Source organism: Ranitomeya variabilis, chromosome 1 (genome assembly GCF_051348905.1).
Source record: "Ranitomeya variabilis isolate aRanVar5 chromosome 1, aRanVar5.hap1, whole genome shotgun sequence".
NCBI lineage: Eukaryota > Metazoa > Chordata > Amphibia > Anura > Dendrobatidae > Ranitomeya > Ranitomeya variabilis.
In genome coordinates, this window is record NC_135232.1 from 163,121,028 (window position 1) to 163,697,743 (window position 576,716).

Below are 576,716 nucleotides of genomic sequence, written 5' to 3' on the forward strand. Positions count from 1 at the left end.
ATTGGATTAATAATGGATAGGTGACATAATTGACGCCTCTCCATTATTAATCTGGCTTAATGTCACCTTACAATAGCAAGGTGGCATTAACCCTTCATTACCCCATATCCCACCGCTACAGGGAGTGGGAAGAGAGTGGTCAAGTGCCAGAATAGGCGCATCTTCCAGATGTGCCTTTTCTGGGGTGGCTGGGGGCAGATGTTTTTAGCCACGGGGGGGGCCAATAACCATGGACCCTCTCCTGGCTATTAATATCTGCCCTCAGTCACTGGCTTTACCATTCTGGCGGAGAAAATTGCGCGGGAGCCCACGCCAATTTTTTCCGCCATTTAACCCTTTATTTTAGCAGCTACAGCGCTGAAATTTTGCACATATACACTACTAACATTAGTAGTGTGGAATATGCAAAAAAAATGGAGATATGAGATGGTTTACTATATGTAAACCATGTCTCATATCCTGTCGGGTTTGTGCAGGAGAAATGAAAAGCCGGCAATTGAATTACCGGCTGTTCACAGATATCGCGCTGAATGAAATCTAAATACAGAATATATATATATACACTCACCGGCCACTTTATTAGGTACACCATGCTAGTAACGGGTTGGACCCCCTTTTGCCTTCAGAACTGCCTCAATTCTTCGTGGCATAGATTCAACAAGGTGCTGGAAGCATTCCTCAGAGATTTTGGTCCATATTGACATGATGGCATCACACAGTTGCCGCAGATTTGTCGGCTGCACATCCCAAAGATGCTCCATACAAGGCAGGATGGATCCATGCTTTCATGTTGTTTACGCCAAATTCTGACCCTACCATCCGAATGTCGCAGCAGAACTCGAGACTCATCAGACCAAGCAACGTTTTTCCAATCTTCTACTGTCCAATTTCGATGAGCTTGTACAAATTGTAGCCTCAGTTTCCTGTTCTTAGCTGAAAGGAGTGGTACCCGGTGTGGTCTTCTGCTGCTGTAGCCCATCTGCCTCAAAGTTCGACGCACTGTGCGTTCAGAGATGCTCTTAGGCCTACCTTGGTTGTAACGGGTGGCGATTTGAGTCACTGTTGCCTTTCTATCAGCTCGAACCAGTCTGCCCATTCTCCCCTGACCTCTGGCATCAACAAGGCATTTCTGCCCACAGAACTGCCGCTCACTGGATTTTTTTTCTTTTTCGGACCATTCTCTGTAAACCCTAGAGATGGTTGTGCGTGAAAATCCCAGTAGATCAGCAGTTTCTGAAATACTCAGACCAGCCCTTCTGGCACCAACAACCATGCCACGTTCAAAGGCACTCAAATCACCTTTCTTCCCCATACTGATGCTCGGTTTGAACTGCAGGAGATTGTCTTGACCATGTCTACATGCCTAAATGCACTGAGTTGCCGCCATGTGATTGGCTGATTAGAAATTAAGTGTTAACAAGAAGTTGGACAGGTGTACCTAATAAAGTGGCCGGTGAGTGTATGTGTCTCAATGACATATATATATTTATATACTGTATATATGTTTTCCCGAACATTTGAGCACATAAATCCATTAGATGTCGGTTTTGCAAGCCTGCGCGAAAATCTCGCAGTATGGATGCCATACGGATTACATACGGAGGATGCCATGCGCAAAATACGCTGACACACCCTGACTACGGATCAATATTTTGGGAACATTTCTCCGTATTACGGCCGTAGTACGGACGTATAATACGTGGCGTATTGTCTTACGCCAAGTGTGACGCCGGCCTTAAGTGGGAGAACTTGCACAATTGATGGCTGACTAAATACTTTCTCCTTCGCCTCATTGGGGGACACAGACCATGGGTGTATGCTGCTTGCCACTAGGAGGCTGACACTAAGTTAACACAAAGTTAGCTTCTCCTCTGCAGTATATACCCTCTTGCTGGCTCCTTGAGAACCAGTTCTTGCTTAGTGTCCATAGTAGGCACATGGGTCTGGTCTGCAGACCAAAAGCTCTTTATTATTTTTATCAATTGTTCCAAGTGGAATGAAGGGGCGATGGATCCTTTCAAGATTCCGATCTCCCCAAACCATCAACAGGCGAGCACAGAGAGTGTCGCCTTTCCGTATCCTCTCCTGCGATGTGGGATGCCAAGCCTGGGCTGAATTTTTTGGGGTCGACGGGTCTCTTCTAGGGCACCAATCTCCCCACACCCCTAATGGACGAGCACATGGAATGTCACCTCCACGTATCCTCTTCAGCATGCCAGGCCTAATGCAGGACAGTTAGACCTGTTCCATCCTAGGTGATTTAACCCCTTGGATGTACAGTGGCCCCTCATTTGGCACTGGCATCCGAGCAGCCCCCACTGCACCACCACTGTTAAAGCGTATGGTACAAGAAGGCGGACGGTCCCTCTCCATCTCCCTTCTAAAGGGATGGTGGATTGAGGTTTTTTCCCCCTCATCCCTGCACCGTCCACACCAGCAGCACAGGAGGACCTGCAGGAAGCCTTACCTGCCATCCTGCAGCCTCTTTGGTTAAGTGCCGGGGCTGGAGGGCTCCTTTCTGGCGGTTGGGGGCAGCGCTGGTTAAGGGGGACCCATTTTTACTGCGATGACTCGCATTCGGTCCCTTCCTGCATCGGCGCTGCACATTTAGTCCCTGGCTTTGGCCCTGTGCTTGGCCTCAACCCATGCGATGGTGTGAAGGCTCTGCCCACTGGTCCTGGCTCATCTTGCACAGCATGAGAAGGGCCTCTTGAGGTCTCGGGGGGGCCATCTTTCTCCCCCCCCCAGACCGCCTCAGGACACTCTAACTGCCATCAGGAAGGAAAGGTCCCGGCAGCAAGTGTTCTCAACACAGGGGCCATGCAGTTGGAGAAACGCAGGAGGAGCGGGGACACGGACCTGGGTAAGGGAGCGCTGAATTATACATCCTCCTCCCTGCTGTAACCCCTTTTCTCAGCAGTATCCCTTCTCAGCAGCCCCTATTATTATAGGGCCACATTCAAGGGTACATCATGTCTCAGCCTAAGGCATCTAAAAAGTCTAACAAGACTATGGCTATATTTTTTACTTCATGCTCCTCCTGCCAGTCTGCGTTTCCTAAGGCTCAGAGTTCACCGCTATGCAATGGCTGTGACCCTAACTGCGCTCAGGAGCCCTCTGCCGCCACTGAGCCCAGTGTACCTAGTCCCCCTGAGTGGGCTTCGTCACTGGCCAAAGGGATTGAATTCCTCTGTGATCCTTCGGGGGGCCGGAGCGCTTGCAGGACTGATGTAGACAGATCCTCCCCAAGCCGGCAGCAGTTGGTTAGCAGGGGCCAAAAGCACTCCTTGTCACCTCAGAGCTCTGTTTCTCGCTCTCCCTCTCCAGAGGTCAGTAGCGAAGTAAATCTGAGTGTGAATCTGATGGTTCCTTAGATCCGGATTCACCAGATTTTCAGAAAACAGTAAATTCGCTGATTGAGGCTGGCAACCAGGCTTTAAAGGTTGAGGAAGATTCCGGCTCCCCTCTGGATCAAACCATGTCTTTTAAGAGGACTAAACTCTCTCATAAGTCATTTGCTATTCATCCTGAATTTAGAGCCATAGTTAATAGGCACAGAGAACACCCGGATAAACGCTTCACAGGATCCGTGTGGGGTACGTGTCACACGGACTCATTGACTTGAATGGGTCCGTGTGATCCGTGCTATCGTCCACGACACACGGTCCGTGGAAACAGTGACATGAGCACAGACTCATTCATTTCAATGGGTCTATGTGTCTATAGTACGTGTGGAAACTCACTACATGTACCGGACGTACTGACGTGTGAAAGAGGCCTAATAAAGAAGTGTGATTTTTATATTTATATGTATATGTTATAGACCAAAAGTTTAGACACACCTCATTTGAAGATCTTTCTGTATTTTCATGACTATGAAAATTGTACATTCACACTGAACTGAAGGTATCAAAACTATGAATTAACACATGTGGAATTATATACTTAACAAAAAAGTGTGAAACAACTGAAAATATGTCCTATATTCTAGGTTCTTCAAAGTAGCCACCTTTTGCTTTGATGACTGCTTTGCACACTCTTGGCATTCTCTTGATGAGCTTCAAGAGGTAGTCACGGGGAATGGTTTTCACTTCTCAGGTGTGCCCTGTCAGGTTTAATAAGTGGGATTTCTTAGACTGTTAGCTGCTTTTTTCTCGCCATAATACAAATTCTAAGTAAAGAAAAATGAGTGGCCATCATTACTTTAAGAAATGAAGGTCAGTCAGTCCGAAAAATTGGGAAAACTTTGAAAGTGTCCCCAAGTGCAAATGTTTTATCTCTGCCAAAATGGCCACCAGAAGTTGGGTTGTCGTGACAGGCCTTCAGGATATTTGGCAGTCGGCTTTTAGTGAGAACCTCCTTTTTTCCATTGTAAATTATCCCTTTCTCTGCTCGATATGGCTTAGATGTTTGTCTAAACTGGGACTTGGCATTTGAATGTTTCTCTGGAGGTAGATCGTAGATCCACTGGGGGTACCTTTGTGCTGTTGCAGTTTAGAATCTCAAAAGCTGATCATATAGTTGGTCTTCCATTGTTGTCAAAATTGGAAAACTTTTTTGTTGGAGGTGTTCCAAGTTCACTTTATATACCTTATCAGGATAGAATAGGAACTCACACTGGAGAACTTAAGGTGCATATCATAGAGAGCAGGGAGAAACATACATAACAAGTTACAACACATAACATTAACTATGCACTGATGGAACTGCACCATCTACTGTCAGTTCAATGTAATGCCTCCAACACATGCTATAAGTCTAGTCCACCCGTTCCCTTGCACTAGACTTGCTGCTGATTTTCAACAGGGAAAAAATCAGCTGTTAGACAATGGCAGTTGGACAGGGCAGGAGACATGTAAGGTGCATAAGTTTATCAAACAATCATGCTTCTTGGTCAGTCATACTACATTATGCATTGATCATATCAATCTGCTTCTTATTTGTTTTTACTTCTGCTTTCTCACAACTCGCCCGCCCTTTAACACATTCTGGCCACTCTCTATATCCACCCCTCCCTTCTCCCCTCACCCATGTATAACTCTGAGGCTCTACTGACATTTCTTACCCACTCCAAACCAGCCACTACCGCCATGCTGCACTCAAAACGTTCATACAAATCATCCCACCACCTGCTCTTTCTGTTTTTTCTCCTTCTACTAGTTGCAGGTGACATCTCCCCGAACCCTGGCCCCCCCTCCACCAGCATACATTACTCTCCTCCAGCTGCATATAGAAACCCTGCTAATCTTATTAACATTCAGTGCATGCCTTCTCCTATCGCTTTCCACTGTGCTCTCTGGAATGCACGGTCTGTGTGTAACAAACTAACTTACATTCACGATCTTTTCCTCTCTAATTCCCTTAACCTTCTGGCTATTACAGAAACCTGGATCCAGCATTCAGACACCACCGCTGCTGCCGCTCTCTCGTTTGGTGGGCTGAAATTTTCACATACCACCAGACCTGAAAACAGACAGGGTGGGGGGGTTTGTTTGCTCCTTTCATCACAATGTGCTTTCCAGGTCATCCCCCCGGTTCCCTCACTTAACATTTCCTTCCTTTGAAGTCCACACCATCAGACTCTTTAAGCCCTTCTCCTTGCGGGTGGCGGTTGTTTACCGCCCTCCAGGCTCCTCCCGCCTGTTTCTAGACCACTTTGCCACCTGGCTTACTCACTTTCTATCCGGTGACATCCCCACCCTCATCATGGGAGACTTTAACATCCCCATCAATGATCCCCTCTCCCAATCTGCCTCTCATCTTCTTTCTCTAACTTCTTCTTTCGGCCTCTCACAGTTTACTAATTCTCCTATGCATGAGGACGGGAATACTCTGGACCTGGTTTTCTCCCGTCCCGGATCGCTGCACGACTTTACTAACTCCCCTCTCCCGCTTTCGGACCACAACCTTCTTTCCTTTTCTGTCAAGAATTGTCTCCTCACTCGGGACACCCCCACTTACCACACTTATCGGAATACACGTTCCATTAATACCCAGCAGCTTATGGACAATCTCCACACATCTTTAGCCCCCATCTCCTCCCTCTCCTGTCCAGACTTAGCATTGTCACACTTCAATAATACACTGAAGAATGCCCTAGATGAAGCAGCACCTTCTACACGCAGAAAGACTCGACACAGACAACGGCAGCCCTGGCACACTATGCAAACACGCTTTCTTCAGCGTTGTTCAAGGTGTGCAGAGCGGCAGTGGAGAAAGTCTCTCTTAGCAGAAGACTTCATCCACTATAAGTTCATGCTCAAAACCTATAACTCTGCCCTTTATCTGGCCAAACAATCCCACTTCACTATCCAACAACCCAAAACGACTTTTTGAAACCTTAAACTCCCTCCTGAAACCTAAAGTATAGGCCCCCATCACCAACCTCAGCGGTGAGGATCTGGCCACTTACTTCCTAGAAAAAATCAACCACATCCATCAGGATATCTCAGCCCAATCTCCTGAGTGCCTGGATCCCCTTCCCTGCCGCACCTCAAGCTCACTAGACATCTTTGAGCCTGTCTCAGAAGAAGTTTCTAAGCTCCTCTCTTCTGCTCGGCCTACAACCTGCAACAGTGACCCCATTCCTTCACCTCTCCTGCAGTCTCTCTCACCAGTGGTCACCACTCACCTGACTAAAATATTTAACCTCTCGCTTTCTTCAGGTATCTTTCCCTCCTCATTTAAACATGCCATCATAACCCCTTTACTTAAAAAGCCATCCCTGGACCAGAACTGCACTGCTAACTACAGACCTGTCTCTAACCTTTCCTTCATCTCTAAACTCCTGGAACGCTTGGTCCACTCCCGTCTAATTCGCTATCTCTCGGATAACTCTCTTCTCGAACCCTTACAATCTGGTTTCCGCTCTTTACACTCCACTGAAACTGCCCTCACTAAAGTCTCTAATGACCTACTAACAGCTAAATCCAAAGGTCATTGCTCTCTGCTGATTCTCCTGGATCTCTCTGCCGCATTTGACACTGTGGATCACCAGCTCCTTCTCACTATGCTCCGCTCCATAGGCCTCAAGGACACAGCCCTCTCCTGGTTCTCCTCCTACCTCTTTGACTGCTCCTTCACTGTATCTTTTGCAGGCTCCTCTTCCTTCCCTCGTCCCCTTACTATCGGGGTTCCGCAGGGCTCAGTCCTAGGTCCCCTCCTCTTCTCTCTATACACAGCCCCTATTGGACAAACAATCAGCAAATTTGGGTTCCAGTATCATCTCTATGCTGATGACACCCAATTATACACTTCTTCCCCCGACATCACCCCTACCCTAATTCAAAATACCAAGGATTGTCTGTCTGCTGTCTCTAACATCATGTCCTCCCTCTATCTGAAACTAAATCTCTCCAAAACGGAACTTCTTGTGTTTCTCCCTTCTACTAACCTCACTCTACCCAACATCGAAATTACCCTGGAGGGTTCAACCATAACTCCCAAGCAGCATGCCCGCTATCTTGGGGTCACGTTCGACACCGATCTTTCCTTTACTCCCTATATCCGATCACTCACTCGCTCTTGTCACCTGCATCTTAAAAACATCTCCAGAATCCGACCTTTTCTCACCTTTGAAACTGCTAAGACTCTTACTGTCGCTCTTATTCACTCTCGTCTGGACTACTGCAACTCTCTTCTGATCGGTCTCCCTCTTAACAAACTTTCTCCTCTCCAATCCATCTTGAATGCGGCAGCCAGGGTCATATTTCTGTCCAACCGCTTCACCGATGCCTCCATCTTGTGCCAGTCATTACACTGGCTACCCATTTGCTACAGGGTCCAGTATAAACTCATCTCTCTCACCCACAAAGCCCTCCACAGTTCTGCATCGCCTAATATCTCAAATGACCTAAGACTAACATCCCCTGTAATCCGAACCTCGCATCTCCGTCTCCAAGACTTCTCTCGTGCTGCACCAGCTCTGGAATGCACTTCCCCAGACGATCACACTGATACCTAGCCCCGACCTATTCAAGCGCGCTCTAAAAACCCATCTCTTCAAACAAGCCTACCACATCAATTACTCAGTAAACTAACTTTGTCCTGTTCCCTCCTTCCAAATATTATTCTAAATCTGCACCCTACTATTCATCTGTCTCCACACCCTCCATGCACATGATAACTGCACTGGATACTTGACTATTGCACTTAAACACACGGGCTGATGACCGGATCATGCAGCTTTATATGAAAATCCCTATTTATTATAATTGCCAGACCTGAAATAACAAGCACTTTTCACCTATTGTGTCCCCCCCATTTCCTTGTAGATTGTAAGCTTGCGAGCAGGGACCTCACTCCTAATGTCACTGTTTAAATTGTCTTAACTTGTATTGAATTTGTCTGTATATGTCCCCGCTTAATTGTAAAGTGCTGCGGAATATGTTGGCGCTATATAAATAAAGATTATTATTATTATTATTAGCTGTCAATCTGCATCAAAATCCGCATCCCAACGATGTGGATTTTTTTGTGCAGAAGCACAGCAGATTTCTCCGTGTCACGTGGAAGAGGGAAATCTGCTGCAGACTGCAAGAAAATCTGACAAAAGCCGCCTGAAATGGTATATGGTTTGTGTATGTGCATCTATATATACTGTAGCACTACAACAGCAAAAACACGCTAATATTCTGCCCTAGAGGAGTATAGACAATGGGTATATTATACCTAGGCCAGATTATACTCCTCCGGGCCAGAATATACCCCTGCTGCTGTAGATCAGATTTTTCACACTTATGAGAAACATTGAGGGATGTACTCAAGAACGGGGCCCCAGACATCGCACAGGGGCCCTAGACATCTTAGGCTAGTTTTACATTTGCGCACGGCTGTGTACGCTCTTAGTGAAGCCCCGCCCACTGCAGTGCCCACCAGTTAAGCTCCGCCCAGGTACGCATGCGGCTGCATGCGGCCTGCGTACCCTATCTTTATCATTGGGTATGCAGGCCCTGCGGATGTTTGCGTCCGCATGCGTTGTTTTGGCGATTCGGTGAACGCAAGAAAATCCAACTTGTTGCCTTCGCCGTGGGTTGCAGCACCGTCAAAAGAACATGGGTGGAGCTTAACCGGCGGGGCGCAGCAGTGGTCAAGGCTTCACTGAGAGTGTACGCATGCGCACGGCTGTACGCAAATGTGAAACTAGCCTTACAGGATTGAGTGATATGCTCAAGAGGGGGTCCCAGACAGCGTACAGTGGGTCCCAGATAGCACACAGGGGGTCCCAGACAGCGCACAGGGGACATGCGCTCTATTTCCCCCTTGCGTGCTATCAATTACCCCCTTGCTCACTGTCTCTGCCCCCTGTACACTATCTGGGACCCCCTGTGGGCTGCCAGGGGCCCTGTGTTCTGCCAGGGGCCCCGTGTGCTGCCTGGGGCCCCTGTGGGCTGCCTGGGGTCCTGTCTGCTGCCTGGGGCCCCGTGCACTTCCTGTGGCTCCTGTGCTCTTGCTGGGGCCCCTCTGTGCTGCCTGTTGCCCTGTGCGCTGCCTGGGGTCCCTGTGCTCTTCCTGGGGCCCCTCTGTGCTGCCTGGGGCCCCTCTGTGCTGCCTGGGGCCCTGTGTGCTGCCTTGGGCCCCTGTGCGCTGTCTGGGGCCCTGTGCGCTGTCTGGGGCCCCGTGCGCTGTTTGGGGCTCTGTGCGCTGCCTGGGGTCCTGTGTTCTGCCAGGGGCCCCGTGTGCTGCCAGGGGCCCCGTGTGCTGCCTGGGGCCCCTGTGCGCTGCCTGGGGCCCCGTGTGCTGCCTGAGGCCCCTGTGCGCTGCCTGGAGCCCTGTGGGCTGCTTGGGGCCCTGTGGGCTGCCTGGGGTCCTATGCGCTCTCTGGGCCCCCGTTGTGCTGCCTGGGGCCATGTACTCTGCCTGGGGCCCTGTGCGCTGCCTGGGGCGCCTGTGTGTTGCCTGGGGCCTTGTGCGCTGCCTTGGGCCCTGTGCGCTGTCTGGGGCCCCGTTTGCTGCCTGGGGCTCCGTTATTGATTATATCACTCAATGGTTCTCAAAAGGCTGAAAAATCTGATCTACAGCAGATGGGGTATAATCTGGCCCAGAGGGGTATAAACTGGACTAGTCTAATTTATACCCCGGGGTATAGTTCGGGCTAGACCAGAATATACCCGGGTCATAATCTGGCCTGGGCCACTTTAACCCCGGGTATATTCTTGGCGGGAGGGGGTTAATCTGGCCTGTTACACCGGTACTGAAAGTGGTGCGATGATAAGCTCTCTCCGGTAGCCAGGAATCTGAAATTAAGAAAAAATTAAAATTTATGTTTATGGTGGTGTTTAGCTAAAGGCAAAAAGGAAAATACAAATAATACATGGCAGACCAATAATAATTATGCCAACCATTTGTTGAGAATTGTTACATACCTTAACCCCTTCCTGACATCTGACGTACTATCCCGTCGAGGTGGGGTGGGCCCGTATGACCACCGACGGGATAGTACGTCATACGCGATCGGCCGCGCTCACGGGGGGAGCGCGGCCGATCGCGGCCGGGTGTCAGCTGCATATCGCAGCTGACATCCGGCACTATGTGCCAGGAGCGGTCACGGACCGCCCCCGGCACATTAACCCCCGGCACACCGCGATCAAACATGATCGCGATGTGCCGGCGGTGCAGGGAAGCATCGCGCAGGGAGGGGGCTCCCTGCGGGCTTCCCTGAGCCCCCCGCAGCAACGCGATGTGATCGCGTTGCTGCGAGGGTCTTACCTCCCTCCCTGCCTGCTCCAGACCCGGATCCAAGATGGCCGCAGATCCGGGTCCTGCAGGGAGGGAGGTGGCTTCACAGAAGCCTGCTCAGAGCAGGCACTGTGAAGCAGCGTGCACTTCTCTCAGATCGGTGATCTGTCAGAGTGCTATGCAAACTGGCAGATCACCGATCTGTATTGTCCCCCCCTGGGGCAAAGTAAAAAAGTAAAAAAAAAAATTTCCAAATGTGTAAAAAAAAAAAAAAATATTCCAAAATAATGAAAAAAAATATATATATTATTCCCATAAATACATTTCTTTATCTAAATAATAATAAAAAAAACAATAAAAGTACACATATTTAGTATCGCCGCGTCCGTAACGACCCGACCTATAAAACTGGCCCACTAGTTAACCCCTTCAGTAAACACCGTAAGAAAAAAAAAAAAAAACGAGGCAAAAAACAACGCTTTATTATCATACTGCCGAACAAAAAGTGGAATAACACGCAATCAAAAAGACTAATATAAATAACCATGGTACCGCTGAAAACGTCATCTTGTCCCGCAAAAAACGAGCCGCCATAAAGCATCATCAGCAAAAAAATAAAAAAGTTATAGTCCTGAGAATAAAGCGATACCAAAATAATAATTTTTTCTATAAAATAGTTTTTATCGTATAAAAGCGCCAAAACATAAAAAAAATGATATAAATGAGATATCGCTGTAATCGTACTGACCCGACGAATAAAACTGCTTTATCAATTTTACCAAACGCGGAACGGTATAAACGCCTCCCCAAAAAGAAATTCATGAATAGCTGGTTTTTGATCACTCTGCCTCACAAAAATCGGAATAAAAAGCGATCAAAAAATGTCACGTGTCCGAAAATGTTACCAATAAAAACGTCAACGCGTCCCGCAAAAAACAAGATCTCACATGACTCTGTGGACTCAAATATGGAAAAATTACAGCTCTCAAAATGTGGTAACGCAAAAAATATTTTTTGCAATGAAAAGCGTCTTTCAGTGTGTGACGGCTGCCAATCATAAAAATCCGCTAAAAAACCCGCTATAAAAGTAAATCAAACCCCCCTTCATCACCCCCTTAGTTAGGGAAAAATAAAAAAATTAAAAAATGTATTTATTTCCATTTTCCCATTAGGGTTAGGGTTAGGACTAGAGTTAGGGCTAGGGTTAGGGTTAGGGCTAGGGTTGGGGCTAGGGTTGGGGCTAGGGTTGGGGCTAGGGTTAGGACTAGAGTTAGGGCTAGGGTTAGGGCTAGGGCTAGGGTTGGGGCAAGGGTTGGGGCTAGGGTTAGGGCTAGGGTTGGGGTTAGGGTTAGGGTTGGGGTTAGGGTTAGGGCTAGGGTTAGGGCTAGGGTTGGGGCTAGGGTTGGGGCTAGGGCTAGGGTCAGGGCTAGTGTTACGGCTAGTGTTACGGCTAGTGTTACGGCTAGTGTTAGGGCTAGTGATAGGGCTAGGGTTATTGCTAGGGTTAGGGCTAGGGTTGGGGCTACAGTTAGGGTTGGGGCTAAAGATAGGGTTAGGGTTTGGATTACATTTACGGTTGGGAATAGGGTTGGGTGTGTCTGGGTTAGAGGAGTGGTTAGGGTTACTGTTGGGATTAGGGTAAGGGGTGTGTTTGGATTAGGGTTTCAGTTATAATTGGGGGGTTTCCACTGTTCAGGCACATCAGGGGCTTTCCAAACGGGATATGGCATCCGATCTGAATTCCAGCCAATTCTGCGTTGAAAAAGGAAAACAGTGCTCCTTCCCTTCCGAGCTCTCCCGTGTGCCCAAACAGGGGTTTACCCCAACATATGGGGTATCAGCGTACTCAGGACAAATTGGACATCATCTTTTGGGGTCCAATTTCTCCTGCTAACCTTGGGAAAATACAAAACTGGGGGCCAAAAAATAAGTTTTGTGGGAAAAAAAAAGATTTTTTATTTTCACGGCTCTGCGTTGTAAACTGTAGTGAAACACTTGGGGGTTCAAAGTTCTCACAACACATCTAGATAAGTTCCTTGGGGGGTCTAGTTTCCGATATGGAGTCACTTGTGGGGGGTTTGTACTGTTTGGGTACATCAGGGGCTCTGCAAATGCAACGTGACGCCTGCAGACCAATCCATTTAAGTCTGCATTCCAAATGGCGCTCCTTCCCTTCCGAGCTCTGTCATGCGCCCAAACAGTGGTTCCCCCCACATATGGGGTATCAGCATACTCAGGACAAATTGGACAACAACTTTTGGGGTCCAATTTATCCTGATACCCTTGTGAAAATACAAAACTGGGGGCTAAAAAATCATTTTTGTGAAAAAAAAAAAGAATTTTTATTTTCACGGCTCTGCGTTATAAACTGTAGTGAAACACTTGGGGGTTCAAATTTCTCACAACACATCTAGATAAGTTCCTTGGGGGGTCTAGTTTCCAATATGGGGTCACTTGTGGGGGGTTTGTACTGTTTGGGTACATCAGGGTCTCTGCAAATGCAACGTGGCATCCCATCTTAATTCCAGTCAATTTTGCATTGAAAAGTAAAATAGCGCTCCTTCCCTTCCGAGCTCTGCTATGCGCCCAAACAGTGGTTTACCCCCACATATGGGGTATCGTCGTACTCAGGACAAATTGCACAATAACTTTTGTGGTCTAATTTCTTCTCTTACCCTTGGGGAAATAAAAAAATGGGGGCGAAAAGATCATTTTTGTGAAAAAATATGATTTTTTATTTTTACGGCTCTGCATTATAAACTTCTGTGAAGCACTTGTTGGGTCAAAGTGCTCACCACACATCTAGATAAGTTCCTTAGGGGGTCTACTTTCCAAAATGGTGTCACTTGTGGGGGGTTTCAATGTTTAGGCACATCAGGGGCTCTCCAAATGCAACATGGCGTCCCATCTCAATTCCAGTCAATTTTGCATTGAAAAGTCAAATGGCGCTCCTTTCCTTCCGAGCTCTGCCCTGCGCCCAAACAATGGTTTACACCCACATATGGGGTATCAGCGTACTCAGGACAAATTGCACAACAATTTTTGGGGTCCAATTTCTTCTCTTACCCTTGGGAAAATAAAAAATTGGGAGCGAAAAGATCATTTTTGTGAAAAAATATGATTTTTTATTTTTACCCCTCTGCATTATAAACTTCTGTGAAGCACTTGTTGGGTCAAAGTGCTCACCACACATCTAGATAAGTTCCTTAGGGGGTCTACTTTCCAAAATGGTGTCACTTGTGGGGGGTTTCAATGTTTAGGCACATCAGGGGCTCTCCAAATGCAACATGGCGTCCCATCTCAATTCCAGTCAATTTTGCATTGAAAAGTCAAATGGCGCTCCTTTCCTTCCGAGCTCTGCCATGCGCCCAAACAGTGGATTACCCCCACTTATGGGGTATCAGCGTACTCAGGACAAATTGTACAACAAATTTTGGGGTCTATTTTCTCCTGTTACCCTTGGTAAAATAAAACAAATTGGATCTGAAATAAATTTTGTGTGAAAAAAAGTTAAATGTTCATTTTTATTTAAACATTCCAAAAATTCCTGTGAAACACCTGAAGGGTTAATAAACTTCTTGAAAGTGGTTTTGAGTACCTTGAGGGGTGCAGTTTTAGAATGGTGTCACACTTGGGTATTTTCTATCATATAGACCCCTCAAAATGACTTCAAATGAGATGTGGTCCTAAAAAAAAATGGTGTTGTAAAAATGAGAAATTGCTGGTCAACTTTTAACCCTTATAACTCCCTAACAAAAAAAAATGTTGGTTCCAAAATTGTGCTGATGTAAAGTAGACATGTGGGAAATGTTACTTATTAAGTATTTTGCGTGACATATGTCTGTGATTTAAGGGCATAAAAATTAAAAGTTGGAAAATTGCGAAATTTTCAAAATTTTCGCCAAATATTTGTTTTTTTCACAAATAAACGCAAGTTATATCGAAGAAATTTTACCATTATCATGAAGTACAATATGTCACGAGAAAACAATGTCAGAATCGCCAAGATCCGTTGAAGCGTTCCAGAGTTATAACCTCATAAAGGGACAGTGGTCAGAATTGTAAAAATTGGCCCGGTCATTAACGTGCAAACCACCCTTGGGGGTGAAGGGGTTAATGTAACCAGGAGACATTCCTCTGCAGAAATCGCTCTACGGAGCTGTGTCCTGTCTCCGGATGGCTCCTTGGACACGTCCAAGCAAATCCTGAAAAGAGTCTTGAGACATCCTGGTATATTCCAGGAATTTGTCCGGGTTGGCATTAAGCTCGCCATACAGTGTGTGATATGCTCCACGGCTCTCCCGGAGTTCAATAATGGGGTGTCTCCAAAAACACCTATGCGGTGTCCTTCTCTGTCGTTCCCTATTTCTTTGTTGCTCCCAAGCAAATGCACAGGCAAGAAACAGCTTGATACTTAAATCCAGGTTGAAATAAAAGCTCTCCATGAGAAGATCCATCATGACACAGGATACAGTAGCAAACTGTTAAGATTTCAGTAGTACAAGGGTCTATATAAAGATATCCCATAATACACGCCCTCTGTAGTCTCATTGGCGGGGTCTGTTTATCTAGATTTTTCTCCTGTTAAATTTTCCACCCTGTCCACAGAAAACGCAAATGCATGCAAACCGCATAAAAAAGCATGCAAACGCAGCGGGTTTTTTTACCGCATGCGTTACCTTATGCGTCTAAAACCTGCTGCGTTGGCACGCGGTTTATTGTGCGTTTTAGGTTGCGGATTAAACGCAGCGGATTCTACCGCAAACGTGAAACTAGCCTAACACGTTGATTCAGAGGAAAGCAAAAAACCCCTGAGGCAGATGTTAATTGTCCCATATTAGGGGAAACAATAATATGGCTATCAGACTTTTTTCCTGGATCAACGTCCCCCTCTAAAATGGAATACTCAAAACCTGTAATACTGTATATATTTCAAAAAAGGGATCCAGGCCATGTTTAAACCTTAGTTTTTTTACTATATGGACCTCAGTGCTGAGTGACCCGAGCACAGATGTATGGAAGCTAATTTTTAGTCACAGAAATGTCTACAACAGATTTTCCCTAGTAGTAACCGCATTTCATGTGTGATCCCCCTCAGTATCATGAGGCGGCGTCTGATCTATTGGACACACACCAGTCTTTTTGCACATAGAGAATCCCCTTGGAAACGGGGGCAAGGCATCCCCCCAATTGGCTGAGGACCCCTCTAGCCAGCCTCGTAGGGTGCTGAGGAAGAATATTGGAGCTGGTACTGTAGGAGGTGCCCTGCTCATCAATACTAGTCCGCATCTGTGCAGGTGCATTTGGCTACACATCACGTCCATACGCTGCTGTGCGGAGTACATGGCTGGGTATCACACCGATTGGTCACGTAATTTATGATTTTCTGAGTACAGACAGATCCGAGATTACATTAGAAACCAGGGGCACGGCGGCTGAGGCACTACTAGCTGTCTGTGATTTCCAGAGGGCTAGTAATGATAGGGAGCGTAGTCCTGGAAGCAGAGATTCCCTGCCTTCCCTCCCTGCCTATCAATTATTCATGTTAACTCCTTGAAGGGCAGCTTGATGGAAGGATAGTCAGTGTCCTGCTCTCCTGTCTCTGAGCCTTCTCCCTGGTGAATGGTTATTTCTTACCTACATCCTTCTCATCATACATTTTAATACATAGATTTATTTTCATATTTCGTTGATAATTATAAAGAGAAGGACATTGTCATAGATTTACACAGTGGTAGTGATGGCAGCAAATCCTCTAAACAGACTCCAAGTGCCTATAAATACCTCCCCAGCGTGTTATCTGCAGGGCTGGCAGTCAGTGGGTGCTGAAAGGAGCAAGGCCAGCCAGCCACATCCATGTGCACAGTGCCCAAGGCTGCCCTCTCCAGCCACACTGAGGCCAGGGTCCTGGGCACACACACAGCCTGCTGCTGCCTCCTCCTTCTGCTGCTGCCCCATTGGCTGGGAGCTGTGCTCTAGTGATTGAGGAGCAGAGCCGAGTGCCTGTGTCTCATTCCCCCTCCTGGCAGCCCTGTCCTCCTCTACCTCCCCGAGATGCTGAAAGTCACTCTCCCCTCCTCGTCCTCGTCGTCTTCCTCAGCATCCTCCTCTACCTCCTCCTCTTCCTCCAGGTCTGGCAGCTCTGCACCGGATTACTGGATCGATGGCTCCAACAAGGACACCTTGGCCCATTACTATGAGCTGGAGTCCGAGCTGGGACGGTAAGTGGAGCCTATGATGTCTAGGAGTGGTCCTCTGCCCTGGCATCTCCCCCTGCACACAGCAGCCCACAGTCACTGTCATGATCTGGGAGACGTGTGGATGCCAGGGGCTGGTACAGTGCTGATCATCACCAGCATGGATGATAACAATGCCATCCCATTCTTACAGAAGTCTTTGGGGACACCATGCCTTCTCATTCTCAGCACAGCAGCCAAGGATCTGCCCAGGAGCTGCAGCCTACCTGCTAGTAAGCCATTACACCTGTGTGATCTGCCACTAGGGCTGCCTGGGCAGGCATGGAGCTGAGGGCTGTGCTGCCTCCATCAGATCACACATATTAGCCATTATGCTGCTGTGATTGTATCTTGTTGCACAGCAGGTGGATGCATAGGATTAATCTTGTTGCCCCCTGTTGGAGATCAGATGTTGTCTCCACCTTCTTGAGGTCACTTGGAACAGGGAAGACATAGCTGGACATGTTCTGTGCATTGGCTTGTGAAAAGGTTTTAATAATAATAATAATAATAATAATAATATTGTAATAATTAGTGATGAGCGAATATACTCGTTACTCGAGATTTTTCGAGCATGCTCGGGTGTCCTCCTAGTATTTTTTAGTGCTCGGAGATTTAGTTTTTCTTGCCGCAGCTGAATGATTTACATCTGTTAGCCAGCATCATTACATGTGGGGATTCCCTAGCAACCAGGCAACCCCCACATGTACTTATGCTGGCTAAAAGATGTAAATCATTCAGCTGCGGCAAGAAAAACTAAATCTCCGAGCACTAAAAAATACTCGGAGGACCCCCGAGCGTGCTCGAGAAATCACAAGTAACGAGTATATTCGCTCGTCATCACTAATAATAATAATAATAATTTTTATTTTTATATAGCGCTAACATATTCCGCAGCGCTTTACAGGTTGCACACATGATAATATGTTCATACTGGTACTAGGAAGGAATATTGCACTGGAGAGATTGTGTCGTGCTTTGGCTTGGATGCAAATAGCAAATGTTAATGGCAAATTAGCATTTTTTCATAAGGATGATTTTACGTCTTTTCATGTAATTATTGACAGCTACATAGAATCAGTATGTAATAACACAATAAACAAACTTGTCACCTGCAGGGAAATTGGTCTTTGTAAGCAAATATCTTTTTTTTAATAATTGCTATAGCGAATACTAAATTAGAATATGGTTTTTGATCCTGTTAGTAATTCTATGGGATTTGATGCCATTTATACTGCATGCCACTGATAATGACGGTAACTGAGACAAATGTTTAAAAAGTCACACTAAGGGCTCGTGCTCATGGCCGTATTTTCTGTACGAGTGTGCTCCATTGGATCCCACTTTGATCAGTGTTATTCTATGGGGCCATGCACATGTCCAATCATTTCCTTGGCCCGAGACGATCCAAGGAAAAAATCGCTCAATGCTCAAGTTGGATCCGATTATTGTATCGCACTCAGCCATGCAAGTCATTGAGTCCTTGGAAAACATCTGAGTGCACACGGATGACATCGGAGTGCAGTCCAATTTCCGTGGATTCACAGAATAGAGAAGATGGAGCAATTCCTCCATCTTCTTCTCATCCAAGAGAATCAGATCACACTCTGATCAGAGTATGGGATTAGAATAATTGGCCCATTTATCTCGGATGAGCGAATATATGCCGGTGTGACCCTAGCCTTAGACTTAAACTGGAGGGCTAGTCTGTGCACTATGTACACATATATTAAATGGGGCTTAGGGGTGCAAAATTGCAATTAATTCCTAGCTACAAACTCTTTTTAAAGTAGGTTGTCATAAAAAATCGTATACTATGCTCTGATATGGCATACGTCCCTTATTGTCTGATGTCCAGTGACTGAGACGTTAGATCCTTGTACCATGCTATTCTCTCTTCTCTGATGAAATAATAGTACAATTAGGTTTGTGGTATCCGTATGTAAAGGGGAATCATGGAGTAATTACAAGTATTGATTAAATGTTCAGCTACAATATATGAAAACATTACTAAATCTATAATATGACACAATAAAAATTGTTTATTGATTCAAACCACGAAAAAGACTTTTCAGAATTAAGGTAGTTTGTCAGAAGGAACAGGAAAAGACTATGAGAGTAATTGAAAGAAAGCAGGCACTTTCTCCCAACTCTACTCTTTGTCTTATTAGAGGCCGCAGATGCTTTGTGTAATAGTGTGACAACAAACAGTGATAGAAAATCATATCAGCAAATGTAAAAAAAACATGCCAATTACCGGAACAATCTACAACGCTCAACCAGGGTGGCTTGAGGCTGCCTCTGGGCTGACGTTAGTCAGTGTGAGACACTCAACCATTTAGCACAAAATGTATTATTCGCTCTGCTGGTAGCTTTAGGTGAGCAGCCATTGCTGGGCCCTGTTACTTCTATAAAGTGCTAGTGGAACTGCGCGGGTCACATTAATTATTGGCCCTATAAGCTTTTTCCACTTTGACCAGCTGCTATGAGGAACAGTGTGAACCCTGTGGGTACAATTATTTACTTTCATACAAAAAACACTGTTTAACATAAAACTCCCACTATGGTGACCATGGAAGATTTAGCCAAGGTTAGACTTGTACCCTTTGAGTTTTGCATTCAAGCATAAATTAAAACTGAAAAACATGACCTCCCAATCCTAGGCTTTCTATGACAATTTCTCAGGGGACACTGACTTCCAAGAAACACCTCAGGGGTATGGAAATGTGAATTATAAGCCACCTTGTCCATGCCACCAAATATCAACCTTCTGATTATTGCTCTCCATTCCACGCTGCCTCTCTCCGGAAGTTGCTTGGGTTATGTAGTTACTTGAAGGTATGCTTCATAATTTTATGGCTACAAGTCAGGCTTCCCAGGTTATCTTCACACCGAACCAACCTCTTCCACTATGGGACATCAGGGCAGACATCATCTCTTCCATTGTTCTGGCCAAACACAATTTCTTTGTGGTGGGTTTTGCAGCAAAAATATAATCTCTGACTTTGTTCCACTACCTTTCCCATGGCAACTTCGCCTATTTTAATTAGCAGGAGGAAATACTCTTCTTCCTTTCCCAACCTTGCATGCAATCTTCAAGTCCTGCACCCTCTTTGTGACCATTTATGCCTTTTTCACATGTTATTTGTTGGGGTTTTATTTTAAGTCTTTCCTTTTAAAATTTGGTTGCAGTTTCTGTTGTATTTTGCTGTAGGCACCATGTGTATCTTGTCCTTTTTTAAGCAATCAGAAAATCCTTTCCCCCTCCAAAGTTGCAGCAGCATTAATTTTCATTTACACTCTTAAAGAAAATCTGTCAGTAAGATCAACCCTCCTAAGCCATAAAGGTCATAGGAAGCTGAATAAAATGATACCTTGATATCTGTGTTCTAATTTGTTATTCCAGAGAAAGCTACACTTTTCTTAATATGTATATGTGTTAAGATCTATGGGCTGGACACAGATCTCCAAAGAAATCCGCCTTCAAGAACTTATTTTAAATGAAAGGAGGGGTATTACCAGCGTGAGACATGTAATGACTGACAGTCTGCTCTCCTGATCAACAGACTCACACTGGCAACGTCTCCTTTTATTTAAAATAAGCTCTGGAGACAGATTCTCAGGGAGATCTATGTCCGGCCTATAGCCTGGAACAGCTCATTTACATATTAACAAAAATGTGGATTTCTCTGGAACAAGATATCAGATCTCAGAGATCAAGGCATCATTTTATTCAGCTTCCTGTGACCTGCATGCCCATATAGGTGGCTTTACAGGGTAGATCCTACTGACAGATTGCCTGTAATGATCTTTTTCCACTGTAGACTATCAAAATTAACTGTTTAGGTTTTGTACTCAGTCTGTTTATACTGTTCCTGAGCCAACAGAGAGAGGTACGTGTTTAGGGGATTTAACATGTATTTCTTGGTCAGAAGACTGATATTTGCCACTTTAAATGGAAAGCCGTTTCAGCCCATCAGTTGAAATACATTCTTCTTTTCTTAGTGTAATTTTAAAAACATGGTATAATGGTCCTTATTATCTGAATTCCAAATGATAACACTTCACTGAGCCAGTACTCTATTTGGAGTCAGAAACAAAAATAATAGATCCACCCCATGTGTGGGAGACTAGAAGCCAGGTTACACGCACCTGCGATCTCACACGTCACATATCACCTGTGCCATTAACTCTTCACAATTGTAACATCTTGTAACATTCTACTGTAATATATTCAGCAAACATCTATTTCTCTAAGTTGACATTTTTTGTATGCATATTGCTACTTCTATATGTTCAATACTGTAAAAAAACAGAAACAATCTAGATTTCTACTATGCATATGAATATCTAGGTTATATATATTTTTTTTTTTATTTAAAGAATGCCTCCCACAAAGATTCTTTTTTTTATTTTTTTTTCAAATCTGTATAGATGTGTATATAGTGTAGCATATGTGTTAATATTCTCGTCTTCTCAGGTATCCAGCGCTGTTCTGCTCCTCTTCTCAGTGACATCCCCGTTCTTCAGACTATCCACTCTACGCTCTATAAATGCATCGGAAGTTTCTTTTACAATGTAAGCAGATGGTGCCTCGTTCTGACACTCCTTAAGCTTATAGTGTAAAAGCCACAGAGCGCAACGTGACCCCAAGAGTCTGAAGAGCGGTGACGTCACTCAGATGAGGAGCAGAATGGCCCTGGATCCTGGAGGAGACGGCGATAGGTGAGTAAATTAATGCACCCACAGTACACTACATGCACATTCACACAGCTTTGGAAAATAAATCATGGGGGTGCTATTTAAGATATCATATAAGCCTTCTGCAATGCTATTAGATTAGTTTACTCTTCATGCATCTGACATATTTCGATTACAAAGAGATCACTCTATAACACACAACATTTATGGGATTTTCAATTCATAAAAGAAATTATCTCATATTCATTTTCCCTAAGGTCTTTAATGCAACATTATTTTTTTGTATATGTACACACATTACAGCGGTTCCCTCCTCATATTTTTGGACGTTATTTTTTTTTTGTACATTGGGTGATAGAATACTGCCAATTGTTTTGCCCCTTTTAGCTTCAGAACGCATGCCATTTTTTAAGTTGTCTTCCAATAGTGTATTCAGATTTAAAACTGGTAAATATCTGTTGTCTGTGTTAGGGATTTGTTTGTAACTAAAGCTGAACTCTGTAGTAAATGTTATATTGTTCAGGTTAATATTTCACTGACTTATATTTTGGCGTTAATAAGTCAGGACTCCAGTGTCTTCTCATTCGTATGAAGTTGTACTCTTTGGAGAATCCAATCCTTATAACCTCATTTCCACAGTCTGTTGTCATTTTCCTGGCACTGGCACAGAGTCTCTACAAGTTCTTCTAATGCGAGTATACTCATCTATTGGTATTGATAACTTTATAATATGTTTTGGGTGGGAAATATTCACTCTCAAGATACTGCTTCCTGCCTAGGGCATGCGATAAATGGCTGTTTTAAGCACACCTGCTTGTTCTATTGTATATTTATTTAAAGGGGTTTTCTTATCGCCAAGATCCTATCCCAATATGTAGTAGGTGTAATAATAATAATAATAGCAAATACCTCCAATTAGAAATGTAGCATAGTTTTTCTGATTCGCGATGTCTCATTCCTCATGTTAAGTGCTTTGCAGGACCTTAGGTCTCCATGGTTATATCCACTAACAACTAGCTGTCATTATCTCACTGGTCACAACCATGGTCCTACAATGCCTGCACATGAGGAAAGAGACATAGTGAATCAGGAAAACTATGCTACATTTCTAATTGGAGGTATTTGCTAATATTATTATTACACCTACGACATATTGGGAAAGGATCTTGGAGATGGGAATGCTCCCTTTAACTGTATATCAAAAATTTGGCTGTATCTTCGTGGACTGCTTCAGGAAATTTCAGATTCATCTTGTTGATACTGAGATATTCTAACAAGGCTGGAAAAATTGTTTGGTTATCTCCCCAAACTATCAACATGGTGTCTATTAAATGACCATACCATGTAATAGAGGGCATGTATGGGTTATACCAGCGTAGATGAAGTTCATAACATAAAGTTTGACCTTTTCAGGGGTCCTTCAGTTTGTAGAAAAAAATCCTGTTAATCAAAAATAATTATGTTGCAATAAATATTCTATAACCATATTTATAAAATGTTTGACATCATCTCAATATTCCCTATATTTATTAAGCTGGTATTCTATATCTACTATAGCTAAATCATGTGGATTGTGTGAATGCCATGCCTCTATGATGCACAAAACCTACAGGGAATAACCTGAAGAAAAGCCCAGTTACACTACAAGCAGCGATTACACATCTTGATCTCTAAAAGCAATAAATGTGAATATCACCACAATGGTGTGATGCAACACAAATTGACAAAAAACAGTGGCAGAATCAGGTGACCTCTGGTATTTTTCCAAGGTATTTCAGTAAAGTTTTTTGAGCGAGTGTTAGGTTCGCTGTCTATAAATGAGCTGGCTATTATCAGAAGATGTTATAACCCCAGCCCCCGCATAAGCATTTTATTATGAGTATGTATCATACAGTATGATACATTATATACAGGTCACTTTCTAAGGACTCATTCAGACATTTATGTTTCATGTCTGTGTTTTATGCATGGTTTACATGAATAGAACATGCACCCACTATAGTTGATGGGTGTCACGTTGAGGCTGAGAGGACGCCCAGCATGTGGCACAACACCTGGGAAGATGTACAAGGAATCCCTGGCGACAGGAAGAAGGGAGAGGGGTCACCTCCTAACATAAATCTGAGTCTGATCCCTGCACTCCCTATCATCCCTAGACGGGTCCTTCCCCCCGTGTGCAATCGTGCTTAAGGCCTCGATGACCCTGAACTTACCCTGTCTAGTGCGTAGGCTAGCAAGATACTACTGCAATAAGACAACACGATGAAGGTACGACAGCCAATGGGAAAAGACACAACAAATGACACTCCTCAGCTTCCCCAACAGGAAACTTTACTGCTGCAACAGACTCCTTCAAAGAGGTCAGTATAGATGAACTATAACCGGCAAGGAATTAAGCAAGCAGTGGTATTTTATAGTGGATGGGAATGGTCACAAGGTGCTGTATGTAGCTGGGTACTCAAGCTCCAAATTCCCTTCCAGAAGAATGGCACAGAATGAAAGTAAATCCACTCCAAGGCAAACGACAGCCATATCCTAAAGAGGACCTGCGATCTAATAAACTTTATACCCTTCTGATCCCAGATCCTCCAGGACTCACATCAGGAGGAGACACACCTGTGACATTGGGACTGTTAACATTTCCATGTTTTTTGTGGACTGTGTGTCCATAAAAAATCATGGAGACATGTCTGTTTTTTTTATCAACATTACAGATGAAAAGTGGCGATACAAATCTATGGGTCTGTGAAAATCATGGACAGCACATGGATGGCATCTGTTTGCTGTCCATGATTAAGATTATTTTATTTATTTTTCCATATTTGAAAAACACTGATAAAACATTGACGCTAAAACCTGACATTGAGCAAACAAATACTCAAATTCAAAACACTGATGATACTTTTCCGCCTAAGTGAAAATCACAGACATCTGAATGAAGCCTCGGGTTCTCTTTCCAGTTCTTCTAGGCACACAAATTACATTTGAAATTTACTGGGAAGTTTCTATTGGTGTTTTTAGAAGCAAGGCCGATAGTAATTGGTGTTTTCCTTCTGTCCAAGTGTCTTGGTCCAATAAATTACATTACTGTACTACTTTAGCAGCTCTCTGTATTTATCGGATTAATTACTGTCTTATTTCTTTTTAATCAAATTTCTTTTTCTGCTTTGAAGTTATGCAAATGAAAGCGTTTAGGGAATAAATTACATAAATTAACATGCAGTGGAAAATAAAAGCAGAATATTTGCAAAATAATTAACTTTGCTGTTCCTTTTATTTATCATACTTCCTTGGGGTGTAATTACATGAAATATGAAGCAGGGCCAGGAACCCAACTGTGTTTTTGGTCAGTTCATATCCTTGTCAAGAAAAAAAAAAAAAGAATGTTGTACGATGTAACTTTTGTGTCGATGAAGTTGTGCATTTTTCTTTTTCTCCAATCTGTTAATTGGGCCTCATGTTTAAAACTGTCTAAAAGAATAGCTATTGTTGCCCAGAGCAACCAGAGCTTCAACTTTCAACTTTCACTTCTTAGACTGCTGTGGTAAAATGAAAGTTGTGCTGTGATTGGTTGCTGTGGGCAGCACGGAAAGCTATTCTTTTAGACCGATTTTATAAGTCTGCCCCTGTAATATTTGTGGATGCGGTTGTGTGACGCTTTCCATTATTTTTATGGGGTTTGAATGATGCATGACAATGTCTGATTCTGCTCAGGTTGCAGACAAATAATACCTTGAGTAAAGCTCTGTTCACATGAGATATCCGTACGGTCTGTGCCTAAAGACTATCTGCGACATACATTATAGGGACAAAAGTATTTTTACATCTCCATTTTACACCTACAGGAGCTTTCTGACCTCCCACTCTAAATCTGTAGACAGTAATATGGAGTTGGTCCCTCCTTTGCAGCTGTAACAGATTCTGGGAAGACTGTCTTCAAGATTTTGGAGTTTGTGTGTAAAAATTGCCCCAAATTCATGTAGAAGAGCATTTGTGAGGTCCGACACTGATGTGGGACTGACTCACAATTCATTCTAGTACATCACAAAATTGTTCAATGGGGTTAGGTTCCCCATCATGTTCTGTCACAACACAATCACCGAACTATGCCTTTAGGGACCTTGTTTTATGCACCCGGGGCATAGTTATGGTGGAGCAGAAAATGACTTTCCCCGAACTGTTCTCACAAAGTTAGAAATACAATTTTCCAAAATGTCTTAGTATACTAAAGCATTGAGAGTTCCCTTCACTGGAATTAAGGAACATAGGCCAATACCATCAATATAACATCCCTCTCTTCACAAAACTTTACAGTTGGCACATTACAGTCAGGCAGGTATCGTTCTCAGTGTCGCAGTGCTTTACACCACTCCATCTGAGACTTGACATTGTGCTTGGTTATGTAAGGCTTGCATGGAGCTGCCGAGTAAAGAAACCCCATGTCATGAAGCTTCTGGTGCACGGATTTCGTGGGGATGTCAAAGCCAGTGGAGGCTTGGCGTTCTGCACTTATTCAGTCAGCAGAGTGATGGTGACTTTATGAACTATGTGACTCAGCACTCAGGCCCCTATTTGTAATTTCCTCTGTTCTGCCACTTTATGGCTTTTTTGCTGTTGTTCTTAAACACCTCCACTTTTTAATAATATCACACAGTTCAGATTTAGGAGGGAAGAAATTTTACAAACTTGACTTGCCATAATGGCACCTATCCTATTACAGGACCACGCTTGAAATTCAGTGAGTATTTTAGAAAGAGCCATTCCTTTACAAATATTTGTAAAGACAGACTGCATGGCGAGGAGCTGGATTGTATACACCTCAATTCAGTGATTAAGGCCTCTTTCACACTTCTGTTTTTTACAGTCAGTCACAATCCGTCAAAATGTTGAAAAGACAGATCCTGTGCAGATTGTAAAAAATGGATGCACTGGGTCCCTTTTTTGTGACGGATCCGTCGAGGCTATGTGCACATGTTTTGTATGCGTCTTCGCCGCATTTTTCTGCTGCGAAATGACCCGATGATGTAGCGGTCTCGCGAGACCGTTACATCATCACAGGTCATTGTCTCGCAATGCATTACTGGGAACGGGAACTGCCGGCAGCATTGTGAGAAGGTCACGGGGGACGCCGGAAGGTAAGAATATCACGATTTTTTATTTTTTTTATTATTTTTAACATTATATCTTTTTACTATTGATGCTGCATAGGCAGCATCAATAGTAAAAAGAGAGAGCGAGAGAGAATTTCCCTGACGGGAAATTCTTCCGCGCATGCTCAATTTCAAAAGACGGCATCCGTCGCTGGATTCCTGCTTTTGACAGTCAGCAACGGATCCTGCATCCATAGGCTTCCATTATAGCCAACGACGGACAGCGCAGGATCAGTCGCTGAGCGATTTTCCAACATACAGAAAAAACGTTCCGCTGTGCGTTGTCTCCGCCCGACAGACAGCAATTTGACAACGGATCCATTGCACGACGGATGAAATGGAAGGCCATCCGTCACAATCTGTTGCTAATACAAGTCTATGAGAAAAAAATGGATCCAGCAGAAACATTTGCTGGATCCTTTTTTTCACAAAATGACGCATTGTGATGGAAAAAGAAAGACGGAAGTGTGAAAGAGGCCTAAGAGGTATATATATTGGACCCTTAAAAAAAAGGATATGTTAAGTTATGTGTTCTCACAATGAAAGTCATTGGCAAGCTTATTCAACTTGGTTTCATGAAGTTGCAGGCGTTTTTCCTAATCTCAACTGTATGCCCAATGTCGGTCTCAACTGTATGCCCAATGTTTGTCTCAACTATATGCCCAATGTTTGGTGTGAATAGACAGTTACAAAAATGTTAGTTACATGACAACTTCTAGACCAAAGCAACCACATGAAAATACACAAGAAAGTGATGTCGCGCTTTAGATGAATAAAATTAAGAATATCACTAAATTGCTCAGATTTTTTACATAGTTTGTTGCTATAATCAACAATAAGTAAAACATATATTGTACTAAATAAACGCTTTCCAGTGCCCTGTCATTTGTACAATGCTTGAATATATAACATGAAGACATAATATACTTCTAAAATTGTTTCTATTGATCTGACGATGACTGAAGTGAGTATAACCAGTTGTAGAGGAATGCGGTAGAGGTCACTTTAGATGGATGACAGTTCAGTAAACAGTGAAAGAGTGTGTAAATACTTTGGACTAATAGTAACCACACACAGATTATATCTGCATTCATCATAAGTGTAGTAACATAAATTTCTATTATTGCTTATTGTCTGAGCAGGCGACATGACTCGGTCATTACAATGTTGTGGATACGCTATTTGAGCATGTTGTGTAATCTTGTGTATTTTGGAGGATTACTTGGGTAGGACTTGGGTGGATGCACAGGGCCGTTTGCTACTTGGGTGAAAAGACTAAGGATTGCACAGTATGTATAGCATTGTGTACGGTGTACGGTATATACACTCAGGTTTCTGTTTGATTCCAGTTATCGATAAATGAAGCCCGTGTTACGTAAGAACATCTGAAGACCATATTTACCAATTACTACAAGTGTCATCAGATTTCCATGCAATGATTTAGACAAGATCTGCTTACAATCTTAAGTCTATGAGGGTTGCCAGAAAATCTCCTTGGGTTTGATGTTGGGAATAAAAATTGCAGGACAGATTAATTTTTGCCTGCCTGATCTTTTTACTTTCTCGAGAATTAAATCATGTTCAAATGTGCTCAGAAACAAAAAAAGGCACTCATGTTAAAGTGATTGTGCACTGAAATGATATGTGACCTATCCTAACAGTAGGTTGCCAATATCAGATCAGTGGGGTCCGACACCCGAAATCAATACTATGTATGGAGCAAACACCACCAATTCGGACACTGTTGAGTGGCCACTCCTGAGTACTTCAGATCAGCTCTAGGCACTTGGCTTCCCCTTTCATTAGAATGAGGTCTAGTTCCTGGGACCTCAACATACATTTATCAAGAGGTAAGAAAGCCCACCTCTATCTCCAAAGCAGGTGGAATTGGTCATTATGATTGGCTGTTGGACTGCAATGGGCCCATGTATTATTGAACAGAGGCCTTCTGCTGTCTGTACCCTCCCAGTAAGTATTGCCAGTGCCAAATTTTCTATTAATCCTGGGCGATTGCATGATCGCATTGTGCCTGCCTGGAAAAGAAGAAATGCTCAGTCTTAGCAGACCCAGATCACGTCTGTCAGTAAAATGTGTTATGGCAGAGGCCTGATTTACCTATGGATGCCCCAGCTACAGTGAAAATCTACATAATTGCATAAAATTAAAGCTACATAATTAAAGAAAAAAAAAATCTCATAGATATATTTTTGATCTCTTGGGGACATATGTAAACAATCTAAATTATTCTAAAATATCAGGCAAAAATGGATAAAAAAAAAAAAATTAAAAAAAGGAAAGTAAAAATGTTCCCCTAAAAACTCCAGGATATTTAGTGCATACATTTAGTATAAAAATGTATTTTATAACACATTCATTGCATAAAACAAAATAATGTTATGACAAAATATGTCATGACAGTAACACTCTGTAGAATTAGTTAAATAGGTTATTTAGTGTGAAAACTGAACAACATAAAAAAAAAAAAAAAGGCTAAGGCTACGTTCACATGATCCTTTTTTCACTGCGGATTTTTCAGGTCCTTTTTCGGGAAAATCCGCAGTGAAAAACGGCGGTGCTTCTCTCTGCGGTTTTGTGTCCTTTTTCTACTGCGGATTCCACTGCGGGTTTCCAACTGCAGTTTCCTATTGGTGCTGTTGGAAACCCGCAGCGGAATCCGCAGAAAGAATTGACATGGTACTTCTTTTTTCTGCAGGCAAATCCGCGCGGATTTGCCTGTGAAAAAAAGGATCATCGGCACAGCGGTTTTTGTTTTCCATAGGGTAACATTGTACTGTACCCTGCATGGAAAACTGCTGCGGATCTGCAGCTGCAATTCCGCTGCGGATCCGCAGCAAAAACCGCATCGTGTGAACATAGCCAAAATGTTTTTTTCCCAAATTTACTTTGAAAAAAAAGTTTGAATACATAGTAATTTTAATGCACACCCAAACAGCTCTAAAAATTATAGAAATTCCCTCATGAAAAAACAGGCCTCATCTAGCCACATTAGTAAAAAAAAATAAAACATTATGGTTGCTGAAATGTGGGGAGGCAATTTAAAAAATATTGACTGTTAGGTTTACACGTTGTATATTTGGTGAGTATTTTCAGGCATATGTATCGATCGACCTGTTGTATTGTAGAGAAATCATTAGGGCTCATACCCATATGTGAGAAAAAAAACGGTCCAATTTCTGGACCGAAAAAACAGAGGTAAAACATGCGATTGTCATGCGAGTGTCATGCGATGTCAATGCGATTTTTTTTATTTTATCGCAACATTCGTATGACATCCGTATTACATCCGTATGCAATCCGTGTGCAATTCGATTTTAACATGAGCTTTTACATACAGCAGTTCTCTGACATTTACCCATCGTTTTACAACGAAATATTGTTCAAAACACACATAAATATACACATATATATATATATATATATATATATATATATGTGACAGATAGATAGATAGATAGATAGATAGATAGATAGATAGAAAAGCCGGCAATTCCTGTGCGCTTACAGTAAAATCACACTGACAGGTTGCAATAAAATAGCATCGTAGACTTGCGGTGCTGCGCCCCCTGCTGGCATAACCTCATATGAACTCGAGCGTGAGAAAATATTCTCAAAAATTCCCACGCTTGAGTTCATATGAGGTTATGCCAGCAGGGAGCGCAGCACCGCAAGTCTAGGTAAATGCGTTCCCCTGCATTCCATTCATCCCCAGTTTTTACAGCCAGGAGCACAGCTGCATTAGCAGGCTCCTGGTTGTAAAATTATATAACCCCTTCAGATGGATTTGCAGTGTGGGACATGAGAGGTATGGGATATTGTTGTTTGTTTTTTTAACTTTCTTACAGAAGATATGGGTCATCATTTGGATTGAGCGTATAATAAACATATTACAACACCCTGTGTCTTTATTTCATTAAAATATTTTTTTCCTAATGTGTGCGTGTATGTTTTTTTAACCCTTTATTAATATTGGATTAATAATGGATAGGTGTCTTATTGACACCTCTCCATTATTAACCAGGCTTAATGTCAACTTACATTAGCAAGGTGACATTAACCCTTTATTACCCCATATCCCTCCGCTACTCGGGAGTGGGAAGAGAGAGGCTAATTCCAGAATAGGCGCATCTTACAGATGTGCCTTTCCTGGAGTGGCTGGGGGCAGATGTTTTTAGCCGGGGGGGGGGCCAATAACCATGGACCCTCTCTAGGCTATTAATATCTGCCCTCAGTCACTGGCTTTCCCACTCTGGCGGAGAAAATTTCGCGGGAGCCCACGCCAGTTTTTTCCGTGAATTAACCCATTATTTTAACAGCTACAGCTCCCAAATTTTACACTCAGACACTTGTAACATTATTAGTGAAGAATATGTAAAAAAATAAGGGATATGAAATGGTTTACTGTATGTAATCCATGTCTCATATCCTGTCAAGTTTGATAAGGAGATAGCAAAAGCCGGCAATTGAATTACCGGCTTTTCTGCTATCTTTCTCTGTATTAAATATAAATATGTATATATATGTGTCTCACTGACATATTTATATATACCTATTCTATGTATATATATCTATTCTATTCTAACCTGTCAGTGTAATTTTACTGTACACTGCACTGAATTTTCAAAGAACAGCAATGCGTAAAAATCGGACAGCACTCGCATGGTGCGAGTGCTGTGCGATTTTTTTTCGCTCACCCATTGACTTACATTGGCGACTCTCATCCGAGAATCGCAGCAAATCGCAGCATGCTGCGATTTTTTTCTCAGTTCGATTTCGGCTGAGAAAAAAAACGCAAATGAATGTCACCTATTGACTAACATTGGTCCGAGTGCAATCCGATTATTTTATTGGATTGCACTCGTCCGTTTTGCTCGCAAGTATGAGCCCTAACGCTGTAAGTGTCCAAGTATCCCAACATTATTTACACTTTGCCGGTTCTCAGTCTGTCCTGGATCAGTTGGTTCCAGAACCAAGACAGTGGATCTGGCCAAAGACATCCAGATATGATACAGCTGATATTGATTTTTTGTGAAGACAGAGATTGTACAAGCTACCTCGGTACCAAAGCAACCAAATTCCAAAATGCCGTTCTCAACCCTCAGTCCCTGCAATACGAATTATAAAATCAATTCTTTGTGTTCATCCAGCACATAATTCACCCCTTGCAAGAAAATCCAGGGGAAAATCTGCATGTAACTGTCACATCCACCAGGTCCTGCTCCTGCGGCATCTGCTTCTGTCGCCAGGTGCCACCGTGGTCAGTAATGTTTTCAGGTGATAGAAGAGACATTGGAAACAGAAGATCTGGATTTTGCTTGCTCTGTCTAGCCACTGAGATTAGGGTGGCTGTGGACCTGCAGTGCCCTCCTGTCTGAAAATATGGATGTGTGTACTGTTCAGCTGGAGTTATCAGCTCCCTGCTCCAGCCAATTGGTGAGCACCACACCCTACTTAAGCTTCCAGCTTACTGCCTGAGGGCTGACCCACACGTCCAGATAATTCCGGTACCGGAATAAATCGGTACCGGAGTTATCCGTGTCCGTGTGCCTGGGAACTCACGGAGGCCATACCTGCGGCACACGTGTGCCGCCCGTATGGCGAGTGGGTACCACACGGAGCGTGTGGTACCCACTCTGCATGGTGCTGAAGCTGCGATTCATATCATCCCTGCAGCAACGTTTGCTGCAGGGAAAATATGAAGAATAGTGTTTAAAATAAAGATCCATGTGTCCGCCGCCCCCCCACCCCCTGTGCGCCCCCCCCGCTGGTCAGAAAATACTCACCCGGATCCCCCGTCGGCAGTCGCTCCTTCCTGGTCTGGCCGCGGCTTACTGTATGCGGTCACGTGGGGCCGCTCATTTACACTCATGAATAGGCGGCTCCGCCCCTATTGGAGGTGGAGCCACATATTCATGAGTGTAATCGGCCGCATACAGTAGAGAAGCCGCAGCCAGACCAGGAAGGAGCGACAGCCGACGGGGGATCCGGGTGAGTATTTGCTGACCAGCGGGGGGGGCGCACAGGGGGTGGGAGGGCGGCGGACACATGGATCTTTATTTTAAACACTATCATTCATATTTTCTCTGTAGCAAACGGTGCTACAGGGAAGATATGAATGGCGGCTTCAGCACCATGTGGGGGGGACAGCGCTTACTGTAGCGCTGTCTCCGGCACGCCACACGGACCCCAGACGGAGAATGTCCGTGTGAGGTCCGTGTTTTACACGGACCCATTGACTCTATTGGGTCCGTGTAATCCGTGCGCTCCCACGAACACTGACATGTCTCCGTGTTTGGCACACGGAGACACGGTCCGCACACGGTCTGCACAAAATCAATGACATCTGAACAGATGCATTGATTTTTATGGGTCTACGTGTGTCAGTGTCTCCGGTACGGGAGGAAACTGTCACCTCACGTACCGGAGCCACTGACGTGTGAAACCGGCCTAAGGGCTGTCCCACACGTCCAGATAATTCCGGTACCGGAATAAATCGGTACCGGAGTTATCCGTGTCCGTGTGCCTGGGAACTCACGGAGGCCATACCTGCGGCACACGTGTGCCGCCCGTATGGCGAGTGGGTACCACACGGAGCGTGTGGTACCCACTCTGCATGGTGCTGAAGCTGCGATTCATATGTTCCCTGTAGCAACGTTTGCTGCAGGGAAAATATGAAGAATAGTGTTTAAAATAAAGATCCATGTGTCCGCCGCCCCCCCACCCCCTGTGCGCCCCCCCGCTGGTCAGAAAATACTCACCCGGATCCCCCGTCGGCAGTCGCTCCTTCCTGGTCTGGCCGCGGCTTACTGTATGCGGTCACGTGGGGCCGCTCATTTACACTCATGAATAGGCGGCTCCGCCCCTATTGGAGGTGGAGCCACATATTCATGAGTGTAATCGGCCGCATACAGTAGAGAAGCCGCGGCCAGACCAGGAAGGAGCGACTGCCGACGGGGGATCCGGGTGAGTATTTTCCGACCAGCGGGGGGGCGCACAGGGGGTGGGGGGGCGGCGGACACATGGATCTTTATTTTAAACACTATCATTCATATTTTCTCTGTAGCAAACGCTGCTACAGGGAACATATGAATGGCGGCTTCAGCACCATGTGGGGGGGACAGCGCTTACTGTAGCGCTGTCTCCGGCACGCCACACGGACCCCAGACGGAGAATGTCCGTGTGAGGTCCGTGTTTTACACGGACCCATTGACTCTATTGGGTCCGTGTAATCCGTGCGCTCCCACGAACACTGACATGTCTCCGTGTTTGGCACACGGAGACACGGTCCGCACACGGTCCGCACAAAATCAATGACATCTGAACAGATGCATTGATTTTTATGGGTCTACGTGTGTCAGTGTCTCCGGTACGGGAGGAAACTGTCACCTCACGTACCGGAGCCACTGACGTGTGAAACCGGCCTAAAGTTGCCAGATATAGCCTTGTGCTCCTTTGGTTTAGTCCTGTCTGTCCTGCTCCTGTATATTATCATTGTTTCCTGTTTTAACCTCATCTTGTTATACTGAATATTCTTGCGTACTCTGATTTTGTACTTTTCCTGAAGATGAGACTTCATGTCTCTCTGTGGGTGTTTCACTTTAAGTGGAACTGGCATTCTGCTTTGTATTCTACTAGTATTCTACTATGTCTTGAAGAAAAATGAGTTCTCATGGCATGGAATATAATATGTAACACAGAATTGTGCTTCAGAGTAATACAATAAAATGTTTTTCTATAATAGTATTGAGAGTTATGTATTCCACAACCATAAAGAGGTGGTTCAAAACTAATATTGATTTGAATCCTAAATATCTATCTATTGTAATAATTTAATTGTTTTTCTAGTTTACTTTAATTAAAGATTCCTTACCATTCCTTCTCTATTTTTTCTAAGGCCGGGATCACACATGCGAGAAATACGTCTGAGTCTCGCATGGTAATACCCGGCATTGCCGCTGTCACTCAGGAACGGAGCGTGCGGCCACATGTATTGCTATGCGGCCGCACTCTCCGCTCCTGAGTGATGGCGGCAGTGCCGGGTATTACCATGCGAGACTCGGACGTATTTCTCGCATGTGTGATCCCGGCCTAACTATTCATTCTTTTTTTACCCACTTCCGTTTTGATGACGCTTTGTTTGAGAATCCCTACTGCACTGCCGATGCTTCTGTTAGACTGAACGGTCACTTGACAGCCGGGTATCTACCTGACATAGCAGAACTGATAAGTGTTAGTTCACCCAGATCAGCCCTGCCAATGGCTTCTTACTGGCTGTATTCTCAGTATCTGGGACTTTAGGCTGCCCCAGGTACAGTGGAAAAGATGTACAAAAAATGTGTCACCTAAAGATTTTTTGTGATCAATTGCAATGTATGTAAATAAATAATAAAAAAGTCAGGTTGTTGTGAGGTTGTTACGTCACCATCAGCACCAGCTTCATTATCCCCTTTTTTGGATGAATCGAACATCAACAGGAAGTCAGGGGTTGATAAAGTGGTGCATCTGTTTCTAATATACTTTTCCTCTAATTGTTCCACTCCTGGTTTTGGCTTACAAATACTGATGTAAAATACTGACCAAATACTGCTAGTGTGGACGTGGCCTTACACCGATGACGTCATTGCTTCCAGAGAGTGACATGATGTTGTGTCACGTGTAAGCTGCAGCCATTTAATGTCCCACTCATCAGCTGCAGCCTTAAGGCTGTGTGCACACGTTCAGGATTTTTCGCGTTTTTTCGCTATAAAAACGCATACATATGCATCCCATCAATTATAATGCATTCTGTAATTTTTGTGCACATGATGCGTTTGTTTTCCGCAAAAAAAACGCATCGCGGTAAAAAACGCATCATGTTCATTAATTTTGCCGATTTTTCGTGTTTTTCCCGCTATTTAATGCATTGGGAAGCTCCGGAAAAAAAACGTGAAAAAACGCACAAAAACGCGTAAAAGACGCATGTGGATTTCTTGCAGAAAATGTCCGGTTTTGTTCAGGAAATTTCTGCAAGAAATCCTGACGTGTGCACATAGCCTTACAATTTCGTCAGGCCCGATGCCCACCCTGAATGAATATTGATTAGCTGCAGTCAAAGAGGGGCCAATCATTGGCTGCCGCTGGCTCATGACGCAACGTCATGTCACTCTCTAGGAACAAGGATGCCAACATTTGATAACACCAATATCTAAAAACCTGCAGTATATATACAGAACAGGTTATTTAGTTTGTGACACATAAAAATGACTACAGCATCTAGATGGTTTACAGAGTGTGGGGGTTTCTTTATACCCATTGGCACCCTGGGATCTTGATAGTGGGGTCCTGACAGAGGTGTATCTGGGGGGGCAGCCGGTAGGGGGGAGCAGTCGGGCTGCCTAATCCTCAGTGTCTCCCCTGGCGGCAGCATTCTGCCGCCCCGGACTGGGAGTCAGCTGTTCTCTGTGCCGACTGTCAAGCTGACAGCCGGCACAGAGAAGCTGCAGTGCGCCGGCTCCCAGGGATCAATTGTATCAAAGAAAGGATTTAATGTGAGTGGGGATGGGGGGATTTATTGTGGGGGGGAGATTTAATGTGACTGGGGATGGGGGGATTTATTATGGAGGGGAGATTTAATGTGAGTGGGGATGGTGGGATTTATTGTGGGAAGGAGATTTAATGTCAGTGGGGATGGGGTGATTTCTTGTGGGGGGTGGTAGATTTAATGTGAGTGGTGATGGGGGATTTATTATGGAGGGGATATAATGTGAGTGGGGATGGGGGATTTATTGTGGGGGGTGGGAGATTTAATGTGAGTTGGGATGGGGGATTTATTGTGGGGGAGATTTAATGTGAGTGGGAGGAGATTTAATGTGAGTGGGGATGGGGATTTATTGTGGTGGGAGATTTAATGTGATTGGGGATGGGGGGATTTATTGTGGGTGGGAGATTTAAGGTGAATGGGGATGGGGGGATTTATTGTGGGTGGGAGATTTAATGTGAGTGGGGATGGAGGGATTTATTGTGGCGGGAGATTTAATGTGACTGGGGATGGGGGGATTTATTGTGGGGGTTTTAATATGATTGGGTATAGGGGGATTTATTGTGGGGGGGATTTAATGTGAGTGGGGAAGTGGGAATTTATTATGGGGGAGATTTAATGTGAGTGTCGATGGGGGGATTTATTGTGGGGGGATTTAATGTGAGTGGGGATGTGGGGATTTATTGTGGGTGGGAGATTTAATGTGAGTGGGGATGGGGGGATTTATTTTGGCAGGAGATTAAATGTGTCTGGGATGGGGGAATTTATTGTGTGGGGTAGAATTGGAGTGGGGATGGGGGAATTTACTATGGTGGGATAGGAGTGGGGATGGGGGAATTTATTGTGTGGGGGAGAATTGGAGTGGGGATGGGGGAATTTATTGTGTGTGGGGAGAATTTGAGTGGGAATGGGGGATTTATTGTGTGCGGGGAAAATTTAAGTGGGGATGGTGTGTTTAATGTGTGTGGAGAGAATTTGAGTGGGGGGATTTAATGTGTGGGGGAGATTTGAGGACACAAAATGAAGAGCAAAGGGGGAGATGGGGAGCATGTATGAGGAAACAGTACAGGGGAATGGAGGGCATGTACAGTACAGAGCAAAAGTTTGGACACACCTTCTCATTTAAAGATTTTTCTGTATTTTCATGACTATGAAAATTGTACATTCACACTGAAGGCATCAAAACTATGAATTAACACGTGGAATTATATACTTAACAAAAAAGTATGAAAAAACTGAAATTATGTCTTATATTCTAGGTTCTTCAAAGTAGCCACCTTTTGGTTTGATGACTGCTTTGCACACTCTTGGCAATCTTTTGATGAGCTTCAAATGGTAGCTTCAAAATCACCTGAAGAGTTAATAAACTATCTGAAAGCAATTTTGAACACATTGAGGGGTGCTGTTTTTAAAATGGTGTCACTTTTGTGGTTTTCCAATATATAGGTCCCCCAAAGTCACTTCAAAACTTACCGTATATACTCGAGTATAAGCCGATCCGAGTATAAGATGAGACCCCTAATTTTGCCACAAAAAACTGGGAAAACTTATTGACTCAAGTATAAGCCTAGGGTGGGAAATGCAGCAGCTACTGGTAAATTTCAAAAATAAAAATATATACCAATAAGTTATATTAATTGAGACATCAGTAGGTTAAGTGTTCCATAAAGAGCTCCATAAAGTTCATGATGGGCCTCATAAGATGCTCCATATTAAAATATGCCTCAAATAATGCTGCATAAAAGGTTAATGATGGCCGCATAAGATGCTCAATAGAATAATATGCCCCCATATAGTGCTCCATAAAGGTTGATGGCCCCATAAGATGCTCCATAGAATATTATGCTCCATAAAATGCTGCACAGAGGTTGATGGACCATAAGATGCTCCATAGAATATTATGCCCCATATAATGCCATATAATAATAATTTCCTTGAAAAGATGAAAAATTACTGCTACAGTTTTAAACCTTCTAAAATTCTAACAAAATAAAACAACATTTTACAAATGTTGCTGATGTAAAGCAGACATTAGGAAAATGTTATTTATTAATGTTTTTGTTTGATATGACTATGTGGATTAAAAGGATAATCATTCAAAGTTCAAAAATTGTAATTTTTTTGTAAAATTTCTGATATTTTTATAAATAAATGCAGAGAATTTCTACATAAATTTACCATTATCATAAAGTACAATATGTCATGAAAAACAGTATCAAAATCAATGGGATATGTTGAAGCATTCCAGAGTTATTACCACATAAAATGACACTGGTCAGATTTAAAAAAATTTGGCTCAGTCACTAAGGGGTTAATAATTGTTAAACCAGTTATACTCACCCTCCGCCGGCTTCAGCGCTCCCTCTCTGCTGGTGCTTGTTTGGAGGCTGCAGCAGTGACATCACGACTACAACACACAGAACTGTTGCAGCCAATCACTGGGCTAAAATAAAAAATAAATTAAAAAAATAAGATCAAAAATATAGGTTGGAAGTATGATGGACACCTGAACAGAAAGCTCATTATACTCAGTGGGGAAAGTCGTGCTCGGCTGGTGTGTGTCTAATGATGAATTCATTCCTACCTGCTTTCAGTTCTTCTGCTCCTATGGAACAGGACAGCAGAAGGGTTTAGCAGTATTGTGAACACAGCCTTTAAGGGGCTGTCCATCACTTTATAACATTTTATTTATTTGGCCAGGGATGAATAAAATGGTATGGCTTAGGGGAGTCGTCAAGATGTGTGTCCCAAAATGCAGCATACAAAGCGCTCCACACAATATGTCCTTCATCTTTTCTTCAGAAGTTGGGAGGTGCCTGTGGTACAGAATTTAACTATTTTGTTTTATGTACAAACAGTTTTATTACATATAAGTGAGGGGTCTTTGGGGCACCTTTGATGTATCACCTCCTCATTTACCTCTCTCCAACTCTTCCCTTTTGATAATTGTCAGAGCTCCAAGGAGCAATGCCAGTATTTAATCCTCAGCCTTAAAGGGAATCTGTCAGCAGGACTGTGCACAGTAACCTACAGATAGTGTCAGGTTGGTGCCATTATACTGATTAAAATGATACCTGGGTTGATGAAATCCGTCTTGTGGTTGTTTTTTAATCTTTATTTTAATTTTTGAGTTAATGATATGCCTGTGCCCTAAGGCGGGCCTGGAGGGGGGTCTGCATGTGTTGCTCTGATTCGGTATTCATAATGCAGACTGCTGATAAGTCACTGATTCTCAGTGACCATCCCCTAGTTTGCATAATGAATATCTGTACATACTTAAAAAAAATTTGCGGCGCCATCTTTGAGGAGGAGTTAGATGGCGCCACTGGCGCATGCACACTAGCAGCTATCGAATCACAGCTATATAGATAGCTGTTACTGCACAGGTGCTGCAGGTGCCATTTTCAAATTGATTTTTTTTCTAGCTAAATAACATGAAGAACAGATATTATTGGTGCAAAAAACATGCGATTATGCTGCAGAGGATTTTTTTTAGTATGTACAGATATTCATTATGCAAACTAAGGGGCAGGTCACTAAGAGGTCAGTGACCTGTCAGCAGTCTGCTTTATGAATACCTAATCAGAGCACCACATGAAGACCCCCACAGGCCGCCCCAGAGCACGGGGATATCATTACCTCAAAACTGAAAATAAAGATTAAACAACAGCCACAAGACGGATTTCATCTGCAAAGGTATCATTTTAATCAGTATAACGGCCCCAACCTGACACTGTAGGTTACTGTGCATAATCCTGCTGACAGGTTCCCTTTAAATAGTCCTTTATCTAGTATATTAGAAAAAGTTGATCTCTTGTCAAAGGACATATTCTCTTTCCCTATTTATTGTCTCAAGATAAGGCTACATTCATACACTACATACACTGGTACATTCTGCATTTGCAGACAGATAATCTCCTGTATATCACAGTTGTAGCAAAATGGTTGAGATTTTATTAAATCTCATCCAGACACTGCAAGAAAATATTCCCGAGTAATTTGACATGTGGATTTCAAACTCACATCAAGTAATTTCATACTGCAGATTTTTCCTATGAAATTTAGTCATTGCAAGACACATGGTAAAATCAGTGTCTAATTCATAGCAAAATCTGTAAGTATAACACATGGCTCTTGCTGTAAAATCCACAAATGAATTTTTTTTCCCACTTAAATGTCCACTTTTAAAGTGGTTGTTCAGGACATGTATAAAATTTGCAACTTACTGAATCCTCAAATTGTGCAATGTACAAACTATTAGCATTCTGTTCTGCTTAAGATGCCCGGAGCTTGTAAGATGACTGCTCATGTGCGATTTTTATGATCATTTACTGACCGGTTCACATATGAATGTGAAACCTGAACAATAAAGAAACAAGACAGAAGAAGAATCTACTACTCTGAAATGTGGTGCTGGAGAAAAATGTTATCAATACCATGGATGACAAGGAGAACACATAAATTAATTCTGGAACAAATCAAGTCAGACATGTAACTCGAAGCAAGGATCACCAAGCTATGACTTGCCTACTTTGGACACATTATACAAAGAGAGCAATCACTGGAAAAGGACATGATGGTCAGAATAATAGAAGGAACAAGGCAAAGAGGAAGACCAGCAACCCCATGGCTTGAAACTATCAACATAATGGCGGAGAAGAACCTGGTGAGCCTATGTAGGCTTGAACAAGATCTATCTTCCTACAGATCGTTCATCCATCAAGTTGACCATGGCTCAAGATCAAGCAGAAGGCCGTTAAAAAACAAAGAAAATGGAACAATCAATTTATCAATTTATCTTCCAATTCTCTTAATGGATTAAAATATGAGTGCCGGCAGTGGTCATCCTGACCATGAGTAGTATGCAATACATACATTTTAAATGTCCTGGGCATCCCCCTTTCAATTGAACCTGTCATGTCCACCAAGCTTCCCAAGCCACCAACATGAGGATAAGCTGGCCTGTTATTATATAGCATTGATTACCTACACAAACGTTTCCTTATTATTAGAAAATAACTTTAAAAGTGCAGAATGTCTTATCCTAATTAGCCAGGACTAAACTGCCATGACTTCACCTAGCCATCCTTAAGGCCCCGTCTCACTAAGCGATTTACCAACGATCACGACCAGCGATATGACCTGGCCGTGATCGTTGGTAAGTCGCTGTGTGGTCGCTGGGGAGCTGTCACACAGACCGCTCTCTCCAGCGACCAACGATCAGGGGAACGACTTCGGCATCGTTGAAACTGTCTTCAACGATGCCGAAGTCCCCCTGCAGCACCCGGGTAACCAGGGTAAACATCGGGTTACTAAGTGCAGGGCCGCGCTTAGAAACCCGATGTTTACCCTGGTTACCCAAAAAAACAAACAGTACATACTCGCCTTTCGGTGTCCAGGTCCCTTGCCGTCTGCTTCCTGCTCTGACTGAGATCCGGCCGTACAGTGAGAGCAGAGCGCAGCGGTGACGTCACTGCTGTGCTCTCACTTCTCACTGTACGGCCGGCAGTCAGTGAGAGCAGGAAGCAGACGGCAAGGGACCTGACGGACATCAGATGGTGAGTATGTACTGTTTTTTTTTTTTTACATTTACGCTGGTAACCAGGGTAAACATCGGGTTACTAAAAGCGCGGCCCTGCGCTTAGTAACCCGATGTTTACCCTGGTTACCAGTGAAGACATCGCTGGATCGGTGTCACACACACCGATTCAGCGATGTCAGCGGGGCCTCAACGACCAAAAAAAGGTCCAGGCCATTCCGACACGACCAGCGATCTCACAGCAGGGGCCTGATCGCTGGTACGTGTCACACATAGCGAGATCGCTACTGAGGTCGCTGTTGCGTCACAAAACTTGTGACTCAGCAGCGATATCGCTAGCGATCTCGCTATGTGAGACGGGGCCTTTAGGCTTCTTTCACACTTCCGTGTCTCCAGTACATGTGACAGTTTTCACACATACAGGAAACCTGACCTAAATGGGTCTGTGCATATGTCAGTGTGTTTCCAAGGACCGTGTGTCTGTGTGCCCCACACGTAGACATGTTAGTTTTTTACAAAAAATTTTTCTAGCATTTTTCCACAGTCCTGCAGTCACCGCAGTTCAGCCCGGCTGGGAACGCAGCCCCACTGACCGGCGGTAATCTCGATGATGTCACCGCTGGTCAATAATGCTCGCAGCAGCTCATTCACCAGTGGCTCTCAGCCTGGATGGTCGCACTTAATCATTAATATCGTAATTTAATTGTCTCATTATTGTGAGCATTAAAATAGACATTATTGATTAATATTCTGTCTCTGTAGCAGATAAATGAACTGAAGATACTTGACACTTAATAACCTATGAAAGGACTAAAGGAGGTCACATTTCGGTACTGTGATGATATTGATGCTATTCATAGCTCTCGGTACATCAGTCATTTTCCTTCTTGATGTCTTAAATTCATTTCTAGGGACCTTTAAAAATGATTTATCACAAAGGGAATATGGATGAGTATGTTTCATTAAAAAGAGAACTCATTATATTAAAAGAATATACAGCTGCCAAACTGGAACTCATAATGTGCATATCAAATCCCAGGAGATACAGAATGTTCACAGCAAAGAAATACAAGGGACAGCTAGGGAATAGATAAACTATGTGCAGTGTATCTTCCCTGTTCAGATGTTTAATTGGTAAAATATGAAGAAATCCTAACTTTGTAAGGATCCAAATATCCCAACCTTACTTGGACTTTGACTGTTTTCAGTCTTTCCTGGATCGGTTGGCATCAAAATCAGGTCAGCGAATCATATGTGCCTAAGGAAAGGGGTTGCAGAATGCACCACTCTACCCTTAACCCTGAAGATCAGCATGAAAGCTACCAAATGGAAAAGTGTTTAATTTCCACACCAATTCTTGATTATAGTATATTTGCTCCATTTTCCGCCTCATCAGATACTCCACATATGTGTAGTTCACAAAAAACTGTCAGCCAGCTGCAGCAGCTCCTCTACTGCTTCACTTTGATATCATATATTCTATGGAGAAATGCTGATTGATGACACATGCCATTTCCTCACCACTGGAGTATATGTGCATCATACCACCTTAACCACCAGCTTAGAAACAGCGATCAATTAATTATAAAAAGAAATTTTAATACAGGGTAGTGTCCGCGAATGTCACCCTAGGCAGCTGCCGCCACCATTATTATTTTGAGCATTGGCCCTACATATACTGCCATTTAATATTTTATCTACTACATTCCTTTCCATTTAGAAAAAGTGTGACTCATAATTATTTTTTAATCGTTCTAAAACTATTTTCTGGGCTAATACTTTTTTCACACGAAGAAAGTAATTGGAGGACACGTAATGCTTTCATGTGCATTTACTATAAATTGCCCTTTGAATTAAAACCTTTGAAGCAGCCAATGCTTTTATATGGATCGATTTTGCCATGCTGCGTTTTTAACTCAGTAGTGATATTTTAATGTGAATGTCAGTGGATGCGGAGAGCAGGATCAGAAGGGTTAACACAAGAGGAATGTTCCATTACATAGCGCAGAACGTCTGCACTGCAATGATTAAATAATGGATATCTCAATTTATCTAACCTTCATGATCATACAGCTACTGTAATGATTTAGCTATTCATAGTACATCTAGAATGTGAAATGTTAAAAACTGGCTGTGAAGCTGCATTTCAGAAAAAGATCATCAATAATTGATTAAATTATTCAGTGCCAGATCTTCCAGTGCAAACCCTTACTATGAAGGAGAACGCCAACTGTGGTTAGAATAAAAACTGGAGTGCACATCCATAGATGGATTAAACCATCATAATGCAGCATGGAATACACTAAAAAGAAAGATGAGTAAATAGGCAATGTGTATCCAGGGACCAGGAACCTATGCCAATTAATAATATTCATGGATAATCACCATTCATTAGTGTCCAAAAGCGAAAAATATACTGTACTTCTCAAAACTAATTTAATTTTTACAGAAAAAAGTAACATTTAGTGGATTTCTGGAGAGCCCATGAATACAATAATGTATAAAGTTTGCAGAAAGAGTTGACGCTGAGAATCACAGCATCAATCATGACTCCCATCAAGCAGTTGTCATGAATGTGCCACACTCTCCTGGGACCTGTGGTACATCTGAGATTAGACGATCGCAGAGATTAGCTGAGCACAGGTCCTCTTTCAAATCTACACTGCCATTCATGAGTTAACAGGTTTCTTGGGGCATGAACAGGGTTTAGAGTTCCTCGTTGTCTATTGGCTGTGCTGCTTATTGGAACAACACACTTCTATTATAGAAAGCTGTGCCTGGCTTCCCTCCTTGCCAGCAATAGAATCTTCATTCTGTTCCTGGCTTCATTGGAGAAAATGGTATGGAGAGTCGCTCTTAGTCGTTTTGAGATTGTTGCTTGCAGTTTGTTGTGAATACCTCTATGCTCCCCTTTTGGCATTTGCTCATGTTGCTTTTTCTGCATCTTTATTGTGCACCCATTTCTTCTTCGTATTTTATCCTGTATGTCTGCCTTTTTATTGTGCATTAGTTTTCTCCTGTCTGTCCAGCCTGTGTTTACCCTTTCACTCCTGCCTCTTTCCTCCCTGGTGGGAGGGTGGGAGCACCTTAGGATTTTGTAGGAGCACAGAGAGGTATGAGACCCAGGCATCTCCACCTTCAGGGGTAACTCTGGGGTTAGGGATAGACTAGAACTCCCCTATATTAAGGAACAGTACAGTGTCCCTCTGCTTTGGCTTTTCTGCAGTCACAGTGTGAGATTCACACAAAGTGAGCAAACTCAGCTTTAGGCCCCATTCACACATCTGTGTTTCATGTACGCGTTCTCTCTATGTTGTTAAGACACATACCCATTACACTGGTCTGCAAAAAAAAATTTTTTGCAGGTGCCAAGGTTTTTTTAATGGATTTAAGGTATCTTGACGGTGCTGAATTAAAAAATCTGATTACTTTTGCCGAATTGGTTGTAGTTTTTTAGATATATCATCCATGAAAACAATGCATTCCCCCAATGTGACTTGTGTGCGATGGCAAATGCATTAGCTTTTTTGGTCTTTTGCTCTGTCTTTTGACTCTTAAACAATGTTATTAGGTAATGAAATATCCCATATAATTATTTTGTATTTCAAATTGTAAGCTTACAATGTTATAAAAGCAATTTAATAAACATTTCAGAGTCTCTATTTAAAATTCTCCTAGTCAGTTGGTCCACTAAAGACCACTAAAGAGATAGCTACATCCCCTATAACCTACATGAAGTCCAGTGGGTCCCAACCTTTCTTACCAAGAGAGCCACATTCAACTCTTAAAGAAGGTCACAAGCCACATCCAATCCTCTCCCTCTTCCCGCCCATCAGAGTAGGGATATCCTGCTCCTACCGCCTCAATGTGATAAGACCCAAAGCCAAAAGTATAATAACAGCCAAAGCTTTCCCACAGAAAACACACTGAGCAGTATACTTCCATACAGGGGTTTCCTCCTTGCCCGATTCAGTATTCGCGCACCACACACTCACACAACACTATCACATCCATCTTCAGGCACCTCCTCCAACTTGCAGCATCATCCTGTTTCCAGGTTACTATAATTGATTTATCTCTCCACCCAATGGGCAGTGTATGAGCATCCAGATCTTCTATTCTGTGCATGTCAACTCACAATAGTCACCATCTGGAGATCTGCTCATCTTAGCTGTTTGCTAGACCTTATACTAATGCACCAAGCTGCAGACAGCCGCGAGCAACACATCATAGGCCCGCGAGCCACAGTTTGGGGATATCTGATATAGACCAAGGGCAAAAACAGCTGCTAGAAGTAGATTTGTGCCTCAGCATACTTGTCACTATTCTAGTCATTAACAAAGGGCATAAAAATTCCTATATAGTTACATTTTTGGATAAAGTGTTTCCCCTTTTTATTAGTAATTCCCAAGTTTTTCCTATTGCATGCCGTAAAATTAAGCTTATTATCTAGTTTGTGCTCAGTTTACCTTAATAAATTCACAATTAGTGATAGAAATATAAAAAATGGAAAGAACAGAATTCCGTGGCTTGATTTCCCTAGTATTATACAAAACTATATACATTTTGAAAGACAAATTGTTCGAAGCGTTTTTACAAAACTTCAGCTGTGACCTGAATACAGATATGAAAAGTTAAAGGTGTGCATACTAATAACGAATGCTGTTATTTTGTGCCATTATTTCCTCAGTATGTAATGGAGTCCACAAGAAATTTAAATTTCTACGCCTCCGCCATCACACCTTTTAGCTCTCTGCAAGCAGATATTAAATAACCAAAACCTGTAAATTGTGCTATTATGTTAATTCCACTGCAAGAATAACTTGCATATTTATAATGAGCTAGAGAGAAGTTTTCAGCCTAGTTCTAAACTGCATGACCTATTCATGAAGATAGGAAAGGAGAAACTATTGAATATTGTAATAGAATTGTAATATACAGCATGACTTCATTTTTTTTATACAAAGACAGTTTTGGGGTTTTCTTTCTTTTTTTTTCTCCTTCAGAAAATACTTTAACTGAATACAAGAAATTATATATTTTTGTACCATGTTAGCCAGTAGATAGAAAAATATTAAAATTTGAGAGTCCTCAGTGGTTGATACTTTCTAATTATTATTATTATTTATGTATATAGCACCATTAATTCCATGGTGTTGTACATGAGAAAAGGGGTTACATACAGGGTTATACATATCGTTAACAGTAAACAAATTTACAATGACAGACTGGTATGGAGCGTAGAGGACCCTGTCCTTGCGGACTTACATTCTTCGGGATAATGGGGAAGAGACAGGAGGCCGGGTTGCTGCAGCACTGGTGGTGGTGAGGCGGCAGCTCTGGTGGTGGTGAGGTGGCAGCTCGGGTGGTTGGTGAGGGGGCAGCTCTGGCGGTGGCGATGCGGCAACTCGGGTGGTTGGTGATGTGGCAGCAGCTTGGGTGGTTGGTGAGGCGGCAGCTCAGGTGGTTGGTGAGGCGGCAGAATGGTTATTGCAGGCTGTAGGCTTTCCTGAAGAGATGGGTTTTCAGGTTCAGTCTGAAGGATCCAAGGGTGGTGGATAATCGGAGGTGTTGAGGCATGGAATTCCAGAGGATGGGGATATTCGGTAGAAATCTTGGAGGTGGTTGTGTGAGGAACAAAAAAGTGTGGAGGAGAGTAGGAAGTCTTGGGAGGATCGAAGATTATGTGAGGGAAGATAGTTGGAGACTAGTTCAGAGATATAGGAAGGGGGCAGGTTGTGGATGGCTTTGTAGATCAGTGTTAGTAGTTTGAACTGGATTCGTTGGGGAATTGGGAGCCAGTGGAGGGATTTGCAGAGGGGAGAAGCAGGGGAGTAGCGAGGAGAGAGGTGGATTAGCCGAGCAGCAGAGTTGTGGACAGACTGGAGTGGTGCAAGGGAGTTAGCGGGGAGGCCACAGAGGAGGGTGTTGCAGTAATCTTGGCGGGAGATGATGAGGGCATGCACAAGAGTTTTAGTAGATTGTGGCCAGAGGAAGTGACGGATTCTGGCAATATTTTTGAGTTGGAGGCCACAGGAGGTGGCAAGGAGTTTGGACATGCGGTTTGAAGGTCAGGGCAGAGTTGAGAGTTACCCCGAGGCAGCGAATTTCAGGTGCGGGAGAGAGTGTGATGCCGTTTACCATAATAGATAGATCAGGTAGGGGGGATACGCTACATAGGGGAAAGATGATTAGTTCGGTTTTGCATACATTGAGTTTTAGGAAGCGAGCGTTGAACAAGGAGGATATGGCTGACAGATACTTCGGGATTCTGGACAGCAGAGAGGTGACATCTGAGCCAGAGAGGAAGACCTGAGTGTCGTCCGCATATAGGTGGTACTGGAAGCCATGGGACTTTATGAGTTGTCCTAGGCCAAGGGTATAGATGGAAAAAAGTAGGGGCCCTAGGACAGAGCCTTGAGGGACTCCAACAGAGAGAGGGCGAGATGAAGGGGTAGTGTGGGAGTGGGAAAGGCTAAATGTGCGGTTGGAAAGGTATGCGGCAATCCAGGACTGGGCAAGGCCTTTGCTGCCGAGAGAAGAAAGAATCTGTAGAAGTAGGCATTGGTCGACTGTGTCGAAAGCAGAGGACAGGTCGAGAAGGAGGAGGATGGAGAACTGTCTGTTAGTGTCATGTCAGACGCTGTTCAGACCAGGTCGTTCGACAGACAGCGGTAATTCCGCTTTTGACCACTATTTGCTCATTGGCGTCGGCTAGGTTTTGTCCAGCTGTTCCAGGGTTAATTTACCTGATCCTCGGATTGGAAGCTGGGCCATGCCCATGGCCTTTAAATAGTTCTCCGGATCATTGGGCGTCGCCGATTATAGCTTCTGTCTTGCGGTGTTATCTCGGTCTGGAGTGGAGAGCTGGTTGTTGGAGAATCGTTGCTGGTAGTGTATTTTCCTTTGTCTTATTTACTCCTTCCTATATTTGTGTTTATTTTGCCCTGCACATTTATAGTGAATTCCTGAGTGACTGCGGCGTGGTGTATATTTTCCTTTATCCTTGTCTGTGCTAACTGTGGGTATTGGTGTATTACATTCACTGGGTGGAGGGTGGAGATTTTCAGCTTAGGGTTGTAACAGGAGGCAGGGTGAGGTTCGAGGCCTGGACATGCACACCATCAGTGTAAACTTCAGGTAGAGGGTCAGTCAGCATTTCCCTAGTCTGAGGGAAATTGCAGGGGCCCGGGTTATTAGCTCTCATCCACCTAGTCTCCCCGTGACTTTATAATCGGCCCAACAAAAAAAAAAAAAAGGGTTTTTTGTTTTTTTTTGTGTTTTGTCATGGATCCCATGACTTCCATAACCCGCCAGTTGGAGGCGCTGTCCCTACAGGTCACGGAGTTGAGGGGGGCAGTACAGCAACAGGGACTAGCAGTATCTAATGTGCAAGCTAGAGCGACAGAAAGAGTTGCTGAGCCTAAATTTCCTTTGCCTGAAAAATTTGCTGGGGAACGCAGTAAATTTGTTTCTTTTCGTGAAGCTTGCAAACTATATTTCCGTATGCGCCCGATCTCCTCGGGTAATGAGGCTCAGCGAGTGGGCCTGGTGTTGTCATTGTTAAGCGGGGATCCCCAAGCACAGGCGTTTTCTTTGCCATCTGATTCTGCTGCATTTGACTCTGTGGAGAGTTTTTTTCTTCTTTTGGGAAAATCTATGATGAACCTGAAAGAATGGCTCTGGCTGAATCTAAGATACGCTCCATTCGCCAGGGGGAGCGAGTAGCAGAGGATTACTGTTCTGAATTCCGCCGCTGGGCGATCGATACCCAATGGAATGATCCAGCATTGCGGAGTCAGTTTATTCATGGGGTTTCTGGAAGGGTTAAAAAAGCCCTTCTGATGTACGAGACTCCTGCTTCTCTAGATTCCGCTATGAGTCTGGTTGTCCGGATTGATCGCCGTCTGCGTCAGGGGGAGCATGAGACACCGCCTGTGAGTGAAGGTTTAGGTTCACGTGAGGTTGCTGCAGGTGAGCCCACGGAGCCTATGCAAATCACAGGGGTGTCACATGTAAAGCGTCAAGCCCCAGAGATCAGGAAGCAGGGAGCCTGTTTTTACTGTGGTAAAATTGGTCATTTTATTAACATCTGTCCTCTGCTAAGAAAAACGCAACGGCGGAAAACTTCTAAGCTCAGAGGGTGTGGAGGAGACCAATCTGAGCTTATGTATATTCTCCATGGTGGTTTCTCAATGCATACTCCCTGCTAAGGTTTTTATCGCTGGCAGTGAGCTGCCAATTACTGTTTTTGTGGATAGTGGTTCAGCCACAAATCTCATTGATGAGGAGTTTGCGCGCACAGCAGGTTTTAGGATTGAAAAACTGTCTCATCCTATCTGTGTGGTCACCATCAATGCTGCTCCTCTCTCTCTCAGGGGGAGATTACTGAATTTGTGGCTGAGGTGAAACTCCACATTGGGGTTCTACATTCCGAGCGGGTTACATGTAAGGTGCTCAGGAATCTTCCTGCTCAGGTGGTTTTGGGTTTTCCTTGGTTGTCCATGCACAACCCGGTAATTGACTGGAAAACTCAGGACATAATTCAGTGGAGCGAGTTCTGCCAGGAGAATTGGCTGCGGTGACTTCAAGCGTTCCGGAGTCACTTCTGGATTTTGTGGATGTGTTCTCTGAAAAGGGTTGCTCAGAGTTGCCGCCACATCGTCCCTATGACTGTTCTATCAGGTTTAAACCAGGGGCCAAGTTGCCTAAAGCAAGGATGTTTAACATCTCCGGTCCGGAGAGACAAGCATTAAAAGATTATATTGCTGAAAGCTTGAGCAAAGGGCACATCAGGCCGTCATCCTCGCCGGTGGCAGCAGGGTTCTTCTTCGTAAAGAAGAAAGATGGCGGATTACGCCCGTGTTTGGATTTCAGGGAGTTGAACCAGATTACGGTTCGTGATCCATACCCGATGCCACTGATACCAGATTTGTTCAACCAGGTGTCGGGTGCTAAGTGGTTTACCAAGCTTGACCTCAGGGGGGCATACAATCTCATAAGAGTCCGTCAAGGTGATGAGTGGAAGACGGCTTTTAATACCCCTGAGGGTCATTTTGAAAATTTGGTGATGCCTTTTGGGTTGACTAACGCACCTACAGTGTTCCAACATTTCATCAATGATGCGTTCTCGCATGTTTTGGGGAAATTCGTTATCGTGTACCTAGATGACATCCTCATATATTCTTGTGACCGTGATGCTCATTTAGATCATGTCAGGCAGGTGTTACAGCTTCTCAGAGAGAATAAGCTGTATGCTAAACTTGAGAAATGTGTATTTTCTGTTCAAGAGTTGCCTTTCTTGGGTTATATTGTGTCTGCTTCTGGTTTTAAAATGGACGCCGCTAAGGTGCAAGCGGTGCTGCATTTGGAACGTCCTGATAACCTGAAAGCACTTCAGCGGTTCCTTGGGTTTTCTAACTACTATAGGAAATTTATCAAAGATTTTTCCATCATTGCTAAACCGCTAACTGACATGACTAAAAAGGGTACCAATTTCTCCGTTTGGCCTGAGGCTGCTGTGCGCGCATTTGGATTTCTTAAGAACAGTTTTGTTTCAGCCCCCATTCTTGTGCAGCCAGACGTATCAAAACCCTTTGTTGTGGAAGTCGATGCGTCTGAGGTTGGTGTGGGGGCGGTACTATCTCAAGGCTCATCTTTGAGTGGTTTGCGTCCGTGCGCCTATTTCTCCAAGAAACTGTCATCCGCCGAATGTAACTACGATATCGGCAACAGGGAGTTGTTGGCAATCAAGTTGGCTTTTGAGGAATGGCGAAAATTCTTGGAGGGGTCGGTACATCAGGTTACTGTCATTACCGATCATAAGAATCTGCTGTATTTGGAGTCAGCCAAGCGTCTGTCCCCCAGGCAGGCTCGCTGGGCATTGTTTTTCACGCGGTTCAATTTTGTTGTCACTTACAGACCGTGGTCTAAAAACACTAAGGCGGATGCTCTGTCCAGGTGTTTTCCGGGGGGTGAACCTCGGGAGGGTGTTGTGGTTTCGGCTCTCACTACCGAGGTTGAGGCTGAGATTGCCGAGGCTCAGGAGGAGGTACCATCTGAGCTTCCCATCAACAAATCTTTTGTACCGCTTCATCTCCGCCTAAAGGTTTTGGCGGAGCATCATGATGCTGTCCTGGCTGGCCACCCAGGGGTTAGAGGTACCTTGGAGTTGGTGTCACGTCGGTTTTGGTGGCCCAAGATCCGACAGGATGTGGTCTCATACGTGTCAGCTTGTACCACGTGCGCTAGGGCTAAGACGCCCCGCTCCCGTCCTGTTGGCACACAACTTCCTCTTGAAGTACCTAGTAAGCCATGGACGGAAATCTCCATGGATTTCATCACTGATTTGCCCTCATCAGCTGGGAACACGGTCATCTTGGTGATTGTTGATCGGTTTTCAAAAATGTCGCACTTTGTGCCTTTGCCTTCGTTGCCTAACGCTAAGACTCTGGCTCAGGTATTTGTGCAGGAGGTGGTCAGACTTCATGGGGTTCCGTCTGACATTCTGTCTGATAGGGGGTCTCAGTTTGTGGCAAAATTTTGGAGAGCATTTTGCTCACGGCTGGGGATCAAGTTGTCTCATTCTTCGGCGTTCCATCCTCAGTCAAATGGTCAGACTGAGCGTATGAACCAAAATTTGGAACAGTACTTATGCTGCTTTGTCTCTGATAACCAGGAGGAGTGGTCTACCTTTCTTCCTTTGGCTGAGTTTGCCATCAATAATCACCGCCAGGAGTCGTTTGGGGAGTCTCCGTTTTTTTGTGTTTATGGGCTACATCCTCAATTTTGTACCTTGAGTCAGAGGGGCTCTTCCGGCGTTCCGGAGGAGGATCAGTTAGGAGCACAATTATCATCAGTCTGGAGGAGAGTTAAACAGCGCCTGTTGAGTGTGGGTGCTAGGTACAAACGTGTGGCTGACAGTAGGCGTGTGCCAGGTCCGGACCTGAGTGTGGATGACTGGGTGTGGTTATCCACAAAAAACATAAGACTCAAAATACCATCCCTTAAATTGGGTCCACGGTTTATTGGTCCATTTAGGGTCACCGCCGTCATTAACCCAGTAGCTTACCGATTGGGCTCCCTACAGTGTATAAGATACACAACGTGTTCCACACGTCTCTTCTAAAGAAGGTGGTGGGTTCTGTGGACGTGGCGCCTATGCCTCCTCCAGTCTTGGTGGATGGTAATTTGGAGTTTGAAGTCTCCAAGGTGGTTGACTCTCGTGTAGTGCGTCTTACTTTACAGTACTTGGTACACTGGCGTGGTTATGGGCCTGAGGAGAGGTCCTGGGTACCAGCCTCGGATATTCATGCGGATCGGCTGGTCAGGTTTTTTCATCTTCGCCATCCAGACAAGCCGGGTCCTATAAGCCGTGAGGACCCTGGGGTCCCTCGTAGAAGGCGGGGTACTTTCATGTCGGACGCTGTTCAGACCAGGTCGTTCGACAGACAGCGGTAATTCCGCTTTTGACCACTATTTGCTCATTGGTGTCGGCTAGGTTTTGTCCAGCTGTTCCAGGGTTAATTTACCTGATCCTCGGATTGGAATCTGGGCCATGCCCATGGCCTTTAAATAGTTCTCCGGATCATTGGGCGTCGCCGATTATAGCTTCTGTCTTGCGTTGTTATCTCGGTCTGGAGTGGAGAGCTGGTTGTTGGAGAATCGTTGCTGGTGGTGTATTTTCCTTTGTCTTATTTACTCCTTCCTATATTTGTGCTTATTTTGCCCTGCACATTTATAGTGTATTCCTGAGTGACTGCGGCGTGGTGTATATTTTCCTTTATCCTTGTCTGTGCTAACTGTGGGTATTGGTGTATTACATTCACTGGGTGGAGGGTGGAGGTTTTCAGCTTAGGGTTGTAACAGGAGGCAGGGTGAGGTTCGAGGCCTGGACATGCACACCATCAGTGTAAACTTCAGGTAGAGGGTCAGTCAGCATTTCCCTAGTCTGAGGGAAATTGCAGGGGCCCGGGTTATTAGCTCTCACCCACCTAGTCTCCCCGTGACAGTTAGCTTTGGCTGTAAGTCGTTAGTAATTTTGGTCAGAGCAGTTTCGGTGGAGTGGTGGGGGCGGAAGCCAGATTGGAAGTTGTCAAGGAGAGAGTTAAATGAGAGGTGGGAGGAAAGTTGACCATGGACATGCTGCTCAAGGAGTTTGGAAGCAAACGGGAGCAGTGATATGGGGCAATAGCTGGGCATAGCAGTTGGGTCAAGGTTAGCTTTTTTGAGGATGGGTTTGATGGTGGCATGTTTGAAGGCAGAGGGGAAGGTACCAGAAGATAGCAATAGGTTGAAGAGATGGGTTAGGGCTGGAATGAGCATGTTAGTGAGGTTGAGGAGCAGGTGCGAAGGGATGGGGTCAAATGCACAAGTGGTGAGGTGTGATTTGGAAAGGAGGCGAGTAAGTTCTACTTCAGTGATGTTGGAGAGGGAGGTTATTAGGGAAGGGCAGAGGTCTGGTATATGGAGGTGAAACAGTAAAGGTTTGCCTTGCTTGGTCGATCTTGTTTTTGAAGTAGGTGGCAAAGTCCTCAGAAGAGATGAGGGGAGTTGGAGGTGGCAGTGGCAGGCGGAGGAGAGAGTTAAATGTGCTGAACAGTTGTTTTAGGTTGTAGGATAGTGAAGATGCAAGGTTAGTGAAATATAGTTACATAGTTACATAGTTACATAGTTATTAAGGTTGAAGGAAGACTAAGTCCATCTAGTTCAACCCATAGCCTAACCTAACATGCCCTAACATGTTGATCCAGAGGAAGGCAAAAAAAACCCATGTGGCAAGAGTAACTCCACCATGGAAAAAAAAATTCCTTCCCGACTCCACATACGGCAATCAGACTAGTTCCCTGGATCAACGCCTTATCAAGGAATCTAGTGTATATACCCTGTAACATTATACTTTTACAGAAAGGTATCCAGTCCCCTCTTAAATTTAATTAATGAATCACTCATTACAACATCATACGGCAGAGAGTTCCATAGTCTCACTGCTCTTACAGTAAAGAATCCGCGTCTGTTATTATGCTTAAACCTTCTTTCCTCCAGACGTAGAGGATGCCCCCTTGTCCCTGTCTCAGGTCTATGATTAAAAAGATCATCAGAAAGGTCTTTGTACTGTCCCCTCATATATTTATACATTAAAATAAGATCACCCCTTAGTCTTCGTTTTTCCAAACTAAATAGCCCCAAGTGTAATAACCTATCTTGGTATGGCAGACCCCCCAGTCCTCTAATGACCTTGGTCGCTCTTCTCTGCACCCGCTCCAGTTCAGCTATGTCTTTCTTATACACCGGAGACCAGAACTGTGCACAGTATTCTAAGTGTGGTCGAACTAGTGACTTGTATAGAGGTAAAATTATGTTCTCCTCATGAGCATCTATGCCTCTTTTAATACATCCCATTATTTTATTTGCCTTTGTAGCAGCTGCCTGACACTGGCCACTGAATATGAGTTTGTCATCCACCCATATACCCAGGTCTTTTTCATTGACGGTTTTGCCCAGAGTTTTAGAATTAAGCACATAGTTATACATCTTATTACTTCTACCCAAGTGCATGACCTTACATTTATCCCCATTAAAGCTCATTTGCCATTTATCAGCCCAAGCTTCTAGTTTACATAAATCATCCTGTAATATAAAATTGTCCTCCCCTGTATTGATTACCCTGCAGAGTTTAGTGTCATCTGCAAATATTGAAATTCTACTCTGAATGCCCCCTACAAGGTCATTAATAAATATGTTAAAAAGAAGAGGGCCCAATACTGACCCCTGTGGTACCCCACTGCTAACCGCAACCCAGTCCGAGTGTGCTCCATTAATAACCACCCTTTGTTTCCTATCCCTGAGCCAGCTCTCAACCCACTTACACATATTTTCCCCTATCCCCATTACTCTCATTTTATGTAACAACCTTTTGTGTGGCACCGTATCAAAAGCTTTAGAAAAGTCCATATACACTACGTCCACTGGGTTCCCTTGGTCCAGTCCGGAACTTACCTCTTCATAGAAGCTGATCAAATTAGTCTGACATGAACGGTCCCTAGTAAACCCGTGCTGATACTGGGTCATAAGGTTATTCCTCTTCAGATACTCCAGTATAGTATCCCTTAGAATGCCCTCCAGGATTTTACCCACAGTAGAGGTTAAGCTTACTGGCCTATAATTACCGAGTTCAGTTTTTGCCCCTTTTTTGAATATTGGCACCACATTTGCTATACGCCAGTCCTGTGGTACAGACCCTGTTATTATGGAGTCTTTAAAGATTAAAAATAATGGTCTATCAATGACTGTACTTAGTTCCTGCAGTACTCGGGGGTCTATCCCATCCGGGCCCGGAGATTTGTCAATTTTAGTTATTTTTAGACGCCGCTGTACTTCCTGCTGGGTTAAGCAGGTGACATTTAATGGGGAATTTTTATCACTAGTCATTTTGTCTGCCATGGGATTTTCTTTTGTAAATACTGATGAAAAAAAGTCATTTAGCATATTGGCTTTTTCCTCATCCTCATCCACCATTTCCCCCAGATTATTTTGAAGGGGGCCAACACTGTCATTTTTTAGTTTCTTACTATTTATATAGTTAAAGAATATTTTGGGATTATTTTTACTCTCTCTGGCAATGAGTCTCTCTGTCTCAATCTTTGCTGCCTTGATTTGCTTTTTACAGAATTTATTTAATTTTCTGTATTTATTTAATGCCTCCTCACTACCTACTTCCTTTAATTCTCTAAATGCTTTCTTTTTGTCCCTTATTGCGCCCCTTACAGCTCTATTTAGCCATATTGGTTTCCTCCTATTTCTAGTATGTTTATTCCCATACGGTATATACTGTGCACAGGTCCTATCCAGGATGCTAATAAACGTCTCCCATTTTCTTTGTGTATTTTTGTGTCTCAGGATATCGTCCCAGTTAATTGCACCAAGATCCTCTCTCATCCGTTGGAAATTTGCCCTCCTGAAGTTTAGTGTCCTTGTCACCCCCCTACTACCCATCTTATTAAAGGTTACATGAAAACTTATTATTAAATAGGTCTGTTTAGCAGAGGTGAGGGCTAGTTTGAAGGCAAGTGTAGCTTGTTTAAAAGCAGTGAAGTTGTCTGGCAGGTGTGTTTTTTTCCAACGTCGCTCCGCGACCCTGGATGCTTGTCAGAGTTTTTTGGTGAGGTTGTTATGCCAGGGTTGCCTTTTGATTTGTCGCACTTTGCCATGCATGAGAGGGGCAACTAAGACTATGGCTGATGTGAGGGTGGAGTTATAGAAAGTGGTGGCGCTGTCCGTGTCGTGGAGTGAAGATACGGAGGACAGGGGTAGGAGAGACATTAAATTTAATGTCTAACTGAAAAGAAGTTACAATCTTTTCAGTTAGCCATTAAATGGTATCAAGTTCAACCACTGAGGATGCTCAAATTTTAATATTTTCCAACTACATAGACAGTTTCCTCTTTTATACCTATCTTTCCATGTTTGCCATTGGCTAAACTTTACTCTCAGCAAAGTGCCTGCAGATCATTCCAGACTTGTAGAAAATGTTTTCCTAATGAAGAAAACACAGGACGTAAGTAACAATTGCTGAGCAGTCATAGTGTAAAGTAGCTGTGGGCAATAAAGTGGTCTCAAATGTATGCGAAGCTTACTCTGTATCACTGCTCCGCACAGTGTGATTGATTCCCCAAACATCTCTCCTAATTAAAGCTCCCAGCTAATCATCAAAAGTGACAGCTATGGGAATGAGAGTCCGATTCCATAATCCAGGGCACACAAGAGGCAATTACCAGCAAATTATATTTTGCAGACATTTTCATAACTATATACAACTTATTTAGCAACTAAGGAGGACGAAAAATCCACACTGGGTCTGTATCTGATATCTTTATTATTAATAACAAAATTAATCTATTAGTTTTATGACTTCTCACATGTCAGGATTGTATAGAAAGTTATGAAAAATATAAAAAAAGTCTCTATAAGTAGTGTAATATGTATCTTCATCTCTCAAATATATTCTTGGTAGTTACTGCTGTGTGAGGTTTTCAACAATATATCCACCTGCCCACACTGCATTACTATTTAGAATGATTGTCTATGGGCAAGTGCCTGAAGTATTAAGGTAGCTTAGCTGCCTCTGATTTATAGTCAGTTCAGGACTTGCACCAAACAAATAGTTAATAGCAGAGTTGTATGCTATTGGCAGATACATGTTCATTGGCAAGAGACGTAGTCTGTCAGTAAACAAATTGTTTTCCACAGGCAGAAGTGATAAGCAGGCAAACTAGATACTTGCTTGCAGAAAACATCACTACGGTTGCAGCGGCATTGCTGTGTGAACAGTACCAATATTAGCAGAGAAGAGATTTTTATACTTACCTCTGGCAACTGGCTAAATGCAGGTCAGGAGTGATGAACAGGTAACTGAATACTTGCTTGCAGAGATGATTATACACTGTTGGTGTAGCATTTTAGTGTGAACAGCACCAGTATTGCAGAGAAGAGTTTGTTATGCTTACAGAAGACAAATGGTTAACTGCTGGTTTATGCCAGGAAGTAAAGGCAGACAAATGATAAGCAAGTAGGAGTTTGCTGTAGAAATGATTAATCAGCTGAGAGAAATTAATGGTGAGAGAAATTCCAGACCTACATGAGGAAATAATTGCAAAACTTACTGAATACTCAGACAGCACAATGCTGTTAGAGTTGGCTTTAAACAGCCTTGCGTAATGATGACAAAGGTAGTTGCAGTCCTTGCAATAATCTAGCACAAACTTGCACAAAGGGAACTGGTCTTTGAGCCAGCACCTCAGCCAGAACAAGGGAGAAACAGTAAATCTCTTAGTTTGTTGTCATTCCCTGCCCCTCCTTTCTCATCTCTTTTGAACATTGTTGAAAGTAGGGTAAAATAGCTCTAGTAAATAAGTTATAACACTTCCAGCATATATTGATTTGTAGCATTATAACTAGTGATGAGCGAATATACTCGTTACTCGAGATTTCCCGAGCACGCTCGAGTGTCCTCCGAGTATTTTTTGGTGCTCGGAAATTTAGTTTTTCTTGCCGCAGCTGAATGATTTACATCTGTTAGCAAGCATAAGTACATGTGGGGATTCCCTAGCAACCAGGCAACCCCCACATATACTTATGCTGGCTAACAGATGTAAATCATTCAGCTGCGGCAATAAAAACTAAATTTCCGAGCACTAAAAAATACTCGGAGGACACCCGACCTTGCTCAGGAAATCTCGAGTATATGCGCTCATCACTAATTCTAACCAATTTCATCACCATAGTGAATTTTGAAGGTTGTGGTGCTTCAGGCTGACCAGTATCCACTCCACTTTCTTCCCAATTGATTACTGTTGAGTAGATGTTCATGTATTGAAATTGTCAAAGAAAGTTGTATCGTTGCCAACAGTGGTCTCCCACAAGTGGTTTTCTATATTTTCAAAACTACAATTCTCACCATGCCTTGATAGCTACGGACTGTATATTATAGAATTGCAACAGAAGAAGGCCTGTAAGTTTGGTGACACTGTACGATACAGCACACTCCAACTGTAATATAAAATAGTGTACAGTGCTATGGTGATACATTATGTTACAAGCAGATAAAACCTTTAACTACATTTGAATGTTCATTTAATCCTGTTAAGGAAAGTTTTCCATGAGCAATCCGCAGAAAATCCGCTGTGGGACAATATTAAAAATATATATCTGTGTTGTAGTACGTTTCCTTAGTGATCAATAATACTAGCTTAAGGGATTTTCTTAAAGTGATTGCTATCAAACTTCTGCTCTGTGGAAACACGGTAGTTTTGTCTTGGTTGATTTTTCTATTTTTCATTTAGGATGTCATAAATCAGACTTAAAATGGGTTGTCCACTATTCAGACAACCCCTTCTAAATCATTATATTACCCCAAATACCATAATAACAGCTATACTCACCTCTTGTGCAGGCGTCATTCCAGCAGAGTCGGTACTGGCTCTCCCAGGGTTTGGGTGACATTGTCATGTCATGCGAGCCTTGCAGCCATTCAGCAGCCATATCACTCTAGCCTCCTTTGGATAGATCTGATATCCAGAGGAATTGAGATTTGCGGCTGCTCTCTTAACTCAGATCAGATCAACTCAAGTTGGGAGATCAAGCAGTCTGACGTGGTCATGTTTTATGAATATAATGAAACGGTCTATCATTTGTCCGACAACCATCTCAGCTGATTGTCCCACACAGAAGAGCAATGATTCCAACGAGTGCTTCTGTTTCTCTACGAAGAAGCTACTGGCTGATATGTCAGCCAGCAATTTATCTCTGAGAGAACAATGAGACAATGAAATCAGACATGCCCGATTGACATTTTCCGAAGATCAGTCATCTGGTGCCCCAATGCACGATAGACCGTAGGCCGAATTCACCATATTTGGTACACATCAGTCTAATATTTGTGGCACTATGTCAAACTGCCTATACTGACACATACAAAGGCCAATCAGGCAAAGTGATCACTTGAAATGTAAGCAAAAATATTTTATTGAAAAACATAACAAAGATAACACTTCAATGTTAATAAAGGGATATCTCATGAGGCAGGAGACACACAGAAAAATCAACCTGCTAGTCTAAGCTTGCATCACTGCAGTATGTGGCTCAGTGGCATAACAAATAAACATATAGTACAATGAAAAAGTAAGGTCAGAATCTTGTGTTTAAAGTGCTAGTGCAGTGAAGGGATGCAGAGCATGTCCAGGTGTCCCACTGCCCCGGCGCAAGTTTCATCCCGCTTCCTTTATACCCCATGAGGAAACGAGTCAAAATGCGTGTCTGTTTTGAAACTGATTGAGTCCAATTAAATACAGCTGTCAATCGTGACAGTGGTATTTAAGTGGCTAAAAGGAGGTTAAAAGACCCTTATGGCAGGATCGACCCCTGCGATATTAATCGTGGGTGCTGATCGTTGCCATGGTACCCTGAAGTCATGTTATGACCCCAGGATATGGTGGCTTGTGAGATCCAGCTATAAACCAGGTCTCACAAGTACAGTCAGTGAGTCACTGACACGTCTCAGGCACTGCAGTATATGAGTACTGCAATGCATGAGACCAGTGAGCAAAGTGAAAATTATGCATATCCCATAGTGGAACTAAGTTGAAAAGTTGAAAAAGTCACATAATACAGTTGTGCTTAAAAATGTACATACCACAGCAGAATTTTTGCTTTCTTGGCCTTTTTTCAGAGAGTATGAATAATAGCACCAAAACTTTTTCTCCACTCATGGTTAGTGGTTGGGTGGGGTGAAGCCATTTATTGTCAAACTGCTGTGTTTTCTCTTTTTAAATCATAATGACAACCCAAAACATTCAAATGCCCTGATCAAAAGTTCACATACCCCATTTCTTAATACCGTATATTGCCTCCTCTAACATCAATGACAGCTTAAAGTCTTTTGTGGTAGTTGTGGATGAGGTTCTTTATTTTCTCAGATAGTAAAGCTGCCTACTCTTCTTGGCAAAAATCCTCCAGTTGCTGTAAATTCCTGGGCTGTCTAGCATGAATTGCATGCTTGAGATCTCCCCAGAGTGGCTCAATGATATTGAGGTCAGGAGACTGAGATGGCCACTCCAGAACCTTCAACTTGTACTTCTGTAGCCAATGACAGGTCGACTTGGCCTTGTGTTTTGGATCATTGTCATGTTGGAACGTCCAAGTACGTCACATGAGCAGCTTCCAGGCTGATGATTTCGAATTTGCCTCCAGTATTTGCTGATAACGTGCTGCATTCATCTTTCATTCAACTTTGACCAAGTTTCCTGTGTCTTTGTAGCTCCCACATCCCCAAAACATCAACGATTCACCTCCGTGCTTTACAGTAGGAATGGTGTTCTTTTCATCAATGGCCTTGTTGACCTCTCTTCAAATGTAATGTTTATGGTTGTGGCCAAAGAGTCCAATTTTGGTCTCATCACTCCAAATTTCTTTGTTCCAGATGTTTTGAGGCTTGTCTCTGTGCTTTGCGTATTGTAGGCGAGATACTTTGTGGCATTTGCGCAGTTATGGCTTTCTTCTGGCGACTGACCATGTGACCCATTTTTCTTCAAGTGCCTCTTTATTGTGCATCTTGAAACAGCCACACCGCTAGTTTTCAGAGAGTCCTGTATTTCAGCTGATGTTATGTGTGGGTTTTTCTTTGCATCCCGAACAATTTTCCTGGCAGTTGTGGACGACATTTTTGTTGGTCTACCTGACCGTGGATTTGTTTATACAGAGCCCCTGATTTTCCATTTGTTAATCACAGTTTGAATGCTGCTGACTGGCATTATCAATTCCTTGGATATCTTTTTGTATCCCTTTCCTGTTTTATACAGTTCAGCTACACACGTGGTCAAAATTGTTGGTACCCCTCATTTAATGACAGAAAAACCCACAATGGTCCCAGAAATAACGTGAATCTGACAAAAGTAATAATAAATAAAAGATCTATGAAAATGAACAAATGAAAGTCAGACATTGCTTTTCAAACATGTTTCCACAGAATTTAAAAAAAATAAAACTCATGAAATAAGCCTGGATAGAAATGATGGTACCCCTAAAAAATAATGTGACAAAAGGGACATGTTAAATTAACCCCTTCACCCCGAAGCCTGTTTTCACCTAACTGACACGGCCAATTTTTACAATTCTGACCACTGTCACTTTATGAGGTCATAACTCTGAAACGCTTCAACGGATCCTGGTGATTCTGAGATTGTTTTCTCATGACATATTGTACGTTATGATAGTGGTAAAACTTCTTCGATATGACTTGCATTTATTTGTGAAAAAAACAAAAATTTGTCAAAAATTATGAAAATTTCACAATTTTCAAATTTTTCATTTTTATGCCCTTAAATTAGAGAGTTATATCACATAATATAGTTAATAAACAACATTTCCCACATGTCTGCTTCACATCAGCACAATTTTGGAAACATAATTTTTTTTTGTTAGGGAGTTATAAGGGTTAAAAGTTGACCAGCGATTTCTCATTTTTGCAACAAAATTTGCAAAACCATTTTTTTTACGGACCACCTCACACTTGAAGTGACTTTGAGGGGTCTATATGACAGAAAATGCCCAAAAGTGACACCATTCTAAAAACTGCACCCCTCAAGGTACTCAAAACCACATTCAAAAAGTTTATTAACCCTTCAGGTGTTTCACAGGAATTTTTGGAATGTTTAAAAAAAATTGAACATTTAACTTTTTTTTCACAAAATTTTTACTTCAGATCCAATTTGTTTTATTTTACCAAGGGTAACAGGAGAAATTGGACCAAAAAAGTCGTTGTACAATTTGTCCTGAGTACGCCGATACCCCACATGTTGGGGTAAACCATTGATTGGGCACATGGCAGAGCTCGGAAGGGAAGGAGCGCCATTTGACTTTTCAATGCAAAATTGGCTGGAATTGAGATCGGAACCCATGTCGTGTTTGGAGAGCCCCTGACGTGCCTAAACAGTGGAAACCCCCACAAGTGACACCATTTTGGAAAGTAGACCCTCTAAGGAACTAATCTAGATGTGTGGTGAGCACTTTGAACCTCCAAGTGCTTCACAGAAGTTTATAATGTAGAGCCGTAAAAAAATAATAATATTAATTTTCACAAAAAATGATCTTTTTGCCCCAAATTTTTTATTTTCCCAAGGGTAGCAGGATAAATTGGACCCCAAAAGTTGTTGTGCAATTTGTCTTGAGTACGCTGATACTTCATATATGGGGATAAACCACTGTTTGGGCGCATGGCAGAGCTCGGAAGGGAAGGAGCGCCATTTGACTTTTCAATGCAAAATTGGCTGGAATTGAGATCGGAACCCATGTCATGTTTGGAGAGCCCCTGACGTGCCTAAACAGTGGAAACCCCGACAAGTGACACCATTTTGGAAAGTAGACCCTCTAAGGAACTAATCTAGATGTGTGGTGAGCACTTTGAACCTCCAAGTGCTTCACAGAAGTTTATAATGTAGAGCCGTAAAAAAAAAAGAATATTAATTTTCACAAAAAATGATCTTTTTGCCCCAAATTTTTTATTTTCCCAAGGGTAGCAGGATAAATTGGACCCCAAAAGTTGTTGTGCAATTTGTCCTGAGTACGCTGATACTTCATATATGGGGATAAACCACTGTTTGGGCGCATGGCAGAGCTCGGAAGGGAAGGAGCGCCATTTGACTTTTCAATGCAAAATTGGCTGGAATTGAGATCGGAACCCATGTCATGTTTGGAGAGCCCCTGATGTGCCTAAACAGTGGAAACCCCCACAAGTGACACCATTTTGGAAAGTAGACCCTCTAAGGAACTAATCTAGATGTGTGGTGAGCACTTTGAACCTCCAAGTGCTTCACAGAAGTTTATAATGTAGAGCCGTAAAAAAAAAAGAATATTAATTTTCACAAAAAATGATCTTTTTGCCCCAAATTTTTTATTTTCCCAAGGATAGCAGGATAAATTGGACCCCAAAAGTTGTTGTGCAATTTGTCCTGAGTACGCTGATACTTCATATATGGGGATAAACCACTGTTTGGGCGCATGGCAGAGCTCGGAAGGGAAGGAGCGCCATTTGACTTTTCAATGCAAAATTGGCTGGAATTGAGATCAGAACCCATGTCATGTTTGGAGAGCCCCTGACGTGCCTAAACAGTGGAAACCCCCACAAGTGACACCATTTTGGAAAGTAGACCCTCTAAGGAACTAATCTAGATGTGTGGTGAGCACTTTGAACCTCCAAGTGCTTCACAGAAGTTTATAATGTAGAGCCGTAAAAAAAAAAGAATATTAATTTTCACAAAAAATGATCTTTTTGCCCCAAATTTTTTATTTTCCCAAGGGTAGCAGGATAAATTGGACCCCAAAAGTTGTTGTGCAATTTGTCCTGAGTACGCTGATACTTCATATATGGGGATAAACCACTGTTTGGGCGCATGGCAGAGCTCGGAAGGGAAGGAGCGCCATTTGACTTTTCAATGCAAAATTGGCTGGAATTGAGATCAGAACCCATGTCATGTTTGGAGAGCCCCTGACGTGCCTAAACAGTGGAAACCCCCACAAGTGACACCATTTTGGAAAGTAGACCCTCTAAGGAACTAATCTAGATGTGTGGTGAGCACTTTGAACCTCCAAGTGCTTCACAGAAGTTTATAATGTAGAGCCGTAAAAAAAAATTTATATTAATTTTCACAAAAAATGATCTTTTTGCCCCAAATTTTTTATTTTCCCAAGGGTAGCAGGATAAATTGGACCCCAAAAGTTGTGTAATTTGTCCTGAGTACGCTGATACTTCATATATGGGGATAAACCACTGTTTGGGCGCATGGCAGAGCTCGGAAGGGAAGGAGCGCCATTTGACTTTTCAATGCAAAATTGGCTGGAATTGAGATGGGAACCCATGTCGTGTTTGGAGAGCCCCTGACGTGCCTAAACAGTGGAAACCCCCACAAGTGACACCATTTTGGAAAGAAGACCCCCTAAGGAACTTATCTAGATGTGTGGTGAGCACTTTTAACCCCCAATTGTTTCACTAAAGTTTAGAATGTAGCGCTATGAAAATTAAAAAATCATTTTTTCTTTCCACTAAATGATGTTTTAGCCCGCAATTTTTTTCCCCAAGGGTAAAAGGAGAAATTGGACCACAAAAGTTATTGTCCAATTTGTCCTGAGTACGCTGATACCCCATACATTGGGGGGAACCACTGTTTGGGCGCACGGCAGAGCTCGGAAGGGAAGGAGCGCCGTTTGAAATGCAGACTTAGATGGATTGGTCTGCAGGTGTCATGTTGCATTTGCAGAGCCCCTGATGTACCTAAACAGTAGAAACCCCCACAAGTGACCCCATATTGGAAACTAGACCCCCCACGGAACTTATCTAGATGTGTTGTGAGAACTTTGAACGAACAAGTGTTTCACTACAGTTTATCACGCAGAGCCGTGAAAATAAAAAATATTTTTTTTTCCACGAAAATTATATTTTAGCCCCCACGTTTTTATTTTCCCAAGGGTAACAGGAGAAATTGGACAACAAAAGTTGTTGTCCAATTTGTCCTGAGTATACTGATACCCCATATATGGGGGGGAACCACTGTTTGTGCGCACGGCAGAGCTCGGAAGGGAAGGAGCGCCGTTTGAAATGCAGACTTAGATGGATTGGTCTGCAGGTGTCATGTTGCATTTGCAGAGCCCCTGATGTACCTAAACAGTAGAAACCCCCCACAAGTGACCCCATATTGGAATCTAGACCCCCCACTGAACTTATCTAGATGTGTTGTGAGAACTTTGAACCCCCAAGTGTTTCACTACAGTTTATAACGCAGAGCCGCGAAAATAAAAAATATATTTTTTTCCACGAAAATTATATTTTAGCCCCCACGTTTTTATTTTCCCAAGGGTAAGGCTGGTTTCACACTTGCGTTTTTATCTGCATGCGTTTTTTAAAAAAACGCTTGTGTGAAAAAATGCATGTAAACACGGTAAAACGCATGCGTTTTTTAGACGCATGCGTTTTTATAGAAAAACACAAGAAAACGAGAAAAAAACAAAAAACCCTAACCCTACCCCTAACCCTAACCTGAAATACGTGGCACTGAAATACGTGGCACTGAAATACGTTTATATACGTATATACGTATATAAGTGCCACGATATTTCAGTGGCCACGTATATAAGTGCCACGTATATAAGTGCCACGTATATAAGTGCCACGTATATAAGTGCCACGTATATAAGTGCCACATATTTCACGTAAATGCCACAATATTTCAGTGCCACGTATTTCACTGAAATATCGTGGCACTTAAATACGTGGCACTGAAAGACGTGGCACTGAAAGACGTGGCACTGAAATACGTGGCACTGAAATACGTGGCACTGAAATATCGTGGCACTGAAATACGTGGCACTGAAATATCGTGGCACTGAAAAATCGTGGCACTGAAAAATCATGGCACTGAAATACGTGGCACTGAAATACGTGGCACTGAAATATCGTGGCACTGAAAGACGTGGCACTGAAATATCGTGGCACTGAAATACGTGGCACTATGACTGTCAGAAAATGTTCATTAAACGGTTAGGGGTGAGTTTAGGGGTAGGGTTAGGGTTAGGGTTTGGATCCCTTTATCACCTTGATGGTGGTGGGTGACTTTCAGTGTGTGTTCTGTTTTTTTTCTATAAAAACGCATGCGTTTTTAACGCAAACAAACGCGTTGAGATCGGACGCCATGTCGCGTTTGGAGAGCCCCTGATGTGCCTAAACAGTGAAAACTCCCCAATTCTAACTGAAACCCTAACCCCAACCCTAACCCCAGCCCTAACCCTAGCCCTAACCCCAACCCTAACCCTAGTCCTAACCCTAGCGCTACTTTCACACTAGCGTTTTTTTGCATACGTCGCAATGCGTCGTTTTGGCGAAAAAACGCATCCTGCAAAGTCATCTGCAGGATGCGTTTTTTCCCTATAGACTAACATTAGCGACATATTGACACACGTCGCAAGCGTCGTGCGACGGTTGCGTCGTGTTGTGGCGGACCGCCGGCAGCAAAAAACGTTACATGTAACTTTTTTTGTGCCGGCGGTCCACCATTTCCGACCGCGCATGCGCGGCTGGAACTCCGCCCCCACCTCCCCACACCTCACAATGGGGCAGCGGATGCGTGGCAAAACAGCATCCGCTGCCCCCGTTGTGCGGCGCTTGCACAGTATGCGTCGGTATGTCGGGCCGACGCAGCGCGACGGCCCCGTACCGACGCTAGTGTGAAAGTAGCCTAACGGGAAAATGGAAATAAATATATTTTTTTAAATTGTATTATTTTTCCCTAACTAAGGGGGTGATGAAGGGGGGTTTGATTTACTTTTATAGCGTTTTTTGGGCGGATTTTTATGGTTGGCAGCCATCACACACTAAAAGACGCTTTTTATTGCAAAAAATAGTTTTTGCATCACCACATTTTGAGAGCTATAATTTTTCCATATTTTGGTCCACAAAGTCACGTGAGATCTTGTTTTTTGTGGCACGAGTTGACATTTTTATTGGTACCATTTTCGGGTACATGCCATTTTTTGATCGCTTTTTATTCCGATTTTTGGGAGGCGGAATGAACAAAAATCAGCAATTCCTGAAATTCTTTTAGGGGGGGCGTTTATACCGTTCCGCGTTTGGTAAAAAGGATAAAGCAGTTTTATTCTTCAGGTCAATACGATTACAGCGATACCTCATTTATGTAATTTTTTTATGTTTTGGCGCTTTTACACAATAAAAACTATTTTATATAAAAAAATAATTGTTTTTGCATTGCTTTATTCTGAGAGCTATAACTTTTTTATTTTTCTGCTGATGATGCTGTATGGTGGCTTTTTTTTTGCGAGACAAGATGACGTTTTCAGCGGTACCATGCTTATTTATATCCGTCTTTTTGATCGCGTGTTATTCCACTTTTTGTTTGGCGGTATGAGAATAAAGCGTTGTTTTTTGCCTCGGTTTTTTTTTTTTTTTTTTACGGTGTTCACTGAAGGGGTTAACTAGTGATATAGTTTTATAGGTGGAGTCATTACGGACGTGGCGATACTAAATATGTGTACTTTTATTGTGTGATTTTTTCTTTTTATTTAGATAAAGAAATGTATTTATGGGAATTTTTTTTTTTTCTTCCTTTATGTAGGATTTTTTTTTTATTTTTTTTTACACATGTGGAAATTTTTTTTTTTTACTGTTTTACTTTGCCCCAGGAGGGGACATCACAGATCGGTGATCTGACAGTGTGCACAGCACTCTGTCAGATCATCGATCTGACAGGCACATTGCAGAGGCTTGCCGGCGCCTGCTATGAGGAATTCTCAGCAGACGCCGGCAAGCAGGGTCATCTCATGACCCGGAAGGAGTCCCGCGGCCATCTTGGATCCGGGGACTCCTTCCAGGTCACCGGAGCAGCGCGATCTCATCGTGTTGCTCCGGTGGGAGAGCGCAGGGAGCCCTCGTCCCTGCGCGATCCCCCTCTATGCCGCTGTCACTATTGACAGCGGCATCAGAGGGGTTAAATGCCCGCGGTCGGCGATAGCGCCGATCGTGGGCATTGCTGCGGGGTGTCAGCTGTCATATACAGCTGACACCCGCACCCGATCACCGCGGCGCTCAGCGCGAGACCGCGGTGATCGGGGCGCCGTACTAGTACTGCGGCTGTCAGTAATGCAGTGCCGGCAGCGCAGTACTAGTACGGCGCATGTCGGGAAGGGGTTAAGGTGTGTCCACTAACTAGCATCACAGGTGTCTCCAATATTGGAATCAGTGAGTGGGCTTGTATATAGAGCTACAGATACTCACTGTGCTGTTTGGTGACATTTTGTGTATAACAACATGTCTACTCAACATGGACCAGAGGAAGCGAAGGAAAGAGTTGTCTCAGGAGATTAGAAAGAAAATTATAGACAAACATGTTAAAGGTAAAATTTATAAGACAATCTCCCAGCAGCTTGATGTTCCGGTGACTACAGTTGCACATATTATTCAGAAATTTAAGATCCATTGGTCTGTAGCCAACCTCCCTGGACGTGGCCGCAGGAGGAAAATTATTGACAAATCAAAGAGACGGATAATACGAATGGTAACAAAAGAGCCCAGAAAAACTTCTAAACAGATTAAAGGTGAACTTCAAGCTCAAGGAACATCAGTGTCAGATCGAACCATCCGTTCGACCAAGGAGGACACCATTGTTGAAAAAAGTCATAAAAAAGCCAGACTGGAATTTGCCAAACTACATGTTGACAAGCCACAAAGCTTCTGGGAAAATTTCCTATGGACAGATGAGACGAAATGGAACATTTTGGCAAGACACATCAGCTCTATGTTCACAGATGGAAAAGTGAAGCATATCAAGAAAATAACAATGTCCGGACTGACCCGTTCTATAAAACTGTCACATTATTTATTCCGTACAGCAAACACCATAAAAAAATTAAAAACACACCAAAAAGATCGGTTTTTCATCATACTGACAAAAAAAAAAATAAATTATGCTGACCAGGCGAACAAATCGGTCTTATCACTTTTAGTACACGATGAACTGCATAAAAAAAGTAAATACAATAACAGAATTGCTAGTTTTTGCTCATTCTGCGTCTGAAAAATCTGATTAAAAAGCGATCAAAAAACATGATGTACCCAAAAATGGTTCTTTTCTATTCTTGTACTGCTATCTATTTGTTCATTCTACCTCCCAAAAATTGGAATAAGACTCTGGTGTCACGAGGGTACTGCAACAGAGAGTGGTTCCCTCTATTTCAGGGGTCAGAAGATTGCAATATTTGCATACTGTGTATGGCTGCACTGGTTGAATCTGTATTGCCTTCCAGGTAGCTATGCAGATTTCCTTGTTCATTGGTTGCAAGGGTTAAAAATCTGCTTGTGTCCTAAAGCTTTCAGTCCTGAGTTATCTCAGCTGTCCTGATTTTCTCCACTTCCCTCTGTTATAAGTATTAACCTCTTAGCTTGGGTATTTGCCAGTGATAGCTTGATATATCTTTGAAGTTTGTTTGGAGCTGTGAACCATGGAAAGAGAAACTGTTTAGTAGTTGCCTCTGGAGATTACTGTTTCGAAGTTTGTCTGGTGTTTTCCTTCTCCTTATCTCCCTTTTTGGCTTACCTTATCCTTCCTCTCCCTTTACATACCATTCTTCAGTCTGGGTGCGAGTGAGAGTGTTTGTTTTTGTTTTTTTAACCCTAGTCTGTTTTGCTTTGTGTTTGTATTATAGAGCAGGACTAGCATTACTACCCAGGGCTGTGCTTAGGGCATTACATATATTAGGAACATGATTGCCACATGGGGAGCGCACTTCAAAATTTACAGGGTGTATGTCACCAGAAGCACAATCTGGGCACAATGTATTGGGGGCTACAATATATGGGGGCTCTACATTGTATGGGAACAAAACTGGCAGATTTGCAATTCTCGAGAATAAAGACTGGCGTCGATGTTACAAAATAGTCACTGCAGCTGTAGATGAATTCATTGAGAGGTGCAATTTCAACAATGGGGTCACTTTTATTTTTTTTTCTGCTGTTCTGGCACCTTAGAGGCTCCTAAAATGTCACCCGCAAATTACTCGAAAAAAATCTGTGCTGAAAAAGCCATGTAGCGCTCTTTTCTTCTCAGCCCTGACGTGTGGCCTCACAGTAGTTTCCGATGACATGTAGGGCATCACCACGTTTGGTAAAAAATTACCCAATAAATTGTGCCATCCAGTTTCACCTATTAATGCTTGTGTAACTGAAAAGTTTGCAGCAAATAAAAAAATTACATTTTTTCCACTAAAATATTTCCACATCCCAATTCTGTGAGGCAACTGAGAGTTCAAAATTTCACAGGGAGTCCCTTTGAAAAAGATGTTGCGAAACGCTCATCGGGACTGTGCCACATCTTGTGGGACACCTACCACAAAATGGGAAAGCACCACTTGTTTTGAGGTACAACTCCATCAACTGAATTTGCATATGAAAGATAGGTCACAACAGGCATTGCCTCCTCACCTTCTTACCTGGTATTCACCAGGGTGTATAGAGTTTGTTTATTACAACTAATTTTATCTATCTTCTAATATGTGAATCACTTACCACTTACCTGGTATTCACCAGGGTGTTTAGAGTTTGTTTATTACAACTAATTTTATCGCTTACCACTATTCACTGTGATTATACACTGGTTGTCTGTCCATCCCAGTTTTTTGGCTCTTTTCTAGGATCTCTGTCCTTGTTGAACTTTTCATTATGTCAAATATTAAATATATCTTTTAAATCATGTTAATAATAAAAACGTTTTGAAATGTTTTAATCATGTTGTATAGCACTCCAATGTTTTGGTTCATAGGCCTAATGTTCTTTGTAGTACCTGTGGTTTCAATATGCTTGCTATACCCCTGAATAAAATTAATGTAGGGTTTAGTTTCCAAAATGGGGTCACTTGCGGGGGGTTCTGCTGTTTAGGCACATCAGGGGTAATGCAAATGCAAATTGGTGCCCCAATCTATTTCAGCCAAATTTGTGTAACATTTTAGCAACATTTTAGAGGTCAAATTTATTTTTATTTTTAATTCAATTTTGCATTAACTCCTGGGTACCACCTGAAGGGCTAAAACATTTCCTGACAGCAGTTTTGAAGTATTTGAGGGGTGCAGTTTTTAAAATGGTATTACTTTTAGGACATTTCCAATATATAGGCCCCTTGTAGTTCATTTAAATCTGAAAAGGTCCTGAAAGAATCAGGTTTTGTAAATTTCTTAAAAAATGAGATATTGCTGCTAAATTTTTAACAACAAACAAATGCGCTATTAGGATGCAGTGGACCCATGTAGTTTTAAGATGATCCACTGCATCCTGATAGTGCATTTGGTTGGAGGCCTCGGCAGGTAAACATCGCTTCCTTTTTTCTGCTGGTTTTGAATTTTTGGAGTATTTTTAAGTCCTCTTTTTGTGGTTTAGTGATAAACTTTTAACCCCTCTAAAATCCTAACAAAATAAAGTGACGTTTGAAAAATGATTTAAAGTACACATATGGGAAATGTTATTCATTAATTATTTTGCACAGCACGACTAACTGTTTTAAGAATATCAAAATTGAAAGTTTGAAAATTGCAGACTTTTCAAAATTTTCGCCAAAATTCAAATTTTTTCACAAATAAAAGCAAAACATTTTTACCTAAATTTTATCACTAACCTAAACTATAATGTGTCTCAAAAAATAATCTCAAAATCACTGGATATGTTGAAGCGTTCCAGAGTCATTACCACTAGTGATGAGCGGATATGCTCGTTACTCAAGTTTCTCCGAGCACGCTTGGGTTGTCTCCGAGTACTTCAGCGTGCTCGAAGATTAAGTTTATGTCGACGCAGCTGCATGATTTGCAGCTGCTAGACAGCTTGAATACATGTGGGAATTCCCTAACAAACAGGCAACCCCCACATGTATTCAGGCTGTCTAGCAGCCACAAATCATAAGCACAAAGAGGAGGATATAGAGCAATGATTTAATCAAAAAAACCTTTAATTTATTAAATAGTACATAGGTAAATACTTTACAAGTAACAGTAATGAATGGCTAAAACACAGGATGAATGCCCAACAACGCTGATATAAGCCCCCATCTCCCACACTCCCCCAGATGTAAAACCGGTGTAAAGGCAGGTCAGTGAATCATGATGCTGCCCCCCAAAACTAGGGATGTAATAGAGCAAAAGGAAACACACAATAGGTGCATGGTAGCACCCCTAGAACCGGGCTGCACCGCCCAAGTGGGGACCCAGTAGTAAGATCCTATAATGCACCAGTGAAAAGAGTACTAACACTCACCTATACAAAACCGGGTGGGGAGACTGGCGTGGAGGACACCCCAACGCGCGTTTCGTGGCCGCACGGGACCACTTCCTCAAGGGGATAACTCTTTACTGCAAGGAGGACCTTAAAATAACCCCTGGCCCCAGTCACATGATGACCGGTGGCCAATGAAAGTAGCGCTAATGGCGCATGCGCACTGCGCCCGGCAGGTCCCGGCAGTGGATCACGGCGTCAAGCCAAGTGCGCACGCGCAGGGCACAAAGGCACCCGGAGCGTGCACAAGAGGCCAGGAGACGCCGATCCACACCAGGACAAGGCGGGCCGCAGCGCGACGCGCACGGCCACCACCGCAGGCAACACAGAGGTACAAAAGATAAAAACACCAGTATAATGCACTAACAGCATCCATCACATGAATGGATAAGGGAGTCCACTAGGTACATACTGCACACCTCACGGGCCCGCGCACAGGATAAATAAATAACTCAAACTATAACAAAATCCATTTTCTGTGCGTTGGATCCCCGAAATCAATCTCAATCAATCAGACCCATGTCCATAATAGTGATGGTCTCCCGTCTCGTCTTGTGCAGATATTATGTTGATTCCACTTAACCCCAGCTGGGGTAATGTCCATAAAGATTAAATTACTGAGGCCAGAGGTGCATTTACAAGGTACACCATGCAGCGTCGGGTCAATAAGTGTCACTATAATATAAACAAAACAACAGTTAAAAATCACAAAAAAACATATAAAAATATTAAAACCAAAATCCCGCCAGATAGCGGGGGTGGGGGCCACCAAGGCGAGAGGGACCATATTATTAAATTACCAATCACAGGACGGCTGCAGGGTGAAGGACCATACCAGACAAATACCAGGAAAAAGTGGAGCACGGAGGATATAATAAACTCATAAATAAGGGGCAAAACTTAGCGTCTCATTAAGGCCCACCGGTGCCATAGTGCCTAATCGCACTATCCACAAATCATGCAGCTGCTTCGACATAAACTAAATCTCCGAACAGTTAAAATACTCAGAGACCACCTGAGCATGTTCGGAGAAACCCGAGTAACGAGCATACTGTCTCTTCACTAATTACCACATGAAGTGACACTGGTCAGATTTCTACATTTGTCCTGGTCATAGAGGTCAAATTTGACTCACTCACTAGAACTTAAAACTGTAATTTTCGAATAAGTGATTAACTGTTTACTATCAAAGAAAATAAGAATTGTTTGTTATGTAATTGAAAGTGAGTTTTATGGAGATAAATAACTGGACAAACTGAGTGTTGTATTGTGGTGATCTGTGTACTTCATACATTTAATGACAGTTTGCAAATGTGGGACTCTTGAAAATCCTCTTATGCATTAATTCTCCAGGAGATAAATTAACCCAATTTTCTATTAGTCTAAAGGCCCCGTCTCACATAGCGATTTACCAACGATCACGACCAGCGATACGACCTGGCCGTGATCGTTGGTAAGTCATTGTGTGGTCGCTGGGGAGCTGTCACACAGACAGCTCTCTCCAGCGACCAACGATCAGGGGAACGACTTCGGCATCGTTGAAACTGTCTTCAACGATGCCGAGGTCCCCCTGCAGCACCCGGGTAACCAGGGTAAACATCGGGTTACTAAGCGCAGGGCCGCACTTAGTAACCCGATGTTTACCCTGGTTACCAGCGTAAATGTAAAAAATAACAAACAGTACATACGCACCATCTGATGTCCGTCAGGTCCCTTGCCGTCTGCTTCCTGCTCTGAGTGCCGTACAGTGAGAGCAGAGCGCAGCGGTGACGTCACTGCTGTGCTCTCACTTTACGGTGGCAGTCAGAGCAGGAAGCAGACGGCAAGGGACCTGACGGACATCAGATGGTGCGTATGTACTGTTTGTTATTTTTTACATTTACGCTGGTAACCAGGGTAAACATCGGGTTACTAAGCGCGGCCCTGCGCTTAGTAACCCGATGTTTACCCTGGTTACCAGTGAAGACATCGCTGGATCGGTGTCACACACACCGATTCAGCGATGTCAGCGGGGCCTCAACGACCAAAAAAAGGTCCAGGCCATTCCGACACGACCAGCGATCTCACAGCAGGGGCCGGATCGCTGGTACGTGTCACACATAGTGAGATCGCTACTGAAGTCGCTGTTGCGTCACAAAACTTGTGACTCAGCAGCGATCTCGCTAGCGATCTCGCTATGTGAGACGGGGGCTTAAATCCTTTTGAGTCAATATCCCCATTTTACTGAGATTAACAGCATTTAAATGTTATTTTATATTGTTATTGTAAACCAATCCGATCCATTGCTTACCCCAAAATAGTCAGCTGTTTGTGCTGCAATCGAGGCATCTGTCTGGCATGCATTTCGGCACCATTTCTGCATCTCTTGGCAGGAAAAACGTAGCTGCAAAAACATGCGTTTTTGATGTGTTTTTGCCAGCGTTTTTTGACTGATTTGAGTGAGGTGGTAAAAAAATGCTTTTGCTGTCGTCAGGATTACTTCAGGTTTTGCTAGCAAATATGCATGGCAAAACGCACCACAAACGCACCAAATCTGCAATGTATGCACAAGCCCTAACAGTTTGTTTTTCTGCTCTTGTTATTGCAGACTTCTACTAGCCACAAAATAGCTGCTGCTGGCATAGGACCGAGTGACCAGACCTGTACATCATCCTCCAACTGAAAAAATAGCTTTATTATGTACAGTATTTTTCATTTAGAGGAGGATGATGAACCAGTCTGGACACATACTGCTATGTCAGTATCAGCTATCTGTGGGGAAGGGGCAGGAGAAGAATCTTTAACCCCTTCACTACATCCGCTATACATGTACGGCCCTTGTCGGAAGTGGGTGTGTAGAGCGAGCTCACACAGCAAGCCTGCCCCATGCATGTTTTTAGTTAGTTTATGTCACAGATATTAGACAGTATGTCATGTCATCACTTATCATGATGGGTTTTATAACAGCTTCATTTTAAAACGTAGTGTACAGTGATCAAACCACATTTAAACTATTTTAAACAATTATACTCAAGATTTTCCACCAATGTAATTTTATAATCCCATCTAACCCTTTGTCTCCTTACATAATGTAATAGTCCATTATTAGACCTGTACATGCCATTCCACTTCAATGTTGGTTTCAACTGGTTACCATCTGTTTTTCCTTTGCTAGATAAGTTGTGGTAACTTGGACCTTTGGACATTAATGAGGCTTTTTTTGCCTTAAAGAGCTCAAAAGGGGTTTAGTACACATCTAAGAGACCTCCCAGTGTTATACACCTATTTTTCAGGCATTTAGAAGCTTGTCATGAATCAATTTTTGGGTAGAAATAAGCTAACTTTACATTTAAATTTCAAAGCATCCACTTACCTCTAATATAATGCTTTTTTAAATTCTGTCGTAGGATGCATCCCCCCATACTGATCTGTTTTTACTGATCGCCGACAACCCCTTTAGTTATTATCTATGAATACCAATGGGGATCAGCACCCGAAGACATTTTGCTGTGTAGCCTAGCATTTCTCCCTACGGTAGCTAACACAAATGAATATAAAACAGCAGAACCAGTTATTAGTTCTTCTCATCTCATTTTAACCTTTTATTCCGTCCTTCAAAGCTCCCCCCATCTCCCCAAACCTCTAAAATTACAATACTAGGAGTTTGCATTGGCATGATGTCTTGTTAGAAACGCTATGCGCTGCCTGGGAAGCGGGCCAAAGTGCTCGTCTTAACATGCCCTAAGGCATTCTCCAACAGAAATGAAATGCATTATATTAACAAGGATGTTCTATGTAATGCCAGAATAGAGTAATTTAACAGCTAGTATCTTCATTTTGTTGTCTTTCTTGCTTATTTTTGATATTTTAGCAGAGAGCAGTAATACATGTAGAAAGAGCTTGTGGGCACACCATTTTTGGTGCCTTTGGTCTCCTCCATTAATAAAGGCACAAAAAAAACAGTGAATATCAGAATTACCTTAAAGGGAACCTGTCACCTGAATTTGGCGGGACCAGTTTTGGGTCATATGGGCGGGGTTTTCGGGTGTTTGATTCACCCTTTCCTTACCCGCTGGCTGCATGCTGGCCGCAATATTGGATTGAAGTTCATTCTCTGTCCTCCGGAGTACACGACAATATTGCCTTGCGCAATTCATAGTTTTGATGCCTTCAGTGTGAATGTACAATTTTCATAGTCATGAAAATTCAGAAAAATCTTTAAATGAGAAGGTGTGCCCAAACTTTTGGTCTGTACTGTACATCATCTAAACTTGCTGAACTATCCTTAGCATAGGTTATCAATATCAGAACCAAGTGGGTCCGACTCCAGGCATCCTTAACAATCAGCCATTATTAGATCCAGACAGAAGAAAACATTGAACGTTGGTGAACAGCACAACTCTGTTCATCATATAGAAGCTGCTGCCAAGAACTACACATCAGCTCTTTTTCACTTGATAGGTCTTGAGTATAAGATAGCCAGGCAACCTCTTTTAACCCTTTCATCGCCGTAGGTATTTTAGTTTTTGCGTTTTCGTTTTTTGCGCCCCTTCTTCCCAGAGCCATAAGTTTTTAATTTTTTAGTCAATATGCCCATGTGATGGCTTTTTTTTGCGGGATGAGTTGTACTTTTGAAAGACACCATTGGTTTTAACATATCGTGTACTGGAAAATGGGAAAAAAATTCCAAGTGCGACGAAATTGCAAAAAAAGTGCAATCCCACATTTGTTTTTTGTTTTGCTGTTGTACTATGTTCACTAAATGCTAAAACTGACCTACAAATATGATTCTCCAGGTCATTACAAGTTCATAGACATCAAACAAAAAAAAAAAAATTGTGCCATTTTCTGATACCCTTAGCGTCTCCATTTTTTGTGATCTCAGGTTGGGTGAGGGCTTAGTTTTTGCGCACCAAACTAACGTTTTTAATGACACCATTTTGGTGCAGATACGTGCTTTTCATCACCCACTATTGCATTTTAATGCTTTGTCACGGCGACCAAAAAAAACGTAATTCTGGCGTTTTTACTTTTTTTCTCACTATGCTGTTTAGCAATCAGGTTAATCCTTTTTTTTTTAATGATAGATCGGGCGATTCTGAACTCGGCGATACCAAATATGTGTATGTTTGATTTTTTTTATTGTTTTATTTTGAATGGGGCAAAAGGGGGATGATTTGATCTTTTATATTTTTTAGTATTTTTAAAAACATTTTTTGTTACTTTTGGCATGCTTCAATAGTCTCCATGGGAGACTAGAAGCTGCCATAACCTGATCGGCTCTGCCTCATACAGGTGATGATATGATCACCTGTATGTAGCAGAATTGCTGACTTGCTATGAGCGCCGACCACTGGGGGGCACTCATAGCAATCCGGCAGTGACAACCATAGAGGTCTGCAGGAGACCTGGTTGTCATGTCAACTTATCAACGACCCGCGATCACGTGATGGGGTCAACGATGGGCGGATTTCTGGCGCGCTTGTTGGAAGTGCGTATTAAATGCAGCTGTCAGAGTTTGACGGTGGCATTTAATGAGTTAACAGCCGTGGGAGGATCGCTATTCCACTTGCGGCAGTTAGCGGCACATGTCAGCTGTTCAAAACAGCATGCTTGAGTGCTCGGTACTCGAGTAGGTCAGACGCTCGGACGAGTACCGAGTATAATGGAAGTCAATGGGAAGCTCAAGCATTTTTCTGGAAGACCCTAACAGGAGGGCTGGGGGGAAGGCAGGGAAATCGCTGAAATGGATGGAAACAGTGTTCAAATGGAATGAGAACCGCATGGGTAAGATGCCTGGATGCATCTCTGATTCTCAGGTCGCTGCTGGGAACAATCTTTTATAGACTGACAATAAAACATACAAAACGAAGATAAAATAGATTTTACAGGAAAAAAATGTTAGGAAACATTCTTTCCTGTATAATAACTTACATATAAAATTCAAATTAAAAAGAAAAAAAAAAACCAAAACTCCTCCTCCACCCCTTAGGCTCTGTGCCCACGATCATTATTACTAGCATCTTGGTGTAACATATATTAGCTGTCTCCAAAATGTTGAATTGTACAGTAGAAGCACAGTGGATGAGATTATAAATTTCATGCCCATCGTGCTTCTTTTTTATGCTGCATAAATTGACCTGCGGTGCAGGTTTCTGAGTCGTGGCATGTCATTAGATACAGTAAATCTGCAGTTTAAAAAAATAGCAGATGCATTGTAAGAGTATTTATGCAGGTGTTTTTAATAAATAAATCAGTTAAAAAATGATGTGGGATTCTCCCTATTTTTGATAACCAGCCAAGGTAAAGCAGACAACTGTGGGCTTATATTATCAGATTGGGAAGGTCCATGGTTATTGTGTTATTTATAAAACAAATCCCATGCAGGTTCGAAGTAATCCACTGAATGCAATGTAGTCCAGAAAAGGATACCTGAAAGGCATAAAAAGGCAGAAATAAAGACCATAGACAGTCCATTGTTCACAATTTATTACTCAAAATGCTGCCATGCAGGTCTGATGTATTCTACGCTCCCTGAAGTGACTGCTATTCATAGCTGCCTGGTACTGACATCAACGGTCATCATCGTCGCTGGGTCTCGCTGAGCGCTGATTAATAATTAGTGTTGTATGTGTAGTGTAGTGTACATGGATTAATCTAATGAATGAATGAATGAAAAAAATGACATGATGTCCCCCTATTTTTGAGAACCAGCCAAGGTAAAACATACAGCTGCTTCCTTATATTATGAGGCTGGGAAGGTTTATGGTTATTGGGTCCTTCCCAGCCTAAAAATACAAGCCTGCAGCCTTTCAAGAATTGACACATCACATGAGATGTGCCACTTCTGGTGCTTTGCCCGGCTCTTCACGATCACACTAGTGCGGTGACAATAGAGGAAATAGTAGTTATCAAAAATCACAGCTTCTATCACCCCTTGGGGATAGCAATGGAGAGGTGTTGATCAGACACCCCATTTCTAAACCGGTAATAAAAAAATAAAAACACATACAGAAGAAAAAAACACTTTATTTGACTAAAGACTTCAAAAAACTATCACTCGTTCACCAATTTATTGGAAAAAAAAGAAAAAATCCCATGAAGGTCTGAAGGAACCAGCGGATTATACGTAGTCCAGAAAAGGATACCTGAAAGACATAAAAAGACAGAAATAAAGACAATTGACACAACCTCATTCACCAATTTATTACTCAAAGTGTTGCCACGTAGGTCTGATGTAGTCCATGTTCCCCGATGTCTCTGGCATCTGTGAATAGCACTAAAGTGACCGCTATTCAGAGGCGCCGGGTAGTGACTACGACGCTCATCAGAGAAGCTGCACCACCACCGATCAAACATTGATGACCTATCATAAGGATAGGCCATCAATGTAAAAGTAGTGGGCAACTTTTTAATGGAGAGTACTACACCATTAGTGGTGATCGAATAGCTTCGGATAAGAGCTTATCCGAATAACTAAAGCGCTTAACGAATAGCTGGATACCTGGAACGCTCTCGATAATCAGCTGTTTGGCTCCGCAGCTGCATGTGTCACAGCTATATGACAGTCACAACACATGCATGGGAGCCTGTTTGATGGGCTCTCCATATATGTGTTGTGACTGTCACACAGCACCGACACATGCAGCTGCGGCACCGGGTATCAAGCTATTCGGTAAGCGCTATAGCTATTCGGATAATCTCTTATCCGAAGCTATTCGCACATCACTATACATCATCTGTTATTGCATCATTTATTATATTACTAGATTCCTTGTTAGGGCGTTGATCCAGGGAACTAGTCTGATTGCCGTATGTGGAATCGGGAAGGCATTTTTTTCCCCATGTGTCTTTGCCACATGGGTTTTTTTTTGCCTTCCTCTGGATCAACATGTTAGGGCATGTTAGGTTAGGCTATGGGTTGACCTAGATGGACTTAAAGTCTTCCTTCAACCTTAATAGCTATGTTACTATGTTACAATCTCGGAGCAAGCTGCCATTTGTCCTTTTCCACTCCTATGATTGAATCTCTCGTGGGTAATGAGAAATCCATGTGTCCAATTGGCTATATTTTGGTGAAATCTCAAAAGTACTCTAGCTTAAGGTACCTTCACACGAAACGACATCGCTAGCGATCCGTGACGTTGCAGCGTCCTGGCTAGCGATATCGTTTCGTTTGACACGCAGCAGCGATCAGGATCCTGCTGTGATGTCGCTGGTCGCTGAATAAAGTCCAGAACTTTATTTGGTCGTCCGATCGCCGTGTATCGTTGTGTTTGAAAGCAAAAGCAACGATACCAGCGATGTTTTACACTGGTAACCAGGGTAAACATCGGGTTACCAAGCGCAGGGCCGCGCTTAGTAACCCGATGTTTACCCTGGTTACCAGCGTAAAAGTAAAAAAAACAAACAGTACATACTCACCTGCGCGTCCCCCAGCGTCTGCTTCCTGACACTTACTGAGCGCCGGCCCTAAAGTGAAAGTGAAAGCACAGCGGTGACGTCACCGCTGTGCTGTTAGGGCTGGAGCTCAGTCAGTGTCAGGAAGCAGACGCTGGAGGACGAGCAGGTGAGCATGTACTGTTTGTTTTTTTTACTTTTACGCTGGTAACCAGGGTAAACAAAGGGTTACTAAGCGCGGCCCTGCGCTTAGCAACCCGATGTTTACCCTGGTTACCCGGGGGCCTCGGCATCGTTGGTCGCTGGAGAGCGGTCTGTGTGACAGCTCTCCAGCGATCAAACAGCGACGCTGCAGCGATCGGCATCGTTGTCGCTATCGCTGCAGCGTCGCTTCGTGTGAAGGTACCTTTAGAGGAACTGTAGAACCATATGACCCACACTGCCTTGATAACACATTGCATAACTTTGTTGTATCTCTGTCATTGATACACTATTTTCTCAGTGACCATGCAAACCTTTAATGAAGCTAGATTGTGACTATAGCTCAGACAACAATACAGAAATTTAAATTAAAAATTCTTCAATATAAAAACTAACTTCATATTGTAATGAACTTAATAGTACATGCACTTATGTTTTACACATAAGTGATTGCTTTGATAATAATATAAATGCAGGTAGACTACATTTTGTCTAAATGGCCCAAAATAGGTGTTGTCTGGAGAGGGGCTACAGCAGATGATGAGTTGCCCATACGACAAGTTAGATATTATAGGATCTGTTGACACTAATGCAAAGGTGATGGATTCTTTTGAAACAATCGGCTAGCATTGGGGATTTGTCAAGGTTCACATTGTTTTGATAGTAATAGTGCTGCATGTTGTGCTATTCCCATAATTTGTGACCAAAATGCAATACGACCCTTGTTGAAGGCTCACAGAGCAGTGGGGAAAGAGAATATCAGTTTTCCAGCTTAACATGCATTCATATGTTAGTCAATGTCAAAAAGTAACAAAGCAATTTGCCTAGAGCTGGGGACTTAAAATCCTGGAGGTACAGAGTAGCATAATGGTTGCGATGAAATTCGTTTTGCTGTTCTTCATGCTATTTGATTCAACCTTGATTCTGTTGGTATAATTTACCACTTAGATGTAGCATCTTTGTTCCCGTTCAAATGCACAGATTTAACCACTTGTGGCTTAAAATGGAGCTCAAGTGATATTTTACCAGTAATCTGTGCTTCATATGGGTTTATGTAAAAATGATTGAGGAAATATACCATAACTCCTCTGTAGGTGAACTTGACACTTAGGCTACTTTCACACTAGCGTCGGGAACAACCCGTCGCTGTGCGTCGGGTCGACGTTCCCGACGCTAGCGTGGTCTCCGCCGCACAACGGGGGCAGCGGATGCATTTTTCCCACGCATCCGCTGCCCCATTGGGAGGTGCGGGGAAGTGCGGGGAGGTGGGGGTGGAGTTCCAGCCGCGCATGCGCGGTCGGAAAAAGCGGACCGTCGGGAGCAAAAAACGTTACATGTAACGTTTTTTTCTCCCGACGGTCCGCTACCACACGCCCAAGCGTCGCAAAACGGACGCGACGTTTGGCAATGCGTCGCAAATGCGTCGCTAATGTTAGTCTATGACGAAAAAACGTATCCAGCAAGAACTTTTGCTGGATGCGTATTTTCGGCAAAACGACGCATTTGCGACGTATTGCAGTTAACGCTAGTGTGAAAGTAGCCTTAAGTGACTATATAAGCAGATGCCTTATTATATCCTTAATTTGACAAGATTTACTATCTGCAAGAACTAGTAGATCTGTGAATGTATAATATATACATACAGGCTTGGACTAGCCCACAGGGTGACAGGTAAATTCCCTGGTGGACCCTTGTGCATGAGTGAGCCCTCCGTTATCCTATGCAAGCAGTAGTTAGCACAATACACTTGATTCACTATGTAAAGAGAAGCAGCATCTCATCATTTATTTAACAAACTACCCAGTTTATTATTATAGAGAAACATAGGTACATTTATGAATGAGGGTAATGTAACATTTGCATGTAGCTGAGTATTTGAACCCCCCCCAGCGTCCATGTTTTTGTTGGGTCTTGCTACTCCAATTCGAAACTGGTAATATCTGTCCATTTATTTGGATTTATCTGCATGTAACTTGTGTATTTATAGTATACTAGCTGAAGAGCCCGGCGTTGCCTGGGCATAGTAAATATCTGTGGTTATAGCACCTCACTTCTCTTATTTTCCCATCACGCCTCTCATTTTCCCCCTCACATCTTTCATTTTCCCCCTCACATCTCTCATTTTCTTCCTCACACCTCTCATTTTCCCCTTCACTCTTATTTACACCCTCACTCCTCTCATTCCCCCCCTCACTCCTCTCATTCCCCCCTAACACTTGTCATTTCAACCTCTCATCTGTCATTTTCTGATCACTCCACTATTTTCCCTCACTCCTCTCATTTTGCACTCACACCTTTTCATTTTCACCTCACACCTCTCATTTTCACCTCACACCTCTCATTTTCCCCTCAGTATATACATGTTTGTCATCTCCCTTATATATAGTATACGCCTGTATGTCATCTCCTGTATAGAGTATATACCTGTATGTCATCTCCCCTGTATATAGTATATACCTGTATGTCATCTTCCCTGTAAATAGTATATACCTGCTGTATGTCATCTCCGCCTGTACATTGTATATACCTGTATGTCATCTCCTCCTATATAGTATATACCTGTATGTCATCTCCTGTATATAGTATATACCTGTATGTCATCTCCCCTGTATATAGTATATACCTGCTGTATGTCATCTCCTCCTCTATATACGTATGTGTCATCTCCTCTTTTATATAGTATATACCTGTATGTCATCTCCTCATGTATATAGTATATACGTGTGTCATCTCCTCCTGTATATAGTATATACCTGTATGTCATCTCCTATATATAGTATATACCTGTATGTTATCTCCTCCTGTATATAGTATATACCTCTAAGTCATCTCCTCCTGTATATAGTATATACCTGTGTGTCATCTGCTCCTGTATATAGTATATACCTGTGTGTCATCTCCCCTGTATATAGTATGTACCAGTATGTCATCTCCTGTATTAGACCTCGTTCACATGTTATTTGGTCAGTATTTTTACCTCAGTATTTGTAAGCTAAATTGGCAGCCTGATAAATCCCCAGCCAACAGGAAGCCCTCCCCCCTGGCAGTAGATATTAGCTCACACATACACATAATAGACAGGTCATGTGACTGACAGCTGCCGTATTTCCTATATGGTACATGTGTTGCTCGCTTATTAATCAGATTTTTATTTTTGAAGGATAATACCAGACTTGTGGGTGTTTTAGGGTGAGTTTCATGTGTCAAGTTGTGTGTGTTGAGTTGCGTGTGGCGACATGCATGTAGCGACTTTTGTGAGATGAGTTTTGTGTGGTGACATGCGTGTAGCAACTTTTTGTGTGTCGAGTTGCATGTGACAGGTTAGTGTAGCAAGTTGTGTGCAGCACTTTTGCACATGGCGAGTTTTGCGCATGGCGAGTTTTATGTGTGGCGCGTTTTGAGCATTTGCAAGTTTTGTATGAGGTAACTTTTGCATGTGTTGCAACTTTTTTACATGTGGCAATTTTTCCGCTTGTGCAAGTTTTGCGTGTGGCGAGTTTTCCATGAGGTGAGTTTTGCACGTGTGGCGGGTTTTGTGTGAGCCTAGTTTTGCATGTGGCGAGTTTTGCATGTGGCAAATTTTGCGCGTGGCGACTTTTGAGCGGTGATTTTGTGTTTCGACTTTTATGTGGTGAGGTTGGTGTATGTGTGGTGAAATGTGTGCTGAGGGTGGTATATGTGTTCAAGCACATGGTAGTGTGTGGCGCATTTTGTGTGTGTGTTCATATCCCCAAGTGTGGTGAGTATCCCATGTCGGGGCCCCACCTTAGCAACCGTACAGTATATACTCTTTGGAGCCATCGCTCTCATTCTTTAAGTCCCCCTTGTTCACATCTGGCAGCTGTCAATTTGCCTCTAACACTTTTCCTTTCACTTTTTCCCCATTATGTAGATAGGGGCAAAATTGTTTGGTGAATTGGAAAGCGCGGGGTTAAAACTTCACCTCACAACATAGCCTATGACGCTCTCGGGGTCCAGACGTGTGACTGTGCAAAATTTTGTGGCTGTAGCTGCGACGGTGCAGATGCCAATCCCGGACATACACATATACATACATACATACACACATTCAGCTTTATATATTAGATTTGGGTTATGCATGGTTATTTGAAGGTGTGCCCTGCTGCAGAACTTATTTAATTGATCAGCACTTCATTTTGATTAGTTGACTCGCCATGGTATATAAGAAACTCTAAGCATGAACAGATTGAAATGATCGTCTGCTGAGAAACATCTGCTGGAGATTATTTTGTCCTATCAGACTGTGTTTAGTGTGTATGTTCAGCGTATGTGCAGGAAACGCTCACAGAAATACGCCAAGCTGGACAACAGACTGCCATTGAGTATGACGAATCACAGACGAGTATATGTATGTCACAATAGTTAATATTTTACTGCATAGGCAAGCTTAGTCTAATGGGCTTTCCTTATCGTTGTAAACTAGTAAAAATGCATACATACTGTACGTTGTTTATAAAGATGGCATTTGGACAATGTGTGCAACTCTATGTGCATGTGACAGTATATCATGGCTTTACATTATGTACTGGGAAATTTTACATGCACCAAAGGTAAATCTAAACTGATGTGAACAAACCCTTACCTTTACGCTATACCTGCGAACCTGTCATCAGACTCTTGCTGTCAAGTTCATTTGGGGACTGTCTCTCAGTTGACTGGTCTAAAGCAGTCTGTTCCTGGCTTCTCCCCGCACTACTCCAGATGACTGACAGGTGTGAACATAGTGAGAGACCTGTCAATGAAAGGGATCAGAGTGGGGAGGAGACATCAAAGGGCCACATCGGACTGTTTAGCTTAGATACATAGTCCCCAGCCGGCTCATCAAAGTATGGTTACTGAAAAAAGAGAATACAGGGATCTGGCACTGTTCCTATACATACTCTGCAATTTCCAGTGGTGATCTGTAAACAAATGGCTTGCAGCCAAAAAACGATCTGATTATGCTGATGGTGCTCAGCACGATCAAGAAGAGAAATAGGGCACTCACCACTTCATGTGAAATTGTCACTTTATTGTGGTTCCATAATAGAGGAAGCTCAGAGGAAGAGTGGCTCATGCGCAAAACGGCTGTCAGCCAATTTTAGTCTCCATATGCATATTGGTATTATTGCAAACATAAAAGCCTGAACTATGAAAATATAATGTACAGTACAGACCAAAAGTTTGGACACACCTTCTCATTTAAAGATTTTTCTGTATTTTCATGACTATAAAAATTGTACATTCACACTGAAGGCATCAAAACTATGAATTAACACATGTGGAATTATATACTTAACAAAAAAGTGTGAAACAACTGAAATTATGTCTTATATTCTAGGTTCTTCAAAGTAGCCACCTTTTGCTTTGATGACTGCTTTGCACACTCTTGGCATTCTCTTGATGAGCTTCAAGAGGCAGTCACCGGGAATGGTTTTCACTTCACAGGTGTGCCCTGTCAGGTTTAATAAGTGGGATTTCTTGCCTTATAAATGGGGTTGGGACCATCAGTTGTGTTGGGCAGAAGTCTGGTGGATACCCAGCTGATAGTCCTACTGAATACACTGTTAGAATTTGTATTATGGCAAGAAAAAAGCAGCTAAGTAAAGAAAAACGAGTGGCCATCATTACTTTAAGAAATGAAGGTCAGTCAGTCTGAAAAATTGTGAAAACTTTGAAAGTGTCCCTAAGTGCAGTGGCAAAAACCATCAAGCACCACAAAGAAACTGGCTCACATGAGGACCGCCCCAGGAAAGACCAAGAGTCACCTCTGCTTCTGAGGATAAGTTTATCCGAGTCACCAGCCTCAGAAATTGCAGGTTAACAGCAGCTCAGATTAGAGACCAGGTCAATACCACACAGAGTTCTAGCAGCAGACACATCTCTACATCAACTGTTTAGAGGAGTTTGTGCAGCAGGCCTTCATGGTAAAATAGCTGCTAGGAAACCACTGCAGGCAACAGGACAGGCAACAAGCAGAAGAGACTTGTTTGGGCTAAAGAACACAAGGAATGGACAATAGACCAGTGGAGATTTGTGCTTTGGTCTGATGAGTCCAGATTTGAGATCTTTGGTTCCAACCACCGTGTCTTCGTGCGACGCAGAAAAAGTGAACGGATGGACTCTACATGCCTGGTTCCCACCGTGAAGCATGGAGGAGGAGGTGTGATGGTGTGGGGGTGCTTTGCTGGTGACACTGTTGGGGATTTATTCAAAATTGAAGGCATACTGAACCAGCATGGCTACCACAGCATCTTGCAGCGGCATGCTATTCCATCCGGTTTGCGTTTAGTTGGACCATCATTTATTTTTCAACAGGACAATGACCCCAAACACACCTCCAGGCTGTGTAAGGGCTATTTGAACAAGAAGGAGAGTGATGGGGTGCTATGTCAGATGACCTGGCCTCCACAGTCACCCGACCTGAACCCAATCGAGATGGTTTGCGGTGAGCTGGACCGCAGAGTGAAGGCAAAAGGGCCAACAAGTGCTGAGCATCTCTGGGGACTCCTTCAAGATTGTTGGAAGACCATTCCCGGTGACTACCTCTTGAAGCTCATCAAGAGAATGCCAAGAGTGTGCAAAGCAGTCATCAAAGCAAAAGGTGGCTACTGTGAAGAACCTAGAATATAAGACATAATTTCAGTTGTTTCACACTTTTTTGTTAAGTATATAATTCCACATGTATATTCATAGTTTTAATGCCTTCAGTGTGAATGTACAATTTTCATAGTCATGAAAATACAGAAAAATCTTTAAATGTCCAAACTTTTGGTCTGTACTGTATATGCTATAAAAAGAAAAAATCAAACAGTGGCGTATCCGGGGGGGGGGGGGGGGGGCAGCCGGGGCATGTGCCCCGGGCGCAGCCGACAGGGGGGCACCAGCGGGTCGCCTGATGATGCGGCGGTCCAAGGAGGCTCCTCGTCGAGTCATACCCAGGGGTCGGCAGGGGAGGGGGAGCGGAGGCTGTCTAATTATACTCACTCCTGGCACAGTCCCTGCAGGTCCCTGGCTTCCCGGCGCTGCTGCTTCCTGTACTGAGCGGTCACATGATACCGCTCATTACAGTAATGAATATGCGGCTCCACCTCCCATAAGGGTGGAGCCGCATATTCATTACTGTAATGAGCGGTAACGGTGACCACTCAGTACAGGAAGAAGCAGCAGCAGCGCCGGGGAAGCAGGGACTGCACCGCACCAGGAGCAGGTGAGTATACGGGGAGGGGAGCGCTGCGCGATATTTACCTCCTCCTTGTTCCAGCCGCCGCTCCGTCTTCAGCGTCTTCTGCAGTGACGCTGAGGTCAGAGGGCGCGGTGACGTGGTTAGTGCGCGCCCTCTGCCTGAACGTCAGTGCAGAAGACGCTGAAGATGGAGCGGAGGCTGGAGCGACGGAGAGGTGAGTATGTGATTTTTTTTTTTATCGCAGCAACAGCAAATGGGGCAAGTGTCTGTATGGAGCATCTTATGGGGCAATAACGTTTGTGCAGCACTATATGGGGCAAGTGTCTGTATGGAGCATCTTATGGGGCATAATTAACATTTGTGCAGCACTATATGGTGCAAGGGTCTGTATGGAGCATCTTATGGGGCCATAATTAACGTTTGTGCAGCATTATATGGGGCAAGTGTCTGTATGGGGCATCTTATTGGGCGTAATTAACATTTGTTTGGTAAATCATATAATACCCCATAAAAATATTTTTATTAGAAAATAATTAAAATACCACCAGCCTGTGGTAATCCCAAATACACAAAACACACCGTGAGCAAACTGGTATGGAGTACTAGTATTACTACACTGATACCTGGACTGGTACCTGCCTGTCTGCGGGGGTTGGCGCCCTAGGGGGAACGTTGTGGCACCCCCACTCCACGACAGCTGGCCCTAAGGTCCCTAATGAACCCTAAAAACAAACCAGGGTCCCTCTACCCGATAGTGTAACTGAAAGAACCCCTATCCACTAAACATAGATCAATCCTATATCTAAGGAATACTAATCCCCACACCGTGCCATAAAAACAATAGAGAACATGTAGAAGAATTCAGGGACGGTCGTAAGATAGATGCAGCATTAAGACCTCAATGTGTACTCCATTATGTAGTTAATGCTACCATAGAAAATGCTGCACACGTGCTATCATAGGTATGAAAGGATAAACTGGTGAGTATACATCCAGATATTATATGACCATATAGTACTCATCAAGCCCCAGCATGCCGTCCACCTCTCCAAAGTACCGCCTCAACGCGTTTCACCTCTCCGGCTCATCAGGAGACCCGATCAAAGAACATGTGTCCCGATGGTGTTAGATAGGTATAAGCTACTGATCAAGTTACCTCTGATTTAAAAGGTCCGCCCGGGCTCCATATCCGCCCCATTTCTGGTGCAGCCATGAGTCCGCCTCCGCGACCTCACATAGAGAAGAAAGTACTGCGCAGAATCACCGTGGGACGCACACAGGATCTCGCGTTACTATCATCCTATATCGCGCATGCTCACTACAGCAAATAACCTCCCTCCTAGTTCACGTATGTGAGTACGTCCCTAGGCTTATTGCGCTTGCGTACAGATGGAACGCAAACATTACGCTCCACGTCCTGGATATCGACTGGATGCTTCTGCGCAAGATCGTGGCCACACAGTGCCTGTGTTCACCTCTACGTGTCTGCCGGCAGCATAGTGAACATAATATATAATGACTCTGATGTAAAATAATAATAATAAGGAAGTAAGTATTCATCTTTTAAGATAAACAATTCAGAATACCACCCCATATCCACAGGAAGATGATTCTATAGATAGCCAAATAATGATACCAGCAGATATGGAAGCAAGATTAGCCCCTATCCTTTGCGTAGGTGAACCATATCTCAGAGGATTTCTATTCGACATTATCTTTCACATACTGATCTATGTAACACCCTAACTGAGGGTGACTCTTAGAGTGTAAACATCGCCCGAATTCAATTCATGGAGATGTATATCCCGTCCCTCACAATCAAAAACAAAAAAAGGGAATAAAATGGCTAGAGAAAACTCATTATGTATAAGCGATGCCCCAAAATTATAGGAAACAAGCAAAGGACAGCTGTTCATTCAGCCCCTTAGGCGTCATTGCATCCATACGAAAAGTCCACTCACACTCTCTCTGTAGGATTTTTCTGTCAAAATTGCCCCCTCTCGGATTGATTTAACCACCTCAATGGCCATAAATCTAATATTCATCATGTCTTCAGGATGTTGATATCTCATATGTCTCGCTAGGGTGGTGTCCCTGTTGTTTCTCACATCCCCCATGTGTTCACCCACCCTTCTACGCAGCTCCCTCTTTGTTTTACCAATGTAGTCCTTTGGACAAGGGCAGGTGGCCATATATACCACCCCTGCAGATCTGCAATTAGAGAAGTCCCTCTGGTAGAAAACCTTCCCTGTAGAGGAGCTCACAAAGGCCTTACATTGCTTCATCCACTTACACATTTCCCCACAACGAAAAAAGCCACATGGTCTTCTATCAAGCCACGTCCCTCCAACTCTTGGTCTAATGTAGTAGCTATGGACAAATACATCTTTAAGTGACTTCTCCTAAAAGTGATATCTGGGTGTGGGCCTAACAGATCCCTGAGGTCTTGATCCATTCTGAGGATGTCCCAATGTCTATTGATAGTTTCCCTCACTTTGTGATGTTGGTGATCATAGGTCCCTATGATTCTAATCACATATTTTGTTGTTTCCCTTGATGTATCATGCTTGTGTAGTAGCTGTTGTCTACTCATATTGGTTGCCACCCGATATGCCGTTTCCAAGACATGTCTCGGGTAACCTTTTTCTTTAAATCTATTCAACATATCACCAGCTTGACTATGGAACATCCTCTCATCTGAGCAGTTTCTCCTCAACCTCATAAACTGCCCTTTAGGGATCCCCCTTTTTAAAGGTACTGGGTGGTGGCTATTCCAATTCAAAAAACTATTTGTGCTCGTTGGTTTGCGGTAAATACTTGTTGTTATATCCCCATTTTGTTCCCTTCTGATTTTTACATCAAGGAACGCCAGTTCTTCCTTGTGAATTTCTGATGTAAATCTCAAACCAATCTCGTTGATGTTCAATTCTTTAATGAATGTTTCAAACTGATGTTCAGTACCCGTCCACACCACAAAAACATCATCTATGAACCTGAGCCACATGGCTACAAATTCATGCCACCATTTGATCGTGTCACCAAACACTAGAGTCTCCTCCCACCAGCCCAGGAACAGGTTCGAATACGATGGGGCACAGGGACACCCCATCGCAGTGCCCCTGAGCTGGTGGTAGTGTTTTCCATCAAATTTGAAGGTATTGTGGGTAAGTATGAACCTCAAGAGGGACTCTATGAACTTGTTATGTTCTCTACAGACTACTGACCTTTGTTGCAGAAAATTATGTGTACCCTCAATCCCAACATCGTGTGGGATGCCGCTATAAAGGGCTTCCACATCAACTGATGCTAGCCAGGAGTTATCATCAAGGTACAGCCCTTCCAGTTTTTTCAGCAGATCTATTGTGTCTCTCAGATAAGAGGGAATTGATACAACAAATGGTAGGAGGATTTCGTCTATATAGAGACCACAATTTTGTGTTAAGGACTCCACCCCAGACACAATGGGCCGTACTTTTAAGGGGCTCAGCCCCTTGTGTACTTTCGGCAGAGTGTAGAAAGTTGCCTATTGGGGAAAATTGGGTAGCAGGAATTCAAATTAGCTTTTAGAGATGAGTCCATTTTTAAGGGCTCCCCCCAGAAGATCTCCCAACCGTTCTCTAAAAATGTCTGTTGGATCATATTTTAGCACTTCATGGTGGGAAATTAGGACTCTGGAAAACTATATCAAAAACAGGATAATTCCTAGAGGCTTAAGAATCAATATTAGCCCCTCCCCCAGAACATCTTCCCCTGAACTTTTAAATGCATGGTTGATGGAATCTGTTGATTCATCAATACGCTTTATGCAATTGTTGTTAATTGAAGAAAATAAATTGTTGGAAAAATCTACGAGTGATCAGAATAATCTGATTGAACGTATTTTGAAATTTAAATCAAACCCGGATTTTAATAGGAGGGAGGGCCTTCTGCAGACGTCTGTAGAAAAATATCAGGCCCTACTAAAGGAAAGGAAACAGATACAGTTTCAGAAGGATTTTAAAAACTTTTCGGACAATCAGGCGTATAATTTCCAAAGAGCTAAACCAGGGGAGGTCTCTTCATCAGATATTGAAACTTCAGATACGGAGAGATCTGAGACTTCCCTGAGGGGGGCACAATCAAGTGAGAGACCTGCCTTTAAACATAAATGGCAACATCCAAGAGAGAAATATGGAAGGAGGGGAAGGGGCTATTACAGGAATGGGGAGGGGACATCAAGAACATCTGCCCCACCCCCAAGGAAACACCACTTTCAGCCTCTTTGTTGCCTCCATCGTCTTCCTCTTCCTCATCCTCTTTTTTTTTAGAACAAGGGGTGAGGTCGGGATATTACCTCAGAACAAAACCCATCTAGATAGAGGTCATTTGTCCACACATTCTCTCTCGAGGGATGAATATAGCATCCTTCAGAAGAGTCTAAATTTTGTACCGACGAATCACTATAATTGCTTTGGATGGTTCAAGGATTTGAACCTTTTCTGTAGAAAATTGAAGTGGAAAAAATTCTTTATGCACCATAATAGGGAGGAATGTGTACAACAGGGCCTCCATGAGGAAGATTGGGATAGCTATCAGGACTTAATTGGCCTTCTTTTTGAAAATGAACGAGGGGTAGCCACAGGTAATGGCCCTTTCACAACTTTAAAGAATAGAAGTTTGAGGATGCCACCACAGACTGATACAAATAATATTGATATTTTTCTGCAAATGGTCGAGAGAGATTTCAGAAAAATTGGGAGCTATGGTCAGGATATTGACTACAACCTTACTGAAGGAGAAAAGCAAGCTTTAGAGGTATTAAGAGGTAATGACCAGTTAGTAATCAAGTCGTCTGACAAAGGTGGAAACCTGGTCATAATGGAACGTCAAATGTATCGTGATATGTGCTATATGATCCTTCAGGATAAAAACATGTATGAAGTGCTAAAATATGATCCAACAGACATTTTTAGAGAACGGTTGGGAGATCTTCTGGGGGGAATAGAAATCCTCTGAGATATGGTTCACCTACGCAAAGGATAGGGGCTAATCTTGCTTCCATATCTGCCGGTATCATTATTTGGCTATCTATAGAACCTTCTTCCTGTGGATATGGGGTGGTATTCTGAATTGTTTATCTTAAAAGATGAATACTTTCTTATTATTATTATTTTACATCAGAGTCATTATATATTATGTTCACTATGCTGCCGGCAGACACGTAGAGGTGAACACAGGCACTGTGTGGACACGATCTTGCGCAGAAGCATCCAGTCAATATCCAGGACATGGAGCGCAATGTTTGCGTTCCATCTGTACGCAAGCGCAATAAGCCTAGGGACGTACTCACATACGTGAACTAGGAGGGAGGTTATTTGCTGTAGTGAGCATGCGCGATATAGGATGATGGTAACGCGAGATCCTGTGTGCGTCCCACGGTGATTCTGCGTAGTACTTCTCTATGTGAGGTCGCGGAGGCGGACTCATGGCTGCACCGGAAATGGGGCGGATATGGAGCCCGGGCGGACCTTTTATATCAGAGGTAACTTGATCAGTAGCTTACACCTATCTAACACCATCGGGACACATGTTCTTTGATCGGGCCTCCTGATGAGCCGGAGAGGCGAAACGCGTTGAGGCGGTACTTTGGAGAGGTGGACGGCATGCTGGGGCTTGATGAGTACTATATGGTCATATAATATCTGGATGTATACTCACCAGTTTATCCTTTCATACCTATGATAGCACGTGTGCAGCATTTTCTATGGTAGCATTAACTACATAATGGAGTACACATTGAGGTCTTAATGCTGCATCTATCTTACTACCATCCCTGAATTCTTCTACATGTTCTCTATTGTTTTTATGGCACGGTGTGGGGATTAGTATTCCTTAGATATAAGATTGATCTATGTTTAATAGATAGGGGTTCCTTCAGTTACACTATCGGGTAGAGGGACCCTGGTTTGTTTTTAGGGTTCATTAGGGATCTTAGGGCCAGCCGTCATGGAGTGGGGGCGCCACAACGTTCCCCCTAGGATGCCAACCCCCGCAGACAGGCAGGTACCAGTCCAGGTATAAGTGTAGTAATACTAGTACTCCATACCAGTTTGCTCACGGTGTGTTTTGTGTATTTGGGATTACCACAGGCTGGTGGTATTTTAATTATTTTCTAATAAAAACATTTTTATGGGGTATTATATGATTTACTAATTGAATGGTTACCCTTGTTTATTATTGTTTTGTTAATTAATAATTAACATTTGTGCAGCACTATATGGGGCAAGTGTCTGTATGGAGCATCTTATGGGGCATAATTAACATTTGTGCAGCATTATATGGGGCAAGTGTCTGTATGGGGCATCTTATGGGGCCATAACGTTTGTGCAGCACTATATGGGGCAAGTGGCTATATGGAGCATCTTATGGGGCCATAATTAACGTTTCTGCAGCACTATATTGGGCAAATGTGTCTATGGAGCATCTTATGGGGCCATTATTAACCTTTATGCAGGATTATATGGGGCTCCTGATTCAATATGGATATTCAAAAACACTTAACCTACTGATATCTCAATTAATTTTACTTTTATTGGTGTCTATTTTAACATTATGGGGATTCAGGAATGTACCTTGGCTTGGTCATACAGTTTCAATAGAGTTAAGGTTCAAATGGCCAAACTGATCCTTTGCCCCGGGTGCAGGAAAGGCTAGATACACCTCTGAAATCAAAACACTTTCAAAAATACAATAAACAGAGATCAAAATGTTATATGTACCCTCAAAGGCATCAGTGAAGACATGCAGTTCTCCATGTCAAAAACGACTCCATCAGCAGAAAAATAAAAACTTACAGATGTCATAAAATGTGGACAACATTTTTTAATTTTTTTTTATTTTACTAAGTAATTAATCATTTTTAGAAGATGTCAGTTCGTTTTACCACACAGTCAGTGCTGTAAAAATGAAAAAAAATATATATATTTTCTGCCTTTTTTTTGTATTTTATAAATGAATGGTGTTATTCAAAACTACAACTAATTTCCTCAAAAACAAGCCTTCAAATGGTTCGGTTGATGGAAATTGAAGCAAAAGCAGAAAAATGAATAATCTCCCAGTCCGATAACAAATATACGGTAGTTGAACTTTTCATTTATCATACACTTGTCTCTAATATACCATATACTTATGGTGAATATTCAGACTTTTCTGTGCCTAATTTTCTACCTTTCCCGTATGGTTTCCTACTCTATCTTAATGAAGATTTCCACCCAAAATATAAGTCAGTTATATTAGGAAATCAAAATTTACAACAGCAGCCAAAGTTTGGTTTTATGTTTTCTTTTCAGATTTTGATCGTTTTCTGTGCCAAAGAGAGAGAGACATTTTCCACAAATGAACAGGAACCGCAAGTGCATATTACCGTCACCTTTGAAACAATTTTTTAGATGATAAAAATGTAAGTTGGTGATAGAAGAAGGTGACAAAGTGACTTGTCGTTTATGAGAAATGCATTTAAAAACGTTACATGCAATATAGCTGGACCTCCTATTGACACTTTTGTAAAATTGCCACCACAACCAAATATAAAAATTATATATCTGTAATTTAGTAAAAACTCTAACCTATCACTTGCAAGTCTATGACAGTATGGATAATTTTTGGCACAAATTCCATAGACCAGGAGATAAAATAGATGTTTGTTAACTATAAGGGACTGTCAGCACAGGATGACTGTTCAGACCAAGTACAGGAGCTCGTGGCCGAACATTTAAGTACACCGTTCCAACTGCTTATTTTACTTTTATCAATCAATTCAAAGAAGAAGAGGGTGGAGGTAGAGGGAAAACAAGTAGGCGGGAAGCTGCACTGAGATGTTTGGAAACGCCAAGCATCCACCGAGCATGTGTACTGACGGTCTCCCTTTAAGTTGCATAAGTTGTCCTACACTAAGCATTAATGAGAATGACATTATAGTCTTCTTCATCTGTTCTATCAGTAAATAAGTCTATTATTGTACTATAGACTTAGTTATTGTACCCAGACATCAGTTATTCATGTACGAATAGCACTCATACCTCTGATAGTCTAGGGGGCTGTTCACATGTCAGCGATCTTTTGAGGACCGAGTGGTAAAATCGCGAAGACATGTTCGATGTTGATCTGAGTGTCAGATTTTAATCAACAATGCAAGTCTATCCTAGTCCATGAAAAAAAATCTGATCTGATCTCATCTGACTAATGAGAGAAGCTGGAGAAACTTTATTTTCCCCTCAGAGAAAACCTGATGAAACTTTGATGATCCTTTTAAGAATAACTGATCAAACATTGATCAAAACCACTTATGAAGCTCGGACCGTTTTTCTTTTACATGAAAATGACTGATTAAATCAATAAAATATATCCCCTTATGCTGTCCTCACTTGTAGCATACAAGATAACACTTAAATAAAGCCCACATCCCAGTGCCTTGGTGAATACATAAATATATATGCCCAAGACAAATGATGTGAACTAAAATCCTCAAAATTTTAGCCATATAAATTACATACAAAATATAAAACACAGGTGCCTCACAAATGAGGGACACAAAAATAAACCCAACCAAAGGCAGTATATGGAATGTAAGACAAAGTACAGTAATCCTAGCAAGTAAACTAATTGGGCACATTGGGCTGCCATATAGTATATTACATATACTGTATTTCACACCCATGGGTAAGGTATAGCAGAAAATATATTGTGAAGTAAGACAACAGTGATAGGAAGTAATATTTTGCATCCTGGTTCTTCGCGACAGCCCCTGAGGAAGCAGTTAGAAAAGTGTGTTGGGGTGGAGAGACCTGACCCATAGTTTGTGACCTAGGCAATTTGTTTTCAGCAATATATTTTCACTGTTGTCTTACTTAGCAATATTTTTTGTGTTAAATTTTACCCACGGGTGTGTAATATATGTAATATACCATATGATAGCCTAATGTGCTCATTAGTTCAAATGCTAGGATTACTGTACTCTGTACTATATGTCATAAACTACCTTTGGTCCATTTGTGAGGGAAATTTTGAGGATTTTAATTCACTTCATTTGTCTTGTTCATATATATTTATGTATTCACAAAGCCACTAAGATGTAGTGAAAATAACTGATGTCTGAATGAAGCCTTAGCAGAGTTAGATGCTTGCTAGAGTTAGTCTGCTTTTACAGTTAAAAAGATCCTTTAAAAAAATAATGATCTTTTATTAATACATGAGATACATTTTACTGTTACACTTGCAACACATTTTCATGGAGCAGAAACTAAACTGTTCCTGTACTATTTCTTTTATGGTATTAAGAAGTAGTGAGGTGTTAGCAAAGCCTAAAGCTAGGGATAAGCACAAAGACTTAACCCATCTTTAGCAATAATATAATATACAATATGCACAGTATAATTCTTGACCATTAGATGAAAGGATAACTGCAATTATATGTTTCCATGAAATATTGTCCTGAATTTGAAACTCGCATTCATGGCATAGGAAACTGTGACTAAGGCCAGTCTCACATGTCAGTTTTTTTTCTTATGCATGAAAAATGGTCTGTGGTCTTTCAGTGTGCTAGACCCATTTTTGGTCAGTGTATCAGTTTTTGCAATCTGTTATTCTCATATGACAAAAAAAAAGTAGATTTTTCTACACATTAAACAGTAAAATGCGGAAAGAACAAGAATATCTATGCTGTTTTTATTGTGTTACAGATGATTTTATGCACTGACCAAAATTTTCTTGTGATTAGCTGTCTGTTTATCACCGCTGTTCCTGGATTGAGCAACCCCATTGAGAGCAGAGCTGCTGTTTTTAGGCCTAGCACTGATTGTTTGGCCTAACTAGCTCTTGTCATTGGTAAAGCCCAATCCAACGTGCACTGTCAGTAAAGGTACCTTCACACTAAGCGACGCTGCAGCGATATCGACAACGATGCCGATCGCTGCAGCGTCGCTGTGTGGTCGCTGGAGAGCTGTCACACAGACAGCTCTCCAGCGACCAACTATGCCAAAGTCCCCGGGTAACCAGGGTAAACATCGGGTTACTAAGCGCAGGGCCGCGCTTAGTAACCCAATGTTTACCCTGGTTACCAGTGTAAAAGTAAAAAAAACAAACACTACATACTCACCTTCTGCTGTCTGTCACACGTCCCTCGCCGTCTGCTTCCTGCACTTACTGTGATTGCCGGCCGTAAGGCACAGCACAGCGGTGACGTCACCGCTGTGCTCTGCTTTCACTTTACGGCCGGTGCTCACAGTCAGTGCGGGAAGCCGCCGGCGAGGGACGTGTGACAGACAGCAGAAGGTGAGTATGTACTGTTTGGTTTTTTTACTTTTACACTGGTAACCAGGGTAAACATCGGGTTACTAAGCGCGACCCTGCACTTAGTAACCCGATGTTTACCCTTGTTACCTTTGTAAAACATTGCTGGCATCATTGCTTTTGGTGTCAAACACGACGATACACGTCGATCTGATGACCAAATAAAGTTCTGAACTTTCAGCAACGACCAGCTATATCACAGCAGGATCCAGATCGCTGCTGTGTGTCAAACACAACGATATCGCTATCCAGGACGCTGCAACGTCATGGATCGCTATCGTTATCGCTGCAAAGTCGTTTAGTGTGAAGGTACCTTAACACTATGAGGAGCAGAAGGAGATAGGCGTCTCCTTGCTGCATCGATGGACCATTATCACATATAACTACCCAACCCCTGAACAGTCAGTAAATATGAGGTGGGACATGGCCCTCAATCACTTAGGGGTGATAAAGTGGTAGGGGGTCCTCAGTCAATTAGTTGTAATAGCATAAGTGGGGGATGGGTAACTCAGCCAGTTAGGGATATATGTCTGCTCCTTCTCCCACCACCCTTTCTCCTTACGGGGCCCTCAGTCAATTAGTTGTAATAGCATAAGTGGGGGATGGGTAACTCAGCCAGTTAGGGATATATGTTTGCTCCTTCTCCCACCACCCTTTCTCCTTATGGGGCCCTCAGTCAGTTAGATGTAACAGCATAATTGGGGGATGGGTAACTCAGTTAGGAATATTTGTCTGCCCCTTCTCCCACCACCCTTTCTCCTTACCGGGCCCTCTCTCAGTTATTTCTAATAGCATAAGTGGGGGGATGGGTAACTCAGACAGTTAGGGATATATGTCTGCCCCTTCTCCCTCCACCCTTTCTCCTTACGGGGTCCTCAGTCTGTTAGTTGTAATAGCATAAGTGGGGGGATGGGTAACTCAGCCTGTTAGGGATATATGAGGGCCCCTTCTCCCATCACCATTTCTCTTAACTTCCAAGAGAATGAGACACCTCATAAAAAGTTACAGCCTTATGGGTGATATAAAAAATGAGATTCCACTAAAACGTGTATAGAGGTGAAAAGTGAGGTAAGGAAAAGAATCTCTCCCATAAGGCCATAAATGATTTATGGCCCTCTCTCCACCCTCACCACTATTTGTCTCTGTTCACATGTCCATTTGGCAGTTTCATTTGTCTGTCCTGTTTTAGGAACAGACAAACAGTATTCATGTAAACTGACCCAATGCAAATGGAAGCAGAGGTCCCCCAAGGTTTATTATAGGGTCCATCTGGTTTTTACGTTGCGTCACTTCCTTAGAAGGGAAAGAAAAAGTTCTGCGTGCTGCAATTTGCCTTTTGTTCTAAAAAAAATCTATCAAACAGAACCCAGATGGACCCTGTAATTATTAATTGGGCTCCACTTCTGTTGCATCAGGTAGAAAACAAGTTTGTTTGGGGCATGAATTCCATCTATCTCCTAAATTGGAACAGACAAATAGAACTACCAAACTGACGTTTGAACAGAGCCTTAGTCAGTATGTTCACATGTAATGTGCTTGGTGCAGAATTTGTGGAAATCCCAGATCAAATCACAGATATTGTGCACAGGGCCTCCATCAGGGCATTACTGCCCTGACTGGCATATGGGGACCGGTGGGCAGAGGGGGCCCGCATCAGGCCCCATCTTATCTGCCCATCGAGCCCGGCCCCGGGCCCCAGTGGCAGGCTTCTGACGGAAGCCTGGGCGAAGTCTCAATGCGGCCCCCAAAATTTTGCTAGTATGGGGCCCCGAAATTCCTAGTGGCAGCCCTGATTGTGCATACATTATTGTGTATAATACTGTGCAATTGATGCGCATTTACCAACAACTTCATCTTTTGCCCTGCAAAGGGTGACATCTGTGGTGGATATCAACAGCATAAATTGATATACTGCAGATGTCAAATCCACAGTACTGATCAATTTACTATTCAGGTCCTCTCAGCAGCATGCTGATAAGATTTCAGAAAATCTCATCCACTATTCTGGTCCTGTAAAATGCAATGGATCGGCCATCCAAACATTGATTTATTGGTCAATAAGCATGTGTAAAATTACATTACAATATTAGCTTGTTTCACTCCACAATACGTAGGTGGTCTGTTATTTCTATCTAGCTGCATTGTGGGCCCCAAGCATGATTCTCTTTTGTGGGTTGAAGGTACCCTAGTCTGAAGCTGCACTTGGCTAATTAGTGGTGGCAGAAGAGATTGGTCGAGCAGATATTTACACCAATTTCTGTGCGTTGAGGACAAACTAGTAACCATAGACCAGCAGTGGCCAAGAAAGCATCGGAATAGTATATGCATGGAAATTGAGCAGACTTTTTTTTATTCATTTTAATCACTCGGAGCCCCTTCAAGTACAAATTTGTTTAGATTGAAACATAAGTCTTTTAGATAGAGATGAACAGATATTCCGCTGAGGATTGAGTTTGAGTCGAAATTCCTGAAATTTGCGATTTTACACAAATTTGAACACTTTGAGATTCGATTTTCGGAAAAAAAAACTTGTCCTGCACCATTTCCCACACTGCTGAAGCATCAGAGAGTGAGCTAATGTCATTTTGTGTTGTAGGACTCCCCTTAATGCCCTGCAGCTATGATATCTAGCAGATTATTATACCTTGCACAATGGTGATCAGCACCTGGGTCATCACAGATCATCAGTTCCCAGCAGAGCGGAGCTTGTTCAGCAGAGTCATTTTCCATCTCCAGAGTCATTGGATAAATATCTCTCTTCTGTATAGTATAAGCTCTTATGACCAGCAGGGTCCCCTCTCTGTTTCTCCTGAAGAGTAAAAGCTTTTATGGTTAGAGGGGTGCTCTTTCTCCTCTCTCCATATGTATTTTCTGAGTAATTACAAGCTTTTGAATATTGCGATTTGCGTAAATTTATTCCCAGAAATTCAAATTTTTGGCAAAAAATCTGCCAAAATTTTTAAGGGAGGATGGTAAAAATCTACTTTTTATTATTTTTTGGCTTGACAGATTGAATACCAAAGATCAATATTTAACAAATTACAAAATGTATTTCAGATTTCTTTTTTAGTGCATGTGTCACATCTGTCTTTGTCATGGTTGGAATGTATACACCTCTCATCAAGTACATTCAACCTTTGATTTTACTGAATGCACAAGTATTATCCTTCTCTTTATATAAGAGATATAATGATCTTTGACCTGAAACTGTTTGTAGATTATTAGAGATTTTCTTTTCTTTATTGCAAAAAAGCACAGACTGGCTGTTAGTTATGTGTTTTTTTTAATCTGGGTTATCTTGGAAGTTAATCCACTTTATTTACCCGAGCACAAGCCACGCTAATGGATAAAGAGGAAGTACCTAGTTTGGACTCCAGTCTACGGATCAATGTTCTAATATTTCCTTCAATAATAACTATATTACCAATTTACCTTAAAACACCTTTAAATCCTAAAATGTCAAATTAAAGGATTATTTATATCAAAAGTACTGCTTCTTCATTTTCACAATATGTAGAGATCAGAAAGTTCCCATGAATCAGAACGTAACACGTTGTTTGAATCCTGTGACTCCTATGTCCCTCCTCATAAGTTTTGGAAGGATTTTAGTGTCCAATTCATCGGGCAGTTTTCCACAAAATTCTGCAGTAAAACTGTTCACAACCTTGCATAAATTTTGGCAACTCAAAATTGTGCAAAAATTTGCTGACTTTTTTTGTTTTTCATCAGTTCCCTTCCAGGTCTGGCAAACTTTTAAAAAGTGAGTGGATCTTGGATGGGGTGTGGCTAAGTGTAACTAATAAATTCATCATAATGTGTGCCACAAAAGTGTCATAAATTATGACAATGTACTCCAGTTCCTGACTAGATAACATTTCTGGCAGTGGTGCATGGCTGTTAAAAGATGCATTAAGCTCACTATGATGCACATACCTCTTTTTGAGTTTAGCACATCTTACTCTTATGAAAATTGCCAGTTTTGATGAATTGGAGCTATATACTCTCTATTAGTGTTGAGCATTCCGATGCTGCAAGTATCGGGTATCGGCCGATACTTGCTGTATCGGAATTCCGATACCGGGATTCCGATACTCTTGTGGTATCGGGTATCGCAACAACATTAATGTTAAAATGTGTAAAAGAGAGAATTAAAATAAAAAATATCACTATACTCACCTCTCCGACGCAGCCGGGACTTCAGCGAGGGAACCGGCAGCGTTGTTTGTTTAAAATTCGCGCTATTACTTGGTTACGTGAATTCCCGGCTTGTGATTGGTCAGGTCGGCCACGTTGCCGGGACGCGGACCAATCACAGCAAGCCGTGACGAAATTACGTCACGGCTTGCTGTGATTGGTCCGCGTCCCGGCAATATGGCCGCCCTGACCAATCACAAGCCGTGACGTCACGGGAGGCTGGACACGCGCCCATTTTAAAATGAGCGCGTCCAGCCTCCCGGCTTGTGATTGGTTGACCGCGGCGCAACCAATCACAAGCCGTGACGTCACGGGAGGCTGGACACGCGCCCATTTTAAAATGAGCGCGTGTCCAGCCTCCCGTGACGTCACGGCTTGTGATTGGTCAGGGCGGCCATATTGCCGGGACGCGGACCAATCACAGCAAGCCGTGACGTAATTTCGTCACGGCTTGCTGTGATTGGTCCGCGTCCCGGCAACATGGCCGACCTGACCAATCACAAGCCGGGAATTCACGTAACCAAGTAATAGCGCGGATTTTAAACAAACAACGCTGCCGGTTCCCTCGCTGAAGTCCCGGCTGCGTCGGACAGGTGAGTATAGCGATATTTTTTATTTTAATTCTTTCTTTTACACATTTATATGGTTCCCAGGGCCTGAAGGAGAGTTTCCTCTCCTTCAGACCCTGGGAACCATCAGGGATACCGTCCGATACATGAGTCCCATTGACTTGTATTGGTATCGGGTATCGGTATCGGATTGGATCCGATATTTTGCCGGTATCGGCCGATACTTTCCGATACCGATACTTTCAAGTATCGGACGGTATCGCTCAACACTACTCTCTATATTTTGACAAACAGAATGTATGAAATAGATTTATAGAAGCTCTAGAAAAGGAAAGTGAGTTTCTATTTTTGAATAAATAGCTGATTGCTCACATTTAACTTTTGAGTAGTATTTCAGTAATTGGCTCAATGAGCGTTATGTGCTTGGCACAGTCAGCGAGCTCTAGGGATGAGTTGAAGATATAACAAATTGTCTTGTAAGGTCCCCTGATCTCTGCTTACATTTCTGCTTTTAGTGCCTTGTTTCAAAAACAGTGGTAAACTCCTTCTTGTTATGCTTTGCTGTGATATCAGTGTTTTAGTGTTGCATACTTTCCCTAGAAGTGTATTAGTAAATCTTATTTTCGTGAAGTAGTAGATGTTTGGGAAGAGGATGGATGTAAATATCCATTTTGAGCTGCAACACTTTTGCATGTTAGAAATTACCATACTATAATATAATTCAGAATATGTGTAGTGTTTAAAAGGGCCGCAAAGGAATTGCCCAATATACAGTGGGTACTGAAAGTATTCAGACCCCTTTAAATTTTTTACTCTTTGTTTCATTGCAGCCATTTGGTAAATTCAAAAAAGTTCATTTTTTCTCATTAATGTACACTCTGCACCCCATCTTGACTAAAAAACTGAAATGTAGAAATTTTTGCAAATTTATAAAAAAAAAAAACTGAAATATCACATGGTCATAAGTATTCAGACCCTTTGCTCAGACACTCATATTTACGTCACATGCTGTCCATTTCCTTGTCCAGCTGTGTTTAATTAAACTGATAGGACTTGATTTGGAAAGGCACACACCTGTCTATATAAGACCTCACAGCTCACAGTGCATGTCAGACCAAATGAGAATCAGGAGGTCAAAGGAACTGGCCAAGGAGACATAATTGTGGCAAGGCACAGATCTGGCCAAGGTTACAAAAGAATTTTTGCAGTTCTCAAGGTTCCTAAGAGCACAGTAGCCTCTATAATCCTTAAATGAAAGACGTTTGGGACCACCAGAAGTCTTCCTAGACCTGGCCGTCCAGCCAAACTGAGCAATTGTGGGAGAAGTTCCAGAAAGTCAACTATCACTGCATCCCTCCACCAGTCGGGCCTTTATGGCAGAGTGGCCAGACGGAAGCCTCTCCTCAGTGCAAGACATATATGAAAGCCCGCATAGAGTTTGCTAAAAAACACATGAAGGAAACCCAGACTATGAGAAATAAGATTCTCTGGTCTGATGAGAAGATAGCCCTTTTTGGTGATAATTCTAAGCGGTATATGTGGAAAAAACCAAGCACTGCTCATCACCTGCCCAATACAATCCCAACACTGAAATGTGGTGGCAGCATCATGCTATGGGGGTGTTTTACAGCTGCAGGGACAGGACGACTGGTTACCATTGAAGGAAACATGAATGCGGCCAAGTACAGAGATAACCTGGATGAAAACCTCTTACAGAGTGCTCTGGACTTCAGACTTGGCCAAAGGTTCACCTTCCAACAAGACAATGACCCTAAGCTCACAGCTAAAATAACAAAGGAGTGGCTTCAGAACAACTCTGTGTCCATTCTTGACTGGCCTTGCCAGAGCCCTGACCTAAACCCAATTGAGCATCTCTGGAGAGACCTGAAAATGGCTGTCCACCAACGTTCACCATCCAACCTGACGGAACTGAAGAGGATCCCCAATCCAGGTGTGAAAAACTTGTTGCATCATTCCCAAAAAGACTCATGGCTGTACTAGCTCAAAAGGGTGCTTCTACTCAATACTGAGAAAAGGGTCTGGAAAAAAAAAATGTCTACATTTCTACATTTCTGTACAAAACAGCTGACATGTCCCGGCTTTGATGCGGGCTCCCCACCGGAGCCCACATCAAAGCAGGGGATCTGATCTCGGACGTACTATTCCATCCGAGATCAGAAAGGGGTTAAAACAAGGTACTTTGGGATCCCCATCCTTGTTATTAGTATGGGTCTCAACGGTAAGGCTCCCAGCAATCATACCTGAGTGAGTAGGTAATAAATGCTGTTTGTGGGATAACCCCTTTAAGGCATCCCTGTAGCTTTGTATTATGAAGCCATTAACTTTCAGTTTGGCACTGTATCACAGAGCATTGCACTTTTTTTTCTGTCTGACAATGTAATGAATAGCAAGTAACTCCATATGAAATCGAAGTATATGAATAAAAAGAATGGTTATACAGAACACTAGATGTAATGTGTTATGGCTCTGTACAACTCGGGAAGTGAATACATGAGTCCATCAGAGAGTGTGAAAATGAAAGGAAATGCATACTTGCAAAATGTTGTATGGAATGATATATTTGACAAAATTTTAGGTGAATTATATCATTCCCTAAAGTCAGACTAAATGTCAAGTATAGCTTGAAAAAAATCATTGTAGATGTTTCTACCTACTAATCTTCTTATCTTCTGTCATTAGCATTTTGACTGTAGAAAAGACGAGTGTAGAGATTATTGTACAACTGACTAATAACTGTATGCAAATGTGTTTTCATTAAATATAAGTAACCTTCATTCTTCTTATTATAATATGGAACTGACTTTAGCTGACTTCTTGGCAAATGCAGTTTCCTAAATAAGTGACAGTAATTCTGTGTTAGTACAATTGTGGCCAAAAGTTTTCAGACTTGGTGTTCACAAAGTTTGCTGCTTCAGTTTTTATAGTGGCAATTTGCCTTAACGCTAGATAGTTATGAAGAGTTTATTGAATTGCAAAAAATGCAGTTATTCCTTGGAATTAAATTACCTTAATCACCAAAAAGAAAGTTTCCACTGATTTTCAACCATGTCATAAAGTGACCCACTCTCATAATTTCAGTGATCTTCTCATTAGCTCAAGAGAAACATAAAGAGAACAAGTCAGCTTATAGCACTCTGTCTTGCTTTTTAAATTATAAGACAGGTTTCTTTAAGAGGGGGTTGGTGCTTGAAATCAGGGTCTTCTGTAAACCATAGATACCCTGAGTTACATTCAATCAACATTTCTTTGCATCCAAAGGACTTTACAGGCAAGGACATTGCTGCTTGTAAGATTGCCCCTAAATCAACCATTTATAAGATGATCAAGAGCTGCAAAGTGAGAGGTTCAATTGCTGTGAATAAGACTTCACGATATCCATGAAAGTCCAGCAATTGCCAATACATCTCTTAAAAGGATTCAGATACGGGATTGGTTCAATACCAATGAAGAGCTCGCTCAGGCATGGCAGCAGGCAGGTGTCAGTTCATCTGCATGGACAGTGAGTCGAAGGCTTTTGGAGGCTGCTCTAGTGTCAAGAAAGGCGGCAAATAACTTCTCTTTAAGAAAAAACAGAAGGACAGACTGACATTCTGCAGAAAATACAGGTATTGAGCTGCTGACGACCATGTGTCCTGTGTCTTGCCAACACTAAAGCATCCTGAGACCATTTGTGTGTGGGGCCTTTTCATCTAACGGGCTGGACTCACTCACAATATTGCCTAAGAACACTGCCATAAAGTATGGTATCTGATCATCCTCCAAGAGCAACCTCTGCCAATGATCTAAGAGCAATTTGGTGATGATCAATGCTTTTTCCAGTATGATGGAGGCTATGTCACAAGGCAAGATTGTTAGCTAAATGCCTCAATTAGCAAGACATTGAAATTTTGAGTCCACGGCCAGGAAACTCCCCGAATTGCAATCCCATTTAAAACCTCTTGATCAATCTTCAAAGCAGATGGACAAACAAAATCACAGAAATTGTGATAAACTCCAAGCACTAATTAGCAAGATTTGGTTGCAATCAGTCAGTATTTGGCCCAGAATTGAATATCCAACATTAGAGGCAAAATTTCAGAATTATGGTCAACATTGTAAATGTTGAGCATTTACATAAACTTGATGTATTTGTCAATAAATGTTGAAAAACTTATGAAAAACGAATGAAATGCTTATAATAGTAATTTAGTAACCTGGAGATTTAAAAACAATGAAGCAGTAAACTTTGTGAAAACCAAAATTTGAATCGGTATCAAAACATTTGGCTTTGACTAACAAGCTTACTCCAATGTAATGTTACATTACTTAAGAGAAATATGCAACAAATTTCTTCACACTATTTTGTTGAGACGTTTAGCTCAAGTCTAGAGACATGGCGGTCAGACCAGGTCTTCAAGAAATCAGCCGTGCAACATAAACTCGTTGACCTGATTCCACTGGTATGAATGCAATTGTACTGCTTGAATTGCTACTTACTTGAACATTCTTATCCAGGCCACATAATAACAATGTAATTTCTAAAATAACTCTGCTAACATCAAAAAATACGGAGTTTAGAAATTGCTAGATAAAAAATCCGTATTGGCATCTTATTTTTGGTCTTTTTTCGTAGACAGTCATTGTCATATCTGCTGAAAGATATTTCTGTGCAAATTCGCAGCGTACAAGAACACATTTATGTTGTTACGAATTGCACAGGATATGTGAATTTTCTTTGTCCAGTCATATTGGGTACAATTTTAGTAGTTTGGCTTTTACTTCATCTACACCAAGCATGCACGTTTTGAAAGCCTTCACTTGATGGAACTGGCATCAGTTTCCAACCTTATTAACTATGATATAAAATAAACCCTTATTTTTTGCTGCCGTTTCTCATTCCCGATCTGTCTGGTATACAACAGAAAATAGAGCTTATCAGAAAATTTTACTGTAATGTAAAGGCTGACAGTTCAATTCCCCACCAGTGTAATGATGGCTTAATAGCATATTGATCTTATGAGTGATTATTTATTTGAAAGTTGAAGTCTTGAGCAGTTCAGTAATTGATTTAACCCCATTTTAACTTCTCTGTTTCTTCTCAGAAAGGCATTACAAGAAAAAACGTTTTATGCGCCATCTTGTACCAAAGTATGTTGTAGTAAAATGTAATAAATTTGGTTCATCATAGGATGTTTGTGCTCCAGAAATTAAAATAAACTATAGTAATAATAAGTTTTGATTTGCTGCACAAGTTATGCCTATTTCTAGGATAAATTATAGTAAATCTTTGAGACCTAAGGTGGTATTTCCCTTCCCACATAACCATGTCCACATTTCTGACCATTTTCACAACTTTAAATTAAGTTTTAATTAAAAAGTTGCAAATTTTATAGAAAATATGGCTGTTCCCGAGACATGGGACTTTTGTGCACCATAAATTAGAAAAAGTCATATAATGCTTTTTTCCCACATTTTTAAGACAGTTACACAAATGACAGTACAAAGTGGTCATCTCCACTAAGGCCAGCTTCAGACATCTGATATTTACAGTAAGAGTATGGACCATGATGTCCATACCGGCCAGTGGTCTCCTGGTTAGAAATCAGCAGTTTCATTTATGTCCATGATGCTGTTGACTTCGTGTCTGGAGACCTGTATTTGGTGTGGATATTGCAGGCCGTGCTCAAACCATGATTGTTTGATGTGTGAAACCAGTCTAAAAAGTGCAAGCAGATTGGTGGATGATGGATTTAAACCTAAGTGTTTGATGCTCTGACATCACTTTAGCCTATGCAAAATAATAGGAATATTAAAGGCTTTCCATCTACACTGGCAGATCCGCTAAGATCACTGAGTGGCTGTTGTGCTGTTGATGCAGTCAATACGAGCTATCAAGAGCATCAGCAGAAAATCACCAGTGGACCTGAGTATTGTGAATACAGCCTTTTTTTAACTAAATTGCGCCTGTGGACCAATATCTCCGGAAACGGGGCAAACTCTTAAGGTTGTAATATAGGGAAAATGTAGATCAGATAGTGTGGCTTTGTATTTTAGACAGCATTTGTGTAGAGAAGGTCTCAAAGCTAACTTCCATGTTAGGAACTTCTGTGAAAACCAAGGGCATATCATTCCAAAAACTAGAGGTGTTTCTAGGGTTTCTGGCACCCGGGGCAAGAATTCAGTTTGGCGCCCCACTCCCTGAACATATGCGATTTGCACACTTAGTCATGTACCGACGAGCTCCTCTCTCTAATGCTCTCAATGTTCAGTGAAAAACTGAGAAAAGCAGTAGAGAAGCTCATTGTCACAGGACCATACGTATGAAAATCGCATATGAGTGAAGTGTCCATGTGACGACTACTGGAGCTGAATCCTGACATCGCAGGCTACTGAATTCTCTCAACGAATGCACTGCACACTGTTAGGATTCTCCCTTGCCGGTGGACAGTCATGTCAGTACAAGCATGTGATTTGTATACCTCTGGCCACATTCCGACTAGACGTGCTCAGCCTCACTCAGTTCGTTTTCATTGAGTGAGTCCACACATGTCTAGTCAGCGCATGACTGCATGTATGTAAATCGCCAGCACCAGAGAATCCTGACAGTGTGCAGTGCGCACTGTGAGAACTCAGAAGTCTGCAGTCACAAAGAATGACTGCAGACACATTACAAACCTGGACATCCCCTTTAATGCTCCTAACAAATAAAATCATGAGAATTAGTCAGTAGCACAAATAACATTTACATCCAGGTACCTTATAGATGACATTGTCTCTGGAGCCGTTCTTCTTTTCTTCATCTTGTCCAGACCCCATGATGAGTTTTCTCATCCACAGCCGTCTCTGCAGACTTCCATCTTCTCCGCTCTTTTGCAGAAAATCTCCACACTGACCTCTCCTTCCCATATCGGCCCCCATTTTCACACTGTCCTCTCATACTTCGTCCCCCCTATAGGGCCCAGTATTTATACTGTACTCTCTCATCACACTCCCCCTCCTTGGTATACTGTCCCCTCCTGGATGTGCTACGCATGCACACATCCCAACACCCTCACTCCCTGTACTCTGTCCACATACGTTTTTCACATCGCTACTCATACTGTGTCTGCATACATTCCCCCGTTTGCTCCCCATACTGTCTGCACCCATCCCCTTATACTGTTTCCTCATATATGCCCCCATTCCCTGGTACTGTTTCCTCATACATGCCCCCATTCCCCTGTACTGTTTCCTCATACATGCCCCCCATCTCCCCCTTTGCTCTTCATTTTGTGTCCTCAAATCTCCCCCACACATTAAATCCCCCCATCCCCACTACAAATCTCTCCACACACAATAAATAACCCCATCTCTACTCCAAATATCACCCCACACATTAAATTCCCCGTCCCCACTCCAAATCTCCCCCACACATTAAACACCCCCATCCCCATGACAAATCTCCCCCCACACAGATTCAATCCCCCCACACATTCAATCCCCCACCTCCACTCCTATTCTCCCCACACACAATAAATCCCCCCATCTCCACTCACATTAAATGCCTTCCCCACAATAAACCCCCCCATGTCCACTCATATTAAATCTTCCCCATCCAATAATAAATCCCCCCATTCCCACTCACATTAAATCTCCACCCCACAATAAATCCCACCATCCCCACTCACATTAAATCTCCCCCCTCACATTAAATCTCCCCCCACAATAAATCCCCCCATCCCCACTCACATTAAATCTCCCCCCCACTCACATTAAATCTTGCACAATAAATCCCCCATCCCCACTCACATTAAATCCCCCTCACATTAAATCCCCCCACAATATATCCCCCCATCCCACTCACATTAAATCCCCCCTACCCCTGCACCTTTGGTGTCATCAGCTCCTCTGGAGCACTTACCACCGATCTGCGTCCCTGACTCTTCTCTGCAGTGCGGGCGAGTGACGTCAGCAGCGTGATCACATGACCTGATCACTCTGCTGGCGTCGCTCTGACCTGGCAGTCAGAGCTTCAATTGTACTCGCATCTCAGATGCAGTACAATTGAACAATGGGAGCCGGCGTGCTGCAGCTTCTCTGTGCCGGCTGTCAGCTTGACAGTCGGCACAGAGAACAGCTGACTCCCAGTCCGGGGGGCAGCAGAAAGCAGCCGCCGGGGGAGACATTGCGGACCACCGCTTTAGGCGGCCCGACTGCGCCCCCTGCCGGCTGCACCCGGGGCACATGCCCTGGCTGCCCCCCCTAGATACGCCACTGCCAAAACCATAAACCCACATTTTTTCTCATTATCCCAAACAATTCAATTTCCTATTTATGGAAGATTCTACTTTATTGTAGAAAATTCACTTTGCTAAGAAAGTAGTAATGAATCATAGACAAGGTGATATAGGAAGAGTAGGTTGTGCTCTTCATTCTCATATAGTCTATTCCAGAAGGTAGATAGCACTCCACATTACAGGGATGCAGTACATAAATTAACCCAATCTGAAGTGATGACCATTTATCGCATATCTCCTACAACAATATTTAAAGTTGGGCATTATGCAGTATGTATAGTCAGACTGAGTACTTCCTCAGAATCCACTGAAGGTCGTTACCCCATATAACGTGGCATATTGTGTCCTAATATTTAATTAAATAGTAATCTTTAGGCATTTTACAAATCCTGGATTACATCTCTGATTGTTTTTCAACATAATCTTCTTAAAACTAAAAAAAAGATATCTTAACCTCAATTTAAATGTTTATATAATACTAGATGGTGGCCCGATTCTAACGCATCGGGTATTCTAGAATATGTATGCGTAGTATATAGCACAGCCCACGTAGTATATTGTGCAGCCCACGCAGTACATTGCACAGCCCACGCAGTACATTGCGCAGCCCACGCAATACATTGCACAGCCCACGCAGTTTGCGCAGCCCACGTTGTATATTGCGCAGCCCACGTTGTATATTGCGCAGCCCACGTTGTATATTGCCCAGCCCATGTAGTATATTGCGCAGTCTACGTAATATATTGCACAGCCCACGCAGTATATTGCCCAGCCTATGTTGTATATTGCACAGCCCACGTTGTACATTGCGCAACCCATATAGTATATTGCGCGGCCCACGTATTATACTGCGCAGCCCACGTAGTATATTGCCCAGCCCATGTAGTATATTGTGCAGTCCACGTAGTATATTGCACAGCCCACGCAGTATATTGCCCAGACTACGTTGTATATTGCGCAACACACGTTGTATATTGCGCAACCCATATAGTATATTGCGCGGCCCACGTATTATACTGCGCAGCCCACGTAGTATATTGCCCAGCCCATGTAGTATATTGTGCAGTCCACGTAGTATATTGCACAGCCCACGCAGTATATTGCCCAGACTACGTTGTATATTGCGCAGCGCACGTTGTATATTGCGCAGCCCATATAGTATATTGCGCAGCCCACGTATTATACTGTGCAGCCCACGTAGTATATTGCCCAGCCCATGTAGTATATTGTGCAGTCCACGTAGTATATTGCACAGCCCACGCAGTATATTGCCCAGCCTACGTTGTATATTGCGCAGCCCACGTTGTATATTGCGCAGCCCATATAGTATATTGCGCAGCCCACGTATTATACTGCGCAGCCCACGTAGTATATTGCCCAGCCCATGTAGTATATTGCGCAGTCCACGTTGTATATTGCGCAGCGCACGTTGCATATTGCGCAGCCCATATAGTATATTGCACAGCCCACGTATTATACTGTGCAGCCCACGTAGTATATTGCCCAGCCCATGTAGTATATTGCGCAGGCCACGTTGTATATTGCGCAGCCAACGTATATAGCAATGTGGGCATGATATCCTTGTTAAAAAAAAAGAATTAAATAAAAAATAGTTATATACTCACCTTCCGTTGGCGCCAGGATCCAGGAAGCGGTTACCGACGCTTGGGATCCACCGAAGCTCCGCCGAGCCGCTGGCGCCGGCCGCCATCTTCCTTTCCCAGGACGCATTGTGAAATTACCCAGAAGACTTAGCGGTCTCGCGAGACCGCTAAGTCTTCTGGGTAATTTCGAAATACATCGCCGGGAACGGAAGATGGCGGCCGGTGCCAGCGTCTCGGCGAACTACGAAGAGTGAGTATAGCAGGTTTGGGTTTTTTTAATTATTTTTAACATTACATTTTTTTACTATTGATGTCGCATAGGCAGCATCAATAGTAAAAAATTGAGGACACACAGGGTTAATAGCAGCATAACGCGGTCTGTTACCGCCGGCATTAACCCTGTGTGAGCGGTGACCGGACAGCGTATGCGGGAGCCGGGCAGTGAGTGCGGGGAGTAAGGAGCGGCCATTTTCTTCTGGACTGTGCGCGTCGCTGATTGGTTGTGGCAATGGTCGTGGGCGTTTTGCCACGACCAGTCAACGACTTCGATTCCATGGCAGAGGCCGCGACCAATGAATATCCGTGACAGACAGACAGAAGGACAGATGGAAGTACCCCTTAGACAATTATATAGTAGATGTATGTTTATATAAAAATTGACTATATCGCCAATATTTTAATTGAACCTAGTGATATGTGCATCATTTTGGTTACATTTTTTTAAGATATATGTGAGCCTATGTAAATGTTTAAGGAGTAAAAGACAAAGCAATGTCCCTCCATAGTACACTATTGAAAATCACCTGTGCTTTCTGTGGTAAGTTACAAAGACCGTAACTGTTGATGCCTTCCCTAGAGATGTACTGTGATAACCTGCAGCTCGTGCAATAAGTGAGAACATGAATTGTCTCCACGTCTCTTCTTCATCTCCTATGTGATCTAGTGATCTGCTTCCTACAAGTAACACACTTGTATAATGATCCACACCTCTTGTGCTAAGTGTCACCATCATCGATTTACTCCACTGGCTTATTCCATGGTGGCTTGTTTTCTAGGTCAGAATGACAATGTGCCACAGAAATATACCTAATAAAGCTGCTGTGCTTTATGTAGGACTATTATGTACTTTATGTAGGACTATTATACATATATAGAGAGAGAGCGAGAGATTGAAAGAGAGACACAGTTGGGCGGACTGTTTGAAATTCAAAGTCTCCCATTTCTACCAAATTTCCAAATAATTTTGAATTGTAATGCTGAAAAGCATATAATTGCTGATAAAATATACACTCTGAGGTCTCCTAGGTCTGTATTGAACCTCTTTTGAGCTCTTGAGCAAACATAGCCTTATTAGAATCCATGTGACCTCAATATATGTGGCAAAAGGAAACCAATGGTAACTGGTGGTAACCAACACAGGTATTTGGGTGGCGTGTACCACTTTACTATTTCCCTATGATTAGCAACAAAATGTGCAAAAAATATATATAGTAGATATTTGCCAATATTTCTAGATGATGGAGATTTTCTTTTGTCTTAAAAATTGATGACTTGATTCACAAGCCAGGAAGTACACTTTTGATGACACACAAACGCTCATTCGTCACCTCATCAGTTCTTTTACTTGGGGTTAAAAATCATTGCTGCTGGCAGCACATCTCATGGTGTAAACAGGCACGTGCTGCCGCCGGCATGAATACTGTATTGGAACCATATGAATTCGTATAGTTTTAGTTTTAATCGACCCATATAAAAGGCGCCTTTAAAAGGAATATGTCACCAGAAAATGTCCTATTGTTTAAACCAGATTTTTATGTGAAATGTGGTCTACAAAATTTTTGGTAATGTCACGATCCTTAAAAATTCAATTTTCACACTGGCCACTGGAGCGTCTGTAGATTCATACATCCTGAAGTTCAGGAGATCCATTTATTCATTAGCAGCAATTGACTAGCCCAAATCTTATCTTTTGTATTGAGGCTTCTAATGAGCATGCGAGAAAGTTAGGCTAGAGTCACATTGCGTTAAGGCAGTCCGTTTAACGCATAGCGCTACGGACTGCGCTAACGCAATGTCCCAAAAGGGATCGCGTTAGCCGATCCCGCTAGTGCATATCCCCGTCACTCAAATGATGGCACATCGCTAGCGCACGCCCAATGTGGGCGGGCGCTAGCGACGCATTCACCATTACAGGCTATGGCGGCGTTAACAGACTACGTTAACACCGCGTTATGCCGCGGTGTAACGTAGTCCGTTAAACGCGGTCACATAACGCAATGTGACCCTAGCCTTACTGTGAAGGGAGGGTGAGCAGGCTCAGCACTTATTGGGAATGGTGGTTCCTGTGTTATCAGCTTTGCATAGAAGTGATGCCTGTCATTGTAATCATGTGCATGATTATAAGGAGACCTCTGAAAAGTTATCTGTTCTGAGCAGGAACTTTAAATCTAGAATAACCCTAGAGGTCTGTGTAGGGGATTGCAGCTGGTTCTTTGTTTCTGGTAAAATATTGCTTAAAAATAGGCAGTAAAACGTTTTGCTTCATAAAAGAAACAAGATCCAGAGCTGTGATGTCTGTATGCTCGTTTGTTTCCTCCCCTGCCCAGGAGATGTGGTATGATCAGACCATGTCCCTGCACTGTCAGACACAGCCATTACACAGTACACAGCAGGGGCACATTTATAAGATTATTGCAGCACAGGAACATTGTTTTAAACACATCTAATTGTGGAACAATTTTTATTCCAAGATCTAGTCATTAAAATGTACTTTCTGGGGAAATCCCTTTACTTAAAAAAAAAATGCATAACATTCATATTAAAATACTGTCAAGCTATGTAAAGACATTAATATAATTTGAATGCTTGTTTGTAAAATGTATTTGATTTGTTGGAAATTTTTCTCTACATGCATTTGCTTGGTAATGCTGCCAAATGAAATAATGGTTTATAGAAAAAAATCTTTCATTTAGAAATGAATGTTCTAAAATAATAATTCTAATAAAAATACAGTGTTAGGCCGGCCTCACACTAGCGAGTTTTACGGACGTATGAGCGCATAAACTACGTCCGTAAAATACGCATTAAACATGGCCCAATGATTCCCTATGTCCCAGCTCCTATCTGCCGTATTTTACGGATCCGTAATATACGGTCTTGTACGGCCGTAGAAAATCGCAGCATGCTGCGTTTGTCACCGTGTTGCGCAAAAAAATCGCCAATGAAAGTCTATGGGTGCGTGAAAAATACGGATTACACACGGACCAGCAGTGTGACTTGCGAGAAATACGCCAGCCAACGCCAGGTGCAAGGAATTGAGCCAAGCCCTCAATCATGAATCCCAGACATGCTAATTAGCTGAAAACGCCACACAGACATCCCGGAAGTCTGGGGCTCGCCTCCACAGAGTTGCATGCATCATGGCCAGTCTAATTAATGTGGACATGCTCCTCATCCTGGTCCAAGAAAGGCCAGAAATATGGGACCAGCGGGATCCAAACTACTCCAACCGGGCCAGGAAAGAGGCAGCTTGGAGGGCCATCTGTGGCCTCCTATTCCCTGATTATGCCCAACGGCCACGTGCGGAGCAGACAAGACTAAGTAAGTACACTCATGTATTCCCCAGATTTGACTTTACAAGATGCTTTCCCTACATGATGACTTGAAGAATCATTTTTAGATATCTGTGTCATTTATGTCCATTTTGTCAAATCCCAAAGCTGATTAACAAGGCCAAGTGTTTATGTACATAGGTAATCTTGATGTTGCGCGGATAAATATTTCTTGGTACTCATACCTCGCCCAGAGGGGTGTTGCCCCTTGTCTTTATTTGTCCTAAATTGTCACATTAGGCTAATTCTTGCAGAAGGCATTTTTATTTCACATTCACAATCCGACCTAATGTATGTTTGCAAGAACAGGGTTCTCTCCCCTCCCAGTCTGTGACTGTAAAGTTTCCAACTGTGACCGATATATAGACCACTGCATGTAACCCCTTTCACATCTGCTGCACCATGTAAATAATGGTGCAAGAAACCCCCCTCCCAAAAAAACAAAAAAAAAAAAAAATCACTGACAACTGTAAGAAGCTATGTTCCTACTGATCTTGCTCAATATTTTTGAACATGTAATTGCAGTGGATGATGTAATGACACGATGGCGCAGCATCCGGGACCAATACCGGCGTGAAAGACAGCAGCGGGCAAGAAGTGGGTCATCAGCCCCACTCAAGAAGCGGAAATATATCTACTATGACCGTCTTTCATTTTTGGATGTCAGTATGAATCTGAGGCAGTAAGTAATAACCTCTCCACACATTTTGATTGATAATCAATCTTATCTTGTTATTTTTACGGTTCTTACATTGCCAATTACATGTAAGGATGTGTAAATATAGTGCAAAATATAATGTAAACAAGGCTAAATTCAAAAAGGATCCTGGATGAGAGAGGACCCTGCCCGCCAAACATCACTACCTACTACAAGGGATGGATGAGAAGGTAGTAGGCGAGATTAGAAATGTTCATGCAGTGGTTTGTTAGTTGGTTTGTTACTGGATGTTCTGTGATTGTTTGAAGATGTGGGTCTTCCTGTTTTTGTTTGAGCTTGAAATGTTAGGCCACATTATGATGTGTTGTGATAGTGTTGTTAACCTTTGGTGTGATCCCACAGAAAAATCTGGTATATTCATGTGTGAATTTGAGATAAGAGTGGAGTAGATGTTGGTCTGATATGAGGTTGTGTGTATGTTTTTTGACACAATATAGCTCACAGATGTGTAAATAAACAATGGGCAAAAACTAATCCCTTTTTTTTTGCATTTTATTAACAGAACACAGTCTAACCTCACAGAGAGGGAGACCGGGTCGGAATCGGAGGCTCTGATCGATCCTGTAAGTGTTGATGAAGAGGTGGCAGGCCCATCTTTCCAAGCTTCAGCATCCATCCTTGAGGACCCATCAGCATCATCATCACAGCAGGCAGCAGCAAGTGAGGAAGGTGCAGCAGCACCACCACCCTCAGCACCACATGATGCTGAAAGGCCTGAGGAACATGCCCAGAGCAGCAGCCCTCCACACCCACTGGTGTCATCCCCACAGGCAGCTGGGCCTTTACGGAGAGCCCGCCGAAGGAGAGAGCTGCAAGCAACAAGAAATGATGTTGACGCTGGGGTCCTCAATTATTTGGCCAGGGCAGCAACGGATGATGGAGAGGAGGCCTTTGCCCGCAGCCTTGCCCGTTACCTTAGACCCCTTCCCCGTGAGGTGAGGCTACGTGTGAGAGGGTGTATGCAAATCCTGATTGATTTAAGCACAGCTCCAAATAACCCCTATGAGGTGTTTGAATATCTTGAGCGAAGGCAGCTTTCCCAAACCAACCTCTTGCGCCTTCAATTCCCTCAACAGGAGCAAGATCAATCAGGATTTGCAGCACCTCCTCCACGTATGCCTCCACCTCAACCCCTCCCACCACCAAATATACAAAGGCCATCAGTCTACCAAATGGCAGCCTACAACCCCCAATCCCAATATGGCAACTTTTCCAGACCCAGTGATGTAGGCTGGTCCCAACCTGGGTTTGGACAACATGGCCATTTTGGGCTTGGGTATGATGCAAGCCAATATGTCCGTCAGCATGAGGCACAGAGACAATTGGCTTATGGACACCACCCAACTGGCCAATATGGACAAGGCCAGTATTCTGTGCCACAAGCCAGTGCATCCTCACAGGATGAAGTCACATTGGCCCAACAAAGGCCCCCTGACCAGGACCCAGAGCAGGCACCATCTCCCCCGCCAACTTACAGGGATTTGTAATGTATTGTTGTTTTGTGGCCTAATCTTTATATTTGTGAGCTGCCTACCATGGTTTTGTGTTATTTTTGGCACCATTTAACCTTTTCTGTTTTTTCTGGTTTTAAACTTCACCCTAAAAAAGGAAAACTAACATATGAAAAAAATATGTTAACAGGGAAACCAAAAAAGGCTGGTTTTTTAAGTAAAATGTTTTTGAAAAAGCTAAATGATGTTTTGGTCAAAATCATTATTGCATCACACACATATTCTAGAAACATAAACATAGGGTCAATAAGGAAACACAACACACACAGTACTTTTTCTGGGGCATAAAAAATTATATTTCACAAAGACATCAAGAAAATAAGAAAATTACAACTGAGAAACAGCATAATCTTGCCAGGGAGTAGAACCCTGAGGAGATACAAAATAATTTGTCAAAACATCCCTAACTTTGACTCCAGAAAGGGGACGGCGCGGAGGAGGGCCATGTGGTGTTGGCCTAATTACACTACGCAACATGTGTTCATCATTACCATCTGCAAAGCAATCATGTATGCGGGTAAAGTTGTGCAAAATGACTGATGCTTTGATAACTTCAGTGACGGTAGCCTCACTGAGCTGTATGGCAGTCTGGAGGACACGCCATTTTGCCACCAGAATACCAAATGCACACTCAACCAGTCTCCGCGCCCTAGAAAGGCGCAAATTAAATATCCTCCGACGGTGGTCCAGGTTGCGCCGGGGATAAGGCCTCATGAGGTGTCTGGTCAGTTGGAACGCCTCATCACCAACCAAAAAAAAAGGCATTGGTTCTGCAGTGGAGCCTGGGAGTGGTTGTGGTGGTGGGAGATGTAACTGGTTGTCACGTAGCCGCCGACCCATTATAGACGAATTGAATACCCTAGAGTCTCCAGTTCGGCCATAGGCCCCAATGTCTACAATTATAAACCTGTAGTTACTGTCAACTACAGCTAACAGTACTACAGAGAAAAACTGCTTATAGTTGTAGAATTGGGAGCCCGAGTTCGGCGGCTTACGTACCCGGATATGTTTCCCATCCACCGCTCCAATGCAGTTTGGGAAGTCACAATTCACCTGGAACCCATGGGCTATTTTGAGCCAATCAGCCTGTTTTGGCTCAGGCATCACAAGGTCCTTGAGTCTATCCCATATTTGCCGACATGTTAAACGCACAATGCCAGAAATGGTTGATTGGCCAATCAAAAACTCCAGGTGGAGTCCCGCAAATGACAATCCAGTGGCCAGGAATCTGAAAGAGAAACACATACCAAAAAATTACATATGGGTCAAGAGTGCACACAAAACATTTCTCATAAAAAAATCCCAAACAATGCTGGGACAAACCAAAATTACAAAGGGAGCTTAACTAAAATATTTTATGATCTTTGTCACATCTGCTTGTGACCTAATGTACACATATTCTGGGTCAAAAATAAAGGAAACAAACCCATAAATACAACAAAAGGTATGTGAGGATGCAGAATACATACCGTAATGTAAGGAGAAGACGTTCCTCGGCGGAGATGGCTTTGCGCATCATTGTGTCCTGAAATGTTATTCCTGGGCGTAATATCTCCAACAATCTGTCAAATGTTTGGATTGTCATGCGGCAGTAGAGATAGAACTTTTCTGGATGTGCCCGCAGAGCTGTATATAGCCGATGAAAATGGCCTTTAGTGAGGCGTTGGGTCAACAGAGGATGCACCCACATTCTTCTGCTCCTCCTTCGCGGATCCACAATCACAGGGTATGGCTGGCCAAACCGACGCGACAAGACCCAGTTAAACAAAACCCGCTGTGTTGGGGTGAACTGCAGGTGGTCAGACATGGTCCAAATGTTAACCCAACACTCCAACAGATGGCAAACCACAAAATGACCATATGGGAGGGAGACACCTGTTGTAGGGGCCTTAAATAGGGTTGATGATGGTAATTTAAATCAAGTTCAGCCTCAAAAACCGTTAATTGTCCATTTTGTCAAGTTGCGTGAAAAAAACGCAATACGGTGGACATACGGATTACATACGCAACATTACCTGCGCAAAATACGCCACCACACCTTGCCTACGGAGTTCGTACGGATCACCGTATTTCGAAGCTTGAGGCGTATTACGGCCGTAAAAAACGGACCGTAATTTTATACGCTGAGTGTGAGGCCGGCCTAATTCAGATTCAGATGATTTTTATAGCAAATAAGGTAGATTGTATACTAAAGAAAACCTAAAGAATACATGACACCAGAAAAAGTAGAATGGCTACAAGGGCAATGGTGCATCTGGACTTACTTTAAGGCCATGTTCACACAGTGCGTTTTTTACTGCAGAACCGCAGCGGTTTTGCCGCTGCGGTTCCGCAGCTTTTTTCCATGCAGGGTACAGTACATTGTACCCTATGGAAAGCAGGAACCGCTGTGCACACGATCCTGAATTTAAAAAAAAAAGCCGCGCTGAATAGCTGCGGGAAAAAAGAAGGAGCATGTCACTTCTTTGCCCGAAACAGCAGCGGTTCTGCACTCATAGACCTCCATTGTGAGGTCAAACCCGCAGTAAAACCCGCAGATCAAAAATATATCTGCGGGTTTTATTGCGGTTTGTGGTGCAGAACCGCTGCAGCCGGAAGTGCGGGGAAGCGGCCGGAAGTGCGTGGGCGGAAGTGCTTGGGAGGAGAGACATGGAGGCGTACCGTCGCATGGGGATCGTGATTGATTTGGTATGTGTGTGTGTGTGTGTGTGTATGTGTGTGTGTGTGTGTGTGTGTGTGTGTGTGTGTGCGTGTGTGTGTGCGTGTCCCCATGCGACGCTAGTGCCACCATTGTGCTAAGTCGCCGTATGGGACTACTACTCCCATCCGGTATTAGGATGGGAGAGTTGTCCCTGTGTCCGGCGACTTAGCACAATTGTAAAGTTACACAAAACACCTACACACAATACACATACATGACACACAGTACAGTACATACAACACATAACACAGAGTATATACTCACCAACAGCACACTTGTAGGCGAAGCCCTCGATCCTCCAGGAAAAAATCACAAAATAAAAAATCAAATTCATACTCCCTGTCCGCAGAATCCATAAAACGAGTGTCCCACGCCGATCGGCTGCTCTCCGGCGATACACTGCCAGGAGCGAAGCTCCTAGCAGTGTATCGCGTACTGTCCCGGAGTTCAATGACTCCGGCGTCTCGGTTAACAGCAGTACAGCTGCGTTGAACTTTCCCACGCAGCACTGCCGTTAAGCGAGAGTGCCGGGGTCAATGACCGCCAGTAAACTCGCTCGCGCATGCGCAGTGACACACCGACAGGAACTATGGCTCCTGTCAGTGTGTTGCTGCAGCCGTGGAGAGCAGACATATCTGGATGTGTCTGTTCTCCATGGAAAATCTTCGTGGGATACGTGGCACTTAAATACGTGGCAATTAAATACGTGACACTTGGCACTTATACGTGATACGTGTCACTTAAATACGTGGCACTGAAATACGTGATACGTGGCACTTTGATACGTGGCACGTGGCACTTAAATACGTGGCACGTGTCACTTAAATACGTGGCACGTGGCACTGAAATACGTGGCACTGAAATACGTGGCACTGAAATACGTGGCACTGAAATACGTGGCACTGAAATACGTGATACGTGGCACTTTGATACGTGGCACTTTGATACGTGGCACTTAAATACGTGGCACTTAAATACGTGGCACGTGGCACTGAAATACGTGACACGTGGCACTGAAATACGTGGCACTGAAATACGTGATACGTGGCACTTTGATACGTGGCACGTGGCACTGAAATACGTGGCACTGAAATACGTGGCACTGAAATATGTGGCACTGAAATACGTGATACGTGGCAAAGAAATACGTGGCACTTAAATACGTGGCACTTAAATGCGTGGCACTTAAATATGTGGCACTGAAATACGTGGCACTTAAATACGTGATACGTGGCACTTAAATACGTGGCACTGAAATACGTGGCACTGAAATATGTGGCACTGAAATACGTGGCACTGAAATATGTGGCACTGAAATACGTGGCACTGAAATACGTGGCACTGAAATACGTGGCACTGAAATACGTGATACGTGGCAAAGAAATACGTGGCACTTAAATACGTGGCACTTAAATATGTGGCACTGAAATACGTGGCACTTAAATACGTGATACGTGGCACTTAAATACGTGGCACTTAGGCTATGTTCACATTTGCGTTGTGTGCCACATGCGTCCTTTTTTTGATTGATTTTGGACGCAGCAAAAATGCAACTTGCTGCGTCCTCTGCGCCCGGATGCGTGCGCTGCAGTGACGCAAAACGCAAGTGCGACGCATGTCCATGCGCCCCCATGTTAAATATAGGGGCGCATGACGCATGCGGCGCCCGACGCTGCGGCGCAGACCGCAAATGTGAACGTAGACTTAAATAGCTGTATAGAGCTGGATCCGCGGGCTGTGATCTGGCCTACGCTCAGCACTCTGCGGAGCACTGTCATTCAAAACATTTCCACTCATTTTGGTGTTTAGTCCCAAAATGGAGGATGGAAGAAGAAAAGGGTTGGACAAGGAAATGACATCATTTCTTTTTTTTTTCCCCCACTGCAGTTAAAGCTTTATTTGTGTCAAACACAGACAATCTGCAGAGAAAACTGCATAAAAAACCGCACTAAAAACCGCATCAAAAACCGCACCAAAACCGCACCAAAAACGCACAAAAAACGCACCTGCGTTTTCTGCCAAGAGCTGCGGTTTTTGTCCTGAAAAAAAAGGATTGAAATCAGGATCGTGTGAACATACCCTTATACACAAGATTTAACAAGATCCGATGCTTTCTCACTTTTGATTCTTAAGCTGCCATCAGATGGGGGATTATAAGTCTGTAAACTCATCCTAAAGCCGCTCAACAGAAATTCAGCTTTGTACTCCACAATGTTTAACCAGCATATCTTGAATGACCTATTTTTTCAGATAAATTGTGGTAAGTAAATTGATAAGAAGTTTTCTCTCTCTATGTGTGTATGCACTTGAGCAGATCCGCTGAGTACAAATCTATATACAACACACAAAAAAAAAAAGAATTAAGGGCAAATTGGACATAATTTCACACAAAACTCCAAACAAGGGCCACAATTGTTGGCACCATTCCAAAAATGTGGGTAAACAACTTTATTTCAAGCATGTGATGCTCGTTCAAACTCACCTATGGAAAGTAACAGGTGTGGGCAATATGAACATCACACCTAAAACCAGATAAAAAGGGGAGAAGTTGACTTAATCTTTGCATTGTCTGTTTATGTGTGCCGCCCTAAGCATGGAAAACAGAAAGAGAAGAGAACTGTCTGAGGATTTGAGAAACAAAAACTGTTGAAAAATATCAACAATCTCAAGGTTACCAGTCCATCTCCAGAGAACTTGATGTTCCTTTGTTCAAGGTACATAACATAATTGAGAAGTTTGCAACCCATTGCACTGTAGCTAACCTCCCTGGACGTGGACAGCAGAGAAAAGTTGATGAAAAGGTGCAACACAGGATAGTTCGGATGGTAGATAAGCATCCCCAATTAAGATCCAAAGACATTCAAGCTTAGGGTGCATCAGTGTCAGCATGAACTATGCATCGACATTTGAATGTAAAGAAACACTGTGGAATGTGATCCAGGAGGACCCCACTGTTGACACAGAGACTTAAAAAAGCTAGACTGCAGTTTGCCAAGCATGTGAGTAAGGGTACCGTCACACATTGAAATTTTCATCGCTGCGACGGCACGATTCGTGACGTCGCAGCGTCGTATAATCATCGCTCCAGCGTCGTAGACTGCGGTCACACGTTGCAATCACGGCGCTGGAGCGATGCCGAAGTCCCCGGGTAACCAGGGTAAACATCGGGTAACTAAGCGCAGGGCCGCGCTTAGTAACCCGATGTTTACCCTGGTTACCAGCGTAAACGTAAAAAAACAAACAGTACATACTCACCCGTCGGTGTCCTTCAGGTCCCTTGCCGTCTGCACCGCTGTGATCTGCTCTCACTTTCCGGCCGGCACTCAGAGCAGGAAGCAGACGGCAAGGGACCTGAAGGACACCGACGGGTGAGTATGTACGGTTTGTTTTTTTACGTTTACGCTTGTAACCAGGGTAAACATCGGGTTACTAAGCGCGGCCCTGCGCTTAGTTACCCCATGTTTACCCTGGTTACAAGCGAAGACATCGCTGGATCGCTGTCACACACAACGATCCAGCGATGTCAGCGGGTGATCAAGCGACGAAAGAAAGTTCCAAATGATCTGCTACGACGTACGATTCTCAGCAGGGTCCCTGATCGCAGTAGCGTGTCAGACACAGCGATATCGTAACGATATCGCTAGAACGTCACGAATCGTAACGTCGTAGCGATGGAAATTTCAATGTGTGACGGTACCCTAAGCCAAAATCCTTAAGCATCTTGTGGATAAATGAGACCAAGATAGAGATTTTTGGTAAAGCACATCATTCTACTGTTTACCGAAAATGTAACGAGACCTATAAACAAAACAACACAATGCCTGCAGTCAAATATGGTGGAGGTTCAAAGATGTTTTGGAGTTGCGTTACTGCCTCTGTCACTGGGTGCCTTTGTTCATGGCATCATAAAATCTGAAGATTACCAAAAGATTTTGGGTCGCAATGTAATACCTAGTGTCAGAAAGCTGAGTTTGCGTCCTAGGTCATGGGTCTTCCATCAGGACAATAAACCCAAACATACTTTAAGAAGCACCTAGAAATGGATGGAAACAAAGTGCTGGAGAGTTCTGAAGTGGCCAGTTTGAGTCTGGATCTAAATCAAATTGAATACCTGTGGAGAGATCATAAAATTGCTGTTGGGAGAAGAAGACACCTTTCAAATGTGAGAGACCTGGAGCAGTTTGCAAAAGAAAAGTGGTCCAAAATTCTAGTTGAGAGGTGTAAGAAGCTTGTTGATGATTATAGGAAGCAATTGATTGCAGTTATTTATTCCGAAGAGTGTGCAACAAAATGTTAAATTGAGGGTGCCAACAATTTTGTTCGGCTCTTTTTGGGGGTTTTGTGTGAAATTTAAAATGTGCTTTTTCTTAGTTTTTTTTATGTTGTTCCAATACACAGAAAGGAAATATACATGTGGCAAAGAATAAATAGGCAGCACTCACCGATCCTCCGAGTCAGGTAACTTTATTAGCTTACAGTGAAATCTTCACGGTTACCTGACTCGGAGGATCGGTGAGTGCTGCCTATTTATTCTTCGCCACTGGAATGTTCAGCATGTGTCTTCGGCTACAGCACCCGTGATCCGGCGGCTAGCTTCCAATGCAGGTGAGCAGGCTCGGCTATTTCAAGAAGCGGTGGTGCGGTTAGCTGTGTCTCTATTAGATGGAAATATACATGTGTATAACAAAACATGTGTAATAGCAATAATTTTCTGGGAGAAATATTTCTTTTTCTGGAACAATGTCAAGGGTGCCAACACTTTTGGCTGTGACTGTATATGTAGATTTGTATCTGTAAGGGCACAGAGAGGGGAGCATATAGGAGATTACACAGCATTCTTTGTAAATTTGAAGATGTGTCCTGAAACACCATCAGAATAATGCATTATAAATGCCACATCTAATACTGTGTTCTATCTGTATCATAAAATCCCGAGCAGAGGCAGCAGAAAGTATTGTTTTCTTGTTTTCTGCTCAATATTACTCTGTGTTATGTGGAATCAGACATTATGGAATCCGTCAACTAAAGTTGCCTGTGGAATGAAGTGTATGTGACCTAAATACAAAAGAAGGCTACTGAGCCAGTGAGCAAATGAAATGCAATGAAAAGCTGCTTGTAGTCACTTTCAATGGAAGTATAAAGATCAGCAAACAGTTTTAAAATATATTTTTTACTTATTAGTACTGTAGAAATATCTTTGAAGAGACACTAAAACTACAAAGTTTGCAAATGTGCAGCTTATAAAAAAGCTTTAAAGAGGTTGTCTCAAGGTTGAAAATGGGTAAAATTGCAAAGTGGTTGTAAAAGCATGCAACTTTGCAATTTACCCCTTATTAAAAATTCTCTCTGTTCTCAAGAACAGATGAATTTTTTATTTCATAGTGTACAGCTTATTGTCTAGGCTATCGACTACCCTGCAGTCCCAGACTGGCCAGTTACCGGGGCAATGAGTGCACGTCACGTTTAGACCACGTTTTATAAGCTGGAGCTGAGTGGATCACTGGATCTGACCAGCTTCAATCCCGCTGCACTCCTTCCATGCCTCAGAAGAGGCAGAGCTCACAGGTTGGACCCGCGGTACAATGATGCCGTTGGTCTGAATTATCAGTTTTCTGGAGCAAACTGCCATCAAAGCAGGAAACCGAGGACCAGGAGTGATGAACTCCTGAAGCTGCATCTTGAGACAACAAGGTTCCCTGTAGTGGAGATCAAGTATGACATTTTTCACTTGCCAGAGATACTGTTGATCTTTACAATCAATTTCTTTCCAATCTGAAAAGACTTCTTACTGAGAATCATAGATTAAATTCAGTTACATGGTAAATCGAGATAAAGAGGCTATGCATTATATACTGTAAATTGATGACCTGTCCATTGAGTAATGCACCCATTAAGGTTTCTCCAATGTTGCTCAAATTTGCATTGGCTGTGGAGCAGTACTGATGATTTCTTGTAGATACCTGCTAGCCATGCACACATCGTGGTAGGTACCGCTTGACCCTGAAGCAGAAGTGAGCGGCACTAAAGAAATCCATATGTACCACTGTGAGTGTGACTTGTACTGCAGCCCCTACAGCCTCCCCAATCCTGCAGTATGATGCCTCACAAAATTGACCCTCCACACTCTGATGCTCCTTAGTATTGATGCCTCAGTGTCCCTCAATACAGTATGATGGCCTAAGTTACCTTCACCCACAGTATAGTGCCCTCACAGTCCACCCCCACACAGTATGATGGTACCACAGCCACCTTCCCCCACACAGTATGATAACTCCCACGTGCACACGTTGCAGAAAGTGGTGGGGATGTTTCCTGACTGATTTTGGTAAATCCGCAGGTAATACGCGCTGCGGATTTCCTGCAGAATTACAGCAGATTTACTGCTATTTTTTTGTGGATTTTGTGCGGATTCCACCTGCGGTTTTACACCTGCGGATTCCTATTATGGAGCAGGTGTAAACCGCTGCGAGATCCGCACAAAGAATTGACATGCTGCAGAATAAACAACGCTACTTTTCCGCGTGTTTTTTTTTTTATTTTTTCCGCAGCATGTGCACTGCGGATTTTGTTTTCCATAGGTTTACATGGTACTGTAAACTCATGGAAAACTGCTGCGAATCCGCAGGGGCCAGTCTGCTGCGGATCCGCAGCAAAATCCGCAGCGTGTGCACATACCCAGAGTGTGCGCAAGAAAGAGTGGAGAAGAAGACTTATTGTGACTAAAATGGAGGATGGCACTTCAGTATCAATGTCAGCTCTTGCTGGTTTGGCAATCACGCCTCTGCCGGCATGATTCCAGTGAACTGCGGGATGCACAACGGCATTTCCGGATTAGTTTTGGTACAACTGTGCCAGAGTGAAACACTTTATACACAGGCAATTAAGTGTAACAAGGGGATTATTAAAAATGTTATTTGGAGACTGATGAAGTTCCTCTAATACATTATATAGGTAACAGGTTTCCATTAATATGCCAATAAGCCTCCATATCTTACGCACTCTCCAGCCTTACAGTTTGCCTTGAAGCAGTGCTGGTTATACCATAATAATTCAGGCTGTGCTGCTGTTTTCAATAAGACATTTCCCTTCTGTTTTCCATTGATAGTGAAAATGTAATAAATAAGCTCCTTACATGATGTTAACATCATTTCCATATCTTCACCGTGAACGCTGAAACAAATGCTGTGTACCAGAAATATTACAAACAGGCACATTAATAGCTTAGATGAGCTTGCCTGCGGTTTCCTTCCTACTCTGTATGCATGGCATATAGCTGTTTGTTTGTTCTATTTTTACAGTGTACATATGTGGGCTTGTTGATAGAGAATCCATCCTACACAATGTCACTTCTCCTAGTTTGCAGTCTTCTCAACGGTGCTTTTCCTGTGAAAGTTCAGACAATCAGAAACTTGTTTAAACAAAAAGTTTTAACAAACTAATTAAAAGTATTGTCTACTTCTTTGATATTAATGACTTAACCTTAGGATAGGTGCTCAATATTACTGTCTTTAAAGAGGAACCGTTGTTTTCATTTTTATTTCATAAATCAATAGTACACATGAAAATAAGAAACTTGATGATATACCTTATCAGAGAAATCTACTTCTTTCTCCTCCTGGACTGATCATTAATTTTCAAAATTGTCAATGCCCGGGTATAATTTCTTATTGCTACATTACTGAGATAGGAGATGACAGATGGAATGAGGGATAAGGAGGGAGGAGCTCTTCCTGTAGCTCCTCCGCCTCCCACTCCCTTCTGGGTTTATCTCCAATATGGCAAATGTTCATCAATACAGATAAAATGTAATCATTAATGCGTTTTGAAGATTATTCAATGTTGGTTGACTTTTACCATCCTTAGGCACCTGTAAAGACCGATATACAATAAAGTTATGCTTAGCTACTTGCATTCCCTAGAAAAATTAGAGAACATCTTCAGGTTACTGATTTCACAACCCCTCCTTATGTCTGGCCCAATGGCCCAACCTCTCCACATATGACTGCTTCTTTGTGGAATAGACCACCGCACACAGATACCGGAGGCATTCTTACTACACCAAGGAATAGTTAGTAACTTGGAGCAGGAGAGCAGTAGGCCACTTTCAGATAGCTGTTATGTAGGCAAATGTTAGGCCCTGTTCACATCATATTATAATTAGGGATGAGGGAATAGCTTTGGATAACTTCTTATCCAAATAGCTGTACACTAAGAACAAGAGGAATGCAGTCATAGAATCCAATAAAAACACTTTTCATTAGTAAACAGTAGGGTTGAGCGACTTTCATTTTTTTAAGATCGAGTCGGGTTTTGTGAAACCCGACTTTGTCCAGAGTGGAGTCGAGTGCAGTCGGCCGATTATCGCTAAAAGTCGGGGATCGACCGAAACACGAAACCCAATTCAAGTCAATGGGGAAGCATAGTCGGCAGTGAGGCCAGGAAAACACCTACAGTGCCCATTTTAATGCCAAAAACATCCATTCTTGTTTCTGAAGCTTGTCAATCTTAATTAACTTTATAATAATAGTTGTTCAATGGAACTTGGGGGTCATTTGGCAAATTTGTGGGGGGTAGGGCTGGTTCAAGGTTTTAGTGGGCCCAGGAATCGTGGACTACGTCACGGCGGTGGAGCAGGGAGAGGAAAGTATTTCAACGTTGCAAGTGCTGTGATCCTGAGCAAGCAGGGGGGCACACTTGTTCGCATTGGCACTGGCACAGGGCCCCACAAAGTACAGCGGTGTGTTTGCACGGCAGGGGCGCCTCCCACCAGCAGTGACACTTTTGCGTACTCTGAGGGGCCCTGTGCCAGTGACGTCGCCAACGAGTATGCCCCCCCCACCTGATGAAGGAACCTGCACTTTCATCTGCACTTTCCTCTTTGTCCCTGTGTAAGGTGGTATAACATGCGGGAAGGGGAACCTTACTTTCAGCAGGGTCAGATTCTGGCTGTGTAGAGTGCAAGGAGAATGTAGTGGTCTAGGTCAATGTACCAGCAGACTCATCTAGCAGTGGCTGGGCAATGGGCAGGATGAGGAGGAAACAGATATAGGGCCAAAGAATAAAGTAGGCTAAATGCAGTTCAAAATTGGTAACAGGACAGGACTAAACAGGCGGCATTGCTTTGTTCAGTGGAGTAGCAAACCCAGGAGCAGCAGACACTGTTTTAAGGGCCCAACCACACTAGTAGGCCAAATGCAGTTTAATATCTGATACTATAGGCCCAAAGCCAGAAGGTTGAAGCTCAGCTTTATTCAGTTGAGGGCAAACACCAGGGAGGGGCAGACACTGTTAGTAGGCCCTAACCACCAATTTTTAAAATAACAGCACTTAATGAGAGCCAGAAGGATGAAGCTCAGCTTTATTCAGTTGAGGACAAACACCAGGGAGGGGCAGACACCGTTAGTAGGCCCTAACCACCAATTTTTGAAAACACAGCACTTAATGAGAGCCAGAAGGTTGAAGCTCAGCTTTATTCAGTTGAGGAAAAACACCAGGGAGGGGCAGACACCGTTAGTAGGCCCTAACCACCAATTTTTGAAAACACAGCACTTAATGAGAGCCAGAAGGTTGAAGCTCAGCTTTATTCAGTTGAGGAAAAACACCAGGCAGGGGCAGACACCGTTAGTAGGCCGTAACCAAAGTTGAAGGCCAAATGCAGTTTAATTTCTGATACTATAGGCCGAAAGCCAGAAGGTGGAAGCTCCGATTTAGACAGTGGAGGACAATTTGAATTAGGGACTGCAGACAGACTTAGTAGGCTATCCCCTGTGGACCATGCATCCAACACATTAACCCATTGCGCCGTGATGGACACGTAATCTTCCGTGGCCATGCCTACAGGTCCATGTGTCTGTTGTCAGGTGCACCTTTGTACTCACAGATTGCCAGAGTGCATGGACAATGCGGTCTTCTACATGCTGGTGGAGGGTTGGGATGGCTTTTCTCGCAAAAGAAGTGTCGACTGGTTAGCTTGTAGCGTGGTACAGCGTAGTCCATCATGGCCTTATTAATAGTAAAAAAATATATAACTAGGCTCTATGAACTTTTAAATAGGTTCCAGGGGTACACGGGCAGCATTGGTGTGGTCAGTGGAGGAGTATTGCAAGTAGGGGCCGCAGACAGGCTCACAAAGGCCTAAAATAACAAACAGTAGGCAGTCATGGCAGTTTGAAATTGGTTACATGGATACACAGGCAGGAAGCATTGTGGTCAGTGGAGGAGTATTGCAAGTAGGGGCCGCAGACAGGCTCACAAAGGCCTAAAATAACAAACAGTAGGCAGTCATGGCAGTTTTACATCGGTTACATGGATACACAGGCAGGCAGCATTGTGGTCAGTGGAGGAGTAATGCAAGTAGGGACGGCAGACAGGCTATCAAAGGCCTAAAATAACAAACAATAGGCTCATGGCAGTTTTATATCGGTTACATGGATACACGGGCAGGCAGCATTGTGGTCAGTGGAGGAGTATTGCAAGTAGGGGCCGCAGACAGGCTCACAAAGGCCTAAAATAACAAACAGTAGGCAGTCATGGCAGTTTTACATCGGTTACATGGATACACAGGCAGGCACTCCAGGCAGCATTGTGGTCAGTGGAGGAGTATTGCAAGTAGGGGCCACAGACAGGCTATCAAAGGCCTAAAATAACAAACAATAGGCTCATGGCAGTTTTATATCGGTTACATGGATACACGGGCAGGCAGCATTGTGGTCAGTGGAGGAGTATTGCAAGTAGGGGCCGCAGACAGGCTCACAAAGGCCTAACATAACAAACAGTAGGCAGTCATGGCAGTTTTATATCGGTTACATGGATACACAGGCAGGCAGCATTGTGGTCAGTGGAGGAGTAATGCAAGTAGGGACTGCAGACAGGCTATCAAAGGCCTAAAATAACAAACAATAGGCTCATGGCAGTTTTATATCGGTTACATGGATACACGGGCAGGCAGCATTGTGGTCAGTGGAGGAGTATTGCAAGGAGTGTCTGACACAGTTAGTACTCCAAAAAAATTAATAGATGTTAATGTCTCGCAAAACAACTATAAGTAAAAAAAGGGTGGCATGCTTAGGTACAGGGGTGGGCTCATCTGCAGAGTTTATGACAAAGTAATTTGGCAGTAAATTAGTATTTACTGGTGTCAATATAGGACACTGACCCAGACTACTTTAACTAGCATCATAGATGCAAACAAATTGGTATTGTCAGTGCCAGGCATTGAATGATGTCAGTGCATAGACTAAACATTGGTGGAGCTGTGCGAGATAATTTTGCACGTGGTACAGCACAGTTTGAGCTGGGGGGGGGGAACTCTCTTGTGGCCGGCGGTACCGCCCCAGGGCCCCTCATGTTACAACGGCGTGTCTGACGTTGGGTGCGCACCACCACCGCCAGAGACACTACATTGTACTATGAGGGACCCAGTGGCAATGCCGTCGACCAAAAGCGGGCACACCCGCCTCTTCAGACAATCAGCACTGTAACGGGTGCTTGCGCCAAGTGGCGAGACAACGGCCCCGTGGGGGGATTTTTCCCATTGGGGGAGGTGTAAACATGTCGTATGCTGGACAAACAGCTGCTGCAAATTAACAGATTGGAACACTCAGTAAGACCAGTCCACAAGCAAGACCTTTTTATAGGAAAGCTAGGTGTCAGCCGGGAAAGGTGGGGCAAAATAATTTGAAATCCAGGAGTGGTTCATTTTAATGAAGGTGAGATCATCCACATTTTGGGTAGCCAGACGAGTCCTTTTTTCGGTTAATATTGAACCAGCAGCATTGAATACTCTTTCTGATAGCACACTAGCTGCTGGGCAAGCAAGCTCCTGCAACGCATATTCTGCCAATTCAGGCCAGGTGTCTAATTTTGATGCCCAGTAATCAAATGGGAATGACGGTTGAGGGAGAACATCGATAAGGGAAGAAAAATAGTAACCATACTGGACAAATGTTGTCTCCTGTCACTTTGAATAGATGCTGCAGTACCTGTCCTGTCTGCGGTCATTGCGAAATCACTCCACAACCTGGTCAGAAAACCCCTCTGTCCAACGCCACTTCTGATCTGTGCACCCCTAACACCTCTGCCATGTAGCCCCCTGCAGCTTGTGTGAGAACCATCACCGGCGCTGTGTGCTGGGAATGCCTGAATCAAACGGTCTACAAGAGTAGCTTGTTTGGTTGCTAAGATTTGTTCGAGGTTCTCATGTGGCATAATATTTTGCAATTTGCCTTTATAGCGAGGGTCAAGGATGCAGGCCAACCAGTAATCGTCATCGCTCATCATTTTAGTAATGCGTGGGTCCTTTTTGAGGATACGTAAGGCATAATCCGCCATGTGGGCCAAAGTTCCTGTTGGCAAATCTGCGGTTGTGCTGGTTTGAGGGGCAGTTACAGGCAAATCTACGTCACTTGTCTCCCTTAAAAAAACAGAACCCAGCCTTGCAACGCCACTAATTTCTGTTGGCCCAGGAGAAGCTTCCTCATTAAAAAAGTACTCATCCCCATCATCCTCCTCGTCCTCCTCCTCCTCTTCGCCCGCTACCGCGTCCTCTACACGGCCCTGACCAGACAATGGCTGACTGTCATCAAGGCTTTCCTCTTCCTCGGCTGCAGACGCCTGCTCCTTTATGTGCGTCAAACTTTGCATCAGCAGACGCATTAGGGGGATGCTCATGCTTATTATGGCGTTGTCTGCACTAACCAGCCGTGTGCATTCCTCAAAACACTGAAGGACTTGACACAGGTCTTGTAGCTTCGACCACTGCACACCTGACAACTCCATGTCTGCCATCCAACTGCCTGCCCGTGTATGTGTATCCTCCCACAAAAACATAACAGCACGCCTCTGTTCGCACAGTCTCTGAAGCATGTGCAGTGCGGAGTTCCACCTTGTTGAAATGTCGATGATTAGGCGATGCTGGGGAAGGTTCAAAGACCGCTGATAGTTCTGCATACGGCTGGAGTGTACGGGCGAACGGCGGATATGCGAGCAAAGTCTGCGCACTTTGAGGAGCAGGTCGGGTAACCCCGGATAACTTTTCAGGAAGCACTGCACCACCAGGTTTAAGGTGTGAGCCAGGCAAGGAATGTGTTTCAGTTGGGAAAGGGCTATGGCAGCCATGAAATTCCTTCCGTTATCACTCACAACCTTGCCTGCCTCAAGATGTACAGTGCCCAGCCATGACTGAGTTTCATTCTGCAAGAACTCGGACAGAACTTCTGCGGTGTGTCTGTTGTCGCCCAAACACTTCATTGCCAATACAGCCTGCTGACGCTTGCCACTAGCTGTCCCATAATGGCACACCTGGTGTGCAACAGTGGCAGCTGCGGATGGAGTGGATGTGCGACTGGGGTGTGTGGACGAGCTCTCGCTTCTGCATGAGGAGGAGGAAGAGGAGGAGGGGGGCGAACGCCTACAGCCAACTCTTTCCTTGACCGTGGACTAGGCAAAACTGTCCCAATATTGCTGTCCCCTGTGGACCCTGCATCCACCACATTCACCCAGTGTGCCGTGATGGACACGTAACGTCCCTGGCCATGCCTACTGGTCCATGCATCTGTTGTCAGGTGCACCTTTGTAGTCACAGACTGCCTGAGTGCATGGACGATGCGGTCTTTAACATGCTGTTGGAGGGCTGGGATGGCTTTTCTAGAAAAGAAGTGCCGACTGGGTAGCTCGTAGCGTGGTACAGCGTAGTCCATCAGCGCTTTGAAAGCTTCGCTTTCAACTAACCGGTAGGGCATCATCTCTAATGAGATTAGTCTAGCAATGTGGGTGTTCAAACCCTGTGTACGCGGATGCGAGGATGAGTACTTCCTTTTCCTAACAAGAGTCTCATGTAGGGTGAGCTGGACTGGAGAGCTGGAGATCGTGGAACTAGCGGTGGTGCCGGTGGACATGGGTGAGTGAGAGAGAGTTGGAGATGGTATTCTTGCCGGTGCCCTACATGCAGTGTTTCCTACTACTAACCTGGTGATTCCCTGACTGCTTTGGCCTGGCGACGAAAGCTGCACAGATACTGCAGGTGGTGTGGGAAATGGTCGGCTTACAGGGAGGGAAGGGATGTAGCGTTGCTGACTAGCTTCATTGGCCGAGGGTGCTGCAACCTTTAGGGACGTTTGGTAGTTAGTCCAGGCTTGCAAATGCATGGTGGATAAATGTCTATGCATGCAACTTGTATTTAGACTTTTAAGATTCTGACCTCTGCTTAAGGTTGTTGAACATTTTTGACAGATGACTTTGCGCTGATCATTTGGATGTTGTTTAAAAAAATGCCAGACTGTACTCTTTCTACTATCGGATACCTTTTCAGGCATTGCAGACTGAGCTTCTTTAACCGGATAGCCACGCTGTCCTCCAACTGGTTTTGGTTTTGCCATGCGTTTTTGGCCAGATACGGGCCCAGTAGATGGAACCTGTTGTGATGTTGATGCCTGCTGCGGCTCCTCCTCCTCCGCTTCAGAACTACTGCCGCCTGCACCCTGTTCCCCCAATGGCTGCCAATCGGGGTCCACAACTGGGTCATCTATGACCACCTCTTCTATGTCGTGTGCGATTTCGTCTGTGTCACCGTGTAAGCCGGTGGTATAGCGTCCATGACGGGGCACCATAGTCTCCGCTGGGTTTGATTCTGCCTCAGTACACTGCGAGGGCAATGTTCTGGTCTGAGTCAAAGGAACAGCATAGTAATCTGGCTGTGGCTGTGCATCTGTGCACTCCATGTCCGATTCAACTTCTAATGGACATGGCCTGTTAACTGTTTCACTGTCTAACCCAGGAACGGTATGTGTAAAGAGCTCCATGGAGTAACCCGTTGTGTCTCCTGACGCATCCTTCTCTCTTGTTCTGGGTGAAGAAGACAAGGAAGCGACTTGTCCCTGACTGGGAGCATCCACTGACGATGCACTGCTCTGACATTTGGCACTTTCCGAGGAGGAGGCGAAAGAGCTAGAGGCAGAGTCAGCAATGAAAGCCAATACTTGTTCCTGCTGCTCCGGCTTCAAAAGTGGTTTTCCTACTCCCAGAAAAGAGAGCGTTCGAGGCCTTGTGTAGCCAGACAAGGAACCTGGCTCAACAACTCGAGACTTAGGTGCTGTACTGCTTTTACCACGACCACCTGATGCTCCACCACCACTACCATCATTACCAGCTGACAATGACCGCCCACGGCCACGACCTCTTCCACTAGACTTCCTCATTGCTTGCAAAACGTAACCAAAGTAACACTATTTGTTACTGTAAAACAACTTATAAGGTGAACTCAAACTTCTGTAGGATTTATATATACCTTTATAGGTGCCTGACACTGAAAGGAAAATCAGGCCCAATGTTACACACTAGGTTTTCTGTGGCCCAATAATTTGAGACAGATGGCACACACAGGCCTAGCACTCAAGCAGAAATGCCAATCTTAATCTCCCACTATTTTTTTTTTTTCTGGGAGAATTTACCCCCCCCCAAAAAAAGGCCAAGTATTACACAGTGTTTTCGGTGCCACACAATGAGAGAGAGATGCCACACACAGCAATGGCACGGAGTCAGACTTGACAATATTTATCTCCCACTAATTTTTTTTTTGGAAAAGGGAGAATTTAGAAAAAAAAAAAAAAAAAGGCCAAGTATTACACAGTGTTTTCAGTGCCACACAATGAGAGAGAGATGCCACACACAGCAATGGCACGGAGTCAGACTTGACAATATTTATCTCCCACTAATTTTTTTTTTGGAAAAGGGAGAATTTAGAAAAAAAAAAAAAAAAAGGCCCAGTATTACACAGTGCTTTCAGTGGCACACAATGAGAGAGAGATGCCACACACAGCAATGGCACGGAGGCAGACTTGACAATATTTATCTCCCACTAATTTTTTTTTTTGAAAAGGGAGAATGTACCCCCCCCAAAAAAAATGGCCAAGTATTACACAGTGTTTTCAGTGGCACACAATGAGAGAGATGCCACACACAGCAATGGCACGGAGTCAGACTTGACAATATTTATCTCCCACTAATTTTTTTTTGGGAAAAGGGAGAATTTAGAAAAAAAAAAAAAAAAGGACAAGTATTACACAGTGTTTTCGATGCCACACAGTGAGAGAGAGATGCCACACACAGCAATGGCACGGAGTCAGACTTGACAATATTTATCTCCCACTAATTTTTTTTGGGGAAAAGGGAGAATTTAGAAAAAAAAAAAAAAAGGACAAGTATTACACAGTGTTTTCAGTGGCACACAATGAGAGAGAGATGCCACACACAGCAATGGCACGGAGGCAGACTTGACAATATTTATCTCCCAATATTTTTTTTTTTTTGAAAAGGGAGAATGTACCCCCCCAAAAAAAAATGGCCAACTATTACACAGTGTTTTCAGTGGCACACAATGAGAGAGAAATGCCACACACAGCAATGGCACGGAGGCAGACTTGACAATATTTATCTCCCACTAATTTTTTTTTTGGAAAAGGGAGAATTTAGAAAAAAAAAAAAAGGACAAGTATTACACAGTGTTTTCGGTGCCACACAATGAGAGAGAGATGCCACACACAGCAATGGCACGGAGTCAGACTTGACAATATTTATCTCCCACTAATTTTTTTTTTGGAAAAAGGAGAATTTAGGAAAAAAAAAAAAAAAGGACAAGTATTACACAGTGTTTTCAGTGGCACACAATGAGAGAGATGCCACACACAGCAATGGCACGGAGGCAGACTTGACAATATTTATCTCCCAATATTTTTTTTTTTTTTTGAAAAGGGAGAATGTACCCCCCCCCAAAAAAAATGGCCAACTATTACACAGTGTTTTCAGTGGCACACAATGAGAGAGAGATGCCACACACAGCAATGCCACGGAGTCAGACTTGACAATATTTATCTCCCACTATTTTTTTTTTTGGAAAAGGGAGAATTTAGAAAAAAAAAAAGGACAAGTATTACACAGTGTTTTCAGTGGCACACAATGAGAGAGAGATGCCACACACAGCAATGGCACGGAGGCAGACTTGCCAATATTTATCTCCCTGCAGTTATCTCAGAAAAGTATGGCAGGCAGCTGTAAAAGGACTGCTGCACACAAAAGTGTGGACAAACACACAAGATAGCTGTGCAGAAAGGAAGGAAAAACAGGATTTGTGCTTTGAAAAAAGCAGTTGGTTTACACAGCGGCGTACACACAAAGCAACACAGCTATCAGGGAGCCTTCTAGGGCAGCCCAATGAGCTACAGCGCTGAGGAAAAAAAAATGTAGCTTCCACTGTCCTGCAAACAAAAGGTGGTATTGGACAGTGGAAATCGCTACAGCACAAGCGGTTTGTGGCTTTATGTACCCTGCCTATCACTATCCCTGCTTCCGAAGAAGCTGCAGCAACCTCTCCCTACACTCAGAGCAGCAGCAGTAAGATGGCGGTCGGCAGGAACGCCCCTTTATAGCCCCTGTGACGCCGCAGAAAGCAAGCTAATCACTGCAATGCCCTTCTCTAAGATGGTGGGGACTGAGATCTATGTCATCACGCTGCCCACACTCTGCGTCCACCTTCATTGGCTGAGAAATGGCGCTTTTAGCGTCATTGAAACGCGACTTTGGCGCGAAAGTCGCGTACCGCATGGCAGACCCCACACAGGGATCGGCTCGGTTTCATGAGACGCCGACTTTGCCAAAAGTCGGCGACTTATGAAAATGAACGATCCGTTTCGCTCAACCCTAGTAAACAGTAAAAATATACATACAAAAGACCAGACAGTATACAGCGAGACTAGTAGATGACAAAAAATGCCAAAGGCAACATGAAACAACTAGTCACCTAAGGTCTGATGTCCCCAACGGTAGTCCAGAAACAGCCCATAGGAGTAAAAGGGCATGTAACATGTCAAAAAATCAGTGCCAAAAAGGTATCAAGCAGCCACAGTGTCTATGTCCCAATAAGACCCATAGCAGTAAGCAGTAGTATGGCTACAGACATGAAAAAACACTATAGTATACATATCACCTGACGTAGAGAATCCGGACCAGCGCAGGGGACACTGCGTTGGCAGTTATCCTCATTGTCCATACATGGGTGGTGTATTGACCCGTTTATATATCATTAATGTTTTGGTGATTTATATGCACCACCAACGATGTTTATTGGAATTTTCTTAAATAGCTGTACAGTCGTGCTCAAAAATTTACATACCCCAGCAGAATTTTTGCTTTCTTGGTCTTTTTTCAGAGAATATGAATGATAACACCAAAACTTTTTCATCACTCATGGTTAGTGGTTGGGTGAAGCCATTCTTTTGTAAAATTACTGTGTTTTCTCTTTTTAAATCATAATGACAACCCAAAACATCCAAATGACCCTTCTGGTCTGAGGCCCAACCACTAGTCATGAGTGGAGAAAAAGCTTTGGTGTTATCATTCATATTCTCTGCAAAAAGGACAAGAAAGCAAAACTTCTGCTGGGGTATGTAAACTTTTGAGCACAACTGTAGCGCTTACCGAATAGCTGCATCGGGAAGACGGATACCTGTAGCGCTCCCGATAATCAGCTGTTTGCAGCCGCAGCTTATTGTGTCGCGGCTGTGTGACAGTTATAACACATGCATGGAAAGCCCAATAAACCAAACAGGCTTTCCATGTATGTGTTGTGACTGTAACACAGCCGTGACACAATCAGCTGCGGCGCCAAACAGCTGATTATCGGGAGCGCTCCAGGTATCCGGGTTCCCGATGCAGCTATTCGGTAAGCTACATAGCTATTCGGATAAGGAGTTATCCAAAGCTATTCGCTCATGACTAGTTTTAATCATTTTGGTCTGAGGTACACGTCACGTAGACTCCCTATGTGTTCCTCGACAGAAGCCTTCAAGGTGTCCTGGCACACAGTGAGATACATAGTCAAACAGGCTTCTGAAACTCTCAGGCTAGGTCTCCATTTCCTGGGCAGGTTCTTATAACTAGAATCACCCCCATGGTAATGTATGTCACTAACTAGCAGAGCCTCGTCTTGTTTTTCATGGCACTGTAAGCAGCTTCTCTCTTTAACAGTGTCCCTAAAGATTCCTCCATGTGAGTGAAAGATATTGTTGCCCTACCCAACAATACATTAGGTAAAGCTGTTAATACCCTCATCTTCATGGCAGAACAAAAACTCAAACTTCTGGTGCAAGAAACAAACCATTATATTGAGTACAGTAGTGTTGCTTGAGCCAAGAAGCCAGAAGAACATGAAGCTACTTGTAACTGAGGCCACACAGTGGGAGCTATCTCCCACACGCTCTTATGGCTTCTGTTTAATATATCCATTTTCTATATGATACTATTGTATGGAATAGTGCAGAATGCTGTCATTTTTATACTCTTTTGAGCAGTATAATGACATATGGCCGATATATCAGTATAATGATGCCTACCAGCATGGCCGGTAAAAGAAGCCTATGTAGTTCTACTAAACCATCCACTTATTGAGCTTTATGATAATATAAGCTTGGTTGCTACGGCCATAATAAGAAAACATATTGTGCCTACATTAGGAGCAATGTATATAGAAAGAGAGATAGATAAATACAGGGGTGTAGGATCGTGGTCGCAGATGGTGCTACTGGGCCTGTATGGGAGGAGATCCTGCCGACGCCAGTGACTATTTCAGCTGGATGTGTGTCCGAATACACACATTCAGCTGAACTGTATTGCAGCACAGAAATCTGCACTGCAATACATGACACCGGCCAATCAGAGGTCTGCAGCTCACGTCGGCATGCCAGTCACAGGCGGCACATAGCAATGACATCATGCATTGCCCATAGCAGACACTTCAAAATCAGCTGCCGGCCTCTGCACTGATCGTAGAAGAGGGCACTGAGCATCATGGAACAAGGGAAGATGCAAAGAACCTTTTTACTTCTAAATGTGTTAGGGAACAGCGGCAGAACAGGATGCATTATTACAGAATGAGCCCAAGAGCTGGGATGTTGTAGCAGGAAGGAACCTGTTGTAGCAGGAAGGAACCCAGGATGAGGGACATATATTACTGGAAAGGGCCATGATGGGGACATTATGCAAGGATGGAGACATTATTATTATTATTCATTTTTATAGCGCCATTTATTCCATGGCGCTTTACATGTGAATTATTACTGAAAGGAGCCCAGGATAGGGTCATGTAGCGCCCCCACTGCCGCAGGGCCGAGGGGTACCCGGTACCGGGCCTCTGAGTCTCTGCTCTGGGGTTGTCACGGTGGCTAGACCCGGTCCGTGACCCTGCTGAGGGGCGTACAATAATAGATGTGGATGGTGATGGAGGTGCGGTGCAGTAAATAACGAAGACACCAGGATGCAGTCTTTTTACCTCTTTACTGAAGGCTTCTGAGTCCTCAATCCGGAATACGGTTAACAGGGCTGCGCAAGTCCGGCCGGTCCGATGGCACCTCCAGAGTTCCCTTTGCAGGTGGAAATCTGTGCCTACCTTCCTGCGCTTGTGTTGTGGTCCTCCCCTGCTGTGCTTACGGGATAGTACCCCATAACTGTTGTGTCTGTTTCTCGTGTTCCCTCACAACTCGATTCTGATGTTCTCCCTCTACATCCCCCTGATCTTACGGTTAGGACGCACCCGTATGACGGGAGGCTCGGAGCTCTTCCGGGACTCTTGCGTCGCCCCACTCCTGTTGTTACCCCCCTGTGTCTTCCTGGGTCTGGGTGAGACAGCCCGCCTGTAACTAACTGTCCTGCCGTAGGTTTGAAGTTTGGCTTGGAGCACTATACTTCCTCGGCGCTCCGGCCACCGGTTATGCGCCTCAATAGGATGTTGCCTCGTCTTACAGCACGACTCCAACTGGTCTTCTCCTTGTTGCGTTGATCTCGTTTCTCACTCAGCACAATAAATCTCGCTTCTTATCCTTTCTTGGGGTACCGCCGCTATATCGTGCAGGCGCGGTCCCGTAACATTCTCTCTGTTCGCTAGGCCTCTGTCAGGATCCCACCCCTGACAGGGACCCCTCTGAATCTTCCCCTACAACACCCTCTGCCACAAGGTGTTGCCTGGTTCCAACCCAGTCAGCTTTCTCTCTAACTTCCTGCCTAACCCCCAGTTTTACCAGACTGTGAGGAGTGGCCTAATAAATAGAACCCTTAGCTCCCCCTGGAGGCCAGACTGTGAAATGTATTGGTGTCTGTGATACCTGGTCAGATGAACTCCTTCAGTGCCATCAGACATACCATAGCCCCCCTTAGCGGCGGAGCCACAGTACTGCAATGACCAGGACTCTGGGGCGCTGCACTCCCCCCGGTTAAATCCAGTACTCCTGGACTGGGAAGAAAACAACAATACATGTCAGCAAAAGGACATACAATTTTGAAAATGCAAGTACAAGTAAACTTTTAACAGAGCTTCCCTTTATGGGAGGTGAGGACACTTGAACGTTACAAACATAGTTAAATACTTTAAATAACTTTTCTTACCCAACCGGGTATTCTACTAAGTGCAAAATCTTTGAACAATAATTTAACATTGCCTTTAAGGACGTACTCGCTAAATCCACTAAAGACCTTCTTATATCACATATAAGGCTAATTAACTTTTATGCATTCTCCTCTTTACTTCTGCAGGACCGCCTGTCCTAACTGCTCCACACCTACTGCCTCTCCTTTCTATACAGGACCGCCCCTTTCCGCCCAGGCCTACTGTCCTTCCACTACTATACACAGTATAGAACATATCATTTTTCTTTCAGTTTAAGATCACTGAGCCATCTCTATATGGCTCCTAAGAGGACTCACCACTAACCCCTACGGATTCACTTCCTGTCCTCATTCTTCTATTAACATTATTAAACATTTCTTACAATCAACCAGTTAGCTACATATAACTTTTACATATCAGCATTATCAGTACTTTCTTTCAAAACATCATCATTCTTTAAGTGCTTTTGATGAACATCCCCTTTAAGAGGGGACCAAGTCTCTATGAGGTAGTGCAACTCCTCAAGCTGCAAGTCTGTTTGCAGTAAGGACTGCGATGCTGGTTCTGCGACCAGTGTCTTCGCAAAGAGTCCTTTCGCTTATAAAACCAGTAGAGAGCACCTATAAGAAGGTGCAAACTATTTACAAGATCAGTTTTTGAATCATTCACCGTCCATGATTCGGCAGTCCTTTGATAACTGTGCAAAAGTAGAAAACAAACAAAAAGCAATAGGGATCCCGGGTCAACAAAGGGATCCCTTTAAGAGTTAACCCTGGACGGGTTTTAGCAGCAAAACAGTGAAAACAATTAACTATGTACAATCAATAAAGCATTCTGTAGTGTATGAGTATAGTTACTTGAACCACTCAGGAGGTAGCACCGGCGGAGGCAACCCCCTAGGGTATTGCGCACCGCCTGGTACTGCATAAGGGGACGTGTTGTCCCATCTGGGGGTCTGCGTACCCACTGTCTTCAGTTCTGGAGCAGCACGGGCACCACCCACCTGAAGAGGTGCCTCCTGGGCCACGAGGGTGGTGGAGGTGACAATGCTGCATGTCGTGGTCTTGACCATAGTGCACGTGGGGGTGTCCTCGGTGGTCCTGGTAATGACCATGGGCTGACCACAAGGGGGCACCTTTGCTACAGGGGTCGGCTTCACTGGCACCTTAATCGGGGGTATCACAGGGTTCTGCCTCTTGCGGACATTCAGGGCAAACCACCCCTTTTCCCCAAAGTGCCTAGTGTACGAGACTTCATCCCCCGGGCAGAGATCCCGGTCTGGGTGGCCCTCTCTGAGATGCGTGTTATGATCCCTAGTGGCTGAGGATCACAAATAGATCAGCAAGTGATTAAACTAAGGACGAGCTCTAGGGAGATGGTAACTGGACTGATCGCAAATCTGAACCTATCCAAAACAACTAGAGGTAGCCGGTGAACGTGCCTAAAAAATTCCTAGACGTCTCGAGCCAGCCTGAGGAACTAGCTACCCCTAAAGAGAAAGAAAGACCTCGCTTGCCTCCAGGGAAATAATCCCCAAAGATATAGAAGCCCCCAACAAATATTAACGGTGAAGTAAGAAGAAGGCACATACACAGGGATGAAATTAGATTCAGGAAAAGAGGCCCACTAGTACTAGAAAGCAGAAAATAGAGCAGGGGTCTATGCGATCAATAAAAAACCCTTACAAAATATCCATCCTGAGATTTCAAGAACCCACACACCAACTAACGGTGTGTGGGGAGAAACTCAGCCCACTAGAGCAACCAGCAAGCGAGGGAATTACATTTTAGCAAGCTGGAACAGAAAACATGATAAACACTGCTGATCAAAAAATGAGCAAACAAAACTTAGCTTATCCTGGATGGACTGGGAGCAAGGTAGTCAGAAGGAATCTGAGTAGCACTGATTACATCGACAGCCGGCAACAAGTGGAAGTAAAACAGAGCTATATAGGAACCTCCCAGAGAATAACGAACCAGCTGATAGCCAGAGACCAGCAGGATAACAGGCAAAGCCACCAGGGGGAGCCCAAAGCAAAAGTCACACCATACCACCAGTGACCACAAGAGGGAGCCTGAACACAGAGTTCACAACAGTACCCCCCCCTTGAGGAGGGGTCACCGAACCCTCATGAAAACCACCAGGGCGATCAGGATGAGCCACATGGAAGGCACGAACCAAATCGGCTGCATGAACATCAGAGGCGACAACCCAAGAATTATCCTCCTGACCATAGCCCTTCCATTTAACCAAATACTGGAGCCTCCGTCTAGAAATACGAGAATCCAAGATCTTCTCCACCACGTATTCCAATTCTCCCTCAACCAGCACCGGGGCAGGAGGCTCAACCGGAGGAACCACAGGCACCACATACCTCCGCAACAACGAGCGATGGAACACATTATGAATAGCAAATGATGCTGGGAGGTCCAGACGAAATGACACAGGGCCAAGGACTTCCAGAATCTTATAAGGACCGATAAACCGAGGCTTGAACTTAAAAGAGGAGACCTTCATAGGAACGAAGCGAGAAGACAACCACACCAAGTCCCCAACGCAAAGTCGGGGACCCACACAGCGACGGCGGTTGGCAAAGAGCTGAGCCTTCTCTTGAGACAGCTTCAAATTGTCCACCACATGATTCCAAATCTGATACAACCTATCAACCACAACATCCACTCCAGGACAGTCAGAAGGCTCCACCTGACCCGAGGAAAAACGAGGATGAAACCCCGAATTACAAAAGAAAGGAGAAACCAAAGTAGCAGAACTAGCCCGATTATTAAGGGCAAACTCGGCCAACAGCAAAAAAGTAACCCAGTCGTCCTGATCAGCAGAAACAAAACATCTTAAATAAGTCTCCAAGGTCTGATTAGTTCGCTCGGTTTGGCCATTCGTCTGAGGATGGAAGGCCGACGAAAAAGACAAATCAATGCCCAATTTAGCACAAAAGGTCCGCCAAAATCTAGACACAAACTGGGATCCTCTGTCAGAAACAATGTTCTCAGGAATCCCGTGCAAACGAACCACATTTTGAAAAAAAAGTGGAACCAACTCGGAGGAGGAAGGCAACTTAGGCAAGGGCACCAAATGGACCATCTTAGAAAAACGATCACACACCACCCAGATGACAGACATTCTCTGAGAGACAGGGAGATCTGAAATAAAATCCATGGAAATGTGCGTCCAAGGCCTCTTCGGGACAGACAAAGGTAACAGCAAACCACTGGCTCGAGAACAGTAAGGCTTAGCCCGAGCACAAATTCCACAAGACTGCACAAAGGAACGCACATCCCGCGACAAGGAAGGCCACCAAAATGACCTGGCCACCAAGTCTCTGGTACCAAATATTCCAGGATGTCCCGCCAACACCGAAGAATGAACCTCGGAGATGACTCTGTTGGTCCATCTATCCGGGACAAACAGTCTCTCCGGTGGACAGCGATCAGGTCTATCCGCCTGAAACTCTTGTAGCACACGTCGCAAATCTGGGGAGATGGCAGACAAAATCACCCCTTCTCTAAGAATACCAGCCGGCTCTGAATCTCCAGGAGAGTCAGGCACAAAACTCCTAGAAAGAGCATCAGCCTTCACATTCTTCGAACCAGGCAGGTACGAAACCACGAAATCAAAACGAGAGAAAAACAATGACCAACAAGCCTGTCTGGGATTCAGCCGCTTGGCCGACTCGAGATAAATCAAATTCTTGTGATCAGTCAAGACCACCACACGATGCTTAGCTCCCTCGAGCCAATGTCGCCACTCCTCAAATGCCCACTTCATAGCCAACAGCTCCCGATTACCGACATCATAATTCCGCTCGGCAGGCAAAAACTTTCTTGAAAAGAAAGCACATGGCTTCATCACAGAGTCATCGGAGCTTCTCTGCGACAAAACAGCCCCCGCTCCAATCTCGGAAGCATCAACCTCCACCTGGAAGGGAAGTGAGACATCTGGCTGACATAAGACCGGAGCCGAAGAAAACCGGCGCTTCAGATCCCGAAAGGCCTCCACAGCCGCAGAGGACCAATTAGTCACATCAGAACCTTTCTTGGTCAAATTTGTCAAAGGCTTAACAACACCAGAAAAATTAGCTATGAAGCGACGGTAAAAATTAGCAAAACCCAAGAACTTCTGAAGACTCTTAACCGATGTAGGCTGCGTCCAGTCATGAATAGCCTGAACCTTGACTGGGTCCATCTCAATAGTAGAAGGAGAAAAAATGAAACCCAAAAAAGAAATCTTCTGGACTCCAAAAAGACATTTTGAGCCCTTCACAAATAAAGCATTGTCACGCAGGACCTGAAAGACCATCCTGACCTGCTTAACATGAGACTCCCAATCATCCGAAAAAAACAGAATATCATCCAGATACACAATCATAAACTTATCCAGATATTCACGGAAGATGTCGTGCATAAAGGACTGAAAGACTGAAGGAGCATTAGAAAGTCCAAAAGGCATCACCAGGTACTCAAAATGGCCTTCAAGCGTATTAAATGCAGTTTTCCATTCATCACCCTGTTTTATACGCACAAGGTTATACGCACCACGAAGATCTATCTTGGTGAACCAACTAGACCCCCTAATGCGAGCAAACAAATCAGTTAACAATGGCAAAGGATACTGAAATTTGACCGTGATTTTATTCAAAAGGCGATAATCAATACAAGGTCTCAGGGAACCATCCTTCTTAGCCACAAAAAAGAATCCCGCACCAAGAGGGGAAGAGGACGGGCGAATATGTCCCTTCTCCAAAGACTCCTTTATATAACTCCGCATGGCAGCATGCTCCGGCACAGATAAATTGAAAAGTCGTCCCTTAGGAAACTTACTACCAGGAATCAAATTTATAGCACAATCACAGTCCCTATGAGGAGGTAGAGAATTGAGTTTGGGCTCCTCAAATACATCCTGGTAGTCTGACAAAAACGTAGGGACTTCAGAAGGAGTGGACGAAGCAATTGACACCACAGGAGCGTCACCATGAATTCCCTGACAACCCCAACTTGACACAGACATAGCTTTCCAATCCAGGACTGGATTATGAGTCTGCAACCATGGTAGACCCAACACGACAACATCATGCAAATTATGCAATACAAGAAAGCGAATCACCTCCTGATGAACAGGAGTCATGCACATGGTCACTTGTGTCCAGTACTGAGGTCTATTCGTAGCCAATGGCGTAGAGTCAATTCCCCTTAGTGGAATAGGGAATTTTAAAGGCTCCAAATCAAAACCACAGCGCCTGGCAAATGACCAATCCATCTGACTCAGGGCAGCACCTGAATCTACAAAGGCATTAACCGGGTAAGATGACAGGGAAAATCAGGGTAACAGACAAAATGAACTTAGGCTGTAAAGTACCAATGGTGACAGATTTATCAACCTTTTTTTTGCGCTTAGAGCATGCTGAGATAACATGAGCTGAGTCACCACAGTAAAAGCACAACCCATTTTGCCGTCTATAATTTTGCCGTTCACTTCTGGTCAGAATTCTGTCACATTGCATAGATTCAGGTGTCTGTTCAGAAGACACCGCCAAATGGTGCACAGGTTTGCGCTCCCGCAACCGCCGATCAATCTGAATGGCCAGAGTCATTGACTCAATCAGACCTGCAGGCGTAGGGAACCCCACCATGACATTCTTAATGGCTTCAGAAAGACCTTCTCTGAAATTTGCAGCCAGGGCACACTCATTCCACTGAGTAAGCACCGACCATTTCCGAAATTTCTGGCAGTACACCTCTGCTTCATCTTGCCCCTGCGAGAGGGCCAATAACGCTTTTTCAGCCTGGTTCTCAAGATTAGGTTCCTCATAGAGCAATCCAAGGGCCAGAAAAAACGCATCCACACTGAGCAATGCAGGATCCCCTGGCGCCAATGCGAAGGCCCAATCTTGAGGGTCACCACGCAAAAAGGAAATAATAATCCTAACTTGCTGAACGGCATCAACAGAGGAACGAGGTTTCAAAGAAAGAAACAACTTACAATTGTTCTTAAAATTTAGGAACCTAGATCTATCTCCAGAAAACAACTCCGGAATAGGTATCCTAGGCTCAGACATAGGACTGTGAACAACAAAATCCTGAATACTCTGAACTCTAGCAGCAAGATGATCCAGACTGGAAGCCAAGCTCTGGACATCCATGTCAGCAGCTGAACTCAGAGCCACACCAAGATTAAGAGGAGGAGAGAAGCTAGCACAGCAGCTAGACACACGGCAACAACAAGAAAAAAATTTTTTTTTCTCAAGGCTTCTTTTCTCCTGCTCCTGCCATGCAATTAACACCTTGTTGGCCGGCTGTACTGTTATGATCCCTAGTGGCTGAGGATCACAAATAGATCAGCAAGTGATTAAACTAAGGATGAGCTCTAGGGAGATGGTAACTGGACTGATCGCAAATCTGAACCTATCCAAAACAACTAGAGGTAGCCGGTGAACGTGCCTAAAAAATTCCTAGATGTCTCGAGCCAGCCTGAGGAACCAGCTACCCCTAAAGAGAAAGAAAGACCTCGCTTGCCTCCAGAGAAATAATCCCCAAATATATAGAAGCCCCCAACAAATATTAACGGTGAAGTAAGAAGAAGGCACATACACAGGGATGAAATCAGATTCAGCAAAAGAGGCCCACTAGTACTAGAAAGCAGAAAATAGAGCAGGGGTCTATGCGATCAATAAAAAACCCTTACAAAATATCCATCCTGAGATTTCAAGAACCCACACACCAACTAACGGTGTGTGGGGAGAAACTCAGCCCACTAGAGCAACCAGCAAGCGAGGGAATTACATTTTAGCAAGCTGGAACAGAAAACATGATAAACACTGCTGATCAAAAAATGAGCAAACAAAACTTAGCTTATCCTGGATGGACTGGGAGCAAGGTAGTCAGAAGGAATCTGAGTAGCACTGATTACATCGACAGCCGGCAACAAGTGGAAGTAAAACAGAGCTATATAGGAACCTCCCAGAGGATAACGAACCAGCTGATAGCCAGAGACCAGCAGGATAACAGGCAAAGCCACCAGGGGGAGCCCAAAGCAAAAGTCACACCATACCACCAGTGACCACAAGAGGGAGCCTGAACACAGAGTTCACAACAGATGCGACTCCACGTCCCTTCGGTTGACAAACACCTCCGCATACAGGCCCGGCTCTTTAATGAAGCCCCAGCCTCCACGGAGCTTGAAGGTGGTGATGGTGCCCTGCCTGCACGGGGCCTGGTGAGCGGCGGGGTCCTTGCGGGCCCGGTCCTTGACCGCCAGGTCTTTTTGATGGTGGGCCTCCAGCCCGGCCTGTTACGCCTCTTCCTTCTCCTCCCACTGCTGTTCCAGCTGGGCCTGGTATTCCTCCCAGCTCAGGGCCTGCACCATCTCCCCTTCCTGTGTCTTCACCCCGGGGAACCCCATAAGGTTGGATCCTGGGTTCACCCAACGGCATACTGTGCGCTCTGCATGGGCTTCACACAGCAGGGTGGTTGGCAGAATCGGGGCCTTCAGGAGGTGCTCCATTCCCGTTGTCTCCTCCCATGGTAACAGGCGCTGGCGTCTATGGGTCCCAGGGAGAGGGGGTGCTGCAACGGGGCCCACTAACAAGCCCTCTGCCAGCGGGACGGGGTCGGCGGACTTACCAGCCGATGCAGGCCCCTCCTCTGCGGCGGGTTCCGCTGGCTGTGTCGGCGAGGGTCTCAGCAGCGACTCCGGTAGCGGTACAGGATCCGATGCCAGAGAGCTTTCTTCCGGCGCTACCCGGTGCGGAGCCTGGGCCTTCACATTCAGCTGAAGGAGCTGGTGGATCAAGTCTCCCATCTCAGCCTGCAAGAAATCAGCGCTGTCCGTGGAGAATTGGCTGCGGTGCTCGTCCGGGTAGTTGGGGGAGTCTTCTGCTTCCACCCCGCGTTTGGGTTCCGAGCTGCTGGCTATGGCATCCTCCACGTGGGTCACTTCCTGATCCTTTTCCCGCTCTCTCCTTCGTGGGCGGTTTCGTTTTCGTTGTCTCCGCCCTCCATTGAGGATTAGGAGGCGGATCTCGGCTGCTGACGGACACGTCCTCACAGTGCAGAAATATTTAGACTGGGCGGCCATTGTCTTTCGCGCTCTCCAGCTTGTTTACGCCCACTCCACGCCTCTCTTCTTCTCCTGCGCTCTCCTCAGCGCTGTAATGGCGGATTTTGGCGGCAAGAGGCGCGGCACAGTCTTTGCAATAAATCACAGTCCAAGTATAATAAGTCACAGTTCCAAGGCACACATGACCTGATTCTTCAGGCTTAAGTAGATCCTGTTCGTGACGCCAAGTTGTAGCGCCCCCACTGCCGCAGGGCCGAGGGGTACCCGGTACCGGGCCTCTGAGTCTCTGCTCTGGGGTTGTCACGGTGGCTAGACCCGGTCCGTGACCCTCCTGAGGGGCGTACAATAATAGATGTGGATGGTGATGGAGGTGCGATGCAGTAATTAACGAAGACACCAGGTTGCAGTCTCTTTACCTCTTTACTGAAGGCTTCTGAGTCCTCAATCCGGAATATGGTTAACAGGGCTGCGCAAGTCCGGCCGGTCCGATGGCACCTCCAGAGTTCCCTTTGCAGGTGGAAATCTGTGCCTACCTTCCTGCGCTTGTGTTGTGGTCCTCCCCTGCTGTGCTTACGGGATAGTACCCCACAACTGTTGTGTCTGTTTCTCCTGTTCCCTCACAACTCGATTCTGATGTTCTCCCTCTACGTCCCCCTGATCTTACGGTTAGGACGCACCCGTATGACGGGAGGCTCGGAGCTCTTCCGGGACTCTTGCGTCGCCCCACTCCTGTTGTTACCCCCCTGTGTCTTCCTGGGTCTGGGTGAGACAGCCCGCCTGTAACTGACTGTCCTGCCGTAGGTTTGAAGTTTGGCTTGGAGCACTATACTTCCTCGGCGTTCCGACCACCGGTTATGCGCCTCAATAGGATGTTGCCTCGTCTTACAGCACGACTCCAACTGGTCTTCTCCTTGTTGCGTTGATCTCGTTTCTCACTCAGCACAATAAATCTCGCTTCTTGTCCTTTCTTGGGGTACCGCCGCTATATCGTGCAGGCGCAGTCCCGTAACATTCTCTCTGTTCGCTAGTCCTCTGTCAGGATCCCACCCCTGACAAGGACCCCTCTGAATCTTCCCCTACAACACCCTCTGCCACAAGGTGTTGCCTGGTTCCAACCCAGTCAGCTTTCTCTCTAACTTCCTGCCTAGCCCCCAGTTTTACCAGACTGTGAGGAGTGGCCTAATAAATAGAACCCTAAGCTCCCCCTGGAGGCCAGACTGTGAAATGTATTGGTGTCTGTGATACCTGGTCAGATGAACTCCTTCAGTGCCATCAGACGTACCATAGCCCCCCTTAGCGGCGGAGCCACAGTACTGCAACGACCAGGACTCTGGGGCGCTGCAGTCATATATTACTTGAAGGGGCCAGGATGAGAACCTAACACCATCCCATTATTACTAAAAGGGGCATGGGATGGGGGACATTATATCAGGAAGGTGCCAAGGATGGAGGACATTATTCCAGTAACGATCTCATAATGGGGGATATTGTAGCAGGAAGGTGGCCAGGATAGGGGACATATTACCAGGAAGGGGCCCAATATGTTGTACATTATTACTGTAAGGGGCCCAAAATGGTGAACATTCTTACTGGAAGGGCAGAGGATGTTGAACATTATTACTGCAAGTGGGCCCAGGATGGAGAACAATATTACTAGAAGGGGCCCAGGATGGAGGACATTATGCCACATTGAGTGACAATAACCTCTTCTTCAAGCACACAGCACTTGGCCAGTAATATGGAGAGAGAAGAAGCTTTGGCAGTGCTGATGCTTCCATTAGACCAAGCAATTACATGCTGTCATACCTGGCAGAGCAGAGTTGCTGGGTCCTAGGTGCACACCTCGTTCAGTTCTGCTAGTGTTTTCTCCCTGTAACTGCAGCTCCTAGTGAGACTCAGGTACAGGGCGCAGTGGAAAATATGCAAAACAACCAAAGATTTTTTTATGAGCCTTCTGGTGACAAGTCCTGTAAAAGATGTATGTGTGTAAATATATCTTATTTTTTTTCCATAATATTCAGTTTAATAAATGGAATTGTCCAAGCTTGAGGTAATCTATGTGACCACAGACTTTTAAATTCTCATACTGAAGGCACCACAAGCTGCGAGGATTCTCCAATGCCTGAAATGATATGCATACTTCCAGCCATATTACAGATAGGTGTTTCCAGCCTTTCTAAATAAACTTTGTAAGGTGGCTGCCGGACACATAGTTGACGTATGTATCATGGTGGTGGCTATCCTCTCCGATGTAAACATGCAGTAATGCTCTACTGCACATAGCACTAAGAGGCTTGTTTTGCGCATCTGGGGCAGATTTATGGCTAGCCTAAGAAATTGACAGCCCACATACCCCACCTTTATGTGTGGTTCACATGATAAAATGGAGTCTGTTTGTTTGCCATATGGCCTCAGTGGGGAGGTAAAAAGTCAACCTGTGTGATATCTCCAAACTGAGCCGGTATACTGGATGCTATCCAGCCTACATGTCCTGGAGTGTCTCTAAAGTGCCTTTGTTGGAACTGCTTAATTTGTTTTGCCTGCACTGAAATTTTCCTTGGCTTGTGGCATGGTTTATGAAGCACCAATAAACCAGCCTGGACATTTAAATGGAAATAATAGAAAAGAGAAAAAGGAGGCAGCACTCACCCTTCTTTCTTCCTTAGTAAAAAGTCCTTTTAATTCATAACGTTAAAACTTGACATACAGGTACGGTATCGGCTAGGGCATATGTGCGGAGAGGGAGCGGTGAAGACGAGACGACGGCCGTTTCGCACTTGCGTGCTTCTACGGGTCCAAGATGGACCCGTAGAAGCACGCAAGTGCGAAACGGCCGTCGTCTCGTCTTCACCGCTCCCTCTCCGCACATATGCCCTAGCCGATACCGTACCTGTATGTCAAGTTTTAACGTTATGAATTAAAAGGACTTTTTACTAAGGAAGAAAGAAGGGTGAGTGCTGCCTCCTTTTTCTCTTTTCTATTATTGCATTTGGATGTGTTACCATTCAAGGTTCAGCACCGCCCGATCCTTCCAAAACGAATAAGCATTAACCCCCGGATATCCATACTCCACAATTGCAGCAGTGGTCCACACGTATGGAAGTTCGTTCTGTGCCAACCAACCTCTTTTTTTTCTTTATACATTTAGTCTAATGATTTAAATGGAAATGGTTTCTGTGTTACCGCACTACGCACGCACCCAAGTGAGTAACATTCCCACAATTTGTATTCAACGAGGCCAGACATATCAAGTCAGCACATGACCGCATGTACGATAATTGCATACTTGCAGTCACATGACCACCAGGCATCGGATAATCCTCGCAGCGTGTGATGCATGTGTAGCGCCCCCACTGCCGCAGGGCCGAGGGGTACCCGGTACCGGGCCTCTGAGTTTCTGTTCTGGGATTGTCACGGTGGCTAGACCCGATCCGTGACCCTGCTGAGGGGCGTACAATGATAGGTGTGCGTGATGGTGATGATGTTTTAGTGGTGCGGTGCAGGTTGCAGTAAATAACGAGGACACCAGGTTGCAGTCTCTTTACCTCTTTACTGAAGGCTTCAGGATCCTCAATCCGGAATACGGTTAACCGGGCTGCGCAAGCCTTGCCGGTCCGATGGCACATCCAGAACTCCCTTTGCAGGTGGAAATCTGTGCCTACCTTCTAGCGCTTGTGTGTTGTAGTCCTTCCCTGCTAAGCACCATGGGATAGTCCTCACAACTGTTGTGTCTGTTTCTCGTGTTCCCTCACAACTCGATTCTGATGTTCTTCCACGTCCCCCAGATCTTATGGTTAGGACGCACCCATATGACGGGGAGGCTCGGAGCTCTTCCGGGACTCTAGCGTCGCCCCACTCCTGTTGTTACTCCCCCTGTGTCTTCCTAGGTCAATTGGGTGAGACAGCCCGCCTATAACTGACTGTCCTGCCGTAGGTTTGAAGTTTGGCTTGGAGCTCTATACTTCCTCGGCGTTCCGGCCACCGGTTATGCGCCTCAATAGGATGTTGCCTCGTCTTACAGCACGACTCCTACTGGTATTCTCCTTGTTGCGTTGATCTCGTTTCTCACTCAGCACAATATACCTCGCTTCTTGTCCTTTCTTGGGGTACCGCCGCTATATCGTGCAGGCGCGGTCCCGTAACGTTCTCTCTGGTTGCTAGGCCTCTGTCAGGATCCCACCCCTGACAGGGACCCCTCTGAATCTTCCCCTACAACACCCTCTGCCACAAGGTGTTGCCTGGTTCCAACCCAGTCAGCTTTCTCAACTAACTTCCTGCCTAACCCCCAGTTTTACCAGATTGTGAGGAGTCGCCTAATACATAGAACCCTTAGCTCCCCCTGGAGGCCAGACTGTGAAGTGTATTGGTGTCTGTGATACCTGGTCAGAAGAAATCCTTCAGTGCCATCAGACGTACCATAGCCCCCCTTAGCGGCGGAGCATCAGTACTGCAACGACCAGGACTCTGGGGCGCTGCACTCCCCCCCGGTTAAATCCAGTACTCCTGGACTGGGAAGAAAACAACAATACATGTCAGCAAAAAGACATACAATTTTGAAAATGCAAGTACAAGTAAACTTTTAACAGAGCTTCCCTTTATGGGAGGTGAGGACACTTGAACGTTACAAACATAGTTAAATACTTTAAATAACTTTTCTTACCCAACCGGGTATTCTACTAAGTGCAAAATCTTTGAACAATAATTTAACATTGCCTTTAAGGACGTACTCGCTAAATCCACTAAAGACCTTCTTATATCACATATAAGGCTAATTAACTTTTATGCATTCTCCTTCTTTACTTCTGCAGGACCGCCTGTCCTAACTGCTCCAGACCTACTGCCTCTCCTTTCTGTTACAGGACCGCCCCTTTCCGCCCGGGCCTACTGTCCTTCCACTACTATACACAGTATAGAACATATCATTTTTCTTTCAGTTTAAGATCACTGAGCCATCTCTATATGGCTCCTAAGAGGACTCACCACTAACCCCTACGGGTTCACTTCCTGTCCTCATTCTTCTATTAACATTATTAAACATTTCTTACAATCAACCAGTTAGCTACATATAACTTTTACATATCAGCATTATCAGTACTTTCTTTCAAAACATCATCATTCTTTAAGTGCTTTTGATGAACATCCCCTTTAAGAGGGGACCAAGTCTCTATGAGGTAGTGCAACTCCTCAAGCTGCAAGTCTGTTTGCAGTAAGGACTCCGATGCTGGTTCTGCGACCAGTGTCTTCGCAAAGAGTCCTTTCGCTTATAAAACCAGTAGAGAGCACCTTTAAGAAGGTGCAAACTATTTACAAGATCAGTTTTTGAATCATTCACCGTCCATGATTCGGAAGTCCTTTGATAGCTGTGCAAAAGTAGAAAACAAACAAAAAGCAATAGGGATCCCAGGTCAACAAAGGGATCCCTTTAAGAGTTAACCCTGGATGGGTTTTAGAAGGAAAACAGTGAAAACAATTAACTATGTACAATCAATAAAGCATTCTGTAGTGTATGAGTATAGTTACTTGAACCACTCAGGAGGTAGCACCAGCGGAGGCAACCCCCTAGGGTATTGCGCACTGCCTGGTACTGCATAAGGAGACGTGTTGTCCCATCTGGGGGTCTGCGTACCCACTGTCTTCAGTTCTGGAGCAGCACGGGCACCACCCACCTGAAGAGGTGCCTCCTGGGCCACGAGGGTGGTGGAGGTGACAATGCTGCATGTCGTGGTCTTGACCATAGTGCACGTGAGGGTGACCTCGGTGGTCCTGGTAATGACCATGGGCTGACCACAAGGGGGCACCTTTGCTACAGGGGTCGGCTTCACTGGCACCTTAATCGGGGGTATCACAGGGTTCTGCCTCTTGCGGACATTCAGGGCAAACCACCCCTTTTCCCCAAAGTGCCTAGCGTACGAGACTTCATCCCCCGGGTAGAGATCCCGGTCTGGGTGGCCCTCTCTGAGATGCGACTCCACGTCCCTTCGGTTGACAAACACCTCCGCATACAGGCCCGGCTCTTTAATGAAGCCCCAGCCTCCACGGAGCTTGAAGGTGGTGATGGTGCCCTGCCTGCGCGGGGCCTGGTGAGCGGCGGGGTCCTTGCGGGCCCGGTCCTTGAGCGCCAGGTCTTTTTGATGGTGGGTCTCCAGCCCGGCCTGGTACGCCTCTGCCTTCTCCTCCCACTGCTGTTCCAGCTGGGCCTGGTATTCCTCCCAGCTCAGGGCCTGCACCATCTCCCCTTCCTGTGTCTTCACCCCGGGGAACCCCATAAGGTTGGATCCTGGGTTCACCCAACGGCATACTGTGCGCTCTGCATGGGCTTCACACAGCAGAGTGGTTGGCAGAATCGGGGCCTTCAGGAGGTGCTCCATTCCCGTTGTCTCCTCCCATGGTAACAGGCGCTGGCGTCTATGGGTCCCAGGGAGAGGGGGTGCTGCAACGGGGCCCACTAACAAGCCCTCTGCCAGCGGGACGGGGTCGGCGGACTTATCAGCCGATGCAGGCCCCTCCTCTGCGGCGGGTTCCGCTGGCTGTGTCGGCGAGGGTCTCAGCAGCGACTCCGGTAGCGGTACAGGATCCGATGCCAGAGAGCTTTCTTCCGGCGCTACCCGGTGCGGAGCCTGGGCCTTCACATTCAGCTGAAGGAGCTGGTGGATCAAGTCTCCCATCTCAGCCTGCAAGAAATCAGCGCTGTCCGTGGAGAATTGGCTGCGGTGCTCGTCCGGGTAGTTGGGGGAGTCTTCTGCTTCCACCCCGCGTTCGGGTTCTGAGCTGCTGGCCATGGCGTCCTCCACGTGGGTCACGTCCTGATCCTTTTCCCGCTCTCTCCTTCGTGGGCGGTTTCGTTTTCGTTGTCTCCGCCCTCCATTGAGGATTAGGAGGCGGATCTCGGCTGCTGACGGACACGTCCTCACAGTGCAGAAATATTTAGACTGGGCGGCCATTGTCTTTCGCGCTCTCCAGCTTGTTTACGCCCACTCCACGCCTCTCTTCTTCTCCTGCGCTCTCCTCAGCGCTGTAATGGCGGATTTTGGCGGCAAGTGGCACGGCACAGTCTTTGCAATAAATCACAGTCCAAGTATAATAAGTCACAGTTCCAAGGCACACATGACCTGATTCTTCAGGCTTAAGTAGATCCTGTTCGTGACGCCAAGTTGTTTTATGAGCCTTCTGGTGACAAGCCCTGTGAAAGATGTATATGTGTAAATATATATTATTTTTTTTCCATAATATTCAGTTTAATAAATGGAATTGTCCAAGCTTGAGGTAATCTATGTGACCACAGACTTTTAAATTCTCATACTGAAGGCACCACAAGCTGCGAGGATTCTCCAATGCCTGAAATGATATGCATACTTCCAGCCATATTACAGCTAGGTGTTTCCAGCCTTTCTAAATAAACTTTGTAAGGTGGCTGCCGGACACATAGTTGACGTATGTATCATGGTGGTGGCTATCCTCTCTGATGTAAACATGCAGTAATGCTCTACTGCACATAGCACTAAGAGGCTTGTTTTGCGCATCTGGGGCAGATTTATGGCTAGCCTAAGAAATTGACAGCCCACATACCCCACCTTTATGTGTGGTTCACATGATAAAATGGAGTCTGTTTGTTTGCCATATGGCCTCAGTGGGGAGGTAAAAAGTCAACCTGTGTGATATCTCCAAACTGAGCCGGTATACTGGATGCTATCCAGCCTACGTGTCCTGGAGTGTCTCTAAAGTGCCTTTGTTGGAACTGTTTAATTTGTTTTGCCTGCACTGAAATTTTCCTTGGCTTGCGTCATGGTTTATGAAGCACCAATAAACCAGCCTGGACATTTAAATGAAAATGGTTTCTGTGTTACCGCACTACGCACGCACCCAAGTGAGTAACATTCCCACAATTTGTATTCAACGAGGCCGGACATATCAAGTCAGCACATGACCGCATGTACGATAATTGCATACTTGCAGTCACATGACCACCAGGCATCGTATAATCCTTGCAGCGTGTGATGCATGTGTAGCGCCCCCACTGCCACAGGGCCGAGGGGTACCCGGTACCGGGCCTCTGAGTTTCTGTTCTGGGGTTGTCACGGTGGCTAGACCCGGTCCGTGACCCTGCTGAGGGGCGTACAATGATAGGTGTGCGTGATGGTGATGATGTTGTAGTGGTGCGGTGCAGATTGCAGTAAATAACGAGGACACCAGGTTGCAGTCTCTTTACCTCTTTACTGAAGGCTTCAGGATCCTCAATCCGGAATACGGTTAACCGGGCTGCGCAAGCCTGGCCGTCCGATGGCACATCCAGAGCTCCCTTTGCAGGTGGAAATCTGTGCCTACCTTCTAGCGCTTGTGTGTTGTAGTCCTTCCCTGCTAAGCACCATGGGATAGTCCTCACAACTGTTGTGTCTGTTTCTCGTGTTCCCTCACAACTCGATTCTGATGTTCTTCCACGACCCCCAGATCTTATGGTTAGGACGCACCCGTATGACGGGGAGGCTCGGAGCTCTTCCGGGACTCTAGCGTCACCCCACTCCTGTTGTTACCCCCCCTGTGTCTTCCTAGGTCAATTGGGTGAGATAGCCCGCCTATAACTGACTGTCCTGCCATAGGTTTGAAGTTTGGCTTGGAGCTCTATACTTCCTCGGCGTTCCGGCCACCGGTTATGCGCCTCAATAGGATGTTGCCTCGTCTTACAGCACGACTCCTACTGGTATTCTCCTTGTTGCGTTGATCTCGTTTCTCACTCAGCACAATATACCTCGCTTCTTGTCCTTTCTTGGGGTACCGCCGCTATATCGTGCAGGCGCGGTCCCGTAACGTTCTCTCTGGTTGCTAGGCCTCTGTCAGGATCCCACCCCTGACAGGGACCCCTCTGAATCTTCCCCTACAACACCCTCTGCCACAAGGTGTTGCCTGGTTCCAACCCAGTCAGCTTTCTCAACTAACTTCCTGCCTAACCCCCAGTTTTACCAGATTGTGAGGAGTCGCCTAATACATAGAACCCTTAGCTCCCCCTGGAGGCCAGACTGTGAAGTGTATTGGTGTCTGTGATACCTGGTCAGAAGAACTCCTTCAGTGCCATCAGACGTACCATAGCCCCCCTTAGCGGCGGAGCATCAGTACTGCAACGTCCAGGACTCTGGGGCGCTGCACTCCCCCCCGGTTAAATCCAGTACTCCTGGACTGGGAAGAAAACAACAATACATGTCAGCAAAAAGACATACAATTTTGAAAATGCAAGTACAAGTAAACTTTTTCAACAGAGCTTCCCTTTATGGGAGGTGAGGACACTTGAACGTTACAAACATGGTTAAATACTTTAAATAACATACTATAAATAACTTTTCTTACCCAACCGGGTATTCTACTAAGTGCAAAATTTTGAACAATAATTTAACATTGCCTTTAAGGACGTACTCGCTAAATCCACTAAAGACCCTCTTATAAAACATTATAAGGCTAATCAACTTTTCTGCATTCTCCTTCTTTACATCTGCAGGACCGCCTGTCCTATCTGCTCCAGGCCTACTGCCTCTCCTTTCTGTTACAGGACCGTCCCTTTCTGCCCGGGTCCTACTGCCTTTCCACTACTATGCACGGTATAGAACTTATCATCCATCTTTCAGTTCAGGATTACTGAGCCATCTCTGTATGGCTCCTAGGAGGACTCACTAACTAACCCCGTACGGGTTCACTTTCTGTCCTCATTCTTTTATCAACATCATTAAACATTTCTCTCAATCAACTAGTTAGCTACATATAACTTTTATATATCAGCATTATTAGTACTTTCTTTCAAAACATCATCATTCTTTAAGTGCTTTTGATGAACATCCCCTTTAAGAAGGGACTAAGTCTCTAAGAGGTAGTGCAACTTCTCAAGCTGCAAGTCTGTTCGCAGCAAGGACTCCGGTGCTGGTTCCAAGACCAGTGTCTTCGCAAAGAGTCCTTTCTTTGTGTAAAACCAGTAGAGAGCACCTTTAAGAAGGTGCAAACTATGTACAAAAAGTTTGTAATCATGCATTGTTCATGATTCAGCAGTTTTTGATAACTTGTGCAAACAGGTAGAAAACAAAAAGTAAAAAGCAATAGGGATCCCGGGTAAACAAAGGGATCCCTTTAAGAGTTAACCCTAGTTGGGTTTAAAGCAGCAAAAAAAAGCAGGGAAACAAACAGTTAACTATTTACATGTTCAGGTTTCTGAGGTTTAGTTGGACGGCTTCCAGGGCTGCACCTGGCACTTAACCCTTCCTGGCCTGGGAAAAGTGAGGTCCAGGGTTACACCCAGTGCTGGACAAACGCCGTTAATCCGTCTTTCATGTACGGTTAAATCATGCGCAGCGATGGAGGTCTGTGCAGCTTGAGTATGGGCATTTACCGCAGCAGGGGTAGCGGCCGCTGCAAGATCAGTCACTGGAATGGAGTCAGCAGTTGTGGCACTAGCAGTCACTGGAGTGGTGTCGGTCGTCAGGGCAGGGTCGTCCTTCATACCTGCTTCAGATGCGGTCCCTCCGGTGCCGATCTGCTCCATCCCCGCTGGGATCTGGAACGCTGGTTGCAGGGCCTTGTGCTGCAGCGTTGTCATCTCCGTTTGCGGCATCTCGCTTTCCGGCAGGGCCTTGCTTTCTGGCTTCGGAGCGCTGGAACTTCTTTCCTGCTCCGGACCAGACGAGGCTGCCAACAGACGTCTGATGAGGCTCCCGATGATGGTCTTCTTCCACCCGGCCTCAGTGCTCAGCTGCATCCGCCGGAGTTGGTCGCCGAGCTCATCTACTCCGGCCTGCAGGAAATCAATATCAGCGGTGGGAGCCTCGTTGCGGTGCCCCTCCGGGTAGCTGGGGGAGTCCTCTGCTCCTACCCCACGCAACGGCTCCGGGTGGCTCGCCATGGCGTCCTCCATGTCGCTCACTTCTTCTTCCTGGTCCTTTTCCCGCTCTCTCCTTCGTGGGCGGTTTCATTTCCTCTGCCTCCGCCCACCATTGAGAATCAGGAGGCGGATCTCGGCTGCTGAAGGACACGTCCTCAAGGGGCAGAAATACTTAGACTGGGCGGCCATTGTCTTTCGCGCTCTTCAGCTTGTTTACGCCCACTTCCACGCCCTTCTTCTTCTCCTGCGCTCCTCTTAGCGCTGTAATGGCGGCGGTTTTGGCGGGAACTTCTGGCGGCAAGTGGCAATCCACAGTCTTTGCAGTAAGTCACAGTCCAAGCACAGTAAATCACAGTTCCAAGGCACACATGACCTGATTCTTCAGGCTTAAGTAGATCCTGTTCGTGACGCCAAGTTGTAGCGTCCCCACTGCCGCAGGGCCGAGGGGTACCCGGTACCGGGCCTCTGAGTTTCTGTTCTGGGGTTGTCATGGTGGCTAGACCCGGTCCGTGACCCTGCTGAGGGGCGTACAATGATAGGTGTGCGTGATGGTGATGATGTTGTAGTGGTGCGGTGCAGGTTGCAGTAAATAACGAGGACACCAGGTTGCAGTCTCTTTACCTCTTTACTGAAGGCTTCAGGATCCTCAATCCGGAATACGGTTAACCGGGCTGCGCAAGCCTGGCCGGTCCGATGGCACATCCAGAGCTCCCTTTGCAGGTGGAAATCTGTGCCTACCTTCTAGCGCTTGTGTGTTGTAGTCCTTCCCTGCTAAGCACCACGGGATAGTCCTCACAACTGTTGTGTCTGTTTCTCGTGTTCCCTCACAACTCGATTCTGATGTTCTTCCACGTCCCCCAGATCTTATGGTTAGGACGCACCCGTATGACGGGGAGGCTCGGAGCTCTTCCGGGACTCTAGCGTCGCCCCACTCCTGTTGTTACCCCCCCTGTGTCTTCCTAGGTCAATTGGGTGAGACAGCCCGCCTATAACTGACTGTCCTGCCGTAGGTTTGAAGAACCCCTTCATGACCTTGTGATTTTCCATTTTTTTGTTTTTTTATTTTTTTATTTTTTGCCATCCTTCTTCCTAGACCATGTGACGGCTTGTTTTTTTGCCAGACAAATTGTACTTTTGAACGACATGATTGGTTTTAACGTATAGTGTACTGGAAAACAGACAAAGAATTCCAAGTGCAGTGAAATTGCAAAAAAGTGAAATTCCACAATTGTTTTTTTTTTTACCATGTTCACTAAAAGATAAAACTGACCTGCCATTTTGATTCTCCAAGTCATTACGAGTTTGCAGATATCAAACACGTATAGGTTAGTTTTTAAGTGGTGAAAAAAGTATCCAAAATTTGTAAGAAAAAAAATGGCACCATTTTCCTAGACCCGTAGTGTCTCCATTTTCCGTGATCTATGACTGGATGGAGGGCTTATTTTTTGCTCGCAGTGCTGACATTTTTGTTGATACCATTTTGGGATAGATAAAATATTTTGATCGCCTTTTATTTAATTTCATTGCAATGTTGTGACAACAAAAAAAATAATTCTGATGTTTAGATTTTTTTTCTCATTACACCGTTTACCAATCAGATTAATTGTTTTTATATTTTGATAGATTATTATTTTGAATGTGGTAAAAGGGGGCTGATTTGAACTTTTATATTTTTTAAATATTTTTTTAAACTTTTTACTTGCTCCAGTAATCCTCTTAGGATAATTGAAGCTGCGATCATCCGATCTTAAGCCCTGCTATGTGTTGCAGAGATCATCATCTCCTATGAACACTGTCCATGGGCTGGCATTCATATGAGATCTGCAATGAAAAGCACAGCCGTCATGTGCCCAGAGCCCACATCAAAGGGAGGGACATGACCTATGATGTACCTATAAGTCATAAGTCATGATGGGTTTAAAATATTCTTATTTAAAAGTAATACAAGCAAATTTGCATTTATATTTTAATTCATTACTTGTGAATAAATATGTATTTTTTCTGTTTTTAATTATTGTTTATAAAACAATGTGATTGGCAGTGCTGCCTGGGTGGGTTGGGGTGTAGATATGGTTGTGGCCTAAAATTTGCTGTGGTGCACGCATCGTGCTGCAAACTTTATCCCTCTTTCCCTTCTCTGAAAGATGGGAAGTATGGCATTGGTGCCTATGGCATGGACAGCTCACACATCTTTAAGGGCACTATCAATGCTGAGCATTATATAGAGGCTTTAGAACAACATATCCTCCCATCCAAACAACGGCTATTTCAGGGATGGCCTTGCATGTTAAAGCAAGACACTTCTAAACCACTTACTAGATTCATTACAACAGCATGACTTTGTAGAAGAAGAGTTTTGGTGATGAGCTGGCCACCTGCAGTCCTGTTACTTGCCACAGGTCAGTTTGAATGAACATCACATACTTGAAACAAAGTCGTTTACCACAACTTTGGATAGGTGCCATCAATTTTGTCCGGAGGTTTTGTGTGAAATTATGTTCAATTTGCGTTTTTTTCTATGTTTTTTTTGCGTTGTTCCAGTACACACAGAGGAAATAAATGTGTATAAAAAATATGTGTAACTGCAATAATTTTCTGGGAGGAATACTTAATTTTCTGGAAGAAAAGGGTGCCAACACTTTTGGCCATGACTGTATGTATAAATACACATATGTACAATGGAGAAAATAAGTATTTGATACGCTGCCGATTTTGCAAGTTTCCCACCTACAAATAATGTAATTTTTATTGTAGGTACACTTCAACTGTGATAGACAGAATCTTAAAATAAAAAACAGAAAATCACATTGTATGATGTTTACTTATTTAGTTTGCTTTTTATTGCATTAAATAAGTATTTGATACAATAGTGCAGCGCCCCAGAGTCCTGGTCGTTGCAGTACTGTGGCTCCGCCACTAAGGGGAGCTATGGTACGTCTGATGGCACTGAAGGAGTTCATCTGACCAGGTATCACAGACACCAATACATTTCACAGCCGGGCCTCCAGGGGGAGCTAAGGGTTCTATTCATTAGGCCACTCCTCACATACTGGTAAAACTGGGGGTCAGGCAGGAAGTTAGATAAGAAAGCTGACTGGGTTGGAACCAGGCAACACCTTGTGGCAGAGGGTGTTGTGAGGGAAGATTCGGTAGGGCCCCTGTCAGGGGTGGGATCCTGATAGAGGCCTGGCAACTTGAGAGAACGTCACGGGACCGTGCCTGCTCAGCATAGCGGCGGTGCCCAAGGAAGGATTAGAAGCGAGATAGATTGTGCTGAGTGAGAAACGAGATCAAAGCAACAAGGAGAATACCAGTAGGAGTCGTGCTGTGAGACCGAGGCAACATCCTACTGAGGCGCACAACCGGCGGCCGGAACGCCGAGGAAGTATTCATACATCTAGCTTCAAGCAATACTTCAAACCAACGGCAGGACAGTCAGTCATAGGCGGGCTGTCTCACCTAAATCACCTACGAAGACATAGGGGGCAACTTGTGGAGAGGGGCGACTCTAGGGTCCCGGAAGAGCTCCGAGCCTACCCGTCATACGGGTGCCGTCCTAACCGTAACATCAGGGAGGGACGGAAGATTAGCAGGACATCATCTAATCGAGTTATGAGGGAACTTAAGAAACAGACACAACAGTTGTGGGGACTTTCTGTAAGCACAGCAGGGAAGGACCGCAACACATAGCGCTAGCAGGAAGGCACAGATTTCCACCTGCAAAGAGAACTCTGGAGGTGCCATTGGACCGGCCGGACTTGCGCAGCCTGGTTAACCGTATTCCGGATTGAGGACCCAGAGATCTTCAGTAAAGAGGTAAAGAGACTGCAACCTGGTGTCCTCGTTATTTACTGCACCGCACCACCACCATTATCCACATCCATTACTGTACGCCCCTCAGCAGGGTCACGGACCGGGTCTAGCCACCGTGACAACCCCAGAGCAGAGACTCAGAGGCCCGGTACCGGGTACCCCTCGGCCCTGCGGCAGTGGGGGCGCTACAACTTGGCGTCACGAACAGGATCTACTTAAGCCTGAAGAATCAGGTCATGTGTGCCTTGGAACTGTGATTTATTATGCTTGGACTGTGACTTATTGCAAAGACTGTGTGTTGCCACTTGCCGCCAGAAGTTCCCGCCAAAACCGCCGCCATTACAGCGCTAAGGAGAGAGCAAGAGAAGAAGAAGGGCGTGGAAGTGGGCGTAAACAAGCTGAAGAGCGCAAAAGACAATGGCCGCCCAGTCTAAGTATTTCTGCCCCTTGAGGACGTGTCCGTCAGCAGCTGAGGTCCGCCTCCTGATCCTCAATGGTGGGCAGAGACAAAGAAAACGAAACCGCCCACGAAGGAGAGAGCGGGAAAAGGACCAGGAAGAAGAAGTCAGCGACATGGAGGACGCCATGGCCAGCCGCCCGGAGCCGGAGCGTGGGGTCGGAGCCGAGGACTCCCCCAGCTACCCGGAGAGGCACCGCAGCCAGACCTCCACAGTGGACGCTGACCTACTGCAGACGGGAGCGGACGAGCTGATCCACCAACTCCTGCAGACGCAGCTGAGCACTGAGGCCGGGTGGAAGAAGACCATCATCGGGAGCCTCACCAGACATCTGTCGGCAGCCTCGTCTGGTCCGGAGCAGGAAAGAAGTTCCAGCGCTCCAAAGCCAGAAAGCAAGGCTCTACCGGAAAGCGAGATGCTGCAAGCAGAGATGACAACGTCGCAGCACGAGGCCCTGCAGCCAGCATTCCAGACCCCAGCGGAGGCAGAGCAGACCGGCACCGGAGGGACCGCACCTGAAGCAGGTATGAAGGACGACCCTGCCCTCACGACCGACACCACTCCAGTGACTGCTAGTGCCACAACTGCTGACTCCATTCCAGTGACTGATCTTGCAGCAGCCGCTACCTCTGCTGCAGCAAATGCCCATACTCAAGCTGCACAGACCTCCATCGCTGCGCATGATTTAACCGTACATGAAAGACGGATTAACGGCGTTTGTCCAGCACTGGGTGTAACCCTGGACCTCACTTTTCCCAGGCCAAGAAGGGTTAAGTGCCAGGTGCAGCCCTGGAAGCCGTCCAACTAAACCTCGAAAACTTGAACATGTAAATAGTTAACTGTTTGTTTCCCTGCTTTTTGCTGCTTTAAACCCGTCTAGGGTTAACTCTTAAAGGGATCCCTTTGTTGACCCGGGATCCCTACTGTTTCTGCTTTGTGGTTTGTTTTCTACCTTTTGTTCCGTTACTAAGAAACTGCTGAATCATGAACAGTGCATGATACAAACTGCTTGTAAATAGTTTGCACCTTCTTAAAGGTGCTCCCTACTGGTTTTACTTAACCCCTTCCCGACCTTTGACGCATACGCTGCGTCATGAAAGTCGGTGCCTCCCCGACCTGTGACGCAGCGTATGCGTCATGGAAAGATCGCGCTCCTGCAGATCGGGTGAAAGGGTTAACTCCAATTTCACCCGATCTGCAGGAACAGAGGGAGTGGTGCTTCAGCCCAGGGGGGGTGGCTTCACCCCCTCGTGGCTACGATCGCTCTGATTGGCTGTTGAAAGTGAAACTGCCAATTAGAGCGATTTGTAATATTTCACCCCAAAAAACGGTGAAATATTACAATCCAGCCATGGCCGATGCTGCAATATCATCGGCCATGGCTGGAAAACCTAATCTGCCTCCCCCCCACCCCACCGATCGCCCCCCCAGTGCTCCGTTACGTGGCCGCCCCCCTAATTCGTCCTGTCCGCTCCTCCGTCCTCCTGTCCGCTGCCCCCGTGCTCCGGTGCCCCCTCCCTGTGCTCCGGTCCCCCCCCCCGTGATCCGATCACCCCCCCTTCATACTTACCGGGCCTCCCGGTGTCCGTCCGGCTTCTCCATGGGCGCCGCCATCTTCCAATATGGCGGGCGCATGCGCAGTGCGCCCGCCGAATCTGCCGGCTGGCAGATTTGTTTCAGATGTATTTTGATCACTGCGATATAGCCTATCACAGTGATCAAAATAAAAAAAATAGTAAATGACCCCCCTTTATCACCCCCATAGGGACAATAATAAAAATAAATAAAATATATATATATATTTTTTTTTCTGCTAGGGTTAGGGTTAGAACTAGGGTTAGAATTAGGGTTAGAATTAGGGGTAGGGTTAGGGGTAGGGGTAGGGTTATGGCATGTGCACACAGTGCGGATTTGGCTGCGAATCCGCAGTGGATCGGCCGCGGATCCGCAGCGGATTGGCCGCGGATCCGCAGCGGATTGGCCGCGGATCCGCAGCGGATTGGCCGCTGCAAATTCGTAGCAGTTTTTCATCAGGTTTACAGTACCATGTACACCTATGGAAAACCAAATCCGCTGTGCCCATGGTGCGGAAAATACCGTGCGGAAACGCTGTGTATTTTCCGCAGCATGTCAATTTTGTGCGGATTCCGCAGCGTTTTACACCTGATTCCGCAGCGTTTTACACCTGTTCCTCAATAGGAATCCGCAGGTGAAATCCGCACAAAAAAACACTGGAAATCCGCTGTAAATCCGTAGGTAAAACGCAGTGCCTTTTACCTGCGGATTTTTCAAAAATGGTGCGGAAAAATCTCACACGAATCCGCAAAGTGGGCACATAGCCTTAGGGTTAGGGTTGGAATTAGAGTTAGGGTACCGTCTCACAGTGGCACTTTGATCGCTACGACGGTACGATCCGTGACGTTCCAGCGATATCCATACGATATCGCTGTGTCTGACACGCAGCAGCGATCAGGGACCCTGCTGAGAATCGTACGTCGTAGCAGATCGTTTGGAACTTTCTTTCGTCGCTGGATCTCCTGCTGTCATCGCTGGATCGTTGTGTGTGACAGCTATCCAGCGATGCGTTCACTTGTAACCAGGGTAAACATCGGGTTACTAAGCGCAGGGCCGCGCTTAGTAACCCGATGTTTACCCTGGTTACCCGGGACCTTGGCATCGTTGGTCGCTGGAGAGCGGTCTGTGTGACAGCTCCCCAGCGACCACACAATGACTTTCCAACGATCACGGCCAGGTCGTATCGCTGGTCGTGATCGTTGGTAAATCGTTTTGTGAGACGGTACCCTTAGGGTTGGAATTAGGGCTAGGGTTGGAAATAGGGTTAAGATTAGGCTTGTGGTTAGGGTTAAGGATAGGGTTAGGGTTGTGTTGGGGTTACAGTTGTGGGTAGGGTTGGGATTAGGGTTAGGATTAGGGTTGGATTTAGGGTTACGGGTGTGTTGGGGTTAGGGTTGTGGTTAGGGTTATGGCTACAGTTGGGATTAGGGTTAGGGGTGTGTTGGGGTTAGTGTTGAAGTTAGAATTGAGGGGTTCCCACTGTTTAGGCACATCAGGGGTCTCCAAACGCAACATGGCGCCACCATTGATTCCAGCCAATCTTGCGTTCAAAAAGTCAAATGGTGCGCCCTCCCTTCCAAGCCCCGACGTGCGCCCAAACAGTGGTTTACCCCACATATGGGATACCAGCGTACTCAAGACAAACTGGGCAACAACTATTGGGGTCCAATTTCTCCTGTTACCCTTGCAAAAATAAAAAATTACTTACTAAAACATAATTTTGAGGAAAGAACAATTATTTTTTATTTTCACGGCTCTATGTTATAAACTTATGTGAAACACTTGGGGGTTGAAAGTGCTCACCACACATCTAGATAAGTTCCTTCGGGGGTCTAGTTTCCAAAATGGGGTCACGTGTGGGGTGTTTCTACTGTTTAGGCACATCAGGGGCTCTGCAAATGCAACGTGACGCCCGCAGACCATTCCATCAAAGTCTGCATTTCAAATGTCACTACTTCCCTTCCGAGCCCTGACGTGCGCCCAAACAGTGGTTTACCCCCACATATGAGGTATCAGCGTACTCACAACAAACTGGGCAACAAATATTGGGTTCCAATTTCTCCTGTTACCCTTGTGAAAATAAACAATTGCTTGCTAAAACATCTTTTTTGAGGAAAGAAAAATGATTTTTTATTTTCACGGCTCTGCGTTGTAAACTTCTGTGAAGCACTTGGGGGTTGAACGTGCTCACCACACATCTAGATAAGTTCCTTGGGGGGTCTATTTTCCAAAATGGGGTCACTTGTGGGGGGTTTCTACTGTTTAGGCACATCAGTGGCTCTGCAAACGTAACATGATTCCCGCAGACCATTCCATCAAAGTCTGCATTCCAAATCGTCACTACTTCCCTTCCGAGCCCCGCCATGTGCCCAAACAGTGGTTTACCCCCACATATGGGGTATCAGCGTACTCAGGAGAAACTGGACAACAACTTTTGGGGTCAAATTTTTCCTGTTACCCTTGGGAAAATTAAAAAATTCTGGGCTAAAAAAATATTTTTAAGGAAAGAAAACACATTTTTTATTTTCACGGCTCTGCGTTATAAACTTCTGTGAAGCACTTGGGGGTTCAAAGTGCTCACCACACATCTAGATAAGTTCCCTTGGGGGTCTAGTTTCCAAAGTGGGGTCAATTGTGGGGAGTTCCTACTGTTTAGGCACATCAGGGGCTCTGCAAACGCAACGTGACACCCGCAGAGCATTCCATTAAAGTCTGCATTTCAAAACGTCACTACTTCCCTTCCGCTCCCCGACGTGTGCCAAAACAGTGGTTTACCCCCACATATGGGGTATCAGCGTACTCAGGAGAAACTGCACAACAACTTTTGGGGTCCAATTTCTCCTGTTACCCTTGGGAAAATAAAAAATTGTGGGTTAAAAAATCATTTTTGAGGAAAGAAAAATAATTTTTTTATTTTCATGGCTCTGCGTTATAAACTTCTGTGAAGCACTTAAGGGTTCAAAGTGCTCACCACACATCTAGATTAGTTCCTTGGGAGGTCTAGTTTCCAAAATGGGGTCACTTGTGCGGGAGCTCCAATGTTTAGGCACACAGGGGCTCTCCAAACGCGACATGGTGTCCGCTAATGATTGAAGCTAATTTTCCATTCAAAAAGCCAAATGGCGTGCCTTCCCTTCCGAGCCCTGCCGTGCACCCAAACAGTGGTTTACCCCCACATATGGGGTATCATCGTACTCAGGACAAACTGGACAACAACATTTGGGGTCCAATTTCTCCTATTATCCTTGGGAAAATAAAAAAACTCCGGGCTAAAAATCATTTTTGAGGAAAGAAAAATATTTTTTTTATTTTCATGGCTCTGCGTTATAAACTTCTGTGAAGCACCTGGGGGTTTTAAGTGCTCACTATACATCTAGATTAGTTCCTTGGGGGGTCTAGTTTCCAAAATGGGGTCACTTGTAGGGGAACTCCAATGTTTAGGCACACAGGGGCTCTCCGAACGCAACATGGTGTCCACTAACGATTGGAGCTAATTTTCCATTCAAAAAGTCAAATGGCGCGCCTTCCCTTCCAAGCCTTGCCGTGCACCCAAACAGTGGTTTACCTCCACATATGAGGTATCGGCGTACTCAGGAGAAATTGCCCAACAAATTTTAGGATCCATTTTATCCTGTTGCCCATGTGAAAATGAAAAAATTGAGGCTAAAAGAAATTTTGTGTGAGAAAAAAGTACTTTTTCATTTTTACGGATCAATGTGTGAAGCACCTGAGGGTTTAAAGTGCTCACTATGCATCTAGATAAGTTCCTTGGGGGGTCTAGTTTCCAAAATGGGGTCACTTGTGGGGGAGCTCCAATGTTTAGGCACACAGGGGCTCTCCAAACCTGACATGGTGTCCGCTAATGATGGAGATAATTTTTCATTCAAAAAGTCAAATGGCGCTCCTTCCCTTCCGAGCCTTACCATGTGCCCAAACAGTAGTTTACCCCCACATATGAGGTATTGGCGTACTCAGGAGAAATTGCCCAACAAATTTTAGGATCCATTTTATTCTGTTGCCCATGTGAAAATGAAAAAATTGAGGCTAAAAGAAAATTTGTGTGGAAAAAAAAGTACTTTTTTATTTTTACGGATTAATTTGTGAAGCACCTAAGGGTTTAAAGTGCTCACTATGCTTCTAGATAAGTTCCTTGGGGGGGGGTCTAGTTTCCAAAATGGGGTCACTTGTGGGGGAGCTCCAATGTTTAGGCACACGGGGGCTCTCCAAACGCGACATGGTGTCCGCTAAAGATTGGAGCCAATTTTTCATTCAAAAAGTCAAATGGCGCTCCTTCCCTTCCGAGCCCTGCCGTGCGCCCAAACAGTGGTTTACCCCCACATATGAGGTATCAGCGTACTCAGGACAAATTGGACAACAACAATCGTGGTCCAGTTTCTCCTTTTACCCTTGGGAAAATAGAAAAATTGATGCGAAAAGATCATTTTTGTGACTAAAAAGTTAAATGTTCATTTTTCCCCTCCTTGTTGCTTCTGCTGCTGTGAAACACCTGAAGGGTTAATAAACTTCTTGAATGTGGTTTTGAGCACCTTGAGGGGTGCAGTTTTTAGAATGGTGTCACTTTTGGGTATTTTCAGCCATATAGAACCCTCAAACTGACTTCAAATGTGAGGTGGTCCCTAAAAAAAATGGTTTTGTAAATTTTGTTGTAAAAATGAGAAATCACTGGTCAAATTTTAACCCTTATAACTTCCTAGCAAAAAAAAAAATTTGTTTCCAAAATTGTGCTGATGTAAAGTAGACATGTGGGAAATGTTATTTATTAACTATTTTGTGTCACATAACTCTCTGGTTTAACAGAATAAAAATTCAAAATGTGAAAATTGCAAAATTTTCAAATTTTTCGCCAAATTTCCATTTTTTTCACAAATAAACTCAGAAATTATCGACCTAAATTTACCACTAACATGAAGCCCAATATGTCACGAAAAAACAATCTCAGAACCGCAAGGATCCGTTGAAGCGTTCCTGAGTTATTACCTCATAAAGGGACACTGGTCAGAATTGCAAAAAATGGCAAGGTCATTAAGGCCAAAATAGGCTGGGTCATGAAGGGGTTAAAGAAGGACTCTTTGCGAAGATACCGCACCGGAGCCTTTGCTGAGTATGGACTGGTAGCTTGAGAAGATGTGCTACCTCATAAAGACTTGGTCCCCTCTTAAAGGGGATGTTCACTTGTTGCACTTAAAGAATGGTATTGCTTTAAGACAGATAGATAGCAATAATGTCTTGACAAAAAGAAAGTGATGATGATGCCTACATGTAAAAGTTATATGTATCCAACTAGTTGATTGTAAGAAATGATTGATAATGTTGATAGAAAAATGAGGACAGAGAGTGAACCCGTACGGGGTTAGTCAGTGAGTCCTCCTGGGAGCTATTTAAGGATGGCTCAGTGATTTCAAACTGAAAGTAAATGTTATGTTCTATACTATGTATAGTAGTTGAAAAGGCAGAAGGCCCGGGCTGAAAGGGGCGGTCCTGTATAGAAAGGAGAGGCAGTAGGTCTGGAGCAGTTAGGACAGGCGGTCCTGCAGATTTAATGAAGGAGAATGAAAGAGAAAGAGTTAATTAATATTATAATGTTTTATAAGTAAAGTCTTTAGTGGATAGGGAGTATACGTCCTTAAAGGCAATGTCAACTTGTTATTCAAAAGTTTGCACTGAGTAGAATACCCGGTTGGGTAACAGGAGTTATTTATAGCCTGTAATTTATAATGTTTAACCATGTTTGTAACGTTCAAGTGTCCTCACCTCCCATAAAGGGAAGCTCTGTTCAAGCTTACTTATTGTTATTGCATTTTCAAAATTGTATGTCTTTTTGCTAACCTGTATTGTTGTTTTCTTCCCAGTCCAGGAGTACTGGATTTAACTGGGGGGGAGTGCAGCGCCCCAGAGTCCTGGTCGTTGCAGTACTGTGGCTCCGCCACTAAGGGGAGCTATGGTACGTCTGATGGCACTGAAGGAGTTCATCTGACCAGGTATCACAGACACCAATACATTTCACAGCCGGGGCTCCAGGGGGAGCTAAGGGTTCTATTCATTAGGCCACTCCTCACATACTGGTAAAACTGGGGGTTAGGCAGGAAGTTAGATGAGAAAGCTGACTGGGTTAGAACCAGGCAACACCTTGTGGCAGAGGGTGTTGTGAGGGAAGATTCGGTAGGGCCCCTGTCAGGGGTGGGATCCTGATAGAGGCCTGGCAACTTGAGAGAACGTCACGGGACCGTGCCTGCTCAGCATAGCGGCGGTGCCCAAGGAAGGATTAGAAGCAAGATAGATTGTGCTGAGTGAGAAACGAGATCAAAGCAACAAGGAGAATACCAGTAGGAGTCGTGCTGTGAGACCGAGGCAACATCCTACTGAGGCGCACAACCGGCGGCCGGAACGCCGAGGAAGTATTCATACATCTAGCTTCAAGCAATACTTCAAACCAACGGCAGGACAGTCAGTCATAGGCGGGCTGTTTCACCTAAATCACCTACGAAGACATAGGGGGCAACTTGTGGAGAGGGGCGACTCTAGGGTCCCGGAAGAGCTCCGAGCCTACCCGTCATACGGGTGCCGTCCTAACCGTAACATCAGGGAGGGACGGAAGATTAGCAGGACATCATCTAATCGAGTTGTGAGGGAACTTAAGAAACAGACACAACAGTTGTGGGGACTTTCTGTAAGCACAGCAGGGAAGGACCGCAACACATAGCGCTAGCAGGAAGGCACAGATTTCCACCTGCAAAGAGAACTCTGGAGGTGCCATTGGACCGGCCGGACTTGCGCAGCCTGGTTAACCGTATTCCGGATTGAGGACCCAGAGATCTTCAGTAAAGAGGTAAAGAGACTGCAACCTGGTGTCCTCGTTATTTACTGCACCGCACCACCACCATTATCCACATCCATTACTGTACGCCCCTCAGCAAGGTCACGGACCGGGTCTAGCCACCGTGACAACCCCAGAGCAGAGACTCAGAGGCCCGGTACCGGGTACCCCTCGGTCCTGCGGCAGTGGGGGCGCTACAATAGAAAATCAGAGCTTAATATTTGGTACAGAAACCTTTGTTTGCAATTACAGAGGTCTGACCTTTCCTGTGGTTCTTGACCATGTTTGCGCACACTACAGTACGGATTTTGGCCCACTCCCCCATACAGATCTTCTCCAGATCTTTCAGGTTTCGGGACTGTCACTGGGCAACATTGAGTTGCTCCCTCCAAAGATTTTCTATTGGGTTCAGGTCTGGAGACTGGCTAGGCCACCCCAGTACATTGAAATGCTTCTTACTGAGCCACTCCTTAGTTTCCCTGGATCTGAGGTTCAAGTCATTGTCATGCTGGAAGACCCAGCCCCGACCCATCCTCAATGCTCTTACTGAGGGAAGGAGGTGGCTGGCCAAAATATCGCCATCAGGGGCGGATTATCAGAGGGTCAATATGGGCGGTAGCCCTGGGCCCAGTGGTGTGGGGGGCCCTGGGCTAACGCACAGATTGACCCTCTGATAATCCGCCCGAGTGTGATTGTGAATGCCCGCCGCCCGCCGGCATTTATGTGCCCCCGGACCTGTTGGGCAGAGAGAGGGGGCCCGCATCGGGCCCCTTCTCATCTGCTCACCGGGCCCCTTCCGCCAATTGGAGGCTGGCAGCTGAAGTCGGCCGCAGCGCACACGTCGCCGGCGTCTGACGTCATTGTCAGTCGCCGGCGAGTGTGCGCTGCTGGAGGGAGCTCGCTGCCTGGAGCGCTGGTCAGGTGAGGAGACTCTGTTTGTTTTTTTGTTTTGTTTTGTTTTTTTGATAAGCTAATGGTGGACACACTGGGGTCAATGCTGGAGACACTGGGGCAGATTGCTGGACACACTGGGGGCAATGCTGGAGACACTGGGGCAGATTGCTGGAGACACTGGGGCAATGCTGGAGACACTGGGGCAGATTGCTGGACACACTGGGGCAATGCTGGAGACACTGGGGCAATGCTGGAGACACTGGGGCAGATTGCTGGAGACACTGGGGCAATGCTGGAGACACTGGGGCAGATTGCTGGAGACACTGGGGCAATGCTGGAGACACTGGGGCAATGCTGGAGACACTGGGGAAGATTGCTGGACACACTGGGGCAATGCTGGAGGACACACTGGGGCAGATTGCTGGAGACACTGGGGCAATGCTGGAGACACTGGGGCAATGCTGGAGACACTGGGGCAATGCTGGAGGACACACTGGGGCAATGCTAGAGGACACACTGGGGTCGATTGCTGGAGTCACTGGGGCAATGCTGGAGATACTGGGGCAATGCTGGAGACACTGGGGCAGACTTCTGGACACACTGGGGCAATGCTGGAGGACACACTGGGGCAGACTGCTGGACACACTGGGGCAGATGATTGTTGGAGACACTGGGGCAATGCTGGAGACACTGGAGCAATGCTGGAGATACTGGGGCAGATTGCTGGACACACTGACGGCAATGCTGGACATACTGGGGCAGATTGCTGGACACACTGGTGGTAATATGCTGGACACACTGGGGCAATGCTGGACATACTGGGGCAGATTGCTGGACACACTGGTGGTAATATGCTGGACACACTGGGCAATGCTGGACATACTGGGGCAGATTGCTGGACACACTGGTGGTAATATGCTGGACACACTGGGGCAGATTGCTGGACACACTGGGGCAGATTGCTGGACACACTGTCTGGGGGCAATGCTGGACACACCGGGGACAATATGCTGGAGTCAGACACTGAGGCAGGTTGCTGGAGACACTACCTGGGGGCAATGCTGGACACACTGGGGCAGATTGCTGGACACTGGGGCAATATGCTGGACATACTGGGGCATATTGCTGGACACACTGGGGGTAATATGCTGGACACACTGGGGCAGATTGCTGGACACACTGGGGGCAGGACTGGAGGCATGGGCAGAATGTAGACATGGGGCATGATTGGAGACACGGGGCAGAATGAAAGACATGGGGCAGGATTGGATCATGGGGCAGGATGGATACGATGGAGACAGATGGGGCAGGATGGGGAGATCATATGGTGTAGAATGGATACTCATGAGTGCAGGATGGGAGAACATATGGCTGGAGCCAGGAATGAGACACACAGGGCCAGGGTGGGGAATATTATTACCATAGGGGCTAATTAAGGGATATTATTACTGCAGTGATGTATTTATTTTATTTTTTGAGTATACTGTTTTAAATGGGGGGGCGGTCCTGTTACTGTGCAGAGTGACACTATATCGCCTTTTTTTCTCCATGTGGTGTAATGTAGAAGTTGTGAAAAATTAAGTAATGTGTTCTGCAAGCCGAGCTCGAGATAACTGTGTTATTTCCTGCAGAAACGAGTCCTGGCTGGAAGAAATGATGGCGGTCTGTGCTGGATGAAAGATGAAGGACTGACACTATACACTGTATACTATATACAGAGCTCCTGTCTATAATGTCACCAGTGATCTCTGTATTACCTCTACACAGACACTGCATACTAAGTACAGATCTCCTGTGAATACTGGCACTTATGGTGATAGTATTGTGTGGTTTTTTTTTATTATTACTGATCAGTATTGTAGTAGTCAGTCACTTTGTGGTGGTAATATGTGGTCTGGAAAAGGTGTTGTGGTATTTGTCCCTTGAATGTGCTATTTGGTCACCAAGTGGTGGTAATATGTGGCCTTAACATGGTGCAGTGGTATTTGTTCCTTGTATGTGATATTATTCGATCAATGTGGTTGTAATTTGTGGTCTGGTCATGGCGCGGTGGTATTTGTTCCTTGTATGTGATATTATTGGTCAAGATATACCTAAATTGTATTGCAGATTTTAACGAATATTTAATAGGTTACAGTAGAGTAGGGCCCGGCCATTTTCTTGGAATAATCTGGTTCGGGTATAACATGACCCCCGTCACATGACCCCCGTCACATGACCGGGGGGGGGGCACAGTGTCTGAACAGCCCGGGGTCCTGGCTACCCTTAATCCACCCCTGATCGCCATACATGACCCAATCCATCCTCCCTTCAATACGGTGCAGTCGTCCTGTCCCCTTTGCAGAATGTCACCCCCAAAGCAGGTGGAATTGTGTTTTATGATGAGCTATTGGAATGCCGAAGGCCCATACTGTATATTGTTATTGCCCAGTGGACCTCTTCTGTTTGTGCCCTCCCCTGCAGACTGCGACTTATCAGCAAAAATCACTAGTAGAGTGATCTGGAAAAGTGATCATACTGCACTGTAATTATTTTCTTCTGAAAGTGGAGGTGCGCTTTAATGAAAAGCTTAAACATGCTCTACAATATCAGTTACCTATAGCAGCTCTATTAGTAATTTCAGATCACCAAATGAAGTTTAATGAGAAAAATATTAATACATTGCACACCCCATCCTTCATGTACTCGCATGTACTTTCTTGATAATTACAGCTAATTGCCTCCAGAGATTTTAATTGGATCCTCTCGCTGACAGCTTGGCAGTTGCCGAGCCCACGCTGTCTCTACAGTGAATGGATTTTTGCAAATATGTTAAGAGCTTACAAAGTCTTTAGTTGCAACAAACAAAATGTATCTTCATTTCGTAGCAATGTGATTTCAGTACAGCCATTTGTAGGGTAATTATGGGCTATAAAGTTTACATTTAGAATTCTCTAATTACTACTTATCCGTCAAAACTGGAGTATTTTCAGCGCAGCAGTTTGAGTAAATCTATGCTGGAAACCTGAAACTGTGCTGTAAATTGTGTTTTTCAAAACTGTTCTTCTGATTCTTTCTTGTTCTTTGTCTGTCTAATATGCATGAGGTCATCCTGAATTTAACATTAAGCAAACTAGTGCATGTGTATGGCCAGTGGCGTAACTACAAGTTATGGGCCCCGGTGCGAACTTTCAAATGGGCCCCCCCCCCCACGCCAAAATATTTTCCTCCCAAATTCATATTTTCCCTATTCATTTTGCACACTATAGCTTTATTGCAAAGTTGTATAATGTGACCTCATACAGACACTTGCCCCATTATAGTGCTGCACAAACATTATGGCCCCCATATAGTGCTGCACAAACATTATGGCCCCATATAGTGCTGCACAAACGTTATGGCCCGCACAAATGTTATGGCCCCCATATAGCGCTGCACAAACGTTATGGCCCCCATATAGTGCTGCACAAACATTATGGCCCCCATATAGTGCTGCACAAACGTTATGGCACCCATATAGTGCTGCACAAACATTATGGCCCCCATATAGTGCTGCACAAACATTATGGCCCCCATATAGTGCTGCACAAACATTATGGCCCCATATAGTGCTGCACAAATGTTATGGCCCCCATATAGTGCTGCACAAACGTTATGGCCCGCACAAATGTTATGGCCCCCATATAGTGCTGCACAAACGTTATGGCCCCCATATAGTGCTGCACAAACGTTATGGCCCCCATATAGTGCTGCACAAACATTATGGCCCCCATATAGTGCTGCACAAACATTATTGCCCCCATATAGTGCTGCACAAACATTATGGCCCCCATATTGTGCTGCACAAACATTATGGCCCCCATATAGTGCTGCACAAACATTATGGCCCATACAGTCACTGCCCCATTTGCTGTTGCTGCGATAAAAAAAAATCACATTCTCACCTCTCCGTCGCTCAGGCCCCCGGCACTTTCAATATTCACCACTCCTCGTTCCATTCACCGCTCCATTTTCCGCCTCCTCTGCACTGACGGGTCAGGCGCGCACTAACTACGTCATCGGGCCGTCTGACCTCAGCGTCACTGCAGAAGACGGAGCGGCGGCTGGAACAAGGAGAGGTGACTATCGCGCAGCGCTCCCCTCCCGGTTATACTCACCTGCTCCTGGCGTGGTGCAGTCCCTGCTTCCCCGGCGCTGCTGCTTCTTCCTGTACTGAGCGGTCACTGTTACCGCTCATTACAGTAATGAATATGCGGCTCCACCCCTATGGGAGGTGGAGCCACATATTCATTACTGTAATGAGCGGTACCATGTGACCGCTCAGTACAGGAAGAAGCCAGGGCGCCGGGCAGCCAGGGACCTGCAGGGACCGCGGTAGTTACGCTCCTGTGTATGGCTATACAAGACAATCGGGGGTTTTGCTTATCTCCACCTATTCTGCAGTTGGACATCCATTTTGAGTGTGCAACACTTCAAATAGAAGTACACGTACATCCAAGGGATGACACAGACATTGTCCCCATAGTATGAGCAGCTGTTGCTGGATCTTGTACATTATCTAACATCATGTGAAATAGGTGGTCCTGATTTGTGATGTGTTGATGAGGTCCAATGACAGCCCTTAGGTGTACCATGGCTAAAGGCCAAACATCATAAACAGCCTAAAGGTCCCCCATGCATGCTACAAGTAAGTTGACCAATCCACAGTTGTATATGGTGGACTTCCAATACTTCCCAAACAGATGTCCGTGTAGAGGAAAATTGGCTGTTTAAATTGCCACTACCAATCCTTTTGTTCTCAAAGCCGCTGATAGGTGTCTGCAGTGGTTTTCTCCTCTGTCCCTGTTAAAAGACGTGAACACTTGACAGAGCCTTGCACTCATGGGGGAATCAGGAGAGAATACTGCCTGTTGAACAAAAATTTGGTTTACAGCTACCAAGATTGATTAGCCCACCTAATAGATTGCATGTCAGCTAATAACTGCTTTGTTATACTAAAGCATTATATAGGTGATCAGCTAGTAGCATTTTTCAGTCCCCTTTTGGAACTAAAAAAATTATAAATTTTGTAAATTAATTATTTGTTTTTACAGTATAAATTTTTTTTTCACAAATGCATTGTAAAACAATGAAAAATATGCATTTGTGGCATCATTACAGCTATACCATGTCTAATAAAGTTAATGCGACGCCCACCAGGACCGTGGGGTTCTCTGAACCGGGTCGGACAGTTCTTTGGGGAAGTCACGGGGCCGTGACCCGACTCCTTGGCCCTGAGCGTGCAATAAAAATGATGCAAGGGGGAAAAGTTTATAGGGGATTAATTTGCGATGCCACCCATGGTTTTCTGCAAGGGATTGCCGACGCTGCGGTTCAGGTCCACTGGGGCTGATGGTGACACAGCAAGGATGTTTCAGGATGTAAAGCGAGGCCCCAGGGCAGATATAGGGTTAATGATGGTAACTGTTGCAGTACTGGGTAGGTGACACAGTAAATAATTCTGAGGACACAGCGGGGTGCAGTCTTCACACTTTACTCACAGTTTGTGGGGTACAATCACCCGCTGGGTCCTGTGTCCTTCGAGTCAGTGTTCCAGCCAGCACTCAGGTAGTTTGAGTGCACTTTTCTGGGACCCAATTCTTATGTACCTTTTTGGGTCGTCTCTCTGCGTTGGCTCTCACCCACCTGCCCTGTGCCTTACACACAGTGTCCCAAGCCAGCAGCCTTAGATCCTGTCAGGCCACACTCTCCTGGTCCCCTTGATCCTATGTGGCTGCCTTTTCAGTGACTGTTTGTAGATTTGGCTGTCCCCCACTGCGATCTGACCCCTCCACCCGACTACGGTCAGAGATTAGCAGCAGGATTTAGCAGGATTACAGCCAGGTGGCAGAGCACCACTCCACCAGCTGTCATGTGCAGGGAAAGATGTGGGCTCAGCGTCAGAGCCCATACCAGTCATAGACACGACATATGACATAAATAGACATCATAAGTCGTAAAGGTGTTAAAGAGGTTGACCACTGCTATGATCACCCCTTCTCAATCTGAGTCTTTGCCCTGTTAAAATAAAAACACTTATACTCACCTCCCGTGCCAACACCATTCCAGCGGTGTCAGCACCCGCATGCCCGAGGCTTACCTGGTTTTATAAATAATCAAGAGGAAATGAGATCTGCAGTTGATAATTACTTAAACATCTGAAGATGGAGACAATGATGCCAGCACTTATTGGCTGCAGGGCTCATGTGTCATAACAACCACACGTGAGCTGCGGGAACGCAACTGCCAACACCACTGGAATGGCGCTGGCACATGAGGTGATTATAAGCTTTTTTATTGTAACGGGCAAACATGAGGAATGAGAAGTGGATGTCCAGGTAGTGGGCAGCTCCTTTAATACTGGCATTTTTCGCACCAGTCTCAATAAAATGGTGCACTGCAGCAAAATCATTTAGAGGCACCAAAAGTTTATATGGAATTGGACACATGTTACAACTGTCATGTGCCTCAGACAGAAATGTTACACCAGTCGGCGGCTTGTGATCATTTCTGGTGTATTATATGCCACTTTTGTGGTATAAATTATGATGAATTTGATGAGTGTGATTCGCTAGGCTTCATTCAGCTCCAGCTCCTCCTACTTAGATAGAGCTCACAGAGACTAGTGTAAAAATGTCAAAAGTCACAAAATTCAAAGATGTACAAAACATCTGTGTAATTTCAGGAAGTTTTTCTTTTCCAGCAAACTCCTTCATGAATTAGGGTCCTAGTGTTTGCAGTGTGTTCACTGATGTTTAGTCTTCTCCTTTCAAGGTTTCCTCCCTTGTAGATGTTCTGTTTTTGTTGAATTTGTGAAGCCTCCTTCTTGTATAGACACATGGACTTTGACATCAGTAGTGATGAAAGATGCAATCTTAGGGTATATGTATATGTACCAGTTTAGTTCCGTTGTTGAGACCCATATCTGATAAACTTCATACCATTTTATAGTGCAAGAGGCATGGTTTAACACAATATCTGATGAGTCTCTTATTTTTACATCACAAGACAGGAATAGTTCAGAAAATAAGATAAGTGATGTGACGCAGAATTTATAAGTAGTACTCATAAGTTCTAATGCTGGTGGATCTGCTTCATATCACTTGTCAATATACTGTGTAGAAACTCTCAGCTCAGAAGGCAGAGGGGGAGAGATCCTGCATGACCGCGCACTATTGCAGGAACGGAGGGGCTGAGAAATCAAAATGTTTTTACCGGAAAAAGTGATGTCATTTTCTAACTGAAAAAATATTTCTGGTGAGCAGCATAGAGGCTTATTCCTGCATGCCCTTCATTAGGACTGGCATTAATGAATCAGCCTGAATCTTTTAGGCGATCGATGAGGCTTTAGGACCCAGGCCCCCACCAAGTGCCAGGACGTTTAAGGGTTCACAACATATAAAACTTCTACATTTTTTATTACAGCTGAAAATATGTTATTGTTTTTTGTTCAGTATTATTACGATGAAGATTAAATATTTATTTATTATTATTATAGATATTATTATTATATTTTAAAAACCTTGGCTTGTCATTGTTTTTTATGTCACTTCTAATTAACAATAGATCTGTGGACAGTGATCTACAACACAGTTTCTATTTCAGATAATTTTTGTTGAATTTTATTTCATGCCTTATACTTTGCATTAAATTTATATAATAATGTTGGAGAGGAAGCACATAAAAGAAAGCAGAGACAGCGTAAATATTCTGTGTGGCCTAAATGCTATCCATGTAGAATACAAGGCTCAAGTGTAAATGCGCGTGAGATAGCAGCGATGACTCAGAAATGAAAAGTTGAGTCACTGTCTGAGCTTTAGAGGAATAGATTTAGTTTGTTAGTTTGTTTGATTTTTTATTCTTATCGTTCATGGTTTCCAGTAGATTGGGGTATATTTATTTTTAACCCCACAATACAGTTTACATATACATATAGTGGTTACCATGTTAGGTGATTTACTCACACAGCTTTATACTGACCAGTACTGATGGGAAATATAATACTCCTGTGTAAAAATTCCCTTAGGATATTTGGAGGAAAGCACATAACAATGACATGCAGCCATGATAGGATCTCTGGATGATCCAGGGGGAGGTAGGTAGTGGCTTTTCTGTGTAGTGTATCACTGGAGACCGTAAGAACTGCATCTGTATTAAATGGGAACGAGATACACTGTGGGGTGAAATCATAAAGCCCCTTTATCTCAGAAAACTGATGTAGAAAGAGCAGAACATTTTACACAATCCATACCAAAAATTTTCTGACTTTTCACATTTTTATGCTACTCCAGCAAATTTTTTAAAGGTTAGAGGTGGCATTATAATTTGCCCCACAAATGTAGCATAACTTACAGAAGAAATATACATTGATACCTCTGGTGGATGGGCAGTTGAAACATGCACCAAATTCATTAAAGGGGTTGTCCAAGAATTTACCATTGATGGCCTATACTTAGGATAGGTCAACAATGTCACCCAGCACCCCCACCAACCGGTGTCGACAGCCAGAACTGGAGCTGCACAGCTCTGTCAACGGAATGGTGGCCGTGGCCAGGCGCTGTATATCCATCCCTATTGATTGGAACAGCACAGGTCCATAACTGAGCAGTTTTGGCCGCTGACAACAGGAACAGCTGATCGACGGTGGTGCCGGGTGTCGCACCCCCATAAATCAGGCATGGATAACCATTCGTAAGGATAGGCCATCAATGTTAAAGTACCAGATAATCTCTATAAGAGCCCCATTCCAATTATGAACTTGTCACATGTTATTCCAGTAAACCCTGGATCAAAACTGGCATATAAAGCTCCAGTACTGTTGAATTCCTGGCCTCTATGTATTTTGTCAGTGACACTTTTCGGACACTGTTGGCCTTTTTTGACTCTGTGGGCACAATATGTTCTCATAATTGCATACTGAGTCTCAGTATGACACTCTGGGTCTTATATTGACATTGTGTTACACTGGTAATGTGTTTCTAGGCTATGTAAGAAAGCAGGAGGTAAAGTTCTGGATGGCTGTAGGCGCCACCAGGAGGGTTGGCCTCGGGAATGTAAAGTATGTACAAGTAACACTAGGTTCCTGAAAGAGTTATAATGTCATGTGATTTTGGGTCCAGGATTTAGGAGCAACCAAAAGAGTCTGGGTGGAAAAAGGTTGTTCTCATAATCCAACCCTGGGCTTACAGGCCTAACAGCAGGCAACTGGGTTAGCTGAGCAATGTGGAGTTTGGGTTGCTCTCAATAGAGCTGTGTGTGTCTAGTGAACATGTTTAAACTGCTTGAACTGCTACAGCTTGAAATACCAAGATTTGTGAGGCAGCTAGATTTACCTTGTTTTATTGTGCCTGAAGTAAGGACTGTTTATGTTGTTCACTTGTACTGGAGAAAGGCTATTTTTCATTTTAGTAAAAGTTATGATGGATAATAAACTTTATGCTCTTTTGATATAAAACCCTGTGCCTGTGTGTATCCAAGCGCTACTAGAGAGCAGAAACCCTACAGTATATAATGAGATGAGACTTTGAATTGAGAGATGATCCTTATAGGTGGTTTGATTACCATGTGACATTTGTTAAGCAGCCTGATAAATGCACCAATGAAAGATGCTTTTCATACTGTTTTATAATTGGCATCTTCAGGATTGTGTTATTTAATTATTTTAATTCAGAAATAATATGTCTATATAGGAAATTGGGAATTCTGCATCAGAAAAACTGATCCCAACATGCATTAATCTGTATTAATTTCTATATTAATTGAAGTTATTTTCAGCTTCACAAAGATGGTACTTTATTTTAAAATTAATTTTTTATTAAAGCTTTTACGGAAAAATAACAGATGGGGTTTGAGAATGGATAAGCTAATATGCTTGCACACTGCTTTTCCGCTTCTACCCTTGTGACAAAATTACTGACTTTACTGTCAAATTAAGCTGAGCAGCTCAATAAATTGGGAAAGCTTAGATGCTGAGGATACACAGCCTAACACTTACAGACTTTCATATATATATATATATCAGCCAGTGCTTACTTAACAACACGTCAGCACTTTTCTGGCAACGTAATTCAAGGTCCTATCTTCCCTTAGCTAGGACAGAAAAATAATGTGGTTTTTACACAAGATTGCTTGCAGGCCATACTATCATAAAAATCACTATCTATCTATCTATCTATCTCTACACTATAGAAGAAGACACATTTGCATGTTATTCTCAAATGAAATCAGGATAAACCTTTCCCATATTAGGTACATTAGGATTACCATCATTATTAATATTTGCCAAATGCCAGAATAATGAGAGAGAAAGAATGTTTTAAGGCATTTTTATTACTGAAAAGTCAAACATTTACATACACTAAAATTACTATGCCTGTAAACAATTCTGGACTGCCCATATGATCATGTAATGTTTTGGAAGTTTCTGATAGTTTTTTTTTTTTTACAACATCTGGGTTAATTAGAGACACACCTATGGATGTATTTTAATGTACACCTGAAACACGCTGCTTCTTTGTGTAGCATCATGGGAAAGACTCAAGAAATTTACCCAACTATCAGGAAGAGAATTGTGGACTTGGTATAATTTCAAGATACCTGAAGGTGCCTCGTTCATCTGTACAAACAAGATGGCAGTGTCCAGTAAGACAAATTTCATAAATCTTGGTTTGCTCATCAGAAAACAACAGAACCATTTTGGATCCATTACCATCTTTGTTTCTTACTATTAAAGCAGTTGAATTGATAACTAATATTAATTTACACTAATCCTCAATTAGATCACTTTGATTACAAGTTGAGGAAAAGTTAAATGGGTTGTTCTATCAAGACAACCTCTGTCTATATGCCCTATAGATAGATGTTATGATTCCAGAATGGAGGGCCGCTTGGTAAGACATGCCTCTGACTTGGGCCGGACCTGTCCCATCTATGCATTACATGGTTGGCCATTTGTTGCATTGACCAGCTACCTGCTATATTTATCCTGCACCCACCACACAGTAAATGTATGACAGATTTCATTTTCCCGGAAGATCCCTGGGTGTTAGAGCAGCGTTGTGCATGGTTTTATTTGAAAGTGAATTGTCATCATCAGATAATCCATTTATAATCATAAATATGTTAAATAGAATTCTTATAGATGTTTTTCCCAGCTTTTATAGTTTTACAATTTTTATAGTTATTTTTCCCAATATGATGTTTAAACTAAAATGTATAAACCCTAAAATTAACCATATGAAGTTCCTGTCTGCATACAATATCACTATCTACTGAGTCAATAAAATTTGTTAGATAGATGTGAGTCCTACTGCTAGGCCTCTTATATTTTCCAGGCCACAAGACTGATTTTGAGTTTTAATCTTTATATTCCAGAGCTGTATTCACAATTCTGCTGGCCAGAGATTAAAGGGAATCTGTCACCCCAAAAATCGTATATGAGCTAAGGCCACCGGCATCAGGGGCTTATGTACAGCATTCTGTAATGCTGTAGATAAGCCCCCGATATAACCTGAAAGGTAAGAAAAACAGGTTATATTATACTCACCCAGGGGCGGTCCCGCTGCGGTCCGGGTCCGGCGCCTCCTATCTTCATACGATGATGTCCTCTTCTTGTCTTCCTGTCACGGCTCCGGCGCAGGTGTACATTGTCTGCCCTGTTGAGGGCAGCGCAAAGTACTGCAGTGCGCAGGCGTCGGGAAAGGTCAGAGAGGCCATGGCAGGGAGACACGAAGAGGATGTCATCGTATGAAGCTAGGATGCGCCGGACATGGACCGCGACACCCATCTGACCGGACAGCAGCGGGACCGCCCCTGGGTGAGTATAATATAACCTGTTTTTCTTACCTTTCAGGTTACATCGGGGGCTTATCTACAACATTACAGAATGCTGTAGGTAAGCCCCTGATGCCGGTGGCCTTAGCTCATATACGATTTTTGGGGTGACAGGTTCCCTTTAAATCTCCACAATTTCACTGCAGAAACTTGTTTTAATTTTATACTATATTTCTTAGACCGTTGTGTGTCTTCTCGCTCGGACCCTTACTGTTTGTCAGAATGGGTGACAGTGTCAAGACTGCAGCCAAGGGAGAGATGAATGGAGTGGATGTTCATGTGTGCGATCAGCAAGTCTGTTGTAAGTCTTTTGCATTGAAAACATGAAGTCTGTGATAGCTATCTTTGCCATAGAAAAAGTGTCAGTTTAGCTCACTGCTGTGTTAGGGTGTGTTTCCACGGTCAGGAAACGCTGCATGTTTGACACTGCGTAGAGCCGCAGCATCAAACGCGCAGCGTCCAGATGTTACAGCATAGTGGAGGGGATTTCATGAAATCCTGTCTCCACTATGCATTAAAACACGCATGCGGCAGACCCGCGGAAACGGACATGGGGCGCGTCTTTTCAGAACCCAGCATGTCTGTTTACAATGCGGCGTCGCTCCGTCGCCGCGCCGTAAATTTACCATAGACAATCATTAGATGCGGTAAAACCGCATTTAATGATTAGTCACATGCCTAGTAACTGCGTTAACGCACCTTACTATGCATGTCTACTAATTCACATGCCGGCTTACCTGTCCTGCCGCCGGAAGTCCGCATCCACTGCACTTCTCACGGTAAGCTAAGTTCTCGCGATAACTTAGCTTACCGCGAGAACTGCCGTGCACGTGACCGGGGGTTATCTCCGGTCACACTAGGTTGGTTCTCACGGTCGCTGACCGTGAGTGCTAGAATGTAGGTGAATGCTGGAGAGTTATCTCCAGCGATCATCTACAAGCTCTGCTACATCTGGATGTCAGGCATTTCTGGGGAGGCTGGGGGCTGGTATTTGTAGCCAGGTGGGGGCCAATATCCATGGCCCCTCTCTAGGCTATGAATATCAGCCCGCAGGTGTCTGCTTAGCCTTTCTGGCTATAAATTATAGGGGGACCCCATGTCATTTTTTTTGAGGGGTACCCCTATTTTTATAGCCAGTAAAGGCTAAATATACAGCTGCGGGCTGATATTCGTAGCCTGGGAAGATCCATGGGTATTAACCCCTTCCCAGGCTACAAACATCGGTCCCCCAGTCGCTGGCTTTCCCTCTCTGGTGCAGAAAATTGCACGGGAGCCCAAGCCATTTTTTTTTTTTTTTTTTTAAATTAAACATATTGCTTTTAAGGCCGGGGTCACACTTGCGAGAAACTCACATGAGTCTCTCGCCTCAATACCTGTCACTGTCGCCGGCACACAGGACCGGAGCGTTCAGCTACATAGAAATACATGCAGCCGCACACTCCGGTCCCGCGTGCCGGCGGCTGTGCCGAGTATTTAGGTGCGAGACTCGTGCGAATTTCTTGTAAGTGTGACCCCGGCCTAACGCAGATTTCGTGTGTGTGTGTGTCTTTATTTAAGGCCGGTATCACACATGCGAGAAACTTGGATGAGCCCCGCAACTTTATACCCAGCACTGCCGCCAGCACTCAGGAGTGGAGCGTACGGCTACATAGAAATACATGCAACAGCACGCTCCGCTCCTGAGTGCTGTCGGCAGTGCTGGGTATATCTTTATTTAGCTTACAAAAACACACAGAAATCCGCATAAAAAAAACATGTAAAAACGCATCAAAAACGCAGGTGACCTGCCAGTAACCTCAGGTGCAGATTTGGTGCAGATTTTACCTGTGTCAAATCCTGAGAAAATCCTGATGCAATCCTGACCATGGAAACATAGCCTTAGAGATAAGTATCCCAGGGGTCTTCCAGGGTAGACAGTCTGTGGTCTGGCTGTGGTACACAGACTATGCACTGATCTCACTTCCAGCTAAATGGTCCAAAAGGGGATGTTCTCCAGCATCAAAGAAAAGTAGTGAAAACTTTAATAATATAGGATGCAAAAAAATGGCAGAATGTGTACATTTGAAAAAAACCCACAATGCTTACGCGTTTTGGGTATAAAAACCCTTTGATCATACTCCTAAGCATTATGGGATGTATTAATATGTGCACATTCTGTCAATTTTTTTATTCACTATGATTAAAAGCTAAGTGATTCTCCGCTGCTCTGTGTTTCCCAGCTTTTTTATTGTGTGAACATGCCCATAGTCTGGTGTGTGACCCGTCAGATAAGTGCATAGCATGCTGTTTCACTGTGGCATTATTACAGTATTGCTTGAAAGGTTGACAAGCTCTGAATATACCTGCCGCGGTTCTATTATTTACACAGAACCTGGATTATTGATCCTTGGTGGTTACTGGATGAAGTCTCCTTTGAGTACTTGTGTGATTTGAAATACTTGTCCTTCCCGTGTAGAAGAGCCGAGCATGGAGCCAAGGTCACATTATGTGATTCAAAGATATCTCTCAGTTGAACCACTTGGTATTTGTAATAAATTGCACATTTGAAAGAGCCAGATTGTTCTCAGTGAAGGAAGCGCTGAGTAATTTTTATGTAATCATAATTTCTGCCTGGTTTACGGCAATAGAGAGAAAGAGAACATTCTGTTAGATGTGTGCTCGATGATCAGGACCAATAACGGATTCCTCAAGGAATAATTCTTATACCATTTATTTCACATTGCTTCTCTTACACTGTATTGTTATTGTTTTTATTATCTTTCTCATCTTCCTAAAAAAAAAACAAATAGAGTAATTGTCAGACATGGAAAACTTAGGTTTAGCTGTAGCCATTCCCTTCCCCCTTTTTTTGGCTCGACGCTTTCAGACATGGTTGGCTTGGTCAGGATAGTTGCATTATGCCCCTAGTTGGCAAACAATGTAGCCTACACTGGGTGTCACAGCTATTCCTACTACAGCTTTGCTTTAGGTAAAATGTGAGGATTTAGGAAAAAAGTAGGGCGAGAGACTTTTTTTTTTAGCCCACTGTAGACAGTAATGCTGGGTCTTTTGCTTGCTATTTTTAGTTGGTCTTTTGTTTGGTCTTCGATGTTCAAGCAAGTAGCCATTTTGGTAGATGGTAATAGTGGATTTGAGTGTCATTTGCCACATGGCCCATCAAAAACATGTTTTGTCTTCAGAAAAAAATGTACAGTTGAAATTTTAAACAGAATTTTGCACTCCCAAGGTAAAGAAATTTATCACTGATAAAGAATGAACGGAACAGCATCTCTAATGCTTGATCATGCCATTTCTTTGGTTTTCTTTAGAAAGAATGTGGGGTTAAGACCTCTATTTTTTTAGATCTACGGGAGCCAGTGACAAACATAGAATAGACGGTGCTTTATAGCAAACATTAAAAATGAAGCTCTCGTTATGATGCTGCTTGAGTTCTATGGAACTGTTTCTTTTTTCAACCATAACAAATATGAAACTATAAGTGTTGATGCCCTGGACATTTGTTTTTCCTTCCATGCTCTTTTGCCAGTATTTCACTCACTGCTTGCTGCCGATGGAGATATTTTGTACAGCTTGTCTTCACAGATGAATTGAGTCTTTTAAAATTTGAATTTGCAGCTTCAACAATTTTTTTAAAAAAATTTGACTTGTAGAGAATCAACGTTCCACAAATCAAAATGACTACTACTCTCCATAGCTAAGCTTTGATCTGTGATGGTCTCTCACTATCCAGACTCACCACAAAATGGCTGATGCATTCCCTGCTTCAGCTTATGCACAATGATGATAGGTTTACACTGTGATACTCTTTCCCAACTGGCTGTGCTATACCATGCAATGCGATAGCTGCAAGGAATTATGGGGAAGCCCGTCTGGATGCATCTCAGGTCATGTAAGCCTTTTCTGGCAGATTCAGTCAGCGGTGGCCATTTTAGACAATTTGCGTGAAGCGAATCGCAAGTTGTTCAGATTCATAAAAATTCAACAAAAATTGAATGTACATCAAATTGATTCCATCATCTCTAGTGATCACCACTTAGTAGGGATTGAAACAACCAGTGCTGGGTCTTCAAGCCCTTTCTTCAAGGGCCTTGTACCATGTGCAATTACTTCTTCATTAAACTGTTCCTCCCTAAACATACATTACATTCCTCATCTGATGTTGGGCTATAATGTGAATACAGTAAGGTATTGCAAGACAGACAAAACCAAAGATATAAACAAAGTGAGCAAATGCCATGCAGTAATTAAATAAATATCAATAGTGCATGAAAATAATATAGGGTACTTAACATAATTTTGATTAAAAAAAAAAACGTAAAAGCCATCCCACCACATCACAGTGACCCTATTCGGGATGGTCCTAGCCTGTAGTATTAAAACCTTACCATAAGTCAAAATTATGTAAATGTGAGTAAGGGCCAAGCAGGACCAAGATCCCGACGTAAACGTAATGTCTAGCTCAAGAAAAAGGGAGGCCACACCCTTGCTTTGTACACGGTGCAAAAGCCCGAAACAAAAACCTAAATATTTATATAGCCCCCCATCACTGGGTGTCTGTTAGTTGGGGTCTTGGTCCTGCTCCACACTTATTCACATGTATGTCCTTTTTACACATGGTAAGGTTTTATAACTAAAGGATAGCGCCATCCTGAATAGTGTCACCTTGATGTGGAGAGATGGATTTTACTTTCTATTTTATCAAAATTATCTTGACCAAGTACTGAATATTATTATTTTTTTTAAAGTTTAGTGGCCAGTTTGAACATGCACCTACACATTGCATGCATACCAACTTATATTCCAGTTCATTTCTCTAGGTTTTTATATTACAATATATTTGCAATTGTGCTGACCAAAGATGAAATCTCCATGTTTTGTCTGCTATATTCTTATAAAATAAAGATACTAAGTTCACAATTTGGCCAATTCATAAGAGCCCACCAGCCATCAAACATACCTCTCCTGGGCTAAAATCCTACAAATTTAAAGGGCAGGTGGGATTCAGCACTAATTAAAAACAACATTAGTCCTCATTCAGACATATGTGTTTAAAGGGACTCTGTCACCTGAATTTGGAGGGAACAATTTTCAGCCATAGGGGCGGGGTTTTCGGGTGTTTAATTCACCCTTTCCTTACCCGCTGGCTGCATGCTGGCTGCAATATTGGATTGAAGTTCATTCTCTGTCCTCCGTAGTACATGCCTGCACAAGACGTATGTCTCGCACGTGGAAATGAGCCCTTAGTGTACAACTTGCTGCCAAGGAGACCGACCATCAGAGCCTAAGTGCATGCAGTAATTACATTCCAGGTTGAGGAGTTAACTCTTGACAGAACCGTTACCTCTCTGCAGCCCATTGATTTTTATTCCGCAGTTATCTGCTCTCCTCCCTCCCCCTCCTTCTCTGCTTCTGACCTGTTAGGGTATGTGCACACGTAGTTTTGAGCTCTGCAGATTTTTCCGCAGCAGATTTGAGAAATCCGCAGGTAAAAGGCACTGCGTTTTACCTTCGGATTTACTGCGATTTTACCACGGATTTTATGCGGATTTTGTGCGGATTCCACCTGCGGTTTTACTCCGCTGCAGAATCCGCACAAAGAATTGACATGCTGCGGAATGTAACCCGCAGCGTTTCCGCGCGTTTTTTTCTGCAGCATGAGCACTGCGGATTGCGTTTTCCATAGGTTTCCATTGTACTGTAAATGCATGGGAAACCGCTGCGGACCCACAGCTGCAGATCCGCTGCCTTAGTTCCTGCTCAGAGCACACCTGACACACCTCCAGCCTGTGTATAATTGCCTGATCTAATGCCCTGCAATCAGGGAAGTGAAAGTTGATGTCCCATAGAGGGACAAGGTAAAAAAGTAAGAATAAAGTTTTATAAAATGTTTTAAAAAATTCAATAATTAAAAAATGAGAAAATGAAAAAATATTCTGCCAATAAATACACATATTTTAGGTAAAATCAAAAATAGACAAATAAAGTACACATATCTGGCATCCATACCAAATATATCCATAAAACTGTCCCACTAGGTAACCCCTTCATTGAATGCCATAAAAAATGGCAAAATGCTATGCTTTTTCAACGGACTGCCGAACAAAAAAAATAAAATGAGATCAAAAAGTCAAATGTAAATAAAAATGGAGAAAACTTCATCTTGTCCTACAAGATAACAAGCCACCATACAGCTCGATCATCTGAGAAAAAAAGCTACAGTTCTCGGAATACAGCGATGCAAAAACATTTATTTCTTTCTAAAAAATAGTTTTTATTGTGCAAAAGCAGCAACACATGAAAGCAAGACATAAATGTGGTGTCGCTGTAATCGCATCAACCCGAAGAATGAAGGCGTCTAATCACTTATATTGCACAAACAGTGTAAAAATAAATAAAACCAATCCTTAACCTGTGGTTGATTTGTTCATTCTGCCTCCCAAAGATAGCAGTAAGGCTCTGCTCACATTTATCTTACGCTCTATGCTGAGCGCTTACATCGGGGTTTCCATGTAAATCTCTGAAATACGTGATTCAGACGGAACCCCCGCCAGAAGATTCTTTATAATGAGGCAGATGGAGATACTCTGGACTCTGCCTGACCTATGATCTGGCAGTGTCTGTCTTTTTAAGCGTGCATAAAAGCACAGTCAGCCACAGTTTTGTTCACCTTTGAAAAGAAGTACACCACTGAACAGAGGCCACTGTTGTGAATTTGGATTCTGGGCTCCCCCGGTGGCCGCTTGTGGAATTGGACTTGTCATCCTCTTTCCTGTTTCACCTGGTTCCATCAGTAGTGGGTGTCGCTATTTAAGCTCATTTCTCTGGTGGTTTCTTGCCGGTCAACAATGTTATCTGATGCCTCTCAGTGCTTGTTCCTGCTTCTAGACAACTACTAGATAAGTTGGACTTTTGTCCAGGTTTTGTTTTGCCTATTTGTTCCAGTTCACAGCTGAAGTTTTGTTACTGTGTCTGGAAAGCTCTCGTTGATCAGGGATTGCTACTCTGGCGTTATGAGTTAATGCCAGAGTTTAAGGTAATCTCTGGATGGTGTTTTGTTAGTGTTTTTCTGCTGACCATGAAAGTATACTATCTGTCTTCTGCTATCTAGTAAGCGGACCTCAAATTTGCTAAGACTATTTTCCTGCTGCGTTTGTTGTTTCATCTGAACTCACCGTCATTATATGTGGGGGGCTACTGTCTTCTTTGGAATATTTCTCTAGAGGTGAGCCAGGTCTTATATTTCCCTCTGCTAGCTATTTAGGTCTTAGGCCAGAGCTGGGCATCTAGCGATAAATAGGAAATGCTACCTGGCTATTTCTAGTTGCGCGGCAGGCTTAGTTCATGGTCAGTATAGTTCCATCTTCCGAGAGCTTGTCCCTCTATAGGCTTGCTATGATCTCTGCCTGCAGAGATCATGACAGTTTGACCGGCCAATAAAGTGTTAAAGACCCAGGTTGAGAAAGGAGAGTTATAAGAAGTCTGCTGGAATTTTTTTTTTTTTTTCCTCCAGTCTGCCTTGCTGCAGTCTTTTTTCTCTCTCTCCTCCTAATCTCTGTATGCTCTGTGTGCACCTGACAATAATGGATCTCCAGAGTGTAACTGCGGGTTTGAATAATCTCATCACGAAAGTACAAAATTTACAAGATTTTGTGGTACATGCTCCGGTATCTGAGCCGAGAATTCCTTTGCCGGAGTTCTTCACAGGGAATAGAGCTAGCTTCCAGAATTTCCGAAATAATTGTAAGCTTTATTTGTCCCTGAAGTCTCGTTCAGCTGGAGACCCTGCTCAGCAGGTTAGGATTGTGATTTCCTTGCTCAGGGGTGACCCTCAAGATTGGGCCTTCTCATTGCCAGCAGGGGATCCTGCGTTACGCGATGTGGATGCGTTTTTTCTGGCCTTGGGCTTGCTTTATGAGGAACCTCATTTGGAACTTCAGGCAGAAAAAACTTTGATGGCACTATCTCAGGGGCAAGACGAAGCTGAAGTTTTCTGCCAAAAATTCCGTAAATGGTCTGTGCTTACTCAGTGGAATGAGTGCGCCTTGGCGGCAACTTTCAGAGAAGGTCTCTCTGATGCCGTTAAGGATGTTATGGTGGGGTTCCCTTTGCCTGCAGGTCTGAATGAGTCCATGACAATGGCTATTCAGATTGATAGGCGTCTGCGGGAGCGCAAACCGGTGCACCATCTGGCGGTGTCTATGGAAAAGACGCCAGAAAGTATGCAGTGTGATAGAATTCTGTCCAGGAGCGAGCGACAGAATTTTAGACGGAAGAATGGATTGTGTTTCTATTGTGGGGATTCTACTCATGTTATATCAGCATGCTCTAGGCGTACAAGGAAGCTTGATAAGTCTGTTTCCATTGGCACCATTCAGTCTAAGTTTATTTTGTCTGTAACCCTGATTTGTTCTTTGTCATCCATTGCCACGGACGCCTATGTTGACTCTGGCGCCGCTCTGAGTCTTATGGATTGGTCCTTTGCCAATCGTTGTGGTTTTGATTTAGAGCCTTTGGAGACTCTTATTCCTCTGAAGGGGATTGACTCCACCCCATTGGATAATAATAAACCACAATACTGGACACAAGTAACCATGCGTATCAATCCGGATCACCAGGAGATTATTCGTTTCCTGGTGCTGTATAATTTATATGACGATTTGGTACTGGGATTGCCATGGTTGCAGTCTCACAACCCAGTCTTGGACTGGAGAGCAATGTCTGTGTTGAGCTGGGGATGTAAGGGTATTCATGGGGACGTACCTTTGGTTTCTATTTCGTCGTCCATTCCCTCTGAAGTCCCTGAGTTCCTCTCTGATTATCAAGACGTCTTTGACGAACCCAAGCTTGGGTCGTTACCTCCGCACCGTGAGTGCGATTGTGCCATAGATTTGATACCGGGTTGTAAATATCCAAAGGGTCGTTTGTTTAATTTGTCTGTGCCGGAACATGCTGCTATGCGGGAATATATAAAGGAGTCTTTGGAAAAGGGACATATTCGTCCATCTTCTTCTCCCTTGGGAGCTGGGTTTTTCTTTGTCTCAAAAAAAGACGGCTCTTTGAGACCATGTATTGATTATCGGCTTCTGAATAAGATCACTGTTAAGTATCAATACCCATTGCCATTGCTTACTGATTTGTTTGCTCGTATAGAGGGTGCTAAGTGGTTCTCTAAAATTGATCTTCGTGGGGCGTATAATTTGGTGCGGATCAGGCAGGGGGATGAGTGGAAGACCGCATTTAATACGCCCGAGGGCCACTTTGAGTATTTGGTCATGCCTTTTGGTCTTTCTAATGCCCCTTCAGTTTTCCAGTCTTTTATGCATGATATTTTCCGCGATTTTCTGGATAAATTTATGATAATATATCTGGATGATATTCTGATTTTTTCTGATGACTGGGACTCTCATGTCCAGCAGGTCAGGAGAGTTTTTCAGGTTCTGCGGTCTAATTCTTTATGTGTGAAGGGGTCTAAGTGCGTTTTTGGGGTCCAGAAAATTTCCTTTTTGGGGTATATTTTTTCTCCCTCTTCCATTGAGATGGATCCCGTCAAGGTGCAAGCTATTTGTGACTGGACTCAGCCCTCCTCTCTTAAGGGTCTTCAGAGATTTTTGGGCTTTGCCAACTTTTACCGCCGATTTATTGCTGGTTTTTCGGATGTCGTTAAACCACTGACTGATTTGACCAGACAAGGCGCTGATGTTGCTAATTGGTCCCCTCATGCTGTAGAGGCCTTTCAGGAGCTTAAGCGCCGTTTTGCCTCTGCCCCTGTGTTGCGTCAGCCTGATGTGAATCTGCCTTTTCAGGTTGAGGTTGACGCTTCGGAGATCGGAGCTGGGGCAGTGTTGTCGCAGAAAGGTTCCGACTGCTCCGTCATTAGGCCTTGTGCCTTCTTTTCTCGCAAATTTTCGCCCGCAGAGCGGAATTATGATGTTGGGAATCGGGAGCTTTTGGCCATGAAGTGGGCGTTTGAGGAGTGGCGCCATTGGCTCGAGGGGGCTAGGCATCAGGTGGTGGTATTGACTGACCACAAAAATTTGATTTATCTTGAGACTGCCAGACGCCTGAATCCTAGACAGGCGCGCTGGTCTTTATTTTTTTCTCGCTTTAATTTTGTGGTGTCATACCTACCGGGTTCTAAGAATGTTAAGGCAGATGCCCTTTCTAGGAGTTTTGACCCGGACTCTCCTGGTAATTCTGAACCCACAGGTATCCTTAGGGAGGGAGTAATTTTGTCGGCCGTTTCTCCTGATCTGCGGCGGTCCTTGCAAGAGTTTCAGGCGGATAGACCGGATCGTTGTCCACCTGATAGACTGTTTGTTCCGGATGATTGGACCAGCAGAGTCATCTCTGAGGTACATTCTTCTGCATTGGCAGGTCATCCCGGAATTTTTGGTACCAGGGATTTGGTGGCAAGATCCTTCTGGTGGCCTTCCCTGTCACGAGATGTGCGAGTCTTTGTGCAGTCATGTGACGTTTGTGCTCGGGCCAAGTCTTGTAGTTCTCGGGCTAGCGGACTGCTGTTGCCCTTGCCTATTCCTAAGAGGCCTTGGACACACATCTCGATGGATTTTATTTCAGATCTGCCTGTTTCCCAGAAGATGTCTGTCATCTGGGTGGTCTGTGACCGTTTCTCTAAAATGGTCCATTTGGTTCCTCTGCCCAAGTTGCCTTCTTCTTCTGAGTTGGTTCCTCTGTTTTTTCAGAATGTTGTCCGATTGCACGGTATTCCTGAGAATATTGTTTCTGACAGAGGTACCCAATTTGTGTCTAGATTTTGGCGGGCATTCTGTGCTAGGATGGGCATAGATTTGTCTTTTTCATCTGCTTTTCACCCTCAGACTAATGGCCAGACCGAGCGGACTAATCAGACCCTTGAGACATATCTGAGGTGTTTTGTCTCTGCTGACCAGGATGATTGGGTTGCTTTTTTGCCATTGGCAGAGTTCGCCCTCAATAATCGGGCCAGTTCTTCCACCTTGGTGTCCCCGTTTTTCTGTAATTCGGGGTTTCACCCTCGATTTTCCTCCGGTCAGGTGGAATCCTCGGATTGTCCTGGAGTGGATGCGGTGGTGGAGAGATTGCATCACATCTGGGGGCAGGTTATGGACAATTTGAAGTTGTCCCAGGAGAAGACTCAGCGTTTTGCCAACCGTCATCGTCGTGTTGGTTCTCGGCTTTGTGTTGGAGATTTAGTGTGGTTGTCTTCTCGTTTTGTCCCTATGAGGGTCTCTTCTCCTAAGTTTAAACCTCGGTTCATCGGCCCTTATAGAATATTGGAGATTCTTAATCCTGTTTCTTTCCGTTTGGACCTCCCTGCGTCCTTTTCCATTCATAACGTTTTTCATCGGTCGTTATTGCGCAGGTATGAGGTACCTGTTGTACCTTCAGTTGAGCCTCCTGCTCCGGTGTTGGTTGAGGGTGAGTTGGAGTACGTTGTGGAGAAAATTTTGGACTCTCGTGTTTCCAGACGGAAACTCCAGTATCTGGTCAACTGGAAGGGTTACGGCCAGGAGGATAATTCTTGGGTCAATGCATCTGATGTTCATGCTTCTGATCTTGTTCGTGCCTTCCATAGGGCTCATCCTGGTCGCCCTGGTGGATCTGGTGAGGGTTCGGTGCCCCCTCCTTGAGGGGGGGGTACTGTTGTGAATTTGGATTCTGGGCTCCCCCGGTGGCCGCTTGTGGAATTGGACTTGTCATCCTCTTTCCTGTTTCACCTGGTTCCATCAGTAGTGGGTGTCGCTATTTAAGCTCATTTCTCTGGTGGTTTCTTGCCGGTCAACAATGTTATCTGATGCCTCTCAGTGCTTGTTCCTGCTTCTAGACAACTACTAGATAAGTTGGACTTTTGTCCATGTTTTGTTTTGCCTATTTGTTCCAGTTCACAGCTGAAGTTTTGTTACTGTGTCTGGAAAGCTCTCGTTGATCAGGGATTGCTACTCTGGCGTTATGAGTTAATGCCAGAGTTTAAGGTAATCTCTGGATGGTGTTTTGTTAGTGTTTTTCTGCTGACCATGAAAGTATACTATCTGTCTTCTGCTATCTAGTAAGCGGACCTCAAATTTGCTAAGACTATTTTCCTGCTGCGTTTGTTGTTTCATCTGAACTCACCGTCATTATATGTGGGGGGCTACTGTCTTCTTTGGAATATTTCTCTAGAGGTGAGCCAGGTCTTATATTTCCCTCTGCTAGCTATTTAGGTCTTAGGCCAGAGCTGGGCATCTAGCGATAAATAGGAAATGCTACCTGGCTATTTCTAGTTGCGCGGCAGGCTTAGTTCATGGTCAGTATAGTTCCATCTTCCGAGAGCTTGTCCCTCTATAGGCTTGCTATGATCTCTGCCTGCAGAGATCATGACAGGCCACACGGAGTCCAGAATACCTCTGCTACCTTTATAGTGATTGGATCCCTTCAGGGTGTCATCTGAATCACGTCATTCAGAGATTTAGATGGAAACCCCGACATAAGTGCCCAGTGTAGAGCGCAGGATACATGTGAACCCAAACGTTATGTAAAATGTTCCCAGTAAAAGCTTCAACTCAATTTACAAAAAAGTAAGTCCCCACTCAGGTCCATCATCATCTGTTAATGGAAATATAAGGAGGCTTCTACATTGCTGGTAACATACAGGCTCTGGAAAAGCAAAAATGGCTCCCCTAAAAGAAATCCAGCAAATTCTGTGCACCCAAATCTAAATGTCCCTCTCCCTTCTGTGCCTTAGTGTGCCTAAAACACATTTAGCGCCCATCACAGGGTGCTTGTCTCCAGAAGCACGAGTTAGGTGCAATGTACTGAGCACTACAACTTACTGGGCACTACAACGGCCGATTTACAATTTTCAATCATCAACATCTATTGCTGTTTATTTCTGGAAAACACTCATGGAGTCAAAATCATCAATACACCTGTAAATTCTGCTGTTCTGGAACTTAGGGGCTCTGTATATGGAGTCCACAAACTATTCTAGAAAAATCCATGCTCCAGTCAAATAGCACTCCTTCCCTCCCAAGTCTCACCGTGGGTCTATGCAGTACTGTACAGATATATGAGGTATTACCATGTTCAGCAGAAATTGTGTAACAAATTTTGTTGCCATGTTAATGGATTTCCCTATGTGAAAATATACCGTATTTTTCTGAGTATAAGACGCACTTTTTTCCTCCAAAATGTGGAGGGAAATGTGGAGTGCGTCTTATAGTCCAGCTGTACCTGCCCTGGCTGAGGATGGGGAGGTGGGGGAGAGGCAGCAGCGGAGCAGCAGGTCACAGGAGTCACGAGCCGGGGCTGCGGCTAACTCCTGTGCCCGCTGCTAAAGAGAAATTAATGTTCACTGCATTCCACACCCATGGGAGTGGAGAGCAGTGAATATTCATTTCTCTTTAATAGCGAACATGCTGTTAGTCGCAGCAGTTGGCTTCCTGCAGCTGCCGGGTGTTCATGTGTGCCCACTACTTATGGGAATGAAATTGTACCATTCATTTTCTTTTGTTTACCATTGTGAAAATGAAATATTTTGGGGCTATAGCAACATTTTTGCAAAAAATGTATTTTGTTTTTTAATTTTCTTGGCTCAATGTTATAAAATTCTGCAAAGCACCTGCAGCTTAAAGGCTCCCCACACCTCTAGATAAATTTCTTGAGTGGCGTATTTTCTAAAATAGGGTCACTTGTGGGGAGTTTACATTGTTTACGCACATCAGGGGCTCGTCAAACGCAACATGGCATCCGATATCTATTCCAGACAATTTTCTGCTTCAAAAGTCAAATGGCTCTCATTCACTTCTGAGTCCAAACAAGTTTTCCGCCACATATGGGGCATCAGCATACTAAGGAAAAATTTGTCAACAAATTTTGGTGTGCATTTTCTCCTGCTACCCTTTTGAAAATGAAAAATTTGGGGCTAAAGTAACATTTTTGTGCGAAAAAGTAACATTTTCATTTTTTCCTTTCACATTTCTTTAAGTCCTGTTATTGCAGCGCCCCAGAGTCCTGGTCGTTGCAGTACTGTGGCTCCTCCACTAAGGGGAGCTATGGTACGTCCGATGGCACTGAAGGAGTTCATCTGACCAGGTATCACAGACACCAATACATTTCACAGCCGGGCCACCAGGGGGAGCTAAGGGTTCTATTCACTAGGCCACTCCCCACCATTGAGGGTAAACGGGGGGTCAGGCAGGAAGTTAGACAGAAAGCTGACTGGGTTGGAACCAGGCAACACCTTGTGGCAGAGGGTGTTGCAGGAGAAGATTCGGTAGGGTCCCTATCAGGGGTGGGATCCTGACAGAGGCCTGGCAACTTGAGCGAACGTAACGGGACCGTGCCTGCTCAGTATAGCGGCGGTACCCAGAAGGGACTGGAAGCGAGATAGATTGTGCTGAGTGAGAAACGAGATCAAAGCAAGAAGGAGAATACCAGTAGGAGTCGTGCTGTAAGACCGAGGCAACATCCTACTGAGGCGCACAACCGGCGGCCGGAACGCCGAGGGAGTATTACAATATTCAGCTTTAAGCAATACTCTAAACCAACGGCAGGACAGTCAGTCTAAGGCGGGCTGTCTCACCTAAATCACCTATGCAGTCTTGGGGGGCAACTTGTGGAGAGGGGCGACTCTAGGGTCCCGGAAGAGCTCCGAGCCTACCCGTCATACGGGTGCCGTCCTAACCGTAACATCAGGGAGGGACGGAGGATTAGCAGAACATCATCTAATCGAGTTGTGAGGGAACTTAAGAAACAGACACAACAGTTGTGGGGACTTTCCGTAAGCACAGCAGGGAAGGACCACAACACATAGCACTAGCAGGAAGGCGCAGATTTCCACCTGTTAAGAGAACTCTGGAGGTGTCATTGGACCGGCCGGACTTGCGCAGCCTGGTAATCCGGATTCCGGACTGAGGACCCAGAGATCTTCAGTAAAGAGGTAAAGAGACTGCAACCTGGTGTCCTCGTTATTTACTGCACCGCACCACTACGGCATCACCACCACCATCATCTATCCACATCTATTACTGTACGCCCCTCAGCAGGGTCATGGACCGGGTCTAGCCACCGTGACAACCCCAGAGCAGAGACTCAGAGGCCCGGTACCGGGTACCCCTCGGCCCTGCGGCAGTGGGGGCGCTACAACTTGGCGTCACAAACAGGATGTACTTAAGCCTGAAGAATCAGGTCATGTCTGCCTTGGAACTGTGATTTATTGTGCTTGGACTGTGCTTTATTGAGAGGATTGTGTATTGCCGTTTGCCGCCAGAAGTTCCCGCCAAAAACCGCCGCCATTGCTACACCAAAGAAGAAGGAGGGCGTGCCATGGGAGGAGACTACCAAAGTGGCGCCAGAAGCGGCGACCGCCCCCTGCGCCTCTTGCTGCAAAGCGAAGACCTGCCTCAAAGCAGGGGACCACCCCTTGATTTGCAACGGCGGGAAGCGGGTGATGGAGAAGCTCGACCCCAGAGAAATGGCAGAGCCAGGTGCATGCATTGCCACCGACTATCAGACAGCGATGATGAACAGCAAGTGCCTGAAAGAGGAAGGAGCAATCCCGACTTACCCTCAACCACCGCAGCGGGAGAATCTGAACTCCTCGGAGCCGGCGACAGAAGAGCTGGACCCACCTATCCCGACATCGGAGCCAGCCGAGGAGGAGCCATGGGGAGCGGAGTCGCATCCGGAGGCCACAGAGGAAGAGCCGCGGTCCGGGCTGCAGCCGATTCCAGTGTCCTCGTCAACGGACTGGATCGACATCGGTGGAATCACATCGGGTGCAGGTATGGAAGACGCCCCTGCTCCACCGCACGATCCCGCTCCCGCGACCGGCCCTCACCCCAGTAAAAGCCGTCTCCTCTCGGCAGAGCTAGTGGTGTTACCCCCCGACGCAATGGGGAAGCTGGTACCACCGCTACCGACCAGGATGGGGGAACCCATAGACGTGGGCCCAGACGGGGTGATTCTCCAGTGGGACACCCCCCGGATTGGGCCAGATGGAGCTCGGGAGGAAGGGTTCACCCTTGCTGTGCTTACCTGGGAACAATATAAACAATGCTTGATCTTACATTGGAAAAGGCAAAAAGAGGCAGAGCTGACTGACCCACCGAGAGTACAACAATCACCTCATGCATGTGGTAATAAGGACGTGGTAAAGCGGGGAACTGTATTGGCCTTCCACCCGAAGAGGGGATGGGGCTCCATGCAGGAACCGGGGCTACCAACTGACGTCTTCGTTACTAGTTGCAACGTGAAGACTCCCTGCTGCAGCCGAGATGGTGATCCATTGCAAAAGGGGGATCAGGTGACTTACACCCGTCATCGGAATGCATACGGGTGGTATGCCCGGAACGTTCGCCGCTGTGAACTTGGGAGAGCATCATCTGTTACTTCAACCATGATGGAACCAGACGTGACGGATCTTACCAATATTGCCACCGTACGTCTCATTGCAGCGACTGAGCTGGCGGCTAGAGTTCGCCTTCAGGTTCAGGCATCAGGCGGCCTGACTGCACCCGGGAACTCCACCAGTGGCACTGGTGTAGCATCAGCCGTTGATCAAGGATTGAAGCCTGCACAGTCGGAAGGTGTCCACTTCCGGCTGATGTCTTGTGATTTACTAGGAGAATAAACCTCGATACCATGAGAATGTAAATAGTTCCTTAACTGTTTATTTGATTCCTGATTTTGCTAAACCCGTCCAGGGTTAACTCTTAAGGGGATCCCTCTGTTGACCCGGGATCCCTATTGTTTTGTTTACTTTTTCTAAGTTTTGCACCAGTTTCCAGAACTGCCGCAATCATGAACAGTGCATGATACAAACTGCTTGTAAATAGTTTGCACCTTCTTAAAGGTGCTCCCTACTGGTTTTACTTAACAAGAGACTCTTTGTGAAGTTACCGCACCGGAGCCTTTGCTGAGTATGGACTGGTAGCTTGAGAAGATATGCTACCTCATAGAGACTTGGTCACCTTTTAAAGAGGACGTTCACCTGTTGCATTTAAAGGGTGATATTGCTTTAAGACAGAAAGTAATAATGTCTTGACAAAAAGAAAATGATGAAGATGCTTATATGAAGAAGTTATGTGTATTTAACAAGTTAATTGTGAGAAATGTTTAATAATGATGATAGAAACCTGGGGACAGACAGTGAACCCGTACGGGGTTAGTTAGTGAGTCCTCTTAGGAGCCATATAGAGATGGCTCATTGATCCAAAACTGAAAGTAATGTTATGTTCTATACTGTTTATAGTAGTTGAAAAGGCAGTAGGCCCGGGCTGAACGGGGCGGTCCTGTAACAGAAAGGAGAGGCAGAAGGTCTGGTGCCATTAGGACAGTCGGTCCTGCAGATTTAAAGAAGGAGAATGAAAAGTTAAAATTGCCTTATAATGTGATTATAAGAAGGTCTTTAGTGGATTCAGAGTGTACGTCCTTAAAGGCAATGTTAAATTATTGTTCGAGCATTTGTACTAAGTAGAATACCCGGTTGGGTAAGAAAAGTTACTTATAGCATGTTGCTATGATATCTAACCATGTTTGTAACGTTCAAGTGTCCTCACCTTCCATAAAGGGAAGCTCTGTTCAAGTATACTTATTGTTATTGCACTCAACAAAATTGTATGTCTTTTTGCTAACCTGTATTGTTGTTTTCGTCCCAGTCCAGGAGTACTGGATTTAACCGGGGGGGAGTGCAGCGCCCCAGAGTCCTGGTCGTTGCAGTACTGTGGCTCCTCCACTAAGGGGAGCTATGGTACGTCCGATGGCACTGAAGGAGTTCATCTGACCAGGTATCACAGACACCAATACATTTCACAGCCGGGCCACCAGGGGGAGCTAAGGGTTCTATTCACTAGGCCACTCCCCACCACTGAGGGTAAACTGGGGGTCAGGCAGGAAGTTAGACAGAAAGCTGACTGGGTTGGAACCAGGCAACACCTTGTGGCAGAGGGTGTTGCAGGAGAAGATTCGGTAGGGTCCCTGTCAGGGGTGGGATCCTGACAGAGGCCTGGCAACTTGAGCGAACGTAACGGGACCGTGCCTGCTCAGTATAGCGGCGGTACCCAGAAGGGACTGGAAGTGAGATAGATTGTGCTGAGTGAGAAATGAGATCAAAGCAAGAAGGAGAATACCAGTAGGAGTCGTGCTGTAAGACCGAGGCAACATCCTACTGAGGCGCACAACTGGCGGCCGGAACGCCGAGGGAGTATTACAATATTCAGCTTTAAGCAATACTCTAAACCAACGGCAGGACAGTCAGTCTAAGGCGGGCTGTCTCACCTAAATCACCTATGCAGTCTTGGGGGGCAACTTGTGGAGAGGGGCGACTCTAGGGTCCCGGAAGAGCTCCGAGCCTACCCGTCATACGGGTGCCGTCCTAACCGTAACATCAGGGAGGGACGGAGGATTAGCAGAACATCATCTAATCGAGTTGTGAGGGAACTTAAGAAACGGACACAACAGTTGTGGGGACTTTCTGTAAGCACAGCAGGGAAGGACCACAACACATAGCGCTAGCAGGAAGGCGCAGATTTCCACCTGTTAAGAGAACTCTGGAGGTGTCATTGGACCGGCCGGACTTGCGCAGCCTGGTAATCCGGATTCCGGACTGAGGACCCAGAGATCTTCAGTAAAGAGGTAAAGAGACTGCAACCTGGTGTCCTCGTTATTTACTGCACCGCACCACTACGGCATCACCACCACCATCATCTATCCACATCTATTACTGTACGCCCCTCAGCAGGGTCACGGACCGGGCCTAGCCACCGTGACAACCCCAGAGCAGAGACTCAGAGGCCCGGTACCGGGTACCCCTCGGCCCTGCGGCAGTGGGGGCGCTACATTATCACTTTGAGGGGTGCAATTTTTAAAAAGTTGTCACTTTTGGGTATTTTCTGTCACATAGGCCCTTCAAAGTCACTTCAAACGTGATGGAGTCCCTACAAAAAATTGTTTTGTAAATTATGTTGGAAAAATGAGACATTGCTAATAAACTTTTAAGCCTTATAACTTTCTAACAAAAAAAATAATTAAAAAATGATGCAGATGTAAAATAGACATGTGTGATATAACCCTAGGGGTTTAAGGGCATCAAAATTAATAGTTTGAAAATTGTAAAATTTTCAAAATTTTCACCCAATTTTTCCATACTTTCACAAATAAATGCAAAAAATAAATTTACCACCACTATAAAGTACAATGTGTCTTGAAAAAAAACATTCTCAGAATGAATGAGATATGTTTAAATGTTCCAGAGTTGTTACCTCATAAAGTGACAGTGGTCAGAATTGGAACATTTGGCCCGGTGAAGGGGTTAAAATACCCGTTCATCATACTGCTGGCATCTTTCTCATGCTGGTCTAATCTGGCTTCCCTCTGCTCTTGCTAGGGCAAATCTGTATATCACTTCCCAGAACCCTGTGTAAGGGTATGTGCACACGTCCGGATTTCTTGCAGAAATTTCCTGAAGAAAACCGGAAATTTTCTGCAAGAAATCCGCATTTTTTTTTTTGCAAGCGTAATTAGCTTGCAGAATGCTAAAGTTTTCCAAGCGATCTGTAGCATCGCTTGGAAAACTGACTGACAGGTTGGTCACACTTGTCAAACATACTGTTTGACAAGTGTGACCAACTTTTTACTATAGATGCTGCTTATGCAGCATCTACAGTAATAGATAGAATGTTTAAAAATAATAAAAAAAATAAAAAAATGGTTATACTCACCCTCTGCAGCCTCCGTTCCTATAGATGCCGGTGTGGTTCAGGACCTTCGTTGACGTCACGGCTTGTGATTGGTCGCGAGCGGTCACATGAGCGGTCACGCGACCAATCACAAGACAGTGACGTCATTGCAGGTCCTGAACCACACCATCTATAGAAACAGAAGCGGCAGCATGCAGCGGTGAGAGGCAGGAACACTCCGGGGACATCGAAGGTGAGTATATGACTATTTTTTATTTTAATTTTTTTTTTTGACCAATTATATGGTGCCCAGTCCGTGGAGGAGAGTACCAACCGCACATAATCTGCTTACTTCCCGCATGGTGTGCACAGCCCCGTGCGGGAAGTAAGCAGATCAATGCACTCCTAGGTGTGCGGAATCCCCGCAATTCCGCATTTTTAATGAACATGTTGCTTTTTTTTCCGCGATGCGATTTTTTCGCTGAAAAAATCGCAACATTTGCACAAAAAATGCGGAATACACTGTAAATAATAGGAGGCATAGGTTAGCGTTTTTTTCGCGTTTTTATCACGTTTTTATAGTGAAGAAACGCGAAAAAAACGCAAAAAATCCTGAACGTGTGCACATGGCCTAAGTCTTCCTTGATTGACAGTTGGACAGGCAGCGCTTAAGTAGCTCAGTAGTGAAATCACACAAAGCTTGCTCTCTTCCCAGCCGTGTGACAGAGATTCTTCTCAGCTGTCTGACACAATGCTGAGAGGACAGCGTATGTGTCTTCTGTGGCTCCTTGGTGCTTGGCCACAGAAAACACATGCAATTTTGAAGCTCTTTCAATCAGATGTTTAGGTGATAGTAACACAGCTGAGAAGAGAGCTGGCTTGGCCTCATTTCACTGTTGAGATATTGATCACCACCCCTCCAGCTGTCAATCAACGAGAGCCGTACACAGCGTTCCAGGAGATGTAAAGCTTTTACCCTGCAACACCAGAGGAGAGCTGGATTAGACCTGCATAAGGAACATGACAGCTGTTTGTCGATAAGTGTTTTTTTAAGGCAAAACAACTTAATTTTACACTGAATACTTACAGTTTTGTATATTTTTCACTGCTGGGCAAGAATTGTATTTTTATTATTATTATTATTATTATTATTTATTTATATAGCACCATTAATTCCATGGTGCTGTACATGAGAAGGGTTACATACAAAGTTATAGATATCATTTACAGTAAACAAATTATACAGAGTTATAGATATCGTTTACAGTAAGCAAATTTACGATGACAGACTGGTACAGAAGAGAGAGGCCCCTGTCCTTGCGGACATTCTACGGGATAATGGGGAAGAGACAGAAGGTCGGGGGAGCAGCAGCTCGGGTGATGGTGAGGCGGCAGAATGGTTATTTCAGGCTGTAGGCTTTCCTGAAGAGATGGGTTTTTAACTACTTTCCTTTAGTGCTGGAGAACATCTCCTTTTGGACCATTGAAAGCGGTTTAACCTGGAATCCAAACCAGTACATACTCTGTGCACCAGACTCAGACCACAGACTGTCTACCCCAGAAGTCTCCTAGGATACTTATCTCTAACACAAAAGTGGTAAGCTGAATTGACACTTTTTTCTATTTTTCCACACTTACTCTGCACTGACATTCTAAAACATCAATGCAGTGTAAGCAGCTTGTACAAGGTTGTACAACTGTTGTAGTGTGAAGCTGCTGCCACACACAGCCTGACTCCCCATAGAGAAGCAACATGGTATATTACCATGCTTACCTTGTCAATATCTGTAAAAAAAAACCTAAATAAAATAAAGCTTAAAAATACTGCTAGTCTTTATCACTTTTTGATTTGTTGACTCCATTGAAATTTGACGTTTATTGACCCATTATGATAGCATTGTTTCATTCCAAGTGTGGAACTTTCTCAAGTGTGAAGATTTCTCTTTGGCTTGAGAAATCATAATGGGTCAATAAACAATTCATTTTTTGACCTCGGAGTGCTGCCTCTATTTTTGGATGTTACTAAGGTTTGGTTTGCCTGCGGGGCTCCGCACCCAGTTTTCTATTTTTTCTGTTGCTGCACCATTTTTTGTCTTTAGATAGATTAATTCTTTTTTTCTCTGTATAGATGCACTTGTCTTTTATGCTATATGGGGAGTGTTCATGTAAGAGCAGTGCATTTGTAAATGGCACCAATTCACAGATATGCATATTCATAATGAAGCAGCTGGATCATTATTTCCAACTTGACAGATCTGTTTGGTAAGTGAGATTCTTTAACACAGAGAAGACTAAATATAAAATGTGATAGATCGCACTTTGAGAGTCGTTTAATAAAACGTGTAATGAAAATTGCTTTTTTCTAAACAAGGACGTATGAGCATGTTTTCATGGTGGATATATATCTATTCCTGTAAAGAGCTTTCCTGACTGTGTTTTTTAGTTTATGTGGGTGCATTATTTGGATACTGCGTTTTATAAAAGTCTTTTGTATTCGCAGTATTACAAAATTTCACAGTTTAGGGAAATACGTCAAGTTGAACATGTTTACTTATCTGTGGGCAGATTTGATAGAACAAGAGATGTTGAGCGTGCTGAAATATTGTTTTTTGGGAAAAATATATAGAATAATTTAGAATATTAAAAATTCTATTGAATCTACCTATCTATCTATTTATCTATCTATCTATCTATCTATCTATCTATCTATCTATCTATCTATATCTATCTAACCAACCGCTGTGAAACAGAGATGTTTCAATATTCTATACAGTACATAAACTCCACTATTGTTACACTTGCAAAAACATGAAGTTCTTTGCGTACATTTGATCGAAATATGTAAACCCATCTGCCAATGACAAAGCAACCCCTTTATAGCTGGCACCCTAACCTAAAAGACTCACACCTGTCTGTGCCTAGGCCTCAACTGGACTGAGAAAGCATTGGCACTGGGCCCAACTATACTTTGCTCTAAATCAGTGTTTCCCAACTCCAGTCCTCAAGAGCCATCAACAGGTCATGTTTTCAGGATTTCCTTAGCATTGGACAGGTAATTGAATGCTTGCCTGTGTAGGTAATTGTTGTGAATTCCGTTCTCGGGCTCCCTCCTGTGGTCATGAATGGTACTTTGTTGAGTTCTGTTCGTGGGCTCCCTCTGGTGGCTTTGAATGATACTGCTGGTCTTTAGCTGGGCCCCAGCTGCCTCGTTTTCTGCTGTGCTGCTGCCTATTTAACTCCACCTAGATCTTTACTTTTTGCCAGCTGTCGTTGTATTCAGTATTGGTTCAGATCTCTCTGGGACTTCTCGTGTGACCTGTCTCCTCTTGGAGAAGCTAAGTTCATGCTAGTTCATTTTTGCTCACTGCTTTTGGAAAATGTTTCTCAGTATATGTTAAGTTCAGTCCAGCTTGCTTATATGCTATTTTCTTGCTAGCTGGAAGCTCTGGGGAGCAGAGTTGCTCCCTCACATCGTGAGTCGGTGTGAGGGTCTTTATTATTCTCTGCGTGGATATTTTTGTAGTATTTTATACTGACCGCACAGTTCCCTTGCTATCTTCTTACTATTTAGTACTAGTGGGCCTCCTATGCTAAAACCTGTTTTCATTCCTATGTTTGTATTTTCCTCTGAACTCACCGTCATTATTTGTGGGGGCTGACTTTACTTTTGGGGAAATTTCTCTGAGGCAAGTGAGGCTTTTGTTTCTCTCTAGGGGTAGATAGTTCTCAGGCTGTGAAGAGGCGTCTAGGGAAAGTTAGGTACGCTCCACGGCTGCCTATAGTGTGTGTGATAGGATCAGGGTTGCGGTCAGTAAAGTTTCCACGTCCCCAGAGCTTGTCCTATATTTCTGGTTTACCTATCAGGTCATCTCAAGTGTTCCTAACCACTAAGTCCATAACAGGTAATGCAATTATCACCTTTGCAATACTAAGGAAATCCTGAAAACATGACCCGTTGGTGGCTCTTGAGGACCGGAGTTGGGGAACACTGCTCTAAATTAAAGCTGGTATTGGATGGATAGGTATATCTGGAAATAAAAAGATCATTAGCAAATTTGTTTACTGATCTGTCACCAGATTTCACAATACAAACTGTATACATTATTAAAAAGGTTTCTAAGATCTGATGATGCTTTTGTACTTACTATGAAACTCCTTGCGAGATATGCTGCATAATACTGTAAGTAAAATGAACATATCATAAGACTAGCTAAATATTGAGAGATTTCTTGAAGCCAAGTGTATTCATTTTCAGTGTAGCCAGTTTGACTGACATCTGCAGCTTTCACTGTGCAGTGTGAGATTGTAGTAGCAGAAGGGACACTGAAGAGCTGTCAATCAGGCTAGGAGGGAGGAGAATTAATTTAAACTTTCAAAAAGGATTGTACAGCTTCATCAGGTTTAAGAGATCTATTTATTAGTAACTACAGTTTGCATTGTGAAACCTGATGACAGATCTGTTTAAATCTTACTGTGTAAGAAAATACCCCCAGATGAAGCCTTTCAAGCGAAACGTGCGTTGGGCGTGGTGGGCACCTGGATATCTGCACTTTGAAGTAATATGTTCTTTGTTATTTGTGTCTATATGTTGCATTAATTTGGGTTGATAATGGGTATCTACCAAAGCTGGGACTCTATCATACTGAAAACAATTGTACACCCTGCAGTGTGTTTCAATGTGTTCTCCTAATCATTTTTTTAGTTTCTACATATATACTTTTCAGGTTGAGTCTTAATTCTAAACTTTACCTGATTGCACTTGCACTTTACCTTATTTGCGTTTGCACCTTAACCAGTTTTTCTATTTATGTACTTCTTTTTTATATATTTCCTGGTCATGTATGAATACATACCTACATTCTGTTTTCAGCCATTTCCAGAAAAGTTTGATTTATTTTGGTGTTAGACTTGTGCAATTACTTTTTGGAGCCAGTACTTTCGATCCAGAGGATTGGCGTACAAAATATATTTATAGTAAAAAAAAAAGTAAAATATTTCTATTTTCAGTCCGTTTAACCTTAGAAATTCCACTTTACTTATCATTTATTTTCTGAATATGATGATTTATTTTGATAATGACGATTGCATACTGTATAATTTCCTCTTGCTCCTTAGTGAGACTTATTGAATTGGTAACAGTGACAATCTATGTCTACTTTTGACAATATTGCTCAGTTCAGCCATGTGATTCCAGTTGCAATCTTTTACAATGAGAGATTTATGGCACTTATGGAGCGTAGGCGTCGGTATCACTGAAGTGACAGTGTGTCTCAGTGAATGGAAGGCAAGTTCTGAATGGAAAAAGACATGCTAATTGGAGTATGATTGTATTTTAAAGCAACCACTGGATGTTCTCAGCTGCATTATGTTGAAAATGTTGTCATCTCATTACATGACACTTCTGGCACTCTGTTTAAATCTTTATAAAAATAGAAAAGTTTATTCTCCTGGCGAGTGGGAGGAAGATGTAATGAGATGTGCCCTTAGCCTTTGTCATTTGTCTCTCAGATGTAGCATGGTATTATCTGTAGTCAGTGCTGGCAGTCGCTCCTTGTCCAAGGTAAAATGAACCACTTGTTCCAAGAACTTTGCATGAAAATGTTGAAATAGGACAAATTCTATGAAGAAGTGATATCTGAAAGGGTTACAAATTTGCTAGGTAACGCTTTCCATACCTAATGTGATATGTACTAGAATGCTAAAGATTTACAGCCTAAGGTGTCCACTTAACTTTAATATCTCCAGCTACACAGCTACAGTATTTCTCTTGGTTCCCCCAAGTATTAACATGCATACATTCTCAAGGAGGAAAGGGAAGCAAGCTGATACCATACATTTCTGGTAGCAACTGGCTCAATGTAAAAGAAAGGAACGACAGGTATCACTCACACAGCTTCTATCACTGTCCCCTGATAATGAATCATTTGAAGACAGTGCTAGAAGCTGGCAATGATGTCACTCACTGCTTCTATCTCCACCTCCTAATGATGTCTTCTTTCACAGTTAGAAGATGTGGTGGTGGAGATAGAAGCAAAATGCCTGCTCTGCAAACACCTCTCCCATGGATTCTATCACCATGACCATGGATTCAGGATATCTTCAGAGGTCGGTGAAGGAAGAAACTGTAGTAAGTGACTGCAGTGCTATCCCCCTAGCATCCTGTTCCTAGATGGGTGATAGTTGAAGTGAATGGAGCCCCAGCCTCCTGTGATGTCATTTTTGAGGCTCCTCTCAAAAGAAATTTCACAGGATGTGAAGTAAAAAAACACATATAGGGATGAGAGAGATAGGGAGAAGTGTAGGGTATTGTGTTATAAAGCTAATTACAAAAGTAGTTAGGGTGCACAGATCGATATTTAGAAAGTACATTTTAGGTGCCAGACCATCCCTTTAGCTTCCAGTTGTTTTACAAAATAACACTCAATTAGCCACAAGGGACAGTCCCAACCCTATCTTTTGTATTAAAGTGTCTAATGAGCATGTGCAAAGGTCATTGTAAAGGGAGAAGGGGCAGGGTCAGTTCTGATATCGCCCATTGTGATTGGAGGATCCTGTGTTATCAGATTATCAGATATGAATAGAGATGTTACCTGTCATTGTGATCCGCATTTATAAAAGCCCCAGTGGCCAGTATGAAAATGGTAAAGTTACTAAATTAGTTTTTTTTGTGTCACTGACTGCCTTCAGGACATCTGTCAAGTCAGCAATTTACTGAGATTATGACCTTTGGGTTTTCATTGGCTGTAAGCCATAATCATCAACATTAACATAAATAAACACTTGAAATAGATCATTCTGTTTGTAATGACTCTATAGAATATATGAGTTTCACTTTTTGTATTGAAGAACTGAAATAAATTAACTTTTTGACGATATTCTCATTTTGCGAGAAGCACGTGTATGTATAGAGCCATCTCTTTTATATACACATAAACATGTGTAACACAAAAACGTGATTTAAATTATAGGTTATTTTCTGATGACAGCTTCAGTTTGTCTTCATACCCTTCCACATCACCAGATTGAATTTAAAAACCTTCAGGAAATCAAAATGAAATACTGTATATTCAACTCTATGTCAGCAATGTGGACTGCATTTTTGCCAATGTAACCAAGCAACATGCCAGACCAGCAATGTGTCAGGCTATTAATGACTTAGGGTACTGTCACACAGTGGCACTTTTGTCGCTACGACGGTACGATCCGTGACGTTCCAGCGATATCCATACGATATCGCTGTGTCTGACACGCAGCAGCGATCAGGGACCCTGCTGAGAATCGTACGTCGTAGCAGATCGTTTGGAACTTGCTTTCGTCGCTGGATCTCCCGCTGTCATCGCTGGATCGTTGTGTGTGACAGCGATCCAGCGATGCTTTCGCTTGTAACCAGGGTAAACATCGGGTTACTAAGCGCAGGGCTGCGCTTAGTAACCCGATGTTTACCGTGGTTACCAGCGTAAAAGTAAAAAAAAAAAAAAACGTACATACTCACATTCCGGTGTCCTTCAGGTCCCTTGCCGTCTGCTTCCCGCTCTGACTGACTGCCGGCCGGAGCAGAGCACAGCGGTGACGTCACCGCTGTAATCTGCTTTCACTTTACGGCGGCACTCAGTCAGAGCGGGAAGGAGACGGCAAGGGACCTGAAGGACACCGGAATGTGAGTATGTACGGTTTGTTTTTTTTAACTTTTACGCTGGTAACCAGGGTAAACATCGGGTTACTAAGCGCGGCCCTGCGCTTAGTAACCCGATGTTTACCCTGGTTACCCGGGACCTCGGCATCGTTGGTCGCTGGAGAGCGGTCTGTGTGACAGCTCTCCAGCGACCACACAACGACTTTCCAACAATCACGGCCAGGTCGTATCGCTGGTCGTGATCGTTGGAAAGTTGCACTGTGTGACAGTACCCTAAGAATCAAGAGGACAGCCACATTGTAACCCCAGAGCACCCTCGAAAAACCCGAACAACTGCCTGAGCCCACTAACTTCCCCAATAAGTCCTTGGATTGTAACCTAACCTTCTCTAGTACTAACTGATCCTCCTTCCTGCATTAGATATGTGCCGGAAGTCATGAAAACTCACAGAGAGAGAGATCATTTGCTCCAAGATACTGGCAACACCATCCAACCAGGTTCCTATATCATCAATCTGTGAGTCAGTCATTCAGGTGATGCCACTTGTTTTGACCCACTGACTGATGACTAAGACCAACCACCTATCACTTCTTGTCTGTAGGTTGAAATTGCACACAGCCTGGAACCTGCAGTGAAAAAGAGACAGATGAGACTCTACTAAAATGCCCCTTACCACTAGCACTTGGTGCTGGAATAGGATAAAACCTAGCCCAACTGCTGCAAGGCCTTTCCATGCCAGCACATGGCATTGTAACAGCATTAATCACACTAATTTGAGCTAGTACCAGTCCATTTGAAGGCCTGGGCACAGGGGAAAGAACCACTTGTTCATTCCAGCAACCATTGCTAACCGGCATTCTGCACCCAAAGCGTAGTTCTCCTCCTTACTGACTGTACCGTGCACCTACTACTGCCCTTCTTGCCATGAGTGTTGGTAGTTACTGCAAATCTGATGTACATAGCACCTGTGGCTACAAGGTACAACTCAAAACTCCTTGCACTTGCCAGCCACCAAGCTCCAGTACTTTTCTTTTTGTCCCTTACCTTGCATTAAATTATGGCCAACCTCAAAGATGGACTATGACTACCACTTTGAATGTAAAACTCCCTGACACACTGAAGTGACCTCTCTCGTTCTCTAGCCAGAAATTAGCAACTATCACCATCTAACAACATTTACAACCACCATGTTCTCACCACTCTACTGTTAATTTTCACCCCTACTTAGCTGGGGTTCTTGACCAAACTTTCCTTAGCGTGCGCTCCATGCCAGCTCCCTGCAGCAAACATCAGAAGAACTTAGGGATGTAATGTTCCTTAGTGATTGATCATAAGTGAATGTTTCTGCTCTGCCACAGTGAATTGAGTTTATGTTAGTAGGGTAGAAGGAGAGAGTCACAATCTGATTATTTCTATATTTCCTGGGGTAGGGTATTAATTATCCAGATAATGCCATGCAAATTACTTGCGTGGGTCTCTGTTAAAAATAGTAGTAAAGACATTCAGATAATTAATTTTCATTTCTGTATGAATGTTTTTACAATTCAGAAAAATGATATTACCCTGTGACTATTTGACCTTCAAGAAAAGCTACACAAAGAAAAGAAATACCGTAATCAAAATGTCTTCACCAACTGAGCTAGCATGTAAGCTGTTACCTTTGTATCATTAAGTTATAATAGTTTACTCCTTCTTGTTCTTTTAGGGGTGCAACATCGGTTGTGTACAGATGCAGACAAAAGGGAACTCAGAAGCCTTATGCAGTCAAAATGTTGAAGAAAACAGTGAGTTGACACTTTTAAACATTATAATAATTTTCTTTAAATGATTAAAGCAAATTTGGTTTAATAAAGAAATTAAACAGTATTCATATTATTTCTATTAAAGGCAAATGGTAAATGTAACTGAACCTCTTTGTCAAACTTAAAAATGTTCTGATATTCTATACACAGAGTGGTGACTGAACCCACACTGCCACCTTTCCCGTGACTGAAACTGGAGCGCTACCGAGAGGAATAAAGTTCATTTCCGCCTGACAGGGGGGTCTAAGTGCTGGCTCTGAGAAGGTTCAGAACTCTTTTAACCTGCAGGTTAAATGCATATCTGCAGGTTAATAGTGTTTTTTTTACATGACAAGTTCCCTTTAATGTAAGATCTGTTACTGATTCATGAAATTCACCCAGCAAACCCATATTCTGCCCAATTGCAAAATATTAAAGATCTAAGAAGTTATTTTGATGGAAAGGCCTACATCATTACAGTAAATTCACTATGGGAAATCTTTGCTATTTATGGCTTAATGAGTTAAAAAGGATTGATGTTACTCAAAGCTACACTACACTTATGTTTATGGTGAAAGAAACCATTTCTAATGTGTGGATGTTGCTTATCTGGACATCGGACAGCATCAACTCAGTGTTATCTTTTAAAAATTAGTAAAAATTGAAATGCCACCCCTCCCCGCAGTGTAATTTAAATCTGCAGTGAACAAATGTTTTTCCGTCATTGGTTTTGGGGGTTTGCTTTTACGATATTCATTATTACTTATTTACTTTAGAAGGCTTGAACCTGCTATAGTCTGATTGCTTACACTATATACTGCAATACCACAATATTAAAATATATAAAACAAATTACTATCTCTGAAGGAATACAGAAGAAGAACCACCATGAGTACAGGAATACAACCTCAGAACCACCATCAATACAGTGCTGGAATGATCATCAGTACATGAATATAGCACCAAAACAAGCATCTGTACTTGAATACAGCACTAGAACAGTCACCAGTACATGGAAATAGCATCAGAACAACCATCAGTACATGAATATATCACCAGACCCATCATCAGTACAGGAATACAACATCAGAACCACCATTAGTGCATGAATATACAGTATCACTATCATCAGATGGTATCAAATTGGTATTAAAGGGAATATTTCTCAGCAGGATCAACCCTCCTGAGCCATCTATGTAAGCATGCAAGTGATAGAAAGTTGAATGCAAATGAGTTGTTAAGACCTATGGGCTAGAAACAGATCTGCACAAGAATTTGCCTCCAGGGCTTATTTTAAATGAAAAAAAGTGTTACCAGTATGAACCAGATGTCTGACTGAAATTTTGCGCTCATAATATCACACATCTCTGCAGTGAGATCAGAACTATTACAGTACAGCGGAGCTAGCACAGTGCAGCAGATCTAACACAGTACAGTAGAAGTGATATTTGTCTCAATACAAAAATATTTGCAGCTGCATGTCGTCTCAGGTTTGGAGAAGAACAGTACAGCAGAGCAAACAATACTGTGAGAAGACAACTGCAAATGTGATTGTTGTGTTTGTAATGAGACAAAGTTCACTTTTGCTGTACTGTGTTATGTTAGCTCTTCTGTAATTTGTTAGTTATGATCTCACTGCAGAGCTGTGTAAGACTAAAGTCTCAATATTACTTGTTTCACACTAGTAACACCTTTAATTTAAAATAAGCTGTGGATGCAGATTGTCATGTAGAACTGTGTTCGGCCCAGAGATCTTAATAGATCATTTACATGTAAGAGAAACATGGATCTCTCTGGAATAAGGTTTTGTATATTACATTTAAAGGTATCATTTTATTCAACTTTCTAAGACCTCCATGCTCATATAGAGGAGTTAAGAAGGTTGATCACTCTGACAGATTCTCTTTAGCAGTGGTAAGGCAATCCTAGGAATTGTTGTTACCAGTCATCATCAGACAGTAACCACACAGGAACCACAGCACTGATTAGATGCAGACAGTATTACAAATAAACATTTATACCCAAGTACTTTATGAGTGATATCTTTTCTCATCCCTTTTGTCTCCATCTGGTCCATTACCACATTATTACTAGCATATACAATATTGATAATACCCGCATACTGATCATTAATCAAAACCACCGTACTATCACTGATATTATCACCATATAATATTGTTTTACACTAGAGCTCTGCTGAAAATTTACTGTATTTACTGTATATGCTGAACAGCCACTCGCCAGTGGCATTCTTGATGATCCTAGTCATTCATTTTCTGTTTGCTTTTCCATTTGGGCCAGACCGTCATTACCAATTCTTCCATCCTTAACTCATCCCTGCAAAATGTAACACCGATATATTTGGTTTACTGCATTTCCATCACCCTCCTCACATCCCCCACTTTCACAGAAACCCTATAGTTCTAGAACCAGTTCCTCAGACAGCAATAATGTCTTGTCTATACTCTTATACAATAATTCTGTCCTTTCTGTGCTTCCTATTATTAAAGGGAACCTGTCAGCAGGATTTGGCACAGTAACCTACAGACAGTGTTAGGTTGGGGCCGTTATACTGATTAAAATGATACCTTGGTTGATGAAATCCATCTTGTGGTTGTTTTTTAACCCCTTACTGACATCGGACGGGATAGTACGTCTGATGTCAGCTCCCCTGCTTTGATGCAGGGCTCCGCGGTGAGCCCGCATCAAAGCCGGGACATGTCAGCTGTTTTGAACAGCTGACATGTGCCCGAAATAGCGGCGGGTGAAATCGCGATTCACCCGCCGCTATTAACTAGTTAAATGCCGCTGTCAAACGCAGACAGCGGCATTTAACTACCGCATCCGGCCGGGGCGGCCGGAAATGACGGCATCGCCGACCCCCGTCACATGATCGGAGGTCGACGATGCTTCTCCATTGTAACCATAGAGGTCCTTGAGACCTCTATGGCTACAGATCCCTGGTAGCTGTGAGCGCCACCCTGTGGTCGGCGCTCACAGCACACCTGATTTTCTACTACATAGCAGCGAACAGCAGATCGCTGCTATGTAGCAGAGGCGATCGTGCTGTGCCTGCTTCTAGCCTCCCATGGAGGCTATTGAAGCATGGCAAAAGTTAAAAAAAAAGTTAAAAAAAATGTGAAAAAAATAAAAAAAATATTAAAGTTTAAATCACCCCCCTTTCGCCCCATTGAAAATAAATCAATTAAAAAAAAATCAAATCTACACATATTTGGTATCGCCACGTTCAGAATCGCCCAATCTATCAATAAAAAAAAGCATTAACCTGATCGCTAAACGGCGTAACGAGAAAAAAAATCGAAACGCCAGAATTACGGTCTTTTGGTCGCTGCGACATTGCATTAAAATGCAATAACGGGCGATCAAAAGAACGTATCTGCACCGAATTGGAATCATTAAAAACGCCAGCTCGGCACGCAAAAAATAAGCCCTCAACTGACCCCAGATCATGAAAAATGGAGACGCTACGAGTATCGGAAAATGGCGCAATTTTTTTTTTTTTTTAGCAAAGTTTGGAATTTTTTTTCACCACTTAGGTAAAAAATAACCTAGTCATGTTAGGTGTCTATGAACTTGTAGTGACCTGGAGAATCATAATGGCAGGTCAGTTTTAGCATTTAGTGAACCTAGCAAAAAAGCCAAGCAAAAAACAAGTGTGGGATTGCACTTTTTTTGCAATTTCACCGCACTTGGAATTTTTTTCCTGATTTCTAGTACACGACATGGTAAAACCAATGGTGTCATTCAAAAGTACAACTCGTCCCCCAAAAAATAAGCCCTCACATGGCCAAATTGATGGAAAAATAAAAAAGTTATGGCTCTGGGAAGGAGGGAAGTGAAAAACGAACACTGAAAAACGAAAAATCCCACAGTCATGAAGGGGTTAATCTTTATTTTCAGTTTTGAGTTAATGATATGCTTGTGCTCCGAGGTGGCCTGTGGGGGGTCTTCATGTGGTGCTCTGATTAGGTATTCATAATGCAGACTGCTTACAGGTCACTGATCCCTCACTGACCTGCCCCCTAGTTTACATAATGAATATCTGTACATATGGAAGAAAAAAGCAGAAACGCTTGATGCAGGCAGAACCATTTTGGAAACTTCTCCTGAGCATGGCGATACCCCATATGTGGGAGAAATCTACTGTTTGAGCACACGGCAGGGCTCGGAATGGAAGGAACGCCATTTCACTTTTTGTCAGTAAAATTTGCTGGCATAATTAGCAGACGCCATGTCATGTTTGGAGAGCAAAAACAACCAAAAGAGGAAAAATCCTCCACTATTATTGAAAAAAACACCAAAACACAGGCAAAGATGCTTACCTGTCCAGGCCTCTAAACAAATGCACTGTCAGGGCGCAGTGGACCCATTTAAAGATGGCGGCTACACAGGTGCAGTAATACCGATGAGGCAGCCAACCTACAATCAGGGATTGGCAGCTTGGCACACCAGTGCAAACAAAAAATAATCTGAACGCGGCGATGTTCACACAAAAAATGCAGAGCATCTGGCTCACAATCACATCCTATTAATGACACCCTATGGTGGGCTGCCCAGTGCTAACTATAATGCATTCCATTTGAACAGAGGCCACAGTTTACAGAGCCAGCTGGGCCCAGCTAAATAAATAAAGTGCACAAAAACACATAACAATATACAGTGGGGCAAAAAAGTATTTAGTCAGTCAGCAATAGTGCAAGTTCCACCACTTAAAAAGATGAGAGGCGTCTGTAATTTACATCATAGGTAGACCTCAACTATGGGAGACAAACTGAGAAAAAAAAATCCAGAAAATCACATTTTCTGTTTTTTTATCATTTTATTTGCATATTATGGTGGAAAATAAGTATTTGGTCAGAAACAAACAATCAAGATTTCTGGCTCTCACAGACCTGTAACTTCTTCTTTAAGAGTCTCCTCTTTCCTCCACTCATTACCTGTAGTAATGGCACCTGTTTAAACTTGTTATCAGTATAAAAAGACACCTGTGCACACCCTCAAACAGTCTGACTCCAAACTCCACTATGGTGAAGACCAAAGAGCTGTCAAAGGACACCAGAAACAAAATTGTAGCCCTGCACCAGGCTGGGAAGACTGAATCTGCAATAGCCAACCAGCTTGGAGTGAAGAAATCAACAGTGGGAGCAATAATTAGAAAATGGAAGACATTCAAGACCACTGATAATCTCCCTCGATCTGGGGCTCCACGCAAAATCCCACCCCGTGGGGTCAGAATGATCACAAGAACGGTGAGCAAAAATCCCAGAACCACGCGGGGGGACCTAGTGAATGAACTGCAGAGAGCTGGGACCAATGTAACAAGGCCTACCATAAGTAACACACTACGCCACCATGGACTCAGATCCTGCAGTGCCAGACGTGTCCCACTGCTTAAGCCAGTACATGTCCGGGCCCGTCTGAAGTTTGCTAGAGAGCATTTGGATGATCCAGAGGAGTTTTGGGAGAATGTCCTATGGTCTGATGAAACCAAACTGGAACTGTTTGGTAGAAACACAACTTGTCGTGTTTGGAGGAAAAAGAATACTGAGTTGCATCCATCCAACACCATACCTACTGTAAAGCATGGTGGTGGAAACATCATGCTTTGGGGCTGTTTCTCTGCAAAGGGGCCAGGACGACTGATCCGGGTACATGAAAGAATGAATGGGACCATGTATCGTGAGATTTTGAGTGCAAACCTCCTTCCATCAGCAAAGGCATTGAAGATGAAACGTGGCTGGGTCTTTCAACATGACAATGATCCAAAGCACACCGCCAGGGCAACGAAGGAGTGGCTTCGTAAGAAGCATTTCAAGGTCCTGGAGTGGCCTAGCCAGTCTCCAGATCTCAACCCTATAGAAAACCTTTGGAGGGAGTTGAAAGTCCGTGTTGCCAAGCGAAAAGCCAAAAACATCACTGCTCTAGAGGAGATCTGCATGGAGGAATGGGCCAACATACCAACAACAGTGTGTGGCAACCTTGTGAAGACTTACAGAAAACTGTTTGACCTCTGTCATTGCCAACAAAGGATATATTACAAAGCATTGAGATTAAATTTTGTTTCTGACCAAATACTTATTTTCCACCATAATATGCAAATAAAATGATAAAAAAACAGAAAATGTGATTTTCTGGATTTTTTTTTCTCAGTTTGTCTCCCATAGTTGAGGTCTACCTATGATGTAAATTACAGATGCCTCTCATCTTTTTAAGTGGTGGAACTTGCACTATTGCTGACTGACTAAATACTTTTTTGCCCCACTGTATGTATATGTAAGGTATTAGTTTATATTATGGCCACAATATGTAAGCTGCCAACCCATGTCAAGGGTCCTCACATTTTCCAGTCCTACTCTATCAACAAAAACAACCAAAAGAGGAAAAATCCTCCACTATTATTGAAAAAAAACACAAAAAAAACACAGGCAAAGATGCTTACCTGTCCAGGCCGCTAAACAAATTTCTGTGTGAACATCGTTGCATACAGATTATTTTTTGTTTGCACTAGTGTGCCAAGCGGCCAATCCCTGATTGTAGGCTGGCTGCCTCATCGGTATTACTGCTCCTGTGTAGTTGCCATCTTTACTTGGGTCCGCTGCACCCTGATTTGCATTTGTTTAGAGGCCTGGACAGGTAAGAATCTTTGCCTGTGTTTTGGCATGTTTGGAGAGCCCCTAATGTACAGTGGAAACCCCCAACAAGTGACACCATTTTGGAAACTAGACGCCTTAGGGAACTTATCTAGATGTGTATTAAGCACCTTGAACCCACAAGTGCTTCACAGAAGTTTATAAGTTAAGCCGTGAAAATAAAAAAAATCACATATTTCCCAGACAAATCGTTTTTTTAGCTCCAAATTTTGCATTTTAATAAGGGGAACAGGAGAAATTGCTCCATACAATTTGTTGTGCAGATACCCCATATGTGTAGGAAAACAACTGTTTGGGTGCATGGCAAGGCTTGAAAGGAAAATGTAAAATTTGCTGGAATAATTAGCGGTTGCCATGTCGCGTTTGGAGAGCCCCTGATGTGCCTAAACAGTGGAAACCCCCCACAAATGACACCATTTTGGAAACTACAGATTAAATATATATATATATTAAAAAAAAAATATATATATATATATATATATATATATATATATATATATATATACCTGCGCTAAGATATGCATATACAAAAAACCATAACTATTACCTATCAAAAGGGGGGGGGAGGGCGATGCTGAAAGCAGTACGATAATCCGTATATAAATCCACCAGGACCTTCAAACCCTGAGAACAAGAATAAGAATAAACACATAGAATGGTAAGCAAGAATATGGAACTATTGTGACGGCTATACTTTAAAATGATTTAAAAAACAAGGTTGCGGAACTACATTTAAAATTGCACGCGATATTAACCAAAAAAAGGAAAAGAGAGTGCTACATACTATTCGGCGTGCAGACACCTAAAGCTGAGGAGAGTCAGTAGCGAAGACACAGGTGCTCTTATTAAAATTGCAGTAGATAAGTTACTTTCCTTTCTGATGATCAGCGATGTAACGAGATTGTGATCCCTCGGCGTGCTGTCCCGGCCGGTGACAGCCGCCCGTGCGGGGAGAAGTGGGTATGAAATGAGCGCTCAGTAACGTTGCAGCTGACAGGACCTTCGGAGTATTCGGGTCACGTGTCCGGTGCGTCACGTGGTGCCCTTGCTTGGAAGTACGGAGCACTGTAGGAGCCAAAATTAACCAACGCGTTTCGGAATAAACACGGATTCCTTCTTCAGGGTATGGCTCCCGTTGTGCTTTGTTGGCTATATATAGCCTTGGCTCCCATGTTATGTGTCAATCAAATGCAAAAAGTTCCACTCCCGTATTAAGTCCCTTCGGCTTTAGTGTGTCTAACTCAAAGATACATCTGGTTTCCTCCCTAGACATTTGTTTAATATAGTCACCTTTACGCCAGTCAGTATGGACCACCTTAATCCCAGACACTTTTGTCCCCAGTACGGAACCCCCATGATAGATTGAAAAATGTTTTGAAAGCGGGTGGTCCCCATATTTTTCTTTATATTGCGGAGATGTTCGCTAATTCTCCTACAGAGAGAACGTTTTGTATGTCCTATGTAGAGCTTCTTACAGGGACATTCAATTGCATAGATCTGCAACGTTACCGAGCGCTCATTTCATACCCACTTCTCCCCGCACGGGCGGCTGTCACCGGCCGGGACAGCACGCCGAGGGATCACAATCTCGTTACATCGCTGATCATCAGAAAGGAAAGTAACTTATCTACTGCAATTTTAATAAGAGCACCTGTGTCTTCGCTACTGACTCTCCTCAGCTTTAGGTGTCTGCACGCCAAATAGTATGTAGCACTCTCTTTTCCTTTTTTTGGTTACTATCGCGTGCAATTTTAAATGTAGTTCCGCAACCTTGTTTTTTAAATCATTTTAAAGTATAGCCGTCACAATAGTTCCATATTCTTGCTTACCATTCTATGTGTTTATTCTTATTCTTGTTCTCAGAGTTTGAAGGTCCTGGTGGATTTATATACGGATTATCGTACTGCTTTCAGCATCGCCCCCCCCTTTTGATAGGTAATAGTTATGGTTTTTTGTATATGCATATCTTAGCGCAGGTATATATATATATATATATATATATATATATATATATATATTTTAATATATATATTTTTAATCTGTATTTATTAGATCATCTTCTCGCCCTTTGTGGTTTAGGGGCTATACCAGCTGCTTTTTTATGCCCTTTTTTCATTAGCGCCGCTACACCACCCGTTTAATCATCATTTTGGAAACTAGACCCCTTTGGGACTTTATTTAGATGTGCATTGAACCCCAGGTGCTTCAGAGAAGTTTATAACGTTAAGCCGTGGAAATAAAAAAATCACATTTTTCCCACAAAAATCTTTTTTAGCTACAAATTTTGTATTTTCACAAGAGCAAAAGGAGAAAATGGACCCCAAAGTTTGGTGTGCAATTTCTCCTGAGTTCACTGATACCCCAAATGTGGTCAAAAACTACTTTTGAGGCACAGTGCAAAGCTCAGGTAGGAAGTAGCACCATATTACAGTGCAGATTTTGCTGCATTTATTTGAGGATGCCATGTTACATTGGCAGAGCCCCTGAAGTGCCAGAACAGCAGAACCCCCCATAAGTGACCTCATTTTACCAATTAAACCTCTCAATGAATTCATCTAGGGGTGCAGTGATTATATTGATACCACAGGTGTGTCACAGGCTTTTATACCATTGGGCAGAGAAGAAAAAATAATTTACATTTTTACCACCAAGATTATTACTATTATTTATTATTATAGCGCCATTTATTCCATAGCGCTTTACATGTGAGGAGGGGTATACATTGTGTGGTAGCCCCATGTTTTACATTTTCACACTGGGAAATGGGTACAAATGGCATCAAAATTTGTCCCACAATTTCTGCTGAATATAGAACTACCCTATATGTGGATGTTCAGTACTACTTATGGAGAGAGTTGGGAGGGATGGAGCGCTAATTGTCACCTGGAGTGCAGAGTTTCCTAGACTAGTTTGTGGATTCCATATAAAGAGCCCCTAAGTACTAGAAAAGCAGAATCCCCCCTCAAGTGACCACATTTTGGAAATTATAACTCTTTGGAAATTTATCTACAGATGTGGTGAGGATTTTGACTCCATGGGTGTTTTCCAGAAACAAGCAGCATTGAATGTTGCTGAGTGAAAATTGCAAACTGCCATTGTAGTGACCAGTACGTTATGCCCAGGTCATGCTTCTGGAGACATGCATCTGCAAATTAGGCTGGCTCTCATCACTACAGAAATGCCAGTCACCTGGGTGTTAAATGTGGTTTAGGATCACTGGGTCTCAGAAGGGAAGGGGGGTATTTGGATTTGGGAGAACAGAATTTGCTGAATTTCTTTTGGCGGGTGAGGAGCCATTTTGCTTTTCCAGAGCCTTTGTACTTCAAGCAATGTGAAAGCCCCCTATATTTCCATTAACAGATGACAGACCTGAGTGGGGACTTGCTTTTTTTGTGGATTGAGTTGAGGCTTTTATTGGGAACATTTTACATAACGTTTGGGATCACAGTTATCCGGTGCACTACGCTGACCACTTACTTTGGGGTTTCCATCTAAATCTCTGACTGACCTAATTCAGATGAAACCCCCAAGGGATCCGTTCACTATAATGAGGCAGCAAATTTACTCTGCACTCCGTCTGGCCTCTGTTCAGCGGTGTCCTTTTCAGGAGCGCACAAAACTGTCGCTGACGGAACTTTTATGGAATCCTAAAAGGTTGGACATCGCCAGATCACAGGTCAGATGGCATTTACAGTGGCTCTATCTGCCTCATTATAGGGAATCTTCCGCTAGGTGTTCTGTCTGAATCACATATTTCAGCGCCATACACATACTATACTTCTCAGAGCAGTATATGTACGGCACATGTCGGGAAGGAGTTAAAGAGTCTAAATTGAAGGATGTGCTTCGATAAAATGTCAGGAACTGATTAGAAGTATTCACTTTATATTTCTTCACTAACATCAATCAATTGGTTAAAAGCTGCCAATTATTTCTATATGTATGCAAGTTAGATTTACATATTTGACTAAAATGGAGTGTCTCATGGCAGACTTTGGTGACATTTTGCTAAAATATGACAGCAATGTCTGATAAGTAGGGGCCTGAGCAGAGTGATCCCTGGGGATCAGGAGACCTATAAGGTATCTATTCTGGAAATCTACTTCGTTAGTTTATCTCCTGAGCCCTGAATATGACAATTAGAAAAAACACCACAAAAACGTAATTTAAATAATAGATCATCTTCAGATTACACATTCTCTTTAAATTTACAGTGGCTCACAATAGTATTCACCCCCTTGGCATTTTTCATGTTTTGCTACCTCATAACCTGGAATTTCACTGGGTTTTTGAGGGTTTGCTCAGTTCATGTAAAGAACCTAAAATTAAGCACACCAGTAGCGCTTCAGAAACTGAATCCTGCAGCGGATACAAATACAGTGCCACCCTTCTGTATTAGTAGCTATAAACAGGTATATATATAAAAATAATCCGCGCTGGGTAATCCAGTTTTGTGACCACTAAATACCTCCAAAAAACAATAAATATTTGCACCTTTTATATGACTTTAAAAAACTATTAAAAAATAAGTTTGTGCTGTGTTTTAAAATAGCTCCACCGTGGAGCACGACATTACCATAAGGAAATTCTGAGCGAGATGATAAATTGATTTTTTACCTGGTGCGGTATAGTCGATAATGTCCACAGTTCCCTTTAGTCGGTCTTTGTAAAAGTCCAAATGTGGAAAAATGCAGCTTCGGTGGAGTTTTTTTTTTTTTCCTCTTTTGCTTTCACGTGAGCGGGCTCCAGGCAGTGCCCTGGCCGGCGGCAAACAGCCCTATGCTCGCTCACTGCTAGTAGCGAGTATGCGCTGTTGTGCAGCTCTCGGTTCTCTGCCTCTGCAGGACCTTGTGTGACGTCACGGTCATGTGATTGCTTACGTGACTTCAGGACCTTGCGTGACGTCACGGTCATGTGATTGTGAGCAATCACATGACCGTGACGTCACACAAGGTCCTGCAGAGGCAGAGAACCGAGAGCTGCACAACAGCGCATAGTCGCTACTAGCAGTGAGCGAGCATAGGGCTGTTTGCCGCCGGCCAGGGCACTGCCTGGAGCCCGCTCACGTGAAAGCAAAAGAGGAAAAAAAAAAAAACTCCACCGAAGCTGCATTTTTCCACATTTGGACTTTAACAAAGACCGACTAAAGGGAACTGTGGACATTATCGACTATACCGCACCAGGTAAAAAATCAATTTATTATCTCACTCAGAATTTCCTTATGGTAATGTCTTGCTCCACGGTGGAGCTATTTTAAAACACAGCACAAACTTATTTTTTAATAGTTTTTTAAAGTCATATAAAAGGTGCAAATATTTATTGTTTTTTGGAGGTATTTAGTGGTCACAAAACTGTAGAACCCAGCGCGGATTATTTTTATATATATATATACATGTAAAGAACCTACCTACAACTGTGAACATTTGGTTTTCTTTATACTGTGAAGCAAACAACAACTAGGACAAAATAACTGAAAATTTCAGTGTACATAACTATCCACCCACTCTAAATTCAGTATGCTCTTGATTCATGATATGTGATAAAGCATTCACCTATCTCTTGACCCGACATTGAAGTAGATCAATATCAACACCAAGCAAGGCCTTGATTCATCAAAACTTTTACTCTAGAAAACTGTTGCAGCCGCCAAAAACGTAAGAGACATTTGGCGTTTTTGCACTCTTTTTGCTCAGTGGGCAGAGCTGGCAAGGGATGGGGCATGAGAGCCCCCGCTTGTCAAATTCATGACTAGCGGGGGCATTCTTTATGCCACAAATTTTGCTTATGTTCCTGACTGGAGTAAGTTTTTTGATCCTGACACATACACACCACTTTGTGCCTTGCCTAATCCATTAAGAGGTGTACACCACGCACTCCACTCCCCCCTATCCATCAAGACTGATCGTGAAAAATTATGGTACTGATGAATCGGAGCCATAGTGCTGAACTTCAGCAAACCAAATCCCAGTGAGACAAAACTACAACCCACATGTTAACCTCTACCAGTCTGAACTCACTGCAAAGGCAATATGTCCACCCTTAGGGGTGTCATACACATTATATTGAAATCGGTTTAACCTGTCAATATAAGTCCCAATCCTTTTGTTCATCTGGAAATAAGCCTTTACCAGAGCTGTATGGCTTCAGCTTTCTCCCCTCTCCTCTTTGAAAACACATAAGCCCTCAGCCAAGCGCTCATGTGTACGGGGACTTAGAAGAGATAGACACCAGAATGCACCATTAATTTGGTGCCTGTAATGTCAGCCATGAGAAAGATACTTTTCGTAGATATTTTCTAATTTATAGAAATCTAATATAATGAACTGTTTAGAGTATTGCATAGAAAGACTCCATAAAAGGTACCATAGATCAAAACTAAAGTTGATGAAAATAGATGATTTCAACAACAGTGAATTTTTGTGCCGATTAATTTAACAGTCATCAATCGATGCCTCATTGACATTGAAACAAAGTCAGCTTTGTTGGAAATTTTTAGCCAACCAGCGATCATTCTATGAAAGATAATTTGTCATCCTATACAGGTTGTTACTCGCACAGTACAATAGAACATTTATAGTCCTTTTTAACTGCTGAAATGGCCAATAACAAGTAAAATGTGTAACGCTGGATTGGTAGAACAATCATTAATGAGACAAACGTTCATTCAAAGGTCCTTCAATCAGCAACCAATCTTTAGCTAAGGTATATGGCGTCCTTAAGAAATGCATTGACTATAGGGTCAACCGTGATGGCTGATCATTAATTTAATGATCTCAAGCAAAGTTATAGACGCTCTTACACTTCCTTAGGATATTACTAGGTTGTGAATTATACATTTCAAAGCATCATCTAGACAGATACTAATATTGGTACTTTAGCTGTTGGAAAAAAAGACATAGTAGGAGTTGAGAATGTATTTAATAAAATATAATGAATTGCTTAGTACAAAACATGGCACGCTGGGGTTCAATGCTTTATTTTTTTGTGTGCTGTTCATAAATTTGCTCCAAATTCATAGGTAGAAAAGGAATGAGATCTGCTCTGTGTGGTGTCATTTTAAGTTTCAATTAGAAAACAGCAAGTGCTCTCTAATTTCTGTATAATAAATGAATAGACTAATAACCTTAGTGCAAGCATGCACACATCCTAAATGCCCTTGTCCTGCTGATAAAACACAAAGAGTACAGCTAAAGGGGAACCCATCATGTTAAAAATGCAGTCCAAACCACAGGCAACATGTTTTAGAGAAAAATGAGTAAAACAAATTGGAATATCATTTTTTTGTGGGAAAAGATTCTGTAAAATTATTATTACCCCTAATTTGTCAATTTTAGGAGTCCATGGGCAGTCCTGCTCAGTTATTGATAGCTATATCTGCATAGTTTAACCACTGAGTAGAAAGGAAAAGAACAAGAGAGAAATGCAGAGCCTCCTGGCAAAAGAACTTCAAGATGGATTTAATAGTCGCAGGCCCACCGCGGAGAGGCTCACCTTAGGAGTCTGTGCAGAAATTAGGCGCAAAACTGGGGGATCAGCATATGGTATAGATCTGAGAGAATGAGGAACCAACAGCAGCCACTGAGGAACGTTTGTAATGGCTGGACATCCATGCAAAATTTAACATGAATTGAACAAAAAATTACTGATCCGTGGACGATTTTGGTTAGGGAAGTCAAGAAGGAATACAAGTTGGATTCAGCAGGATGTAGTCTAAATGAGCATACAACTCTGCCCTTCACCTGTCCAACCAAACCTATTTCAACACCTTCATCACCTCACTGTCAAATAACCCTAAACGTCTCTTTGACACTTTCTAGTCCCTACTCAACCCAAGAGAGCAGGCCCCAACCACAGATCTCCGCGCTGACGATCTGGCCAATTACTTCAAAGAAAAAATTGACCACATTCGACAGAAAATCATCTCCCAATCACTTCAAACCATGCACTGTCCTCCCTCCCCCACTGCATCTAGTTCACTCTCTGAGTTTGAACCAGTTACAGAAGAAGAAGTAAGCAGGCTCCTTGCATCTTCTCGCCCGACCACTTGCACCAGTGACCCCATTCCATCACATCTCCTCCAGTCCCTTTCCCCGGCTGTCACCTCTCACCTAACAAAAATATTCAACCTTTCCCTCACTTCCGGTATTTTTCCCTCCTCATTTAAGCATGCCATCATACATCCGTTACTTAAAAAAGCCTCCCTCGACCAAAATTGTGCTGCAAATTATAGACCTGTCTCTAATCTTCCCTTCATCTCTAAACTCCTGGAACGCCTGGTCCTCTCCTGTCTTACCCGCTATCTCTCAGATAACTCTCTTCTCGACCCTCTTCAATCTGGCTTCCGCTCTTTACACTCTACTGAAACTGCCCTCACTAAAGTCTCTAATGACCTACTAACAGCTAAATCTAATGGTCACTACTCCATGCTAATTCTCTTGGATCTCTCCGCAGCATTCGATACTGTGGATCATCAGCTCCTCCTCACTATGCTCCGCTCCATCGGCCTCAAGGACACCGTTCTCTCCTGGTTCTCCTTCTATCTCTCTGACCGATCCTTCACTGTATGTTTTGCTGGTTCCTCCTCCTCTCACCTTCCCCTTACTGTTGGGGTTCCTCAAGGATCAGTCCTAGGCCCCCTCCTCTTCTCTTTGTATACTGCCCCTATTGGACAAACAATCAGTAGATTTGGTTTCCAGTACCATCTCTATGCTGACGACACCCAATTATACACCTCTTCTCCTGTTATCACGCCGACCTTTTTAGAAAACACCAGTGATTGTCTTACCGCTGTCTCTAACATCATGTCCTCCCTCTATCTGAAACTGAACCTGTCAAAAACTGAACTCCTATTGTTTCCTCCCTCTACTAACCTACCTTTGCCTGACATTGCCATCTCCGTGTGCGGTTCCACCATTACTCCAAAGCAACATGCCCGCTGCCTTGGGGTCATCCTTGATTCCGAGCTTTCATTCACCCCCCACATCCGATCACTGGCTCGCTCTTCTTATCTGCATCTCAAAAACATTTCTAGAATTCGCCCTTTTCTTACTTTTGACTCTGCAAAAACTCTTACTGTCTCACTTAGGCTAGGTTCACATTGCGTTAATGTGTGCACGCTAACGGACAGCGTTGCACAGCGAAAATGTCGCAATTAACACCGTGCAACGGGTCCGTTAGCGCACCCATTGACAGCAATGTGAAGTTTCCCTGTAGCGCATCGCCAGCGCGTGCCTTTTTCGGCTCGCGCTAGCGATGTGCCGTTCTTCTGTGGCGCGCCTCGGACACTGCTTGCAGCGTCCGCGGCGCACCCGAGGTCCGTTCCCCGCTCTCGCAAATCGGGGATCTGTGAGAGCGGGGACGTTAACGCGACCCCTAACGCGGCCCCTAAATAAACATTGCGTTAGCACAATCCGCTAGCGCTAAACGGATTGCCCTAACGCAATGTGAACCTAGCCTTATTCATTCTCGTCTGGACTACTGTAACTCTCTACTAATAGGCCTCCCTCTTACCAAACTCTCCCCGCTCCAATCTGTCCTGAATGCTGCTGCCAGAATCATATTCCTCACCAACCGTTACACCGATGCCTCTACCTTGTGCCAGTCATTACACTGGTTACCCATCCACTCCAGAATCCAGTACAAAACTACTACCCTCATCCACAAAGCACTCCATGGCTCAGCACCACCCTACATCTCCTCTCTGGTCTCAGTCTACCACCCTACCCGTGCCGTCCGCTCCACTAATGACCTCAGGTTAGCATCCTCAATAATCAGAACCTCCCACTCCCGTCTCCAAGACTTTACACGTGCTGCGCCGATTCTTTGGAATGCATTACCTAGGTTAATACGATTAATCCCCAATCCCCACAGTTTTAAGCGTGCCCTAAAAACTCATTTGTTCAGACTGGCCTACCACCTCAATGCATTAACCTAACCATCCCTGTGTGGCCTATTAAAAAATAAATAAATAAATAAATAAAAAAAAATAATAAAAAAACAAAAACATAATCAGGTTCCTCGCATCATGTTCTCATACACTTTATGCAGTCAATAGCACTCTGTGTCTGTACTGTTACATACTTAGGCAGTGAACTGGTTCATGCAGCTTTACATGAACACCCGAGCCTTACACTATGGCCGGTCCAAATAACTAAAGCAATTGTTACCATCCACCTCTCGTGTCTCCCCTTTTCCTCATAGTTTGTAAGCTTGCGAGCAGGGCCCTCATTCCTACTGGTATCTGTTTTGAACTGTGATTTCTGTTATGCTGTAATGTCTGTTGTCTGTACAAATCCCCTCTATAAGTTGTAAAGCGCTGCGGAATATGTTGGCGCTATATAAATAAAAATTATTATTATAATTATTATAAATGAGTATTTTGTTACTGCCTAGGACTGCCAACTGGACTCCTAAACCCAGAATAGCTAGTATCAACATACAATATAACAACTTGCTCATCTCCTCCAGCTATATGACATTCCACTAACATATTTGATTGCATTTTCAACATGATGAGTTCCCTATAATAAAGATAAAGTATACATGAAAAGTCTACACACCCCTGTAAAAATGTCAGGCTTTTGTCATGTAAAAAAAAAATCGTACCAAGAAGAGTCATTTCAAATCTTTTTCTAATTTTAATTTCACTAAAAATTTGTACAAATCCATTGACAAATAAAGTGAAATCAGTTTTAGGGGTGGGGGGGGTGGGGGGAACTAAAATAATGTGGTTTTATAGGTGTGAACATGCTCTTATAATTGGGGAGGCGGATGTGTTCAGAATTAGCCAATAAAATTTAAACTCCTGTTAAATAGTAGTCGGGACACAGCTGCCATCATTTAAAATTAATCTGATTTAACCCAATATAAAGTTTAGCTGTTCTAATAGGATTTTGCTGACATTTTCTTAGTTGCATTATACAGTAAAAGCCTTGGTCCATAAACAGCTTTTAACACAGCAAAGGGATCTCATTGTTGAAAGTTGCCAGACAGGAAAAGGGTACAACTTAATTTCCAAGGCATTAGCTATATCATGGAACACTGTGAAGATGGTCATGAAAAAGTCACTAAAATTTTTCATAATGAAGTTTCCTAGAACTGGACGTTCGTCAAAAATTGCTGAAAAGACAATAAGAAAATTGGTCTGGAAGGCTATCAAGGGGCCTACAGAAACATTAAGGGAGCTACTGGAATTTCTGGAAAGTATTCTTCATATGTCTGGCTGGTTGGATAAATTGAAAAGAGAGAAGCCTTTTCCTACAAAGAAAAACATCCAAGCCTAACTATGTTTTGCAAAAACCAACAAGTCTGCCTAAAGTATGTAGGAAAACTTGTTATGGTCTGATGAGACCAAGGTTAAACGTTTTGGCCATAATTCCAAAAGGTGTGTTTGGCAGAAACCCAACACTGTGCATCACCAAAAGAACACCATACCCACTATGAAGCATTGTGGGGGCAGAATTATGCTTTGGGGCTATTTTTTGGCTGTTGGGACTCAGGCATTAGTCAAGGTGATGTGAAGTATGAATAGTTCCAATATCAGACAATTCTGAAACGGGACCTTCAGGCCCCTGCTGAAAATCTGAAAATGAAGAGGAATTTCACCTTTTAGTATGACAACTGTCCCCAGCATACCTCCAAATCAGAAAAAGTATGGCTTTGTCTGAAGACAATGAAAGGTTTTGAGTGGTCAGCTAGAGCCAAGATCTGAATCCAAGTAAAAATTTGTGAGTTGACCTGAAGAGGGCGCTGTAATCAGGAGATGCTCTTGTAAAATGACAGATTTGCAGCGCTACTGCAAGGAAAAGTGGGCAAAGATTGCCAATTCTAGATGGGCCATGCTGATAGACTCCTAACTTAAAAGACTTACTGTTATAAATTCAAAGCGTACTTCAACAAAGTATGTTATATAACCCCACTATTTTAGTCCTTTATTTTTCTTTTTACACCCGCAATGCGTTTAGTTTCTTTCAATTGAATTGTACAGATTAAGGGTTACATTAAAGGAATAAAAAGTTCTGAAATGTTTCTTTTTGGTATGATTTTTTTACATGACAAAAACCTGGCATTTTAGGAAGAATGTTATGACATGTTGATTGTCATAATATGTGGATGATCAAAAACGTGATTGTGTTTAGCCGACAAGCAGTCAAACTTTGATAAGTCCAATCCCAAGAGATAGGTGGGCTTTAATTAAAATATTCAAATGGAATAAAAACTGTTAAAAGAGTGGAATGTTGGAAACAATCATTCACTATAACTAAGTATATTCCGCAAGGAAACATCGGTTAATGCCCTTTTGCACTCTAGCTCAGCTCACACCAGGTCAACTATACGAGCTATACCAGTGGGCCAGTTCCTTAGAATGAAGAGGGTTTGCTCTGCGGATGGGATCTTTGAGCGTCAGGCTCGGGACCTTGCCGGTCGGTTCCGGGACCGGGGCTACAGCAGGAGGGTCATTAAAAAGGGTTATTTACGTGCCAGGAGCTCCCCTAGAGACCAGTTGCTCTGCAGACCTCCCAGACTCACTCCCGTTGGGAGAGATCAGCCGTTAAGGTTTATCTCTACCTTCAACAACAGATGGGATGACATCCGGGAGGTTCTGCAGAGACACTGGTCTGTATTGAAAACTGAGCCCACCCTAAATAATATCTTGCCTGACCGCCCCCTTCTTACAGCGAGAAGGGGGAAGAGTCTTAAAGATCAGCTGGTGAGGAGTCACTACGTCCCTGCACCCCCAAGAATTTTTGGTTCAGGACCACAGAGGTGGGGATGCTTTCCATGTGGCTCCTGTAAGGCATGTAGGAATATCATTAGAACCACTTCTTTTTCTGCGGCGGGAGGGGGTAGGGACTACCGGATCACAAGTTATATATCATGTAGCACCACTCATGTGGTGTATTACGCCACTTGTGCGTGTAATCTAATCTACGTAGGCCTCACATCTCGTGAGCTTCGTGTCAGGGTCCGAGAACACGTCAGGGATATTGAGGCAGCTAGGGACATAGACAATGTGTTGGAACTTAAAACGATTCCGAGACATTTTAAAATGTATCATAGCTGCAACCCTGATACATTCAAGGTACGGGGGATTGATCGGGTCCACTCGGGTAATAGGGGTGGTGACCTCAAACGTACCCTAGCACAAGTTGAGTGCCGCTGGATAGTGCTATTGGGGACTATGGCCCCAAATGGCCTAAATGAAAAATTATCGTTTGTCCCTTTCCTATAGGCGCGTTTCTGGTATTAATACCACTGTTCCCCTGTTTCAATTGTTTTAATCTGTGTTTTTAATCATTGTGTTCTTTTCCCTCATTTTGGTTTTAGTTTCCATGTTTCTTCTATATTTCTTTGCTGGTGATGCCATTTACAAGTATTTCCATTTGGAAGAGATCACATATCTGCTGGGAGCATCTTTTTGATTATACATCAAAGGGGAAGCGGCAGCATTCGTCATTCTCTTAGCATTTGTAAAATATGATGCATATATTTATGTTGTATATATCTCGCTTTTGTGTTAAATACACCATGATCAGTTTTTTGTTAACTGTTTATGATTCACTATGCTTTAATGGTAGCGATGGTTCTTTGTTAAAATCTATATACATTTTATGCTCTTCTATAAATGTGCAGCCATATTTTACCTGTATCCCCGATTTGCCAGCACTTATTCCCTTTTCCAAAATGGCCGCTGGTGGTGCGCATGCGCGATGGACTCTTAGCTAAGCCGCGCCTCCTAACGGCATCCTCTAACAGCGACGCACAGATCTGTTGACGTCACGGGGATATTTCCCCACTTTGTGCGCCGCTGGGATAGCCGGAAGTAGTGCGGCATGGCCGAGATTGTCCACCCGCAGGCGCCGCTCGTCACCAGTGCTAATTAGCAACAGCTGTTACAATGATACAAAACATCCTTCAGTTTGCCACACTCACATTGCCTCCCGAGGAAGCGACAATCGCGAAACGTGCGTCAGGGCACTTTTTTGGACACCACATATAGGACATCGCACATATGGGTAAGCTCAGCCTGGGGCTTATGGCTTAGGTATAGCATTTTTTCTTCAGGCAGTTGCAATAGGGGCGGGTGCTGGGCATTGTGGGAATCTCCTGCATTTAGGACCTTGGTCACTGACATACAATAGTGTCCTCTCCCCACCCTGCGTTATTTCCCTTATTGTGCACAATACTGCCAGTTTTACTTGTATTATTGTGCCACATGGCTCCATGACTGTACCCTTGTGATCTTTGTATATGTGCCTATTTCCTTGTTGGTGTTCTTAGTAGTCATACACCACATCCTCATACATCCGTGTTGTTTTTAGTCTTTTGTACCCTATTAATAAAATTTCTAGTTTGCATACTTTATTGTTTATGTTGTGTTATCGTAATTGTTCTTGGGGCACCATGCTCTTTCCAGTTTATTAAACAACTATAACTAAGTATAGCAGCACATTTTGGGAAAACTTCTACAAGGTGGTCTGGTCCTTACAGGTAAAACAGCCAGGAAACCATCACTTCTATAGTTTTGGAAGTGGCAATGGCAACCTGCTTAGTAAAATCACCCATTTTGTGTAGTTTTTTTTTAATCTTAGGTTGGTTCTAATGTGATAATAGTTGCTTAAAATAAACTATAAAACCAATTAATTTAATTTCTGTATGGCTATAGAAGCTCTTATATATGTATTTGCAATTCAAACAAATTACCCAGAAACAGCTTGGCTCTTTTTAGATCATTTTTGTTTTCCCGTTACTAAAATTTGGAGCTGTGCACTGATATTGTTTCTAAGGAAGTAAATATAATGGCATGAAATGTAAACTGGAAAGCAGCTGGAAATGCCTTAAAAATACAAATGAAGAACATTTCGGCTTAGGAAAAATCTTATTTTTGTTCTGAAATCATTCTTGATTGCTCTGGTTTGTAGGATATCCAACACAATTGTAATGCTGATCTCACAGCAAGCGCGATACAGCTCCTACGATGCTTCTTCCTTCTCTCTTGGGAACTCTAATCATGAAATGCGACATCTTCGGCATTGTGCAGTCAGAGGTTTCTGTCCATGGTACTGCACATTATAGATTGTGTGAGATTGTACGTGTACTCCATGTACAAACCTCTCATCATCGCTTCACAACATCAACTACACATTATTTGTGTATCTGGAACTTTAAAGTCTACAAATACCCCAATGCCGCAATATAGACCCCATATGCATCGGGTATCATGAACCATGAAATAAAACAGGATTTACACATAATAGAGTGATTATCTGAGCAACATGTCTAACCAAACTTGTATTTTGCTACTAAAATTATTCCAAAGGTAAATTCTTCAATTCCTAGTAGGGTTTTCTCTATAAGCATGGTCTATACACTATGAGGGAAGGCTTATACTTCATTTATACAACGATGATTGACTTAGAGCAGGGGGACACAAAATATAGCCCCCGGATCCCATGTGGTCTGCTATGCTATTTTGTAAGGCCCCCAATCTTCTGCACACAGTGTTTTCCATGTCTGAGGGAAGAAGAGTAACCTATTGCTCAGGATTGGGGATGAGCGAGCACAAATAAAGCTCCATTTAACCATCTGGGTTCCCCTTACATCAAAATACTTGGGTTCCTTGACCCCTGTTTAGCACTCCAGACTGGCAATGGGAGTTAGAGCGGTGGCTAGTATTGGGCATGGTCTACTCTTTTCTAGAGTACTGATTGTGGGAAACAGTACCCTCATTCTCCAGGTATCTGGGAGTACTGAGAGTAGAACCAATATTTCTTAGACATTAACTTTGGATATGCCATAATCCTCTCAAAAGGTAATATGCCTTTAAAGTTAACGGAAATCTTTAGAAGTCATTAAATATGACAATATAAGGAAGAGGACTTGAACTATAGAGACACCAATTGGTTGAAACATTACCCCTTAAATCCCTGTCCAAAACCTGTCACCTATCAAAATCAGACCTCCTGCTTTTCACTAATGAGGTGCAAGCATCCCGAAACACATGTTAGAAAATGTAGTGTCTGGTTTGGTTTATCCTAAATCATAGGGTAAGGTTTGTTAAAGGGTCAATATTGACTTGTAGAATTACTATCGTTTTCCTCTCCGAAATGGATATTTACATAAATGTGGCAAAGATGCCTGTTTTATAGATGAGATTTAGAAGTGTTTATATGTTGTAATGTACATATGTAGCAAATGGTAAATTGACAAGTAACTCATTAAAGCATTGCATACTATGAAACAGCAAACCTTGCCTTGCCAATGTCATTAACACAACACGACCCTTTGACTATGTCACATTGAGCTGAATCATATCATTACTCACCAGGCATTAAGCTAATGTTTCCTGCATTACAAATTCTTAACATTATAATAGGAATTTTTGCTGTGACAGTTGTCCGATCACAAAAAAGAGCTTCCAAACAAACCAGCATTAGAACACAAATAATAAAGCCTATCTTTGTGTAAGGGTGTGTGTACATGTTCATTATTTATAGCAGAAATATTTGCTGCAAATACTGATGTGTTGGCTGGAAAATCAAGAAAATGCTGACATTTTGTATGCATTATTTTCACATTCATTTAAATGGGCGAAAAACGTTGCAAAAGCTCTGACAGAATTGACATGCTGCAGTTCTGAAACTACTTCAAATCTTCAAGAAAAAATAAGCAAATGTATCTCATTTATTTTGTAGGTAATGTAAACTGCTGTTCTTTTTGCTGCAAAAATGCAATGTGTGAACAAGACTAAACAAGTCACTTTAATTACCTTTACATTACATTAGACAACAGTAGGGATTTCTCATTCCATTCTCTAAGGCCGGGTTCACATTAGCTTTTGAGTCCGCAGCGTGGTGCTGCGGACTTCTTTCCTTAAGCTCCGGCTACTTCCTCATGCGTCCTGCGTACCTATATTTAACATTGGGTACACAGGAACTTGCGTTGCATGCGGATGCGTCTGCATGCGTCGTTTTGACATGCCCACCGAATGCAAGAAAATGCAACATGTTGCGTTCAGCGGGCACATCAAAATGACGCACGCAGATGCAACCTCATACAACACAGTCCCTGCATACCCAATGTTAAAGATAGGTACGCAGGACACATGCGGAAGTAGGTGGAGCTAAGCAAAGAAGTCCGCTGCACCATGCTGTGGACTCAAACGCTAATGTGAACCCGGCTTATGACAGTTGTCTGGCATAAATAACTCACCAAATTTTTTATATTTTTGCCCTCTTACTCAAATATCAGTCTTGATAGAGATTCTCCCTTTGGGCTTTTATAGTCATTTATTTCACATTTAATAGTTATTTCCACCTCTGCGTTTTATGGTTGAAATGGGAATAGTTGCTTCCCTGCCTTCAGAGTAGGGGTAAAAAACACCCAAGCGCAGGTCTGCTGCTATGTTGTTTTACTCCTGTAGAAATTAATGAGAGTTCCGAAAACAATATAACAAAATGAGCTACATTGTTGGCATAACTCCAGAGCTGTGCTATGAAGTTTCTGTAACTCCCATTCTTCTCTGTTATGCATTCAGTGTAATGCCGCTGCCTTCAGCAGTTTTTGCAACCCACCGACTGTGGTGGCCGTGTCCTAGAAGCAATTATTCCCATCTCGGCCATGAAACGCAAATATGGAAATAACCTTTGATATGTATTGCACTAAACCACCCAGTGACAACTGTCTGAAGATTAATAATTCTATTATGTATTATCAATATTATTTCTAATTACTATGTTCGTTGTTCAACATGTTCCTATACTTATTTTTAACAGGTAGATAAGAAAATTGTAAGAACAGAAATTGGGGTCCTTCTGCGTCTTTCACATCCGAATATTGTAAGTTTGACTTTATTCTAAATAAATTGTAACATTTTAGTCAGTGACATAGTAATGAGCTCCTTGTTGTCAGCTTATCACAAAGGCCGCCCCAATCGTAGGAGGGGTAATTTCTAGCTTATATCTCCTATTATTTGAATCGTGTTACTGATATTTTTAGGCAATTTGTTAATTAACATAAGTTATGAAATGATATATTAAATTGTGACACTAATGACAGCACTGACTAATATACAGTGATACAGTATGTATGTAATGTCTAGAATACAAAAAATCCTAATAATAATAAGTAAACACAATTTTGTGTTTTTCCCTGATATAAAAATCTTTTTATTTCCATGATAACAGCTAATCGATAGGGGAACCACTGGATGTTTGGGTCCGACGACTTTAACTGAAAAGTTTAGAAATGTTTGGTTTGGATACCAGAACAGTACCCAAACCTGGAACCCATTCACATGAATGTGGGTCCCGAAACTCCAATGTTTGCCACTCTGTCACGTGCATGACATGGCGACAAACACTGCCTCTGATCCGTGGTAAAATCATTATCGCCAGTCAGAGAGCCCGGCTCCCACGCTGTCAGATGACAGTGTGAGTCTGCGGCTGTCACTAGAGGTAAAAAGCTTAAACCCAGTCACAGGCGTCAGCTGATGAGACTGCTACTCCCATCAGCCCATGCCTGCTGCTGCTGCTAAATACAGTGAGAGCAGGTGCTGGCTGATCAGAGTATTCATCAGTTTGCACTGTAAATAAATAAATAAATAAAAAATGACATGGGCTACCCTGTATTTCGATAACCAGCCAGGCAAACTGACAGCTGTGGGCTGCAACCCTTAGTTATCAGCTTTAGCAAGGCTGGTTATCAAGAATAGAGGTGTCACCATGCCACTTTTTTTTAAATAAGGGGCCATGGATGTTGCCCCCTCAAGCCTAAAAATAGCAGCCCATAGCCTCCCTAGAAAAGGCACATCTATTAGATGCACCAATTCTGGCACTTTGCCCAGCTCTTCCCACTTGCCCGGTGGTGGTGGCAAGTGGAGGTTAATATTTGTGGGGTTTATGTCACCTTTGTATTGTCTGGTGACATCAAATCCAGAGATTAGTAATAGAGAGGCATTTGTAAGACACTTATCCATTTTTTTATTCTATGGCTATATTGTAAATAAACACACAGCCAGAATAAAGTCCTTTATATAAAATAAAATACACACTTTTACTTTTTATTATTTAAAGATGCGACATTGAGTAATTCTCACCATGAGCTTTGGTGAACTCACTGAGCTCAGCGCTACACCATGAGACTTTTTCTCACTGTGCTAGCAGTGATGTCACTGAGGTCACCGCAGTTCATTGGCCCAGCTGGGAATGCAGCCTCAGTAACCTGTGGTAATCTCTATGACGGCACCACTAGTCTCTTAGTCTGTGCTCGCAGCAGCTCATTCTCCAGTGGTTTTCAGCTGGATGATTTCATCTTGGTATCGTACAGATTGAAGACTATTTATCACACTCATGGATTACGGTGTGGGACAGAACATTGGACAGATGAGGGATATGGTTGTTTTTTATTTTTGTTTTTTTGCAGGAGACGATGGCTTCAATGGAATGGCTGTTAAGTGAATATAACTATGTTTGTTATTTTGAAATAAAAAGTAAAAGGGTGTTTTTTAATTTCAAATAAAGGACTTTATTCTGGCTGTGTGTTCATTTACAATAAGGCTATGGAGTTAGTAATGGAGAGGCATCTTATAGATGTCATTTGACAATACAAAGGTGACATTAACCCCACAAAGCACCAGGGCAAAGTGCTAGAATTAGCACATCTAATAGATGCTCTTTTTCTGTGTCAGCTGTGGGCTGCTATTTTTAGATTGGGGGGCAATATCCATGACCCCTTACTAGTCTGAGAATACCAGCCCCCAGATGCCTGCTTTAGCTTGGCTGGTTGTCAAAAATGTAAGGGACCTACACCTTTTTTTTCAATTATTTATTTAAATAATTTTTAAAAATGTCATGGGGACCCCTCTGTTCTTGATAACCAGCCTTGCTAAAGCTGACAGCTGAGGGTGGCAGTTTTCCCATGCTGGTTATCTAAAATACAGAGTAACCCATTTGTATTTATAGCGCAGGCGCTGGGTGATGAATACTCCCATTAGCCACGCCTGCTTTCGCTGTTATTAGCAGCAGGCAAAGGCTGATGGGAGAAGTAGTCCCATCAGCTGACGCCTGTGACCAGAGGTAAACTATTTTCCTCCAGTCACAGTTGTGGACTCACGATGTCATCTAACAGCGTGGTAGCCACTGGTCTCTGACCAGTGGTAATAATCTTATCGCTGATCAGAGCTGCCGGTGTTTCTCGCACTGTCATGCAGATGACAGCTCTTGAAACACCGGTTGTTCAAGCTACCGAACCTGAACAGTAACACAGACTTCCTGGTGAAGTCTGTGTTTGGGGTCCGTGCCCAAACAGTAGGTGTTTGGTACGGACCCTGAACTTTACTGTTCGTGATCGCCCATCTCTAATCCTGTTCACATCAAATTTTTGAGCCTCCATTTTACTTATAGTCTAGGAAAAGCTCCCAATCTCAAAAAGGGGGAGCCACGCTGCTGTTTGTACAAATGAGAATTTTTTTTCTTGTACTTTTTACAAACGGGAATGGTTTAACTTTTTTCAGCTAGGCATTTCATGTATAAAGCTTCCCATGGGCAGTGTCTCAATTGTTGCGTCTGGGTCCTGCTCTGCTCCCATCTATATTGAGGTCATCTGACACAAGGTGAGGTTTTAATACTAGAGATAGGACCATCCCGATTGGGTACACCTTGTCGTGGTCTGATGGCTTTTATGCTTATTTCATCAAAATATTGTTAGCTAAGTACGCTATATTATTTACATGTACTATTACTATTTACTTACTGCAGGGTATATGTTCATTTTATTTTTTTCCTTGAGTTTTGACAGCTTTGAATGTAGTCTGTAACCATGGAGATACATTATTCTATAAACAAAACTGAAGGATATTTGCAATGAAAACTATTTGTAGAACTGCAACATTTTTTTGTTCTAAAAGTGTTAAAGTGGTTAACAATGTTTGCAAAATTGTGAAAATGAATGTGAACTAATGATGACTCGTGTAATTACTTATAGATAAAACTGAAGGAGATTTTTGAAACACCTACAGAAATCAGTCTTGTCCTTGAATTGGTGACTGGAGGTGAATTGTTTGATAGGTAAGTGATGAACCAATGATCAATACATTTTCCACAATTGTTTTTTTTTTTGTGCATAATCAGGTGCATGAGAGACATAAGCTGATCTAAGGATCACTCACATTACCAATATATTAGAAACTGAACTTCTGCGTGTGCAAATGTCATCACTTTACTCGTGGGACTTAGACACTTAGCAAAGAGCCTTCTATTGCTAGAGAGTCCTGGTCTTCTGAGAAAAGCTGCCTCCAAATGAAATCATAATCATGTCTCCCTATTAGATTGATGTGTTTTGTTCGTGGAGCTGACAGACATGCAAATGATGCTATTCTCTTCATTCCCATTAAATGCTGAATTGAGGAAAAGGTGAAAAATTCATCTACTCATAGAACAAATAGTGATCCTCTAAAACAGGTTAAATTCTCTCATATAAAGCCACACATTTTATCAATAGAGAGCAAAAAAGAGTACTGGCATCTGGTAGAAAAGCGCAGAGACACAAGTGTCAGGGTACAATATGGCCTGCCATCTTGATACCAATAGCTTGGTTGGACAGCAAATAGAAAACCATTGACCAATCAGCATTACATTTAGAGATGTGAACATACATATCATTTTCTTTAAGCAACAGACCTCATGCCCAAACTGAGGTAGGAAGCAGCACAATAATCTTTTTTTTTCACTGCACATACCAACAAGAAGTTCTTAAATCTTGCATGGCCGGTAGCCGAACTCATGTCAGACACCTATAGGAGGAAGGTTTACAAATACATTGTTGGCTATTTATTCAAATTGGTTTTCTTTAAATAACATCTACTCTAAATGCTTATACATTGAAGCACATTAAAAATCCTAATCAATTAACTATATCAGTATCAACAGTCTGCTAATCGGGGTTAAATATCTAAAGTCATTAGGCCAAATGCTACATAGAGAGACATCCGAGTCATGACATCGTAGGCGCTGAGTGCAGCCGTAGATTTATGGCCGGACTAATGAAAGGTTTCTGCACATGTTTCAAAATTTATGAATGTAATTTGTAAGTGTAGGTGCATGTCAGAAACAGTAACTGCCCAAACGGGGATAAAAAATACTGCTATTTCAATATTAATAACGTGTAATATGGAGCACAGTGTCCTTCCATTTGTAAACTCATCGTTTACAAAATTTTTCTAATTGTCCAGTTCATGGGTAGATTTCAGCTGGGAGGATACATTTACTCCAGTCACTGACTAGAGTACATTTCTTACAGTGCATCAAAAATCACGAAGAGGTGCATGCCTTTTCATGAATTTCCCTCATCTTATTCTGACCCTTCTTTCATAAAGATCGGTGTACAAAATGGCTTGATTAATTTTTTGCCTAAATCTCTCTGTTTGTCAGGTTTTGACATAAAATACCGCCGACTACACGCACAATATTAATATGCATTTTTGGAAATTTCCCATTTACTTGTTATTACAAATTCTATCAATAATAGTAATAATCATTATTATAATTTCTGGAAATAATATATAAAATATGTTTGTTACAGAAAAAAGTTAGGCACATTTTCATAGCCTTAAAGCCCAGAAAAGCCTTGCAAGAAAAGCCTTTAGACGGAAACTATCATGAAAGTTGTCCAAATGCCTTGGATATGCGGTCCAACAGCCTGTGTTCCCTCTAACCTGCTGCTCTGAAAAAGAAAGCGTTAAAACAACATTGTAATGAGGTTAACAAGCTCAGATGAAGATGTACCTGTCTGCAGGAGTCAGTGTTCCCAAAGCACAGAGCTTAGACTGGTAACATAACACTCACTTTTTTTGAGCCCGATGCAAATCAACAGACCACATCTGATGGCAAAATGCATACATGCATACCCAAAAGCATCAGTTTTTGTGTTTTTGTCAGGCTTTTAACCACTTTATCTCAGTTACTGGTCTGGGACTGAATCACAACATTATATCAAATGTCCTGTGCCTGTACTTGTCCAGCACAACAAATAATGTGCTGGAGAGATGAGAACAAACACATTGCAATCACAGGAATCAGTTCCTCCATCAAATTCCATCCAGCATTTTGATTATAAAACATTTAACCTGACTGATCCATCTTGTCCCTCACATTCTGACATTTAGTGCATATACTCCTTGACATTGAAATTGCAAAACCAAGAAGGAAAAGTCATGGAATTATAGAAATCACAGAATCGATAGACATTTTAATAATTAATTTGAAAATGATTAAAAAATGTAAACAAAATTTTCAGAACATCTCAATTTATTTAGTATTAAGTAGGAGCGCCGCGAGGAGAAATAGCAAGTCAATGTGTACCATGAATTAAAGGAGTTATCCCATTTCAGGAAAGTAGGCACCAAATTGTGTAAAATACATAAAATAACAAACTCAACATATACTCATCCTCCCTAAGTCCAGCACTGGCCCCCTGCCACTGCTCCAGTTTCAGTGTTTTGACTACAGTGGTGACGTCACATGAATAGCACGCGTCACCACTCTCGGTGTCGGGTACTGTCAATGTCAGTGCATGAGCACTCAGCTCAGTGACTGTCTAGAGTGGTGGCATGCGCTTTTGACCTAATGTCACTGCTGTGGTCAAATCCTCAACACCTGAGCAGCAGTGGAAAGCCAGCTTTATACCTAGGGAGGGTGACAGCTATTGACCTATGACAAAGAGATAAGAGAACAGGAATCCCTCATGTCTACAGAGCATGGAAGACTTCTCATAAAATACCAAGGCTGCTGAGATTGTTATTTTAGGTATTTTACAGCTTGGGGGCCACTTTCCTAAAAGTGGAAAACCCTTTTACGTCTAGAGGTTTGTGGCTCCTGTACGTTATGTCACCTCATATCATAATCCTAAGAGGAGGACGGATGATGTTCCCTTGTGAAGCCCTCTTCAATCAGTTGCCCACGTGGTCTTTAGATCTCTAGCCCAATGTCGTGCAAACACCTTCTGATGGTTTCTGTAGACCCTGTTTGACACCATCTACTTGGTATGTGATGTGCAATGTCACTTGTAGTACAGAATGGATCATTATGTATCATTCTTCTAATCTGATGATCCGTCCGTGCCGAGGTTCACCTCTCTGCACATCTTTCTATCATTCCAGTTTGTCGTTATTTTCTCAACCACTGGGACACACAACATTGACATCTCATCCTACAATCATTGCGTTTTCCTGGAGTGATAATCTAAGGTCTCTCAGTTTAAGGATTCTGTCCCTCTCAATTTCCAACAAGTGGTGATAACTGGCATGTCGACGAACAGATGCATCACACACGACTTGATCCGATTTTTGAGGTTTTATGCAGCTAAAAATAAATTGGCTTTCAGTCTGGCATTTATGCCTCTCCCAAGTGCAGGAGGCAGGTGCTTGAAAATGTGGTCATTTTCAGAACCTATCAACTCGGCTTCCTCCTCGATTTGCATAACTTTACAGTTTGTCATTCTTGGTGCTTCAGTTTCAGTGCTGAGGAGTGCATAAATTAAATTGTCAATATCAAATGTCAATTTCTTTGCAGCATGTTTTATATTGATTAGTTTAATAACGTGTTGGCTTTTCTGCAGGATTGTAGAGAAAGGTTACTACAGTGAGCGGGATGCTGCTGACGCAGTGAAACAAATTTTAGAAGCTGTTGCTGTAAGTATTCTTGTATAAAATGTTTCCTGATTCTGATGTTTTCTGTTCATTGTAAACCTGCACTTTATAACTATACAGTTTGGGTTAAAATTATTGGATTGTATATATTTGTAAGTAACTGAGGAAAATTCTCAGCAAAAAAAAATACGTTACACACCGGCTAAGTACCGCATGTGTCATCTCTAGTGGAGAGTCATTGTGGAAATAGTACAGAAAGAAGCCCGGTGTCATGCACTGCCCCATTAGGGCCTTTATTAGGAAAAACAAACTGATATGTCAATTCGATCAATGCCAGACACCAATCTTTCATAATCATTTCCATTTCAGCGAGGCTCAAAGGGCTCAATGTGTTACTAGGACAAGAGGAATAAGTGGCTACCCATTACCACTTTATTTTCCTAGGTAAAGGAACAGATTCAACAAAATTTTAATTGTCATCTCTTTCTGTGACATTTCATTTACAGGTTACAGGACAACACACTGTAGTCTCCTAAAGGGGATGTTTCTTTCAGAGAAAACATCTACACATCTTACTAATAATGTAATCTGAATGAAAAACATACAGCAAATGTAGTCAGAAAGTATTAGTTGTCATTGACCATTGCTCCGGGAATATAATGATACTTTACTCTACTGTTCTCAAGGGAGTTAATTCAATTAATCTTCTTTCCAGATCCAACAACGCCACTGCACTCAGTCTTTGTTGACAGGTTATAGCTGTGATGACAATTACAGTGCAAGCGACCGCTGCAACCGATCATTGGGCTGAGCGGTCTTGTGCTGTCTACATGTGCATTAATTACGATTTGCCAATGAAGACAACTGATCAGGAGACAGAGGTTTAATGAACACTGTCTTTGTAGTCTTGTTTTCTTTACATTTTATTCTGTGTCCCCACTATTTTTGAATTGGGTTTGTAGATTGTTGAGCTTTAACTTTAATAATGATGTAGTGCAAGAGGCACAGCTCTAATTGGGGTGTGACACCCATTCTGACTTTTGCTTTGGATCCCTATAATTCATGTGGATTCCTCTCCTCAATATAGAGAAAGTTTTACATTAATTTTCAAATAATACGCAATATTTTCTGCTACCAATAACGTAATTGTAACAAGAGAATCCCAGCTCATAGCTTCCAAACTAAATAAAATACTGTAAGAATGACATTGAGATGATATTATTTCCCAGGAGAGACATCATTGGAGCTTGAGCCAAGAACCAGTTTATTTATTGGTATATGTCCCATAAGGATTTATAGCAAAGGTATTTTCAAAGCAGAACCGACCAACTGTGCTTCTCTGCTATCTAGAAATAACTCTCCTGGCAGATGAATTATAGAAAGCTCCATTCTTATATGGATTTATATCTTGTCAAAACAGGCAATTACAACATCATTACATTTATATGTGCCTCAGCTCGATTGATTTACAATTTAGCAAGTAATGTACTGTAATTAGAAATACCATCAAATAATTATATATAGATGGATGTTAAATCAGTGTTTGGATTGGATTGTAAAATATAAATATTCTGCATTACTTCACTAGCATGATTAATGCCAATCAGGCTATAAAGCACCACTCCAGCGGTTTTTTTTACTTTACTGCCGGAGTGGTGCTACTAATCTAAGTTCCCAGCACTTAGTCTCATAGTTACCAGTTTCAGTCTTCATCTGTTATCGACACCGCCGCGGTCGTTCTTCTCACTGTGATCAGCCCAGATAGCTCCAATGTTTGACTAAGGGTACCGTCACATTAAGCGACGCTGCAGCGATATAGACAACGAGCCGATCGCTGCAGCGTCGCTGTTTAGGTCGCTAGGAGACGTCAGACACCGGCAACAGCAGAACGATGCAGGAGCGATCCAGTGACGTACTTATCGTTTTCGCTGGTTGTTCGCTCCAGTTCGCTCCATGAAGAAACATCGCTGGCATCGTTGCTTTTGCTGTCAAACACGACGATACACGCCGATCTGATGACCAAATAAAGTTCTGGACTTCTTGCTCCGACCAGCGATATCACAGCGGGATCCAGATCGCTGCTGCGTGTCAAACACAACGAGATCGCTATCCAGGACGCTGCAACGTCACGGATCGCTATCGTTATCGTTGCAAAGTCGCTTAGTGTGAAGGTACCTTTAGCCCGAAGCCACAGCTCAATGTCAATCTGAGCGCTAGACCGAGGCTCTCACAGACTTGCATCAAGAGCTTGTGATCCTTATCTCTGACTTCTGGTCAGTAAGAAGTTGCCATCTCAAGATAGTGGATCTGAACTGCTGAAAATAGCTGAAAACAGCAGCTGGTGATTATAATACTATGGTCACAGAACTCAAATTAGTGGCACACTCCAGCGCTGAAAAAAACCCATTGGCTTGGTGGTTAATATTTTATTTAACTATGATACCAAACTTTTTTATGTTCTAAATTACAGTATATGTACTACAAACCTGCAAATTAAGCAATCTAGGGTTGAAGGGTTATTTCCATCTTAGTTTTTCATGGCTGAAATGGAAATAATTCTGTCCAAGCTTCAACCGCTGGAGGTGGAGCTACAAAAAAAGCCAAGAGCAGCTGAAAAGTTCAGTTTTAGTAACTCGATTAGAAATGGGAGTTACTGCAACAGCATCGTTCAGTCAATCTTAACTGTTTCCATAGCTCCATCTCCAGTGGTGGCTGCATGTACAGAGTTTTTCCTGTTGGCTTTCATGGCTGAGAATGCTGAGAATGGAATAACCCTTTAAAGATGCAGCATTTCCTTTTCATTAATGCATCCTTCTATTTACAATGTCACAATTTGCATATTTTTTATGTAGTGTTCTTACTTTTATGCAGAAAAAATATTTAGAATTGAGAGTCCTCAGTGGTTGATACCTTTTAATGGCTAACTGAAAAGATGGTAACAAATTGCAAGCTTTCGAGACTACACAGGTCTCTTCATCAGGCAAAGACTAAAAGAAATTCTGAAGAATCACATATTTATGCACAATACAGCCCAGAAATAATGCCATAGATAAGACAGGTGACGTGAAGCAGAATTACTATTATGTGAGTGATAAACAGTTGTGTCCATAAATATTGAAACAGTTCATAGATAAGGAATCTTAATGTTTTATGGTCCTCTGAATGGGTCTGAATATGTCTTTTTACATCAATTAAATAATTTGACCATGTGGGGGCATCATAACACAGTACCAGACCCATTCAGAGGACCATAAAACATAAAGACTTCCTTATCTATGAAATATTCAAATATTTATGGACACAACTGTTTATCATTCTCACATAATGGTAATTCTGCTTCACGTCACCTGTCTTATCTGTGGCATTATTTCTGGGCTGTATTGTGCATAAATATGTGATTCATCAGAATTTCTTTTAGTCTATGCCTGATGAAGAGACCTGAGTAGTCTGGAAAGCTTGCAATTTGTTACCATCTTTTCAATTAGCCATTAAAAGTTATCAACCAGTGAGGAATCTCAAATCTAAGTATTTTTCTATCTACTGGCTAACACGGTACCAAGATATACAGTGCCTAAAAGTAGTATTCAACCCCCTGCAGATTTAGCAGGTTTAATAAGATGCAAATAAGTTAGAGCCTTCAAACTTCAAACAAGAGCAGGATTTATTAACAGATGCATAAATCTTACAAACCAAAAAGTTTTGTTGCTCAGTTAAATTTTTATAAATTTTAAACATAAAAGTGTGGGTCAATTATTATTCAACCCCTAGGTTTAATATTTTGTGGAATAACCTTTGTTTGCAATTACAGCTAATAATCGTCTTTTATAAGACCTGATCAGGCCGGCACAGGTCTCTGGAGTTATCTTGGCCCACTCCTCCATGCAGATCTTCTCCAAGTTATCTAGGTTCTTTGGGTGTCTCATGTGGACTTTAATCTTGAGCTCCTTCCACAAGTTTTCAATTGTGTTAAGGTCAGGAGACTGACTAGGTCACTGCAACACCTTGATTTTTTGCCTCTTGAACCAGGCCTTGGTTTTCTTGGCTGTGTGCTTTGGGTCGTTGTCTTGTTGGAAGATGAAATGACGACCCATCTTAAGATCCTTGATGGAGGAGCGGAGGTTCTTGGCCAAAATCTCCAGGTAGGCCGTGCTATCCATCTTCCCATGGATGCGGACCAGATGGCCAGGCCCCTTGGCTGAGGAACAGCCCCACCATGCTTGACTGTAGGGATGGTATTCTTGGGGTCGTATGCAGTGCCATCCAGTCTCCAAACGTCACGTGTGTGGTTGGCACCAAAGATCTCGATCTTGGTCTCATCAGACCAGAGAACCTTGAACCAGTCAGTCTCAGAGTCCTCCAAGTGATCATGACCAAACTGTAGATGAGCCTTGACATGACGCTTTGAAAGTAAAGGTACCTTACGGGCTCGTCTGGAACGGAGACCATTGTGGTGGAGTACGTTACTTATGGTATTGACTGAAACCAATGTCCCCACTGCCATGAGATCTTCCCGGAGCTCCTTCCTTGTTGTCCTTGGGTTAGCCTTGACTCTTCGGACAAGCCTGGCCTCGGCACGGGACAAAACTTTCAAAGGCTGTCCAGGCCGTGGAAGGCTAACAGTAGTTCCATAAGCCTTCCACTTCCGGATGATGCTCCCAACAGTGGAGACAGGTAGGCCCAACTCCTTGGAAAGGGTTTTGTACCCCTTGCCAGCCTTGTGACCCTCCATGATCTTGTCTCTGATGGCCTTGGAATGCTCCTTTGTCTTTCCCATGTTGACCATGTTTGAGTGCTGTTAACAAGTTTGGGGAGGGTCTTAAATAGTCAGAAAAGGCTGGAAAAAGAGATAATTAATCCAAACATGTGAAGCTCATTGTTCTTTGTGCCTGAACTACTTCTTAATACTTTAGGGGAACCAAACAGAATTCTGGTGGGTTGAGGGGTTGAATAATAAATGACCCTCTGAAAAGACTTTTCACAATTTAAAAAAAAAAAATAAACAAAGAAATAACATTCTTTTTTGCTGCAGTGCATTTCACAGTTCCAGGCTGATCTACAGTCCAAATGTCACAATGCCAAGTTAATTCCAAATGTGTAAACCTGCTAAATCTGCAGGGGGTTGAATACTACTTTTAGGCACTGTATATCTTTCCTATACTTTTATGCAGTGTTCTTACTTCCCTGCAATTACTATTGCTTCACTCTAGACTCCCACTCGAGTCCCTGATTTCATTTTATTCTTCCATGCTATGCTAAAAATTCCACATTGCATGAGCACAACTTTAAATGGGCAGGTAGAGTAAAGTACCAAGAAACTGTAAATATATAGTTAGAGGAGCTGAACTTTCATGCTCTTCATTATAATTGTGTAACAGGAGCTGTCTAATTATCATAAGTATATGTGATAGAATTTTATGTCTCTCCATGTGAGTAAATTGTGTGCTACAGTCCATTATGTGGTACAGTTTCGTCATGCAAGAAGTTCTGGTGACTGAGATGGTGACCCCCTTATGATAACAGGAAAGCATACTGTATAATTCCAAGGGAGTTACAATAAAATCACATTATCTAACTAAAGAGAACAAAGCTATGAATTTTCAGGTAGAAATTAACAATTAAGCATGATAATACTGGCTATACTATGGAACTAGCTAATGAATAATTAAAAAAAAAATACTGGTCTACTACTTTTTGGGTCTCCCAAGTAAATAACATTATATCTAACTACACTAAGTTTCACATTGTTTTTAGATATTTTTTACACTATGTGGATTCATGGCTTATCATTTGAATTTCAGGTTTCTTTATGCTGAGTACTATAGTAAAGTAAACTATCATCTTATATGTCAGTTTCGTTCACTTGCACAATTTTTATCTATCCCTTTGAGCATTTTTAACTGTAATTTTAGCAGTGGTTTGACAGATTTATGACAAGCTTTATATCAAATTCCCAATACAACTAAGTTTTTCTGTTTATTAAAGAGGTTACAAAGGATTTGTGATTGATACCTTTTGATTAATTGGGAGCTGACAAGCATGGTCCTCAATGATTTGCAGACTGACCTAGAACTTTTGATTGCTTGTCATATAATAGTAAATTTGTGCCCCACATGGACTATGATTTCTTCTGCTGAGAAGCTGAGATAGCATATGGACTAGAGATGAGAAAATCTATTGAAATTTGAATTTGCCAGCTTAGTCAAGTTTTTTTTTAATAACTGATTCTCAGCAAATTAATTTGCCATGAATTTCATTATGGTTGAGGTTATCCTGATATTTTAAAAAAAAATCCATTTGAAAATGGCACCCGCCGCACCTGCGCAGTAGTAGCTATTGGTGTATATAAATGATCCGATAGATGCTACTGTGAAAGCACAGGCGGCGCCATGTTGCTAAAGAAAAAAAATGTCCTCTTCCAAGTTGGCGACGCCGAGCCTGCGCAGTAGCAGCTATCAGCAATGGCCAATAGCTGCTATTGTGCAGGCTCCGGCGGTTCCATCTTACTAGAGAAGAAAAAAAATGTCCTCCTCCAAGATGACACACCTGATAGCTGCTACTGCGCATGCGCCGATGACGCCATCTTGTAGGAGGAATTTTTTTCCTTCTCTAGCAAGATGGCATCGCAGTCACATGAGCAGTAGCAGCTATAGGATCACCTCTATATACATTGATAACTGCTACTGCGCAGGCATGGCAGGCGCAATTTTCAAATGAATTTTTATTTTTTTTAAATATCAGGATAACCTCACAGCGTGCAAGTAAGTACCGAGAGACTAGCTCCAGATTTATGGAGGAGACAGGTTGCGGATGGCTTTGTATGCTATGGTTAGGGTTTTGAACTGAAGTCTTTGGGCAATAGGGGAGCCAGTAAAAGGATAAGCAGAGAAGAGAGGCTGGGGAATAGCAGGGGGGGTGGATTACTCAGGCAGCAGGGTTTAGAATAGACTGCAGGGGTGCAAGAGTGTTGGAGGGGAGGCCAAAGAGAGAGGGTTGCAGTAGTCGAGGTGGGAGATGATGAGGGCATTCACAAGTGTTTTTTCAAATGTTTGAATGTACAGATGTGGTAAATAATTTTTGAGTTGGAGTTGGAAAGGGCTTGGATATGTGCTTTGAAGGAGAGAGCAGAGTTACAGGTTACCCCGAGGCAGACTGGGGAGAGTGAGTAGCCATTGACTTTGATGGATAGGTCTGTTGGGGGGAGGTTGAGTGAGATGGGGGAAAGTGAATGATTTCGGTATGTTAAATTTTAGAAATCAAGCAGAGAAGAAGGATGAAATAGTGTACTGACATTGTGCAATTTTGGTTAGTAAGGAGGTGATACTGGGTACAGAGAGGTAGATCTGTGTTTGATCACCATAAAGATGATACTGAAAGCCATGGGATTCTATGAGCTGTCCTAGGCCAAAGGTGAAGATGGAGAAGGGCACGGGTCCTAGAACTGAACCTTGGAGGACACCGACAGATAGGGTGCAAGATGAGGAGGTGGTGTGTGAGACCCTGAATGTCTGGTCTGTTAGGTATGAAGAGATCTAAGATAGGGCCAAGTCTTTGATGCTAAGAGCTTAAAGAATCTGTAGTAAGAGAGAATGGTCCACTGTGTCGAAGGCAGATGAAAGGTCCAGGAGGAGGAGGACAGAATAGATTCACTTGGCTTTGGTGGTTAGTAGGTCATTGGTGACTTTAGTTAGGGCAGTTTTGGTTGAATTATGTGGTCAGAAGTCAGATTGTAACTAGTGAAAGATGGAACAAGAGGAGAGGTGTGAGGACAGTTCAAGATGGACATGCTGTTCTTGTAGTTTTGAGGCATATGGGAGAAGTCATATGGAGCGATAGCTAGACACAGAGGAAATGTCAAAGGAGGGCTTTTTGAAGATGAGTGTGATCGAGGTATGTTTAAAGCATGAGGGAAAGACCCCAGTTATTAGTGATAGGTTGAAGTGGTGGATTAGGGTTGGGATGAAGACTGTGGTGTGGGATGAGCTGGTGATGAGATCGGGTCAAGTGCCCAGGAAGTGAGATGTGATGTGCAGAATAGAGAGGAAAGTTTATCTCCTGTAATGGTGGAAAAACTGGTTTTGGAAGAATTAGGTATGAGGAGGGTCTGTGGGGACTGTAGGCCAAAGCTTCTTTTCATGTAATCAATCTTCTGCTTGAAGAATGAGGCAAAGTCTTTTGCTGAAATGAGAGGAGAGGGAGGAAGTGCTGGGGAACGGAGGAGAGAACTAAAAGTGTTGAATAGCTGTTTAGAGTTGTGAGATAAGGAGAATATGAGAGATGAGACGTAGGTTTGTTTTACAGCAGTGAGTGTGGACTTGAAATTGGTTATTATGTTATGGGCTATGTTATGTTTTTATGCTGGTAATTATGCTATGGATTGTTTATCAGGGGTTGCCTAGGCCACTTAGTTCCAGGGAAGAGAAATCTTAATGTGTTAGCAGACCAAGACATTTTGAACAATTGTATGCTTACAACTTTGTGGAATAGTTTGTATAAGGCCCTATTTTGTGCTAGTTTTTAAATGGTTGACTGAGTTTCGTATGCAATTTACTGAAACTTGACTGGCCGGCACAGATACATGACATCATCCTCATCGAACACCTTTGGGTTGAACTTGGTCAGAGATTGAAGTCAAGGCCCTCTCATAAAACATCAGTTTCAGACCTCACAAATGCCCTTCTGGATGAATGGGCAAAAACTCCAATAAACACTTCAATATCTTGTAAAAAGCCTTCCTGAAAGACTGGAGCTTTTTAGCTGCAAACTGGGAACTAACTCCATATTTATGCCAATTAGATTCGGATATGATGTCATAAAATCTTTCATAGGTATTATGTGCAAGTGTCCCAATACTTTTATTCGTATAGTGTATTTTCCATCAATTAATAGAATATTTTATAATAGGAGCGTTTAATCCATTATTATACAAATCTAAAGTCAATTTACCATTTGAATGCATCACTTTCACTCTCCAGTAAGTAAAGCCCAATGAAATTTCAGTTCCCGATATTTAAAAGTTATGGATATGTGTTGATGCATTGTCCTACACAAAGATCAGCACTTGGTATAATGTTTTTGGATTTTGGAAAACCTCCTTTTAAAGATATACACAGTAACTAAAAGGGCATCTGTTGATCAAGGACAGTTACAGGCTTGGAAATCTATGTCAGAAATACAGTGTGGCTGGAGGCTTATAGTTCATTACTAGTACTGGAGTCATTGGTTCTAATCCCACCAAAGACAACACCTGCAAGGAGTTTACACGTTCTTTCTATGCTTGCTTGGGTTTCGTGCCAAGGACATACTGCTAGGCAATTTAGATTGTGAGCCCCAATGAGAACAGCTGTGATAAAGTATGTAACGCGCTGTGGAATATGGTGGCGCTATGTAGCATAATAATAATGTTTTCAACTGAATGTTTTTCCTTTCTATATGACAAAACAATATTCAAATAATTACTTAAAAAAGTTGCTTGGTTTAAATCATCTGTTTTAAATTTTGGTGACCCCCATGTGATCAGCAGATCCCAAAAAATCTCACTGCAAGGAGGGATAATGTGGTATTGTCAGGAAAAGCACAATATAAATTGTGGTTTTACTGGCTGAGTTACTGCAGGTCTTGTAAAGTGCTAATTTCAATCAGTAAGTATTGATTCCTTGGATGCCAGAAGTCTGTCTCAGACCTCGCACTCATCTGTGTGCAAAAATTTTCAATTTCCGATTTTCATCCAGAAAAATAGGACGAGTGTCATATGAGTACAATGCGATTTTTCTCACATAGCATCTCTATGACATTCATATGACTTGCATCTTTTTTCTCTGCAACTATCATTCTACCCTCATTTACAGGACAATTTACAGTGTCCTTGGCTACAGAGGGGTAATGTGTCTGTAAAAATCGGACGGCATACGCATAGTCCGTGGTTCTTTTTTTTCTCGCACCCATTGACGTGTCTCGTCCGATATACACGGCCACTCGAAGCATGCTGCAATTTTTTTTGCATCCAGATTCCATCTGAACAAAAACTTGCAGATGAGCACAATATCAGTGAACAACATTGGTGAGGGTGCAATTTTTTCTTGCATTGCACTCGCTGATTTTATACGCAAGTGAGAGCGAGTAAAGTAGTAAGCGCCATTTGGCGGTAGTAAAGACATCAAGGAGACCCTGTCTTTTGTATTGCATTGCCAGAAATCTGTACTTGACCAAGTTTCTCCTCAGGCCTCCTTCACACTTCCGTATATAAATCAGTACATGAAAAAAACGGTACCAGTGTCATCAGTGTTTTGCATCCGTGAGTCCATTTTTACCATCAGTGTGGTCATCAGTATTTTTCATGGATGGATCAATAAATAAATAGGAGAGCTTCTCCTATCCTTTGCAATATTAAACATGGGCGATACACTGATGCCGTCCGTGTGCCCGTACATGTATTTCACAGACTTGTATTGGGCCTGTTCATCTGTGCACATGGATGTTAGGCCTCATTCACACACAGTCCGTGAAAAACATAGACATGTGAAAATCTCCATAGGTTATAATGGGGATGTGTTATTTCCATGAAAAAAAGGATACAACTCTTATGCGCAAGACGTGTGAATAAAGCCTATTATGAACGAATCTGAAGTGGTGAAACTCATTTGCATAAAATTACCCTATGCAGATTAGTAAAGTAGTGGTAAAGTGGCGCCGCAAGCTACAGCTGGTTTAAGGGGGTCCCAGTGATAGTATATTCTGTGTATTCTTGGCACTTTTTTACAAAACAGGCAAGAAAACTATAATGAAGGTTTTGACTTTATAAGGTGTTATGACCCCAATGGCGAGGGTCTCAGAGGAACGTGGAAGTCTGCAGAATACAAAAATCCAGCTCATAGGGCAGTGGTAACTGGGTTGACCATATATCTACTCCTAACGCCAACACTAGAAGTAGCCGGGGATCATTCCTACGTTGATTCTAGATGACACGCGCCAGCCGGAGAATCTAGCTACCCCTAGTAGAGGAAAACAAAGACCTTTCTTGCCTCCAGAGAAGGGGACCCCAAAGCTGGATAGAAGCCCCCCACAAATAATGACGGTGAGGTAAGAGGAAATGACAAACACAGAAATGAATCAGGTTTAGCACAGAGAGGCCCGCTTACTGATAGCAGAATAAAGAAAGGTAACTTATATGGTCAACAAAAACCCTATCAAAATCCACACTGGAAATTCAAGAACCCCCGAACCGTCTAACAGTCCGGGGGGAGAACACCAGCCCCCTAGAGCTTCCAGCAAAGGTCAGGATATAGATTTGGAACAAGCTGGACAAAAATACAAAACCAAAACAAATAGCAAAAAGCAAAAGGCAGACTTAGCTGATATAACTGGAACCAGGATCAGTAGACAAGAGCACAGCAGACTAGCTCTGATAACTACGTTGCCAGGCATTGAACTGAAGGTCCAGGGAGCTTATATAGCAACACCCCTAACTAACGACCCAGGTGCGGATAAAAGGAATGACAGAAAAACCAGAGTCAAAAAACTAGTAACCACTAGAGGGAGCAAAAAGCAAATTCACAACAGTACCCCCCCCTTAGTGAGGGGTCACCGAACCCTCACCACGACCACCAGGGCGATCAGGATGAGCGGCATGAAAGGCACGAACTAAATCGGCCGCATGAACATCAGAGGCGACCATCCAGGAATTATCCTCCTGACCATAGCCCTTCCACTTGACCAGGTACTGAAGCCTCCGCCTGGAGAGGCGAGAATCCAAGATCTTCTCCACCACGTACTCCAACTCGCCCTCAACCAACACCGGAGCAGGAGGCTCAGCAGAAGGAACTACAGGCACAATGTACCGCCGCAACAAGGACCTATGAAATACATTGTGAATAGCAAACGACACAGGAAGATCCAGACGAAAAGATACAGGATTAAGGATTTCCAATATCTTGTAAGGCCCAATAAAACGAGGTTTAAATTTGGGAGAGGAGACCTTCATAGGAACAAAGCGGGAAGAAAGCCATACCAAATCCCCAACGCGTAGTCGGGGACCCACACCGCGGCGGCGGTTGGCAAAGCGCTGAGCCTTCTCCTGTGACAACTTCAAGTTGTCCACCACATGATTCCAGATCTGCTGCAACCTATCCACCACAGAATCCACCCCAGGACAGTCAGAAGGCTCCACATGACCCGAAGAAAAGCGAGGATGGAAACCAGAGTTGCAGAAAAAAGGCGAAACCAAGGTGGCGGAACTAGCCCGATTATTAAGGGCAAACTCAGCCAACGGCAAGAATGTCACCCAATCGTCCTGATCAGCAGAGACAAAACACCTCAAATAAGCCTCCAAAGTCTGATTGGTTCGCTCCGTCTGTCCATTAGTCTGAGGATGGAAAGCAGACGAAAACGACAAATCAATGCCCATCCTACTACAAAAGGATCGCCAGAACCTGGAAACGAACTGGGATCCTCTGTCTGACACAATATTCTCAGGGATGCCGTGCAAACGAACCACGTTCTGGAAAAACACAGGAACCAGATCGGAAGAGGAAGGCAGCTTAGGCAAAGGAACCAAATGGACCATCTTGGAGAAGCGATCACATATCACCCAGATAACGGACATGCCCTGAGATAGCGGAAGATCAGAAATGAAATCCATGGAGATATGTGTCCAAGGTCTCTTCGGGACAGGCAAGGGCAAGAGCAAACCGCTGGCACGAGAACAGCAAGGCTTAGCTCGAGCACAAGTCCCACAGGACTGCACAAATGACCGCACATCCCTTGACAAGGAAGGCCACCAAAAGGACCTGGCCACCAGATCTCTGGTGCCAAAAATTCCTGGGTGACCTGCCAACACCGAGGAATGAACCTCGGAAATGACTCTGCTGGTCCACTTATCCGGGACAAACAGTCTGTCAGGTGGACAAGACTCAGGCCTATCAGCCTGAAATCTCTGCAACACACGTCGCAGATCCGGAGAAATAGCTGACAAGATAACTCCATCTTTAAGAATACCAACAGGATCAGCAACTCCAGGAGCATCAGGCACAAAGCTCCTAGAAAGAGCATCGGCCTTCACATTCTTTGAACCTGGTAAATACGAGACAACAAAATCAAAGCGGGAGAAAAACAATGACCAGCGGGCCTGTCTCGGATTAAGGCGTTTAGCAGACTCGAGATACATCAGATTTTTGTGATCAGTCAAGACCACCACACGATGCTTAGCACCCTCGAGCCAATGACGCCACTCCTCAAATGCCCATTTCATGGCCAACAACTCCCGATTGCCCACATCATAATTTCGCTCGGCAGGCGAAAACTTCCTAGAGAAAAAGGCACAAGGTTTCATAACAGAGCAACCAGGGCCTCTCTGCGACAAAACGGCCCCTGCCCCAATCTCCGAAGCATCCACCTCAACCTGAAAGGGAAGTGAGACGTCAGGCTGGCACAAAACAGGCGCCGAAGTAAACCGGCGTTTCAACTCCTGGAAAGCCTCCACGGCAGCAGGAGCCCAGTTAGCTACATCGGAGCCCTTCTTGGTCATATCCGTCAAAGGTTTCACAATGCTAGAAAAATTAGCAATAAAACGACGGTAGAAGTTAGCGAAGCCCAAGAACTTCTGAAGACTCTTAACTGACGAGGGCTGAGTCCAATCAAGAATAGCTCGGACCTTGACTGGGTCCATCTCCACAGCAGAAGGGGAAAAAATGAACCCCAAAAAGGGAACCTTCTGTACACCAAAGAGACACTTTGAGCCCTTGACAAACAAAGAATTTTCACGCAAAATTTTAAAGACCAACCTGACCTGCTCCACATGCGAATCCCAATTATCAGAAAAAACCAAAATATCATCCAGATAAACAATCAAAAATTTATCCAGATACTTCCGGAAAATGTCATGCATAAAGGACTGAAAAACTGAAGGCGCATTGGAGAGCCCAAAAGGCATCACCAAGTACTCAAAATGACCTTCGGGCGTATTGAATGCGGTTTTCCATTCATCACCTTGCTTAATGCGCACAAGGTTGTACGCACCACGAAGGTCTATCTTGGTGAACCACTTGGCACCCTTAATCCGGGCAAACAAGTCAGACAACAGCGGTAAAGGATACTGAAATTTGACAGTGATCTTATTTAAAAGCCGATAATCAATACAAGGTCTCAAAGATCCGTCCTTTTTTGCCACAAAAAAGAATCCCGCACCAAGAGGGGAAGAAGACGGACGAATATGTCCTTTCTCCAGAGACTCCTTGATATATGAACGCATAGCGGTATGTTCAGGTACCGACAGATTAAACAGTCTTCCCTTAGGAAACTTACTGCCTGGGATCAAATCTATAGCACAGTCACAGTCCCTATGAGGAGGCAGTGCACTGGACTCAGACTCACTGAAGACATCCTGATAATCAGACAAATACTCCGGAACTTCCGAAGGCGTAGAAGAAGCAATAGACACAGGCAGGGAATCCCCATGAATACCACGACAGCCCCAACTTGAGACTGACATAGCCTTCCAGTCCAGGACTGGATTATGGGTCTGTAACCATGGCAGCCCTAAAACAACCAAATCATGCATTTTATGTAAAACCAGGAAACGTATCACCTCGCGGTGTTCAGGAGTCATGCACATGGTAACCTGTGTCCAATACTGCGGTTTATTTGCTGCCAATGGTGTAGCATCAATACCCCTAAGAGGAATAGGATTTTCTAATGGTTCAAGAGTAAAACCACAGCGCTTAGCAAATGAGAGATCCATGAGACTCAGGGCAGCACCTGAATCTACAAACGCCATGACAGGATAAGATGACAGTGAGCAAATCAAAGTTACAGACAGAATAAATTTAGGTTGCAAATTACCAACGGTGACAGGACTAACAACCTTAGCTATACGTTTAGAGCATGCTGAGATAACATGTGTAGAATCACCACAGTAGTAGCACAAGCCATTCCGGCGTCTATGAATTTTCCGCTCATTTCTAGTCAGGATTCTATCACATTGCATTAAATCAGGTGTCTGTTCAGACAACACCATGAGGGAATTTGCGGTTTTTCTATCACATTGCACCGAATTAGGTGTCTGTTCAGACAACACCATGAGGGAATTTGCGGTTTTGCGCTCCCGCAACCGCCGGTCAATTTGAATAGCCAGTGCCATAGTATCATTCAGACCTGTGGGAATGGGAAAACCCACCATAACATTCTTAATGGCTTCAGAAAGGCCATTTCTAAAATTAGCGGCCAGTGCACACTCGTTCCAATGTGTCAGCACGGACCATTTCCGAAATTTTTGGCAATACACTTCAGCCTCGTCCTGCCCCTGAGACATAGCCAGCAAGGCCTTTTCTGCCTGAATCTCAAGATTGGGTTCCTCATAAAGTAAACCGAGCGCCAGAAAAAACGCATCAAGATCAGCCAATGCCGGATCTCCTGGCGCCAGCGAAAAAGCCCAATCCTGAGGGTCGCCCCGTAAGAACGAAATAACAATTTTTACTTGCTGAGCAGAATCTCCAGATGAACAGGGTCTCAGGGACAAAAACAATTTACAATTATTCACGAAATTCCTAAACTTAAACCTGTCTCCGGAAAACAGTTCAGGAATCGGTATTTTAGGTTCTGACCTAGGATTTCTGATAACATAGTCTTGTATGCCCTGCACACGAGTAGCCAGCTGGTCCACACTTGTAATCAAGGTCTGGACATTCATGTCTGCAGCAAGCATAGCCACTCTGAGGTAAAGGGGAAGAAGAAAAAAAAAAACAACTCAGAATCTTCTTTCTTATAATCCCTCTTCTGCAATGCATTAAACATTTAATACTGGCCTGGCAAACTGTTATGACCCCAATGGCGAGGGTCTCAGAGGAACGTGGAAGTCTGCAGAATACAAAAATCCAGCTCATAGGGCAGTGGTAACTGGGTTGACCATATATCTACTCCTAACGCCAACACTAGAAGTAGCCGGGGATCATTCCTACGTTGATTCTAGATGACACGCGCCAGCCGGAGAATCTAGCTACCCCTAGTAGAGGAAAACAAAGACCTTTCTTGCCTCCAGAGAAGGGGACCCCAAAGCTGGATAGAAGCCCCCCACAAATAATGACGGTGAGGTAAGAGGAAATGACAAACACAGAAATGAATCAGGTTTAGCACAGAGAGGCCCGCTTACTGATAGCAGAATAAAGAAAGGTAACTTATATGGTCAACAAAAACCCTATCAAAATCCACACTGGAAATTCAAGAACCCCCGAACCGTCTAACAGTCCGGGGGGAGAACACCAGCCCCCTAGAGCTTCCAGCAAAGGTCAGGATATAGATTTGGAACAAGCTGGACAAAAATACAAAACCAAAACAAATAGCAAAAAGCAAAAGGCAGACTTAGCTGATATAACTGGAACCAGGATCAGTAGACAAGAGCACAGCAGACTAGCTCTGATAACTACGTTGCCAGGCATTGAACTGAAGGTCCAGGGAGCTTATATAGCAACACCCCTAACTAACGACCCAGGTGCGGATAAAAGGAATGACAGAAAAACCAGAGTCAAAAAACTAGTAACCACTAGAGGGAGCAAAAAGCAAATTCACAACAATAAGGTACACGGGTGGCTTTTATGGCCACCACTGTGTTGTGTCTATAGGAGCAGATCGATCAGACCCATCATTTATAGGATGGAATCAGCAGAATATACTTCTACAAGGCTTAGTCAGCCACTCAGTTTGGGGTTTTGAATCGTTTTTCTTTTTTCTGATTCACTACATTTATCAACCAGAAATTGTATCTGATCTAAAACATTTGCACAGTTCAGCTGGTTGTGTCATTGTGGCCCATAAATCCTACCTAGGCGGTATTAGCCTCTCCTCGCAGAAGGTGGCACGTTTCTTTTCCTCCCGGCAGTGACATCTCTATACCACGGAGTGTTTCATATCTATTACTGGATGCCGACATTATTAACACTTGACATCCGTTTCGCCGACCTGTCTGAAATGTTACCATGAGAGGATAAGAATGATTCCTCTCACAAGAGTCCTACAAGATACATTGCGTTCTGATCTCAACTACAGCAATGCACCGTGGCTTCATTTCAGAACAGAATATACTCTACTAGTAAAAGACATATTTAAGGAGAACCTGTCAGAACCTTGAACCCTGCAAGTTCTTTATATGTCTGTGTAGCTCTTTAAAAGGTAAGTTAGTCAATCCCTTTATGATCCCAAAGTGCTATTCCAGCAGCGAGAAATCCCATTTTTAAGTTGTGTCTGGAAGTTCATTGGGGCATGATGATGGGCATCTCGTTTCACAGTGTATTCCCAATCTAGCACCACCCTCCAATGGTTGATTGATAGCTCAGTGGCAGTGTACCACAGCAAATGACCTGTCATTCAGCCAGAGGAGGGCGCTGCTAGGCAGGAAATACAGCATGAGGCTGAGACGCGACAAGTGCATCATCACGCCCCAGTTACCTTCCAGACACAACGTCAAGAGCAGTGTGTTGGGCCATAAGGGATCCACTGGCTTATATTTGAAGGCGCTACACAATCATATTAATGGCTTGGGGGGGTAGTTTCTGACAGATTCTGTTTAATATAGTTTGGGCACACTTGACACAATATATAACATGCCAGTAACTAAATTATGATAATTCAAAGGAGCGAGTCATGTGCATGTACAGAAACCGATAGATGTACATTTGAGACAATGCAACTCTGTGCCACATGATGTTGTAATAGTAGATTCACTACTAAATTTCAAGAAGTGCTTGGATGCCTTCCTTGAAAAAATATATTAGGTTATGGGCATTAGATTCTGTAACTAGTGAACTCATCTGATTGCCATGTGCAGAGTTGGGAAGGAATTATTCCCATAATACAGAGCTATTAGTGTCTGCCACGTGGGATTTTTGCCTTCCTCTGGATCAACAGGTTGGGCTCCAGATTGAACTCAATGGTCTTAACCTTCAACCTTAAAAACTATGAAACTGTGCAGTATAAATATAAGCATACATTGTACTTGGATTGAAGATGACCTGCCGATTAGTTGGCAGGATAGTGGAATCTGCAGCTGGCTATACATTTCCTCTGCAGCCACCATTGGCGGGAACATCATTTCACATGCTATCCATACATTTTATTAAATACATGACTAGAAAGAGTCCACCGGAGCTTCATTTTGTTAGCAACTATCTGTTCTTCTCTATGATGTCCGTATGATAAGACCTAATAGGTAATTTGGACAGTTTAACTAATTTTTCCTACATTGTGGCACATTTTGAGTCAACTAAATAATTTGTGCTACAAAGTTATTTTCCTTCGTTTTCCATTTTTTTTTAAACAAAAAGTTGTTTTTAATTATAAAAACGTCCCATTTTGCACACATCTACATTATTAACACACTATTTTTCCATCTAATTTTCTATTATTATTATTAATTTATATGGTGATGGATCTATTCTTGACAAATTGGGTTACTTAAAATTGCCAGAAGTCACAAAGTTGTTTCAACAGTGTAAAGCAAAATCAACAGTAATGCTAAATTCCCTTAAATTGAAAGCTGGAATAGATGTAGGGGCATCAGCTTTCATTATGAACTTTCATTCTGAGACAAAACATCTGAATATAATTGCCAAATGGGCCATAACATTATACAATATGAGATCAGATTAACCTGAAGTTTTGTTTTTTCCCTAGTATTTACATGAAAATGGAATTGTTCACCGAGATCTCAAGCCTGAAAACTTGCTTTATGCTACACCAGCTCCTGATGCGCCACTGAAAATTGGTAAGCTTGTCAGAAGACCTCCAGCAATTATCATGTTTTTGGTTATTTTTTATTCTGATATACTTTCCCCATTCTGTCAGACTTCTAGTACTGGTGGTCATTAAGGTTATTTTCACCTGTCATACACTCTGATACCCAACATTTCACATTTGTTCGGCTTTATTGCAATTTTTCCATAATTTTTATATCAGGAAGGACAAGAAGTATGTGGTCCATAGATCCCGTAGTCTATTTTGGTAGAAAAAGAAAAATGGAAAGTGGCCTTTATTATACATTGTGTAACAAATCTGTCATGTGTGAATACTGCTTCATCGGCTCGTATGGATTATGCCTGACAGTTATTAGGGAGTGATTTATTCCTTCTGAAACTTGGAAATTGTGATCTTTTCTTTACATCCCGAGTCACGCTATAGATTCTAGTTAAGTTTTAGAACTGTTTTCATTGTAATTGTAAAAAAAGAGATCCCATTTAAGGCTTTACCCCCCCAAAAAAACAACTAAATGCAATCACTGTTTTGACTGGGAATGTGTTAATAGAAAATGAGCTATTATTTACCGTAAATGAAGTTTGTGTCAAATAGATAAAAAAAAAAAAAAAAAAAAGAATTGTTTGATTTTTTTTTTAAAATGTTCCATATTTCATTTAAAAATTATTCCATAATGTTGCAATTTTCAATCTGGACATTAAAGGGGTTGTCCAGCCTTGGTGTACATGTCTGCAGTCAATCTGTGTGACTGCAGACTTGTGAATCCTTATAACGCATGCACTGTGCAAACTCTCTGGTGTCAGCGACGGTTGTGGCAGATGCGTGACTACAATTATGTGATTTGGATGCATACAGTCACCTGCCAACTAGATTTGCACGGAGTCTCTCAATACAAGTGAGGCTGAACACGTTTAGTCGGAATGAAGCCAAAAGTATGGAAATAGCATACTTGTGGTCACATGACTGCCCTCTCCCACATAGAGTGACTGCAGATTTGTACGCTAAGGCCGGACAGCCCCTTTAAGCCTAATATAACACACTGACAATTCCTGTTTTGTTGAGATCACTTTTCAGAAGTCATTTCTTTATCATCACAGGCATGATTTCAACAATAGATAACACCTAGTGATAGTCACAGCTCACCTCCTACTGCTCCCTGAACAATGACTTCTGCACAGGTCACATAACATGCCTGATAAATTCTTGCACAGAATTCAGTGAGTCAGATCCTGATTATTGTTGGTTTGGTTCATGTAGCACTATATCACTAAATAATGAAGAGAATCTCAGGCCACCCTCATAATCATGTGTAGAAAGTAATACAATAAAAATTTGACTGTCAGTAAATAAAAATAGATTTAAATGTACGGGAATTTAAAAGGGAATCTGTGACCCCCAAAATCAAGGGTGAGGTAAGCTCACCGGCATCAGGGGCTTATCTCCAGCATTCTGTAATGCTGTATATAAGCCCCCAATGTATCCTAAAAGATGAGAAAAAGCAGTTATATTATACTCACCCAGGGGCGGTCCCGCTGCTGGTCCGGTGCCTCCATTCTTCATCAGATGATGTCCTCTTCTTGTCTTCAGGCTGCGGCTCCGGCGTACTTTGTCTGCCCTGTTTTGGGCAGAGCAAAGTACTGCAGTGCGCAGGTGCTGGGCCTCTCTGACCTTTCCCTGCACACTGCAGTACTTTGCTCTGCCCTCAACAGGGCAGACAAAGTACGCCTGCGCCAGAGCCGCAGCCTGAAGACCAGAAGAGGATGTCATTGTAAGAAGATGGGAGGCCCCGGACCGGACCATGACGCCCATCGGACCGGACCGCAGCGGGACCGCCCCTGGGTGAGTATAATATAACCTCTTTTTCTCATCTTTTAGGATACATCAGGGGCTTATCTACAGCATTACAGAATGCTGTAGATATTCCCCTGATTCCGGTGGGCTTACCTCACCCTCGATTTTGGGGGCGACAGATTCCCTTTAAGTCAAAGGGAATGATGAGGGAGTAGCAGCGTTTTAATCACGCATGTGTTCAGTGAATCATGCAGATTCACTTCATCCAAATACATTCTATTGGTGAAATTTCTGCTGCGGAGACTAGCATCTCTGCAAGAGAAATTGACATGCTGTAGCTCATAAACCCGCCCCGCATGTTCATCTCCATGGGTGATCCACATGTTCACATATACGCATCATCCACTTTGCTGTAACATCTAGCCGCTGCGTTTTTGCCGCTGTATAAAAATGCAGTGTCATAACCGCAGCAATTCGTGATCGTGGGCATGAACCCTAAGATTTAATTTCTGTTTGTCCAGGAAGGATGGAGATGCCACAGGAATGAATGAACTCCTTGAACAGCTTAGAGGCACAAACCGTATTACCATCTGCTTCAATGAGTCAAAATATGATCTTTATTGAGTCGATGCAAGAGTTTGACCAGGCTCCCAAAATCATCAACAATGGTTAAAGAGATTGTCCGAAACCTATCTGAATTTAATATAATTATTTAATATAACAAAAGATTTTTTTTAATATACTTCTATTGAAAAGTCTCTACTAGTGATGAGCGAGTATATTCGTTGCTCGGGTGATCTCTGAGTATTTGTTAGTGCTTGGAGATTTAGTTTATGTCGACGCAGCTGCATGATTTACGGCTGCTAGACAGCCTGAGTACATGTGGGGATTCCCTAACAAACAGGCAACCCCCACATGTATTCAGCATGTCTAGCAGCCATAAATCATGCAGCTGCGGCAATGAAAACTAAATTTCCGAGCTTTAACAACTACTCGGAGACCACCAGAGCTTGCGCGGGAAAACCCGAGCAACGAGTATACTCGCTCATCACTAATCTCTACTCTTCCTCTCTACACTAAATTCTTATCTGTGTTTTTTTATTTTACTTTCAGTGACGTTCCATTTGAGTCTCCTAATATGCTCAGGGGATTCGAAAATGAGACGTCATCAGGAGGCTGGTGCTGCAGTCACTGCCACAGCTTCTGTCTCCATCCTGAAGTGAGTAATCATGAGGGGCGACACTTTCAGGGGCTGGGCTATTCTCTGCTATACTTGGTTGTCAATACTGACATATGTTCAGTATACGGTTTTTGTTCACCTCTGTGTTACATTCATTGGGCACTAACAGCGCTCTCTTGCCAACTTAAGCTGGCAAGGCAGTGAACTATTAGTGCACAATGAAAGTAAGACAGTGGCGAACAGGGATAGCATATCTTAATATTGACAACCAGTGCATGCTCAGTATAGCAGATTGTAGCACATCCTTGAAAGTGTTGTCCCTGATAATAACCTGTTTCAGGGTGGTAACAGTAGCTATGGCAGTGACTGCAGCGCCAGCTCCCTGATGACATCGCATTTAAAAATCCCCAGTGCATGCAGTTGACTCAAATAGAAAGTTATCAGAAGTAAGAAAAAAATCAGGGAGTTATACTAGAGAAGAAAAAGTAGGATTTTTTTGGGGGGTGAAGTATATTAAAAAAAGTGATTATTTTCTTTAACTTGAAATAGATAGAGAATCATATTAAATTCAGTTAGGTTTTGGACAACCCCCTAAAAGAGTAGTTGGCATTTACATTTTTATTTAAAAAATAATACTGTAGATGAAAAAAGCAACTTTGTGATACATCTTATCAGAGAAATCTTTCTTTTCCTGGACTCATTTTTCTCTCTTCAGTTCTCAGGAAAAAATCTGTATTCAGTGAAGAAAGATTTTCACATTACTCAGATAATAGTTAGCTCTTATATGATTGACTGGAGGTGAAGGGAGAAGCTGGAGGCAGACTCCAACATTCTGCTGCAAGTTCTCCTAAAACAATAGTTATAATTTAAATCTATCAATAAAAAAACCCTTAAATTGTAACTGTCATTTCAGGAGAGTTTGCAGCTGAATGTCTGTGTCTGCCTCCAGCTCCTCCCTAACCCCACCCTTTCCATAGAATCTTATGGGCACCAACTGTTATGTCTTATCTTAGTCATCTGAACATCTGTAGTCTTTCTTGTATTCAGATTTCACAGCTGTTACACTTGAATTGAGCGTGAAAGCTCAATCTAGAAAGAGAAAGAACATTTCTTATAAAATACAATATTTCCCCCAAAATAAGACAGCGTCTTATATTATTTTTTGCTCCGAAAGATGGGTTAGGGCTTATGTGCAGGTGATGTCTTATTGTTTTCCATGAACAACAAGCCATATTTATTATTGAACAAAAAAAATCAACATTTATTCAAATATACTCATGTCATCACATGTGCTGCAAAAACACATATATACACAAGCACATATACACACTGCATATACACATGCATACACAACACACACTGCACATACTTTACCTGCCTGTTTCCTCTTCAGTTCCTCTAGACCCCCGTAGTTAAAGGACCTTGATATCACCAAAGTTTCTTAAGCAGTCTTATAAGGCCTCAGAACAGAAACACTGGGAGCTCCTCAGAGAGAGGGAGCCCTTGGCAACTCCCCAGTTTGCCTTCCGCCCTAACACCAACCCTTACTGTAAGTAGAGCTTATTTTTGGAGTAGGGTTTATATTTCAAGCATGCTCCAAAAATCCTGTAAAATAACTCTAGGGCTTATTTTTGTGATAGGTTTTATTTTGGGGGAAACATAGGATATATTACAAAGGAGATTATTTTCATGTGTAATATTGATTCACTAAATAAATATTAAAATAATGGTAATGGGAAATGTGTAATGTGATAAAAAATAATGAGGTAGCTAGAATAAAACTATATTTTCAGTAAAACAGGGCATCATATAAAAAAATTAAACAATAGGCAGGATATCAGCCAGTCATCTAGCTACAATTGTGCAGCTTTAAAGGAAAACCGTCAATAGGTTTTTACTATGGAATCTGAGAGTGGCATAATGTAGGGTCAGAGACCTTGATGGTGTAGTTTTGATAGAATCCATGTTTTGTCTGTGGTAGATGTAGCAGGGGTCAGAATGTTGAGCTGTATATAACCCCACCCTGACTGGCAGCTTCCTGTGTACACTGTACATTGTCAGCAAGCTACCAATCAGCAGTGGGGGCAGAGTAACACAGATTAGCTGGACTATCTTACACATGAGTCCTAGTCCCCTAGTGCTAAACTCCTGCTGATGAAGCACTGATTGTATTGAAACTACAAAACACAACCGAATAAGTGACACATCCCTGGAATCAGGCTCTCTGCCTCTATATTATGCTGCTCTCAGATTAAATAGCAAAAACCCGCTGACAGATCCCCTTTAGGTTGTGTTTACAAGAAATATATAATTTCCAAATTGCGGAGAACGCTAAATAAACCCTCACTAGAAGACCATAAAATTTAACTTTTATTACTGTTAATTAAAATAAAGAATATACAAATGGTATAAAATGTTTTGTCCCTAATCTGTCTCAGAAGTCTGCAGTTATTCTATGCAGTATTACTGCTAATTTATATTTAGAAAGTGTATATTACCCAATAACCCGAACACATATTGGCAGAACAGGACAACACATTTTAGCACCAGCGTCACCCCAACATGTTTCACCGCACTAGCGACGTCATCAGGGGATGGGACATAGGTTTGTCTAGCCAGGACAAGACAAGACAAGACAAACCTATGTCCCATCCCCTGAAGACGCCGCTAGTGTGGTGAAACATGGAGTAATATACACTTTCTAAATATAAATTAGCAGGAATACTGTATAGAATAACTGCAGACTTCTGAGACAGATTAGGGATAAAACATTTTATACCATTTGTATATTCTTTATTTTAATTAATGGTAATAAAAGTTACATTTTATGGTTTTCTAGTGATGGTTTATTTGGCGTTCTCAATTATATATATATATACGGTGTGTATATATATATATATATACAGTGGGGCAAAAAAGTATTTAGTCAGTCAGCAATAGTGCAAGTTCCACCACTTAAAAAGATGAGAGGCGTCTGTAATTTACATCATAGGTAGACCTCAACTATGGGAGACAAACTGAGAAAAAAAAATCCAGAAAATCACATTGTCTGTTTTTTTATCATTTTATTTGCATATTATGGTGGAAAATAAGTATTTGGTCAGAAACAAAATTTCATCTCAATACTTTGTAATATATCCTTTGTTGGCAATGACAGAGGTCAAACGTTTTCTGTAAGTCTTCACAAGGTTGCCACACACTGTTGTTGGTATGTTGGCCCATTCCTCCATGCAGATCTCCTCTAGAGCAGTGATGTTTTTGGCTTTTCGCTTGGCAACACGGACTTTCAACTCCCTCCAAAGGTTTTCTATAGGGTTGAGATCTGGAGACTGGCTAGGCCACTCCAGGACCTTGAAATGCTTCTTACGAAGCCACTCCTTCATTGCCCTGGCGGTGTGCTTTGGATCATTGTCATGTTGAAAGACCCAGCCACGTTTCATCTTCAATGCCCTTGCTGATGGAAGGAGGTTTGCACTCAAAATCTCACGATACATGGCCTCATTCATTCTTTCATGTACCCGGATCAGTCGTCCTGGCCCCTTTGCAGAGAAACAGCCCCAAAGCATGATGTTTCCACCACCATGCTTTACAGTAGGTATGGTGTTTGATGGATGCAACTCAGTATTCTTTTTCCTCCAAACACGACAAGTTGTGTTTCTACCAAACAGTTCCAGTTTGGTTTCATCAGACCATAGGACATTCTCCCAAAACTCCTCTGGATCATCCAAATGCTCTCTAGCAAACTTCGGCCCGGACATGTACTGGCTTAAGCAGTGGGACACGTCTGGCACTGCAGGATCTGAGGCCATGGTGGCGTAGTGTGTTACTTATGGTAGGCCTTGTTACATTGGTCCCAGCTCTCTGCAGTTCATTCACTAGGTCCCCCCACGTGGTTCTGGGATTTTTGCTCACCGTTCTTGTGATCATTCTGACCCCACGGGGTGGGATTTTGCGTGAAGCCCCAGATCGAGGGAGATTATCAGTGGTCTTGAATGTCTTCCATTTTTGAATTATTGCTCCCACTGTTGATTTCTTCACTCCAAGCTGGTTGGCTATTGCAGATTCAGTCTTCCCAGCCTGGTGCAGGGCTACAATTTTGTTTCTGGTGTCCTTTGACAGCTCTTTGGTCTTCACCATAGTGGAGTTTGGAGTCAGCCTGTTTGAGGGTGTGCACAGGTGTCTTTTTATACTGATAACAAGTTTAAACAGGTGCCATTACTACAGGTAATGAGTGGAGGAAAGAGGAGACTCTTAAAGAAGAAGTTACAGGTCTGCGAGAGCCAGAAATCTTGATTGTTTGTTTCTGACCAAATACTTATTTTCCACCATAATATGCAAATAAAATGATAAAAAAACAGACAATGTGATTTTCTGGATTTTTTTGTCTCAGTTTGTCTCCCATAGTTGAGGTCTACCTATGATGTAAATTACAGACGCCTCTCACCTTTTTAAGTGGTGGAACTTGCACTATTGCTGACTGACTAAATACTTTTTTGCCCCACTGTATATATATATATATATATATATATATATATATATATATATATATATATATATATCCCTCCAAAGTCCATCTTATTTCCTCCATTATTTTTGCTATATTGTTTACAAGATGCAAATCATTTTGCCACAATATTCCAAATTAGTGTATAGTGTTACATTTTTGTCCTTTCCTGGTAATGTGCCACAAAAGGGTTATTCACAAGTGGCAAAGTTAGTAGGAATGCTATAAAACATTTAATGTTTGACAATAAATGGTTTCATTATAAGCAGGAATGTTAATGACTGCTGGGTGCGTTAATTGGCAATAAATGGAATGGCCTCAGCTGGGTAACATCGCATACAGGAGCAGAATGTTCCCGTAATAGTACAACATCTGCAAGAAAAAAAATCTTCTAAAAGTTCAACTTAGAAAAAGTGTTGAAAGCAATTGTAAATGTAACAAAGCAAAGGAACTACGAGATCTATCATTTCTCATCTACTTCACAGATAGAATACTTAGATGCCTCCTTGTCTGTGTTACGTTCCTTTCAGCTATGTGTAGGCTTGTTCTCCTTCATGGACAAGAGACTCTGGGCGACAAACAGTAGTCAGAGGACTGACGTCACAGTGACCCTAAGGTTTGTGACTGGAGACAATATTCCTGTCTCTGACATTTATGGCACATACACAGAGGCAGGATGCCGCCAATTCAGCTCCAGTGTGGATGCAGAGGAGGCTGTGCCTGGTGCTGTTTGGTTAGTGGGGCCTCCAGCTTAATGGGTTTGCCGCCTCTGTGGCCTTTTAATAATGGTGTGTATATACTGACAGACTGTGTGACACTTAGATTGCACACAGGTGGACTTCCTCTCACTAAACATGTGACTTATGAAAGGAATCTGCTTGCACCAGAAATGTTTAGGGGCTTTAAAGCAAAAGGGGTGAATACCAATGCACATGCTAATTTTTAGTCATTTCATCCCATAAATATAATTTATGCCTATATTTTTCTCACTTCACCTACTTAGACTATTTAGTGCTGATGCATCACACACAAATCGGATTACAAGAATATTTAAACACAAGTTGGAATGTAACAAAATAGGTAAAAAGTCAAGGGGGTTGAATACTTTCATAACCCACTGTACTAAACATGAAAAAAATGAGACAAAAGGAGAGATGTCCATGTCCATAAAACAGGGGTCCCCAACCTTTCTTACCTTGAGAGCCACATTCTGCTATGAAAGTTGGTCGAGAGCCACATTGTAGTACAGTGTATAGGGTCAGTGTACAGGTAACACACTGAGTCACCAGTGACGTCTGCACGTGAAGTCCTTCATCTTTGCTTTTCATCTTCATTCAGCACAGACAACCGTTACTTCTTCCAGTCAGGGCTTGTCTCTGCAGGAAATAACACAGTTATCTAGAGCTCCGCTTGCAGAACACATTACTTTTTTTCCCCCAAAATTCTAAACTACACCAGATGAAGAAAATTAGGCGACAGTGTTGCTTTGCACAGTAACAGGACCACCTCCCCCATTTAAAACACTATCCTCAAAAAATAAAATAAATACCTCACTGCAGTAATAATATCCCCCATCCTGGCCCCTGTGTGTCTCATTTCTTGCTCCAGCCACATGTTCTCCCATCCTGCCTCCATGTGATATCCCATCCTGCCCCATCTGTCCCATGATTTTGCCCCACCTGTCCCATGACCCTGCCCCATCTGTCCCATGATCCTGCCCCATGATCCTGCCCCATCTGTCCCATGATCCTGCCTCATGATCCTGCCCCATGATCCTGCCCCATCTGTCTCCATTATATCCATCCTGCCCCATGATCCTGCACCATGTGTCTCCATCCTGCCCCATCTGTCTCCATCCTGCCCCATATTCCTGCACCATGTGTCTCCATCCTGCCCCATGATCCTGCCCCATCTGTCTCCATCCTGCCCCATGATCCTGCCCCATCTGTCTCAATCGTATCCATCCTGCCCCATGATTCTGCACCATATGTCTCTATCCTGCCCCATGATCCTGCACCATGTGTCTCCATCCTGCCCCATGATGATGCCCCATCTGTCTCCATCCTGCCCCATGATCCTGCACCATCTGTCTCCATCCTGCCCCATGTTCCTGCACCATCTGTCTCCATCCTGCCCCATCTGTCTTCATCCTGCACCATGTCTCCATCCTGCCCCGTGTCTCCAATTCTGCCCCCTGTGTCCATTCTGCCCCGTCTCCATTCTGCCCGTTTCTCCCATCCTGCTGCCGTGTCTCCATTCTGCCCCTTGTCTCCATTCTGCCCCTTGTCTCCATTCTGCCCCTTGTCTCCATTCTGTCCCCTTATCTCCATTCTGCCCCTTGTCTCCATTCTGCCCCTTGTCTCCATTCTGCCCCTTGTCTCCATTCTGTCCCCTTATCTCCATTCTGCCCCTTGTCTCCATTCTGCCCCTTGTCTCCATTCTGCCCTCTTGTCTCAATTCTGCCCCGTGTCTCCATTCTGCCCCTTTTCTCCATTCTGCCCTTCGTGTCTCCATTCTGCCCCATGTCTACAATCCTGCCCCGTGACTCCCATCCTGCCCTGTGTCTCCCATCCTGCCTCCGTGTCTCCATTCTTCCCCGTGTCTCCATTCTAACCCCGTGTCTCCATCCTGCCTCTGTGTCTCCATTCTGCCCCCGTGTCTCCCATCCTGCCCACTTGTCTCCATTCTGCCCCCTTGTATCCCATCCTGCACCCGTGTCTCTATTCTGCCCCGGGCAGGATGGAGACACATGGATGGAGACACATGGTCCTTGTGTCTCCATCGTGCCAGTGAAACATATTGCTTTTAAAAAAATAAATAAATAAAAAAACAAAAAACAACTTTCTTCGTACCTTGCCGCGCTCCTGCGGCGATGATGATCCCTCCAGACGTCTCAAGCGCGCACTTGCCAGAGAATGACAATAACGTCATACGCCAGTGAAGTGCGCGCTGATGTCAGCTGCCAGCCTCCGATTGGCTGGCAGCTTTAACTATTGCTGTGCGGGCCTGGGCCCACACTGCAATAGAGTAACTGAACCTGCGTCTCGGATGCAGGTTCAGTTACTGCACGGAGCAGAAGCCTGCCGCTGGGGCTCGATCAGCAGAAGAGACGGGGCCCGATGTGGGCCTCTTCTGCTGATCAGGCCCCATACGCCAGTCAGGGCAGTAATGCCCTGATGGCAGCCCTGGTGGCGCGGGTCACTGTGCTCTATTGAAGCCGCAGTAACCAAAGTTTTGCGAGATTTGTGAAGTCTCGCGAGACTTTGTGCAGCTTCAATAGAGCACAGTGACTACTGCGCAGGAGTGAATGCAGTCAGTGATTGACACAGGAGGGGCGGCATATTACCATCAGCGGGGCGGATATTACAGGTGGTGGGGCGGCTCCCTGGGGACTTAACACAGTCTTCTTTCCGGTGACCGTCGGCGAGCCACATTTCAGGAGCAGGCGAGCCACGTGGCTACAGGTTGGGGACCCCTGCCATAAAAGCTTGCAATTCAAATGAAATATGAAGGCAGCATAATAGGCACATAGGCCCGATTACGGCAGAATTCTGGTGGAAATCATTTTGAAAATTTGTCAGTTTCACACCAAATAAAATGGGCGGAGCTGGAGCGGCATGGGGGCTGCAACTTCCCAATTCATGAAGAACTGTAGCATACCTTATCCCATAACTCTTACTCCAGTCCACTGTTCAGACGCGCCTGACTCACCAAGAAACATGTGCCTCTTCATGAATCCGGCAGCTCTGACTCCAGCACGCCCCATCATCAAGGCTGGTGTGGACAATGCGGGTCATGATGAATCAGGAGCCATAGTGCTAATTTTGTCTTGTGCACCAGTCCTTGTGTTGAAGAGGAAAATATGAATAAAGACAGGTCACCCAGGTACTATGTGATCCAACATGGATATCGCACGCAGAGGGATGTGACAAGGGTGGCAAGTGAAGGACAGTTTGGAGCAGATATATCAGTGACCAGGTCAGATTGTGGATAGACATCAGGCAATGGTTATGGAACAGCCTCTTAAAGAAATTTGCTTTTAAAACTCAAAGAATTTGATTATAAAGGGGGTAAGATGTGGTAGAATTGTTCATTTGTGCTGCAGATTGTACCATTAAAATCTGCAACAATTTACAATATCACTCACTGTGCTAAAATGTAGTGTTAGCTTAGTCTAATCTACATAATTTCACAAAATGTCAAGAATTTTTACATTCCGAACATATTTCTCCATATCTCTGTGGCTCAGTGGTTAGCAGTGCAGCCTTGCAGTGCTGGGGCCCTGGGTTCAAATCCCACTAAGAACAACATCAAAGGAGTTTGTATGTTCTCCCCATGTTTGTGTGGGTTTTCTCCGGTTTCCTCCTACACTCTAAAGACATACTGATGGGGAATTTAGATTGTGAGCCCCAATGGGGACAGTGCCGATAATGTCTGTAAAGAGCTGGGGCTATGTAATACACATAATAATAATACATGATATTAAAGAATAGCCACTGTTTACATTTTCATTACATAAAACAATAGTACACATGAACATAAGGAGCTCTGTAATATTTCTTTTTCAAGATATCTGCTTCTTCCACTTGACTGATTTCTGACTCAATTCATTTGTAAAATCGGATTACTGAAATAGGAGATGACATTTGGTGCTTTTAAAATTCTAAGAAGAGAGGAGATGAGAAGGAAAGTAAGGAGAAGCAAAAGGCAAACCCAAACTTTCTGCTGCAACTTCTCCTGAAATGATAGTTACAGTTCTCCATAGAACTTTATAAGCACCAACTGCCTGTTCCTATTTCAGTAATGCTAAAATCTACGTTTACTGAATACAAATTTTACCCATGAAATGAGAATTTTGAGAATGAAAGATCAGTTTTGGGAGAGAAAGAATCAACTTTTTTTAATGAGATACATTACAAAGTTTCTTATTGGCACTATTGATTTCTAAAAAAAAAAAATAAACGATGGTTACTCTTTAAGCGTAGTTAGTAAAATATTTTGTGTTGTATTTTATAGGACAATTTATAATACTGTAAAATATTTTTTTTTAGTGTCCTACAGGGGATAAATGTGCAGTCTACTATCACTTGACTAGTAAATGGTAAGATTGCTTACGAAGGTGCCCCTGGCCTCCAGAATCTTTGTGTGTAAGAATAATATTATCTTTCTATAAAATGCACTGATTTGAAAAGGTTTCAATTGTGAAGCAAATAAAAGAGATGCCATTAAGAAATAAAGAGCTGCTGAGCACGATTGTTGTTGGCGTGCGTAGTCTGTAGAACATTTTAGGCAGAGTTAACAATGCAGACTGTGCGCGATTGTCTCATTGATATTCAAGCTTTGTCATCTGCAATGAAAGAAAGATTGGTTATCCAGAAGGAAGAAATTACCTTCTATTTGTGGCAGGATGAAACTCAGATTCCATCCAAAATACTTATATCTCGGAGTTTTCTGTACAGTTCTTGCCTATTGAAGAATCCGCTCTCAATAACGGTCATTTGAACTGCTTTTGTGAAGTGCGCTTAGACAGCAGCCCCTATGCGCAGCGCCGCTATCCAGCTACTAGCTTCTTGGATTGCTGTAGGTCACACATTCAGGATTTGGTCAGAATTTTACATCAGTATAATAGAAACATATGCACCACTTCTGTATTTATCACCCACTCCTGGTTTTGGCTTACAAATACCGAGGTAAAATACTGACCAAATCCTGACGTGTGAACGTGGCCTTACCAATACAAAAGTATCAGGTCAAAGACATCAGCTTGCTAAGATCTCTAAATTCACATATAACTTGTACAACAAATTTCCAAGACTCTTCTGGGCTTCGAAGAACTTGAAGAGGTTATCTGGTGAAAACCACCAATCAGGCACTTTTATTACTGATAGAATGGAGCGGCTCAACCTCCGCTATATTCATTTTTTTGCGGCTGCCAAAGTGCTGCGCTCAACTTTCTTTCTGACAACCCCATAAGGAGCGAATAGAGCAGTGGTCAGCATCTGACCTACCGCTCCATTTTCTAATGAGGATAAAAATTACCCTTTCTGACGATCAATGCGGGTCCCAGCAGTCAGATGCCCCCATCAGACCCTCGTTGCTGACCAAACAACCCATTTAAAATTCATGCTTTTCTAATTTCAAGCTTGATCCTTTTGGTTGCAATCACTTTTGGCTTTAAGGGCCATCCTGCATGAGCCAGGATTAGAACTACAATCCTACATCTCTGACAAAAGGAAACAAGGCAGAGAAAAAAGCAAAAGGGATTTCGGCTAGAAAGCCTTTGTCAAGGTGCCATTTTGTACTTTACTTATATGGGATATTTGATCGTTTGTGTTTGGGTCTTCGCTGGTGGTATCATTGAATAGTAGCAATTTTTCCCTGTTTTTCACATCAGTCCTGGGATATGCTCTATATAGATTAGCACCTTGATAATTAGATGTATAGGTGAGCATATATTGTGGCTGCCATGAGTCTTTCATTGTTTCTACGTACAGTAGAACTTAGAAGGATTCAGCTAGAAACTTTTTAATCACTTCATGTCACTGACCTAGTGGAAAAGAGAATAATTAACTGGATAAAAAGGCAAAAGGAGCAATTGTAAGTACACAGTGCCATATTATATGATGTTTGCACTATATTAACAGGATAAAATCTTTGATGGGAGGAGTGCTTCTTTAAAATGTGTGTAGCAATCTCTCATAATTTGAAAAAAAATAGAGATATCTAAAAATAAAACCCTTATACATGAAAAGTGTGCACTATTTCCCCGCTCGTCATCTCATACTTGTCTACATTTGATATTTCTCATTCTCTGAATGTTCATTTTGAAGATATTAGCAGCCTACTCTTTTCAAGAGCCTCTCACGTCCACAATTCTTTTCATTGATTAAGCTGAAACTGAAATGCACAAGTTCTCCGTATCCATCAAACGCCTCCTCATGCCCCCCGTGCTCTTGGGAGAACAGCTCATAGTAAAATCGAAGCTTGTTAAATACAGTTTAGCACTTCACTAAAGTTAGCATATCATTTCCATCTATACATTATCACTACATGGCCGAAAAGTTTTAAAGGGGTTTTACTAAAGATTATAAGCTATCCTGTATCCATAGAATAGTGGATAACTTACTGATCTTTGGGGTCCAACTGCTTGGATCCCCACCTGTCCAGAGAATGGGTATCTGAATGGAGCGAAAATTGAGCATGCGCACCTCCATTTAATACATTGTCTATGGGACAATGGGTCAGTGGCTAGCACTGCAGCCTTGCAGCACTGGGGTCCAGAAAGGCCGTACTGGGGGGCCCACGGCACTTAAGGGGAGGCCACCATGACGCCATGACGGGGTTACGTGGGACCTGGGGAGCTGGAGCAGTTTTGATGGGGGTACAGAGGTAAGGGTTAATCGGAATACGAGGAGGTGGCTTAATGGCATTTTTTGAATGTAGTGGGCGGAACTGGGGGTCTGCGGGGAGGGGGCACATAAAAGGGGGCACGCTCCTCACGCAGGCATCCATTTTAGGTACCTGCGTGACAAGTGAGGAATCTCCGTTACACTAACCGGAATGGATGTGGAAGCGATCCTCCAGCGTCTCCGGACGGCAGCCAGCTCTCAGGGGACCGACTGGCTGAATGCTTCGGTGAACAGCCTCCTCCAGGGTACATCCGAAGCACCTTCCCAGGCACAACAGGACGGGCGCCGGCCGCGGAGGTCCAGGCCTCCGGCGCGCCTAAGCCCCGAAGTGATCCCCAGGGCCCGGCGCCGAAATAGGAGCCCCTCCGGGGACCCTCCGGTAAGCAGTGCTGGAGCCTCCACCTCGCAGCGCAGCTCCGGGAGGAATCCTTCAGAGCGGCGGGGCCTACACCGGGGGGCGGATCCTTCCTCCCCTCCTTCTGTATCCAGGCGGCGAGGGACGACAGGAGCAGGAGCCGGAACTGCGGCCGCCAGTATGCCCGCTGGCGCCGCTCAGCGAGGGAGGCAGCGTCAGCCGAGGAGACGGGGGTCAGGTGCGTTGGCTCCTCAGCGCCGAGGACAAGGCGAGCGGCAGTCGGCCGGCTCTGTCAGCAGCGTGCGGCCCTCAGCAGCGCACAGCTCTGGAGTTTTCAGCGCAGCAGCGCCCTCTGCTGGTGGTGGCCAGGATTCTACAGGAACAGCGCCCTCTGCTGGTCGTGGCTGGGATTTTCCAGGAGCTGCGCCCTCTACTGGTGGTGGCCGGGATTTTCCTGGAGCTGCGCCCTCTGGTGGTGGTGGCCGGGATTTTCCGGTTTCCGGCAGGCGACATTCCTGGAGCCACACATCTTCCAGTGGGCGGCAGGATGCTGGCTCGGCCCATTCCCCATCCGCAGCGCCAGGGCAGTCGACGGCGTCACCGGGTCGCCAGTACGTGGATACGGCCACCAGGAGTTCGGCGGTTAACATTGCGGATCAGGCCGGACCGGATTCAGGACACCTTCGGCTGGGAGCTGGATCTTCGGCTGCTGGGCTCACAGCACCCAGGCAGCTAGGTGAGAACAATTTTCCTATGATTAATATGCCAGGCATAGTTTCCCCTGAAGCTAGGAATACTGATATTACTGCGGGAGTCGCTAGCGGGGGTATGGGTTTAATTCTTAGAGGTTTAGGGGAGCTAGCGGGTTTGTGGGGGTCTGGGTTTAGCAGGGGGTCTTTGCCGTCAGCAGCTTGGTTAGGGAATACAGGATCGTTTGAGGGGTCTAGAGAGTTGACCGAGATTACGGGTACGGCCAGCAGTGCGGGGCCTGCGTCAAACTCCAGGGGTTCATCAAGGGAGATTGGCGGAGCGGCATCGGCGTCATCTGTAGGGCCTGGGTCAGGGATTGATGCGTCAGGTGAGGGAGTTTCGCAGGATAAGGAAAAAGTTGACATCCCGCAACTGGATGATGCGGCTAGGGGGGAGGTTTATGTCTGTTTTGAGGGCCCGTTAGGGGCACACTTAAAACAAGAAGTTAGGGAAAAAATCTGGAAGGGGGAGTACATAGAGATATTTTCTCTTTTACCCCTAGAGAGATTTAACTTGGATAGACCTAGAAGGGAAGACTCTAAGAAAGAGGACGAGGAGAAATGGAGATACAGACTGATTCCTAGATCGTTTTCAAATTGGCTACAAGCTTTCGCTATTATGGCTAGCGTAATCGGGGAGAAGGCCCCGGAAAATTGCTTGGCGTTATTCTGTTATTTAGATGCCATAGGTGAGGCTTACAGAACCTACGGGGGACAGGGTTGGCTACGCTATGACGAACAGTTTCGTCAGCGGAAGGCTTTTAGGCCAAATATCAGGTGGGATCACAAGGACATAGCGTTGTGGATGAGAGTTATGGTCCCATCTCGTTTAGGTCAGACTAGCCAGCCTTTTCACGGGGGCGCCGGGAGTTCGGGACAGTCAGGACACTCGGCGGCTTTGCAGAAGGGACTGTGTTTCGCCTTCAACGATGAGGTATGCAGATTTGGGAGTAAGTGCAAATTTAGGCATGAGTGTTCAGCCTGCGGGGGGGTGCATAGCGCCGCAAAATGTTTCAGAGGTAACAGGCAAAAAGTTGGAGATTCAGCTGAAAAAAAGGGTGACTCCGGTGCAGTGGGTCGTGATGGAGGCCTTTCTAAGTAGATACCCTGATAGGTCAGCTGCGGTTTTATTGCACGACGGTTTTAAGGAAGGTTTCAAAATTCCTTATGTTGAGCAGGACGTTAGTTTAAAAAGAAAAAATTTGAAATCGGCGTTACAATTCCAGGAGGTCGTGTCAGATAAGTTGAATAAGGAAGTTGCTCTGGGAAGAATGGCAGGTCCGTATGTTGCCCCCCCGTTTGCGAATCTGAGGGTGTCACCTCTTGGCGTGGTCCCTAAGAAAGAACCTAATAAATTTAGGTTAATCCATCACCTGTCGTTTCCGAAGGGATCTTCGGTTAATGATGGTATTGATCCCAAGTTGAGTTCGGTGTCGTACTTATCATTCGATTCAGCGATGGAGTGGGTTCGGATATGTGGAAAGGGGGCTAAGCTGGCAAAGACCGACATCGAAGCGGCCTTTCGTTTGTTGCCAGTTCATCCCAACAGTTTGGATTTATTGGGTTGTTTTTGGGATGGTGGCTTCTTTGTTGATCGGTGCCTTCCCATGGGTTGCTCAATTTCTTGCGCTTACTTTGAGGCCTTCAGCACGTTCCTAGAATGGGTGGTGAAAGATGTGTCTGGGATTCGCTCATGTTCGCACTATCTAGATGACTTTTTGTTTATAGGGCCAACGGATTCCGCAGATTGCTCGATTTTGTTGCACACAATAGAGAGTGTGGCGAAAAACTTCGGGGTGCCTTTAGCGGAGGAGAAAACAGTTGGCCCGGTGACAGTGTTGAGCTTCCTAGGCATTGAAATTGACACGGTAGCAATGGAGTGTAGGCTACCTGCAGATAAGCTTGCCGCGTTGCGTCAGGATGTGGTTAATGCGATTGGTTTGAAGAAGATGAATTTGCGCGGTTTGCAATCACTGTTGGGGAAGCTGAACTTTGCCTGTAGGATCATGCCGATGGGTCGAGCGTTCTGCCGCCGCCTATCCCTGGCAACAGTTGGGGTAAAGTCCCCTTTGCATTTTATCAGATTAAGGAAAGAACTTCGGGACGATTTGAAAGTGTGGGCGGCTTTTCTTGAGTACAATGGCAGATCTCTGTGGATTCAACCGGTTGCAGATGCCGCCTCCTTGGGCATTTTGGTTCATGTCGTCGAAAAGAGTGGCTTTGGTCTTTTCTTTCATGGTAGCTGGTCAGCAGTGGCTTGGCCAGAAGAGTGGAAGGAGGAAGGGTGGACAGACAACCGGATGCTGCTGCATTTGTTCCCCAGGGTAGTTGCGTTGGCCCTGTGGGGCGATAAATTGAGGAACTTGAAGATTTCTTTTCATTGTGAGCATGTAGGAACGGTCACGGCGGTAAACTCGTTGTCAGCAGATACGCCTGCAGTAGTGAAGGTCTTGCAGCACCTGGTTTTCCTGGGTCTTAAGTTTAATTTATGGATTGTATCTGAAGTAGGCTTGTCAGCGCCTGATCCAATTGTTGTTGCTCTTTCTCAATTTCAGTGGCAGCTTTTCCGGGATTTGGCACCCCAGGCGGAGAGCGTGGGTCTGGATTGTCCGGTGGAATTGTGGAACCTGCCGCGAGGGCCGTAACGGAGTTATTTACCAAATCGCTCGCGGATTCATCTTGGTCTCATTATAATCAGGCTTGGAGCCTGTGGGAATCCTGGATGTCAAGTTTGGATCAGGATATAGAGGAGGAGTATGGTTTGTTGTTATTCCTCGGTCATCATTGGGAGGCAGGTTGGTCGGTTACACGTTTGAGTAAGTTTTTGGCGGGGCTAGCCTTCAACTTTAAATGCAGAGGGTGTAAGGATATTAACGAAATCCTTTTTGGTTTGGCAAGTTGTTCGGGGTTGGAAGAAAGGCTGGAAGGCCTCGGACGGTCGGCGACCCGTGTCTTATGAGGTGCTTTCAGCCATTGGTCAGAAGTTGCAGGAGGTGTGTTTTTCCAAATGGGAAGTGGTTTTGTTCCGGGCAGCCTTTTCTTTGGCCTTCTTCGGGGCATTTCGGTTGGGTGAGTTGGTTAGCCCGTCCGTTAGTAAAAAAGGTACTTTGTTAAGAGAAAATGTTGATGTTGAAGGGAACAAGGTGGTGGTGTTTGCTAAGGCTTCAAAAATGGACGTGTATGGGAAGGGGTGCAAAGTGGTGCTGTTCAATGTTGAAGGATCCCCGGTGTGCCCGGTGACATCCGTGAAGAAGTACATGGCAAAAGGCGGTGTGTTAGACTAGCCATTTTTGGTGCACGAAAATGGGTCTTTCTTGTCCCGTTTTCAGTTTATTTCGGTATTTAGGAAATGTTTGGAGGCAGCGGGCTTACCTGCAACACAATATAGCGGTCACTCCTTCAGGATCGGGGCAGCGACGGAAGCCGCTAGGTTGGGCCTTGGTGAGGATGTGGTTCGGAGAATTGGGAGGTGGGAATCTTCAAGATTCCGGTCGTATGTTCGCCCAAGCCTTTTGTGAATTAGGGGTTGTGGTAAGTTAATTGTTTGTTGATTTTCTTTCTTTGTTGCAGGGGCTGATTCGGTGCTCGTATGGATCATGGGGCACTCGTACGTTGTATGGGCTGCGTTGCGTGCTGCAGTTCGCCCGGACGGTCGGCAATTGGGTCTTTCTCGAGACACAGTGACATTACGATGGATCGGTAAAAGGGGGATGGTGTGGAAGGAATGGTTACCGGAATTCCATTGTTTCGTTAGACTGGATAGAGTGCCAGAGATTGTGGTGATTCATCTAGGGGGGAATGATTTGGCTAAACGGTCTTGTAGGGAGCTGATTAAGGATATTAAATTTGATATCCTGAGGTTCTGGGTCATGTTTCCAAAAGTGTTGTTGGTGTGGTCTGACATCATTCCGCGTAAAAGTTGGCGAGGTGCTAGATCCCTTGAAGGGGTGAATAGGGCCCGGATCAAAATAAACAGGACTATATCTCGGTTCATGGTGAGGAATGGTGCGTTGGCTGTGAGACATGTGGACTTGGAATCGGGTCAAGGAGCTTACTGGAGAGCTGATGGCGTGCACCTGAACGCGGTGGGAAATGACATGTGGTGTTTGGCTATCCGCAGTGGCATTGAATTAAGCCTGAAGGTGTGGAGGGACATGAATGGCTAAGGTGTCAGGCCATTCGTGTTTTTGGCGGGGGTGAAGGTCCTCGAGGTCGGTGGAAATGGTAAATGGTGGTTCAATGGGGGGGGGGGATCTTGAGAGGTCCTGGACCCCCCATGACAGAATTTAACAAGGCGCGGTCCGGTTATCCCGCGTGAGGTGGATTTATGGGCCCCTGGCATGGGGGTGGGTTCGGTGGACCAGGATTGGTTATCTGTCCCTGAGCTGGTGCTTTACGGCTGGGGGTAAGACGTATCTTGGGCTGAACATTGTGGAATTTGGGATGCTGAGTTTTATAACTTTGGGGCCTCGAGGACCGCCCCTCCTATTCTGGGTTGTTATAAAAGTTCTGTTGTATTTTATTTAATAAAATGGCTGCTGTGGCCAATTAAATCCAACATATGTCTCAGTCTATTGATTTGCGTACGATCTAATTTTATTCTTTAGGCTGTTTTGGGGCCTATTTAAAGGGATTGGGGGAATTTTTTCCAGGTCACGGAACTCACGTATACCCTATGTCAAGAAAGGCCGTACTGGGGGGCCCACGGCACTTAAGGGGAGGCCACCATGACGGGGTTACGTGGGACCTGGGGAGCTGGAGCAGTTTTGATGGGGGTACAGAGGTAAGGGTTAATCGGAATATGAGGAGGTGGCTTAATGGCATTTTTTGAATGTAGTGGGCGGAACTGGGGGTCTGCGGGGAGGGGGCACATAAAAGGGGGCACGCTCCTCACGCAAGCATCCATTTTAGGTACCTGCGTGACAAGTGAGGAATCTCCCACCCGCCCTCCCTTTTTTGGTTAGGGTAATGGGAGAGAAGTCGGCCCGCGAGGGTTTTTTGTGTACTCTTTTAAGAGGTGCCTAAATGTATTTGTTTTGTTCTGTAAATGCTGTTAGGGTATTGTCACGGCAGTTTGGCTGGGGTGGAGGTCCTCGAGGTCGGTGGAAATGGTAAATGGTGGTTCAATGGGGGGGGGATCTTGAGAGGTCCTGGACCCCCCATGAGAGAATTTAACAAGGCGCGGTCCGGTTATCCCGCGTGAGGTGGATTTATGGGCCCCTGGCATGGGGGTGGGTTCGGTGGACCAGGATTGGTTATCTGTCCCTGAGCTGGTGCTTTACGGCTGGGGGTAAGACTTTTCTTGGGCTGAACATTGTGGAATTTGGGATGCTGAGTTTTATAACTTTGGGGCCTCGAGGACCACCCCTCCTATTCTGGGTTGTTATAAAAGTTCTGTTATATTTAATAAAATGGCTGCTGTGGCCAATTAAATCCAACATATGACTCAGTCTATTGATTTGCGTACGATCTAATTTTATTCTTTAGGCTGTTTTGGGGCCTATTTAAAGGGATTGGGGGAATTTTTTCCAGGTCACGGAACTCACGTATACCCTATGTCATGGGTTCAAACCCCACCAAGGACAACATCTGCAAGGAGTTTGCATGTTCTCCTTTTGTTTGTGTTTGAGTTTCCTCCCACACACCAAAGATACTGATAGGGAATTTAGATTATGAGCCTCATTGGGGAAAGTGATGATAATGTCTGTAGAGCACTGCAGAATAACCTTAATGTGTTTGGCTAGTTCATGCCTGGGTCTACAGTACATGCTAGGACTTTGCATGAGATTTAATCAATACAGACCGCTTCTAGAGTTAATTACTGGGTGTTAATGACCAAACCAGTAATTTACAATGAAGATAATGACTGTCATTAAAATTAACATTAATCCAACTTGCTAAAAAATGTATCATCAGCAAGGCTCCATTGTAACTACTCGTGTAAACATGATACTACAGCATAGCCGTCATCAACCTCCCAATGCCAAACCATAGTAAGGATCTGAAAGAAAATTGTACAAGTTTTTAGAGCTTTGGATGAAATAATTCCATGAGTGCCAGTCTTGAGAAGGAAAATATTTAATCCTGTTATTGAAATTTATAAAAAGCTTGTGCAAATGTGCTCTTGGATTACAGTAGTTGTAATAAGAAAGCAGTAGAAAGTAATAATAAAAAGTCCTCCACCTTTATTGTCTTCTAAACCTCTACTATGGGATAAACTGCCCTTAATTTCCTATAATTGGAGCAAACTGCTGCAAAATACTGGCAAAATGTTTTTTGTACCTATGCTGGCAATGATGGGCACAGTATGGTGGCATTATATACAGAGGCACTGTGGATGACTCAATTTTAAGAGAATTGTGACTAGCTTTTAATCTGTTTTGCCGCCAGTATTATTCTGGCACCCAGCGTTAGACTATTGTTCCAAGGGCCCACCAGTAACCAACTTCATGGCCCCACTTTTCAACTACATGCAAATGTGACATTATTATCAATCACTAATTTATATAACAATGAACTGGGTAGATTGTTAAATAATAAGATGCTGCCTTTGTGCATAGTGATTCAAGTATATTGTGGCAAATATTGCTTATATAAGAGGGTGGTGGCCCACTCTTGCACAGGGGCCCACCGGAGAATTTTCCTGTTCTTCTATGGGCAAGTCCAAGCCTGCTGGCACCTACATACATACACTGTGTTTCAAATTATTATGCAAATTGGATTTAAGTGTCATAAAGATTTAATTGTTTTGTTTTTCAAATAAACTCGTGGATGATATTGTGTCTCAGGGCTCAATGGATCACTGAAATCAATCTTAAACACATGTGATAATTAGTTTTCCAGGTGCTTCTAATTAAAGTAAAACTACTTAAAAATGATGTTCCACAATATTAAGCAGGCCACAGGTTTCAAGCAACATGGGAAATAAAAAGGATCTCTCTGCTGCTGAAAAGCGTTAAATAGTGCAATGCCTTGGACAAGGTATGAAAACATTAGATATTTCACAAAAACTTAACCCATTATCTACCAATGTCCTTTTTTTGGGATGCCTAATCTTTAGCTTCTAGCAACTAAGATTGTATAATTTTTATAATTAGGTCCAATTTTTTGTGTTGTGTTTGTAAAATGAATGTTTTCAAAATAGGAAATCATGTCATTGTCATTTTTAATTGAATATTGGGACGCCCTTTTCTGAAAAATCCGTACTTGTAAAAATTTTAATTTGGCAAGTAATGGGTTTTAAGAGTGATTATCATACTGTGAAGAGATTTGTGACTGAAACAGAGCACAGAGTTCATGCAGATAAAGGCATAATGAAGAAGGTATCTGCCAGGCAAATACATTGGATTAAGAGAGCAGCTGCCAAAATACCATTGCAAAGCAGCAAACAGATATTTGAAGCTGCTGGTGCCTCTGCAGTCCCTCGAACCTCAAGGTGTAGGATCCTTCAAAGGCTTACCAATCATATTAATTTTAACAAATATTTTATTAAGTAACATCAAATATTACCATAAAAAAGGATACATGGGTCTCATAAATCAAGTGAATCACCTTAAAGTGTGAACTATGACCAGAAAAGAGCGTACCGGGTAAAAGTACTTAAATTACTGATTTTACCTAAGGTTGCTGCTGAGTGATAAAATATCCACTCACATAGAGGTATATTGCTGGGTATTAAATCATAACCCCTCTCACTCGCAGCTAACAATTTAGGTATCATGTAACCATTACCCGTGTTCAGCATATAAAAGTAGCATATTAGAGGCAATAATTACCCATCATAGAACGCCGAACCACGCTCCAGCCTGCGTCAAAACCCCAACGCGCGTTTCGCTTTGTAATAATCTCGCTTCCTCAGGGGGCGTGGCTTAAGTGACGAAACAGTCCGGTTTAAATGGTAAGCCGTTCCGGTCATCTGACCGCACGGCCACCAATCAATACCCGGCTGGTGTGCGCATGCGCACCGCGTCCCATCGTCATACCAACCAAAACATCCGGTAGAAGGCGTCCATCTGCGATCACGTGGGCGGGCCGGCGCCTAGCCACACCACTCGCTCACACAGGATGGACGTCCACACACAGATCCGATGGGAGGATTCAGAAGGGACCCAGCGCGCATGACAACCGCCGGTATGTGCAAAAAAATAATAAATAATATGTGTTACATATCAACATGTTTTTGATAAAGTGCATTGCGCATAATAAAGTGAATATATAATAAACAAATTATTAATCTAAAGTGCATTATGCTATTAGATGCCATTTCACTACTATACAATCTCACTATTAGTGAATAAAGTGCACTGTGCTTATAGTGCAACAATACTATACCATAATAAATAATTAAACTCAAATACAAACGGACCCAAATATACCCTTACATAGATATATGAGAAATAGACATGAAATAAACACTAATCCAGTAAAAAGGCATGAGAAGAAAGGAAAAGTGAAAAAACCACACATAACAGGGGTTTTGATTAATTATACATGGGAAATATGAATTCATCCAATCAAAATCTCCCAAATCCCACAACACACGAAAAACGTACTATATATTACAGTTTGTAAATTAATATTGTTTTCAGTCTACTTCATTTCTTATTTTTCTTTATTCTTCTGTTTTTCATTGCGTGACGTCCGATCTTCCATGTGAACCACCCGTGTCATGAAATGCAGATCCATCCCCTCCTCTCACCATGCCACAAACATGATGAACTAAACTATAAAATAAGATAATATTAAAACCACATAGACTGAACAACACTTAAAATATCTGGAAGGCTTTAAACAGAGACATTGGAAAGGGAAAATGGATATATGTACAAAGATTCAGGAGTCATATCTTTTATATCAGCCAGAATGAGGAACTCAGAGAAAGGATGAAAATCCCTGACTCTCATTCAACCCTTCTGGAGCCATTGTACCTAGGAGGGTGATCCACCTACACTCCTTCTGGGCGAGGAGGCGTTGAATATTGCCTCCCCTAATCCCACATTGTATATGTTCGATGCCCCTAACCAAAAATGATTTCGGATTGCATTTATGGTACTGTTTGTAGTGGCGTGGAACTGTTTTCAATTGGGAATAATCCTCCTCTGTTTCTGCCGCCATAATATCTCGGACGTGCTCCCGTGTACGTACACCCAGGCGTCTTGATGTCATGCCTATGTATATTTTAGGACAGCTGCATCTCGCATAATATACAACCTGCGTCGTGTTGCAAGTAATATATTGCTTTATGAAAAAATTTTTCTTTCCATCAGTCGATTGAAAATCTGTTGCACGACACACATTCCTACACGAGATGCAGCTGCCACACGGGAAACACCCTCCAGAGCGACCACCTGATCCGAACAAATTTTTACTAATTGAAGGTACATAGTGACTGGACACTAAAATGTCTTTTAAATTTTTACTCCTTCTTGATGTCATCATAGGGTATTCAGGCAAGATCTTAGACAACACCGGGTCGGTTTTTAGGACACTCCAGTGTTTACAGAGGCAATCTCTCATTGACGTCCACTCGCCATTGAACGTGGAGATGAATCGAATAATCTCCTCCTTATTGTCCTTGTTCCTCTGTCTGGGATATAATAGGGCATCTCGAGGTTGAGATTTTGCCCTCATGTATCCTTTCCTAATACACCTGTTACTGTATCCTCGTTCCCTGAATCTCTCACGGAGATCCAGGGCTTGGTTTGCAAACTTAGATTCAGAGGAACAGATCCGCCTCATCCTGAGGTGCTGCCCAACCGGGATGGCCCTAATAGTGCTGTATGGATGACTGGAACTAGCATGCAGCAATGAGTTCACGGAGGTGGACTTCCTGTATACATCTGTCTGCAAATAACGATGCTCATCAACCTCCACTTTGATGTCCAGGAAGTCCACCTCCGCTCTGCTCGCACAGTATGTTAACTTAATATTGAATCTGTTGTCATTTAATTGCTGCATGAATTCATGTAAATCTTTTTCAGAACCCTGCCAAATTATAAATAAATCATCAATGTAACGCAGCCAGCACTGCACATGGTCCGCGGCCGGAACGCCCCCCTCGCCAAAAACCTCCCTCTCCCAAAATCCAAGGAAGAGGTTGGCAAAGGAGGGCGCACAGGCCGCGCCCATGGCAGTGCCGCGCTGCTGCAAATAAAAAACATCCTTGAAAACAAAGAAATTTCTAGTAAGAATAAATGACAACAGTTCCAAAATAAAATTGCACATAGGGCCATCCAGGTTGCCGGACCCCAGGAAGAAGCGGACCGCATCCAATCCGTCATCATGACGAATACAGGTGTATAAAGATTCTATGTCAGCTGTGACAAGAATCATATCCTCCTCTAGCTGAATCCCACTGATCCTACTCAGAACGTCCGATGTGTCACGGGCATATGATGGAAGTGACTCGACCAGTGGTTTTAAATAAAAATCTACAAATTTGCAGATGGGATCACTGAGCCCCCCCATGCCGGACACAATCGGACGTCCGGGGGGATCAGTGGGATTCTTGTGCACTTTAGGGATGAAGTACAACGTTGGTATTTTGGGAAATTTGGTAAGTAAGCCATCATATATTTTTTTGGGGATGATACCTTGATACAGGGCATCCTCCAAAATAATCTCTAATTCATGAATGAATTTATTCAAGGGGTTGCAGTCCAATTTTTGATATGTGACCCTATCTCTAAGGTGTCTCATCGCCTCCTTCTCATAGAGAATTTTAGGCCATAACACGATGTTTCCCCCCTTGTCTGCTGGCTTGATCACTACATCATCATAATTTTTTAATTCCTCTAACGCCTGTCTCTGTCTTGACGTCAGATTGTCACATTGACGCCTAGTTGGTATTTTTTCAAAGTCCTGTATCACCAGTCTGGTGAATATCTCCACCGCTGGGCACAGAGACAAGGGGGGAAACCTCGTTGACCTAGGGTAACAATTACTAGGGAACATACCTGATTGATTAGATGTTTGTTCCTCGAGAAGATCCTCCAGTGCCTGCTGCGCCTCCCTTTCCATTTTATCACTTGTGGACTCATGTCCATTCTTTTCATACAGCTTTTTTAATATTAATTTTCTTGCAAAGAGATAGACATCTTTGGTAGCTGTGAAAATATCAAAATTATTAGTTGGAGAAAATGTAAGTCCTTTTTGCAGGACTTTTATTTGATCCCCAGTGAGGACATGATTAGATAGATTAATTACCTCCAGACCTTTCTTGTCCTTTTTGGTCTGTTGGTAATTCGTAGGATTCTTTGATTTTTCATTCCTCCTTCCTCTATTAAGGCCTGAATTTCGCAAATCATAATACCTTGTTTTACTTTTTGTTGATTCCTCACTGGAGGCCAATGACACAGTGGAGGCAGACCTGGCACGGGAGGATCCCCGAGAGCGGTATCTTTTTCTGTTCCATTTATAAATAGTATTGGACTGCAAATCTCCTATATCACGCTGAAATTTTTTGGCTTTATTTTCACATATATTTTTTTCCCATTTAATGAATTCCTGTTCTAATTCAGCATTAAACACAGATAACATCTCACTCGGTGCATCCTGTTTTAATTTCATCTGGATTTCATCAATTTCTCTGTCCATCTTTTCAATGGCTGTTTGGTTCAATTGTGCCAATAGCTCCATGAATCCTTTGGAACATGTATTGGCCAGCTCCTCCCACCTCATTCGAAAGGCATCGTCGTCTATTTCGAAGGAGGGGAACACCTGGACCCTTAATCCACGAGGTATAAGTCCTCTTTCCAAATATTTATTTAAAAAAGCCCGATTCCACCAAGTTCTCATCCTTTTATTAAGAATCTCTTTCAAATTTTTAAAAAGCTCTTGTTTGTCTCTGTCACTTCCTACCAGAGACACCTTAGGATCATCACGAAAAACATCGTTCAATTGTGTTAGCCACGTATGCTCACGGGCTCTGAAGTCCATATTAATGCTGGTTTTTGATGCTGTGAGAAAACACAGAACAAGCTAATTATTCTATACGACACCAGAATGATAATTATACACCCACGTAAGTATATAGACTCATAGACATATCTTTCACCAGGAGGACATAGAGTCAGTAAGATATACCAATCATATTAATTTTAACAAATATTTTATTAAGTAACATCAAATATTACCATAAAAAAGGATACATGGGTCTCATAAATCAAGTGAATCACCTTAAAGTGTGAACTATGACCAGAAAAGAGCGTACCGGGTAAAAGTACTTAAATTACTGATTTTACCTAAGGTTGCTGCTGAGTGATAAAATATCCACTCACATAGAGGTATATTGCTGGGTATTAAATCATAACCCCTCTCACTCGCAGCTAACAATTTAGGTATCATGTAACCATTACCCGTGTTCAGCATATAAAAGTAGCATATTAGAGGCAATAATTACCCATCATAGAACGCCGAACCACGCTCCAGCCTGCGTCAAAACCCCAACGCGCGTTTCGCTTTGTAATAATCTCGCTTCCTCAGGGGGCGTGGCTTAAGTGACGAAACAGTCCGGTTTAAATGGTAAGCCGTTCCGGTCATCTGACCGCACGGCCACCAATCAATACCCGACATGTTGATATGTAACACATATTATTTATTATTTTTTTGCACATACCGGCGGTTGTCATGCGCGCTGGGTCCCTTCTGAATCCTCCCATCGGATCTGTGTGTGGACGTCCATCCTGTGTGAGCGAGTGGTGTGGCTAGGCGCCGGCCCGCCCACGTGATCGCAGATGGACGCCTTCTACCGGATGTTTTGGTTGGTATGACGATGGGACGCGGTGCGCATGCGCACACCAGCCGGGTATTGATTGGTGGCCGTGCGGTCAGATGACCGGAACGGCTTACCATTTAAACCGGACTGTTTCGTCACTTAAGCCACGCCCCCTGAGGAAGCGAGATTATTACAAAGCGAAACGCGCGTTGGGGTTTTGACGCAGGCTGGAGCGTGGTTCGGCGTTCTATGATGGGTAATTATTGCCTCTAATATGCTACTTTTATATGCTGAACACGGGTAATGGTTACATGATACCTAAATTGTTAGCTGCGAGTGAGAGGGGTTATGATTTAATACCCAGCAATATACCTCTATGTGAGTGGATATTTTATCACTCAGCAGCAACCTTAGGTAAAATCAGTAATTTAAGTACTTTTACCCGGTACGCTCTTTTCTGGTCATAGTTCACACTTTAAGGTGATTCACTTGATTTATGAGACCCATGTATCCTTTTTTATGGTAATATTTGATGTTACTTAATAAAATATTTGTTAAAATTAATATGATTGGTATATCTTACTGACTCTATGTCCTCCTGGTGAAAGATATGTCTATGAGTCTATATACTTACGTGGGTGTATAATTATCATTCTGGTGTCGTATAGAATAATTAGCTTGTTCTGTGTTTTCTCACAGCATCAAAAACCAGCATTAATATGGACTTCAGAGCCCGTGAGCATACGTGGCTAACACAATTGAACGATGTTTTTCGTGATGATCCTAAGGTGTCTCTGGTAGGAAGTGACAGAGACAAACAAGAGCTTTTTAAAAATTTGAAAGAGATTCTTAATAAAAGGATGAGAACTTGGTGGAATCGGGCTTTTTTAAATAAATATTTGGAAAGAGGACTTATACCTCGTGGATTAAGGGTCCAGGTGTTCCCCTCCTTCGAAATAGACGACGATGCCTTTCGAATGAGGTGGGAGGAGCTGGCCAATACATGTTCCAAAGGATTCATGGAGCTATTGGCACAATTGAACCAAACAGCCATTGAAAAGATGGACAGAGAAATTGATGAAATCCAGATGAAATTAAAACAGGATGCACCGAGTGAGATGTTATCTGTGTTTAATGCTGAATTAGAACAGGAATTCATTAAATGGGAAAAAAATATATGTGAAAATAAAGCCAAAAAATTTCAGCGTGATATAGGAGATTTGCAGTCCAATACTATTTATAAATGGAACAGAAAAAGATACCGCTCTCGGGGATCCTCCCGTGCCAGGTCTGCCTCCACTGTGTCATTGGCCTCCAGTGAGGAATCAACAAAAAGTAAAACAAGGTATTATGATTTGCGAAATTCAGGCCTTAATAGAGAAAGGAGGAATGAAAAATCAAAGAATCCTACGAATTACCAACAGACCAAAAAGGACAAGAAAGGTCTGGAGGTAATTAATCTATCTAATCATGTCCTCACTGGGGATCAAATAAAAGTCCTGCAAAAAGGACTTACATTTTCTCCAACTAATAATTTTGATATTTTCACAGCTACCAAAGATGTCTATCTCTTTGCAAGAAAATTAATATTAAAAAAGCTGTATGAAAAGAATGGACATGAGTCCACAAGTGATAAAATGGAAAGGGAGGCGCAGCAGGCACTGGAGGATCTTCTCGAGGAACAAACATCTAATCAATCAGGTATGTTCCCTAGTAATTGTTACCCTAGGTCAACGAGGTTTCCCCCCTTGTCTCTGTGCCCAGCGGTGGAGATATTCACCAGACTGGTGATACAGGACTTTGAAAAAATACCAACTAGGCGTCAATGTGACAATCTGACGTCAAGACAGAGACAGGCGTTAGAGGAATTAAAAAATTATGATGATGTAGTGATCAAGCCAGCAGACAAGGGGGGAAACATCGTGTTATGGCCTAAAATTCTCTATGAGAAGGAGGCGATGAGACACCTTAGAGATAGGGTCACATATCAAAAATTGGACTGCAACCCCTTGAATAAATTCATTCATGAATTAGAGATTATTTTGGAGGATGCCCTGTATCAAGGTATCATCCCCAAAAAAATATATGATGGCTTACTTACCAAATTTCCCAAAATACCAACGTTGTACTTCATCCCTAAAGTGCACAAGAATCCCACTGATCCCCCCGGACGTCCGATTGTGTCCGGCATGGGGGGGCTCAGTGATCCCATCTGCAAATTTGTAGATTTTTATTTAAAACCACTGGTCGAGTCACTTCCATCATATGCCCGTGACACATCGGACGTTCTGAGTAGGATCAGTGGGATTCAGCTAGAGGAGGATATGATTCTTGTCACAGCTGACATAGAATCTTTATACACCTGTATTCGTCATGATGACGGATTGGATGCGGTCCGCTTCTTCCTGGGGTCCGGCAACCTGGATGGCCCTATGTGCAATTTTATTTTGGAACTGTTGTCATTTATTCTTACTAGAAATTTCTTTGTTTTCAAGGATGTTTTTTATTTGCAGCAGCGCGGCACTGCCATGGGCGCGGCCTGTGCGCCCTCCTTTGCCAACCTCTTCCTTGGATTTTGGGAGAGGGAGGTTTTTGGCGAGGGGGGCGTTCCGGCCGCGGACCATGTGCAGTGCTGGCTGCGTTACATTGATGATTTATTTATAATTTGGCAGGGTTCTGAAAAAGATTTACATGAATTCATGCAGCAATTAAATGACAACAGATTCAATATTAAGTTAACATACTGTGCGAGCAGAGCGGAGGTGGACTTCCTGGACATCAAAGTGGAGGTTGATGAGCATCGTTATTTGCAGACAGATGTATACAGGAAGTCCACCTCCGTGAACTCATTGCTGCATGCTAGTTCCAGTCATCCATACAGCACTATTAGGGCCATCCCGGTTGGGCAGCACCTCAGGATGAGGCGGATCTGTTCCTCTGAATCTAAGTTTGCAAACCAAGCCCTGGATCTCCGTGAGAGATTCAGGGAACGAGGATACAGTAACAGGTGTATTAGGAAAGGATACATGAGGGCAAAATCTCAACCTCGAGATGCCCTATTATATCCCAGACAGAGGAACAAGGACAATAAGGAGGAGATTATTCGATTCATCTCCACGTTCAATGGCGAGTGGACGTCAATGAGAGATTGCCTCTGTAAACACTGGAGTGTCCTAAAAACCGACCCGGTGTTGTCTAAGATCTTGCCTGAATACCCTATGATGACATCAAGAAGGAGTAAAAATTTAAAAGACATTTTAGTGTCCAGTCACTATGTACCTTCAATTAGTAAAAATTTGTTCGGATCAGGTGGTCGCTCTGGAGGGTGTTTCCCGTGTGGCAGCTGCATCTCGTGTAGGAATGTGTGTCGTGCAACAGATTTTCAATCGACTGATGGAAAGAAAAATTTTTTCATAAAGCAATATATTACTTGCAACACGACGCAGGTTGTATATTATGCGAGATGCAGCTGTCCTAAAATATACATAGGCATGACATCAAGACGCCTGGGTGTACGTACACGGGAGCACGTCCGAGATATTATGGCGGCAGAAACAGAGGAGGATTATTCCCAATTGAAAACAGTTCCACGCCACTACAAACAGTACCATAAATGCAATCCGAAATCATTTTTGGTTAGGGGCATCGAACATATACAATGTGGGATTAGGGGAGGCAATATTCAACGCCTCCTCGCCCAGAAGGAGTGTAGGTGGATCACCCTCCTAGGTACAATGGCTCCAGAAGGGTTGAATGAGAGTCAGGGATTTTCATCCTTTCTCTGAGTTCCTCATTCTGGCTGATATAAAAGATATGACTCCTGAATCTTTGTACATATATCCATTTTCCCTTTCCAATGTCTCTGTTTAAAGCCTTCCAGATATTTTAAGTGTTGTTCAGTCTATGTGGTTTTAATATTATCTTATTTTATAGTTTAGTTCATCATGTTTGTGGCATGGTGAGAGGAGGGGATGGATCTGCATTTCATGACACGGGTGGTTCACATGGAAGATCGGACGTCACGCAATGAAAAACAGAAGAATAAAGAAAAATAAGAAATGAAGTAGACTGAAAACAATATTAATTTACAAACTGTAATATATAGTACGTTTTTCGTGTGTTGTGGGATTTGGGAGATTTTGATTGGATGAATTCATATTTCCCATGTATAATTAATCAAAACCCCTGTTATGTGTGGTTTTTTCACTTTTCCTTTCTTCTCATGCCTTTTTACTGGATTAGTGTTTATTTCATGTCTATTTCTCATATATCTATGTAAGGGTATATTTGGGTCCGTTTGTATTTGAGTTTAATTATTTATTATGGTATAGTATTGTTGCACTATAAGCACAGTGCACTTTATTCACTAATAGTGAGATTGTATAGTAGTGAAATGGCATCTAATAGCATAATGCACTTTAGATTAATAATTTGTTTATTATATATTCACTTTATTATGCGCAATGCACTTTATCAAAAACATGTTGATATGTAACACATATTATTTATTATTTTTTTGCACATACCGGCGGTTGTCATGCGCGCTGGGTCCCTTCTGAATCCTCCCATCGGATCTGTGTGTGGACGTCCATCCTGTGTGAGCGAGTGGTGTGGCTAGGCGCCGGCCCGCCCACGTGATCGCAGATGGACGCCTTCTACCGGATGTTTTGGTTGGTATGACGATGGGACGCGGTGCGCATGCGCACACCAGCCGGGTATTGATTGGTGGCCGTGCGGTCAGATGACCGGAACGGCTTACCATTTAAACCGGACTGTTTCGTCACTTAAGCCACGCCCCCTGAGGAAGCGAGATTATTACAAAGCGAAACGCGCGTTGGGGTTTTGACGCAGGCTGGAGCGTGGTTCGGCGTTCTATGATGGGTAATTATTGCCTCTAATATGCTACTTTTATATGCTGAACACGGGTAATGGTTACATGATACCTAAATTGTTAGCTGCGAGTGAGAGGGGTTATGATTTAATACCCAGCAATATACCTCTATGTGAGTGGATATTTTATCACTCAGCAGCAACCTTAGGTAAAATCAGTAATTTAAGTACTTTTACCCGGTACGCTCTTTTCTGGTCATAGTTCACACTTTAAGGTGATTCACTTGATTTATGAGACCCATGTATCCTTTTTTATGGTAATATTTGATGTTACTTAATAAAATATTTGTTAAAATTAATATGATTGGTATATCTTACTGACTCTATGTCCTCCTGGTGAAAGATATGTCTATGAGTCTATATACTTACGTGGGTGTATAATTATCATTCTGGTGTCGTATAGAATAATCCTTCAAAGGCTTGCTGTGGTGCATAAACCTACTATTCGGCCACCCCTAAACAGTGTTCCCAAGCAGAAATGGTTGCAGTGGGCCCAGACATACATGAAGACTAATTTGGAAACAGTCTTGTTTACTGATGAGTGTCGAGCAAACCTGGATGGTCCAGATGGATGGAGTAACGGATGGTTGGTGGATGGCCACCGTGTCCCAACAAGGCTGCGACATCAGCAAGGAGGTGGAGGAGTCATGTTTTGGGATGGAATTTTCAGGAAACAGCTGGTAGGGCCCTTTAAGGTTCCTGAAGGTGTGAAAATGGCCTCTGCAAAGAATATAGAGTTTCTGACTGACAACTTTCTTCCATGGTATAAAAAAGCAGAAACGTGCCTTCAGGAGCAAAATCATCTTCATGCATGACAATGCACCATCTCATGCTCTGAGTCATTGGCTGCTATGGGCATAAAAGGAGATAAACTCATAGTGTGGCCACCATCTTCCCCTGACCTCAACCCTATAGAGAACCTTTGGAGTATCATCAAGCAAAAGATCTATGAGGGTGGGAGGCAGTTCACATCAAAACAGCAGCTCTGGGAGGCTATTCTGACTTAATGCAAAGAAATACAAGCAGAACCTCTCCAAAAACTCACAAGTTCAATGGATGCAAGAATTGTGAAGGTGATATCAAAGAAGGGTTCCTACGTTAACATGTAACTTAGCCTGTTAGGATGTTTTGGAGTTAAATAGCTTTTTTTGTCCAGTCAATGTGACCTTCTAATGCTGCAAATGTCACAAATGAGCATTTTCAGTTCTTTAAAGCATATCAAATGTTTAGAAATTCCACTGTGCCTAATAATTTGGAACAGTGCATTTTGAGTTTTTATTCATTTTGGAGATTATACTGTTATCATTGGGAGGTTTCTTCAATAAAATTCGATGTGTACTCTAAAGCAGGGGTCTCAAACTGCATTCCCCGAGGGCCGCAAACCATACGTGTTTTCAAGATTTCCTTAGCATTGCACAAGATGCTGTAATCAGTATGTGTGTAGGTGATTAAATTATCACCTGTGCAGTACAAGGAAATCCTGAAAACATGATCTGTTTGCAGCCCTGAGGAATGCAGGGTGATGATTTTTACTAGACTGACTGTCATTTGCACCGACCATTTAGGAAAATCTGAGAAAAATGTCATTTGCATAATAATTTGGAACATGGTGTACTTGTATAATGTGAGCGTTCAATAGTGCGTGCAAATTATTGTTCATTCTAATGTATTTAATAAGTAATTCTAACAAAATATTTTAGCATTATGTGGGCAAAGACTGGTAATATTATTTATTTGCCATATGTCAGTTTCCCCTGGCATTAATGATATTTGTAGGTATCATTGAGGCATTGTTGTCACGTAGTGACAAAGAAGTGTGGGCACCTATCCGATCCATCGAACTAGGTACACCCGAGGTTATCCTTGTCCTCCGGATTACCCCGGATGGTGGAAACACTGGGGTCTCATACCTTGCTATGTGTCATGTCCGTGGACGCCACAGCCACAGCCGCCCCGTTCCCCGATACTTACCTCTCCGCTCCGGCACCTCAGCATCTTGCTGGTCGGGGGTTGCGGCGTGTCACTCCCGCGCTGTCGGTCCCACGGCTGGCGACAGTTCGGCGCAGGCGCCTTAGGCCGTGGCCGCGCGCTCTGCTGGCTTTTTAGCTGTGCTGTGCCTGACCTGGAAGTCCTGCTGCTCCAATCAGACTCCTTCACTAGGTATGTCAGGCCGCCCTCCCTTAATGGAGGCTCCTGATTATTGTGTGTGTACCTGCCTTGTGTGCTAACGCTTAGGCCTTCTCTACATATACCTGTCTGCCTTATTTGTTAACCCTATCCCTGCTGCAGTCACCCGCAGTCTCTGGTTCTTCCTGTCCCTGAGTTCCTTGCTCCTGCTCTGCCCGGGGTTTCCTTAGCTCCTAGATTCTACTCTGAGGTTCCTATCTCTCTCCTGGTTCCGTTCCCTGGTGTCTTAGGGGTCCTCCTTCTAGTGTTCTCTGCAGTCCTCCTCTTCTCAGTTCTCTCTTCCTGTATTCCCTGAACCTGCTCAGTCTTCTTAGGTTCCTGTCTCCCTGCTCCTATGTTGACGACTGTCCTGTCTGCCATATCTGTTTTGGTCCTCTGCTTCCCTACGAGCTGCCCCTCTTGGTACCAGCCGTCTCGGTGTCTGACTCCTCCGGGCCTACCCCTAACGATTCTTGTATAGGGGTCGGGTCCACCAGGTTTACTCATCTGGGGGAGGTTCAGCGCTGCGACCCAGAGGGTCCACTCTTGGAAGCTCGCCTCTCCTAGGCATCACACTATGCTCCTAACTTAATCCTTATCTGTTCCCTCCCCACTCAGGGAGGTGTGAGGCCCAAGTGTATAGAATTACACTAACTAGACAGACAGGTAAACAGACAGGGATAAAAGAAAACTACAATCATACAAATACCCCCCACAAATCAAGAGAGTGGAAATCAAGGGAGCAGTAGGAGGGGTAAACTAAATGGGAGAGGAATAGGATAAACACTCAATACCAAATTCACGCAGATATCTTCTGCAAACTACACCAACCGAATGCTACTAATTCAGAACTCTCCTTTACCATCAAACCAGTAATTTGTAACTATCATTGGCAACAACCAAGTGCCAGTAGTGAGCACACATACCCAAGGGGAGTGGCTATCACAGAACAGCTGAGACAATTCATAATGGAAAGCTACAGAAAATCAACTGAACTGATTAATTCTTGCAATGACAGAGCAAGGAAAACTTGTACTGTTTAATAAGATGGTGAAGCAGTTCTTATCAGTGCAGGAATTCGTGTAACCAGGCACCACAGTCTTCGGGCCCCTCTCTGTCATGGTATCTCCATGACAGTTGTATTACAGTGCAAAATGGGCAGGCTAAATTTATTACTTTCTTTAACCCCGGAGCTTTTTTTGGTTTTGCGGTTTCGATTTTTGCTCCCCTCATTCCCAGAGCCATAACTTTTTTATTTTTCTGTCAATTTGGCCATGTGAGGGCTTATTTGCAGACTTGTGAATTTGCACATTGCACGCAGTGCACACTGTGAGAACTCTCCAGTGTTGGGAACATTTTTTGACTATGGGCCTAAGAACTAACAGGCAGGTAGTTGCTAACCACCTGGCTTTATGCCTGGTACCAATCTCTGCCAGCTCAGAACATTCACAGACCACTCCTGCCAGCACTTGAGTTGCTGCACGTCAACAAAATAGCTCTTTTTCCTCCACTCTGCTCTGTTGATAGGACATGACTGCTGATGTAATGATAATTGACAGCCGGCTCCACCCTGTCTGAAAGTAAACTTGGCACTCACATGTGAAGACGGTAGTTTATTTTATTTGTGCAGGCAATCCAAAACAGACATTTTGGTCTGAAAATGGACCTTCTTCAGTAACACAGATTGTACAGGTAAAAGGAAATCAGAAGTGACAGAGCAAGTGACAGGCAGCAGCTGCAGTGGAGGTGGGAAGCCAGCTGGCAATCAGCCTTACGACAGCAATCATGCCCCAACGACAAAGCAGCTCAAGAGAAGAAGAGCTTCTTTGTTGACATGGAGCTGCTGAATCACCGTCAGGAGCTGTCAATGACCCCCCTGAGCTGGCATCGGGTAAAGCAGGCAGGTAGTTACCTCTGTTAGCAATTACCTGCCTGTTAGTTCTTAGGCACATAGTAAAAATAATAAAATAGTTCATGTATTTTGGGCTAAAAATAATTTTGTAATTGGGTTTCCTTAAAAATTTGGAATTGTTTCCCTTTTATAGCCTGTCTGCTGTTGACTGCAGAATGACTTAACTGAGAATCTATCAGTAAGTCCTCTATTATGACACTAAGGGGAGTTTGTAATTCTTTTATGATATTTGTTCTTAGCTCTGCTTGGTTGATATATTACCACAGACCACTTAAAAGTTGAATGTGCAAGAAAACAAGGAGCCTGTAAAACCAAACAATGCCAAAAATGATTTTTAGCCCCAAATACAAGCAAAAAAATAAATTGTACCCAAAGGTGGACAACCCCCTTTAATGAATTTGGTGCATCTTTCTCCATTAGACTCTGTAGTAAGACTGGAATAAAAAAACACCTGTCCTGACTCCTGAGGAATCTGGCCGTTAGCATGTGAGATTAATGTAACTTTGCTACTGGCTTTACCAGCAAAGCTGATTGAGTCTAATTTCCCTGACCTGTACCGAAACCACAACTGCATTGTAAGACGTTTAATTTTAGGTTTACTATCATCGATTGATCGAATTTCCTTTGCTCTGCTCTCCGTACCTGACCCTTCTGCTCTCTTCTGCATGATGTTTTCTAAGAACTGAACTGAATCAGAGTCAGAAGTGTTCTATCTCTGCTGCAGATCAGGAAACGTGTAATCACAGGCATCTGCTGCTAGAGAAATGATCAAATCTCATGATAACCGTATGAATGTCTGAAAGCAGGCACAATAGTGTAGTCTATTTATTAGAATGTGGATTATATTTATTATGTGGTTTTTTTCGTGTTTCCCTGTTCATCTTCATCATACAAATTGATGACATGATTCATTTATCATGTAGATTTAATTCAGTTTTTTTCTGCCCAAGGTAATTTTCCCATCTAAAATTTAAAAAAGAACAGGACAAGCAAAATATTTTGCATTAATATATTCAATCACCTTATGCAAGTCAGCCTGTGATTGACATAAAGTGTGTCTAAATAATTATCATCAATGATCTTTTAATAGATAGATGTTGGGATTCTTGCCTAGTCAGAAAGTAAAGCCAGGAACATTAGCAGCTTTATGTCGTGTTGGCAGGGCTGCCACCAGGAATTTTCGGGCCCCCTTGAGACTGCACCCAGGCTCAACCCCAGCTCTGCCTCCACGAACCTTCTACAGTCCCACCATCCGCTCTTGGAAAAACTCCACTTCTGCACCACGTCCTCACCAATCACACATTAACCTTTCCCATCGAACACCCATACATAGCAGCTTTTGTTTTGGCTAAAAAAAATTTAAACTGCCACCACAGCAAGGTGGACTCTTTTTGCCGGGTCCTACTTTACTCTAACTTATTAAACCTTTGTTAAAATATCCAATACTCTTTTTAGGTATATTTTTATTTATTTTTTTAAGGGATTGAGTCACATACGGTTTTTAAATGAAAAATAATACCACATACATTGGACAAATACCGTCACACCATGGCCGGACCACATATTACCACCTCATAGTGACCGAATAATATCATCTACAAGGGACGAAAACAGCCACACCATAACCAGACCACATAGTACCACCACATAGTGACCGAATAATACAACATACATTGCACAAATACAGCCACACCATGACCATGAATAATATCATCTACAAGGGACGAAAACAGCCACATCATAACCAGATCACATATTACCACCACATCATGACTGAATAATACCACATACAAGGAACAAATAGTGCTACACCATGATCAGACCACATATCACCACCACCTAGTGACAGAATAATACCACATACAAGGGACAAATGCCGGCACATCATGGCTGGACCACATATTACTACCACAGAATGACCGAGTAATACCACATACAAGGGACAAATACTGCACCGTCATGATCAGACCACATATTACCACCACTTAATGACTGAATACTACAAAAGCGACCGTCAACCTGTACAGTAACAGGACCCACCACTGAAAACAGTAACCACAAAAATAAAATACATCACAGCAGTAATAATATTTCTTATTAGCCCCGACAGTAATAATGTCCCACATCCTTCTTTCATATGTACTCGATTCTGAACCCCACGTGTCTCATTCCTGGCCCTACATGTTCTCCAATTCCTGACCCCATATGTTCTCCCATTCCAGGCGCATGTGACTCCATCCTGCCCCCATGTCTTTCCATACTTCCCCATGTGTCTCCATACTGCCCCCATGACTCTCCATACTGCCCCCATGTCTCTCCATTCTGCTCCATGTCTCTATTCTGCCCCCATGTCTCTCCATTCTGCCCCTATATTGCAGCCTTACAAAAAAAAGTAAAAAGAAAAAGTTTCTCCTTACCTGGTCACTGTCCAGCGGTGTCCTCTCCCTGATTAATCTGAGCCGCAGACATTCTGGTGCATGGCAGTGACGTCATAAGCCCACAACGTGCGTGCTGACGTCAGCTGCCAGTCTGTGATTGCCTGGCGGTTGTTAACTATTGACGTGCGCTAAGGGTTCCTGCACGTCAATATAGATTTTAACTGAAGGTGTGTCCGAGTACATATGTTCAGTTATTGGACCGGCAGAATCCTGGCGCTGGGGCTCGGTGAGCAGAAGAAGGGGGCCCGGTACTGCCAGTAAGGGCAGTAATGCACTGATGATGGCCCTGTCTGTTGGTGTGCAGAATTCCTTATATTATTACTATGTACAGTTTTACATTAATGGCTTTTAAGGAATAGTTTATAACAACCAAGTGTGTGTGGACTGAGATCATCATGTAAATTTTAATTTCTTGAGTGATTTGTAATGATTCTATCCTGAATTTAATGTGGGAGCATTGCAGCTGGGTGTGGGTGTTTTCGTTTGTAAAGATGATTTCCGAAATAAGGAGTTGTAGGTCCATTTTCCTATAACAAATACAAGAAGCACTCTATCACTACACAAGTAAAAATGTGATCCAGTCACAGAATTAAGTTTACGACACTGATACAACTAATAGAATATCAGAACCAGTTTAACTACTGAAATGGCAACAAAACTAATCTTACCATATCAATATGAGAATGAAACCAAATCACAGTTAAAGGATACAGTCACATTTGGAAATGTGTATGATTTGGAAATTACTGTATTTTCAAAAGGATGCATGTTAAGAAAAATGCAGATTTTATACTGACAAAATCCGGGATAGAAACAAAATGAGCATATACCCTGCTGTAAGTAAATAAGAGCAACAGTGAATATAAATAAATAAGGTACTTAGTTAACACCGTTTTTGATCAAACAAAGCGTAAAAGCCATCCCACCACCGTCAAACTGAACCCAAATTCCGGATGGTCCTAACCTCTAGTATTAAAATCTTACCATTAGTGATGGGTGGAGACCTGTGGATGTTTGGGTCCATCGAGTTCAGCCAAACTTTAAAAAAAAGTTTGGTTCGGGTATCAGAACGATACCCAAAATCGAATCTAGACCCCTTTCAAATGCAAGTCACAGCGCTGCCGGTCACAGCGCCACCAGTCACAGTGCTGCTGTTCCCACGCTGTGACACAGATGACAGCATGTGTGACAGCACCTGTGACCAGCAGTGAAAATGTTACCACCTTTTACAAACGTCGACTGATGAGAGTACTAATCTCATCATCATACGCCTGGTTTTGTTGATAACAGAGAGAGCAGGCATACGATGATGAGTGTATTCACAAGCTGGCACCTGTCCATTTAGGTAATAAATAAATAATTTAAAAAAACGGTGTGGAGTCCCCTTTAATTTTCATATACAACTGAGCCCCCGATGGCTGGGGGCTGATGTTAATATTCTGGAAAGGGGCCAATAGCCATAAAGGTTCCCAGGCTATTAATATCAGTTCACAGCTGTATGCTTAGCCTTTACTGGTTATTATATGGAAGACCCCCCAAAAAAATGATGTGGGGTCCCCCATATAATTAATAACCAGCAAAGGCTAAACAAGACAGCCGCAGGCTGATATTAATAGCCTAGGAAGGGGCCATGGATATTGGCCCCTCCCAGACTTTTGACCACTGTATAGTTCTACATTTGGACTAACTAGCAGTCAGCCTCTGTATCTGCTGTGAACCGTAGGACATAGACCATGGCCAAGGTTTGGGTTAGAACGAAATGTTAATGCTGGCCGCCCATTCTATCTTCATATGTTGACTTATAAATAAAACTTAAATCTTAACTGCATATCTGAGTGCCATGGGATGTCATACTATTGTATATTTTATAGACCACTTGCATGGGAATTAGTATCCCTTGTAATCCATGTCATATTTTTTCTGTAAAGTTTGAAAAATGGATTTGAAAATAATCTTGTCTTATTATGATTTTCCAGCCGACTTTGGACTTTCAAAAATTGTGGATGACCAAGTGACAATGAAGACAGTGTGTGGAACCCCAGGCTATTGCGGTGAGTAAGAAGCTGCACTGTACGTGGTTGTATTTCTATTAGAATTATGGGTAGAGGGCTGAAGTCCCATGTACTAGTGAAGGACTAATAGGATGGTATATTCCAAGTGTATATTACCCCGAAACATAGAACGGTAAGCATACCTGTAGCGCCCCCACTGCCGCAGGGCCGAGGGGTACCCGGTACCGGGCCTCTGAGTCTCTGTCCTGGGGTTGTCACGGTGGCTAGACCCGGTCCGTGACCCTGCTGAGGGGCGCCCAATGAAAGGTGTGGGTGGTGATGATGTTATGGTGCGATGCAGGTCGCAGTGTTGTGAAATTGGATTCTGGGCTCCCCCGGTGGCCACTTGTGGAATTGAACTTGTGTGCATCATCCCCTCTGTTCACCTGCTCCTATCAGGATGTGGGAGTCGCTATATAACCTTGCTCCTCTGTCAGTTTCTTGCCGGTCAACAATGTAATCAGAAGCCTTCTGTGCTTGTTCCTGCTACTAGACTACTCCCAGCTAAGTTGGACTTTTGTCCTTGTGTGTTTTTGCATTTTGTTCCTGTTCACAGCTGCTGTTTCGTTACTGTGTCTGGAAAGCTCTTGTGATCGGAAATTGCCACTCTGGTGTTATGAGTTAATGCTAGAGTCTTAAAGGAATTTCTGGATGGTATTTTGATAGGGTTTTCTGCTGACCATGAAAGTGTCCTTTCTGTCTTCCTGCTATCTAGAAAGCGGACCTCGATTTTGCTAAACCTATTTTCATACTACGTTTGTCATTTCATCTAAAATCACCGCCAATATATGTGGGGGCCTCTGTCTGCCTTTTGGGAAAATTTCTCTAGAGGTGAGCCAGGACTGTCTTTTCCTCTGCTAGGATTAGGTAGTTCTCCGGCTGGCGCTGGGCATCTAGGGTTAAAAAACGTAGGCATGCTACCCGGCCACTTCTAGTTGTGCGGCAGGTTTAGTTCATGGTCAGTATAGTTTCCATCTTCCAAGAGCTAGTTCTCATATATGCTGGGCTATGTTCTCTCGCCATTGAGAATCATGACAGTTTGACCGGCCCAAAAAAGGGTTAAATTACTGGCTGAGAAAGGAGAGAAAAAAGAAGTCTGCTACAATTTTTATTTTTTATTTTTTCCCTCTAGTTCTGAGTGTGCTCTTAATTGAATCACTTGCTAGTCTGCCTATACTGCAGCCTTCCTCTCTTTCTCTCCTTCTAATCCTTGAATGGCTCTGTGTTCACCTGTTTCAAATGGATCTTCAGAGTGTAGCTACAGGTTTGAATAATCTCGCCACAAAGGTACAAAATTTGCAAGATTTTGTTGTTCATGCACCTATGTCCGAGCCTAGAATTCCTTTGCCTGAATTCTTCTCGGGGAATAGATCTCACTTTCAAAATTTTAAAAATAATTGCAAATTGTTTTTGTCCCTGAAGTCTCGCTCTGCCGGAGACCCTGCACAGCAGGTCAGGATTGTAATTTCCTTGCTCCGGGGCGACCCTCAAGACTGGGCTTTTGCATTGGCACCAGGGGATCCTGCGTTGCTCAATGTGGATGCGTTTTTTCTGGCCTTGGGGTTGCTTTATGAGGAACCTCATTTAGAGCTTCAGGCGGAAAAGGCCTTGATGTCCTTGTCTCAGGGGCAAGATGAAGCTGAAATATACTGCCAAAAATTCCGCAAATGGTCTGTGCTTACTCAGTGGAATGAGTGCGCCCTGGCGGCGATTTTCAGAGAAGGTCTCTCTGATGCCGTTAAGGATGTTATGGTGGGGTTCCCTGTGCCTGCGAGTCTGAATGAGTCCATGACGATGGCTATTCAGATCGATAGGCGTCTGCGGGAGCGCAAACCTGTGCACCATTTGGCGGTGTCTACTGAGAAAACGCCAGAAAATATGCAATGTGATAGAATTCTGTCCAGAAGCGAGCGGCAGAATTTTAGACGAAAAAATGGGTTGTGCTTCTATTGTGGTGATTCAACTCATGTTATATCAGCATGCTTTAAGCGTACTAAGAAGCCTGACAAGTCTGTTTCAATTAGCACTTTACAGTCTAAGTTTATTCTGTCTGTGACCCTGATTTGTTCTTTGTCATCTATTACCGCGGACGCCTATGTCGACTCTGGCGCTGCTTTGAGTCTTATGGATTGGTCCTTTGCCAAACGCTGTGGGTATGATTTGGAGCCACTGGAGGCTCCGATACCTCTGAAAGGGATTGACTCCACCCCATTGGCTAGTAATAAACCACAATACTGGACACAAGTGACTATGCGTGTTAATCCGGATCACCAGGAGGTTATTCGCTTTCTGGTGCTGTATAATCTACATGATGTTTTGGTGCTGGGATTGCCATGGCTGCAATCTCATAACCCAGTCCTCGACTGGAGAGCTATGTCTGTGTTAAGCTGGGGATGTAAAGGAACTCATGGGGACGTACCTTTGGTTTCCATTTCATCATCTATTCCCTCTGAGATTCCTGAATTCTTGTCTGACTTTCGTGACGTTTTTGAAGAACCCAAGGTTGGTTCACTACCTCCGCACCGGGAGTGCGATTGTGCCATAGACTTGATTCCGGGTAGTAAATACCCTAAGGGTCGTTTATTTAATCTGTCTGTGCCTGAACACGCTGCTATGCGAGAATATATAAGGGAGTCCTTGGAAAAGGGACATATTCGTCCTTCGTCATCTCCCTTAGGAGCCGGTTTTTTCTTTGTGTCTAAGAAAGACGGCTCTTTGAGGCCGTGTATTGATTATCGACTTTTGAATAAAATCACGGTTAAATATCAATATCCGTTACCACTGCTTACTGATTTGTTTGCTCGTATAAAGGGGGCCAAGTGGTTCTCTAAGATTGATCTCCGTGGGGCGTATAATTTGGTGCGAATCAAGCAGGGGGATGAGTGGAAAACCGCATTTAATACGCCCGAGGGCCATTTTGAGTATTTGGTGATGCCTTTTGGTCTTTCAAATGCCCCTTCAGTCTTCCAGTCCTTTATGCATGACATTTTTCGCGATTATTTGGATAAATTTATGATTGTTTATCTGGATGATATTCTGATTTTTTCGGATGACTGGGACTCTCATGTCCAGCAGGTCAGGAGGGTTTTTCAGGTTTTGCGGTCTAATTCCTTGTGTGTGAAGGGTTCTAAGTGTGTTTTTGGGGTTCAAAAGATTTCTTTCTTGGGATACATTTTTTCCCCCTCTTCCATCGAGATGGATCCTGTCAAGGTTCAGGCTATTGGTGATTGGACGCAACCCTCTTCTCTTAAGAGTCTTCAGAAATTTTTGGGCTTTGCTAACTTTTATCATCGATTTATTGCTGGTTTTTCTGATGTTGTAAAACCATTGACTGATTTGACTAAGAAGGGTGCTGATGTTGCTGATTGGTCCCCTGATGCTGTGGAGGCCTTTCGGGAGCTCAAGCGCCGCTTTTCTTCCGCCCCAGTGTTGCGTCAGCCTGATGTTGCTCTTCCTTTTCAGGTTGAGGTCGACGCTTCTGAAATCGGAGCTGGGGCGGTGTTGTCGCAGAGAAGTTCCGACTGCTCCGTGATGAGACCTTGTGCCTTTTTTTCCCGTAAATTTTCACCCGCCGAGCGGAATTATGATATTGGGAATCGGGAGCTTTTGGCCATGAAGTGGGCTTTTGAGGAGTGGCGTCACTGGCTTGAGGGGGCCAGACATCAGGTGGTGGTATTGACTGACCACAAAAATTTAATTTACCTTGAGTCTGCCAGGCGCCTGAATCCTAGACAGGCGCGCTGGTCGTTGTTTTTCTCTCGGTTTAATTTTGTGGTGTCGTACCTACCGGGTTCTAAGAATGTTAAGGCGGATGCCCTTTCTAGGAGTTTTGAGCCTGACTCCCCTGGTAATTCTGAGCCCACAGGTATCCTTAAAGATGGAGTGATATTGTCTGCCGTTTCTCCAGACCTGCGGCGGGCCTTGCAGGAGTTTCAGGCGGATAGACCTGATCGTTGCCCACCTGGTAGACTGTTTGTTCCTGATGATTGGACCAGTAGAGTCATCTCTGAGGTTCATTCTTCTGCGTTGGCAGGTCATCCTGGAATCTTTGGTACCAGGGATTTGGTGGCAAGGTCCTTCTGGTGGCCTTCCCTGTCACGAGATGTGCGAGGCTTTGTGCAGTCTTGTGACGTTTGTGCTCGGGCCAAGCCTTGTTGTTCTCGGGCTAGTGGATTGTTGTTGCCCTTGCCTATCCCGAAGAGGCCTTGGACGCACATCTCGATGGATTTTATTTCGGATCTGCCTGTTTCTCAGAAGATGTCTGTCATCTGGGTGGTGTGTGACCGTTTCTCTAAGATGGTCCATCTGGTTCCCTTGCCTAAGTTGCCTTCTTCTTCCAAGTTGGTTCCTCTGTTTTTTCAAAATGTTGTTCGTTTGCATGGTATTCCTGAGAATATCGTTTCTGACAGAGGGACCCAATTCGTGTCTAGATTTTGGCGGGCATTCTGTGCTAGGATGGGCATAGATTTGTCTTTTTCGTCTGCTTTCCATCCTCAGACTAATGGCCAGACCGAGCGGACTAATCAGACCTTGGAGACATATTTGAGGTGTTTTGTGTCTGCGGATCAGGATGATTGGGTTGCTTTTTTGCCTTTGGCGGAGTTCGCCCTCAATAATTGGGCCAGCTCTGCCACCTTGGTGTCCCCGTTTTTCTGTAATTTGGGGTTTCATCCTCGATTTTCCTCCGGTCAAGTGGAATCTTCGGATTGTCCTGGAGTGGATGCTGTGGTGGAGAGGTTGCATCAGATTTGGGGGCAGGTGGTGGACAATTTGAAGTTGTCCCAGGAGAAGACTCAGCTTTTTGCCAACCGCCGTCGTCGTGTTGGTCCTCGGCTTTGTGTTGGGGACTTGGTGTGGTTGTCTTCTCGTTTTGTCCCTATGAGGGTTTCTTCTCCTAAGTTTAAGCCTCGGTTCATCGGCCCGTACAAGATATTGGAGATTCTTAACCCTGTGTCCTTCCGTTTGGACCTCCCTGCATCCTTTTCGATTCATAATGTTTTTCATCGGTCATTGTTGCGCAGGTATGAGGTACCGGTTGTGCCTTCCGTTGAGCCTCCTGCTCCGGTGTTGGTTGAGGGTGAGTTGGAGTACGTTGTGGAAAAGATCTTAGACTCTCGTGTTTCCAGACGGAGACTCCAGTATCTGGTCAAATGGAAGGGATACGGTCAGGAGGATAATTCTTGGGTCACTGCCTCTGATGTTCATGCCTCCGATCTTGTCCGTGCCTTTCATAGGGCTCATCCTGATCGCCCTGGTGGTTCTGGTGAGGGTTCGGTGCTCCCTCCTTGAGGGGGGGGTACTGTTGTGAAATTGGATTCTGGGCTCCCCCGGTGGCCACTTGTGGAATTGAACTTGTGTGCATCATCCCCTCTGTTCACCTGCTCCTATCAGGATGTGGGAGTCGCTATATAACCTTGCTCCTCTGTCAGTTTCTTGCCGGTCAACAATGTAATCAGAAGCCTTCTGTGCTTGTTCCTGCTACTAGACTACTCCCAGCTAAGTTGGACTTTTGTCCTTGTGTGTTTTTGCATTTTGTTCCTGTTCACAGCTGCTGTTTCGTTACTGTGTCTGGAAAGCTCTTGTGATCGGAAATTGCCACTCTGGTGTTATGAGTTAATGCTAGAGTCTTAAAGGAATTTCTGGATGGTATTTTGATAGGGTTTTCTGCTGACCATGAAAGTGTCCTTTCTGTCTTCCTGCTATCTAGAAAGCGGACCTCGATTTTGCTAAACCTATTTTCATACTACGTTTGTCATTTCATCTAAAATCACCGCCAATATATGTGGGGGCCTCTGTCTGCCTTTTGGGAAAATTTCTCTAGAGGTGAGCCAGGACTGTCTTTTCCTCTGCTAGGATTAGGTAGTTCTCCGGCTGGCGCTGGGCATCTAGGGTTAAAAAACGTAGGCATGCTACCCGGCCACTTCTAGTTGTGCGGCAGGTTTAGTTCATGGTCAGTATAGTTTCCATCTTCCAAGAGCTAGTTCTCATATATGCTGGGCTATGTTCTCTCGCCATTGAGAATCATGACATCGCAGTAAATAATGAGGACACCAGGTTGCAGTCTCTTTACCTCTTTACTGAAGGCTTCAGGATCCTCAGTTCGGAATACGGTTAACCGGGCTGCGCAAGTCCGGCCGGTCCGATGGCACCTCCCGAGTTCCCTTTGCAGGTGGAAATCTGTGCCTACCTTCTAGCGCTTGTGTGTTGTGGTCCTCCCCTGCTGTGCTTACGGGATAGTCCCCACAACTGTTGTGTCTGTTTCTGAAGTTCCCTCACAACTCGATTATGATGTTTTTCTTCGTCCCCCAGATGATATGGCTAGGACGCACCCGTATGACGGGTAGGCTCGGAGCTCTTCCTGGACCCTAGTGTCGCCCCTCTCCTGTTGTTGCCCCCTATGTCTTCTTAGGTGATTTGGGTGAGACAGCCCGCCTATAACTGACTGTCCTGCCGTAGGTTTGAAGTTAGGCCTGGAGCTATATACTTCCTCGGGGTTCCGGCCACCGGCTGCGCGCCTCAGTAGGATGTTGCCTCGCCTTACAGCACGACTCCTACTGGTGTTTCTCCTTGTTGCGTTGATCTCGTTTCTCACTCAGCACAATAAACCTCGCTTCTTGTCCTTTCTTAGGGTACCGCCGCGATCAGGTGCAGGCGCGGTCCCGTAATGTTCTCTCTGTTCGCTAGGCCTCTGTCAGGATCCCACCCCTGACAGGGACCCCCCTGAATCTTCCCCTGCAACACCCTCTGCCACAGGATGTTGCCTGGTTCCAACCCAGTCAGCTTTCTCTCTAACTTCCTATCCAACTCCCAGTTTTACCAGATTGTGAGGAGTGGCCTAATACATAGCACCCTTAGCTCCCCCTGGAGGCCAGACTGTGAAGTGTATTGGTGTCTGTGATACCTGGTCAGGTGAACTCCTTCAGTGCCATCAGACGTACCATAGCCCCCCTTAGCGGCGGAGCATCAGTACTGCAACGCCCAGGACTCTGGGGCGCTGCATACCCACATGTGCAAAAAAAATCACTTTTTTTTGTTTTGCTTTGAAGCACTTTTATCAAAAGTTCGAGAGCAGTACCACAATGTAGGAGCATTTTTGAGCCACTTTTGACTCGTGAATCATTTTATCCCTTTGAAAAATAATGTAATATCTGAAATTGCTTTGGGCATATTTTTAATTGAAATCTACAAGTCATCAAAACTTTCAGTTTTTTAATGATCCAGCGATATTACATTATTCTTGATTTTCCATGCTTATTAGGAATCTGAATTATTACAATTGGCGCACATTATTCCGCTCTATGTTTCTGCACTTACTATGTATTTTACTACTGATGTTCCTCAAAAAATTTGTTGTGACAACAGATGGCGAAGCAATAGTCTGATGAATGTACACTAATAATTCCATTAGCCAGGGCAGATTTGTCCGGAACTAAAAGGTCAATGTTTGCAGCCCAGAAATTGATATTATCATGTGGGTATAGAAAATAATAAAAGAAATTCAATGTTTTGTGGATTTGTTTTACATAACACAACAAGAAGTGAACCTTTCAGGACAATTTCTTTTTTACTTCAGTGCATGTATTTGGGGCTAGAAATCATTTTTTTCAATTTGATTTTAAAATTGAGAACCATTTTGCTTTTACAGGTTTTGTTTCTCCACACATTCAACATTGATGTGATCTGTGGTCATACATGAAATGAGTAGAGAATAGCTAAACAAGACAGATAAAAAAGCTACAAATGCTAACATTGGACAATCAAAATGAACGCACAGAAGGATTCTCAGTTAACCCTTTCTGCAGCCAATGCAATACAGAGGCTGTAGAATGCAAACAGAATGTCAAGTAAAAGAGCAAAATAGAAATCTAAATCAAATCAATATTTGGTGTGACCCCCCCTTTGCCTTCACAAAGTATTTGAAGGGAGGTTTTTTCAAACATCTTGAAGAACTAACCGCAGATCTGCTGTTGATGTAGACTTGTGCAAAACCTTCTGTCTCTTCATGTAATCCCACACAGACTTAATGATGATGATTTCTTTATGATAAAGATATTTCCTAATGATATTGGCTGTATATTTGGGGTCATTGTTCTGCTGTAGAAAGAATTGGAGACAATCAGATGTCTTCATCATGGTATTATATGATGTATAAGTGTCTGCCTGTAGTACTCAGTATTAAGAACTATTGTACATTAATCTTGACCAAATTCACAACACCATTTACTGAAATACAGCCCAAAACTAGCAAAGAACCTCCACCACACTTCACCGTTGCCTGTAGACACTCATGATTGTACCGTTCCCCAGCCAAAAATTTTACACTAGATGGTGGCCCGATTCTAACACATCGGGTATTCTAGAATATGTATGTACGTATATAGCAGCCACATAGTATATAGCACAGGCCACATAGTATATAGGAGCCATGTAGTATATAGCAGACAAATACTACGTGGCCTGTTCTATATACTATGTGGCTGCTATATACATACATACATATTGTAGAATACCCGCTGCGTTAATACAGGCCACGCAGTATATAACAGTGGCCACGCAGTATATAACACAGCTCAAACAGTATATAACACAGCCCACGCAGTATATAACAGCCACGCAGTATATAACACAGGCGACGTAGTATATAACACTGGCCACGTAATATATAGCACAGCCCACGCAGTATATAGCAGCCACGCAGTATATAGCACAGTTACATTGTTGCATATGTGGATACACGTATATGCTGTGCTGAACTACATATAGGCCGGTATATAAGGCACTTTTTGGTATTTGCCATTGCGATTTTGCACATTTTTGCAGTTTGCACACATACCATTGCACCTTATCTTTTACACATGTGATATGATTATTATCAATCACTCTTACTGATTAAACTAATATAAGTTACGGTATATATGTGATATAAACATCTTTTCATATGTAATATATATATCACACATTTTTTAGTTTTTTTTGTGATTGTTTATTTAAAGTTTTTTGAAATATACACTATTTAGAGGGATACACTACCTTTATATGTAGATATATATAAACATAAACTGAGTCAGCCTCTACCAATTTTTAATTACATTTTTTTTGTTCTGTTGTGCGCACAATGTGTTATACTGTATTTGCCAATTACATATGATAAAGGCATTTTAAATCTATTTCCTGCTTGGTGGTTTTTCTGGGCATTTCTGTATATTGGTTGTGGTTGTCCTTTCCCCCTTATGTAAGTGGTCTCTCCACACTGTCTCTCCATAGAGCACCAATCACTGGCATATGTTATAAAATACAAATTGTACCAATACTGCTGGTTTATTGAGTTATCACTGGTGAAAGTGGTTGGTATATCTGTGGTTGCATTTAAGCAGTACATAGCAGCCACGCAGTATATAGCACAGCCCCCGCAGTATATAACACTGGCCACATAGTATATAATATAGCACAGAGATGTAGTATATAACACAGCCCATGCAGTATGTAACACAGCCCACATAGTATATAGCAATGTGGGCACTATATGCGTGGTTAAAAAAGACTTAAAATAAAAAATAAACATATACTCACCTTCCAAAGGCCCCTTGAAGTCCTGGCGCCTGTGTGCGGTGCACGCGGCAGCTTCCGGTCCCAGGGTTGGTATGAGCGTAGGACCTGTGATGACGTCGCGGTCACATGACCGTGACGTCAGGGAAGGTCCTTCTCGCATAGTATCTTTGGCACCGGAACCTGCCGCTTGCACTGCCAAGGACAGCGGGCGACATCGGAGGGTGAGAATAACCTTTTTTTTTATTCTTATTTGTAACATTAGATCTTTTTACTATTGATGCTGCATACGCAACATCAATAGTAAAAAGTTGGTCACACACGGTTAATAGCTGCGTAACCGGAGTGCGTTACACCGCGCTCTGGTAACGCTGGCATTAACTCTGTGTGAGGGCTGACTGGAGGGGAGTTTGGAGCGGGCACTGACTGCGGGGAGGAAAGAGTGGCCATTTTGCTGCCGGACTGTGTCCGTCGCTGATTGGTTGTAGCAATGGTCATGGGCGTTTTGCCACGACCAATCAGCAACTTGGATTTCCATGACAGACAGAGGCCGCGACCAATGAATATCCGCGACAGACAGAAGGACAGACGGAAGTGACCCTTAGACAATTATATAGTAGATTTTGACTCATCAGTCCAGAGCACCTGTTGCCATTTTGTCTGCTGCCGCGTTCCAATGTTTTTGTGCATAGTTGAGTTAGTTGGCCTTGTTTCCATGTTGGAGGCATTGTTTCTGGTTGCAATTCTTCCAAAAAGACCACTTCTGGCCAGATTTCTCCAAACAGTAGATGGGTGTAGCTGAGTCCAACTGGGTCCTACCAATTCTGAGCTAATGGCACTGCTAGACATCCTCCGATTTTGAAGGTAAATAAACATGCTCCATCTTTCGTCTTGGCCAACCATGGTCCTCAATGTTGCCCATTTCTTGGTTTCCTCAATGCTGAGAGATACAGGAAGATACTTATCCACCATGCAGTGCTATTTGGGAGGCATCTGATTAGCTCCAACAGCTGCAACAGAACAATGACCCAAAACATAAAATCAGCACTATCATAAGCATAAAGAAGAACAAGGAGTCCTGGAAGTGATGGTATGGCCTCCACAGATCACTGATCTCAACATCTTCAAGTTTCTCTGTGATTACATAAAGAAACAGAAGAATTTCCATAAGTCTACATCCACAGAAGATCTGCTGATAAAATAGATATTTTGTCACATGAACAGCAAATAGTCCAGTAAGTGACACATCGGTGGAATCAGGGTTTCTGTCATTACATTATTCTGCTCCCACATTGGGTGTAAAAGCCTTGTGGTAGATAGACATCACTTTTCTGTTCTGTTAGGCTGTGTTTTCATCTCATTTCTTTGAACTGTACTACTCCTTATATTTGCTATTGGCTCCCAGTTTAAAAAACAAAACTATGGTGTACTGTACTTTCTGTTGTATCAGTGGCAGGTAATTGGAAATTCCCTGGAGCCCTGATTATGAATTGTTATCATAAACTTCATCCTATTAGGAACCTTCCAAAAGTAAAACTTTATTCCAATTATCATATCAATTTCCTTACACAGCGGGTGAAATAAATATTGAACACGTCACCAATTTTCTAAGTAAATGTATTTCCAAAGGTGTTATTGACATGAACTTCTCACCAGATGTCGGTGACAACTCAACCAATCCGCACCGGGAAAGAAATCAAACTGTAGATGTCCATAAATTAAGTTATGTGTAATAATGAGAAACAAAACTTATACTAACCACAGAGCAATACAGGGGACTTCAAGAGGTTTTCACATGAACAAAAGTTAATTTCAATCAATAGATCTTGGAATAAAATATAATTCCCACATTTGGATGTATTTACATAAAATGTTCCTGTGCTGAGATAATCTTATAAATGTGCCCCTGTGTGTACTTTGTAATGGCCGTGTCTCACCGTGCAAGCACATGGTCTGATCATACCACATGTCCTGGGCAGGGGAAAGAGCAAAAGATTATACAGACAGGACAGCAGGGATCAGAAATGATTATTTCTTTGAAATAAAACATTGTTAAAAACGGGCAGTGAAATCTTTTACCTCACAGAAAGAATCAGCTGCGACCTCCTGCTGTAAGGCCTGTATACTGTTTTGGTTCCTCCCCTCCCAGTTGTTAACCCTGTCTGCAGCTAACTCACTGTTGCTGGGCAGAAGATAGACAAACAGCATAACAAAACGTCACAATGCATTATATAACCATCAAATCTTCAAGGAAGTGTGGGCAGCTTCTCACCTTACACATCACAAGGCTTCTGCATTACTTTTGACTGACAGCACTGAGTAGAATCCTCCTGCGTGTGTGCACATGGACGTCTCAGAAGCAGGCACAGCAGAAAAGTATGTATGCACACGCACTGACTCCTGCACTGATGCTGTGCGTGCGCACACTGGAGGGATTCTGTTCAGGCAGCCCTCACTGTTTGCGACTCCTGCACTGATGCTGTGTGCGCACACTGGAAGGATTTTGTTCAGGCAGCCCTCACTGTTTGCAACTCCTGCACTGACGCTGTACATGCGCACACTGGAAGAATTCTGTTCAGGAAGCCCTCACTGTTTGCGACTCCTGCACTGACGCTGTGTGTGCGCACACTGGAGGGATTCTGTTCAGGCAGCCCTCACTGTTTGCAACTCCTGCACTGATGCTGTGCATGCGCACACTGGAAGGATTCTGTTCAGGAAGCTCTCACTGTTTGCGACTTTTGCACTGAAGCTGTGTGTGCGCACACTGGAGGGATTCTGTTCAGGAAGCCCTCACTGTTTGCGACTCCTGCACTGATGCTGTGCGTGCGCACACTGGAAGGATTCTGTTCAGGAAGCTCTCACTGTTTGCGACTCCTGCACTGACGCTGTGTGTGTGCACACTGGAGGGATTCTGTTCAGGAAGCCCTCACTGTTTGCGACTCCTGCACTGACGCTGTGCGTGTGCACACTGGAGGGATTCTGTTCAGGAAGCTCTCACTGTTTGCGACTCCTGCACTGACGCTGTGTGTGCGCACACTGGAGTTATTCTGTTCAGGCAGCCCTCACTGTTTGCAACTCCTGCACTGACGCTGTGCGTGCGCACACTGAAGGGATTCTGTTTAGGAAGCTCTCACTGTTTGCGACTCCTGCACTGACGCTGTGTGTGCGCACACTGGAGTTATTCTGTTCAGGCAGCCCTCACTGTTTGCAACTCCTGCACTGACGCTGTGCATGCGCACACTGGAGGGATTCTGTTCAGGAAGCCCTCACTGTCTGCGACTCCTGCACTGATGCTGTGCATGCGCACACTGGAAGGATTCTGTTCAGGAAGCTCTCACTGTTTGCAACTCCTGCACTGACGCTGTGTGTGCGCACACTGGAAGGATTCTGTTCAGGAAGCTCTCACTGTTTGTGACTCCTGCACTGACGCTGTGGGTGCGCACACTGGAGGGATTCTGTTCAGGAAGCCCTCACTGTTTGCGACTCCTGCACTGACGCTGTGCATGCGCACACTGGAAGGATTCTGTTCAGGAAGCTCTCACTGTTTGCGACTCCTGCACTGACGCTGTGTGTGCGCACACTGGAAGGATTCTGTTCAGGAAGCTCTCACTGTTTGCGACTCCTGCACTGACGCTGTGTGTGCGCACACTGGAAAGATTCTGTTCAGGAAGCTCTCACTGTTTGCGACTCCTGCACTGACGCTGTGTGTGCGCACACTGGAGGGATTCTGTTCAGGAAGCCCTCACTGATTGCGACTCCTGCACTGACGCTGTGCATGCGCACACTGGAGGTATTCTGTTCAGGCAGCCTTCACTTTTTGCGACTCCTGCACTGACGCTGTGTGTGCGCACAGTGGAGGGATTCTGTTCAGGCAGCCCTCACTGTTTGTGACTCCTGCACTGACGCTGTATGTGCGCACACTGGAGGGATTCTGTTCAGGCAGTCCTCACTGTTTGCGACTCCTGCACTCACGCTGTGTGTACTGTTGTGAATTTGGATTCTGGGCTCCCCCGGTGGCTACTGGTGGAATTGAACTGGTGTCCTCATCTTCTCTGTTCACCTGTTCCCATCAAGATGTGGGAGTCGCTATATAACCTTGCTGCTCTGTTAGTTGCTTGCCGGTCAACAATGTTATCAGAAGCCTCTCTGTGCTTGTTCCTGCTCCTAGACAACTACTAGATAAGTTGGACTCTTGTCCATGTTTGTTTTTGCATTTTTGTTCCAGTTCACAGCTGTAGTTTCGTTACTGTGTCTGGAAAGCTCTTGGGAACAGGAATTGCCACTCTGGTGTTATGAGTTAATGCCAGAGTTTTAAAGTAATTTCTGGATGGTGTTTTGATAGGGTTTTCAGCTGACCATGAAAGTGTCCTTTCTGTCTTCTGCTATGTAGTAAGTGGACCTCAAATTTGCTAAACCTATTTTCATACTACGTTTGTTGTTTCATCTTAACTCACCGCCAATACATGTGGGGGGCCTCTGTCTCCTTTCGGGGTATTTCTCTAGAGGTGAGCTAGGACTAATATTTTCCTCTGCTAGCTTTATTTAGTCCTCCGGCTGGTGCTGGGCATCTAGAATCAACGTAGGCATGCTACCCGGCCACTGCTAGTTGTGCGGTAGGTTTAGTTCATGGTCAGCTCAGTTCCCATCTACCAAGAGCTAGTTCCTGTATATGCTGATGCTATGTTCTCTTGCCATTGAGATCATGACAGTTTGACCGGCCAATAAAGGGTTAAAATCCTTGGCTGAGAAAGGAGAGAAATAAGAAGTCTGCTGAGATTTTTTTTTTTTTTTTTTCCTCTTGAGTGTGCTCTTAATTGGACCTCTTGCCAGTCTGTCTATGCTGCAGCCTTTTTTTTTCTTTCTCTCCTTCTAATCTTTGAATGGCTCTGTGTCCACCTGTTTGTAATGGATCTTCAGAGTGTAACTGCAGGTTTGAATAATCTCGCCACGAAAGTACAAAATTTGCAGGATTTTGTTTGTCATGCACCTGTATCTGAGCCGAGAATTCCCTTGCCGGAATTTTTCTCGGGGAATAGATCCGGGTTTCAGAATTTTCGAAATAATTGCAAATTATTTTTGTCCCTGAAATCTCGCTCTGCTGGAGACCCTGCACAGCAGGTCAGGATTGTGATTTCCTTGCTCCGGGGCGACCCTCAAGATTGGGCTTTTGCATTGGCACCAGGGGATCCTGCGTTGCTCAATGTGGATGCGTTTTTTCTGGCCTTGGGGTTGCTTTATGACGAACCTCATTTGGAGCTTCAGGCAGAAAAAACTTTGATGTCCCTATCTCAGGGGCAAGATGAAGCGGAAATTTACTGCCAAAGATTCCGTAAATGGTCTGTGCTTACTCAGTGGAATGAGTGCGCCCTGGCGGCGACTTTCAGAGAGGGTCTCTCTGATGCCATTAAGGATGTTATGGTGGGGTTCCCTGTGCCTGCGGGTCTGAATGAGTCCATGACAATGGCTATTCAGATCGATAGGCGTTTGCGGGAGCGCAAACCAGTGCACCATCTGGCGGTGTCCACTGAGAAGTCGCCAGAGAGTATGCAGTGTGATAGAATTCTGTCCCGAAGCGAGCGGCAGAATTTTAGACGGAAAAATGGGTTGTGTTTCTATTGTGGTGATTCTACTCATGTTATATCAGCATGCTCTAAGCGCACTAAAAAGCTTGGTAAATCTGTTTCCATTTGCACCTTACCGTCTAAGTTTATTCTATCTGTGACCCTGATTTGCTCCTTGTCATCTATTACCACGGACGCCTATGTCGACTCTGGCGCCGCTTTGAGTCTTATGGATTGGTCCTTTGCCAAACGCTGTGGGTATGATTTAGAGCCTTTGGAGACTCCTATTCCTCTGAAGGGGATTGACTCCACCCCATTGGCTAATAATAAACCACAATACTGGACACAAGTAACTATGCGTATTAATCCGGATCACCAGGAGATTATTCGCTTTCTGGTGCTGTATAATCTACATGATGATTTGGTGCTGGGATTGCCTTGGCTGCAATCTCACAACCCAGTCCTCGACTGGAGAGCTATGTCTGTGTTGAGCTGGGGATGTAAGGGGGCTCATGGGGATGTACCTGTGGTTTCCATTTCATCATCTATTCCCTCTGAAATTCCTGAGTTCCTGTCTGACTATCGTGACGTCTTTGAAGAATCCAAGCTTGGTTCGTTACCTCCGCACCGAGAGTGCGATTGTGCCATAGATTTAATCCCAGGTAGTAAATACCCAAAGGGTCGTTTATTTAATCTGTCTGTGCCTGAACATGCTGCTATGCGAGAATATATAAAGGAGTCCTTGGAAAAGGGACATATTCGTCCATCGTCATCTCCCTTAGGAGCCGGTTTTTTCTTTGTGTCAAAAAAAGACGGCTCTTTGAGACCATGTATTGATTATCGGCTTTTGAATAAAATCACTGTTAAATATCAATACCCATTGCCGTTGCTGACTGATTTGTTTGCTCGCATAAAGGGGGCCAAGTGGTTCTCTAAGATTGACCTTCGTGGGGCGTATAATTTGGTGCGAATCAGGCAGGGGGATGAGTGGAAAACCGCATTTAATACGCCCGAGGGCCACTTTGAGTATTTAGTGATGCCTTTTGGTCTTTCAAATGCTCCGTCAGTTTTCCAGTCCTTTATGCATGATATTTTTCGCGATTATTTGGATAAATTTATGATTGTGTATCTGGATGATATTCTGATTTTTTCGGATGACTGGGACTCTCATGTCCAGCAAATCAGGAGGGTTTTTCAGGTTTTGCGGTCTAATTCTTTGTGTGTGAAGGGTTCTAAGTGTGTTTTTGGGGTACAGAGGATTTCCTTTTTGGGATATATTTTTTCCCCCTCTTCCATTGAAATGGATCCTGTCAAGGTTCAAGCTATTTGTGATTGGACGCAGCCCTCTTCTCTTAAGAGTCTTCAGAAATTTTTGGGCTTTGCTAACTTTTATCGTCGATTTATTGCTGGTTTTTCGGATATTGCTAAGCCATTGACCGATTTGACTAAGAAGGGTGCTGATGTTGCTGATTGGTCCCCTGATGCTGTGGAGGCCTTTCGGGAGCTTAAGCGCCGTTTTTCCTCTGCCCCTGTGTTGCGTCAGCCTGATGTTGCTCTACCTTTTCAGGTTGAGGTCGACGCTTCTGAGATCGGAGCTGGGGCAGTGTTGTCGCAGAAAAGTTCTGACTGCTCCGTGATGAGGCCTTGTGCCTTCTTTTCCCGTAAATTTTCGCCCGCTGAGCGGAATTATGATGTTGGGAATCGGGAGCTTTTGGCCATGAAGTGGGCTTTTGAGGAGTGGCGCCATTGGCTTGAGGGGGCCAGACATCAGGTGGTGGTATTGACTGACCACAAAAATTTGATTTATCTTGAGACCGCCAGGCGCCTGAATCCTAGACAGGCGCGCTGGTCATTATTTTTCTCTCGGTTTAATTTTGTGGTGTCATACCTACCGGGTTCTAAGAATGTTAAGGCGGATGCCCTTTCTAGGAGTTTTGAGCCTGACTCGCCTGGTAACTCTGAGCCCACAGGTATCCTTAAGGATGGAGTGGTATTGTCAGCCGTTTCTCCAGACCTGCGGCGGGCCTTGCAGGAGTTTCAGGCGGATAGACCTGATCGTTGCCCACCTGATAAACTGTTTGTTCCTGATGATTGGACCAGTAGAGTCATCTCTGAGGTTCATTCTTCTGCGTTGGCAGGTCATCCTGGCATTTTTGGTACCAGGGATTTGGTGGCAAGGTCCTTCTGGTGGCCTTCCCTGTCACGAGATGTGCGAGGCTTTGTGCAGTCTTGTGACGTTTGTGCTCGGGCCAAGCCTTGTTGTTCTCGGGCTAGTGGATTATTGTTGCCCTTGCCTATTCCTAAGAGGCCTTGGACGCACATCTCGATGGATTTTATTTCAGATCTGCCTGTTTCACAGAAGATGTCTGTCATCTGGGTGGTGTGTGACCGTTTTTCTAAGATGGTCCATTTGGTTCCTCTGCCCAAGTTGCCTTCTTCTTCCGAGTTGGTTCCTCTGTTTTTTCAAGATGTTGTTCGTTTGCATGGTATTCCTGAGAATATCGTTTCTGACAGAGGGACCCAATTCGTGTCTAGATTTTGGCGGGCATTCGGTGCTAGGATGGGCATAGATTTGTCTTTTTCGTCCGCTTTCCATCCTCAGACGAATGGCCAGACCGAGCGGATTAATCAGACCCTGGAGACATATCTGAGGTGTTTTGTGTCTGCTGACCAGGATGATTTGGTTGCTTTTTTGCCATTGGCGGAGTTCGCTCTCAATAATCGGGCCAGCTCTGCCACTTTGGTGTCCCCGTTTTTCTGTAATTCGGGGTTTCATCCTCGATTTTCCTCTGGTCAGGTGGAATCTTCGGATTGTCCTGGAGTGGATGCTGTGGTGGAGAGATTGCATCAGATCTGGGGGCAGGTGGTGGACAATTTGAGGTTGTCCCAGGAGAAGACTCAGCTTTTTGCCAACCGCCACCGTCGTGTTGGTCCTCGGCTTTGTGTTGGGGATTTGGTGTGGTTGTCTTCTCGTTTTGTCCCTATGAGGGTCTCTTCTCCTAAGTTTAAGCCTCGGTTCATCGGCCCGTATAAGATATTGGAGATTCTTAACCCTGTTTCCTTCCGTTTGGACCTCCCTGCATCCTTTTCTATTCATAACGTTTTTCATCGGTCATTATTGCGCAGGTATGAGGTACCGGTTGTGCCTTCCGTTGAGCCTCCTGCTCCGGTGTTGGTTGAGGGTGAGTTGGAGTACGTTGTGGAGAAAATCTTAGACTCTCGTGTTTCCAGACGGAGACTCCAGTATCTGGTCAAATGGAAGGGATACGGCCAGGAGGATAATTCTTGGGTGAATGCATCTGATGTTCATGCCTCTGATCTGGTTCGTGCCTTTCATAGGGCCCATCCTGATCGCCCTGGTGGTTCTGGTGAGGGTTCGGTGCCCCCTCCTTGAGGGGGGGGTACTGTTGTGAATTTGGATTCTGGGCTCCCCCGGTGGCTACTGGTGGAATTGAACTGGTGTCCTCATCTTCTCTGTTCACCTGTTCCCATCAAGATGTGGGAGTCGCTATATAACCTTGCTGCTCTGTTAGTTGCTTGCCGGTCAACAATGTTATCAGAAGCCTCTCTGTGCTTGTTCCTGCTCCTAGACAACTACTAGATAAGTTGGACTCTTGTCCATGTTTGTTTTTGCATTTTTGTTCCAGTTCACAGCTGTAGTTTCGTTACTGTGTCTGGAAAGCTCTTGGGAACAGGAATTGCCACTCTGGTGTTATGAGTTAATGCCAGAGTTTTAAAGTAATTTCTGGATGGTGTTTTGATAGGGTTTTCAGCTGACCATGAAAGTGTCCTTTCTGTCTTCTGCTATGTAGTAAGTGGACCTCAAATTTGCTAAACCTATTTTCATACTACGTTTGTTGTTTCATCTTAACTCACCGCCAATACATGTGGGGGGCCTCTGTCTCCTTTCGGGGTATTTCTCTAGAGGTGAGCTAGGACTAATATTTTCCTCTGCTAGCTTTATTTAGTCCTCCGGCTGGTGCTGGGCATCTAGAATCAACGTAGGCATGCTACCCGGCCACTGCTAGTTGTGCGGTAGGTTTAGTTCATGGTCAGCTCAGTTCCCATCTACCAAGAGCTAGTTCCTGTATATGCTGATGCTATGTTCTCTTGCCATTGAGATCATGACAGTGTACGCACACTGGAGGGATTCTGTTCAGGAAGCCCTCACTGTTTGCGACTCCTGTACTGACGCTGTGTGTGCACACACTGGAGGGATTCTGTTCAGGAAGCCCTCACTGTTTGCGACTCCTGCACTGATGTTGTGCGTGCGCACACTGGAGGGATTCTGTTCAGGCAGCCCTCACTGTTTGCGACTCCTGCACTGATGCTGTGTGTGCGCACACTGGAAAGATTTTGTTCAGGAAGCTCTCACTGTTTGCGACTCCTGCACTGATGCTGTGTGTGCGCACACTGGAGGGATTCTGTTCAGGAAGCTCTCACTGTTTGTGACTCCTGCACTGAGGCTGTGTGTGTGCACACAGGAGGGATTCTGTTCAGGCAGCCCTCACTGTTTGCAACTCCTGCACTGACGCTGTACATGCGCACACTGGAAGAATTCTGTTCAGGAAGCTCTCACTGTTTGCGACTCCTGCACTGACGCTGTGTGTGCGCACACTGGAGGGATTCTGTTCAGGCAGCCCTCACTGTTTGCAACTCCTGCACTGATGCTGTGCATGCGCACACTGGAAGGATTCTGTTCAGGAAGCTCTCACTCTTTGCGACTTTTGCACTGAAGCTGTGTGTGCGCACACTGGAGGGATTCTGTTCAGGAAGCCCTCACTGTTTGCGACTCCTGCACTGATGCTGTGCGTGCGCACACTGGAAGGATTCTGTTCAGGAAGCTCTCACTGTTTGCGACTCCTGCACTGATGCTGTGTGTGTGCACACTAGAGGGATTCTGTTCAGGAAGCCCTCACTGTTTGCGACTCCTGCACTGACGCTGTGCGTGTGCACACTGGAGGGATTCTGTTCAGGAAGCTCTCACTGTTTGCGACTCCTGCACTGACGCTGTGTGTGTGCACACTGGAGGGATTCTGTTCAGGAAGCCCTCACTGTTTGCGACTCCTGCACTGATGCTGTGCGTGCGCACACTGGAAGGATTCTGTTCAGGAAGCTCTCACTGTTTGCGACTCCTGCACTGACGCTGTGCGTGTGCACACTGGAGGGATTCTGTTCAGGAAGCTCTCACTGTTTGCGACTCCTGCACTGATGCTGTGTGTGCGCACACTGGAGTTATTCTGTTCAGGCAGCCCTCACTGTTTGCAACTCCTGCACTGACGCTGTGCGTGCGCACACTGAAGGGATTCTGTTTAGGAAGCTCTCACTGTTTGCGACTCCTGCACTGACGCTGTGTGTGCGCACACTGGAGTTATTCTGTTCAGGCAGCCCTCACTGTTTGCAACTCCTGCACTGACGCTGTGCATGCGCACACTGGAGGGATTCTGTTCAGGAAGCCCTCACTGTTTGCGACTCCTGCACTGATGCTGTGCGTGCGCACACTGGAAGGATTCTGTTCAGGAAGCTCTCACTGTTTGCAACTCCTGCACTGACACTGTGTGTGCGCACACTGGAAGGATTCTGTTCAGGAAGCTCTCACTGTTTGTGACTCCTGCACTGACGCTGTGGGTGCGCACACTGGAGGGATAATGTTCAGGAAGCCCTCACTGTTTGCGACTCCTGCACTGACGCTGTGCATGCGCACACTGGAAGGATTCTGTTCAGGAAGCTCTCACTCTTTGCGACTTCTGCACTGACGCTGTGTGTGCGCACACTGGAAGGATTCTGTTCAGGAAGCTCTCACTGTTTGCGACTCCTGCACTGACGCTGTGTGTGCGCACACTGGAAAGATTCTGTTCAGGAAGCTCTCACTGTTTGCGACTCCTGCACTGACGCTGTGTGTGCGCACACTGGAGGGATTCTGTTCAGGAAGCCCTCACTGATTGCGACTCCTGCACTGACGCTGTGCATGCGCACACTGGAGGTATTCTGTTCAGGCAGCCCTCACTTTTTGCGACTCCTGCACTGACGCTGTGTGTGCGCACACTGGAGGGATTCTGTTCAGGCAGCCCTCACTGTTTGCGACTCCTGCACTCACGCTGTGTGTACGCACACAGGAAGGATTCTGTTCACGCAGCCCTCACTGTTTGTGCCTCCTGCACTGACGCTGTGTGTGCGCACACTGGAGGGATTCTGTTCAGGAAGCCCTCACTGTTTGCGACTCCTGTACTGACGCTGTGTGTGCACACACTGGAGGGATTCTGTTCAGGCAGCCCTCACTGTTTGCGACTCCTGCACTGACGCTGTTTGTGCGCACACAGGAGGGATTCTGTTCAGGAAGCTCTCACTGTTTGCGACTCCTGCAATGACGCTGTGTGTGCACACACTGGAGGGATTCTGTTCAGGCAGCCCTCACTGTTTGCGACTCCTGCACTGACGCTGTGTGTGTGCACACAGGAGGGATTCTGTTCAGGCAGCCCTCACTGTTTGCGACTCCTGCACTGACGCTGTGTGTGTGCACACAGGAGGGATTCTGTTCAGGCAGCCCTCACTGTTAGCGACTCCTGCACTGACGCTGTGTGTGCCCACACTGGAGGGATTCTGTTCAGGCAGCCCTCACTGTTTGCGACTCCTGCACTGACGCTGTGTGTGTGCATACAGGAGGGATTCTGTTCAGGAAGCCCTCACTGTTTGCGACTCCTGCACTGACGCTGTGTGTGCGCACACTGGAGGGATTCTGCTCAGGCAGCCCTCACTGTTTGCAAAGGAGCACTGTCAATCAAGATGCAAGGAGGGGCCATGTGATGCTACTTCAGGGAACAGTACACTGAGCTCCGTGTCATGCCAAGGGTGTACCGAGTACCCTGATATGCATGTTGATCAGAAGGATTTTCTGGACACTAAAGGCAAGGAGTAGTACCTTAAACATATGCTTTTTATAGGGGCTAAGACCCAAATATGTCTGTAAACATAATTTAAAAGGAAGCGGTCATCCGTTTCATTCTGCCCAAAGGGCAAGCAGCGTGAATCAAAGCCTGGCTGCGCGATTCCAGACAGGTGAATTCTGCTTTGTAGCGATCCAGCTTGACAGGTCTCTCCCTATTTACACACTAGAGAGAGACCTGTCAGTCACTTGGAAAAGCTGGCTGAGAACAGAGCTGGACTAATTTAGTCTCCGGCATAAACTCTAAAGTTTATTATTTCTAAACTGAATAATACACCTGTCTGTGATTGTGCACTCAAGCTGTGAATCACGCGGCTCGCGGCTTGGCCAGACCAATCAGATGACAGGTCCCCTTTGATTTATGTTTGGGGGGGTGGCAGACTCCCTTTAATTTAATGAAGGCAATTTAGTTGCTATCTATCGATACATAGGTGCTGTTTGTACCATGGCATTATTCACACTGATGAATTTAGTACAATAAGTCATGGATGTTATTACAGAGCTTTCATTTGGTGAATTTCCCTTTGTTCTGCACGCTGCCTAATTTCTGACAAACAGACTTGATTTTCATGCACAAGTGAGGCCACGGCTGCTGGTTACGCATCTGTTCCCTGGTTTGAATTATTTATTCCTGTCAAACCAAATGCCCCTGTAATATTGTTACACCCGCACTAATTCAATATTTCATTCCCTTTGTTAAATAAAACTGAGCACAAAATATTGTATGGAGAAGTGGATTTGTAATGAGAAAGAATCCTCCTAATTACACAGCTTGTTGCGTATTGTAAGTCCAGTGTGATTTTAGACATCTATGATGCACATAATATACATTTGATGGAGATAATGATCTTAGGAAAGACTAATTATTAAATTACAAAGAAAGCTTGGCCTGATCTGTGAGGAAAGATCCCCTCGCGTTCATCCTATAGAGGGCTAAGGCCAAGTTCGCATTTGCAGGTTGGATTCTTCACGGCCCTTTACAGTACAATAGGAGTAAGAGAATCCAATTCACATGTTGCAGAAAAAATCCCCATGAGACTGGAAGCATGGTGCAAATTACAAATCTCAGGATGCTTATTTTTCTGCGGGTTTTCATTTCGGATTAAACTCTATTAAATGCTTGGTAATGGACTAGAGTGAAATCCACGGTGAAATTTGTAGGTAACAGAGGTGGATTCTGCCTACAGATCCTTTGCAAATTTGTTGTGGATTTGTTAACAAAAGTAAATTTTCTTCAACATGTGAACATGGCCTTATCTGAAAAATTCCAAAGCCTGAAAGGAAAGTGCCCATATCTCAGTTTCTTCTAGCACCCTGAGCATGAGTTTAAGAAAATAAGATATTGAAAATGACTACACGTTACCTGATTTTTAATATTTGAAAAGGCAATTTTTTAAAGAAAGCAGACAACAAACTATCCAGCTAGCTAAAGTACATTATATATTAGAATATGCCACTGATTACTAATACTGATAATACCAGTGAAACTAGTGTTACAGTGGCTCTTACGGGACTTAATATTAATACCCAATAAATATCATCCCGATGGGGATCCAACTCCTGGCTATTCTACTGGTTAGATGATTAAACAAGCTGCAGCGCACCGGAAGTGGCACAATATATCGTCTAGTGGCCAGGAATGGTACTACAAGGGAAACGGAGAACTACCTCCCCTGCTGCACTAGGTACAGTAGACCTGGGTCCATTCACATGAGAGTAGGTTGCATTGGCTGGTATGTAGAGTAATAGTAAAGGAGAACAATTCTATGTCCAGGAAGTAGACATACTTTTGGTCACTAGCGCCTCATGGAGCTACATCTTTGTAGCATACATGTTCTACACCCAATGGGTGCAATTTAAAGTCAGTCCCTCTGGTTATGTTATCCGTTGGAACAATCTGAATCCTTCATGGTGTGGTTCCACCAGCGTGCTGGAGATCTTACTCCATTTTGACAAGGGTCAGTTTTTTTCTAGTTGCTTCTAGTTGACTATCAGAATAGACATCTGGATTTTCGATGCACTGTACAGTATAAGTCACTGAGAAAATGCTTGCGATATGGTAAAGTACTTTAAAATACATATATTCGCCACTGAAATCACCTGTGGTAGGTGAAACATGTTGTAAGGGGGATATAGTTTTCAAATTTACTTAGCAACTTTTTGAACCATATATATAGTTTCTGGAGGATTTATACTCCCGTTTGGCCTTCTCAGACTCTTATGCTTGTTCTTAGTCTTGCGACACAGAGGGTTTAGAATGCAAAGATATTGACTGGCTAAGGCTAGGTTCACATTAGCATTTGTGTGTGCAGCGTATCATCTGCATGCGCAAACGCATGCAAAAACGCATGCAAATGCATGCCTACTCAGCTCTTTTACCCACATCATCTTACGCATGACGGCAAAAAAATGCTGCGTGTGTATGCGTTTTGGCATGCGTTTGCGTTGTTTATGCGCATGCATTCGATATTTCCAATGCTTTACAGTAGCTTTTCCTTGAAATCAGACACCCAATAGGCATGTCTCATGGGATTTCTATATATATAGACACACTGCACTGATAAAATCCTCGTCTTTGGCTGCTGTATCCAGCTGCAAGATGGATCTTGACATGGACAGCTTCTATGATAATCTGGATTTACAATTGAAATTGGCTTTTGCTTTTGTTGTGGCTTGTGAGGAAGCAAGGAGAAGACAAAGACGGAAAATACATCGTCATTGCTACTGGCAACACCCCATTCTTGAACTCCTAGAGAGTCGTGGAGCCTACCACTCATTGTACAATGAGCTGCATGAAAACCCGGAGACGTTTTTTTACTACACAAGGATGTTGGAACAGAACTTAGATGATTTGCTGCAACGTGTCCGAGGATCCATCACCAGGCAGGACACACAAATCCGTCGAGCAATTCCTGCTGAGGAATGTCTGTTGGTGACCCTGAGTTACGTAATTTTGAAAAACAAACACATTTCGATAGTATTATTGTTAGAAAAGCCATGTATTCATTTTTTTTCCATTTTATGTTTGGCAGATTCCTGGCTACCAGAGAGACTTTATCATCTCTACATTTCCAATTCCGGATTGGAGTGTCCACCCTTTCTGGGATTGTTGGAGACACCTTCCGTGCATTGTGTGACGTTCTGTGTCAATAATTCCTCCCCCAACCCACAAATGAACTCTGGCTGGAAAGTGCTGCAAAATTCCAGGACATTTGTAATTTTCCTAACTGTGTGGGGGTTGTGGACAGCAAACACATTCGGATTACGAAACCTGCTGGAAGTGGAACCAAGTATTTTAATTACAAAAAATACTTTTCGATTGTTCTCATGGCGATTGCAGATGCTGAATGTCAATTTGTCGCCGTGGACGTTGGCTCATTTAGACGAGGAAATTACTCTCAGACTTTCAAAAACTCTGACATAGGCCAACATTTGTATGATAATAATTTCAATTTTCCACAGCCATTACCTCTTCCGAACACTGAAGGACCGCCAATGCCATTTGTTGTGGTTGGGGATGAGGCCAAATATGTGCCAATCTCATAAAACCGTACTCAAGTCAGGACTTGAATTACACCAAACGGATTTGCAACTACCGACTGATAAGGGCACAAAGAACTGTGGAGTGTGCCTTTGGATTGCTGGTATCTAAATGGCGCATTTTAGGAACAGCAATTAATCTAAAAATTGAGACAATTGATGAGGTTGTGAAAGCATGTGTTGTTATGCACAATTACATCCTGACAAAAGAGTAACCCAACTTAGAACCTGGGGAGCCTGTTACATTGCAGGATTACCAAGATCACCCACTGAAGACTACAGTGGAAGTTGCCCAGATGAGGGATAAGTTTGCTGCTTGCTTTGTTTCTGATAATGGATGTGTGGCATGGCAAGATGGTATGGTTTAAGCCGCTAAGTAAAATGTTCTTGTAATTTTAAAATTTACTTGTAATGTTAAAGGGAACCTGTCACCACGTTTTTGGAAGATGGGATAAAAATAGCGTTAAATAGGGGCAGAGGTGGGCGTTACATTAGTGTGTGTGTTATGCGTTTATTACCCACCTAAGTTGCCGAAATAACTTTGCAAAGTCTCCGTTTTCGCCTGTCAATCAGGCTGGTCAGGTCACATGGGCGTGGTGTCTTCACCCAGATTTGGCGTAGTTTTCCGTTGGTGGCGTAGTGGTGTGCGCATGCCCAAAGTCCGGAATCCTCTTCCAGGGGATTTAAAATAGCGCGGTGTTCGTTATTGCATTGGTGATCGGTGGGCGCGGCCATCTTCCTTTGGCCGCGCGTGCGCAGAAGCGGCGCTCTGCTGGCCGCGGCTTCAGGAAAATGGCCGCGGGATGCCGCGCGTGCGCAGATGGATATCGCGGCGGCCATTTTCCTGAAGCCGCGGCCAGCAGAGCGCCGCTTCTGCGCACGCGCGGCCAAAGGAAGATGGCCGCGCCCACCGATCACCAATGCAATAACGAACACCGCGCTATTTTAAATCCCCTGGAAGAGGATTCCGGACTTTGGGCATGCGCACACCACTACGCCACCAACGGAAAACTACGCCAAATCTGGGGGAAGACAACGCCCATGCGACCTGACCAGCCTGATTGACAGGCGAAAACGGAGACTTTGCAAAGTTATTTCGGCAACTTAGGTGGGTAATAAACGCATAACACACACACTAATGTAACGCCCACCTCTGCCCCTATTTAACGCTATTTTTATCCCATCTTCCAAAAACGTGGTGACAGGTTCCCTTTAAAATGTACCTGCAGTGTTAAAATTTACCTGTAATGTTAAAATGTACCTGTAATGTTTGCTGACTTAAATAATAAAAGACCTCCAGTAAAACACCCATTACAAGTTTCTTCTACAATACACACGTGTGTGTTTGCGGCGGCGGTGCATAAAGAGACAAGGAAAACACAGATATTGTGCAAACAAAATAATAAAAAATGTTAACAAAAAAAAATTGGGTTTAGGATCGAGGTCTATCTGAGGGTGAGATGTGGTGGACCTTGGGGGTGTGGAGCTGTGAGGACTGGGTGGTAGTTGATAAGGAAGGGGTTACAGGGGAAGGGGGTGACAAATTGAAGGATTGGATCATGGATGGGACAGGAAACATTGGGAGTAGACGACACAGTGGAATCATGGGAATGGATAGACAAACTGGAAGAGACAGACACAAGGGAAGGTAGTGACACATTTGAAAACAGAGACACATTGGTAGTTGAGGGTGGTGGTGGGTCCAATTTTGGCAGTTTTTTTTTTGCTCTGGGTCTTCGTCCTGGTGGGAATATGTTTTGTTTTAGTCCTTTGTTTTCTTGACCGAGTGGGAGTGGTGACCACTGTAGCAGTCGTCTGGTGTGGTGCTGGACTTGGGCAGCATCATGGATGCTGCTGGCTGCAGGGGTGCTGAACACAACCTCGTGGTAGATGCTGCTGGCTGCAGGGGTGCTGAACTCGGCCGCGTGGTGGATGCTGCTGGCTGCAGGGGTGCTGAACTCGGGAGCGTGGTGGAAGCTGCTAGCTGCCGGGGTGCAGAAATTGGAAGCGTGGTGGATGCTGCTGGCTGCAGGGGTGCTGAACTTGGGAGTGTGGTGGATGCTGCTGGCTGTAGGGGTGCTGAACTCGGCAGCGTGGTGGATCTGTGAACTGGAGACGGTGGTGGTGGAGGACAGTTTGGTGCTGTGGGAGTTGGAAAGCAGATGTTTGCCTGCTGATAATATCCTCCTGCCTGTGGATTGTAGCTTTGAGACTGCTGCTGCAATACGTGGCTGTAAGCAGCCTGTCAGGCCTGCATGACGTTCAGCTGGAGTTGAGGCATAAGAAATTCCGACACGTCCCGCTCTATTGCAGCAAAAAAGTCGCACTGGTCTCTCAAGGTCGGCTTCCAGGTGGTCAATGCGTTTGTTGACATCCTGTAGAAGTGTGTTCACATGGGTGAACCCACAGTTCAGTCTATCACCGAGCACCTTAATCCCATCCTGGAAGACCGAGCTTAAGTGCATAAACTCGGGCATGACTGGCCTCTCCCAGGCCCTCTGCCGCTGACGAGAAGACCCATCAAAAGCAGCTGCAGAGGGCTGGGAGTGGGAAAACCAGATGGAATGGCTGCCTGTTCCCCAGCCTGTGAAGCCTGCCAGGTTGCTCCATCGCTGGTGGATGATTGGGACTGCGTCTGTTGGGTGGCTGGTCGATGAGGGGCCACTTCAACAGAGGACAATCCAGGTTGTGTTCTGCTGCACCAGGTTCTGTGTGGAGAATAAAAGTAAAAGATTAGTGAAAAAAAAGTTTAAATAATAGTAAGACAACACAAAAGATACTTACATTCGCTAAGCAAGTGCAGACCTCAGAAAAGCAAAGTTACCGTGGTATTTGTATTTCCTTAGCCTTTGAGCAGCACCACTTTTAACCTGAATCTCCTCCCTCATGTCCTTGTTGAAGCGATCCTTCATCGAATGCCAACAGACTCTTATTCTCTTCACTGTGAAGGGAGAAAGAAAGGAAAAAATTAATTGTAAAACAATGCACCTACATTTACAGGTTCACTGGCGCGTCAGACCACATTGCATTACTTACCAAAATCATTTCTGGCATGTGCCATGGCACATTCCCAATCATGCAACAGCGATCTGTCCACTTCTTCCCAGAGTCGTTGAATCACAACATTGTCGGAGTGCTGACAATCACGTGTGTCCCACAACGGTTCTCGCTTTTGCACAAGGTTAATTAGTTGCTCGTTGTCAATGTCCTGTTTGGCTTCTTCCCATTTTGGAACCTATAGATTAAATAAAACAAAAGAATTATAAGTAAAACTGAAAACAAATTCAATTACAACTATGATGAAAAGACTACTTACACCCCGTCTTTCCTCCTGAGACACATGAGCCCGACGACCCTGGGAAGATTCATTTCCACTCGACTGCTCCTGCTCTTCATCACTGGAAGTTACCTGTAAAGAAATTACATGATTTAACACACATCTAGTATTGCCAGTCAATACATACCAATCAGTATAGCAAATGTGATTATTACATAATCAGTGTCCACCTTGGGAAGCAGTCATTTCTTCACTTGAGGACATGGTTGAAGAGCAGGCAGCGGTCAAGTAAAACACTACAGAAAAGAACAGATAAGAAAAATTATGCTTGTTAAGAGCCAAACACAATGTAGCAAAAAATTTTAAAAAAGCAATGGACGCCAATACTTACATTACATGCAGTAGTCCAACAGCATAGCAGTCAGCACAGGACAGGGACAGACGGCAGCACCAGGACAGATGGCAGCATCAGGAGAGACGGCAGCACCAGGACAGATGGCAGCACCAGGACAGATGGCAGCACCAGGACAGACGGCAGCACCAGGAGAGACAACCAGTCTAAAAGGAACAGAAAAAGCAGTGAGAGAGACAGACATTTTTAAAGCTTCTATACTTACATCATGGGCGGACATACCGCCTGTTCAACCTGTGCAGCTGCACAGGGGCCGGAGGCTCCAGGGGGCCCATGCAGGCAGGGCCAGCATTAGGGGCAGGCAGCTGCCTAGGTCCTCACTCCCCCAGGGGCCTCCAGCTAGCGGCACATCACGCAGCTGCTATGGGGCCCCTGTGAGGCAGGGGGCCCGCCTGCCGCCAGCGCCGACTCTCCCGCCGCATTTAACTATACCGGCGTCTGCCGGTACAGTTCAAAGCAATGATGGAGGAGAGAGCGTCAGCTGACGCTCCCTCTCTCATCATTCCCCGTTCTGCCTCTGACAGATACTGCCGCGCACTCACTGTGTTCCGGCAGGGGCAGGAACTGGAAGCAGCGCGGGCACGAGGAGAGGTGAGGAGTGTGCTGTGTTGTTTGTTGTTTTTTTTTTACTCTATAACTGAGTACTGGACTGTGGGGCCATTCTGGGGGGGAGAGCTGCGCTGTATACTATGAGGCAGTGTGCTGTATACTATGAGGCTGCGCTGTATACCATGAGGCTGTGTGCTGTATACCATGAGGCTGTGTGCTGTATACCATGAGGCTGCGCTGTATACTATGAGGCAGTGCTGTATACCATGAGGCTGTGTGCTGTATACCATGATGCTGCGCTGTATACTATGAGGCTGCGCTGTATACTATGAGGCTGCGCTGTATACTATGAGGCTGCGCTGTATACTATGCGGGCAGTTCTGTATACTATGAGGCTGCGCTGTATACTATGAGGCTGTTCTGTATACTATGAGGCTGCGCTGTATACTATGCGGGCAGTGCTGTATACTATGCGGGCAGTGCTGTATACTATGCGGGCTGTGTTGTATACTAAGGTGGGTACATTATACGTTATCTTCTATGGGGGAGGCTGTGTTATATACTATGGGGGGTGCATTATATTCTATGGGGAAGGCTGTGTTATATACTATGGGGGGCTGCATTATATTCTATGGGGGCTACATTATATTCTATGGGGAGGTGGGCTGTATTATATTCTATGGGGGCTGTATTAGATTTTATGAGGGAGGATTGCATCATACTCTTTGATGGGGCTACATTATATTCTATGGGGAGGTGGGCTGTATTATATTCTATGGGGGGCTGTATTATATTTATATTCTATGAGGGGTGATTGCATCATACTTTATGGGGGGGCTACATTATACTATATGAGGGTGGCTACATTATATTCGATGGGGGTTACATCATACTCTGTGGGGTGGCTGCATTATGCTCTATGGGGTGGCTGCATTATACTATATGTGGGCTGCATTATACTGTATCAAGGACTATGGGGAATACATTATACTATATGAAGAACTATGGGGTGCATTATACTGTGGGAAGTGAATTATAGGACTGAGGAGTGTATTATACTATATGGAGGATTATGCGGTGTGTATTGTACAATATGGAGGACTGTGTTGCACATTATAATATATTGAGGACTATGAGGTGTATTATACTAAACAAGTAAAATGCTGCCTATTCATCCATTGATTGGATTGGTTATGCCGGAACAGAAATCATTGTTCTCAGCAGCACATCGCCGTTGTAAACTGTAGTTGTGCTGCTGGTAACATGATACTGTATGGTGATCTGTTAGTGATCTATTAGTGATTGTTCTGTTCCCTTCATTCTTTCTCAGACGGTGTAAAGAGGTTGGGAAACAAGCGTTGAACAACTTCAGTATTGTCGATCACATTCCTTTAGTGGCCTGAACTCAGCGCTTGTAAATACAACAGAAATGCTTCTGTGTGATGTGCAATATGTTAGGATTTGAGGCCCCATTTTAAACTTTGCCTAGGGCCCCACTTTGCCTAAAACCATCCCTGCCTGCAGGGTGGCTAATAATGAGGGCAATCTGGCCAGTTTATCCGTCTCCGGGGGGCCCCTGGCCAGATTGCCATCATGGGATTGCAGCTCCGCTGCCTGCAAGAGAAAAAGGCAGCGGAGCTGCAGGGAATGGATCCATCCTGCTTCCTGCCACACAGCAGCGGCTGAATGACATCATCATTTAGCGCCACGGCTGTGTGAGACAGGAAGCTGCCAGCGATGGTGCGGCTTCAGGATACTGTGTGAGCAGAGGTGAGGTGTGTGTGTGCAGAGAGGTGAATGGTGCTGTGTGTGTGTGTGTAGGTGGAGGAGAGGGCAATGATGGAGGTGACAGGGCCCAAGGCAATGATTGGGTTGATGGAGAGGGCAATGATAGGGGTGGTGGGGCAGGAGGAAATGATGGTGGCAGTGGAAAGGACAATGATGGGGGTGGTGGGGAGGAGGCAATGATATGGGGTGGTGGGGGAGAAAGCAATAATGGAGGTGGTGAAGAGGTCAATCATGGGGGGTGGGGGAGAGGGCAATAATGGGATGCGGGGGATTTATAATGGGTTTAAGAACAGGGGGAGGTGGAGGAAGACATTATTATCGATTATTATGTCTAACAGTCCCTTAGTATAAAGTGTACTCACTTATGTATAGCACAGTCCCTTAGCTTTGTCGCCTTAAAAGGAGGGGGGCCCAGGCACATTTCCTGCACAGGGGCCCCAAGCAGTCTGTGTCTGCCCCTGACTTACATAGACAGTGTTGTCCTCACCAGGACAGCAGCACCAGGACAGATGGCAGCACCAGGACAGATGGCAGCACTAGGACAGATGGCAGCACCAGGAGAGACAACCAGTCTAAAAGGAACAGAAAAACAAATTAGTACAAAGTACAGACTGCAGTGAGAGAGACAGACATTTTCAAAGGTTCTATACTTACATAGCATGTGTTTTTGTCAGATCCCGAGTCTTTAAAGTAATGGCCTTGCAGTTTCCACACTTCCTTTCATACAGCTTTGTTTTGGGGGGAATGAAACCAGTTCCTGGACCTGCTCATTCTGAAGTACGAATGCATATCAAACGCATGCGTACGCGTGTCCTTGTGTACCAATGCGTTCCCATAGACAGTAATGCATTGTTTTGATGCACTCCATCCGCAATCATCCGCATGCGGATGACTGCACATAATTGATGCCTAAAAAAAGCAACATGTTGCATTCGCCAGACGCCGCCGCACACCGCTAAACGATGCATGCATACGCATCAGTATGCGATCTGATGAAAACGCATGTCCCTGCGTATGCCATGTTAAAGATAGGTACACGAGATGCATGTGGATCTATGCTGATCAAACGCTGAGCACAGATATGCAAATGTGAAACCGTCCTAACCTAGTGAAATAGGGGGAGGGGCAATGGCATACTTTTTCTTTATTGGTTAGGGAGGTCAATCCATTCTCAAGAGATGATTTGGTTTCAAGCACTACATGCAGTCCAAGACTCCTGAAGAAACCTTTGATAAGCGAAACATGCCAGGAGGTTGAAGGTTTCAAATGTAATTAGCAATCCTCTGAAAGAAGCAGTTGAGGAGACAACTCCTAGTATACAAATCAGTGGAATAATGTTAAATACTGAGTGTAGCAGATGTTACATTACTGCCTTTTTTTTTGTTAGGTTTTAGAATGTAGGGATAAGTGGTCAGTAGAATACTACCTTTCTCTGACTCACAGTACTCTTAGGGGAAGAAATGTTCAAAATTTGTTAATTTCCAACCAACTATATAGAGATACCAGACTTGTGCCTTACTGAATGTAAAGGGCTTCCATGTTCTTGTTGCTGTACCTGCTCTACATAGGTGGCGTGACTAGTGTTACATTTACTTCATTTTGCTGCATTTCTTGTCACCTAGCATTTTGATTAGAGGTCCCTTCCCTACTTGTTACACTTTTATAAAACCCTACACGGTTGTCAGAGTTGTGTAGGCGGACTGGTTCTCCTGAAATATATAGGTAATGGTCATTCTACACTTTGGTGATTCATCCTTTTTTAGATTAAATCTGATTAGCCAATTGTATCTGATGAATATCGCATGGCTCAACTATTAAGCCGCATTACAAATGTTAAGTCTTATATTCTGCACAGAAAGAGGTCACAGGGTAGCGCAATAAATAGCAGATATAAGAACATTGCTGGAACCGTAATTATCTCCTTGAATGTATTAGCTCAGATCCGTTACTAACTGTACAATGCTAATTGCATACATATCTAATGTTGCCTTCGTCTCCCACTGTCTTTGATCTTAATTTGTTTTTAATCGCTTATCCCCTCGGTGTTATCAGAAGGCTTTGAAGACTTCCGAGGGCATCAGGATTATATTGATTTCTTACTTTTCCGACAGTTATATTTAATTTATAACAATATATTATATAATATGTTAAAAGAGTCACTGGAAATTATTGTTTTATCTGCTTTATAGACACATGCAAATTTCAATCTCTTGACAATCAGATGTTCATATTTTTAGAGTCAGCTAGACAAAACCTTTGCTGTTCCTGATATTGTCAGTTTGGAAATGTAAAATTTTCCCCCATGCCCCTTGGCGTCAGACCAGGGGCAAACACTGACAGCTTGGGGCCCCTGTGCAAGAAATGTGTCTGGGCCCCCCTCCTTTTATGGCGACAAAGCTACGTATATATATATATATATATATATATATATATATATATATATATATACTAGATGGTGGCCTGATTCTAACGCATCGGGTATTCTAGAATATGTATGTCCACGTAGTATATTGCACAGCCCACGTAGTATATTGCCTAGCCACGTAGTATATTGCCCAGTGACGTAGTATATTGCCCAGTGACGTAGTACACAGCACAGAGCCACGTAGTATATTGCACAGCCCACGTAGTATATTGCCTAGCCACGTAGTATATTGCCCAGTGACGTAGTATATTGGCCAGTTACGTAGTATATTGCCCAGTGACGTAGTATATTGCCCAGTGACGTAGTATACAGCACAGAGCCACGTAGTATATTGCCCAGCTACGTAGTATATTGCCCAGCCATGTATGACACAGGTTAAAAAAATAAAAAATAAACATATACTCACCTTCCGCAGGCGCGTTGTAGCTCTGTCGCCTGTGTGGGGTGCAGGCGGCAGCTTCCGGTCCCAGGGTGTGATGACGTCGCGGTCACGTGACGATGTCGCGGTCACATGACCGTGATGTCATGGCAGGTCCTTGTCGCGCAGGACCGGTGATGACGTCGCGGTCACATGACCGTGTTGCGGTCACATGACCGTGACGTCACGGCAGGTCCTATCCGTGCAGGCGCGCAGGACTTGTGATGACGCATTCCTTTCATTAACTGCTCAAACAGATCTGAGTAGTGAGGTCTCGGTATCATAACTTTTCCTTTTTAGCAGCATTGAGTAAACTGATTGTCAGATGGTTTTTCATCAATGAAATTCAGAGTGTCGCATTTAGAACAAACTGCATTCATATTCCCACAGTAGTGTTCATGAATTGTACTTTCATTGTCTGTTACGTAATGTGCAAGCTGTTGAATATTGTCCTGGTCGTGCCTTAGTTGGTAGAGCATTCGTTTTTTATGAATTTGGCAATCATGTTGTTCCTGTCGTACAACAGTTTGTTGTGGTGTCTCCGGTTGGCGACGGTGTCTGTGAGATTCCGCATCCTGGGCTTGTCTAGCAGCAGTTTGTTGTGGTGTCTCCTGTTGGCGACGTTGTCTGTGAGATTCCACATCCTGGGCTTGTCTGGCGGCAGTTTGTTGTGGTGTCTCCTGTTCCCGATGTTGTCGTTTTCTTGCTGCTGCTGCTGCTTTTCTGTCATCCTCATTGGCGTATTTTCGTTTATGACCCATTCTAAGATAGAAACACAGGGAGATGCCGCCCATACAGGGAGACGCAGGCACCACCCTACACAATGGCGGCACTTGACAGCAGTGGAGGACAATGATGATTCTAGAATTCACGGCAGACTGTGCCCGTCGCTGATTGGTCGAGGCCGTCTGGCCTCGACCAATCAGCAAGGCGGGATTTCCGAGACAGACAGACAATTAGACCCTTAGACAACACAATGGCGGCACTTGACAGCAGTGGAGGACAATGCCCGTTGCTGACTGGTCGAGGCCGGCTGGCCTCGACCAATCAGAGACTGTGCCCGTCGCTGATTGGTCGAGGCCTGGCGGCCTCGACCAATCAGAGATGCGAGATTTCCAGGACAGACAGACAATTAAACCCTTAGACAATTATATATATAGATAGATATATATATATATCCACACACACACATACATGTATATATAGTACATAGTCTCCTTTATTATGTATATTGCTGTCCCTTATATAGTGCCCTCTCTTGCTAGGTACAACTCCATCCCTTACATATTGGATTATATAGAGCCATGTTTTTTATTACATACATGGAGTTAATGGTGCTATATAAATAATAATAATAATAATAATACCGTCCTCTCTTGTTAGATATATAATGCAATGATGGCTGATGGCTGATGGAGCATGGGAAAGCTTATTTTCTAATGGAGGAGATGATGGACTGGTAGTTGGTCACTGGCTCCTCCATCAGCAGTCATTTTATATCTAACAAGAGAGCGGACCATGTAATAAAAGAGGGTGCTGTGAATAACAAAAATAACAAGAATACACTATGTAAGAGACAGCACTGTACATAACAGCAGAGGAAGCTATTAATAAAGGACAGCACCATATATAACAAGAGAGGATGGTATGTAATAAGGGACGGTGTTATACAAGAGGAAACTAAGGTAACTAAGGATGGTGTTATACACAATAAGTGAGTACACTATATACTAAGGGCTATGCTATACATAAGTGAGTACACTGTTTACTAAGGAACTGTGCTATACATAAAAAATGACTACACTATATACTGAGGGATGACGCTATATATAATAAGTGAGTACACTATATAATAAGGGGCTGTGCTATGTATAATAAGTGAGTACACTATATACTAAGGGATTGTGTTAAACATAATAAGCGATAATAACATCTTCCTCCATCTCCCCTGTTCCTAAATCCATTATAAATCCCCCTTCCTCCCTTCCCAATCCCCCACACCCCCATCATTGCCCATTTTACTACCTCCATCTTTTCCTCCTTCACCTGCACCTCCATTATTGCCCTTTCCACCACAACCATCATTGTCCTTTTCACCATCTCCATCCTTGCATTCTCCCCCACTACCATTGCCCATTTCACCACCTCCATCGTTTCCTCCTCCCCAACCCCCCTCCATTATTGCCCTTTTCACCACCACCATCATTGCCTTTTCCCCTACCACCTCATCATTGCCCAATCCACCACCTCTGTCATTTTCTCCTCCCCACCACCACCCCATTATTGCCCTTTCGACCACCATCATTGTCCTTTTCACCACCTCCATCATTGCCTTCTCCCCCACCAGCACCATCATTGCCCATTCCACCACCTCCATCATTTCCTCCTCCCCACCTCGCCATTATTGCCCTTTCCACCACCCCATCATTGTTTTCTCCCCACCACCCCATCATTGCCCTCTCCGTCACCCTATCATCTTTTTATGCCCATCACCCCCATCATTGCCCTCTCCTCCACCTACACACACACACAGCACCATTCACATTTCTGCACGTTACTAAATATACTTTGCAAATACACTTAGGTTATGTTCACATATTGCATTTTTGCAACATTTTCAAATGCTTTTTCCTCATGTTTTTAGAGGAAAAAACACAAAAGGTTTCAGAACTCTCATGCACATGTTGCTTATTTTTTCCTTTCAGATTTAAAGCTGTTTCAAATCTGCAGCCTGTCAAGTCTTTCAGCATTTTTACATAATTTTCCCTCATTCTGATGAAAAAATGCTTTAAAAAAATGAGTAAAAAGAGTTTTTGCTGCTAAGATGCAGAAATATCTGTAGCATCTATGCAAATACTTGCATACCCTTTATCACGGGTTTACCACGACAGAGAGGAGGCAGAAGACAACAGCGTCTGATTTCTCCTACTTCTGCACTGATTAGAATCACTTCACCTTCAAACAGTGCAAGTTTATTTTAGCAATGCAGGGGTTAATCTGATCAGTTGAGAGCTCCTGGAAGCTTTCCTGCATTAAGGTTCAGCTATTCACTATTACCCACTCCCATCTCCTATATTAACCGGGCCCTGGCAAGCACTCATTGTCAGAGATCGCTTATACTGCATGGCTGGAGTTTGTTGGTTGGTGGATGTTATTTAAGAAGGTGTTTCCCTTCTTCTCCTACTTTGGTTTTACTCCATCCTCCATCCACGGTGTTTACCTCTGCTGTTTATGTGTGTATATTTGTATGATTGGTATTTTCCTTTATCCTTGTTCGTATTACCTTGTTAGTTGGTTGGTATATTATGGTACAATACTACTCCCCTCTTCCCTGGGTAGGGGAAGGGTACAGACTGAGGGTGCATTCAGGAGTTAAGGCAAGGTACGTGGGCCTGGCTTCTTCACCATCAGAAGTAATCTGGTGAACAGGGCGAGCTAAGGCGCCATTAGCATTAGGGACAGGGAAGGAGCCCTGTGGAGAGGCTGGAGTGTGATTAATTGAGTATGTGGACATGTGTCTTTTATATTGGTAACAAGTTCAAACAAGTGCAATTAATACAGGTAATGAGTGCAGAGTAGGAGGACTTATTAAAGAAAAACTAACAGGTCTGTGAGAGACCGAATTCTTGCTGGTTGGTGATCAAATACTTATTTCAAGCAATAAAATGCAAATTAATTATGTAAAAAACATGCAATGTCAGTTGAAGTGTACCTATGATAAAAATTACAGCCCTCTCCATTCTTTGTAGGTGGAATAACTTGCAAAGTCAGAAGCATAAAATACTTATTTTTCCCATTGTATTTATGTAAAAACAAACAAAAATAATAATAAAAAAATTGCAAATATTTGAATATTTGGTACTGATGTGTCCTGAACAACCTGACATATAAAACTGTAACGCTATTTAAGCATTTTTTTTAGTAAACAATGTAATTTTTCATTTTCACGTCCCAATGTTATACAATTCTGTGAAGTTCAAGTTGTTCACCACACGCTTAGGGCTGTCCCACACGTCCAGATAATTCCGGTACCGGAATAAATCGGTACCGGAGTTATCCGTGTCCGTGTGCCTGGGAACTCACGTAGGCCATACGTGCGGCACACGTGTGCCGCCCGTATGGCGAGTGGGTACCACACGGAGCGTGTGGTACCCACGCGTGTGGTACCCTGCATCGCGGATTCATATGTTCCCTGCAGCAGCGTTTGCTGCAGAGAAAATATGAAGAATAGTGTTTAAAATAAAGATCTATCTGTCCGCAGGCCCCCCACCCCCTGTGCGCCCCCCCGCTGTCCTGAAAATACTTACCCGCCTCTCTCGCTGCTTCCTGGTCTGGCCGCGGCTTCTAGTGTATGCGGTCACGTGGGGCCGACCATTTACAGTCATGAATATGTGGCTCCACCTCCCATAGGGGCGGAGCCGACTATTCATGATTGTAAATGATCGGCCCCACGTGACCGCATACAGTAGGAGGCGCGGGGCAGAGAGGAAGGAGTGACAGCCAACGTGGGAGCGGGTGAGTATTTTCAGGACAGCGGGGGGGCGCACAGGGGGTGGGAGGGCGGCGGACACATAGATCTTTATTTTAAACACTATTATTCATATTTTCTCTGCAGCAAACGCTGCTGCAGGGAACATATGAATCGCGGCTTCAGCACCATGTGGGGGGGACAGCGCTTACTGTAGCGCTGTCTCCTGCACGCACACGGACCCCAGACGGAGAACGTCCGTGTGAGGTCAGTGTTTTACACGGACCCATTGACTCTATTGGGTCCATGTAATCCGTGCGCTCCCACGAACACTGACATGTCTCCGTGTTTGGCACACGGAAACACGGTCCGCAAAAAATCAATGACATCTGAACAGATGCATTGATTTTTATGGGTCTACGTGTGTCAGTGTCTCCGGTACGTGAGGAAACTGTCACCTCACGTACCGGAGCCACTGACGTGTGAAACCGGCCTTACATGAATTCCTTGAGGGCTTGAATTTCCAAAATGGGATCACTTGTGCTACATTTCTGCTGGTTTCGCACATCAGGGGCTCGTCAAATGCAACAAGTTGCTCATAATCTATTGCAGACAAAATTGCGCTTCAAAATTCAAATAGCGCTCCTTCCTTTCAGAGCCCTGCCATGTGCACATATGTGCCATCATCGTACTCAGGAGAAATTTCACAAGTGATAGTGTGGATGAATTTCTCCTATTACCCTTGTGAAAGTGAAAAATTTGGGGCTAAAGCAACACTTTTTTTGGAAAATAATTTTTCATTTTTTACTTCCACTTTTAATCCATGTGAAGCACCTGGGTCCTAAGGGTATGTGTCCACGTTCAGGATTGCATCAGGATTTGGTCAGGATTTTCCATCAGTATTTGTAAGCCAAAACCAGGAGTGGGTGATAAATGCAGAAGTGGTGCATATGTTTCCATTATACTTTTCCTCTGATTGTTCCACTCCTGGTTTTGGCTTACAAATACTGATGGAAAATCCTGACCAAATCCTGATGCAATCCTGAACGTGGAGACATACCCTAAGGGTATGTTTCCACGTTCAGGATTGCATCAGTCTTTGGTCAGGATTTTATGCAAGTAAAATCCTGACCAAAACTGCACCTGAGGTCACTGGCAGGTCACCTGTGGTGTACCTGCGTGTTTTGCTCATAGTAGCAACATGCAGCGTTTTGAAAAAACGCACCACGCATGCGTTTTCGTGGCAAAAACGCATGCGTTTTTAAACGCATAGTGGAGTCTGGATTTCATAAAATCCCATCCACTATGCTGTAACATCTGGACGCTGCGTTTTTGACGCAGCAGAAAAACGCAGCGTCAAAAACGCAGCGTTTCCTGAACGTGGAAACATACCCTCAGGGTATGTGTCCACGTTCAGGTTTGCTTCAGGCTTTGGTCAGGATTTTATGCAGGTAAAATCCTGACCAAAAATGCACCTGAGGTCACTGGCAGGTCACCTGCGGTGTTCCTGCATGTTTTGCTCATTGTAGCAACATGCTGCGTTCTGAAAAAACGCACCGCATGTGCGTTTTTGAGGGAACTCCGCATGCGTTTTTTAATGCACAGTGGAGACGGGATTTCATTAAATCCCCTCCACTATGCTGTAACATCTGGACGCTGCGTTTTTGACGCTAAGGCTCAGCGCTGCGTCAAAAACGCAGCGTTTCCTGAACGTGGACACATACCCTTAGGGTATGTTTCCACGGTCAGTAAACGCTGCTTGTTTGACGCTGCAGCGTCAAACAAGCAGCGTCCAGATGTTCCAGCATAGTGGAGGGGATTTTATGAAATCCCGTCTCCACTATGCGTGGAAACCCGCACGCGGCGGCCCTGCGACTCCGGACATGCTGCGCGTCTTTTCAGAACGCAGCATGTCCGTACACCTTGCGGGGACGCAGCGTCCCCGCAAGGCATATCACAGGGCCCTATGGCGAGGGGTGCGATGATCCCGGATGTGTACTGTACACATCCGGCACCATCGCGTCCCATTAAGGGGGCGGGGCTTAGCGCCGAGTGGCTTCGCCACTGCGGCGATCCCGCCGGCGAAACGGACCGTGGAGACGTACCCTTATATGTAGTTTTGAATATCTTAATGAGTGCATTTTTCATAATTAGGTCACTTTTGGGCGTTTTTAACATCTAGGTCCCTAAAAGACACTTCAAATGTAAAGTGGTCCCTAATAAAATAGCTTTTGTACATTTTGTTAGAAAAATTAAATTTCTGCTAAACTTTAAACCGTCTTAATTTCTATCCCCTAAAAAATGTCTCAAAAATTATGCTCTCTTAAAGTAGACACGTGGAAAATGTTAATAAATTTTAGGGGTATGACTATCTGCTTTAAGGGTGTAAAAATTCAAAGTTTGAAAATTGAGAATTTTTCAAAATTTTCATCAAATTTCTGGTTATGTTATCATAACTAAACACATATTTAACACTATCATAACGTGCAATATGTCACGAAAAAACTATGTCAGAATCACTAGGAACCACTGAATTTCAGCGTTATTTTCACATTAGGTTATCAAATTAGGTTGGAAAATTTTAGCCTGGTCAGGAAGGTAAAACAGGTCTTGGGTTAAAAACCCTTCCTAGTATCATTCTTAGCTTAAATGCACTGATGTATTTTTTTACATACCATATATCCTAAATGAGTATTACAATACCAGCTATGACCCCATTTCTACTGCTGCATTCTACATGTGACTTTTCACTATTTTTTCATGAAACCTTCAAGGGTTTTCTTTTTTTCTGTTCATATTTTCAATAAGTTTTTTTCTTATTGAGTGAGAGGAAGCAGATTTTTTGACAATGCAATATTATATTCCATTACTTACATATTTAAGCAGTAAAGTATTTTAACCCCTTTCTGACCTCGGACGGGATAGTACGTCCGAGGTCAGAACCCCCGCTTTGATGCGGGCTCCCGTGGTGAGCCCGCATCAAAGCCGGGACATGTCAGCTATTTTGAACAGCTGACATGTGCCCGCAATAGCGACGGGTGGAGTCGTGATCCACACGCCGCTATTAACTAGTTAAATGCCGCTGTCAAACGCTGACAGCGGCATTTAACTGGCGCTTCTGGCCAGAAATGAGCGCATTGCCGACCCCCGTCACATGATCGGGGGTCAGCGATGCGTCTGCATAGTAACCATAGAGGTCTCAAGGACTGCTGATGCCAGATTGCTATGAGCGCCACCCTGTGGTCGGCGCTCATAGCAATGCAGGAATTCAGCTACATAGGAGCTGATTGCTTCCATGTAGCTGTGCCGATCGAGTTGTGCCAGCTTCTAGCCTCCCATGGAGGCTATTGAAGCATGGCAAAAATAAAAAAAGTTAAAAAAATGTGAAAAAAAAAAATATATATATACGTTTAAATCACCCCCCTTTCGCCCCATTCAAAATAAAACAATAAAACAATCAAACCTACACATATTTAGTACCGCCGAATTCAGAATCGCCCGATCTATCAATAAAAAAAGGATTAACCTGATTGCTGAATGGCATAGCGAGAAAAAAAATTTGAAACGCCAGAATTAATTTTTTTTGGTCGCCGCAACATTGCATTAAAATGCAATAACGGGCGATCAAAAGAACGTATCTGCACAAAAGTGGTATCAATAAAAACGTCAGCTTGGAACGCAAAAAATAAGCCATCAACTGACCCCAGATCACGAAAAATGGAGACGCTACTGGTATTGGAATATGGCGCATTTTTTATTTTTTTAGCAAGGTTTGGAATTTTTTTTCACAACTTAGATAAAAGAGAACCTAGACATGTTTGGTGTCTATGAACTCGTAATGAACTGGAGAATCATAATGGCAGGTCAGTTTTAGTATTTAGTGAACCTAGTAAAAAAGCCAAACAAAAAACAAGTGTGAGATTGCACTTTTTTTGCAATTTCACCGCACTTGGATTTTTTTCCTGTTTTCTAGTACATGACATGGTAAAACCAATGATGTCGTTCAAAAGTACAACTCGTTTCACTAAAAATAAGCCCTCACATGGCCATATTGATGGAAAAATAAAAAAGTTATGGCTCTGGGAAGGAGGGGAGCAAAAAACAAACATGGAAAAACGGAAAATCCCAAGGTCATGAAGGGGTTAAAGTAGAAGCTTCCTTTGTGCCAACACATTGGAATAGGATTTCTTATTACAATAATCAGATATAAAATATTTCAATTAATTTAGTTTTTCACATTTTTTTTCTTTGTTTTTTTACAGCTCCAGAAATTCTCAGGGGTTGTGCCTATGGACCTGAAGTGGACATGTGGTCAGTGGGTATCATCACCTATATACTGTAAGTACTTATAACAAAAACGGTCCCTTAAAAAAGAGTTTTCTGGTAAAAACAAGTTTTCAGCTTTGCAAGCGATAGGTGACAATTTATTGATTTATGGGAGTCCAACCACTGTGCCCCACACCGATCGGCAGAATTGTGCACTTTTATTGACTACCACTTAGTTAATTCCCTATAGGGCTGTTGAGTTCTGCGCTTGGCTCTTTCTGGCAGCCCCAAAGAGAATGAATAAAGCAACGGTTCAACATCTGCACTGCAAGTCCTTTCTAGCAGGGATAAAAGTTTTCCATTCTGCCGATTGATGCAGGCTCCAATGGTTGCACCTCCACCGATCAATGAGTTATTACTTATCCCACTTGTTTTCATGGACAACCCAATTAATGTCCACAAGAACAAATGTTGTAAAATAGAATCTATTGGCAAGCAATTTTTCAAAAAATCCCCAAATCCTCTAAAAAAAATAGAGGTGGAGAAGATTACTAAACCCTTTCAAATAAAGTGTAGGAAATAGAGATCAAACTGACAAAATCAAGTCTACTGGTAATCAAAAAAATGTAACTTATATGCTTAATGAATTTGAATAGAAAAGAGGAAGAAGCCAACAGACAGCAATATACTGTACATGGATACATAAATATTCAGAAAAATATTAATGTAGGCAGCAATTAGCCTGGAATGTAGGAATAATTTCAGGATAAATGCTGTGTGCATGGTGAGAGCTATTTATTACTAGGGGTTTCTCTATAAATGGATTTATCACGGTATCACTTATCCAAAGATCAAGTAATAAGTGTTTGATTCGCTAGAACCATCACCACTTTCAAGAGCGGACATCCCAATTACCCTATGTGGTCAAGCTGGTGGAGCACATGCGTTTCAGAACCACCTCTCCATTTACATAGATGATTTTGAAACCCATGTTCTTGGGATTGTGGAAGTCCTAATAGCCATACCCTCAGTGGTCATACATTTTTTCCCCATCCTGTGAATAGGACATTAATGTATTTGGTGAGAAAACCCCTGCAAGTGTATATGCCAGGAAAAATGAATTAATGAAATGTATCCATAAGGCTCCATTCAAATAAAGGAGGCTTCAACGGGTGGAATGCGTCAACATATCTTTTTTTCTGCTGTAAAGATATGGCCACTGCAAAAAAATGTACATTTTTTTTCCATGGCTCTCTAGGTCCAGTGTGCACCTATAGAATGGTACAGTGTATGTTGTAGCCTTCCATCTGAGGCTTAAGGTGGGATTGTTAATTTCTACAATAATTCTCAAAAACTACACACAAAATCAGATAATTATAAATAGATATTAAGTACATAGTACAAAATCATTATATTTCAATTATAGTATGTGAGTCATGGAAAGGGTATATCGGAAACGATCATTTATACCCGAAGAGAACACCGACTAGGAAACCCAAATATAATTAAAATATTCTTTTATTGGAAACATTAATAGATCAATATAAAATTTGGAATGGGTGGGAACAAAAACACAGAGCAGAGGGACGCATACTACTTACGGACCAGAAAATTACATATAATAAATCATGAAAGGAATATATATGAAAATATATATATATATGTATATAGTATACACATATATGCATGTGTGTAATACCAAATCAAGAATAAAAAATCAAAAATATTAAGTACACTAAAAATTAGTGAATGTATTATAGTATATTTACCACACATGCATAATATATAATGAATTATTTGATAACCTATATATAATATACTGTGAACCCCATAACAATAGGTAAAGGAGAATCTAAATTTTTGTACTAATAAAATTTAATTTAAGAGTGACATATACTCAGATAAAGTGACAGTGCATATGTCAGTGCATATCAACTAATTGCAGCGAACGATATTCACATGATATGAGCATATAATATATATAATCAAGATGATAGGATATACTCATATAAAGTGACAGTGCATATGGCAGTGCATATATAATATAATAACTATTGCAAGGATGTTCGCATAGTATGTGCATATGAGCGCATAATCAAGATGGTGAAACAAATCTCAAATTGTTGTCATGAGTAGTATATACCTGTGATAGGGGTATATAAGAGAACAGAGGGCGGACGTACCCGGGACGCCAAACTCGTTGCCATGGGACCAGTCATGTGGTTAGGGTCCTGGAAGATAAACAAGTGTGAGAATGTGGAAATTAAGTGTGGGGATGGGACTGTGTATGGGACAGAAGGCAGGACTGCTGTTTGCGCGGAGTAAAAGATGTTCTACTGCTGTGTTCAGCTCACAGTGCATTAAAGTGTCTAAAAATTATCCAACTAAAGCATTTGTTGGGTAAGCAGGACTAGATAAGTGCAGGTTTTCAGCCTCCAGATGTTTACAAGAATGTTTACTTTCAATGACAAAATTTGAAAGTTAATGGAAGTTTGAAACTTACTTAAATGGAACCTTTCAGCAGGATTTTGCTAAGCGAAGTACACACATGGCTGTATTGGCGCTGACATTCTGATGAAAACTATACCTGTGGTGAAGAAATCCGTCTTGTGGATTTTGTGTAACCAGGGTTTGAAGTTTTCTTAAAGTCATAGCTTCATGCTTCAGGGTGGGACTGTAGGGTCTTTCACTCTGCCATGACACCCTCTGCTGCTTCTATTGTCTTTATCATCCTCCTGGTATCAATTTTGCGCCAGCACCATCCTAGCTGCGGGCAGCGCTTTTGCACATTGATCTGCTGGCTGTCTTCAGGAAAATGGAGCCGGTGGCACCACATGAGCAGATTGACCGCTGGCGGTCTTCTCATCTTTGAGCCGAGATCTAAATATGTGCTTGTGCCACCACTTGCGCTATTTTCCTGAAGCCTGCCAGGAAGGCAAAGTGGACAAGTGCAGCCCTCGGCTAGGACGGTGCCGGTGCAAAGTTTAATCAAAAGAGGACTATAAAGACACCAGGAGCAGTGGAGGGGCCATGGCAGAGTTGAAGACCTTACAAACAGTCCCACTCAGATACACAAAGCTATGATTATAAGAAAATATCAAACTCTGATTACACAAAATCCACAAAATGGATTTCCTCACCACAGGTATTTTAATCAGTATCACAGGGGCAATATGGCAATATGCGTCCTGCTGACAGGTTCTCTTTAAAGCCTTAGAGTGATCGTCTTTTGTCAAATCATATCCAATTTTCCACTTTTTTTAGGTCCTGATTGAAAAATGTTTTATTTTGTTGCTGTTATTATTATTAGTAGTAGTAGTACTAGAAGTAGTAGCATTGAATAGAGAACAGTCTGTGTGCTGGGGAGCCTAAGAAGCAGCTTCTACTGATACAAGTAAAACCCAACTACACAAAAACTATAGTCAGAACCTACTAGTTCACTGCAGGATTTTGCACACTAGCAACAACTATAGCGAGCAGAGAAACAGGGCTAAGAACACTGTAATGTCTGTCTGAGGTCATCTGCTCAAAAAGGCAACCTCAGACAGACTTTGTGCTAGCAGATCCCAAAGGAACCCTTTACTTTTTGACCTCTCCATACAGGGATTTAGACTAGCAGCAGGGTCTCCTGGGTTACGTCCACAGAGTTGCTGCTGTCCGGAGGAGTGAGCCTGAGGTAAGAGTAGTCAAACTAGCCAGATTAGTAATAACAGATACAGAACCAATGGCAGAATCAGGTGAATCAGCGAAGCTGGGATCAGAAACCAAGAGGTCAGTCAAAAACTCAGTCAGACAAGCCTGGATCAAGGCCAGGAGGTAAGAGAAAGTCGAGGTCCCAAACCGGCCCAGGATTAGTGATAGAATATCAAAAGCACATCGACAGTATAGGAAACCAAAAACAATAGCTGGTAATTCCCAATAAACTGCTGGGAACGTAAATCGGGTGTGGTGCTGCCGCACAGGTCACAGTTGATTAAACTTGCAGTGTTGCTGGACAGCACACACACATGTCAATTCTCCTTGCCACATGAGTATTCCACCTTTCAGACGCCAATGTCTCCTCCTCCATCACTAGCGCCACCTGCAGTGTGAATATGACAACATAGGCTGATGTCTTTGGCCCACGTAGGAATATAATAAATGCAATATATTATTACGGTACATTTTCTGTTTTTAGTCCCATGTGGGCTTGCACTTAGAGTGTGCTGCGTGACTAGAATTTGCTACTTAGGGTGCTTGGAAAGCTGAGTAACTAACACCTTTTTAGCTGCAATGTTCGTTGTTGCCAATACCTCTCATATAACTTTATTATACAGTATATAATACACATATAAATATATTTTATATAAACATATAAATTTATAATATTTTTTTATTAGAAATGTACTAAAGATTATTCACTAACTTATATTTTTTGCTGACTTTAACATTTCAGTGGATGGTGGTGAAGGGGGCATTTATATTATAAACCATAGCCCAGCACTGACAGCCACAATTCATCCCTGAATAGTCCAGGTCTCTTCCCGATCTGTAATGTGGAGTGTCCATAACAGGGTGTTAACATTATAAATATGCATATGGGTATCAGACTGGCACTATATCGGGGAGACGAGAAGGGAAGATTGAAGTGTATTAGAAATGACAAGGTATGAAGATAAGGGATAATTTACATGACCCGGCTTCATGCTTCACTTGTGATCTCTTTTTAAATAGAAGCAGTCAAGTTATAAAGGAAGCTGCTCTCCAATGATAATTCTGCCAGGCTGGAAGAGAACAGACAGAGATGAAATTATCATCTCTTTATTTCCAGAGGTGCACTTTTCACAGATTCCTTATGACTTCACATGTGTCACACATCACCTCTCATGCTCGTTCTTCACACATTGCACACGTGTGTCTCTCTGACAGTGAGACTGCTAAGGATGTTCACTGACTGTGCATAAAAAGCAGAATAATGCTTGGCTTTCTACCACTTGTCAGCTCAACCCATACCCATATACATTTACATGTACTCATTTGCATTAGAAAAACATATTAACATATTGTCTTCTGATGTTTCTCCTTAGCAAAATCACTATTTAGCATAGAAATGGTGACATGGTGGCTCAGTGGTTAGCATGCTGGCTCAGTGGTTAGCATGCTGGCTCAGTGGTTAGTACCGTTGCTTTGCAGCTCTAGGATCCTGGGTTTAAATACCACCAAAGACAACATCTGCAAGAAGTTTCTATGGTCTGTCTGTATATATTATGCTTTCCTTATATAGCGCCAGGGTCGGACAAGCCATCTGGCAATTCAGGCAACTGGCAGATGGGCCCATGCCAGCTGTGAGCCCCTCTTTCACTACAGGGAAGCACATACAAACCTTGCCCCTGATGCCCCATTTGTTCTATTTAAATTCCTGCGCTGCACAGGGATTAACTATAGTGGTGACCTGACCTCTGCTTCTTCCTATCTTCATTCAGTACATAAATGAGGGAGGAAGCCATGACACCAACGCCACCAGTTATTTTAAAGAGGTTGTCCAGTCTAAAATGAAAACTCTCCTTGCTTTTGGACAAGTCCAGGCATACAGAAAAAGTGAGAGCTACGGCTGCTCTCTCGCCTCCTTCGGATGTCAGTTGTAATAAGAGAAAGAAATGAATGGCACCAGGAGTTAAACCGAATCAAAAAATATACGGGATTCAATCCTTATGGACATATGAAACACGGTTGCTAATTGCCACTGGGAAAAGGTGCACAGCATAAAACTTCCAAGAGAGTGTCCATTGGTAATAAAGAAAAAGAGATGTGGCACTCGCCCAGTTTGCAGTAGAATCAATGTCTTCTCCGGTTACAGACATTCGCTTGAAAGTGGCAGGTGAACATGAGGGTGCGGGGAGAGAGGAGAGGACACCCTCACGTTCCCTCTCCTCACTCCCCGCACCCTCACGTTGACCTGCCGCTTCCAAGCGAATGTCTGTAACCGGAGCATCTATATATATAATTGTCTAAGGGTACTTCCGTCTGTCCTTCTGTCTGTCACCGTTATTCGTTCGCTGATTGGTCTCGGCAGCTGCCTGTCATGGCTGCCGCGACCAATCAGCGACGCGCACAGTCCAGAAAAAAATGGCCGCTTACTCCCCGCACTCACTGCCGGCGCCCGCATACACCGCTCACACAGGGTTAATGCCGGCGGTAATGGACCGCGTTATGCCGCGGGTAACGCACTCCGTTACCGCTGCTATTAACCCTGTGTGTCCCCAACTTTGTACTATTGACGCTGCCTATGCGGCATCAATAGTACAAAATGTAATGTTAAAAATAATAAATAAAAAAAAAAAACCTGCTATACTCACCCTCCGCCGCCTTTCTCGCTCCTCGCCACGCTCCCCGGAACGCTCCATTACAAGCGTCAGCTTGCGGTCCGGTCCCGTCCCAGGGCTGGTGTGCGGCAAGGACCTGCCGTGACGTCACGGTCATGTGACCGCGACGTCTTCATAGGTCCTGCTCCCACCAGCCCTGGCACTTGCAATGGAACTCGGCTTCAGGAAAATGGCTGCCGCGATCTCGATCTGCGCACGCGCAGCATCCAGCGGCCATTTTCCTGAAGCCGACCACTACCATCTGCACAGGATCCCAGGAAGAGAAGAGGCGGGACGCGGAGGAGCAGCGACAAGAATGGTGAGTATGATACACTACAAGGGGCCCTCGGATCGTTAGGTGAGTATGTTTATTTTTTTTTTTTTGGCCCTATACGTGCCTTGGTAATATACTACGTCACTGGGCAATATCCTACGTGGCTCTGCTGTATACTACAAGGCTGGGCAATATACTACGTGGCTGGGCAATATACTACAAGGCTGGGCAATATACTACAAAGCTGTGCAATATACTATGTGGCTCTGTGCAATATACTACGTAGCTGCGCAATATCCTACGTCGCTGTGCTGTATGCTATGTAGCTGGGCAATATACTACGTCGCTGGGCAATATACTACGTGACTGGGCAATATACTACGTAAATGGGCAATATACTACATGGACATGCATACTCTAGAATACCCGATGCGTTAGAATCGGGCCACCATCTAGTGGTAAATAAAAGACATTGATTATACTGCAAACTGGGTGAGTGCCACATCTCTTTTTCTTTATTACCAATGTCAGTTGTAATGCCTAATGCAGCGCAGAAGCAAACAACCTCCACCAGAGGGTGCTGGTGAAGGAAAACAGGTACACTCACAGTGAAATCACAGGAGGCAGGAGCCACTAGGTGGCGAAAGAGTAGTCAGACAAAGCCAGGTCAGCAACAGAGAGGGAAAGAAGTACCAGAGGTCACAGGAATACACATGGTTAGAAACAAGCCAAGGAAGTCAGAGCCGATCGGGAGCAGGAAAGCCAGAGACACAAGACAGTCAAACAGATCAGAGGACAAGCTGAGTCAAATACCAAGGGGTCTCAAAATGGAAAGCGAGTACTACAATGGGCGAAGTCACAGGGGAAAACAGAAACGGGACTTAGGTAAATGGGCAGAGGACAAATCAGGATATAATGGGGTCAGCTGCTCAAGCCAGAGACACCAACTATAACTGACACTGCTTGTAGGTAACAGCGGACTGAAATAGCCAGACAGATCCCAAAACGAGGCAGGGAAGATTAACCCCCGCATGACCATCCCCGGGAGAGAATAATCAGAAACAGACCCCGGACTGGATCATGACATCAGTTATGTCTAAAGGAGTAGAGAGTGAAACCGCTGAATTTCTACAGCGATCACCTGGAACAGCGTCCAGCACTGGAGGTGAGCATAAGAGTTACTGTTTTACTGGGAGGAATAAAATAATAGTGATTAACAAAGGGTTATCCGAGCAGTGGACAACCCCTTTAATTTTACATTTATCTTCAATCACTAAGCAACAAAAAGGAGCTAATGAAAATGTAGAAAGGTGCAATACAGTCATGGTGGCGGTTTAGGGAGTTAGGGCAACTGACAGATTCCCTTTAATGGTATATTTAGGTGCACCTTGAAGGGGTGGTCTGAAACGAATGATTTTCATCCTAGTTGACTATTTATTGTAATAATCTAATAGAATTTCTAGCACGCTTTAATGAAAAATTCCCTCTCTAATCTAACTGCTTTAGTTATTTTTTTTTCTATTTTTGGTGGTGTTCAGTTTGAAAATTCCCATTGCATTCTGGGATACTCAAGTGAATCATCATCAGGAGGCAGAGGCTGCGGTCAGTGTTGTAGCCTCTGTCACCCTGAAACAAAGTGTCATCTAGTGGTGGACATATCATTGATGTAAGCTGTAGTGCTGCCCAGGGGTCCAAGAGACAACCAGGGGCCCAAGAGGTAAGGTGGCCCAGTTCTACCTCCAAAACAGAAGGAATTGTGCATTATGATGAGCTATTGGACTGCAAAGGGCCTCAATACTGTTGTTGCACAGGGGCCCTTTTCTGTTTGTGTCCGCCAATGGCATCATCAATGACATACATTTCAGAGACTGGGCTAGTCCCTGCTCTTCTGGGTATGTGTCAGTTGTCAATTCCAATGTATGCTCAGTAGGATCTTGTTACTGGCAATATTCTTTTCAGTGCAGAGTAACAGTGCACAACCTTGCTACCTCTAGTTAAAAGTGACGAGCCGGAAAGAGAGCGCACTGTTAGTGCACATTGTAAGGAGCGAATGGGGAGAGCAGTCACTTTCGTGGGTGGGCCTGGTCCCTGCTTGCTGCATTCTTTCCTTGACTGACAGCCAGGGGCATGCTTACAGCTGCTGCTCTCACTGCTGTGGTGACTGTAATCGCTCTAGGCACTCCTTCATGACTGAAAGCCAGTGGCTCCTGGGAGGAAAGCAATTTTTCCCAGGTGCCACACTTTCAGTACAGTGGCTGAGCACCTTCATAATGCTATCAGCCTCCACATTAACCCTATATCTGCAGGTCAATAGAGTTACCTGAACTGACAGGTTCCCTTTAGATTTCACATAGTGTTTTTCTGGCTTCACAACAGTTTGTATTCTGTAAATGTTATATATATCTTGAGCGATCCACAAAAATTGCCAAGCATATATCGCATTCACTTAGCAGCAAGTGAACCTGTGTGCTCCCAAATGCCAGGGCTGAATTTAAGTCCCAGACTGACCCTCTATAGCGCCATTAATCCACAGCTCTTTACAGACATTATCGGCACTGTCCCCATTGGGGCTCACAATGTAGATTCCCTATCAGTATGTCTTTGGAATGTGGGAGGAAACCAGAGAACCCGGAGGAAACCCAGGGAAACGGGAGAACATACAAACTCTTTGCAGATGTTGTCATTGGTGGAATTTGAACCTAAGAACCCACCAAAAAAAACAGTGCTAACCATTGAGCCACCACATACCAATGGGGTATTTAAATGTGAGCCACAATGGGGACAGTGATGATAATTTTGTGGAATTAATGACATTATATGAGTGAGTAAAATAACTAAATCCAAATTCCCTACTGAATTTCACGTATGCATCCCTTCAATTATATATGTACAAGTGTGAGGCTTAATAATGGGGAAAAAATCACAAGGTACGCAGTACTGGTCTCAGCTCACTTCAGGAACTGATGGCTCTGGCTGATACTCTTCAAATGTTTTGTGTTTTCTCTTGTTAAAAATCTCTGAATATTTGCACAGTTCTGTCTGTCCGTGAGAGAAACCGTGAACAAATCCCAGGGAACACCCACATTTTATGGAAACCTGTAAGATATTGATGTAAACACAGAGAAAAGCTCATTCTAAAAATTCATATATCCATAACTCACTAGCTTAGTATTGATTAAATATGAAGAGTAAACCTTAATACATGTGGAGGTTTTTTTTAAAACAGATATTGTGAGAAACATTAGCAAGATAGATGATCCACGTAGAAAGGGTAAGAGGGAGGAAAGAACCGTACCCCACTATCCTTTATAATGCTGGGCCAGGGCAGCACAAATTGAATTGCTCATTTCTATTGGACACTGATTAATGTGAAGAATTAAGCTTAACGGTATATTTTATTGGTTTAATATACCAAATACAATACAAATCAATGATAACAAAAAAGTGATGGGAGTTAAAGGGTTATTCTCAGAGCTGTCTCTTCAGCAGCTCACAACTTAAGTCTTTTTCTCTTCCTGGTTCTGGGTAGTAGCAGAGCTATAGTATTAGTAGAACTATAAAGCTCAGCACAAGGTCTGCTATAACACATTCAGCCATCAGTGGTTTGTTCTGGAGTCTCCACTGTTAGCACTATATTTACATATCTGGATAACAAGAGCATTTGAGCAAGAACAGGGCTCCTTTGGGACAGATGGGCTTGATGCTGAGAGGGGAGAAAACTGAGTGTGGAAAGGAGAGTATTGTGATTATACAGTACTGATAAGAGCCCTGTCAAGAGTTGAGAGGGAGGGGGTAATTGATCAGCTAACTGCTGTATAGGAACCAGTGAGTTTGAAAGAGGTGACTGGTATGTTAGGAGTTAACTCCTCTCCTGGAATGTAATTACTGTGCACTGTTGGAAAGGACAGGATCTGGTCAGGTGCTAGTGGCCAATCTCCATAGAGACCAGCTGGACAGTACAGAAGATAAAATCTCTCATTGCAGGAAAATGACAGCAGATAACAAAAACAAGTCACTTGCAAATTTGCATATTTTCATGCTAACTAATTAAAGCAATTTAATAACTCCAGAACACCCCATTAAGCAGACTGCTTATTTTACAAAAATAATAATTAATATTGATGTCAAAATTGGTTTGTTTTCTTTAACATTTTGTCATGTCTTACAATGATAATCATAGAATATTATGCCACAAAATAAGGGCGACACTAATTACATTATAAATGCAACTAGTATGTGAATGTAGCTGAACATCTTTGGCAAATGTCTAATAACCGGAGAATAGTCTCACTTATACGTCCAGGAATAATACAACATGTCATCTATGGAATGTGATGGATGAAGAACAGACATCAACTGAACACGTAGAACACTGAACATAGAATTGAAGGCAGGTTAGAAAGTCTGTCACACACTTTAGCCTCCTTTCTAACTTCTGACACAGTTAGGCTACTCTAAAGTAGAAGGAGTTTATGGGAAGGCCAGCCATGCTGCCAGATGGGCCTAATGGTTGCCAGTTTTCTGGAAAAGGTTGGTGTTTAGAACAAAATATTGGGGCATACACAAGTACCAGATAAACTACCGCACAGGAATGATAAATGATCTCGCTGATCTCTCCTCTTCTAGACTCTGCGGCTTTGAACCATTTTACGATGAGCGTGGAGACCAGTACATGTTCAAGAGAATCCTCAACTGTGATTATGACTTTGTCTCCCCCTGGTGGGATGATGTGTCACTGAATGCAAAGGACTTGGTGAGTAAAACCTGCCACTTTGCCTATTTTTTTAAATTAAGGGAGCATAATAATTGGGATTTAGATATATTTATAAGCTGTGACATTTTTTTAAAATGCCGGTTATGAATGGAGGCGTCAAATTTATACCAAAATCACCACACCTTCTCATTTCTGCAACACATTGGACAAATTTATGAAATGTTGAGTAAGTTTGTCACATAACACAAAAAGTCACGGCTGTACACTGGTAGGATTCACTGAAAAAGGCACAATGAAGACAAATGTGTTCCTTTTAACCTGTTCCTCTGGTGGCTAATTTTTCCTTTTTACACTCTTATTTTTACCTCTATCTTTAAAGATCCATAGCATAAGTTTTTATTTTTCATCAACAAAGCCACTTGTTTTACCATATAATGTACTGAAAACTGGGACAAAAATACAAAGCGATGTGAAATCGTGAAAAATATGCATTTCTGCCTTGGTTTTTATTTTTGTTTTTACAGCATTCACTGTGTGGTAGAAATAACAACTTAGCAGCATGATTAGATTAGTACGATTACAGCTATATCAAACTTATAATCTGTGTATTTACTATTTTAGTGGTTTAAAAACATTCTGAGCTTTGTAAAAAAAACAATGGTGTGTGTCACCATTTCAATTTTTGAACATCCATAACTATTTTATTTTTCTACCGATGATTCTATGTGAAGGCTTGTATTCTGGGGGAGAAGCTGTATTTTTTAATGGTATCATTTTGGAGTATATTTCGATCACTTTTTTATTGTTTTTCTTTGTGGTGGCAACTTTAGAGTTTTGATTTTTTTTTTTTATTTCTTTACAGTCTTTACTGATTGGGTTAAAGAATTTTATATTTCCAAAGTTCAAACTTTTATGGACCCATCAATACCGATTATGCTTATTGTTGTTCTTTTTTAAATTCCTTATATTTAAGGAGGTAATTAGATTTTTTATGTTTTTTTTTATTTGTAAATATTTTTTAAAAAATTCATTAATTTTTTTCATTTATCATCTTTTCAGTCTTAATAAGTGACTTGGACATCCAGGCTTTTCACCTCTCATCATAAATTTTGCAATACTTTAATATTTCAATATATAGGACAAATTACAGTCTCCTACAGGCTGCCATGGCAATCCATTGGTATCCTGCTTGTCGTAAAGGCCCTAGTGGACACCTGAACAGATGTTTAGGCGATATTGTGCCACGTAAAGCCGTCTGTCTGAGTGTGACCATTGTTGTTAGAGGCAGATGCCAGCTGTATAACACAGCCTGCACTTGCCCAGCTCCATACACCTGTACCCCCTACATGACATAACAGATCATGTAGAATAAAGGGGTTAATATTAGTTTTGTGTAAGTAATGTCTACGGTACGATGATAAATTCACTTTTCTACTGATTTCTAGCCTTGATATTCAGGACCTTGGAGAGCAGTGAAGTATCCTTTTATTATTCAGTTCACAATTTTCCCTAACCTTAAGGGTAAGTTCACACTGGGCGTTTTTTCAGTGTTTTTTTTCTGGAGCAAAACATGATCTCTAGGCAGGAAAGAAGCTTCAGAAAAAAAAAGCATGTTTCCTTGTTTTTTCTTGCGTTTTTTGTGTGCGTTTTTTGCGACCGTTCTGGCATGCTAGATTTGTTCCTATGCATGCTGATAAAGTTTAGTTTAGTTGAAAAAAAAGTCCTATTCTATAGAATCAGGTTTTGGCACAAAAAACTTTGTTGGTGCATTTTTTCAGCCTTTTTTCACCACCCATTCATTTGAAGGGGTGAAAAACACTAAAAAAAAATTACAAAAAAAACAATCTGTGTGCATGAGATTTCTGAAATCTCATAGACTTTGCTGGTATTGTAAAACGCAGCTGAAAATTTGCATTAAAAAAAAACACTGCAAAAACGCCCAGTGTGAACTTAGCTTTAATTTCATGCATTGGCTCGGCTGCTATTTTTTATTTTTTTACTTTCTATTTGTAATGTCCTCTATAATGTAGTAGACTAATGTTTTAAGATATTTACCGTACTCCTTTTTCCCCTATGTATCCATTGTAGGTGAAAAAGTTAATTGTGTTTGATCCAAAGAAACGCTTGACTACTCACCAAGCTCTTCAACACCCCTGGGTCACAGGCAAAGCTGCAAACTTTGCTCATATGGACAACGCTCAAAAGAAATTGCAAGAGTTTAATGCAAGACGCAAGCTCAAGGTAATGTATATGGCGCACACCTTGCGGGAGGACTTACATTTGTTATCTCTTGGGTTCATTGGTGCATGTCCAGTGTGACTTGGACTCCTTTAAAATGGAAGAAGTACCGTAATTTTAGTGGTTACCTTTAGTTTAAAATAGTTGTGCAAAGTTTCTATGTACCATCGTCATTCCTTTATCCATTTTCATCTCATATGTAGTTGGCATCCTGCTCCAAGTTTCTGACTTTTCTCTTGTGTGTTCCTCCCTGTAATACATGCTGGATGTGAGATCTGTGTCCAGAATTCTGTTGCCTCCACTAACTCATATATTTTAGCACAGCTTCATTCCTGGAGAGATTTTCCCTTTTACAGCCAATAAAGGAGACAGATCTGCTGCCAGACATTGATGCCGGATAGTGTGTGATTTTTCCCTTTATTCCCCACATACAGTTAGGTCCATATATATTTGGACAGAGACAACATTTTTCTAGTTTTGGTTATAGACATTACCACAATGAATTTTAACCAAAACAATTCAGATGCAGTTGAAGTTCAGACTTTCAGCTTTCATTTGAGGGTATCCACATTAAAATTGGATGAAGGGTTAAGGAGTTTCAGCTACTTAACATTTGCCACCCTGTTTTTAAAGGGACCAAAAGTAATTGGACAGATTCAATAATTTTAAATGAAATGTTCATTTTTAATACTTGGTTGAAAACCCTTTGTTGGCAATGACTGCCTGAAGTCTTGAACTCATGGACATCACCACACGCTGTGTTTCCTCCTTTTTGATGCTCTGTCAGGCCTTCACTGCGGTGGTTTTCAGTTGCTGTTTGTTTGTGGGCCTTTCTGTCTGAAGTTTAGTCTTTAACAAGTGAAATGCATGCTCAATTGGGTTGAGATCAGGTGACTGACTTGGCCATTCAAGAATATTCCACTTCTTTGCTTTAATAAACTCCTGGGTTGCTTTGGCTTTATGTTTTGGGTCATTGTCCATCTGTAGTATGAAATGACGACCAATCAGTTTGGCTGCATTTGGCCGGATCTGAGCACACAGTATGTCTCTGAATACCTCAGAATTCATTCGGCTGCTTCTGTCCTGTGTCACATCATCAATAAACACTAGTGACCCAGTGCCACTGGCAGCCATGCATACCCAAGCCATCACACTGCCTCCACCATGTTTTACAGATGATGTGGTATGCTTTGGATCATGAGCTGTACCACGCCTTCGCCATACTTTTCTCTTGCCATCATTCTGGTAGAGGTTGATCTTTGTTTCATCTGTCCAAAGAATGTTATTCCAGAACTGTGCTGGCTTTTTTAGATGTTTTTTTAGCAAAGTCCAGTCTAGCCTTTTTATTCTTGATGCTTCTGAGTGGCTTGCACCGTGCAGTGAACCCTCTGTATTTACTTTCATGCAGTCTTCTCTTTATGGTAGATTTGGATATTGATACGCCGACCTCCTGTAGGGTGTTGTTCACTTGGTTGGCTGTTGTGAAGGGGTTTCTCTTCACCATGGAGATTATTCTACGATCATCCACCACTGTTGTCTTCCGTGGGCGCCCAGGTCTTTTTGCATTGTTGAGTTCACCAGTGCTTTCTTTCTTTCTCAGGATGTACCAAACTGTAGATTTTGCCACTCCTAATATTGTAGCAATTTCTTGGATGGGTTTTTTCTGTTTTCGCAGCTTAAGGATGGCTTGCTTCACCTGCATGGAGAGCTCCTTTGACCGCATGTTTACTTCACAGCAAAACCTTCCAAATGCAAGCACCACACCTCAAATCAGCTCCAGGCCTTTTATCTGCTTAATTGAGAATGACATAACGAAGGGATTGCCCACACCTGTCCATGAAATAGCCTTGGAGTCAATTGTCCAATTACTTTTGGTCCCTTTAAAAACAGGGTGGCACATGTTAAGTAGCTGAAACTCCTTAAACCTTCATCCAATTTTAATGTGGATACCCTCAAATGAAAGCTGAAAGTCTGAACTTCAACTGCATCTGAATTGTTTTGTTTAAAATTTATTGTGGTAATGTCCACAACCAAAATTAGAAAAATGTTGTCTCTGTCCAAATATATATGGACCTAACTGTATATCATGGGTGTTCTGCTTTCTCTTTGTTCAGTTAGCTTTCCTAGCTTCCTACAGTCTATGTTAGCTGCCCTCCATAACAACTTGAATGCTTTGCTCTGTCTTTCTAATTTGCTGTGTGCGATCCGTTCTCCCCTACTGAGAGGAGGCAGGTGAAGAGCTGAGACCCATCAGAATCGTAAGCAGAGGACTGATTGATATACGACAGATTTTGCAGAACAGTTAGCTAGATGAGCGACTTAGACACACTCTGCAAAATCAATATAGTAGGACATTTCTATAGCGGATTATTATTTTTTTTATTTAAAAACCAAATGCGCAATGAAAAATGTGCATAGCCTTTAAGACAGCTACATTCATTTTTACCCATCCATATTTTATTTTTTAGACAAAAATAATTGTATGCATGGTAAAATACTGAGATAATGTTACAGATCAAAATTCAGTATAGTTATGAAAAATGGCCTTGCTTATGCCTTGTAGAAAGGGTAAAAAGCAGCTGAATCCTTACAACACTACATCTGCTACAGCTGCCAATGACAGCCCCTGTCCTCCAAGCCAGAACGTGCAGTTATAATTATTGTAGGGACCCCTGGGAAAAACCAGAGGCTTGTTAGACCTTGCGGATGAGTTTATAGCTGATAGCAGGTTTTACTGTTACTGTATATGTTCTGGGAGACCCTAATGAAGTCTCAAAGAACCTCAGTGTTGTCGGGAACCCTGGCTTATACCCTCTGTGGTACACCTCCCAAAGATTGAACATCTTGGGTGAACAGGATATACCTACTCCTGGTCTAAGTTCCCTTTTTGGGATGACCTTTTTATATATTGTTTAAAGGGAACATGTCATGTTCAAAATGATCTGCAGGCTGTCAGACATCAGGAAGAGCTGATCTGTATTTATATACAGTTTTGTGGGCAAAGTTACAGGAACATTAGCATTTTATTCATTGAAATCCCTTGTGTTTGTCTGTATATGAGTCCAGTGGGCGGTCTTATACAAGGCCCACTACCAGACTACTATGCATACAAACACCAGGGATTTCAATCAATAAAATACAAGTTACACCATTTTTTTCCCCTATAAACCTATATATCATTTTGCTCGGCTTCTCCCCCTCTATAGCATGCTGTCCACAGTTCTGACTGTATGTACAATGTGACAGCTTCTCTTTAATGGCAGAAACATAGCTTGAATCTATTAGTCCTGAACAGAAAATCCATTCCTACCACCCACCATTTATAAAACGCCTTATATAAAAGATGGGCTTTGGGATCCCTCAGATATCAGGACTACTTCTGATGGTCCTGTACAAATGTACAGACGAGGCAGTCACCGTCACAACCACTGTCGCTCTCCACTATTGACCTACAAGTAAAGTGAACACAGGACGTCAGATTTGTGGCGAGTGACATCATGCACATGTATGAAAATGTGTCATGTCTCCTAAGGATTGATAATAGACTGATATATGTACACGGATGAGTCCCTAATGACAGGAGGTGAACGATCAGAGGAGCCCTTCATTAACATTGTTCTTAATGCGTTGATGGACAGCCATTACGTTATACATGAGGTGCCGCGGTTCTGAAGAGCAGACCTGTCGCTTCTGAATAAATGGAGCTGTGTGTCATTTCCACCTCATTAGTGGTGTTTCAGTAGATTGAGTCTCTTTGATCTTCGGTCTGTGCAGATACAAATTACTAATGTGACTGGAAATACTTTATCTTCCCCTTAGGCCGCTGTTAAAGCTGTGGTCGCCTCCACTCGTTTAGGGAGCGCTGGGAGCCACAGTAGCCATGACAGCAATAAAACAAGCAGAAACCCATCTCCAGTTCAAGAGGGTGGACGAGAGGAGGCGTCCTCTCAGGAACCTAAAGAGGCAGAGGAAGGAGCATCTTGAGTCGGCATCGTTCGTTTATTGGGTCCGGGTCTCTGCCATTTCACGCCCCAGCTACATCAATCTTTATCTTCGCAGGAAAGATTCCCTAGCATGGCCCTGTGATATAGGTCTTATCATGGGGTGCTATCAAATGCACAAGTTGGTGGTACTTTGTTCAATGCATGTGATTGCTTATCGAAATAGTAAAATGGCCGACCTGAGACATGGAAGGTGTAGCGCTGTACCTACACGGGAACTATGACTTGGGCAAATATTATTTCAAATATAACCTCAATATGCATAGTATCTACACTGTAGATAAAGTATGAAGTGTGTAGTGTATCATTTTACAATTTTATATAAGTAATGGACTTTATAGAGGGTTGTCTACTAGCATAGCTTCTCATTTCACCGTGTTACCAAGTTTCCGGGATTGATAATAATCTAAAAAAAAACATGTTTATCACCTTGTATCATATCACCTCTGTTTACAGGAATATGCATTAATGACGGACGACAGAGAAACATTCCAGTGATAGAGCATAAATGCGTAGGCCACGGGGCTGGGACACGGCGTGGGAGCATAGCGTGCAGTGAGAATGCCTTATAATTACACTTTATATACAGTATTTTATTAACCAAAAAGCACTTTCTTAGATACCTGTCATTGTATTGTCTAGAAATGGAATGCTTAATAAGGAAATAAGAAGCAACAATAACAATTCACGTGCAGTAGCTAGTGTCCGAGTTTAACAAGAAACTTTTTTGGATTTTTAAGGATGCTGAATAATGGATGAAGGAAATCATATAGGGAGAAATCTTACTTCTTGTATATTTCTTTTTAATATATCAGGGTTTATATAGGAGACTATTGTAACCTAATTAAGTTTAAAGTTGACATTTATCGTTGGAATGCTCATCTCAACTATTAACATTTTTCCTTTTTTTAATAAAAATATAAAGCAATTGTGGTTGTCATTCTTTATTCTTATGATTCCTGGTGGCATGATATTGTTAATAATCTACAATTATATCATGCTTATGACTACCGTAAGACTCTCTTCACACTGGTGTAATGGCTTCTGTTAGGTGAGCATGCTTCTGTTTTCAATCGGAAGACTGACTGCAGCTTATCTCCCTGGAAAATCAAAGGATCGGGAAATGTAATTCAGCATGTCCGAAATATATGTTAGGGGCGAGTCGGGAGGACCCATAAACATTAAATGGCCAACCGATCCCATCAAAATGAGATTTATTCGACTGTCATCTTGTCACGATCCATTTTTGGATGTGTGGCAGCTCTGGTTCCTCTATGATTTAAATGTAGCTTGTTTGCTTTCTGGCCAGCAGGGGTTAATGTCAGCTTCCCTTGCTCGCAGTGTACTGCAATTTCAGAGTTGCTAGGTCAGCTGATGTTCGTGGTGACCACTCCCACCATCCTTTAAATAGTCACGTGATGCATCAGCTGACTGTCGGTGATAGAGCAATCTATGTTGACCAAGCCTGGAGTAAGGAGCTCTCTGGCTGCAGTGGTGAATCAGCTGGTTTCATGGAATTGGTCAGGGTGCCTTTCGTCTGCTGTGCGGTGTTTTGCAGCAGAGAAAGCTGTTAAGCTAAGTTTGGTGTTTTTTCCTTGTCTGTCTCATGTTTGTCACTGTCCCCTGTGTTGTACCATCTGCAGTGGTGAGGTTACCGCCCTTGCCGACCAGTGCACTAGCCAGGGCAGTGTGATGTGACAGTAAGGGAGGAGGTTCCTGACGGCGACAGGGGGAAGAACCAGCTTAGGGCATTAGGGAAGTGCAGGGACAGGCTCAAGTTGGAGCTCAGGAGGTGTCCATCCCTTATTCCCTATCGGTAGGGCCTTCCTCTCCCCATTTCCATCCCGTTGAGTGTGTGTTGTGCTGTCCGCTGTCCGACCCCGTTAGATTGTTACATACCATGACATTTCTAATGTGTATAGGGGCCTAAATTTATCAATATTGAAACTATGGACCTGATTCATCAAAGCAATTTTATCAGATTTCTAGCGCAAATTTCTTTGAAAAGTCAGAAAATATTGACACTACTGCGAGTTTCCTAAAACTTTTGTGAATTTTGGCATTTATAGGCCAATTTCTCCCAGCTCCAACAAAATGGTCAATGCTGGGGTGGGACGCTGCAGGGCGTGACACCACCTCTATTTCATGATGAGCTGTGGCGTTCCCTAAGACAGAAATCTTACTCCAGTCAGGAACTGGAGTAAAATTTCTGGCATAGTGCTCGGAGGCGCACGCCACTCATCAGACGCTCCTGATTCATGAAGAGGCATGCTCCTCCTCGTGAATCTGAACTGTCTCACTCCAACACACCCCTTCATCACTTTTCCAAATCTATTAAAAAATTAAATACAACAGCAAAAATCTTGTGAATTGCACAACTGGCCGCTAAGTCTTTTAGTAGACCCATACTTCCTGTCCTGTAGTGGTGTCTTTTCTGCAGTCTCATTATCATCACACTCAAGATAAAAACGAAAGGAAACACTTCCAGAGATGGAAGATAAAACAGGATTCACCATTCACAACAGGTGATGGTCACAGCTCACCTCTTCCCCTTCTCTGCACAATTTTCTTTGCCCAGAGAATGAGTAAGACTAAGATCATTGCAGTCATTTGGTGAGTATTCGGCTTCATGTCCCTTGTATAAATTGCTTACTGATTTTTTTTCCACATAGTGATATAGAAAATGTAAAAAAAAAAAATCAAACATTTTTTAAAAATACATTTAACATAGAAACCTTAAACAATATGTGATTTGTGATTCGCTCTGTCTTGACATATTTCTGTAAGAAATAACAGGACCAAGGTGAGAGAGCCGAAGAGACTCGAACATATTATTCGAGCACGCCAAAGTCAATCGGTTAGCACACGAGCATGTCGGATAGCACCTTATCTCAGCACGTTCGCACATCACTAATTATTACACAAAAACAAAACTTGAAAATGTCCAGAAAGGAGCAATACTTTTACTATAAACAGTGGCTGGTACTATTATATTGTGCCTATGTTTTAGTACCCAACATCAAGCATATAATGAAGCACAGGACCTTGTGCCATCAGTTTCAACCATGAAACAGATATACATCCGATCAATACTAGAGATATAATAATAACAACAACTACAGCACCAGTCAGAAAAACCTCTGCTTCACACCGGCTGGACCAGATCGTAAAATCAAAGCAGGTTGTGTCCAGTATGTTAGGTGCTCGCTGAGAGAAGGTAGTGCTGAGCAGCATCACACAGGGTCCGAATAGGAAAAGCTTAACCAATTGTTTCTTGGGGAACACAATTCTGCTATAGAGGAATCCTTAAAGGGTTGTCCTGTGCCTAAATATTCATTTGATCATGTATTTTGCATATATTCATTTACATGATAACTAAATAAACTGATAACTGATAACTAACTAAAAGCTGTGGGAAAGCTGGGTTACAATGGCTGTTTCAGCATGAGCACACTGTAACCCAGCTTTCCCAGTACACAAAACACAAAAGTGAAAAAAGAAGGGGAGAATACAAGGAGGAAAGCCGGAAAAATTGGAAACAAGCCTGGGGAGAAGGTTACAATTGCACAGAAAATATGGCATAAAAAACTAAGCAGACAATTGAACAGAACAAGTTAAAGGGAATCTGTCACCAGGTTTTTGCTATCTCATCTGAGAGCTGCATAATGTAGGGTAAGAGACCCTGATTTCAGTGAGGTATCACTTAGTTTACTGGGTGCAGCAGTTATGATACAATCAGAGGTTTTAGATGTAGCAGAGCAGAAAAGCTGCCAGCACCACAGGTTTCTGTGTACATTGTCTATTGACAGTGAGCTGCTAAACAGGAGGGGCATACCTCCCAACTTTTGAAGATGGGAAAGAGGGACAAAGTTTGCAAATTTTAGGCCACGCCTCTGACCACACCCATTCATAATTAGTGACACCCATATCCACGTCCCAACCACACCCATTTAGCACTGCCGATCACACTGTTTCATATACAATAGTTATAAACAAAAAAATATGGCCACACAGTGCTCCATACTGTATAATGACCACACATGATGCCCCATACTGTATAATGGCCACACATGACGCTCCATACTGTATAATGAACACACATGACGCTCCATACTGTATAATGACCGCACATGATGCTCCATACTGTATAATGGCCACACATGATGCTCCATACTGTATAATGGCCACACATGATGCTCCATACTGTATAATGACCGCACATGATGCTTCATACTGTATAATGACCGCATGCATACTGTATAATGGCCGCACATGATGCTCCATACTGTATAATGACCGCACATGATGCTCCATACTGTATAATGACCGCACATGATGCTCCATACTGTATAATGGCCACACATGATGCTCCATACTGTATAATGGCCACACATGATGCTCCATACTGTATAATGACCGCATGCATACTGTATAATGGCCGCACATGATGCTCCATACTGTATAATGAACGCACATGATGCTCCATACTGTATAATGGCCACACATGATGCTCCATACTGTATAATGACCGCACATGCTGCTCCATACTGTATAATGGCCGCACATGATCCTCCATACTGTATAATGACCGCACATGATGCTCCATACTGTATAATGACCGCATGCATACTGTATAATGGCCGCACATGATGCTCCATACTGTATAATGAACGCACATGATGCTCCATACTGTATAATGACCGCACATGATGCTCCATATTGTATAATGACCGCACATGATGCTCCATACTGTATACTGGCTGCACATGATGCTCCATACTGTATAATGACTGCACATGATGCTACATATTGTATAATGACCGCACATGATGCTCCATACTGTATAATGACCGCACATAATGCTCCATACTGTATAATGACCGCACATAATGCTCCATACTGTATGCTGGCTGCACATGATGCTTCATACTGTATAATGACCGCACATGATGCTCCATACTGTATAATGACTGCACATGATGCTCCATACTGTATAATGACTGCACATGATGCTCCATACTGTATAATGACCGCACATGATGCGCCATACTGTATAATGACCGCACATAATGCTCCATACTGTATGCTGGCTGCACATGATGCTGCATACTGTATAATGACCGCACATGATGCTCCATACTGTATAATGGCCACAGTTCTCCATACTGTATAATGACATACAGGCACACAGCTCACACACACGCTCACACACATGCAGCATCACACACACAGTATCACACATACACACGCAGCATCACAAACGCAGCTCACAAACACATGCAGCTTTGACACAAATGCATCACACACGCAGCCATCACACACACACACACAGCCATCACACACACACGCAGTCATCACACACACACACACCGCATCACACACACACACACAGCCATCACACACACACGCAGTCATCACACACACACGCAGTCATCACACACACGCAGTCATCACACACACACACGCAGCCATCACACACACACACACGCAGCCATCACACACACATGCAGCCATCACACACACACACCCAGCCATCACACACACACACACACACCCATCACACACACACACCCAGCCATCACACACACACACACCCAGCCATCACACACACACACAGCCATCACACACACACCCAGCCATCACACACACACACCCAGCCATCACACACACACCCAGCCATCACACACACACACCCAGCCATCACACACACACCCAGCCATCACACACACACACCCAGCCATCACACACACACACACCCATCACACACACACACACCCATCACACACACACACACCCAGCCATCACACACACACCCAGCCATCACACACACACACATACACACACACCCAGCCATCACACACACACCCAGCCATCACACACACCAGATACCTCATACACACATGACACACACACAAATGCAGCATCACACACACACAATGACACACACATGCAGCATCAGACACACACACACACACACACATCTCACACACACACATCACACACACACACACACACAATCTCCTCTGTGGTGCAGGGGCGGCTGATCTGTCCATGTGCACTGCAGCTCTTCAGTTTCTCCGGCTGCTCACAGCTCTGCACTGTCCCGGCACCTCCCCCGTCTCTCCTTCTCTGCCGGGATAGCAGCTAAGAGCAGGAGAAGTCGGAGCTCCGTGCACACACAGGAGGAAGTGAGTCGCTGACCTCTCATCTTGATCGCTGCTGGCTCTCTGCCTCAGCGTGGCAGCGCCGCACACACAGGGGGCGGGGGGGGGGTTTGGGGGCGGGATCGGTCGGGAGGAGACCCAGCATGTATAAGAAAAAAAAAACAGCCACAAACCTAAGCTACTCAGGTGCCGCCCCCTGCATTGTCCCTGCCCTAGGCACGGGACATTAGTGTCCCGCCCGGGATCCCGGGGCTGGCTGTCAAAATCAGGACAGTCCCGCGGGATCCGGGACGGTTGGGAGGTATGGCTCAGGGGGCATGGTCAGACCACAAGGCATAAAGGAGCTAGCCTGGGTAGTGATAATCTCCTAGTGATAAAACATTCATTGTATGGAAACAATAACACACAGTCTAATTAGCGACACATCCCTGAAGACTGTGTCTACATCATGCTGTCCTCAGATTATATAGACAAAAATGCTGACAGATTCACTTTAATGACTGATAAAATCAGCCACAGACAGATCCAAGCAGAATAAAAGTCCAGCAGCTTTTTCCCTGTGTGCTATCTCTGAGCAGGAAGAAGTCTGATAACACTGGAAGAACCAGGAACAACAGGCTTGCAAGGCCATTCTACCGCTTTCTGTAATTTGTACTACTTATTTGTAAGTATAAATGGATCAGGCTTGAGAATAGCCAGTAGATAGCACATAGATAGGACTATGTTGTTTTTTTGAGTGAAACCATTTCTTAATTTTTGGTAATGGAAATTCTACTCAGTCTTGATCACTTCCACACTGGTAATCTAGTAAGCATACCTTTTGTGAAATGACTATCAATATAAAACATAAGAAATATGACCAGTTTTTGAATAGAATTGAAAGAGTGCACCAATGTGTAGATATTGTTCTTGCATATGTGGTATGGTGTCCCCTTTACCCTTCTATTGTATATGTGGTGTCGTGTCCCCTTTACCCTCCTATTGTATACGTGGTATCGTGTCCCCTTTACCCTTCTATTGTGTACGTGGTATGGTGTCCCCTTCTATTGTATATGCTGTGTCGTGTCCCCTTTACCCTTCTATTGTATACGTGGTATCGTGTCCCCATTACCCTTCTATTGTGTACGTGGTATGGTGTCCCTTTTACGCTTCTATTGTATATCTGGTGTCGTGTCCCCTATACCCTTCTATTGTATATGTGGTATCGTGTCCCCTTTACCCTTTTGTATAGGTGGTATTGTGTCCCCTTTACCCTTCTATTGTATGCACGGTATCGTGCCCCCTTTACCCTTCTATTGTATGCTTGGTATCGTGTTCCCTTTACCCTTCTTTTACCCTTCTATTGTATACGTGGTATCGTGTCCCCTTTACCCTTCTATTGTATATGTAGTATCGTGTCCCCTTTACACTTCTATTGTGTACGTGCTGTCGTGTCCCCTTTACGCTTCTATTGTATACGTGGTATGGTGTCCCCTTTACCCTTCTATTGTATACGTGGTATGGTGTCCCCTTTACCCTTCTATTGCATGCGTGGTATCGTGTCCCCTTTACCCTTCTATTGCATGCGTGGTATCGTGTCCCCTTTACCCTTCTATTGTATATGTGGCATCGTGTTCCCTTTACCTTTCTATTGTATACGTGGTATCGTGTCCCCTTTACCCTTCTGTTGTGTACGTGGTATCGTGTCCCCTTTACGCTTCTATTGTATATGTGGTGTCGTGTCCCCTTTACTCTTCTATTGTATACGTGGTATGGTGTCCACTTTACCCTTCTATTGTATGCGTGGTATCATGTCCCCTTTATCCTTCTATTGTATGCGTGGTATCGTGTCCCCTCTACCTTTCTATTGTATACGTGGTATGGTGTCCACTTTACCCTTCTATTGTATATGTGGTATCGTGTCCCCTTTACCCTTCCATTGTATACGTGGTAACGTGTCCCTTTTACCTTTCTATTGTATATGTGGTATCGTGTCCCCTTTACCCTTCTATTGTGTATGTGGTATGGTGGCCCCTTTACGCTTCTATTGTATACATTGTATTGTGTGCCCTTTACCCTTCTATTGTATACGTGGTATGGTGTCCACTTTACCCTTCTATTGTATATGTGGTATCGTGTCCCCTTTGCCCTTCTATTGTGTACGTGGTATGGTGTCCCCTTTAGGCTTCTATTGTATACATGGTATTTTATGCCCTTTACCCTTCTATTGTATACGTGGTATGGTGTCCACTTTACGCTTCTATTGTATATGTAGTATCGTGTCCCCTTTACCTTTCTATTGTATATGTGGTATGGTGTCCCCTTTACCCTTCTATTGTATACGTGGTATCTTGTCCCCTTTACCCTTCTATTGTGTACATGGTATGGTGTCCCCTTTACACTTCTATTGTATACATGGTGTCGTGTCCCCTTTACCCTTCTATTGTATACGTGGTATGGTGTCCACTTTACCCTTCTATTGTATACGTGGTGTTGTGTCCCCTATACCCTTCTATTGTATATGTGGTATAGTGTCCCCTTTACCCTTCTATTGTATATGTGGTATCGTGTCCCCTTTACCCTTCTATTGTGTACGTGGTATGGTGTCCCCTTTACACATCTATTGTATACGTGGTGTTGTGTCCCCTTTACCCTTCTATTGTATACGTGGTATGGTGTCCATTTTACCCTTCTATTGTATATGTGGTGTTGTGTCCCCTATACCCTTCTATTGTATACGTGGTATTGTGCCCTTTACCCTTTTATTGTATACGTGGTATCGTGTCCCCTTTACCCTTCTATTGTGTACATGGTATGGTGTCCCCTTTATGCTTCTATTTTATACGTGTTGTCGTGTCCCCTTTACCCTTCTATTGTATACGTGGTATGGTGTCCACTTTACCCTTCTATTGTATACATGGTATTGTGTCCCCTTTACCCTTCTATTGTGTACGTGGTATGGTGTCCCCTTTACACTTCTATTGTATACATAGTATCGTGTCCCCTTTACCCTTCTATTGTGCACGTGGAATGGTGTCCCCTTTACACTTCTATTGTATATGTGGTGTCGTGTCTCCTATAACCATCTATTGTATATGTGGTATCGCGTTCCCTTTACCATTTTGTAAACGTGGTATCGTGTCCCCTTTACCCTTCTATTGTATACTTGGTATCGTGTCCCCTTTACCCTTCTATTGTATGCGTGGTATCGTGTCCCCTTTACTCTTCTATTGTGTACATGGTATCGTGTCCCCTTTACCCTTCTATTGTATATGTGGTATCGTGTCCCCTTTACCCTTCTTTTGTATACGTGGTCTGGTGTCCCCTTTACTCTTCTATTGTGTACTTGGTATGGTGTCCTCTATTGTATATGTGGTGTTGTGTCCCCTTTACTCTTCTATTGTATACGTGGTATGGTGTCCACTTTACCCTTCTATTGTATGCGTGGTATCGTGTCCCCTTTATCCTTCTATTGTATGTGTGGTATCGTGTACCCTCTACCTTTCTATTGTATACGTGATATGGTGTCCCCTTTACCCTTCTATTGTATACGTGGTGTCGTGTCCCCTTTAACCTTCTATTGTATACGTGGTATTGTGTCCCCTTTACCCTTCTATTGTATACATGGTATCGTGTCCCCTTTACCCTTCTATTGTATACGTGGTATGGTGTCCACTTTACCCTTTTATTGTATACGTGGTATTATGTTCCCTTTACCCTTCTATTGTGTACGTGGTATGGTGTCCCCTTTACACTTCTATTGTATATGTGGTGTCGTGTCCCCTATACCCTTCTATTGTATACGTGGTATTGTGTCCCCTTTACCTTTCTATTGTGTACGTGGTATGGTGTCCCCTTTACACTTCTATTGTGTACGTGGTATGGTGTCCCCTTTACACTTCTATTGTATATGTGGTATCATGTTCCCTTTACCCTTCTATTGTGTACGTGGTATGGTGTCCCCTTTACACTTCTATTGTATATGTGGTGTCGTGTCCCCTATACCCTTCTATTGTATATGTGATATCGTGTCCCCTTTACCCTTCTATTCTATATGTGGTATCGCGTCCCCTTTACTCTATTGTATACTTGCTATGCCACACCTTTACAGCCATTAATGATGTATTCAATGACTAACACATAGTAAATCCCTTTTGTCAGTGATACAAATACAATACCAATGATACTGGCATAATTCCTTGTCATTTGATGAAGATTTCAAGACCATTTCTTTCTTACATTCGTTTGCGCAGCAGCATAGTTGTACATGACACCAGTGCGATGCTTAGGTTCACCTTGCCCAGATGCTTCGTGTTCTCGACAGTTGCACTATCACAACCAGGTTCTTTTTATACTCGTTCAAACGTCGTCAGTTTTTCAGGCCGTAAAGTGGATGATTCTGCATACACAGGTGACCCCAGCTTAAGGGATCATTCACATGTCCGCTTTTCATGTGCGAGTGCTATTAGTTTTTTCACAGATAGCGCTCATATCTATGACATCCTGTGAGACTATATATATATCAGACTTTTTCCTCAGACTGAGTGGTCCGTGCAAGATAGGGGAGACATGTCTGATATTGATCCAAGCCTCAGATCAAAATCAGCAATGCAAGTCTATGGATCTGTGGAAAAATCCGACATCATTCAGATGCCATGCGTGTGTTGTCCGTTTTTCTCTGACTAATAGGAGAAGGTGGAGAAACTTGTTTTTCCTCATCAGTGAAGGCAACTCGTTCCATTTTTCTTCTACATCAAAGAAACAGGTCTGAATATGGCCGAAGATATTGTACACGATGAAATGTTACCCGGATGGGAAGAAGGGATCTAGGATCTTCTTACACTACACCAATTAGATTTCATGCCTCGAAATGATCTAATATCCTTCTTTTCAGCAGCTCTTGCCAGTGGTTTATACAGAAGTGTCCCGAGTACGTGACTCTGTCCCCATGGGATAACCCCATTACATCATTAGTGGTCTGCTCGTCTTCATCCCCGGCCACAATAACTTAGAACTACACAAATTACCTCTTTTCAGGTGTTTATGTTAATGTATTTTCAAGGCATTGCCATTGTTATAGCTTACATTGCACTGTTATCCCCGAACATGCCGCTGTGATCTTACATATGATGTCTCCACTAGAATCACTATGTGACATGCACATAATCTAAGGTGGATGGATAAGTCTGCAGACTGTGCTATAGCATGGCTCATGCAGACGTGCACCGCGGCCTTACGACTGAGAGCACAATCTCCATGCACCGCCACATGCGCAGAGAGATTCCAGTACATTTACAGAGGCCAATGGACCATACAATTATTTTTTTATTGGATCCATGTGGATATTGTCAGAAAAAAACCCCAAAATAAACGCCAAAGAAAACTGAGATCCAGTTAGACCCGACGTATTTATATTGCAGTCCTGTCTGGCTACGTGCCAAAAAGTGTGCATGAGGCACATACAGTATGTAGAGGGGGTGTCCTTTTTTCCCCACTGCTCACCCTCGGCTGCTATATGGACTTTTGGGAACGCTGTCATCTGGATCATGAAGAGTTTTCATCCATTTAGTTCTGGTGAACATGGGATGAGATACATTTAGATACAGTCTGAGATGCATGAACTCTGAAGACCTTGAACGTTTATTTTCCATGGGCTTTGTGGAGATTGGGTTTAGCTTAGGTCACACTTTTAGCTAAATATTATTTTTATGCATTTCTTCCACGTATAAAATTATATAAGTGTCTACAGTATGGTTGTAAAGTTAAAGGGAATCTGTCACCAGGTTTTTGCTATATAATCAAAGTGCAGCATGATACAGAGGCCTAGACCCTGATGCCAGTGATGTGTCACTTACTGGGCTGCTTACTGTCATTTTGATACAATCACTCTTTTCTCTGCTGCAGATCTTGCAGTGCTCTGAATGCTGAGCTCTGACAGATCTGCTTGTAACCAAGGAGTCATCACTGATTGGCAGCTTTCTGTGTACACTGTATATTGAAAGAAAACTACTAAGCAGTGGTGGGTGATAGGTTACACAGAATAGTTGACTAGGGGGCATGAGACAACTAGTCCTGTAGTGATTAACTCCTGCTGATAAAACACTGATTTTATTGAAACAGCAACACAGGCCAGTAAGTGACACATCCTGGAATCAGGACCTCACCCTGTACATCATGCTGCTCTCACATTATGTAGCAAAAATCTGAAGACGGATTCCTTTTAAAGGTGGTATTTTCACAATACGCTCAATGTCTACCTTCCGAAGATATCTGTCTATGGGGGAACAAAATTATATTATTTTTTCTAATAATTCAGGTTTAATTGGGTTGAGAGTTGTTCGGACAGCTAAAGGGTTCAGTTGCCATGCTTCTGTGACATGAAGACATACTTTGGTGCATCTTATAACCGTCCTCTGACACTTCATTACTATGGCGGGGGGAACAAGGCAGCGGCAAGGCTGTGATGTGACTCAAGGAAAACCAAGTTACTAGAGTGTAATGGCCGGGATCCAAAATCTCATTGTCTACCTGTGGTCAAAGAAGAAGACCGATACCAACACATATAAGTGGACATATATCAACTAAATTCACAGAAGTAACACAGACGACTCGTCCTTGTGCAATAGGATTGTCTTTACATAGTGTTGTGTTAGTACAGGTAGATTTAGATTATTGGTCATTTTTACTTATTTTTTTATATATATTGGCAATTAGAATAAAACTTTTCTAAGTGCTAGAGTTACACACAAATATTTAAGGAGGGACTCAGATTTTTCCAAAATGGTTACTTGACAGTGATGAGCGAGCGTGCTGGGATAAGGCGTTATCTGAGCATGCTTGGGTGCTAACAGAGTGACTTCACTGTGCTCAAATAATATGTTCACATCCCGCGGCTGTTCGACAGCCACAACACATGTAGGGATTGTCTAACAAACAGGAAATCCCTGCATGTGTTGTTGCTGTTGAACAGCCATGAGACATGCAGCTGCTGGGTGTCGAACATATTATTCAAGCACGCCAAAGACACTAGGTTAGCACCGAGCATGCTCAGATAACACCTTATCCAGCACGTTTGCTCATCACTATTACTTAACCTAATACCGATATGCCATGCAGCATTCTGTCATCCTCCAGACACACATATATCCTATAAGTGGATACCTGGACAGATGATCACGTGTGTAGAGAAAAATATGGAATCCTTAGTTATTATGTGAGCGTATCTCTCCAAGCAGAGACAAGGTCCAGCCTCGGCTGATGGCTACAGGGGAGCAGCTTAAAAAAAATGACAAAAAAAACAGCAGATAAAGTGAAGTCTTATTAAAGTCGATGGGACCCAAGTGCTGCATGCACGGGCATTATTATTTGCAGCATCCCTAAGGGTCATCACAGAACATTGACCTGGTTGGGAGGACAACAAAATATGGTTGAATGGCAGGAATATAGGTTCGCTAGTTCTGGGACAAAAGTATTTCAGTGCATTTATTAAAGCATATCTTAACATGTTATAGCGCCTGTTTAGCAGTGTTAATAGGTAGGACTCTAGGTACTGGGGTAAAGTCTGTAGGTCTGTACACCGCTCAGTGCTCAAGGATAAACTTAGTGCTATTGCGTTTCAATTTTAGTGGGGTCTCGGACCGGATCCCCACCCATCAACACTATTAAACATGCTATAACAAATAGAAAGGGTTTGAAAGTTTCGGTATTTATAAACCTCTAAAGCCATCTTTATTCATTCTGAAATATATCTTTATTGGAAGGGCCCCCTGTGTACAGTCATAAAATGCCAACTTACTAAACACTACATGTATGGGAATGATGTCAACTAAAGATGCATTAAAATCTGCAAACAAAGCTGAGAAGAGACATTTATGAAGAGCAGAACTGTAATAAATACGTCTCTGATATCTCTTAGACATTTAACAAAGATTTTCCATAGTGGGAGGACTTGTTTCTGGGATAATATTGATAAAGCCGCCCCACAATATCTTTTTGGTTACTTATCTTCAAGGCAAGTGCAAGAGAAAACATACAGATAATCGTGCATGTGTTGCATGTGTAGCATTGAGTATATGATAAAAACACATTTTAGGCTGTAAATAATATTTTGCAACATTAAATAATAACTAAATACTAACATGCAAAACTTGTATAAGCGGAGATATGGACAGAAGAGGGCCGCTGTGCAATATCTGTCCCATATCTCAACATAATGCCCAGCTGCACCTGCTTTGGAGGTAGACATGACATGGTCCCCTTACCTCTTGGGTTCCTGTGCGACTGCACAGGTTACAACAATATTACCTCCGCCTCTAAGTATGAAAGCCTTAGGTTATGTTCACACATTGTGTTTTTGCTGCATTTTTTGCTGCGTTTTTTAATGCAAATTTTAAGCTGCGTTTTACAGTACCAGCAAAAGCTATGAGATTTGAGAAATCTCATGCACACACATTGGTTTTTTTTTCTGATTGAATTGGAAAACTGCTGCGTTTTTGAAAACTGCAGCATGTCACTTCTTTCAGCATTTTTTCACCCATAGAAAGCATCAAGTAAGTGCAAAAAGGCAGGTATCAGGTTTTGCTGCGTTTTTAGTGAAAAAAAATGCAGGTACAGAAGAATGTAAAACCCATTGATTTTTTTGATTTCCCCAAGTTTAAACCATAATGTTTTGGTCTCCTCACCTGAGAAAGGCAGTAAGGATTAGTGCAGTTTCATTAAATTAGTGATGTGTTTTAAGTAAACATTGGCCGACCAAGGTGTGAAATTGAACAATACCTGACCAACTCAAGGGCTGACCAAAGTGTGAAAGTAAACAGTGTCCTACAAACTCAATGCACTGCCAATATGAGCAAGGATAAATAAAAACAAAAAATGACTGCAAAGCAATGTGTGAATCCAGTCTAGAGGTATCTTAATTCACATTTCCGAGAGCATTTTGTGACCCCTATAAACTATACTTATTCTATTTAACTATTTAATTTGGGAGTTAACATATATTCTTCAATGCTTTACAGAAAACGCACTTACATCAGTCATCAGAACATTACTCAGAGCTGAAAACTGTATAGTGGGAATTAAAGCTTGGTGTTATATTTCAAGACAATGCGGTCCGTGCTGATCGTAGGCAGAGACATCATCTACATTTAAATATGTTGTAGAATATTACCAATAAAATATATTAACACTTCTCTAATCCTTATAATATGAAGCACAGCGTTAAATACTTCTCACAGATTATAAATAATTAAAAATAATTAAAAGACATAAGTAAATATCAAGCACAACTGGATGTGAAATGCTGATGAGGGGACTATAAAGGTAAGCGGACTTTAGGATTAGTAGCACCCCTGAAAATTGCCCTGTCGCTGTGACTCTTCCACAAGTCACAGAATAGTTACAGTACATCACCGGTGTGCGGTGAGCGGTCCTTCACGTCATCACGTACAACATGCACTAAAAATCAGATCTCTTGAGCTTTTAAGGAAACGCGAAGATCAGCTCCAATGTACGATACTATTTGGCCATGTATATACATAGCAGCATGTGCAAAGCTGACAGCAAAATTCTAAAGAAATACATTTCAGTCTGTTAAATAAGATACATCTCATAAAATATATAATAGTCTTCATTTAAAAATATTCTTCCCTTTTGCAGTGTTACTATGCAATTAATTAATAATCATTTTCAAGCCTCTAGTCTAAAGCTCTCAGTGTGGGTTCTCCTGTAGTAATGCAGCCCCTAGAAGTTCTGCCTCAAGTTTAAGACATCTTTAAGGCTTTCCTTAGGTCGCTGTAGAAGTTCACCAGGGAGCCCGCCATAGCCAGGTCCACGCTGCCGTGAGGAAGCATTCCTCTCAGGTCGGTCTGGATGTAGCCGGTCAGAAAGCTGCACTCAGGGTTGTCCTGGAGGGGCACACAGAACCAGCCGCAGGGGTGATTAAAGCCGCGGACGCAATGTGGTTTCACAATTTCATGATCAATGCTAACACCTGTGTAAGCAAAAATATACATAAATGTTAGATTGTGCAGACTGAATTGAAGGACCATATCAGTAGTCTGTGGCCCTGTGAACCGCTCCTTGCCTGACTAGTGGGCATGGCCTTGCTTCATACACTTGTATTGAGCAAGACCCCATTGCAGTCCACACGTTCATTCTTTTTGATGTTTTTTTTTATCTGATTGAAAAAGATGCAGTGTGCACACATCCTGAAGGGGTTTTCTGTTTTCAGTAAAGTTGTTTCCACCGATGCAGTTTGTTGTAAAAAAAAACAAAAAACAAGCAGCGCTTTACTCATCCTCCATAGGTCCATCGCTGAGTCTCTGATGCTGCTGCTGTCTGTGGTTTTCTGCAACACTGATGATGTAACATTAATGCAGTAAACAACACAAGACACTGAGCACAGCTGAGAAGCAGTGTTGGACCAGGGGAGGGTGAGTAAAGTCCAGTTAGTTTTTTTAACAACAAACTGCATCTGTGGACACAACTTGACTGAGAATGGAGAGCCACTTTATGACCATGTAAAGACCTCCAAACAAACTGGATTAAAGTCAGATGAAGTTGACAGTCAGGTTTGACCAATCACCTAATGTGTCTCCTGTCTCCTCCTAGATGATGTTAGGGAAAATAATGATCAGACAGTTTAAATCGAAACAGCCGATCCATTTGTTTTCAGGGGAGAGACTCTTCCCATACAGAAAATATGAACTCTCGGCTGATCCGAGCATTCATATGTATGGGGGAGTAGGACAGACCTGTCAGCTCACAGTTATCATGGGCTTCTTGAGACTTATGGACACTGTATGAAGACCACATTTGGATTTACATGTCTGGGTTGCTTACACTTGGGCTAATTTCACAAGAACCCTCCACCAAATGTCAGGGACAGAATGTAGATCAACACGGAGTCCTATGGTGATGAAATGATCTAAGATGGTTCGAAAAAGCTGCGCGGAGCTTGGATCGAGAAGCTGTAATACAGACGCTAAAATGTTGACATACAGGAGTCATTTAAGACCAGCCTTAATTTTATCTACATTCTCACTGGTATTGAACGTTCTGGAAATGAGGAAAACTCCACGGTCACATCAGTAGATTATAGTATAATGTTACAAAAGCCCATCTACTGCTCGACGTGAAAAAATCTGCAGTACACCCTATAGATCTTGGGAAGTTTTGCTACATATGGATTTTGCCATGAATTTCAAAAAAATTCTATAATGGAAAGTGTTCAATATACAGCTCTGGCAAAAATTAAGAGACCACCACATCAAAACCCTGTCATGGGCAGCCCAATCTCCAGACCTGAACCCCAGTGAAAACCTCTGGAATGTAATCAAGAGGATGATGGATAGTCACAAGCCATCAAACAAAGAAGAACTGCTTACATTTTTAGACCAGAAGCCGTGTGAAAGACTGGTGGAAAGCATGCCAAGACACACGAAAGCTGTGATGAAAAATCATGGTTATTCCACAAACTATTGATCTCTGAACTTTTCCTGAGTTAAAACATTAGTATTGTTGTTTCTAAATAATTATGAACTTGTTTTTTTTTTCGCATTATTTGAGGTCTGAAAGCACTGGTTTTTTTTATTTTGACCAGTTTTCTTTTTCAGAAAAAAAAATACAAAATTTATTGCTTGGAACTTCGGAGACATGTTGTCAGAAGTTTATAGAATAAAAGAACAATTTACATTTTACTCAAAAAAACCTATAAAGAGAAACAAATCATACAGACTCAACATTTTGCAGTGGTCTCTTAATTTTTGCCAGAGCTGTATATCCTATAAGCGTCCATAAACAATAAGTCTAAAGCTTAAAACTCCTTAAACAAATGTCAGCTAACACACAGAGACAAAATAAAGTCCAAAATAAAATATATCACTGATTAAAAAAAACACATTGAGAATTGAAAACATTGGAATTATACCGCAAGTTAAAAGGCCGTCTTCATATTTTGTGGTGTAGGAGAAGTCTATGAACTCTCTTGGGGAGATAATGTTCAAAAGTTGTCCAGCGGTCGTATAGCGCATCACGCAGCAACCCTATTGTGGGAGAATAGTCAAATATAATACTTCTTAGATGTGTTCATAATAATAAAAATTATAGAACATACTAATGTATTTGAGTGCGCAAAGGTGCCCTAATCTGCAGATATGAGCAGCAGACCCAAGTTCTGCAACTATACTGAACTTATAAGTTATCACATAGCCATATGATAGAGGATAACTTACTGATCGCTGATGGTCCGACAGCTGAGACCCTCATTGATTCACTTAATTCATTGAATGGGACTCCGTAGAGCCCTGTCTAACTGAAGCAGAAGATGAGCGAAGTTGTTCTGCACCTACGCTCCATTCATGGCCACACAAGGCCCATTCATACAATAAAAGACACCAGAGACAGTAGGTGGAAGTAAAGGCCGTGTCATTTATTTTTGAGTAACTTTAAGAACCATAAAACACGTTTCAATTTCTTTAAATTAATAACTCTTAAATAACCGAAAGTTTAACCACAATACCACCAATCCACCCAAAGGGCGATTTTCCATAAGCCGGGGCTCAGAGAGACCTGGCCCCCCCACCACAACACAGCCATTGCTCCACCATTGTCTGCAGGTCTAAATTAAAAATGTCCAAACCTATGTCTGAAAGATGAACCAAATCGGTACGGAATAAGCCGGGTAAAAAACCTTCGAGTTCAACGTGTCTAAAAGAAAACCCATTAATCATTGGCAGAAATCTACACAAACCTCTGTTGACTCGTTTCCGAATTCTCTCAAAAAAAGATAGCTCCTTCGTAGACCAAATTAACCTAGGAATGATCTCAGAGAATGCAAAACAAGTGAAAGGAAAAGATTGCTTAAAAGAAACAAAATCAGATCTTAAACGAGATAAAAGATCTAGGGTTTTGGATCTCCCGAGATCATTCCCACACAAATGGAAAATCACCAAATCAGGAGGAGGAAATTTAACGAAGCATCTATTCAATTCAGGGAATAAATTAAACCAGGATAAGCCTTTAACGCTGTGCCAAAAAATTAACACCGAATCTTGGCTGAAAGAAAGGTTCTCAGAATAAAAGCGTTGGTTGGCTCTCTTCTGCGCCCAAAACACATAAGAGTGTCCTATGATCCATACAACTCTGGCACCTGAAATGAAATCAAAGTCAGTTATCATATAGATCGTGTCTCACATACAGCTTAAATCTTCCTGACTCCCATCTACCCAGTTGCATTATTTGAGAGTTTTGCAGCCCAGCTCTCGCCGCCTCCGTTGCCGCTCCTATTCGGAAGGAATGTGAGGTAAATTTTAAATGATCTTTCTTTAAGAAACGCAAACACTTCTTCAAAACCGAGTTGAATTGGAAAATCGTTGCGGGAGAACCATCTGAATGGATAAACAAAGGACCAGGAAGAGAAGGTCTAACGCGAAGCCAATTTGTGGTATTAATTAAAGGGCAGAAGTTTTCATCAGGTTTCGCCTCGATTCTCAGTCTAACTCCTCTGCCCAACTGGTCAGTTTTAGAGCGCCTAACAAATAAAAACAAATGTGAGTCCATAATTGACACGTCCGCAACCATCAAACCCGAAGGGTTGCATTTTTTCTCCGAAACCAATTCCCCGACCCGCAAAGCACCAAAATAAGCTAACGAAAAAGCAGAAGAAAATAAAGCGGTTTCAAAAGAATCGGTACAAACTTCACGAAGGGATAAACAAAGGTCTTTCAAAAAAGAAAGGGAAATCGGGCGTCTACTATCCGGTTTAAAACTAGACCTTTTAAAACCTTTAAAAAATTGTTTGATAGGGAATAAACCAGTCAACGGAGTTTTGCCGAGCAATTTCAGAAAAAACGAGATCCCAGCTAGGGATTTAGATACCGCCGAAAAAGATAAACCTTTATTACATAAAAACTCGAGAAATTTCAAACCTGAAATAGGACTGGAGATACTGAAATTAAAATTGTTAAGATTGCAAAAGTTAATCCATTCTTGCCATGCGGCTGAGTAATCAGCCCATGTTCTGGCTGATAATGAATTAGCAATAAAGCGAGGAATCAATTCAGAATTATTTCCCAAATCTGATGAGGGCAAGCCGTAGGATCCAGATCTGCTGAAGGAACCTGTTGGCGAAAGATTTGCCATTGTTGACAGCAAATAGAATCGGTGATTACAGATAAGTTACTTGTTCCACTTTTAGCTTTTAGCCAAATATTTAGCTTCAAACAAAGAAGGACTAACTGTCTCAGGATTCTCATAGCCCAGCGATTCTTGGATGATAGTGTGTTAATTCCAAGAATAACACCGGGATCATTTGACAAGATCAAAATCCTATTATCCTTCAGTAAATGCCCCCACAGAGACAGGCCAATGAAGATAGAAAAGAGTTCCAGAACCATAGCGTTCTCTACTATCCTGTTCAGGACCCAAGAATCTGGCCATTTGTGAAAAAACCAATGAGGCGAAAAAAGGATACCGCAACCTAGATCCCTTCTACAAGAAAAAGCAAAATTAAAATTGTCAGCAAGGGTAAAAGCCGATTGCCAACAACTTTTACCGTTGTAGGTAGTCAAAAATGTACGCCAAATCACAGCATCCTCTCTCAACTCAGATGATATTCTGATATGAGATTCCGGAGAAGAGACTCCAATCGTCGAGTCATACAGACGTCTGGAAAAACTCCTACCCATCGGGATAACGCGTAAGGCGAAGTTCAACAGACCCAATAGAGACTACATTTCTTTTAGAGTAACCTTCTTACGCTGCAAGAATTTGTCAAGGGTAGAGCATAATTTAGAAATTTTTTCGTCCGGAAGTCTACATTCCATATGCATTGAATCCAAGGTAATACCTAAAAATTCAATCACATTGGTGGGTTGGCAGGTTTTATCATGAGCTAAAGGGACACCAAATAAGTCACACATTGCTGAGAAGCTGTTTAGTGCCGCTAGGCAAGCATCCGAAAAAGGCGGGCCAACAAAAAGGAAGTCATCCAAGTAATGTAGGATTCCAGCATCCTGAATGCTTGTTTCCAATACCCAGTGAAGAAAACACGAAAAGCTCTCAAAATAAAAACAGGATAACGCAAAGCCCATGGGTAAACACTTATCAAAGAAAAATTGATTCTCAAAATGAAAACCCAGAGAATTGAAGCCAGAAGGTTTAATAGGAAGTAATCTAAAAGCAGATTTTATGTCCGCTTTTGACATCAAACAGAATCTGCCAAATTTCCTAAGAAGATCAATGGCAGAATCGAATGATGAATAAGAAACGGAACATTTAGACTTGTCCACCTCATCATTCAAGGAGGAGCCCAAAGGGAAGGAGAGGTGGTGAATTAAACGATAACTTCCAGCTTCTTTTTTGGGAACAATCCCGAGGGGGGACACCCGAAAATTCAAAAACGGGGGACGGGAAAATGGGCCAGCAACCCTGCCTAACTCCAGTTCCTCAAAAATCTTTTTCCTTGCCACTTCGTGATGGTGGTTCAGAGTAGATAAGTTCCTAACCACTTTACATCCGGAACCTTTAAATTGGGGAACATCAAATCCAAAACAGAAGCCATTAAACAAAAGCCTACTAGTCTCCTGTTTTGGGTAAATGCTTAGCCACCACAGCATTTCTACTAGCTTCACAGGCGTCTGCGCCTTTAGGAATGGATTCCTTTGAAGCTGAGTAGGATGCCTGTTTCCTAAAACATTTGAACAAGGGGTGTGGATTAGCGCAGAAGGAGCACTCGTGCCGAAACCTGCACGAATTACCCCATTTGCATGCAGTTTCATTGAATGCGAAACATACACCTTTTTTTGGAAAGCTGGGAACCGTTTGTTTGGCAGCAAAATGCCTTTGAGGGAGCATCAAATTAATCCACAGCCCGACATCTTTTACCCCCCAATTGATATCCGGGTGGACAGCCAATTTTTGTCTGAAAGCCTCATCGTAGTGGAGCCAGGCGACACCTCCAAAGTTACGATAGGCCTCTAAAATAATATCCAAATGCTGGAATTATCTGGAACAAAGATTGGGAAACTTCTCTCCTAGCACAGCTGAATAGGTCGAGAATGCCTGTACCCAATTGTTAAAGGACTTAACGGAACCCCGCTTGGAATCATCAATATCCTGTTTAATATCTTTCTCAGGTCTATTCAGCTGATCCCTACGAGGAAGCAAAGAGAATAAGTCCACATAGCTATTGTTCCAAATGAGATCTTTGACAGATGAGCTCAGGTGAAAACCAAGTGGCGAGAGCTCACATGTCAAAGCCTCCTTGAACGTGTAACAGGTTACAATCAGGAATAGGGGATGATGGAGGGATAGAGGGTATACTAAAAACATCCCCTAAGGACTCTGACAAAACACTCCTTATAATTTCTTTCAGTTGGTCAGGATAAACAGACAGGGGTACATTAATTGTCTCACCCCTAGTAGAAGCACCTCCTCTGGATAGCTGGTCAGGATGGCAGCCGGCACTCGAGCTTTGTAGGGAAAGCGAGGACGGCTGAGGGTTTCTTGAGGGAGGAGATGACCGAGGACCAACCTGGACATCAGGCTGTAACCTGCTGGACGACACCGGAGTCTGCTGGCTGGAATCCTGGGATAACAACTCCGCCTGTGAAAAAGACGCCGCTGCAGCGCTTTTACGGCTGCCAGCGGCGAGCAGGAAGGCGGCACTCAGCGATGAGGTAACAGGCGCTTCCTGATGCCGGGCGGAAGGTTCCCGAGAGGCACTGCAGGAAACACTTGATGGACGTCGCCGCTTCTTACTTACATCCGGTCTTCGGTCGGCGGGGCTTGTCGGCGGAAGTGACGGGGACTGTGATCTCCGAGGAGTCTTTCTCCGGGAACGACCTGAAGCGCGAGCTGAAGCCGCCGCTGCTAACTCCTGGACCGGGGGGTGAAATTCAGCGTTCGGGTCCTGGGAAGAGGGACCGAGAACTTCCGACGCAGGTAAAGGCTCAGAAGCCAGGCAACTTCTTAACCAGCTTTCACCGTCTTCTTTACCGGCTCTTAGCAACAGCTGTTGCATAAGGTCCTCCATACTTCAATCTTCGGTTTCTTCAGAATAACCGTTGACTGAAGGGAATTCAAACTGCGGGGCTTTTTATATCAACAGAAAAAGCCCGCCAAGACCGAATCAACCAATGAAATTCTTTAAAATTACACCGCCAAAAGTAAGGCAAAACCAGTTAAAACCTGCTCTTGGCTACCAGCCAAAGCATTACCTCAACCACAGATTTAGCTAATAAATTTCCTTCAGGGCCTGTGAGGCCATGAGACCCCCCCTATAATGTAAAATTATGGACGGGGGAGGGCTAACATTCTCTAGAACAGACGAGGTACCTGCTCAAGATCTTTGATGATATCCATTGTGGTCATCAAACTGTCCCATTGTAGCCTGTAAGGTCCCGGTCGGATATAGTCTACAATCTTGTTTGTGACGTCTTTCACAACTCCCTCCACTTTGTAGCTGGAAGAAATACAATTCAGACAGGAATGAAAGCTCAACCTTTAAACACACGATTGATGAAATATCCTACATATCAAAAATTCCATAGACGGTACTTCACATTTTTCATAGACACTCACAGGCATCCACTAAATTCCTCAGAAGGTTTGCGCCAGACGGTCACATCACTCTGGAAAACACAGAAGTCAAGGTCAATAATGTAAGCTCAAATAACGCAAAACAGAGATAACACAATACAATCAAATAGACTGAGCTGTTATCATAGAAAGTACACAAAGGAATAAAGTGATGGAAATATACTGCACACGTATACGTTCTGTACGTTCTGCCCTAGCATCTCTTTCAGCAGCATTTACAGTTAGGTCCTAAAGAATTTGGACAGTGACTGACTCTCTGTGATTTGACCTCTGCAGGCCACTAGTTCTTATTTAGAATGAAACAACTGAGATAAAATTGAAGTGAGTGCAGACTTTCAGGTTTAATTAAAGGCGCTGAACAAAAATATTCTGTGAAAAGTATAACAACCAATTTTCTACAAAGCCTCCCCATATCAGGGGCTCAAAAGTAATTGGACAAATTAAGTTTACCATAAATAAAATGTTCATTTTTAATACTTTGTGGAGAATCCTTTGCAGGCAATGACTGCCTGAAATATGGAAGCCTCGAACGTCACCAAACTCTGAGTTTCCTCCTTTGTGATGCTTTACAGGCCTTCACTGCAGATGACGTCTGTTGTTGCTTGTTTGTGGGACTTTCTGCCTTAAGTCTTGTATTAAACATGCAAAATTTTGCTCGATGGAGAGAGATCTGATGAAGGACTCGCCCATTGCAGAATATTCCACTTCTTTGCCTTAACAAAATTGCTGGATTGCTTTCACAGTATGTTTTGGGTCATTGTCCATCGGCGCTGTATAGCGCCGTCCAATCAACTTTGCTGCATTCGGTTGAATCTGAGCAGAAAGTATCGCCCTATACACTTCAGAATTCATCCGACTCCTTCTGTCTTCAGTCACATCATCAATAAACACTAGTGATGACCCAGTGCCATTGGAAGCCATACATGACTAAGCCTTCACACTGCCTCCACCATGTTTTGAGGAGGATGTGGTGTGCTTTGTATCATGAGCCGTTCCAAGCCTTCTCCTTACTTTCTTTTTCCCATCAGCTGGTGCAGGTTGATCCTAGTTTTACCTGTCTAATGAGTGCTTTTCCAGAATTGGGCGGCTTCTTTTGATATCTTTTGGCAAAGTATAATCTGGCCTTTCCATTGGTAGTCCTGATTAATAATTTGCACCTTGTGGTGAACTGTTATGATCTGGTGGCCTAAGAGCAGCATGAGACGTACTCTGGAGAAGGTGGTACCTGTACTGACCGCAGACCCTGAACCTAACACCGCAACTAGAAGTAGCCGTGGAATGTACCTAGTGCTCCCTGGACATCTTGACACAGCCGGAGGACTAATTACCCCTAAAGATAGAAAAGGGAAAACTATCTTGCCTCAGAGAAAATTCCCAAAGGATAGGCAGCCCCCCACAAATATTGACTGTGAGAGGAGAGGGAAAAAACACACACAGACTGAAATCAGAATTTAGCAAAGGAGGCCACTTCTAGCTAAATAGAAAGGATAGGACAGAGTACTATGCGGTCAGTACCAAAACACTAGAAAATATCCACCACAGAAAATACAAAAACTACACAGCTAACTAAAGATATGGAGGGTATATCTGCATCTCCAGAGATACCAGCTTGGCTAAACAAATCCTTATACAGACCAAGCTGGACAAGACAAAAAAAACATGGAAAAGAACTGAACAATAAGGCCACAGCATGTGGACAGCAAAAAATCAAGGCCAGGAGAGACCAGGCAGAGATGTGAATCCTCCAGGAACAATGGACAACTGGCACTGACTAAAGGGTGAAGCAAGAGTAAATAGCCCAGTCAGATTTGCAAAAAGTGAACACACCTGACAAATGCTGTGACTCAGAGACAGCAGCGCTACCACTTACAACCACCGGAGGGAGCCCAAGAGCAGAATTCACAACAGTGAACTCTCTGTATTTGCTCTCATGAAGCCTTCTCTTTATGGTACTTAGTTACTAAACACCTACTTCATGGAGAGCGTTCTTCACTTGGTTGGATATTGTGAAGGGTTTTTTTTACCATGGGAAAGATTTTACGATCATTCACCACTGTTGTCTACCATAAACGTCCAAGCTTTTTGAGTTCACAAGTACACAAGTGCATGTTTTGTTTTTTTTTGCAAATTGTACCAAACTGTTGATTTGGCCACTCCTAACATTTCTGCTATCTCTCTGATGGATTTCGTCTTTTTTTTCAGCCTAATGATGGTCGATTGAGAGCTCCTATGAGTGCATGTTGTAGGTTCACAGCAGTTTCCAAATGCCAATGCCACACCTAGAATCAGCTCCAGACCTATTATCTGCTTAATTGATGATGGATTAAGGGAATAATCTATTAAAAAGCTTTTGAGATAATTTAGGATGTGAGTACCCTCAAATTAAAGCTGAGTGTTGGCACTTTAAAATTAAGTCCATATTGATTATATAACCGTATCTTGAATATGTCTTGGTAAATAGCTAAAATGCCTCCAAAACTTGAGTAATTTTTCAAATGTTTCTGACCTTAACTGTATATATACAGTGGGATAAATAAGTATTTGATCCCTTGCTGATTTTGTAAGTTTGCCCACTGACAAAGACATGAACAGTCTATAATTTTAAGGGTAGGTTAATTTTAACATTGAGAGATAGAATATCAAAAGTAAAATCCAGAGAATCATATTATATAAATTATATAAATATATTTGCATTTTGCAGTGAGAAATAAGTATTTGATCCCTCTGGCAAACAAGAATTAATACTTGGTGACAAATCCCTTGTTGCCAAGCACAGCAGTCAGAAGTTTTCTGTAGTTGATGATGAGGTTTGCGCACATGTCAGGAGGAATTTTGGTCCGCTCCTCTTTGCAGATAATCTTTAAATCATTGGGAGCTTCAACTCCCTCCATAAGTTTTCTATGGGATTAAGGTCTGGAGACTGGCTAGGCCACTCCATCACCTTAATGTGCTTCTTTTTGAGTCACTCATTTGTTGCCTTGGCTGTATGTTTTGGGTCATTGTCTTGCTGGAAGACCCAGCCACAACCCATTTTTAATGTCCTGGTGGAGGGAAGGAGGTTAATAAATAATAATATAATAACACTATTTCTGTCCTTCCTATGACTTGCACCCTGCATCTTCATCAGGTTTTGCCTTTGTAGGCTCTAATTCCAATTTTCAGTTCTCTCTGAACTAGTGGGTGGAGACTAGCTGCTATGATGTTTCATATACACAGTAATGGCAGACGTGAGGGATTCCTGTTCTATGTAGCACACAGACCGAGGCACCCGCAGCATGAAAGACATTATACAGCAGGATTAAAGAACTGAATCATTTGATAGAAAGTTGCTGCTTAATCAGTGTGCTTTCCTGCCAGTGCTTCTCACCCCTCTCTGTGCCCCATCCGTGGAGTATAGGAGGAGCGATGTGATTAGACAATGACCTGGCATTGTGTCTAGTCTTCAGCATGACGGAGTTGAGCTCTATTTTCAGACTGGACATGTTCCAGAGATGGGAAGAAGTGGCTCATAAGTGGAAAAGAAAGCAGATTTCTCTGTCAAGATATATTATAACGTTTACTACATTCACCTGTACAATTGATTTATGCAAAGTTTAATGAAACGACAGTGACCATTGAATATCTATGGATTTTGAATGGGATGTCATAAAAGCTCCTGTAGGTGTAATGTGTAGCTGTCCCAATACTTTCCCCCGTTCTGTGTATATTAGATGCTGAATGATCTAATAACGAAGATTAACAAAAAACAAACAGGCTCAAGTGATGTACAATGGAGTTCACATCTTCACCAGTGACCTCTACGAGCTAATTCAGATTACAGTCTGGAAATTGTATGATACTTAGGACTCCTAGTAGATGTTTAACCAGTATCTCTTACATGAACAAGTTCACTATGACCTATTACTTTATCATGTAGAGGTCATTCACCCTTTCCCATCGTGGCCAATTTCTATTTTTGCGCTTTCGTTCTTTCATCCAAACTTTTTCTTTTTCCTACATCATTGCCATTGTTTGTTTTTGCTTTAATTTGAATTACATCTTTCTCTTTTACATGCAATGAAAAAATGAATTTTTGGGGCCTAACTTTTACAGGGTTCGAGGTGTAACAAAAATAACTTGGCAGTGGGATTCTTTAGGTCAGTACAATTATGATGGTAGAAAACTTGTGTAGTGTTTTTAAGTCAGTGGCATTGGGGGAATAAAAAGGGTGATACAATTTTTTGCAGCAAGGTGTCTGGCAGGGCGTACATGAAGGCACATGTCACTCGTCAGACGTCCCTGATTCATTAGGAGGTGGGCGCCTCTTGATAAATCAGAAGCCTGGCAGTCTGCCCGCCCCATCATCACGATTGGTGTGGAGATCGCTGGCCTTGATAAATGGGCATAAGCGCATTCAGGCTGCAAACTATCTCCATCCACCTAGCGTGACTATGGATAAGAACAAGGACACAACTGAAGCCAGAGGCCAAAATTAATTAATTAAAGCACGGGATATATTTCTTCAAGTTAAAAATATGTATCCAGTGAGACTCCCCAAACAGATGTGGTTATTGCTAACGCTCATTTATTGGGTCCAAACATGTGATCAGCACAGAACTGATAAACCAGTTGTCCATGAAAATAATCTGAGTTGTGTCCTGACCCCGCGCATTTACAGCATTACATTTATCGCTGTATTTATGACTACTAAGATACAGGTCTTGGTTGTGCTGAAGATTAAATCTTTTCTCAATTGCTGAGTACAAGATTGTAGGAGCAAAGTTTGACATGGCTATAAGGTTTACTACACAGGTATCACAAATGAAGTACTAGACCTGTCACAAATAAGCAAATGAGAGAACTGCTAAAATCCTCATATCCTACAAGTTTCTGTAAGGCCTCATTCACACGTCGGTAAAACCAGGAGTGGAACTTACAGAGAAAAAATATAACTGAAAAGTTAACACCTGTTCTGTGTTTTGGGGATACTCCTGAAAAAAAAAATCCTGAAGTGTGAATAAAGCCTAAGAGATGGAAAGGATACAACTTGAAAAGTTAAAGATCCTCATAAAAATAAGGGTGAGACCACACAATGGGGTTTATCTTGAGGCTGAAACTAAGCCCACCAGTGATTGGCAACGGGTGCACAATTTTGTTTCATAATCACACAGTCATTGGCTTTTTCAGGTTGCAGAATTTAGGCCGCGAGGCCAGGTGAAAGGTGTGGTCCCACCCTAAGGGTGGGCGCACACAACAGTTTTCTCTCCATCCGAGAAAAACGCTCCGATTATTCTGATCAGAATCTGATTAGAGTGGCATCAGTTTTTTCTCGAACGTGGAGAGAAAAAAAGTTTCTCCACCTTGTCCATTCTGTCAGTCCATGAAAACTGGATCACACTCAGATGTCATCTGAGTACAGTCTGATGTTTTTCACCCATAGACATGCATTTTGACCTGACAGATAATTAATCAGGCATGTCACAAATATTTTGCTCAGACTGCTGGAACTGAGGAAGAAAATTGGATATTTGCACAGCGCCACAGAATATCATGGGCACAAGTGCTATCTGTAAAAACCACAGACAGCACTCATTTGAGAAAATCATTTGTGTGAACAAGCTCTTAGGCCTCATTCAAATGTACGTGATTTTTTACATATGCAAAACCGGCCTGAGTTTCATCAGTATTCTTCGTTCACGTTTCATCAAGGTATGGTCTGGGTGTCAATTTGACTATTTTTCATCAGTGATTTTCATATATGAAAAAAGAAAGAATTAAATGACAAAGCTTCTCCTATTCATCACAATATAGATCAGAACAGGACACGGACTGTACTCTGAGGCCACGCGTGCCATCAGTGATTTCACAGACCAATAGAGTCCTATGGGTAATTATAATCCATGATGCCTATAAAAAACAGACATGTATCTGTGATTTTTTTTGCGAACACACGGTCTAGAAAAAAACACAGACATTTATAATACTTGAGAGACACTTACGGATTTCTTAGCCACACTCCACGCGTCTTCAGGAATGTTGTGGTACTGGATCAATGTGTTCTGCAGTTTTGTTGACATGGATGGTACATCAATCTGGTCCTCCATGTTTCTAAACTAAAGCCAAGGAAAATAGAAGAGGTTATAAACAAAACGGTGACATCACTATATCCAGAATCAGGAAGTGTCGAGGTGATTAATGAAATCATATTGTAATGTATAATTAAATTATGTATCAAGATAAAATGGCAGGAATTTGTGCGGTGTGTAATGTTAGCCCCCCCGCGTAAGCACAAAAAGAAATACAGCGGGGGTCTCATGGCCTCATAAACCCTATTTTTTATGATATGGCTTTTGTAAGGAGAGGTCATCCAAAGGTCAGGCCGGTCAGCTGTGGATGTGGGAATCTGGTTTTATCCAGTCTTGGCTGGTTGATTGGCGCCCTTTTTTGGCCGTTTTTTATTGGCTATTTGAATCTTGGGCGCCTGATTTTTGTCTATATAAACCCTGTTTTTTGGGGTTTTCATCATTCAGTTTGACAGAGAAGAAAAGAAGAAGAACTACCTTGAAGATGGAAAGCCTCCTTCAGCAGATCCTGACAAGAGCCGGAGCCGAGGGTGGAGCGGACTAGCTTCAGCGCTGCCTGGCTATAGAACCTTTGTCGGCAGCAGCTGAGTCTGTTCCTCCCCCTGCAGAATCATCCCTTCAGCCGCCGGGTCAAGCGCTCATCCAGCCGCCGGGTCAAGCTCCCCCACAGCCGCCGTGTCAAGCTCTTTTCCAGCCGCCGGGTCAAGCTTCTTCAATATCGCCAGCATCTCCAGCTTCCGGGCGGCTCAGAAGACAGAGGGTTCCTTATTCCCCCTCAGCGTCGCCGCCTGCATCCAGCCGCTCCAGACAGGAAGTGAGGGGAAAGTCTCGGCGCCGCCCTCCCCGGAAGTCTCGCAGCCCAGCGCGAGACTTCCGCAGCCTGGTTGAAGATAGAGCGCCATCGTCGTCTGCTGTTCCGGCCGGGAAGCCCGCAAACCACCGCGGCCGTAAAAGCGCTGCGGTGCCAGCGGCTCCTGCAGCGGTGTCAGCTCCAGCATCCGCTGGTCTTACCAGCGTTCATGAAGATCTGGTCTCGTCCCAGTCGGATGAAGAGGAGTCCTCGGTCGCAGCAGCTTCCAATGTGAGCTTGCCTAACTTGGAGGGCTTGAGCTCCAGCTGCTCCCGAGATCCCAGGACCGGACACCAGCCATCGAGGGGTGAGACTGTTAATATACCTATGTCTGTCCCTCATTCACACCTTTCTAACTTAATAAGGAAAGTGTTAGCGGATACTTTAAAAGAAATTATTCCTTCTACTGCACGCTTAGCAGATTTGCCTAGCGCTGCGGTTTCTAGCGCAGTAACCGCTAACACTATTCCTATTAATACATTTAAAGAAGCTCTGACGTGCGAGTTATCGCCTTTGGGATTCCATTTGAGCTCTGCTGTTAAAGAGCTCATTTGGAATAATCAGTATGTAGATATTTTTTCTTTATTACCTAAGAAAGATCAGCATGTCAGAGCAGATAAAAAAGATGATAAAAATGAGTCTGATGAATTTAAACGCACGAACGTTAAATCATTTACCAATTGGGTTCAAGCATTTTCCATTTTTGCTGCAGTCTTGGGGGAGAAATCTCCCCATCTCTGCAGTAAATTATTTCAGCACTTAGATATTATACTGGAAGCTTATCGTAACTTCGGCGGGTTCGCCTGGCTGAGTTATGATGAGGCTTTCAGACACAAACTATCAGTTCATCCTGAGCTCCATTGGGGAGTGAAGGATATTGGTTTGTGGATCAATTTAATGCTTCCACAAAGACACACTACTTCTAGGCAGACTTCTTCTAACACTGTGAAGCGTGGCGTTTGTTTCGCCTTCAATGATTCCTTTTGCAAATGGAATACTAATTGCAGATTCCGCCACGAATGTTCATTCTGTGGCAACTCACACCCAGTGGCCAAATGTTTCAAGAAACAAGCATCTCAGCAGCCCTCTTCCAGGGAACACACTACAAAAAGCACAGACACCAGTGATACTAGCAAACATGTCCCCTTGGTTAAACAGGTTTCCAGATCAGGAGACCAGTAGGTTGTTGTTTTTTGGTTTTTCTGAAGGATTTTTTGTACCTCAGTTTAAAGGGGAGGGCTGTCTGATTGTTTCTAATTTACCTTCTTTAAAGGCCAATCCGGGAGTAGCTAGGGACAAAATTTTGAGTGAAATTCAATTAGGCAGGGTCGCAGGCCCTTTTAACACACCTCCGTTTTCTAATTTTCGTACATCCCCTTTGGGTATAGTTCCAAAAAAAGAGGAAGGTTCATTTAGACTAATCCACCACTTACCTTACCCTTCTGGTTCATCTTTGAACGATGAGGTGGATAAGTCTTTAATTTCAGCATCTTATTCTTCATTTGATTCTGCATTGGAGATCCTCCGTAAATTCGGATGCAATGCTTTAATGGCTAAATCGGACATTAAATCAGCGTTCAGGCTTCTCCCCGTCCATCCTTCTGGTTTTAATTCTCTAGGTTTTTATTTTGATGATTGTTTCTTTTATGATAAATGTTTACCCATGGGTTTTTCTTTGTCCTGTTTTTATTTTGAGAGTTTTTCCTCCTTTCTTCATTGGGTCGTGCAATCGTCTTGTAAAGAAGCGGGTGTCCTCCATTATTTGGACGACTTTTTATTCATTGGTCCCTTTGGCTCCTCTATTTGTGAGGATGCTCTTACCAAATTTATTCATATGTGTGAATACTTCGGCATCCCTATCGCCCACGAAAAGACAGTTGGTCCTTCTCGATCCATTGAGTTTTTGGGAATTACCCTGGATTCTATAAAAATGGAATCTCGACTTCCGGCGGATAAAATTTTTAAACTTTGTTCTGCTTTAACTAATTTTTTGTCTAAAGAGAAGGTTACTCTTAAAGAAATTCAATCCTTATTGGGATTGTTGAATTTTGCAGTTCGGGTGATTCCTATTGGTCGGGCGTTTTGTAGGAGCTTATATGATGCCACCAAGGGTGTATCTTCACCCCATTCTCATATTAGGGTTCGTTCTGCTCTGAAGGAAGATGCCAGAATATGGCTTTCCTTTTTATCAGAGCATAACGGTAGATCCTTGTGGCAGTCATCATTTGTAGCTGCGGACTCTTTCCCGTTTCTTTTTTCTGTTGACAAGCATCTCGGTGGTTGCATCCTTTTTGCCTCCCATTGGACTTGTTTTTGTTGGCCAGAGTTTTGGGTTTCTGAACGGTTTGTTTCTAATTTTACGGTCCTAGAAATTTTTTCTATTTTTTCCGGAATTTATACATGGGGGTCTCTAATGCAGAATTCCAGAATTTTGTTGCTTTCCTCCAACCAGGCGGTGGTTTTTGCCATTAATACTTTATCTTCAAAAAACACTCTAGTAGCCAGAATTTTGAGACAATTAGTTTTGCTATGCCTTAAAAATAATCTTTGGTTGAAGGCTAAGCTTGGACAGAGTAAGCTTATAGCTTTAACGGACTCTTTGCTTAATCGTCAGTGGTCGAATTTTTTTCTACAGGTCCCGTATGCGGATTCAGAAGCAACCCTCTTATCCCCTTCAATCTGGGAAGTGATCACCCTTTGATACCGCATTTTATTAAAAATTCTCTGTCCGAAAGATCATGGGCTGATTATTCAGCCGCATGGCGTAATTGGAGTAATTTTTGTGAGTTAAACTATTTTGACCCTTTAGTTTCAGACCCTGCGGCAGCGCTCAAATTTGCTTCTGAAATGGCCCAGAGGGGTCTGTCGTACTCCGCGATAGCAAAAAGCCTTGCAGGAGTTTCCTTTTTTCTGAAACTTTCAGGTAGCATTCCTTTAACGAATTTTTTCCCGGTAAAACAGTTTTTGAAGGGCCTCAAAAAATCTAATTTTATGCCCGATACTAGAAGACCTATATCTCTATCACTGCTCAGAGATTTATGCTCTAGTCTCTGCAATGTTTGTTTGAATTCTGAGGAGGCGCTTTTATTTAGCGCCATTTTTTCTTTATCATTTTTTGGGGCACTAAGGATTGGCGAAGTAGTCTCCGCCAAAAAATCCAAACCTTCTGGACTCTTGTTGGCAGATATTCAAATCCATGAAGCCTTTTTAATCCTTTTTATTAGGAAATCAAAGACGGATCAGTTAGGAAGAGGTTCAAAGTTGAGAATTAATGCTATTTCCGATCCATCCATTTGCCCTGTGAGTAGGATGTCTATTTGGCTTCAAACTAGACCTTTAAAGCAAGGCCCACTGTTTATTCATAGGGATTTATCACCGGTCACTGTATTTCAATTTAATTTTATTTTGAAGAAATGTTTGTCTTTTTTGAACTTGAAACACTTGAACATTACTTCCCATTCTTTTAGGATCGGAGCAGCTACTGAGGCCTCTAGGGCCGGGTTTTCTGAGGCCGGAATAAAAGAATTGGGGAGATGGAACTCTAATAGATTCAAACTGTATATCAGACATGATCTTTATGATTATTAATTATCAATTTTCTTTTAGGTCCGTTAGTTATCTGGATAGTCGGACATTCTTTTGTCTTCTGGGCCCAGAAGAGGGCTAGTCAGCGAGTTTATACAGAGAACTTATCTTTTAATATGTCAGTTATTCAAGTTTGGTGGCTCGCTGTTCGAGGTCTGAGTTGGTTTTCCCTGGTTATTCAAGTTAAAAAATGGCTAGAAGAATACCCTTCCCCTGACTTAATTATTTTTCATGTTTCTGGGAATGATCTCGGAAAGATCAGAACCATGGATTTGTTAGCTACTATGAGATCTGATATGATTGGTTTTCGGTCTATTTTACCTCATTCATCTTTTGTTTTTTCCGAGATCGTTCCCAGACTATTGTGGCATAATAACCGTTTTTCTTTTTTGGAGAAAATACGCAAAAGAGTGAACAAAGCGATGGAGAAATTTTTTCCTTTGGTTTCAGGTTTTTCTTTCAGGCATTCCGACCTTGAAGGTTTCTTACCTGGTCTTTATAGACGAGATCTAATTCATCTATCGGATATTGGATTGGACATTTTCAACCTTGACCTGCAGTCGATTATTGAAAGATGGCTGTGTGGTGGTGGGGGGACCAGATCTCTTTGAGACCTGGCCTGGTGGGAAAATCACCCATGTATGGGTGGATTGGTTTTATGGAGAAGTATGGAAATTTGGTTTTAAGAGATGAGTATATTTATTGGTATTTATTTAACTTATGTAACCCTAATAAACTACACGGCCATTTTTATCCACATTTTAAGTGTTTGGTGTCTTTTTTATGAATGGGTTTTGTGATGCCATGTTAGCCCCCCCGCGTAAGCACAAAAAGAAATACAGCGGGGGTCTCATGGCCTCATAAACCCTATTTTTTATGATATGGCTTTTGTAAGGAGAGGTCATCCAAAGGTCAGGCCGGTCAGCTGTGGATGTGGGAATCTGGTTTTATCCAGTCTTGGCTGGTTGATTGGCGCCCTTTTTTGGCCGTTTTTTATTGGCTATTTGAATCTTGGGCGCCTGATTTTTGTCTATATAAACCCTGTTTTTTGGGGTTTTCATCATTCAGTTTGACAGAGAAGAAAAGAAGAAGCCCACCCCCCCTTCCCTTTTATTAAATGCTTGATTTATTTGTCGTGTAGTTTTATTGTGGGAAAATCACCCATGTATGGGTGGATTGGTTTTATGGAGAAGTATGGAAATTTGGTTTTAAGAGATGAGTATATTTATTGGTATTTATTTAACTTATGTAACCCTAATAAACTACACGGCCATTTTTATCCACATTTTAAGTGTTTGGTGTCTTTTTTATGAATGGGTTTTGTGATGCCATGTACAATACTGTCAATGGTTGTTACTTAACAGAAACTCTGACCACAGGCCAAACACATGTATAGTTCCCTATATATAGGAGAAATTAGAACATCTGCAATCATGTGCTCTGTCCTCATGTAGATAGAGCAGTAGCGAGTATGTCATGTGTATGGAGTCATGCGGATATTACTGTGGGCTCTCCATGTGCCGTGGTATGGTGTCTCCTCTAGGCCACATTCACACGTTCAGTATTTGGGCAGTATTTTACCTCAGTATTTGTAAGCCAAAACCAGGAGTGGGTGATAAATCCAGAAGTGGTGACTTGTTTCTAGTATACTTTTCCTCTGACTGTTCCTCTCCTGATTTTGGCTTATAAATACTGAGGTAAAATACTGACCAAATACTGATTGTGTGGACATGGCCTAATAGTGCACAATAACCCACGTTTCCTCACATATTCATAGATATTCCGTCTTTTTCCTTTACACAGTACAAAACTTTGATTTCATTTTTATCCATGCATCCGGCAAAGCCACAAAGGCCTTTACTGCATTATACAAAGTTCCTATGGATCTCTATTGGGGCATTTTAATTCTGTGTTTGCGTAAGTTATGGCCAGAAACATAAAGGCCTCTATGTAAACCAAAAGAATACCCATTTGGCATTGAATGGGCAGTATACATTGGTATACTTTATATTTTTCATGTATAGGAAAGTGTAGCCGTGTGACTGGACCTTGCATACTTAAAAAATTTGAACTTCAAATTTGCAAATGTTCAGATTAACCTCCGGCACTGGCGGCGCTATTTTTGCTGGAGACGGCCAAACGTTAACCTAATCATGCACCGCCTCCAGCGCCATTTTGCTGGAGAATGTTGGGACGTGAATGTGAGTAAGCGCTGTCCTTTGAGGATAAATCTGAATTTTAAGACATTTGTCTAAGGGCTCCTATACTCGGCAGTAATTTTTCTCTGTACACAAAAATACGGTTCAAAAATACCGTCCGAGTTACCGTAAGTATTTTTGAGTGTTATCAGAGTTTGCTCAGTGTGTCACTATTTACCATCAAAGCTTGGACAGAGATTCATCACTTTGTCTCAGATAAAAAATAAGGTTTCTTAAGCTTCTTAAATCAAACAGTGCGTGGAAAACAGAAGCACGCGGTTAACATCTTATTGATGGGCGACTTTTGGTGATACAATACTTGGATCAAGTCTCCTTTTGTGCGGACAACTCGATCTGAAGAAAATATCGGACATGTCAATCTCCCCATAGACTATCATAGGTATCACTGCTATCTGTGAAGAACGTTGGATAGCGCTTGCATGAGAAAAACTGACATCTGAATAAACCCTAATGATGAATGCTACGGTATTATAATCAGTGGCATAAGTCAGAGCTTCCGGCTATGTCAGGAGATTTCCACAGCATCTGAGTTGAACATAACACCTGAATTCCAGGTTATTTCTGTCAGTAGATTTTTGCTATGTAATCTGAGAGCAGCATGATGTAGTGGCAGAGAGCCTGATTCCAGCAATGTATCACTTACTGGCCTGCTTGGTGTAGTTTTGATAGAATTCCTTGTTTTCTCAGATGTAGATGTAGCAGTGCTCAAATGCTGAGATGTGTATAGTCTGCTGATATAACACTGATTGTGTTGAAACTACAACACACAGCTTAGCCGAGAGCCATCTCAGCCTGATCTCTCATACACAGGGGCGCTCGCTCAGCCGACAATCATCTTATCCTGATCTCTCATACCCCAGTTGGAAGGTTAGGACAATACAAGCGCCATGAGTAAGAACATCCATATTTCTAAATTCAAAACGCCCAGGATTTTTGCACAATGTCTGATTTTTAAAAGAGTGCTGGATAATATTCCTGATTTCTCACTGTCATGTTTTGCATTGTTGTTGTTTATAGTTTTGACCTCAGAAGGTGAAGTTGTCACATTGTACTGTATATACTGCATTGTGTGGTGTTGTGTAGTATTGTATCTGCTGTATTGTACATATTACACTGCATATATCGCACTGTGTGATGTTAGAGTGTATTGTATATATTATACTGTACATCTTGCATTGTGTGGTGCTATATAGCACATATTGTATTGTGTGATGTATAGCATTGTATATATTTCTTTGTATATCTTATTCTGTACATCTTGTATTGTGTGGTGTCAGATGGTTTTATTTGTATATGTTGTACTGTATATATTGAATTGTGTGATTGGTTTTGGATATATTGTGTTGTGTATATCGTATATGTTTTAGATCTTGTATTGTATGATGTTGTTAGAGTGTAATGTATATTTTATACTGTATATCTTGTATTGTGTGGTGTTATATAATATTGTATATATCGCTTTGTTTATGTTGTACTCTCTGATGTTGGCACATTGTGTAGTTTTATTTCCATGTCCCCATGGGCACAGTCGGAGCTTTATCCCATTTGTTCTGACACATATCACATTAGTAGATGAGCCACTGATGGGCACAGATAGAACATGCCTCTTGTCCAAGAACAGTATATGGGTCCAATATCTCATCATAATGCACAGTTCCACCTGGTTTGGGGGTAGCCGTGGCCCCTTTATTTCTAGGGCCCCTTTGTGGCTTCACAGGTGGCACCAATGCCCAAGATTTGCCCCTGCCCCTCTTGCATACATAGCACATAGATACCCCTTCCTCCCACCTCTCATCTAACTCTCTCCTTGACAACCTCCAATCTGCCTTCCGCCCCCACCACTCCACCGAAACTGCTCTGACCAAAATTACTAATGACTTACTCACAGCCAACAGAGTCAAAATAAAAGAAAGTCAAAACCGCACCCTTTTATATATAAATTGAAGGTCTCAGCGGACACAAGGGCGCACGTCCAAAACCAAGACCACAAAGAACAAAAAGAGACCTTTATTGATAAAGGTCTGTTGACCGAAACGTCGCTACAGGAGGCAGAATAAATGTAAGCTCCTATCTTTTCACCATCCATTGTGGCGCTGTCTTTTTGCTACTCACAGCCAGATTTTCATAATCTTTCTTCAAAAATTTTGGGTTTGCATAAATCTTTGACGAAAACATGGTGGAATATCAGAAGTCTAGAGGAATATAAGAAGGCAAATTTTGTACCTCGTGGATTACGTATTCAGATTTTTCCAGCTTGGGAGGCTACTTCAGATTTTCGTAGTACCTGGGAGGCCGGTCTGGCTAAATGCTCCACCATACTGATAGATATGCTCATAGAACATGATCAGACCTTTTTCAATAAAATTAAGGATGAAATAAAAGCTTGTGAAAGCAGGCTTATTGAATTTGATAGGGATACCCAGGTGAACCCTTTTCAACAAAAACTGAAAAATCTGATTGACACTTTTGAAAAAGAGATTATCACCCGTAAAAGGAATAAATTTCACAGAGACAAATCAGACTACAATAATGGAAGAGCTTACAGATGGGTACACCGGGGGAATAAAAGACCCCTTTTGGATGTCCCAAGTAGGGTGGTGGAGAGTCAAATAAATCAGGACATGTCCTCCAGTGATTTTTTGTCTTCAGACCCCAGCGACGTAGAAGGACCTGTCGGAGGGGTCGTAGAAAAACAAGGACAAAACAGAAGGAAGGGCAGGGGCTACAAGAATTGGTCACCCACGTACCAGAGGGAAACCAGGTTCAACAAGAGGAGATGAAAGATATTGCACCAGATACAGCTCAACCGGGTAATCTACAGATTGTCAATTTGTCCTCATACGTTCTTTCTGAATCTGAAATGAAGATCTTATCGCGTGGTCTATCTTTCTCTCCTATGAACTCTTTGAATAAGTTTACATTGGTCAAGGATCTTTACCTTTTTTGTCGTCAAATTACCTTTAGATTGTTATACAACCAACCATCTTTATTGGATAATTTCCAAGATGACGAGAGACAGGTCCTCCAGGACCTCTTGGAATTACTGCAGGAGAATGAGGGTCCATCGTCCAGGGGCAGGTTCACTAGACACCTTCCATCACAGGCTACTCCATCTTTCTCCCTGTTCCCTGCGGTACAAATATTTTTTGATAAAACTTGCCGTGATATTGAGAAGCTGAAATTGGATCCTCACAAGGCAAATAATCTTAGCAAGGAAGAACTTAAGGCCTTACAGGGTTTGAAGAAGAATAAAGAATTTGTGGTACGTGAAGCAGATAAAGGGGGCAATGTTGTATTGTGGCCACATGACCAATATCTCAGGGAGGTCACAAGGCAACTGAATAATGATCATTGCTACACTGTTTTACCCTCAGATCCAACTAAATTCTTTAAGGATCAGCTTGATTGTATCATCCACAGGGCCCTCCAAGACTGTGTTTTGACCAAAAAAGAGGCTGACTTTTTAACAACACCGGTACCAACCACCCCCACTTTTTACGCCTTACCTAAAATCCACAAGTCCTTAATTGAACCACCAGGTAGGCCTATTGTTTCTGGGATTGGTAGTATCTTTGAACGTCCTTGTATTTATGTTGATTATTTTTTGCAGCCACTAGTAACTTCCCTGAAATCCTTCACTAGAGATTCCACCCATCTACTACAACTCATTGAAGACTGTGAGATTCCTGAGAATTCTTTACTAATTAGTATGGATGTCGAATCTTTATATACCAGCATTGCACACTCCTCAGGTATGCAGGCGGTTACTTATTTTTTTGAAAAATCTACAGATAGAGCCATAGAGCATGACAATTTTATTCTCAGACTCCTACACTTTGTACTGGACAAAAATTATTTTATTTTTGATAGGAAGTTTTATAGGCAGATGTCCGGTACTGCAATGGGGGCTCGTTGTGCCCCCGCATACGCCAATTTGTTTCTCGGGTGGTGGGAGGAGACAATGGTCTATCAACATCCCCTTTTTTTGCTCTATGGTACACACCTGGCAACGGTATATCGACGACATCCTGCTGATATGGATAGGTCCCCCAGAAGTGTGTCATCAGTTTATTAGTGACCTTAATGAGAACAACTTGAACATCAAGCTCACTTCTACGATTTCAGCAATCTCGGTTGACTTTCTGGATTTGAGACTCTCAATCGTGGATTCAAAAATTGTGAGTGGACTATATCGTAAGACCACGGCCACTAACAGTCTTCTTCATTTTACTAGTTTCCACCCTTATCATCTAAGAAAAGGAATCCCTAAGGGTCAATTCCTGCGTGTAAGGAGAAACTGCAGCACAGACGGTGAATTTCTGCATCAAGCGAAGGACCTCTCTAACCGCTTCAGAAAACGAGGATACCCACACAAACTTGTCTCGGGGGCATTTCAGCATGCTCTTCAACAGGACCGTAAACACCTGTTTGAGAAAAAGGTACGTGATTCGAACCGGCCTTTGGCACTCATTACCACATATAATAATCAGTGGACGGATGTACGGGATCTTCTCAACACAAATTGGGATATCCTATTAAACGATAAGAGGATCCCCTCTTTGGTTTCCAGCTCTCCATGTATGGTAGCCAGAAGGGCCAAAAACCTTAGGGATGATCTTTGCCATAGCCACTACCAACGTCCAACTACGAAATTAAATCGAGGGGTTAGAACCTTTGGTTCGTATCCTTGTGGAGGATGTAACATCTGTCAATTTATGATTTCTCAAGATGGTTTTTCTATCTCCACTCTACCTTTTCAGATACGACCAAAAGAATACTTTAACTGCAGATCCCGGAATCTGGTGTATGCAATATTTTGTGGCTGCCCGAAAATTTACGTGGGACAAACCACACAGGAAATCAGGAGGAGGATGCAGCAACATCTTTCAAGTATCTCTACGGCATCAAGAGATCGGGAGAAGAATAAGACTCTCTCCTCTGTGGCTGCACACTTTTTGGACCACCATCGGTGCAGATTTTCCAGCTTCAGGGTCATGGGACTTGAAAGTGTGCATGTGAACATTAGGGGTGGGGACATCTCCAAACGTCTCCTGCGCTGCGAAACGAAATGGATTTTTAATCTACAGAGTTTGGCCCCAAAGGGCCTTAATGAGGAGATCCTCTTCACAGGATTCTATAAACAACTCTGATAAATCTACCTTCTGTACTAAGGATTGAGCATGTGTATATATGTTGATATATGGGTTTTTTCGTGGCACCAGCTCGCAAGCATATTATCTTAATCAACTTATTTTTGGGATATTGATTAGGGACGCCATACTACGTACCTTTTGGTTGGAGTACAATTTTCTACTATGCAGGTTTTTTTTTACCTGTTCATGTAGTGTATTGCTGGGGGCTGCAGAGGAACATTTGACTCATTTGGTTGTATGTTATACGCTGGTTGGATAAGGGGGTGTAACTTGGGTATACTCTCATATACCAACCATTGTGTAGCTACTATCCAAAATGGTTGTGATCAGCCATAGACCACTATGGGCAATCTCATTCGCCGCCTGATATTGACAACAATGTGGATAGGTGTGCACATCAGTAGATTTAACTGTATTAATAAATAATAGTATCAGCACTTTATGGTATGCGTGGCCTTTTTAAGCCCAACAAAGGATATTTTGGATGTATTTGATTTATTTAACCATGTCATGATATTGCGCATCTTCTATAATTGCTCCTTTTCTAGTGGGCCTTCCCATGACACCTGTCATTCAATATGTACCATACTTTTATGGCATCTTGATTATACAATATGTATGTGCACCCCATAATCACATTGCGTTACTAGGTGACACTAGGTTAAACCCTTGTTTTGGTACATGCAGCTGTCTATTGCTGCAGCTACTGCAACACCTTTTCTAACTGAACCTCCCCACCTATTGGGGTGTAAGTGTGAATCGGTGTGTGCGCCTTTATGTTCTCTAGTAGCCACTTTGGTATCCAACTCTTGTTCAACGGCACCTTTATGTGTGCAATCGACACATTTGCATTTGTCCTTTGCGGCCAGCTCTATACTACTCACATATTGCTTTATGATATCGCTATTCTCGGTGTTCATTACGCCGATATTCAGTGCGCCGCTACTATACCATGATGTACTTTGATGGTTGACCTGCAATATATTACGCACTTTATTGTTATATTGTATTGTATGGGGTTAGGGCAAAGACAATCCCCTTCCCCTCTCCTTTTTGTACAGGCAGGCATGTACCGTAGTAATAGGCATGATACTTGTTTCAGTAATCTTCCTCCATGTTGGGGGTGGAGTGATATACCTGCGCGTGCGCATATATGTCTTTGAGCGGCCATCTTGGTACTCAGCTTTCTACTCAATGGTGTCTTCATATGTGCGATTGACGCATGCGCATACCTCCTTTACGCGGCCATGTTTGTACTCCTGCTTTCATCACCTGACGCTTGTCAGTTCCGGTCTCAGCATGCCGGCGTTTTCAGCGTCTTCACTCCTCCATGCTGTTTCTCTACAGCTGATCGAGATATTCTCATTTCTGGTATGTAACATTTGTATATATAAAGTAGTCATCTGCACAATACGGCACCTGCTCCTGACGAAGCCACCCGTGTGGCGACACGCGTTGGGCCTCTGTCCCCTGGACCCCTGTGGTGATAGGTATTATGACCATGTTCTCTGAGAAGTAACTTCTATGGTGGCATAAGCATTGCTTTGCCTGATGCTCTTTGTACTTCTTTATATACGAGCACAGAGACATAGTATAGCGGGGTAATACATACTCACTATACTTTATATATATTTTACCTGTTTACATAGGTTTTCTTGTTAAGAATATCTTTAACTATTGTTACATTGTATGTTTCCAAGTTTATAAGTCTTCAAACCTTCTAATACATTTGGTATTCCCCCCTCTATTAAAAAGGGAAATATCTATGGGGGTCCTTTCATCATGGTATCCATCCAGCGTCTAATGTCATCTTAGTCTGTGGTTTCCCAGCAAAAAACCTAAATCATTAGAATTACGTTACTTCATGGAACATTCTATGTAAATACGGAAAACTGTCAGCAGCTTATAGTGACGTATTTTTATTGTGTGCTGCGAGCTGGGTCACGCTGGTTTTCATCATTTCATGTCTGGCTTATAACCATCTACACTTATTTAGACGCTTTGAGGATTAAAATTGGGACTATTATTGTATACCTATGTTGACAAACCGATCACCAATCATGTCCAGGGGAAGGTTCCTTATATGGAACCTATGTTGGTACTTTGTTTTAAACTGTTTTTATTAGTGTGGTGTGTTGTTTTGTTTGACAATAAAAAAAATTCTATATTTCTTATAAATATTGTAGTGGTGGTCCCTACTTTATAGCTTGACACTTTTTCTGTTTGTTCAAGACTATTTGCCAGTCAAGCTTTGGGTTGACCACCATCCTTTTGTTGTTACTTTATGGGATGGTGCCCTCCAATCTCTTTGTTTCTAGTCACAGCCAAATCTAATGGACAGTTCTTCATCCTCCTCCTTCTCGACCTGTCCTCTGCTTTCGACACAGTCGACCATTGCCTACTGCTACATATTCTTTCCTCCCTTGGCATCAAAGACCTTGCCCTGTCCTGGATTGCCTCATACCTTTCCACACTACCTCCTCATCCCGCCCTCTCTCTGGTGGAGTCCCTCAAGGCTCTCTCCTAGGGCTTAATAATAATAATAATAATAATCTTTATATAGCGCTAGCATACTCCGCAGCGCTTTACAGTTTGTACACATTATCATAGCTGTCCCCGATGGGGCTCACAATCTAAATTCCCTATCAGTATGTCTTTGAAATGTGGGAGGAAACCAGGGTACCTGGAGGAAACCCACGCAAACATGGAGAGAACATACAAACTCTGTGCAGATGTTGTCCTGGGTGGGATTGGAACCCAGGACTCCAGCGCTGCAAGGCTGTAGTGCTATCCACTGCGCCACCGTGCTGCCCGGTGGGCTTCTACTTTTTTCCATCTATACCCTTGGCCTAGGACAATGCATAATGTCCCATGGCTTCCAGTACCACCTGTATGCTGACGACACTCAGATCTACCTCTCTGGCCCAGATGTCACCTCTCTGCTGTCCAGAATCCCGCAGTGTCTATCAGCCATATCCTCCTTCTTCAAACCTCGCTTCCTAAAACTCAATGTAGACAAAACCAAACTCATCATCTTTCCCCCATCTCACGTATCCCCACTATCTGATCTATTATGGTAAACGGCATCACGCTCTCTCCCGCACCTGAAATCCTCTACCTCGGGGTAACTCTCGATTCTGCCCTGTCCTTCAAACTGCACGTCCAAACTCTTGCCACCTCCTGTCACCTCCAACTCAAAAATATTGCCAGAATCCGTCCCTTCCTCAGCCCACAATCTACCAAAACTCTTGTGCATGCTCTCATCATCTCCCGCCTCGATTACTGCAACACCCTCCTTTGTGGCCTCCCCACTAACTCTCTTGCACCTCTCCAGTCTGCCCTCAACTCTGCTGCCCGGCTAATCCACCTCTCTCCTCGCTACTCCCCTGCTTCTCCCCTCTGCAAATCCCTCCACTGGCTCCCAATTCCCCAACTAATCCAGTTCAAACTTCTAACACTGATCTACAAAGCCATCCACAACCTGTCTCCTCCCTATATCTCTGAACTAATCTCCCACTATCTTCCCTCACGTAATCTTCAATCCTCCCAAGACCTCCTACTCTCCTCCACACGTATTCGTTCCTCAAACAACCGCCTCCAAGATTTCTCCCGAATATCCCCATTCCATGCCTCAACACGTCCGATTATCCACCACCTTCGGATCCTTCAGATGGAACCTGAAAACCCATCTCTTCAGGAAAGCCTACAGCCTGCAATAACCATTCTGCCACCTCACCACCACCAGAACTGCGGCCTCACCACCACCCGAGCTGCCGCCTCACCACCACCAGAGCTGTGGCCTCACCACCACCAGAGCTGCGGCCTCACCACCACCAGAGCTGCGGCCTCACCACCACCAGAGCTGCGGCCTCACCACCACCCGAGCTGCCGCCTCACCACCACCAGAGCTGCCGCCTCACCACCGCCAGAGCTGCCGTCTCACCACCGCCAGAGCTACCGCCTCACCACCACCAGAGCTGCCGTCTCACCACCACCAGAGCTGCCGCCTCACCACCGCCAGAGCTACCGCCTCACCACCACCAGAGCCACCATTATCCCGTAGAATCGAAGTCCGCAAGGACAGGGTCCTCTCCCCTATGTACCAGTCTGTCATTGTAAATTTGTTTACTGTAAACGATATCTATAACTCTGTACGTAACCCTTTCTCATGTACAGCACCATGTAATTAATGGCGCTATATAAATAAATAATAATAAATACCCCTGGTGTGTATATACAATGTATGGGGCATCAGAGCTGTGCCACATGGAGCTCATCAATGGATTATTGCCCTTTTCTTCCATCACTGCTGGCTGTATGAGCGATATACGTCCTGGCAGTCTGAGCTGCTCGAGCAGTCGGACGATTCCCCCACCACAGACCAGCAGATGGCTATCGATGACGATATAACAGAGATCTGATCATGATCAGTGATCGTTCAGTCTGTGGATGGATCGCTGATAACAACCAGCGACCAATTCTCTGCGTGGGACACAGTCACGCTGCCCCGTGGATTAGCCCCTGCCCACTCATGGACTTGCTGTGTACAGGCCAGTAGTAACAATTCTCATAGGTATCATCTCATATCACCCTATTATATACCAAAGAGAAATAAGAATTACAAGCCGCGGTAGAACCACAAGCCCCAGCACTGCCAGCATCCTGTGTATAACGGATGGATGCAGGAATGACTACGTGCACTCACCCTCCGGACCTCCTCACCCTCCGGATGCCAGGCTCCAGCTGCACAGTGCGCTCCGTATCAGCAGTTTTACTACTAGCCAATCACAGCGTACAGTCATTCAAAGGGCGTGACCAACCAGGCGCTTCAGCCAATCAGAGGAGATCAGCTGCATAGCTCCGCCCACCAAGTGAAGATGTACTCATAGACACCCCGGAGTGGGCGGGGCTGTGAGTCATTGATTCAGCAGCATCTTCTGAGATGGCGATCACGGCTCAGTGCGAGCACATGAGTAAGGAGCTGACGATGGCGGATTCATTCATGTCTTCCTTCATCATGATGTCATGTGCTCAGCATAGGCAGGCCGGATCTCACTAGCGCCTCATGTCTTACTGGTGGGGTCTGATCTCCAGGACAAAGGGCTGTGGCCCCAGCCCAGGGCTGTCTAGGAAGCTGACCTTAAAGGGCACCTGTCACCTCGTTTTTTCAGTATGAGATAAAAATACTGTTAAATAGGGCCTGAGCTGTGCATCACAATAGTGTATTTTGTGGACCCTGATTCCCCACCTATGCTGCCGAAATACCTTACCAAAGTAGTCGTTTTCGCCTGTCAATCAGGCTGGTCAAAAGGGCGTGGTGTCTTCCCCCAGATCTTGCTTAGTTTTCCGTTGGTGGCGTAGTGGTGTGCGCATGTCAAAGGTCCCAAATCCACGTCACAGCCGAGATGCAAACTCTGCTTCAGGAAAATGGCCGCCGCGATCTCCATCTGCGCACGCGTGGCATCCCGCGGCCATTTTCCTGAAGCCGCGGCCAGCAGAGCGCCGCTTCTGCGCACGCGCGGCCAAAGGAAGATGGCCGCGCCCACCGATCACCAATGAAATAGTGCACATCGCGCTCTTTTCCCTCCCCTGTGCAGTGGATTCGGGACCTTGGACATGCGCACACCACTACGCCACCAACGGAAAACTAAGCAAAATCTGGGGGAAGACACCACGCCCTTTTGACCAGACCAGCCTGATTGACAGGCGAAAACGACTACTTTGGTAACGTATTTCGGCAGCATAGGTGGGGAATCGGGGTCCACAAACTACACTATTGTAATGCACAGCTCAGGCCCTATTTAACAGTATTTTTATCTCATACTGAAAAAACGAGGTGACAGGTGCCCTTTAAAGGGGCTCTCCAGTGAAAACTAGTGAGCATCTATTCACAGACTATGTGATAAGTTATTGATCCTGCCTGGGGGTCAGACCGCTGGGGAAGTGCACACGCTCCACCGCTGCGTCATTCATTCTCTATGTGGTTGACCGATTGCTGAGCTCATCTTTTTCTGGCAGCCCCATAGAGAATGAATGGAGCAGTGGAACGACGTCTGTGCTGCCCCTACATTGTGAAACGTGTAGACCGAGTCACCAGGGTGGTCTCTCCCAGAATACAGCTGGCTGAGGACAAAGAACACAGCCAGGCAATTTGTTAAGGAACTAGTTTTTTACTAACAACGAAAACTTTGTTACCCCGGAAACAGCAAGAAAGAAACATTAACTATCACACACACACCTAGCCCGCATCAGGACGCCTGCGCTGCACAACCGATAGGCCCAGTATGTTTTATGGGGTACACTATAATTTTCCTCACCTGTACTTCTGCCTAATGGCCTGCAGCGTCTGTGTGTCTGTATAAACTGCTATTCCCTGTCTGAGGGCACCGCGAGCGTAAGTTCTCCTGCTCGCGGTGCCATCTGACAGGTCCACAAGTTCACGGCCAATGAACTCACTTCACTTATGTGATGTCGTCGCAAGCGCTGTGAGAAATTTTCCCATGGCGCTCGCACTGACATCAGGTGAAGTGAGTTCATTGGCCGTGAACTTGTGGACCTGTCAGATGGCACCGCGAGCAGAAGAACTGTTTTTTTTTACCTCTTTTGCAGATGACGAGGGCTTCGGGGGAATGGGCGAGGTCGTAAGTATGGTTTAATTAAGAATATTAAAGGAGTCTGTGTCATTCTTTCATTAAAGGACTTTTTTTCTGAGTGTCTGTGTTTTCTTACAATGTGACTATGGGGTTAGTAATGGGGACGTCTTATTGACACCTCTCCATTACTAACCTCTGGGCTTGATGTCACTTGACAATACAACGGTGACATCAACCCCCCAATTATCACCCCACTTGCCACCACTACAGGGCAAGTGGGAAGAGGGAAGCTAAGTGCCAGAATTAGCACATCTTAGTGATGCGCCTTTTCTGGGAAGGCTGAGATCTGATGTTTTTAGCCTGGGGGGCAGTATCCATGGCCCCTTCCTAGGCTATCAATAATAAAAATTACTATTATTAATATCAGCCTGCAGCTGTCTGCATAGCCTTTGTTGGTTATTAATTATGGGGGCCATTTTTTTTTTTTGGGGGGGGGCATTTTAATAGCCAGTAAAAAAGGCTAATTATACAGCTATAAGCTGAAATAATAGCCTGGGAAGCTCCATGGGTATTACCCCCTTCCCAGGCTATAAACATCTGCCCCCAGCTGTCGGCATTCCCTCTGCTGGTTACGAAAAAATTTTAAGAAAAATAATCTTTTATTAATTAAATTCATGTCCAGTAATTTGCACACACTGTACTGATTGTATTTGTCACAGACACCTATTCCATTTGTATTAACTTACTGGGGGGGAGAACAAACTCCAAAAGATAGCCAAAGTCTATAAAAATGCTTTATTGTGCAGGGCATAAAGGTGGTGACAACAGCAAGTAACCACCAAACAGACTAAAACGCAGGGGCACTGGGAACCCAGAACATGCCTTTAAAATATAGAGTAAATATAATACTTATAGTTATTAATGGGCGAGAAAGATATATAACACAACCTCCATATAGTGTAGAGGTAAATACACAGATTACATATGAATGAATGTCAAAGCATACAGTCAGCATAACATAAAATACGAAAGTAGATAATACATCACCCAGATAAGGTCAGCTAGTGCAGGCAGATAAGGGGTCCCAGCGCCCGCCCCTTTTGTATTAACTGTATGTAATCCATCTCTTCTATCCTTTCGGCTCCTGCAGTGATTTTACAGAACACGGCAGATGAATTACCGGCTCTTCTACTATCTATCTATTTATCTATCTATCTAATATATATATACATATACTGTACAGCTCTGGCAAAATTTAAGAGACCACTGCACAGTTTTATAAAAATCAGCTTCTCTAGAATCTCTACATGTCTGACAGCCATTCCATTCCAGTGTCAGTTGAATTCCAACCAGAGTACACCTCATTCTACTTAATGTGCTTCTGATTAGGCGATCAACTGATCCAAATCTTATTTAACGAATCAAAGTATAAAAAAAACTGCTGTGGTGTTCCCAATCCTCTTGCAATAGGACAAGCTGGATGGCAAAACAAGGCTAGTAATATTCCAAAAGTAATAGGAATGAAAAATAACTTTTAACCGTGCCAAAGGAGTTGAAAAGAAAATTCTTGAGTGAGGAAAAGAAAGGCTCAATTCTGGCTTTACTAGCAGAAGGACACAGTGAGCGTCATGTTGCCTCCATCCTTAAATTTTCTAAGATGGCGATCCATTACAACAAGGTCAAGCAGCAGACATTGGGGACAACAAAGCTACAGACCGGCAGAGGACGAAAACGACTCTCCACTGACTGGCATGACCATCATCTTATTCGAATCTCACTCAGCAACCGCAGGATGACATCAAGCGACCTTCAAAAGGAATGGCATATGGCAGCTGTGGTGAAGTGCACGGCAAGAACATTTCGTAACAGGCTCCTAGAGGCAGGACCCAAGTCATGTAAAGCTAGAAAAAAGCCTTTCATCAATGAGAAGCAAAGGAGAGCCAGGCTGGAGTTTGCCAAAGACCATAAGGATTGGACCATAGAGGACTGCAGTAAGGTAATCTTCTCCGATGAGTCTAATTTTCAGCTTTGCCCAACACCTCGTCGTCTAATGGTTAGATGGAGACCTGGAGAGGCGTGCAAGACTGCTGTGACCCAAACTCTTGACTCCCATGAAGTGACACCGCACCATTTTCTTAAATATAACTGCTTTATTATGGGGAGAGATTTAAACAAGACTCTCATCTTTTACATGGCTTAAGATTATGGTCGCAACTCAAAAACCAGGCAATATTTTGCCAACCAACTGGGTGTAGGGAGATTATCTGCCTTTTTTGGTGCCATGCGTGTCAGTGAGATACTCCTACCTGCCCATAACAAAACAGGCGGACTGCATCAGGACGACGTATTACTTTGTGACAACGAATTGAGGATCAGAGTACGCCGATCTAAAACTGAACCGAAAGGGAGGGGTACATGGTTTCCTATATTTGCCATCCCGGGTGAAATTTGCCCATTTGTACTAATTAACAATTATAAAAATATCTGGAGTAGCGGGGATCAATTTTTTATTCACGAGAATGGTTCTCCTTTGGTGCCTGGGCAATTCTTGGCAGTGATGAGACGCACCTGTGTGTTGTAGTACCTCCCTGCTGAGCACCACGGGAAAGTCCTCACAACCTTTGTAGATATTTCTGATGTTCTCTCTCTCTGTCCCCCAGAGGATATGGATAGGACAACCCGTATGACGGGGTAGGCCTGGAGTTAATTTATAGGGACCCTAGAGACGCCCCTTTCCCACAATTGCCTCCGTGTCTTCTTAGGTATTTAGGTTGGGCAGCCAACTTGGAATTGACTGTCCTGCCGTTGTCTGGAGTAATGCGTAGAGTCAGTACTCCCTCGGTGTTCTGGCCACCGGCTACGCGCCTCGGAAGGAGGCTGCCGACCTCGGGGCAGGACTCCTCCCGGTATTATCTCCTTGTGCTGTGACTTCGGTTCTCACTCTCCACAATATACTTCGCTTCATGTCTTTTCTTAGGATGCTGCCGCAATGATGTGCAGGCGCAGCTCCGTAACGTTCTAGCTCTTGCTAGGCCTCTGTCAGGATCCCACTCCTGACAGGACCTCTCTGGGTCAAACCCAGGCTGCTTCTCCCTCGATGTTATCTGGTAGAAGCCCAGTCTGCTTCCCTCTCTAACTTCCTATCCAACCCACCAGTTTTACCCGTGTGTGAGGAGTGCCCTAGTAGATAGAAGCTTTGCTCCCCCTGGTGGACTGGAGTGTAAAGTGTAGTGTGTGACTGTGATACCTGGCAAGGTGAACTCCTTTAGTACCATCAGACGTAACATCACTCCCCCTGGTGGAAGAGCGACATTACTGCAATGACCAGGACTCTGGGGCTCTGCAAAGGGGGAGTTACCAGTGTGAAACAAGTTAGCAACACAGAATAGGAGAAATTAAATTTGTCTTCTTGCAAGCAAATTTTTTGCACCTCTTCTGCTCTGCTGTATTATAACAATATTATAGCACTGTCTGCCTGTGAAATGGGAGCTGAAGTTGAGAATAACCTCCAGATATGTCAGGTATCAGGAAAGCAGAGAGCAGCCATTACGCATCACATTGGTACCTTCCCCTTCATGTATAATAAGCTCTGGAGGCAGAGTTATCTTCAGGCACCATCCGCCCCAGAGCCTGGAAGAGATCACTTATATAAAGTAATAAAAGAGTATTTTTCTACAACAAGGCATCTTATATGAGACACACAGGTAGGACAGCTTTCAGCAGTTTATAGCCTATATGCCCATATTAATAGTTTACATAGGTCAAATGTGGTCAAAGCCGGTGTTAGTGGCAGGCAGACCAGGCAGCTGCCTAGGGCCCCCGCTCCTCCAAGGGTCCCCAGCCAGTGGCTGCTGTGGGGCCCTTAAGAGGGGCTCGGCGCCGCACCCCACTCCATCATAGATGCCAATACAGTTGAAAGCAGTGATGGAGGAGAGAGCGTCAGATCATATTTCCTCTCCCATCACTCCCCCTCTGCTTCAGACTCAGCGGGCGCATGATGATGTCACATCATTGTGCTTTACTCTGTGCCACCAGTGGAGCTGATGAGACCGAAGCAGAGCCTGGAGCAGCGCAGGATATAAGGAGAGGTGAGTATTGTATATATGTATGTAGGTGTACTGTCTGTGTATGTGTATGTCGGGGGCTGCATTATAATGTGTGTGGAGGTGCTGCACTATACTGTGTGTCTCCACTATACTGCGTGTGTCTGCATTATAGTGTGTGAGTGTGTGTAGGGGGGCTGCATTATACTGTGTGCGTGTGGCTGCATTATACTCTGAAGTGACTTCATTATACTCTGAGGGGAGCTGCAGTATACTCTGAGGGGGCTGCATTATACCTTGTGGGGGCTGCATTTTACTCTGAGGGGGCTGCATTATGCTGTGTGTGGGTTGCTACATTATACTGTGGGGGGCTGCAGTATACTCTATGAGGGGGGCTGCAGTATATTCTGAGGGGGGCTGCAGTATACTCTATCAAGGACCATGGGGAGTGCATTATGCTGTATGAGAGTTGCATTATACTGTATTGAGGACTATCTGTCCCCATCATTCTTCGTTAGCTGGTGTAAAGAAACTTGGGAACAAGCGTCGAACGACTTCAGATCACACTCGTTTATTGGCCTGAACTCAGCGCAGGTAAATACAACCAAAATGTTTCTGTGTGATGGTGCAATATGTGAGCATTTGGGGCCCCACTTTAAACTTTTGCCTAGGGTCCCACATTGTCTAAAACCAACCCTGAATGTTGTGACAGATTCCACTAATACACTGATGCTCTGTGCAACAATTACTAATCATAATCACTAGCTGACTTGTGACATTTTCTTGGAAGTCATCCACATGATGAAGTATGAGCAGTCACACAGGCATTTCAATAGGCACTTAGGTAACACTGGTCAAAAAATCATCAGCAAAGGTAATATGTCTGTTTTATGGAGTTTGATGTGCTGATTACAAAAAATATGCTTAGTTTTGCTCTATCACATAAAGTTTCTGAGATAGAAGTATTTTTGTTATTACGTTATTTCTGCATTTTCAATGTATGTGTTTTTTCCTATGTTATTCCCATTTCTTTGCTTGTCTTACTTAATTGTGAATTTTCTTACAGGGACAACATCAGTAAAGGTTTTTGTGAGTTTTATGGTAAGAAGTATTGACAATGCAGTCAACCAATGACTTGTCAAGTGTTCTTTTACACCAAAAGGCCAAGTACGTTCAATCACTCATGATATTAAGATGATGTACCAGATGTACTTTAAGTGTCCACTTGGTGATCAACACAAAAGCTGGGCCCCTCATGTCATATGCTCAAGTGGTTCAAATGGTCTTGGCGAATGGCTGAATATAAGGAAAGTGGCTATGCCATTTGCTGTTTCCATGATTTGGAGATAACCCAGAAATCATAGTGATGACTGCTACTTTTGTTTTGTCAAACTGAAGGGCTTTCCTACAAAGAACAAACATAACATTAATTACCCTGAACTTGAATCTGCGATTAGGCCAGTACCACATGATGGTACCTTACCAGTTCCTGTACCACCGTTGTCTGGATTGGATGAAAATGAAGTCGAATATGAAGACTATGGAGCTGAAGCTACTGGTGAAGACATGGAGACCTCAAGTCAAGATGAGTATGTACCTGATGTAGCAGCCAGAACGCTCAACATGAATTTAATGATCTCATTAGAGACCTTTCATTGTCAAAAGATAAAGATAAACTTCTTGCATCTAGGTTGAAACAGAAGAATCTTCTTCATGATGATGTCAAAGTGTGTTATTACCGAAACAGAAGTAACACTTTAACACAAATGTTCACAGTCGATGGACCAATGGTGTACTGTAACAACATGAATGGCCTCTTTTAAGAACTGAATCAAGAGTATTTTGTTGCAGATTGGCAATTGTTTATTGACTCATCCCAGAGAAGTTTGAAAGCAGTGTTGCTTCACAATGGAAATATGAAACCATTAATCCCTAGTGCTCACTCATGTCATCTAAAGGACAGTTATGAAAATCTGTCAGTTGTTTTGGATGCTATACAATATAAGCATCATCAGTGAATATCTGAGGAGATTTGAAAGTGATTGTTCTGCTAATGGGAATTCAAGACGGTATCACAAAATATTGTTGCTTCTTGTGTTTATGGGACAGTAGAAAAACAGTAAAGCATTATGTTTGTCGTGATTGCGGACAGAGAAACATCTATGCTCCAGGTAGAGACAATGTTCAGCATAATCCTTTAGTTGCTCCAACAAAAATCTTTCTTCCTCCACTTCATATAAAGTTGGGATTGATTAAAACTTTGTGAAAGTCATCGCACAGACAAATTCACAAGGGTTCCAGTACATTTCACAGAAATTCTCCAGCATTTCACCAGCAAAACTGAAGGAAGCGGTAATTGTTGGTCCTCAGATCAGAGAGATTATGAGAGATGATGTGTTTGAAGGAACTCTAAATGCTAAGAAATTGAAATCTTGGAAAAGCTTCAAGTGGATCTGTGAAAATGTCTTAGTAAAACAAAAATCTCCAGAATATGTTGAAGGTGTTGAGGAACTGCTAAATGCATACCAGTGTCTTGGATGTCGCATGTCTCTCAAAATGCACTTTTTACATTCACATTTAGATTTCTTCCCTCAAAATCTTGGGGATGTAAGCGATGAACAAGGCGAGCGGTTTCACCAGGACATTAAAGTAATGGAACACCGCTACCAGGGTTTTTGGAATGACTCAATGATGGCAGATTACTGTTGGATGTTTTATAGGAACAACGCTGAAAAATCATATCAACGACAGTCTAATGTGAAGCACTTTTTATTTCTGCTCATATTTTGGTTTCTATTTTGCATGTGAAATTATTTTAGTTCAATAAAAACTTTTTTGTAAGGTGAAGCATTTTTTTCTGATATGTAGATTACTGTTTTCTTAATGTCGCCAGTGTATTTCCTATACCTTATAATAATGATGCTGCTCCATGGAAACTATACGTGCTACAGAAAAATTATATACATTTTTGAAATCAGGGCAAAAAGATGATTCAGAAAAGTACAAAGTTACCTGCGATGATTGCAAAAAATATTTTTTTGTTGACCTATGTAATTGGGGTCAGAATGTGAATATATAAGATACTAGCTGTACTACCCGGCTTCGCCTGGGTTAATGACTGCTGTTAGCAAAATAGAATGTGTTAACAAAAATTTATTCTGCACACAAAAACCACAAAACAAATAGATAGAAATGTAATTATTAAAAGGCAAAAACTAAGCTAATAGAAGAATTTCACAACATATATTAGCTTTGTTATACTGAGAATGTCTTTGTTGCCTATATTAACCAATCAGAGCTCAGGTTAATTAACTGTAGCAAAATAGAAGCTGAGCTGTGATTGGTTGCTATTGGCAGCCTGATAAATCCCCAGCCAACAGGAAGCCCTCCCCCCTGGCAGTATATATTAGCTCACACATACACATAATAGACAGGCCATGTGACTGACAGCTGCCGTATTTCCTATATGGTACATTTGTTGCTCTTGTAGTTTGTCTGCTTATTAATCAGATTTTTATTTTTGAAGGACAATACCAGACTTGTGTGTGTTTTAGGGTGAGTTTCATGTGTCAAGTTGTGTGTGTTGAGTTGCGTGTGGCGACATGCATGTAGCGACTTTTGTGAGATGAGTTTTGTGTGGTGACATGCGTGTAGCAACATTTTGTGTGTCGAGTTGCATGTGACAGGTTAGTGTAGCAAGTTGTGTGCAGCAAGATTTGTGCATGGCGAGTTTTGCGCGTGGCGAGTTTTATGTGTGGTGCGTTTTGAGTATGTGCAAGTTTTATGTGAGGCAACTTTTGCATGTGGTGCAACTTTTGTACATGTGGCAATTTTTCTGTGTGTGCAAGTTTTGCATGAGGTGAGTTTTCCATGAGGTGAGTTTTGCACGTGTGGCGAGTTTTGCGTGAGCCTAGTTTTGCATATGGCGAGTTTTGCATGTAGCGAGTTTTGCGCGTTGCGAGTTTTGAGTGGTGACTTTTGTGTTTCGACTTTTATGTGGCGAGGTTGGTGTGTGTGTGGTGAAATGTGTGCTGAGGGTGGTATATGTGTTCAAGCACGTGGTAGTGTGTGGCGCATTTTGTGTTTGTGTTCACATCCCAGTGTGTGGTGAGTATCCCATGTCGGGGCCCCACCTTAGCAACTGTACGGTATATACTCTTTGGCACCATCGCTCTCATTCTTTAAGTCCTCATTGTTCACATCTGGCAGCTGTCAATTTTCCTCCAACACTTTTCCCTTCACTTTTTCCCCATTATGTAGATAGGGGCAAAATTGTTTGGTGAATTGGAATGCGCGGGGTTAAAATTTCACCTCACAACATAGCCTATGACGCTCTCGGGGTCCAGACGTGTGACTGTGCAAAATTTTGTGGCTGTAGCTGCGACGGTGCAGATGCCAATCCCGGACATACACACATACATACATACACACATTCAGCTTTATATATTAGATATACCTGTATGTAATCTCCTGTATATAGTATATACCTGTGTGTCATCTCACCTATATATAGTATATATCTGTGTGTCATCTCCTTCTGTATATAGTATATACCTGTATGTCATCTCCTCCTATACATAGCATATACCTGTATGTCATCTCCTCCTGTATATACTATATACCTGTAGGTAATCTGCTCCTGTATATAGTATATACCTGTGTGTCATCTCCTCCTGTATATAGTATATACCTGTATGTCATCTCCTCCTGTATGTAGTATGTACCTGTATGTCATCTCCTCCTCTATATAGTATATACCTGTGTGTCATCTCTCCTGTATATAGTATATATCTGTGTGTCATCTCCTCCTGTATATAGCATATACCTGTGTGTCATCTCCCCTGTAAATAGTATATACCTGTGTGTCATCTCCTCCTGTATATAGTATATAACTGTATGTCATCTCCTCCTGTATTAGCCCTCGTTCACACGTTATTTGGTCAGTATTTTTACCTCAGTATTTGTAAGCTAAAATGGCAGCCTGATAAATCCCCAGCCAACAGTAAGCCCTCCCCCTGGCAGTATATATTAGCTCACACATACACATAATAGACTGGTCATGTGACTGACAGCTGCCGGATTCCTATATGGTACATTTGTTGCTCTTGTAGTTTGTCTGCTTATTAATCAGATTTTTATTTTTGAAGGATAATACCAGACTTGTGTGTGTTTTAGGGCGAGTTTCGTGTGTCAAGTTGTGTGTGTTGAGTTGCGTGTGGCGACATGCATGTAGGGACTTTTGTGAGATGAGTTTTGTGTGGCGACATGTGTGTAGCAACTTTTTGTGTGTCGAGTTGCATGTGACAGGTTAGTGTAGCAAGTTGTGTGCAGCAAGTTTTGCGCATGGCGAGTTTTGCGCGTGGCGAGTTTTATGTGTGGTGCCTTTTGAGTATGTGCAAGTTTTGTGTGAGGCAACTTTTGCATGTGTTGCAACTTTTGTGTATGTGGCAATTTTTCTGCGTGTGGCAATTTTTCTGCGTGTGCAAGTTTTGCGTGTGGCGAGTTTTCCATGAGGTGAGTTTTGCACGTGTGGCGAATTTTGCATGTGGAGATTTTTGCGCGTGGCGAGTTTTGAGCGGCGACTTTTGTGTTTCTACTTTTATGTGGTGAGGTTGGTGTATGTGTGGTGAAATGTGCGCTGAGGGTGGTATATGTGTTCGAGCACGTGGTAGTGTGTGGCGCATTTTGTGTGTGTGTTCATATCCCCGTGGTGGTGTGGTGATTATCCCATGTCGGGGCCCCACCTTAGCAACTGTACAGTATATACTCTTTGGCGCCATCACTCTCATTCTTTAAGTCCCCCTTGTTCACATCTGGCAGCTGTTAATTTGCCTCCAACACTTTTCCTTTCATATTTTCCCCATTATGTAGATAGGGGCAAAAATGTTTGGTGAATTGGAAAGCGCGGGGTTAAAATTTCACCTCACAACATAGCCTATGACGCTCTCGGGGTCCAGACGTGTGACTGTGCAAATTTTTGTGCCTGTAGCTGCGACGCCTCCAACACTTTTCCTTTCACTTTTTCCCCATTATGTAGATAGGGGCAAAATTGTTTGGTGAATTGGAAAGCGCGGGGTTAAAATTTCACCTCACAACATAGCCTATGACGCTCTCGGGGTCCAGACGTGTGACTGTGCAAAATTTTGTGGCTGTAGCTGCGACGGTTCAGATGCCAATCCCGGACATACATACATACATACATACATACACACACACACACATTCAGCTTTATATATTAGACTAGCTGTACTACCCGGCTTCGCCCGGGTTAATGACTGCTGTTAGCAAAATAGAATGTGTTAACAAAAATTTATTCTGCACACAAAAACCACAAAACAAATAGATAGAAATGTAATTATTAAAAGGCAAAAACTAAGCTAATAGAAGAATTTCACAACATATATTAGCTTTGTTATACTGAGAATGTCTTTGTTGCCTATATTAACCAATCAGAGCTCAGGTTAATTAACTGTAGCAAAATAGAAGCTGAGCTGTGATTGGTTGCTATTGGCAGCCTGATAAATCCCCAGCCAACAGGAAGCCCTCCCCCCTGGCAGTATATATTAGCTCACACATACACATAATAGACAGGCCATGTGACTGACAGCTGCCGTATTTCCTATATGGTACATTTGTTGCTCTTGTAGTTTGTCTGCTTATTAATCAGATTTTTATTTTTGAAGGACAATACCAGACTTGTGTGTGTTTTAGGGTGTTTCATGTGTCAAGTTGTGTGTGTTGAGTTGCGTGTGGCGACATGCATGTAGCGACTTTTGTGAGATGAGTTTTGTGTGGTGACATGCGTGTAGCAACATTTTGTGTGTCGAGTTGCATGTGACAGGTTAGTGTAGCAAGTTGTGTGCAGCAAGATTTGTGCATGGCGAGTTTTGCGCGTGGCGAGTTTTATGTGTGGTGCGTTTTGAGTATGTGCAAGTTTTATGTGAGGCAACTTTTGCATGTGGTGCAACTTTTGTACATGTGGCAATTTTTCTGTGTGTGCAAGTTTTGCATGAGGTGAGTTTTCCATGAGGTGAGTTTTGCACGTGTGGCGAGTTTTGCGTGAGCCTAGTTTTGCATATGGCGAGTTTTGCATGTAGCGAGTTTTGCGCGTTGCGAGTTTTGAGTGGTGACTTTTGTGTTTCGACTTTTATGTGGCGAGGTTGGTGTGTGTGTGGTGAAATGTGTGCTGAGGGTGGTATATGTGTTCAAGCACGTGGTAGTGTGTGGCGCATTTTGTGTTTGTGTTCACATCCCAGTGTGTGGTGAGTATCCCATGTCGGGGCCCCACCTTAGCAACTGTACGGTATATACTCTTTGGCACCATCGCTCTCATTCTTTAAGTCCTCATTGTTCACATCTGGCAGCTGTCAATTTTCCTCCAACACTTTTCCCTTCACTTTTTCCCCATTATGTAGATAGGGGCAAAATTGTTTGGTGAATTGGAATGCGCGGGGTTAAAATTTCACCTCACAACATAGCCTATGACGCTCTCGGGGTCCAGACGTGTGACTGTGCAAAATTTTGTGGCTGTAGCTGCGACGGTGCAGATGCCAATCCCGGACATACACACATACATACATACACACATTCAGCTTTATATATTAGATATACCTGTATGTAATCTCCTGTATATAGTATATACCTGTGTGTCATCTCACCTATATATAGTATATATCTGTGTGTCATCTCCTTCTGTATATAGTATATACCTGTATGTCATCTCCTCCTATACATAGCATATACCTGTATGTCATCTCCTCCTGTATATACTATATACCTGTAGGTAATCTGCTCCTGTATATAGTATATACCTGTGTGTCATCTCCTCCTGTATATAGTATATACCTGTATGTCATCTCCTCCTGTATGTAGTATGTACCTGTATGTCATCTCCTCCTCTATATAGTATATACCTGTGTGTCATCTCTCCTGTATATAGTATATATCTGTGTGTCATCTCCTCCTGTATATAGCATATACCTGTGTGTCATCTCCCCTGTAAATAGTATATACCTGTGTGTCATCTCCTCCTGTATATAGTATATAACTGTATGTCATCTCCTCCTGTATTAGCCCTCGTTCACACGTTATTTGGTCAGTATTTTTACCTCAGTATTTGTAAGCTAAAATGGCAGCCTGATAAATCCCCAGCCAACAGTAAGCCCTCCCCCTGGCAGTATATATTAGCTCACACATACACATAATAGACTGGTCATGTGACTGACAGCTGCCGGATTCCTATATGGTACATTTGTTGCTCTTGTAGTTTGTCTGCTTATTAATCAGATTTTTATTTTTGAAGGATAATACCAGACTTGTGTGTGTTTTAGGGCGAGTTTCGTGTGTCAAGTTGTGTGTGTTGAGTTGCGTGTGGCGACATGCATGTAGGGACTTTTGTGAGATGAGTTTTGTGTGGCGACATGTGTGTAGCAACTTTTTGTGTGTCGAGTTGCATGTGACAGGTTAGTGTAGCAAGTTGTGTGCAGCAAGTTTTGCGCATGGCGAGTTTTGCGCGTGGCGAGTTTTATGTGTGGTGCCTTTTGAGTATGTGCAAGTTTTGTGTGAGGCAACTTTTGCATGTGTTGCAACTTTTGTGTATGTGGCAATTTTTCTGCGTGTGGCAATTTTTCTGCGTGTGCAAGTTTTGCGTGTGGCGAGTTTTCCATGAGGTGAGTTTTGCACGTGTGGCGAATTTTGCATGTGGAGATTTTTGCGCGTGGCGAGTTTTGAGCGGCGACTTTTGTGTTTCTACTTTTATGTGGTGAGGTTGGTGTATGTGTGGTGAAATGTGCGCTGAGGGTGGTATATGTGTTCGAGCACGTGGTAGTGTGTGGCGCATTTTGTGTGTGTGTTCATATCCCCGTGGTGGTGTGGTGATTATCCCATGTCGGGGCCCCACCTTAGCAACTGTACAGTATATACTCTTTGGCGCCATCACTCTCATTCTTTAAGTCCCCCTTGTTCACATCTGGCAGCTGTTAATTTGCCTCCAACACTTTTCCTTTCATATTTTCCCCATTATGTAGATAGGGGCAAAAATGTTTGGTGAATTGGAAAGCGCGGGGTTAAAATTTCACCTCACAACATAGCCTATGACGCTCTCGGGGTCCAGACGTGTGACTGTGCAAATTTTTGTGCCTGTAGCTGCGACGCCTCCAACACTTTTCCTTTCACTTTTTCCCCATTATGTAGATAGGGGCAAAATTGTTTGGTGAATTGGAAAGCGCGGGGTTAAAATTTCACCTCACAACATAGCCTATGACGCTCTCGGGGTCCAGACGTGTGACTGTGCAAAATTTTGTGGCTGTAGCTGCGACGGTTCAGATGCCAATCCCGGACATACATACATACATACATACATACACACACACACACATTCAGCTTTATATATTAGACTAGCTGTACTACCCGGCTTCGCCCGGGTTAATGACTGCTGTTAGCAAAATAGAATGTGTTAACAAAAATTTATTCTGCACACAAAAACCACAAAACAAATAGATAGAAATGTAATTATTAAAAGGCAAAAACTAAGCTAATAGAAGAATTTCACAACATATATTAGCTTTGTTATACTGAGAATGTCTTTGTTGCCTATATTAACCAATCAGAGCTCAGGTTAATTAACTGTAGCAAAATAGAAGCTGAGCTGTGATTGGTTGCTATTGGCAGCCTGATAAATCCCCAGCCAACAGGAAGCCCTCCCCCCTGGCAGTATATATTAGCTCACACATACACATAATAGACAGGCCATGTGACTGACAGCTGCCGTATTTCCTATATGGTACATTTGTTGCTCTTGTAGTTTGTCTGCTTATTAATCAGATTTTTATTTTTGAAGGACAATACCAGACTTGTGTGTGTTTTAGGGTGAGTTTCATGTGTCAAGTTGTGTGTGTTGAGTTGCGTGTGGCGACATGCATGTAGCGACTTTTGTGAGATGAGTTTTGTGTGGTGACATGCGTGTAGCAACATTTTGTGTGTCGAGTTGCATGTGACAGGTTAGTGTAGCAAGTTGTGTGCAGCAAGATTTGTGCATGGCGAGTTTTGCGCGTGGCGAGTTTTATGTGTGGTGCGTTTTGAGTATGTGCAAGTTTTATGTGAGGCAACTTTTGCATGTGGTGCAACTTTTGTACATGTGGCAATTTTTCTGTGTGTGCAAGTTTTGCATGAGGTGAGTTTTCCATGAGGTGAGTTTTGCACGTGTGGCGAGTTTTGCGTGAGCCTAGTTTTGCATATGGCGAGTTTTGCATGTAGCGAGTTTTGCGCGTTGCGAGTTTTGAGTGGTGACTTTTGTGTTTCGACTTTTATGTGGCGAGGTTGGTGTGTGTGTGGTGAAATGTGTGCTGAGGGTGGTATATGTGTTCAAGCACGTGGTAGTGTGTGGCGCATTTTGTGTTTGTGTTCACATCCCAGTGTGTGGTGAGTATCCCATGTCGGGGCCCCACCTTAGCAACTGTACGGTATATACTCTTTGGCACCATCGCTCTCATTCTTTAAGTCCTCATTGTTCACATCTGGCAGCTGTCAATTTTCCTCCAACACTTTTCCCTTCACTTTTTCCCCATTATGTAGATAGGGGCAAAATTGTTTGGTGAATTGGAATGCGCGGGGTTAAAATTTCACCTCACAACATAGCCTATGACGCTCTCGGGGTCCAGACGTGTGACTGTGCAAAATTTTGTGGCTGTAGCTGCGACGGTGCAGATGCCAATCCCGGACATACACACATACATACATACACACATTCAGCTTTATATATTAGATATACCTGTATGTAATCTCCTGTATATAGTATATACCTGTGTGTCATCTCACCTATATATAGTATATATCTGTGTGTCATCTCCTTCTGTATATAGTATATACCTGTATGTCATCTCCTCCTATACATAGCATATACCTGTATGTCATCTCCTCCTGTATATACTATATACCTGTAGGTAATCTGCTCCTGTATATAGTATATACCTGTGTGTCATCTCCTCCTGTATATAGTATATACCTGTATGTCATCTCCTCCTGTATGTAGTATGTACCTGTATGTCATCTCCTCCTCTATATAGTATATACCTGTGTGTCATCTCTCCTGTATATAGTATATATCTGTGTGTCATCTCCTCCTGTATATAGCATATACCTGTGTGTCATCTCCCCTGTAAATAGTATATACCTGTGTGTCATCTCCTCCTGTATATAGTATATAACTGTATGTCATCTCCTCCTGTATTAGCCCTCGTTCACACGTTATTTGGTCAGTATTTTTACCTCAGTATTTGTAAGCTAAAATGGCAGCCTGATAAATCCCCAGCCAACAGTAAGCCCTCCCCCTGGCAGTATATATTAGCTCACACATACACATAATAGACTGGTCATGTGACTGACAGCTGCCGGATTCCTATATGGTACATTTGTTGCTCTTGTAGTTTGTCTGCTTATTAATCAGATTTTTATTTTTGAAGGATAATACCAGACTTGTGTGTGTTTTAGGGCGAGTTTCGTGTGTCAAGTTGTGTGTGTTGAGTTGCGTGTGGCGACATGCATGTAGGGACTTTTGTGAGATGAGTTTTGTGTGGCGACATGTGTGTAGCAACTTTTTGTGTGTCGAGTTGCATGTGACAGGTTAGTGTAGCAAGTTGTGTGCAGCAAGTTTTGCGCATGGCGAGTTTTGCGCGTGGCGAGTTTTATGTGTGGTGCCTTTTGAGTATGTGCAAGTTTTGTGTGAGGCAACTTTTGCATGTGTTGCAACTTTTGTGTATGTGGCAATTTTTCTGCGTGTGGCAATTTTTCTGCGTGTGCAAGTTTTGCGTGTGGCGAGTTTTCCATGAGGTGAGTTTTGCACGTGTGGCGAATTTTGCATGTGGAGATTTTTGCGCGTGGCGAGTTTTGAGCGGCGACTTTTGTGTTTCTACTTTTATGTGGTGAGGTTGGTGTATGTGTGGTGAAATGTGCGCTGAGGGTGGTATATGTGTTCGAGCACGTGGTAGTGTGTGGCGCATTTTGTGTGTGTGTTCATATCCCCGTGGTGGTGTGGTGATTATCCCATGTCGGGGCCCCACCTTAGCAACTGTACAGTATATACTCTTTGGCGCCATCACTCTCATTCTTTAAGTCCCCCTTGTTCACATCTGGCAGCTGTTAATTTGCCTCCAACACTTTTCCTTTCATATTTTCCCCATTATGTAGATAGGGGCAAAAATGTTTGGTGAATTGGAAAGCGCGGGGTTAAAATTTCACCTCACAACATAGCCTATGACGCTCTCGGGGTCCAGACGTGTGACTGTGCAAATTTTTGTGCCTGTAGCTGCGACGCCTCCAACACTTTTCCTTTCACTTTTTCCCCATTATGTAGATAGGGGCAAAATTGTTTGGTGAATTGGAAAGCGCGGGGTTAAAATTTCACCTCACAACATAGCCTATGACGCTCTCGGGGTCCAGACGTGTGACTGTGCAAAATTTTGTGGCTGTAGCTGCGACGGTTCAGATGCCAATCCCGGACATACATACATACATACATACATACACACACACACACATTCAGCTTTATATATTAGACTAGCTGTACTACCCGGCTTCGCCCGGGTTAATGACTGCTGTTAGCAAAATAGAATGTGTTAACAAAAATTTATTCTGCACACAAAAACCACAAAACAAATAGATAGAAATGTAATTATTAAAAGGCAAAAACTAAGCTAATAGAAGAATTTCACAACATATATTAGCTTTGTTATACTGAGAATGTCTTTGTTGCCTATATTAACCAATCAGAGCTCAGGTTAATTAACTGTAGCAAAATAGAAGCTGAGCTGTGATTGGTTGCTATTGGCAGCCTGATAAATCCCCAGCCAACAGGAAGCCCTCCCCCCTGGCAGTATATATTAGCTCACACATACACATAATAGACAGGCCATGTGACTGACAGCTGCCGTATTTCCTATATGGTACATTTGTTGCTCTTGTAGTTTGTCTGCTTATTAATCAGATTTTTATTTTTGAAGGACAATACCAGACTTGTGTGTGTTTTAGGGTGAGTTTCATGTGTCAAGTTGTGTGTGTTGAGTTGCGTGTGGCGACATGCATGTAGCGACTTTTGTGAGATGAGTTTTGTGTGGTGACATGCGTGTAGCAACATTTTGTGTGTCGAGTTGCATGTGACAGGTTAGTGTAGCAAGTTGTGTGCAGCAAGATTTGTGCATGGCGAGTTTTGCGCGTGGCGAGTTTTATGTGTGGTGCGTTTTGAGTATGTGCAAGTTTTATGTGAGGCAACTTTTGCATGTGGTGCAACTTTTGTACATGTGGCAATTTTTCTGTGTGTGCAAGTTTTGCATGAGGTGAGTTTTCCATGAGGTGAGTTTTGCACGTGTGGCGAGTTTTGCGTGAGCCTAGTTTTGCATATGGCGAGTTTTGCATGTAGCGAGTTTTGCGCGTTGCGAGTTTTGAGTGGTGACTTTTGTGTTTCGACTTTTATGTGGCGAGGTTGGTGTGTGTGTGGTGAAATGTGTGCTGAGGGTGGTATATGTGTTCAAGCACGTGGTAGTGTGTGGCGCATTTTGTGTTTGTGTTCACATCCCAGTGTGTGGTGAGTATCCCATGTCGGGGCCCCACCTTAGCAACTGTACGGTATATACTCTTTGGCACCATCGCTCTCATTCTTTAAGTCCTCATTGTTCACATCTGGCAGCTGTCAATTTTCCTCCAACACTTTTCCCTTCACTTTTTCCCCATTATGTAGATAGGGGCAAAATTGTTTGGTGAATTGGAATGCGCGGGGTTAAAATTTCACCTCACAACATAGCCTATGACGCTCTCGGGGTCCAGACGTGTGACTGTGCAAAATTTTGTGGCTGTAGCTGCGACGGTGCAGATGCCAATCCCGGACATACACACATACATACATACACACATTCAGCTTTATATATTAGATATACCTGTATGTAATCTCCTGTATATAGTATATACCTGTGTGTCATCTCACCTATATATAGTATATATCTGTGTGTCATCTCCTTCTGTATATAGTATATACCTGTATGTCATCTCCTCCTATACATAGCATATACCTGTATGTCATCTCCTCCTGTATATACTATATACCTGTAGGTAATCTGCTCCTGTATATAGTATATACCTGTGTGTCATCTCCTCCTGTATATAGTATATACCTGTATGTCATCTCCTCCTGTATGTAGTATGTACCTGTATGTCATCTCCTCCTCTATATAGTATATACCTGTGTGTCATCTCTCCTGTATATAGTATATATCTGTGTGTCATCTCCTCCTGTATATAGCATATACCTGTGTGTCATCTCCCCTGTAAATAGTATATACCTGTGTGTCATCTCCTCCTGTATATAGTATATAACTGTATGTCATCTCCTCCTGTATTAGCCCTCGTTCACACGTTATTTGGTCAGTATTTTTACCTCAGTATTTGTAAGCTAAAATGGCAGCCTGATAAATCCCCAGCCAACAGTAAGCCCTCCCCCTGGCAGTATATATTAGCTCACACATACACATAATAGACTGGTCATGTGACTGACAGCTGCCGGATTCCTATATGGTACATTTGTTGCTCTTGTAGTTTGTCTGCTTATTAATCAGATTTTTATTTTTGAAGGATAATACCAGACTTGTGTGTGTTTTAGGGCGAGTTTCGTGTGTCAAGTTGTGTGTGTTGAGTTGCGTGTGGCGACATGCATGTAGGGACTTTTGTGAGATGAGTTTTGTGTGGCGACATGTGTGTAGCAACTTTTTGTGTGTCGAGTTGCATGTGACAGGTTAGTGTAGCAAGTTGTGTGCAGCAAGTTTTGCGCATGGCGAGTTTTGCGCGTGGCGAGTTTTATGTGTGGTGCCTTTTGAGTATGTGCAAGTTTTGTGTGAGGCAACTTTTGCATGTGTTGCAACTTTTGTGTATGTGGCAATTTTTCTGCGTGTGGCAATTTTTCTGCGTGTGCAAGTTTTGCGTGTGGCGAGTTTTCCATGAGGTGAGTTTTGCACGTGTGGCGAATTTTGCATGTGGAGATTTTTGCGCGTGGCGAGTTTTGAGCGGCGACTTTTGTGTTTCTACTTTTATGTGGTGAGGTTGGTGTATGTGTGGTGAAATGTGCGCTGAGGGTGGTATATGTGTTCGAGCACGTGGTAGTGTGTGGCGCATTTTGTGTGTGTGTTCATATCCCCGTGGTGGTGTGGTGATTATCCCATGTCGGGGCCCCACCTTAGCAACTGTACAGTATATACTCTTTGGCGCCATCACTCTCATTCTTTAAGTCCCCCTTGTTCACATCTGGCAGCTGTTAATTTGCCTCCAACACTTTTCCTTTCATATTTTCCCCATTATGTAGATAGGGGCAAAAATGTTTGGTGAATTGGAAAGCGCGGGGTTAAAATTTCACCTCACAACATAGCCTATGACGCTCTCGGGGTCCAGACGTGTGACTGTGCAAATTTTTGTGCCTGTAGCTGCGACGCCTCCAACACTTTTCCTTTCACTTTTTCCCCATTATGTAGATAGGGGCAAAATTGTTTGGTGAATTGGAAAGCGCGGGGTTAAAATTTCACCTCACAACATAGCCTATGACGCTCTCGGGGTCCAGACGTGTGACTGTGCAAAATTTTGTGGCTGTAGCTGCGACGGTTCAGATGCCAATCCCGGACATACATACATACATACATACATACACACACACACACATTCAGCTTTATATATTAGACTAGCTGTACTACCCGGCTTCGCCCGGGTTAATGACTGCTGTTAGCAAAATAGAATGTGTTAACAAAAATTTATTCTGCACACAAAAACCACAAAACAAATAGATAGAAATGTAATTATTAAAAGGCAAAAACTAAGCTAATAGAAGAATTTCACAACATATATTAGCTTTGTTATACTGAGAATGTCTTTGTTGCCTATATTAACCAATCAGAGCTCAGGTTAATTAACTGTAGCAAAATAGAAGCTGAGCTGTGATTGGTTGCTATTGGCAGCCTGATAAATCCCCAGCCAACAGGAAGCCCTCCCCCCTGGCAGTATATATTAGCTCACACATACACATAATAGACAGGCCATGTGACTGACAGCTGCCGTATTTCCTATATGGTACATTTGTTGCTCTTGTAGTTTGTCTGCTTATTAATCAGATTTTTATTTTTGAAGGACAATACCAGACTTGTGTGTGTTTTAGGGTGAGTTTCATGTGTCAAGTTGTGTGTGTTGAGTTGCGTGTGGCGACATGCATGTAGCGACTTTTGTGAGATGAGTTTTGTGTGGTGACATGCGTGTAGCAACATTTTGTGTGTCGAGTTGCATGTGACAGGTTAGTGTAGCAAGTTGTGTGCAGCAAGATTTGTGCATGGCGAGTTTTGCGCGTGGCGAGTTTTATGTGTGGTGCGTTTTGAGTATGTGCAAGTTTTATGTGAGGCAACTTTTGCATGTGGTGTGTTGTGAATTTGGATTCTGGGCTCCCCCGGTGGCTACTGGTGGAATTGAACTTGTGACATCATCTTCCCTGTTCACCTGTTCTGATTAGATCTGGGTGTCGCTATATAACCTGGCTTCTCTGTTAGATGCTTGCCGGTCAACAATGTTATCAGAAGCCTCTCTGTGCTTGTTCCTGCTCCCAGACATCTACTAGATAAGTTGGACATTCGTCCATGTTTTGTTTTTGTATTTTGGTTCCAGTTCACAGCTGCAGTTTTGTTACTGTGTCTGGAAAGCTCTTGTTGATCAGGAATTGCCACTCTGGTATTATGAGTTAATGCCAGAGTCCTAAAGTAATTTCTGGATGTGTTTTGTTAGGGTTTTCTACTGACCATGAAAGTATGCTTTCTGTCTTCTGCTATCTAGAAAGCGGACCTCAAATTTGCTAAAACTATTTTCCTGCTGCGTTTGTTGTTTCATCTCATATCACCGCCAATATATGTGGGGGGCTTCTGTCTCCTTTTTGGGCATTTCTCTAGAGGTGAGTCAGGTCTTATATTTCCCTCTGCTAGCATTATTTAGTTCTCCGGCCGGCGCTGGGCATATAGGGATAAAAAGTAGGACATGCTACCTGGCTACTTCTAGATGATGCGGTAGGTTTAGTTCATGGTCAGTACAGTTACATCTTCCAAGAGCTTGTTCCTATTGAGGCTTATGCTAGTTCTCTGGCCATGGAGATCATGACAGTTTGACCGGCCCACTAAAGGGTTAAAATCCTTGGCTGAGAAAGGAGAGAAATAAGAAGTCTGCTGAAAATTTTTTTTTTTTTTTTTTTTTTCTCTAGTAGTTAGTGTGCTCTTAATTGGATCACTTGCCAGTCTGTCTATGCTGCAGTCTTTCTTTTTTTTTTCTCTCTCCTTCTAATCTTTGAATGGCTCTATGTTCACCTGTCTATAATGGATCTACAGAGTGTAACTGCAGGTTTGAATAATCTCGCCACGAAAGTACAAAGTTTGCAAGATTTTGTTGTTCATGCTCCGGTATCAGAGCCGAGAATTCCTTTGCCGGAATTCTTCTCAGGGAATAGATCTAGCTTTCAGAATTTTAGAAATAATTGTAAGTTATTTTTGTCCCTGAAATCTCGTTCTGCTGGAGACCCTGCACAGCAGGTTGGGATTGTGATTTCCTTGCTCCGCGGCGACCCTCAAGATTGGGCTTTTGCATTGGCACCAGGGGATCCTGCGTTGCGCAATGTGGATGCGTTTTTTCTGGCCTTGGGCTTGCTTTATGAGGAACCTCATTTGGAACTTCAGGCAGAAAAAACTTTGATGTCCCTATCGCAGGGGCAAGATGAAGCTGAAATTTACTGCCAAAGATTCCGTAAATGGTCTGTGCTTACTCAGTGGAATGAGTGTGCCTTGGCGGCTACTTTCAGAGAGGGTCTTTCTGATGCCATTAAGGATGTTATGGTGGGGTTCCCTGTGCCTGCAAGTCTGAATGAGTCCATGACAATGGCCATTCAGATCGATAGGCGTCTGCGGGAGCGCAAACCAGTGCACCATCTGGCGGTGTCCACTGAGAAGACGCCAGAAAACATGCAGTGTGATAGAATTCTGTCCAGAAGCGAGCGGCAGAATTTTAGACGGAAAAATGGGTTGTGTTTCTATTGTGGGGATTCTACTCATGTTATATCAGCATGCTCTAAGCGTACTAAAAAGCTTGATAAATCCGTTCCCATTGGCACTTTACAGTCTAAATTTATTTTGTCTGTGACCCTGATTTGCTCTTTGTCATCTATTACTACGGACGCCTATATCGACTCTGGCGCCGCTTTGAGTCTTATGGATTGGTCCTTTGCCAATCGTTGTGGGTATGATTTAGAGCCTTTGGAGACTCTTATTCCTCTGAAGGGGATTGACTCCACCCCATTGGCTAATAATAAACCACAATACTGGACACAAGTGACTATGTGTATTAATCCGGATCACCAGGAGACTATTCGTTTTCTGGTGCTGTATAATCTACATGATGATTTGGTGCTAGGATTGCCATGGCTGCAGTCTCACAACCCAGTCCTTGACTGGAGAGCTATGTCTGTGTTGAGCTGGGGATGTAAGGGGACTCATGGGGACGTACCTTTGGTGTCCATTTCATCATCTATTCCCTCTGAAATCCCTGAGTTCCTGTCTGATTATCGTGACGTCTTTGAAGAACCCAAGCTGGGTTCGCTACCTCCGCACCGTGAGTGCGATTGTGCTATAGATTTAATTCCGGGTAGTAAATACCCAAAGGGTCGTTTATTTAATCTGTCTGTGCCTGAACATACTGCTATGCGAGAATATATAAAGGAGTCCTTGGAAAAGGGACATATTCGTCCATCGTCATCTCCCTTAGGAGCCGGTTTTTTCTTTGTGTCAAAAAAAGACGGCTCTTTGAGACCATGTATTGATTATCGGCTTTTGAATAAAATCACGGTTAAATATCAATACCCATTGCCGTTGCTGACTGATTTGTTTGCTCGCATAAAGGGGGCCAAGTGGTTCTCTAAGATTGATCTCCGTGGGGCGTATAATTTGGTGCGGATCAGGCAGGGGGATGAGTGGAAAACCGCATTTAATACGCCCGAGGGCCACTTTGAGTATTTGGTGATGCCTTTTGGTCTTTCTAATGCCCCTTCAGTCTTCCAGTCCTTTATGCATGATATTTTCCGCGATTTTTTGGATAAATTTATGATAGTGTATCTGGATGATATTCTGATTTTTTCGGATGATTGGGACTCTCATGTCCGGCAAGTTAAGAGGGTTTTTCAGGTTTTGCGGTCTAATTCTCTGTGTGTCAAGGGTTCTAAGTGCGTTTTTGGGGTTCAGAGAATTTCCTTTTTGGGATATATTTTTTCTCCCTCTTCCATTGAGATGGATCCTGTCAAGGTTCAAGCTATTTGTGATTGGACGCAGCCCTCTTCTCTTAAAAGTCTTCAGAAATTTTTGGGCTTTGCCAACTTTTATCGTCGATTTATTTCTGGTTTTTCGGATGTCGTTAAGCCATTGACCGATTTGACTAGACAGGGTGCTGATGTTGCTAATTGGTCCCCTGATGCTGTGGAGGCCTTTCAGGAGCTTAAGCGCCGTTTTTCTTCTGCCCCTGTGTTGCGTCAGCCTGATGTGACTCTTCCTTTTCAGGTTGAGGTCGACGCTTCTGAGATCGGGGCTGGGGCAGTGTTGTCGCAGAAAAGTTCTGACTGCGCCGTGATGAGGCCTTGTGCCTTCTTTTCCCGTAAATTTTCGCCCGCTGAGCGGAATTATGATGTTGGGAATCGGGAGCTTTTGGCCATGAAGTGGGCGTTTGAGGAGTGGCGCCATTGGCTCGAGGGGGCCAGACATCAGGTGGTGGTATTGACTGACCACAAAAATTTGATCTATCTTGAGACCGCCAGGCGCCTGAATCCTAGACAGGCGCGCTGGTCATTATTTTTCTCTCGGTTTAATTTTGTGGTATCGTACCTACCGGGTTCTAAGAATGTTAAGGCGGATGCCCTTTCTAGGAGTTTTGAGCCTGATTCACCCGGCAACTCTGACCCCACAGGTATTCTTAAGGAGGGAGTTATCTTGTCAGCCGTTTCTCCAGACCTGCGGCGGGCCTTGCAGGAGTTTCAGGCGGATAGACCGGATCGTTGTCCGCCTGATAGGTTGTTTGTTCCTGATGATTGGACCAGTAGAGTCATCTCTGAGGTACATTCTTCTGCATTGGCAGGTCATCCTGGAATTTTTGGTACCAGGGATTTGGTGGCAAGATCCTTCTGGTGGCCTTCCCTGTCACGAGATGTGCGAGGCTTTGTGCAGTCTTGTGACGTTTGTGCTCGGGCCAAGCCTTGTTGTTCTCGGGCTAGTGGATTATTGTTGCCCTTGCCTATTCCTAAGAGGCCTTGGACACACATCTCGATGGATTTTATTTCAGATCTGCCTGTTTCTCAGAAGATGTCTGTCATCTGGGTGGTGTGTGACCGTTTTTCTAAGATGGTCCATTTGGTTCCCCTGCCCAAATTGCCTTCTTCTTCCGAGTTGGTGCCCCTGTTTTTTCAAAATGTTGTTCGTTTGCATGGTATTCCTGAGAATATCGTTTCTGACAGAGGAACCCAATTTGTGTCTAGATTTTGGCGGGCATTCTGTGCTAGGATGGGCATAGATTTGTCTTTTTCATCTGCTTTTCACCCTCAGACTAATGGCCAGACCGAGCGGACTAATCAGACCCTGGAGACATATCTGAGGTGTTTTGTGTCTGCTGACCAGGATGATTGGGTTGCTTTTTTGCCATTGGCGGAGTTCGCCCTCAATAATCGGGCCAGCTCTGCCACTTTGGTGTCCCCGTTTTTCTGTAATTCGGGGTTCCACCCTCGATTTTCCTCCGGTCAGATGGAATCCTCGGATTGTCCTGGAGTGGATGCGGTGGTGGAGAGATTGCATCATATCTGGGGGCAGGTGATGGACAATTTAAAGTTGTCCCAGGAGAAGACTCAGCTTTTTGCCAACCGTCACCGTCGTGTTGGTCCTCGGCTTTGTGTTGGAGATTTGGTGTGGTTGTCTTCTCGTTTTGTCCCTATGAGGGTCTCATCTCCTAAGTTTAAGCCTCGGTTCATCGGTCCGTATAAAATATTGGAGATTCTTAACCCTGTTTCCTTCCGTTTGGACCTCCCTGCATCCTTTTCTATTCATAACGTTTTTCATCGGTCGTTATTGCGCAGGTATGAGGCACCGGTTGTGCCTTCCGTTGAGCCTCCTGCTCCGGTGTTGGTTGAGGGTGAGTTGGAGTACGTTGTGGAAAAAATCCTAGACTCCCGTGTTTCCAGACGGAGACTCCAGTATCTGGTCAAGTGGAAGGGATACGGCCAGGAGGATAATTCTTGGGTCACTGCATCTGATGTTCATGCCTCTGATCTGGTTCGTGCCTTTCATAGGGCCCATCCTGATCGCCCTGGTGGTTCTGGTGAGGGTTCGGTGCCCCCTCCTTGAGGGGGGGGTACTGTTGTGAATTTGGATTCTGGGCTCCCCCGGTGGCTACTGGTGGAATTGAACTTGTGACATCATCTTCCCTGTTCACCTGTTCTGATTAGATCTGGGTGTCGCTATATAACCTGGCTTCTCTGTTAGATGCTTGCCGGTCAACAATGTTATCAGAAGCCTCTCTGTGCTTGTTCCTGCTCCCAGACATCTACTAGATAAGTTGGACATTCGTCCATGTTTTGTTTTTGTATTTTGGTTCCAGTTCACAGCTGCAGTTTTGTTACTGTGTCTGGAAAGCTCTTGTTGATCAGGAATTGCCACTCTGGTATTATGAGTTAATGCCAGAGTCCTAAAGTAATTTCTGGATGTGTTTTGTTAGGGTTTTCTACTGACCATGAAAGTATGCTTTCTGTCTTCTGCTATCTAGAAAGCGGACCTCAAATTTGCTAAAACTATTTTCCTGCTGCGTTTGTTGTTTCATCTCATATCACCGCCAATATATGTGGGGGGCTTCTGTCTCCTTTTTGGGCATTTCTCTAGAGGTGAGTCAGGTCTTATATTTCCCTCTGCTAGCATTATTTAGTTCTCCGGCCGGCGCTGGGCATATAGGGATAAAAAGTAGGACATGCTACCTGGCTACTTCTAGATGATGCGGTAGGTTTAGTTCATGGTCAGTACAGTTACATCTTCCAAGAGCTTGTTCCTATTGAGGCTTATGCTAGTTCTCTGGCCATGGAGATCATGACAGTGGTGCAACTTTTGTACATGTGGCAATTTTTCTGTGTGTGCAAGTTTTGCATGAGGTGAGTTTTCCATGAGGTGAGTTTTGCACGTGTGGCGAGTTTTGCGTGAGCCTAGTTTTGCATATGGCGAGTTTTGCATGTAGCGAGTTTTGCGCGTTGCGAGTTTTGAGTGGTGACTTTTGTGTTTCGACTTTTATGTGGCGAGGTTGGTGTGTGTGTGGTGAAATGTGTGCTGAGGGTGGTATATGTGTTCAAGCACGTGGTAGTGTGTGGCGCATTTTGTGTTTGTGTTCACATCCCAGTGTGTGGTGAGTATCCCATGTCGGGGCCCCACCTTAGCAACTGTACGGTATATACTCTTTGGCACCATCGCTCTCATTCTTTAAGTCCTCATTGTTCACATCTGGCAGCTGTCAATTTTCCTCCAACACTTTTCCCTTCACTTTTTCCCCATTATGTAGATAGGGGCAAAATTGTTTGGTGAATTGGAATGCGCGGGGTTAAAATTTCACCTCACAACATAGCCTATGACGCTCTCGGGGTCCAGACGTGTGACTGTGCAAAATTTTGTGGCTGTAGCTGCGACGGTGCAGATGCCAATCCCGGACATACACACATACATACATACACACATTCAGCTTTATATATTAGATATACCTGTATGTAATCTCCTGTATATAGTATATACCTGTGTGTCATCTCACCTATATATAGTATATATCTGTGTGTCATCTCCTTCTGTATATAGTATATACCTGTATGTCATCTCCTCCTATACATAGCATATACCTGTATGTCATCTCCTCCTGTATATACTATATACCTGTAGGTAATCTGCTCCTGTATATAGTATATACCTGTGTGTCATCTCCTCCTGTATATAGTATATACCTGTATGTCATCTCCTCCTGTATGTAGTATGTACCTGTATGTCATCTCCTCCTCTATATAGTATATACCTGTGTGTCATCTCTCCTGTATATAGTATATATCTGTGTGTCATCTCCTCCTGTATATAGCATATACCTGTGTGTCATCTCCCCTGTAAATAGTATATACCTGTGTGTCATCTCCTCCTGTATATAGTATATAACTGTATGTCATCTCCTCCTGTATTAGCCCTCGTTCACACGTTATTTGGTCAGTATTTTTACCTCAGTATTTGTAAGCTAAAATGGCAGCCTGATAAATCCCCAGCCAACAGTAAGCCCTCCCCCTGGCAGTATATATTAGCTCACACATACACATAATAGACTGGTCATGTGACTGACAGCTGCCGGATTCCTATATGGTACATTTGTTGCTCTTGTAGTTTGTCTGCTTATTAATCAGATTTTTATTTTTGAAGGATAATACCAGACTTGTGTGTGTTTTAGGGCGAGTTTCGTGTGTCAAGTTGTGTGTGTTGAGTTGCGTGTGGCGACATGCATGTAGGGACTTTTGTGAGATGAGTTTTGTGTGGCGACATGTGTGTAGCAACTTTTTGTGTGTCGAGTTGCATGTGACAGGTTAGTGTAGCAAGTTGTGTGCAGCAAGTTTTGCGCATGGCGAGTTTTGCGCGTGGCGAGTTTTATGTGTGGTGCCTTTTGAGTATGTGCAAGTTTTGTGTGAGGCAACTTTTGCATGTGTTGCAACTTTTGTGTATGTGGCAATTTTTCTGCGTGTGGCAATTTTTCTGCGTGTGCAAGTTTTGCGTGTGGCGAGTTTTCCATGAGGTGAGTTTTGCACGTGTGGCGAATTTTGCATGTGGAGATTTTTGCGCGTGGCGAGTTTTGAGCGGCGACTTTTGTGTTTCTACTTTTATGTGGTGAGGTTGGTGTATGTGTGGTGAAATGTGCGCTGAGGGTGGTATATGTGTTCGAGCACGTGGTAGTGTGTGGCGCATTTTGTGTGTGTGTTCATATCCCCGTGGTGGTGTGGTGATTATCCCATGTCGGGGCCCCACCTTAGCAACTGTACAGTATATACTCTTTGGCGCCATCACTCTCATTCTTTAAGTCCCCCTTGTTCACATCTGGCAGCTGTTAATTTGCCTCCAACACTTTTCCTTTCATATTTTCCCCATTATGTAGATAGGGGCAAAAATGTTTGGTGAATTGGAAAGCGCGGGGTTAAAATTTCACCTCACAACATAGCCTATGACGCTCTCGGGGTCCAGACGTGTGACTGTGCAAATTTTTGTGCCTGTAGCTGCGACGCCTCCAACACTTTTCCTTTCACTTTTTCCCCATTATGTAGATAGGGGCAAAATTGTTTGGTGAATTGGAAAGCGCGGGGTTAAAATTTCACCTCACAACATAGCCTATGACGCTCTCGGGGTCCAGACGTGTGACTGTGCAAAATTTTGTGGCTGTAGCTGCGACGGTTCAGATGCCAATCCCGGACATACATACATACATACATACATACACACACACACACATTCAGCTTTATATATTAGACTAGCTGTACTACCCGGCTTCGCCCGGGTTAATGACTGCTGTTAGCAAAATAGAATGTGTTAACAAAAATTTATTCTGCACACAAAAACCACAAAACAAATAGATAGAAATGTAATTATTAAAAGGCAAAAACTAAGCTAATAGAAGAATTTCACAACATATATTAGCTTTGTTATACTGAGAATGTCTTTGTTGCCTATATTAACCAATCAGAGCTCAGGTTAATTAACTGTAGCAAAATAGAAGCTGAGCTGTGATTGGTTGCTATTGGCAGCCTGATAAATCCCCAGCCAACAGGAAGCCCTCCCCCCTGGCAGTATATATTAGCTCACACATACACATAATAGACAGGCCATGTGACTGACAGCTGCCGTATTTCCTATATGGTACATTTGTTGCTCTTGTAGTTTGTCTGCTTATTAATCAGATTTTTATTTTTGAAGGACAATATCAGACTTGTGTGTGTTTTAGGGTGAGTTTCATGTGTCAAGTTGTGTGTGTTGAGTTGCGTGTGGCGACATGCATGTAGCGACTTTTGTGAGATGAGTTTTGTGTGGTGACATGCGTGTAGCAACATTTTGTGTGTCGAGTTGCATGTGACAGGTTAGTGTAGCAAGTTGTGTGCAGCAAGATTTGTGCATGGCGAGTTTTGCGCGTGGCGAGTTTTATGTGTGGTGCGTTTTGAGTATGTGCAAGTTTTATGTGAGGCAACTTTTGCATGTGGTGCAACTTTTGTACATGTGGCAATTTTTCTGTGTGTGCAAGTTTTGCATGAGGTGAGTTTTCCATGAGGTGAGTTTTGCACGTGTGGCGAGTTTTGCGTGAGCCTAGTTTTGCATATGGCGAGTTTTGCATGTAGCGAGTTTTGCGCGTTGCGAGTTTTGAGTGGTGACTTTTGTGTTTCGACTTTTATGTGGCGAGGTTGGTGTGTGTGTGGTGAAATGTGTGCTGAGGGTGGTATATGTGTTCAAGCACGTGGTAGTGTGTGGCGCATTTTGTGTTTGTGTTCACATCCCAGTGTGTGGTGAGTATCCCATGTCGGGGCCCCACCTTAGCAACTGTACGGTATATACTCTTTGGCACCATCGCTCTCATTCTTTAAGTCCTCATTGTTCACATCTGGCAGCTGTCAATTTTCCTCCAACACTTTTCCCTTCACTTTTTCCCCATTATGTAGATAGGGGCAAAATTGTTTGGTGAATTGGAATGCGCGGGGTTAAAATTTCACCTCACAACATAGCCTATGACGCTCTCGGGGTCCAGACGTGTGACTGTGCAAAATTTTGTGGCTGTAGCTGCGACGGTGCAGATGCCAATCCCGGACATACACACATACATACATACACACATTCAGCTTTATATATTAGATATACCTGTATGTAATCTCCTGTATATAGTATATACCTGTGTGTCATCTCACCTATATATAGTATATATCTGTGTGTCATCTCCTTCTGTATATAGTATATACCTGTATGTCATCTCCTCCTATACATAGCATATACCTGTATGTCATCTCCTCCTGTATATACTATATACCTGTAGGTAATCTGCTCCTGTATATAGTATATACCTGTGTGTCATCTCCTCCTGTATATAGTATATACCTGTATGTCATCTCCTCCTGTATGTAGTATGTACCTGTATGTCATCTCCTCCTCTATATAGTATATACCTGTGTGTCATCTCTCCTGTATATAGTATATATCTGTGTGTCATCTCCTCCTGTATATAGCATATACCTGTGTGTCATCTCCCCTGTAAATAGTATATACCTGTGTGTCATCTCCTCCTGTATATAGTATATAACTGTATGTCATCTCCTCCTGTATTAGCCCTCGTTCACACGTTATTTGGTCAGTATTTTTACCTCAGTATTTGTAAGCTAAAATGGCAGCCTGATAAATCCCCAGCCAACAGTAAGCCCTCCCCCTGGCAGTATATATTAGCTCACACATACACATAATAGACTGGTCATGTGACTGACAGCTGCCGGATTCCTATATGGTACATTTGTTGCTCTTGTAGTTTGTCTGCTTATTAATCAGATTTTTATTTTTGAAGGATAATACCAGACTTGTGTGTGTTTTAGGGCGAGTTTCGTGTGTCAAGTTGTGTGTGTTGAGTTGCGTGTGGCGACATGCATGTAGGGACTTTTGTGAGATGAGTTTTGTGTGGCGACATGTGTGTAGCAACTTTTTGTGTGTCGAGTTGCATGTGACAGGTTAGTGTAGCAAGTTGTGTGCAGCAAGTTTTGCGCATGGCGAGTTTTGCGCGTGGCGAGTTTTATGTGTGGTGCCTTTTGAGTATGTGCAAGTTTTGTGTGAGGCAACTTTTGCATGTGTTGCAACTTTTGTGTATGTGGCAATTTTTCTGCGTGTGGCAATTTTTCTGCGTGTGCAAGTTTTGCGTGTGGCGAGTTTTCCATGAGGTGAGTTTTGCACGTGTGGCGAATTTTGCATGTGGAGATTTTTGCGCGTGGCGAGTTTTGAGCGGCGACTTTTGTGTTTCTACTTTTATGTGGTGAGGTTGGTGTATGTGTGGTGAAATGTGCGCTGAGGGTGGTATATGTGTTCGAGCACGTGGTAGTGTGTGGCGCATTTTGTGTGTGTGTTCATATCCCCGTGGTGGTGTGGTGATTATCCCATGTCGGGGCCCCACCTTAGCAACTGTACAGTATATACTCTTTGGCGCCATCACTCTCATTCTTTAAGTCCCCCTTGTTCACATCTGGCAGCTGTTAATTTGCCTCCAACACTTTTCCTTTCATATTTTCCCCATTATGTAGATAGGGGCAAAAATGTTTGGTGAATTGGAAAGCGCGGGGTTAAAATTTCACCTCACAACATAGCCTATGACGCTCTCGGGGTCCAGACGTGTGACTGTGCAAATTTTTGTGCCTGTAGCTGCGACGCCTCCAACACTTTTCCTTTCACTTTTTCCCCATTATGTAGATAGGGGCAAAATTGTTTGGTGAATTGGAAAGCGCGGGGTTAAAATTTCACCTCACAACATAGCCTATGACGCTCTCGGGGTCCAGACGTGTGACTGTGCAAAATTTTGTGGCTGTAGCTGCGACGGTTCAGATGCCAATCCCGGACATACATACATACATACATACATACACACACACACACATTCAGCTTTATATATTAGACTAGCTGTACTACCCGGCTTCGCCCGGGTTAATGACTGCTGTTAGCAAAATAGAATGTGTTAACAAAAATTTATTCTGCACACAAAAACCACAAAACAAATAGATAGAAATGTAATTATTAAAAGGCAAAAACTAAGCTAATAGAAGAATTTCACAACATATATTAGCTTTGTTATACTGAGAATGTCTTTGTTGCCTATATTAACCAATCAGAGCTCAGGTTAATTAACTGTAGCAAAATAGAAGCTGAGCTGTGATTGGTTGCTATTGGCAGCCTGATAAATCCCCAGCCAACAGGAAGCCCTCCCCCCTGGCAGTATATATTAGCTCACACATACACATAATAGACAGGCCATGTGACTGACAGCTGCCGTATTTCCTATATGGTACATTTGTTGCTCTTGTAGTTTGTCTGCTTATTAATCAGATTTTTATTTTTGAAGGACAATACCAGACTTGTGTGTGTTTTAGGGTGAGTTTCATGTGTCAAGTTGTGTGTGTTGAGTTGCGTGTGGCGACATGCATGTAGCGACTTTTGTGAGATGAGTTTTGTGTGGTGACATGCGTGTAGCAACATTTTGTGTGTCGAGTTGCATGTGACAGGTTAGTGTAGCAAGTTGTGTGCAGCAAGATTTGTGCATGGCGAGTTTTGCGCGTGGCGAGTTTTATGTGTGGTGCGTTTTGAGTATGTGCAAGTTTTATGTGAGGCAACTTTTGCATGTGGTGCAACTTTTGTACATGTGGCAATTTTTCTGTGTGTGCAAGTTTTGCATGAGGTGAGTTTTCCATGAGGTGAGTTTTGCACGTGTGGCGAGTTTTGCGTGAGCCTAGTTTTGCATATGGCGAGTTTTGCATGTAGCGAGTTTTGCGCGTTGCGAGTTTTGAGTGGTGACTTTTGTGTTTCGACTTTTATGTGGCGAGGTTGGTGTGTGTGTGGTGAAATGTGTGCTGAGGGTGGTATATGTGTTCAAGCACGTGGTAGTGTGTGGCGCATTTTGTGTTTGTGTTCACATCCCAGTGTGTGGTGAGTATCCCATGTCGGGGCCCCACCTTAGCAACTGTACGGTATATACTCTTTGGCACCATCGCTCTCATTCTTTAAGTCCTCATTGTTCACATCTGGCAGCTGTCAATTTTCCTCCAACACTTTTCCCTTCACTTTTTCCCCATTATGTAGATAGGGGCAAAATTGTTTGGTGAATTGGAATGCGCGGGGTTAAAATTTCACCTCACAACATAGCCTATGACGCTCTCGGGGTCCAGACGTGTGACTGTGCAAAATTTTGTGGCTGTAGCTGCGACGGTGCAGATGCCAATCCCGGACATACACACATACATACATACACACATTCAGCTTTATATATTAGATATACCTGTATGTAATCTCCTGTATATAGTATATACCTGTGTGTCATCTCACCTATATATAGTATATATCTGTGTGTCATCTCCTTCTGTATATAGTATATACCTGTATGTCATCTCCTCCTATACATAGCATATACCTGTATGTCATCTCCTCCTGTATATACTATATACCTGTAGGTAATCTGCTCCTGTATATAGTATATACCTGTGTGTCATCTCCTCCTGTATATAGTATATACCTGTATGTCATCTCCTCCTGTATGTAGTATGTACCTGTATGTCATCTCCTCCTCTATATAGTATATACCTGTGTGTCATCTCTCCTGTATATAGTATATATCTGTGTGTCATCTCCTCCTGTATATAGCATATACCTGTGTGTCATCTCCCCTGTAAATAGTATATACCTGTGTGTCATCTCCTCCTGTATATAGTATATAACTGTATGTCATCTCCTCCTGTATTAGCCCTCGTTCACACGTTATTTGGTCAGTATTTTTACCTCAGTATTTGTAAGCTAAAATGGCAGCCTGATAAATCCCCAGCCAACAGTAAGCCCTCCCCCTGGCAGTATATATTAGCTCACACATACACATAATAGACTGGTCATGTGACTGACAGCTGCCGGATTCCTATATGGTACATTTGTTGCTCTTGTAGTTTGTCTGCTTATTAATCAGATTTTTATTTTTGAAGGATAATACCAGACTTGTGTGTGTTTTAGGGCGAGTTTCGTGTGTCAAGTTGTGTGTGTTGAGTTGCGTGTGGCGACATGCATGTAGGGACTTTTGTGAGATGAGTTTTGTGTGGCGACATGTGTGTAGCAACTTTTTGTGTGTCGAGTTGCATGTGACAGGTTAGTGTAGCAAGTTGTGTGCAGCAAGTTTTGCGCATGGCGAGTTTTGCGCATGGCGAGTTTTATGTGTGGTGCCTTTTGAGTATGTGCAAGTTTTGTGTGAGGCAACTTTTGCATGTGTTGCAACTTTTGTGTATGTGGCAATTTTTCTGCGTGTGGCAATTTTTCTGCGTGTGCAAGTTTTGCGTGTGGCGAGTTTTCCATGAGGTGAGTTTTGCACGTGTGGCGAATTTTGCATGTGGAGATTTTTGCGCGTGGCGAGTTTTGAGCGGCGACTTTTGTGTTTCTACTTTTATGTGGTGAGGTTGGTGTATGTGTGGTGAAATGTGCGCTGAGGGTGGTATATGTGTTCGAGCACGTGGTAGTGTGTGGCGCATTTTGTGTGTGTGTTCATATCCCCGTGGTGGTGTGGTGATTATCCCATGTCGGGGCCCCACCTTAGCAACTGTACAGTATATACTCTTTGGCGCCATCACTCTCATTCTTTAAGTCCCCCTTGTTCACATCTGGCAGCTGTTAATTTGCCTCCAACACTTTTCCTTTCATATTTTCCCCATTATGTAGATAGGGGCAAAAATGTTTGGTGAATTGGAAAGCGCGGGGTTAAAATTTCACCTCACAACATAGCCTATGACGCTCTCGGGGTCCAGACGTGTGACTGTGCAAATTTTTGTGCCTGTAGCTGCGACGCCTCCAACACTTTTCCTTTCACTTTTTCCCCATTATGTAGATAGGGGCAAAATTGTTTGGTGAATTGGAAAGCGCGGGGTTAAAATTTCACCTCACAACATAGCCTATGACGCTCTCGGGGTCCAGACGTGTGACTGTGCAAAATTTTGTGGCTGTAGCTGCGACGGTTCAGATGCCAATCCCGGACATACATACATACATACATACATACACACACACACACATTCAGCTTTATATATTAGACTAGCTGTACTACCCGGCTTCGCCCGGGTTAATGACTGCTGTTAGCAAAATAGAATGTGTTAACAAAAATTTATTCTGCACACAAAAACCACAAAACAAATAGATAGAAATGTAATTATTAAAAGGCAAAAACTAAGCTAATAGAAGAATTTCACAACATATATTAGCTTTGTTATACTGAGAATGTCTTTGTTGCCTATATTAACCAATCAGAGCTCAGGTTAATTAACTGTAGCAAAATAGAAGCTGAGCTGTGATTGGTTGCTATTGGCAGCCTGATAAATCCCCAGCCAACAGGAAGCCCTCCCCCCTGGCAGTATATATTAGCTCACACATACACATAATAGACAGGCCATGTGACTGACAGCTGCCGTATTTCCTATATGGTACATTTGTTGCTCTTGTAGTTTGTCTGCTTATTAATCAGATTTTTATTTTTGAAGGACAATACCAGACTTGTGTGTGTTTTAGGGTGAGTTTCATGTGTCAAGTTGTGTGTGTTGAGTTGCGTGTGGCGACATGCATGTAGCGACTTTTGTGAGATGAGTTTTGTGTGGTGACATGCGTGTAGCAACATTTTGTGTGTCGAGTTGCATGTGACAGGTTAGTGTAGCAAGTTGTGTGCAGCAAGATTTGTGCATGGCGAGTTTTGCGCGTGGCGAGTTTTATGTGTGGTGCGTTTTGAGTATGTGCAAGTTTTATGTGAGGCAACTTTTGCATGTGGTGCAACTTTTGTACATGTGGCAATTTTTCTGTGTGTGCAAGTTTTGCATGAGGTGAGTTTTCCATGAGGTGAGTTTTGCACGTGTGGCGAGTTTTGCGTGAGCCTAGTTTTGCATATGGCGAGTTTTGCATGTAGCGAGTTTTGCGCGTTGCGAGTTTTGAGTGGTGACTTTTGTGTTTCGACTTTTATGTGGCGAGGTTGGTGTGTGTGTGGTGAAATGTGTGCTGAGGGTGGTATATGTGTTCAAGCACGTGGTAGTGTGTGGCGCATTTTGTGTTTGTGTTCACATCCCAGTGTGTGGTGAGTATCCCATGTCGGGGCCCCACCTTAGCAACTGTACGGTATATACTCTTTGGCACCATCGCTCTCATTCTTTAAGTCCTCATTGTTCACATCTGGCAGCTGTCAATTTTCCTCCAACACTTTTCCCTTCACTTTTTCCCCATTATGTAGATAGGGGCAAAATTGTTTGGTGAATTGGAATGCGCGGGGTTAAAATTTCACCTCACAACATAGCCTATGACGCTCTCGGGGTCCAGACGTGTGACTGTGCAAAATTTTGTGGCTGTAGCTGCGACGGTGCAGATGCCAATCCCGGACATACACACATACATACATACACACATTCAGCTTTATATATTAGATATACCTGTATGTAATCTCCTGTATATAGTATATACCTGTGTGTCATCTCACCTATATATAGTATATATCTGTGTGTCATCTCCTTCTGTATATAGTATATACCTGTATGTCATCTCCTCCTATACATAGCATATACCTGTATGTCATCTCCTCCTGTATATACTATATACCTGTAGGTAATCTGCTCCTGTATATAGTATATACCTGTGTGTCATCTCCTCCTGTATATAGTATATACCTGTATGTCATCTCCTCCTGTATGTAGTATGTACCTGTATGTCATCTCCTCCTCTATATAGTATATACCTGTGTGTCATCTCTCCTGTATATAGTATATATCTGTGTGTCATCTCCTCCTGTATATAGCATATACCTGTGTGTCATCTCCCCTGTAAATAGTATATACCTGTGTGTCATCTCCTCCTGTATATAGTATATAACTGTATGTCATCTCCTCCTGTATTAGCCCTCGTTCACACGTTATTTGGTCAGTATTTTTACCTCAGTATTTGTAAGCTAAAATGGCAGCCTGATAAATCCCCAGCCAACAGTAAGCCCTCCCCCTGGCAGTATATATTAGCTCACACATACACATAATAGACTGGTCATGTGACTGACAGCTGCCGGATTCCTATATGGTACATTTGTTGCTCTTGTAGTTTGTCTGCTTATTAATCAGATTTTTATTTTTGAAGGATAATACCAGACTTGTGTGTGTTTTAGGGCGAGTTTCGTGTGTCAAGTTGTGTGTGTTGAGTTGCGTGTGGCGACATGCATGTAGGGACTTTTGTGAGATGAGTTTTGTGTGGCGACATGTGTGTAGCAACTTTTTGTGTGTCGAGTTGCATGTGACAGGTTAGTGTAGCAAGTTGTGTGCAGCAAGTTTTGCGCATGGCGAGTTTTGCGCGTGGCGAGTTTTATGTGTGGTGCCTTTTGAGTATGTGCAAGTTTTGTGTGAGGCAACTTTTGCATGTGTTGCAACTTTTGTGTATGTGGCAATTTTTCTGCGTGTGGCAATTTTTCTGCGTGTGCAAGTTTTGCGTGTGGCGAGTTTTCCATGAGGTGAGTTTTGCACGTGTGGCGAATTTTGCATGTGGAGATTTTTGCGCGTGGCGAGTTTTGAGCGGCGACTTTTGTGTTTCTACTTTTATGTGGTGAGGTTGGTGTATGTGTGGTGAAATGTGCGCTGAGGGTGGTATATGTGTTCGAGCACGTGGTAGTGTGTGGCGCATTTTGTGTGTGTGTTCATATCCCCGTGGTGGTGTGGTGATTATCCCATGTCGGGGCCCCACCTTAGCAACTGTACAGTATATACTCTTTGGCGCCATCACTCTCATTCTTTAAGTCCCCCTTGTTCACATCTGGCAGCTGTTAATTTGCCTCCAACACTTTTCCTTTCATATTTTCCCCATTATGTAGATAGGGGCAAAAATGTTTGGTGAATTGGAAAGCGCGGGGTTAAAATTTCACCTCACAACATAGCCTATGACGCTCTCGGGGTCCAGACGTGTGACTGTGCAAATTTTTGTGCCTGTAGCTGCGACGCCTCCAACACTTTTCCTTTCACTTTTTCCCCATTATGTAGATAGGGGCAAAATTGTTTGGTGAATTGGAAAGCGCGGGGTTAAAATTTCACCTCACAACATAGCCTATGACGCTCTCGGGGTCCAGACGTGTGACTGTGCAAAATTTTGTGGCTGTAGCTGCGACGGTTCAGATGCCAATCCCGGACATACATACATACATACATACATACACACACACACACATTCAGCTTTATATATTAGACTAGCTGTACTACCCGGCTTCGCCCGGGTTAATGACTGCTGTTAGCAAAATAGAATGTGTTAACAAAAATTTATTCTGCACACAAAAACCACAAAACAAATAGATAGAAATGTAATTATTAAAAGGCAAAAACTAAGCAAATAGAAGCATTTCACAACATATATTAGCTTTGTTATACTGAGAATGTCTTTGTTGCCTATATTAACCAATCAGAGCTCAGGTTAATTAACTGTAGCAAAATAGAAGCTGAGCTGTGATTGGTTGCTATTGGCAGCCTGATAAATCCCCAGCCAACAGGAAGCCCTCCCCCCTGGCAGTATATATTAGCTCACACATACACATAATAGACAGGTCATGTGACTGACAGCTGCCGTATTTCCTATATGGTACATTTGTTGCTCTTGTAGTTTGCTTATTAATCAGATTTTTATTTTTGAAGGACAATACCAGACTTGTGTGTGTTTTAGGGCGAGTTTTATGTGTCAAGTTGTGTGTGTTGAGTTGCGTGTGGCGACATGCATGTAGCGACTTTTGTGAGATGAGTTTTGTGTGGTGACATGCGTGTAGCAACATTTTGTGTGTTGAGTTGCATGTGACAGGTTAGTGTAGCAAGTTGTGTGCAGCAAGATTTGTGCATGGCGAGTTTTGCGCGTGGCGAGTTTTATGTGTGGTGCCTTTTGAGTATGTGCAAGTTTTGTGTGAGGCAACTTTTGCATGTGTTGCAACTTTTGTGCATGTGGCAATTTTTCTGCGTGTGGCAATTTTTCTGCGTGTGCAAGTTTTGCGTGTGGCGAGTTTTGCACGTGTGGCGAGTTTTGCATGTGGAGAGTTTTGCGCGTGGCGAGTTTTGAGCGGCGACTTTTGTGTTTCTACTTTTATGTGGCGAGGTTGGTGTATGTGTGGTGAAATGTGCACTGAGGGTGGTATATGTGTTCGAGCACGTGGTAGTGTGTGGCGCATTTTGTGTGTGTGTTCATATCCCCGTGGTGGTGTGATTATCCCATGTTGGGGCCCCACCTTAGCAACTGTACAGTATATACTCTTTGGTGCCATCGCTGTCATTCTTTAAGTCCCCCTTGTTCACATCTGGCAGCTGTTAATTTGCCTCCAACACTTTTCCTTTCATTTTTTCCCCATTATGTAGATAGGGGCAAAATTGTTTGGTGACTTGGAAAGCGCGGGGTTAAAATTTCACCTCACAATATAGCTTTGACGCTCTCAGGGTCCAGACGTGTGACTGTGCAAAATTTTGTGCCTGTAGCTGCGACGCCTCCAACACTTTTCCTTTCACTTTTTCCCCATTATGTAGATAGGGGCAAAATTGTTTGGTGAATTGGAAAGCGCGGGGTTAAAATTTCACCTCACAACATAGCCTATGACGCTCTCGGGGTCCAGACGTGTGACTGTGCAATATTTTGTGGCTGTAGCTGCTACGGTTCAGATGCCAATCCCGGACATACATACATACATACATACATACACACACACACACATTCAGCTTTATATATTAGACTAGCTGTACTACCCGGCTTCGCCCGGGTTAATGACTGCTGTTAGCAAAATAGAATGTGTTAACAAAAATTTATTCTGCACACAAAAACCACAAAACAAATAGATAGAAATGTAATTATTAAAAGGCAAAAACTAAGCAAATAGAAGCATTTCACAACATATATTAGCTTTGTTATACTGAGAATGTCTTTGTTGCCTATATTAACCAATCAGAGCTCAGGTTAATTAACTGTAGCAAAATAGAAGCTGAGCTGTGATTGGTTGCTATTGGCAGCCTGATAAATCCCCAGCCAACAGGAAGCCCTCCCCCCTGGCAGTATATATTAGCTCACACATACACATAATAGACAGGTCATGTGACTGACAGCTGCCGTATTTCCTATATGGTACATTTGTTGCTCTTGTAGTTTGCTTATTAATCAGATTTTTATTTTTGAAGGACAATACCAGACTTGTGTGTGTTTTAGGGCGAGTTTTATGTGTCAAGTTGTGTGTGTTGAGTTGCGTGTGGCGACATGCATGTAGCGACTTTTGTGAGATGAGTTTTGTGTGGCGACATGCGTGTAGCAACATTTTGTGTGTTGAGTTGCATGTGACAGGTTAGTGTAGCAAGTTGTGTGCAGCAAGATTTGTGCATGGCGAGTTTTGCGCGTGGCGAGTTTTATGTGTGGTGCATTTTGAGTATGTGCAAGTTTTGTGTGAGGCAACTTTTGCATGTGGTGCAACTTTTGTACATGTGGCAATTTTTCTGTGTGTGCAAGTTTTGCATGAGGTGAGTTTTCCATGAGGTGAGTTTTGCACGTGTGGCGAGTTTTGCGTGAGCCTAGTTTTGCATATGGCGAGTTTTGCATGTAGCGAGTTTTGAGTGGTGACTTTTGTGTTTCGACTTTTATGTGGCGAGGTTGGTGTGTGTGTGTGGTGAAATGTGTGCTGAGGGTGGTATATGTGTTCAAGCACGTGGTAGTGTGTGGCGCATTTTGTGTTTGTGTTCATATCCCCGTGTGTGGTGAGTATCCCATGTCGGGGCCCCACCTTAGCAACTGTACGGTATATACTCTTTGTCGCCATCGCTCTCATTCTTTAAGTCCTCATTGTTCACATCTGGCAGCTGTCAATTTTCCTCCAACACTTTTCCCTTCACTTTTTCCCCATTATGTAGATAGGAGCAAAATTGTTTGGTGAATTGGAACGCGCGGGGTTAAAATTTCACCTCACAACATAGCCTATGACGCTCTCGGGGTCCAGACGTGTGACTGTGCAAAATTTTGTGGCTGTAGCTGCGACGGTACAGATGCCAATCCCGGACATACACACATACATACATACACACATTCAGCTTTATATATTAGATATACCTGTATGTAATCTCCTGTATATAGTATATACCTGTGTGTCATCTCACCTATATATAGTATATATCTGTGTGTCATCTCCTGTATATAGTATATACCTGTATGTCATCTCCTCCTATACATAGCATATACCTGTGTCATCTCCTCCTGTATATACTATATACCTGTAGGTAATCTGCTCCTGTATATAGTATATACCTGTGTGTCATCTCCTCCTGTATATAGTATATACCTGTATGTCATCTCCTCCTGTATGTAGTATGTACCTGTATGTCATCTCCTCCTCTATATAGTATATACCTGTGTGTCATCTCTCCTGTATATAGTATATATCTGTGTGTCATCTCCTCCTGTATATAGTATATACCTGTGTGTCATCTCCCCTGTAAATAGTATATACCTGTGTGTCATCTCCTGTATATAGTATATAGCTGTATGTCATCTCCTCCTGTATTAGCCCTCGTTCACACGTTATTTGGTCAGTATTTTTACCTCAGTATTTGTAAGCTAAAATGGCAGCCTGATAAATCCCCAGCCAACAGTAAGCCCACCCCCTGGCAGTATATATTAGCTCACACATACACATAATAGACTGGTCATGTGACTGACAGCTGCCGGATTCCTATATGGTACATTTGTTGCTCTTGTAGTTTGTCTGCTTATTAATCAGATTTTTATTTTTGAAGGATACCAGACTTGTGTGTGTTTTAGGGCGAGTTTCGTGTGTCAAGTTGTGTGTGTTGAGTTGCGTGTGGCGACATGCATGTAGGGACTTTTGTGAGATGAGTTTTGTGTGGCGACATGCGTGTAGCAACTTTTTGTGTGTCGAGTTGCATGTGACAGGTTAGTGTAGCAAGTTGTGTGCAGCAAGTTTTGCGCATGGCGAGTTTTGCGCGTGGCGAGTTTTATGTGTGGTGCCTTTTGAGTATGTGCAAGTTTTGTGTGAGGCAACTTTTGCATGTGTTGCAACTTTTGTGCATGTGGCAATTTTTCTGCGTGTGGCAATTTTTCTGCGTGTGCAAGTTTTGCGTGTGGCGAGTTTTGCACGTGTGGCGAGTTTTGCATGTGGAGAGTTTTGCGCGTGGCGAGTTTTGAGCGGCGACTTTTGTGTTTCTACTTTTATGTGGCGAGGTTGGTGTATGTGTGGTGAAATGTGCACTGAGGGTGGTATATGTGTTCGAGCACGTGGTAGTGTGTGGCGCATTTTGTGTGTGTGTTCATATCCCCGTGGTGGTGTGATTATCCCATGTTGGGGCCCCACCTTAGCAACTGTACGGTATATACTCTTTGGCGCCATCGCTGTCATTCTTTAAGTCCCCCTTGTTCACATCTGGCAGCTGTTAATTTGCCTCCAACACTTTTCCTTTCATTTTTTCCCCATTATGTAGATAGGGGCAAAATTGTTTGGTGACTTGGAAAGCGCGGGGTTAAAATTTCACCTCACAATATAGCTTTGACGCTCTCAGGGTCCAGACGTGTGACTGTGCAAAATTTTGTGCCTGTAGCTGCGACGCCTCCAACACTTTTCCTTTCACTTTTTCCCCATTATGTAGATAGGGGCAAAATTGTTTGGTGAATTGGAAAGCGCGGGGTTAAAATTTCACCTCACAACATAGCCTATGACGCTCTCGGGGTCCAGACGTGTGACTGTGCAAAATTTTGTGGCTGTAGCTGCTACGGTTCAGATGCCAATCCCGGACATACATACATACATACATACATACACACACACACACATTCAGCTTTATATATTAGATTACTGTGTGTGCAAATATGTATAAATAATGTCTATATGGACTGTATGCAGTGTGTGTCCATTATGTATATTGTCAGTATATTTATTATTCATTATTATAGTGCCATTTACTCCATGGCGCTTTACATGTGAGGAGGGGTATACATAATAAAAAACAACTACAATAACCTTAAACAGTTCACGACTGGTACAGGAGGAGAGAGGACCCTGCCCGCAAGGGCTCACAATCTACAAGGGATGGGTGAGGATACAGTAGGTGAGGATAGAGCTGGTCATGCAGCGATGTGGTGGATCGGTGGTTACTGCAGGTTGTAGGCATGTCAGAAGAGGTAGGTCTTCACGTTCCCTCTGAAGGTATCCATGGTAGTATATAGCATATGGGTTACATATTAACATATAGTGCGTGGGTATAGGTGAATGTATTGGTTTTATGCATTTAAAAATTATGTTTCCAGCATTAAGGAACCCTTTTCTTACACAAGAAATAAAACAATTGAATTCATAATATAATATATATTACTAACAAGTAACAAGTTACTAACTAGGTAAACAGTAGAAATGGAGGTACGCACTGTATGTATTGTGCATTGTATAGCCAGACAGATACATGTCGGCATACCTTTTTAATTTTCCTTAAAGGGAATATGACAGCAGGATTTCACCACCCAAACTAATTATATGTGTATGTAGCTCTTTCAAAGAAAAGTCCAGCAATACCGTTACATGACCAGTCCATTCTACTGTTACTGAAAAATCAGCTTTTCAATTGGTAAATAAGACTGTAGAGCTATTTGTAGACCTGAAGCCTCCGTCACTCCAGCTCTATTCCTCGTCCATTGCCACCTCTTCCTGCTTGACTGACAGTCTCTATGATGTGTGACTTCAGGCAAAGAAGTCGTCAATCAAGCCTATGGTCTATCTATACCATTTCAGTAGCATATGTAAGACTTAAACATTGGTAAGTACTTCCAAAAAGTGCTTCTGTTGGAAGGCTCAGATGTGATATTTGGACCTTTTGTTGCAGTTTTTTAAGAGGTATCTGACAGCTTTATTTCAGCAGTGGATGACAGTGCTGGATGATGTCATCCCTGGGCTCTCTGGTTGTATGATATTGATGACCTATCTTCAAAATAATTTGTAGAAAAACATGGCACTCTGGAAGGTTACTTGTAGGTGCCCAAGTAGAGTCTCCGGCCTTTCGTATCAATGTTCAAAACAACTTGGCTCTCAGAGTTTAGTGAAGAAAAACGGTGTGTTCATTTATTATGCATCCTGACAAGTTAGTTGAACGTTTTTGGTCCTACAAGGACCTTCATCAGAACATACCCCGGGCAACTTAGTTCGCAAACAGCAGAGGCGCACATCCTCATGACCGGCTGAAAGGTCCCTGGTGACTACTAGCCATACCCCATAGACACATTGTCCTGATTTACAACGGATCCTGAGCACCAGATAAAGTTTGTTCTGGTGAAGGTCCTTGTAGGACCGAAAACGTTCAACTAACTTGTCTGGATGCATAATAAATGAACACACCGTTTTCCTTCACTAAACTCTGAGTGCCAAGTTGTTTTCAACATATCTTCAAAATAAGTTATCAATATCGTTCAATGTATAGCAACCTCTGCCGAGTACTGCAGATGAGCTAGTATTCAAGAAAATGCAGCGCTAAAAGCAGCTGTTATATAGGAGAGTTGGTAATGGACCCCCACCAGTCAGATACTGATGATGTATCCAGGCCATTGGCCACTAATAGCATATGCCCCGAGAACCCCTTTAAGTTCAAGATGAGCCAAATGGCCTCCGACATTGACGCCTCTGCGCCCCTGAACCTTCTTCTGGGCATCAGAATGGCAGCTCTGATCATTTAACATTTGAATACAAGTAAAGAGTCAGCAATTATAAAAACTTCCTCGGATGCAAGTCGTTTCTTTCTCACTTTGAATCTGATTCTCTGCCGTTTCTTCTGTAGGAGCCTGTATTCATTCCTTCAGGATGACAGGAAACAGCTGAGAAGTTCATTCAGTTATCATCACAACCATAAAAACAAAGTGACACCATAGATATGTCACAGCAAAATCAGCAAGTGCTTCTCACACCTTTGGACTACAGGAAAAGGCTCAGGTTTATACATCTTTACATTAACAGTCAGAGAAATAACTTTACCATACGGAAATGTGAAAACCTTAAAGGGATTGTACAGGATTAAAAATAAAAAACATGGCTGATTTCTGGATATGGTGTGATGGTATAGCTTTAGTGCCAGAGACAACTCATAGACAGGTGTGGTCATGTGTCTGTATAAATCAGACGTGTTTTTTTTTATCAAGGATTATCAAGGACTTTGGTTACTTTTTCCATGGACTAAGATTTTACAGGAAGGTAATTGCTAACTACCTGCCTGTTCTACCCGGCAATGATCTTTTATTCCCCTATTGTTTATTAGATTGTAACCTTCTGGGCATAGAGTGTCTTACAGTCAGCTCCTAGTATCAGGGAGTGTACTACTGTAGTCTATAAGCTCATATATTGTATACTAGAGTGTATATATACACATGTCGCCAAATTGTTGGTACCCCTCTTTTTAATGACAAAAAAAAAACCACAATGGTCACGGAAATAACTTGAATCTGACAAAAGTAATAATAAATAAAAAATCTATGAAAATTAGCAAATGAAAGTCAGACATTGCTTTTCAACCATGCTTCCACAGAATTAAAAAAAAAAATAAAACTCATGAAATAGGCCTGGACAGAAATGATGGGACCCTTAACTTAATATTTTGTTGCACAACCTTTTGAGGCAATCACTGCAATCAAACGATTCCTGTAACCGTCAATGAGACTTCTGCACCTCTCCACAGGTATTTTGGCCCACTCCTCAAGAGCAAGCTGCTCCAGTGCCTCGTGTTTGATGGTTGCCTTTTCCAGATGTCATGTTTCAGCTCCTTCCAAAGATGCTCAATAGGAGTTAGGTCAGGGCTCATAGAAGGCCACTTCAGAATAGTCCAATGTTTTCCTCTTAGCCATTCTTGGGTGTTTTTAGCTGTGTGTTTTGGGTCAATATCCTGTTGCAAGACCCATGACCTGCGACTGAGACCAAGCTTTCTGACCTTGGGAAGCACATTTCTCTCTAGAATCCCTTGATAGTCTTAAGATTTAATTGTACTCTGCACAGATTCTAGACACCCTGTGCCAGATGCAGCTAAGCAGCCCCAGAACATAACAGAGCCTCCTCCATGTTTCACAGTAGGAACAGTGTTCTTTTCTTGATATGCTTCATTTTTCAGTCTGTGAACATAGAGCTGATGAGTTTTGCCAAAAAGTTCTATTTTCTTCTCATCTTTCCATAGGAAATTCTCCCAGAAGCTTTGTCGCTTGTCAATATGTAGCTTGTCAAATTCCAGTCTGGCTTTTTTATGATTTTTTCTCAACAATGGTGTCTTACTTGGTCATCTCCCATGAAGTCCAGTTTGGCTCATACAACAACGGATGGTGCGATCTGACACTGATGTTCCTTGAGCTTGAAGTTCACCTGTAATCTGTTTAGAAGTTTTTCTGGGCTCTTTTGTTACTATTCATATTATCTGTGTCTTTGATTTATCATCAATTTTCCCCCTGCGGCCACGTCCAGGGAAGTTGGCTACAGGCCCATGGATCTTAAATTTCTGAATAATATGTGCAACTGTAGTCACAGGAACATCAAGCTGCTTGGAGATGGTCTTATACCTTTTACCTGTAACATGTTTGTCTATAATTTTCTTTCTAATCTCCTGAAGCAACTCTTTCCTTCGCTTCCTCTGGTCCATATTGAGTGTGATACACACCATGTCACCAAACAGCACAGTGAGTATCTGTAGCCCTATATACAGGCCCACTCACTGATTCCAAAATTATAGAACCCTGTGATGCTATTTAGTGGACACACTTTGATTTAACATGTCCCTTTTGTCACATTATTTTCAGGGGTACCATTATTTCTGTCCAGGCCTATTTCATGAGCTTAATTTTTTTTTTAATTCTGTGGAAGCATGGTTGAAAAGCAATGTCTCACTTTCATTTGTTCATTTTCATAGATCTTTTATTTATTATTACACAGGTCAACAAAAAAAAAATTTTTTTCTGGTGTCCAAAATATTTTAATGAATTTGGGGTATTTTTGGGGTGCTGATTCTGAATATGTCATCAGTTTTGCCAGATTGGCTCAAGTTTTTGAGATTTTTGGTATCTTATTTATAGCACTTGTTGGTAAATGCGACGCATCATCTCATTAATTTCTTTGGATTAGTACTTGAACTGAGCAGTTCTCAATATAGTTTTGTGTTAATTAGTGTTCTAAAAGTTTGTCCATAGCTTGATTTTTGCACTAACTTTATGTTGTTGTCTGTTTTCCAGTGAAAAGCATGAACTCATCAAGAAGAAGTTGTCTTAACGATCCAGACTCATTCTGTTACATTTGTGGTGAATACACACTGCCAAAACATAGAAGAAACATAACAGACTTCGTAAAAAAAGTGTATTTTGCCTATTTTGGGGTTATGCTTGGGGACCAAGACAAGTTTTGGGCACCACACATAGTGTGCAAAGCATGTATCGAATTATTACGAAAATGGAGCAAAGGACAAAGAAAAAGCTTCAAATTTGGTGTTCCAATGGTGTGGAGAGAGCCAAAAAATCATCATGATGACTGTTATTTCTGTGCAGTGCAAGTGCAAGGATTCAATAAGCATAAGAAACGAAAATGGGAGTAACATGGAATCTGCAAGAAGGCCTGTCCCTCATTGTGAAGATGTGCCTGTACCTGTGTTTACCATAAATAACAGTCATCATGATGATTTTTTGGCTCTCTCCACACCATTGGAACACCAAATTTGAAGCTTTTTCTTTGTCCTTTGCTCCATTTTCGTAATAATTCGATACATGCTTTGCACACTATGTGTGGTGCCCAAAACTTGTCTTGGTCCCCAAGCATAACCCCAAAATAGGCAAAATACACTTTTTTTACGAAGTCTGTTATGTTTCTTCTATGTTTTGGCAGTGTGTATTCACCACAAATGTAACAGAATGAGTCTGGATCGTTAAGACAACTTCTTCTTGATGAGTTCATGCTTTTCACTGGAAAACAGACAACAACATAAAGTTAGTGCAAAAATCAAGCTATGAACAAACTTTTAGAACACTAATTAACACAAAACTATATTGATAACTGCTCAGTTCAAGTACTAATCCAAAGAAATTAATGAGATGATGCGTCGCATTTACCAACAAGTGCTATAAATAAGATACCAAAAATCTCAAAAACTTGAGCCAATCTGGCAAAACTGATGACATATTCAGAATCAGCACCCCCAAAATACCCTAAATTCGATGAAATATCTTTGGCACCAAAAATGCTGTTGACCAGTGAATTATTTTTGTTAGATTCAAGTAATTTCAGTGACCATTGTGGGTTTTATCTGTCATTAAACGAGGGGTAGCAACAATTTTGACCACGTGTATATATATATATATATATATATATATATATATATATATATATATATATTTTGTTATTATTATTTATTATTATTATTATTATTATTATTATTATCGGAACAGCAATAAGCAATATTGTAATGAAAATATTACTTCCCCTTTAATAAAGATATATACAGTATATTGTGGTGTGTCTTTTTTTGTCTGGATTTCTCCTTGCACAGTGAGGGGAATGATAACTACTGTCCTAAAAATTCCAAAAACTACAACCAGTAACTGTAGGGGGACTCCGTGTATAGAAAACAGATCACATAAAGAGTTATGATGGCCAGTCACTGTGATGGGGCACAAACATAGTATATGTTCTATATAACATACTACCTGAAAAAGACTGAAGACCAGGATGCAATCTCTGTGTTTCAGTGATATAACCCAAGAGAAAAGCAAAAAAACAAAAATAAGCATTTATCCTATAGCACGTAAATCAATAAATGGTAATAGTACATGTAAATAACATAGGGTACTTAGTTAACGCTATTTTGATTTAAAAAAAAACCCCATAAAACCCATCCCACATAGAAAGGTGTACCCATTGGGACGGTCCTAACCTGTCCCTAGTATTAAAACCTTACCATAAGTCAAATGACATCAATCTGAATAAGGGCAGAGCAGGACAGGGCCAGACTGAGACTCCCATCCATGGGGAGCTATGTACACTAAATAATTAGCTCAGAAATTAGCCCCCTGTTTGTACAAAATACAAGAGGTTACAGCAAAACCAAAAAACTCAGCTGGACTGTAAGTTAGTATATGTGTAAAGTGTAAGAGCATGGTCATACTGTGGCCATTTAACAGACAAAACCCAAGAAAAAACCCAGCATGAGCATATACCTTACAGCAAGTGAATTGGTAAATGATAATAGTACACGTAGTGTAAATAACGTTGCTGCATGGCCACAATGTTAATTATAAGAAAACCAAAAACCGCAGCTAACAATTTAGTTAGCAGATATACTGTAGATTGAAATAACTTGTCTTTTTAACACAAAAGAAAAAGGAAATAAATATGTATTGGTTTTAAAGAGAATTTAAAAATAGGAATTTAGAATAAGTTGATATTGTGTTAAACGAAGCTTACATAGATGTCTGTTATTCACTGCTCGAAACACCAGGTGGCAGAAGTACTGAGCCAGGAACCTATACATGCAGAGTTAGCATTTCTGGCATTATCAGCATCTGTTCACACATCTTTATATTTGTCAGCAGCCCAGATTTTGCACTGATGCTTCTACCATGGACAATAAGGAACGCTTTTTTATTTTTTCAATGCTCTGTAACAATGCAGCTATTATGTAATTTGTCAGAAGGATGTTACTTAGGCGGCATCACACTTAACGTATTAAAAATCGGTCTGATTCTTTCAGCTGAGAGTCGCAAGAGTGTTCTCCATATGGTCATCTGTATGCAATCCGTATGCAATGCGATTTTAGCATGAGCTTTTACATGGAGCAGTTCTTTGTCATTTACACATCGTTTTATAACGGGCTATTCTTCAAAACACACACACATATAATGTATATGTATATGTATATATACAAATATATATATACAGTATATATGGGTATATTTACTGTATATACAGCTCTGGCAAAAATTAAGAGACCACCACATCAAAACCCTGTCATGGGCAGCCCCATCTCCAGACCTGAACCCCATTGAAAACCTCTGGATTGTAATAGGGAGGATGATGGATAGTCACAAGCCATCAAATAAAGAAGAGCTGCTTACATTTTTGCGCCAGAAGCATAGTGAAAGACTGGTGGAAAGCATGCCAAGACACAGGAAAGCTGTGATTAAAAATCATGGTTATTCCACAAAGTATTGATTTCTGAACTCTTCCTGAGTTAAAACATTAGTATTGTTGTTTCTAAATGATTATGAACTTGTTTTCTTTGCATTATTTGAGGTTTGAAAGCACTGTTTGTTTGTGTTTTTCTCCTTTTCATAAAAAATACAAAATTCATTGCTTGGAAATTCGGAGACATGTTGTCAGAAGTTTATAGAATAAAATAACAATTTACATTTTACTCAAAAATATACCTATAAAGAGAAAAATCAGACAAACTGAACATTTTGCAGTGGTCTCTTAATTTTTGCCAGAGTTGTATATGTATTCTATGTGTGTATATTTCTATTCTATCTATTCTATTCTGTCAGTATATATACTCAAATCAGAGAACATAAAAAACAGATGCTTTACAAAAATGGCTGTGCACTATATGCAGCACAAAAATGTTATACCCTTCACCCCAAACCCTGTTTTCAACTTCCTAACCAGGCCATTTTTTTCAATTTTGACCACTGTCACTTTATGAGGTCAGAACTCTGAAATGCTTCAACGGATCCTGGTGATTCTGAGACTGTTTTCTGGTGACATATTGTACTTTATGATAGCGGTAAAATTTCTTTGATATGACTCGCGTTTATGTGTGAAAAAAACAGAAATTTGACGAAAATTTTAAAAATTTTGCAATTTTTAAACTTTTAGTTTTTATGCCCTTAAATTAGAGAGTCATATCATACAAAATAGTTAATAAATAACATTACCCACATGTCGGCTTTACATTAGCACACTTTTGGAAACATAATTTTTTTTTTGTTAAGAAGTTGAAAGGGTTAAAAGTTGACCAGCGATTTCTCATTTTTACAACAAAATTTTCAAAACCATTTATTTAGGGACCACATCTCATTTGAAGTCATTTTGAGGGGTCTATATGACAGAAAATGCCCAAAGTGACACCATTCTAAAAACTGCACCCCTTAAGGTACTCAAAGCCACATTAAAGAAGTTTATTAATGGAGCGCCCCCAGACACAGGGTCGTGGGGTACTCGGTACCGGGCCTCTCAGTCCCAGTCCTGGAGTTGTCACAGTGGCCAGACCCGGCCCGTGACCCTGCTAAGGGGCGTCCAATGAAAGATGTGATGAGGGTGCGTGGTGCAGGTCGTGATGAATAACGAGGACACAGGGTTGCAGTCTCTTTACCTCTTTACTGAAGGCTTCAGGATCCTCAATCCAGAGTACTGCTAACAGGGCTGGCTGAGACTGGCCGGTCCGAAGGCACATCCAGAGTTTCCTTTGCAGGTGGAAATCAGTGCCTACCTTCTAGCGCCTGTGTGTTGTAGTACCTCCCTGCTGAGCACCACGGGATAGTCCTCACAACTGTTGTGTCTGTTTCTGATGTTCTTTCTCACAACTTGTATCTGTTCTAATGTTCTTCTCCGTCCCCCAGATGATATGGCTAGGACGCACCCGTATGACGGGTAGGCCTGGAGTTCTTCCGGGACCCTAGAGTCGCCCCTCTCCCACAATTGCCCCCTATGTCTGCTTAGGTGATTTAGGTGAGACAGCCAACCTATAATCAACTGTCCTGCCGCTGTTTGAAGTAATGCTTGGAGCCCAATACTTCCTCGGCGTTCCTGCCACCGGCTACGCGCCTCAGTAGGATGTTGCCACGATCTTAAGGCACGACTCCTACTGGCTTTATCTCCTTGTTGCTGCGATCTCGTTTCTCACTTCTCCACAATAAACCTCACTTCGTTTCCTTTCTTAGGATGCCGCCGCATTCAAGTGCAGGCGCGGCTCCGTAACGTTCTGTTCTGTTCGCTAGGTCACAGTCAGGATCCCACCCCTGACAGGGACCCCCCTGAATCTTCCCCGGCAACACCCTCTGCCACAGGATGTTGCCTGGATCCAACCCAGTCAGCTTCTGGCTAACTTCCTATCCAGCCCCCAGTTTTACCAGATTGTGAGGAGTGGCCTAATACATAGAACCCTTTGCTCCCCCTGGTGGCCAGAGTGTGAAGTGTAATGTGTGACTGTGATACCTGGTCAGGTGAACTCCTTTAGTGCCATCAGACGTACCATCACTCCCCTTAGTGACAGAGCGTCAGTACTGCAACGACCAGGTCTCTGGGGCACTGCACTAACCCTTCCGGTGCTTCACAGGAATTTTTGGAATCTTTAAAAAAAATTGAACATTTAAATTTTTTTCACAAAATTTTTAATTCAGATCCAATTTGTTTTATTTTACCAAGGGTAACAGGAGAAATTGGACCACAAAAGTCATTGTTCAATTTGTCCTGAGTACGCCGATACCCCATATGTGGGGGTAATCCACTGTTTGGGCACATGGCAGAGCTCGGTAGGGAAGGAGCGCCGTTTGACTTTTCAATGCAAAATTGGCTGGAATTGAGATCGAACGCCATGTCAAGTTTGGAGAGCCCCTGATGTGCCTAAACAGTGGAAACCCCGCACAAGTGACCCCATATTGTAAAGTAGACCCCCTAAGAAACTTATCTAGATGTGTGGTGTGCACTTTGAACCCCAATTGTTTCACTAAAGTTTAGAATGTAGAGCCATGAAAATTAAAAAATCATTTTTTTTCCACAAAATGATCTTTTAGCCCGCAATGTTTTATTTTCCCAAGGGTAACAGGAGAAATTGGACCCCAAAAGTTGTTGTCCAATTTGTCCTGAGTATGCTGATACCCCATATGTGGGGGGGGGGGGGCCCGTTTGGGCGCATGGCAGAGCTCAGAAGGGAAGGAGCGCTGTTTTGGAATGCAGACTTTGATGGAATGATCTGCGGGCGTCACGTTGCGTTTGTAGAGCCCCTGATGTACCTAAACAGTAGAAACCCCCACAAGTGACCCCATATTGAAAACTAGACCCACCAAAGAACTTATCTAGATGTGTTGTGAGAACTTTGAACCCCCAAGTGTTTCGCTAAAGTTTATAATGTAGAGCCGTGAAAATAAAAAATATATTTTTTTCCAAATTATATTTTAGCCCCCAAATTTTTATTTTCACAAGGGTAACAGGAGAAATTAGACTGCAAAAGTTGTTGTCCAATTTGTCCTGAGTACACTAATACCCGATATGTGGGGGGAACCACTGTTTGGGCGCACGGCAGAGCTCAGAAGGGAAGGAGCACTGTTTAACTTTTTCAACGCAGAATTGGCGATTGAGATTGGACGCCATGTCACGTTTGGAGAGCCCCTGATGTGCCTAAACAGTGGAAACCCCCTAATTCAAACTCCAACCCTAACCCCAACGCACCCCTAACCCGAACACATCCCTAACCCTAATCCCAACTCTATCCATAACCCTGACCACACCCCTAACCCCAACACACCCCTAACCCTAATACCAGCCCTAATCTCAACCCTAACCATAACCACACCTAACCATGACACACCCCTAACCCTAATCCCAACCCTCTGCCACAGGATGTTGCCTGGATCCAACCCAGTTAGCTTCTGGCTAACTTCCTATCCAGCCCCCAGTTTTACCAGATTGTGAGGAGTGGCCTAATACATAGAACCCTTTGCTCCCCCTGGTGGCCAGAGTGTGAAGTGTAATGTGTGACTGTGATACCTGGTCAGGTGAACTCCTTTAGTGCCATCAGACGTACCATCACTCCCCCTAGTGGCGGAGCGTCAGTACTGCAACGACCAGGTCTCTGGGGCGCTGCACTAACCCTTCAGGTGCTTCACAGGAATTTTTGGAATCTTTAAAAAAAATTGAACATTTAAAATTTTTTCACAAAATGTTTAATTCAGATCCAATTTGTTTTATTTTACCAAGGGTAACAGGAGAAATTGGACCACAAAAGTCATTGTTCAATTTGTCCTGAGTACGCCGATACCCCATATGTGGGGGTAATCCACTGTTTGGGCGCATGGCAGAGCTTGGAAGAGAAGGAGCGCCGTTTGACTTTTCAATGCAAAATTGGCTGGAATTGAGATCGGACGCCATGTCAAGTTTGGAGAGCCCCTGATGTGCCTAAACAGTGGAAACCCCCCACAAGTGACCCCATATTGTAAAGTAGACCCCCTAAGAAACTTATCTAGATGTGTGGTGTGCACTTTGAACCCCCAATTGTTTCACTAAAGTTTAGAATGTAGAGCCATGAAAATTAAAAAATAATTTTTTTTCCACAAAATGATCTTTTAGCCCGCAATGTTTTATTTTCCCAAGGGTAACAGGAGAAATTGGACCCCAAAAGTTGTTGTCCAATTTGTCCTGAGTACGCTGATACCCCATATGTGGGGGGGACCACCGTTTGGGCGCATGGCAGAGCTCAGAAGGGAAGGAGCGCTGTTTTGGAATGCAGACTTTGATGGAATGATCTGCGGGTGTCACGTTGCGTTTGCAGAGCCCCTGATGTACCTAAACAGTAGAAACCCCCCACAAGTGACCCCATATTGAAAACTAGACCCCCCAAAGAACTTATCTAGATGTGTTGTGAGAACTTTGAACCCCCAAGTGTTTCGCTAAAGTTTATAATGTAGAGCCGTGAAAATAAAAAATATATTTTTTTCCAAATTATATTTTAGCCCCCAAATTTTTATTTTCACAAGGGTAACAGGAGAAATTAGACTGCAAAAGTTGTTGCCCAATTTGTCCTGAGTACACTAATACCCGATATGTGGGGGGAACCACTGTTTGGGCGCACGGCAGAGCTCAGAAGGGAAGGAGCACTGTTTTACTTTTTCAACGCAGAATTGGCGATTGAGATTGGACGCCATGTCACGTTTGGAGAGCCCCTGATGTGCCTAAACAGTGGAAACCCTCTAATTCAAACTCCAACCCTAACCCCAACGCACCCCTAAGCCTATCCCAACCATAACCCTAACCACACCCCTAACCCGAACACATCCCTAACCCTAATCCCAACCCTAACCATAACCCTGACCACACCCCTAACCCCAACACACCCCTAACCCTAATACCAGCCCTAATCTCAACCCTAACCATAACCACACCTAACCATGACACACCCCTAACCCTAATCCCAACCCTAACCCCAACCGTAAACATAATCCAAACCCTAACTTTAGCCCCAACCCTAACCCTAACTTTAGCCCCAACCCTAACCCTAACATTAGCCCCAACCCTAACCCTAATGGGAAAATGGAAATACATTTTTTTAATATTAATATTTTTCCCTAACTAAGGGGGTGATAAAGGGGGTTTGATTTACTATTTATAGCGGGTTTTTATAGTGGGTTTTTATGTTTGGCAGCTGTCACACGCTAAGAGACGCTTTTTATTGCAAAAAATAGTTTTTTCATCACCACATTTTGAGAGCTATAATTTATCCATATTTTGGCCCACAGAGTCATGTGAGCTCTTGTTTTTTGCGGGACGAGTTGACGTTTTTAATGGTACCAATTTCGGACACATGACATTTTTTGATCGCTTTTTATTCTGATTTTTGTGAGGCAGAATGAACAAAAACCAGCAATTCCTGAATTTCTTTTAGGGGGGGCTTTTATACTGTTCTGCGTTTAGTAAAATTGATAGAGCAGCTTTATTCTTCGGGTTAGTACGATTACAGTGATACCTCATTTATATCATTATTTTATGTTTTGGCGCTTTTACACAATGAAAACTATTTTATATAAAAAATAATTGTTTTAGCATCGCTTTATTCTGAGAGCTATAACTTTTTTATTTTTCTGCTGATGATGCTGTATGGCGGCTTTTTTTTGCGGGACAAAATAATGTTTTCAGCGGTACCATGTTTATTTATATCTGTCTTTTTTATCACATTTTAGTGCACTTTTTGTTCGGCAGCAAGCCGAAACTGAAGAGACCCGAATACCAGATAGTGTAGGATATGATAGGTGAAGATGGAGACTGTAAGTGTAATACTAGGGTCAGGGACCTTAGATTAGTAGCACCACTTCAGCAGTGAAAAAAACCACTGCTGGAGTGGTGCTTTAATTTACAAGTCCCCCTAGCCTCATGGATTATTTAGGACATTTATTACGAGGATGCAACAGAGCAGAGGATGAGGACTAAGTGTTAATTTAACCAACAAATATTTATTTGATTAACACAAGTGTCAGGGGACGCACCTTCGCTGCCTCCAAACGTCAGGTCAATTATGCAGTTGTCTGACGAGATGGACGAGGCTGCGGCTACTTCCATTACTAGGCTGGCTATTGGGGAACTCACAGTGAGTCTATGGTACATATACTGTACCTAGGATTGCAATGCTCGGAAAATACATATATCACCTGGTGCCGTGACTGCCAATTCCACAATAACAAAAGGAACTACTAGCTGCTACCATCAATCATTTATACAGGCCAATTGGACACCTGTTACAGGTAGCATATGGCTTCAGGGGTGCGGTTTACAGTACAAGAGGTACAGAACTATTCAATTTTATATATTTAATCCGGAAAGGTAGGCAGTGTTAAAAAATATAATAGGATGTTATAAAATGTAAGCAAAACAATAAGAAACCACCGGAGACTAGACGGAGGAGGGCATGACTTGGGGATGGGTGGACCTTTAACTCCTGCAGCTTTGTTTGTATTGCAGTGTAGATTTTAAACAAGAGTGATTTTGCTTTAAGATGAAGGAGCTTAGTATGTCTGTGCCTGGTGTATTATTGTGAGGAGGGTGAGGCTTATATAGGGGAGGTAACTCTGGCTTTCTCTCCCTCTTTCTCTCACCGGATGAACTGGAGGAAACATAACCCACCCTCCCGCCTTGCTTATAATCTCTGTCCTAATACATTTTAGTTATTGCTTGTGGAGCGCCAACTAGGACTGTGGGGTACTCGGTATCGGGCCACTTCTGTTCTTAATGGGGTGGTCACGGTGGCAGTGACCCAGTCAGTGGCCCTGGGCATCCAGTAAAAAGGGGATTAATGGAAATGGGAATAAAGTCTAATGTAGTATGTTCGTGACCTCACCTGTGGTACTCTTGAAGGGATGGCCGACGCTGATTAATGGGGTCCTCTGGGGATGATGGTATTGCAGCAGAGGTGGTATAGCTCCCCACAGGTGGAGCTTAGTCCCCAGGGCTCCTGATGCAGTAGGTAAGGATGATAGATGGTGAAGTGCAGGAAAGAATTGGAGGACACAAAGTTGCAGTCTCTTTACCTTTTACTGGTGCAGTTCAGGTACAGGTTACAGATGGTCTTTGGAATCCGGGCAGCCTGGAAGCAACTCAGAATCCCCCTAGCCAGGTGGGGTTGGAAGCCTTCCTTACTGCGCTGTATTCTCAGTCCCTTGCTGCCTAAGGCTTCACACAAGGTCCTCTCTCAATGTGTCCTTTTAGGTGGACACTACCCACATGGCAGGGTACTTGAGCCTTTTTACAGGGGTCTCTTTCTCGTGGTAACTCCGGGCTCTATCTGCTGCTGTTCCTTCGGGTGTAGTTGTGGCCAGGAGACTGGGAATCTCCTGCCCGCCGGTTTCTGCTGTGGAGCATACAGTTCCCCACAACCTCGGACTTCTGGCCTCCGGTTTCTGCTCTGGAACCTGGAGTGAGCCCAGTCACAGCTCCACTCCAGTTTCTCTCTTCTCCTTTGCTCTTTCTCCCCTCACTGTCTCCTACAGACTGTCTGACTCTCCTGTCAGGAGCTGCAGAACCGCGTGTCTGCTTGGCTCCAGCTCTCCACACAGACTCTCCTCTAACTCCTCCTCCAGCCAGAATATATAGGGAAGTTATTAATTATTAATATCTAGCAGCTTAAACATCTCTTTATTCACATTCCATTGCCTGTGATTACTCTAAATATGGCTGTGCATCTTTCTATTATGAACACTGGATGTATTGACTTATATAAGATTTGTGTATGCCTGTCATAATAACTGTCTGAACCATTTTGTCCCAACTGTTTGTAAGGGTTTTTTTTTAAGAGGCTTTTCTTTTTGTACTGTTTCGTCTCACTGTGTGATTTTTTGTTAACAAAGATTATATTTGTTTAATTGCTAAGTCATTTCTGTTTATATTGATACATTCTGTTTATAATAATTACCTGCCCACAACTGTCACTTGATCTTTTGCCTCCTCCAATCTCTTCTCCTCAGGAATCAGGAGTTTCATTATGCAGTTCCTGAGATCCTTTCCACTTTTTCTTGTCCTACAATCTTTGGCCAGTAAATGGCAGCGCTGACTTGTGGACATCCTATTATTCATTAACTGGGGAAAATCTTCCCTTTGTCCATCTTCTTACACAGTGATCACACTGATCACATGGCACAACAATGGCATGAGAGCGCTCGGAAAACCACTGCTGACATCACTGGAATGGCGCTGGTGTGGGAGATAAGAAGGATTTTATTTTACACTTGGACTACAGAAGTTATGAAGTGTTTGTCTAAGTTATGGACTATTCCTTCAAACAGGAGCTGTCACTTACCATAAATACGTCTCTCTGTTTCAGAGACATGCCTCGTCTTCATTTTGTGCCCTGTATGTAAATTGTGTTTGCCAAAGGGGTCGTGATCCTTAAAGGGGTAAAAAGGATGACGAGTTCATATTTTAGGAATGAAGAGGGATAGGAGAGATTTCAGAAAACGTATTCACTTTGCTGATGCTGTAAAGTTGTGAAGTGCAGCGTTTGATACCCTTGAAAAACACGCTCAAGAACATAGTGTGTGAACAAGCCCTTAGACCAGGTAAAAAATGACATTAGTGGACCTCATTTAAAAGCCTTTGACGTAGATAGGGGGTAACATGGCCTATAGACCAAAGCAGCTTTGTCACTGGATCTGGCCAATTTCAGTGTCCCTGCATTCCTGTAAGGCAAAAGTACATCTGTCTGCAGAATGGGACAAAGCACATATTGGGACAGCGGTCAGCCATGTTGCTTGTCCAAGCTGTCGATCATTAGGAGCATCTAACCCCAAACAACCAAGAAGCCTAAAGACTGAGGAGCAGCGCACCGCTAAATGGCAAACATGAGAATAACATATGGTTCTAGCATTTTCCTTATATCTCTCCGCAGTTTATAGTGAACCTGCCAGGTCACATAATACTATTAACCCGCAGGTATAAGGTTGTTCATCCAAAATGTCTTCCTATACTGAAGCACTAAGATTTACCTTCACTGGATCTAAGGTGCCTGGGCCAACCCCTGATAAACAGCCTGTAGCATTATTCATCCTCCACCAAATATTACAGTTGACACAATGCAGTCAGGCAAGTCAAATTCTTCAGGCATTCACCAAGCCCAGACTCATCCATCAGACTGCCACTAGTGTAATTTGTCACTCCATAGAACACGTTTCCATGGCTTAAAGGGGTTTTCCATTATTAGGACAACCTCTTCTCATACCCCATGCTTGGCCCTGATTAAAATAAAAAAGCCTATACTCACCTTCCATGCCAGCGCCATCCTGGATGTGTCGGCACTCGCTCTCCTGGGGCTCTCGTGCGGCCGTATAACACGTGGTCTCCGTTGCCCAATCAGCACTGTCGTCACTGTCTCCGCCTTCTGTCAAATTGAACATGAAGAGGAAGTCAGAGATCAGCTGCAGGGTCCGGACTTCCTCTTCATGTTCAATTTGTCCCAAGTCGGAGACAGCAACGCCAGCACTGATTGGGCACCGGAGTCATGTGTCATAGAGCCACATGAAAGCCCCGGACAGCGAGTGCTGACACCGCAGGAACGACGTTGGTACGGGAGGTGATTATAAGCTATTTTATTTTATTGGGACCAAGCATGGGGAATGAGAAGGGGCTGTTCTAATAATGGACAACCCTTTTAAGAGTCCAGTGCCTGCATGCTTTACACCACTCCATCTGACACTTGTCATTGTGCTTGGTGATGTAAGACTTGCATGCAGCTGGTCGGCTATGGAAACCTGTGTCACGGAGCTCCCATTGCAGTTTTTGTGCTCATGTTCATGCCAGAGGAGGTTTGTAGCTCTGTAGTTTGCTGAGCGCTAAAAGCTTTTATGCACATTGGGTCTGATTCATCATTGCATTTCTGTCAGTTTTTTGGCATGAATATTTCTCAATTAGTGACTTTTTTTTTAGACAAATTCATTAACCCATTTGAGCCTTTTTCAAGTTGTCCTTTTATGGTCAAGTTATTTATGTCAATATGGTCTTTCCAAATGTGTTACACAGTTTTATGAAATGCAACTTTTTAACAAAGTCGCAATATTTGAATCAACTATACATCACTGATATTTTACAAAACATGCAATTTTTCCCACTAAAGTCAGCAAACCAGTTAAAGGCAGAAAAAAAGACAATTTTATACACTTGTTGTAATTGGAGTGAATAAAAAACTGATTAATATTCAGTGATTCGCTGATTAAGAAGAGCTATGTGTCAATATTATTGTCCATGTAATGTAAGATCATATGAACATTTTAGTCTACAAGAAATTAATAATTCACATCCACCAGAGGGCAGTAAAATAGAGAAAAATGAATTTATTAAATAGTGACAAGTCTAATCCACCAGGGGGCATCAGTGCACTGGTGACTACAATCCACAAGGAATGATGTAATAAACATAATTCAACAGATGGAAGCAGTTTCCAAAAGAAAAAGAACTTCACAAAGTTGTTTTACAGTACTGTATTTGTTATAAGTCAAATGCATCCAATGTGGAGTTATGTTTGTGTAGTTTACTTGGAATCTGTAGAGAAAAACATGATCAAATTGACATTTTAATTTGCTGTAAATCTCAAAATGCCTCTAATTGCTTTAAAAATCAGTGTAGAACTTTCGGAGTGTATTGAACCCCTTTTGAGCTCTTTAATCACAATTACTAGATGAATCATCACCAATCTTAAATACACAGACGATCCAACATTGATAGCAACAAGCGCAGATGGAATGAAGGACTGATTACGGAGTGTCAAGATGGAAAGCTCGAACATGGGATTCCTACTGAGTACAAAGAAGACAAAGATATCAACCACTTCCAAATCCAACCGGGAGACATTTGCGATGGACGGCGACGAACTGGAAGTTGTAAAGGACTTCAACCTACTCGAATCAATGATCATTCAAGATGCAGCGACAATGTCGGACGTCAGTAGACAATAGCTATGGACAAATCAACAACGTCACTGGGCAAAGTCTGCAAATCAAGGAACATTTCACTGGCAACGAAGAAACAGCTGATACATAGTCTGGTCTTTTCTGTAGTAACATAAGGATGCGAAACCTGGACAATAATGAAACAAGACAGAAGAATAAACACCTTCGAAATGTGGTGCTGGAGAAAGAAGCTATCATCACCATAAAAGGCAGGAAGAACAAACAAATCAATTTTGGAACAAATCAAGCCCGATACGTCACTCGAAGCAAGGATCACCAAGCTACGACTTGCCTATTGGGACTCATCATATGAAGAGAGCAATCATTGGAGAAGGACATCATGTCGGAAAAAGGCGAAGACGAAGACCAGCAACCCGATGGCTTGATACTATCTAGATAACGTTGCAGAAGACCCTGGTGGACCTATCTAGGCCTGCAGAAGATCGATATTCCTACAGATTGTTCATCCATCTAGTGGTCATGGCTCGAGATCGAGCTGAAGGTCGTTAAAAAATAATGCAAACACAGCATTATTAATGTACACGTGATCTCAAAGCTATGTAGCCAGGTGAAAACGGATGGTAATTGGTGGTAAACAGAATGTCAGACTTGTTAAGCTACTTAAATTGTAAACACGGTACAAAAAATGATCCCTTTTGGGGGCAGATACCATTCATGCAATCATGCAGGTAGATGGAACGGCTTATTCAATCATTGGCATCAGCCATAGGTGAATGAAAGCCTCCACTGATCCATGCCTGATGCTTTTTGACAAATGTACTTTTGGCGGATAACAATGCCTGGATGTAACAAAGCCACATGCTGTACTGAATCCCCTTTCTGACATTACACTGGAAGCTGGATATGACACTAAGCCCATAGCAAACTGGGCCAATTGTTGCCACTGGTCGAGTCTACTGACCCAGAAATCTATGGGACTCGTGCTCAGGGTATGTGCCAGATAAAGTACACAGTGCAGGTTTGACTGACACCACTGTTTCCTGATGTGCATCAGGTTGGTGCATCAGCAAATAAATCTTCTCTTCATCCATCAAGTCATACAGTTGCTGTTGCCTTGGATATTTCTGGCACTTGCGGGAGAGTGTTGCCCAAACAAATCATTTACAATTTTAAAAAAAATGGGAACTTTGTTTAAGAAAATTGCATTACAAAATTCCAAGAATTTTGGTTTGATAATTTTCAACAATTTTGCCCCTTGAATCCTGCCGTGCTCATTGACCAGACACACAGGTAGGTGTAACTATGCAGAAAGCGGAGAGGGTTCTCCTGGTCAGACATGCGGCCGGCAACTGTCTGCTCAGCAAATGTTTCACCAAGCAATGAACACAGCTTATCCTGGTAATATGCTAATTCACCCAAACCAAAAAAATCATTATTAGTTACTAAAAAAGAAAATTAATACATGGAATACTGAAAATTTTGATCTGATAAGTTACAAGAATTTTGCCCTTTGTGCCCTTCCCTGTTCAAGGGCCCAGTTCTGCACAGAGTGCTACAGTAGAAAACCACCCCAGATGCCGGCACAGCAAAGATGTTATTTCACCAAATATTACAAAGAAGGTAAGAGTCATGAGATGTGTTGGAAAATTTATGCCAGAACACTATAAATTTGTGTGCCAAAACCTGGCAGGAATGGCATTTTTTTAAAAAAAATTAAAGGCAGTAATGTATCTTCATTGAGCCTGAGCGTGGATGGTTATTTTGCAATATGCAGTACAATCCAGGTGCTCTGGCATCAATCGATAGTGAACATGTACATGTGGGAGTTCAGTTTCCACACAAACGAATGACTGGACACACAAAAGGCTATCTGACAACTCTGGCAATGTGGAAAAGAATTCCCACAAATGAGATACCTGCACATAGGAGCTGCCACTAACACAGCTTTCAGCCACTATTGAACCTTCCCCACCAACAAGCACGGGCAGTATCACCTGCTCCAATGTGGACTGAATCACAGATTTTGCCGCAGAGTTTTGTTAGCGACATGTTCTCTGCACTGCAACCTACTATTCAATTTTTCCTGGACAACTGGACCAAAATTCACAGACGGCTCAAATTTTTTTACGGACATTTTCCACATCCCTTAATAAATTTATGCCACTGTAATGCAACTGCAAGGCAGTTGCACGCAACCTCCACCAGGGGGTGCAGGTAAGGGGAAAAAGGTAGCACTCACCATGTAGCACCACAGTGTAAAGCGAGGTGCGCCACTAAGAGACAGCAGAGTAATCAGGCTGGTCAGCAACAAACAGGAAGACGAAGTACCAGAAGTCACAGCAACGCACATGGTCAGAGACAAGCAAGAAATAGGAACATAATGAGAGTGCGGGATCCAAAACATGAGACAGAAGACGTAGTCGGGGTACGAGCCAAAGAGTCAAAGCCAGACGGGAAACGTAGTAACAGAGACGGAAAGCAGGAGGCAGGGTTCAGAATTCAAGCTGAGTCATACACTGTAGGAAACCACCAAACACACACTAAGTCAGGGATAGGGAACGGGTCAGGCACAAATGCGGGTAATGAGAGAAGGATCACTAGGGTATACGGGTCAGCTGGTCAAGCCAGGGACTGGAAATATCACTGACAAATGCTACTAGGAGTGGCACCAATAAATAGCCACCCACGAACCAAAGAGAGGCAGAAAACGTTAACCCCACCATAACCAGGCAGGGGAAAGAAAAGCAAGAAGCAAACCCTGACCTGGATCATGACAGCCCATTGATTAAACCACACCCACTGATAAAACCATGCCCCCTAAGATGTCCAAAATAATGCAGAGTATTATCAGAAAAGAGAGGGCCGCCTACCAAACCTCTCAGCACTGGCAAGGAGGGCATTATTCAGCGAGGCAGCACGGAGGCCAAAGGTAACCCTGAAGGAGCTGCAGAGTTCCAAAGCAGAGACTGGATTATCTATCCATACAACCACAATAAGCTGTACACTCCATAGAGGTGGCCTTTATGGAAGAGTGGGCAGAAAAAAGCCTTTACTTACACACAAAAATTGTAAAGCTTGTTTTGAGTTTGCCAAAAGACGTGTGGGAGACTCCCCAAGTGTATGGAGGAAGGAGCTGTGGTGAGTTGAAACTAAAATTAAACTTTTTAGCCACCAAGGTAAATGCTATGTCTGACGCCAAACCAACACAGCTTATCACCCCAAGAGCACCATCCCCACAATGAAACTTTGTGGTGGCAGCATCATGCTGTGGGATGTTTATTGGCAGCAGGGACAGGGAAAATGGTCTGTGTCAAGGGGAAATGGATGGTGTGAAATACAGGGATATTCTGAGCAAAAGCTGCTTGCCTGTCAGTGTTTTGAGACTGGTACGGAGGTTCACCTTCCAACAAGACAATGAACCAAAGTATACTACTAAAGCAACACTAGAGTGGTTTAAGGGGAGACATGTATATGTTTTGGAGTGACGTAGTCAAAGCCCGGCCTTAATCCAATTGAGAATCTGTGGTCAGACTTGAAGATTGCTGTTGTAACTGAAAGGAGATGCAGCAGATTTGCATTGGGGAATGGGAAAAATTCCAGTGGTAAAATGTGTAAAGCTCATAGAATCTTATCTAAAGCGATTTGCAGCTGTTTTGGCCACAAAAGGAGGCTCCACAAAGTACTGACTTTAGGGAGTTGAATAGTTATGCACACTGAAGATTTAAATTATTTTATCCTATTTGTTTTTTTCTTCACAAATAACAAGAAAACCAAACGTTCAAAGTTGTAGGCATGTTCTTTACATGAACTGATGCAAACCCTCAAAAAAACCTGAAATTCCAGTTTGTGAGGTAGCAAAACACAAAAAATGCCAGGGGTGATTAATGCTTTCACAAGCCACTGTATATATACCATATGCAGTATAATTGTGTATAAGCTGAGTTTTTCAGCACATTTTTTTGTGCTGAAAACACCCCATCGGTTTATACACGAGTCATTGTTCCAGAAGATGGCAGAGGAGCAGCGAGGTCACTGGAGGCAGGAACTGGCTGCTGTGGCTAAAGCCTGTTCCCGCTGCTAAAGACAAATGAATATTCACTGCACTGGCAGTAAATATTAATTTCTCCTATAGTGCGCACAGTTGCAGCCGGCTTCCAGCAGCTGCTGGGTGATCACAGGTAGCGCTACTTAAGAGTCATGAATATTTACCTTTCTACACTCCCATAGGTGTAGAGAGAGGTGAATATTCATTACCTTAATGAGCGGGACACGTGATCGCTCAGCCGCAGGAGCTACTTGCATCGGAACAACATGCTTGGAGGGCGTGCAGGGAAGGTAAGTAGGATGGGGGTTTTTATGCTTTTCTCATGGGGGCCATACATACAAGGATAGGGATAAGGAACCATGCATACAAGCATGGGAATAAGGAGCCACGCATACAAGCATGGGAATAAGGAGCGATGCATGCAAGGATGGGAATAAGGAGCCACGCATACAAGCATGGGAATAAGGAGCCATGCATGCAAGGATGGGAATAAGGAGCCATGTGTTGTGAATTCTGCTCTTGGGCTCCCTCCGGTGGTTGTTGGTGGTAGTGCAGTTGTCTTGGGGTTGTAATCCGGGCAGGTGTTTCTGCTGATTGCAGCTATTAGGTATTTAGGTGTGCAGGATCCATGAGTCCATGCCAGTTGTCCATTGTACTTGGAGGGATTGCATCTCTCTCTGGCTCCTCATGCCCTGCTGCCAATTCAGCTAAGATAAGTGTCTGGTTTTTTGTCTCTGTGCACACATGCAGTGTGCTTTGCAATTCAGTGCAATTCATTGTGTTTTTGTCCAGCTTAGACTTTGTTTGGATTTTTCAGTCATGCTGGATTCTCAGGAGATGCAGATATGCTTTCTAAGTCTTTAGTTAGATGTAGAATATTTGTATTATCTGCTGTGGATATTTTTAGGATTTTAATACTGACCGCTTAGAATTCTGTCCTATCCTTTTCTATTTAGCTAGAAGTGCCTCTTTTGCTAAATCCTGTTTTTCTGCTTTCGTGTGGTTTTCCTCTTATACTCACAGTCAATATTTGTGGGGGGCTGCCTATCCTTTGGGGTTCTGCTCTGAGGCAAGATAGAATTCCCATTTCCATCTATAGGGGTATTTAGTCCCCTGGCTGTGTCGAGGTGTCTAGGACGTGTTAGGTACATCCCACGGCTACTTCTAGTTGCGGTGTTAGTTTAGGGTTTGCGGTCAGTACAGGTACCACCTACTCCGGAGAAAGTCTCTCATGCGGCTCCAAGGTCACCGGATCATAACAGTACAACTGGCCAACAATGAGTTAAATGCATCTCAGAAGAAGGGAAGAAAGAGCCATTTTTTTTTCTGTAGCCTGCTTTGTCTTTTCTTCCCTCTTTTCCTCTGGGTGACTGAGGAGTCTTGTGCTAGCATGGATGTTCAGGGATTAGTTTCTCGTATAGACCAGCTTGCTGCTAAGGTACAGGGTATTTCTGATTATATTGTTCAGACTCCGCTTTTAGAACCTAGGATTCCTACTCCTTCTTTTTTTTTTTGTTTGGTGGACAGATCCAAATTTTTGAGTTTTAAAAGCAATTGTAAACTGTTTTTTGCTCAGAAGCCTCGTTCCTCTGGTGATCCCATTCAGCAGGTTAAAATTGTCATCTCCCTGCTGCGTGGCGACCCTCAGGATTGGGCATTTTCCCTGGAATCTGGGAATTCGGCCTTGCTTAATGTAGATGCCTTTTTTCAGGCTCTAGGATTATTATATGATGAACCAAATTCTGTGGATCAAGCAGAGAAGACCTTGTTGGCCCTGTCTCAGGGTCAAGAAGCGGCAGAATTGTATTGTCAGAAATTTAGAAAATGGTCTGTGCTGACTAAATGGAATGAGGATGCTTTGGTGGCAATTTTCAGAAAGGGTCTTTCTGAATCTGTTAAAGATGTTATGGTGGGGTTTCCCACGCCTGTTGGTCTGAGTGATTCTATGTCTCTGGCTATTCAGATTGATCGGCGCTTGCGGGAGCGCAGAACTGTGCGCGCTGTGGCGTTGTCCTCAGAGCAGATGCCTGAGCCAATGCAGTGTGATAGGATTCTGTGTAGAACGGAAAAACAAGGATTCAGACGTCAGAATAGGTTGTGTTTTTATTGTGGCGATGCTTCTCATGTCATTTCAGTCTGCCCAAAGCGTACAAAGAGAATCGCTAGTTCAGTTACCATCGGAACTGTACAACCTAAATTTCTGTTATCTGTGACCTTGATCTGCTCATTGTCGTCATTTTCTGTCATGGCGTTTGTGGATTCAGGCGCCGCTTTGAACTTAATGGACTTTGAATTTGCCAGGCGTTGTGGTTTCCCCTTGCAGTCTTTGCAGAACCCTATTCCTTTAAGGGGCATTGATGCTACACCTTTGGCTAAAAATAAACCCCAGTTTTGGACACTGGTGCATGGCGCCAGCCCATCAGGAAGATTGTCGTTTTCTGGTGTTGCATAATTTGCATGATGCTATTGTGCTGGGTTTTCCATGGTTGCAGATACATAATCCTGTGTTGGATTGGAAGTCTATGTCTGTGACTAGTTGGGGTTGTCAGGGGGTTCATAATGACGTTCCTGTGATGTCAATCTCCTCTTCCTCCTCTTCTGAAGTTCCAGAGTTTTTGTCTGATTTTCAGGATGTATTCGATGAGCCCAAGTCCAGTTCCCTTCCACCGCATAGGGACTGTGACTGTGCTATTGACTTGATTCCAGGCTGTAAGTTTCCTAAGGGCCGACTTTTCAACCTGTCTGTGCCGGAACATACTGCCATGCGGAGTTATGTTAAGGAGTCTTTGGAGAAAGGGCATATTTGGCCATCTTCTTCACCGTTGGGAGCGGGATTTTTTTTGTTGCTAAGAAGGATGGCTCCTTGAGACCATGTATTGATTATCGCCTCTTGAATAAGATCACGGTCAAGTTTCAATACCCTTTACCTTTACTTTCCGATTTGTTTGCCAGGATTAAGGGGGCTAGTTGGTTTACTAAAATTGACCTTCGGGGGGCATATAATCTTGTTCGTATTAAGCAGGGTGACGAATGGAAAACTACGTTTAATACGCCCGAAGGCCATTTTGAATACCTTGTGATGCCATTCGGGCTCTCTAATGCTCCATCTGTTTTTCAGTCCTTCATGCATGATATCTTCCGGAATTATCTTGATAAATTCATGATTGTATATTTGGATGACATCTTAATTTTTTCCGATGATTGGGAGTCCCATGTGAAACAGGTCAGGATGGTATTTCAGATCCTTCGTGATAATACTTTGTTTGTGAAGGGGTCTAAGTGTCTCTTTGGAGTGCAGAAGGTTTCTTTTTTGGGCTTTATTTTTTCTCCCTCATCTATAGAGATGGATCCGGTTAAGGTTCAGGCCATTCCTGATTGGATTCAACCCACATCTGTGAAGAGCCTTCAGAAATTTTTGGGCTTTGCTAATTTTTATCGCCGTTTCATTGCTAACTTCTCCAGTGTGGTTAAACCCCTGACCGATTTGACGAAGAAAGGCGCTGATGTAACGAATTGGTCCCCTGTGGCTGTCTCTGCCTTTCAGGAGCTTAAACGCCGATTTACTTCTGCCCCGGTGTTGCCAGATGTTTCTCTTCCATTTCAGGTTGAGGTTGACGCTTCTGAGATTGGGGCAGGGGCCGTTTTGTCTCAGAGGAATTCTGATGGTTCCTTGATGAAACCGTGTGCCTTCTTTTCCCGTAAGTTTTCGCCTGCTGAACGCAATTATGATGTCGGCAATCCGGAGTTGTTGGCTATGAAGTGGGCGTTTGAGGAATGGCGACATTGGCTTGAGGGAGCCAAGCATCGTATTGTGGTCTTGACCGATCATAAAAATCTGATTTACCTCGAATCTGCCAAGCGGTTGAATCCTAGACAGGCTCGATGGTCCCTGTTTTTCTCCCGTTTTGATTTCGTGGTCTCGTATCTTCCGGGTTCTAAGAATGTTAAGGCTGATGCTCTCTCTAGGAGTTTCTTGCCTGATTCTCCTGAGGTATTTGAGCCGGTCGGCATTCTGAAGGAAGGGGTGGTCCTTTCTGCCATTTCCCCTGATTTGCGACGGGTTCTGCAGGAATTTCAGGCTGACAAACCTGACCGCTGTCCTGTGGGGAAACTGTTTGTTCCTGATAGATGGACTAGTAGAGTGATTTCTGAGGTTCACTGTTCTGTGTTGGCTGGTCATCCTGGTATTTTTGGTACCAGAGATTTGGTTGGTAGGTCCTTTTGGTGGCCTTCTTTGTCGCGGGATGTGCGTTCTTTTGTGCAGTCCTGTGGGACTTGTGCGCGGGCCAAGCCTTGTTGTTCCCGTGCTAGTGGGTTGCTTTTGCCTTTGCCGGTCCCTGAGAGGCCCTGGACACATATTTCTATGGATTTTATTTCAGATCTTCCGGTTTCCCAGAGGATGTCCGTTATCTGGGTGGTTTGTGACCGGTTTTCTAAGATGGTTCATTTGGTGCCTTTGCCTAAATTGCCTTCCTCTTCTGATTTGGTTCCGTTGTTTTTTCAGCATGTGGTTCGTTTGCATGGTATTCCGGAGAATATTGTGTCCGACAGAGGTTCCCAGTTTGTTTCTAGGTTTTGGCGGGCCTTTTGTGCTAGGCTGGGCATTGATTTGTCTTTTTCTTCCGCATTTCATCCTCAGACAAATGGCCAGACCGAGCGAACTAATCAGACTTTGGAAACTTATTTGAGATGCTTTGTGTCTGCTGATCAGGATGATTGGGTGGCTTTCTTGCCATTGGCCGAGTTTGCCCTTAATAATCGGGCTAGTTCGGCTACCTTGGTTTCGCCCTTCTTTTGTAATTTTGGTTTTCATCCTCGTTTTTTTTCGGGGCAAGTTGAACCTTCTGATTGTCCTGGTGTGGATTCTGTGGTTGACAGGTTGCAGCAGATTTGGGCTCATGTGGTGGACAATTTGGTGTTGTCTCAGGAAGAGGCTCAGCGTTTTGCTAACCGTCGTCGGTGTGTTGGTTCCCGGCTTCGGGTTGGGGATTTGGTCTGGTTGTCTTCCCGTCATGTTCCTATGAAGGTTTCTTCCCCTAAGTTTAAGCCTCAGTTTATTGGTCCTTATAGGATTTCTGAGATTATCAATCCGGTGTCTTTTCGTTTGGCCCTTCCGGCCTCTTTTGCCATCCATAGTGTTTTCCATAGATCTTTATTGCGGAAATATGTGGTGCCCGTTGTTCCCTCGGTTGATCCTCCTGCTCCTGTGTTGGTTGATGCGGAGTTGGAGTATGTGGTTGAGAAGATTTTGGATTCTCGCTTTTCGAGGCGGAGGCTTCAGTACCTTGTCCAATGGAAGGGTTATGACCAGGAGGATAATTCTTGGGTTTTTGCCTCTGATGTCCATGCTGCTGATTTGGTCTGTGCCTTTCATCTGGCTCGTCCTGATCGGCCTGGGGGCTCTGGTGAGGGTTCGGTGACCCCTCTTCAAGGGGGGGTACTGTTGTGAATTCTGCTCTTGGGCTCCCTCCGGTGGTTGTTGGTGGTAGTGCAGTTGTCTTGGGGTTGTAATCCAGGCAGGTGTTTCTGCTGATTGCAGCTCTATTAGGTATTTAGGTGTGCAGGATCCATGAGTCCATGCCAGTTGTCCATTGTACTTGGAGGGATTGCATCTCTCTCTGGCTCCTCATGCCCTGCTGCCAATTCAGCTAAGATAAGTGTCTGTTTTTTTGTCTCTGTGCACACATGCAGTGTGCTTTGCAATTCAGTGCAATTCATTGTGTTTTTGTCCAGCTTAGACTTTGTTTGGATTTTTCAGTCATGCTGGATTCTCAGGAGATGCAGATATACTTTCTATGTCTTTAGTTAGATGTAGAATATTTGTATTATCTGCTGTGGATATTTTCAGGATTTTAATACTGACCGCTTAGAATTCTGTCCTATCCTTTTCTATTTAGCTAGAAGTGCCTCTTTTGCTAAATCCTGTTTTTCTGCCTGCGTGTGTTTTTCCTCTTATACTCACAGTCAATATTTGTGGGGGGCTGCCTATCCTTTGGGGTTCTGCTCTGAGGTAAGATAGAATTCCCATTTCCATCTATAGGGGTATTTAGTCCTCCGGCTGTGTCGAGGTGTCTAGGACGTGTTAGGTACATCCCACGGCTACTTCTAGTTGCGGTGTTAGTTTAGGGTCTGCGGTCAGTACAGGTACCACCTACTCCGGAGAAAGTCTCTCATGCGGCTTCAAGGTCACCGGATCATAACAGCCATGCATGCAAGGATGGGAATAAGGAGTCATGCCGACAAAGATGGGGATAAAGGGCCATGCATACAAGGATCTGAGTAAGGAGCCATGCATACAAGGATAGGGATGAGGAACCATGCAGACAAGGATTGGTATACGGAGCCATGCAGACAAGGATGGGAATAAGGAGCCACGCATACGAGAATAGGGGATAAGGAGCCATGCATACAAGGATGGGGATGAGGAGCCATGCAGACAAGGATGGGGATAAGGAGCCATGCAGACAAGGATGGGATAAGTGGGCCATGTATACAAGGATGGGGATGAGGGGGCCACGCAGGCAAGGATGGCGATATGGACCCATGCAGACAAGGGTGGGGATAAGGAGCCATGCAGACAAGGTTCGGCTTAAGGAGCCATGCAGAGAAGGATGGGAATAAGGAGCTATGCAGACAAGGATGGGGATAAGGAGCCATGCAGACAAGGATGGGGATGGGGAGCCACGCAGACAAGGATGGGATAAGGAGCCATAACAGACACGGATGGGGATGAGGAGTCATGCATACCAGGATGGGGATGAGGGGACAATGCATACCCGGCTTATACTCGAGTCAATAAGTTTTCCCAATTTTTCGTGGCTTATACTCGTGTCGGCTTATACACGAGAACATACGGTACTAAGAATTACACCCAGCAAACATGGAAGGGGAAGTGGTATTGTGCAGTGTACAAATACACAGAATAATACAGATACTGAGAATTACACCCAGTATGCAGAACAGGAGAAGTGGTACTTTGCAGTATATAATTACACCCAGTGTAAAAAGCACCCAACTATATACTGTAATATAGCCCGCACTGTATATACTGTATACATAGCTTCACACAATATACTATAATATACTATATCATATAGAGCTATGCATATATATTATGCAGTGTGAATCTGTGCCTATGTGTATAATTTATGGTGTGGAGTCCACACTATGCATTATATAAACAGCTCTGCACTTTACTAAACTCCACAACATTGAAATTACATCACCAAGATTGAAAACTTGTGGAGTTATAGAAATCACAAGCTGGAGACATTGCTGATCTGCAAATGATGAAAATATGGAAACAGCAGTTTCTAAAACATTTTGATTTAATAAGTATGGAGTATGAGCGTGTAACAAGGGGCACCGGGGTGGTAGTCCTGACCGAGCCCACGCACTAAACACAGTCTGTGAACACCCCGGCCCCTTGCACATGTAGTAAGGGATGTATTCAGCCTTTCCCCCAAAAAGAGTTACCTTCTCTGTCCTAGTCGCAGAAGTCCAGGAGATTAATACTCCAGAAAGACAGCTGTTCTCCAACAGGGAAAAATGTAACTTTCAAACAGGAATGGAGTAGAATAACAGAAGAATACAACTCTGGATTCCTGATCTCTCCCTGACATACCTCGCAGCTGCACCCACAGCAGCTGTAGCAGCCACAGATAGACAGTAGTCCACATGCCAGGATTACCCCTTCAGAAGCAGGGGCCCTTCCAGAGTCCTAGGGCCCGTGTTGTGATCTTCAGTCTTTTGATCCTTTGGACCCCTCTTGAGTTCCTAAAGCTCTTTGAGTCCTTGGGACCCCTCTTAAATCCCTGGAGTCCTTTGAGTCGGGGGCAACAGACCTCTCCTATCCGGGAGGAGTCTGGCAGTGCCAGCTGTAATGCTTTGGTTGCATACGGTTGTTACATTTGACTATTAACCCCTTCATGACCTTGGGATTTTCCGTTTTTCCGTGTTCGTTTTTCACTCCCCTCCTTCCCAGAGCCATAACTTTTATATTTTTCTGTCAATTTGGCCATGTGAGGGCTTATTTTTTGTGGCATCATTGGTTTTACCATGTCGTGTACTAGAAAACGGGAAAAAAATTCCAAGTGCAGTGAAATTGCAAAAAAAGTGCAGTCCCACACTTGTTTTTTGTTTGGCTTTTTTGCTAGGTTCACTAAATGCTAAAACTGACCTGCCATTATGATTCTCCAGGTCAGTACGAGTTCATAGACACCTAACATGACTAAGTTATTTTTTATCTAAGTGGTGAAAAAAAGTTCCAAACTTTGCTAAAAAAATAAATAAAAAAAAATAAAAATGCGCCATTATCCGATACTCGTAGCGTCTCCATTTTTCATGATCTGGGGTTGGTTGAGGGCTTATTTTTTGCGTGCCGAGCTGGCATTTTTAATGATTTCAATTCGGTGCAGATACGTTCTTTTGATCGCCCGTTATTGCATTTTAATGCAATGTCGCGGCGACCAAAAAAACGTAATTCTGGCGTTTCGAATATTTTTCTCGTTACGCCGTTTAGCGATCCGGTTAATGCTTTTTTTTTGTTGATAGATCGGGCGATTCTGAACGCGTCGATACCAAATATGTGTAGGTTTGATTTTTTTTATTGATTTATTTTGATTGGGGCAAAAGGGGGGTGATTTAAACTTTTTATATTTTTTTTATTTTTTTCACATTTTTTTTACTTTTTTTTTAACTTTTGCCATGCTTCAATAGCCTCCATGGGAGGCTAGAAGCAGGCACAGCGCGATCGGCTCTGCTACATAGCAGCGATCTGCTGTTCACTGCTATGTAGTAGAAAATCAGGTGTGCTGTGAGCGCCGACCACAGGGTGGCGCTCACAGCTGCTGGGGATCAGTAACCAGAGAGGTCTCAAGGACCTCTATGGTTACAATGGAGAAGCATCGCCGACCTCCGATCATGTGACGGGGGTCGGCGATGCCGTCATTTCCGGCCGCACAGCCGGATGCGGTAGTTAAATGCCGCTGTCTGCGTTTGACAGCGGCATTTAACTAGTTAATAGCGGCGGGTGAATCGCGATTTCACCCGCCGCTATTGTGGGCACATGTCAGCTGTTCAAAACAGCTAACATGTGCCGGCTTTGATGCGGGCTCACCGCGGAGCCCTGCATCAAAGCAGGGGAGCTGACCTCGGACGTACTATCCCGTCCGAGGTCAGTAAGGGGTTAAAACAGTTATAAAAAACAAACTTTTTTTCAGTATAATTTTTTTTAAGCTATCCCCTTGAACAAAAATGCAATGTAACTCAAAATGCTAGGTTGCAAAGTATTTTTACAATGGTAACAGCATGTATTATGGTCATCGAGTGTACGGTTGATAAATTGGACTATTAAAAGATGTATTAGAAAAAGTGATAGGTGTCCATTATAACAACATTTTTTTACTTGCTACTGCTACTCTATAAAAAAAACAACAGGACAAGAAAAGCTAGTTTCTCTTCCCAAAAGCAAGCATCTGCAACAGGCCACTGATATTGGACTACTACTACAGCAAAGTAGTGTGCAAAAAAAAGAACATTTTAAAAAATGCACACTTTGTGAAAATGACAATTATTTTTCAATTTCTGGATTTTGCAGATTTGTAGTTTGTATTTTTTTTAAAAATGGCTTTCCTGCCTGTGACTCACATGCCTAGGTTTCAGGATTCTTCTTTACTAGTAAAATTAAGACACATGGTATTAAAGACAATATGTCTGCAAGATTTTACGCCCCTAACTACAGTATATTCACATGTAGATATTTTGTCTTTGACAGACATAAGGCAATGTTAGGCTGGTTTCACATTTGCGGATGGAGGGCTGTGTACGTCCTACTTGTAGCTCCGCCCACCGCCGCACCTCCTCCGGTTAGCTCCGCCTACGTCGGCATGCGGCGTGCGTACCCTATTTTTACCATTAGGTACACAGGCCATGCCGATGTATGCAGATGCCTCTGCATGCGTCATTTTGATGGTGCGGCGACCTGCGCCGAACGCAACGAGTTGCAATTTGGTGTGATCGCTGCACAATGTTAACCCCTTCATGACCTTGGGATTTTTCATTTTTCCGTGTTCGTTTTTCACTCCCCTCCTTCCCAGAGCCATAACTTTTTTATTTTTCCGTCAATTTGGCCATGTGAGGGCTTATTTTTTGTGGGACGAGTTGTACTTTTGAACGACATCATTGGTTTTACCATGTCGTGTACTAGAAAACGGGAAAAAAATTCCAAGTGTAGTGAAATTGCAAAAAAAGTGCAGTCCCACACTTGTTTTTTGCTTGGCTTTTTTGCTAGGTTCACTAAATGCTAAAACTGAGCTGCCATTATGATTCTCCAGGTCATTACGAGTTTATAGACACCTAACATGACTAGGTTATTTTTTACCTAAGTGGTGAAAAAAAATTCCAAACTTTGCTAAAAAAAGAAAAAAAAATTGCGCCATTTTCCGATACTCGTAGCATCTCCATTTTTCATGATCTGGGGTTGGTTGAGGGCTTATTTTTTGCGTGCCGAGCTGGCATTTTTAAAGATAGCATTTTGGTGCAGATACGTTCTTTTGATCGCCCATTATTGCATTTTAATGCAATGTCGCGGCGACCAAAAAAACGTAATTCTGGCGTTTCGATTTTTTTTTTATTGATAGATCGGGCGATTCTGATTGCATGATTACAAACTCATTGTAAATAGTTTGCACCTTCTTAAAGGTGCCCTCTACTGGTTTTACAAAAGAAAGGACTCTTTGCGAAGAAACTGTTCCTGGAAACAGCACCGGAGTCCTTACTGCATACGGACTTGCAGCTTGAGAAGTTGCACTACCTCATAGAGACTTGGTCCCTTCTTAAAGGGGACGTTCATCGATAGCACTTAGAGAATGATGATACTTTAACAGAAGAAGTAATAATGCTGACATGTAGCAGTTATATGTAGTTAGCTAGTTAATTGTAAGGAATGTATAATAATGTGTTAGAGAATGAGGACAGGAAGTGAACCCGTACGGGGTTAGTCGGTGAGTCCTCCTAGGAGCCATACAGAGATGGCTCGGTGATCCTGAACTGAGAGATGGATGATACGTTCTATACTGTGTATAGTAGCAGAAAGGCAGAAGGCCCGGGCGGAAAGGGGCGGTCCTGCAACAGAACGAGAGGCAGTAGGCCTGGGGCAGATAGACAGGCGGTCCTGCAGATGTAAGGATGGAAAATGAAGGAAAAGTTGATTAGCCTTATAGTGTTTTATAAGAAGGTCTTTAGTGGATTCAGTGTGTACGTCCTTAAAGGCAATGTTAAATTACTGTTCAGAAACTTGCACTTAGTAGAATACCCGGTTGGGTAAGAGAAGTTATTTATAGTATGTTATTTAAAGTAATTAACCATGTTTGTAACGTTCAAGTCTCCTTACCTCCCATAAAGGGAAGCTCTGTTCAAATTTGCTTATTGTTATTGCATTTCAAAATTGTATGTCTTTTTTTTGCTGACATGTATTGTTGTTTTCTTCCCAGTCCAGGAGTACTGGATTTAACCAGGGGGGAGTGCAGCGCCCCAGAGTCCTGGTCGTTGCAGTACTGATGCTCCGCCGTTAAGGGGGGCTATGGTACGTCTGATGGCACTGAAGGAGTTCACCTGACCAGGTATCACAGACACCAATACACTTCACAGTCTGGCCTCCAGGGGGAGCTAAGGGCGCTATGTATTAGGCCACTCCTTACAATCTGGTAAAACTGGGGGTTGGATAGGAAGTTAGAAAGAAAGCTGACTGGGTTGGAACCAGGCAACATCCTGTGGCAGAGGGTGTTGCAGGGGAAGATTCAGGGAGGTCCCTGTCAGGGGTGGGATCCTGACAGAGGCCTAGCGAACAGAGAGAACGTTACGGGACCGCGCCTGCACCTGATCGCGGCGGTACCCTAAGAAAGGACAAGAAGCGAGGTTTATTGTGCTGAGTGAGAAACGAGATCAACGCAACAAGGAGAAACACCAGTAGGAGTCGTGCTGTAAGACGAGGCAACATCCTACTGAGGCGCACAGCCGGTGGCCGGAACGCCGAGGAAGTATAGAGCTCCAGGCCTAAGTTCAAACCTACGGCAGGACAGTCAGTTATAGGCGGGCTGTCTCACCCAAATCACCTAAGAAGACATAGGGGGCAACAACAGGAGAGGGGCGACACTAGGGTCCAGGAAGAGCTCCGAGCCTACCCGTCATACGGGTGCGTCCTAGCCATATCATCTGGGGGACGAAGAAGAACATCATAATCGAGTTGTGAGGGAACTTCAGAAACAGACACAACAGTTGTGGCGACTATCCCGTAAGCACAGCAGGGGAGGACCACAACACACAAGCGCTAGAAGGTAGGCACAGATTTCCACCTGCAAAGGGAACTCCGGAGGTGTCATCGGACCGGCTGGACTTGCGCAGCCCGGTTAACCGTATTCCAGACTGAGGATCCTGAAGCCTTCAGTAAAGAGGTAAAGAGACTGCAACCTGGTGTCCTCGTTATTTACTGCGACCTGCACCGCACCATAACATCATCACCACCCACACCTTTCATTGGGCGCCCCTCAGCAGGGTCACGGACCGGGTATAGCCACCGTGACAACCCCAGGACAGAGACTCAGAGGCCCGGTACCGGGTACCCCTCGGCCCTGCGGCAGTGGGGGCGCTACAAAAGCAGCAGAAGGGATCCCGGGTAAACAAAGGGATCCCTTTAAGAGTTAACCCTAACCGGGTTGTAGCAGCAGAGAAAACACAAAAAGGACAAACAGTTAACTATTTACATATCCATGGCATCGAGGTTTACTCTCGCTCTGGCGGCCGTAGCTCCGCATAGACCTTGCTCGGCAAGGTGATCGGCGAGATCGGGGCCTTTAAGAAGTGCTCCATACCCGTGGCCCGATCCCAGGGTGTAAGGCGCCGGAGTCTATAGGTCCCAGGGAGAGGGAGTGCCGCGACGGGGCCTATCAGCAGGGCCTCTGCTGGCGGGGCAGGGTCGTTCTTCATACCTGCTTCAGATGCGGTCCCTCCGGTGCCGATCTGCTCTGTCTCCGCTGGGATCTGGAGCGCTGGTTGCAGGGCCTTGCGCTGCGGCGTTGTCATCTCCATTTGCAGCATCTTGCTTTCCGGCAGGGCCTTGCTTTCTGGCTTCGGAGCGCTGGAACTTCTTTCTTGCTCCGGACCAGACGAGGCTGCCGACAGACATCTGATGAGGCTCCCGATGAAGGTCTTCTTCCACCCGGCCTCAGTGCTCAGCTGCATCCGCCGGAGTTGGTCGCTGAGCTCATCCACTCCAGCCTGCAGGAAGTCAATATCAGCGGTGGAGGCCTGGTTGCGGTGCCCCTCCGGGTAGCTGGAGGAGTCCTCTGCTCCTACCCCATGCTCCGGCTCCGGGTGGCTGGCCATGGCGTCCTCCATGTCGCTGACTTCTTTTCCCGCTCTCTCCTTCGTGGGCGGTTTCGCTTTCTTTGTCTCTGCCCACCATTGAGGATCAGGAGGCGGATCTCAGCTGCTGACGGACACGTCCTCAAAGGGCCGCAATATTTAGACTGGGCGGCCATTGTCTTTCGCGCTCTTCAGCTTGTCTACGCCCACTCCACGCCCTTCTTCTTCTCCTGCACTCTCCTTAGCGCTGTAATGGCGGCGGTTTTGGCGGGAACTTTTGGCGGCAAGTGGCAATGCACAGTCTTTGCAATAAGCCACAGTCCAAGCACAACAAATCACAATTCCAAGGCACACATGACCTGATTCTTCAGGCTTAAGTAGATCCTGTTCATGACGCCAAGTTGTAGCGCCCCCACTGCCTAGTGGCCTAATACATAGCGCCCTTAGCTCCCCCTGGAGGCCAGACTGTGAAGTGTATTGGTGTCTGTGATACCTGGTCAGGTGAACTCCTTCAGTGCCATCAGACGTACCATAGCCCCCCTTAGCGGCGGAGCATCAGTACTGCAACGACCAGGACTCAAGGGGCGCTGCACGGGCAGATCGCGATTCTGCCCGCGCCTATTGCGGGCACATGTCAGCTGTTCAAAACAGCTGACATGTCCCAGCTTTGATGCGGGCTCACCGCCGGAGCCCGCATCAAAGCGGGGCTTCTGACCTCGGACGTACTATCCCGTCCGAGGTCAGAAAGGGGTTAAAGACAGGGTACGCAGGACACATGCAGCCGTAGGCAGAGCTGAATGAAGAGGTGCGGCAGTGGGCGGGGCTTCATGGAGGAAATCTGCAGCCCTGCTAAACTCTAGTGTGATACTAGCCTTAGGCAATGTCATTACATGGCCTGTCTGCTCCACCGTTGGTAATAAATCAGTGTTTGAATTGATCTGCAAATGAGGATGTAGATATGAAACCTTTGTCACTTTCTGCCCAGCACTGCCTCCTCCTACTTGATTGACATCTCCATTGCCTGAATTCATACAGCAGAAAGGCTGTCAGTGAAGCATGAGGAGGCAGCTTTAGGCAGGAAATAGAGCTGGAGTGACAGAGGCTTCAGATCTACCATATCCATTTGCATATCAATTCAAACATTGATTTCTCAGTATTGGAGGAATAGACAGGCCATGTAAAGGTATTGCTGGACATGTCTTGGAGAGAGCTGCATGCACATATAAATAGTTTGGGGGTGAAATCCTTCTGACAAATTCTCCTTAAACAGCCCTCCTGAGTTTTAATTGCAGGGTGTGAAGGTTAACACAAATGCTGTCATTAAGGTGCCACGCTGTTATTGCACTACATTGCAGACAAATTCATTCACAGTCACACTGACTGTGCAGGTTCAGCACCTCTCACTTGAATCTTTTGGATTATTATTCACAAACTGACTACCACTCCCATTTTTAATGTGCTTCAACATTAGTGCAGTAGTACCATGCAATGCAATTTAGGCTTTTTTCTGTCCCTATGTGGAATGAGTTGTGATCTCTGACCTTTTATCCGTTGGCTATAAAAGTATAAAATAATGCTGCTAGGCCAAGGCTCATCTTTTATACTGGCTGCGATAGACCGTGTGAAGTAATAGCTGCGGTCATTATGGGGCCCGTACGGCTGTGCCTGAAGTCATTATCCTGCACTGTGGCTCTTGTGCAGTGTGTGAAATGGCACCATTTTTTAGTTTTGTTTTATTTTTCAAGGCATGCATATCGAATCACAAACTGTTTGAATTCATGGGGACCCGTGAATATAAGGAAATTCAACTTGAAATCAATTTTCTATGTATTTATCCTCTCATCTCTGCTTTACACATGTTTTATGAAATATACTTCTGATGTAGAAAGATGTGATGTGAGGAGCTATGTTCCCCTATAAAAAGGGTGAATGAATAAGATTACAGGTAGGATAGGTAGAGGTTTACAATGGCTAAAATGGCACTGGTAGTGTGTGCATAGCTTCAAACCATCCCGGATCCAGCGGGACAGTCTTGGATTTGGGTCTCTGTCCCATCGATCCGAGCGGTGAGCCTTGCCTTCATTAGTTTATGCTGTGACCCATGGGCACTGCCTTGCTGGGCTCATGTTGTGCAGTGCTGTTCTATCTTATCACATTTGTCTATCTAATCACACTACGTCCCAAGATCAGAGAGGAAATGGCCTGAAGACAGAGAGGAGCACTGAGGAGATGGTCCGAGGGCAGAAAGGAGGCCTATAGAGACTGACTGAGGTCAGAGAGGAGCACCAAGGAGACAGCCTGAGGGCAGGAAGGAGTGCTGAGGAGGCAGCCTGGGGCCAGAGAGGAGACGGCCTACAGGCAAAGAAGACCCCTGAAGTGATGGCCTCAGGGCAGAGAGAGCCCTGAGGAGATAGCCTGAGGACAGGGAGGAGATGGCCTGAAGGTAGCGAATGGACTGTGATGGACACCTGGACAGAAAGCTGATGGAGCTCATTATAGTCGATGGGGACAGGTGGACTGATTGATGACAAATCCATCCACAGCTGTTTTCCATTGTTTTGCTTATATAATAGACAGGTGGCCCAAAATGTCAGGCCAACAGTCAACTGGGAATCTGCCTGAGGGTCGGTCCCAATGATAACTGCTTTAATATATGCTGGTAACCACAGCTAGTAGTTATTTGGTAATGGGAGGAAAGAAATAATATTAATACATTAACTACATTAAACATATGTCAGCAATATTGAAGTATCAGCATAAAAGCAGCAGAAATTATTACATTTCTATGATGTGAAACTCTAAAATAATTTGAATTCCCCATAAAATGTCAATGCTGATATTTTGCTTAAAGTCAACAGTGTACCATTCCTCTGTTATTCCTCCTGTAAATGTATGAATGAATTGAAACAGTTGCTACTAATCCCCTTTTCAAAAGGGAGTTTCTTTACACAGTCAGCACTGATGGGGTAGAATGAAGGTGTGTCGGGGAACATCCCATTGTTAAGGAGAACGACAAGGTCCAGTAGATAAATAATTCACACAACAGACAGTTCTAAGAAAAGATGCTCCAGAATTGTGATTTTATGGGTCATAAGAATGCAATCTCTGCTACATCTGGTCACATAATTATTTGTATACTGAGAATAATGAGATTTTGTTAATCCTCAAATTGTCCTTGAAGTACATCTGTTATCCATCAAAACTGCTTTTCTCACACAAAAATGATTTTGGTTTGGTGAATAGTCTCCTGGACGCCACATGACTTTTGTCTAAGTAGTAAGTCCTTCCCTTCTAGGAGCCACATATTTGCCGTGACGAGAACGTGATTGTGTATTAGTCATCTGTTTCTGCAAAATAGAGCTGACTCGGAAAAAAGTTATTCGGCAGCTACAAAATGCGCACAGATTGTTACAGGTTGACACATAGAGATGTTTACTGACAATATCATTATATTGTTATCTGACACATTTGCTGTACATTCATATATCAGGTTTCTGCTGGAGGAATTAATATAGAGAAGGTAGATAAACAATGAAGAAATATCGGTCTGAACATTGTATTGATGTATATTATAGGTCACATACTTGCAATGAAGAAAAGAATCTTGAAATAACCTAATCTGATTTAATTGGATGTGTCAATCTTCTCTGGGATCTATATAACAAATGATTGGTTATAGAGATTTATATAAACTTATCATGACTCCCAAGAACTAGTAACAGAATGTCTAACTTAAAAGGATCAGGATTAACATGTACAAGCCACTGAACGGTATGGGCACACGTCTTTTACAGGCAAGTCCACTACGAAATGTGCCTGAAGAAGTATTCAAAAAACAGTGAAACTATGAATTTCAATGTAAAAACGACTTGCTGTTCCTATGTTCCATATTTTCAGCATTTATTAACCACTTCAGATTTCCAAAGATAGAGGTGCTTCTCACAAAAGTTAATTTATTTCAGTTCTTCAATACAAAAAGTGAAACTCATATATTATATAGAGTCATTACAAACAGAGTGATCTATTTCAAGTGTTTATTTCTGTTAATGTTGAGGATTATGGCTTACAGCCAATGAAAATCCAAAAGTCATTATCTCAGTAAATTAGAATAATTAACAAAAAACAACTTTAAAGGCTTCCTAAACATTTAAAAAGGTCCCTTTGTCTGTTTCAGTAGGCTCCACAATCTTTGGGAAGACTGCTGACTTGACAGATGTCCAGAAGGCGGTCACTGACACACTCCAGAAGGAGTGTAAGCCACAAAAGGTCATTGCTAAAGAAGCTGGCTGTTCACAGAGTGCTGTATCCAAGCATGTAAATGGGAAGATGAGTGGAAGGGAAAAGTGTGGTAGAAAAAGGTGCACAAGCAACGGGGATAACCACAACCTTGAAAGGATTTTTAAGACAAGGCCATTCAAAAATTTGGGGGAGATTCACAAGGAGTGGACTGCTGCTGGAGTCATTGCTTCAAGAGCCATCACACACAGATGTTTCCAGGACATGGGCTACAAGTGTCGCATTCCTTGTGTCAAGCCACCCATGACCAATAGACAACGCCAGAAGCGTCTTACCTGAGCCAAGTAGAAAAAGAACTGGACTGTTGCTCTGTGGTCCAAATTGTTGTTTTCAGATGAAAGTAAATTTTGCATTTCATTTGGAAATCAAGGTCCCAGAGTCTGAAGGAAGAGTGGAGAGGCACGCAATCGAACTGCTTGAGGTCTCGTGTGAAATCTCCACAATCAGTGATGGTTTGGGGAGCCATGTCATCTGCTGGTGTAGGTCCACTGTGTTGTATCAAGACCAAAGTCAGCACAGCCATCTACCAGGAAATTTTAGAGCGCTTCATGCTTCCCACTGCGAACAAGGTTTTTGGAGATGGAAATTTAATTCTTCAGCAGGACTTTGCACCTGTACACACTGCCAAAAGTACCAATACCTAGTTTAAAACAACAGTACCACTGTGCTTGATTGGCCAGCAAACTCGCCTGACCTTAACCCCATAGAGAATCTATGGGGTATTTTCAAGAGGAAGATAAGAAACATCAGAACCAACAATGCAGACAAGCTGAAGGCTGCTATCAAAGCAACCTGGGTTTCCACAACACCTCAGCAGTGCCACGGGCTGATCGCCTCCATGTCACACCGCATTGATGCAGCAATTGATGTAAAAGGATCCTCGACCAAGTATTTAGTGCATTTACTGAGCATACATTATAGTAGGCCAACATTTCGGATTTTAAAATCATTTTTCAAGCTGGTGTTATAAAGTAGTCTAATTTACTGAGAAAATGACTTTTGGGTTTTCGTTGGCTGTAAACCATAATCATCAACATTAACAGAAATAAACACTTGAAATAGATCACTAATAGTGATGAGCGAGTATACTTGCGGCGCCCCAGGGTCTTGGTCATCGCAGTAGTATTGCTTTCCTCTCGGGGAGAGTGATGCTACGTTTAGAGGCAAAGAAGGATAACTGCATCCAGGTATCACAAACATGCAACACATTTCACACTCCAGGGGGAGCTTTTGCTCCTATTTATTAGGTCACTCTGTATATATATATATATATATATATATATATATATATATAACCGGTAGTCTGTAGGGAAAGTTAGAACATTCCAGACCAGAGTCTGAGGAGGACAGAGGGTCTAAGGAGCTGTGCATGCCCTCAGAGCTGCAGCTCCCAGTGTTATGACCCCAATGGCAGAGGGTCTCAAAAGTAAATACCAAGTCTGCAAACACAAAAAACCAGCTCATAGGGCAGTGGTAACTGGGCTGACCGTATATCTAATCCTAGCACCACAAATAGCAGCAGCCGGGGAACGTGCCTACGTTGGTTCTAGACGTCTCGCGCCAGCCGGAGAACTAACTAACCCTAGAAGGGAAAAGATAGACCTTTCTTGCCTCCAGAGAAAAGACCCCAAAAGTTGGATACAAGCCCCCAACAAATAATAACGGTGAGGTAAGAAGAAAAGACAAACGTAAGAATGAACTAGATATTTAGCAAAGAGAGGCCCACTGACTAATAGCAGAATATAGTAAGATGACTTATACGGTCAGCAAAAACCCTATCAAAATTTCCACGCTGGATATTCAAGAACCCCCGAACCGTCTAACGGCCCGGGGGGAGAATACCAGCCCCCTAGAGCTTCCAGCAAAATCAGGAATCACATTTAGTACAAGCTGGACAAAAAATAAGAGCAAAGCAAAAAAACAAAAAACAAAGAAGCAGGACTTAGCTTAATTTTGCAAGATCCAGGACCAGCAGACAGGAGCAAACAGAAAGGAACTGATTACAACGATGCCAGGCACCAGACTGAGAATTCAGGAAGTTTATATAGCAACACCCCTGGACTAACGACCCAGGTGGGTGCCAAACTGAGGAAAGACAATCCCAGAGTCATATCACTAGTGACCACAAGAGGGAGCCAAAAAAAGTCTAATTCACAACAGTACTCCCCCTTTAAGGAGGGGTCACCGAACCCTCACCAAGACCACCAGGGCGATCAGGATGAGCAGCGTGAAAGGCACGAACTAAATCAGCCGCATGCACATCAGAGGCAACCACCCAGGAATTATCCTCCTGACCATAGCCCTTCCACTTGACCAGATACTGAAGCCTCCGCCTGGAGAGACGAGAATCCAAGATCTTCTCCACCACATACTCCAACTCGCCCTCAACCAAGACCGGAGCAGGAGGCTCAACAGAAGGAACCACAGGTACAACGTACCGCCGCAACAAAGACCTATGGAACACGTTGTGAATGGCAAACGACACCGGAAGATCCAAGCGAAAGGACACAGGATTAAGGATTTCCAATATCTTGTAAGGACCGATGAAGCGAGGCTTAAATTTAGGAGAGGAGACCTTCATAGGAACAAATCGAGAAGACAGCCATACCAAATCCCCAACACGAAGTCGGGGACCCACACTGCGGCGGCGGTTGGCAAAACACTGAGCCTTCTCCTGTGACAACTTTAAGTTGTCCACCACATGATTCCAAATCTGCTGCAACCTATCCACCACGGAATCTACCCCAGGACAGTCAGAAGGCTCCAAATGTCCCGAGGAAAAACGAGGATGGAAACCAGAGTTGCAGAAAAATGGCGAAACCAAAGTAGCGGAACTAGCCCGATTATTAAGGGCAAACTCAGCCAACGGCAAGAAGGTCACCCAATCATCCTGATCAGCAGAAACAAAACACCTCAAATAAGCCTCCAGAGTCTGATTAGTTCGCTCCGTTTGTCCATTAGTCTGAGGATGAAAGGCAGACGAAAACGACAAATCAATGCCCATCTTAGCACAAAAGGATCGCCAGAACCTGGAAACAAACTGGGATCCTCTGTCAGACACAATATTCTCAGGAATGCCGTGTAAATGAACCACATTCTGAAAGAACAAAGGAACCAGATCGGAAGAGGAAGGCAGCTTAGGCAAAGATACCAAATGGACCATCTTGGAAAAGCGATCACATACCACCCAGATGACAGACATGCCCTGAGACACCGGAAGATCTGAAATGAAATCCATGGAAATGTGTGTCCAAGGCCTCTTCGGGACAGGCAAGGGCAAAAGCAACCCGCTGGCACGAGAACAGCAAGGCTTAGCTCGAGCACAAGTCCCACAGGACTGCACAAAAGACCACACATCCCGTGACAAGGAAGGCCACCAAAAGGACCTAGCCACCAAATCTCTGGTGCCAAAAATTCCCGGATGCCCTGCCAACACCGAGGAATGAACCTCGGAAATGACTCTGCTGGTCCACTTATCAGGAACAAACAGTCTGTCAGGTGGACAAGAGTCAGGTCTACCAGCCTGAAATCTCTGCAACACACGTCGCAAATCCGGAGAAATGGCTGACAAAATAACTCCCTCTTTAAGAATACCAACTGGTTCTGCGACTCCAGGAGAGTCAGGCACAAAGCTCCTTGAAAGAGCATCAGCCTTCACATTCTTTGAACCTGGTAAATACGAGACCACAAAGTCAAAACGGGAGAAAAACAATGACCAACGGGCCTGTCTAGGATTCAGGCGTTTGGCAGACTCGAGATACATCAGATTTTTGTGATCAGTCAAGACCACCACACGATGCTTAGCACCCTCGAGCCAATGACGCCACTCCTCAAATGCCCACTTCATGGCCAACAACTCCCGATTGCCAACATCATAATTCCGCTCAGCAGGCGAAAACTTCCTAGAGAAAAAAGCACATGGTCTCATTACAGAGCAACCAGGGCCTCTCTGTGACAAAACGGCCCCTGCCCCAATCTCAGAAGCATCCACTTCAACCTGAAAGGGAAGTGAGACATCAGGCTGGCACAAAACAGGCGCCGAAGTAAACCGGCGCTTCAACTCTTGGAAAGCTTCCACGGCTGCAGGAGCCCAGTTAGAAACATCTGAACCTTTCTTGGTCATATCCGTCAAAGGTTTAACAACGCTAGAAAAGTTAGCGATAAAACGACGGTAGAAGTTAGCAAAACCCAAGAACTTCTGAAGACTCTTAACTGACGTGGGTTGAGTCCAATCATGAATAGCTCGGACCTTGACTGGGTCCATCTCCACCGCAGAAGGGGAAAAAATAAAACCCAAAAAGGAAACCTTCTGTACTCCAAAGAGACACTTTGAGCCCTTAACAAACAAAGCATTCTCACGCAAAACCTGAAACACCATCCTGACCTGCTCCACATGCGAGTCCCAATCATCAGAAAAAAACAGAATATCATCCAGATAAACAATCATAAATTTATCGAGATACTTCCGGAAAATATCATGCATAAAGGACTGAAACACTGAAGGAGCATTAGAGAGCCCAAAAGGCATCACCAAGTACTCAAAATGACCTTCGGGCGTATTAAATGCAGTTTTCCATTCATCTCCTTGCTTAATGCGCACAAGGTTGTACGCACCACGAAGATCTATCTTGGTGAACCACTTGGCACCTTTAATCCGGGCAAACAAGTCCGACAACAGAGGCAAAGGATACTGAAATTTAACAGTGATTTTATTCAGAAGCCGATAGTCAATACAAGGTCTCAAAGATCCGTCCTTCTTGGCCACAAAAAAGAATCCCGCACCAAGAGGGGAAGAGGATGGACGGATATGCCCCTTCTCCAGAGATTCCTTGATATACGAACGCATTGCGGTATGCTCAGGTACAGACAGATTAAATAATCTTCCCTTAGGAAATTTACTACCTGGAATCAAATCTATAGCGCAGTCACAGTCCCTATGAGGAGGCAGAGCACTGGACCTGGACTCGCTAAATACATCCTGATAATCAGACAAATACTCAGGAACTTCCGAAGGAGTAGAGGTAGCAATAGACACCGGCGGGGAATCACCATGAATTCCCTGACAGCCCCAACTTGACACAGACATTGCCTTCCAATCCAAGACTGGATTATGGGTCTGTAACCATGGCAGACCCAAAACGACCAAATCATGCATTTTATGCAGAACAAGAAAACGAATCACCTCCCGATGTTCAGGAGTCATGCACATGGTTACCTGTGTCCAAAACTGCGGTTTATTTTCCGCCAATGGCGTAGCATCGATACCTCTAAGAGGGATAGGATTTACCAACGGCTCAAGAACAAAACCACAGCGCTTGGCAAATGACAGATCCATAAGACTCAGGGCAGCACCTGAATCCACAAACACCATAACAGGGTAGGAGGACAATGAGCAAATTAAAGTCACAGACAAAATAAATTTAGGTTGCAAATTACCAATGGCGACAGGACTAACAACCCTTGTTAGGCGTTTAGAGCATGCTGATATAACATGTGTAGAATCACCACAGTAAAAACACAACCCATTCTGACGTCTATGATTTTTCCGTTCATTTCTAGTCTGAATTTTACCACATTGCATTAAATCAGGTGTTTGTTCAGACAACACCACCAGAGGATTAGCGGCTTAGCGCTCCCGCAAACGCCGGTCAATTTGAATAGCCAGCGCCATGGAATCATTCAGACTTGTAGGAATGGAGAAACCCACCATCACATTCTTAATGGCTTCAGAAAGGCCATTTCTGAAATTTGCGGCCAGAGCACACTCATTCCACTGAGTAAGCACGGACCATTTCCGAAATTTTTGGCAGTACACTTCAGCTTCATCCTGGCCCTGAGAAATAGCCAGCAAGGCTTTTTCTGCCTGAATTTCAAGATTGGGTTCCTCGTAAAGCAATCCGAGCGCCAGAAAAAACGCATCAATATTTGCCAATGCCGGATCTCCTGGCGCTAGCGAGAAAGCCCAATCCTGAGGGTCGCCCCGTAAGAAAGAGATAACAATTTTAACTTGCTGAGCTGAGTCTCCAGATGAACGGGGTCTCAGAGATAGAAACAATTTACAATTATTCCTGAAATTCCTAAACTTAAATCGGTCTCCAGAGAACAGTTCAGGAATAGGTATTTTAGGTTCAGACATAGGACTACTGGTAAGAAAATCTTGTATGCCCTGCACACGAGCAGCAAGCTGATCTACACTTGTAATCAAGGTCTGGACATTCATGTCTGCAGCAAGCTCAAGCCACTCAGAGGTAAAGGGGAGGAAGAAAGAGAGGAAAAAAAAAAAAAAAACCTCAGAATTTCCTTTCTTATTATCCCACTTCTGCAATGCATTAAACATTCAACTTTGGGCCTGGCATACTGTTATGACCCCAATGGCAGAGGGTCTCAAAAGTAAATACCAAGTCTGCAAACACAAAAAACCAGCTCATAGGGCAGTGGTAACTGGGCTGACCGTATATCTAATCCTAGCACCACAAATAGCAGCAGCCGAGGAACGTGCCTACGTTGGTTCTAGACGTCTCGCGCCAGCCGGAGAACTAACTAACCCTAGAAGGGAAAAGATAGACCTTTCTTGCCTCCAGAGAAAAGACCCCAAAAGTTGGATACAAGCCCCCAACAAATAATAACGGTGAGGTAAGAAGAAAAGACAAACGTAAGAATGAACTAGATATTTAGCAAAGAGAGGCCCACTGACTAATAGCAGAATATAGTAAGATGACTTATACGGTCAGCAAAAACCCTATCAAAATTTCCACGCTGGATATTCAAGAACCCCCAAACCGTCTAACGGCCCGGGGGGAGAATACCAGCCCCCTAGAGCTTCCAGCAAAATCAGGAATCACATTTAGTACAAGCTGGACAAAAAATAAGAGCAAAGCAAAAAACCAAAAAACAAAGAAGCAGGACTTAGCTTAATTTTGCAAGATCCAGGACCAGCAGACAGGAGCAAACAGAAAGGAACTGATTACAACGATGCCAGGCACCAGACTGAGAATTCAGGAAGTTTATATAGCAACACCCCTGGACTAACGACCCAGGTGGGTGCCAAACTGAGGAAAGACAATCCCAGAGTCATATCACTAGTGACCACAAGAGGGAGCCAAAAAAAAGTCTAATTCACAACATCCCAGAAAGAGACATTCAGAAGGCATAACTGTATTGCAGCGAGCGTGAAGGAAAGCAAAGCAAAGGAGAGAATACCAGAAGGGGACCAGCCCTACACAGGTAGCCTCCTTCTGAGACGCAGAAGCCCGGTAGCTGGAACACCGAGGGAGTAAGGACCTTTATGCTTTGCTCCAGAGACCGGCAGGACAGCTAATTGTAGGTTACCTGTCCGCACCTATACCCAGGGGGCACGGTGGAACCCCTCAGGGGCCAAGGTGTGATAGAGTCCCTATAAACAGCCTCAAGCCACCAGTCATGCGGGTTTTATCCTATCCGACTACGGGGGACAGAGAGAAAGACACCACATCTGTGAGACCCTTATGTGAAGCCATAGGCAGAAAGGGACTACACCACTGCAGCACAAGGGAAAGCTATTGATTTCCACCTGGACAAGGGGACTCTGGACTTGCCTCCAAATCGGCCGGACTCTGCCTGCCCTGTGATCTGGTGCCCTGGACTGTGGATGCTGAAGTCTTCAGTAAAGGTAAAGAGACTGCAACCTTGTGTCCTCGTTCTTCTCTGCGCCTCTCATCATCCACATCTACACTCCGGGATGCCCTGGGGATATACTTCACCTGTGGGAAGGTATACCATCTAGCTGCCGTAACATCACCCCAGCGGACCCCTTAAAGCAGCGTCGGTCACCCTGACCGAATACCACAGGTGGCGTCACGAACACAAACTTTATCCCTTTAAAGACCTCTCCCTTTTACATGGACGTCCCAGGGCCATGGACCGGGTCAGCCACCGTGACATCCCCCTGTGAAACAGTAGGACCCGGTACTGAGTACCCCACAGCCCCAAGGGGGTGATCCATACTCGTTACTCGAGATTTCCTGAGCACGCTCGGGTGTACTCCGAGTATTTTTTAGTGCTCGGAGATTTAGTTTTCATCACCGCAGGTGAATGATTTACATCTGTTAGCCAGTTTGATTACATGTGGGGGTTCCCTAGCAATCAGGCAACCGCCACATGTACTTATGCTGGCTAACAGATAAAAATCATGCAGCTGCGTCAACAAAAACGAAATCTCCGAGCACTTACAAATACTCAGAGACCACCCGAGCGTGCTCGGGAAATCTCGAGCAACGAGTATACTCGCTCATCACTAATCACTATGTTTGTAATGACTCTATATAATGAAAGCTTCACTTTTTTTTATTGGAGAACTGAAATAAATTAACTTTTTGATGATATTCTAATTTTGTGAGAAGCACCTGTATAATCAAAGGCAACCATTTGTAAAATAAACAAACAGCAACGTGACATCACCAAAGGCACCCAACTGTGAGGCAGGTACAGTAAATAAAAGGTGCAAAGATGAATAAAAAAAATAATGAGTGCAATAAAGGTGGAAAATGCAGACGCAAAACCTTGATAAGAAATTCATGAAATAAAAAAAACCATCACATATAAATATCCATGAAAAAATAAATATTTCGAAAAGTGTATGTCACATAACTGTGACATCTCCGAGAGCTTCTGTCCATGAAAAACTTAAAATAAATTAATTCAAGAAATTAGTGATAGATGGCATGAGTTAAGAAGGAATCTAAAGAAAAAGCTTTGACCTGCTCCCGAGATCTTCAGCTCCTCCAGACCAAATCTGTCCTCAGTCTCAAGCAGAGACCCTAGCCATGTCCAATTAAATTAAGGAAAACCTGGCCAAAGCACTCATCCAGAATTCTTCCTCACTGGCAGGAGCTGGTTTCTTTGTCAAAAAAGAAGACCAGATCACAAATAAAATAAATATCGGTTCCCACTAATCCCGAAATTGTTTAATCATCTTAGACGTGCCAGCATTTTCACCAAGCTCGATCTTAGAAGAGCATAAAATCTAATCTGCATACGCCAAGGAGATTAGTAAAAGACTGGTTTCAACACCCGGGACGGTCACTATGAGTACTGTGTTATGCCATTTGGGCTCAGTAATTGCCCAGCTGTCTTCCAAGAGTTTTTGAATGACATTTTCAGAGATCTCCTTTACACTTACGTTGTGGTTTATCTGGATGCAGGGCCGCCATCAGGGCATTACTGCCCTGACTGGCATATGGGGCCTGAGGGGGCCCGCATCAGGCCCCGTCTCATCTGCCCATCGAGCCCGGGCCCCAGCGGCACGCTTCTGACGATACACTGAACCTGCGTGCGAGCCCGCAAAGCAGTATTTAAAGCCGCCAGCCAATCTGAGGCTGGCAGCTGACGTTGGCACGCACATCATCGGTGTATGACATCATTGTCATTCGCCAGCGAGTCTGCGCTGAAATGCCTGGGATGGATGTTGGTGCTGGACAGCGGCCAGGTAAGAAAAAAGTTTTTTTTAATTTTTACTGAATGCGGCAAGCCCGGGGCACGATTAAAACATGAGGTCAGGATGGGAGACACAAGGGCTTGAAGGAGACATGGGGGCAGGATTGGAAACACAGGGGGCAGGAATGAAAACACATGGGGAAGTTATGAAAACACATGGGGCAGGAATGAAAACAACACAGGGGGCAGTCATGGAAACAACACAGGGGGCAGAATGTGAGGCACGGGGAAGGAGTGGAAACAACTCAGGTGGCAGGAATGGAAACAACACAGGGGGCAGGAGTGGAAACAATACAGGGAGCAGAATGTGAGACACAGGGGGCAGAATGTGAGACACGGGGCAGGAATGGAAACAACACAGTGGGCAGAAATGGAAACAACACAGGGGACAGGAATGGAAACAAAACAGGGGGCAGGAATGGAAACAACACAGGGGGCAGGATGGAGACACAGGGGGCAGAATGTGAGACACGGGGGGCAGGAATGGAAACAACACAGGGGCAGTATGTAAGACACAGGGTGCAGTATGTGAGACAGGGGGAAGGATGTGAGACACAGGGGGCAGGTTGTGAGACACAGGAGGCAGGATGTGAGACACAGGGGGCAGAATGTGAGACAAAGGGGGCAGAATGTGAGACACAGGGGGCAGGATATGAGACACAGGGGGCAGGATGTGAGACACAGGGCAGGATGTGAGACACAGGAGGCAGATTGTGGGACAGAGGGCAGGCTGGGAGACACGGGGCAGGATGGAGACAAATGGGGCAGGAATATGGGGCAGGATGGAGACAGATGGGGCAGGATGGAGACAGATGGGGCAGGATCATGGTGCATGATGGAGACACATGGTGCAGGATCATGGGGCAAGATGGATATGATTGAGACAGATGGGGCAAAAGGATCATGGGACAGATGGAGAGGCAGGATAATGGGACAGATGGGTCAGGATCATGGGACAGATGAGGCAGGATGGGAGATCATATGGGGGCAGAATGGATACTCATGAGGGCAGGATGTGAGAACATATGGGGCATGATGAAGACACACGTCAGGATGGGAGACACAGGGGCTTGATGGAGACACGGGGGCAGGAATGGAAACACAGTGGGCAGGAATGAAAACACATGGGGCAGGAATGAAAACACAGGAGGCAGTAATGAAAACACAGGGGCAGGAATGGAAACAACACAGGGGGCAGTATTTGAGACACAGGGGTTCAGTATGTGAGACTGGGGGCAGGATGGAAACACAAGGCAAGAATGTGAGACACAGGGGGCAGAATGTGAGACACAGGGGGCAGGATGTGAGACACGGGGGGCAGGATGTGAGACACGGATCAGGATGTGAGACACAGGGGGCAGAATGTGAGACACAGGGGGCAGAATGTGAGACAAAGGGGGCAGGATGTGAGACACAGGGGGCAGGCTGGGAGACATGGGGCAGGATGGAGACAAAAGGGGCAGGAATATGGTGCAGGATGGAGACAGATGGGGTAGGAATATGGGGCAGGATGGAGACAGATGAGGCAGAATCATGGTGCAGGATGGAGACACATGGTGCATGATCATGGGGCAGGATGGATATGATGGAGAAAGACTGGGCGGCAGGACCATGGGACAGATGGGGAGGCAGGATCATGGAACAGATGGGGCAAGATGGGGAAATCATATGGGGCAGAATGGATACTCATGAAGGCAGGATGTGAGAACATATGGCTGGAGCCAGGAATGAGATACACGGGGCCAGGATGGGGGATATTATTACCATATGGGCTAATTAAGGGATATTATTACTGCAGTGATGTATTTATTTTATTTTTTGAGGATACTGTTTTAAATGGGGGGGTGGTCCTGTTACTGTGCAGAGCGACACTAGGTTGCCTTTTTTCTTCATCTGGTATAGTGTAGATGTTGGGAAAAAATTAAGCAATGTGTTCTGCAAATGGAGCTCTAGATAACTGTGTTATTTCCTGCAGAGATGAGTCCTGGCTGGAAGTCGTGATGGTGGTCTGTGCTGGATGAAGATGGAAAGCGAGGCTGAAGGACTTCACCAAGAGACATCACTGGTAAGTCAGTGTGTTACCTGTACACAGACACTGCATATTAAGTACAGATCTCCTGTGTATAATGGCTCTTATGGGGATAGTATTGTGTTTTTTTATTATTGATCAGTATTGCAGTATTCAGTCACTATGTGATGGTAATATGTTGTCCGGCCATGGTGTGGTGGTTAGGGTTGAGCGAAACGGATCGGACATTTTCAAAAGTCGCCGACTTTCAGCAAAGTCGGGTTTCATGAAACCCGACCCGATCCCACTGTGGGATCGGCCATGCGGTCGGCGATCTTCGCGCCAAACTCGCGTTTCATATGACGCTTTCCCCGCCATTTTTTCAGCTAATGAAGGAGTGTGGGCAGCGTGATGACATAGGTTCCGGCTTGCTTTGTGCGGCGTCACAGGGGGTAAAACCACCATCTTAACGTTTGGGACATAGCGATTTGCACAGTGAAACACAAACTTTGCAGGGACGGAGGGGAGAGAGAGAGAAAAAAAAATAAAAAAAATATCCCATTGACCTGCATTGGGTTTAATGTTTCGGTTGGCCCCCGACTTTTCACAATAATCGGCCGATTTCACACGATCCGACTTTCGAGACAGTCGGGTTTCACGAGACCCGACTCGATCCTAAAAAAGCAAAAGTCGCTCAACCCTAGTGGTGGTATTTGTCCCTTGTAAGTGCTATTATTCGGTCACTGTGGTGGTAATATGTGGTCTGGTCATAGTGTGGTGGGATTTGTTCCCTTTATATTGTATTATTGGTGACCAAGTAGTAATAATATGTGATCTGGACATGGTACAGTGGTATTTGTTTCTTGTATGTGGTATTATTCGGTCACTGTGGTGGTAATATGTGATCTGGTCATGGTGTGGTGGTATTTGTTCCTTGTATGTGGTATTATAGGTCTCTATGTGGTGGTAATATGGTGTGTGGTCATGGTGTGGCGGTATTTGTCCCTTTGGATGTGATATTATTGGTCACTTTTCAAAGGTAAGCCTGACCTTTGGTGCAGTAGGTTCGCTCCCACCAGTGTCACAATTACAATTATATACCCTTGTGTCAAATTACAATTTTTCTGCTAAGAAAAAAACACTTGCATGTTATGAGTCAAGGTAACCTTTATTAGTTCTGTAGCGCTTACAGATTTACTCACACAAAATTATTCTGAATACTGCTTGCAATGTTCTAATTTTTCAAAAGAACATGCCATAATGACCTTACTGATTTACTAATTTATGACCACTCCAGTTCCAACTCTCCCTGGGTCCCCTGTTGATCTCTATTTCCTACTACAGCAATGAAATCTCTCAAAAGAACAAGTGACTGCTGCAGACAAACAGTGGTAGACCCGCTAGAGATGGGGATTTGCTGCAACAGTCACTCATCAGTGTTGGGAAAAAAAATGCCTCAGCAGGAAGTAGAGACCAGTGGGGGAGCGAAGAAGTTCCTGGAGTACAAGGGATTACTGGAAAAAAAGCATGGGTTAAAGTATGGCTATATGCACAACATTTTGGCCCAGAAAATTTGTCTAAAATTAGGCCAATCAAATAGTGGTGTGAAGTCAAGTGTCTACACATGCGCAAATGTATCTATCTAGTTGAAGTTTCTGTTGTCTATATATGACACATAAATAATAAATCTGCTCAAATATGGGAAAGGAAACAGTATATTTATGGCTATTAAACAGAGAAATGTATACTAATAGTCTCATTTTACTTGGACAACTCCTTCTTAATCCCTATGTTTCACTCCAGTTAAAATAATAACACCTATACTCAGCTCCGGTACCGCTAGATACCGCTAGGTAGAGAGAGCTGCGACTGCCCACTTGCTTTCCTTGGATGTCTTGATTTGTCTGACAAATATACAAGAGAAAAACAGCCGCACTCAAGTCTTTGCGTTTATGTAGAAAGTTTAGTTGCTTTTATTCACGTATAGAGGCACCACCAAATAATTTTTAAAGAAAAAGGAGGGTGATTGCGGACAACTAGGTTAACGTTTCGACCAGGCACGGTCTTTCTCAAAACCTCACTGTAAAACAAATATATCGTATGAGTGTGCTGTACAGATATACATGTGTTAAATTACAGGTGAACAAGCCAAGTGAAGTGGCATAAATTATCATGTAAATCCACTCCTGTCCTTAGCTACTGTACATGTGACATTCTTGTGCAACAAGAGGCAAAAGATGTGACACATTTATTAATCTACCTAGGCCTCTTAATGAATTTGTTGCATTTTACGCCCTGTACTAAAATCGATATTGGAAATTACGTTCTTTATAGTTTGCCACCAATGTGTTTTTCAGGTATTATCTGTACTAGGGAGGTAGCTAACTCCATTCATTTCATGCGCTGAAATGTTCTTTTGAAAGGTTTTGCTGTTATAAAGGCAAAGTTAACCAAATAATAATGGTGCCATTATGGCAGTCATATCTGCAAAGAACAGTGTTTCAGGTCTGTGGGCTGGATGTGATTCATGTTCTGGTTGAGCTTGTTCAGTTGAGAAATACTAAAAATATAATTTGAAGCTGAAAAGCAGTATGTTAACAATTGCAAGATTCCAGAAGATAAACTAATCTAAATTAAAATGCAATTTTTTTCATGTCATCTGCAAATCAAAGGAGTCCATCAGGTGTTTTCTAAAGAATTCTTATATGTTGTAGCTTCAAACCCTTTTTTCCTTTCAGTAATACCTCCTGAAGCCGATTCATCAAAGTATTTACACCAGTTTTTTACCATAAAACACAATGAAGAGTTGTAAATTTTGTTGTGCAACAAGGAGTTGCTAAAAAATGTTGTGACTTTTGTCATTTTCACTCCAGACTTGACCAGCTGTGCCCAAGTGAAACAGGATGTCATCACGGGGTGGCTCTGTGGTCACTTACCTCAGCTTCTGCCACCGCCATCCCCTGGTGATGTCTGTTTTCAGGGGTCTAGGTCTTTACTGTATGCTGCTCAAAGATTGGGAAGAGAAAACCTTGTGACCCTTTATCCTCTGAGTTCAGCCCTTCATTGTATGTTCTAGCTGTATATCAGCCACTTTATATGAAATTTCTGAAATGAACATAGTTTGTAAGGTTTGGCACTTACAACTATAACTGACCTTATACTATACCCAAGCTTTGAAACACAAGCCCTCGATTGACTAGATATTTATAAATGTAAATAGTAAAATTGGTGATGCCTGTGTCCATAGGATGCAAGGTGGAGAGGAAGCAGTAATGTGAATATATTATGTGGCTGTTTCCCCAGATTGTCACTGGCTTCACCCCTTTATACATCCGCGGAGCAGTAACTGCATGTGTCCGTTGCATGTGCAGATGCAAGCAGTGGAATCCCCCGGAATCTTGCATTCATAGACTCAACTATTTAATCTTGTTTTCATTAGTTAAATATAAGTATTATATGTACATGACAAATAATGTGTTTTAAAAGGTTCCATGGGACAGCCATATACGAGACATATACTTCCTTTTCTATTGTCTGTTTACATGTGAGCAGGTTGCAAGATGCAGTAAAGGGTCGGAGGCAGAGCAAGGGTTAACATGGGTTTACTTTAACAGATATACATCTTGCAGGGAGAGAATTTAAGAAACAGCATAAACGAATAAAGGGTTTGGGACTCAGGGTAATCAGGTGTAGGGGATATGATAGAAAGTTCAAGTATGGCAAAACTTATCATTCCGACGACTTTAGAACGCAGTATCTGAGTGGTGCACGTTGGCGCCAAGGCCCTGGCGCATGAGGGGTCCGGTGTAGTCCTGGAGACGATGGCGTCCTGGATCCTGGCGGCGGCGGTGAATCCTTGTGGTCCGGTCTGCGTTCGGCGGGTCTAGAAGTGGTGAGCAGAAAGGAACACAATACTTTGCCTTGTCAGAGTCCAGAGGCAGTAACTGGTTGAAAGAAGGTGCAACGGGAAACCTCTCATGGCGGGTGTCCCGACTTCCCCGAAGATAAGTGTGCTTGTCTACACCCTGACTACGGGGCTGGTCACTCACGGTCAATGCTGTAAAAGGGGACCGGATACGTCCTTGTCGGCAGTTTCTGGTCACAGCTCGCAGACCCATCTGACTGTGGTCTGTTTTGTCTGAACGTTCAACAGCAAGAGCCCTGACACTGCCCTCCTGCGCGCTATGCGTTCCCGCTATGACTGACTGCTTTCCTGTGTGCTGCAGCTCTTTTAACTTAGCCACGCCCCCTACGCTCGGGAGCAAAGGTCGGTCCGGAGCCTTATGTTTTCCCCCATGCAACCTGGGTGACAGCCCCGACAGTTTCGGACCCGTCACGGAGTAGGTACGCCTGATCTGGGTCTTCTCCTTACATACATATGGCATATATCAGGGAAAAGAGGTTTTGAGTGTGTGGGATTTCAAAAAGTTTGACCCTTTGTTTCTGCTGGAAATTAGCTGTTCCTTAATGTTTTTGCTGGAATAATCAGAAAGAACTATTGTCCAAACTAATCTACAGCCAACAGTATGGCCAGCTTTCATTTTTTACTTGAATTATAAGAGAGCAAATCAGATTTCCCAGAGGAAACCCACACAAATATTACCTGGCATACCCAGGACCAGTGCAGGCACTTACCTGAGCCCTTGTTATCCAACTCCTAGTTTAGTGGGAGTGGGATATTAATCCTAGAGTTCCTCCTTAAACGGTTGTCTCCAGGAATCTAAAAAAATTATGAAAGAAAAAAAATATAGCTATACTCAAAGGATTTGTCAAATACCTAAAATGCCCTTTATAAATAGATACCACATTTGTAATTTGGTTTATTGTAATTTCCCTAGCATTCTTTTTCTCCTGCTATCCCCTACATGGGCTTTTTTCTTTACTTCTTGTGACGTTTCGTTTGAGGGGAGTATTAAACTGGATGTCACAGAAGGATGATCCTGCAGTCACTTCGCTGCAGAGTCTATCTTCATAACCTTCACCCTGGAACAGGACATCTTCATGGGATGGCACTGCAGTCAGTTCTCAGCTTCTGTCACCACCATCCTCTGATGATGTCCTACTTCAGGGGACAGGGGTGAAAGTGGGTTAAAGGTCCTCTTTAAGGGTACTATTTTTTTCTTCTTCCAAGGTAGCACTGGCCACAATGTCTGAAGGGCATCTGTGGGTGTGCATTAGGTGCACATATGATGTCTGTCGCTGGACTGTATTTGGTATATAGATAAACCAGTGATATATCATGTATCTAAGGTAGCATGGGACTTATGTAAAAATGTAAATTATTTATGTTGTTGCAATTGCTCTTCACAATGTAAATTGTTTTCCATATTAAAGTAGAATCATATTACTAGTTGTGTGAAGCTGTCTCATCCCGAAATGCTACTTACCAGCAAATATAGGGTCAATTTGTAAGTAAAAGCATGCTTGCCCAACTTACTGGTGCAGAGGCTCCAGGGAGAAAATGAGCTTATATCTTCCCTTCAACTGCTCACTATCAGTCATAGGGATTGCGACAATGAGAGGCTATAGTCACGGCTTACTAGACAGTGAGCGCTGTTGAAATCCTTCCCTGCCACTTTGATTGACAGCCTGTTCTGCAGCAGTTGTGCATAGTGCAAGCTTTCAAAGTGGCGCGGAGTGTTTATAGTGTGCTCAGTATGTAGTAAGCGGTGACTGTAACCTGTCCCTGCACCGCCCCAATACCTGGAAGTGAGCACCTGCAGTGAGGATAGGAGTTCATTTACTCCCTGTAGCCACTGCTATGGTTTAACACTTTGTGCCAGCTTAGCAACCCTATATCTGGAGGTAAATATAGTTTCTGGACATGACAAGTTCTCTTTAAAGCAATTTCTAAAAGAACAGAAACTGTATACGACTTCATACAAGACTCCAACACAGCACCACCCCAATCTGGACTTTTCTAGGAAATGCGGTCCTGACTCCTGATACAATATGTTATGTAACTGTACTGTCCTGGAATAAACCTGCTCTTTGGCCATTCTTGGAAAAGCTTCGGCATGATTCATGCATATCATTCATTCTGGCCCTGCTTGGCTTTGTGAATAGCACAAATTGCCAGCTATTTGGTGCCAATATTCGAGCCGAGCATAATAAAATGACATATAGCTGTTCCAGCACAAAAAGGCAGGTGTTCAATTTTTCATTTCAAATCAGTATCAACTTTGCCAAGAAAGTTATGTATTGGAAGAGACAAATATCTTTTTAACATGTGTCAAATAATTTGTTTGCTTGTACTGGTACTGAAGAAATGTTACATTGTTGCAGGAGAGATGTGTATTTGTTAGAGGATTTTGCCCAAATACTTCAACTACTTCTAAATCTTTTAACAAAATAAAAATATTTAGTAATCAAATGAAAAGTCGCTCTGTGTTATGATCATTATTTCTATTCTGCACATTTCTAGTTCTCTGTTTGCAGCTATTTCATTCGGTTTGCTATACACCCAAGGAAATTCCAGGATTTATTTTTTTGTTTTCTTTTTAGATTTATTATAATTTCCTTTTTTATAGCAACAATATTTTGTGTAGTATTTTACAATTCAGGAAAGGACTCTCTTAAAAACATGAATTTATTAACTAAACTAATAAAATGTACCTGATAAACAACTGTGCGTAGTGAAAAGTAGAGTTTATGTCTAGCAGAATCTACACCATAAAATCAGTATTATCTTACAGACATTTAGAAGGAGTTTTATGATAACGTAGATATACTGTCAATGTGAATCTGACATCAATCTGATTCACCACATATCAGTTAATATATTATCAAAATTCAACAGACATAAATCATTTCTGTATTGTACCGGATCAGTAATGCCATCCCAGGTTATATAACACAAAATGGACCTACTTAAACCTAGGATGTCCGCTACGCTGTTCCTGCCTAGCAGCGCAGGTTGGCACCCTGGTAATACGGATTTGGCACCCCTATTCCACGGTGGCTCACCCTCACTTGTCCTAGATGTCCCTAGTCATTAGATATCATAGAAAATAATCTGATATAGACAACATTGGTATTAGTCTAAAAAAGTATTTAAAGCACACCATGCATGGAAACTTGGATAGAACTTATTGTTCCATGGTTCTTGTTGTGTCTCATGCCTCGACGAGTTTCCACATTACTGGATCATCAGGAGGCTCAGTTTTGAAATTAGATGAGATAGAGATTAATGATACCAGATAGTAGAGGAGCAGCCCCCAGACGCAGGGCAGCGGGGTACTCGGTACCGGGTCTCTCTCGGTTCTGGGGATGTCACTGTGGCCTGACCCAGTCCGTGGCCCTGCTAAGGGGCACCCAATTAAAGATGTAGGTGATGGTGTAGGTTGCAGTAAATAATGAGGACACAGGGTTGCAGTCTCTTTACCTCTTTACTGAAGGCTTTGGCATCCGCAATCCAGAGCACTGTTAACTGGGCTGGCTGAGACCGGCCGGTCCGAAGGCACATCCAGAGTTCCCTTTGCAGGTGGAAATCAGTAGCCTACCTACTAGCGCCTGGGTGTTGTAGTACTTCCCTGCTGAGCACCACAGGATAGTCCTCACAACTGTCGTGTATGTTTCTGTTCTTTCTCTCCGTCCCCCAGATGATATGGATAGGATGCACCCGTATGATGGGGTAGGCCTGGAGTTATTTTATAGGGACCCTAGAGACGCCCCTCTCCCACAATTGCCTCCGTTGTCTTCATTAGGTGTAAAAGGTGAGAGAGCCAACCTAGAGTTAACTGTCCTGCCGTAGTTCAAAGTAATGCGTAGAGTCTATTACATCCTCGGAGTTCTGGCCACCGGCTACGCGCCTCAGAAGGATGTTGCCGATCTCGGGGCACGACTCCTTCTGGTTCTATCGCCTTTGTGCTGTGATCTCGTTTCTCACTTCTCCATAATATACTTCGCGTCCTTTCTTAAGATGCCGCCGCAATGAGGTGCAGGCACGGCTCTATAACGATCTGTCCTTTGCTAGGCCTCTGCCACGATCCCACCCCTGACAGGGACCCCCCTGAATCTTCCCAAGTAACGCTCTCCTCTCACTAGATGTTACCTGGGCAAAACCCAGTCAGCTTCTCCCTAACTTCCTATCCAACCCCTAGTTTTACCAGAGTGTGAGGAGTGGCATAATACATAGAACCTTTTGCTCCCCCTGGTGGCCAGAGTGTGAAGTGTAATGTGTTGTGAATTCTGTTGTGGGTTCTGCTCTTGGGCTCCCTCCGGTGGTTATAAGTGGTAGTGCTGCTGTTTGTCCTTCACAGCAGTCATCAGGTGCTTCCACTTTGGACGGGGCTATTTAGTCTGGCTCCACCCTTTAGTGAGTGCCAGTTGTCCATTGTTTTTCTGGAGGATTCACATCTCTGCTTGGTTTCTCCTGCTGGATTGTCCAAATCATCAAAGATAAGTCCTGGCTTTGTTTTTGCAGTCCACATGCGGTGGACTTTATAGTTCAGTGAATTGCTATGTTTTTTCTTGTCCAGCTTTGTCTGTGTAAGGATTTATTCAGCCAAGTTGGAAGCTCTGGAATCGCAGAGTTACCCTCCATGCCTTTAGTTAGGTGTGGAGATTTTTGTATTCTCTGTGGTGGATTTTTGTAGTATTTTAATACTGACCGCACAGTACTCTGTCCTGTCTTTTCTTTCTAGGTAGCGTGGCCTCCTTTGCTAAATTCTGTTTTCAGTCTGCGTTTGTAAGGCCACCTACTCCAGAGCTCGTCCATGCTGCTCCTAGGCCACCAGATCACAACAGTAAAACTGGCCAACAATGAGTTAACCGCATCTCAAAAGAAGGGAAAGAAAGTGCTGAGCCATTTTTTTTTCTGTACTCTGTTGTGTTTTTTTTTTTCCCTCTTCACCTCTGGGTGGCTCAAGAGTTAGGCGCTGACATGGATGTTCAGGGACTTGCTTCTCGGGTGGATCAACTTGCTGCTAGAGTACAGGGTATTTCTGATTATATCGTGCAGACTCCTGTTTTAGAGCCTAGAATTCCTACCCCCGATATGTTTTTTGGGGACAGGTCCAAATTTTTGAGCTTTAAAAATAACTGTAAACTGTTTTTTGCTCTGAAGCCCCGTTCCTCTGGTGATCCCATCCAGCAGGTAAAAATTGTCATTTCTCTGTTGCGTGGCGACCCGCAGGATTGGGCATTTTCCCTGGAATCTGGGAATCCGGCCTTGCTTAATGTAGACACCTTTTTTCAGGCGCTTGGGTTATTGTATGATGAACCTAATTCTGTGGATCATGCTGAGAAAACCTTGTTGGCCCTGTGTCAGGGTCAAGAAGAGGCAGAATCATATTGCCAGAAATTTAGAAAATGGTCTGTGCTTACTAAGTGGAATGAGGATGCTTTGGCGGCAATTTTCAGAAAGGGTCTTTCTGAATCGGTTAAAGATGTTATGGTGGGCTTCCCCACGCCTGCAGGTCTGAGTGATTCTATGTCTCTGGCCATTCAAATTGATCGGCGCTTGCGTGAGCGCAGAGTTGTGCACACTATGGCATTGTCTTCCGAGGGGAGTCCTGAGCCAATGCAGTGTGATAGGATTGTGTCTAGAGCTGAACGCCAAGGATTCAGATGTCAGAATAGGTTGTGCTTTTACTGCGGCGATTCTGCTCATGTTATTTCTGATTGCCCTAAGCGTGCCAAGAGAATCGCTAATTCCGTTACCATCAGTACTGTACAACCTAAATTTCTGTTATCTGTGACCCTGATCTGCTCATTATCGTCATTCTCTGTCATGGCATTTGTGGATTCAGGCGCCGCTTTAAATTTGATGGACTTAGAATTTGCCAGACGTTGTGGTTTTCCCTTACAGCCTTTGCGGAGTCCTATCCCTTTGAGGGGTATTGATGCTACATCATTGGCTAAAAATAAACCTCAGTTTTGGACACAGTTAACCATGTGCATGGCGCCAGCCCATCAGGAAGATTGTCGTTTCCTGGTGTTGCATAATTTGCATGATGCTATTGTGCTGGGGTTTCCATGGTTACAGGTACATAATCTGGTGTTGGATTGGAAATCTATGTCTGTGACTAGTTGGGGTTGTCAGGGGGTTCATGATGACGTTCCTCTGATGTCAATTTCCTCCTCCCCCTCTTCTGAAATTCCTGAGTTTCTGTCAGATTTCCAGGATGTTTTCGATGAGCCCAAGTCCAGTTCCCTTCCACCGCATAGGGACTGTGATTGTGCTATTGACTTGATTCCAGGCTGTGTTTCCTAAGGGCCGACTTTTCAACCTGTCTGTGCCTGAACATGCCGCCATGCGGAGCTATGTAAAGGAGTCTTTGGAGAAGGGGCATATTCGGCCATCTTCTTCTCCATTGGGAGCAGGTTTTTTTTTTGTTGCCAAGAAGGATGGCTCCTTGAGACCCTGTATTGATTATCGCCTCTTGAATAAGATCACAGTCAAATTCCAATACCCTTTGCCTTTGCTTTCTGATTTGTTTGCCAGGATTAAGGGGGCTTGTTGGTTTACTAAGATTGACCTTCGAGGGGCATATAATCTTGTTCGTATTAAGCAGGGTGACGAATGGAAAACTGCGTTTAATACGCCTGAGGGCCATTTTGAATATCTTGTGATGCCATTCGGACTCTCTAATGCCCCATCTGTGTTTCAGTCCTTCATGCATGATATTTTTCGGAATTATCTTGATAAATTCATGATTGTATATTTGGATGATATTTTGATTTTTTCAGATGATTGGGAGTCTCATGTGAAACAAGTCAGGATGGTATTTTAGGTCCTTCGTGATAATGCCTTGTTTGTGAAGGGGTCTAAGTGCCTCTTTGGAGTACAGAAGGTTTCTTTTTTGGGCTTCATTTTTTCTCCATCATCTATAGAAATGGATCCGGTTAAGGTTCAGGCCATTCATGATTGGATCCAGCCCACATCCGTGAAGAGCCTTCAGAAATTTTTGGGCTTTGCTAATTTTTATCGCCGTTTCATTGCCAACTTCTCCAGTGTGGTTAAACCCCTGACCGATTTGACGAGGATGGGCGCTGATGTAGCTAATTGGTCCTCTGAGGCTGTTTCTGCCTTTCAGGAGCTTAAGCGCCGATTTACTTCTGCCCCTGTGTTGCATCAGCCGGATGTTTCTCTTCCTTTTCAGGTTGAGGTTGACGCTTCTGAGATTGGGGCAGGGGCCGTTTTGTCTCAGAGGAATTCTGATGGTTCCTTGATGAAACCGTGTGCCTTCTTTTCTCGAAAGTTTTCGCTTGCGGAACGCAATTATGATGTCGGCAATCGTGAGTTGTTGGCTATGAAGTGGGCATTTGAGGAGTGGCGACATTGGCTTGAGGGGGCCAAGCACCGTATTGTGGTCTTGACTGATCATAAGAATCTGATTTACCTCGAGTCTGCCAAACGGCTGAATCCTAGACAGGCCCGATGGTCCCTGTTTTTCTCCCATTTTGATTTTGTTGTCTCGTATCTTCCGGGTTCTAAGAATGTTAAGGCTGATGCCCTCTCTAGGAGTTTTGTGCCTGATTCCCCTGGGATTCTTGAGCCGGTTGGTATTCTGAAGGAGGGGGTGATTCTTTCTGCCATCTCCCCTGATTTGCGACGGGTTCTTCAGGAGTTTCAGGCTGATAAGCCTGATCGCTGTCCAGCGGGGAAACTGTTTGTTCCTGACAGATGGACTAGTAAAGTGATTTCTGAGGTTCACTGTTCTGTGTTGGCTGGCCATCCTGGGATTTTTGGTACCAGAGATTTGGTTAGTAGGTCCTTTTGGTGGCCTTCTTTGTCACGGGATGTGCGTTCTTTTGTGCAGTCTTGTGGGACTTGTGCGCGGGCCAAACCTTGCTGCTCCCGCGCCAGTGGGTTGCTTTTGCCTTTGCCGGTCCCTGAGAGGCCTTGGACGCATATTTCTATGGATTTTATTTCGGATCTTCCTGTTTCCCAGAGGATGTCTGTTATCTGGGTGGTCTGTGACCGGTTTTCTAAGATGGTTCATTTGGTACCTTTGTCTAAATTGCCTTCCTCTTCTGAGTTGGTTCCATTGTTTTTTCAGCATGTGGTTTGTTTGCATGGCATTCCGGAGAATATTGTGTCCGATAGAGGTTCCCAGTTTGTTTCTAGGTTTTGGCGGTCCTTTTGTGCTAAGCGGGGCATTGATTTGTCTTTTTCTTCTGCATTTCATCCTCAGACAAACGGCCAAACCGAGCGAACTAACCAGACTTTGGAAACTTATTTGAGATGCTTTGTGTCTGCCGATCAGGATGATTGGGTGGCTTTCTTGCCATTGGCCGAGTTTGCCCTTAATAATCGGGCTAGTTCTGCTACCTTGGTTTCACCATTCTTTTGTAATTCTGGGTTTCAGCCTCGTTTTTCTTCAGGGCAGGTTGAGTCTTCTGATTGTCCTGGGGTGGACTCTGTGGTTGACAGGTTGCAGCAGATTTGGGCTCATGTTGTGGACAATTTGGTGTTGTCTCAGGAGGAGGCTCAGCGTTTTGCCAACCGTCGTTGGCGTGTGGGTTCCCGGCTTCGGGTTGGGGATTTGGTCTGGTTGTCTTCTCGTCATGTTCCTATGAAGGTTTCTTCCCCGAAGTTCAAGCCTCGGTTTATTGGTCCTTATAGGATTTCTGAGATTATCAATCCAGTGTCTTTTCGTTTGGCCCTTCCAGCCTCTTTTTCCATCCATAATGTTTTTCATAGATCTTTGTTGCGGAAATATGTGGTGCCCGTGGTTCCCTCTGTTGATCCTCCTGCCCCGGTGTTGATTGATGGGGAGTTGGAGTATGTTGTGGAGAAGATCTTGGATTCTCGTTTTTCAAGACGGAGGCTTCAGTATCTTGTCAAGTGGAAGGGTTATGGCCAGGAGGATAATTCTTGGGTTGTTGCCTCCGATGTTCATGCTGACGATTTGGTTCGTGCCTTCCATTTGGCTCGTCCGGATCGGCCTGGGGGCTCTGGTGAGGGTTCGGTGACCCCTCCTCAAGGGGGGGTGCTGTTGTGAATTCTGTTGTGGGTTCTGCTCTTGGGCTCCCTCCGGTGGTTATAAGTGGTAGTGCTGCTGTTTGTCCTTCACAGCAGTCATCAGGTGCTTCCACTTTGGACGGGGCTATTTAGTCTGGCTTCACCCTTTAGTGAGTGCCAGTTGTCCATTGTTTTTCTGGAGGATTCACATCTCTGCTTGGTTTCTCCTGCTGGATTGTCCAAATCGTCAAAGATAAGTCCTGGCTTTGTTTTTGCAGTCCACGTGCGGTGGACTTTATAGTTCAGTGAATTGCTATGTTTTTTCTTGTCCAGCTTTGTCTGTGTAAGGATTTATTCAGCCAAGTTGGAAGCTCTGGAGTCGCAGAGTTACCCTCCATGCCTTTAGTTAGGTGTGGAGATTTTTGTATTCTCTGTGGTGGATTTTTGTAGTATTTTAATACTGACCGCACAGTACTCTGTCCTGTCTTTTCTTTCTAGGTAGCGTGGCCTCCTTTGCTAAATTCTGTTTTCAGTCTGCGTTTGTAAGGCCACCTACTCCAGAGCTCGTCCATGCTGCTCCTAGGCCACCAGATCACAACAGTAATGTGAGACTGTGATACCTGGTCAGGTGAACTCTTTCAGTGCCATCAGACGTACCATCACTCAACTTAGCGGCAGAGTGACATTACTGCAACGACCAGGACTCTGGGGCGCTGCAGTAGCATACCCGTTAGTTAATAAATTCCTGTTTTTAAGGGAGTCATGTACACAGGTTGCTAATTCATTCGTTTTTAATGCTTCCAATTCAGACTTGTAAATCCTCACAAGATGCACAGTGAGTGCTGTCAGGATTCTCCAGCATTATCTAATGGCAAGTATGCTATTTGCATACTTTCAGCGACAATGCCCTTGTATTGAGAAAGGAAATGCACGTCTAGTTGGCAGGTGAGCGCATGTATGCAAATCGCATTCTTACAGTCACATGCCCCACCTGCTCACATAGTGGGCACAGTAGAATCCTGAAAATGCAGACTGTACACTGTGAGGATTCACATAGAGTGACTGCAGACTTGAACCCCAAGTCTAAACAACGCTTTTAATCTCCTCCTATGAAACAACACAACTGTACATCCAGATTTTACACATCTCAATTACCTTGATACACGGTTATATTGTTGTCCAGAAGTTGAACCTGCAGCAGGTGTCAGCTATATCAACTGGAATCTGACATAAATCCGATTGTCTCGGTTTAACTCCACATTTAGCAATAACCACAGAATGGAAATGGTTATACCACATATGTCAAACTCTGGCCTGCTGGCCAAATCTGGCCTGCAGCATGAGTATATTTGTTTCACGGTGGCGGGCGGTTCCCCCGAGTATATTTGGCTCGTGCCGGTGAATCCCCAGAGTATATTTGCCCTGCGATGCCGGGTGGGTCCCTAAAGTACATTTTGCTTGCCACACCAGGCGGGCCCTCACCCCATATCACACTTTCACCTACAATTACAGTTTAAATCAATAATGGAGGAAGAAGGGTCTACGTGGGACCTTTATACTGTATGGAGCATTATATTGGGTCCTTTATTCTGTATGGAGCATTATATGGTGCCCATTATTTCGTATGGAAAATTATATGAGGCACTTATACAGTATGGAGCACTATGTGGGTCCATTATACAGTATGGAGCACTATGTGTCTATTATACAGTATGGAGCACTATGTGGGGTCATTATACAGTCTGGAGCACTATGTGGCCATTACACAATATGGAGCACTATGTGGGGCCATTATGCTGCATGGAGCACTATGTGGGGCCATTATATTGTATGGAGCACTATGTGGGGCCTTTATACTGTATGGAGCATTATATTGGGCCCTTTATTCTGTATGGAGCATTATATGGTGCCCATTATTTTGTATGGAGCATTATGTGAGGCCATTATACAGTATGGAGCACTATGTGGGTCCATTATACAGTATGGAGCACTATGTGTCCATTATACAGTATTGAGCACTATGTGAGGCCATTATACAGTATGGAGCACTATGTGGGGCCATTATGCTGCATGGAGCACTATGGGGGGCCATTACATTGTATGGAGCACTATGTGGGGCAATTATACTGTATGGAGCACTATGTGGGGCCATTATATTGTATGGACCACTATGTGGGGCTATCATACTCTATGGAGAACGTTTTGGGCCCATTATACTGTATGGAGCACTTTTTGTGGGGCCTTTATATTGTATGGAGCACTATGTGGGGCCATTATACTGCATAATGCACTGTGTGGGGTGGGGCCATTATATTGTATGGAGTACTATGTGAGGCCATTATATTGTATGGAGCACTTTTTGTGACCATTATACTATATGGAGGGCTGTGTGGGGATTACAGTTGGAGAATCATATTGTGATGGGGTCACCATTCTTTGTTGAGGGGGTTAAGGGAATTCACTGAGGGGTATCATACTGTGGGGGCACTTTTGTTTGTGTAAGAAGAGGCACCGGACCGGGGGTACCTTTCTAGTGCCGGGTCCGGAACTGTCGGGGCATTCACCTTGGTTGAAGCTTAGAGACCCAGACTGACCTTTGCACTGGACAGCAGGGGGCATAGCTAGGATAAAAAGGAGAGAGCGCACGAAAGGGAGAGCAGACTTGGCAGGAGGATGCAGCGTGCAGCAGGGGAAGTTTGGTGCTCCATCCTCTGAGCACCGTGGCAGCTCAGGCCCACGTTAAATTATCCCTGTTGCCACTTACAGAGACTGTGACCGGAGAACTGTATTTGGCCCATCGGCTCACACTACTTCAGGTACCCAACGCTACGGGCCAGTAAATGACGCACAAGTGCCTAAGAAACTCCGGGTGACTTACCGAGAACTGTTCCCTTCCTCACCTGCCTATTTCTGCCGGGCTCCGTTAAGCCCCGGCAGTGTTGGAGACTGCTCTTCACTCTCAACCCACATCATGGACCCAGGACCCCGTGCAAGACATCAAGGACCCATCACCATCGCCGTCGCCCGGATCCGGATCATCAATGCCTGCAGGATGACCACAATGGATTCATCATGTGCCGACCGAGTGGGCACCACCGTTAGAACCTAAGACTCTGCAGTCAGGAAGCCGTCAGACTGATAAGTTTATCCTTGATGAACAGTTGTTATATTTTTGCCCTCATTACCTTCCCCAGAACACCTATTGTGCTCCTATCACCTGCCATACCCCTACCTCTACTTAGCCCTTCCTGCATGGAATATACCCCTGTTTCAGTAAAATTAACTTTAACAATTTCTCTGCCTCTTGCCCGTTACTGCATCCCGCAACCTGCTCACACTTGGCATAGTTGGCAGGATGCAGTCCAACAGCACCGAGGCGGCAGATCAAGCAGTAGGGGGGGCCAGGTCCAGCATATCACTGGGGGCAATGTTAAGTAACCTCCCGAAGTTTAATGGGAACAACGCCATGCTATGGAGCTGGACTGAGCGAATCCGGGGAATGATGAGGATGCACCCCATGACTCCTGCATTAGAGGCGGAGATTGCCATGATGGCTTTAGATGGAGAGGCAAGGGATTCTGTTATGCTACGCCCACCTCGACAACGGGACACTTTTAATAAGGTTTTGCAGATACTGGAAGAAACCCACGGAGACCCCACGGACATAGGGGAGTTCCGCATTCATTTATTTTGCCGGGTGCAAAGGGAGGGGGAGAGGGTGACCCAGTACATGAGCGCAATGCAGGAGATCCACACTGTCATAACTAGAAAAGACGACATGGGCATAGGGTCTACTGACATAGTATTGTGAGACCAATTGGTGAAAGGCTCACAAGACATACTGCTGCAGGCCTTATGTGAGCGCTTGCGAGTAAATCCACGCATGATCTTTTCTGAAGTGGGAAGCGAAGCACGTACACGCGAGCAGGAGCAGGAGAGACAGTCCCGAAGGGGAAGGTCCAGAGCGGGGAGGTATCTCTGACAATGGCCGCCGAACTAAGATGGGTGGAAGAGCTGCGGAAAGAAATACAGGGAATACGAGAAGAATTGCCTGATTCCAAGAAAAAACCCTCCACATCCACCTCGCCAAGGGGTAAAACTGGACCTGAACCTCATCGCGAAGTAAGAACATCCCGCAGAGAAGCACTCCCTACATGCTATAACTGTGGTGAGTTTGGACATTTGGCTCGGGGTTGTATACGACGAAGCTGACCTCTGCAGCGCCGTCCGTTAAACTAGGAGGCTCTGAGGATGGGAGACGCCACCCGGAGCCTGAACAGTCAAGAAGGAGAATCAGAAGTCCCACAAATCTAGTTTCCATGTGCCCTCTCGTCTGGGCCGAAATGGATGGTCGGGCCATTCGACGCTTGGTTGACACAGGCTCACAGGTGACCATGATGCCTGAAACGTACTTCCGGTGACATTTCCCTGAAGCAATGCGGCCTGAGTGGGGCCCGGTGATAAAGTTGACGGATGCTAATCACTTACCCATCCTGGTCACAGTGGTGGTCTGGATGCAAATCACTATCTGTAAAGATCTGGGTCGAAAGGGAGTAATGCTGACTGCCAGAGTCGCAGGTAATGGACATGCTGTCACTCTAGAAATGAATATATTGAAGGAAATCGGAAGTCTTCTCATCAATGAATCCCCTGATGTGTTCCTAAAGCAGTGGAGCCCTCACACTCCCCAAAGGAGTGTATTCCAGCAGTTACTCCATACGGTCGAAGCACAGGAAACCTCTAGTGACAGGAAGATTTTGGGAAAAGTGATTGTCCCAGCTGAAGCCAATCTGGTTCTACTGCCAGGGCAAACCATGCTTAGTCTACCTGTCTGAGCTTGAACCCCTCTGGAAGGAGTTGAGATCCAGATAGAACCAGCTTGTATGGAGCAATTACATCCAGGGCTTCTCGTTGCACGGACGTTAGCTACTGTGCACAACAGGACGGTCCCAGTGTGATGTGTTAATCTGGGAGAAGGTAAACTCACGCTCCCACCCTGGAGTGAAGATGCGCAAATTTTGGGCATGCCAGAAGAGCTGATACCATCACAAGCCATAGAGTTGAAGGTGAAAAAGGGGATCCTTGGACCATGACCGTAGATACATCTTCGGTGCCAGAACCTCAGCACCTGCAAGATGGACACCGTATTCTGGAGCAAATGCGGGCTGAATTAACAGAACTTACACCACATCAGGTAGAAGCTGTATTAGGGCAATATCAGGATGTGTTCACACGTCATGAGGACAATTTTGGCTGCACTACTGCAATCACCCACGAGATACCAACTGGAAGTGTCGCGCATGTAAGAGAATGATACCGACAAATTCCACCCCAAATGAACCAAAAGGTGAAGGGGATACTGACCCAGATTGTGCAGAACGGAGTTATACGAGAGAGTCAGAGCCCGTGGGCTGCTCCCATTGTGCTGGTGCAAAAAAAAGACGAAACTCTATGCTTCTGTGTGGACTACTGCAAACTGAATGCCTGCACTGTGCGAGATTCATATTCCCTACCCAGGATTAAGGAATCGTTATCTGCGCTGTGAAGCATGAAATTCTACTCATCGTTGGATCTGGCCAGTGGCTATTGGCAAGTACCTATGTCCGAGCATGACCGGGCGAAGACGGCTTTTATACTACCGATGGGCCTGTACAAATTCAATCGGATGCCGTTTGGCCTGACTAATGCTCCTGGGACGTTTCAACGACTTATGGAGAGGTGTCTAGGCAACTTAAACTTCAAGGCCACTCTGATCTATCTGGATTATATCATTGCGTACACCGCCACATTCGAGAAATATCTGCAAAGACTGGAACAGGTGCTGAGCCGCCTTCAGAAACATGGTTTGAAAGTGAAGCCTCAGAAGTGCCATTTATTTCGCACCCAGAGTGAGTACTTGGGACATGTCATCTCTGCAAAGGGGGTGAGACCATCCCGTGAGAAGATTTCTGCAGTACAGGATTGGCCTACCCCAAAAACTGTGAAAGATGTGCGGGCCTTCCTGGGGTTCACCGGGTATTATCGGCGATTCGTAAAGAACTTCACTCGCATTGTAAACCCGTTGCTGGAACTGTTGGAAGGGGTGCCATCTGGTGCAAAGAACATGACTATTTCATGGGGAGAACACCAGGAGAAAGCGTTTTGAGCCTTGAAGATGGCTTTGACTGAGGCGCCAGTGTTGGCCTATACAGACTTCTCCCAGCCATTTATTCTCCACACTGATGGAAGCCTACATAGACTCGGAGCTGTGTTGACTCAGATTCAAGATGGAACAGAACAGGTAATCGCCTATGCAAGCGAGTCCTTACATGACTCTGATTGGAATCTGGACAATTACAGTTCGTTTAAGCTGGAGCTGTTGGCATTGGTGTGGGCCATGACTGAGAAGTTTGCGGAGTACTTGTCTGGCTCTGAAGTCCTGGTGCACTGCAATAATAACCCCTTGGCCCATCTGGAAAATGTGAAACTCGGGGCCCTGGAACAGCGCTGGGTGGCTCGTATGGCGAAGTTTTGATATAAAATCACTTACAAGAGAGGGGCTGAGAATACTCATGCCGGCGCCTTATCCAGAGTGACACACGGAAGGCCTGGGCCCAACCGTGACAAAGAGCTGGAAGCTGAAGAGGTCCCTGAGTTCCGAGATTCTGCCAGGACGATGGCAGCTATGCAGGAACAGGTACAGGCAGTGACTCGGGAATACATACTGGGACTATTCTGTGATAAGTGGGTCCGGTTACAACAAAAAGATGGGGAATTCACTCAAATGAGACAGTGGGTAACTCTGAAACAACTTCCTAGTCAAAAAAAAGAGAGATGCCCTGTCCCCCGAGACTGTGCAGATCCTTCCACAGTGGGAAAGGCTTCAACTGAAGAATGGACTATTGTACTGAAAGAGTAATTTACAACTGGAACTGGGTATCACCTGGCAAGTGGTGATCCCCGAGGTGCTGCTGCCTAAGGTGGCCACAGAAGCACACGAGAGAGGAGCTCACTTCGGTCAAGAGAAGACTTTTCAGTGGCTGCAAAAGCTAGTTTACCATCCCCGCCTAAAAGCCATGGTGGAAGAGGTCTGTCGGCAATGTAGTAGCTGCGAATTAGCAAAGCCTTCGGAGCAGAGAGCTCTCACACAGACCATTGTGACTTCCGTTCCTCTCGAAGTACTGATGATAGATTATCTGATGATCAAGAGTATGAGCATTGCCTAGTAATGACGGACCACTTCACTAAGTTCGCTGTTATGACTTCGACCCGTGACCAAACTGCCGAATCAGCAGCACATGCCATCTGCAAGAATTTCATTCAAGTGTACGGCTGCTAGAAGAGAATCCACTCTGATCAAGGTGCCTTTTTTTTGCGGCGAATAATGGAGGAACTGCATCGCCTGTATCAGATCGAAAAATTTCAGACGACGCCTTATCACCCTCAGGGAAATGGAGTCTGTGAATTGTTCAATTGGACTCTTAACAAGATGTTGAGGACACTAGAGGAAGACTGGAAAGCCGGATGGCCCGCGTTTGTAGCTGAGTGTGGGTGTATAACAACCGAGTACATCACACCACCAGTTACACCCCATATACCCTGCTGTTCGGCCGGCCAGGAAGGGAGATCATCGAGTTAGAGTTGGATCCAGAGGAGGACTACCCACTGACAGGGGTGTCCACCTGGGTCTGAGAACATCATCACCATCTACAGACACTACATCGCCTGGTGCAGACCAAGTTTCAGGAACTTGAGCATTCAGAGACAGCTCCTCTGTGAGAGACAGCTCTTCAAGCCGGGGACCGAGTGTTGGACCGAGATAAGCATTCTAGGGACAAACTGGAGTATTGATGGGAAAAAACCAGTATCAGGTGAAGCAGAGAATCAGCCAGGAAGGGCCCTATAGATTTCATGATCTATGAAATTCAAACTGAAGGGGAAGAAAATGCTCCCACTCGAGTAGTTCACTGCAACATGCTATGGCCTTGTTTGTCGAAAGATCCTGACCAAATTGAAGAAGGGAAAAGTACTCCTGAAATGTTCCCTCCAGCCATTGCTGTTTGTGAAGAAGAAGAGTTGCCTCATCTGTCACCTGTAAATTCAAGAGAGGGACAAGTTCCTGAAGTGGTTGCTGTCACGGGGAGACTAGGTGAGCGAGAGCTAATAACCCGGGCCCCTGCAATTTCCCTCAGACTAGGGAAATCCTGACCTGTAGGGACAGCGCCTCCAACTGGCGGGTTATGGAAGTCATGGGATCCATGACAAAAGAAAAAAAAAAGACACCCTTTTTTTTTTTTCTTTTTGTTGTTGGGCCGATTATAATGTCATGGGGAGACTAGGTGAGTGAGAGCTAATAACCCGGGCCCCTGCAATTTCCCTCAGACTAGGGAAATCCTGACTGACCCTCTACCTGGAGTTTACACTGATGGTGTGCATGTCCAGGCCTCGAACCTCACCCTGTCTCCTGTTTCAACCCTAGGCTGAAACCTCCGCCCACCACCCAGTGAAGAGGTAATACACCAATACCCACAGTTAGCACAGACAAGGATAAAGGAAAATATACACCACGCCGCAGTCACTCAGGAATACACTATAAATGTGCAGGGCAAAATAAATACAAATATAGGAAGGAGTAAATAAGACTAAGGAAAATACACCACCAGCAACAAATCTCCAACAACCAGCTCTTCACTCCAGACCGAGATAACAACGCACAAGACAGAAGCTATAATCGGCGACGCCCAATGATCAGGAGAACTATTTAAAGGCAATGGGCATGGCCCAGCTTCCAATCCGAGGATCAGGTAAATTAACCCCGGAACAGCTAGATGAAATCTAGCCGACGCCAATGAGCAAATAGTGGTCAAAAGAGGAATTACCGCTGTCTGTCGAACGACCTGGTCCGAACAGCATCCAACATGACAGTACCCTGCCTTCTACGAGGGACCCCAGGGCCCTCACGGCTTATAGGACCCGGCTTGTCTGGATGGCGACGATGAAAAAACCTGACCAGCCGATCCGCATGAATATCCGAGGCTGGTACCCAGGACCTCTCCTCAGGCCCATAACCACGCCAGTGTACCAAGTACTGTAAAGTGCGACGCACTACACGAGAGTCAACTACCTTGGAAACTTCAAACTCCAAATTACCATCCACCAAGACTGGAGGTGGCATAGGCGCCGCGTCCACAGAGCCCACCACCTTCTTTAGAAGAGACCTGTGGAACACGTTGTGTATCTTATACACCGTAGGGAGCTCCAATCGGTACGCTACTGGGTTAATGACGGCGGTGACCCTAAATGGACCAATAAACCGTGGACCCAATTTAAGGGACGGTATTTTGAGTCTTATGTTTTTTGTGGATAACCACACCCAGTCATCCACACTCAGGTCCGGACCTGACACACGCCTACTGTCAGCCACACGTTTGTACCTAGCACCCACACTCAACAGGCACTGTTTAACTCTCCTCCAGACTGATGACAATTGTGCTCCTAACTGATCCTCCTCCGGAACGCCGGAAGAGCCCCTCTGACTCAAGGTACAAAATTGAGGATGTAGCCCATAAACACAAAAAAACGGAGACTCCCCAGATGACTCCTGGCGGTGATTATTGATGGCAAACTCAGCCAAAGGAAGAAAGGTAGACCACTCCTCCTGGTTATCAGAGACAAAGCAGCGTAGGTACTGTTCCAAATTTTGGTTCATACGCTCAGTCTGACCATTTGACTGAGGATGGAACGCCGAAGAATGAGACAACTTGATCCCCAGCCATGAGCAAAATGCTTTCCAAAATTTTGCCACAAACTGAGACCCCCTATCAGACACGATGTCAGACGGAACCCCATGAAGTCTGACCACCTCCTGCACAAATACCTGAGACAGAGTCTTAGTGTTAGGCAGCGAAGGCAAAGACACAGAGTGCGACATTTTAGAAAACCGATCAACAATCACTAAGATGACCGTGTTCCCAGCTGATGAGGGCAAATCAGTGATGAAATCCATGGAGATTTACGTCCATGGCTTACTAGGTACTTCAAGAGGAAGTAGTGTGCCAACAGGACGGGAGCGGGGCGTCTTAGCCCTAGCGCACGTGGTACAAGCTGACACGTATGAGACCACGTCCTGTCGGATCTTGGGCCACCAAAACCGACGTGACACCAACTCCAAGGTACCTCTAACCCCTGGGTGGCCAGCCAGGACAGCATCATGATGCTCCGCCAAAACCTTTAAGCGGAGATGAAGCGGTACAAAAGATTTGTTGATGGGAAGCTCAGATGGTACCTCCTCCTGAGCCTCGGCAATCTCAGCCTCAACCTCGGTAGTGAGAGCCGAAACCACAACACCCTTTTGGAGGATGGGTACTGGATCTTCCCGAGGTTCACCCCCCAGAAAACACCTGGACAGAGCATCCGCCTTAGTGTTTTTAGACCCCGGTCTGTAAGTGACAACAAAATTGAACCGCGTGAAAAACAATGCCCAGCGAGCCTGCCTGGGGGACAGATGCTTGGCTGACTCCAAATACAGCAGATTCTTATGATCGGTAATAACAGTAACCTGATGTACCGACCCCTCCAAGAAGTGTCGCCATTCCTCAAAGGCCAACTTGATTGCCAACAACTCCCTGTTGCCGATATCGTAGTTACGTTCGTCGGACGACAGTTTCTTGGAGAAATAGGTGCACGGCCGCAAACTGCTCAAAGATGAGCCTTGAGATAGTACCGCCCCCACACCAACCTCAGACGCATCGACTTCCACAACAAAGGGTTTTGATACGTCTGGCTGCACAAGAATGGGGGCTGAAACAAAACTGTTCTTAAGGAATTCAAATGCGCACACAGCAGCCTCAGGCCAAACTGAGAAATTGGTACCCTTTTTAGTCATGTCAGTTAGCGGTTTAGCAATGATGGAAAAATCCTTGATAAATTTCCTATAGTAGTTAGAAAACCCAAGGAACCGCTGAAGTGCTTTCAGGTTATCAGGACGTTCCCAATGCAGCACCGCTTGCACCTTAGCGGCGTCCATTTTAAAACCAGAAGCAGACACAATATAACCCAAGAAAGGCAACTCTTGAACAGAAAATACACATTTCTCAAGTTTAGCATACAGCTTATTCTCTCTGAGAAGCTGTAACACCTGCCTGACATGATTTAAATGAGCATCACGTTCGCAAGAATATTTGAGGATGTCATCTAGGTACACCATAACGAATTTCCCCAAAACATGCGAGAACACATCATTGATGAAATGTTGGAACACTGCAGGTGCGTTAGTCAACCCAAAAGGCATGACCAAATTTTCAAAATGACCCTCCGGGGTATTAAAAGCCGTCTTCCACTCATCACCTTGACGGACTCTTATGAGGTTGTACGCCCCCCTGAGGTCAAGCTTGGTAAACCACTTAGCACCCGCCACCTGGTTGAACAAATCTGGTATCAGTGGCATCGGGTATGGATCACGAACCGTAATCTGGTTCAACTCCCTGAAATCCAAACACGGGCGTAATCCCCCATCTTTCTTCTTCACGAAGAAGATCCCTGCTGCCACCGGCGAGGATGACGGCCTGATGTGCCCTTTGCTCAAGCTTTCAGCAATATAATCTTTTAACGCTTGTCTCTCCGGACCGGAGATGTTAAACATCCTTGCTTTAGGCAACTTGGCCCCTAGTTTAAACCTGATAGAACAGTCATAGGGACGATGTGGCGGCAACTCTGAACAACCCTTTTCAGAGAACACATCCACAAAATCCAGAAGTGACTCCGGAACGCTTGAAGTCACCGCAGCCACACATGTGGCCAGGCAATTCTCCTGGCAGAACTCGCTCCACTGAATTATGTCCTGAGTTTTCCAGTCAATTACCAGGTTGTGCATGGACAACCAAGGAAAACCCAAAACCACCTGAGCAGGAAGATTCCTGAGCACCTTACATGTAACCCGCTCGGAATGTAGAACCCCAATGTGGAGTTTCACCTCAGCCACAAATTCAGTAATCTCCCCCTGAGAGAGAGGAGCAGCATTGATGGTGACCACGCGGATAGGATGAGACAGTTTTTCAATCCTAAAACCTGCTGTGCGCGCAAACTCCTCATCAATGAGATTTGTGGCTGAACCACTATCCACAAAAACAGTAATTGGCAGCTCACTGCCAGCGATAAAATCCTTAGCAGGGAGCATGCATTGAGAAACCACCATGGATGATATACATAAGCTCAGATTGGTCTTCTCCACACCTTCTGAGCTTAGAAGTTTTCCGCCGTTGCGTTTTTCTTAGACAGCAGAGGACAGATGTTAATAAAATGACCAGTTTTACCACAGTAAAAACAGACTCCCTGCTTCCTGAGCTCAGGGGCTCGACGCTTCACATTTGACACCCCTGCGATTTGCATAGGCTCCGTGGGCTCACCTACAGCAACCTCACGTGAACCTAAACCCTCTCCCATAGGCGGTGTCTCATGCTCCCCCTGACGCAAACGGCGATCAATGCGGACAACCAGACTCATAGCGGAATCTAGAGAAGCAGGAGTCTCGTACATCAGAAGGGCTTTTTTAACCCTTCCAGAAACCCCATGAATAAACTGACTCCGCAATGCTGGATCATTCCATTGTGTATCGATCGCCCAGCGACAAAATTCAGAACAGTAATCCTCTGTAACTCGCTCCCCCTGGCGAATAGTGCGTATCTTAGATTCTGCTAGAGCCATTCTGTGAGGTTCATCGTAGATTCTTCCAAGAGAGGAAAAAAAACTCTCCACAGAGTCAAATGCAGCAGAATCAGATGGCAAAGAAAACGCCCATGCTTGGGGATCCCCGCTTAACAATGACAACACCAGGCCCACACGCTGAGCCTCATTACCCGAGGAGATCGGGCGCATACGGAAATATAGTTTGCAAGCTTCACAAAAAGAAACAAATTTACTGTGTTCCCCAGCAAATTTTTCAGGCAAAGGGAATTTAGGCTCAGCAACTCTTCCTGTCGCTCCAGCTTGCACTTTAGATACTGCTAGTCCCTGTTGCTGAACTGCCCCCCTCAACTCAGTGACCTGTAGGGACAGCGCCTCCAACTGGCGGGTTATGGAAGTCATGGGATCCATGACAAAAGAAAAAAAAAAGACACCCCTTTTTTTTTTTCTTTTTGTTGTTGGGCCGATTATAATGTCATGGGGAGACTAGGTGAGTGAGAGCTAATAACCCGGGCCCCTGCAATTTCCCTCAGACTAGGGAAATCCTGACTGACCCTCTACCTGGAGTTTACACTGATGGTGTGCATGTCCAGGCCTTGAACCTCACCCTGTCTCCTGTTTCAACCCTAGGCTGAAACCTCCGCCCACCACCCAGTGAAGAGGTAATACACCAATACCCACAGTTAGCACAGACAAGGATAAAGGAAAATATACACCACGCCGCAGTCACTCAGGAATCCACTATAAATGTGCAGGGCAAAATAAATACAAATATAGGAAGGAGTAAATAAGACTAAGGAAAATACACCACCAGCAACGAATCTCCAACAACCAGCTCTCCACTCCAGACCGAGATAACAACGCACAAGACAGAAGCTATAATCGGCGATGCCCAATGATCAGGAGAACTATTTAAAGGCAATGGGCATGGCCCAGCTTCCAATCCGAGGATCAGGTAAATTAACCCCGGAACAGCTAGATGAAATCTAGCCGACGCCAATGAGCAAATAGTGGTCAAAAGTGGAATTACCGCTGTCTGTCGAACGACCTGGTCTGAACAGCGTCCGACATGACAGTTGCTCCGTTGGAAATGGGCACGTCCCCGCCATCATCTATTCAGCCCGACTTGATTACTTCACCTGATTCGACTACTCCTTCTGACTTAAGGCGCTCTGCACGGACCACAGTTGTAAAACCCCCCAATAGATACAAACAAGACCAATTTATTTGGCAACAAATCATTCAAGGACCAAAAGAATGTTAACGCAAACTACCAGAATTCTCGCCCGTGGAATGGTGAGCAAAAGGAGAGGGGGAGTGTAAGAAGAGGCACCGGACCGGGGTTACCTTTCTAGCATGGGTCCGGAACTGTTGGGACTGTCACCTTTGTTGTCTGGGGGAAAGCTTAGAGACCCGGACCGACCTTTACACTGGCGTAGCTAGGATAAAAAGGAGAGAGCGCGCGTAAGGAGAGCAGACCTGGCGGGAGCACGCAGCGCGCAGCAGGGGAAGTTTGGTGCTCCATCCTCTGAGCACCGTGGCAGCGCAGGCCCACATTATATTATCCCTATTGCCAATTACAGAGACTGTGACCGGAGAACTGTATTTTGCCCGTCAGCTCCCACTACTCCAGGTACGCTACGGGCCAGTAAATAACGCACACGTGCCGCCAAAGAAACCTCGAAAACTGTTCCCTTCCTCACCCGTCTATTTCTTCCAGCTTCATTAAGCCCTGGCACTGCTGGAGACCGCTCTTCACTCTCAACCCACATCCTGGATCCAGGACCCCGTGCAAGACGTCAAGGACCCATCACCAGGAACCGGATCATCAACGCCTTTAGGCAGTGGCGTAACTACAAAGTTATGGGCCCCGGTGCGAACTTCCAAATGGGGCCCCCCCTGCCATAAAATTCAATGTAAGCCCCATAGAATACAATGCAGCCCCCCTCATAGTATAATGCAGCCCCTCCATACAGGGGCAGTGACAAAGACACGAGCAAATGGTGACGAGGGGGCAGAGGAGAGGGAACAAGGGGGCAAGGAAGACAGGCACTAGGGGACACATGGGGGCTAGGAGGCAGGGGAGAAGGATACAAGGGGTCTAGTGGGCAAGGGAGACTGACACAAGTGGGCAAGGGAGACTGACACAAAGGGCACACGGGGACTAGTGGACAAGAGAGACTGGCACACGGGGACACGGACTAGTGGGCAAGGGAGACTGACACACGGGGAATAGTGGGCAAGGGAGACTGATACAAGGGGACTAGTGGGCAATGGAGACTGACACACGGGGACAAGGGACAAGCACAAGGGGACAAGGGAGACAGGCACAAGGGGACACATAGGGACTAGTGAGCAAGAGACTGACACAAGGGGACAAGGGATACAAGCACAAGGGGACACACAGGGACAAGTGGGAAAGGGAGACTGACACACAGGGACTAGTGGGCAAAGGAGACTGACACAAGCACAAGGGGACAAAGGAGACTGACAGAAGCACAAGGGGACATAGGAGACAGGCACATGGGGACACACAGGGACTAATGGGCAAGGGAGACTGGCACACGGGGACACAAGCATAAGGGAGACAGGCTCAAGGGGACACACAGGGACTAATGGGCAAGGGAGACTGGCACACGGGGACAAGGGACACAAGCATAAGGGGACAAGGGAGACAGGCACATGGGGACACACAGGGACTAATGGGCAAGGGAGACTGGCACATGGGGACACAAGCATAAGGGAGACAGGCTCAAGGGGACTCACGGCCCCGACCTGCCAGAGCCGCTTGCAGCTGCGACCGTAGTAGTTACGCCGCTGCCTCACACACACACATACTACAGATATCACACACACACTACAGATATCACACACACACATCATACTACAGATATCACACACACACATCAGTTATTACACACACTACAGATATCACACACACATCATATTACAGATATCACACACATACTACAGTTATCACACACACACACTACAGATATCACACACACACACAGACATACTACAGATATCACACACACACATCATACTACAGATATCACACACACACACATCATACTACAGATATCACACACACACACACACACACACACACACACTACAGATAACACACACACACACTACAGATATCACACACACACACACACACACACACACACACACACATACACACACTACAGATATCACACACACACACACATACACACACTACAGATATCACACACACACACATCATACTACAGATATCACACACACACACATCATACTACAGATATCACACACATACTACAGTTATCACACACATACTACAGTTATCACACACACACTACAGATACCACACACACACACACACACACCAGAGATACCAGCTCATATACACAACTCACAATCTCCTCTCTGGTACAGGGGTGGCTGATGTAAACCGGCTGCAGCTCCTCAGCTTCTCCTGACTAAGGCTAGTTTCACACTAGCGTCGGGAACAACCCGTCGCTGTGCGTCGGGCCGACGTTCCCGACGCTAGTGTGGTCTCCGCCGCACAACGGGGGCAGCGGATGCATTTTTCCCACGCATCCGCTGCCCCATTGTGAGGTGCGGGGAAGTGCGGGGAGGTGGGGGCGGAGTTCCGGCCGCGCATGCGCGGTCGGAAAAAGTGGACCGTCGGGAGCAAAAAACGTTACATGTAAGGTTTTTTTCTCCCGACGGTCCACTACCACACGCCCAAGCGTCGCAAAACGGACGCGACGTTTGGCAATGCGTCGCAAATGCGTCGCTAATGTTAGTCTATGACGAAAAAACGTATCCAGCAAGAACTTTTGCTGGATGCGTATTTTCGGCAAAACGACGCATTTGCGACGTATTGCAGTTAACGCTAGTGTGAAACTAGCCTAAAGCGGCTCTGTCCCGCACCTCCCCCCTGCTCTCGCCTTCTGTCCCGGGGTTATTTTGGCTTTCTCTTAAAGGGAACCTGTCACCCCGTTTTTTCCGTATGAGATAAAAATACTGTTAAATAGGGCCTGAGCTGTGCATTGCAATAGTGTATTTTGTGGACCCCGATTCCCCACCTATGCTGCCGAAATACGTTACCAAAAGTAGTCGTTTTCGCCTGTCAATCAGGCTGGTCTGGTCAGATGGGCGTGGTGTCTTCCCCCAGATCTTGCTTAGTTTTCCGTTGGTGGCGTAGTGGTGTGCGCATGCCCAAGGTCCCGAATCCACTGCACAGGGGAGTGAAAATAGCGTGATGTGCGACATTTCATTGGTGATCGGTGGGGGCGGCCATCTTCCTTTGGCCGCGCGTGCGCAGAAGCGGCGCTGTGCTGGCTGCGGCTTCAGGAAAATGGCCGCAGGATGCCGCGCGTGCCCAGATGGAGATCGCGGCGGCCATTTTCCTGAAGCAGAGATGCGACACCTCGTACACACACGGCTCCGCTCCGTACACCTCGTACACACACGGCTCCGCTCCGTACACCTCGTACACACACGGCTCCGCTCCGTACACCTCGTACACACACGCTCCGCTCCGTACACCTCGTACACACACGGCTCCGCTCCGTACACCTCGTACACACACGGCTCCGCTCCGTACACCTCGTACACACACGGCTCCGCTCCGTACACCTCGTGCACACACGGCTCCGCTCCGTACACCTCGTGCACACACGGCTCCGCTCCGTACACCTCGTGCACACACGGCTCCGCTCCGTACACCTCGTGCACACCCGGCTCCGCTCCGTACACCTCGTGCACACCCGGCTCCGCTCCGTACACCTCGTGCACACCCGGCTCCGCTCCGTACACCTCGTGCACACCCGGCTCCGTACACCTCGTGCACACCCGGCTCCGCTCCGTACACCTCGTGCACACCCGGCTCCGCTCCGTACACCTCGTGCACACCCGGCTCCGCTCCGTACACCTCGTGCACACCCGGCTCCGCTCCGTACACCTCGTGCACACCCGGCTCCGCTCCGTACACCTCGTGCACACCCGGCTCCGCTCCGTACACCTCGTGCACACCCGGCTCCGCTCCGTACACCTCGTGCACACCCGGCTCCGCTCCGTACACCTCGTGCACACCCGGCTCCGCTCCGTACACCTCGTGCACACCCGGCTCCGCTCCGTACACCTCGTGCACACCCGGCTCCGCTCCGTACACCTCGTGCACACCCGGCTCCGCTCCGTACACCTCGTGCACACCCGGCTCCGCTCCGTACACCTCGTGCACACCCGGCTCCGCTCCGTACACCTCATGCACACCCGGCTCTGCTCCGTACACCTCATGCACACCCGGCTCTGCTCCGTACACCTCATACACACCCGGCTCCGCTCCGTACACCTCATACACACCCGGCTCCGCTCCGTACACCTCATACACACCCGGCTCTGCTCCGTACACCTCATGCACACCCAGCTCTGCTCCGTACACCTCATGCACACCCGGCTCCGCTCCGTACACCTCATACACACCCGGCTCCGCTCCGTACACCTCATGCACACCCGGCTCTGCTCCGTACACCTCATGCACACCCGGCTCTGCTCCGTACACCTCATGCACACCCGGCTCTGCTCCGTACACCTCATGCACACCCGGCTCTGCTCCGTACACCTCATGCACACCCGGCTCTGCTCCGTACACCTCATGCACACCCGGCTCTGCTCCGTACACCTCATACACACCCGGCTCCGCTCCGTACACCTCATACACACCCGGCTCTGCTCCGTACACCTCATGCACACCCAGCTCTGCTCCGTACACCTCATACACACCCAGCTCCGCTCCGTACACCTCATACACACCCGGCTCCGCTCTGTACACCTCATACACACACTGCTCTGCTACATCCACCCAAACCCCTCCTGACCTCACACAAAAGCTTACCCTCCTCCAGCATGATGACAAACAGCACTGCACTACTGTCCTGCACTACACGGAAGCCCTTGATCATGTGACTCCAACTCCTCCCCTCCTGTGACCTCATCACAGGTCCTGTGCGCACAGAGCAGTGGCAGCTATAGTAGTGGTGTGCGGCTCTCTGCGGTGGAGGGGCTCTGCTGCGGGACAAGTGCAGTCCCACCCGTGATCGCGAGTGCACGCGCAGCAGGGCCTGTAAGGAAGAATTATTTAAAGGGCCGGCGGCCCATTTTGTAGCTTAGAGTTCTTAGGAGCCCGCCCAGTCTGCTGGACTGGGTGGGCCCCTAAGCACTGCGGGCCCCGTCGCAATTGCGACCCCTGCGACCGCGGTAGTTACGCCCCTGCCTTTAGGACGACACCGGATTCATTACATGCCGACCGCGTGGGCACCACCGCTAGAACCTAAGACTCTGCAGTCAGGAAGCTGTCAGACTGATAAGTATACCCTTGATGAACAGTTGTTATATTTTTGCCCTCATTACCTTCCCCAGCACACCTATTGTGCTCCTATCACCTGCCATACCACTGCCTCTACTTTCCCCCTCCCTGCGTGGAGTATACCCCTGTTTCAGTAAAGCTAACTTTAACCCTTGCTCTGCCTCCTGTCCTTTACTGCATCCAGCAACCTACTCACACTTGCATCATACTTTATTATCTGCATCAGTCAAGGTTTTTTATCCTTTCTTATTCAGTATTTAAATTAGGCCATTGGGCGATGTGATTTTTACTGCTCTTCAATAGCATAAAATATTGGAATAATATGATATGTTAAGATGTATTAATTAAAATATACTTTGTACATGGGACAGCCCCTTTAAATTTGTTTCCACATGAAAAAGTTAATTGTTATATTTGATGATAAGGAAAAACTTGCTCAATTGTAGACTTTTTAAAATAAATATAAGGTTGGCCCATGACTTTGTCCAAGCTTTTATATTTGGCCTTTTGAGTATTGGAGTTTGACATTCGTGGGTTAGACAGAAAAAAGCCCTGTAAAAAAACAAACAATAAAAAAACAGTTTCATCATTTGAAATCTGTAATTTTGCTGAATAAATTATTTCATAATGGCATAGATGGTTCTCACTAAAATATAAAAATATATGTACTTGCCTTATTTATTGCAATTATAGTAATTTCCCAATTTACCTCTTCTTTGGATTTATATTACTTTACTACATAACTATATACCATGGAAGACTTCTCTTGGTTTGCTGTTGGTTGTTTAATAGGTTGAAATGAAATGGTAAAATATTAAATGAAAATAATCTAAAAATGTGTTCATAAGACACCTTGTAAGGCCACATGTAATTTTTCTTGTAAGCAAAAATTGATTTCATTAGTTGTTTTGATGAGTGTCATCAGTTTGGTCAGTGTATCAGTTTCTTTTTTTCTATTTCAATATTTATTGAAAGATTATATCATTTTCAATTGCAAAGATACAAAAAAGGAATAAACATGACAATATCATCATCCATATATCATAGAATATAAGTATAAAGTCCAATAAAGCATCAAGTTATAGGAAGAAAATGGAGGGAAGGGAACATTTTAAGTCAGTATTCCAATTATGAGGCTATTAAAATCCAATGGAAACCATACATAGTGCAACCTGAAACGGATCAATGGGAGCATAATCTGTAAAGAGAATAAGCGCACCAGAGAAAAGGGTGGGTCACATCAGTCTGATGAAAGGCGGTAGGCATAGGATTCCTGGAACTCAATCCAGTCTCTCCAAGTCTCACACTCAGTGAGGGATTGGGCAATCAAATGTATCAGTTTTATACCATCAGAGTTTGGCCAATTTTTCTCAGATGAAAAACAAAAAAAAACTGATGGAGGTTTCTCTATCTTCTTATATCAAAGAGTCCATGAAGGCACTCAAGTGCTGTCCAATTTTTTTCATAGCCTATAGGGCATGTTCACAGTTTCAGTATTTGGTCAGTATTTTACCTCAGCATATGTAAGCCAAAACCAGGAGTGGGTGATACATACTGAAGTGGCGACGTTTTTGCATTATACTTTTCACTCCTGGTTTTGGCTTACAAATACTGATGTAAAATACTGACCAAATACTAAACGTGTGAACGTGGCCAAAGAATTTAATTGCGGAGTTTGAGCCAATACTCGGATCAAAATCTCTGTGATTTTTTGGGAATTAACATATTTTTTGGACTATAAGATGCACCTTGGTTTTAGATGAGGAAATTAGAAAAAATAAATTGAAGCAAAAAATGTGTTCAATTCTGTACTAATATCCCCTCTCCAGGATATTTCCTTCCCTCATCCCTATACTGGTGTGCATGGCCCCTCATGCCTATCCTGGCATGCATGGCCCCCTTACCCCTACCCTTGTATGCATGGCCCCCTCATCCCTATCCTGGTTTGCATTGCCTCTTCATCCCCATTCTGGTATGCATAACCTCCTCATCCCTTTCCTGGTATGCATGGCCCCCATCCCCATCCTGGTATGCATGGCCGCCTCATCCCTACCCTGGTATGAATGGCTCCCTCATCCCTATCCTGGTATGCATGGCCTCCTCATCCCCATCCTGGTATGCATAGCCTCCTCATTCATGTCCTGGTATGCATGGCCCTCATCCCCATCCTGGTATGCATGGCTGCCTCATCCCTCCCTTTATATGCATGGCCCCCTCACCCTTATCCTGGTATGCATGTCTAGCGCCCCCACCGCCGCAGGGCCGAGGGGTACCCGGTACCGGGCCTGCGAGTCTCTGCTCAGGGGTTGTCACGGTGGCTAGGCCCGGTCCGTGACCCTGCCGTGGGGCGCACAGAGAATAAATATGGTGTAGTGGTGCGGTGCAGTAAATAACGAGGACACCAGGTTGCAGTCTCTTTACCTCTTTACTGAAGATCTCTGGGTCCTCAGTCCGGAATCCAGATCACCAGGCTGCGCAAGTCTGGCCGGTCCAATGGCACCTCCAGAGTTCTCTAAGCAGGTGGAAATCTGTGCCTTCCTTCTAGCGCTAGGTGTTGCGGTCCTTCCCTGCTGTGCTTACGGAAAGTCCCCACAACTGTTGTGTCCGTTTCTTAAGTTCCCTCACAACTCAATTAGATGATGTTCTGCTAATTCTTCCGTTCCTCCCTGTTGTTACGGTTAGAACGGCACCCGTTTGACGGGTAGGCTCGGAGCTCTTCCGGGACCCTAGAGTCGCCCCTCTCCACAAGTTGCCCCCCAAGACTGCATAGGTGATTTAGGTGAGACAGCCCGCCTTAGACTGACTGTCCTGCCGCTGTTTAGAGTATTGCTTGAAGCTGAATATTATAATACTCCCTCGGCGTTCCGGCCGCCGGTTGTGCGCCTCAGTAGGGTGTTGCCTCGGTCTTACAGCATAACCCCTACTGGTATTCTCCTCTTGCTTTGATCTCGTTTCTCACTCAGCACAATCTATCTCGCTTCTAGTCCTTCCTTGGGCACCGCCGCTATACTGAGCAGGCACGGTCCCTTTACGTTCTCTCAGTTTGCCAAGCCTCTGTCAGGATCCCACTCCTGCCAGAGACCCTACCGAATCTTCCCCTGCAACACCCTCTGCCACAAGGTGTTGCCTGGCTCCAACCCAGTCAGCTTTCTTCCTAACTTCCTGCCTGACCCCCAGTTTTACCAGTGTGTGAGGAGTGGCCTAATGAATAGAACCCTTAGCTCCCCCTGGAGGCCCGGCGGTGAAATGTATTGGTGTCTGTGATACCTGCTCAGATGAACTCCTTCAGTGCCATCAGACGTACCATAGCTCCCCTTAGTGGCGGAGCCACAGCACTGCAACGACCAGGACTCTGGGGCGCTGCACTCCCCCCTGGTTAAATCCAGTACTCCAGGACTGGGAAGAAAACAACAATACAAGTTAGCAAAAAGACATACAATTTTGTTGAGTGCAATAACAATAAGTATATTTAAACAGAGCTTCCCTTTATGGGAGGTGAGGACACTTGAACGTTACAAACATGGTTAAATATCATAGCAACATGCTATAAATAACTTTTCTTACCCAACCGGGTATTCTACTTAGTACAAATTCTTGAACAATAATTTAACATCGCCTTTAAGGATGTACACTCTAAATCCGCTAAAGACCTTCCTATAATCACATTATAAGGCAATTTAACTTTTACATTCTCCTTCTTTAAATCTGCAGGACCGCCTGTCCTAACGGCACCAGACCTACTGCCTCTCCTTTCTTACAGGACCGCTCCTTTCAGCCCGAGCCTTCTGTCTTTTCAACTACTATACACAGTATAGAACGTAACATTACTTTCAGTTTAAGAGCACTAAGCCATCTCTATATGGCTCCTAGGAGGACTCAGGGTTTACCTTCTATCCCCATTTTCTGTCAACATTATCAAACATTTTCTATAAAACATTAAACTTTCTCATTACTTTCTTACTAGCAACTATGCAGGACACTACGTCTACCCCTACGGGCCCACTGCATCTTTCTTCTAACTTTCACTTTTCCTTCGGGGAACATTATCAGCATTCTTTTACAATTAACTAGTTAGTCACATTAACGATTACATATCAACATTATCACTTTCTTTTCGGTCAAGACATTATTGCTATCTATCTTAAAGCAATACCATTCTTTAAGTACAACAAGTGCACATCCCCTTTAAGAAGGGACCAAGTCTTTATGAGGTAGCATATCTTCCCAAGCTACCAGTCCGTACTTAGCAAAGGTTCCAGTGTGGTATCTTCACAAAGAGTCCTTTCTGAAGTAAAACCAGTAGGGAGCACCTTTAATAAGGTGCAAACTATTTACAAAAAGTTTGTATCATGCACTGTTCATGATTGCGGCAGTTCTGAAAACTTGTGCAAAACTTAGAAAAACAAACAAAACAAAAGGGATCCCGGGTCAACAAAGGGATCCCTTTAAAAGTTAACCCAGGACGGGTTTAGCAGCAAAGACAATAGAACAGTAACTATATACATACTCATGGTATCGAGGTTTATCTTCATAGTAAATCACAGGACATCAGCCGAAAGTGGGCACCTTCCGACTGTGCAGGCTTTGATCCTAGGTCAGCAGCTGATGCCGTGCCAGTATCACCGGTGGATCTCCCTGGTGCGGTCAGACCACCTGAGGTCTGGACCCGAAGGCGGACTCTAGCTGCCAGCTCAGTTGCTGCAATGAGACGTACAACGGCAATGTTGGTAAGGTCCGTCACGTCTGGTTACATCATGGTTGAAGTAGCAGATGACGTTCCCCCAAGCTCACAGCGGCGCACGTCCCGGGCATACCACCCGTATGCATTCCGATGACGAGTGTAAGTCACCGGATCCCCTCTCTGCAATGGATCACCGCTTCGGCCGCAGCAGGGAGTCTTCACGTTGCAGCTGGCAACGAAGACGTCAGTGGGTAGCCCCGGTTCCTGTATGGAGCCCCATCCCCTCTTCGGGTGGAAGGCCAACACAGTACCTCGCCTCACCATGTCCCTGTCATCACATGCAAGAGGTGGTTGTTGCACCCTCGGTGGGTCAGTCAGCTCTGCCTCTTTCTGCCTTTTCCAATGTAGGATCAAGCATTGTTTGTATTGCTCCCAAGTAAGCACAGCAAGGGTGAATCCTTCTTCCCGAACTCCATCTGGCCCGATCCGGGGGGTGTCCCACTGAAGGGTCACCCCTTCCGGGCCCACGTCTACAGGTTCCCCCATCCTAGTCGGCAGCGGTGGTACCAGCCTCCCCATGACGTCAGGGGGTAACACCACCAGCTCTGCCGAGAGGAGGTGGCTTCTACTGGGGTGAGGGCCGGTCGCGGGAGCGGGATCGAGCGGGGGCGCAGGGGCGTCTTCCATACCTGCGCCCGATGTGATTCCACCGATGCCGATCCGGTCCGTTGACGAGGACGCTGGAATCGGCTGCAGCCTGGACCGCGGCTCCTCCACTGTGGTCCCCGGATGCGGCTCCGCCCACCATGGTTCCTCCTCCGCTGGCTTCAAGGATGGGATGGGTAAGCTCAGTTTCGCAGCCGGTTCCAAGGAATTCAGATCCTTCCGCTGCGGTGGACATAGGTCCGCCTCTGAGGGATGAGGGCAAGCCGGGATTGCTCCTTCTTCGTTCAGGCACTTGCTGTTCGCCATCGCTGTCCGATAGTCGGTGGCAGTGCATGCACCTGACTCCGCCATTCCTCCAAGGTCGAGCTTCTCCGTCACCTGCTTCTCGCCGTCGCAAATCAAGGGGTCGTCCTCTGCTTTGGGGCAGGTCTCCGCTTTGCAGCAAGAGGCGCAGGGGGCGGTCGCCGCTTCTGGCGCCACTTTGGTAGTCTCCACCCATGGCACGCCCTCCTTCTTCTTTGGTGTAGCAATGGCGGCGACTTTTGGCGGGAACTTTTGGCGGTAAATGGCAGCACACAGTCTTGCAATAAAGTACAGTCCAAGCACAGTAAATCACAGTTCCAAGGCACACATGACCTGATTCTTCAGGCTTAAGTAGATCCTGTTCGTGATGCCAAGTTCTAGCGCCCCCACCGCCGCAGGGCCGAGGGGTACCCGGTACCGGGCCTGCGAGTCTCTGCTCAGGGGTTGTCACGGTGGCTAGGCCCAGTCCGTGACCCTGCCGTGGGGCGCACAGAGAATAAATATGGTGTAGTGGTGCGGTGCAGTAAATAACGAGGACACCAGGTTGCAGTCTCTTTACCTCTTTACTGAAGATCTCTGGGTCCTCAGTCCGGAATCCAGATCACCAGGCTGCGCAAGTCCGGCCGGTCCAATGGCACCTCCAGAGTTCTCTAAGCAGGTGGAAATCTGTGCCTTCCTTCTAGCGCTAGGTGTTGCGGTCCTTCCCTGCTGTGCTTACGGAAAGTCCCCACAACTGTTGTGTCCGTTTCTTAAGTTCCCTCACAACTCAATTAGATGATGTTCTGCTAATTCTTCCGTTCCTCCCTGTTGTTACGGTTAGAACGGCACCCGTTTGACGAGTAGGCTCGGAGCTCTTCCGGGACCCTAGAGTCGCCCCTCTCCACAAGTTGCCCCCCAAGACTGCATAGGTGATTTAGGTGAGACAGCCCGCCTTAGACTGACTGTCCTGCCGCTGTTTAGAGTATTGCTTGAAGCTGAATATTATAATACTCCCTCGGCGTTCCGGCCGCCAGTTGTGCGCCTCAGTAGGGTGTTGCCTCGGTCTTACAGCATAACCCCTACTGGTATTCTCCTCTTGCTTTGATCTCGTTTCTCACTCAGCACAATCTATCTCGCTTCTAGTCCTTCCTTGGGCACCGCCGCTATACTGAGCAGGCACGGTCCCTTTACGTTCTCTCAGTTTGCCAAGCCTCTGTCAGGATCCCACTCCTGCCAGAGACCCTACCGAATCTTCCCCTGCAACACCCTCTGCCACAAGGTGTTGCCTGGCTCCAACCCAGTCAGCTTTCTTCCTAACTTCCTGCCTGACCCCCAGTTTTACCAGTGTGTGAGGAGTGGCCTAATGAATAGAACCCTTAGCTCCCCCTGGAGGCCCGGCGGTGAAATGTATTGGTGTCTGTGATACCTGCTCAGATGAACTCCTGCAGTGCCATCAGACGTACCATAGCTCCCCTTAGTGGCGGAGCCACAGCACTGCAACGACCAGGACTCTGGGGCGCTGCACATGGCCTCCTCTTCCTCATACTGGTATGCCTTGCCCCCTCATCCCCATCCTGGTATGTATGGCCTCCTCATCCCTATCCTGGTATGCATGACCCCTTCATCCCTATACTGATATGCATAACCCCCATCCCCATCCTGATATGAATGGCCCCCATCTCTGTCCTGACATGTATGGCCCCCACCTCCATCCCGGTATGCATGGCCCCATCAGAAAAGCATTTAAAAAAACATGAACCATTATACTTTCTCTCCTGCGCTCCCCTGCAGCTTTCTGTTCTGATGCCAGCAGCTGATTTATGCCTGTAAGCAGTAGCAGGGATGTCATTCACTGCTTTCAAGCTGAGGACAGCTGCCGGAATACTCACTGCTCTCTACGCTGGGACTATGTGCGTGAAGAGCAGTGACTATTCATTGCTCTTTAATAGCGGGCAGTGTTAGCAGCAGCTGCCGGCTTCATGTATCTGCCGGGCGTTCGGTGTGCCCGCTACTAAAGGGAGTGAATTTTCACTGCATTCCATGCCTATGGGAGTGGAGCGCAGTGAATATTCATTCCTGTAAGTAGCGGGCACATGTGAACGTCCGGCAGCTACAGGAAGCCGGCTGCTGAGGCTAACAGCCTGTCCGCTATTAAAGAGAAATTAATATTCACTGCTTTCCACTTCCATGGGTGTGGAATGCAGTGAATATTCATTTCACTTTAGCAGCAGGCACAGGAGATAGCTACAGTCCCTGACTCCTGTGACCTGCTGCTCCACCGCTGCCGCTCCCCCACCTCCCCATCCACAGCCAGAGCAGGTACATCCAGACTATAAGACGCACCCCACATTTTCCTCCACATTTTTGGAGGAAAAAAGTGCGTCTTATAGTTTGGAAAATACGGTACTCAGTCCACGAAAATGCGTGTCACATGTGAACAGCTCTATTGACTATAAGGATAATTTCCCAAGATGTGGTTTTGATATTTTTGCTGAGAAAAAAAACACAGTCTCTTACAGTTTTAGCAAAGTGAATGGGATTTATAGACATCTCATGTCTACTATGCTGTGTGGTGGTTTTTGTATGCTGCGCAAACTGACCTATGGTGTGTGTATCAAATCCGTAAAATTTAAATTTCTCCTGCAGATATGCTGAGTTTTATATGCAAATTTTTCTCTTAGGGCTCATTCTCACATGCGAGAAACCCGGATGAGACAATACCCGGCACTGCACCCGGCACTCAGATCGGAGCGTGCGGCCGTGTAGCAATACATGCAGCCTCACACTCTGCTTCTGAGTGCTGGGTATTGACGTGCGAGACTCATCCAAGTTTTGCACATGTGAGAATGAGCCCTTAGACTTGCATTAGATGTGGAAAATCTGCAGGTGAAAAATGTTTATGCGGTTTTTGCGGAAATGCACAAAAAATGCATGTAATCCAAACATGACCATATCAATAAAGCCAAATAACAGGAATTATAAATAAAATAATACCGTCAAAATTGCAAAAAAAAACCTCATGTAAAAATGCACAATAAAAAAACACATGTAACCTTATATAGCTAATAACTGCAGAAATTATGCAGAAAATTTGCAACATTAGAAACTCACCAAATACTCATCTTGGGAATGTTGCCTAATAGGTAAGAGGTAAGTTCTATCTGTGAATATCATGAGAAAAACTGATGCCTGAATAAGCCCTAACAATAATGAGAGAAGTAAAGGTACCTTCACACTAAACGATATCGCTAGCGACCGTGACGTTGCAGCGTCCTGGCTACCGATATCGTTGAGTTTGGCAGGCAGCAGCGATCAGGATCCTGCTGTGATATCGCTGGTCGTTGGTTAAAGTTCAGAACTTTATTTGGTCGTCAGATCGCCGTGTATCGCTGTGTTTGACAGCAAAAGCAACGATGCCAGCAATGTTTTACAATGGTACCCAGGGTAAATATCGGGTTACTAAGCGCAGGGCCACGCTTAGTAACCCGATGTTTACCCTGGTTACCAGTGTAAAATGTAAAAAAACAAACAGTACATACTCACCTTCGCGTCCCCCGGCGTCCACTTCCTGCACTGACTGAGCGCCGGCCGTAAAGTGAAAGCACAGCACAGCGGTGACGTCACCGCTCTGCTGTTAGGGCCGGCACTCACAGTCAGTGCAGGAAGCGGACGCCGGGGGACGCGAAGGTGAGTATGTACTGTTTGTTTTTTACATTTTACACTGGTAACCAGGGTAAACATCGGGTTACTAAGCGCGGCCCTGCGCTTAGCAACCCGATGTTTACCCTGGTTACCCGGGGACCTCGGCATCGTTGGTCGCTGGAGAGCTGTCTGTGTGACAGCTCTCCAGCGACCAAACAGCGACGCTGCAGCGATCGGCATCGTCTGTATCGCTGCAGCGTCGCTTAGTGTGAAGGTACCTTAATACAATAGGTGAAACATGTTCCTTGAATTGGAAAATATAAATAAACTTATCATCCAGCCATGATCTGAACCAATACAGGTATGAAGTAGAGAACAGTTTATTACCATCTGATAATAGCTCTAATGTCTTGTAAAATCGTACAAATGTATAAAGAGATGGGACAGACATTATTAGGAGAAGGATCAGACAGGAAATAACAATTTTTCTGTATGACTAAATGCAGATGAGGGATGTGATGGCTTTATCTAAGAAAAAAATATGTTAAATTTATATTGTGGGAAGATAGATTGTGACTGTTCAGTAATACTTATCAGACTAAGAATATACACTACACGATAATCTGCTCGATGACTCAAAAATAACAAGGCTGGTGTGTACTTGTTTGATCTGCACAAAAGTAGTATAAATAGAGTTGACTAATAGTTTTAGAAACTTTAATTACTTAGTTGTTATATATGAATTACAGTGAAGTAAACTTAAAGGGAATCAGTCACCCCAAAATTTGCCTATAAGCTAAGGCCACCGGCATTCTGTAATGCTGTAGATAAGCCCCCAATGTATCCTGAAACATAAGAAAAACCAGTTAGATTATACTCACCCAGGGGCGGTCCCGCTGCGGTCCGGTCCGATGGACGTAGCGGTCCCGGTCCAGCGCCTCCCATCTTCATACGATGATGTCCTCTTTGCTTCCTGCCGTGTCTCTGGAGCAGGCGTACTTTGTCTGCCCTGTTGAGGACAGAGAAAAGTACTGCAGTGCTCAGGCACTGAGCCTCTCTGTCCTTTCCCAGACCGCACTGGGTGAGTATAATATAACCTGTTTTCTTACCTTTCAGGTTACATTGGGGGCTTATGTGGAGCGCCCCCACACCGCCGCAGGGCCGAGGGGTACCCGGAGCCGGGCCTCTGAGTCTCAGTCCTGGGGTTATCACGGTGGCTAGGCCCGGTCCGTGGCCCTGTCTGTCAGTGGGGGACGTCCGATGCAATAAGTGGGGTTAATGGTGGTGTAGCGGTGCAGTTGTGGGGTGCAGGTCGCGGTAAATAACGAGGACACCAGGTTGCAGTCTCTTTACCTCTTTACTGGAGATCTCTCAGTCCGCAGTCCAGAATACGGTTCACCAGGCTGCGCAAGTCCGGTCGGTCCGATGGCACTTCCAGAGTTCTCCTCACAGGTGGAAATCAGTGCCCTCCTTCTTAGCGCTATGTGTTGTAGTCCTTCCCTGCTGTGCTCACGGAAAGTACCCCACAACTGTTGTGTCTGTTTCTTAAGTTCCCTCACAACTCGATTCACTGATGTTCTTCTCGTATTCCATCCCTCCCTGTTATTCAGGTTGGAACGGCACCCGTTTGTCAGGTAGGCCTGGAGTTCTTCCGGGACCCTAGAGACGCCCCTCTCCTGCAATTGCCCCCCAAGACTTCATAGGTGATATGTGGTAGACAGCCCGCCTTAAACTGACTGCCCTGCCGCTGTTTGGAGTATGGCTTGAAGCTGTATGCTATTCCACTCCCTCGGCGTTCCGGCCACCGGTAATGCGCCTCAGTAGGATGTTGCTCCGGTCCTACAGCATGACCCCTACTGGTATTCTCCTTTTTGCTTGATCTCGTTTCTCACTCAGCACAATCTATCTCGCTTCTAGTCCTTTCTTGGGCACCGCCGCTATGCTGAGCAGGCATGGTCCCGTTACGTTCTTTCTAATGCCAAGCCTCTGTCAGGATCCCACCCCTGACAGAGACCCTACTGTCTCTTCCTCCACAACACCCTCTGCCACAAGGTGTTGCTTCGTTCAATCCAGTCAGCTTTCTCTCCTAACTTCCTGCCTGGCCCCCAGTTTACCCACTATGGTGGGGAGTGGCCTAATGAATAGAACCCTTAGCTCCCCCCGGAGGCCCAGCTGTGAAACATATTGGTGTCTGTGATACCTGCTCAGAGGAACTCCTTCAGTGCCATCGAACGCACCATGGCTCCCCATAGTGGCGGATCCACAGTACTGCAACGACCAGGACTCTGGGGCGCTGCACTCCCCCCTGGTTAAACACAGTACTCCGGGACTGGGAAGAAAACAACAATACAGGTTAGCAAAAAGACATACAATTTTGTTGAGTGCAAAACAATAAGTATACTTGAACAGGCTTCCCTTTATGGGAGGTGAGGACACTTTTAACGTTACAAACATAATTAAATATCATAGCAACAGGCTCCAATTAACTCTCATTACCCAACCGGGTATTCTACTAAGTGCAAATTTTGTGAACAATAATTTAACATTGCCTTTAAGGATTCACACTCTAAATCCACTAAAGACCTTCCTATAATCACATTATAAGGTATTCTAACTTTTCATTCGCCTTCTTTGGAATCTGCAGGACCGCCTGTCCTATCGGCGCCAGACCTACTGCCTCTCCTTTCTGTTACAGGACCGCCCCGTTCAGCCAGGGCCTACTGCCTTTTCAACTACTATACATAGTATAGAACATAACTTTACTTTCAATTTGAGAACACTGAGCCGGCTCTACTTGGCTCCTATAAGGACTCGCTCCCTAACCCCTACGGGTTCACTCTCTGTCCTTAGTAACGAACTAACTTTCTATGGGGACTCAGGGTTTACCTTCTATCCTCACCTTCGTTATTACTTCCTTTCTTTCAACTATGCAGGACTCTAATTCTTCCCCTACGGGCTCTTTGCATCTTTCCTTTTAAAGAACATTATCTAGGTTTCACATTTCAAACAGATTAAACACACATAACTTTTCTTTATGCATAACAGTTACATTTCTTCCAGAGCATCATCATATTACGGTTCTAAAACAGTATCACTTTCAAGTTTAGGTCACACATCCCCCTTAAGAGGGGATCAAGTCTTTCTGAGGTAGCTCGTCTTTTCAGCCTACCAGTCTTTGCTCAGCAAAGGTTCCAGAACGGTATCTTCGCAAAGAGTCTTTAAGTAAAACCAGTAGAAAGCGCCTTTAAGAAGGTGCAAACTATTTACACGAAAGTTTGGATCATGCACTGTTCATGATTTCTCAGTTTGTAAAACTTATGCAAAAACTGGTAGGAAAAACAAACAATAGGGATCCCAGGTCAACTAAGGGATCCCTTTAAGAGTTAACCCAGGACGGGTTTTAGCAGCAAAACAGCAAGGAAATAAACAGTTAACTATTTACAGTTTCAGGTTTCCGAGGTTTAGTTGGACGGCTTCCAGGGCTGCACCTGGCACTTAACCCTTCTTGGCCTGGGCAAAGTGAGGTCCAGGGTTACACCCAGTGCTGGACAAACGCCGTTAATCCGTCTTGCATGTACAGTTAAATCATGCGCAGCGATGGAGGTCTGCGCAGCTTGAGTATGGGCATTTGCTGCAGCAGAGGTAGCGGCCGCTGCAAGATCAGTCACTGGAACGGAGTCAGCAGCTGTGGCACTAGCAGTCACTGGAGTGGTGTCAGTCATCGGGGCAGGGTCGTCCTTCATACCTGCTTCAGATGCGGTCCCTCCGGTGCCGGTCTGCTCTGCCTCCGCTGGGGTCTGGAACGCTGGTTGCAGGGCCTGGCGCTGCGGCGTTGTCATCTCCGTTTGCAGCATCTCGCTTTCCGGCAGAGCCTTGCTTTCTGGCTTTGGAGCGCTGTAACTTCCTTCTTGCTCCGGACCAGACGAGGCTGCTGACAGACGTCTGGCGAGGCTCCCGATGATGGTCTTCTTCCACCCGGCTTCAGTGCTCAGCTGCGTCTGCAGTAGGTCAGCGTCAACTGTGGAGGTCTGGCTGCGGTGCCTCTCCGGGTAGCTGGGGGAGTCCACGGTTCCGACCCCACGCTCCGGCTCCGGGCGGCTGGCCATGGCGTCCTCCATGTCGCTGACTTCTTCTTCCTGGTCCTTTTCCCGCTCTCTCCTTCGTGGGCGGTTTCGTTTTCTTTGTCTCTGCCCACCATTGAGGATCAGGAGGCGGATCTCGGCTGCTGACGGACACGTCCTCAAGGGGCTGAGATACTTAGACTGGGCGGCCATTCTCTTTCGCGCTCTTCAGCTTGTTCACGCCCACTTCCACGCCCTTCTTCTTCTCCTGCGCTCTCCTTAGCGCTGTAATGGCGGCGGTTTTGGCGCGAACTTTTAGCGGCAAGTGACAATCCACAGTCTTTGCAATAAAGTACAGTCCAAGTACAATAAATCACAGTTCCAAGGCACACATGACCTGATTCTTCAGGCTTAAGTAGATCCTGTTCGTGACGCCAAGTTGTGGAGCGCCCCCACACCGCCGCAGGGCCGAGGGGTACCCGGAGCCGGGCCTCTGAGTCTCAGTCCTGGGGTTATCACGGTGGCTAGGCCCGGTCCGTGGCCCTGTCTGTCAGTGGGGGACGTCCGATGCAATAAGTGGGGTTAATGGTGGTGTAGCGGTGCAGTTGTGGGGTGCAGGTCGCGGTAAATAACGAGGACACCAGGTTGCAGTCTCTTTACCTCTTTACTGGAGATCTCTCAGTCCGCAGTCCAGAATACGGTTCACCAGGCTGCGCAAGTCCGGTCGGTCCGATGGCACTTCCAGAGTTCTCCTCACAGGTGGAAATCAGTGCCCTCCTTCTTAGCGCTATGTGTTGTAGTCCTTCCCTGCTGTGCTCACGGAAAGTACCCCACAACTGTTGTGTCTGTTTCTTAAGTTCCCTCACAACTCGATTCACTGATGTTCTTCTCGTATTCCATCCCTCCCTGTTATTCAGGTTGGAACGGCACCCGTTTGTCAGGTAGGCCTGGAGTTCTTCCGGGACCCTAGAGACGCCCCTCTCCCACAATTGCCCCCCAAGACTTCATAGGTGATATGTGGTAGACAGCCCGCCTTAAACTGACTGCCCTGCCGCTGTTTGGAGTATGGCTTGAAGCTGTATGCTATTCCACTCCCTCGGCGTTCCGGCCACCGGTAATGCGCCTCAGTAGGATGTTGCTCCGGTCCTACAGCATGACCCCTACTGGTATTCTCCTTTTTGCTTGATCTCGTTTCTCACTCAGCACAATCTATCTCGCTTCTAGTCCTTTCTTGGGCACCGCCGCTATGCTGAGCAGGCACGGTCCCGTTACGTTCTTTCTAATGCCAAGCCTCTGTCAGGATCCCACCCCTGACAGAGACCCTACTGTCTCTTCCTCCACAACACCCTCTGCCACAAGGTGTTGCTTCGTTCAATCCAGTCAGCTTTCTCTCCTAACTTCCTGCCTGACCCCCAGTTTACCCACTATGGTGGGGAGTGGCCTAATGAATAGAACCCTTAGCTCCCCCCGGAGGCCCAGCTGTGAAACATATTGGTGTCTGTGATACCTGCTCAGAGGAACTCCTTCAGTGCCATCGAACGCACCATGGCTCCCCATAGTGGCGGATCCACAGTACTGCAACGACCAGGACTCTGGGGCGCTGCACTTATCTGCAGCATTACAGAATGCTGTAGATAAGCCCCTGATGCCGGTGGCCTTAGCTTACAGGCGAATTTTGGGGTGACAGATTCCCTTTAAAGAGAACCTGACAGCTGATACATGTTAAATATGAAAAGAAATAGAAAGGGAAACGTTCCTGATGCAGGGTAATATTGTAATATTTAGTTAAATAACAGAAATGGTATTCCTTTAACCAAGATCCTGGACATAAGTATACTGCATGGACAGTGGGAGAACACACTGAAGAGGAGGGAAGGGAGAACCGACCATAAAGTCCATATACACAATATAGTGAACCAAAATAATTTTTGATTTATTACATCAGGTGACAACTGAATACAAAGCAATGTAAATGGAAATTATTAAAAGATAACAAAAACAGGTCCGCACATCCAGATGTATAAAACACTGTAGTCAAGAGGGAGCAAATGAGAATATATGTTAGTGCCTGGTAAATCTATGTGCTTTAAACTACGTGGCTGATAGTGGCATTAAATCTGTCACATATGTGGGGTATGTACAAAGTTATCTAAGGTAGTTGAAGTAACTGTAAAGTGCTAATGCAAAATAGCTGTAGCAAGTATATCTACCAGGGTGACATGAATATATATTGCTAGGAAATATTATTGCTAACACATAGTGAGCAATAGGTAGCTCACTAGCAGTAGTGCCAGTATGGCAGGTACTTATCTTCTTTTCTGCTGACATTCTTGAACTCTCTTTGTCTCGAGTACTCCTGTCTGTCTAATGCTATTTCCTTTAGGAGTTATAAACTCTGGGCCTTCGTGCAAGGTGTCTTCTCCCAGGACCTGTCTCCAATCGATCATTCTGTCTCTCAGTCATGCTTCCTCATTTCTGTTCCAGATCACGCTATTCTGGTCTTCTCTTACTTCTGGAGACACCCAAGGAATGCAGCACTACTCACACCAGAACTTAGGTCTCCTCTCTATGCACATCAAAACCTATCTGACGTCTCAACAGAAAACGGTCTCTTTCCCTTCAGCTTAGCCCTTCCACTGGGTTAGTCCCAAGCATTATCTATTGCTATCCTTACTGTCGAGCAATTCACATCATCATTATCAATAACATAAATCTCAATTCACATTACACATTACAATAACACTTGTTTCTTCAAGGGGGAACGTGGGCACTGGCAGTATGTTCATCTCCTTACAAAAGCATGTAGGAGTCCCACCTGTGAATATACAGCAAAGTCCATTTAAGGTAACGGTATGCACAGAAACTAAATTCGTTTTTTGTATATATTCTTGTTGGACTGTAGTTTAGTACTTTATCAGATAAAAATATTTCTATTTGGAAGAATGCATTTGTCGGATGATCTACTATATAATTGTCTAAGGGTCACTTCCGTCCTTCTGTCTGTCTGTCACGGATATTCATTGGTCGCGGCCTCTGTCTGTCATGTAATCCAAGTCGCTGATTGGTCGTTGCAAAACAGCCACGACCAATCAGCGACGGGTACAGTCTGGCGGAAAAATGGCCGCTCCTTCCTCCCCGCAGTCAGTGCCCACTCCGTAATCCCCTCCAGTCTGCGCTCACACAGGGTTAATGGCAGCGTTGACCGTGGTGTAACGCAGTCGGGTAACGCTGCTATTAACCCTGTGTGACCAACTTTTTACTATTCATGCTGCCTATGCAGCATGAATAGTTAAACGATCTAATGTTAAAAATAATAAAAAAAAAATAAATCGTTATATACTCACCGTCCGTCGGCCCCCGGATCGACAACAGGCCTTTCCCGCTCACGACGCTCCGGTAACTGGTCCATGCTGCGATCTCGCGAGATGATGACGTAGCGGTCTTGCGAGACCGCTACATCATTATCTCGCGAGACCGCAATGCGCTCTTGGGACCGGAGCGCACGAGCAGCGTCAGTAACCGCTTCGCTTGGATCCGGGGGGACTCCGGAAGGTGAGTATATAACTATTTTTTATTTTATTTCCTTTTTTTAACAGGGATATGATGCCCACATTGCTATATACTACGTGGGCTGAGCAATATACTACATGGGCTGGGCAATATACTACATGGGCTGTGCTATATACTACGTGGCTGGGCAATATACTACATGGGCTGTGCTATATACTATGTGGCTGGGCAATATACTACATGGGCTGTGCTATATACTACGTGGCTGGGCAATATACTACATGGGCTGTGCTATATACTACGTGGCTGGGCAATATACTACATGGGCTGTGCTATATACTATGTGGCTGGGCAATATACTACATGGGCTGTGCTATATACTACATGGCTGGGCAATATACTACATGGGCTGTGATATATACTACGTGGCTGGGCAATATACTACATGGGCTGGGCAATATACTACATGGGCTGTGCTATATACCAAGTGGCTGGGCAATATACTACATGGGCTGTGCTATATACTATGTGGCTGGGCAATATACTACATGGGCTGGGCAATATACTACATGGGCTGTGCTATATACTATGTGGCTGGGCAATATACTACGTGGCTGGGCAATATACTACGTGACTGGGCAATATACTACGTGACTGGGCAATATACTATATACTATGTGGCTGGGCAATATACTACGTGGCTGGGCAATATACTACGTGACTGGCCAATATACTACATGGCTGGGCAATATACTACTTGGCTGTGCTATATACTACGTGGACATGCATATTCTAGAATACCCAATGCATTAGAATCGGGCCACCATCTAGTTTAATTTATAAACCCCTGAGATATAGGCTCAAGAGAGAACTGTGTCAGTCTAAGGCTACGCTCCCACGATGAGCTTTTGGTCTGTTTTTGATGCTGCATATTTGTACTGCATCAACAAGGCAGAGTCTTACAGTTCCAGGAAAGTGGATGGGATTTATAAAATGCTTCTTTTTTTTTTTTTTTTGCATAAACTTTTTATTGAAAACAAAAGGTCATAATACAGAAAGAAAGAAACATGCAACAATTAATTTTCATATACTTAGAGACCAAAGGTGTCTCTTACATTAACACAATATAGTATAGAAGTATATCTCAGTAAGGCTAAGTTCACATTAGCGTATTTGTGGGAAGTGTATCATCTGCATGCGCAAACGCATGCCAAAATGCATTTAAACGCATGCTAATGCTGCGTTTTTTATCCTTATCATCTTACGCATGACGTCAAATAATGCTGTATGTGCTTGCGTTTGTAAGCGTTTTGGCATGCGTTTGTGTTGTTTATGCGCATGCATTCAATATTTCCCGGGGAAAATGGGTATGCGGACAATGCTTTTCCTGTAGAATTTCCTTGATACAAGACACACACAATGGGCGTGTCACGTGCGATTTCTATATATAGACACACTGCACAGATGAAATCCTCTTCTTTTGATGCTGTATCCAGCTGCAAGATGGATCATAGCATGGAGAGCTTCAATCTTAATCTTGATTTGTCATTGAAATTGGCTTTTGCATTTGTTGTAGCTTGTGAAGAAGAGAAAGACAAAGAAGATGTCGTTGTCGCTATTGGCAACACCCCATCGTTGAATTACGAGAGAGCCGTGGAGCCTACCACTCGTTGTACACCGAGCTTCATGAAAACCCGCAAAAGTTTTTGGAATACACAAGGATGTCGGAACAGAGCTTCAATGACTTGCTGCTACGTGTCCGAGGATCCATCAGGAGGCAGGACACACAACTACGTCAAACAATTCCTACTGAGGAACGTCTGATAGTGACCCTGAGGTACATAATTTTGAAAAAGAAACACATCATTAGTATTACTGTTATATAAGCCATGTACTAATTTATTTTTTCCATTTTCTGTTCGGCAGATTCCTGGCTACCAGAGAGACCTTAAGATCTCTACATTTGCAATTCCGGATTGGAGTGTCCACCCTTTCTGGGATAGTTGCAGACACCTGCCGTGCTTTATGTGACGTTCTGCGTGAAGAATTCCTCCCCAAACCCACAACTAAACTCTGGCTGGAAAATGCTGCAAAATTCCAGGACATTTGTACAGGTCCTTCTCAAAAAATTAGCATATAGTGTTAAATTTCATTATTTACCATAATGTAATGATTACAATTAAACTTTCATATATTATAGATTCATTATCCACCAACTGAAATTTGTCAGGTCTTTTATTGTTTTAATACTGATGATTTTGGCCTACAACTCCTGATAACCCAAAAAACCTGTCTCAATAAATTAGCATATCAAGAAAAGGTTCTCTAAACGACCTATTACCCTAATCTTCTGAATCAACTAATTAACTCTAAACACATGCAAAAGATACCTGAGGCTTTTAAAAACTCCCTGCCTGGTTCATTACTCAAAACCCCCATCATGGGTAAGACTAGCGACCTGACAGATGTCAAGAAGGCCATCATTGACACCCTCAAGCAAGAGGGTAAGACCCAGAAAGAAATTTCTCAACAAATAGGCTGTTCCCAGAGTGCTGTATCAAGGCACCTCAATGGTAAGTCTGTTGGAAGGAAACAATGTGGCAGAAAACGCTGTACAACGAGAAGAGGTGACCGGACCCTGAGGAAGATTGTGGAGAAGGACCGATTCCAGACCTTGGGGAACCTGAGGAAGCAGTGGACTGAGTCTGGTGTGGAAACATCCAGAGCCACCGTGCACAGGCGTGTGCAAGAAATGGGCTACAGGTGCCGCATTCCCCAGGTAAAGCCACTTTTGAACCATAAACAGCGGCAGAAGCGCCTGACCTGGTACTTTTTTCTGATGAAAGCAAATTTTGCATGTCATTCGGAAATCAAGGTGCCAGAGTCTGGAGGAAGACTGGGGAGAAGGAAATGCCAAAATGCCTGAATTCCAGTGTCAAGTACCCACAGTCAGTGATGGTGTGGGGTGCCATGTCAGCTGCTGGTGTTGGTCCACTGTGTTTCATCAAGGGCAGGGTCAATGCAGCTAGCTATCAGGAGATTTTGGAGCACTTCATGCTTCCATCGGCTGAAATGCTTTATGGAGATGAAGATTTCATTTTTCAGCACGACCTGGCACCTGCTCACAGTGCCAAAACCACTGGTAAATGGTTTACTGACCATGGTATTACTGTGCTCAATTGGCCTGCCAACTCTCCTGACCTGAACCCCATAGAGAATCTGTGGGATATTGTGAAGAGAAAGTTGAGAGACGCAAGACCCAACACTCTGGATGAGCTTAAGGCCGCTATTGAAGCATCCTGGGCCTCCATAACATCTCAGCAGTGTCACAGGCTGATTGCCTCCATGCCACGCCGCATTGAAGCAGTCATTTCTGCCAAAGGATTCCCGACCAAGTATTGAGTGCATAACTGAACATTATTATTTGATGGTTTTTTTGTTTGTTATTAAAAAACACTTTTATTTGATTGGACGGGTGAAATATGCTAATTTATTGAGACAGGTTTTTTGGGTTATCAGGAGTTGTAGGCCAAAATCATCAGTATTAAAACAATAAAAGACCTGACAAATTTCAGTTGGTGGATAATGAATCTATAATATATGAAAGTTTAATTGTAATCATTACATTATGGTAAATAATGAAATTTAACACTATATGCTAATTTTTTGAGAAGGACCTGTAATTTTCCAAACTGTGTGGGGCTATGAATGGCAAACATATTCGGATTATGAAACCTGTTGGAAGTGGATCCAAGTATTTTAATTACAAAACTATTTTTTGATTGTTCTCATGGCGATTGCAGATGTTGACTGTCGATTTGTTGCCATTGACGTTCGCTGATTTGGAAGAGGAAATGACTCTCAGACTTTCAAAGACTCTGACATGGGCCAACATTTGTATGGGAATAATTTCTATTTTCCAACACCATGACCTCTTCCAAACACTAAAGGACCGCCAATGCCATTTGATGTGGTTGGGGATGAGGCGTTTCAAATGTTTGCCAACCTCATAAAACCGTACTCGAGTCGGGACTTGAATCACACCAAAAGGATTTACAACTACGGACTGACGCATGAAGAACTGTGGAGTGTGCCTTTAGTTTTCTTGCATCTAAATGGCGCATTTTGGGAATAGCAATCAATCTAAAAACTGAGACAATTGATGAGGTTGTCAAAGCGTGTGCTGTTCTGCACAGTTACATCCTGGCAAAAGAGCGACACCACTTAAAACTTGAGGAACCTGTTAGCACATTGCAGGTTTACCAAGATCACCCTCTGAGGACAACAGTGGAAGTTGTCCAAATGAAGAATAAGTTTGCTGCTTACTTTGTTTCTGATATTGGATGTGTGACATAGCAAGACGAAATGGTTTAACCCGATTGTAAATAAGTAAATGTTCCCGTAATGTTTGCTGACTTTAATAATAACACCTCCACTGTAACCCGCTACTACTTCACTTTGTTTTCAAATAAAGGGATTAAGAAAACATAGGGATTGTGGAAAAAATAATTTTTATTAACAAAATTTTTTTAATTTAACATACATAAATGTAAAAAATAAATAAAAATAGGGTTTATTTTCGCGGTCTGTCCGATGGTGTGATATTGTGGACCAGGGGGGTGTCGGGCCAGGATGATTAGGTAGGAGTGGGCGAGGAAGTGGTTAGAGGGGAAGTGTCAATAAAGTGGAGGATTGGGTCACGGATGGTGTGGTCTAAGATTTCACAGATGGGAGTATATTACAGGGCAGATGAGACATTGGGAGCAAATGGAACATTGGGGGAAGACGACACATTTGGAGTGGAAAATAATTTGGAAGGGATAGACACATTGGAAGAGATAGACACAAGGGAAGGTGTAGAAAGATTGGAAAACAGAGACTCATTGGGAGGTGAGGGTGGAGGTGATGGGTAATTTTATTGCCAACTTTTCTTCTTCCGGGCTTTTGTTTTGGGTGTGCACTGGGCACTTTTTTTTTGCTGTTCCCTCTACAGTTTTTACTGTACTGTTCAAGGGGTGCTGCCCTTGGCGCCATGGTGGGAGCAGCATGCTGCAGGGGTGCTGCACTCGTCTGTGTGGTGGGAGCTGCAAGCTGCAGGGGTGCTGCACTCGACTGCATGGTGGGAGCTGCATGCTGCAGGTGTGCTGCACTCGGCTGCGTGGTGGGAGCTGCATGCTGCAGGAGTGCTGCACTCAGCTGCGTGGTGTAGCCGGGAACTGTAGGAACTGCCATAGTGTCCAGTGGTCGTGATGGAGGATAGTTCACTTGCTCTGTCATCAGTTGTTGGACTGACGGGTATCTAAGTCCTTGAGATGTGTGCAGTGGTGCTGACGTATTCTGCCACTGATGCTGTGCTGGCGCTTGTTGCCATGTAGGAAAAGAAATTTGTGGCAGCTGGTGATATCCTGACTGCGGATTGAAGGTTTGGGACTGCTGCATGGCCTCTCTGTAAGGAGCCTGACAGGCCTTGATTACATAGATCTGGAGATCAAGCGGCAGGTTTTCTGACACGCCCCGCTCTATTGCAGAAAAAAACATTGCGTTGGTCTCTGAAGGTCATCTTCCATACGGTCAAGGCATCTGTGGACTTCCTGGAAAAGTGTGTTCATCTGAGTGAACCCACTATCCAGTCTTTCTCAAACCGCTCTCATCCCATCCTGGAAGATCGAGCTTAAGTGAATAAACTCGTGAATGATTGACCTCTCCCAGGCCCTCGGCCGCTGATGAGAAGACCCAACAAAACCAGTGGCAGAGGGCTGGGAGAGGGAAAACCTGATGGACCGGCTGCCTGTTCCCTAGCCTGTGAAGCCTGCCTGTGGCTCCATCGCTGGTGGATGATTGGGACTGTTCTTTGGCTGGCAAATGAGGGGCCGCTCCAACTGAGGACGATCCAGGTTGTGTTATGCTGCTCCAGGTTCTGTGTGGAAAATAAATGAAAAACTTCACTAAAAAAAGATATTTAGAATTGAGAGTCCCTCAGTGGTCGATACCTTTTAATGGCTAACTGAAAAGATGGTAACAAATTGCAAGCTTTCAAGACTACACAGGTCTCTTCATCAGGCAAAGACTAAAAGAAATTCTGAAGAATCACATATTTATGCACAACATAGCACAGAAAAAAAAACATGGATAAGACAGGTGACATGAAGCAGAATTACGCTGAATCAAAATGGAGGATACCAGAATGTACCGCATCTTTATGGAACTAAAGTATCAAACTAAAAAAAGATTAAATACTTTATATAATAGTAAGGCTAGTTTCACACTAGCGTTAACTGCATTACGTCGCAAATCCGTTTTTTTGCCGAAAAAACGGATGCGTCAAAAAAGTGAAAAACGGTGACAAACGTATGCCACGCATCCAGCATTTCGACGGATCCGTCGCAAATCCGCTAAACGTTTCCGTCGAAAATACTGGATGCGTTATATACGTTGCATACGTTTTACCATCCGTTGCATCCGTTTTTCCGACGGATCCGTTTTTAAAAGGGGAGGCTCCCAAAATTTGATTGGCTACTGGAAAATTTGAAAAACTATATAGTACTGTATTTACAGCCCATCTTTGTGGGTTTTAGTTTTGTGGCAGCGATGGAAGGTGTTCTTGGGAGGATTGCTAGTTTGGTTACCGACGTTATCTTTGAGACAAATCGCCTGGATATCATAGTGCGGGAGAAGGAGGCGGCAGCGGAAAGGCGTAGGATGCTTCTGCAGCAACGGAGACGGAGGCGACTGTGGATTCATCCGATTAATCAACTACGGATGACCCGGGGTGTCCAGTCCACTCTGTACCTGGAGTTGCGGCACAATCCACACAAATTCCACAACTACGTGCGGATGAGGATTGAACATTTCGATTTTTTGCTTGCAAAACTGGAGGATGTCATCCGAAGACAGGATACAAGGATGAGGCTTGCCATCACACCGGCGGAGCGGCTGATGGTGACCCTGCGGTAAGCCTCTTTTTTTTATTTCATTGCTGATATTGAATGTTATATTACATGCTGCAGAAAATACTGCGCTGGCATACTGCGCACTATTTTCTGCAGCATGTAGTTTTGGTTTTCTTGGCGGACATTCAACTGCTTTATTTAAATGTCATTGCTGATATTGAATGTTAACAGACTGCAGAAAATACTGCGCTGAAATATTGCGTTGCATTTTCTGCAGTTTTTTTTTTTTTTTTTTTGGTTTTTGGGTTTGATGACATGCAACTGTTTTTTTTCTGTCATTGGTCATTTTGAATGTTATATTACATGCTGCAGACAATACTGCGCTGGCATAATGCGCACTATTTTCTGCAGCATGTAATTTTGGTTTTCTTTGCGGACAGTCCACTGCTTTATTTAAATGTCATTGCTGATATTGAATGTTAGATAACAGACTGCAGAAAATACTGCGCTGAAATATTGCGTTGCATTTTCTGCATTTTTTTTTTTTGTTTGGTTTTTTTGGGTTTGATGACATGCAACTGTTTTTTTTCTGTCATTGGTCATTTTGAATGTTATATTACATGCTGCAGACAATACTGCGCTGACATATTGCGCACTATTTTCTGCAGCATGTAATTTGGGTTTTCTTGGCGGACATTCCACTGTTTTTTTACACCGGTTTCATGCTGGTTTTATTGGGTGTCCCGTCCTTAAAAAAAAATTAACAGTGCCATATTAAAACTTGTTGGTCTGTGCAATTTTTTCTAACATGTTTTTTTTTTTTTTTTTTTTTTTTAAAGTTTCCTAGCTACGGGTGAATCTATGACTTCGCTCCATTATCAGTTCAGGCTGGGCATTTCAACTATCTCTGGAATAGTGAAGGACACATGTCGGGCTGTTTGGACCACTTTGCAACCAGAGTATATCCCCCAACCATCCATGGAAATCTGGTTGCGAAGTGCTGAAGAGTTTCAGCAAATTTGCAATTTCCCTAATTGTGTGGGTGCAGTTGACGGGAAACATATAAGGATTGCGAAACCGGCAGGAACAGGATCGGAGTATTATAATTATAAGAAGTATTTCTCCATCGTCCTTATGGCTATTGCAGATGCCAACTGCAGGTTCCTTGCCGTGGACATAGGAGCGTATGGACGGTCCAACGATTCACAAGTTCTTAAAAACTCTCCGATGGGTCGTTGCCTTTATGGAGAGAGCTACGATTTACCGCCAGCCAGACCACTGCCAGGAACCAATGACCCAGCCCTGGAATATGTTTTTGTAGGTGATGAAGCCTTTCAACTGTCGCCGCACCTACTGAAACCATATAGTAGCCGGAACTTAACCCATACCAAGCGGGTCTTTAATTACCGGCTTACTAGAGCACGAAGAGTCGTGGAGTGTTCCTTTGGCATATTGACGGCGAAGTGGCGGGTTCTGCTGACGGCTATCAAGTTGAAAACAACAACTATAGACGAGGTCGTTAAAGCCTGTGTGGTGCTCCACAACTTTGTCCTTTCAAAGGAGCCCGTTTCCTTGGATGATGAAGAGTTGGAGACCACCTTGTGGGACTACCGCAGCAGCTCAGTTCGCTCTACAAGTTCAGTTACAAGGATGAGGGACCAGTTTGCCGATTATTTTGTCTCACCTGTCGGGCGGATCCCGTGGCAAGACATGATTGTGTAACCAGTTTCCCATGTGTTTTGTTTATGTAAAAAATGTGTTTCTGCCCAAAAAAAAAAAAAAAAAAAAAAAGGGCCAAAAAGCATGGTTTTCTTGCTAGTAAAACCGTTTTGTTATACCTTTAAAATGTTCGGTGTTTGTTTTTATTAAAACCTTTTTTATTATATTACCTTAATAAATCCAGACACACACACAGAGTAGAATTTTATATTCAGAATTTTATTTTAACTCTTTTTTTTTTTTTTTTTTTTTTGCCAACAAAAAATATTTTTTTTTAATATCAAATTTGTTTTTGGAAGATTTTGCAAAAAAAAACTAAACATCGTATTTACAAATCTTGAAACTGTTGGGTGGAGATATGAGAGGAGGAGGGGCAGGAAGGTTGGACCACGTCGATAGGTGGGGAAACCCTACTTGTTTGGGGTGCAGTGGAAGGGGGGGGGGTAAACCAAGAGGCTGACCAGAGGGGGGTGGTGTTGGGGTAGGGGGAAGAGAAAAGTTGAGTAAGGAAAACATTGGGGAAGTAATTTGGTCTGGGGGCCGGGATTGTTGTGGGGACTGGGTTGGGTATTGTGACTGGGTAGGGTAGTGGGACTGGGTTTGGTAATGGTGCTGGTGTGGGTATTGGGGCTGGGTTTGGTAATGCTGGGTATGGTGTGGAATTGGAGTGGAGGTGTGGCGAGGTGTGTGGGTAGACTCGTTAACGGCCTGCAGTAGAGCATTATGGCAGGTATTCATTACCCGCATCTGTTGCTCAAAAGATAGTTTCTCCATGGTCCTGAGCATGGAGTTAAAAAAAATATTGGCCGGATCGGGACTTACAGCTGAATGCAGCCTATCCAAGCGACTGCTGGTTTCACGGCTTGTTTCACTGATGCGTGACTGCACCATGTTGAAACCAGCAGTCACTTGCTCTCCCAAAATTTTGAAAGAGCCTTGGAAGGATGCATTCAGGTGCAAGAACTCAGGAGCATAGCTCTTTTCCTGACCCCTCTGTCGCTGCCGCCACGAACCTAATGGTGGTGTCGAGGTGGCAGGATCAGAGGGGTGGGGTAAAGGAAACGCTATCTGTTCAGCATCAGATGCGAGCAATGAAGGCTGCAATAATGCTCCACTGCTTGGGACGGATGAAGTGGAGGGGACAGAGGGGTCAGAGGAGGGGTCAGAGGAGGGGACAGAGGTGTGGGGCCTACCGACGTGGCCCTCAGTGGCGGACTCAGGAGGGATCGCTCCAGAGGGCGCAGAGGAAGATGCAGGCGCCCGGTGGCTGGAGAAGGTGCTGTGAAAGAAAATACGTAAGCTACTTACGGGTAGCGGTGTTTTTCAGGAGCCCATGACAGCACCACGAGAGAGGGGATCCGCCCTTCAGGGACAGGAAACCTTCAGACATAAAAGGGCGGCACCTCTCTCCTCCGTCAGTTGGTTTACAGAGCATGAGAGAATCTCCTAGGTTAGTAGCATATCAACATTAAAACATGGTACAATTCACCCAGTGAATAAAACTTAGGACCCAATGTAAAGAAGGTGCTGACCCAAACAAGAAAAGAGGGTAGGGAATATAAGGGTGCTGTCATGGGCTCCTGAAAAACACCGCTACCCGTAAGTAGCTTACGTATTTATTCAGTCGCCATGACAGCACCACGAGAGACTTTCAGAGAAGTAAAAGAGACTAGGGAGGGATAACTGCTTCAAGCACCCTTCTCCCAAATGTGAGATCTGAGGAGCTACCCAAATCTAGTCTATAGTGCCTAAGAAAAGTAGACGGAGAAGACCATGTGGCCGCCTTACAAATGTCTTCAATCGATACTTCCGATCTTTCTGCCCAGGAAGTAGCCATGGCTCGAGTGGAGTGAGCTTTTATACCCTCCGGGATCTGTGCACCACCTGCTGAATAAGCCAGAGAAATCGCCTCCCTGATCCATCTAGCTAATGTGTTTTTGGACACCCTAAGTCCTTTCCTAACCCCCTGGAAGGATACAAATAGGGAATTATCCTTCTTCCACGCATCGGTAACCGAAATATATTTAAGAAGACATCTTCTCACATCTAGCAAATGGAATTTTCGTTCTTTATCATTAGTGGGGTTAGAACAAAACGAAGGCAAAACAACTTCCTGTAGCCTATGGAACTTTGAGGCTACTTTCGGAAGGTAAAGAGGATCAGGTTTTAAGATAACTCTGTCTTCTCTAACCTGCATGTAAGGAAGCTGTCTAGATAGAGCCTGCAGGTCACTAACCCTTCTTGCGGACGTGAGTGCGACTAATAGGGCAGTTTTGAAGGATAGGATTTTAATTGGCACTGTGTCAATAGGTTCAAATGGTGTTTCCATTAGAGCGGAAAGCACAAGATTTAAGTCCCACGGAACCAATTTTTGTTTAATTAGAGGTCTGGACCTAGATGCGGCCTTGAAAAATCTGGATATCCAGTAATTATTGGTTAATTTATTATTATACAGAGCCCCCAGAGCTGATACTTGGACTCTGAGAGTGCTTGTGGCCAATCCCATCTGTAACCCTTTTTGCAGAAATTCCAAAATTTTCTTGACACAGATTTTTTGGTCAATACGTGACCCTGACACCTCTAAAAATTTTTTCCAAATTCTAACGTAGATATTTGTTGTGGATGGTTTTCTACTTTTTAGTAGTGTGTTTACAAGGTCCTGAGAAAACCCCTTTGCTCTTAGTAGTGACCTTTCAAATTCCACGCCGCTAGGTGTAAATTGGCGACTCGTGGATGGAGAATTGGGCCCTGGGAGAGGAGATCCGATGTTTCTGGGAGAATCCACGGCTGAGAGATAGACATTTTCCTCAGCCAAGGAAACCATGATCTTCGAGGCCAGAACGGGGCTATCATGATTACCCGGGCCTTGTCTTCCCGTATCTTCCTCAGAACTAATGGTATTAAATTTAGAGGGGGAAAGACATAAGCGAGATCGAAGTGCCATGGAATTAGGAGAGCATCCACTGCGTAAGGGTTTTCTCTGGGATTTAAGGAGCAGAAACGGTGTAGTTTCCTGTTTTCCTTGTTCGCGAAAAGGTCTATGTCTGGGCACCCCCATAAGCGAACAATCTGATTGAAGATAGTCTGGTTCAAGCTCCAGTCTCCCTGACCGAGTTTGTTGCGGCTTAAGTAGTCGGCCATGACATTGAGTTTCCCCTTTATGTGGAGAGCCGTGAGAGACAGAAGGTGTTTTTCGGCCATCTGAAAAATATGATCCGTAACATTCATTAATGAATTTGATCGAGTACCCCCTTGGTGATTAATATAGGCTACAGTCACTTGGTTATCTGAGAGCACTCTGACATGTCTACCCCGAAGATGTATGAGGAAACTACTTAAGGCACGTTCCACTGCTAACAACTCTTTTAGGTTGGATGTCAAGTTCTGTTCTGATTGGGACCACAGTCCTTGAGTGCAGCTATTTCCCATGTGCGCTCCCCATCCCCTGGGGCTAGCATCAGTAGTTATTATTCGCGACACGTCGTTTGTCCAGGGAACCCCTCTACGTAAATTTGTTGTGAGTGTCCACCAATATAAAGATTGTATAGATTCAGTAGATAGTGAAAATATACTGTCCAGGTGTCCTGACAAGCAACGGGTGTTATGTAATATGTCCCACTGCAGCGGCCTAGTGTGATATTGGGCCCAGAGAACCGCCGGGATACACGATGTAAGGGACCCTAAAAGAGACATTGCTCTTCTTAGCGAGATTGATGGGTTGTTAATTATTTTAATCACCAATTGAGAGATCTTATCTACTTTTGTATCTGGAAGGCGGCATTCCTGTATGCTAGAATCTATGACCAGACCCAAAAACTCCTGTACCCTAGAGGGTTGTAACCGGGATTTTTTAAGATTAATTATCCACCCCAATTCCTGTAATACTGATGTTACTTTCCCCAATTGGTCAGTACAGTGAGATTCCGAATGACCAACGATCAGCAGGTCATCCAGATAGGGTATTATTAAGATGTCCTGCTCATGAAGGTGTGCCATGACCTCCACCATTACTTTAGTGAATACCCGGGGTGCGACCGCGACTCCAAAGGGAAGTGCACGGTACTGGAAGTGTTCTATAGAGCCATTAATTGAAACTGCCACTCTGAGAAATTGTTGGTGGTCTGTGTGTATTGGGATATGGTAATAGGCGTCTTTTAAGTCCAAGACAACCATGAAGCAGTTGTAAAATAAGAGCTTTATTGCCGTTTTTATCGACTCCATTTTGAAGGAGGGAATCAGTAGAAATTTATTCAGACCTTTCAAATTAATGATTGTACGGAAAGATCCATCAGGTTTTTTGACCAGAAAGAGAGGGGAATAGAACCCCTTACCTTTCTGTACCGTGGGTACTCTAACCAGCACACCCTTTTGCTGTAGATCTCGGACCTCCGATTCTAGAGCCAGCTGTTCTGTGGAGGAAGAACGGATGGGCGTTATACAAAATTTGTTATAGGGAAAAGTCTGAAATTCAAATCTTAGACCAGCCGAGATGACACTGAGGATCCATGGGCTGTTAGAAATTTTCAACCAGGCAGGGAAGAAGGCTGAAAGTCTTCCCCCCACCTGGTCCAGCAGTCATTGAGGCTTTTTATAGTCCCGAGAGGTGTCAAAGATATAGCCTCTACCTCTTTTTCTGTTACTGTCCCGCCTGGATCTTTCTCTAAATGATCTTCTACGGTTGTACCATCCTTTGTTGTATTCCCGTTTATATGGGGGTTTTCCCAGGAAGGGGAACCGTTTTTTATTATCACCAGCTTTCTCTAATAATTCGTCCAGTACAGGCCCAAACAAATGTGTCCCTTCACAGGGAATGCCGCATAATTTTGACCTTGCCTGTAGGTCTCCCGGCCAACATTTAATCCATAAAGCCCTGCGGGCTGCATTTGATAGAGCCGAGGACCTTGCGGCTAACTTTACCGAATCTGCCGAAGCGTCTGAGAGAAAAGCTGCCGCCTGCTGAATTATAGGAAGGGAAGACAGGATTTCACTCCTAGGGACTTTGTTCTTAAGTTGGTCTTCTAGCCGGTCAAGCCACACCATTAGTGACCGAGCCGTACAAGTGGCTGCAATTGCTGGTCTTAGAGATCCTGCCGCTGTTTCCCAGGTCCCTTTAAGAAAAACGTCAGCCTTTCTATCTAACGGGTCTTTTAAGTTGCCCAAATCTTCGAATGGTAGCGATGATTTTTTACACGCTTTGGCCACTGCGGCGTCTAATTTCGGGGCTTTATCCCAAGAGGACGATGACTCTTCCTCAAAGGGATACCTTCTCTTGAATGCCGGTGGGAGTGAACCTTTCCTTTCAGGCTTCTTCCACTCCTTTGTAATTAGAGTTTTTATTTTTTCAATCACCGGAAAAGATCTACGGGACTTTTTGTCCAACCCTTTAAACATTATGTCCTGCATAGACCACTCTGACTGAGGCTCCTCAATCCCCATAGTGTTATTTACCGCTTTAACTAGCCGATTCACTTTATCAAGTGGCAAACAGGAATATCCTGATTCAACGTCTATAGATGAAGAGGAAGACGTAGAGGAATCCGAGGTTAACTCAGCCGAGTCTGACTCAATATCTGAAACTGGAGAAGCAAGTTTCTTCCCTTTAGATTTTGTTTTTTGGGAAAGAGACCTAATAGAACCCCTGACCTCTTGTCTAACCATATCCCTCAAGGAAGACGTAAGGTCAGAAGCTTCTTCCCCTATAAGGCGCTGTATGCAAGGCCTGCACAGCTTTTTCTCATAGGCATCCGGGAGTAGATCCCCACACTCGCCACATTCCTTGTGTTTGGACTTGGCGGTACATTTTCTCCCCTAATAGGATAAAGGGGGACATAACAGGGACAAAGGATCACTAGGTGAACTTTCACGTAGATCACTTACCCAGATGCGTAGTGAATGGTACCGTAGATAATGGGGTGTCCTTCCTGGCCAAGGTAGTCTTATGACCTGAGGACTTGCTTGACTTTTGAACATTTTTGACTCCACCAGCGCGACTACTGCCACTAGATCGACGCTGGGAGATGGCACGGGTCTCTTCAAGAGGCTGAGGCTGCTGCCGCACCTGCGGTGCTTCCTGCTCCGGTGACTCCATTATAATAAAGGGTCAGAGACATGCAGCGGCCGCCATATTGCCTTTAAATACTGCCCCCAAGCGGTACCACCCCCAGATGGGGGGTCAGCAGGATAATCCAGGTGTCCTGCCCGGTATACATCTAATTGGCCCCCACTACTAGAGCCGCGCCCCCAGCCCAGGCCTCGGCACATCACCGCTCCTGCCCCATAATACCGATAGGCCCGCACGGCGATCGCACGTGCGCAGCCGCGCCAATGGGCCACGCCGCTGCGTCACCAGGAAGCGCCGACGAGGACGTCGCCCGGGAACGCCCCTTCCGGTTACAGGCGCTCCCATTGAAAGGCAGGAAAAAACAGAACCGCCCCATCCGGCGCGGCCACCGCGCATGCCCAGCCGCGCTAATGGACCGCGCCGGCCGCGTCATTAGGAAGCGCCCCAGGGACACCGCCGGGACGCCCCAGCACACGCGGCGAGCCCAGAGACATATGGCCGGAGCGGAGGCAGGATGTGACCGGACCCGAGGCGCAGACACAGCTCCAGAGCAGGTAGCGTATAC

At 43.9% G+C, this 576,716-nt stretch overlaps 2 protein-coding genes across 3 annotated transcripts; one reads left to right on the forward strand and one right to left on the reverse strand.

Moving 5' to 3' along the window:
- Positions 1–16,481: 16,481 nt before the first annotated feature.
- On the forward strand, positions 16,482–371,219 carry CAMK4 (calcium/calmodulin dependent protein kinase IV). Its single transcript, XM_077290272.1, has 11 exons — positions 16,482–16,898; positions 217,248–217,326; positions 241,769–241,831; positions 244,977–245,059; positions 248,607–248,679; positions 267,292–267,382; positions 309,455–309,529; positions 352,719–352,794; positions 363,964–364,090; positions 366,140–366,292; positions 370,109–371,219. The coding sequence occupies exons 1-11, from the start codon at positions 16,732–16,734 to the stop codon at positions 370,271–370,273; spliced, it is 1,152 nt and encodes a 383-aa protein (XP_077146387.1). The 5' UTR covers positions 16,482–16,731; the 3' UTR covers positions 370,274–371,219.
- A 14,821-nt stretch (positions 371,220–386,040) lies between these two features.
- Positions 386,041–416,675, reverse strand: STARD4 (StAR related lipid transfer domain containing 4). Of its 2 annotated transcripts, none has more exons than XM_077290287.1 (6): positions 416,606–416,675; positions 400,010–400,123; positions 394,014–394,063; positions 393,768–393,894; positions 388,360–388,474; positions 386,041–386,421 (listed from the first exon to the last, which is right to left on the reverse strand). In XM_077290287.1, exons 2-6 carry the CDS (start codon positions 400,112–400,114, stop codon positions 386,192–386,194), a joined length of 627 nt encoding a protein of 208 aa, XP_077146402.1. In that variant the 5' UTR covers positions 400,115–400,123; positions 416,606–416,675; the 3' UTR covers positions 386,041–386,191. The 2 variants fall into 2 exon arrangements, with proteins under 2 accessions (XP_077146402.1, XP_077146412.1); XM_077290297.1 differs by having other exon boundaries at positions 416,623–416,642.
- Between the last annotated feature and the right edge of the window lie 160,041 nt (positions 416,676–576,716).

Bases quoted from the DNA above. Each gene is read 5' to 3' on its own strand.
- CAMK4 (XM_077290272.1), top strand. From the start codon at position 16,732: ATGCTGAAAGTCACTCTCCCCTCCTCGTCCTCGTCGTCTTCCTCAGCA. The intron at 16,899-217,247 runs GTAAGTGGAGCC...TTGTTCTTTTAG, and splicing joins CTGGAGTCCGAGCTGGGACG to GGGTGCAACATCGGTTGTGT. The intron at 245,060-248,606 runs GTAAGTGATGAA...GCTTTTCTGCAG, and splicing joins GGAGGTGAATTGTTTGATAG to GATTGTAGAGAAAGGTTACT.
- STARD4 (XM_077290287.1), bottom strand. From the start codon at position 400,114: ATGGAGGACCAGATTGATGTACCATCCATGTCAACAAAACTGCAGAAC. The intron at 393,895-394,013 runs GTGAGTGTCTAT...TATTTCTTCCAG, and splicing joins GAGGAATTTAGTGGATGCCT to CTACAAAGTGGAGGGAGTTG. The intron at 386,422-388,359 runs GTATAATTCCAA...TTGCTTACACAG, and splicing joins AGACGGCCTTTTAACTTGCG to GTGTTAGCATTGATCATGAA.